Consider the following 428,672-nt stretch of genomic DNA (forward strand, 5'->3'; position numbering starts at 1 on the left):
TCTCCCCGCTAGTTGCAACAGTGCTAAATATACTTGTGGGAGAGTTTAAATAATTCAATGCCAACCATCTTAATGTTTTGCTAAGGAGTAATAGAAGACGAACTAGTTTCTTAAAAAATAGGTATAATTGCTATCATAAATCTATAGGAAGATACTACTGCGAAAAAAGAAATACTACATGGAGGGCAGTACATAGAATAACTACATGGAGGGCAGTATTAATTAGCTCACCACTGTGCTAAAATCTTACTGGAAGAAGGATGAGTTGAATTGAAGGGCAAACTGGAACAGAAGACACTTTTCAGATGTGTAACATAGGATACTTTTGAAAGGATGTGTATGATGTACCGTATTATTTCTGGCAGGTTTAGTTGGCATTGTGTTTATGTGATTATACACAGATTTAAGAGAGCTGTTCCTAAAATAAAACTAATCTCTCTAAATACAAGCAGGGTAGCTAGAACTTCAGCTGTTGGCATACTGCCTTTTACAGAGTAATTTCACTGAGAACAAACTAAGCCCTCAGTAGTTTTGGCTCTGATTAGCAATATTGATCCCCCTCCTCTCTCCCTCTCCTGCTACGTGAATCACAGTGGGTGGTGTGCAGGATCCAAAACCTAGCCAGTGTTCCCTTTGGGGGGCAGCTACGAGCATACCAAAATAAGAGGCAATGCCAATTTCCCTGACTTAATGGAAAAATACCTTGTCAAATATGCCACCCCTGTCTCCCCAAAAGCAGTAGTTTTATCCTAAGGTAGCTCAGTGGCCTGGCTGCAAAATGGGACACCACAGTAGGTTCTTCTGAACTACGAATGCCCTCGCTGACTTAAAAGAACCACTGCAGGTGGGAGGCAACGGACGGTGTTTGCCTATAGCTTCATGTTTTAAGAAAGATACTGTTTCTAAGTCCCATCTCTTTATGCACCTGAATTCTGCTGTAACCTAAAATCCATTTAAGAGGAGGTATGCCCTGAAAGGGAGCCAGTTACGGGAGTATTTTTTTTTCTCCTGTTGCTCTTGCTAAAGTACAGCTGATGGAATGAATGTATTTAATCTGCCGTTTTACGGGAGGGCGTTGGGGCAGCCCAGCACCATTCGCATGTAAGTGGTTATGTCTACAGCACATGGGTGTAAACGGACTCTCAAAATTGCAAAATACAGATAAGAAACTGCTCGTTTCTGTCCTCCACCAGGTGGTTTGATTAGGACCACAGAGATGCCTATAGCACAGCTGGTTTTATTTTGAGCTAGGACAGACAAGAGCGATATAAAAAGGGAAGTTTATATAAGCAGATTGCACAGCAGTAGTTCACATCAGGAGGTTGTTCTTTATAGACCCTGTGAACTCTATGTCAGAGCAAATTGTTTTTTCAAATGCAGTATATATATTTTTTTTTTCCGGTGGATTGCAGTCAATAGTGAGTGTTCACATGCTGCCTAAAGAAATTAGTAATGCGCAATAACGTTTCAGATAATCATTTGATTTATCTGGTCCTGTTCATTTTCAGTTTGTTCTTCTGTAGTTCTTACTATTGCAAGACATTTGTTTTCAAGCACTGATTGTTGTTTTGGTAGGGTGAGTAAATAGTATTAGGTCTTAGGCTTCTCTCCTGTCTGCACTGGAAAATGTGAAGAGCGCCTGACGCTGTGTCTCCATACGGCTGAGTTGCTGTAGATGACAGTGGAATGAAACCGTTGTTAACAAACTCCGGAGTACCCTCCCAGCATGAACTTGGATGCTACTTCATGAAGGAGAATAAATTGGATAGAAGAAGTTTTTCTATTAAGGGAAAAACATAAAAGGTATACAATATATAGGAAATTCTGTGCTAAAAATACAATGCTGGTCAAGACTGATTGGAGCTTAGCAGGGCTAGTTTGTAAAACCTAAATTCCTGTCGGTTGCAGTTCGGTTCTAACATCTGGCAGTTGGCCAGTGTTACAGATGTAGTGGGCATTTTGCTGCACCATCCATGGGCTTCCTCTTCTGAAGAGCTCAAAATGCATTTGATAAAAAATTATGTTAATGAACCATACAGTCGATCGCAACATGGTTAATTAATATAGCTTGGAATTTATATTGGGAGAAATATAATGGAAGAATGTATAAAGTGATACAGAGTGAAAATCTTACAGTAAACACGTGAACTGAAAGCTGCTGCACACAGAAGTCAGAACACAGCAATTTAAATGTATTGCAAATAAAGATGGTTTTCTGCCAGGGTTGCACACAAAACATCTGTATGTTTCTATGTTTAATTGTTCATAAACAAGTTACAATTTGAAACTATGTAAGTCATAATGGTTTAGCATTACTGCTCTTTGAATGCCATTACACAAAGAGTATCTGCCCATTCACAATGAGCAGCGTTTTCTTCAGTGCCCTTTGAGTGCGCCTTCCTTACAGGTTCTCTAGTATTTTATGTAGGGTTCTATGAAGCTTTTCAACAACTGTGTCTCTTGCAGGAGGGATTTTTTTTTTTTTTTTTTAAGTTGCTCTCATCAGATTTTGAAAAGCGAGATTTCAATTTACCATGCTCACTGGAAAATTAAAAGCTTCCTTCTCCCTCCTCCACCCCCAGCGTCAAAAGTAAGATGCATCTTATTATTGCAGTAACAATACAATGATCACTGTGGTACTGTGCATTATTCACTTGTTTTGCAAATGACGTAACTTCTTTTTGTCTGACACTGCCATAAAGTGCTGTTAACTTTTTTCACCTGTTTGTACAAGATAATACAGATACCGATCACTGTGTGTGACAGGATTCAACTGCTCCGCTTTGCCTTGACATAAAATTCTGGGACCAAAGGTACTTCAAACTGGGATTTCCAAAACAGGAGACCGGGGTTGGGTGCATTCTCTTGATAGTCAGCTGGAGATTTTGTGGTGATCTGATGCAATCACACAAAATAATTACACATCTGGGGTACTGTATTGTTTGGAAATAATGGAGCCATATGAAATAAAGGGTTATTTTGCAAAACTGCATATTTGATAGTTTTTACAGTTTAAAAAAAAATAATAATTGGAAGAGCAAAATTGAAACCATACTCTGGTTCAAAATGTCTGCATACATTATGAACACTTCTGAGCAGATTTATTTTTTCTGTAAAAACTGTAGACTATCTGGCTGTGATACAAAAGAAGTCTTTAAAAGGATTCTATGCATTTTAAAGTTAAAACTTTTATTTTATCATTGGATAATGAAGTAATTATACACTGAACTACTGTCCTATTAAAGTGAGTTAGTTCCTTAAAATTACTCTACAATGGTGTTCATTTTGTATGATAAAAATCAGGTTTTTTGATACCGGTTATTTTTACCTCCAATTTTCTCCTTCCCTCCTGCGTTACCTGCATTTTTGTTGGGTATGATAAAATGGATGCAGAAGCCTGTAGTGACTCTCAGTGATTTTGCAAAGGGCTGGTCATGTTTGGAATTACTTTACTGAATTTATTTCACTGGATTTTTTTATCAACTCTTTCCAGCAGCCAAGATGTCTTTCAGAAATGTAGACAGATACCAGAAGCAACATTTCTCTACAGAGATTATTAGGTGTCTTTTCCCATTATTTTTTTTTTTTTTTGTGTGGCAAAAATAAAGTTGATTTTTTTTCAAGATTATTTCATGTGCTTCTAATCCTTAATAGATGAGATTATTTTCTTTGATGGTTGTACTTATTGTGCTTATATCTAATAGATACACAATCTCTATTGTGCTTACCACAAACACAACAAATAGTAACGTAACAGTTTGGTTCACTATTCAGCTGCAGTGTTAATTTGTGATAGATAACGTTGCTTATTAGAGCTCTCATCAGGAAGGACACAGAGACAAATGTTTCTCTGCCAGAAGTGGTAAGGGGAGGAGTGGAGCAGTTGGGAGGAGAGGGGAAAGCAGCTTCTGCAGCCCTCGCTCGCTCTCCAGCACCTGCTGGAAACTCTGCCAGTGCTCAGGCTGCAGAGTTTCCCTGCAGGTCACTGTGCAGCAATGATTCCCCTTGAAGTTTCTGAGAGTTGAGGGCACACCAAGAGCAGAACCTCGGCCCCCATCGACCCTGGGCTGCCACCATCCTAGAAAGATGTGAATCCAGCCTTCTCGTGAGCAAGGCTGTAATCATTTTGTAGATACATATATTTTTTAACAGAGTGGTCTGTTTTTAAACAACTTCAGCTAGGTAAAGCAATATGCAGTGGAACAGCACCGTTCATTCTGTGGCCCTGGCATCTCTCGCTAATGATAGCCCTTAGCTCCCTGTCACCTTTCGTGTTAACTGCTGGTGCATAAGACTGCAACATACAGCATAGAAAACAGGAACTCCTTGGAGCATAGTACGACATCTTGCACAATTTCCAAAACAGCACCATGGTTGTAGTTACATCTACCTCTTTGTTTCCCTTCTGGGTTTTGTCTTGTTTTTCTGTGTGGTGTTTTTCTGTGAGAGGTGGGGGGAATCGGGGAGGGAGAAAGTGGGAAGGAAAACTTGAAATCTGAATATAAGACACTGGTGGGGGACCCAGTGCTTACCAGCCGTGTTGTCATATTGAAAAAGCCATTGTTTTTAATTCCTGCCTAGTGTGAAATGTTTGTTTAAAAAAAAAAAAAAAAATCCTTCCCGCTGGAAAAATGTATTTTTAAAACGGAAAAATCAACACCCTCCTTTGGCTATAAGAATGTCAGCTGTATGAGTTGTGACCATATCATGACATGCTGATCAGATATAAATAAATTTTTATCTCTCAGGACTCTATCTTGTATTTTTACTCTTCTTGTAACTGTAACAGGTTTTCTGGAAGGATGCTTTGCATTTTTAAATATCATTCTTACATTTCAGCTGAGGCAGCAAATAAAAAAGGTGTATGAATGTAATGTGTGCACACTCCCATTTACAAAGAAACAACTCATGTTGATTTAAAAAAAAAAAAAAAAAAAAAAAAAAAAAAGGACCCTTGCAATGTACTGGAAAGGTTGCTGTGGGTTAGCTTAGGGCATAGGGGAATCACTGCAGTTAGGTTCCAGTTCCAGATGTTTCTCTCCTTCTGTCCCTCCCTTCCCCTCCGAGACCTGCTGTCTGCTTTGAATATACTATAAAAGAGCATATTTAGCCCATGGGGCACGCAGAGTGAGTATGTAACTTTCTAGCTGATTGTAAATGGGTGGCTTCTTTTAAAAAAAGAAGTTGCAGAGTAATGGCCAGAGCTGTAAGAACGGGGCTCATGATGGACTAGGAGTCTGAAGTGTGGGCAAAAACGGGCATCTGAGATGGTCAGGCATGTTACATGCTGTACTTAACTTTTGAGATTACAGTATATCCTTCTGGGAAGAAAAAAAAAAAAAGGCTTTCTTTTTAGTATATTTATATAGCTAGAATCCATTAGTACTTAAATTTCCCATATATCCTTGGGTTCTCTGGGAATAAGGAAGAGGTCTCCTCAGTTGGTTGTCCTTTCTAATGTTGGTCTGGTTCAGACTTCTCCATGAGGTTGGAGAAGTGATACATCAGGGACTGTAGAGCAGCTATTGCTAGCGTCTACTGCAGCTGAATAAAGGCTGTTTACATATTTACATTTAAAAAATTGTACAATTTGTTGTTAATGATATTGCACAAATATGAAAGGCTGACAAGAATGGAGAGTTGGTCTATGACCATTAAAGGTGGCAAGCAGCTCACTGGATTGTGATGTACAGACTTTTAAATTTACCTTGGAAAACTGGGAAAGTTGCAAAAAAGTGGACGTTGTGACAGTGATAAATAAGATCACAGTCTAGGTCTCTGCAATGAGTAAATAATAAGCCAGCCTCAGTAAGGCCAGTCAGCGTGGCTTTGGGAAAAAGCTACAATGGCTTTGCTAAACAAAACTACAGGACTAAACTCAATGAGATGGCAAATGTGGCTGGTTACTGTATGGCAGAATATAGTTGAGGTTTTGTACTCTCTCTTGAGAATCTGAAGGAGAAAAACTGTAAAAGGTCAATTAATACTAAATTGCTTTTGAAGAGAAAATTTTCCATTTGCAGTTAACTAGTATAATTCTGCAGATCCGTTCAACAATGTACAATATTTTCATAAATTATATGAAATAAAATACAATTTTTTTTATTCTACCAATTTGTTATTTATGAGGGCAAGTCACTGAGTAGTGCAAATCACTTTAGTAAAGTGTGTGTTTGACAGTAAGCATCATAACAGGCAAAAGGAAGGACATCTTTCCGTAAGGAATAAATGAAGAGTCTATCAGGAAGAGAAATTATCCCGAAGACAGTGACACTGAAAAGAATTGAGAGCCTCTGGCAACTGATGGCTGCATATGAGTTTCCGTTATAAATACATACGAATAAATAAAATGGCAAATTTGACCCTTTGAGCAGATATGCCAAGTAGGAGCAGAGGGCAGTAGGACTTCTGTCTGCAGCATGAGTGAGACCATATATTGAATATTGACTCAAAAGGCTAGGCAAGATGCAAGAGAAGTTTCCAAACCAATCTTTCCCTCCCCACAGTGTCCTTGTTTCTAGGCTAGGCATGGCTGGCTGGCTGCCTCCGAGTTGAAATAAATGCTGCCCAGTCCCTTAGTGTGTTTTTTCTTCACCTCTGAGGGGTGGGTGGCTGCTCACTACTCCTTCCGGCTGTCTTGTCTTTGGTGGGATTGCACACTCCCAGCTCTGAGCTATGCCTCTCCAACTCATCTGCTTGCTACATACACCCTGAACCTTCTTTTTTTCTCTTTCCCCACATTCTTGGTTGTTTTTTAGGGAAGAATCATTCCTCTTTATCTGCTGGCTCTCCCCTCAGAAGCAGCAGACTCCGTCACACAAGAGGTTAGGTTCAGATGCAATGACTTTAAACGCAGCTGCTGATTAACTTCTGTCACACCCTCACCTACCACCAGCAAGTCCAGTCAGCAAACCTGGTTCCTTTTTCTTGCACTCATCTCCTTTCCTGTGGAGGGGTTGGTGGGTACAGCAGCACTGTGAAACCCAGCCTGCCTAGTGCTTTCCCCCAAGGTGAAGCTGCTGGGTTTTCTTCTCCCTCCATGCTTTAGAAAATGCTGAAAATGCTTTTCTTGTTCTTATTGTGTTCCCTCATCTCTCTGTTTCTCTTAGGCTGACATACTGGGTCTTCCTCATCAGGAAGTATTTGAAGAGGAGAGACCCAGACCTTAGTAGCAGGAGCTGCCCCTCTGCACCTGGATCTTGAATTGCATGAGATTGTTATGCATACTCCTGAAAAAGAAAGAAAACTCCCTCCACTGGACAAGACAGTAATTTTCCTGCAATGAAACTGGCAAACTTAAAATCTGTAGAACAGAATTGGTAGCTTGGGGCTTGGTTTTTGGTTTGGTTTTTTTTTTTTTTTTTTTTTTGCCACTGCTTTGACTAAACACTCCCTTGCAGCTGGTAAAAGTAGCGGAACATTTTGTGTGCAGTGCTCTGCTGTGTTACACCACAGCCCATGACTTACGGGGCGTATGCTTGACAAGCACAATTTTAAGAGCCTTCAGAGCTGAATCTCATATGCTATAATTAGGGTGGGGTTGTTTTTCCAGGAAGTTTCTCAGTCAAAACTGATGACAAAAATAAGTATAAATATTATTTTGATAGACCAGTAGAGTCTTGAAACTAAACTCTGTGAATTGTCCACAAGCCTGCAGCAATATTTGCTGAAACAATGTCGGTTAACCAGTGCTGGATTAATTTCTGGCAAATAAATTTTCTCTCACTTCTGTTTACTCTGTTATTGAGTATTGATTCCTTTGTCACTTAAAGTTGTAGCTGATGGGTTTTGTTACTCCAGCCATTGCCCTGCAGCAATACTAATAAGGTGTGGTGTGTGTTTTATGTTTACATTATAGTTGTTACCGAAGGTTCAGAACAGTAGTATGTTTTGCAGACAACTAAGTATTTGCTAAGCAGACAGAAGAACGTGTGTGGGAGGACAGTCTCCAAAGGTTGCCTGTAACACCTACTACCATGTGCCCCTTACCCAAGTCTCTCAGTTGTGCTGAGAGAAGTCTCTAGAGCAAGATGGATTTTTAGCACCAGTCATTGAATAAACCTTCCACGCGCACCCCCAAAATGAAGCTATACTAACACAACTCCTAAAAGACCCCAGACAGAGCCAATTAAAGGTTCAAAGGCAATCTGGAAAAGCCTATTTTAGTGAAAGAATAAAGTCTAGTCTGCTCAGTTTATCCAAAGGTAAGTAAAGTACATAACAGAATTGTACAAGTACTTGGCAGGTACTGCTAGTCCTGGAATCCAGTATGGAGGAAAAGATTTAAGATGCAGCAGTTCAGTGCAGAACTACGTTCTGCCGAGCACAGAATGAGGAGGGGGGGGGGGAAACCCCAACTGGGGTATGTGTTCAGTTCTCCATCCCTCAAGTCTTGAAATCAAAACTGTCTTAAATATTTTATCACAGAGCTGAAATAGAAGTAGGTACTGTTTAGCCTAATTACAGCGGGAGGTTGTGACCTACATTATGCAGGTAACTAGACTAGATAATTGTCATGATGGTTTTTGGCCCGAAAGTCTATGAAGCTTATAATTTTATCAGTAGCTAGATGGCTAGCTCTTCGTTTAGGCTTTTAACTTCTCAACTCAATGTTTCTGCTTTCTGTTCTGGGCTTAGAAAGGCCCTGATTCTGCAAGAAATAGCAACAAATACAATACCCATTTATCAGACCGCTCAATAATTTTCATATTTGGAGTAACTATTAAAATGCCTTCCTTTATTATGTAAACACCAGTGATAGAAGCTGCATGGAGAATCAGGCCCCAGATATGTCTGAGCCATTATCCTCACACCCAGAATAGCCAGGACAACTGTCTCAGGGAAAATTGTAAGGATCCCTGGGGTGGACAAGCATTGAATAACTTGCTATATATAGGAATTTTCTTCCTAACCCTTCCATTAGAAGCTGGCTTACGTCCTGGCTCACTGAAATTTATATCCCTATTTTGTTTTCCATTTAGTTTGCCTCCTCAGTATCATTTTTGTTTTGTTGTCCTGATACATTTTTGAGCTTGGGGAGGTTAATGAGTCCTGTGGGCCACTTACAAGCTCTTTCAAAAGTCCACTTTGTTTCAGAAAAGCTTCATTTGTTATAAATGTTCTGTCTTTGCATTGGTTGTTCCTTCCCTCTTGTGTTAAGAGGGGTTTAAACAACAACAACAAAAAAATCCCTGATGTAGCTTTTTTCCTCTACCTTTCCTGGGTTTATATACTGCTATCAGTCCACCATGACTGAGGATTTCTCGGAACTATTTAAATTTCTGTTGTCATTCTGATAGATCCATCACCTGCATAGTTAAGCTCCTTCTGCTTTTTACATTGAGAGAATTGATTGTCCTATCGGTATAATTTATTTAAATACTTATTTAAATACAGCTTGATGGTGAGAGGATTAGATTTATTAATGGATTTACCATTAGTGATTTCCTGACTCCAGTGAAACATATATAAATCAAACAGTAAATATGTTAGCAGCTACAGCAAAAAATCTACTGCCAATAGTTTTTAATTTCCTGCACAAAAATACACACATTTAATTTTATTGCATAGTGAAGAAGACTAAAAAGATAAAGCTGTTCCGTAAGGTAAAGTGAGCAAACAGGGAATTTACTTCCTTCATCTTAGTCTGTCTTTCTTTAGAAAAAGAAAACAAAAAACACTCAAATGAGGTTAAGTTTAATAAGCTTCTGCTGGTATCACCCTGAAATCTTTGCGACCCAAGCAGTTGTTTATAGAAACCAACACGCTGCTACCCTGAACCAGAGCCACTGGTTGCGAGCTCTTCGGGGAACAACTCTGGCTCCCTAAAGGATCTATGAAAAGCTGGCCTCTGATTTTTATTTGTGACCCTTTAATTTGGTATATGAAAATAAATCCAAAATGTTCATTTAAGCCAAAGGATGAGGATTTGGAAAAGCTACATATCACTATGCAAAAAGCTCCTGACCTTTATTTTCTGGTTTGCTTTAATCTCTCCAGTACTTTGTTGTGTTAGGAGGTATTATATATGCTGTGTATGGTAATACAGGCAGCACGGCAAACCTGAGTGTATTAAGGGTAGATATCACGTGTCAGAAGTGCCAATTGCACTAATTAGTGCAATCCTGACTAAGAACAGTTACATGAATTCATTTTTAAAGAGCGCAAGGATTATGGGAATTTAGATAGAACAATAATCTATTTTTATTTCATATTTTGTAAGCTCAGAAGATGAGTCAGGAATAAGCTGCGTAGCAAGAAAGGCCAGAGCCATGGCTACATGACCAAAACTGCAGGAACAAAAAGTTTCTTGCTTCACAGCACTGCATGGAAGTCCCCTGGTTATGGCAATAACCCTTACTTGATATCAAAAGCATGTGTTACAATGACAAGGTAATGTACAAGTGCGGCACCCGCCTAGGAAATTCAGTGTGACAAGATTACTTTTTTTTAATCATTTGGTGTTTGCAAGTCAGGAGGGAAAGAAAATACATTTTGCTAACAGAATCAGGATGCAAGATAGTACATAGACTTTCTTCCTAGAAAGACTGCAGTATTTCAATTAAAAAAAAAAGGAAAAAAAAAAAAGAAAAAACCCCACCTCACATTTCTTTGAAATGGGAGCCTATGTTCTTAGATCACTGCTGTCAATATATGCCTCTAAGACAAAGTTGGGTGTCAGTTACTCTAGACCTGTCTGTTACTTTGATGATAACTGTTCTTTAAGACTAATTTAATGAGCAAGCAATAAGGGGCATGCAGGAGTCTTGGGTATCTGTTTCCGTAAGGAGTAGGAGTTGACTTACATGTTTAGGGAAAATATATGTTCTATGTATGCAAAGGCTCTGCACTGAGATTTGCTTACTCTCTTTCCTGCCTTGTGCACTGACTGGTAGTAATTAAATCAAACATTAAAGATGGTATCTCCTTTTTGCCAAGAAGACATTTGCATTTCTGAAAAGCTGGAGGCAGACAAAATCAAATCTGTGGGGAACTGTTGTGGTTTAACCCCAGCGGGCAACTAGGACCATGCAGCTGCTTGCTCGCTTCTCCCCTTCCCCAGTGGGATGGAGAGAAGAATTGGAAAAATAATGAAAACTCATGGGTTGAGATAAAGACAGTTTAATAGATGAAGGAAAAGCCATGCGCAAGCAAAGCAAAACAAGGAATTCATTCCCTGCTTCCCATGGGCAGGCAGGTGTTCAGCCATCTCCAGGAAAGCAGGGCTCCATCACACGTAACAGTTACTTGGGAAGACAAATGCCATTACTCTGAACATAGCCCTCTTCTTCTTTCCCCAGCTTTATATACTGAGCATGATGTCATATGGTATGGAATATCCCTTTGGTCAGTTGGGGTCAGCTGTCCTGGCTGTGCCTCCTCCCAGCTTCTTGTGCCCCCCTAGCCTGCTCGCTGGCGGGGTGGTGTGAGGAGCAGAAAAGGCCTTGACTGCTTAGTAACAACTAAAAAACACTACTGTGCTATCAACAACATTCTCATCCCAAGTCCAAAATACAGCGTTATACCAGCTGCCAGCAAGAAAATCAACTCCATCCCAGTCCAAACCATGAGAGAAAGTCAGAACAACTTTCTACATCTTGAGAGGTGGCAAAAGGGACTCGCAGCTTTTAAAAGATCATTAAATCTCATTTAGAAAAGATGGGGATAGAAAGCTAGCTTGCTTCTTCCAGCTGGGGTTTCTCTGCAAAGGCAACCTAGCCTGGAAAATATATGCTAGGTTAAGTGGGTAGGCCCAGCATCTAAAGTTTGTCAGCTTGATACCTGCCCTTGAATGTCTTCAGAATTAGGTTCAGAAAAGTAAAGTGTGACTCTTTCGCCTGTCCTTATAAACCTTTATAAAACTTTTCACTTTTCACACTTAATTTGCTTTTATCCCTACCTGACCGAAGTTACGAGTGTTTTTAGGGTAACTGGATCTCATGAGCGCACAATCTCCTTGGATATGTGATTCTAAAAACTGGAGCACTCTGGTATTCCAGTATATTCTTCCAGAGCATTGAAAATACAATGAAGTGCACCCCCACTATGCTACATGAGCTGGTTGGATCATTTGCAATACAAGTGTTGGTGTGGACAAAATATTTTCTGGTGATTAATCTTAGCTAGGAAAGTATGGTGAATCCTGGTATCATATAGGAATTTATAATAGCAGTTGATAATTTAGCCTTTTTTAGATATTACCTTTTCAGATAAGACACAGACCAGGATTTTTCCCGTATCACAATGTGGCAATAATGTCAGCAAAAGTTAAACTGGGTCTGATTGGAATTGTGCTGCTGTTTCCTTGGTCAAGCAAATCCTTGTGGTACTAAAAAGCAGATGATATAACATTTGGATTGCTATTTGATGCCCAGGATCCTGTTTTAGGTTGAAAACAAGAAGCTTAAGAGCACATGGAAAAACAGAAGTTTAGCATGAAGGATAAAATGATGGCTTCAGCTGTGCCCAAGGCTTCGGGCTGCTTGCTGGCTATTGTTTTTTCTTTGTACTCCAAACAAAGAGTTGTCATAACCATAATTGCACAGGCCAGTCTGTGGGAGAGTCTTGACTTTTGGCAAAGTCCATAGTTCCTTTAAGATTATAATTGTCTCTGCTAAACACTTCCCAAATGTAAAATCCTTCCAGAAATTATCTGCTGCAGCTAGAGAGAAACCTGCTATTTCTATCTGATTTTCATTTGAAGGTTGGGTTGGAGAACATTTCTAAAAGATCAGCTTGTAGCCACCAGCTGCACCTGGATTGCTCAGTACTGTACTATCTGAATAGTGCAGAATGACAGTATTGCCTCCCCTGCTGTGGTTCTGGTGAGGCTCTGCTACCTCAGTCCTTCAGGACACTGAGTATCTTTCTTCCAACTTGCATCATCAGTGGAAGTTTCCAGTGCTGAAATGTTAGGGTCCTTCATCCCCTCCAAAGGAGAAGTAGAAATAAGAGTATTATTACATCTGTGCTGAGATTTTTGAACTGGACACGCTTGTTATTTTAAAAGATCTTTCGAACAGGTTGCTGTCGCTGGTTTTCACTGGTGATATAGCAGGTTACTAATTATATTACATTCACCTGAACAGTGGTAGATACCAGTTCTAAATAGGAATTTTTCAGACTAATAACTGTGGAATCTTGAGTTTGTGTTTAAGCAGTGACTGAGAGATTTTACATTCAATGTTTCAGCTAAATAGCCAACAAGAAGCTGCTCTCTTATTAGCCTTACTTTCTCCCTGCCCACGTGCCATCCCAGAGCTGGGGAAGAACTCTGCTGACGACATTCTCTCTGGATTTTTAGCTAAGTAATGGCTCTTACTTAAGCCTCATGTGAGCACAAAGCTCACTTACTTATCTCAGGACTGCACTATAAAACACAAAGTAAAGAGGTGGTTAGTACTTCTATTCAGCCATGTCACATCCTGTAGGGATAGACTTAGGAGGATATTTAGGAACTGCAGTTTGCTTTAACATTTGCATAAAAGTGGAAAGAAAAGGCAGTAAGTGCATGTATGGCAAAATTAAAAAGAAGAATGGCATTTACAGCTGCTTAGTTTAAAATGATGAGAAAACATGATGGGAGAGATTCATTACATTTTCACACTGTACTGGAAAGTCTTTTATTCCAGCTTCATAAAGCATTATTTTTTATGGTTTTATTTTAAGTCACAAGGAATCTAGGAGTAGCATTAGTTATGTATAGAACAAATTTTAGGGCTAGCAAATGCGTTGAGGTTTAATTCCTGGTTTATATTGTGTAATGGTTTTTTCTCAACAGATGTGTCAGGGAGGGAATGAATTTCAAAGTAAATGCCTGAGGCTAAAGTTGGGACACCTGATTGGCTAACTTGGGTGAGATGCCCCATGGAAGAGTACTGCTCAAAAACAATCAGCTCAGATTCAAACATGATCTCTCAAACCAAGTCAAGTCTATGCCACTGGGTAGTGTTTAAAACCCGGTCTACAATCAGTTCCTACTGATGTGTGCAGGCGGTGAAAAACAGCCTCTGAAGGTGCCTGTTCATAGCAGCGTCTCTCCTATCTGCAATACGGGCTTGCCCCAGCTTCCCTACCGGATGGGAGAACTAAGGTCTTAATTCCATGGTCCTTATCCAAGTTATCTGTGGCAGGTGATAAGGTTACTACTGCACCTTTCAGTTTCCCTGCTGGTGGTGACTGCTACACTCAGAAGTTGTCAATGGGTGGTATGCCTTCAGATGCTACGATCGGAGTGTGCGATATTGACTTAAATGGGCCCTGATTTCAGTTTGTATTAATGCATCAGGCCAAGAACTGAGGCAGCAGAGAGATGACTAATAATCCTTCTCACTGCACTGGTCCAAGAGGTTACCAAGCTAGAGGATAGCAACGTTCTCCACTGTCCTAATTAAATCCGGTGGGCTCATGAAACAACACCTTGATGCAATGGTTTAACTGCTTTTTCACCTAACTCAGCTCAGGTCTCAGCAACATGATTATGAAAGTGCGAATAGTTTGCTTGCACCAGTGCTCCCATTGCCACTAACACCAGTGGAATTGTGCCAAAATTAGCAGGAGAAGAAAAGTTCAGGAAAGAAAAAACACGTTTTAGAACAAGGGTCTGGTGAGCTCACAACTGAGGACTAATGAGGTTACAGCAGAAGTACTCAGTATTCACCTTTATGGGGGCTGGTTGCACATTCAGCAGCAAACTAAATGCTCTGCCCTGCCCTCTTTTGAACTGTTTTTCGCCAGGAGAGACATAGTATTTGTATATCTATCTCTTGCTGCCTTTTACTGTTTTCTGATATAAGCACCTTATTTCTAGCTTGTTCTTTCCAAAAATCTGAAGCAAAATAACTACTTGACTGAAGCAGTTAATTTGAATGTAAGAGATAGGAAGCAGCTTTGTAGAAATAACTATGTACAGGCTTACAGTGGTTTAGTTAAACTGGCTCAAGCATGTGCAAGCACACTTATTTTGCTCTGAGACATAGCTTCCACTGTTCCTCATAAGTCTCCAAATGCACTAGTTGTATCGTTGTAAGCAGTACCTTGAACTGGTGCTGCTGTGCAGCACTGCATGTAGACCAATTTCTCCCTTTTCTCTCCTGGATCTATTACTGCAGAAGTAACACCCCGAGTTAAAGAGTTATTAGAATGGTAAAACAGCCTGCTCTGACAAATTGTATCAAGCTTGGAAAACAGATTAGCATAACCAAACAGAGATGATCTCATTCTTACTTTTAGGGAGAATGAGAACAATGTCTTAAGGAAACCAGGTCACCTGCTCCTTGGACCCATTTTCATGTTGGTGTCTGTTTATATCTCTGATGCAGTGTGTTAACAGGAACATTGATCCCTATAAGCATATGCCTCTCATCCTCATTGACTAATGCACACTAACAGACACTGTGGATGAAGCATCGTTATGTAATTGTGCTTGTGTTGCAGACATTGAACCTCCCATGACATAACAGATCCTGTATTAAAGACAGAAGCAGCTTTATCCTAAGTATTATTGCTAATGTGAACAGACCTAAACATGAGCATGAGCAGATGCACTGCTGCTACATGCAATGTTATGCCACTATGCTATGCCATTAATAATTTTCTATTTAAAAAACATATATTGTTTAATTTGTTCATAGAGAAAAAAAAGATCTTTGGGCTCTGAAGATTTTGCAGTTTAACATCTGTGGTGTTATAGCATCAGTATGAGATAATTGTAAGATGTACATTAAGCAACATATTTTGACCTTGACTACTCAGACCTCAATTATTCAACCCTTCTGGTTATTATAAAAGGGGTCAGGTCCTCTGATGTCTACTAATTAAAATTAAAAATGAAAATGTTCCCAATTTTTCTGAAACCTCAAAACATATTTAGTATACCAGCAGAGAGAAAGAGATTGGGGGGGGGGGGGGGGGGGGGAGGAGGAGGGGAGAAGAAAATGAAGGGTCCAATTCATCAGAATACTATTGGTTTTGACAGTGAAATGTTGGAGGCCATGTCAACATTTTAAACAACACATGAAGCCTTGTGGTCAGTCCACTGGACTGGCATTGGAAGAGACTTGGAAGCCATGCCCCTCTGGCCTACCAAGTGACTTTGCCTCCCTGTACTGTTCTGCACTGAATACCACTGACAAAAACCTTATGCCCACCCAAACCAAACCCAGCTATTTTCTGCCAGCACAATATGCTGAATTAGCTTGTGGATGGATCAAACAAAAGCCAGATTCTATGATTCTGTCTAAACTGAAACTACAGAGGCTAGGTAACAGGCCAGTGTTTTCCGTTGGATGTGACCAATATGACTTTCACCTCAGAAACACAGGACTAACAACTCCATTTCAAGTGAGGTTTCAACTGGGGTCCAGCACCTTATAGTATGTCTTCTAGGCTTCCTCTTTCCTTGCTGCATGTCTCATCCAACCACAAACTGTGTCCTCAGTTCTTCAAGACACTGATACCTTATTTTCACTCAAAATTACAAGTTATCTTACTTTGATTATCACTCCAATACAGCAGTACTATTCAATGAATATTAGAGGACATCATTGCTTTTTTTTACAAGTAATTGAATCACAGACAGCTAAAGCAGCAATATTCATCTGAATTTTTCATTTAAAAAAATGAAACCTTTCATGGAGCTGACTAAGCTGTCTGTGTGAGCCAACAGGGGACAGGACTGATTGATTTCACAGGGACTGGGCAGAATCCAGTGATCTGTACCACCGAGAAGCACAGAGCAAATGGTCACGCTGAAGTGAAGTTACTGAATTAAAGCTGTTGGTTCAGAGCAGTGCAGGCCAGCACATCTTAAGCAGAAGAATTTGGAGCCATTTCTCATTAATTAGGAGTCATATAATAACTATACGGTATGTTTTTCCATTAAAGACATTAGGAAATGCCTACTGGGAAAAGAAATGTATTTTACTCGACTGAAAAATAAAAGATACTGTCTCTTCCTACAATCTTGCTTGAGTCATATCCATGTAGTTGCAACAATCTATAGAATGATCTATAGGGTACATCTAAGCTGAACATGTAAGGAAGTGATTGAAAGGCAATTTCTAATAGACACATTAATGTAAAAGAAATAAGAAATTATAGTGGTTTGTACCTCCAAAAGTTCATTATAAAAGTCTAACATCCATTTAAATTGTACCCTTGCTCCTTTGTTTCTGAGGTGAGTCATTGGTGACATCCAACTGAACACACTAACCTATCACTTAACCTTCATAAACAACATTTGTACATTAACTGACATTAATTGAGATAACAAACATCTTAACTCCTGTGGCACTTCCACAGTAACACTGTTCCCTTTTGGCGTACATAGAGCTGTAGGCCTTCCCAGGTCTCCCTGTTAGCTTAGCTAAAAGCATACTCAGAAAAACACCAGAACTTACCTAAGACCTTTCTGTCAGTGCTAACATTGTAAGCACAAATGCACTACACTATAATTCTCCTTAAGAGTAAGATGTATTAAAATAACTATTTGGACTGTCTGCAGTTAGCCAGGCCAAAGAAACAGATTCTTCTTGTACTTTTACCTACACTTTTTTTATCAGCCTGTGGCTTCATGGAATACTGATCTTAAGACTGAAAAGCTAGATTCAATTGTAACAAAGGACAGCTCTAAAATTAGGCTCAATACTTTATATTTTCAAGGCCTTAGAAATATAGTTTATCCATATATGACATTTTTCATTATCAAATTTACAGACAAAATTATGTTCACCATCCACTCCATCATATTAGCAATTTGCAATACATTATGCTATAGGAATGCTGGATTATCCACAAACTAAAAGGTTTTAAAATCTAGAATGATTATATTGAGAGATGAGATTATTAAATGCTTATCTCGAGCATTGAAAAGGATTCAGCCCTGTCATGACAACATAGGGAAATTATCTTTAAAACATGAAAATGCCTCTAGAGTATTGTATTGCATTTTATTGCCATAAAACAGAAGGTTGTCTGGGAGTCTTGATGTTGCATTTCCATCTCACACATTAGGGATGGGAGAAACATCCCCAGTTTCCTAAGGAGAGATTATTTTTGTGGTTGATCCATCTGCTGTTACCCTGCCCCAAAGCTTTCAGGCCTATTGGCCATACTCAGCTGCACTTAAATGATGTAGAAGCCTCAAATGTGATCCTAAGAGGGTTTTTTACTGAAAAATTGATAGCTACATGGAAGGCAGACTCCCCAGCTTGATGAGCCCCATAAGAAAAAAGTAGGCAGAATAGAGGAATTTTATATAACCTGGTCAGCTGGCCAATCTGTGGATGGCTGCACAGTAACGGCAGTGTGTGTTGTCTATGCCCAGTGGGCATTTTAGGGCAACATGCAGCAGAGCTACTATTATGAGGTAGGAAGCAGAGTTTAGGAGACAAAGAACTCAAATCTGTAGGAATCCAGCATTCATTGATTCTATTGCTTATAGAACAGCTTGAGAGATTTATCTTCTACATTTCTTTGAGGAATAATTCTTGGCTCGTGCAATAAATTATTACCGGATAAATGTATGAGAATATTAATAATGAAAGCATTTATCTCTTCTATGCTGCAACCCATCAAAAGATCAAAATCTCAATCACTGCCTGTCTCCTGTGACATTGGTAGCAGTGCTCATTTCATTCCAGAGAAACAGAAGTGACACACAACCACTGTGTCTGACCTGCTCGTGGCCACACAGGAAAATCAACAGGGAGGGTTTCAGTAAAAACAAGCCTCAACATTTTTAACAGCAGCATGTGGATAACTGATGTCCCTGTTGTTCTTGTTCAAAGGAAAGGAAGGACTTGTTCAAAACAGGAGCTAGATGACTGTATTCTGGTTGTAGTCTACTGAAATCATTGCTACCTGAAGTAGCAAATATGTTGCTTGTTAGACCAAATAGGTGATTCTGATATTCTTGTAGAAGTTATATTTATAAAGACCTCCTGAAATCATCTTGTTTCCTGAAGCTTTTCAAGTATCATATTTAAACTGATTTTTATAGATAATGTATTTTTATTGTAGTCACTGTGATACAGGGCTAGTTACTAAAATAAGCGCATACTAGCTATTCAGAGTGAAGTCATAGATGAGGCACCTATTGACTTGAATAGAGCTGAGACTTTGTGTTAATACCTTAGTACAGCATTAAGTTCTGGCTTTACAAATTCAGCTGTTAAGATATTAGAAGTTAAGGAAATTCATTTCATCAGCTAGAGAGGAACCTACCCACCCTGTGTGTAAAAATATTAATAGCCCTAAAATGCTTTCTGAGCTAACAGGAGACTAGCAGGGCAATGACTTGGGAGCAGACAGGGCTGAGCCTTATTCTCCCCAGCGCTCATGCCTGCCTTTCCCTTGTTTGTAATGCCTGTCCTCACACTCCCACATCTTGGCATTCTTGTCATGTTTGGGTTTCTTCAGAGGCCAGCTCTAGCATCAGTCTTTAGCTTGGCTCTCTACGGGAAGGTCGCAAAGTCACTATGTACAGCAGGTTGGGATCAAGGAGAGGCCATGTCTGAGAAACTGGCAGTGAGCCTAGAGCAGCTCTGTGCTGTGCTTTCTGTAGGTATTTGTAGAAGAGGGGGTGGAATACATGTCGGCTGGGTAGGGGTATTTGGTATGGCAGGAGCCAAGCTCATATAAGGTAGGTTGAAATCACATTTCTTTTTAGAAAGGGGAAGAGGAGACCAAGGGAAGTGAGGCTGTTTTGAGTGAGCTATAAAGAGACTGCAGACTAGTTTTCTTTACCCTAGGCCATTCATTATTTCAATACTTTGCCCTCATTCTCAGGGTTGCAAGACCTAGATTACTGTGCATATGTTAATAAAACAAATCATTGTAAACAGGGAAAGGATCCACTCTGATACTGTGTAGGGATTGTAGCCAGTAGTGTCTGTTTTTATGATTATATTGGCCTCAATGATGTTCATTCTGCATTGACACCAGTGTTAGAAAGAAAGGAATAGTGCATATTTTAAATTTAACCTGTACTGTTTTTCCTAGCTATGTACACAGAATGCATCCTTTCACCACCAGTTTGTTTTGGGTGTTGTTAGTGGAAAAAGACAGGAAGAAAATAGAAAGTCTTCCCGTTTCCTGATGGAAACAGCCTTAGATGTCCTATGACTTGAACAAGGTGTTGGACCACATGACCCCCCAAAATGCCTTCCAACCAAAACTAGTCTATGATTCTATGCCTGTCTCCTGTTTAGAAGGAATTGCCACTTCCCATGGACCTGTGTGCGTTATGCACTTTGTAGCCCCATGCTGATTGTTTCCTACCTCCAAGCTAGAGCTGCAGTTTTGTGGGACTTTAGGGCTCTTGTATCCACAGAGGCCGTCAAGTCTAAAGTTGCTGCTCTGCGTAGAGAGCAGTGTAGACATGTATGCAGTGTATATGGTGTTGTCTACTGTTCAAAGATTCCTTGTAACACCAAAACTTGGAGGGTGGTGTGTGAAATGAGGACAGGATTACAATGTCCGTAGCAGAAATACCTCACAGTAATAGTTGTCATCTCCATTACTGTCAAATTAATTCTGAATTGCTGCCCATCATACACTGTTTAGCTTGAGGGAAGTGAAATGGTGGCTTTGCTTCTGTGGCAGAAATGAGAGTAGTTCAGCCCTCTGAGGAGCCTTGCAGAGTGGCAAAGGAAATGTCAAATATCATTTGGTCAAAGAGTAATTTTAAAGTTCTCTGAGGAACAGTCCTTGCTCTATACACTTTATATCCACTACATATATAGAACAGAGAAACAGAAGGAGCTTTTTATTTAGGAACTATCAGCTTTCAGACACAGCTGGGGACATTTAGAGTTGAGGCTACATTTGGACTGAGGCAAGTTTTACAGACAAAACCTGGACCTTCAAGCAGCTATACTTGAATTTGAAAGAAGAAATGAGCAGTAGATGGGACAACAGACTGCAATTCAGTATTGGCAGGCTCAATTTCAATAATTAACTTGTCATGTGTCCACTAGGCACTATCAACACTCCTTCTCTAATACAGCACAGTGAGAATCAGGGCAGCAGACCTTCTAGTCTAAACTACCTATCTCAATATTTAAATTCTTAGACAAAATCTAGGCATGTGTTTAGACACTGATAAAGGAGAATGCATTTCAATGAGTGTTAAGTATCTCAACAAGTGAAAAAACATCTATTTAGATACCTAGCTAGAATCAAAATCCTGAAAGAAGTTTGCTTCTACCTTTGTAGCGTACATATTATGTCTAGAGAAAGGGAAAGATGATCATATGCTGAAAACAAGAGAAACCATTCCTTCTGTGGATCTTAATCAGTTTTCCCTTAGATGCCTCTCTATCAAGTTGCTGGTTCATTTAAGTTTTTTCTTCCCTCACTTTAAGATCTACATGAGCTTTTCTTGGATCCTCCAGCTTACCAAATTCAAATTTGGTGGAAACATACTGAAGGAGAAAATGGGAAAGTGCAGCTCAAGTTCTGTCTCTAAAAGCCAGTCAAAGGTCTTGAGAACGAAGCTAATGGTGCTGAATGAGTTTAATGTGATGGTCTTGTCTAGAAAGCCCTACAAAGCTGGGTGCTACCAGACCTGTACATTAATATCAGAACTACCTTAGATGTACGGAGTATGAGATAATGATTAGATCTTCTGGTCTATGATGCTACTGGTGTACTGTTCTGAGAGAATTAAATGTTTAAGAGTCATATACTTAGGGTGATTACACAAAACCTGGATTACTCTCTGAGGTCAAGCAACTGCTATTGTTACCTAAGGCTTCACAGATTAATGGTTGTCCTCCATCTTGCAAAGTGACCTTAAAATTGCAGTCAAAAAGAAACTTAGAAATTATGATGACAGTCTGCACTAATTATTCTGTTTGTGTGTAAGTAAGTACAAGCAGTTTGCTACATATGCATTCTATATGCCTGGCCAATAACAATGCAATACTCTCAGCAGGAGCTGGTGAGAAAACAGCTAACCTGAGCCCAGGTGCAACTGGTAGGGTCATCTCAAGGAGAGAGCAACCCTTGTAATTCCTGGCACGGAGTTTAGAGACTGCAGATTTTGCCCTCTCCCTTGCTTTCTTCCCTGGGCTCATAATGGTGGCTGTGTGGCTCCCTGTGGCCAGAGGGAGAATCACTTTTTCTGTGATGAGCAGCTCCGGCAAAGACTTCATTTGTGGGGTCACTTCCTTCTAGGAGGTGGCATTGTAACTTTTGGCTGTTAAATGCTTTAGTCTATTCCATATAAAGCTTTGGAGCATGACTAATTAATATAATAATCACCTCTAGCAGAGAAGACATTAACTGCCTGAACTCTCAGGACTTAGAAGATCAGAGAGAACAAGTTGGAAGACGCTGAGAAACTGAATTAGCAGATTCTCAGGATGGCAGCCAGTAAGGGACTTCACGCACTCATGTGTGCTAAAGGATGAGCTCCGTGCCTGGGGGATGCAGGCAAAGCTGCTGTCTTCTCTGGGATTACACCATGTGGGCACTTCCCTGAGGACAAAAGGGAATGAGCTCCAAAGCACTCTGGAGCCCTGTATTTACTCAAACTAATATTCTATGAATCAAATGATCTAATTAACTAAACATGCATTTGACCACAAAAATGTTATGTTAGTTTTAGCTAACCTTGCAAACCTACATCAGGGTTGCTTCTTTTTTTCACTGAAACTCTGCATCTATTTTCTACAAAATTCCCCTATTTTTCTGATTTAAATCATCAGTAACCTGCATGGCTGCTCTTGAATTGTGATCCTCAGAGCCTGTTATGTCTCTTCATCCTTTTTGATGATGAGATTAGCTCCTAACAGAAAGATAAACAGAAGTAATCAGACCCTTTGAAACAAGTTGTAACCAACAATACAGGTATAAGTAAAGTTTTCTTTCTGTTTTCAAGTAGGAAAATAGAGAGAAATTTCAGATCAATGTGATCCATAAAATTACATTCCAACTTGGGCTTTTATTACAGATTTACAGGCTTCAGGCTAAGGTTGAGGTGACACTGAAATCACCAAGATGGAAACAAATAAAATAGTCTCAGATCCTGAGCTTCAGCCCCTCCAAAACTGAATGAGGTATCACAGAAATCAGATTTCACATTCAGACAGGGAAAGTCTCAGTGGCTTTAAGTATTTGTCTGTTGCATACCACAATAATTATCATCTTAATTTTGCAGACCTGGGGACTGTGGACTGCCTGAAGTGTCAGCAGCTATTACTCTAAACTGTTTCTTTTATACTGTAGCCACTAACAATATATCACCCTACTGTGGAACTTCACTGCAACATTTTGTCCCATTCTCAGTTTCCAGAAGGATGATAGCAATCTGGAAGAAAAAATAACGATCAAGGGCTGCACAGATGGTTCTGTAACAGCTGATAGGTAGCTGCGGATGTTGATGAGTATTTTGGAGGTGACAGACAGCAAGGGCAAAGAAGAATTACTGCCAGCGTTTAAAGGGACTCTGCCAGGCCACAAAATAATCCTGATGAAATAAATGCTTAAAAAAAAAATTTCCAGCACTGAGATTTCTTAAATGCGAATAAATTCCCCAAAAGACAGGGACATCTCTCTCTTTCTTTGTCCTTCTCTCTCTTTTTTTTTTTTAAGACAATTTAAAACTGTGCTGTGCAGTAGCTTTCAGAAAATGTGACCCTGGGAATAGAAATCTCTTAAGTGTCTTGCACAAGCTGTTTGCTGTGTGCTGCTGTGAACAATTACAGAATTACCTTCTGTTGTAACATGGTACGTGTAGTGTCTTGTAGGAAAGAGTTCAGGTTGTAACAAGTAATAACCACAGTTCCTATTAAGTTGCCTTTTGACAGAGTACCAGCCATATATCACTGCAATGTGCAGAAGGGGCTTACTATGGAGGCTGTTGGACACAGCAGTTAGATCTTCAGGGTCCTTTAAGAAAAGCCTTGATAGGCACCATGAGGCTAAACCCATCATCTAGTGACTCTGTTTATACCCAGGAGTGCTCCTGGGTTGAGGCCCAATCAGTCAGAGTGGGACTGCAACACGCAAGTGTGCCCAGCAGCTGAGAATTGTGTTCAAGGCATCATGACATGTGAGGCAGAAGCTTAGGAGCTTGCGGACACCTGGAGTCCTCTGGGAAGAGTGTTACACAACCATGGTTTGAGCCTGCAGACTGGACCTCTTTGCTATGCTACAGCATACAAAATCTCAGCCATGCAGCTCTCTCATTTTCTGCTGCAATGCATGTCAACAGCAGCAGGAGGGAGGCTATGTACCACCTGGACATGCTAAACAGCCAGACTATCCCATGTTATTCAATGTATGATTAGAGAGTTGTAATGAAAGATCAAGCGTGGTTCCAGTCTTGGATATGTGTGAAAAAGAATGAAGTTTGTATAATTTCAACATGAGAACCTAGGGCCTGATTAACAGCAGTTGGAGAGGCATTCTCTTGGACCTTGACATATCCAAGACTATGGCCTTCCCCATAACACCAGTGGGTTGACAAAGTCACTGTCAGGTTGAAGGACAAGAGGCTTCTGAACACAAAGGCATCCTTAAAGAACAGAAGGGGGACTGTTGCTCCACCTCCAGAAGCCTGTCATCCAGCAGAGGTGAAGGCAATTGGGTCTTTCAGCAGCCTGAGTTTGCCACCCACCAGAAGATATCTTAGTAGCTAGCACGCTCAGCACAGAAGATGTTTCACAAGCTTGGAGGCTTTCATGATGGGCATTGGGGTCTTTCAAGGTAGGTGAGTCATTCCATCAGCTTTCATCTGTCTTGGGAGGAGACGGAGGAGTTCCTCCCCAGAGACAGCATTAAGGAGTGGGAGCGAAACACTGGTGAACCACTTTTCATCCTTAGCAGCGTGTTTAGCATGTGATATGACAACCAGACATGATTCTGACATAACGCCCTCAAACATTAAGCAATGAATTACAAGGACTGATGTTGGTTTAGGATGCTGTCTTAGGAGCTCACCCTCACTCCAAACTTCACACAGTCATTCCTGATGCATTTAGCCTCTTTAGAGAGTTCTGCTCTTCTTATAGGTGTCCTTGCTCTGGTTTTTTTTTTCCACTCCATGTACAGACAATTGAAGCATAGCCATCTGCCAACTGTAGTGAATATGTCACTATTAGACATTTTACTTAAGCACTCTGAGTGGTCTCTAGTTTCTGATGGTGTAGTCCAGCCTTTCAAGGAAAGCCTGACAATAGATATTTTTATTTGGATATAAAACTACCCTGTGTTGCAGTGACTTTCTTTTCCCCTGTGGTCTGTAACAGGGCTGAGGGCAAATAATCCTACTGAACAGGTAATCACCTGGAGTGAGCAGAGATCTTTCATGCAGCAGGTTCTCCCTCTGGTGCCAGGTATCTCCAGGTAGCTTTTGACATTTTCTATTGTTGGACTTGCTGAGTGCTCAGATAACTCCCCTCTGAACACGACAGGAACAGCTTCATTGACCTGGAAAACTATGACCTGTTTCTTCTCTTCCACTTGGAAGATCAACCTTGAACTTCTGATGCCTGCCACCAGCAGCTAAGTCTCACTGTTTGGCAAGTTGTGGTGGGTAGCATGAGTCATAGTGCTATGACCTTAGTGCTGAGCCTGCTGGATGCCTATGGCTATATAGAAACTGCAGAAGTTCTCCCATTTATGATTGTAGGTGTCCTTAGCTCGCTCACTGAAGAACGACAGCATTCTGAGCCTCATTTCCCAGTCCTATCCTCACACCTCTTCTCTGCAGTGAACTTAATGTATGTCTAAGCAACACATCAGTGTGGGCTCTGAGAGGATAAATCAGGCTGTTGCTACAGGATGGCATTCGGGATCATGTCTGAAGTACAGCAAAGTCAATTACACTGTGAGTATTGGAGAATCCTACAGTAAAGGGCTGTACTGGTTTTAAGAAACAGCCCAACTGATTCCCACTGAAGACAAGCAAATTTTTGGTTGCACAAGAAACATATATACTTTTGTTTTGTAGTGCTCCTTCTCAAGATACTTCTATATGAAAAAAATCTGAAGAATAGGACAAGATTTCATAACCATATTGGCTGTATCAGTCCTGTAATAGCTGGCTTCCTGTTTTTGCCAATTAACCTGAATGCATTATGTCTGTCTTTTCCATAATGAGTTCCACTCAGAACTTGGTGCTCCCTAGGCAAGAGGTCATATTACTGTCATTAAGTCTCTTCCTGGAACCCTCCTACAGAAACAAGGCTTAAAAACTATAAGGAAAAAAGGAAGGTGGCCACCTTGCTCTTTAAAGACTTATGTCTAACCACTATATTTGTTGATTGTTTCAAATGAGGACAGCTGAAAATATTTAGATATTTGAGCATGAAAGTAAAATTTGTTCAGCTGTATCTGTCACGTGCCAAATGTTCTGCAGGCATCTAAAATAGATGGGCTCTGCCTTACCTGAAGGATATGCTGAGGCAGTGAGTTCTTTAAAGAGTTATATTCAGATGTGTTATTTCCCTTCTGATGACAGTGGGCCTCCTCTACAAGCCTCACTGCCCACCTCTTGCTTCCTCATAAATTTTAAGCCAGAAAGCAACATGCTCTCATCTGGTCTAACTTCCTGACTAGAAGATTTCACCCTGCTATTACAGATAGAACTTAATAATCTGTATATGGTCCAAGTTTAGCGTTCAAAAAGAAACACTGTCCTGATGTCTAAACATAAAAAATTAGAGAATCTCCACTTACTTTAGTTGTCTGCTCCTAAGGTTACTTGTTCTCTCAGCTAAAAATCTCTAATTTGTCTGACTTCACCTTCTGAAAATCAGTTCATGTTATGCCTTCCTCCATTAGTATAAAGAGCTTGTAAGTACCAGGTGTTTTCTCCACATGAAAGAACTTACTCACTATAATCACCTTACTGTAATATAAGCAGGACTGGATTTTAGTTTGGTTTCAGAATAATACGTGACAGATTAAAAAAAAACAACATGTAGTTCAGTAAGCAGTGGAGCTAATGAAGTTTGTTTTCCTGTAGATTTGTACCTCATAGTTAGATTCGCTGGTGTCTCAACAGCACTCATTAGTCAAAGGCTTTCCCAGCAGTGAACCCATTCATCATCATCATCACCATCATCATCCTTGTGGATTCTCTGGTCTAATAATATAGTTGAGCACTTTAGGATGTTTCTTGCCTCTCTGCTGAGTTATTTTCTTGGAACTTGTAGGAGGGGAAGGGATATAGAGACTAATAGAAATATATAGGTGATATGATCAGTTAAATTCCATTTCCATAGGGAACCAGACAAAAAATCAGTTCTATGCAAAGTAAACACTGGCTTTTGAACCTTTGCAGTGGAAAACGCCACTCCAAATGGTTGCATTTGAACTGTCTTGTTTCCAAAATAATTTTTTCTTATCATTGGGAAACCCACATACCAGGATTCCCACTATAAGGCAATGGGTGTTAAAGTTGTACAACAGCTCCAAAATTCAAATCTTTCCTGTTGGAAATCAGGCAGCCAGTTTCTTTTAATTTGAGCTTAGGGACACCAGGGAGTTCTGTACCATATGGTGCCAGAATATTTGTCTTCTGCCAAAAATTTCTGTCTTACCATCCTCTGCTCCAACCACATGGCCTTTTTTCCTTAACAGTCAATTACATCAGATGTAGCTGATATTCTTGGCACGGGAATTTATTCATCTCCTCAAAGCAAAGGATCGTTATGAACTTTCTGTGTGTTTCTACAGGGGGCTACAGTATGTCATGTACTTGTACTGTCGAGTCCCAACAGTGACAGGTGCCACCTGTTAAAACACTGCTACAACTGTTTATGGGTCTTGCTTCATGGAAAATACTGTCTCTAACCCATCTATCTAATGCACTCGTAACCTTTAACATTACAAAATCTGACTGTGTATTATGTGCAGTGCACACATAAGACTAGGCATTGTAATCTGAGATCAGTATGGTATGCAAACTGATTCCTTCGGTATCTGCTACAAAAAAAATACCTGAAGCAGGTATTCTACTTGTAATAGGTAACTAGTTTTCTCTTCTCCATTTGCTACTAAATCAGCAAAATGTAAGACTGATGAGGACTAAACTCTGCCCTTGTCTGAACAGAATAGTAATAGGGGTGGCGCTGTGTCTCTGCTGGCAGTCGGTTTTAAAAATTTGGTCAGTGAGTGCACGCTTCAGCCAAAGGAAGTGTGGTGTGAATGAAGCCAGAGAGGCGGTGGCTGTCCTCCAAGCTTAAAAGCCGACTTTGCAGAACCTGCAGTGTCATGAAAGAGTGCTCCAAAGTATATTGAAGCCTGCCATGTGAAGGTTCTGCTGCCTGTCTTTCCAGGCCCGGTGGCCTGTAAGGCAGGAGGTATTTGGCAGCAACTGCATGCTATCTTGCTGCCTTACTACTTTCTGAGCGTACAGAAAGGTACTGGATTCAGAGTAAGCCCAAACTGCATGGCATTTTGCAGGTGCGATGACCTGGGAAAGAACTTGGAAGAGATTTTGCAATCATTATTAGTGATATCACTTTAATGTCTAATGTGATTTCTGTGCATATTTCTCCTACGGGAGAAACAACACAGAGGAAAATCTATTATTCTTATCCTAGTATGGGTCTATAGACATGGGGGATTAGAGACATAATGACTGGCCTGGTAATGAAAATACCTGGGACAATAATGGTGCATATAGATCTGGTGATGGCCGTACTTGAAAACATTTCTCTCAATATATCTGAAGGGACTGTAAGTACAAATAAATTCATGGAAAAACATTTGAGACTGAGTGTTCCACAATAAGAAACCCTAATATTGTTGCTTTTTAAAAAATTACGCAGCTCAAGACAGCAAAATATTTCCTTATTGTATCACTTAAAGCATTTTTTGTCAAATATTTTGAGAGGTACTCCCTATAAACTTTAATCTGGAAGGTAAGGATACTACCTTCCTTTTAAAAGAGGAGAAATTGAGGCATAGATCCTAAACTTGTCTGCTTTCCTAGGAATGAGTTAGTAAGTGAGCCCAGAACAGAGATCACAGATTGCCATACTAGAATTCTTGCTCTGAGACAATTCCAATTCTTCAGATTTTGATGAATTTAGGATTCAAGGTTACTCAGGAATTTCACTTTTGAAGTTCCATGCACCTCAAAAAAATCAGTCTCTTAATCAGTATAAAGTGGTCTTAAAGATCAATTCAAGCACTTTCTGTTCTTAAAGTAAATTAATACTATTTTGAAAATTAGCATATATATGAAGACATATATAATAGATAGGGCTATTAGTTTCATTTCAAGAAACAGAGCTAAGTAATTACATACTTTCCAAATGTCCATCCACGTGTTGTATTTAAATATTCCTTTACAGAATATAAGGAATGGATAAAGCAAATTTGGTGTTAGAGAATTCATATGCTCCCCTCTCTGAATGCAAAAACATGTATTTTCTACTCTCCTCAGTCTCCTACTCATTAATTCCCATGCTGTTAGGTTGTTTTTTCAGTGTTTCATGTAAAAACTTAACCTGCTGTTGAACTTATTTCATGTGGGTTTATGTCTTCCTCATTTTAATGGTTTGTAATGCAAAATCATAAAGGTACAGCTGCTGCAACAAACTCCCTTATTGAAGCTTGCCTGCTGCACACATTGCTTTTGGAGTCTAACTTGGCTTTGAATTCTAAAATTAAAAAAATAAAAAGTAGTGTGGTCTTAAGCACTATAATTAATGTCTCTAAATTTTGTTTCTTTGCTCTCCTGTCCACAGCTGTGTTGTGCAGAATTTCTTCAACGAACATGTTCTTTGTCTCCCTCCCAAACCAACAGAGGAAAAATACTAGGAAATTTTACCCTCTGGTACTTTTTAGACAGTGCTTCTGTCTAATATCACAGCATTTTATATGTTTTTGTTAATCCTAGATATGAATTTTGACATTAAAGCCAGCAACTAGAAAATGAGAAAAAAAACAGCGTCATCTGTGTACAATAGTCCTGGATAAACATACAATTTCTGAGCATGGACCAAATAAGAGAAGGTGAGAAAAAAAACACAATGTGCATAAAGATATGTAAGGACAAATGCAACTGAATATTAAAAAAACCCAAACTACTTATATGGTGGAAGTGAACTAAAATAAAACACCCATGTCTCAGTCACTCCAACTCTTGTAATTTAAAAGCACTCTTAAAATCTCTTACCTTGCTAATATTAGATACTCAATTCCTCCTTTTTTGCTAGAAGACTTTGGCACATTTCTGAGATCATGGAATATGAGTTTACATGTCCTTCACCTCTTTGAAGAGAAAGGACAAGATTTTTATCAGATATTTTTCTAATTATTTTTATGAAGTGCATTTGTTTTTCATTATTCATCCTCTTTCTGTTCTTATTTTCAGTACTTTTCCTATTGTGCTACTTTTCTGCTTCTGAACCTGTAGTTCCATGCAATTTTCTCCAATTGGCTAACAAAAACAGTTGCCAGAAACATAATTTAATTTGCTACAGTGCTTTACAATATTTTTTTGCTATTAATCTGCATTATTATACTGGGTTGAACTCCCACAGCAGTGTTAGCTATTTATTTTTACATATTTCCATGTGCAAAAAAGAAAATATCTAAGCGAAATATCAAATTACCTACCATATTATTTATCTACAGCATTTAATATTTTGTCAGATTACAAGGCCCTGGGATAAGGGAAAAAGTACTCTATAGCACAAATGACAGATGTTACAAACATCAACAAACTTTGGCAGAGAACTACAGAATAATTTTTTGTGTTTGTTAAGTTTTGGGAAATTAGTAGTGAAACTTGATGTAAAAAAAAAGGCAGAATAAAATATTAGAAGCAATATTATAAATAATTCATTGAAAACTATTTGGTAGCTTTCAAAGACATGAAGTCAGCACACATATTTTCAAGACTAGAGATCTAAGAGTTGCTCCTGAACTAGGGATCAGAGTTGAAAATAGAATACCTGACAAAAGGGGCTTCCATTTCAAACTTGATACATATTTTTGGAATCACTAGTCTCTGGGTTTTCTTATATGGCCAGCGTGAAAATCAGAAAGAAAGAACATGGAGTGCCTACCGAAATTTTAATGACCACTTTTAGAAATGCATTTTTCTCAAAATTACCCAGCTCTAAAAAATAATCAAAAGTAAAATGACTGTGCTACTGGTTTTTGGAGCATGACATCTTGACATTTCTCTGATTCTAACCAACATTTCTGAAGAAGCTTTCAAGATAGTCCCTAGACGAAACACAGTATTGAAAACCTACTCTATTTCTTTTGAAATATAAATAGAAAGACTCCCATTGATAACAGTGGGAATGCATGATGACCTTTTGCTAATTTGAAAGTACAGAAGTTTGAAATGGAGATATTTGGAACCAGAAATGAAGCTTACAGCCTGAATAATATGTACTGTACTTTTTGTCATTTTTATTGCATAATGCCATAATTTATTTACTATGCTGAAGGTGTATGTGAGGATTTTCTTTTAAGGTAATTAAAATCAGTGATAAAACCGAACCATTTAGAACACCCTGTTACTCATTAACAATGAAACCAAGATGTCTTTACACTCTATAATTCATTTGCTCATTCTTCCCTGTAATGAATAGCCATTATCTACAGAGAGAAAGCTATAGCATTTTTATAATGGCTAACAGGAGCTTTCATGGCTCCCAATGATGAAAGTAGAGGCTTAGATTTTTCTAAAGACTAAGAATATAAGAATATTTCATAAATATTCAGTAATAGCATGACACCTATGTGCCTCAAACCTTTTCTAAAGCCCGAAACAAAATGGGGAAATGATTAATGAGACCATGTGGAGATGCAGTATGAGAAACTATTCTGTCCTATTGCTGAATTTCTAGGTCAACAAATACAACTGTTCCCTTTTCCACCTGATTCAGGCATTATACAAGTGTGCTACAGTTCTTTGCTGAAGAACTAGGAGTACTTGTTTCAGTCATAGCCACTTTCACGTGGAGAGAGACTAAATTGAATCCAGAACTGCACTCTGGTCAATCCGGAATTACCCTAAATGATGCTAGAAAATACACCACATGCTGCTTAAAATTTCTGTAATGATATTTTAGTATATTGTGGTGTTATTTAGTGTCATTTAAGGTAACCATAATAATTATTGGTTCAACTTTTGGATATGGACCCATGCATTCCTGTTTCCAAATTTAGATTTTAAGCCATTACATTATTTGGTTTATTTTCAAAGCTGTTTACGTACAGTATAACACAGGCGTTCATATATGTGTTAACAGTAAAGCTGCCATGACTTTCTGAGTTTTTAATGAATAATTTCCTGAAGAACCACGAGGAGTTTTCCTCATTGGTTTCCACGGACATTTTTCCACAACAGATTTCTATTATTTTAAACAGCTTGAGTTTTTTCAACACTTCTCACTATTAAAAACCTCGACGTGTTAAGATCTTCCAATTTTCTGTTGACATCTGTTGAATAGACATAAGTATTTGAGGAAAGGGGATAATTTGTTATTTTTACCGGGGGGTGGGGGGGAAGTCTCTTCCTGAGGAGCTACGAGTACGTTACTTATCTCCACCTACACGAAGGTTTATCGAGGTGCCGACTGCCCCCTTTTCGGGCAGCGCTGACACGGGGGTGGCGAGGGGAGGGACAGGGACAGCCTTACAGCGGACGCGGGCCTAGGCCTGCTGCTGGGAGGCTCGGGGCGGTAACCACCCCCCGCTGGAGTTAAGAGGGAAACCCCAAGAGTCCGTTCGCTGGTACTTTCAGAGCTGCTTCTCCTCAGAATACCTGAGTGAAAGGAAACCAAAAGCAGCCGCCGAGCTGGCGGAACCCCGAGAGGCCGCCCTAGCGCCTCACCCGGTCTGCGGGGAAGGACGGACACCTGCTGTCCGCCTCGCCCTGGGAAAGCGCCTCCCCGGCAAAGGGGGCTGCCCGCCTGCGGCGTGATCCCCGCCCCCGTGCCGCCGCCGCCGCCAGCGGGCTGTCCCGAAGGCTGTCCGACGCAGCCCCCGCCCGGCGACCGGCGGGAACGGCACGCGGCGGGGTGCGCGGTGGCGGGGCCCAGCTCTCGCGATGGCTGCCTGACGCCGCCGCCCAGCGGCTGTAACGGCCGTAGGCTGGCAGTGGCTGTTTACGGCGGCGTAGCCAATGGGAAGGCGGGGCGCGTGGGCAGGGCTGCGAAGCGCGGCCAATGGGAGGGAGGGGCGGCGCGTTTAAACAGCGCGGGGTGCGGAGGCCGGTGACCCGCGGGGGGAGGTTGTGGCGGTTTGTGTGGCCATGCCCGGCCGTCCCGACGACTACGAGGTGCTGCTCACCATCGGCGCCGGTTCCTACGGCAAGTGCCGCAAGGTGCGCCGCAAGGCCGACGGCAAGGTGAGGCGGCGGCTGCGGGACCGTAGCGGTGCCGTGTCTGTCGGTTTGAGCCGTGTGCTGGCGGCTCTCCGAGATAAGCCCCTCTTCACCCCTGCAGAGCTCTGGCTGGTGTATAAGGCACTGCCTAAGGTGGTTTTTAATCTTTTCCTCTCCCTAGATCTTGGTATGGAAGGAGCTCGACTATGGCTCGATGACAGAGGCGGAGAAGCAAATGCTTGTTTCGGAAGTGAATTTGCTTCGTGAGCTGAGGCATCCCAATATCGTCCGGTATTACGATCGGATCATCGACAGAAGCAGCACAACCCTGTACATCGTGATGGAGTACTGTGATGGTGGTGACCTGGCTAGCTTAATTGCGAGGTGCACAAAAGAAAGGCAGGTGGAAGCTGTTTGTGGCAATTTTGGAATATTTTGTGCAATCAAAAGAAAAGTGAAATGTATTTCTTCTCAACTTCAACTTCTGAACAACTTTACGGTTAACCTTTGGGCCCAACAACTTGAAATGTGAAAAGTTTTGTACAAAGTTATAGCACTGGTGGGAATTGTGCTAATGAATGCACCAACTGATTGGATGTCAGTGTCAAAACAGTGAAAAAACTGAGCTGTCTTATGAGGCAGAAGCTGTTGGAAGAGTTTCTGGATGCAATGCTATGCATGGGGTCGAAAACATAAACTAGCGAGTCATACTTCTTGCAGATAGGTAGCTTCATCTGTGGGTTCTTCTGGCTTGCCCATCAGTCAAACCACCTGTACCCTATTTCTTGTTAGAACACCAAAATACATGAAAGCAAAAAATTATTTTGAACAGGATGGTAAAAGCTACTTTATGTGCCTGCATATAAAGCTTGTGGAGACACCAAGTTAAGACTTCACCTTGGTCTAATCTTAGACTTAGCAGCCTATGCTTAAGTATACTATCAGTTTTCACATTCTTAGGATAAACAAATACCTGATACCATGTGTGTTACTTTGAGAATAGTCTAAAATGGTACTGCAGCTGCCCCCAAACATCAGTGTTTTCATTTAAGGAAGGTTATATTAAAAAACACTCCTGTCTTGGCTCTCTTTTTGTTGTATATTGCTCATTATTTAAGGTCCCTTCCAACCATTCTATGATTATAAACAGTTGACAAGATACTGTTATAAGTGATCAAAGGGACAGATCTCATCACAAAAGCATCAAACTGATATTTGTGTTATAAGTAATGGAAATGCTGCGTTTTTGTTAGACTCTTTGTTCTAGAAATCTAGATGTCCTCTAACATATTTGGAGTGACTTTTTTTTTTTTTAAATTTCCATTTTTAAAATAGCATATGTAGATGCCTGTTGCTGTTACCTTTCTATAAAGGTGCTGGTGTTGATTCAGTGATGTTTTATAACAATAATATTTAAAAAGTTACAGAACTAAGACTGGCAGCAACTACTTAAACTTATGTATGCTTTTATTAAACAATGTGTTAATCTTTCAGATATTACTTGGAAGAAAGCTTTGTTCTCCGAGTATTGACTCAATTGACACTGGCCTTGAAGGAATGTCACAGACGGAGTGATGGTGGAGTCACTGTGCATCGTGACCTAAAACCAGCAAATGTCTTCCTAGATGGCAAGCAGAATGTGAAACTTGGAGATTTTGGACTGGCTAGAATATTGCACCATGACACCAGCTTTGCCAAAACATTTGTTGGAACTCCATATTATATGTCACCAGTAAGACCTCCCTTCTGTGCCTTATCTTCCCTTTTCTCTCTCCAAGATCTGTTTTCTGCAGTGTTGGTTTCAGAGTCCATGAATATTTGGGAGGTTTTAGCGAAGAGTTACTAGTCTTAAATGCAGGTGACTCTTTTTATAGAGTGTGTATGTTCTGGAGACAAGGTTATTTTCCAGTTATCTTCATCTCTGTTCTTCCCCACACTGTCACTACCTTCTGATTTAAGTTGTTCTTCACTGTATAAGTTTTGATATGTTCTTGGAATATTAGAGATATGTTGGAGTACATTGTTCCTGAAAAGGAATGGGGAAGCTATGTTTTATGTTTCATAGTGTTAAGGTAGAGAGCTTATTAAATTACTTCTTGATGGTAGGATTTGAATTTGTAGTGGAAATGAGCAAGAATGAGTTATTTCCCTGATATGGTGCATTTTGTGTGGGAAAGATTAATGTTGACTGAGATACAGAGTTGTATCAACTGAAGATTGGTGCAACACTTCAGTCTTCTACAGTGAATACTGCTATAACTTGTTAAAATCCTGCTAGTAAGAGTAGCTGTGTAGATTGAGATGGAATCTTAAAAGTAACACCATTAAGTACTGGTTTAATTTGGGTTTGAACAGTAGCTGATGATCCTGCAATAGCAGAACGATGTCTTGGTTAATGATCCTAAGATTGTTCTCTTTCTTTAGGAACAAATGAACCACATGTCATACAATGAAAAATCTGACATCTGGTCTCTAGGATGTCTCCTGTATGAATTATGTGCTCTCTCGTAAGTAAAGTAGTGTGGTAATGAATGTGGAAACATAGCTGTTAATGCATGTATGATCACATTTTGTATAGATGAAAGTTTAAAGTTTTCAGAGACTAGTTAGGATTAGATTTTTATTTCTGTATTTCTCTTGATATTAGGTAGTCAAAACAAGTCTTTGATTGCAGCTTTTTTCTTAGTCTGATACTTTTTAAATGGAAATAAGTCCTGCAAAACTAGTGAAAGAATCAAGAAAAATGTTCTTCTTCAGGCCTCCATTTAGAGCTTACAACCAAAAGGAGTTGGCAGAAAAGATAAGGGAAGGGAAGTTCAGACGAATACCATATCGTTACTCAGATCAGTTGAATGAACTTCTCAAAGAGATGCTGAATGTAAAGGTAAGAATCGATTACTAATTTTTCCACCTATAATTTAAACTAGTACTGAAACACTAGTTTTTCTTCTCAATGATGAAATGAACTGATCTGAAGTAGTGGTTGCTGTCACTGGCAATATGACTTGTAGGGGAAGGAGGGAGGAATTGTGCTTTGAGTCCATTAACCAAAGGCAGCAGCTCAAGTGTTATGATTAGGTTCACAGGACAAAAAAGACTGTCTCAGTATTGGCCTATACAGAATTTCCTAACAGTATGCTTAACAAGGTCTTATAACTTCAGGGTTAAAATGGTTCCAGTGTGTTTGGAAGCTGGAAGGGGTTGTTTTGTCTTCATTTTGGATTTATATGGCTAATGTAAAGCTCGCCCCCCATGGCTGGCATGGGGGTGTTGAGAAGAATACTGCATGGCACAACAAAGCTGTAATGAGAACCCAAGTCTCCAACAGGTATGGGTCCTTCAGGAATCAAGTGGCAGGTAGAGATGCAGAGTGTTAGCTCCAGAGCCTACTAACAGTTGCCTCTGTAGGTAGGCACCCTGTTCTGGCTCTGAAAGGAGTTGTGCCTGGGCTGGGAGAGCCACACTTGCAGCTTCTGGAGCTGAAGGCTGGTAGCAGCCTCCTCCCTTAGCTTTTGTCATCTGGTTGTGCTACTGTCCTGGTCTGAGGAGCTACCCCTTCCTAACTCTTTTTTTCTCCAACTTCTCCTTCACTGTATAGCACCTCAGCGGGCTTCCACCTATGGTGGGTCTTGCTTGGGGAATCGCTGGCCATAATATTTCTTGGTGGAAGATGATGGAACCTGTTGGTAATGTCTTTCCTTTAGGATTATTGCCGACCTTCTGTTGAAGATATTCTGCAGCACCCCTTGATAGCAGACTTGGTGACAGAAGAACAAAGACAAAATTCTGATAGAAGAGGCTGGAGATCATGGGAGGCAGAAAGGCTGCAGCATTCAGATGCTGCAGTGAATGAGCTGAAACGGAAGGAACAACAATTACAGGAGCGAGAACAAGCCATTAAAGAGAGAGAGCGACGTTTGGAGCGTATGATATTCCACTTTGGGAAGGGGGTGGCAGTGGGATTCTGATTCAAAAGAATAAGTGTGGAGGAAGGAAAGGTAGACAGTTTTCAATCCCCTCGTTTTAATGCACTAGGATATTGTACTCCTGCATTCACTACTAGAATTATATCTAAAGACTAAAACAAGAATGCTTGGGCTTACTCATCTATACTAGTTCTTGTTTTAAGTTACTAAGATATAATTAGCAGTTTGGATATAGAAGTTTGGTTTGGGAAGATTATTAAATATGAGCCGCAATTAGGAAAGTATACAGAAGAATAGGGTCTAAATATATTGTTCTGCACTGTGCAGTGTAGGTTGCTTTTTACCTGCTCTGTAGGTTAACATTGGCTATGCTAATGCATAACCTAAGGTTAACCTGATGTTGGAGCAAAATATACTTGAGTAAACTGTCAACTGCTTTTATAAAAGCTGCACCCTACAGGTAGCTTACCTGTGAAACTGTATAGATGGCTGGTCTTCAGGTGTTGGGATTTCCTGCCCACATAAAATACCTCTTTGCGTATGCAGTACGCTCTGTAATGCAGATTTTAACCATATATATTGTTTACTGAGCCTGAATAACAGCTGCTGCTGCTGTAAATAGGATGTTTAGTCATAGCTGAATTATAGTATCTGGTATCTAAATATTTGTATCTGGTATCATGTGTGCCACCAGTTAATGTGCAGAATAGAAAACTGCTATAGCTTCATTGTTGCAGAGATGGCAGAGTTGGGGTGGGTGGGAGGGGCACAGGGAAGAGTGTGCCTGGCATTTTGCATTCAGAGTACTTGTCTAGTGCTTTATCAGAGCATTGATAAAGGTGTATCTACACAGCAGTTATCTTTGTTTAGAGCCATAGAAGCAGAAATATGGGTGCATCTGACAGGCTATTACTGCTGTCTTTTTTTTTTTTTTTTTTTTTTTGAAAGAAAATCCATCATGCACAATCACTCTAACTTTAACACTTACATTTTAACACTGCATACTACTATATTTCTACTTCCAGAGAGAGAACGGGAACTGTGTATTCGAGAGAGACTGGCAGAGGACAAACTTGCTAGGTATCCTACTAACCTAGAATTGCCTAGATTAGAAACTCTACAACCTTTCAAGAAAAAGCTTAAACCTCTCTTTTTCAAAACAGAGCTGAAAACCTGATGAGGAACTACAATATCTACAAACAGCAGAGGACATTAGCTTGTGCAGATGATCCAGGTATGAAAATATACAAGAAGCCACTTACACTGGTAAATGTAGGCTGGTATGACCAGAAGAATGCCCCTGATGCTCAACGTGCTGCACCTAGTCACATTGTAGCGATGCAAACCCCAATTATCTCTTCGTGGCTGAGAAGAGACTTTTGATTTTTCTACTTCATGAAAAGACTTGAGGAATAATGCTCAACCATAAGTGTGATTTGTCACTGTCAGCACTGCAGTCTTATGCTGTTTTGAAAATTGGATTCTTATGGTAAGCTAATGGAAGTGCTGACTTGTAACCTAAACTTTTCTCAGAGCTGCACTGATTTTATTTATGGATGTCTTCTTATGGACCTTTGATTTAGTTCATTTTAATAAAATTGCACGTGTCTAATCATTTCAGCTTTAGTTTAACTTCCAAAAACTTCAAGGTGGGAAATATTTGTTGCAAGTTACCCACCTGTGATTGGTGCATCGTATAAGCTCTGAAGAATACAAACTGCTCCAGTTTAACTCACTAAGAAAAAACCCCCGAAGCTTTGAAAATGTGCTATAATGCTTCCTGACTACCTGTAGTCCAATCTGTTTTATAGTAGTTATTACCCCATAAGTATCTAACACTCACTTTAGCCTTGGTTGTTCAGTCATCACTATCATAAGGGGTAGTATCATCTGTTCATTGCACTCACCTTTTAATAGTAAAAATGATTTGAGTAACTAAGTGCATTTTGAAATATTGGTAGGATATTAAATGGCTGGGTCATAAGTAGTACTCTAGAACAAAGAAATGTGAACATCCTTTAACATGCAGCAACAATCTCTTCATTTAGTTTTGGTCAGGTAAAGCAAGATAAGCATGTCCCTGCCTCTAATACAAATAAAACTGAAGTTGCATTTTTTTTCAAGAAGGTGCCTATCACAGCAGGAAAGAGCACACCAGAAGTCAGTGGTACTTAAGCTATTTCTAACATTCCTGTCAATTTTGAGAATTCCACCTGTTTGATACATTAAAGAACATAAAGTTAAGAATAAACTTGCCTTGGGCTTTCTGATGTTGCTTCTAACACTAGATGACTGAAGGTAAATGAACTTCAGCATTTGCCTCTGTTTTGGTTCTGCATCTCTCGACCATTTATGTGATATTTTGACCTTAACAGGTGTAATAATTTTTGAAGATTCACAAAACCATTTTGAGTAGCTAATGCCTCAAGACAGACAATGCAGGAAAGTGAATAAAGTTATTACAAGACTGAACAAATCTTGCAATATCTGTAGACTACTTGATTAAACATTTATCACATTTGCTACTCTTGCAATTCATTCTGTGGTACACTTGTACTATTGTTTCTAAAATTTTCCCTGTTCAGTGGGAAATTGGTGATTCTTCAATACATTGCCAAGATCACTTGCTTATGTTATCTTCAGGTGCTCAAATAATACTGTATTTTTCACAACTGGATTGCATCTCTCACATCTCTTGGATCCCTAATTTCTCCTCAAAGTCAGTTGAGTGGTTTACTTCACATTAAAATGGAATACCAAAAATCCTGATTTCTAAGACAGCGTCATAGACACAATCCTATTTTTGCAGGGATTTTTCTGACTCTCGGGGAAGGATTTACTGTTAAAACAGATATAGATTACTGATATGAAACTACAAAATGCTGAAACGTTCACTGGCCTCTGCACTTTGGTCCTTCTCCCTCTTGTGCTTATTGCATCCTTGCTCTAGCCTAATGAATTGGAAAAATAAGGCTTCAGCAGCATTGATAGTAGTACAGTTAGACCTTCGATTAAAAAAAAATATAAAAAAATCACACCCTAAGTTGAGCCTTGTGAAGCTGGCTCTTATGAGAGGCAACTCAGCTGTTTTAATAGCTTTTGATGGTAGTTTTTGTACCCTGTGTCATTAGAAACAAAACAAACTAACTGCCTTTTGATTGTGGATATTCTATAGAGCTAAAGCAGAGCTATACTATGAAAATTCATGTTCTGGAGGCTGCAGTGAAAGTAACTTTTTAATTTTTAGCATGTTTAAACACATTATTCATCAGGTCAGATCCTAGGTTGTACCCCATTGACTTAATATGAGGATAGAGTTGGAACAATGTGGGTGATGTTGAAAGACCACTGGACAGGCTGGGTCTGCCCCTGCTACAAAGGAAAGAGAAGGGTTTTCAGTAGCTAAAAGCCTGATTCTCCATTTCCCTGTGGAACCGGCTTATATTACTGTTTCATTTCTGTCCGTTAGAAGAAACTCCATGTCTTTCCCTTATGGCAACTAATATTTCCTTAGGTGTTGGGCGGTGCACCCTAGAAACTACAATGGCATATATCCTTTTACCACAATCATTTAAAAGCCTTGTTTCAATTTTTCCTCATAAAATGGAAAAAAAAAATTGTTGCTATGAACTGAAATGCATTTAATTAATTACTTAAAGCCATAGGTAGATAGAAAAATGGGTAACAGGGTTAAAAGACCTAAGCAATAAATGCTGAAAGATGCACTAATTCATTATTTATTTTTTGATTTCTTAAGATAATGCACTCCTCCTCCCCTTTTCTTCAACCAAGAAGAAAGTACACTTTGATGGAAGTGAAGAGAATGCTGTGCCTCCTGTTAATTTGGAAAAATATCCCATTTCTAAAGGGAAATGCTCTGATCTCAAAAAACGTCTATATGCTGCAAATCTGCGGGCTCAAGCACTGTCTGAACTGGAAAAAAACTATCAACTAAAGAGCAGACAAATCTTGGGCATGCGCTGAAACTGTAACAGATGTAAAGTATTTAACTTTTAGAAGGTAATTAAATGTATAGGAAGATACGTGTGCCTCCCTCTTTTAAGCTGGAACCTACTGAAAAATTTATTTTAACTGTTGTTATACAAATTCTTAGTCTATGATACGTAGTTCATGATAAAGGCATAAGAGATTATATTAAGAAAACAGGTAGTTTTGATCCAAAATCAAACAAACTGAATGAACTGTATTATTAAAGAAAGAATAGTTTGGTCCTTCTGTTTGCCACACATTACTTTTCTGAAAATGTAAAGAGTGAACATTGTAAAACAGATTATTTTAAATCTGGTGTGAAAAACTTTTCAGATGAAAAATGTACAGAGATTCACAATCTGTAGGTTAAAATGATGCTGTATGTAATGTACAGTACTTGAAATAAGAAGTACTGATATTTTGTATATGTGGAAAAACTGGCTTTTTGTCTGCGTTTGTAAATATTTTTAATTATCAAAAGTGCAAAAAAAGATTTTATGCTATTTCTTCCTACTAAGTAGGTGACCTATCAAAGCAGGCTACTTTTAATTTAATGTCTCTGACTAATGAGTGGGATGCATCAGCTTAGCATAGTTGAGGAGTTTATCCTCCTTTCTGCCTGCGCAGCTGAATGGCTTGTCCATCAGCTCCTGAAAAGCCTGCTTCAGGGCAGAGCATTTGAAATAACACCTTCTCTGGTTTGCTTTGAAACTGTGCCGTAAATGGATTCCCTGGGGTTGCTGTCCTGGATGGAACACCATCCAGGGTATTAGCACCTGTGTTTGGGATGGGGCAATTGTACTTTGAATAGTAAATCTTTATATTTCTTGAAGCTTGTGAGGTATCTCCATCTTCCCCTTCACAATGCTCTACCAGAGTAGGAGTTGCTCGTGGTGTAAGTTTCATGACTAACTCAGAGTCTTTAATTTAAAAAAAATCCTTTGGAACTGTAATGCCTGACATATATAGAGATTTTCTATGTCTGGGTTGAAATGCCGTAAAACATACATTCTTAGCAAATGGCTAATTTTCAAAACGCTTGTTTCCTTATTGGGCCACAAATGTTATCAAAGGAGGTATTCTAGATGGTTTTTACTTTAAAAAAGAGAATCTTACTTGAAACATCAATTTAATTTGTCGTATTTGCTGAGAGACAAGCAGTTGTGTCACCAAACAATACTTCTACTCTAGCAGATTCTTAACCACCCAGCAGAGCTTGTATTTGCTTGTGTAGTGGTTACTGTTTTCACCACAACCTTTGCTTAAAAGAATTAGAATTTGACCATTTGGTTTGCTAGTCAAAAACTACCACTTTTCTGGTGGTCATTACCCAGCAGCAGGTGTGGTCGGAAGTGTCCGGCAGTTACGCACAGCCGACGTAGCTGTGCCATACTGATCAGTGCAGCTTTCCTGCTGCATTCTTTCATATTGTTGAAGAGTCTCACATGTATTCGGAGGGTGAATCTCTGCTTTCTCACCATGTCTGTACATTCAGATTTTTCTGTTATGTGCCTCAACCAGAAGATGTGCAATGCAGTTCTACTGGCTTTCATGGGCATCTTTATTGTATAGCCCATAAACTAGCAAAGGGTAGAATAGGCAGTAGTATTAGTCTAATCTGCAAAAATATGTAGGATGTAAGAATTTTGTTGTATGTCTTGTCATCCGTAAAATGCAGGTACCAATTAGTGAAAGGAGGAAACCGAGCGAACAAGAAAATTAATTAGTAATTAATGATTCAGGAAAGACTATATTCTGAAACAGCTGGTGTTTGCAAATATTTTATTTTTAACAAGACCGAACAAATAAAGTGGCTTTGAGAGTCTTTTTTTTTTTTTCCTCTTGGAACGTACACATGGACCAAATAATTTCTGCATTTAGAAGTAAAATACCTTCAGAGCAGTATCTGCAGCTTTCCTCTTCCTTTAATTCTCTAGTGACCTCAAGATGGCACTGTTGCCCTGTAATTGTTGCAATTTTCCTTTCGTCTATTGATACATTCATACAAAATTTAAGATCTAATTTAAATATATTTTTACCTGTTTTGTTTCAGAAAATCGTGTCTTGCTGCAAGATACTGATTTTCTTAGGCTACAGATGTTTTAGTACTTGCTGGTGCAATTAATTGTAATTATCTCTGATTTGCCACTTTGCATCTTTTATGCATGTTTTATAAAAATAGTTGAATCAAAGTTTAGTTAACAATTACACTATTATGAATAAGAAATGCTACAGAGAGTGCAAAGTGTATCAATCACAATGGCAGTAATAAATGAGAGCAGCTTAAGTTACAGCTGTAGCATTGTGGCATTTAAGCAGCATTACTCACAATGTCTTCTTGAAGTATTATCACTCTAATATGATAAATGCAGTGTTTCTTGAAGTTTTTGAAATAAGAGCTTCCTCATGTGTCAAACATAGGGGAAGGCATCCTTGAGATGGTCCTTTTTCTCTCAGGAATTTTGCTTTGGAGTCCTGAAATTCACGTTTTCCTACAAAGGCATAATTGTTTTTCCCAGAGCACGTATGTAGTGTTGGAATTGCATTCAGGATGTAGTTTCCAAATATATTCAGGAAAATAAATAGCAAATTCATGGGAATAGTGACTGCTCGCAAAACATTGCCATGATGCTGATGAGTATACTTATCTATTAAAAGTGAAGGTAAATTTCTCCATATGTATACAGTAGAGCTTCAGCCTTAGAGGATAATAATAGTGTACACTGTTGAATGTTGTGAGATAAATTCATTAATGTTTAATATAGATATCAGGAATTTTAATAATATGCATAGTTGTGGGCACACATGACATATAGAAGTCACCTCTGAAGTTACACAAGTTTTATATGCATAGAACATAATTTAGCTCAAGGACAGACTGAAGGGGAAGTTGCATCATCTTTGAAAAATGTGGACCAGATCCCTGATTTTCAGTCTTTGTGTGTGACCTTGACCGATACCCTTTCCCGGGCCCTAGGTCCCCATCTGTACCAGGCTCGTCACAGGGGGGTGCCCAGAGACAGTACTGGGATCCTGTACAGGTCTTCTGCACTTTGGGCAGATTTTCCGTGGCAGTGGTGCACCCACTTTGGTCTCCTACTTTGGGCAGCTGTGCGTGTACTAAGGAATGGAATTTACTGGGAAAATAGTGGTGAGTTACCAAAGTAATTTATTTAATGATTAGCTTGGTCAGCTGTCCCCTCTGCAGCCAGTTGACCAGACCATTCCATGTGACTACAGGACTTAACCGATGTGAAAGTGCTGGCTAGCTGGGCAGATAAAATGCTTAGAGGAAATCAGGCTTAAATATAGAGGACCATCAAGCTTATTCCTAAACATAAGTATCAATAAGTTGTTTAATCTGTACTATATCATTGAACAGGTGGAAAGGTAAATCCCTCTGGAACTGTTATAAAATCCTTTATCATAGGGAATTCCACATTTTCACCTTTACTGTCAGTGAGTAACGCAGGAGGAAGTCATCTGCTCCTAATGATGGCACAAGCTGGTTCACAGGCACTCACTGCAAGACTCCATCTCCTGCAGTTTCCCACAGGCACGAGAAACAGTGCAGAGCAGAAGCTTTCTGCCATTGCTCTTGTCTTCATCCGAAAAAGAGATTGCTCCTCACTTATGCTGCTCGTCATCCTAGCGCCTGTGTGGACCTCTTGCTGTGCTGATAAAGATGAAGTCCATTTCCCGGTAAGCAAAGCTTCTAGCGTTCATAGTCCAAAATACAATTGGACCCAGTAACGGTACAGTGACAGCCTTTGGGCCGTGTCTTTATCTTGGTCTTCCCTTGGGTAATTTGTGTGAAGCCAGAGGAATCCTAGTAGCTCTAAAGCTGCTGTATCGGGCGGAGAAGCCGAAGCCTGCCCTGGGAGCCTGCTTAATGGCCATTTCAGCACCACCGAAGACTTTCACCTAATTAAGGCTACACACAGTATAATCCATATCAGGTATTAGGAGTGAGTTTTATTTATATATGTACTTTAAAAGTTAGCTGAAAGTTAAATATTAATCTTTACAACTTTAAAAAGCTCCACAGACTGATAGCGTAACGCCACATACTGTTATACTGCTTTTCCATTTAATCTTGCTTTCAGCCAGATCAGCAATGCTGAGAAGTTACTATGCTACAGGCAACAGCGCCTTTATCTGACATGTTATTTTGAAGGCAAAGTGCACTTCTGAGGCTCAGCTGCCATGAAAGGATGAAGCTTTGTTGAAAAAAAAAAAAAATTCCTCTGTATTCTACAAAATGAGCTCATGCCAGAGTTTTACGATATAAAGGGAAAAGAAAGGCTACAGAAACACCTAGAATTAGGTAGCTCCAGATAGTCTTATTTTTCAATGTAGGCTCTTTCTGGGTAAGAAAACATATTTATGAAAACTTTTGGCGAATTAACTTTCATTTTTGACTGGTTTAATTTGTGACTGATGGATGATGCTTGTTGCTGAGCTACCTGGTTCAAGCAGAGTAATTTATGGGCCCAGTTATTACTGCATTGTTCTCTGCTGTGAATATATTTATATTATTGGTCTCAGTGCATTATGTCTACTTCCTCAGCAACTGAAACTCTGACTTGGACATGACATGCAGGGAGTAATAACCACCAATAGTACAGCTTCCACTATCAACTGTCATACAGAGTTTTTTTGTGGTAAAATTAATACAACATGCAGATTTATGAGGAATATTGCAGGTCCTTGGCAGGTGCTTGAATACTTGGCTAGAGTATTTGTTTTCCATTACTCATATGAGTCTGAAAAACTTTTTTTATTTGCAGAGGTAGTTGTTAAACAATTTTTTACTGTTTAATCAGCTCTTTTAGCAGGGCCTGTTCTTGCAAGGTCAGCGGAAGCAAGCATATACATAAAACAAATTTTTGCACGTTTGTGTCAGTCAAAGTCCCAAGGACACAACAGAAGCCCAGTAAAGCCAATGACAAGCTTTGCTTCAAATTCAGTGAACCCTTGGCTGGACTTCAACTTCATTAGCATTAGACATACTAGATGTTTGTAAATACTTACACTTGTTTGCTGTTTGGGGAGGAAGAGCATTGCCAAAGGCCCAGCAGGAACAAACGACCAATCTTCCTCACCAGAAGTGAAGACCAGCCACTTTAGGTAGAGCTCTCTCGATCTTGCCTTCTACCAGATCGGACCTTCCTTGACAAGAATTGCATCAATAGCCCTCTGGCAAGCTTGGGCATCGCACAGACCTCTCTGGAGTTGTATGTAGTATTAGGAAACGGTGAATGCATCTTTGTCTACTCATAATGCGGTTTATCATCCCATTGCAAATAGAAGCAATATTATCTACCTGACCTCTCAGCTCTTCCTAGACCATCCAGTGACCCCAGAGCTAGATGGCTATTTAAGTCATCCAGGAAGTTTAGAAAAATCCTTCCTGACAAATGCAAGCGTTAAAGTCACTGCCCAACTTGAGTGCTAATTGCCATGTGAAGTCTTTTCTGACTACTACTAATCAATCTGTAGATGCCACTAGGGAAAGATAATACGGACTTTCTGAGAGCTGGATGATAACATAAACAAAGCCATCAGGGCAAATGGCAGATCACGACAGATAATGATTTCCTGGGAGGTAAAGCAAATACCTCCTATGGCAATGATCCACGTAATTAGCTTGTACTGGATTGTAAGTACTTTGTGGTTGCAACTAAAAGTAGGAGGAAGCATTAGCATTAAAGAAAATGATATCATCAAGGAAGTATTCAGTTGATTGGAAAAATAACATATTTTTATGAGAATTATTACAGAATTACCTTTAGGGCACATTTTAAATATTTCTCCCCAGGTGAACTGAAAGCTAGGAAAATCTCACTGTTGTGCCAGTTTCTTTCTAGAGGGACAAGTGGGATCAGAGAACTGCTGCCGTGTGATGCACTCAAAGGGATCCATCTGCCTTTAAGGCAGGCTGGGGCCTGACTCGCATCAGGCGTGAGATGATTTTTCACCAATCTTAGTTCAGTTAACTTCAGCAATGTGATGAACACAGGTCAGCAACCAAGAATGCGTCACTAAATCTCTGTGTAAGATGCAATGAGTAAAATTCCCTGCTCTAAATTTCCCGCTGTTTTTCAAAGCCAAATTCCTGCCTCAGTGCTTGAGGTCTCAGGATGAAACTGGAGGCTACAGGAGGATCTCACCTCTGTGCAAAGCCACATTTAGTGGAACTCAATGTGTTCCCAAAAGGGAAAAGGGTGCGAAACTCTATTTTCTACTTACTGATCTTAACTAAGGGACTGAAATCTAGACGCTGCATTGCCTAAGTTCAGGGAATTTCTCTAGGCAGAGCCCTGGAAACCCTATTTCAGAGGCTTAGAATGGAACTTGTGTGTGAACAACCACAGCCTTCACTTGTGCATGTTTTTAACCTCCTTCTGTATTCATTTTGCCGTTTCACGTTCCGGCGAAAAGAATCCATGGCAGACTCATCTTGTAACTGCTGCTAATTTGCACTTGCTGCTGGCATGGCTGTGGGTGCAAACCAGACAGTTAAGTGTTGGCAAGAAGCAGTGAGTTAATCACGGCCTTGGAAGTGTGGTCTTCTGCTTGTGCTCCAGGGAATGAGCTCAACCGAATGGCAAAGCCCAGCCAGGGAACTCAGCCTTGGGTTTGTGCCAGGCAGTAACCATCAGTTTTGTTTTCAAATCTGGCTCGGCAGTAACTTCTTACATAAAACCCTAGAGCCTGGCTCAAATTAACCAGATGTTCTTACGGTCACTTGCTTTTTTAATCCTATTTTTTTTACAGTTTAGACTACATCTTCAAAGCCACTTTCTGGAAGTGAAATAGCACTTGCTACGGAGGTCAATTCTAAGCTCAGTGTTATTGCACTGATTTGCAGTGTTTGCAGGTGGCCTGCCATATCTCCATTGTCTCGTATCTGCACACAAAAATCTCTGCAAAGAATGGGAGCTGTTTCTAAAGGCTTGCTCCAGGTCCTGCCCCTGCACCCCTTACCAAGCTGTTTCTCCACATCGTCAGCTTGGGCAAACAGCCAACTTTCTCAAAATAAAAAAATGACCTTTATACAGTGGAATTGAAGAAACTACTATGCTGTGGTGAAGTACTTTCAGATCTGTATATGCTGAGGAATGCTATTTAACTCTTCATGACTTTGGAGTTATCAGTGGACATGTAAAGATATACTGTATGTAACCAAAAGGCATTGGTACAAAGTTGGAGAACAACTGTATGTTTTGCATGGATTTATTATTGTTGCTATCACACAAACATGTACTACCAAAGATGCTGTCGGCTTTAGTTCTAATCCACCATCCCACAGTACCAGGCTGTGAATGAGTATTTTTTAGTGATCCTACAGTAAAATCACCAATTGTTCTCTTACAGAAAATCAGAAGCATCAACAAGAAAAGCACTGAGTAAAATCAAATCTTTGCAATGGGAAGGACAGCTTTCAGCATATGCAAACGCAGAATTGTCTTCTATTCTTCTTTTCAGTACCCAAACACAAAAACAATTAGCCTCTTCCCCCATTTACAGCCTCATTCTCCCTGGTGACTTGGCCTGGAAGAATAGTAGCTGCTGACTTTAATGCAAGAACTCCTTATCATGCTGTAAATCATCCTGTCCTCTTTCAGCCTCAGCAGTGCTGAGAAGCAGGACATGTACCCAGTCTCAGCATGTCCCTAACTGCATGCAACACATTTAAGACCCCTGGTTACCGGTGAGGTCCCTTGGTAAATAATAAATAATAATAAATGCATGAAAAGAACACTAGACGTTTCTCAACCTGGGAGTTATTCTAAGGAAATTCATATTTGGGACTTACATTACCTGTCCGTGAGGTTTTTTGTATGTTTTAAGCACGTAGCCAGCAGAAACAAACCCATGCTGATACATTGTCTTTGCACAGCTATTGGGTCCTTCACAACACACCAATGCAGGCCACTGGGTAAACTGGAAATCTCTCCGTGGGCAACATCTACCCTTCTAATTGTATTACTTAAATTAATACCAGCCTTCTGATTGACAGCCCGGTAGCCTGACTTCCTCCCTTCGCGGGAGTTCACTCTGAATTAACGGGGTGAGCCTGTCTCTATGCGCACTGGGTGCACTGCTTTCTCATCGAGGTTGGGCAGAGTAGTGTCACTCTTGCTTATTTGTTTTAGGAAGTGGTTACTTCTTCAAAAAAGAGGAAGGATAATTTTAGGTAACTTTATGTAGATCACTGAGGAGGTGTCTTTTCCCCTTTTTTAATTTTGTCTGAGCTAATAGTCCTTTAACATGGGAGTGAGAGTGGCTGTTTAAACAACAGTTGTTTATTTACAGCTACTTGGCGTTTCATTGTCATTTGTCTGGGCTGGTAGAAACATTAACCCTAATTCAGCATTGTTGGAAGCAAAGGATTTTCATGTAATCGCCTTTGCGAGGTACATGTTATAAACGAGAATTCTCATTTAGGACCCATTTCACAATCCCTTCTTCCTCTGTGAGTTATGGGGAAACTTTTTTGCAAAATTCGGGCCAAATACCTTAATAAAAAGTCCATTGATGCCTTCAGCTGTTGTTTTAGGGTCATCTCTGTGCAGCGTATTACTTCTGGATTTTCTCTCATATTGATCCTCAATCATTTTTTATTTATCTACTTCTGAAATATTCCCAATATCTGGACCTGAGTGATTGTGGCTGCTCTTGCCAGAAGACACTGGTGGCCAGGGGATAGGCAGACTGCAGGGCTACGATACAGAGGAATGAGATGGCTTCCCCGTGACCTGAAACCTTTCCATCACTGCTGGCTAGATTTTAAAAAGACAGTATGCAATTTAGGCAGGAGTCTTTGATGTGAGAATCTCTGAGTCAGGGTTTAAAGTCATATCAACAGCTCCTAATGATCAACCCTTAAGCAATAAATTGAGAACTTGTTCTCAAGATTATCTGTAACGTTTTCTTTCATCTTCCTTAGAGCATCTCTGAAGGACAGGGGATTCCCAAAGAAACCTGTCTTTTTTGGCAAAATATATCCTCCTAAGAACTATCCTACTAAAAGCTCCAGATAAATGCATTTCCTCCACTCCCCCACTAATGAGTCTTGTAAGTTGCAGAGCTGGGTGGCATCAGAAGCATGAGAGTGTGGGTACTCAGCTGCTCTGGGAGACATCTGCCGTATGTCAGACACTGATGAACTGAGAGGTTCGCAAACAACCGAGGAAAGTGGCTGAAGTATGCAAAGTTAGGGCAAGATGATTAGGCTTTGTCCTTCGACTGTAAATGCAGGAGGAATCCTGGCCCTGTGGGAGCCATTGATGCTATTGTGGCATGGGTTGCATATAAAGCCCTGCCTTTTTGATTCAGAGCGTTTATTTGTTTCCAAATCTCTTTCTCCACCATCCCTCATTTCTTCTCTCCCTGGGGATGAGCCAGTGGAACAAAGCCACATGAGTATAACACCCATCCAGCAAAAACACTTGAGGACAGACTTTAAACTGAGCGAGTGTTTTATTACTTCCTGAAGAAGAATGTTTTTTATGAAGTGATATCCACATGTATATTACAAATAATACATCTTATAATGCGTCATTTTAGCTAAAGAGAAACCTGTAGAAACTGCCCCCACTGTCCAACAGTCAAGTGAGGCTGGCAGAAGGAAGCAAGAACTTTGGATTTAGTAGAACTACTTAACTCTAACACTGCCTATTATTTGCTTTTGATTTTTCTCCCTCTTGCTGTCTTTGCTCCATCTTGTCTGTCTGCTCTGTCTCCTTTGTATTGTTCAGTCACACGGGGATTTTTACTGGAACAGATAAAGCCCTGCATATTACATTGTTTGTTTGACCACTGTGCTAGCGTCCAGCACCAGACAGCCAGCAGTGTCTTCCCAGGACCTAGGGAAGCAGGGATCCTTGCTCCTAACCTTCCTTCTGAACTGCATCTGCCCTGTGTGCGTGCACACGTGTACACTAAACTGATGATGCCTCTAACAGCCACCCAGTTACGGGGAAGATGACCACATTTGTAATTGCCAAGATTGTATGCAAATATAGATGCCTGTGCACGTTTTATGCTACACTTGCGGTCATTTGAAGTTTCCCAAACTGGGAGGACCACCTTGGAAATGCATCTCCTTCCCCTTTTCACTTTAAGAGTGACAACCCTGAGAATTGTTAAGAGGGCTGAAGAATGCACCGATCTCACTGGAACTGTCAGGGCAAGTAGATAGCAGCAGAGAGACCCGCATGCTAAATACAGCCCAGTATTTACCTTGGGTATCTGGACACTCTTTTGATGTAAAAGGAGCATTGTATTCTCCTTAGTGCTTTGCTACAAAAGCACTTCTCCAGCAGTAAAACCGAAAAAAGCGGGTTCAATTATTAGCTGCTTTGCCACCTTGGTGGCTTCAGCAGTCTGCGTGCAGACTTTGCAGACAATGGCACTCGGGCACACTGAAAGGCAGTCTTGAAAGGAAAAGCTGGAGGCGACCATCCCCCTGGAGAGGCTCCATCTCTCCCAGATGAGCAGCCGTACAGGAGTGAGTACGAGCAGCTGGCTGCAGTGCTGCTGCTCCTGCCAGCCTGCTGCGGGTGAGGGGGTCCCTGAGGACACATGCCACCCTGGTGGCCCAGAGGGACGGATCCATGGCAGGGATCCCTCACTGGGTGGAGCGGATAATATAGAAACATGAAACTTGGCCTTGCTGCCAAGTTCAGGGTTAGGCTGAGGCATGTCAGTCAGAGGATATGGCACGGGGCTCCACGCTCCATAAGCGGCTGTGCTCTGTTTGTCAGGTCCTCGCGCCTGGCCGGGACCCAGCACCCAGCGCCGCTTCCAGCTCCCTTTGCTGGCTGTGGCCCTGCCTTTTGGGCAGCCCTGAGGAGGTTGAGTGCAATAAGGGGTCAACATTCACTTTTTTACCTGTGTCTGGATTAGGTGATATGCAGACTGTTGGGTTTTGGCTGCCAGAGAGGGATGTCTGAGTGCAGGGATTGGCGTTATCATCCCAAGCAGCACAAACAGGCTGTGTGACACAGTTACAGCAGGTGAGGGACAGACTAAGGAGGTCAGGAGGACACTGGTATGTGGGGCTAGGATGACTCACCTCAATAAAGAGAAGACTCAGTCCTGCTACATGCCCTGGTAGCACTGCCAGATGCTGGGTCAGGCCAGAGCCAATGCCAGGAAACCATCGCGTTTGATCATGGTGAATTATAATGACAGAGATCAAACAGCTTCTCCTCTCCTTCCCATAACACTTCCCGGCCTACGCCTTGACTGCATGCCACAGTATCGAACATTTCAGGAGGGGCCAATTCCATGTTCACCCACACAGAGCATCCTGGAGGACAAGCCACTGTATGGTTGCCTCCCACGGAGGACTATGTCAGCCCAGCCTGTTATGACTCCTCGGGGAAACATGAACACATGGACACACTCAGCTGCCTTTTTGTGCACTTACAGACTGCAGTGAAGTCTCCAGGAATCTGAAACGTCATGTGGGAAACATTTTTTTTCCCATTTAGGATTGGACATAAAGGTGTTGGCTATCATTATTAACAAGCATAGAAGCTCTGAAGACCAGTTCTGAAGATCTACTAATTCATTGATTTTGAACAGTTAGTGTCTATATATATGTATTTTGATAGTGCTTATAGTGATTTTATATTACTACAGTGCTATAAAATGCACATACCAGTGCATTAACACTGGTGTGCTGTGATTCTGCTCATCAAATTAGCACATATTTTGCTTATTTACATATTCCCCTTTTTACAAGGACAATATCTTCCTATAGGGAAATTTCCAAGAAAGAGATAAGCTCTGGTTTACCTAATTAGCAAAGGCACAAAGTATGTCTATTATACATGGCTAATAAAAAGCTGAATAAGCATATTCCTAGAACTTTAGTTGGCAATGTTCACTATCCTAAGGTTATACACAGTTTAACTGCAGGTTTTTGCACAAAAGCTTGACAAATGGCAGGAAAAAGACCTTTATCCCCACTGTTAACTAACCACATAATATACATTGTTAGTCAATAAGGGAGATGGAGCACATATTTCACAAACAGCTTACTTGGAAACTAGATGGACAAGTCTTTCCTGGGACAGCCACGGTAACTGCTGTATTTAATATTTGCTTTGTCATCTTCACAGTGGTAGCAATGGGTTCCCTCCATTGGCTCTGCAGCTACTGTGGCACATCATTTAATCCATCCATGCTGATGTGAACTTTTGTTTTCCCAAACATTAAGACAGAAACACCTGGCTAGATATAAAGCAGGTCAACACAAAGCTTTCAAGAAGCAATGTTCACAGTCGCTATTTCGCTATCTGAATAGCCACTCATGATGAACTGTATAGAATAAGCTTGTAAGAGATTTAGACAAAAGTTTTTTGAAAACCCATGCCTGAATTGAGGCTCCTCCATGCTTAATCACCTACATAAATGACCTGCTTTCTAAGAGCAGCCACCCCTCCTGTTTGCTTCTGAGGGAATGGTTGGCTTCCCAGGACTGCTTAAATCAAAGCACCTTCTCTATGCCTGTGAATTTTAGCTTGGAGACACAGCTTTGAACATCCCATTTCTAGTATATTGGTAGAAGCATTAGTATTAGCAGGACGGGCTGCTGGATACTCTTCCTTCTGACACTATTGAGTTTGTGGCATTAAAGAACTCACTTAACTCATGCTTTAATGTACGATTAAGAAAAACCCTTGCCTTTTAATGGGCAGAACTAACACTTGGGGGTAGGAGTTGCCTCATTAGGTGTTGACCTAATCTCTGAGCTATTCACACCAGGCTTTCTTTATAGAAATGGGCACTCTGAGGTTGGGATTCATCTAATCAAGTGCATAGTGCTGTAGGAGGAGATAAATCACATTGCAGGCTCCACTGACAAAGCTGATTAGATCTCTGCTGCCTCTAAAGGGAGACTCGTGATCTGAAGATGTTTGTGTGTCAGCTACCAATTCCCAGGCATGAATCCCTCCCTTATTGTCCAGTTGAGACTGTGGTTTCACGATCAGCATCAGCAACTATGGGCTGTTGCCAGTATACGGTCACACACTTTTCCCTGCCCTAATCACATGGTCCTATGTGTCAGCTCTAGCAATCGTGCAGCCCTAGGTAAATAGGATTAACTTGCCGAACTGGCTGAAAACTAATGCTGAAGAAAAAGAATCTGGTTTTGGTTGCACTGGCAGGCAGAGCTGATGCCCCCTCATGGCATCATATGTCCCAATTGCTAAATCTGAGGCCCGGCTGGGGGCAGGAATGTCATTTCTGAAGGCGAAATGTGATTGCCCTTTTTGGCACCAGTTTTTAGTTGGACTGGCTTAAGTTGACCACGAAATGGCCTCCATGGAAGGCAGTTATAAAAATGAATGGATTTAGTTACAGAACAAAAAGTTAACATGTTTATGCTTACTGTCTTGGGGTATGATTCGGCAAACATCAAGTACAATTGATCCTTGAAAATAAAAGAGGTGACGAGACATAGCACAGACCTTCATGTCTCCATCCTCATGTGAAGGCCACGTTTGGCGCCTGGGGAAAGCAGCAGTCTCCAGCAGGTCTCAGAGTCGCGATTGCAGCGTGTTCTGAATCACAGCATCAGCTCCAGGGAAAGGCAATGCTAAATGATCATGACTGAAAAAATGTTACTTCTGCTCTGGGCAAAGATGCTTTTCAAACAAGTTGCAAAATTATTATCTCCAGAAAATTTTATGGTGGTTACAAACTTGCTTTTAGTAGATGCATTGATCATATGACGTCATTTGCTAGAATGGTGTCTTTCTAAATATCTGCAGCTTAGAAAGGGCAGTCTTTGTCATGAGTTTGGCTAATAGCTGGCGAACAGCTACCAACAGCACCTACAGACCTAAATGGGATCTAACGAAAATATTTCAAGCAGCAACATAAACGGTGTTTTTACACAGATATATCTATTTGTGTAACAAAGGAAAATTCATCCATCTTAAGCTGATACAATTAATATCTAATATATAAATGGTAAAATGATGAGCATGCGAGAGCTCAGCCACTTGAAGAACTTTACATAAAAAAAAAAAAGACTTTGTGTCATCAAGACAGAGGGATGCAGCTCCTGCCAGGTGCGTGTTGTGGCAGCAAGAGCAGCAGAGATGTGTGGGTAGAAGAGCTGGCTGGAAACACCGGGTGTACCTGGATTGCCTGCTGAGGGTGAGCCTGAGGCTGCCCTCCAGATCAGACCTGTCGGTGCTGGGTCAGAGTGGGAGCTTGTGAACATGCGTTGCACAGGGGCCCCCATGCCCGAGCATGCCCTACTAGTCCTGTGCCACCAGGCTGTTTGCCACGCTACAGGCGGGCCTGTCCTGCAGCACCGAAATGATAGGATGTGCCGTATCCTGTGCTCGTGGCTGCTCCAGCGACCACCCTGTAAGCTCTGTATACGCACAGCCAGTGTGACGGCTTTCATTCCTATTTGCCTGGGGATCTTCCTCTTCTGAGCCAACACTCTTCTCGCACTAAGTCCTTACATTGCCTAGTTCAGTCCCTGGGACTGAAATCGTATGTTTGCACAGTGTGCCCTCGCCCTCTGAGCTCCCAGGAGACACAGAGGTATACCAGCGTGGCCCCATTTCTCAGGGCAAAATATGCCGCTATAGGGCATTTCTTCTTCGGCAGCATTGCACACAGGTGATCTGCAGCCTCACGCGATTCAAAGCTGCACTTGCTGAACTAGTTTTGAACTGACTTTTCAAATGCCAGAACGTGCACATTTAAGACTTCCCTACAGTATTGGCTGTTCTCGTAGGGACTTCTAGGGACTTGACTCAGAAGGACCTGAGTGACCTTCTTCCAGCAAGAAACCTTTAGAAATCCTACACCAATGAAATCCAGCATCCCATAGTGGCAGTGGGAATCCCTGGCCCCAAACAACCAACTTTGGTGCCAGAAAATATTGTGTGTTCTCTGACAGGACCTGATATTGTAGGTAGGTGGAGCAGGCACCATAGTGATAAGCACACATCTCTCTCGGTGTCTGTCCTCAGCAAATGCCCATTGATTCACTGATACTCATTCCACAGGTTCAAGAGAATTGGCTCAGATTAGAGTTAGTGATCTCCTGTTCTTTCTAAAGACCATAAAAGGCAGAGCTTAACAATATGATTTATTAAAAATGCCATATGAAGGATAATTTATTTCAGTAATAAATAAAAATGTTACCAACCAATCAGCTGCAAAGAAATTTTTTCATTCCACAAATTCCATATTTACACAATTTTTCCATCTCTGTTGAATCATTGTTACTATCTTTCCAGCAGAGAGCTGCACTCTGTGCAAAAGTGAATAACACCACATTTTTTTCTGACCTTTTTTTTCCTTTAATGATTAACATAGTGGTGATTTTTCGAGTACGATCCACTTGAGCATTGGCTGAATAAGGTATTAGCTCTAATTAGATTGTTGCTCTGATTTTCACAGAATCACAGAATCACAGAATTATCAGAGTTGGAAAGGACCTCTAGAGATCATCTAGTCCAACTCCCCTGCTAAAGCAGGATTGCCTAGAGCACATTACTCAGGACTGCATCCAGGCGGGTCTTGAAAATCTCCAGGGAAGGGGACTCCACAACCTCCCTGGGCAGCCTGTGCCAGTGCTCTGTCACCCTCACCGTAAAGAACTGTTTCCGTGTATTTGAACGGAACTTCCTGTGTTCTAACTTGTGCCCATTGCCCCTCGTCCTGTCACTTGGAACCAATGAAAAGAGCCTGGCTCCATCCTCCTTCAACCCACCCTTTAGACACTTGTATGCCATAATAAGGTCTCCCCTCAGCCTTCTCTTCTCCAGGCTAAAGAGTCCCAGCTCTCTCAGCCTTTCCTCATAAGGGAGATGCTCCAAGCCCTTAATCATCTTAGTTGCCCTTCGCTGGACTCGCTCCAGCAGTTCCCTGTCCCTCTTGAACTGGGGAGCCCAAAACTGGACACAGTATTCCAGTTGTGGCCTCACCAGTGCCGAGTAGAGGGGGAGAATGACCTCCCTCGACCTACTGGCCACACTCTTCCCTATGCAGCCCAGGATTCCATTGGCCTTTTTGGCGACAAGGGCACATTGCTGGGCCATGGATAATTTACTGTCTACCACAACCCCCAGATCCTTCTCCTCCAAGCTACTTCCCAGAAGTAGCTTGCTTGTGCCTGCTTGTGAATTTTAAAACAACACTGGTTGTACCAGAAGCAGATGAAGTGGTAACCAAAGCAGCCAGGAATTGCTCTTACGTCCACTGCAAAAAAAAAAATGCATGTTCATTAAAACCAGTTATAGATTGGCTATGCAGTTAATTGTGTGAGAAGTTATGAAGCAGTTGCAGGCTGCCAAATGCCATTGGATCAAATGAATGGACCGATAGTAAGAAAGCAAAATAACTAACCTACAAAGGAAAGATCAAAACTGGACATAAAGAAGGCAAACTTTTAAAGCCATTGTTTCTTTATTAGGGAGAAAAGATTTTGTAAGGGAAAGAAGTGGTGTTTTTAATCTGCTTTGCAAGGTTTGCAAGAAGTATAGTGGATGATACACCAACCCTCTCAACTTGTCTGGAGTTCAGCCACTGACTTCCAAAAAATCCAGATTTCACAGGCACAGTAATCAGGTAGAAGGAGAAATCTCTTTATAGAGCAAGACGTTCTTCATTTCCTGTCTTTATGCTAATTACAGCTATAGTCTTCACAAGCAAAAGCATGTAAGCACATGCTTAACCCGCCTCTGCTCAAAGGCAGCCTTTTAATGAACTGCAAACACATATTTAAGTCCTTTCCTTGATAAAGCTGCTTTCCTGAATCAGGATATAACAGTGTATTTGATGTAGAGCTACGTGAACAGTAATACTTTTCATTTGTATTGTTTTTCATTACAAGGAACAAACTTGTTTATGTAGGTAACTGGACAGTGAATGCTTCTGTTTGCTTTGGTGTTGCTGACTGGATCTAATTTGAAGAAACCTTGTAAGGACAGCTAACAGAGAGAGACATTGCCTGCAAGAAACGCAGCCCAAAATGAACACTGACAGCCTTGAAGTGGAACAGACAGATGGAATCATGTTTGCCAGAGTCCCACAAGCCTTTATTAAAAGCAGACAGGTCTGATGACTGCACAGAAAGGGAACAAATTAGGTGTTAAAAGGAGGCAGCGTGCTCTGTAATATGTGACTGCATTGGCGGTTTATAGACAGGGTTTCACCTTTTCCAAGTGGAAAGGCACAGACTGATGAAGAGCCCTCCGTGGCTGAGCTCTCGCCACTTGCAAACTTGTGCAGAAATTCAAAGGAAAAAGCAGTGACTTTATTTATTTCGGCAAACATGCTGAGTAATAGCAAATCTTCCAACCAAAGTCCCATTCTTCCCACAGTGCTCAGCTGACTTAAGAGAGCTCAGCAGCACTCAGCGCAAAACATTTTACCTCAGAACAGGTGACAAGCAGCAGCTTTCTTTTTAGCCTTTCCCTATCTTGTCACCCAGTTCTGGGGTGGCATGAAGCTGCATACCGGAGATTCAGAGTTGCTTCTCCCCTCAGAACATGGAGCATTTATGGTACGTAAACAGATTTGGAGGCTGGTCCTTCCACATGTGCCGACCGACCGGAAGCTGAGCCGAGAAAGAATTCGGTGAGTCACAAACAATGCCTGGAAGCTGGAAAAAAAAAAAAAAAAACAACACACAGCAAAAAACCTGGAGTCCTCCCTACTTTGAAGACATACTATTCTCCTCAAAAGCATACACAGGAACAAAATGTTCTCCTGTAACACACATTCATTAAGTAGCTTTATCAGTCACCTTCCCCTTAATCTTAAAATTTATAACGTTGCCAGATGGACAGCCCTAAATTTAGAAACTATCCCTGCTCCTCTTGGATGCTGGTGTATGGTAATACAATAGAAAAGCCTGGGAACAGCAGCGTAGAGTACACTGGTTTATGAGAGAGTCCAGGGAAGAGGTAGCAACATGAACTCTTGTGTGGTCCAGCTGCCACTCTGTGCCTCCCATGTACAGCAGCTGGACTGGGCTGCCACAAGGGATTATTCATCAAAATCCCCGTATTTGAAGCCAATGAAGACAACGGTGGCTGCAGGGTCCTGTAGGACAAAACTATGCACCCAGCCCTACTCATTGGGGAACAGCAGAAGGCCTGAGGAACCATTATTACTTCCTGCTTGGGAAGAAACCATGCCCTCCCACTCTCCTGAGGCATATGGTCCATGTCTTGTGGCTTTTGGCCCCCACAGGAATTCAGTATTCAGCCTGGCACAGTAGGAAGAAAAGCTACACCTGGACAAAGGCAGGATAAAGGACACGATATCCTGTAAGGAGAAGACAGCAGCAAATTGACCTGTTGTATGGCACCCTTGAGCAGATTAGGAGGTCTTGTGGTGAAGAAATGTTAAAAGGATCACAAGTTGATCTAGGCATTGTTTATATACCAAGAAAGAAGCTAAAAAAGCCATAACTCCCCTCCTGTAAGTCAGTCAAAGCTCTTGACACAGGTTATGTTCAACGCCGATTAAGCTTTATTCATAAGGGTGGTACTGACACTGCTATCCTGTTTATTTCACTTGGGAGAGGACTGAGTACTTTTAATCAAGAAAACCATGACGACATCATGAGAGCAACCAACTAACCCTCAGTTTCAGTGATTCCTGAAGTCCAGCCAATGAGAGACATTAAACTCCTTGTCCTCCCTTCCTCCCTAGCTAAATTCCACTGGATTAACACCAATCCCTGCAAAATTATAACCCACCCCACCTGCAGGAATTAAAACAGGTTTGAGCTGTACCAGTTTCTTTGACCCATATAGCCTAAATTTGGGTAATTCTTCCTTATTAACTAATGGCCTTGTGTGGGGGTGAGGAGAAGAGGACATGGGCATGTTCCGTTTCAGTACAACTGCTACTCAGCTTCCTGATTATTTACATCTTATTAAATGATACTATGGCACATGGGAAGCCAAGTAGATGAGGAGAATGTTACAGCAATCTAATTAGTGACTTACAGTACTCTTTACGATGGTCATTAAAGCATTCCACATGGGTTCCTACTGCTGAACTAAAAAAACAGCAGACCTAGATTTTGACACATGAACAATCTCACAGAACATAGGGTTCAGGGTCACAGGTCAGTATAGGAGTGCCTGTAGTGCCCAAGCTGCATCTGCAATGTAAAAAGCATAACACTGCAACGTAAGAGAAGAGGGGACGGCACGCACAGATTACAACAGCAATGTAGTAAACCGATGTGGACTCGCCAGCACTCTGCTGAGCTTAGGGGAAGCCTGTCCTGAACTACCGGTCTCAGTTATGATTGGTGATAACTCTTCTCTTGTGGAAGTGTGAACGCCTTCTTCCATTTTACTAATGAAATGAGCCTGGCTGTCTAACTCCAGCTGTCAGGAACATTTTGTACAGACCCTGAATCATGAACCCTTTGGAAACTCCAAGCAGAGCAGCAGGCTTTTGTATTCTTGCTAGATCTTCCTTTTCAGGGCATCAGTTTTCCTACTGCCTCTACATATTCATACATGCAGCTATACTTCTATAGCTACAAATAGCTACGGCTGTTTGTTTCCTCTCTCTCCATTTCCCACTCATAGAATATTCTTGAACACTCTCTTGCTGCCATGTTTGTTGGCTCCCTGGAACACAGCAGGCAAAGTAAGAGGTCAATTCTGCCTTTTTGTAATTTTTGTGATTACAGCTTTGTGATTTTTCTGGATGTCTCAAAATACTTGCTCTCCCTTTCCTTTTTTTAAATACAGCTTTAATAAGACAAACAGTATCTAGGGACTAGCTTCTTAGCATTCATATATTTTTGTTATATTACAGCTTTTCAAGACTTCCTCGAGCAAAATTTCTTTTTTCTCTCCAAATTTTTTTAACGGCTCATCAGTAATTATTGCCTCATCACCCATCCTACTGCCCTCAGTGGCACAAACGGGAAAAAAATTACATAGAAATCCCCCTGCAGAAAGGGCCAAACCTCAAACAAAGCTAGGAGTTCGGAAGGCGTCGAGGAATAGCCGTTGGGGCGTACCGCGGCGCGTGCGGTAGCTTGGAACACGGGCCTGCTGATGTGCCTGCCAGCTGGGGATGGGTGCCCAGTTCGCCCAGCTTGCGGCCTGGAGGCCGGTTCCTTCCCCCTCTCCCAGCAGGCGGGAGCGGAGGGGCCGCGGCTGGGCAAAGCCACTTCTGCTGCCTCGAGAGGTTGCGAGGCCGCCGCGCTTCCCGCCTCCTCTTGGTAACCCAGCAAGCACACCGCACCGCGCCGCGCCGCACGACACCCGCCAGCCATAGCCAGGCCTTCAGCACGGACAGAGGCGGGCGGGGCGGAGGGCCCGGGCCCGGGCAAAGCTGCCCCTGGAGTGAAGGCCCAACGCCCAGGCCCCCGCCGCGGCCGCTCCTTGGGCACCTTCCCGACACCCGGGCTTCGAGCTAGGGGCCTCCCCCCGCCCCCGCACACACCGGGCCCCGCGGCGGCCGGCAGCGCAGACCCCCCGCGGCGAGCTTGCCGGCGATGGCCAGCTCCCGTGGCTCGCCTCCCCCCGCTCCGCCCGGGGGGGGAGGGGAGGGGGGGAGGAGGGGCTGCCCGGGCCCTCCCGGTTCCCGTCCCGGCCCCTGACGGCAGGGCCGTGCGCCGCTACCGACGGCCGTTAGCCCCCCCCCGGCTCCAGCAGGAAGGGGCCGGCGCTGACCCTAACTAGCCCCGCGTGACGTCTACAAAGGCCCATCGCCCGGACGCATGACATCAGAAAAGCCGTCCGTCCGACCCCGCGCAACCCCCTACCGCGGAGCAGACCTTCCTCCCTCCCGGCCCGGCCCGCAGGGGGAGCCCCGCCCCTGAGCGCGCGCGGGGCCGGGGCCGTGTGAAGCGCACCTTTTGCACGAGTCCCGCTCGCCGAGGGGCGGAACCTACGGGGCGGCGGGAGGGGGAGGTGGGGGGGAGAAGCCGACAGGATCAGCCAATCGAAGCCGCCGCTCCCGGGACGTCACGCGAAGCCCCGCCCTCCTCCCCCGGCCTGGCCCGGCGGGGCGGCCACAGGGCGGTACTAGGGGGGCGGGGCCGCCTGTCGCGAGGGCGCGCGGGCCAATGGCCAGCGAGGCGGGGGGCGGGGGCGGGCGGGCAACGCCGGGCGGGGGGGCGGTGGCCAATGGGGCGCGGGTGGGGGGGCGTGGCCGTGCCGGCTCGGGTTCCGTGTGGAAAGAGTGAGGGGGCTCGGGTGCAAAGTTTGCTCGCCCAGCGCCTGCGGAGGGAGCGGCGGTTGCCGGGCCGCCGCCGGCGGGGAAGGGGCCGCTCTCGCCCTCGGGGCTCCGCCGCGCCCGCGGACCGCTCGCCGCGCCGACAGCCAGCCGCTCTCTTCGCGCCTCCCACGGGCCGGGTCGGGCCGGGGCCGGCAGCCGGTGCCCCGGCGCGATGTGCGGGGGGATGGCGGCGAAGGGGCTAGGCGGGCCGCGGTGGTGGCAGAACAGGCGGGCGCGGCTGCTGTGCATGCTGGCGCTCACCTTCCTCTTCTTCGTGGTGGAGGTGGTGGTGAGCCGGGTCACGTCGTCGCTGGCCATGCTCTCCGACTCCTTCCACATGCTCTCCGATGTCATGGCCCTGGTCGTGGCGCTGGTGGCCGTGCGCTTCGCCCAGCGCACCCGCGCCACCAAGAAGAACACCTTCGGGTGGGTGCGGGCCGAGGTGATGGGCGCCCTCGTCAACGCTGTCTTCCTCACCGCCCTTTGCTTCACCATCCTGCTGGAGGCCATCGAGCGCTTCACGGAGCCCCATGAGATCCAGCAGCCGCTGGTGGTCATCGGCGTGGGGGTGGCGGGGCTCATCATCAACCTGCTGGGGCTCTGCCTCTTCAACCACCACGGTGTCGGGGGCCACGGCCATTCCCACGGCCACGGGCACTCGCACAGCGGCAGGCAGCACTCCCGCAGCGGCCCGAAGCCCGAGCAGCCACCCGGGGATGGTGAGGCAGCGTTGCACCGGGAGGAGACCAGCACCTTGGTGGAGAACTGCAGCAGCTCCAACGGAGTCAGCCAGGAGAAGCTAGGTAAGTCCTGCGGCACCTCTTTCCCATCCCAGCATAGAGGTGTCAGGAAAGCAGGAGGGGTCCCTTCCCCAAGGAAGGTGGTGGGCATCCTGGTCCCGCCTGCTGGAGGCTTCGTGGGGACCACCCATCCTCCCTCCTGGGGAGAAGGCAAGAAACTCTCTTAGCGGTGCTCTCAGGCACACGGCCCGTTGCACCTCTACCTCACAGCATTACTTCAAGTGCTGAAAGAAGTGCTCGAAGTTGTGTGCTTGTCTTGCAGACAGGTCAGAGTGTGAAAGAGTCTTAGGAAAAAGCAGTTTGCCTTGGAAAAAGTTGGTGCTGGTAGAGAAGGCACATGACAAGTGTTCTTTGCCTAGCAACACAAGCTGTCACAAGACATTGCCCTAATGCCTCTGAACTGGCTGCACATCAAATAGAGTGCAGCTCAACACCTTGGTCCTGACAGCCGGATTTCTCTGTTGGGTCATTTATTAGCTACCTGAGAAGCTAATCTCAATCTGAATGTAACGTACTGAAGTATATTCCATTGCAGTAATGTTGTACTTCTTCGAGTCATCCGTATTAGTAGGAGGAAGTCTTGGAAGTTACCAATCAGAACTGTGGAAGTCGTGCAATAGGCACTGAATGTGGAGCTCGCTGGTGTCAGAGTACATGCGTGGTTTCTTCAAATTAGTTTTCTTTAGCTTTCTAAAGCATGTACCTTCCCACTCACTTGCACATAGAGATAAATTTAAAGTCTTCCCATCCCAGTTGTGATAAAACTGTCTGTTTTGTGGGAGGGAATTTCTTGGCATTTTGTTTGTTGTTTTTTTTTTTTTTTAATGGCTTCAGAAGCCTGGATAGTTTATTTTGAAGTCACTTGGTCAAAGCCGAGTACTGTGTGCTAGAGAGTGAAAGGTGCATAATCGCTATTTGTCTACTGTAATCATATGGCGTGCCTGTTACCAGGAGGAAGGGGTGTCAGTCTCCAAAACCCATGTCTCTACTTTATTTTCAGGGACGCATCAGGGACACATTTCAGCTTAAATTGAGCAGAGTGAACTTTGCTACAGTTTCAGTTTTTCTGTGGTCAGAGGTTCCAATGCACATTTGAGAAACTTAGCAGTCTCTCACTCACTCTCACAAGTTTTGACTCCGTGTTGGTTTTGAAAAGACAGGTTTTGCAAGAGGCTAGGAAACTTCCTCTGAATACAGTACACCATTTTCTTGACCACATAATAAGCTCTTAATGTTGGTTTAGTTCCAACAAAGGTCTCCTAATAATTAGTTTCAAACAATGCAAAATTCCCTTAACCGTTGATCCGACAGATATCTTGGCTTGTGAATTGTTCTTGCATGGTGAAACAGGGTGAAAAGTTGTGCTTTTAGCCAAGTTTTGGACTAGTTTTAGACTAAAAGATTATATTATAGCGTGGATTAAAATGTATATTGTTTTGAGCTAATTTGGCTGGAATTTCTCATGGATGTCCTTCTGGCAATAACAAACAATTTGTTGTGGGTATTTAGGTGGTAATAGGGCATAATTTTGGTCACAGTGAAACTTTGAAATAAGTTTGTATTTCCTTCTATGCCCTGTCATGATTATGTAATGGATGGAGTTATTCATAGTTACCCATGGAAATGTTACAGGTAAAGGTGCTTGGAGCCTTGTGGGAAGCCGTAAGATGTATAGGTGAAGACTAGGGACATGACTGAGCGTGGTCCTGTGCCTTCACTGGAAATTACAAAGAGGGGTAGGCCCAGATTTCCTAAGGTGGAAGTGGAAAGCTAGTGGTAGCCTTAGGGGCTAGTCCTGCACAGGTGTCTTTGTGCATATACTTTATGAGAAGTTATCAGTTTATAGTTAGATTTAAATGAGTGTATTTCAAACGGACACATTTTAACCTTTTGTAAGTAAAAAAAAAAAATCTCAAGAGCTTGTTTGAACCCTGTTTCCTGTTACCCACCCTTATAAGTAGGTCTACTGACTTTCCAAATCTTCTTTTCTCTGAGTACTTCGTACACAGCAGAGTATCAGAAAAGTTCCTGTTTCCTTGCTCTCATCGTGGACTCTGAGGTCTGAACTCTGTAACTTGAGATATTTTCCTCTAATTTACTGATTTCTCTGGAAAGTTTCTGGTCCCGTTTCCATAACTCCTAGAAGTTGTGTGGAAAATGTAGCTGGAGCTTTAGGACAGAAGTGTGATGTATGAGGTTATGAGCCTGGGGCTTGGAACTTGACCCACTCAGCCACCTTTGTACGAGCCCACCCCCTTCTTCAGAGAGGAAAGAACTTGTAGGCACTTTATGATTACAGAATCTCAGTCATGAAAGCAGAATGACAGATGCTGCAGGTCATACTAACATGTTAATGTTTACAAAGCTCTGAACTGAAGAACCACGGAAGCAGTAAGAGCTCCTTGTTTCAGCTTGTTGGGCCGGTGGCCAGTGCCTGTTGCATTTCTTTAACACTGGAAGTTTTCTGTCCAAAGAAGAACTTTAGAAGAAAAGTAGGAGGTTAATCATGTAAAATACTTCCAATTTTGAACATTGGAAGATGTTTTGCTTTCAAAAAACATTCATCTTTGTTATGACGCGTGCAGTTATTTCTATATAGCTAGTTAAGTGTGATGGAGTGGTAATACTGCAGACAAAGGAGGGCACTAAGATATTCATTTATGCATTGCATGGTCCATGACATATGGCTTTGGGTATCAACAGCTATATATCACTTAACAGCTGCATGCCACTTAAAAAACTTATTTTTAGTACTTTTTTTTAATGTATTCTGAAATATAAATAACACTAGTTCATAGCCCCTGAGAGCTTTGGTGAGAACGTACTCTGTCCTGTAGTGAATACCACTGGTAAATTCTGCGGTTCAGAGCTAAAAGTCTCATTGTATCTCACAGTTCCGCTGTCTCCATGTGCCATCTCAGAAAAACTTCCTTTTCCTTGAATTCAGAAGTCTTTTCAAAATTAACTACTAAACCTGAGAAGAAGTGACTATAAAGCAGTATCCACACAGCTTTTGAGCTTCTGGCCTCACAAAATTTAATGCAAAATAGCAATGGAGTCCTATGGTTTAAGAGAGATTTTAGCAATGTGATTAACCTTCTATCTTTTCAAAAGAGGGAACAGATGTAAGTTACTTAACCAGCTTTTTTATATATGCTCTATAATTCTGCATTTTGTTTAAGAAATGAGTAGTTAAATGGTTAAACAGCTGGAAAATGCAAAAGCAGTTTTTCAGTAAAATAAATTAAAATGCAGTCATCTTCATACTTTGCCACTATAACTTTTAAGCTGCATGTAGAAAGAATTGCCTTCTAGACTATTTAGATCACTTATTGGGACAACTAAATATTTCTAAGCCAGAGAAAACGTTGCCAAGTGTTACGGTGAGAGCTGCTTGCTTTTCAGTTTTGTACTTAATGTGGCAAGCTTAATGTTGGTTATTATTTTCTATGGAATTATAGTAATGTGTAGTATTATAGCGTATGCCTAATATTTTTACTATTTTCTTGTCAGGTGATATGAAAGACAACATGACTGACCTACAAGTGAATGGGAACGCTGGTCATTATTCTCTGGATGTAGAAGAGGTTGAAGAAGACTCTAGTGCGCAGCTTAACATGCGTGGAGTTTTTCTGCATGTTTTTGGAGATGCCTTAGGTTCAGTTATTGTGGTAGTGAATGCCTTGCTCTTTTATGGGTTGTGGAATCCATGCCCCAAAGATGGGCCCTGCTTAAATCCGTGTGTCAATAATCATTGCATGGAAAATGCTACTTTATCCCAAACACTTGGCAGAGCAAACAAGTCTGATCAAGAGAGCATTACGGTGGCTGGTCCGTGCTGGTTGCTGTATTTAGATCCCGTCCTCTGTTTGATCATGGTTTGTATACTCCTTTACACAACCTACCCGTTACTTAGGGAGTCAGCCCTTATACTTCTACAGACTGTTCCCAAACAAATAGATGTTCATTCTTTGAACTCAAAGTTACGTACCCTTGATGGAGTTGAAGCAGTCCATGAATTACACATTTGGCAGCTAGCAGGCAGTAGGATCATTGGCACTGCTCACATAAAGTGTCCTGACCCTTCCACATACATGATGGTGGCAAAACGCATAAAAGAGATCTTTCATGACGAAGGGATTCATGCAACTACCATTCAGCCTGAGTTTGCCAGCGTCGGCTCTGAATCAGGGAGAGGGAAATGCGAGTTTCCTTGCAGGACTCAGTGTGCTTTGAAGCAGTGTTGTGGAACGGGAGAAGATACTACTACAAAGAAGACAGAAAAATCTTCGTCGCTTAGTATTTCTTGTTCAGAAGTTGTCATTGAATTTCCAAAAACTAGGAGGACTAAGTCAGAGAGTATCCCTTCGGTTAAGCTAGAGGCAAACACCGATCAAAATGAGCAGTTTGAATCATCTTTGTAACTCCCCAAATGGTGCTACCTGAGTTTTGGTGACTTTGACAACAGCTATATTGCAAGAGGAAGAGACAGACGTTTGAGATGCAATTTTGCCAAGTAGTGTAACTGCTGAAGTCCTTGTTCTTGTCATATTGCTAAATCTAGAATGCTTGTTTTAAAGAACATAATGTCACTGTCATGATACAATGTGTTTGTGTTGACTTTGTACTGAGGCAGACAGAAAGTGCACCCCTGCTGTAACAACTTCAGAAAACCAGTTTCAGCATTTCAGCGGAGACACTTTTTACTGTGCTTCAAATTAAAATATTTTTTCCAGTGAAAAGGTATTTGAGGGATAAGCATGTAAGAACTCAATTTGTGTTACAGATTTCTTGGACCTACTCTTTCCTTTAATATTTGATTTGTAGATATTTTAATATATTGTTTATTTAGAAGCCCTAAGGAAACCAAAGTTCATAGAACATTTTTAAAGATATAACTACTTAAAACTGGAAACCACTTTGCAGTTTCACGTATTTTTCTTAAACCTACATAATAATAAATGTGAAGGCTTTTCTAATGAATTTCTCGTACAGCATATTTTAAAGCGAACATCATGTGATTGTTAGAAACTGTCCCCACCTTTTCTGGTAAGGTAGCGAGGTAATTAAAGTCAACTGCTTGTGAAAATATCAGATGTGAAAGGGTTTTTTTCTATCAGAAAGGAAGTTCAAGCTACTGTATACTGCTCTGTGACCAAGATGTGAGACTGACCGATAAAGTAACACATACTTTCATATTTTATGGATTATCTGGTGGTTTTCCTTATTTCCAAGTTGTATCTGGTCATAAAGGTCTTTGATGTTCAAAGGATCCTGGACTCACAGTGCTATGAATGAAGAGCTGGAGCTTCATTTTTAACGGATTCTCAGTTTACTAAGATGAAAGAATTAGTTATGTCAATAAGTGCTCTGTTGGGGAAAGTCTGCCAAGCCCCAACAGTATAATTCATGCTTTTAAGCATAGACAGTAGCCTCTGTAACTAACAAGTAATTCACTGGTGCATTTTGCTTGTAGTGTGTCTATAAGCACTTGCAGTGACTGCAATCCTGGTCCCCACCGTGTCCTCAGGAGCCTTTAGGAAGTGGGAAGGAAGACTTTTGAGGAAGTGGGGCAGGGAGTAGGATCTCATTCACTGTATTTCACGCTTTGAGGTTTTTATGTATCACATAATTTCACTTCTTAAGTATCCGAATCTACGGTTTAAAATGTTAACTCAGTTAATTGACAACTGGCTCTAAAGAAGCTGTTACAGTATGCTGCCAACTTACACCTTAACAAAGGAGAAACTGGTCTATGGACTCTGAATTTGGCAGAGACTAGATGAGAGTTGAAGATAAAACATACAAGAAATCTAATCTAAAACCCTGACCCTTTCGATCCACCTTCAAGTTATGTATGGGAAACAATGTCGTGTGATTTAATTGACTGCTCCTATGCTCAAAACTGGAAAACAACTCAGATCTTCCATTGTTTGCTCTATGACTCTGGACGTGATAAACACTCTGCCTCAGTTTCCCTGTCTTAAAATGGGGATAATACCTACCTCACAGGGGTGTTGTGAGGCTTAACTCTTGCATGAAGAGCTCTGAGATCTGTTACTGGAAGGCACTAGAAGGAGTATAAGATAGTAAATTACGTGGTGTTTACTTCTCCAAATGTATTGCAATACCTAGGCACAACAGAGGGAACTGAGGATAGTTTTGGCCTTATGAAATTCTTTGATGCTGTGGTTTTCAGGTTTTTAACAGTATTTAAATGTAGATTTTTTTTAAAAAGAATGTTTTGTTAGTGAAGGGAATGTAGCTTTGCCTCCAGATACAGAACGCCTCGCTAGTTTGCATCTCTAGTATGTGTCTCGTATGATAATTGCTCCTAAGTAGTTAAAAATAGTCTGCTGCTTGTCAGACCTGGATTGGCCCAGGTCGTGTCAGTGGTCTTACCCAACTTCTCAGCAGAGCGTTGCAGTCAACTCTCGATTATCCATGGGTGGATTACCAGTGTTGCGTATTAACTGTGCAGTCTACAGGGCCAGACTAGCTCTGGATCGCATGCCAATGCGTTGGCCAAATGCTATGTGCCAAAGCATTGGAAAAGTAAAGGAGCTTAGTCCAGTTTCGCACGAGCCCGCTCTCACAGGGCTTGTTAGCTTGGGTGCAGCGCAGCACCATGCAGTTATTTTGCCTCTTGGCTGCTCAGGTGCATCCACAGGAAGCTGCGGCGTGTGGATGGGTCGGTTCAGCTTTGTGCTAGCTCGCGGATGTTGGTGCTTCACAGCCATCAGCATCACTCACCTTTTTCTGTGTTTATGCTTGTTGTATAGTCTCATAAACTAACTTAAATATGTTAATATAGTATTTATGTATGTTTTTGTTTTGTCTGAATTATCTTAACACTTTCTCCTGTTACCTGTATATGATCTAGAGTTGACTGTTAAACGAGATCTTGTATGAGACTACATTTGCAAAATATGCTGCCACTGCTAGTATACTACAAAGTGTTAACCAAGTAAATTTTGAAATGAACAAAGTACTATTTTTTTGGAAATGTGTATCCTTGCTTTTTATGGTAAACTTTCACTAATTATTTTGCTTGCTAGTTTAAAATTGGTCTCAGTCATTAGTATGAATTATTGAGGTCCTGCTGTATATCACTAATGCGCCATGGAACTACTGCTCTTCAGTTTATTTTAAAAAGAAAACCCAAGACAAACCGTAGTAGCACTGAGAAGCCTGATTTATTTCTCTCCTGTTGCTCTTATAGAAAGAGAACAACTATTAAGTCTTGACAGTTACCACCATTGGTTAACTGTCTCAGTAAATGCATCTGAATAGATGGAGTTGTAGTCACTAATTCCATTGTAACTATTTAATCTTTTTTTGTGTGTGTGTGCCAGAAGTCATATTTTTCTATTTCTGTGTCCATTGCAGGCAATGGCTAGCTTAAAAGACAAAAAGCTCTCCCCCACTTTTTTTTTATTATCAGGACAGGATGCAGATGTGACGATGATGATGATGATGATGGGGGCAGAAAGGGGGAGTTGCGTGGCCTCTCTGTTGTGCACTGTGTGGCATGTGCAGCACCAGCTGGTGTTAACAGGGCCCTTTAGACTCTTTAGCCCTCGATGGCAAATTCCCCGAAAGTATATAGTCGGATCAGGTGGTGGCTGTACAGCAGCAGGAACACAATTTTTGTGTTTGTTCTGGCTGTATGAGACCCGACTGTAGCCTGCTAGCTTGCGATATAACTTGATTTTTTTTTACCCTGATCTATCTGTGGTTACACAGACTTGATTTGTTCTGAAGATCAGAATTCCAGAATACTGGGAGCATTCAAAACCACTGCACAATCTTTTTTTTTTTTTTTTCCACAAAGCATTAAACTAGTGAATCTCATGTAAGTGAACACTGCAGTGGTGGGGAGCTAATTGTATTGTGTATCACATTCCTAAATTTTTAAAATAAAAAAAAATATGGAACACCGATTTTAAAGAAAAATAAGTTTGTATTTCAGTGTCTAGACTGTTTATGCTTCTCATTAAATATCAGAGATGTACCAAACATCATTGGGTGAAATATTTTACACTTAGTGCACGTCTCATCCAGAAACACACTATTTTAGAACCACTTCTTAGATTGTATCTGCACCTAAGGGTGCGGTGCAGAACTAATTCAGACACTCAGTGGGCTAGCCACAGTACCGGGAAGCTTTACTTCTTAGCAGAGTAAATTGCTTCTGTGGAACCCCTCATAATTTTAGCTTTATTGCTTTCAACATCCACTCTAGGCTTTTGGTAATATGTGTTATTGCTGCATCATGGTATTCGGTATGGACATACGCACAGTTATGTAAAAGACAAAACTAGCCCCAACTTGTGACTCCCCAAAATTCATGGCAAGGGCTCAGTCCTGTAAATTTCTGTATTCATGAATAGTTTTATCGGGCTGACGAGTAGTTACTTGCATGCAACGAATTATTTGGGGGCGTGAGTCCAAAGCTGCTGCCAGTACAGCTTGGCTTTTGAAGAATGACTGAAAGTACTGAGATTTTATGGATGTATTAAAATCAGGAGTACTGTGGTGTTTTTAAATTTGCTGCAGAAATACTATCAGTGTGTTATAATTCCAGGATTTATTCCTTTTCCCCATTCTCCAAAAAAAAAGCAGCCCACTGAGTGTCCTAAGACTTGGTAACAAGTTTAGCTAAACTGACATTGCTCTTTGCTTCTGAAATTGGGCCATCTGAACTTATTAAACACTGCCTAGTGGAGTTTGGGGGGGAGGGATAAAGATTCTTGCCATTCTCCTTCCCCTACCCCCTGCTTTGGCTGCACTTTCTAATCTCTTCAGCTATGGAGAGACCGGGGGGGATGGAGGGGATGAATTTCATAGCTAGATGTCCAGAGTTCCACGTGGAGGGAATGGGAAATACTGCTAACTATATTTAAAAGCATATAAATATGCTCTGACTATTTTAGTTTCATAGCATAGCATCAGTTACGCCCTTTTTAGGTATGCATTTAAGTTGTTCAGCTCTGTAGTAACTTCGGGTTTTTCTTTCTCTGCTGGACGGAAAGAAGTGGATGCTCCATGTGCCAGAGCTAAAGCCAGTCTTGACAATTTTCCAAATCAAACGTAGCTTTGCTGATAACAGGAGGTCTGATTATTCCTTATGACCTTTGCTTTGTGTGGTTAGCTGCCTGTGAGGTACATTACCATGCTTTAGCAGGCTCACATTTATATTTTTTTGCATTCACCATGTTATCTAAGTAGTTGAAGAGCAAAACCACCATACTGAAAAATGCCTTTCATCTGTATGTCTCCAAAAAGCACATGGGATTAATTTGGCTTCTGTTTTTTTCATGTACTGGATCCTATTTCTGAGCAATGTTGTAATATAATTGGCATAGCTAGTGTTCATTGATTATATTTCTTTTTGCCTTCTTTTAAAATAAATAATAATGGGTTTTGTTGTTGTTTTTTTGGTTTTGTTTGTTTGGTTGGTTTTTTTTAAATTAAGTATTAAAGTCCTGAGAAAATAAATGGAGCTCTTGAATGTCAAATGCTTTTAGTTGGGATTTCTTTCTCACATCAGTTCTTAGGAAGAAATTTGGCCAGTAGAAATGCACTTTCACTATCTCCCAGAACCTCAGAAACACATAAAAAGGTAACATACAGGTCAATAAGGTAGGCTTCCTGGTAGAAGTCTGTACTGTTTTATAGAATGTCTTTGGAAGATTGTTACTTTTGAGCAGAAGAGGCTTTGGTGTTTTTCAGCTTCATTTGCTTCAATATACACTGCTATTTGTAAAGTTTGTTGGGAGAAAAGTACTGACTGCAGGAAAAGATACAGCTGTGAGCTATAACGCTGAGGAGGGCAGCATCGTTATTAATACCTGCCCAGTGCTGTTCATGGGCTTATGATGATGAGTTCATTTTGGAGCCCTTCACTGGTGCAGCTTCAGCAGCTGCTTTTTTCTGCTTCAAGAGGGAAAAGTGATTCCGTATTATTAATGATGTACGCAGGAGGGTATGTTTGGTTGGACTGTAAGCAGTGCACGTGAGCTTGAGTTTTGCCATTTTCCAAAGCTACTTCTACCTCATCATGAAAAGATGTGATTTAAAATTCATACGAACATCCTTTGTGAGACATGCTAGTGCAGGAATTTTTAATTAGCAGGATGAGAAGGGAAGCTTTAGGTCTATAGCTTGCTTTTGCTTTTACTTTACACATGCCTTTACCCGTGCCATTCCTAGACCTCCTACCCCAGATGGTTGCCTGACCACCTTAAGGACCAGATCTAGTTCCCAGGATGACTCCTTCTTGTTGCTCTTGTGTCGGAGGAGCTGATGCCACAGGGGAAGGGCAGGATGGGAGTGAAGCTGTGTCTGACTCCAGGCAGGTGAGCACTTTCAGCAGGAACCTTCTCCTCAGTCTGATCCGTGGTAGCATCCCAAACCTGGCACAAAGCCCTTGCCACCAAAACTTTGGTTAACAGTTATATATACATATTTTGTGTAACCTTTTTTTTTGGGGGGGGAATAATCAACACAAACTTTAAAGCAGTGCTCAGACCAAATTGTAATCCCCTCTCCTATCACCCACGCTCCATTTCTGGTGGTAGCGTTGGTAGGTATCTCAGTGTTGGTATGCATCCCAGCGTTTCCCTCGCACCAGCTAGTGCAGCTAAGAATAGCCGTGGCGATGCTGCGGAACAGGATGTGCAACCTGCTGGGTTTCCTGCGTTTGTGCTTGTGTTGCTGGCCTGGGCTGAAGCCTGCCCTCCTCTGTCTTCCCTGCTGGCGCTGCTGGACTCGCTAGGTGAATTTGTTAGATTTAATTTGTTGCCACAGGTTCGCTGTGGGTCAGCCCACACTTGTTTCAGTTGCGTTCTGCAGTACAGGCTATTGCATTCTGCAGTACAGGCAAAAACCTCAGGTGAGTGAGATAATTGACTTGCTGCCAGTCTTCGTTGCTTCAGAGTATGGCTGCCGAGAGTAAGCGGTTGCTGCTGGCCCGCTGCAGACGGTGGCAGATGGGGGCTGCAGACCTGGATTCGGCTTTGCTGGTTGGTTTGATGTTACCATGTCATCCTTCTAGCTGAGGGTGCAGCTCAGCAGGTGCGTGCAGCGAATACAGCACGGTGAGTCTCAGCAGGTAACTCGGTCATTGGCACTTACCTGATCTTGGTGCTCGTGCCCTAGTTGAGGAGTGAACAACACTCCCCCAGATTAGTGCTGCACATATTGCTATACCGGTGAGATTTTTGCATTAGGCAGCGTTGGCTGGAGGCGCAGCCCATCGTTCTTGTCCTGGGGTGCTCTAGGACTGTGCCCCAGGCAGTTGCAGACAAGCTCATTTTCCCTTGAGAAAAGGGATTGTGTGAATTATCCAAATTTGGGTGATAATTTTCGCTTGTATTTTTGTGACCACATAGGAAGGTTCTGACCCAAATGGATGGGGTTGATTCTGCGTGCTTCCAGCTGAGTGTAAGGAGGGATTGGGTTAAAATACCAGGTAAAATCTAGGCTCGAGCAGTTCATCTTCTAAATATCCATAGTAGCAGAGGTCTTAGACTTTTACACCATGCTGTTTTGAAGGGATTTGCTCTTCGCACATTGCTGTTCAAAAAAAAAAAAAAAAAGAAAGGAAGAACTGTGTTTAATTATCACAAGAGCTATTAGCCAGCCTTGGTAGCTGTGTTTCTAGTTTGTCTGAAAATCTCCCTGCATGCAGTAGGTGCACTGAGTGAGTTGGCAACCCATCGCTGAAAAGGAGGTGTTTGGTACATATGCTTCAGTTTGGAAGCGGAATGACACTTGGCACCATAATGTCCCAGTTATCTTTTTTTTGAAGGAGTAGGAAAACTACAGAGCTAAATATTGAGTCAAGCTGCGTGGGCAGAGCTCCTGTGTCGGGACTGTGCTGACGTCATGGTCGCAGCGTGACATCGCTAGCCGTATGTGAAAAGCTCAGAGCATCACCCAAGCCGCATACGTTATTCAAAATCTCAGTAACATTTGCTGAAAACTTGCATGGATTTTTTTCCCCTTAACAGATCCAGAGAAGTTGAGCCACGCGGCTTAAACATCTCACCACCAATTTAGAAGATGAGCTGGAAGGCTTTGGACCGTGGTGTGTAAATCACCTGCATTGCATAAAACACCTGGAAAAAAATGTGCCATTGAACCCAGAATTTGAATGCCATTGCCCTTGTGTGCCCTTTCTAAAAGTATCTCCAAAACCGTGGTGATGTCAAAATAATGTTGCTCTACTGAAAGCTGTTTGGATACTAAAGTCTACAGCCTCTGCAGTAGCCCTTCTGTCAACAAGAGGCTGGCTGTCTCACTTACGGCGCTCCTGATCACAGATGCATTGCAAGACCAGCATCTGTGGTGCTCTTAATTGCTGGCCTCTGCCCGGACAGTTACCTTAGCTATTACTGCGTGTTTGGGAGTTTCGCAACAATTAATGTGACCTGGAAAAAGAAGGGGACAGGCCCCGGAGTTCTTTAGATCTTTTTTAAGAATGGAAAACTCAATCCGCAAGATTTTTGCCAAAACTTTCAGCTCTAGTAGTATCAGGAAAGCAGATCACTTCTCCCATGGTGGTCACTCTGATTAGCGGAGAACAAATGAAATTATAGCATCAATGGAGAAAGATGAGCAATGGAGTGTGTATGGGTTTTGCTTTCGGACTGGTTATAATTTTTTTCCCACTGCAGCTGTTTTGGTGAGGGTAATGATGTTCTTTGGTCTTCCTCTGTAGCTCTGCATTGCTTAACAGCTTAGTACTGAGACCTACATGTGATGTCTGTGGAAATGGAAGTTAGTGAAAGACATGGAAAAAAATGCTTCAAATGATCACAGCTGAAACTGAGACCTTAATCTTTCCAAGACTGAGATGGTGGCCAGCACCACCTCAGCTGTTACGTTAGGAAAAGACAGTGCGAAGTATCAAAATTCACACACTGCAATAAAACTGGTGTAGAAAATCAGGTAACAGTAGTTTTGTTTAATATGAGAAGTAGCCTATATTAAGAGACTGCAGCTTGACAAAAGTAATGTCTTTGCACAGAGGCTTTGTTGCTGGCAATGGTTAAAATCCTGATAGAGCAGTATTTCTCCAAATGACTTAAGGTAAAGTAAAATGTAGAGAGTCCTTATGCAATGTGGAGTTCCCCTTTTGAAACAGCAGTTTGGAGAGAAAAAGTCATTGGTCTGGGCTAGGACAAAAATTGCTTAAACAAGATAAACAAGGGTGGACTGCTGCCATCTTTCCCTTCCCCTTTATCTCTAAACCTTAACCTTAAATTACAAATCTGAGGTTAACGCAGTGCAGTGCGTCTGCAACTACTGAAACCAGCTACATTTTAATAGATCTTACTTTTTTCCATGATGATGAAGGTTTGAAAATTCCTCTACATAACAGAAATATTTCTATGCTTTTAATGGTCAAATGCAAGTATTTTTCTAATATTACTAAGAATGTTTTCAAATTAAATAATTAATTCTCCTGATAAAGCATTTCATAATCAAGAAAATGATTTACTAATTCTGTATCCTTGTTTCTAATCCGAGTAGTTTACAGAACAGAGAAATAAACTTAATTTTCAAAAAGCTGTCCAATTTTTGTGGACATGGTATGTTTTAAAAATCAGCTAGAAAGAAAGGAGGTTTCAGTCATAAAATTTGAGCTAACTGCACAATCTTGGTGGCAGATCACTCGCCACTAAGAAATACTTTAGCACTGTGCAGAGCTCTGAGTGGCTGTAGAACATGTGAGAACAGGGACCACAGTCTCATAAAATAGGGTGGAAAAATCTTTGCTTGGGCTTCACAAAGAAGAAACTACTTCAGTGATACATGAGAAAAGGTATCTGTTCCCAAGTTGCATTTTTGCTTGTATTATACATAGCGTCCTGCAAAACTAACCCTTCAAGATACTGGTTATGTCATGATGACTTTATTCCAAAATACCAGAAATAGGTCCTGTCCTATAAAATGGTTCATCCAGGCAGTGAAAATACAGTAGGGAAGAGTGGAGAGCACAACAGATGCATTTCTGGACTGTACATCACTCAGCTACTTCTTGGACTACATGCGTTCCTTCTTTTAAATGATGTGAAAGTGTGTTCGAGGTTTTACCCAAATCTGATCATCCTGGTTTTCAAACAACTTTGTTCTGACAGGTTCTTTTTGAAGGAGAATGTCTTAACCAAATTGGCTTCAGAGCGTCTTGCCACGACAATGCCCTCAGGTGCCAGTGACACTGTATTTTTCTGTGCTCAGTAAGAATGAAAGACTGAACCAAGTCACATACTGGATGGAGAGTATTAAAGATCCGGAAATGTGGAAGAATGTGCTGAAGATGAGGCTAGGTGATTCATTCTTAACACCTTTAGCCTTTGTTAAGAAAGGCTTTTTTTGTTTGCTTTTTTTTTTTTTTTCCTGTAAATGTGATTAATCCCACACAGAGCTGCTCATATTTAGTGGAAGAAAAACTTTAGATTCACTGTGATTTCACTGAGGTCTAAGTTGTTTACTAAATAAATTGGGTAGGATGGTAATGGTTGTTACAGAACCCCTTAGGGCATGTTTTCCATCTCCTAGCATCTGTGATAAATAGATTATGAATATAAGAGTCTGCCCTGGTACAGTGTTGGGAACTCTGACAGAGGTGAAAAGCGCTCTCTGTTCATAGCCCACGTGGGACTCTGACCTCCATCATGCTTTTCATCCATCAAACGTCACTAGATAGTGTTTAAAGAAATATGAGAATATTCTCTGAGACTAGAAAATGAGACTGCTTAATTTGTAAGTGGTTCTCTGAGTGGTCTTACTTGTCTCCATATGGACTTCAGTTTCCCCCAAAATCTAAAATTTCAGTTTAACGATGACTTCAGAAATAGAGATGGGAGGTGGCTTGTAGAAATCTGGAGGGCAGCCAGCCGGACTACAGCCGTGCTAGGGAAAGAAGCCACCCTCCCTTCGACTGCACCCCAAGCAGACCCAGCCTAGGGATGGAAAACCAGCAGTCCTACTGGGAGAAGCCCAGATTGCTGCTGTTTAATCCCTGTTGTACTGCACCGGTTTGGGGGCTGTAGCACGCAGGAGAAGCGAGGGCATCGCAGCCCTGAGCTGGGATGTGTGCAGGCACCTAATCAGTGGTCTGGGCAACTCCTGTCACGAAACACCCGTCTAACAACCAATGCAAATACAGTGCTGTCCCTCAACTTTTAAAACTCTCACTCTCTGTATAGGAAAGACCTCCAAATCAAGGCCATGTACGGCACAGGTGTAAAGGGAGCGATGGGCTGGTGGAAACAGCACCGCCAGTGATGTAGCTACTCTGATACTGCACTGATACCAGTCCAGTTATTTCTGGAAGTAACACTGCTGCTGAATTTAGATCTGACAAATGTCTTAAAACTCCATTTATGCAGAGGTGACTGCTTAAACTTGGTTACTTCTTCTTTCCTTGTGCAGGTGGCTTTTCTAGGTTGTCCGCTTTTTCCACAATGACTTCTAGGCACTGCTTGGGCAGGGGTTGTCCCCTCCCAGCACAGCACTGAGCTCGCGGGTAGGTATCCTCCAGGCAGGGCTGCTGGATGCTTCCTAATCTGGTAGTGGGGGAAAACACCCACCGCAAGAGAGTTTGCAGCGCTTCACTAAATAAGTAATAGATACTAAAGTCTCCAGGACTTTGGAATCACATGGACTCTGACTTTTCATGCAATGCTATATAGTGTTTAGGTAAAAGGTTAAAACTATACTTACTCTAAAATAAACCTATACCATAACATGGGGGCAGAAAGACAGACAGAATTAGTACTGTTTCCTTCTTTAATAGGAGTCAAGCTGAGACAGAGAAGGAGAGTTTATAAATGTTTTCTGTTTAGGATTTTTCCTTTTGCACTTTGCATGCCTTCTTGTTAGAAGACTGGAAACAGAGTTCTGTTAACTTTTTGTTATTAAAAAAACTAAAGAGCAGTCTTGGAAAGAAATTGGGGTCTGAGAACACAGCAGGATAATGGGAAACTTAATAAATATCCTGTTGTTATAACATCTGTCATTTTAGCATTAACAAGCTCATGACTTTAGCTGTTGTATGATCACAGCTCCACTCTGCAGATTAAGGGAAAGGCTGTTAGACCTTTCAAGTAAAAGCTTTCTGCACTGCAGGATGCTTTAACCTCTTGTATCCTGAAGCTATTTAGCTAAAGCAGCCTGAAAGTGATATTGAGACAGACTCCTGTGTGGGTCAATTAGAAGGGATACCGAAGCAGTTAGGCTCAAGAGCTTTCCTTGTTTTGTTCTCTTTGATGTCCAGAAAAGCCAGAAAAAAAAAACCCAAACCAAAGGTGGGTTGGTTTTTGTTATTTGGTATTTTTGGTTTGTTTTGTATTTTAGTTTTGATTTGGCCATACTTTGGTTCTCTTAAGTGCTGTAGAGAGGAAATTTAAGAGACTGTCTTATTAAATGAATAAACATCACTGGAGCAAAACTATGGTAGATGTCCATTGGTTTTAAGGTAGTTAATGTATACCAACTGCAAACACAGAGTGGTATTTTGGTTCATTTAAAACAGGCCTATGTAAGGACCAGAACAACTGTACAAATACTGAACTCCATATAGTATCTCTCGCCACCTGTTTCTATGGTTTCTTTAGCCTGTTGACTCATATTTTTATTTTCTGGAAGCTAAGCAAAATGCCTGCCACGCTGAAAATGCTCCTGGTTTGGTTTCAATCTCGGACAAAGTTCATCCAAAACAGGTCATAATGTTTCTGACTTCTTTATTTTTTGCTTTTATGTGTCAGGTGGTGAAATGAGAGCCCTCTATGAACTGTATGCTGCAAAGATACAACAAACATCACTCACCCAGTACATGACTTCTTATGCAGGGAGGAGCAGAGGGGCTGAAAGAAAGAGGTTGTTTTAGTGCTCAGGAGAAGTTCGTAGCATGTTGGGTGCAAGCAAGAGCAGTGGTTTTAGAAGAGAACCATAGCCATCTTGTCCCAGAGCACTCCATTGTCCTCTCTCGTTGTCCTCCCTCAGGGCGAGGAAGCACCGTGTCCAGATCACAGCTGCCTCCAGGACCGATGTCAACCTACAGGAGTAGCGGTGGACCACACATCTCATAGGATGTAAGGACAAACCACCGTGTTCACATGCTGCTTAGATGCTTCTGAAAAGCCCAGAGTGCCCAGTTTGCACTCCAAAGTGCTTCCAAGCCCCTGTGTACTTTAGGAGTCTACGTCCCAAGTGATTTTCTCATAGAATTTAGGCTCCTTAATGCATATTTGGCATAATAAGGCTCCTTAAAACATGTTTGCTTGCTCCTAAACAGGATTGAGATTGTCTTGGAAATGCTACTATACTATTTGGGGTAAAAAACCCCTTACAAATGAGTAAGGCCAGGTGTACAGAAGAGATCCTATCTCATGTGGCATGACTGGAAAGCACAGACATGATCTGGGGCACACAAAGCCCTTGCTCAGGTCATTAATTAGCAGCGGGTTTACTCTGTGTGCTTTCAGCTTCTATTCCTTTTAATGACATTAAAGCAAGAGCAGGAATCTACATCCTCCCCACAAATTTTGAAAATATCAGCACAAACATTTCAGTATCTGGTGGTGGTTTCACTGCAGTGATGCAGTGATGGGGGGAGAGCTTTTTTTCAATGGTTTAACTTCCTGAACCATTTTAAAAAAAACACTTGACTCCAAACAACTTTTCATTTTGAAATACTTTTCCCTTTTGTCAGTGAAATTACAAGTTCAAATTCTCACAATGTTTTGAGTAGAACAAAACATTTGGAACCCCAGTAGCTTTTGCTAAAGACTTTCAGAGCTGCTAACATGCTAGAAAATCAATTATTTGCACAGAGGTAATTAGAACCCATCGACGAATGAGAGAAATGAATCCCAACAATGAAGTTCAACGGTAGCACTAAGATCTTGCAACTAAACTGTGCTGTAGGATTATGCATATTAGCACATGAATTACTCTTTAAATGATAAATGTTGACCCAAATAATTATCTACAGCTTCTGGGAAGGGCTAATCAGTAAGGTTAGGCTGGTGAAATACAATACTTTACTTTTGCAAATTACAAATAGAAGTACAGCTTGCTGAAAACACCACAAATTGTTCCCCGTGGCTGAATCGCCAGGTGAAACCACGTTTCTTCTTTTTGAAATGTGGGTGGCACGTTACGCTTTTCCCCCTTTAAAACCAGGCAAAATTAGCATAATCAAAAACTTGAGGAACACCTACCAGGTTTCCAGAGACTGGCTGCAAAAACCTATGGAGGTGCTAATTTATGTCCTTCTCGCTCCAGCAAAGAAGGTGCTGGGAAGCTCAGGGGCCGGCTGCGTGGCAGGGAGCGCGGCTGCGCGGGGATGTTGCTCTCCCTTGGATGCCATGCCTGGGCTTGCGGGAGCCGGCTGCCTCCAGAGGGGCTGCACCGCTGCAGTCCTTGTGCATGGCTGCAATCCTCACGCATGACTGCAGTCACCTTGCACAGCTGCAATACTCATGCACAGCTGTAATCCTCATGCACCTCTGCGATCACCGTGCATGGCTGCGAACACTGTGCATGGCTGCAGGCCTTGTGCATGGCTGCAGGCCTTGTGCATGGCTACAATCCTTGTGGATGGCTGCAATCACCTTGCACAGCTGCAATCCTCGCGCACAGCTGTGCTGGGGTGGCCCTGGGCAGGTGGAAGGGGATTGATTACAGGGGCTTGGCGCAGAGGGGCAGCCCTGCACTTATCTCCCAAAGCAGCCCGGCGCCACCCTGCCTCTCCCCTGGGCAGCGGGGCAGCCCGGGGAACGCTGCGCTTGTGCTCGAGCAGGCTCTGGCCGGCAGCGGTGCGACACCTTGCCGGCCTCCACGTACAGAGGCAATTTATTGAGGCCTCCACCGTGACTCACTTGCCGCTTAGCGCAGACCCCCATCCCATGCCTGTCACTGACTGGGGCATTGCCTACAGGATCAGTCCCGCTTTCTCCTGCTGGTGGGTCCCTGTCCAGAGCTGCCCCACAACCGCCCCAGAAGATGCCAGGCCACCGGCATGGCTCCTCCTGAGCTCAGCCTGTGGTGGAAACCAGCACAAAGGGGGTTTGTGGCAAATGGAGTGACGGCGCGGCTTGCCGCAGGGCCGCTGCACAACCCCAACGATGTGAGCGATTGCCCTCATGCTATAAAGTGCAATTTGCTAAAATGAAACCACTCCAGCCACATGCACCCGACCGCAGCGTCCGAGCAGCACTGGAATCACCGCCACCGCAAGGAAATGGGCGGCTGTCATTAGCAGGGAAGTTCATCTTTTACAAGAGCCGCAACGGGCCATTAGCTTTCAGCCAGGTTTTAGGGGTGGGAAACAGCTTTCCTGTTGGGCAAACCTTAACAAGGAAATAACTGACTCCAAACATCCAGGGGTGGTGGGGAGTTCAGAGCAGAGTCAGCTCTGAACTCCGCAGCTTGAGCTCCTCGGTACAATGCAGCCGGCTCCTGCGCATGGAGGAGCCGGTGGCGGAGCTGCAGGGAGCTGCCCTTATTTATTTGTTCCTACCGCACGGGCTGAGACAAGGCCTGTGTTTTATGTTCCTCTGCAGGAAGGTGATAAAGCGCCTGAGAGCTGCTGAAAACCTTTCACCAATAAATTCAAAGGAAAAGGCCGTTTCTTGTGCCTGGGAAGGAGAGCTGAGGGATGCTGGAAGGCAGAGAAGACCGAAGTGGTGCGTCACATGGCAGCATGGCAGGAGGCACCACAGCAAATTTTCTGGTTTGTTTCATAGCTTCTGGGGTTTTTTTCCCTCAATGATTTTTACTCTGCCTGTGGCTAGGCAATCGATATCTCTTTGCCACCAATAAATATTCCGGGCTTTTAAATGATGATGTATTCCAGGGTGAGACAAATTAAGTGTATGATTGCTGCCCTCTTGTATTCAAACTAATTCTGTAGGTCTAAATGGAAACTCAGAGAGAGATTCCTGAACCGGGCTTTCCGGTGGGGGCAGATTTGAACAGGGGAAAAACATCAGGTCTGGCTTCAGCGTGTTGCTGATCCCTCTTCTTTCGTTGAGCCAAAGCAGAGATTGGGGTGAGCTGTGCGAGCAGCTTCACAGGCTGAATCCATCGGGGAGGTGCACATGGCTGAGCACCTGCCTGCCCGGAGCACTGCAGCGCCCTTGTTTCCCTCGGTGGGTGTCTGCGGAGATGGGTATGGGTTCAACCACCTGACCTGCGAAGTATAGCCCAGGCTGAGCGGCACTGGCCCAAACGCCCACCCCGGGGGTACCACACCAGCAGGGACTTCAGCTTTGACCTGTTGGTGCAGTGGCTGGTCAGGGAGCGTCCCCTGAGGACCTGCTACTACAAGCAATCCTTCCCTTTGATACCCATCCCAGGGAGCTGGGTGGAAACCTGACTGGAACCCCGAAAAGTCTGCCATGGCTGTGACAGCAACTGATCCCATCCCCATGTGTCCGAGGGAGAGCAGATCAGCTTAATTAAGCACTGGGGAAGCAATCTGATTTGCTTCTTAAACGGAGTTGGATGATTTCATGCAAATAAATTGTTATAGGATACATTATTCTCTTTGGTTTCCTCTGGTGTTTTGCTGCGGTGGTAGAGGGATTGTGTAGCGACTGCTGCTGTGTTTCTCTCGCATTATCTCTACTGCTCGAACCCTGCAGCAGAGAAACTTTACAGGACAGTTTGGGAAATATTTGACTCCATTTCCCAACTTCTGCTACAACAAGAGCTGTTGCTTTGCAGGATTAAGATGACTGCAGAAGACGGAGGGCAAAGACACCGAGCATCTTTGCCAGGAGCAGGTATTGCATAGTAAAACACAGCCAGTCCAGAGCGGGCAGACACCTCACGTTGGTCACTGGCAGCTCAGCTGGCTCATCCCCCACAGCCATCACCACCGGGTCCTGGTTTCCTGGGTGGAGGGATGGGGATCCCTGGGGAGGGTATTCTCTCTCTCCCCCTTCTTCTTCGGGGGGAAGATGCTGCCGTTTTTAGAGTGGCAATAGTGGACACTCGTGCATTAATCCTTATTAGCTTGTATGTGCATATGGGCAACGCATGATGGGCCTTGACATTTGCCATCAAGAAAATGAAGTTCTCCCAGTTTCAGGGCACCTTGTCCTGGTTTTGTAGCAAAGCTTTTCCTATCAACAGCCATTTCATTTCAATAAACTAACAATAACCCCTGCAAAGTGAGCATATCAGCAAAAGGCTCTCCACAGCTGCAACTGTCAGCAAAACAGGAGCTAATGCTGCAGAGGGGCGAGTGCCAAGGAAGTCTGAGCCTTTGCCCGTGGTAAGTCTTCAGCAGCGTCTGACGAGCCAGGCTCATTGCGGGGCTTTGACTCTGTCCCAGCCCACCTCCACCCTGCTTGCAGTTGAGTTATCACCTGGGAGAGGAGAGAGCACCGCGAGACCAGGCTCCACAAATAATTACCAAAGTCTAGTCTCATCCTTTCCCTCCAAGGAGAAGCCCCTGGATGCCAGAGGAGGCCAGAGAACTGCTTCGGGTCTTCTGCTGCAACAGGAACCAGCTCCGAAAAAATCTGCATTGGCATCTGGCGAGAATATTTGGAGCATCAGGACTTGATCTGCTGCTTCTCATAGAAATCAGCAGGAATTTTGTTGCATGCTTCTCTGGTCCAACTCTGCTCCTGTGGCTGGTGACTGCTGCTAAAGAAAAGTGGGGGTTTGCTGCAGAGGGTGTTTGAAGTGGGGGGTGCTGGGGAGGGGGCAGGCTGCCTGCTGCAAGGTCCTTTGGCCTCAGGCCCCCTGTAGCACTGAGCCCTGATATTCATTTTTGTTCCCCTTGGGTTTTTCTCAAGGGAGCCTGTGGGTTTGCTGCTGGCCAGCGTGCAGCGTGTGCAGCTCGGGGTGCCAGGGATGAGGAGGAACCTGGGACATAAGCTATCTGTGAGCATAAACGTGCTTCTAGTCTTGCACATCTTGTAGGAAAGAGGAGAATTTCTGAAAAGGAGGACACACCGAGAGAGGGGCTGGGCAGTGCATGCCTTGTTTCTCACCCTCTTTCCATCAGCACCCACTGCTGAGTCCTTTTGGAGTCAGGCTACAGAATGAAAGACCCGTCAGACCCAGTGTGGCAGTCCCTAGGTGACAAAAATACAGGGATTTATGAACTGAGGAACATGGGATACTTCTGACCCCGTGCAAACAGAAGAAACACCTCCCCTTCAGGACTAAGCCTGAAGATCTTCTAATGACCAGGGCACCTGTGGCTTTTTTCTTGCAGCTCCTGTGTCTGGGTGCCCTGATACTCATCGATGTGCTGCAAGATCTGAAACACACACTCCACAAGCCAGTGTGCTGTTCAAGAAATGATAATATGGGCAATTTTTCAATCCTCCAGCATGGTTTGGAGCATAACTCTCATGGGCTGCAGTGAAACTTCCAGGCAGGTGAGGTGGCTGAGGCAGCAGAAGACTTGCAAGGTGCTGCTGCGTGATGCTGCCGCAGCAAATGCCATGAGCAGCTGATGACTCAGGTCTCTGCTACATTCCCCAATGAAAGGCCAAAGGATCTGGTGTCTTTGTATTAATCACTGCAAACCCAGCTCTCTACTGTTAGTATCTTCCCAGGGTTTTGTGTATCTTGGCGTGTTCAGATAAGCAAACAATTTTTGGAGTGCTCTGCTGAGAAGGAACACTGGCAGCCTACTCCTAGAAGGCAGCACTGTGGGCTGAGTAAAAACTGCGGGGCCGTTCTGTGTTACGCTTGTTGCAAAGGGAAAAACCCAGGACCACTGCACCATCGCCATGCGCTGCGCCGTATTTTGAAATGATCCTGACACGGATGAGAAATGAGAGCTGGAAATGGCTGAGCAAACAGATCCACAGCAGAGCAAAGCCTGTTTTCACCATGCCCTGTGGAGTTTCTGTGAGACTGGTAGCCCACGGGTTATGTTAGTCAGTGAGCCGCAGCCTTCCTGTGAATTTAGCGTACTAACCCTCAGCACATCCCTGAGAGGCTGTAAGGAATGGGCTGCACATGCTGCAGCCAAGGGGAGCTGCATCCTTTTGCTTGCTACACTGCTGTTTCCGTGGTACCTTTTATGATGGGTCCGAGATGGAGAGAAGCACCTGAGCACCGAGGGGTTTGCACTGTGACGCCACTGTATGTGTTACACCGTGACCCCGGTCTTCACGGCTCCCTCTTTGGCCTGGGTGCTTTTAGGTCAGGTAGGTAGCTCTGCCCTCAGCCCGTGCACCTACCTTGAGGTCTAACTCGCTGCGTTGCCTACTGCTTTTATTTGCACGAGTTTTCTGTAGTGTCATAGTGGCCAAACTTGATGGATTGCCTGCCTGCAGTAGCTGGATAATCAGCTGAAGTGTTTATTTGGGCGTATGGATTCCTACTTGTGTCCTATATTTTAGTTGCTGAGTTGAGGTCGCAAACTGTTTTGGGGAGCTCTCTTTGGTATTCCTTGTTTCTAAAGTGAAAACCCCTTGGTACATACATTTCCTGCTTTCCTATGTAAAGGAAAATAGGATTTTGATGTTTGAGTAAGTAGCATGTATCTAGCAGGTCAGTTTGATGCGAGACAGCTTTCTGTTGCTGGGCAAGAATATACTTCTGTTTGTTTTTCTTAGTTTTTTGTGATATTCTCTTATTGAGAGAAATGAGCGCTGCCCAGAAGAGAGGAAGACATGGCTTAGCTACAAAGGGGAAGTAAAAAAGGCTGACAATCCAGGAAAAATACATTGCAAGTGCAGAGCTGCTTTTCAGGCTGATTCCCCCGAGCTGTGTGATTGCTGAGGTGCTCAAAGGCAAGCTTGTGATCTCCTTAAAAGGCACCCAGACAGATTTCATTTTCCTGCCATGCGCGTGCATGACCCTACAGTATTTCTGGCAAGTCCCCATCACGTGCCTGCCAGCAGCTGCCTGTGCGAAACATGCCGGTCAGATGTGCCACCAGCCTGAGGAGCCTGAAGTTTTCCTAAGTCACAAGCCCATGGATACTGAGGAAATGGTCAGGAAGCATCATCCCAGAAAGCCGTCTTAAACAGAGCTAGACTCAGAGTTGGCATTTTTCTCCTCTCCCAAAATCACCAGACGCAATTGCAGGTGCTGATGGGCGAGCCAGCATCGCCTGGCACGTGGTGCAGAGCTGGAATGAGAGGGGGACCCAGCGCTGCCGTTGAGCTAACGGCAGCACACCAGGTATCTCCTCTTCTCTGCCTGCTGCCAAAGAGGCGGGTAATTACCATATCCATTTTAGAAATGAAGAAACTAACGCATGCATAGGCGTAAGGGTATAGTTTTAAGAATACGTGGGCGTCTGAGATGCAAATGCTTTGGGAAACACCACGTTGCGCCTGATTTGCATCTGTAGGCATCTAAATACTTGTACCGATCTGACCCAGGGGGCCGTGTGCAATGGCACGGGGAGCATGAGCAGCAGCACAGGGTGAGCTTCCTCACTCCTTCGCTGGGGATCCCTTACTCCTCACAGTGCCTGGGCCAGTCACTCCCCTGCCTTTGGACCCGCTCCAGGGACAAGTGCTCCTGGATTCCCCTCAACAGCAGAAATAATGGGATGGGATGAGGTGGGATGGGATGGTATGGTATGGGACAGGATGGTGTTTCCCTCTTAACCTCGCAAGAGCAACCTGTATTGGCAGCCTTGATGTCCTCCCAGCTCCTCCTCCATGCTGGCTTTTCTACTTCAAACAGAAATCTAGTTGAAAATTCAGCAGATTTATTTTGCTTCAGGAGTAGGAAACTTGTTGGGTTTGCCTGCCTGAATATTGCCCTGGCCCAGGCTGGATGCTGTGTGTCACTTGCCAGGCGTCGTCGATGCTCCTGGGGCAGGAGGCAGAACTGATGCCCCACACTCGCCTCTCCCAGCCCTCACAGGACTTTGGACACTCCTCTTTATCATGATGTCAGGGATGTTGAAAGCTATCACCCAAGTTGAACTGCTAAAGAGTGAGGGAGATTACCTCAGTGGAAAAGTAGATATAATTATCTGTAATAGACTCAGTAAGCGTGTATGCAATCGTTTCCTCCTTAGGACCTTGGTACACTTGAGAAGAGAAACTTCCTGGTTTCTGTGCAAAGAGTGTCATCACGATTTATTGTTAACGAACCATCCTGTTCCTAACCTTCATTTTCCAGTTTTCAGTACACCTGTGGCATCACTTGCTCGAGAAAAACAGCCAGAGTCCAGCTCAGATTTTTTGGGAAGCTTTGAGGGACAATTTTATTAAAGGTCAAGAGGTACTTTTTCAGCTGCAGCCAAAGGCTTTTCCTTTCTTTCTGAGTCCAGCTGGTGGGTTTCCTGACTTTGTTGTGGCTCTGAAGTCCACCTGCAGGCATCTGCTCGATTTTTCTGTTGGAGCCCAGTCCTGCTGTTTTCCCAGAGGGCATCTAGATGGGCAGCCGGGTCTGGCCCTCCCATAGCAGTGCCCTTCCCATGTGCTTTCCCACTTTCTTTTTCCATATGAGCAAGGAAACAAAGGTCTTTGCTCCTGGTGCTGGGACTTAGATTTATCCTCATGTGGCAGGAAACGTAAGGTTGCAAAATGTTGGTGTTTTTTCCAAAGTCTTTACCATAATGGTGATAAAAATATTGCAGTTGGCTTCCCTGAGTGGCATGACCGTAGTACAATATTTGAATAAGGGTATCCTTTCAGCCATGACCACTTGCACTGGTTGACTTTTCAAAGTTCAAAATGCAACCCTTTTTTCACAAGTAATACTAAGATGCTTTTTCTTTTTTTTTTTTTTTTTTAGAAAAAAACAAACCAAACCAACCAACCAACCAAAAAAATCCCAGAAATAAAACCTGAGGAAAAAAATTAATTTCATGTTCCTTTTCAGAAAAAAAAGTGTGAAAACAAATACATAAGCAATATGATGGGAAAACACAGCCTTTGTGTGGGGTAGGCTTCTGCAGCTGAAATGCCAAATTCTGTATCAGTCTGAACTACTGCCAATCATCTGTTAACCAAAAATATTTGTTTATTTCCACAGCTGATTCTAGTTTTTTTACACCTCTCCCCTGCAACTGGCAGGAGACTTACAGCAGCAGGAGCCCAGGAGGAGGCAGGTTTGGGGAAGAGGCATGAATGTCACGACAGCAGCGCCAAAAGTGTACGAGAAATACCATGCAGAAGAAGCAAAAGCAACCGGCACTGCTGCAAATGACTGATCGCGTGAGCCTGGTAATGTGGGAGCCTGACACTGGTATGGGGGGGGGGGGGGGAATAAAAGGACTCCCTTGTGAAACTGGAAATTGTCAAAGCAGCTGACTTTCAACTGGGCAGTGGGATCCATGGAGGAGCTCTTGAGAAATGTGTGCTGCGACCTCTGACATTTCATCCCTTATCGGGTTTGAGCCAGTGTCTTTTGTGGCACAGTTATGTGGTTACGCAAGGTGGTTTTGGTGATAAGTGTTATATTCTAGTGGCCTCGCTTTTGTTGGATGTCTTGACTTGGACCTTTTGCTATTGCTAATAGGCTTGCTGAGGAACAAGGCTGCAGTGCTAAGAAGATGCCAATTAGAAAACCAGTGAGGTCATTTCACACCACTTTCCTGAATTCTTTGCTTAGGCTTCTCCAGCCTTTAAAAACAAATTACAAATATGCTTAAATACTTACTCCCCAGGGCACTGGCCCTTTTGAAGGCTACTTGTCCTGCGGGAGCCATTGCCTGTGCTGCAGGGGTTCAGCATCTCTTTGGGAGGGTTGAGGGGTACCGGCATTTACCTCTCCATTCACAGTAACTGGTATACCAAGGCGGCTGTGCAGGATGAACTGTGCCCTGGGGACACCCAGCAAGCCTTGGCTCAGGGTGGCCTTCACATCTCTCAGGTCCCTGCTGCAGGCTAGAGGCCAACATGGAGCTGGAGGTGGCACGGTGGCCTGTTGAGAAAGGGTGTCCTGGCCATGGAGAAGGGGTGCCCCATGTGCACATCTCTTCCTGGAGGGTTTTGGCACTGGCCCTTTGGTGTCTTAATCCTTTCATACTTGTCACTGGTAAAGCTCCTGCACTGAGAGGAGAGGGTGCATCACTGCTGCTCTTTCTCTCACCACCTCCCTCATCAGCCCCTCCTTTCCTGTAACTGTTCTTGTCTTTGTGAAGCTTTTTTCCCCCTTGATATTTAGCCATATTCCCCTCTTGCCTTTCATGTCCATTGGTGCTTCTAGTCTTACTCCTTTTTGCTTTGTCTTGTTTGGAGCCTCTCTGCATGGACAGAGGGGCAAAGCTAGCTTCTTCCCCCTTCCTTGCCTAGGGCACAGCTCACATCATACATTTCCTTCAGTTCCTGAATGAATTTACTGTCAGACAATAGCACTGCTGGTTGAAAACCCAGACTCCAAGAGTAGTTATGTATAGCTCAGTATTGACCTGTCATAACTTTACTTGTTTTCAGGGTTTTCATTAAGAAGTTGGTGATACAGCAGTGAATACACTACTTGTGGGTGCTCAGGGTCAGGTGAAGTTGTAACCCCCTTCTCAGGAGGAAAGACAAGCACAAGCTGAAACACCCAAGCTGCAATCAGTGGCAGAACATCACTCCAGGAAGCATCATGCCTCTTCAGCGGGTGTTGGCTTTCTAAAGCACCTCAAATACCGTGCCAGAGTAATTAGCAGTGATCTGAATCAGACATCGCTATATACACGTCTGTCTACAATGGTGACATGTTTCATCATACACCTGCAGTCAACAGCAATTTTGAGGTGGATACACTCCCTAGCCCACAGTAATCGCCTGCCTTGTGCTCGTTGTCACCCTGCACAGGAGGTGTTTGTCCCCACGATCAGTCCTTTAGATTCCCGCTTGGGGCGAAGCTTGGGCGCTCATGGTGAGCGCCCGTCTTTATGGCTGACCACTCCCAAAACTGAGCTCGCCCTTCATTTGTCTGCCTGGTATCTGCAAGAAGTCCTGGCTGTTTGTAGGGAGACAATCGCTTTGCACAGGTCCTCGCATTGTCTCCATGTTGCTCTGGGAGTCCCAGGCTTGCTGGGGGCAGTGAATGAAAGGTGAAGGACAAAGCTGGGGGTAGATGTGCTTAGTTTAGCTGGGACAAGTCATGCATTGCCTCTACCAAAGGAAAGAGCAGGTTTTGATCCCACTGTGGTTTTATTTTTTTCTGAAGGAAAAAAATGACTAGTTTATTGGGTGCAACACGGGCATTTCACTCAGCCCAGCGCTGAGGTAAACACCTCCCAGTCAAACCCTTAAGTGTCCCAAAAGAAAGCTGGAAAATAGGGGATATAGTGTTGCTCTTTCACTGAAAAACATGAATAACATGCCGTATGGACTCTGTCTTTTCTCTGACTACCCTGTAAAATGATGCCTGTTGGGCTGTGGCATAGGTGTAGCGACAGTCGGTCAGGTCTAGACACCACCTCTTGCTCCGAGCGGCCAGGCTGAGGTCATGTCTCTGTTCATTTTATTTTATTAATATGTTGTTTAGTTCTTTGTTTTCACAAAAGGCCTGTAACACGTGATGGAAGGAGGGAAAAAAAATTAACCACAGAACTTTCTCAGCTCGTTCCTTGCTGTTCGCAGGAGCCCTTTTGGAAGCCAGGAAGGGACCATGAAGTGCGTTGGTGCCCCTCGCCCTTTTGTGGTGACAGCCGGGGACCATCCATGGGCCTCCTGTGGTCCATGGAAGCGTGTAGGCGGAGAGCACCTATGGGTGGATCAGTAGCCTGGGGCTACCCAGCTGTGGAGGCCACGGGCAGCGGAGCCAGCAGGAAGACCACAGCCTTCAGCTCTCCCCTCATCTGCGGGGGGCGAAAGAGAAACGCCTCAGTGGCGAAGCACAAAATGGCATCAGGGGAAAGGAAAGCGTGGAAGGCAAAAAGCCTTATGCGTCCTCAGGGGCAGAGAAAGGTGGGAAAGGCAGAGCAAGGAGACGCGGGGAGGAGGCACCGGTGCCAGGCATAGGGGAAGGGTGAAATCCCTCCTTTCCCAGAAGGAAGCTATGGAGATGCCAGTGCTGCAGAGCCAGCAGTCAGGGCAGGATGAGGGGTGTGGGTGAGAGGGAGGGAGACACAGACCGGCGGTACCTGTTTTGTGCTACTTCACCTGTGACTGCTCGTGCAACTCTTCAGGCCTGTCTTTGTGCTTCGTTTTTTTAATCAGCCCCCAACATCTCAATGTAAACTTGCTTGTCTTACCCTGGCTAGGGCCACCCCTCCTGTCTCTGTGCCCTCTGTGCCAGCCACGCTCTGTCTCCTTCCCCAGAAAGCTCACTTCTGTCTGCCAGCCCATGATGGTTGTCCACAGCTGAAACATCCACCGGCTCCATCCAGGCAGCCTTTCCCCACCTCATTCCCCTCGGATGAAAGTGGGCGCCTGCAGACAGTCGTGTGATTTAGATCAGCCTCCGATATTGCCACATTTCCAGGGCGACTGGCTTTCAAGCTGTTTCCAGGAGGTGGATGAATGTGTGCAATGTGCTCTGTGGAGCTTCCTGAGCTTTTGGCAGGTGAATGGTTTGCTAGAAGGTGGAATACAGCAGTCCTTTCCTTGCTGGTACCTTGCATTGGTAGGCTCTTCTAGGCTTGAAGCTTTGAGATATGGCATCAAGATGCAAAATTACATGCGTGTTCGTGGTATGAGATATGAGAAAGAAGGACTAGACTCCCTTGTCTTCAAGAAGGGAGCTGGCATTTGATGGAGGCCCAGACAATCTCCTTTGAAACAGTACTAGTTCACAGGGGAAGTATGGGATTTGCATTATTTTGGTGTCCCGTTCTCTGTTGCATGTTCCCAGCAGGGAGTGCACTTGCCTGCAGTGGTGGTAGATCAGATTTATTCACAGACCTCCTGTCTTGTGTTTCAGTTGCTTTGGCAGCTCTCTAGCTCCTGGTCATGGTGGGATACTGCTGCAGATGGGACACACAGGGAGCATCCCAAGGAATTTCACAGGCATACTGTCTCCTGGGAAAGAGGATAGGAATGTCTGGGCACTGGGAAAAGGCAGTCAGTGAAAAGATGGTGATGTCCCTTGCGTGAGTCAGGAAGGCTTCTGACTCTGTTCAACCCCCAGGAACTGCGCTGGGGATGATGGGCTGGGGATCCCTGGCCCCTAGCCAGCTGAGGCCTTGCCTTTTCACACCATGGAGATCACTTGCAGGCAAGACCATAGCAGGTGACCAGCTGATAGTCTTCCGGAGCCTCATGGGCACCTGGCCCCGTACAGAGATAGGCACCAACAGGCAGTTGGGACACCTGCTAACCAGGCAGGAGGCACTGACCTGTCACAAAGTCCCGAGCTGTAGCTTTCTTCAACAAAATTGCAGGAAATCACTTTTCTCTACCAAATATGACCTCGAGAGCCTAGGGAAATGTGATGTCGGCAGGCATCCTGCCCAGTTCCCAGCCTGCCTGGACGCCAGGATGACTGCTACAGAGGTGATAACCCACCTCGTCTCTTGAGGGTGGCTCAGATTACAGCCAAAGAAAAGGTGGTTTTGTCTGCTCCATTGGTCTCCTGGCCCAACACTTGTATGTGACATGTTACCTACTAGGTACTCCCATATGACTCATGACCACAAAAATAATAAAAAAACCTAATGGGGAAGCTGGCTTACAGGGTGTTACTTGCTTGCTGTTATTCTCCAGGACTGGTGACTGCTGCTGAAGGCCTTCTACTGTGTAATTACAGCCCAGCCTTAGCAGGTCTGCCAGGCCGTATGGCGCTGCCGAGTGGCGTATGTGTCTATTGCTTCCATGAATATGGCTCCAGAGGATAATTACGTGCACAGGAGGAGGACAGGATAGAAACCTGATCAGGAGGATAAGGAGAACCTGCTTCATGCCACCATGGGATTACATGCAAAAGCCCAGTATTGTCTGAGGAGAAAACAGCCGAGATACCATCGGCTACTCCTGTTATTACACCCCAGAATTCATCAAGGGCAGAAGACAAAGAGCCAGTTAATTATTTATGACATATGCATAAAAGGGGAAGGCAGGAACACGCAAAGGGCTATTTCATCATTTTTCAGCCTAGCAAGGCTGCTTGGTTCGTATTAACCAGATCTTCTTCTTTTAAGTCTAATTTTGAAATTTGCCAACAAACTCTTCCCCTCTGGCATCGTTCAGGCCAGTGGTAAACTCAGATTTCTGCTCTGCTTGCTTAATTGGTACCTCCTAACACGGGGTTTATTTTGCCTGCCTGCTTCAGCTTGTCTCAGGCCTTAATTGTGAGGTCTCTGGGGGAGGGCTTGCTATGTATAACGGGCTAACGTTTTTCAAACGGCATAGCTTTTCCCTTTGGAAGAAGCTAATTCATCGATGCGGAAACATTTTGCACCATGGTCTCAACTTTGCTTAAATTTCCAGTTAAAAGAATGATCAAAGTGCCTCATTTTGGTACGGCCAAAAGCTTTTCCTCTTGTCTCATGTTGCAGTGTGGTGCAACAGACATACCTGGCGAGTCAGGGGCCACGCTTCCCCGGAGGACGTGAGGGATTGTGTCTGAGTGTGGGCACAGGCGTTGTGGCCACTGTGGCAGCAGAGTCCCATGTTGCATCTGATGCTGCATGAAACTCCTCTACCTTCAGCAAGGCTGGGAGTTGATTGGGAACATCACTGAGCTTTCTCCAGTCTCCCCCACTTCTCAGAGGTCCACCTCAACCATGGGCTTCTCCTGGGGACCCATCATGTGGCCCTTAGGTGCCCCATCCATCATGTGATGGGTGTCCACAGGCCAGTGAAAAGCATGCCTGCATGTTTTCCTCTGCTCAGGAACAGCTCTTGCTTTGCCTTTGAGCATTTTCCATCAAGACTGAAGCACCTCCAGCCTACTGAAGGAGTGGTGTGTCTGACTGTGGATTCCTTTCGTCATCATCAATTAATTCTTGTGCTCTTGACTGCACCCCCCATTTTTAGACCCATTCCTCAAGAGTACTTTCATTGCAGCATAACAGGAAGTTTTTAATGAGCACATTGTTGATGGGATTCACAGAGCAGGCTTTGTGCTGTTTCTGAAGAAAGTACATTTGGTAGAGATTATTTTTCTGGAATGGTTTAAGTGGGCACATGGAGAGGAAATTGAACATGTCCCCACAGTGGTTTCCTTTCAGTACAAAGCTGCCAGAAGGGCTGGAGACAAGGCCAGCCTGGCCTCAGCCTCTGTGAGTGCTTCAGGAGGGACTTGTGACTGAGCTGGTTGGAGAGGCTGACCTCTACACCAGGAGAGACCGTGGCTTGCAAACAATGCTCCCCGGTCCTCATTCCAAAGCGGTCATCTCTGCTGTCCTCCCTGAGCACTGAAGAAGGATGTCAATATGTCCCCATTAGTTTTCTCCTTGTGCAGCATGCTTTGTTTGTTGTTTTTTAAGCAGTTCCAGCTACTGCTGCACAAGCAGTAAGGTGGGATGTGGAACTGAACATGATTTCAGACAGAGAGGCTGGGGTGGCAAACCATGTTATGAATTCAGCGGTAATCATCAAAGACTGCTAGCTTTCAGAAAGCATCCAGCTCATTCCCACCTATCTGTAGCTACTGAGAAAACAGCTAGGGGAGAAAAAGTGAATTTTCACTTATGACAGACACCACGGCATGGAACTGGGCCAGGGAGTCTTCCCCCCCAGGTCAGACTGAGCAGAGGTTATTGGGAACTGAACACTGCTGTATGTGTCATGGCTTTTTGCTCTTGTTCCTAGTATGTGTGTTGGACATGTCAGTTGGGCATCCAAGCAAAAAGAACCAGAGGCAAAGTAGTAGGAGATACAATGTCCTCGTCATCCTTGGTGGCATCCTGTTTGTCTGAGGCCTGAAGAGATACTCCTGCATACCTGACAAGTGGTTAATTTGACAAAATTGGAACAGGAGCCTGTATTCTTAAGGGACCCAAAAGCATGTCACCTGTTGTTTCAGGAAGTTATGCATTGAGCAACTGAACTTATATGAACTTTTTCCTCAGCAGGGGATTTTGGCAGGAAACTGTATTATTTAAAATTTGGTGACTTACCAGTAGTTTGCTTCAAAAGGATCTATCCTGCCCTTAATTATGATCCTTAGATCCAGGACTTTTATTTTGTTTAGGTGAACAAGTGTTGTGAAATGCCTTTGTGAATCAAATCTAATCAAGTCAGTATTCTCCAGCTGGAGCCTGGAAACCTGCCCAGAGTGCATGGCAGGGGAGGCTGGTGCGAGAGGCAAGGAGTGATGACAACCTGCCAGAGGAGAGTTGAAAAAGGTGGAGCAGTCAGCTGGCCCTAGCAGACAAGGAGATTTCCGTGCTTTTCTTCTCTAAAACTCCTGAACTCCAGGACACACTGGGTGTGTGAGTTTACTCCAGTGAGCCCGAGGCAGTTTCAATTTATGCAACTGCTGTTTGCTCAGCAGATGAGAGGCCCAGCTCTCTCTGATGTTTGGAGAACAGACTCTCCTGTAGCTCTCTCCAGCATTCAGATGGGCATCTGCCCAGTGCCAGGTGTGGATGAGTTTTGTGTTTTTCCAAGCCATATTTTTGAGGGGGCTTGAAAATGAGCATCCAAGGACCCTGTACAGACTTAAGAAGAAGAAACAATCAGTATTCAAAGGACAGAGTGGGCAGAGGGAAGGGACATATTACTGAGTTTTCATTCCGGATGTGTGATGGTGATTCACCTCTGGGGTTGGTGCGGTGCATACCAAGGGGTCTCGGGCGCCGGGCTATGCAACCTTGTCGGCTGCAGTGCACTGACAGGGATTGCTGGAACCATTGCAGTAGCATCTGGAAGGAGGACACTCTTCGGGATCTCAGCGCATCCCCAGGCCTCTCCTGAGTCATCTGCTAACAACATATGAGCAGGCAATGACACTTTTGGTCACTTTGGGGAAAAATTGGGATCCCGATCTCTGCAGAATTTTGTGTCTGCGGTGCAGGTCCACAGCCACGTCATGTGCCAGCAGCATCTGCAAGCGCCGGTGTGCTCATTGGAGGCACTGGCAGTCTAGTCACTCCAGTGGGGCAGGCTGGCAACAGAGGGAGCTGCAGCTGCAAATTGGCAATTCGGGATGTGCTGATGTATTTATTCTGTACTGATCTGCACAGCTGGAGCGACCAGCTTGACTTAACATATGCTAATCTGAGAGGCAGAGAGGAGCCTTCTTGTCCTCCCATGTCTCCTCATGGGAGTCTGTGGCACTGGAAATACAGCACCATCCAGCATCAGCACTTACCACATGCTTATTAATGGTAAAATTAGGAGAAAGGAACCCAGCATGTCAGCTGTGCCAGGCACCACCAGGCTGACTGACAGCCTTCAGGAAATGCCACGGTTCACAAAGTTGAATGAGAAGACTGCATCAGCTCACCCCTCCTTCACAGTGGACAAACAAATGGGTGTGTCATCTGGGTGAGCATCGCACCCACACGTTGTGTTGATGTGCCGTCTCACACAGGTCTTTTGGGGATGGTGAGGAGCCAGAGCCCTGCAGTACATGAGGCTGGAGGAGAACCATTGCCCTTCAGTATTGAATCCAAAGCGCCCGACATGACCCAAAGCAGAATGTAGGACAGCCTTGCGTCAGGCCTGAAGTACACACCTGCCTTTTAAAAGCAATCAGCAAGTTTGATTACAGTGCAGCACGGCAGCCTGAACGGGCAGACAAACAGTGTGACTAGTATTTATCATCGGGACTGTAATTATGCCTGCAGGTCCCATGCTGCCTGGGCCCCAGTGTGGTAAGGGTTGTACGAGACATGATAAAAGACCATCCCTGGCCTGAAGAAATTAGAATCTCATTTAAAACATCCCAGGAGGGCGAGCCAAATGGGGATGGTGTAAGGGACTGAGGTTGGGAAAAAGCAGGGTGAGTTTGATTACAGATAAGGCTGCTTCCCGGAGGCTTCCACTGAGCCAGGAGGGTTTGCTGGGCACCTCGGCCACGCCGTGACAGCCTGATGGTGGAAACAGGCACGCAGGTGCGGACACAAGACACGGTGCTGTTACAGGCTTTGAATTGAGGAGGAGGGAGGTGGGCTGCAGCTAGATATATCTATGTGTGTGCGTGTATATATATACACTCAGAAGGAGGAGGAAGGAGAAGGCTCCTTTCCTCAAGGCTGATGGAGGATGAGGGCACACCGAGTTCTTTGCAGATAGCCGAGACCACCGTCCCCAGTAGAGCCGTCCTCGCTCGGCGTGTGCCCCCGGGGCCCGCAGCACAGCCCCCGGGCCGGCCGGGGCGGGAGGCGACCGCCGAGTGCCGCGGGGCCGGCGCCGGTGCCGGTGCCCGCCGCGCGGTGTCACTGCCGCCCAGGCGGCCGCCGCAGCGCAGCGGGGGTGAGGGAGGTGGGGGGTCGGTGGCGGGGTGGTGAGGGCTTGCAGCCCCGGGGGAGCCGGCAGAGCCCCTTTTCTCTGCCGCCCCGTAACCCCTGCAAATCCCGCGGGTGATCCGGCAGAGCTCCCGGGAAGGGGGAACGCCGGGAGGGGGTGAGGGTGTCCCGGCACCCGGGAGCGCGGCAGGAGCCCCTCGCCCTTCCCGTGCCGCCCCGCCGGGTTGGAGCGAGCAGAAGTGATGGGCGAAGCCGGGGACAACCCCCCTGTGCCCGCCGGGGGCTGGCAGGCGGGAGAAGCCCGCACGGATGCCGCTCGGTGCGGGGCCCAAGCAGCTCCTCTCGCTGCGCTGCCCGAGGAGGGCAGCCTGAAGCGACTCGTGCGAGCTCGGGGCAAAGCTGGGCTGAGCGCAAATGATTGCTCTTTGATTTATTAGTAGCATTATTGATTTTCACTTCTGTCTCAGCGCGGGCTTTAGAAGAGCTTCCAGCTGGCTGGCCTCCAGCTGCTACAAAGGCACCTCCAGCTGTTGCCACCTCGCCTGCCTGCTGCACCTTTCCAGTGCAGGAGGCACTGGAAAGCTCGGCCCTCATATTTCTCCTGGTGAAGACAGATCTGGTGTTCCTCGGGTTGCCTGCTGCTAATTATTTACACTGGTCATCACAACTTTCTGGTTACAGATGGGGCTTTTGCGCGGCTAGAGAGGAGTCCAGGGCACTCCGTGCTGTTTTGGCATATGCTGGGTCCTCTTCTTTGAGCAGGGAGAGGCTGAATTCTGCAGCCCTCAGGCTAAACACGCTTTCCTCTTGTGTTTTACTTTCAAGAATAGTCTTCTGCAGACTGCAGATTTGGTGAGCTCTATTTGGGAATCTAGCCACAGGGAGAAGGGAGGTCTCTCAGTCCCCCAGCAATCTCCGGGAGCATGCCATTAACCTGCTCACCGAGGAGGGCCAACTTTCCCCTTCTTGCCAGGAGCCTGTTTGGCAGGGTTGGGGCAGATGAGTCTGTCCTCCTAACAAGCAGACATATCTGAGCCAGTGTCCTTGCTCTCACGATGCACAAAGGGCAGCATTTAACCATGCTACATTTTCAAGCAATCTTAACTTAATTCTCCTTTGAGCAGATTTTAATAGCTTTCTCTGCTTCCTCTGGCTTCAGAATTTGCTTTGATAATTAAAAAGCCTGAAATTTCATATGTTTCTTTATGATGCCTGAAATTCTTACAGAAATCCATTTTCTCCTCCAGTTTGAACAAGTTAGCAGATCTAATATGAGATGACAGGCAAGAATTTCATGCAGCGGGGCATACGCTGAACACCAGTGTCTCTGCAGGCTCCTGCCCTCCAATACAACTCACTCAGGGTAGCTTTGGAAGGAAAAGCCCAGTATTTCCTGGGCATACTTCATCTCCAGCACCCCTGTACTGCTTGTGTTTCTTCTGTGCACAAGTATTTTGGCCTATGTGTTCAACGCACTTTGCAAGCAGTAGATCACCATCTTTGGGGTGCTGGGGGTGGTGGTTAATCAACCTATAACTGATGTTTGCTTTGGGTGCTGGTGTGATCAACAGTCCTCCAGGCAAGGCAGGGAGCGAAACACGTGAGCAGCAAACATCCTTCCTTAAGCTTCCTAGGGGTTTACTCCCTTCACAACTCTTTTGCCTTTTAGGGGTTTTCTTCAGTTTAAAGGGCTCCGCCCTAGATACAGGTATGTCTCAATGCGAGTTATATGATATGGGCTGCTCTCATCGCTTCTGTGCAAGGTCTCATAGTTTGTTGTCCTCCCTGAGTGCCACCACAGAATTACAGAATTCTGCGACAGTCTTGCTTTTGGGTAAAAAAAAAAAAAAAATCAGTTCTGGCACTCATCTTTCTCGAAAGAAGCTTCACAACATAACTGGAGCACACCAAAAGGCTGAAAATCAGAAGAGAAATTAAAATAGTCTGCTTTCGATTTTATGTTACAACGGGCGATTTTGAAAGCACATTTTATGTGCAGGGGTGGGGAATGAGTGGATTTTGATTCACTCCTTGATTTTGGGGTTGGAAATAACTGTCTCAGTGCAGGTGGAAGTATTTGCTTCCACCACATGTCTAACGCAGAACTGGCCTGTGCGTAAAACTACAGAGTAAATGATGGCTGTTGAGACTTGGCAGCACCATTCTCATCTGAATTAGTTTTAGAGACATCTGGGCCCAGAGATGCAAGCTGGCACTATCCTGGTTGTGCATTATGCCACCAAACCCTGTCACGCAAAGCTCCCTTCCCACAGGTGGGCATTAACAAGCACCACTTTTTTCGATGCTTGCGGGTGCCTTTATTCACTCCCTCCTCTTCACCAGCTGTCAGTTTGCTAGATGGTTTCTGAATGTGGCAGGTGGATGCAATTTCCTTTCGTGACCATTGCAGCAGCTCACACCAGATCGCACTTACCACCCTTTTGGGAGGTGCAGAATTAGGCGCTGGTGGGTAATGTCCTGTGGAGTGGCAATGCCTCTGAGGGGGCTGAGGGGCTGCCTCCCAGAGCACAGCTTATGGATGCCTGAGGCCAGCGCCAGACTCACAGCACTCAGGAGACACTGTGTAGCCTCTGGCAAGGGTCATGTCCCTATCACCAGCCAGCCTAGGCCCGAGCAGCGCTGCCCCGAGCATGGGACTGTCTGACCCCAAGGGGAAGGCTGAGCTGGGCAGGAAGAAACTTTCTGGAGACAAGCTCCTGGCAGGGCTCCTCCTGCCTGGAGGGAGGCAGTGAGCAATTCATGAACGGTAGGTTGCTGTGGCATGAAGGGAGTAATGCAGCATCTGGACAAAACATAAGCTACCCAGTGATTTTAGCTGTGTTAATGCATATGGTCCTGCTTGCTTAAGGTATTTAGGAGATGAACAAATTCCTGCACTCCCACAGATAAATTAAATGATGCTGCTGTCGTGGTTTAACCCCAGCCAGTAACTAGGATCACGCAGCCTCTTGCTTACCCCCTGCTTCCCCCTGAAGAAGGGTAGGGAAAAGAGGGAGAAACGGAAGGAAAAAGGAAAAACACCTTGTAGATTGAGATAAGGACAGTTTAATAGAACAATAACGGAAAAGGAAAATAACAATAATGATGAAAGAATATACCAGACACAAGTCACTCACTGCCTGGTGGATTTGTTGCCTACCCCAACCTGAGCAGAGACTGCAGATTCTCCCCTCACCAGCCAACCCCCATTTATATACTGAGCATGCTGTCTATAGTATGGAATATTCCATTGGCCATTCTATTGTTCTGTCTATGTTCTTTCTCAGCTTCTATGGGAAGCTGAAAAAAGTCCTTGATTAGTATAAACATCACTAAGCAACAAATGAAACAATATCCATTATTGACATTCCTTTCATTGCAAATCTGAAAACACAGCAACCACTAGAAAGAAAATTCACTTTATCTCAGCTGAAACCATGACAGCTGTGTATAACAAATACTGTATAATAAGTTCATTGAATGCTGGAGAAGGCTTGGGCTGCTGTGAACAAAGATGTGGGCAGAAATGTGGATTGATTTAAATGCATCTACATGATATTTTTGTGTATAGGGGTATTTAAAACCAGCTTTGCAGTGGGCAAAGTTGCCTCAAGTTGAAAAAAGAAGTCAGACTGGATACAAGGAAATGCTTTTCCCCAGTGAACACCAGAGCAGGTTGCCTGGAGAGGCTGTGCAGCCTGCAGCCTCGGAAGTTTGCAAGACTCAGCTGTATAAAGTGCCGAGCAGTGCTGTATAAAGAGCATCGCTGACCATTTCTGTGAGTAGGAGGTTGGGCTGAGATCTCCTGACATCCCTTCCAGCCTGATGTATCCCTGATCCTGTCTTCATTCCTGGAAGGATTGGGCTTTGCCATGCAGCCGTGGTTCAAACGGCCTCTGTGCGCACACCCACGCAGACAAGCGCTCACTTCTTCCCTCCCTCCCTCCCCGAGCAGCTGGTATTTTGCTGGTGGGTGATGTCATCCCATTTTCTTACTTAAGAGAGGCATCATTACCAAGTAAGTAATTTATGTAATGCTGCTGCTAGTGCAAATTAAGGTAGAGCCGGGTTAAGCAGGCCCAGGGCAATGAGGGCACGCTCTGCATGGTGGGCTACAGAGAAAATTGCTGCAGGATGCTAGCGGGCCGTGTTACAGGAGATCAGAGGATTGAGGAACACTGGGTTTGTTTCCTATTCCCCATGCCCTGCATGAACAGAGCAGCGATAGGAGAGGGTTTCCACTCTGTTGCCATAAGGGAGCTCAGTAAAGGCGTGTTCCCTGGCAGTGTCCTTTACCCCAAAGGACCTGCCTTTGGAGATCAAACACAGACTCAGCTTTTTTAAAAAAATAGTTTCAAAAATCAGTCACTGTTGTAAGATCACTTTCTCTCTCTGCCTCTGTGGATTTCTGTACCAGTTTTGCCTTGTGAGGCTGTACCAAACCCCAGAGCTACCAAGATGCCATAGCAGCTAAGGACTATGGCGTGCGGGAATGTATGGACCTCACAGCAACAGCAGAAGCTGCTCTGCAGACTTGAGGGAAAACATTGAAGGTGAAACTCAGGAAAAGAGGGAAGGAGCTGCTTGGAGGTTGTTTGAGCAGTAGATGCACCCTAGTGGTTTCTTCTCACTCACTTGTGTACTATTACTGGTTATACTTTAGTGGCACTTAGAAATGATAGCGCATTTCTGTGGAGCGGAAAAGGTGCACAACAGAGCATTTTCCACCAAGCATGTATCTCAGACCAAATAAAAGATGAACAAAGGAAGGACAGCAGTTAGAGAAGGCTGGCCAGGGGACACGGCATCCTAAAGCACCTGTCTCCTGACTGACCATACACCTCATCTTCAGATATGTGGGTCAGACTCTGGAATCTCCTGAACTCTGAGGGAATTTGAGTGTAGAAGGCTTAGACCTATCATAGCTCAGGTCAGAGTCTGATGCTCCCCACCTCATGTAATTGAGCAGATGATGTTCCTGCCCAGCTTAGCCTACACAACACCGGTTTGCTCATTTTGCTAATAAAGGTCTGGTTTGGATTAGCACACAGGGCTAGGTGATCAGGAAGGAAAAGAAATGCAAACATAACAGCCCTTTGGTAGGCAGGATAATAATCATTACTCACTGGCTCATCTTGCTGCTGTAAAAGAATAAGTGTAATCAAACAAAGTCCTAAAAGCACCGTTCTCTGTAAGGAGGGAGACCAGACCCATGGAAGAGAGGAAAAGAAAGCAGAACTGGTGAACCACATAAACATTATTGGTTTTCAGAGTTTTGAAATATTCTTAGGAGAGCAGTCAACACATCTTAGGTGACTAGACAGAGGCAGGGGGACAGCTTCTACCAAGGCTCAGGGCAGGACAGTCTGTTCTCCTGCTGACCTGAGACCCCTTGGTGGGAATCTGTCAGCCGTGAGTGCTGAGTGAGTGCAGGCTGAAGGCCTGGAAAGCCACCAGTGCCAGCTGCAAGTCAGAGGAGCACTGCTGGGCACGCAGCTGGGGTGCAGGGTGGAGGGTGCTCCAAGATGGATGCCACAGGCTGGTCCTTTCTGCCAAAGCAGTGAGTGCCACAGGGGCTAAGCTGCAAGCACTGTGAAGAGGAATTACAGTAGTCAAGCCTGTGTCGTGAGTGCACGTGTTTCTGCTGAGAGACCCTGATAGGATCTAACGAAGGGATAACAGGAGAGGAATGCCTTTGAACCACGTGAGCTCTTTCCGGCTTTCCCAGGAAAGGAGGGGCTGAAAGGACTTTGGAGGCTTGCCTTCTGCAGCCACCTCCACTCCATCCCTGTCAAGAGGAAGTTGAAGAGGAAAGAGGGGATTTGCATCCTGACAGCATCTGCCAAGCGCTACATCTTTGTTATAATTTGGGCTAAGGAAAAAGGATCCCTGATTCACCTGGGAGATTCCTGCTCCAAGTGTAAATCACAGCACAAGAGATACACAGCTGGTTATTAACTTAACCTTACACCCTTCTCTCAGCCTAATGTGGGCACAACCCCTACTAGCAGTTTTGTTTGTGCCTTTAATCACAAGTTCATTTACCGCTGGGGATTGATGCTGGCACCTGAGCCTTATGGGCACGATTCCAAAGAAAGTGGGACCACACCTCTGTCCCTCAAGCTGGAGCCCACTGAGATTGAGATGCGGTAGCTCAGCTAACCCCTGTGGAGAGGATGGGCTTGGGATCTGGAGAGGACCCACCTTCTTGATGTCATCCTGGCTGATTAATGCTGTCTGCAGCCCCTCCCTAGGGCAGGCTGCCTGATTTGGGAATCCATCCCCAAGCTGCATCCTTGGGGCCGTCTGGCCAGGGAGAGCTGCTCTGTCCTTGGCTTGGTTTCTGTACATTTTTGGGAATCCCAAAGGACTGCACACCGGTGTATCCAGCCAATCTGAGGGTGATTGAAATTGCACAGAGTTTAAAAGTAAAATTTGTTACTACACAGACCTAACTAAATGCACATTTGTTGTCCTGTGTATTGTTTTTAAGCAAAGCTATTCTTATAATCACAATCATTGACAATTAAAAGTATATATATGGAAATCTAACTAAAGGTATGAATGTTGCTGCTTGATTATAATGACAAATTTCAAAAAGAAAGAAAGAAAAAAAAATAGCAGCTCTCTTTGTTCTGCCTTTCTTACCTGAAGTAAGAACCTGGTTAAATCAGTTAACCATTATCCTACACTTCAGAATAATGCTGCTAAAAATGAAACATAAAATTAGCCTGTCATTTTTCTGTCGCTCACTTGACATTCAAGCTGTCCTTCTGCAAAGCTTTTAATTTCCATTAAAATGCCTTGCGGCAGGTGCGTGGAATTCCAGCAGCAGCAGCAGCGATCGACCCCAAACTGGTCCAGCCCTCGCCTCCTTCATGCACGCCCTGCTTTGGTCAGGGCTGTCCTGCTCACTGCTCTCTCGGAGGGAAATTTTGCTTTTTCTCCCCACAAAGACACTCTTGTAGCAAAACCGGCCAGGAGCACAGCCACATTCTCCTGCCTGCATGCCCAAACTGTGCTCCATGGGATGTCCAGCCCTTCCCTGCTGCATCAGGGAGGTTCATGGTTACTCCGTGACCCTGGCATGGTCAAGGGGGGTCAGTGACCTGCCCCAGCACAGCCTCTCACATCACCCAGAGAGCCGAGGTGGCTGCATGTCTGTGCTGCTGTGTGCTGGTGTTGGGAAACGGAGGGCAGCTAGGAGGGTTTTGCTGGGAACTTTGGGAGGCCAGTGAGAACCTGCTGTGATCTGTGGAAGCGAGCCAGGGGAGGAGCCCAGATGTAAGCAAGAGCCATCTCCTCTCCTTCATGGCAAGCCTCCGGTGCTGGGATGAAGCTGGACTTGGCTCAGGTAGCACAAAGACCAGTCCTGGCAAGAGCCCAAGCAGCTGCACGAGAGGACCAGAATGAGAAAGATAAGTGCGCTGATGGTCTTGGCAATTGCCATAAGGAACCATCGTACTCTGGCAAAAGCAGGAGGTGCAGGTCAGCTCTAAGGCAGCACCACCCCCTAATGCCAGCGAGAGTCCTTCCTGAAACACCGTGCTGGGATTTCTGCCGCAGGCAGACTGTTCTGTCAGTTTTTGCAGCACATCATAGGTTACAAGTGTGCCTTCTCTAATGGATGGGAGGCAGTACTATTTGAGTAGGAATACACATTCGCATTTGGTTTGGCTATTTCGGTGCTGGAGGAAATTTTTTCTCTACCAGATCATGAAGAGGCCCACACTGATCCCATGTGTTCAAATACTGAGTGTCTAATTGATTGGCCAGGCAAACTGGCTAAACTCCCTCTGAGATTCTGATCCTTTGGTGGTTTGCTTGTCCTGAGCTACTCAGTTTTATCTTTGAGCTGTCAGGATCAAACAGAGAATTTTTAAAAGCCTGAGGAGAGTCTAGAGGTGAATTTTTTTCTACTTTTAGCTGGAGGACTCCGTGCGTGTGTTGGCTGGTGCACAAGCCAAGGCACAGGCACTGCCCAAAGCCAGCCAAAGCACTTCGCCTCATGCAAATTCTCAGTCTCTCAGTTTTATTTCTTCCATTGACAAGCCACCACTTTGATTTTTCAGACAGTCCCTCTGCTTAATGCTAATTTTAGGATTTCACCAGTAGTTTCTAGACCTATCTTGGCCTTGCTTTTCCTCCCCAGGTTGAAATGTCTATACAATACACCCCAAAAAATGTGTGCCAATTGAAACCAGTTTCATCCATGGTGCAGTCTCCAAGCAGTCCTTGTGTGCAAGTTTCCATGCCAGGTCGAAGAAGGCATTATCGAGCATTAATAGCAGTGACCGTTCCTAAGGACAGACCTATGGCAAAGCTGATCAGTATTTGCCATCACATCAACTCCTTCCAGAGCAGTGCTCGAGGACATGACATTACTAACCTGGTACAGACCTGATCAGGCACAGGTGGTACCTGGTGATGAAATCTGAGCTAAGTTGTTTCTAGTAGTTCTTAAATAGCTAGTTACAGGCTCAAAGGTAACTGTGAGCCAGGGTTTTTACCAGTGGGGGAAGCAGCCCGTGGGAGGAAGGGATGTCTTGGTGCTTACACCTGCCACATGCAGAATGAACAATAGAAATTTCAAAATTGCTAAAAGCCTGCCCATGGTGCATGATCTTGCAGTAATACTGCCCTGCTTCTAGTAATGTGGTCTCTGTTCCTTTCCATTTAAAAGTTGTTGTGTGTCTTTGGTGCTGCCGACAGGGGCGAAATCCTTCCTCCAGCTCTACACCGTGGCTCACTTTTGACCTGTAATATTTGGTGGGCTTTTTTTTTTTTCAGCAGAAACTCTCAACCATGTTAAGCAGAGGTCATCAAGATTTGGGACTGGTTTGCTTATTGTCACCTCTAACCAGAGTCACATCAGGAAAGTCTGCTCGCTCCTGGGCCCTGCCTGGTTCCTCCCTAGGAAAAGAAGTCAGTGCTCCTGGCAGCTCACCTCTGCTTGCAGAGATCAGCCCACACTTGGTCCCAAACTCCCTTGGAGTGCAGGGAGCTCAGCTCGTCTTTGGTTTGATAGCTATTTTCTTTTCAAAGGCAGCAGTGACTGCAGTTGAAAGGCATCGGTTTCTAAAATACCCCCCTTCCCTTGAAAGTTGAGTTTTTAACTTTCTCAGAGAGCCTTAAAATTTCTGCTACAGTCCCAGGAAGCAAAAGCAGCGATGTGAGGAATGAATGAATGAACTAAACATACCTCATCCACTGCTGAAGTTCATCTGTGCTCAGAGCTGTCATGCCTGGGACTCCCCGGCCAGCCCATCACAAGCCTTTGGGGTAAGCAGTGACTCATCCCCCTCATTCTGCTTTTTACACCTCCAGACATCTGCCCATGTTTTTAGAGTTGTGCTCCAGTGAGAATAACAGTTTATTTACTCAGTGAAGGCAACATTACTGGTGCCTGAAAAAGCTCTGGATGGTCCTGCTATTGGTGAATGGCATCAGCATTTTCCAAAGTTACGTGAAACTATTTTGACATGCTCTCAGAAATATTATAAAGAAATAAATGGAGGGTTTTTTTCAGTAATCATGGTTTGATACAGGAGAAGCTGGAATTTGCACCCCTGTGGCTTGCAAGTTGCTGAGCCCCTCTTCGACCGGCCTGTACTGCACCCTGTAACTCCGCGGCAGCAGGACCTAGGGTAGTATGTGACCACCTTCCCCAGAAAATCATTTGGGAGGAGAGGCGTTGTGTTCTCAGAACCCAGAGAGACTGAGATGCTGGAAGAAGGACATTTCCTTTGCATTTCCGTGGGATGTTGATTTCAGGTGACAGCTCCCTCCCAAAGGTCAGGGAGATAAAAGACAGCTTTGCATTAACTCATGTGCCAGAGAGACTAGGGCTCACCTGCCAGCTTGGTCTGATGGGGATCCTTGCAGGAGGGATGCAGGTAACTCCCTGTGTGTCAGCGGTCCCCTCACAGACCCTGGGTGAGTTGCTGCTGCTGTTCTGTCCTCCAGGCAGCAGTTGCAGCTGTGCACAGGAGCTGCTTTCCACACAGATGGTCTCATTAGACTAAGCCAAGCGCTTAATCTGAAGCAGGGCAGCAGCACTGGCTCCAGTGGAGTTTCAACTGTCTGTAGCAGACATGAGGTTTCCTCTCACGACCAGTGCAACTTCCTTGCAGCCAGTGTGCAGCGTGAAAGGAGGGCTTGGCTTTCCACAACCATTTTTCTAAAGTGACCCACACACTCACTTGGGGCAATGCCTAAATAGATGCCTAATCTGAAACCTGCTAGTAAAACAACAGGAATACTCTTTTTTTTAACTTTAAAGACATTGGACCATCTTATAGTCGAGCATTTTTTACTTCAATTAGTAGCTTCCTTTTTTTGTTTCCTTATTGCACACTTACAAAAACCAGACTTCTGTGACCCTTATATTTTGTCCCCTTCAAGATGGTTGCTAATTATGTGTTTAAAAACCCCAGGTGTGTGTCTGCAGGTTTGTGCGTAGCAGGGCAAGTGGGAGTGAGAGCTGGTAATAGAGGACAGCAGGAGCTGTCAATTTCCTGCTCTGTCTATTGCTTTCAGGTACCTCTAAAACAAGGTGCTCCACAGCCATGCAGTGCAATCTGCAGTGATGAGACCGCACTCTATCTTTGCCATTTCAATTTCTTTCTGGTTTTGCTGACCTGAAAGACTAATCCCTGCCTCTGTGCCTTGCTGTCATTCAGTTCCTGCAGCCCACCTCCTGACTCCTGGAGTGCCTGAAATACAGTTTACCCAGTGACATGAGGTCTTATTCCTCAGCCCAAAGCCTAAGTGAGAGGATAGCTTAATGTAAGTAAACAGCTCCCAAAACTATTGTGTGGAATGTTCATTCATCTTCCCCCCCTTTCCTAGACACGTCCATCACTAAATCATCCCAAACCATGCTAAGATTGCACACACACGTGTTCATACTATTACAGAAGAATCACTCATTACAGATTCCAGGACTCCACATTTCTCAGGCACAAGGTAAGCAACATGCCAGGTGCCAGCTGGGCACAGACTGCCATCCCTCACATTGCACATCACTTCCTATGCACTGGTTGACCTCTGCCAAAATATTATCCCAGCAGTCAGGCCACATTTGGCTGTGTAAAGGGTGCCAGTGCCCTCAGCCAAGCAGAAGACCGTAGCATTGCATCTGTTAAGTGCAGGGTCAGAGAAGTGGCCGGATCCTTGGCTGCCATAAATTGTTAGGGTTGTGCTAACCTCGGAGGAGCTACCTGCATTTGCAGTGCATAATCACCATTTAGGAATCTGGGCCATTAACGAGACAGATGGTCTTAATCCTCTTCTTATTGGATAGTTGTGCACATCACAAGTAAGACTTATTGGACTGTTATGGGCAATCAGCAGAGACCTCAAGGACTAAGTGTCAGTGGAAATTGAATGATTGCTGCCTCTGCAGCTGGTCCCTCCCAGCCAGGTTGGAGCAGATGGCAGGAGAGAAGCTCTCTGTATGGTACCTGTTCGGTCACTGAAAAGATGACCAGTTCTCAAGACACTTACAGCTTCCGTAAAGAATAAACAAACCACCCACTGAGCCGAATAATAGCTCCAATAGCCAGGAAATACCTTAAAGAATAAATGTGCAGGTAAATCCTGTCACAGAGCCATCTGAATCAGGATGCTGAAACCCCTGTGAGAGTTGACCAATGTGTTTCTGCTGAAAACGGCAGTCCTTGCTGGTGTTATGATTTCATTACAATTGGTATCGTAACTCAAAAATGCATTTATCTGTCTTTGTCAACCACCAGTATGGCATGACAGGGAGGGAAAAAAGAAGTGCTGTTGTACAAGCTCAGTGAACACTTCAGCTTCCCACAACTCAATCTTTCTTTCTTCTTTCCCTTCTGCTACTGCCTCAGCCATTTTTGAGTGCTGGCCGTGCTACTTTATAAAGTGTCATAGTGCCCATTGTGCCCACCTTCACCTTCCAGCTGTCTCTTGTTAGCATACAATGAACATCAGTTCAACACCAAGGATCCGGCCCCACGAGCCAGTGTGATTTTTTAGCTGCTCTCTGTGGCTCTTTTCAAATCCATAGCAAAGCCTTTCAGTAGAGGTAATGAATTATTCTGCAGAGGCCAGGCAGTTTCTGGAACGCTGGACTCAGACATCACAGAACTAATCCTCCTGTACATCCGTCACTGAAAACACATCAGCGTTTCTCCCCTTCAGCTTCCTTGCATTTCAGCTACTGGTACAGGACCAGGTTCATTCTGGCTGAGCTGTGTTTCATGAATCATGGCAAGCCACTCCTCACAGAGATTATAATCATCCTAATCTTCTATCACTATCTCCCAAAGCATCATGAATGTCCTGGATAAATATTTGCAGCAAAAAGAGACCTCAGCTCCCTGTGTCTGAGTTGTGTCAAAATCTGACCTTCTGCTTTGAGCTCATCTGCAGTCTAAAGCTTGAGTGTATGACAGGCACAGATGATTTGCTCTGAGCAGGGCTGAAACGAGAGTAAAGAGAAGGCAAAGGCATCCAAAGCCAGATACTGCTCTGATGTATGCACGGGTTAGATCCCGTGCTGGTGTGAACAGAGCAAAGTCAGCACAACTGTGCTGGTATACCTTAAGCTGAATATCAAGTCCTTCAGGGTAAAAGTTACAGAAGTACAGCCATCAGAAATGTACCTCATCGAATGGAAAAAAAAAAGAGAGACATTAAGTCACCAGATCTGCTGTTTGACCTTCTAGAGAGGGACTCAGGCTCACTCTCATGCACACACACTCTCTGTCATGATAAGGTACTAACTGCAGCTGCACTGTTTATTTTAGCCTATCTGCTCCTCCACGATCACTAGATCAGCAACAAGGTGTTAAGAAGACCGTTTCTCCACCTGCCCTGGCCCTCTGCAAAATGGCGTAGCTTCATGGCTGTGCAGGACCCATCGTTCTTGTGAGGTGGATGGTGAAAATGGGCGCCAGGGTCCGGCCCCAAAACATTTCCACACCATGTTTCATATGAGGATGTAGGGCTGAGCTCTGAGGATGAACCAGAGCCATCTGTATCTTAATTCAGCACAGATACCAAAGTTGCCGTGGTCTGTCTCCAGGTTACTGGGACACCTTTAGTGAGTCTTAGGTTATGAAAGACCAAAAGAGAGGAACTGAGGAGCAGTGCCCTCATAAAGGCTTTGAAGAGTTTGGAGCTGGTATTTCTATACACCAAGACTGTTACTTTGACAGCAGTATATTCATAAGCACATCAGAAAACCAAGGCCAGGTAGGCAGTGCCAAGGCTCATTTCTCTGGCTGAGCCATCCTGATAGATGCAGGGACTGACTGGGAGCCTGGGCAGGGAGACACACTCGCACCGCCGGGCAGCAGAGGGAAGCCAGTGCCACAAGCTGTATGGTGTGCACATTCAGGGGGGGTGAGGAAGACATGTCACTTTGCAAGGAAGCAGGCTGCCAGCTGCTGGGCACCATAACCCGAGGAGACGATCTGCCACTGCTGAAACACAGGCCACTCATCAGAGCAAGCATCCCCCATGTTTATGAGGCTCCTTCAAAGACCACCACCACCAGGACAGTTTGCTTTCTGGTACAAACTAACAGCGACTGGAGGGAAAACTAAGATGGCAGTCAGACCCTCTGCTTTGAATGCTGTAGCTTGTTTGCCACTAAAATCTCACTCTAGAAGTTATATTTCCCCTCGGCGTTATGTCTCTGTGTGCATTTCCCCACTAAAAGCACCCAGACTGTCAAAGAAAGCTGGTGGCTGCCTGCGGGAACCTGTGCTGGACAAATGAATGTGACCACAAGCACTGGAAATGGGGTGTGCAGAGAGCGACTCTCTCAGAGACTGGACTGGGAACTGTACCCACTGCTGCACTTCAAACCTCTTTTTCCTCTATAAGTCCAAGTGAGAGGCCAAGTGAGTATGGTAGGACAGAGACTGTCTTTTTACAGAGAATTAATTGAAGGCAATGTTGAACAGAGATGTTCAGTATTTTTTTGCTAACTTCTATGAGGGAATGGCTTGTCTTTTCTTGATATAAGGGGGTGGACAGCTTTTGCATATGAAAAGAACTTCTTGCTTCTACACTTTCTCTCCAGACTGCCTCTGCTCTTGCTCGCAGAGCTGCCTCATCACCCAGTCCTCAGCTTTTCAGCAGCTCCAGTCCCTTTAGTTCAACAAATGATCCCACCTACTAAATGGGTATTTTCCATGTTGGGCCTAAGGAACTGAGATCCCTCATGTTCTCAGATTTCCTGGTAGATTAGGGACACAGGGAGCTCAGTATCTCACAAAATCAAAGCCTGCATATTCTGAATTTCCTTCCTGAGACACTAATCGTAGAAAAGAAACAAAATTCTGTGAAACAGTAGCTGTGATTTGCCTAGTTCATCTACAGGGAGGAAATCTTCAATAAAGTCTGTGTTGGTCCCCGTTTGTCCCTTCAAGTTTATGCAGATAACCAGGATCAAAGCTTACTCTGAATTTGCAAATAAGTGATAGCTTCAGCTTGGGAGGATGCGTGCCATGCACTTTGAAGGATTTGTGTATATATACACATATGTCTAAAAGGGTGGCCTGGGAATTAGGGTTAGCCCTGACTGCCTTTGTTTCACAACAAGGCAGTGGTTTGGGGGACATATTTCTCTGCTTTTCTTGCAACACTGTGCATTAATGATGTTCCTCAAGCTAAGAATAGATAGTCTTCATCTTGATGGCTGTTGAAACAGCATGGACTGGAACAGCAAATCTTAGTAACACACAGGCCAGATCCTGCTCTCAGCTGCAAAGATTTCTGTGCAACAATTTGGAAGTTAATGATGCACTAGGGACACTGTGGTGTAGATGAAGTACCATAACAAAGAAGTGCTGGTTGAAAAACCACTCTCAGAGCTCTCTCTGGTTCCTTTATTTCAGTGTAGGAGGTAATTTCAAATAAGGTCTCTCAGGGATTTGCTATGAGCCTGGCTCTACTGGATATTTTTATTAGTGTCCAGTGGGACTGAATGGAGAATATATTTATATCATTTTGCAATGACCTTCTTGCCAGAAAGGACTGAAAACACCTGGATTGAGGGTCTGAGTTAAAAATTATTTGGACTAACAGGGCAAATGACCCAGAATGAAATTCAGTAACGATGAAGGTGAAATGATATATTTAGGAATGTACTATAGAGCTATAGTGGCAGAATTACTGCAAAATAAGAACCAGGGGTCACAGCAGGTCATGAGAGAAATACAAGTCACAAGTATTCTACTGTGGCATTTGTTCTCCCCATCTACTTGGTATGAGGACAACGCAGGTTAATTTGTATGAAGGAGAACTTATGCTAGATATGGAGAAAAATGTTGTTACTGTGAAACTTGTGAAGCACAGCTAGTAGCCAAGAGAGGCCACAGGATCCCTGTCATCATGGGTTTAATAATAGATTAGATGAAGACCTGTCAGGGATGGCTGTCGTGTGCTTCATGCTGCCCAGCACCAGCGGTGGGTGAGGTGACCTCCCTGGCCCCTCCAGCACTGTGCACGCTCAAGCCTGTGCAACATCAGTCATACCTTCCTCGCAGCTTCTCCAGCAAAGTCCTTCCCCATGCTCAGGCGAACCGGTGAGCTGCGAAGGGGGCGCGCTGGGGAGGTGACACGGCTCACGCTGCTGCTGTGAGGCCTGGGAAGGCTGCTGACACCAGCCACTGCTGCTCAGAAGAGGCTTCACCACCAGCAGCGGCCACCTTCAACACCTGGGCTTCCACAGCACAGGGATGGGCAAGCCAGCACCATTTTGCTTGTCTCTCCTTGCAGTTTCACTGCTATGCTTGGAGCTGGTCCTGCCTTGGACTTGGTCCTGCTTTCATCTGACAGCTAAGTGGACCTTATCCTTAAATCCTTATTTGAAGGAATACACTTTCACCACACAAATAGTCACTGAATGTCAGTGGGCAGCAAGAATAAGGCCTGGAGGGACAGGATCTTTATTCTCCACAAATCATGAGACAATTGCACAAAATTGCTGAATATCTCCACGTGGAAGAAGAGGACATATGAGGGCATTTCAGCCACCATGCGCCCTTAAGGTCCTATGTGGACTTTACAAAAAGAAAAGGGAAAGTGACAGTCTTGTTGCCATATGTTAAGAAGAGACAAAAGAGCACTGACCAGGCTTTGAGAAAATAATTTAAGAGGATTGGATTTTGAAGCACTCATGTACACTTTGAACAGCTCCTTCTCTGCTAAAACCAAAGATTATTTGAGAAAGTTGCCAAGCAACACAGAGGCCATACGTTGTAAAGACTGTATAATCTAGACACTTGCTTCTTAAAAAATGAAAACAGGATTTGGAGGACAGATCAGGAAAATCTTGCCCTTCTGAGCCTCTGTTGGGTTTCTTGTCCTTCTGCTTCTGCTCCAGGACTCCCTCCCCTGCCCCCCATATTTCTTCCTTGCTTTGTTTTATGTACTGGGAAGAAGGAAAAAAAAAATGTGGTCAAAGAGACAACAAAAAACTACAAGAAGAGGCGAAACTAAGTGTGACAGCATTGCAGTAAATGAGGAAACACCAGATTAGTTAGACATTAGCAATGCAGTTTGTATTTGAGCATTTCCAAATAGATCTTGATAAATGCAGCCCAGTCCTGTACCATTTACATATCCCCCTTTGCCGAAAGGAGCAAAGGTAGTTGCTGTAATGCTCACAGGAGAAAAAGGGGGGAAAAGAGATGGAGAAAAAGGGGGGAAAAGAGATAGATTTAATCGTACACTTTTTGTCATGTTTTACTATTTTTGGCTCTACTCTCTGAGGAAGCCAGTGAAAAAAAAGGCTTTAAAGCAGCTGCCTGCCACTACTATGTAAATGCTGGGGAAATGCGTAGCTTGTGTGTCCAGGGACCTGTGCATAGTCCCCACCGTGCTGCTCCTTCATTTCTTCTGGGCAGGCTAAGCCCTAGGAGACCCTTTCTCTACATTCTGCACCACACTCACTGTTTCCCTGTGTCACTTCAAATGCCAAGTAACAATTGGGATACTCTCTTCTTTTTTGCAAATCTCGGTGTTTAAAACTTTGTTTTTCATAAACAGGTTGTTGGAGAAATTGTTAGCCTCTGAAATGCAGTTAATCTTTGGACAAATAGACTTTAAATGGTTCTCTGTTATCTAGCAGCTATACTATAAACAGCCCTCCATTTGTCTCCTGTGGGTAATCACTGGTTTCTCGGGGATTAAAGCTTAAGTAACACTCCAATCTAGGTGCGTGCATCAGACCATGGCGTATTACAGCAGATTACTCCTCCTCCTAGTATACAGCTTGCTTAACCATTTAGAATCACAACAGAAAACCAAGGGCTGCAATGATAAGAAAGTGGGCATTAGCCTGTCAAATAATTAATATTTTGAGTTACAATATAGAACATTTTATTGGCAGGCTCAAAAGGATTTCTGTCCTACAAAAGGGTGGGGTGGCAGATAAGTATCAAATTAGAAGATTTCATCTAAGCTGAGCCCAAGTTATTTCAAATATGTTTTGATAGCTTCTGCCCAACAGCCTCTGCATGTTCTGTTGCATTTGCTACCTCATGCCGCAGGTATGGAGTTTTACCTTCCAGTGGTGTGCAGGACCACACCGCAGTGAGATACAACTCACTCGTGGGCACAGAGGCTCTGCACTGATTGAACTGACTCTCTACGTGTTGTGAATACAATTTACTAGATGCATCTGCTTCCATAAATCACCGTCTGCTTAAGAGACTGAAAACATGTGCTATTGCTAAATCACTACATTTAACACCTTCCTAGGTGAAGCTCCCCTGCGGCATGTGCTGCTTTTGGTTGCTGATAGTCTCAGTGTAATGCTGGGTAATGGATGAACTGGGTGGCCTGGGGCTGGCTGTAAGGAAAGAGCAATTGTTAGGTTGAATATAAATGAAATTAAAAAATAAAATAAAATCACAAACTCTAGATTTAGAATAGATCTCAGCATTTGTGGGATTAGAGTTTCAAATGCTGACCTCCCACGCTGAAAGAAATACAGGTCTGTGGGTGGGTAATGCTACATATCTTACGGAAAATGGGCGTTTAACTGAAGGAATTATGTTCAAGACATTTATCTTAAGATTTACATTAAGAATTCACATTTTAAAGAGAACAAGTTTGATATGATCTGAAAAACCAAACTCATGCTGGGGTTCCCCAGTCCCCCACCCTCTCTTTGTGATCCTACTTTAACAGCTTGTTTGTGACCCACAAGCAGTGACTAAAATCTCCCCTTGCCCCTCCAACACTCAGGCTCTCCGGGCTTTAAATATGTGACCAGGAGGCAGCAGAGGCAACACACTCACCCTGTCCAAAACCTGGTGTGCAGGAACAGCTAAATTGTTGTGACTGCCCCCAGCTTTTCCCAGCCCAGCTGAGCCGGAGCAGCTCTTGCAGCTTCTGCAGCAGCAGACCCCTCTGTCTGCAAGCTCAAGTGGAGAAAGGACGGAGAAAGCAGGGAGCAGCTTCCCCAAAGGGAAAGACCTCCCCAGGGACGAGTTGGTGTGAAGGCTGCAGTATGCCAGCTTTTGTTTCCAGCTGTGCCAAAAGGCATTCCATGCTTATGGCCAGTGTTTGAGCATTTGGCAGGTTCATGGAGCAGTGCAAGGAGCACCTCAAATGCTGGGTTGAAACCTACTTAGATAATAGTGCTTTCCACATGCTGTGTGGATGACCTGAGAAAGAATCCGTGGATGCAAGTGATATCCCAGGGAATGTGGGCTTAATTCAAATGCCCACAGGGTGCTCCCCTCTGAAACAGCACTTCCCTAACTGTGGGATGTAGGCTTTAGGGTCTTAGGATGTAATGACAGGGAGATTTTGTACTCTGCATCTTAAGTGTTTAAAAGAAGCATCTGCTAGACCCACTGAGGGTATGGACATCCTCCAGGGCTCTGTCTGCCTCAGAACGGGAATAGTTGTCACAGCTTTCTTTGGGAGGCACTACACAAACAGCGTGCTCTCACCGGGACTTGTTTGAGTTTTCAGTTATTGCCTCCAGAGGATCCTTCCACTGTTGTGTCCTCCAGTCTCAAATCCCCAAAGTACTTTCATAAGTATCCTTGTCTTCTTTCTTCCTACTGACGTCTCCTGGAGAAGATGTATCTGAGAAAGCTCATATTTCTTGCACAATACATGCCATAAAGTTTCAGTGCTTAGATTTACACTGTAGATTTACAATTAGATTCCCTATATGCTTTGTATTTGCATTAAAAGAAACTCCGGCCTTATCATCTCCCCCCTCCTCTCTTTTTTTTTTTTCCCCCTGAATTCCCTTCCAGGTCAGCTCAAATCCCTCCATTGATTTCATAGACTCTGGAACAAACTCAAAGTATGGACAAAGTCTCAGTCCTGTTGAATTTAGTGGCAAAATTCCTGTTGTACCAAATAGATCCAAAAGAGAACAAACAATTCGAAGTCCACTGGGACTAATGAAAATCTGTCAGCTGCTGTCAGTAAGATCCACATCAAACAGTGTAAGACAAAATAATGCATATTTGGGTAAGACAGAGGAAAAAACCCTGCAAATATGGTGTGAAAGCAGTTATGTCTCTAGTACTAGAGGAATTTTCATCATATAATGAAAATCAATGCTTAAAAAATTATTACCCCCGTAAAGGTGACATTACGGACTGTGCTAGGTTTGGAGATGTGGTCATTTTAAAAGCCAATAACCTTGATAACGTCCTTTGGAGATTATTGTTTGCTAATAGTGTACATTAGGAATCAAGCAATCATAGAGAGTACAGTTAAGTGCATAATCAGAGATAGTTTTGACATCTGTCTACTTTTAGGCTCCACGGCATTTTTTTGCATCTCCCCCCCTGCAGCCTAGTGTCTTCAATTAATTTATCATGACCATCTGTGTTGTAATTTTTGTTGCTCAGCTTGCCTTTCTACATCTGTTTTTTGGCTGAATATTTCATGACACTTCATCATTTTCACTCATAGCGCTAAAAATAGGGAACTAATATTTGCTCAGTTAAGTTGCTCGGTTTAAGATAATCAGCAATTAAACAGACCGCTACACTTCTGTTAAATGACTCTTCCTCCTGCAAGAAAGAAGCAACAGCATTTTAAAAACTGCATAGCAGGTTTTCTGGTGCTGCTTACATCTGATGCACAGAGGTAAAACCATCAGTGGTTCTGCCAGCTACTACGGTGCACGCCCTGAATCCCCAGCTTACAGGATGTTTCAGAGAGAAGGGGATATGTCATGGCTGGAAGGTTACTTGCTCTGGGTAGTCTCCACGAGTGTAAGTGTTTCTGAGGGCCATAGCTAATTACACTCACTGCATCAGGGTTAAGGATGCTCCGAAGCACACAAGGATCAATGTACATACAGCCTCTCTTCACTGATTACAGTGTATCAGAAGGAATTAGCAGTTAAAGCTGACTGCACTGAGTGGGCAATGCATGCAGCAAAAGAAGAAATGTATGTAGGTTTTTACTTCTTAGTGCCATTGAGGTTAGGGGCGTAGTGCCCCTAGTAGGTAACTCATCCCACCTTTCTACAGTGAAGCAAACATTTTCTATTGCTTTCCTAGAGTCCTTTGAAATGTTTACCTTGGGGGCTTATCCACAATAAATATATGGCCATGTCACAAATCTTTTCTCTGAAGTCACTGCTTCTGCCCAATTTTCTTTCCTTTACTCTAGCTAATACTAATTTTAACCAATCTTTTTCCACTCCTGGCATTGCAGCACCCTGTGATTCTATTTTCTATGGCTTCAGGATCTCTAGGTTGTAGTAAATCATAGCAACTGTCATCTTCTTCTAAAAGAGGGAAGGAAGGAAAAAAACCAACATCAGAGCCTACTCAGATACAGTAACATGCCTGCCACTCAGGAGCTTTTATAAGGTGACAGGAGAAAGGCTGTTCACTTTAGCAAGAGCTATCCTTGCAATAGCATTATGGTATGTTTATCCAAGGCCAAAGTCCTTGATGAAGTACAACCCTCTCTGCAATAGTCCTATCTAACAGGTTTTCCTGAGAGGGACCTGTGTGCCGTGTTCTTCATCCAGCTGTGCCCTGGAACATGATATCCAAGTATCTATCTCTTTTACTGACCCAGGATACTATTTTCTGAGTTGATTTTTTCAACCTTCTGGATTTGCAGTCCCTGATGGCATACCTCTTGGATGAGGTCCCACCCCGCCGCTGCTGAGGTATCAAATCCAAGCATTTTAAGCTTTGCTGGGCACAGCCCCATGCCCACGACCCAGCAATAGCATGTGGAGGGAGAAAGGGGCAGCTCCACAGTGAGGGGGGAGAGAAAGAGATGTTCGTTAGAAGAGAGACAGTAACATTCCCAGTTTTTCTCAAATGAGCTTCAGCTATGAAAAGGCTGGGGACTGCTGCTAAAGACTGAATGAACTTTATCTTTTTTGCTCATAGTGCACTTCTGTGTGGGTGGGCTGACTGGATTTGAAGTAAACAGCAGGAAGAAGATCTTCCCAGTGAATGAAAAACTGCTTTGCTGAGGGAAAACAAGTACTACAAAAATATGACAAATAGCTATGAAAGTGGCACTTTTCTAAGCAAGATTTTAAGCCTATGAAAAAGGCAATGTTCCCTGTGTGAGCCCCATTATATTCAGTGACATACTTCACCAACTTAACCAAAAAACAGCAGGCCCAATATAACCCTACCACACTATATTTGATTTTTGTCAGTGATTAAGTGACATTATTTGCTTGTGGTTGGACCCATGCAGAAGCTAGAAGCAGCACGATTGCTACCGATTGAAGAAGTCCATCTTTACTGCCAGTGTCAGAGGTCTGTGACTTTGACACTGAAATATGAAGGCTCTGCTGCAGCTAACATCACAGGGGCCGCAGCTGTGGTGTTGGTAATGTGCTCAGGTGAGTCAGGGCAGCATCTGATCAATCATGAAAAATAGCAGTCCCAAATGGACAGCACTACAAATTACAATATGGTGAAACTTGATTGTGCTGACATGTCCTGGAAAATGTACTGCTGAATAAAGCTCTACTACATCCATGCTACCAGAGTGCTGCTACTAAGCAACTGATGATTTGAGTGATGACTGATCAGGTAAGTCGTATCAGTACAACAGTATAAGAATCCTTGGTTTCAGCTGCTAAATAAGGTATAGGAGAGATGAATGATTTTTCCATTGTGAGGCTTATATATCTGCAAAGAAATGCTCCTGAAGATATTCCCGAGTCATCAGTGTCTCTGATTCATGGCAGGAGTTTCCCAGGAATTCACTGCATTGAAAATGTAACAACTCATTTACCTGGTACCTAAATATTTTCAAGATGGGGTTTGTTCTGCATTAGTCAGAGTTGATGACTTTTGAAATAAGTTTAAATGGATGAAAATATACAGGTCTTTAGCCATGTAAGATGACTTTTAATTAAAACTCAACAACCCCATGTTGATCAGAGCATACCCAGAATGTTATAAACCTCTGCAAACTGGGTAGTATGCTGGGCTGGATCTGAAGCTCAGGGCAGACACATAATCCTCCACAAATAATTAGAGCAGAAAATGCTTCTAATCTCTTTGTTAGTCTGGCTGTGTTATTTGATCTAATAATAAACTGGATGTTAAAAAAAGAAAAACAACCTCCTCATACATTTTAATTTAGACTGCACTGGGCATCTTTAACCTGTAATTGTTTATCTGGTCTGTTTTGAAATTTAGGTTCCTCCTTCCCTCTGTTTTGACTTATGCATGTACTGTACAGATGTACATGGTCTGAAACACCACTGTCCTCTGGCTGTGTAAGTATAGCATAAAAAACAAGGTGTCAGAATTTGGGCCCTAATTTCTGAGAGCTTTTCAAGCAGGGACTTGATTGACTTTCTGCACACCCTTAGGTTTCACATGTCCTTGAGTGGTGTCACCAGTCCGTGTGCTTTCCTTAACCAAGGAGAGCTCTGCAACTCCCTGGCGCAGCTCAACTGCCCTTGAATTTGCTGGGGGTTTGGCTGCCAACACTGGGGATGTTTCTGCACATTTTGGCAGCGTGGGAAGAGGCAGGGCGAGGAGCTGTGGGCTCACAGAGGTCACTCCCGCCTCACGTTGTTGGGACCACGAGCGCGGCTCCGTGCCCTGACAGGAGGCGCTGGGTGAGGCGTGGGGCCCTGCTCCCTCACAGCCCACTGCCCATGTAAATGGCCTGTCTCTCAGGCAGGCCCCAGGCCAGCTTTCACTCCTTTTCACTTCACTGAGCCCTCACTGAATACAACTCTCCTCACTGACCTCTTACTAAATACAACCACTTCTCAGGATTTCCAGAATCCACGCACATCCCTCGCGGCTCCTGGTGCCTGCACCCCTTCTCGTAATGTGCTTATTTCCCAGATGAAGCACTACACCGGCACTGCCTGTCCCCTACCTCCCCAACAGCACAGCTCTCCCTCTTCCTCCTCCTCCTCGCCTCCCCCATGCCCTTCCAACTCCCATGCCGACCCCTCGACTTTCTTCGTCCCTCCAAACCCCATGAAACCTGCGTGACTTCTTGTGACTGGAGCCCCCCAGACAGCTGTAGCTAGTACTGAACGCTCTGGCAATATATAAATTAAACAGATGTGCCGTTATTTTTCAGCACACGTTTAATCTATAGAGGTAAGTCCCCGCAGGGGGGTCGACGCCAGCCCGGGGCCGGGGCCGGGGCCGGGCGCACACCCCCGACGGAGTGCGCCGCCTCCGGGCCCAATCGGTTTAGCGTAGTCGCTATGGCAACCGCGGCTGCCGGCGGAGCGGGGGGGGTGAGCGGTGGGCGCGCCTCCGCCCGCCTGAAGCCGGCGGCAGCGGGCGGCCAGCGGCGGCTCCGCTCAACTTCGGCGAAGGGGCGGCGTTGAGGCGGCGCTGCCCCGGCGCGGCGCGGCCGCTCGCTCGCCTCAGCGTCGGCGGCGGGACGGGAGCGGGTGACCGCGGTAAGGAGGAGGGGACACCGCCAGCGAAGGCGGCGGCGGGCGGGGTGCTGCGGCCGTGGGGCGCTCGGCGGGACGGAGGAGGGGACTGTATTTCCCGGCTCTTGTCCCGAAAAGTCCGGGGTGGGGGTTTCCCAGTTTCTGCCTTTGCCGCCGGTGCGGTTATCGCTGCCCGGCCCGAAGGGCTGCTGTGAGAGAGCGGCAGCCGCCCGCCCTCCGCCGGGGCAGCGCCGTTGGAGCCGTGAGGCGCGGGGCTGGGGCGGGCGGCGGCTGCGGGGCGGGAAGCGCGGGGCGAGGGCAGTGAGGCAGCGGCCCTGCTTTAACGGCCTTCGGACGTCCGAATTCGGTGAATTACGTTCGTTTCTTCAAAGTATCGGCTCGGCTGCAGGTTAGAAAACCCCATAAAGTTCTCAGGTTTTGGAGGGATTTTTAAACAGGCACCGAAGTCTGCCTAAGTCGAGAGGTGTCAGCTTTGTGACGGGGTGCTGTATCTTCTGGAGGTACTGGACCCAGCCCTAATACCTCAAAAGCACTGCTGTAAGCCCAGCTGTTATCCCTCGTCACCAGGGCTAATCCATACCCCAGCGTGGGTTTAAGCTTGCTATGCCAGTTTAGAGGGCTTGACTTCGAGCCACGTCCTCTCTCTGGTGCCTTCTTCCCTCGCTCGGGGTCCGTCTGTCCACACAAGCAGCGGGAGCCGCAGCTGCCAAAGGTGAGGCAGGATGGGTGGGCAGGGAAGGGGCCTGGGGGGCTCTGACAGCTCTCCCAGGCTGGGCTTGGAGATGGCACCGTGGGGCTGCCTGCGGGGATTAGCACAGGGTAACTGGTTACGTAAAGAACAGGCAGTCAGGGTGGAAAGCGCGGTTCATGCTGCCTTATGCTTATGCCACTCTTGCTCAAGGTCTCTCAGGTTAGACACCCGCCCTACTAAGTGTCTTCAGTGTGGAAGTCCAATGTGTTGTAAGCTCAGCGTGGTACCACTAAGGTCAGTCAGATAGCTTTGGAGTTACGGCAGGGTAACTGAGAACAGACAACACTGTACATCTCTTAATGCTAACACATTAATTAAAATCTGTCTCAAGACAGCACTCTTCACTGCCTCTATGGCTGCTGCTTGTGGATAGGCCGTAGGTGGGTCATACAGCTATTGCAGAAGAGAAGCGTGAGCTTTCCCAGAGCTCCACCAGTTGCTCCCTATGCTGTATGTGATACCTACAAAGAGAGGCTTAAGTTTTCAAACTGCAAACTTAGCATTCTTCTTTTGGGTGCTAATTTTAAAGCCATGTGTATTTTTAAGTAACTCCTGTCACAAGGACCAAACTTTAACACTGCTCTAAGTATTCTTCAGTACAGGAAAAACTCCCACGTAGGTTAATAGTTCTGTAGTGAATTGAGTCAGAGCGAGACTTTGAGGACCTCCAGTAAATATGCTTTCTGATAGATACTGTAACCAATGTTCAGTACTGAATAGAAATGTACAGGCGTCTGTTAAAAGGCATTCTCACCATATGATGCAATGAGTTATCCTGCTTTCACAGCAGAATCAGTCCTCAATCTGGATGGAGAATGCACATCTCACCCACCCATTTTCACAGTACTTAGTCTGGTCTATGCCACAATCTATGAATAAAAACCCCAAATTTCAGTGGACCTGACACCTGGTGAAATATACTTTTGGGTCTGATTGTCAGACTCATACTTTATATAATTCTATAGATAAAGTATTTGTGTTGAATTACAGTATTAGAAATTCCAGTTTGAGACATTACTGCCCCTTTAATAACAATGACAGCAGAATAGAGAAAGATGAGCTGGGGATCTCTCTGAGTTTTAATTTTGAAAGCCTTTTGTGTTGGAACCTTCCATCAGATGCTATTGCTGCTTTAGTGCAGTTTGAGTAGTTTTAATGACAGGAAAGCTATGTGCCTATGTTACCTTCTGAACTCTCATTTACATGGCTGAATGAATGGTGAGGAATACTTTAGGTCCCTCTGTCCTGACTGGAAACCTAGCTTTGTAGTCTGCAGAGATCAAAGTAAGATACAGAATTGAAGGTGTGTTTGATCCATCACAGCAAGATAGTGATATCTGAGCAAAATATAGGCGTTTTAAAAACAAGTTAGGCAAACAGAGCAAATCAGTGTGTTTTAACTTCCTGACTTCAGTAGGTTTATGTAACAGTCCAGTAGAAGTTGTATATGATAAGGTGTTTTTATGGTTGCTATTAGAAAATATTGTTTAAAGCATGAGTGGGAATTTAGCATGAAAATAGTCCTGTTTCTCAGCAGATGGAACTCATTTGCTCTGATAAGTAGACAAACTGTAAAATGCTACTCTTCTTCATAAGCAGATTTGAGTAACACCCATCCTTTTGCTTCTGCAGATAACACAAAGATTATCTTCTGTAGACAGTCCCAGCCATTAGTAGAGCTCTAGGCTATTGGGCCCTTCCTTCACTTTTTCTGTAAGATACGTAGACTGGATTTTCATCTGGAGTTAATCAACACAGCTCTTTTATTTATTTCAGCGAGGCAAATCTGGTTTATGTTAGTGTGCAGCTCTACTGTACATCATGAAGCTGTACCAGTTAGATCAGCTACCTTTTCTTCTCATGTGTTGGCTAGTGATTGAAAAATACCTTTCTCATTCGTGCCTGAGCTTTGAGCCCAGTTCATGCTGAATTCTTGTTTCTTTATCCCTCTTGCAATCAAAGTGCAGATGTAAAATGCACCAGATAGACCTGTTTTCTAAAAGATTGAAGCTCTAAGGATGTATTACAAATGACACAAATGATGGGGAGGCGAGAGCAGTATTTTTCATGTATTCTCAATTTTAAAGAGTTTCATTACAAAAAAATCTTTTGAGGGCTACTAGCTGCAGAAAATGTGACATACCTATAACCATTGTGGTATTTTTAGAAGGCCTCTCAAGCTTTCCTTTTGTAGAAATGGTACCACTTTTGTTTCTCTTTTGTCTTGCAGCACCTTGTGATATGCTCTGGCTGTCCTTCTCTTACGCTACCTGCTGGTGATTTTTACAGTCGTGCACGTTCACAAATGGCTTAAGTGACTTGTAACTTTCTGTGGCAATTACACTAGACAAAGAGGTGGCTCATTTCTGTAACGCTGAGAGAGCAAAGTCTGCTGGAGAAAAACTAATACGGAAATTAGACTTTATGACAAAAGGCAGCATGGTTCTCACACATTTTTGAGAGTGCTTGTCATTTAGAAGCAGACTAGGGCAGCAGCAGGAGCTGTCAGCCTGCAGCAGGCTGGTCGGACCATGAGCACTGTCCTGCTAGGGGTAGACAGGCATTACCTGGCATGCAAGGGCCTGCTGGGTGCCACAGTGCCCTGTCACAGTTAGCTCACTCTTAAACACTGCTCTGAGGCTCTTTTTGCTGTCTTTAAACACCTGCAGCCATGAAGACTTGACAATAAATAATGTTTCATTTAAAGTTTTGGCTTGATCCCCTATACTTCTGTTATTCAGAACTCTTTCGTACTTGTAACAGGGTCATGTCCCTGGATATACTTCAACCACTGTGATTTTTTTTTTTTTTTGTCCAGAAATAGCTTGTGACCATCACAACAGGAGAATTGGTAGGCTCATAAAGCAAAACACAGCCTCTCTGCTGTGGTCTATAACCAGACCCCTGAGTGTCCCTAAGAGTTCTCTCTCTTTATTCAGCAAGTCAAAGTAAGGAATGCTGCTATATTAATATAATAATATTTGCATTGCTTTTAAGTTTCTTGATTGAAAAGCTCTACTGCTTTTTCAGCATTATTTGCCTCATAACAACTTTGAGAGATAGATGTCTGAGGTTATAATAATTTCCATGGCAAGTAGCTGTAAACACCATAGCCTTCCACAGCACTAAACAAGAAGGGAGATTGCAGACAGATAGGAAGTAGGGTTCTTTGGGCTCTGGTAAGGTAAAAGTCTCTGTATGGAGAGGATAATGGTAAGTAACTCCGCAGGAAAGCGGTGGAGAAAAGAGAACAGGGATTCTTTTAGAAAGCTATGGTGGGCTATATAAATAAAATTGAGAAGGTGTCAGCAGTTTCTTAATTAGAACTTGCTAAGATTCTTTGTTTGGAACAAAATTATAATATCTTTATCACAGGAGAAACAGAATTTGGGGTTCGTCTATGATGCTGTTGCTACTTATGCTACTTCATGCAGGTATAGGTAGCCATGACCACAAGTTCTGCCTGAGAACCTGGTTAAATGTTGCATCAGTTAGCACATACAGACTTCAGATACTGGTGTAGCCAAGGCAGCTTTAATCTACTTATGAGTTGCAGTCCAGGGAGATACTTAGATGCCCTTTGCTATCCAAAGGACACTGAACTTTTCTGAATAATGTAATCCAAACTTCACTAAAGAAGCAAACAAATAATAATAAATTAATATGCTCTGCAGTTTCACATCATCTGTTTTCCCCATGACCGCATGTCTTTTGAAAAGTATGATTATGAGCAATATTTGGGGATGGAGCTTTGTCCCACTTCTTTGTCCCACTTTTCCTTGTTTCTTACCCTCTAATCTGGCATGTGTGGATAAAGTTTGAGTGGGTATCTTGCAGGAACAAATTCTGTCTCTCTGCTCTCTGACTGTAGTATACAACCCGCAAGAAGGGAGGGAAGACAATTCCCAGCTCCTCAGCCCAGTTTGTCAGTATGTTTTGCCTGGATGACAGTGGATTTCCTGGGACTCTATCTATAGCTAGCTGAGTGACAACATTTCCACTGGCATCACTGGACTTTGGATTAGGCTCCTTCTCATCCAGCCTCTTAAGACTTTCCTCCTTCTGCTCTGACACAACTACCATACCCCTAGGACTACTGAGAGTCACTAAGGATTGTCAGTAGTACTCCTGGACTGACAGACTGTGAAGGCAAAGGGAAACCACAGGAGACTTGTCAAACTGAGGACATACCTTTATATAGAGTCCAGCTGTATTCTTTCCTTTTTTTTTTTTTCCTCCCCCCACAAATGCACATTTCCCACCCTCTGCCTACTCCTTTCCTGCCCTGGAGGGTGTTGGAAGCTGGGGAACCAGGAAAAGGATCAGTGGAAAAGGATTTTTTTTTGTTCTCAGAAGTTCATCTTCTATAAGGCAAACAGGTCCTGATGATTGACTCATGGTTTACAAGAAAGCAGCCCTCCTGTAACAAGTCCTAGCAAGTGATGATCTAGCCTGCAAGAGCCTGAAGGAGGCTGATGTCTGTCAGGTTACATGAACAGCCTCCAGGTCTCCAAAGAACATCCAGAGAGCAAGCTACAGAAACATATTCCCTTTGTTGTAAAAGAGCTAGCAAAGGCTGAAATCCTGTTGTAGGAAGGTGAAAAGGCAAATAAGGCATGTGGACTTTGATATTTCTGATGATTCTTTGGTGCATTCTCTGGAGCGAGAGGAGGAAATCACATGGGGAAATATGGGAGAAGGTTAAAAAGTGGAAGATGAGGTGAAATTGTACAGAACGTGCCATGAGAAGAGAATGGAGAAAGCTGTAAAGTACATGAGAAGGAGAAAAATGCAGGAATTGCTGGCAATGTGGCGAACAAAAATAAGATTTGGAGAGATGCAAAAAGCTTCTTTAGAACGAATGCTAACAGGAAACTTTAACATGAAAATGTCTCAGAAGGGCTTACTGACAATCACTAAAAATTGAAGAAACCCCTCAGAGGCTGTGAGAGAGAGAGATAGCAAGGTATTCCAGACTTGAACATAGCTAATGTCAATGTATACTTAAAACGCTGTGAGGTGGTTGGTCAGCCTTGAAATCAGCAGTGTGATGTGAAGGTTTGTCTTCTAGACAAAGGTCTATGGTCAATTAGGCAAAAGTCTTGAAACCCAGATCTGTTTCTGGAGTGGAATTTACATAAACCACTCTGAAATTTTGCTTGAATAACACCAGAGTAGTTCATCAACTGTATTATGTCAGCTTCCAGGACAGCTTCTTACAAGGAATCAGAAAATGGACTAATTGTACAACATAAAGATCTGTATTCAGATGGGGCAGTGTCTCTTTCTTTTAATAATTTTAACGTGAATGCTTGCAAAATGTAAATTTGTCCTTTTGCCCAATAAGAAGGTCAGGCTGAAACTTTTCCCTTCCTTCAGTTGCCCACATCCTGCTAACAGTCCTTTGAGTCATTTAATGATTAGCCTACATGTGGACTTTAAATTAAAAACAGCAGCTACAATTAATGGAGTCCACAGTATCTTCTGCAGGCTGCAAAGACCAGTAGTGGGAAGAGTGGTGGCTTGTCAAGCCTGCTAAATAGAGATGGCCAGTTTCCAGATCTCAGAAGGAGGAGATGATGGATGAGAGATGGGGAAGGAAACAATCTCATGCAAACAAGACTCCCTTAGGAACAGCCAGCACAAGCTGCCAGTGTGCATGAAATGCTTGGATAGGATTTTCCTGCATTTGAGAACAGGCCATTTTAACTGCAGATGAGGCGCTTTCCTTAATTTATACTCTTCTGATGTGGAAGCAGATTTTTCAAGTAATGTATGGGAGACAAGTGGAAGCCCCATTCAGAATCAGTGGTATCCATATTTCTATATCAAAAACAAATCTGCCTGGTAACAGTGCTTCATGAAAGCTCTGGGACAGGGCAAAGCTCAGGTTCAGCAGGCCTTGCTCAGACAAGGTATCCAAAATATTTTTCTAACTGATTGTCCTCTGCAATACTAGTGCTAGGTAAAATGGTTCTCCTCATGCAGAACTACTTGCTTTGAGGGAGACCTGCAAGATAAAAACATAAAGGCACTAGGAACAGCTCAGGACCATGTGAAAGCCAGGGCAGGTCAAATGAGAGCCCAGGTCTCCTTGCTGTCTTTCTCAGTTCTGACCACTAAATTCCCCTCTTGCTCCTCTTTTAATAAAAAAGCTGGTGAGCTAGAAAGAGCTGGAGGGACATTCATCAGCTTCACAATTGTACTGCCATATACTGATTTACCCCTAACACCACTGAAGTCAGCAGAGTTAAACCAATGTGAGACCAGGTCATATCCAGAATAACAGCAAAGCAAGCTAACCCTTTGCTGGTAAAATATAGAAGGGCACGCTCACCTTCATCGAGTGAAGGTGCAAATGGAAATAATGATACCTTAATTGGTCAGATACCTGTAAAAGCTTATGAAAAATTGCTCTTGTCACATAAGCTGAAAAGAAACAGGAGACTTAAATCTTTTACAACAGCCTGTGGTCTGTTCTGCTACTCACTTTCGCTAGCAGAGAGCTCCTCTATGTGATACATAAGGGGTGATAAGACCAAGGAAAAGGTCTTAAGTTTTAAGGATTTTCATCCTTAATAATGTGTAATGGTGAGTGGAGGCCACCATGTAGCATGACCCAGGTACATGTTAGGATGGTGGGATTATGGAGTTGAAGCTGTAAGCACATCACTTCCAGCCTGAATTCATTCATGTGTCTTGGGCAAGTAAGTCAGCTGCAGGCAGCCAGAGTGCTGTGTGGTGATTTGAGAGCTGTTAGCTGGAGTCACCCTGGCGACAAAAGCAAATGAAAGGACCTGCTGCTCCTCCTCCTACAGAGCACAGAAATTAGATAAGAGCAGGGTTACTTCCAGCAGCTGCTGACTATCTTTGCTATCATAAAGATAATCATAGCTGATACTCCAGGGCAAAACCAGTCACTACAGTGATGTCTCATGTATAAGCACTGTAAACTAGCAAAGGTGTTAATGTTTATACAGTCTCAGAAGAGTACCTGCGGCCTTGCACACCTAGGTAGCTAGATCTGTGTCCCATGGAAGTTTTTAGCCCTTTTATGTCTTCCTTCGGAAGAAACTGGTATTGCTTGCTGGGAGAGGTAGGATCTAGGACTAGAGAAACTAGTCCTTTGATGCAGTTTGGCAAACCTGATTCTAGGAAAGCCTAAGCATTAGACCCTGAAATTGTTTCCAACTTGGGCACCGTACATACTATCTGGGTTTTTGGAGCATTTTCCTTTCATGGTGTGACATATTTACATAACATGAACATTTTTGAAAGAGAACAAGGCTACATTACGGCAAGTGATAAAGGCATGAAAGCAACTGATGCACCCTTCTCACCTGGTTCAGACAGTGATGGTTTTCTAGGCACTGAAGGCAGAATCCTATTGACCATTGCTCTTTGAAGTAGTCTGGGAGCTCATGGCTCTCAGCTCTATGGGAGTACTGGGTAGTTATGAGCTTCTTGTGATTTGCATTGTCACTAAAGGCTCTTGGCCCCAATATGACAGCTTAAATCAAAAGCATATTTTTCTGCCTTTCTCCCTTTTATGTCTTGTCTTCATGTCTGTGTCTGAGTAGTGAGGATTTGCTTAGGCCCTGCAGAATCAGGCTCTTTAATCCATTGCCCTCATGTTAACTTTTGACGCCATGTCCTGATTGGGCTGCTGCCAGGAGTAGCCTTTTGGTAATCCCAGCTGCAACCATTATTTGTGCCACCCCTTCTCCCTGGGGGCTAATGGAAGGGAGCAACAAGGCACGTAACTGTCCTCTGTGAAGAAACAGATGCTGTTTTGCTCCTGTTCAGGTCCCTAGTGCCTGCTTTGGACTCCATTGTGTTTAACTACAAATACAATAGTTAATAACTTTGTTCCATGCATTGTCCTCTTGATGTGACTACGTGAAGGGATTGGCTGGGTGGGGAGTTAATTCCTCTTTTGCTGAGCTGATTGGTGCAGTTTGTTCTGCCTTCTACGTGCTGGGTAACTCCCCAGCAGCAAAAACCTCTCAGTCAGAAGTAATAACTGCTTAAACCTTGGTATGCTGTCACTTCCCTCAGCTCAGCCTCAGTTCCCTTGGTGCTGGTGGTAGTGCCTAAGGTGTGCTCTACCCAGCTTAGCTGATAGTTGGACTTCAGCTTGTGGAAGATGGTGTAGCCTCTCCTTCTGCATGCAACAACACTTCTGCTAAATAATCATTAAAGCTCTGCCTGGCCTTGTAGTTAATGCTTCTGCCAGTACTACTACAGATGAGTTCTACCCCTTACATTACAACAGCAGCAAACCTACCCAGGTCACCTATCCTGCCTCCCTCCCCTGAGGATCCCCTGCTGGCTAGCACGTGGCTCCCAGGAATAGTTTGACTCCATGTGTTGAGTTTTTGCATGTAGGGCGCTGCAAGGTCATGCTCTCCCATGAGGGTTCAGACAGCCGAGCCCTAGCCTCAGCTCTTCTGTGTGGGCAGGAAAATGCTTCCCCAGCCTAACCCAGAGGGAGCAAGGTATCCTTATAACTTAACTTCATATGTAAGAACTGTGACTGTCATTTTAATTACATGGTGACTGGAAGTTCAAGGGAAACTGTGCCTCTTCACCCTTTGTCTCGCCCTCCGCACAAGTTGGCTGCTATGGGTGAGATTTCTCAAGGTGCTCAGCACCAAATAGTTCTAAGTAGCTAATCCAGTAACACTTTTAGGTGAACAACAGACTCAAGGGGTGTGTGGGGCAGAATGTTCTCAGCTGAGGTGTGTTGATGATCGCATTGTTCTTTTTCTCTTCCTCCCTACCCTCAACCCACTCCCAATGAAGACACACAGAGCACTATGTCACTGGCATCCTGGTTCAGGTGGAATGAGCCCCCAAACCGCATTTCCCAGAGGAACCCCACAGAAATGGTGGTTGAGACACTAATGATGGAGCTGAGCTGGCAGACCAAACAGGCAGAGAAGCAGCAGCGAGAACGGGAGAATGAGTATCGCAAGATCAAGACTGGGGTGGACTACGGCTGGCTGGTCAGCTATCCAAAGCAAAGCTATGATATCAGCCCAGGAGAACGGCTGCAGCTGGAGGATATGTGTACCAAAATACATCCTTCCTACTGTGGGCCTGTCATACTCAGGTACAGTAAAAGATGAGATGATACAGACTTTTCGTTTCCCCCTCTTTATGATATACGAGAAAGGAACAAGAGTTGTTAGGACCAACAGAATAAAAACTTGGCATCCTGTATTGTAAGTCATGGGACAGTGTCTTTGTGGAAGAAGGGAAATCTAATGTTTTAAGTCAGTTTAACATGGTATAATTTCCTCCAAAAAGTTGCTATATGCCTTTTCCCTCTGAGACTGGCTTGAGTCCTTTACACTCCTGAGCAGCCAGAGAAGCTTTATCTTGCCTGATGAACAGTTACCATTTCAGTATTGTGATGGCTTTTGCTTCAGTCTTTAGAATTTTAGAATAATTGAGGTTTAAAGGTACCTCTGGAGGTACGTGCTTCAACCTCCTACTTGGAGCAGGGCCAACTTCAAAGTTAGATGAGGTTGCTCAGGGCCTTGTCTTATCCATTGTTGAATATCTCCAAAGGTGGAAATTGCACAGCCTCTGAATAACCTGCTTTGGTGTTTATCCACTCTCATTGAAGCCTGCCTTCCTTGATTTAAGCTATGCATCCTATCTATTGAGGCACTTTTCCCCAGTGTCCAGACTAGCCAAAAGGTGCTATTGTGTTTTTCAGCCTGTGAGCCAGGTATTCCCAGAGAAAGGAGCAGTTGCATGATTCTCCCTCCTCTGCCCTCCCTCCACAGCCTTGATGTGGAGTGGGATGCAGGTGGGGCGTGCAGTTGGCTTGAACAGCTAGGTGCTGCTTCTGCCTTCTGCAGTATAAATGTAGACATAGCCTCTTGGACTTGCTGTGAGCCTTTCAAGTGCTCGACATAGGACTGCTGCGTGCCAGTTGAGCAACCTTCTGTAAGAATGCCTTCAGAAATAGATCAAAGCCTGCTGGAGCATCCAAACTGGGAGGGACGTGACTCTTCCTTTGAGGGGGTGGCTCTTTTAAGTTAAACCCTGTCACTTAGCACAGTGCAAGTGAGGAGTAGTGACTCTGAAGTCCACCTTAGCCAAAGCAAAGTTGTAAAAGGGGCCTTTATAATCCACTTCCCCTGTTCCAACACGTTCTACAGCTGGGGTTTCTTAGAAAGAAGACAATCCTGGCAGGCCATATACAGTGGGGTGCTTGGCACCGTGCAGTCCCTCACTGCATACGCTGGCACCTGTTTTCCCTTGAACAAATGAATCTACAGCTCTTCAACTGCAACCGTAAGAGGGCTGGAAATAGCTGGTCCTCTTACAGTGGGGGTGGCCAGGAAAGGATGTGAAAGCTACCTCTCTAGCTCCCACCTTGCCCAGGGCTGAACCTTGGAAGCAAGCTAGCACAGGGCTTTGGCTTTTGCAGATGTTACCATGGTGGCAGATTCAGAGATTTGGGATCATTCAGTGGCTGAGTTCTCTCCAGTGAAAGTTTGCTGGAAACAGCACCTGCCTTGTATTTGTATAAATCTGAGCTATGCTGTAAACAAGCCACTACAAACCCCTTGGGGTTCAGAGTTATTTTCACCATCCCCAGGGCCACTGAGCAAGGCTTGTCTGGCAAACAGGTTATTTCCATGAGAGCAGGCTTCAGGTCTTTCAGTTGGGAGGCCCCAAGGTTCATCATCTCCTTCAAAAAAGAGTATTAAGCTGAGCCATATCCAACTTGCTGCTCCTCTGCTTTTTTTCTTTCTTTTTTTTTTTAAAAAAAAAAACACCTTGAGATCATGCAAGAAGTGTGATTTCAGTGCGATTTGTAGTGGTTGTTCACTGTTCAGGATTCAGCATACCATTTACTCAGCACCATTGGTGGGCTCTATGTGGGCATAACTGAAAAAGGATTAAACCATCCTCTTAAAAATCCTCTTATAAATTGCTATTATAGGGTATCATAAATTGTGTTACAGTATGATTCAAGAAGTGGCATGTTTTTGTTTGTTCCATACTGTGCAGTTTGCATGGTTAGCAGAGCCACATTAAAAAAATGAGGGTTGCATAACTTTTGTTGGTTCAATTCTGTGACTGAGAAGGGAATGTCATAGCCACAAAAATGGAAGAATTAGACTGGGGTAAAGGTCTGTTTGATCTGATGTGCAATCTGTATGAGATAGTGGCCAGTAGCATCAGTGTAAGGAAAAGAGAAAAGAACAAGGCAAGCAAATACAACAGTATGGGCAATTACAGTATCTTGTATATAACCTCCAACTTACTGTACCTTGTAACTTGGAGACTTTTGGAGCCAGAAGTGGTCCTTCTGTCCATAATTGCCCTATGTGGCTTTATCTTTCAGTAGTTTGTTTAGGTTGTGAGGTTTTGCTTTTATTTTTTGAATTCATGTAAACTTTTAGCATTTGTGGCATCCCGTGGCAGAGTTCCACATCTGAACTACAGCTCTGCTGTAGAAAACTGTATTTTGCTTGTCTCAAACTAACATGTACTAGTTTATTCGATAATCCCTTCTTCTTGTGTTGGAAATGTGAACAGTTGACCACTCTTCTACCTTCTAACCGAGAGCCCTGTGGTTCAGAAATCTTCATTACTGACGTGGAAACAATGAAAAAGAATGGGGCTTGCTATGCTAGGAGCTGCAAATGTACAGAGAAATTAGGAGCATGCAATCTAACTAAAAGACAGCCAAAATTGGATAAATGCGCCTCTCAGAAAGTGAGATAACATGGAAACTTCCTCAAAATTGCACAAGATGAGTATAACAGGAATTCAACTGAAATCTTCACATTTCCAGTGAAGTACTTTAATCACAAGATCATTGCACTGCCTCTTGAGTACCCTGTGACTTTATGATATGTAGTAACCTTTAGGAAAAAACTTCCACCCAAAAAAAATCTACAAGCTTGCATTTGGAAATTCAAATGCATAGCATGTACCTTACTGAAGCCCTTGGTTCTGTCTGAAATACTAAGCTTGATCCTTCCCCTTCCATCTTAGACATTTGAAAAGCTGAAGTCCTTTTTGATGTACTCAACGAGTGCATAATACTTAAATAACATAAGTAAAATGCATCTTGCAAGACTGCAGAGTTTGTTTTGTTTGTGTCATGCAAGGTCTTGTTCTTTTTGAGATTCTAAGCTCAAAGTAAAATAAAACATTTTTGTATGAGTTGTCAGAGATGTCACTTTATTCTCCAAAGGTCTAAATGATTATCCAAATTGTCCTTTTCTGTGGCTACAGTCACATCTACTGAGAGGCATAGCTTCTATAAATTTATTTCTTTAGATGTGGTGGAGCCTGGAAAGGAGCACTTCTTAAATGGGAGGGTTTTTTTTTTTTTTCAGATCCAGTTTGCCTGTTTTGTATTTCAGTTCAATATAAACTTTTCTTTGAGTCTCTTAAATTCTGAAGTACACTGCAAATACCACCAGATATCTGGAGACTGATTCACTTCATACAAATAAGGCTATTGTATTCAGGTGTAACTTAGCTTTAGGTTACTGGGTTGGAGATTGCTGACTATATTTAAAATTAAATCCTGGAGCCATTTGAAGGAAATGACAGTGAGTTTGGTGAGGCCCTTAGTACCTAACTGCCATGGTTAAACTGAACGAGTAGACTAGCAGCCTGCTAATACAGAATGCTAGATTTTTGCCATCTTTACGCAGAGCTTTAGCTCTAATCAGAGCTAGTTGTGGTCTGTTTAATTTCTTTCTTTCAGTTTCAGCAAAAGTGAAACAGTGGGTTTCTGTCCTTCTTTGCCCAGAGAGAAAACAAACAAAACCCCCTAATATGGAAATGCAAACCTGCATTTTGGTGATCTGAGATGTTATTAATACCACAGGCTAAGGACTGTAATTTCTAAGGATTGTGTGTAGCTGAAGTGGACTTCCTAGTATGCCTGAATATTAGACAAATGACTAAAATCAGAAATGGATTTATTTACAATTATGAGCTTACGTTTGAGGTGGTGTGACATGAGTGTTGCCATAGTCCTTTGGGAGTCAAGTAGCCTTCTCTAGCAAAGCTGTTTGTAGCTTTACCATATAGCCAGAATTCCTGCTCAAAATACAGATTCAGAAGTCAGAAGCTAATTATTAGCACGAAGGACCCCACGTTTTCTTCAAATGACTAAATCTACTTAGAGCACCTAGTTCTAACAGGCACTCAGGAATACAGTGAACTATAAGCATATTGTTTAAGTCCATGGACTTCCATTGGATTTAACAGGTCTTTAAACTTCAGGCTGTACTTAGGAAACCTACTGAACCAGTGACCTACAGAATAACAGGCGGGTGACAGCACTTCAAAAAAAGCAGTGCCAGTATGAGCCAAGCACAGCCAGATTCTTAAAATCTAATAGCTGTATGAGGAAATGCAAGGGTCACAATTTAAACAACAGATTTGTTTGAACGGTGATTAAAAAACAGCCTGGACTGGGGAATGTGCTTCCCAGGCTTCTGCGCTGGCTCAAGGTGGGTTTTGTTGACAGTCAGGTCTAAGACTGTGTGACTTGTATAATATGTTACAGGTTAGCTACCAGTAGTATCATAACTTGTTTCACAAATAAGGTAGATAGGTATACTTTTCTGATGAGTAAGGAAACCCTGTTGAGAGATTTCTAGATATAGTTGTGCAGTTCCCTGGTTTGAAACTATTCCATGCAAAAGTGTAAGGGCATTCACCTGCGCTAGAAGATAGGTGAGCCTTGTGTGATTTTGTGTATTTAATTCCACTAAGCAGCTTTGTGTGGAGTTTGTTTCATGGGATACAAGCCCATATTCCTTGATTACAGTGGTTTTACTGTTTTTATATGTTACATGTTTTGTGCAGCGAGCAGACTGCTGGATTATCCAGCACATCAACTGGCTTTCATTGATAGCTGGGGAAGATGGCTTCAATTATGCGTAGGTGGCTGCAGCAGACATTATCTATTTTCTGACACAGACTGGTTTAGCTAGACCTCAGACCCTGATAACCTGTCCATCCTTTCTGCTGAGAAATATTTGTGGCATGCACACCTTTTGGTGTGCATACGTGGGCTGTCCCTTATATGAATGTGCTGGTACTGAAGTTATGTGGGCATTAATAAAGGGACAAAGTTAGTTCATCCTATTGGGGGAGAGGAAAACGCCCTCCCCCGCCACTTCCCTTCTCCATCTGAATGAGAGTGGTTTTTCTTTGGGTGACTGGCAGTCTGTTTGATTGCTTTCCCTTTGTTTCTTAGACCTACGCAAATCCATATGAAGTAGTTTTTGTGTTAGTCCTGAAAAGTCAGAGGTAAGTCTTAATAGCAAAAGCAGAATTCACAAAACAATTCTTGCTGCCGTGGCTAAGGAGAGTGCAAATAGGCAGATAGCTATGAAGGTGAAAAGTTAGAATGATTTTAGAAAACTATTTCAGCTAGATTAGTTGAGAGTGTTATTAGCAACACAGGGCATTGGGATTAGAGCTCTCTGCTCAGGGGAGAAATTTGCTGTCGTACCACCCATTTTCCCTCTTGTTCCCAGAGCTAGCCACTAGTACAGTCACTGGTCCAGTCTGACACATGCTGCTACCTGCTCTGGAGCCACAATCCAGCAGTATGACACACAACCTCTAAAACTGGAGGCAGTGATGAGGCCCTTTGGGTGCACAATTGCCAATACAAAAGAAGAGGACGTACTGATAGATATATATAATACGCCAGCATCTCTCTTTAAAATACACACAGAGATAAAATAACGGAATGACTCATTCAGTTCACCTCTGCAATAAAAGTCTCTTGAAGGTGTTTTCCCTGGTATAATAATAATAATAATGTTGCAAAGACTTGGGTTTCGATGGACTCATCCATCTATGCTTCTGACTAGGGTAAAGGGAAAAGTGTATTTATTGTGAAAACCGTATTTGTGGCTCTTTGATAATGCAACTGAAGTGCCTTCTCAGAAGGGAGAATGGATGTTTGCAATGTACAGCAAATCTGTTACTGCTGTTATGTGCTAAACCTCAGCAAGACCTAGTCTCTTGCTCTTACAGGCTCTGCGCAGTTCAGTTTAGCATCACTGCGTAAGTACTTATGACCAGCATGAACTACAGTGCCTCAGAGGCTTTTTGCAGCCAAATGTTCAAAGTTTAGTGGTGGTTTTTTGGGAGGATGGGGTGGAGGAAGGAGATTAGGAACTTATCCGAAGCAATTGAAATGGTTAAAGAACATCTCGGTGACTTTGGTAGGTTTTGTGTCAAACCCCTCTAGCTTGACCTTGAAAAGGACTGGTGCTGATACTGAGTTCCCTCAGCACGCAGTACTGGTGTCACCGCAGCTATACACGTAGCTGCCAGTATTTGCTGTGAGAGAAACACACTGAAATATCTGGTATAAAGCATGATGTTAAGATGTATGTCCAATACCAGGCCTCCACAGTAAGAATCAAAAGGCATAAATGTACAAAGAGTCTTTTTGGTTTATCTCTGGTTTTCTTTCTGTCCTTATTATCTTGGGTACCCTTTGGCACACCATTAAGCGGTACAATTCCATAGTGCACTAAACTCCTTGTTGCATTCCTAGGGCTTATCAAAAAAACAAGAGGCAGAATCTTATTCTATGAGCTTCTCCTGCATTAGGCTTATTTAAATGCAATCCTACTGGTTTCCATCTTTGTTCAGTTCTGCTGCAGAGAAATATCAAAATGCTTACAGACCTTATACACTCTAGCTTCCATTAAGTATAAATACCTGGATTTTGGTGAAGTACTAGTTTAGCTCTGTGTCTGCTTGTAGATATAATTTTTATGTTAAGAACTGAATATTTATTAGAAGAGTAGCCATATTGCCATCTGTCATAAACTCATACTATTACAGAACAACTAGAATCCCTACATGACCGGTGTGTGAGCCTTGAGAGTGGATTCCACAGTCTCCAGGCTGGAGACCAAATCACCCAACAAGGTGTCAGGAATGGCACGTTCTCTTCTTGGCCCAGCCAGCAACCCACTCAGTGACTTGAAGAAAATTATCCTGCTCTGCATCTCATGTTCCTCACCTGCAAAATGAACAGTAGTAATTCTTCACTTCCTGATGTTAAGCTAGCTTAATATACATAAAAAAAAAATTTTGACCTCTCCACTGAGAATTCACAGTTGTCTAATTAGCTACAGCATCGTGCTGCCAATCAAGGTGTTATCAGCTGAGCCAATCCATTATCTTACAGAAAGCCATAGAAGGATGAAATAGCACTTCACTGAAACTTAAATATTGAGAGACTATCACATATATAACAAAGCACAGTTTTACAGGATTTTTGTCTAGTGACCATTGGGTAATGCTATGGGGGATGAGAACTGGAAACGGGAAGTCTAGTGGGACTTTCTGATTTCTGATAGGTGTTGTGTGAGAAGAGCACTTCCTTCAGTTTCAAACTTGCCACCTTCTAGTCTTGTTTGCTGCTCCTTATTATTTCTTGGGCTTATGAGAAACAGTGATTCATCGCTTCCTTACATTCTCTGGCTTGCTTGTGATTTTAGAGACCTTGACCGTATCTTTGTGGCCCTTCCCTGTTGTTGTTCCCTTCAGTCCAGGGAATCCTATTTTGCAGGAGAGTACAAGTTCCAAGCCTAGCACAGTGACTTGGCAGCAATCCCTAATTTGATGTTTTTAATCAAAGCTGTGCCTTGACTGTGCTTTCAGATTCCGGCAACTCATTGCTGAATATGAACCAGAAGTACAGGAAGTATCCCGGCTTTTCCGCTCTGTCCTGCAGGAAGCTGCCGAAAAGATCAAAGAGGAGGAAGAGGCCAAGAAGCTTGCCAGGCAATGGAACACAAAGAACAAAACCAGCCTCTCCTTAACAACGTTTAAATCCCGGTCCAGAATTTCCCCATTCATCAGTGACATCAAGACCATCTCTGAGGATGTGGAACGGGGCACCCAGCCCACCAGGAGGGTTTGGAGCATGCCAGAATTTCGGAATGCCAAGGATAACTGACTCTATACTGAACAAGGTTTTTAGACAGTGATCTTTCAAAATCCCAGTTAACCCTTTTTTAGCTCTACTGTTTCTTCTTTGTTCCAGCTCTCCTTCCTGCCTGTCTCTCAGAAGCTGTGTCCATAGTAACTGCTGCTGATGCCCGCAGTGTGTGACACAATTTATTACCAAACATGCTAGCCTTTCCTTTAATTTAGTAGCTATTCAGTAACCTTAAGGGCAAGGCTCACTTACTATCTCATTTTTATTACTGCTTTCTTGTGGAAAATGAATTAGTTTTGTGATGTCTGTCTTCTCCTTTCCTCCCCCCAAGCCTGGATGTAGTTATCTGTAAAAGCTTTTGGCCCAAGTTAGTGAGAGCTGCTGGCTGGACCAATCTTGCTGAAAGCAAGACAGCCACTTACATGAGTAAGGCTTGCAGGATCAGGCCTGTGAGTTAAAGCTAGTATCTGATTTGGAACCGAAATTCCTCTTCCAACTAATAACCTTCCTCAGTGCTACAGGGTACTTCACACGTAACCTCAGCACTGCTGTTGATCAGCTTTTTGCTGACAATTTGCAATCCAACCTGAGTAGAAACAGACCCAGGCTTTTTGAGATGAAAGACCAATATTATTCCACAGCAACCAGTTCATGCATGCTCAGGTTTCTTGGGTATTTTCTCTTTTGTGCTGGCAGAATCCCCTGAACCTTGCACCTGCAGAGTAGATAGAAATTTAACAACCTGCTGTAGAGATATACAGGTGGATACATCAGTGCTGTGTCAAATGGTGTTCTTGGTCCTCCGTGTTCTGTGTTGCTGAGGTAAGTGCTCCACCCCCCATCCCAGTAATAAGTAAGTGGGCTCAAATTAATGTTATGGCCAAACCTGAAAGAATACTGAACTATAGTATCAATGTACAGAGAAGGGTGAAGGGAATCAGCACTCATCTGCAGGGCTCTTTGTACAGCTGCAATAGTTGAGATCATTTTAACAAGCTGCTGCTCTGAGTGACTGAAGGGCTCTGGTAGATGAATTTTTGTTCCCCCCATCTTCTCTCATGAGTACTCAGAAGACAGCTTTCCAGTACCCATCACAGGACACTGGCCAGTGAATTGATACTATTACAAAAGAATCATTAATACAAACTGCGTAGCTTGTAGGCCAAATACCGCTGAGGAAAGCTACTGGGGCCTTAACTCAGCATCTGCGGGGAGAGCTCTCACCAGCAAAGGAAAGAGAATGGCATGCTGTGAAAATCATGGGTCCTGTAAAGAAGCCAAGGGCTGGGATGCTTTGTGGAGACCAATAGGAGATGGGGAAGGAAGAGAGGGATTTCCCTGTACGACTGGCTTTTGGGGAATCATCCCAGTGGAGTATAGCCTCTTGGAGGACCCTGTAGCTTTGTTGTTGTTTTGCCCATTTCCAACTCTTTTCCCTGGGGACCTTTGCAGCAGCATGTGGGTACTACAGCCAAGATAAAACCCTTTGAAGCTGTGCCAACTCTGGGAAGAATTCCAGCACATGAAATCTATCCTAGAGTAGAAACGTGCAATTTCTTCCAGAGATGGGGGAGGGCAGCATAAAACAAAGATCAAGATCAAACCCTTAAGAGCTCTCTAAGACTGTGGGATTCTGGCTCTTCCTCTCTCCCCTCTGGGCTATCTAAGATTGAACACAAGGCCTTCTTACTAGCACCAGGTTGTAGTTTCTAGTCCCTTGGTAAACTCTGCTGCCAGCAACCCTCCTAGGAACAGAAAGCAGAAGCTCACTTTTAATCAAAAACTTCCAATTACAGCATCCAGTTTGGCATGGGCTATTTCAACTCTAGGTCAGTGAGGGAGAATTTAAAGTCTTCCGACAATCAGCTTGGTGTTTTTCAGCTCTATGTCCTTGTGAAGTAATGTGATTGTGTATATGAAGTAAAAACAAAGGCTTGCCATAATTAGCATAGCCTTAGCTGTCTAGAAGATGTGGGATCTCTAGCAAGGGATCGCCATGATTTGCAGAAAAGTTCTTGTTTGGAAAAAAGTTAACCATCTTTTCTTATATATTTGCAAGCCACTGTATGGTACTGAATGCTGAGATAAGTTAATGAATTTTATGCTACAGCTCTGTAGTCATTTTATTTGCACTCACGTTCTATTTTGACACCTTCAGTATTGACCGTATTGATGCAATATTTGATGGACTGCTGGGAGAGACAGGACATTCTGACACACTGACATAAAGCTCTTTGTTACAGTACAGTGTCTGTAATGTGCTCACTCTTTCTTAACGAGAATCAGGAGTAACTAACTTCCCTACCCCAATGTACAAAGCCAAGGAAGTCACCTGAAGAGTGTTCACACTATCACAGCACCCTGTAATCATCCTGCATCCTTCATTAACAACCTCCAGCTAGCAGATACCATACTCGTTTAACAGCCAGGAAAGGGAGACAAATCTGACCTTTGGTCAAAGCCATGTATGTTACGGAGGCCAGGCCATGGCAGCACCTGCGACAGCTGTGCTTACCTCAACTTACCTCTAATTTCTATTTCCACAGTAAAAGGTAATCCAAACTTTTAAACAGTACCATTCTCCCTGTACCTCTTCTGCAAGTTACACTCAGCTCGCAGTAGCATCTAGTGATAAAGGGGTATTCAGATACCAAGCTAATGAGATTTCTATTCTTACTACATGCTATCTGTTACTCTTAAAGGTATAGAAGCAGTATCACGTTTGGCTGTAGCCAGCTTCTTGGAGACTGACTGTCACCTTCTACATTGTGTGTGCACCAGCAGGTACTGAAGCACAGCTTGGGAGGTGGTTAGGATGCCTGACTGCTGCACTGTGCTTGTGGTGCTCATTTCTCTTAGGAATGCTGTAGATTGAACCATAAATGATCCTTTGGTCACAGTGTGTGGCAATGACTACCCACCCATGTTTGCTTTGTCCTAATTCCACATATTGTGTGGCTACGTTAGCATTTTAACTAAAATCAGGAGCATGCAACTCCTGACTGCCACCACCTACTGTGCTATGGCCCATGGCACTGGGCAGGCACAGTGGGCAAACTAGATTGCTTTTGGATTAAGCTAACACAAATGATCCATTGCAGCTGGCTCACAGACCATAAAGATGGGATAATGCTGGTTTGAAGTAAACCCTTATGAAACTTGTATAGTGTGAACATCAGGTCCGCACTGACAACTGACTCCACATCTCTGCTCCTCCTGGGCTGCACTAGTGCAGCTAGCGTGTAAAAACAACATTTCAACACAGCCCTGATGAGACTCTCTGATCTGTTCTTAGCCCCTCCTGAGAGCTAGTCCAGTGTCTTAATTCTTTAAGAATAATAAAGAGTGAAATAGCAGCACAACATCATAAACAAGAATCATTCTAAATCTTCAATCATTCTCTCGAAACTGAGCCAGGGTTTTGGTATCAGCCCAGAGCGTCACTGTTGCCCCATTGCTGATAGTGTTATGCTGTCCAAAGGACATTGTTATGCCCAGGAAAAAGCAGTCCTAGACTTACTATACATTCTAACAAGTAATGGAAACACCTTCATAGCAGCTCAGCTGTGCTGCTTGGCTTTGAGGGGCTAACACCCCTGAAAGTCACTACTCATCTGAGAGACTATGCAGCCCTGCTTCTGACTTCTACAGACCAGCCTGGCCCACAGGCTGTGGTAGCCGGCAAAGGTGTGCAGGAGGTGAGGTTCCTCACCCATATCAGCATATAGTTCAGACAGCTATCACGCCGTGGGGAATTGGAGTAAGCTTCGCAGGAAATACCTGTCTGCTGAGATTGCACTGTTTATACATTTCATCACAGAACCTCAGAAAATTAAAGCAAAGCTGTGAAATATAAAACAATTTTGTTTTACTCGTCTTTAATTAAAGAGCTTCTGAAGTATAATCTGTTCACTTCTAGCCAAACACAACAGCTGTTCCAGTGCCCTACTGTGCACTGTGTATGTATCAAAGGAGGAAGGCAAGAATGGTAAAGGCACATGATCTAAACAGAAAAACCCATCCTCTCTCTACAGGCTACAAATGTAGCCACCTACCTTCTATCTTGCTACCTCTACAAACAGATCCCAAGATCTAAGGTGATAAATAACCACAATTAAACAACTGCAAAGGTCTTAAATTCTCTGAAGCTAAGTGGTTTACAGATACAACCTTGTATTGAAGTCTTCATCAACATGCTTCCAAGCACGTCTTACATTGAAATGAGAAGATACAAGCGACAAAATGGATGTTTTGCCTCCTGATACTTTTCAGTCACCTCTGTTGATTCTGTACCTGATCCTGGTACTAGAACACCTTAATATCAGTAGATAGTCCCAGATGGCTCAGGGATCCCTGTGCTAAGCATCATATATGGAAAGCATGCATATGTTAAACAAAAGGAAGTGAGGTTTTTTTTCACCACGTGAAGTATTACTGAAGTATGGACAGTATGGACTCAGCACATTCAGACAGATGACTGGTTCCAAAATTGGACTAAACACGTTCAGAGGGTTAGTAAACCACAGCGGTCAGCACGCAGCCTACAGCACAGGGCTTAAGCCACTCCTCGCTAGAAGCTGTGGGCAAGCAAATCTCTCTGTGTTGTTGCTTCCCAAAAACATTGCTATATGCCTCTCCCAGAAGGAAAACTAGGCCTTGACTGGATGGCCATTCTGATATATCTGTGTTCTGCTACACCTCCCTGATAAAGGACACAGCAGTGTAGTTTTGCCCCAAATGCATTCTGCACTAGACTGCGTGAGTCAAAGCCTTTTTGGTTGTGCCCCGCAGTAGAGGTAGGGCTATTAAGCATCCCTAAGTTCTACCCACCTGTGCCAGGCAGAGTCATCGTAATCTCAGTGCCTGCCTTTCCCTGGTACTGCTGTCTATGCTGTGGGCTGTCAGCACAAGGGGCCTCTTGTTCCCTTTGTATGATCAGACACACCATGTTTCAGGCTGGCTTATATCAGAACGATACTGTGCTGGCCCTGAGAGTTAGGTCTCGGGCTTGGGTCTCCCAGTGACTGCCATATATTTTCTCTGCAGTTGCTGCACAAAGATATTCTCAAACCAAGGGAAAATCTTTGCAGGATGAGATTTTAAACATGACAGAAAGGCAAGGAAAAGGGCTACAAGATGCACAGTGAATTATGTGGTGATTTATGGTCATCTGTTTATACTGTACACTTCCTAAAACTATAAATTGCTAGGGTCTTGGCTAGATAACCAGATTATAGCACGTGACCTCTACATTTTCATCATAATTACATTTTGCCTCTACCAAATAAATCTAACCTGACCCAGTAGCAGATACTGCAGAAGCATGGGAAAGAGCATCTGTGTTTTCTACGTTAGAGTAACTACTCTCAGAATATAATTACTGTTACACCTGTTAAGTGATCATAATGCTATATTCTCAGAGGCCTCTATCAGGTCACAGTCCATGTGCAGTACACCTTTTCCAATGTTATTCTCTGCAGTGCCAGGTTGCCTAAAGCAACGGATTTCACCTGATTTAGTCTGAAGCCTATATAAATAACCAAATGTGGTATGAAGCAGTGACATACTCCTCAGGTATGGGGTTTTTTTTTATATTCTGGCACTGGAGGAATGAAATTATTCCAGAGATGGAGAAGAGCAGGGTGCAGTTTCTGAAGAACTCAGCAGCCCCAAGGAGGGATGGTGCAACAACACCTGGTCCTTCCAGGTTCCTACTGGCTCTCAGCAACTTGCTCCTGTTGCATTCAACTACATAGAAGTTAAAGGCTTTGTTCTGCCCTCAGCACATAAGAAGCAGCAGGAGAGACTACTGTCTGTGCACAGCACAGCCAAGAGAAAGAAATGAACAAAGACTAGATTAAATTCATAGGACAGCAGTAACAAATGTTCCCCATAAACACCACGTAATTAGGTCTTTGCAGGCTAATTATAGGGTTTCAGAATAAGAAAGTGCAAAGCCAATGTCCAAAGGTAAAAAAATAAAAATAAAAATTTCCACAACAGGCCAGCTGGACAGCAATGCCACCTGCCGGCAGATTTCCCAGCACTGATTAACCAGGAAACAGGCAGCAACTTTCTAACCAGGCCTCCCCTGACAAATACAGATTCCTCACTCTCCTGCTACTTTTCTCTCACACCACTGTCACCCAGAGAACAGCTCATGACTGGAGAGCAAAACGAACACAACCGATGTTAGCTGTTAACCGATGTCTAGCGCCTTATTAGAAGACAGCACCAGTGGCCAGCATGCTGATACCAGAACAGTTGTCATCTTAAACATTGTGTCTCTGCAATCAATATACATTTAGCAGACTGGATATTAATGATGTTCTTCACACTGCTTGAACAGGCTCAAAACATGCTTTCTTAAAGCCTTCAGCACTACATCCTGCTCTCCCCTCAGAAAACACCAGATGTTTCATGCTCATTGTGAATCACAATTTAAGATCGAAATTGAACAGGCAAGAAAAAAAACAAACCTGCTGTCAACAGCCAAATAAATCATGATCTCTGCACTGGACAGTAATTCTGATGATTCATTTTGTCCAGAGATGGAAATATAAGGTTGGATGTTTGCCAATAATTTTAAAAGCAGCTCCTCAAAAGCTTATCATCACCCTACAGCTTCAAATATAACCAAGCAGCTGACTGGAGAATTTTCAGGCGTGCACAGGACCTCATATCCTTCAGAAGGGTCCACTGTCACTTAAAATCCAGCCATTTCACGGAGTGTCCAAATGACAGCGGAGCTCCCAACGTTGGGAGCTGAGCAGGAAGTTTGGAAACTTGCTTCTAAACGTACACAAAGGCCAGGAGGAGTATGTCTAACACGTACAACAAAGCATATCAGAGCTCCATCCAGTGGTCAAGGGCTCCACCCGCACCTCAGCAAGGCAGGTTCAGCAGGCGACCTCAGGGCACATTACTTCAGCCTCTCTGACCCCTGCTTTGCCCCTACATATAGAGCTTACTCAGGTTTCCCCGCTGCAGAGGATGACTGGGAAGCTCTTCTACTCCTGCAGTGTGAAACATCCAGGTACATCAAAACAGCACAATTTGCCTCATTTTTTAATTTAATATTGATCAGTATCAGAACTGCAAGCCCTGCTCAGCACTGCAGGATGATACATCTAAGTTCAGTGGACCCAAGTACTTCCAAGGCAAAGTGGTATTAAATAAAGTATCTTCTCATCTTGATCTCTTGTAGATTTTTGCACGGGCAAAGTTGTCAAGTTCAGGCAAATCATAAAGGAAACAGTTAACAAAGAACTGCATTGCTCATGAGAACTGGCTGAATCACTTAATTACTTGCATCAACCACTCTTTCATGTTTGGGTTTTTGCCTGTTTTCCCTGCATAAGAGAAGAAACTTAAGTAACTGTGTTCCATCCCCTTCCAGTAACTTTTGAGACCACTACCAATTTCTCAATTAGGAGATATCTTTAGAAATACCTGGTTCCTTTCCTGCTTCATGACAACTACTCACTAGATCCAGGAGGTCCAAATGAACACCCTCCACCATGGGACTGATGAAAACCACACAGCCATTTTACATTTATGCCTGCTTAACTACAGCACACAAGCAGGAGGTAGCACTAGTGTGGTAGCAAGGGCTTAAGAGCAACAGGCAGAAATCCCAAGGGACCAAGTCTTATCAATTCTGCTGCTTGTGGCACATCATCTTGTAAATGGGATAGAATACTTAGGAAGTACGGTACCAAGGAAGATGGGCATGGCAGCAGCAGCTCAGAGAATATATCCTGCCTCTCCTCCCCACCCCAGTGGGGATAAACTTCTGTTATTGGAATTTCTGTTGTTAAAAAAATTCAGTTGAGTTCTGCATGATTTCCAGAATGGAAGATGGTACACAGACACAGAAAATGGATGTGATAGGAAGACTGTCACACACACAAACAGTAGGTTTCACATCTGAAAGACTTCTGTTACTCAGCAACTTAATATTACTCAGCATTTTGGCAAGATTCTCAACTTGTCCAGCCAGGTAAGCTTCTGCAGCCCCTTCCTTATCACCTGACCTCTGCCCCGCTCCATGACTTCTGACAGCAGCAGTCTCCCTCCATCCCTACCTCATACCTTTTCTATTGTTCTATTGTTCCAGCCTTCATCTTCCCCCACGGTATGTGCTTTTTTAAGACCTAGCGGCAAGGCTCTCTATCAGCCATTTGCATATCAGGTCGACATCCCACACCGCTTCACAGTTCCCTCATGCAAATTTCTCGATCTGTATTTCATCACATTCCTCTAAATCTCTTACCTTACTGTCATAACCTTCACATCTGGTTGAGCTGCCACAATAGTAATCTGAAGCGGTATTGAAAAGCTATGTTTAGTGAAAAGGTCAACAAAATTAATTTCTTTCCTGAAGTGGCAAGGCACAGACAATTATTCTGGCTGTATGGGCCTGTACTCACTAGGGAGCCTGAAATCTGTTAGCCAGCTCCAAACAGCAGTCTCAAAGATACTCAGTCCCAAGAAGATGTAAGTGATCTCAGTGCTTGGGGGGAACGATGGAAGAGGGAAGGATGCAACATGAACTCAAACCTCTTTAGAAACCTAAGAATCTACAAAGAGATGGGTAGGAAAGTAAAGGAGGCTTATAAAAGCAGCAACTGCTGCAAAGTTTCAGGCAGCAACTGAGCAGGAGAGAATAAAACTTAATCACTGCCACAGAACTTAAGCAGCTTAGCTTTCTAAAAGAAATGGTATCTTAAAAGTAAATGCTGGCATAGACATACTTTAAAGCGTTACTAAAGCATATCGAGCATGTCAAAACTGAACAGGAAAAATTCCTCTGTCCTGAAACCGCAAAACAAAGTTTTGAAGTTTTGATTTTTTTTTTCAAAGAAAAAGTGGTCTGACTCATTTTTGTACAGTGTTGGCAATTACCAAAACCCTAAAAGAAGAACAGACCACATGATATTAATAAAGGTCCTTTGCCTTTTCCATACTAGCATGGAACAGTGAAGGAGTTTTCATGATCCTGACTGATTTTGTATGAGGCAGCAAAAAGCAGATTATTTCAATTAATTCTGAACCTTCCAACCAATACAGTTCTTTACAAGTGAGATGTCTGGGTTTCCCGTTCCTATATGCTGTCTAGCTTCCAAATTTCTACTTCCCCCACAAAAAAAAAAAAGTTTCAGGAAATGATACTATCTTTACATAAAGTATAACCTAGGGAATGGCAAGGATGTTAGTGTCTTCTAAGAGTGTGTCTGGGATTAACCTTCTTAAGGGAAGTCCAGAGATAAAAGCTGCTTATCTGGACAAGATGCTTTGGCATCTCTAGCGAGAAGATACCAAAGTAGCATAAATCAAAGCATGATCCCATGAAACAAAGGAGGAGGGGTTTGTTTGTTTTTTCCCCTACTGACATTTCAGAACAGTGCTTCCAAAAAAGGCTTCTATCACCAGGTTACAAGTCAAGGAAACTCCATTTCTTACCTATGTGTTTTCATGATTTATATTCATAAGGGTGTAAGAACTTGCTCTTCTGGATCAAGGCTTTAGTCTCTAAAGAGTTACATCTCTGCAACAATTGCAAAATGTTTCACAGAAAACCCCACCAACCTAAGGAAAAGAGAGGATTCTAGCATCTTCAGAAGGTTTCACACATCAAAACAGTTTTAAAATTACCCCTTGAGCAATGGTACAAAACTTCAGATTTACTTAGAACACCATGGCAGACACAGACACAAAGTTTTCCGTTTGTTTGCTCTTTAATGAACTCCCCACACTCTGACCACTGTACACCTGATATTCTTGTCAAAGTCAACTACACTTGACTCCTTTTTCTAAGCATTCCTAAATTGTGTTTCCCGAGAAGCACTTGCTACACAAGGGATTCAAGTGGAATTCCCACATCAGAGTTATGAACACGGGCCTCCTGGGTAATCAGAAGTCAAAGCTCTCAAAGGAAGCAAGCAAGCACTGACCAAAATACCACTGCTAACACACACTCAGGTTATGCTGGGGTCAACTGTATATCCAGACCTGTCTCATCTCACAGTGAACTGTCAACACACCTGGAGGGTCACTGTCACTGCCTTCAGCATCATTCTTATGACTCTTTCTCTTTTCATTAGACAGATGGTATGTGCCTTGTGGCACTTCGGACAGAGGAAGGTTTGATAAACAGCTCACAAGATCAGAAAGTCAGGCCAGAACTCTGGAGTTTTTAGGTCTAGGAACAGCAACTCCAGATGTGAGGGGTAAAGTATCTATTGTGAGCTGCCTTTCAATGGCTGATTCAGATAAACAAACAAAACCAGAGATGTTTCCCATTTCTATTTTGGGATAAAAATCATTCAGCTACCATTATGGCTCTAGAGTATTTTACTGTTACACATTCTAGTGAGAGAGAGTAATAAACTTTCCAGAGAAAGATCATATCTCAAACTCTGAAAGAAAATAATATATTAATGAATGAACTGTCAAAAAATCATTTATGTAAAAGCATGTTCTATTTACAAAGGTCATCTTGCTCTTTAGGACAAGTAAAACCACTACTGGAAAAAATACTCATATAGAAACGCCTCGTCTTTCAAATAGACATTTACAAATACTCTGCTTTGTTTAAACTACTAGAAACATTACGACATTTGAAATTAAGAGTCTGTTCTGCATGCAGTTAGGATAGAAATTACATTATTGTACTTCAGTGTGTCAGTTCTTATCATTGTCAATGACACACTCTTAGGCTCTTCTAAAACACCACAGCCTGGCTATTACCTTAGGATCTCAAAAGGAGGACATGGATCTTCATTAACAAGTTAACAGTTACTCTTCGTTTTGCCATTAAAAAAGGACATCCCGATTGTCTTCACAGCAGGAGAGTCTGGTCTTGTCAAACATGGCGTCCTTATCCCTGAGTTTCCCTTTAGTGTCTTGCTAGGCATGATGATCGTTGGCTTGGTATATTTACAAGTCCTTGGTTAGCACTCTTCCCATTATAAAGCAGAGTTCAGAAATTCAAGGAGTTCTGCACGGTTACGGTCTCTCTGTAGAGCAGAAAAGCAGAGGCAGCAGTTTAACAGACCTGTACTCGGTGGACCAAGGCTGCATAATCCTGCTTTCTGTGGGGCTTTCACATCTCAGCATGCTGCACAACAAACGCTACCACATTCAACCAGCTGGATATGACTAGCTACCAGGCAGGTGTGAGTGCCTGGAGGAAGTGCAAGGCAATGGGTACTCAGGAGAGATGCTATAGGAGACAAGCTGTCGCTGTCACTATTTTATGATACATTTTCTAAGTGGCTCCCTGCGGAGGCTCCACTGGGTTGTCATCGTGTAGCTCAAAGCCTGCTCAGGAGGGAACTCACAAGCAGAACAGATGCAATTCTCTGGTGTCTGAGGCACTATACACACAGCAAGTCTTATGCTCTGGGAAGTATCATTTTTTTCTATGCATAAGCAGCAGCTTGCAGCATAATAGAAAGGGAACCATGAATTTAGGTTCTTTCTTTACATAAGAGGCAGCTCAAACAGTCAAAATGCTTGTTTCCAGTGTTTTTAAAATCAGAATTTATAGAACAATCATTGAATCTTAAAATATTGTGAACAATGAATGTTGTTCAATTGGGCATGTTCATGACCACAGACACCAATCAAAAAGAACCAACATAAAATATTTGACATCAAATACTATGTATATATAAACGCAGGTTACTGGGATAAGGCTAGAAGCATTCAACGTAATTTAACACAAACTTCAGCGCCACAGAAAGAAGATAATGTATTTTTTGATAAAATTTAACTTGGAATGCTCAGGTCTGGTTTGGTAACTATAGAATGAACTGTTATGGCTGAATCAGAATCCACCAACTGCATACCTCAGCAAAGTAACACTTTTAACACATGCTGACTAGTACCAGAAGCCCTCTGCAGATCACTCTAAGGTGTGGAAACTGCTGAAGAGTGAACATATTATTAAAGTGCTGAGTCCAGACACCCATAGCAATAGCACAAAATGCTATTCATGATATCTATTTCTCTGGGTATCTCAGCAAAAACATTTGACTGCTTGGACAGAATGCATGAGCACATGGACCTAATATCTATCCTATCATCTTTTTTTTTTTTTAAATTCCTCTCTAAATAATCGCTGGTCTCGCATGCATTAGAAAAACACAGTAAAGCAGCAATTACCACAAGAGACTGAAAGAGATGAGGACAATTAAAAACAATGCAAATTAAATCAACAGAGAAAGCCAGGAATAAGCAAAACATTATGGACTGAAATTCTAAGAACCTGCACAGGCATCCTTTGGTTTATCTACTCATGCCTGAGTATTCCAGGCCCACTCATAACACAAAACCTGGCAAAAGAATGAATTAAAGTTTCTCAGATAGCATCACAGCCACATTAAAAGCTACAATCAATATACAACTCTTAACTGTAAAATCTACTCTTCTACAAAAGCCTACTATTAGAAAAATATTAAAAGATACAGTATTTTCCCTTAGGGATATATAGACTATTTTAATTCTTACCTCTTTATCCTTCTTAGTCTTCTTAATTTTCATCTTAATTTTCTTTCCGGTTATCATGCTGTAGTTTTCATTCTTCTTTTTGTTCTTAAAGAACTAAAATGCAATCACACATTAGAAAGACATAAGCTTTGCTTTATTTTGTAATGTTACAAATATTACAGACAATAATATTTTATATTTCCTAACAGTCCAAAACAATAGAGATAGGTTTCTACTTGCTGATGACAAAACTGATGGTGTTATAAACACTTTTATTACAGGCCAGATTAAGTGCTTAGATGAGAAATCTAACAGGACTTCAAGCTCAAACAAGCATACCTTGGAAAGCTGGACAGGTCCTGGTTTCTCTCTCTTTTTCTTCTTTTCTTTCTTTTTCTTCATTTTGTTCTCCTTTTTCCTTTTCTACAAGTATAAGACATGTACTCTTATGCTTACAGATTCACACTGGCAAAAAAAAAAAGGAAACCCACAAGTAGCTCGTAAAACCCTGGCTAGTCAAGACAGCCACTACTGCTTGCCCTTACCACTGCTGAATAGGTACTATCTGAAGCACAGAGAAAATAATGCAGCAGGGTTAGCAACCCTTGAGATCTTGAGAAACAGAAATGGTCTGATCCTTGATTCTGTGTCTTTTACTGTAAGCCCAATACATAAAAATCATTGAACAGAAGGTCCTAATAAAACAGAAAAATTGCAACAGCAAGAATCTACTACTCTCTCTCGCTGACTACAAATAGTTTCTTCTATCAGAAATTCTATAAAGTTATCAAGATTTCCCACTTCTCTGTTCTTCAGAGACTACTGTAGATTCTAGTTGGACCAGCAACAACTGGCAAAAGGAACCTTTAAATTACTTCTCCTTTAGTATACAGCCAAGTATATGACAACCTGTCAGCTCACCTGCTGTAACCCTAAAAGCGTGATTCAGATTTACATAGCCATAGACAAAAGCGTTACATCTTACATGACATAGAAGGTAATCGAAATACGAAGAACTATTTTCTGTTTGTTAACTACTTATTTCTCTTAGTAAACGTTTACCTTTTTGTTGTGTTTTTCTTTTTTCTTTTTCTTTGATTTAGACTTAGGAGAATCTAAAACAAAACAAAACCCTGTAAGTTTAGCATTCTGAAAAAGGTGCTTGATTTTACAGATAAGGCATATAGAAATGCAAAACGTAAGAAGAAAATGCTTTAATTCAGCTATATATATTAATGCTGGTTGAAACTAACCCTGAGAAAAGCAACATGCCAACTTACTGCCACTTACTGGCCTAACGTGGAAACTGAAAATACCTGATTTACCCAGTGATTTAGCACTCGCTAAATAAGAGAAACACAGATTGAAAAATGCCAGAAGGAATCTCCATTTCACTATCCTCAAGGAAAGTTAACTCCACTCCTGCTATACTTGACCTTCATCATTCAAGGCCTTTAACTGCTGGTTAGGCAAGCTATTCCACTGTTCTGTTGCTAGGATGTATTTTTACTAGGTCTAATTCAAATCCCTCCTGCTGCATTTTAAGGTCATTTTTCCTTGCTCTGAATGTCACAGAAAGATTTTTCACTCCTTCTCCATAGTAGCCACTACCGACACCTATATATGTGTCTTAGCTCAACTACCTCACATCTTTTCTTCTCTAGATGGAGTAAATTGAGTTGTTTAAACATGCCCTTGTAGGACATTATTGCTAGATCTTCTGCTCTCCCCTGTGAATGGGAAAACTTAGGGAATTTTTAGCTGTAAAGTTTTAGCAAATCTCTAAGCATGCAGACAGACAACTTGGGCCTAATTCAGAAGGACTTTTTCCTCAGATATGTGTTTGTTGACACCGCTCCAAAAGATGAGCCAGAAAGCATGCTAAGCGTGCTCACACAGTCAGTGTCTGACATGAGATTTTAATTCTTTTAGAAATGTTAAGAGTGTGTCACATGGGATAACATTCATTCAAGAAGGAAGGAAAAGCCCCCTAACCAAATGTACAAGTTCATAGATTTGAACATTTTCAGAACATATTTATGTCAGATACATTGAATCAAGCCACTGAAGGATGAGAACAAGTAATATTTCCATAGAGATATAAACCCACTTCAAGAGAAGCAGAACTAAGTCTGTTAAACTGTGAGATACAGAATCACAAACATGAGGTCATGCACCAGACAGTGAAACTTCACCCAACTCTGAAGTTAGAGTTTTCATCAGAAGTCTATTTCTCCTAGAATTCTAATTCATAGGAGACTTCTTCCCAATCATAGTCATAAAAACATAAAATACACTTCAGAATTTGCCTAACGCATTCTATTAAAAGTAGCATAGCAATTTGGTCATTTTACCTGCAATGATACCAAATATTTTGATACAGAATATCAAAGCAATAGTCTTGATATAACCAGCAATACACTCCCTGCGAGGTCACAAGTTATAGCCATAGAAAAAATCTGCCCTTACTCCCAGACAGTATCTTTTAAAAAAAACTGCAAGTCCTCTAAGTAAGAAGCAGCTTAGTATTAATAAACTTCATGTGAGTCCTCAAAGTTAAATGCTTGGAACTTTAAGACCAAAGTAAGACTAAATGAAAAACTCCAACACTGGTCTAAACGGACAGGTAAAGTAGAAAGAGATCTATATTCGCTATACTTTCAAACACAAAATTTTAAATATATACAGCATATTGTTACAAAGTAACATTTCTTTAAATGGCAATTGCTATTTTGAAGTTACTTAAATTAACACAGGAGCACTGCATACTGTGTGTAGAGTACCTTAACACAGCAATAGCAAAGGGTTATGAGAGAAACACTGAACATGCAGTATTGGTATTCTACGCTGTCCCTTTGTGGTGCTTTAGCCACATTTAAAATAACCTTTAAATGTTTCCAGGAGTGCTATCAAAACTGATAAACATCATGTGTATGCATGGAGGTAGCTTACCTCTGCTACTTGAGGAAGACGACCTTGATGATGAGCGTGATGACGAGGAAGAAGTGGATGTAGCACTAGAAGATGATGTGGATGAAATGGATGATGATCTGCTTCTACTGCGTTTTCGCTTCCTTTTTTCTTTTCCTTAGGATAACACAAGGCAACAGTGATAAGCACACTAGTAACTATGGTCTACAAAAATGACTCTTCACAAAACTTAAGCACAATGAATGCCTATTTTAAGGAGGTTTGGGTTTTTTTTTCCCCCTCTTCCAGCATCCCATGGTTTATTACCATTAGCAAGCGGCAATGCTCAATATCCAGGTCAAACACGGTAACTGACATAAAGGACAATACACTCAACACCACAGCCTTAAACAGGTTAGCAATGCCTACCTCGGAGCTTCAGCTCTTCTTGTGAAGTTGCAGAGAGCTTCCTGCTTTTTTCATCCTTCCCGTTATCCATACCTAGTGAGAGACAACAGTACGCTCAATAACATAATTTCCAAAATACTTTGGGAGAAGAACAAAAGAGCAGTGCAGAGACAGAGGAACACAGGGAGCGCAGCCCCACCGCCACTCCTATCAAACTGCACCGCACTATGGCCAAGCGCACCTTTAGGCCCTGGCACCTGAGGCCAAAACCCCGTTTTCCTGTCACCTTCGACGAACGTGCCGCTAGTGCAGGCGCAGGGCGCTCTGCCGCAGCAGCCGCACGGCGGGCTGCAGGGTCCCGCCGAGGAGGCCGCCCCCGGAGCTGCGCACAGCCTGCGGCCGCCGGGAAGGCCCCGACCTGCCCTACACCCGCCGCCCCGGCACTCACCCACCCGCCCGCCACCCTACACCAGCCCCGCCGGCAGCGCGCGGCCCGGGAGGGCCTCCCCCGCCGGCCGGCACACGGCGGCGGACAGGCCGCGCCGCCATTTCCTAGGGGAAGACCGACTTTCGCCCCCTCCCCGCGGCCGGGCCCGGCGCGGCGGCTCGCAGGACCCCGCCTGCCCGACCCACCCCGGGAGCGGAGCGGCCGCTGCCGCTCCGGCTGCCTCCCCGCCGACCGCCCTTACCGAGGGGCTTCCCGTGCCCCGCCGCGCCACGGCTGCCGATCCGGAAGTACTGGCGGCTTCCTGCCCGGGGAGCCGGCGGCGGAGGGCGGGCGCTAGAGCGGCCTCCAGCCCCCGGCTCGACCGGCGCCTCTCCTCCGGGCCCTCCGCCTTCCCCGCGCTTGGGTGGGCGCTGCCGCCTGGGCCAGGCGCCTCCTGCGAGGGACGGGGTGCCTTCCCCAACCGAGGTGCGCCTGAACGCCCACCTGAAGTAATCATGGGGTACTGAAACAATTCCTCGGTTACTGGCCGGCACTGCCGAAACACATCCAACCTCAGCTGAACCTGCTCCAAACAGAAAAAACGTCCCATTTTGATTCTGATGGATCCTCAGACCTCATGTACCTTCAGTAAATTCTAAGCTAAGCTAGGTAAGATGAACTTCTATGCGCAGCTGCTTTACGATACTCAAGCATAAACCAAAATATCTGTGAAGCACATTGATTCTTAATCTAAAGCAGTGTCAGGGTTGGTTTGGTTTGCTTTGGGTTTGTTTGTTTGTTTGTTTGTTTTTATTGTAAACAAACATCCCATACTCCAAAATCCTTCTAAAAAGTCTGCTTACATCCAGCCAAAAGGAATAATTGCCACACTCACCCCAGAAGGATGGTAAAATTATTTATTCTTACATTAGTTTACATATACAGTGATGACATTTGGCTAGAAAAACGCCTATGTCGTAGTAAGAGATATTCAAACGACTACAAACTGTCAATAAATACATTAAAAACATACTGTATGCAGATGTAGAAATACCCTATGCTCTTTTGGGTACTTACCCAGTACAATATTATTGAAAAGTTTTTTGGTGTTTTTCATGCAACATCAAAATTCTTCCTGACAATTCATGCTATACAACATCTTTTTCTTTACTAGGAATGGGATGAAATTTAAAACCCTGTTTATAAGTAGTAAAAATTGCTGAAAATTTTAACATAAATCTCTGAGTTGCTGTAATAAAAAGAAGCAATTTAAAGAAGGTTGTCTTTAAAAAAAAATAATTTTCTCAACTAATTATTTATAAAACAGGCAGTAGTTCAAAAGGGATGTTTCCATCACCCACAATGAATCATTTGTGCTTCAAAATTTTAAAAGGAATATTCGTGGCAAAAAAATAAACACAACTGGTAGGTAGAGGAGAGATTGCAGTACGGACTGGCTAAAACCGAACATGCTTTCAACATCTGTCCAGAACACACTAAACACTTACCACGTCACTATGCCATCGCCTACTCTAACAATTAGAAATTGAGTTTTAATAATACTCAGCTCTTTTCATGCTCAAAATTCTTCATTTACATAGTCCTAACGCTTCTGCAAGTATTATCATCCCCATTTTATGCTTGGGGTGGTGGAGGTGGAGAGGGCTGGGAATTTGCCAGGAGACAGACTGCATCCTTTCCTTCTTGCCTCCTTCAGTTCTCCAAGTTCTTTATCACTTTCTGTATTTTACACTCAACGTACTGGAGAGTTCCAGGAAACATGGGTGGTATGTTTCTGTCAGTTATTAGTGGTTATTATGCAAGTTGTGCCACTTTGAAAGTTACATGACAAATATTAAAGTAATAATCGACATGAAGTCCACATCCGAGGCTCAGGACGTCCTAGAATACCACATCATTTTCAAACCAAGCTTGCTCTTTCTGTAATGAAGTGTTAGGGACACGAGGCCTAACTCTCTCTGTTGTACAGCCTAAATGACTCTTAGTCATGGCCGTACAAAAGAATAAAATCTGGCCCTCACCATCTCTCCCTGGGAACATGGAAAGCCCCTACAGTGACCCAGTACATCCTGACATCATACAACAAAAAGGACATCTAGATCAAAACGAAGATTTCGGGTGTGCTAACTCACCATAAGGTACAGATAACTAAGGTCTCTTCCTTCCTGCCCCTGAATTTTAAAATATTTGTGTCTGAATTATGTCCTAGAACCCATGTGGGAAAGTAAATGCCCATCAGTGAGATTGCAGATACAAAATACGGTATTTTGCCTTTGTTTTAGTATCAATTCCCAAATCGTGTTGATATCAACATCCCGTGCAGAGAGGGCATTTTTGATATTGCCACATTTGACCTCTTGAATTTTCTACTTTATACCTTGCAGTCTGTGCCCTGTTTTGATTTTTATCCTGCCTAGTTTACTCTTGCTCTAAACCCAGCTTGGTTTCTTGCTGCCTCTTGACAAGCTACGGGTTTGCTCTGCCAGTGGACTGCAGGAGCAATGGATAACGTTGCGGTGTTTCACTACCTGATCTGTGAGAGACGAGAGACACAAAATTCTGTCACTTGTAATAACAAAATGACCGAGTGTGCAAAATTACATCCCTCTTACAGGCACCCAAAAGGCTTTAAAAAGGCACATGTATTCTTTGTCACTTGTCCCTCAGTGCCTGATCTTGGTGGTTTTAGTGCGTCTCCAGTAAGCCCCGTACGATGCACAAATTCCCTTGCAGTATGGAAGGAACTTGGAATAAAAATTAAGATCCTCAGATGTACTTCACCGTCAGCAGTTGTTACTCAGCGGCTGTCTTGCACTTTAACAAGAGCTGCGCTGCCTGTGAGAATTGGGTTCTTACAGCAACCTCACTCGCTAATCCATTTTCCCTCTCTTTTCCCAAACATCCAAATTTCTAGCAGAGGAGAACACTGCATGTTACGTGGGCTTTTTCCCGAGCAGATATCCAAAGCTCTTCCTGCCTTCTGTAGAGCTGGTAGGCCAGAAAACATCTCTATTGTGCAGTGGTGGGAGCAAAAGTACAGGAATTTTGCCCCTCTTCCTCCAGCAGCACAGCCAACAGCTGGCAGGCTGGTCAAGTACCCCACTTCTGGCCGTGTCCTGAGAGGTGAGAAGCACCTGCGGCTTCATTGACTTCAGGATGGGGACTGTGGATGTTTATCACCGATGGAAATCAGTCCCAAGGCACTAGGCAGGAATGGAAAGGACATAACAAAGCTATATACCAGGTTAGAAAAGTAAGAGGCACTGGCATTTTCCTCTGGGCTTTCTGGAAAAAACAATTAAAACAAACAAACAAACAAAAGATGCAAGATCCCTGCCTAACTGAAGCCATTCTTCTTGCTTCAAAAATCCAGGAGATGGAGGGATCGAGATACATTGACTGGAATGTGCTAGTGTTGAAATGTTTCCATTTCAGACAGGTGATATGCACTGGCACGCTTGGGCATGGCTTCAGTTCTGTGTGAGGGAGGGGAGCCCACAGGCCTGCTCGGGCTCCAGGGGACTTACTGGAGGAGTGTCATCTTCAAACGCCAGTCTGGTGATGGGAGCCAAGCGTTCCCCCCAGCCTGGACTGAGCCAAGTCTGGATCAAACACGTGTTCGCATCCAACTGGACTTGTAGCTGCCTTAAAAATGCAGTCTTGAAAACAAAGGTTAAGAAAGAAAAGGCTGATGCTTTGGCAATTCATTATCTGTTACGCAGTCCAAAAGCCTCGAAACATTATCAGTAGTAGTTTGACTAATGGCAATTCACTATTGCGTGGCTGGTAGTCACCAAGAAAGCATTTCTTCATGGTTAAAGCAGTCCCATTGATCAGTTCCATTTTTCACAATTCCTCCAGATCTGTTAAATCCACAACTACTTTCAAAAACAGAGTGTCATCTCTGATGTAGGTGTTCTTTGTGTTCTCCAGGACCGTGTGTGGCACAAAGCGTGGACATCCAGAGGCAATATTCATTTCTCCATCTGGTCTTTTGAAACTGCTGCTATTTGGGTCGGCTCTAAAGACTTCCACAATGTGATTTTTTTTCCCACTTTGGTCCAAAAGCATAAGCGTAACTTTTTGCTTGAAAGGCCACAGTAGCAGCGAGTCAAACTCCCCCCTCATCACTACGAAGTAGAGAGAGACGTGTGTTCCCTTTCCTGAGCCATCCCCGTTCAGGTAGGCTCTGGCGCATAACCTGTACCCGCAGCGGCTGGTGTAAAAGGGCTGGCTGAATATGGAGAGGACACGGCCTTCCACCGCCTCTTTTTTCTTCATCTTGTAGTCCGTGATTTTCCAGATTAATTTCCCATTGTAGCATGTGCCTTCCAAAAGCTTAAACCGTTCTTCGTTTTTATTGAGCTGCGCTTTGTGAATATTGATCTGGAGATCGTGTTTGCTGGACTGACCTTCCAAAACAACTGGAGGGGGGAAAAAAAGACACACACGCGAGATAAAATAAAACTGTCAGAACACTGGATACAAAGAGCAACCAGACTCCAGCTGACAATACTGAACTACTCAAGCCTGAGTACAGGCTGTTAACTAGTGTTACTACACCTGTTAACTTTTTTATAATTGTAATTGCAGCTTGAAGTTTAATAAGGAAAACTGGTAACTACAAACCAGATTTAATGCCCAACTATGGGTAGTACCACTGCATCCACCACAGTACACCAGCCTGACCAAGGCCAGCTCTCTGCCCCTGCAGTGCCACAGGAATTCGGGAGACATCGAGGAGTAAGGGAAGGCTGGAGGATGCAGCACACACCACCACAGCTTGGTCTTAGAAAGCGAAAAGAAAGCCCTTTCTGGCCAATAGCCGCGATTGCCTGACTGCAGCACCAGAGCTTCTACTTAGCAATCAGTAAATCAGCAAAAAGCCCACGCCCACACCCATGCAGAAAAGAAACAATAGTCCCAACACACCCAAGCGCTGATCATATGTCTCCATCAGGGCAATCTTCTGTTTTACATTTTCAATTGTGTCAAACAGGGGACGCAAGTCTAATTTACTTTGCTGTTGGTTTGCCATCTGTATTAGCTGTTTCACTTGTGACTCTAGACGCGCAGATTTATCCAGGTGGCTGGCCAGAGCCTTCCCAGTTCATGCCATTGGAAGAGGGTGGAAGCAGAGACAAGAGATGTTCATAAAATCAGCCATTTCGTTTGAAATAAGATAAAAAAGCCTTTAGCTTGTCAGCAATATCAACTATATGGTGCATTCGAAAGTACTCTGCTGGCTTAAGACATGTCCAAATGCTCCTTCACAATTAATTCATCATTTAGTGCCTGAGAAGCCATCCCTTGCATTCGCACTGCATCGCTTTGTTTGACTGGTTATTCAAATTTACACCTGCATATTTGCCATTGGGATCTGGCCATAAGGAGTTATACAGTGCCTTTTATCCAGATCAGATATCCAAACTTCTTTATTGGTTAAAATGAAAAGACAATACTGTATTGTAAAAAACCAAGAAGCGCTTGTGAAATGTCTGGGAGACAGTATTTTTTATTGCCCTGCTATTAATAACAACTATTACAGGATAAACACATTTAAGGATACAAGGAAGCAATTGGCCAAAAAAGATAAAATTAATGTCTCACCTGTGTGCTTACCATCAAGTTGCTATTTTTACCAAACAGTTGTGTAAACTGTCTGAATTCTTTCTCACACTTTTTAATGGCTTCTGCTAACTGCTGGATTTTAATCTCTTTACATTCCAGGCTCTTATACAGGTCAGATATCTACAGATGGAAAAACAGAGTAAAAATGCTAAGGCACACCAAAATATATGACGATCAAATTAAAACATATGTAACTATATAGGAGAAAGTGGAAAAGTTTACAATGCAAAGCCTCTAACTTAGCTAGATATAGCACTACTTAATTCACCATTCATGGATAAGCACCAGTAAGAATGGAACACAAGGTAATCATATTCTTTAATAGATCTGTGTGGCAACAGCCGTAAACAGACTCATATCTCTCATCCCCATCATGATACTCCATTTGGGCAATAATACATACTTATATGCACATATGTGCATCTGTTTCTGTGTGTATGTATATACTTTCCCCCCCTTGCCATACTAGGGTCTAACCAGTAAAACAGATGAGTCAGTGAGTGGTACTAACTCCAAAACCAAGTTTTAGGATTTCAGGGCACTTATTTTTCACATAAACAAGCAGAAGAGTAAGTCAATCATCAGTCTGGATGCATTCACCTTAGCAGGATTGAGCATACACCCAGTGTCACCTGCTGGGAGCCACAGAAGCGATCACGAGTGGAAAGGTGCTTGCAACTGGCTCAGCACTATTCCGTGCTGCCACTACAAAGGGGGTGACTTAGGCACCTAAAGGCTCCTTTTTGGAGCAATCTGACCAGCCACTGAAGCTTTAAAATGCTCTGTCTCCAAACCTTGTATCCACTGTAAGCAGACACCAAAAGCAAATGAGGTGAGCGCTGGCAACAAGCCTCCCACCATGCTTGGTGGGGAATATAGTGCCTGAGCATAGACAGGTTTCCATCTAATTGACTGACTTCACTAGAAGAGCTTATTCTGACTTGAGGTGTGCAAAGATGATGAAAACAGTCTTTTTAAATGTAGCTGAGCTAAACCAGGCAATAAATGCAGAATCTCGTATCATCCTCCAACCAGCCAAGCACCGCTGAAGGGTGCTCGTTAAGTATGACTTAGACTTACCTGTTCTTCCAACTGGGAGTTCTTGTCTAAAATCTGCAGCATGTGTTCCCTCAGGGCACCGTTTTCGTGTTCAGCAAGTTTCCCTCTTTTAATCTTAGTGAGGCAGAGGGGGAAGGGAAAGAATAAAATAATAAGATATGCAGATTTTTGAAGCTGTTAGTAAAAAATGTATTGATGCAAACATTTAAAATGTGTCCTCTGTGCTTTGAAAGTGAGGGAATGGCAGTCCTGATTCTCTCGTACAGCATCTTAGCCAATACTAGAAATGGTTGTGAAAGAAGAAAAAATGGTTGGGTTTTTTGATTAATTACTCTGATTGGTTTGGGAGACAAATTCAAATCCCAGTACAAAGATCTATAGAACAGTACCTTTACAAGACAGCCGTACTGCTTATATGGGCAGTCCACTTCTGCCTCAGGACACACAGCGTGATGCTTTTCAATCTGCATGTATTAACAAAGAAACTTGCAATGAAATAAATATTAAGTAACTTGCCACACTGATAAAATCTCAATGCCTGCATAAAGGGTGAGTAAAGGCCAATATCATGACACCACCAATCACCTAAACAGGAAAATGAGCATTCAGGGTCAATAAACAAGCCAGATGTTTTTCCATACCACAAAATGCCAATGGTTTGCAGTGACCGAATACCTTACTTGTAAGATGGGATGTATATCCCTTTTAGGACGAAACAAAAAAAAATACTTAGAGCAATGATGTTTTGTTGGCCCAGGCAAATGTGGTCTGCAACATAACTTTCAGTTTTCACAAACATCTGTGACTTGCTGAATGACAGTATATGAAAAAAATAATAGTACCTCCTTTTTCAGAATTATTTGTGAACAGTTTTGGAGACAAGGCACAGGATAATCAGGACAGTCATTTTTCTCATGGTTCTGGGGAAAAAAGAAACAAAACAAGGCAATGGTTTGGATTTTTGTAAAATAGTGTACACAGAGGAAGCTACAGAAAAAGTAATCCCAAACATACATGTGCAAGCCCCATATCACATCGTTGTTCATAAAAGAGCAACAGTAATTGGTATTATTTAAAGCACATTTATTATACTTTCCCCTTCAGCTACTCAGCCAAATTTTGTTTCAGGAATTATTAAGCCCCATTGCAATGCTGGAAACTTTTCACTCAGCAGCATTAAGAGGAAACATGTGCTATGGATTCCCACAGAAAGCTTTATAATCTTACCTTTATGTTAATTAACATCACAGATTTAGTACAGTACTGACACATTTCTTCTCGAAATTTACAGTGCCGGCTCAAATGCTCTTTCAAGTCTTTCCGAAGAATTTGATCACAACATCCATCATTAGTGCATTGCACACTTTCAAACAAACACTGCTGAAGGTGGTCCTGCAACACACCACAGCAAATTAAACCCCAAAGTATTTCATCACATCTCCAGTTGCCCAACAGACCCACAGAAACATTCGGCAGTTTGGTAACAAACGAAACTCCATATACTCTTTCCTCTGTAAACTTTCTCCTTTACCAACCTCAAAACTAAAGTGAACATGAAAATTTGGAGAGTCCTTTGTACGACTTCCACTTTTCATTCAATTGACATACCGAAAAAAGGCCCAACTGGCCAGTACATCTTGGCAAGATTTCTTGAATCAACCATCATGTGGCACCTAAGCATACAGAAGGTATGTATAGATGCTATGGATATACTAAAGCTTCATAAAGCAAACTGTTCTTATTAAACAAATAACCTAAGGCAAAGCTGGAACAAGCTTGCAGCCATAATATTTTGAGCTTAATGTTTGTTACCTACAGCGTATAGCTAAATCATAATCTATGTACTTAAACCACATTGCTACAATAACTCTGAAGTCTGGAGACAATAATTGGAATTTGTCTTAAAATCAATACACAGAGTTTGCATGAAAATCAAAGGCTTCAAAATTTGATCAAGCAAACTAACCTGGTATCGTCCCAGAATTATTTTTGAATTGCAGTCAGGAATGTTTCTGCAGAACACGTGCAAGTTGAGAACTTCTCTTTTACAGCAGTTGTCTTTGAATACCTGTAATGGAAGCAAACCAGCCCTCATATGCAGTCACATAGGATGTTATAAAGAATATAAAAAAGCAAAACATCACAACAAATCTTTTCAGTACACAAGTGTAGACTCCGTAATTGCGAGTATGGTTCTTGATAATTCATATTGAAAACGTATACTAAAAATAGAAATTAAAACATTTATGAGTTTTCTAATAAGCAAAGGTTTTTTTTCCCCATATAGTTATTCCACAGGTGCTGATCCATCACACAGCCAGGAGGATTAGTAGCTCAGCAGCTACAAAACCGCTGCCAGAGCCTGCCTGTATCTGGAAGAAAAGCAGCTGGAGCTAACGGGCCCCAAAGGCCAAACCAACTCTGTGTGTGCAGCTCTGATCTTTGAGTGCGCAGCACGCCTTTGGGATGGAGATGATGCTGAGACATCCCTTCTATAGACTCTGAGAAAAAGCACCATTCCCAGAATGCAGAAGCAAATTAAGCCCCCGGAGCAAACTTTCAGTCTTATTTAGCTATATTCCTATAATGAGCATTATAAAGTTGCTCAGTGTTGCACTACTGCCATCAAAATTTGCACAAAGTAGAAGACAGCAAATGAAAAACAAAAATCATGTGGGCAGTCTGATTACAATTTCTTATCAGGAGTAGGGGAGAGAGGAAAGAGAGATTTGATTTCACTGCAAAATTCATTCTGGCAGGACCAAGTATGTAGCATGCTTTCAAGCCTTGGCATATAAATAAGGGCAAATGAATCTATTAAAAAAAATAAAATTAAAAAATCAGTGGATTGCAAAATAAGAAGCATGAACTTATCTTTTCCTCTAAAAAGTTGCCCAAAAGTAAATTAAGTTTGCAGAGTTGATGAGATATAATGGAAATAGTTAAGGCAGCAAATTATAACCAAGTCAAAACAAAGACAATCAAATAAACAAGATCCCCCAGCAAGATCGCGCATTAAAAAGGCAAGTCAATAAACTCTCCACTAAAAAAGACATCTGATGACTAGGAAAGATTTAAAAACTTTGTGAAACTCTTTGACAGTTTACTGTAAATACAAAGACTAAAATGAAATAAGTTCACAACACGAGGTATAAAATAAAGCTTTAGCTATACACCTATACTTCTTTTCTGGGAGAGCACCACTGAATGCACTGCTTCCCTTAGCATTATTTTGGAGACAAAAACTGCTCCACCCCTGAGGACTAACAGACTATTAGCCACCTTGTTCTCAGCTGTCTTGCCTTTTCCAAGCAGATGTTGACTGCTGAAGCACCTGCAGCTACAGCCACTTACCTCGTGCATTTTTATTGTTTCTTTATCCACAGGACAGGTGGGTACTGCATTCGACTCTCTAGATCAAAAGAAGATTCACGTTAGCCCACAGAAAATTTGATTTATTTTACAAAATTGGGCTATGCTAGAATCTGGCGGAAGGCAGTACTAGATGCCATAAAAAAAAAACAAAACAAAAAAACCAAAAATGTGCTTCGAAAACACTTTCATCTGGCAGCTACACAGCCAAATTCTGCCTACAGCTCTAAGAGGATATTAAGCTGTGACAGTGAATATGTAATAGAAAGCAAAGTTTGTCCTACAAGTGTTAATAAGATAGTTTTTACTTAAGAGGACTTTGTCACTCTCTGGCCATCTCCTGCTTGCAAATGTCATATCTGAACAAATCCCGTCGTGTGCATTAAACCCAGCCTTTGCCTAGCGCAACCAGCCCACTCCTTGCTACACCAGGAAAAGAAGATCTAACGGCTCCTGTCTTAAAAGGCTTCCAGAAGTCCTATGACAAAGGACAATAAAATACTTATAGAGGCAGTGCGTAAGGGAGGCAACTCAGAGAGAGAAAGCAGCAAACACGAAACATCTAGAATTCATAAAAGATAAATGGTGACATCCATCCACATAATCAGGCTCCTCTGCAGCCTTCCTGGGCCAAATCCTGCCCTCAGGTACACCAAACAGTACGTAACGTATTTCTAGATAGGTCTGCGGGGTATAATTTGTACCTGCTGGGTAAATCCCGAGCAGACGGATGCCAGCAGCCCTGTGATCTGACTGCAGTATCGAGTAAAACTAATGTCGGTTTTACAGCTCAAAATCAAAGAAATTATACAGTAGCAAGTGAAAACAGCTTAATCTAATCACTAGTGCCAATACCATGAGACATCAATGCCACAAATTCACCTGAACAGCACAATGCCAGGCAGACAGACCAAAATAGCATCTCAAGCAGTGGTGCTTAAATTTATATCAACAATTTCTGTACACTGACTTTCCTGCAGTTACCCAAGTATTCTTCACCAGCACCGGGTAAGGTCTTTAAAGACACCTTTAAAACCCTGAGTTCGCAGTCACTGAGTTCAAAAGAGTCTTTCCATTGACGACTCCAGTGTTTTATCAGATCGGTACTATTATTATGGCACTCTCTGCTGATTTATAGAAGGCGTTGACTTCTTTTTAGGAAAGGGAAGACGGTGAGCTTGCAGATGCAGAAGGAGTTTGCACTGACCTCAAAGAAAGAATGCACTGCTGGCAAAATCGGTGGCCGCATCCCGTCTGGTGGGGATTACGAAGGACGAGGTGGCAGTAGGCACACTTGTACCGGTCTTCTAAGGTTTCGACAAACTTGTAGTCGGTATCAGGCTCGAAGTCCAGAGAGACGGCGCTGGCAGAGTTCTGGCGCGTGAAGATGCCCGAGAGACCAGCAGGTTCGTCACAGGCCATGGGAGCTGCACTGGGAACCAGACACGGGGAGAATCCTTTTCAAATATTCACCGGCAGTCACACTGCCTCGGCTACCCCTTGCAGCAGGCGGCCGCTCGCAGCAGGGTTTTCATTTGCAGCAGGGTGTGACGGATTTTGGAGGGAAATGCAGTGGAAGAACACTATGGAGGTGGAAGAACAACAAAATGCTCAGAGAACCGCAAAACGATGGTTACATGACAAGCACCGAAGCACACTTCTTTGGAAAAGAGTTTCACAATCTGAAAATTATTCCCCAGAATAGAGATTTTTATGCTTTTTAAAATTTTCTTGCAGCACCTCTTAGTCTCAAAAAATTACAAGAGTCACAGACATGGCTGGGGAAAGCAGAGGCCAAGTCTTGGCCCTAATGTCTGCCAGGAAAGCCTACACTTAACGTAGAGGCCACCCACATGACTTCACAAGTTCATTGCACTTGTTCAAGCAAGAGACAGCTTTGTGGTTTACAGCAAGGAGCATACCAAAAAAAAAAAAAAAGGCAGCAAGGGGATTTTACCTTCTGTTTAGTTGTTACAGGAGGCAAAGCCTCTTAACTTTACATCTTTCTTTTCCCAGTTGGCCACTCATTTATAGCAGTAAACTCTAATACTATTTTTTCAAAGTTTTCCTTAATTATGTGCAAGTTCTTGGCTATATTGTTCCTGCCTGAAAGAAACAGTGGGGAGAATAAAAAAAGAAAAATTGCAATCAGAAGTGTAACATAAGTTTTTCCTCCCAACCTACACAGCACAGAATACAATTGTAGTTTTCTAATAGGAAAAATCAGCAACATTTGTTTCCAGCCCTAAGTCACAAACCTTGAGATTCGCCACCAGTCCCGCAATCTTGCCGAACTTTTTCTGCAAGTAGCTCAAGATCTAGAGCCACTCTGGTTTTCACTTCTTGCGGCTTTGCATTCAGAAGACATTTTTTCCTTACAGGATGTGTGCAACAGCACAGTGCACCTGAGCTCTCAGATTGTTTCGGGAGGAAAGTGCTCAGTTTTATAGCTGTGTTGCGGGACGCTATTTCTCCTCTGTGTGCATCACCCTCCCTGTCAGTCACTCGAGTCACTCTTACTGGCATCAGCACCTCTCCGAGAGCTCTGACTCAGCTCCTGTAAGGTCACCAAGGGTATCTACTGCTTTTGGAGGGAAGCAGGGCCGACACGTAACCGTTAATAACCTCACGCTGGCATTAAACAGTATGCCAAGTACTGATACACTGCCCTACCTCCCTGCTGCAGTGGATTCCTGGCTGATGAAAGCAGTGATTAGCACTGTGCTGTGCGGAGCTCAAGCACTGCCACAGACCTCCTGGCCTTCAGAAAGCTACATCCATTTTCCTTGCTACTTTAAAATCCCATACTGGGCAAGGAAATCCTGCCGACAGGTAAAGTACCTGATTCAAAATCAAGCCAAAGCACTTAACCAGCGAACGGGTATTTCACAACAAACATTCGCACGCTCCTGTAACTCAGCGCCCTTGTTCATGGTTGTACATGGTATTCACCTGCCCAGCTTGCGACAGCCTCCCTGCGCTCCACCAGGCTGAATATAAGACTTACTTCAGCACAACTGACCATCTACTGTCAGTAACCCACAGGAATACGAGCCCTAATCGTATTCCAAGCATAAAGACTTACTATGCCAACTGGAGTTTGCAAATTACCCTGTTCGGTCCCTCCAAATGAACAGCCTTCTGCTTCACACCACAGATGATTGTCCATGTTGCTCCTTTCATTTTTAAGCAGCTGACCTTTTCTTCTCTGAAAATGGGGTTCCAGGTTCTTTGACGGTTAGTAAGGAGTAATTCTATTTTCCTCACATCAACCAGAGATGCCCAAATGCAGCCTGAGGGATTACCAGCCTTGTGCCTGGGCTGCCTCGGTCGCAGATGCCAGCAACAGAGCGTACCTGTTGATTCCAAGGCAGATGGAGAACTGCCACCGTTAACTTCCACAGCATAGACTACCTACAGGACAAATTTCCAACAAACTCATTCTGTCATTGGTCGGCAAGAACCCTAAAACATGTTTCCTTCCTCTCTCTTGTTAGTGCGCTCTTCTACTTACATGGCATCCAATTTCCTGAGTCCTATTACAGTCCAGGACTGATATCATGTGATGGTATGGATTAGCCAGTTAATGCTGCACTGTGTAAAAACACATTAAAAAAAAAAAAAAAATCTGCGGTTTACCCATTTTTGCCTTTAAGGGTCTACCTTAACTACTCAAGTACTTCTAGCTGGGGTAAACAACGCTACAAATGTCTTAGGCAATGAAGTTATGGCATGCATTAAGAAGAAATGCAGTCACCAGCCCCAAACCCCATCCAGAAATGCCTTTAGAGCTCTTGCCACTAATTAAATCACCCACGTTCTTTCCCACCTCCTTCTGCAAGGAGCACTCTGCTGTGATACGATGCCTTCCAGCTCTCTTGCTGAAACAAGAGCCTTTACCTCCTTAAATACCCTCATGCTGCACTGATACCCTCAACGCAGATCTCATTCCTAAAAGAAGGAAGCTCTCGGCATCTCCACAAAAGCGCCTCCTCCCCCTCAGCCTCGCTGAGGAGCTCATCACAGGGCTGAGGGCACCTCAGGGCACAGGAAAGGTCGCTCGGGGTGAGAGGCGAGCCTGCCTGCTCAGAGGGCAGAACGGAAACCTCTGCATGCCCAGAAGACTGGGAACGTTTGCCACCGCCGCCAGCCTCGCAGGGGGTCTGCCACGGGGTTTGCAGCTGTTTTGCTGGAGGAAACGCCTGGCCCAGGAGAGGGCCTGCGGATGGCAACGCTTCGCCCGAGCTGGAGAGGTGCCTGCCTGAGTCAGCCGGGGAGACGGGCTCCCAGGAGCCGACAAACCGCAGCCCCGCGCCAGACCTACCGCCGGCCAGTGCCCGGCGGGACGCCGTCCAAACCACCGCAGGTGGTGTGTAATTCCCATCCCAGTGCCCAGCGGTGACTCAGGGCGGACTGCAGCAGCTCTTCTTCCACTTGGGGCTTCCAGCACCCGTGCCCGCGCTCTCTGAACTGAAACCAAAGGGAAACCGTCAGGGGAAAAAAGTGCCTTTTTGTGACAGCGAGAGCACGCCACTGGTTAACTGAATCAATTTCCTGCTTACGCGAATGCCTGGCCCACGTAGAAGACCAGGACACAAGGTACACTTTCACTTCTGCCTGTTCGCAGCTAAGAGCAATGGGAAGGCGTCCTTTCTTTGTGTTCACTATGATTTTTCAGCACACATATGAACTGTAATACTGTTTTAAAAAACGCTGCATAACAATGCTCTTGTGGCAGACGCCAACGCATGCCACAAAGGGATTTTCAGTGCAACTCCACTGCAACAGCGCACACACACACACACACAAAAAAAAACAAAAAAAACCCAACCCAATCTATGGTCACTGAAAATCTACAGGTCAAAAAAAAAAAAAAAAGATTTCCATATATTGAAATAAATACAATGAATTCTGACCACACATAGCAAAGTAGTATGAATCACTAGAAGCTCAGCCCAAGTCCTATAAACAGCTACCAAAGAGAGGGAGCTCAATGGCAGCACAGTACAAAGAGCTCCCAGCTGCATCTCCCGACCACTTCAGCATCCCAGCCCTGCCTGCCCCAACAGCAGCACATGCAATACGCTTCAGGAACAACTCTTTATATAACTGTGTTGCAGACAGATGCTTTAGCCTCACTGGAAGTAACCTAAAGGGGAGAATTTTCACAACAAAAATAAACTTTCTTAAATGTGGGCTAGCCTGTTTCAACTACCACCACACCAAACTAAGCCCAAACGTTTTCCATTAAGATGCTCCAAACTTAGTATAGCTTACTGTTCAGAAACCAATTAAAAGACGAGCGGAACATGATAAAAAGGAGAAAAATCAGCGTGGGCACGACCTACTATAATATAGAAATTACATTAATGTTTTCAAAGCCGTGTTCACACAGTTCCCCTCCACTCCAGCAGCGCTGCTGCCTCTCTACGCCACCAGCAGTCAGAATGGAGAGCAGCAGTGTGCAACACCAATACCCCATTGAACTACTGTGGACAGATTAACTTTTTTTAGCCACGAAAACATACTTACTGCACACAGAGGAAACCATCCTTATAATGTGGTCGCTCTTTTGAAAGAGAATACATTTGTTCTGTTTTCTCTCATGTGAAGCCAAGCCCCCACAGAAGGTCAGGAGATAACCCCATGAGCTATGAGTGCACCACTACAGCAGGCTGCAGCACCAAAACCTCCAGGACATCAGACCCGAAGTACACGCACTGAATGCCATCATGTCTGTTAGACTCACAGGGACAAATAGGTGAGTTGTTACCACAGATCTGGTCATCATGCATGGACAAGAAGACAGGATCCTTGGTCCTGCTGCCCAGCAAACAGGGGCTGAGAGCATGGCTTCTGCCAGGTTCACTGTGTGAAGGGACAAAAACGCCCAGCCATCCTCCAGGATCAGGGTATAGCTCAGTGAAAAACACTGTGGTCGCTTCTTTACTTATCATGTGATCGCTTCTTTACTTATCATGCTTCCATGAAATACATCCAACAGGGAATAGAAAAAAAAGTCATACACCTATGTTCCTATACACCTAGCTCCAGTTCAGCTCTATTGCTTTGCCCTAAGGCACTTGGTAGGGACAAGTCTTGGAAGATACCCTGTCCCTCCCTCTGAAAATTATCTACCTTTGATGGTACATCAGAACGAGAAGCCTGTCTTAGTCATGGTGGGGAAAGTTGTGTCAAATTTAGAAGTCTAAGATCAATTCATTTCATTGGGAGCTGACAGGCAGAAATATGATGGAGGGGAACATACTTTGCATTAAAATGACCCTCTCCAAGGTGCCTTATAAACTAGGTAGATTAGCTGCCTGCAGTATTTTTGAACTAAAATAAGAATGTTATGTGATTTACTACTAATATAAAGTCCTCCACAAAAACACTGCATTTTGGGGACAAGACACATACGCCCCAACTCTTAACATATGGAGCGGAACAGGTAACAGAGTCTGCTAAAGAATAACTACAAATATCTATACATTTTGAAATACATATTTAAGACATGCAGGTTATATGGAGTCATGTGAAAACAGCAGATGATGACATGTGATATCACTGAGGGATCATCCTTGTCCCTTCCAGCTCAGGAAGAGTTACAATGTTTTGACTGCTGACAACGAAACGCACTTGCAGGGAGAAGGACCCCAGCTGCATCATTTGTGACCCCACAGCCCAGAGTCTGGGGAGGGAAAGGATCCCCTATGGCACAACACAGACCCACCACTGATACTCAGGGCTCGCTCCTACTTCATCTGGGAGCAAGTCATCCTCAGGAGCTGTTCTGCTCTTGTCCTGCTTGCTTAAAAAACAGCTGGTACCCGGGACACAATATTTCTAACAGTAATAATTTCCTACTGGATATGTGCCCGAGGCCCCACAGGAGATGTGGCTGCAGAGGGCAGCAGAACAAATTTGTTTTCTTTTGTATACAGACAATATTACCCAATTCAAATTCCAGTATTACCTTATTCTCAAAGCACAGTAAAACCTTACTAAGCAAGCATCAATTTACTAATCTCCATAGGCAAATTTTCACTCAGCAGAGTAAGACGGCAGGGTTTCCTTTGCATAGGGTTACAGTCAAGCATTACAATAAATCCCCTTAAGACCAGACTTCATTGGTTTTATAAGGCATAGATTACAACACAGATAGCATTTAAAAAAAAAATTTAAAAATACACTCTTACAACTAACGAAGTGTGTCTGGTGCTGAAATACCTTTGATTTTATGGACAACTTATTTGCTACATTTGCTATTTTCCCTGGATCTCCTAATCACTAATTAACTTTGTATTAATCAAGAAATTCCTCTACATCTAATCAACATAATATTGTTACAGTAATACAGAAAACTTTTATCTTAAAATAATCCCATTCACAGCTGGAAAATAATTTTGTTCCCCTCACTTCCGTAGCACTACCTGGACGTTTTACCGTCTTCCTGAGCACCAACAGAAATTTTGGTAAGAACGCACCGTCACCCCTACAGCACCCCGGCACCACTCTGCCGGTTCAGAGGGTGAATTCAGTTCCTGAGATGTTTCAGGGTCTGCAGCCTTCCCCCAGCGCAGCCCTGTGCCACTCACACCCCCGTGTACCACGGCTCCCACCTGAAGAGCCCTTCAGAGCTGATAAATAACTCCAGCAAAGTTAGGCTCCTGCTGGCATTAACAAGACACGTACCTGAAAACTGTAGCTGGTCCTCAATGGGGAGAAAATGAGAGAGCGAATGAGAGAGAGAGTGCGCCAGCACAAGCTTTGTGGTTAAAACAACAGTACGAGCATTTTAAAACAGCAAGGGAGTGGAAATCCCCCAGCATAGCTTTGAAAAGATCATGTCTAAAAATGTTTTATAAGTGTTAGGACAAAAGGCGAGCCATTGAAAAGTCTTTTCCCTTACTGTGTTGACGCAGGGACTGCAGATTTTGCCATCGGGAGCAACACAAGGTTACCAAAGAACCTTTCTCACAGTTTTCATCCAAGACACAGAGGAGTTTTCACCTTTCACAAAAAGCGGTGGATGATGTGACCAAAGAAAAAAATACATGGGCAGCAGGAAACACATCAGGACATAAGGAAAACCCAGGTCCAAGCCTGTGAATCCATCCACGGTAGCCCTGGCGAGTGCAGGTGGACCCGCTGGTTGCAGGAAGCGAAGGGACGGCTTACGAAGGAAACGGCGCCGGCTCGGTCACAGAGCGACTACATCAACTCACGCTGTGGGCTGCGCAGGCGTTTCGCATTTAAGCCAGAACTCTCCAGCTGAGATAAAATCCATTTTAAGAAAATAAATGTTTATATTTGAGTTCGTAATAATTTATGTGGCCATAAACCCTAATGATGTTGTAGCCTGAACTTAATCACGCACACAGGGTTCCTGGCAGCCTTCATCTCCACTGGCGGTGCGTCAGCCTCCTTCCCCAGACTGAAACGTGCTGCCCTCACGGCAGTGCCACGGGCTCCATCTCTAACCCCACTCCTTCCTAATTCTCCTCTGCCCCCTCCCCTGGCTTTCTACTCCCTTGTTTTTTTCCTTCCCCCTCCCCTAAAGTAAGATTTATTTTCTATTTATTTATTTTCTTTTATTTTCTATAAAAGTGATAATTTTTAAGCGTCCTATTATTTTAAATACTAGTTTTCCAAAGAAAGCTTCTTTTCTATCTCATAGTAAATGCAACATATACCCTCTTTAGCCTTTTCCCTTTAACTAAGCTCGCTCTCAGAGCATTTCTAATGTATTTCTATTTCCATCTCCCCTCCCAGGAGGCATATCAACCTACTGCATGTTTTCCTGAACCTTCCCTGAAGCTCTGGAACAGACAAGTCATCGCTGAAGTCAGGGGAAGGCATCGATTTGAAGGCACGCCGCTTCTTTATGGGATCAATTTAATTGATCCAAGTTGTATTTCTAGACACAGCCTAAACTCACTTCTACAGCCAAGCTTTTTAAACCAGAAGATACTCTTTCGTCCTTGCCATGAACTCATGTCCTCAGGGTGCATCTTAGTCAAGCTGTTGACTATACAGAACCTCTGCACAGGCTGACATCAGAACAGCAGCACAGCTCAAACGTGGGCTTTCCTTGAGCCCGGCAGCTCTGGAGGAAGGACGGATCCGGCTGGTTTCATCGGGAGGAGGCAGCGCTGCAGAAAGCATAGTGCTCTGCAAACACAGCTCCAGGAAGCGCCATCTGTTTCTGGGAAGCTTTGGGGAAAACCCCAAATGGAGAAGTTGAGTAGGAGCAGGATCTTAATTTTAAACAATTTCACTCTGCAGATGAGTAGAGAGCAATAGGCTGGTGGTGGTGTTCGTGGGCAGCCCTCCATCTCCTCCTGCGCTAACTGCAGTGCTGAAACCCTGACCAAGTTTCAAGCAGGCTCAAGGGGATGAAAGCGAGTGAAAAGACAGAAAAGAACAGCATTTAGGCAACAGAACGAAGGAAAAGAGAGACACAAGAACAACATAAAGAAACAAAAGTTACTGAAAAGAGGCAATAATAGGGACAGAGAGCAAGACAAATAATGGGGTTTAATTTTTTTTCTTTTAGCGTATGGGAGCCAATGTGAAGTCCTCACTTTTCCTAACAAATAACAGGCCATTACACATTTTGCAGAACTAGGTCTCTGGGACTTCTAAGTTTACATCTCCTTCCCTGCCCCAAGGGGACACGATATCCAGGACTTCAGCTGCTTTGACCATTCAGTCGGTTTGGCCATGAATACCTACTCCAGGCGTAAGAGAGTCTTGGTTTTAATTTTCTACGCCCTGACCCTTTGACTTAGTCTTAATGAAGAACTTAATCAGCACGTATACAGAAACCTATGAATCAACTCACTGGTTATTCATCCAAATTAGCAGGATGAACGCACATTTTGCTAAGGCAGGCCACCCCCTTCTTCTGACATATTCCCTTCTTCCAGGGGTAAATGATTCCCTCTTCTGTGGCCTCAGGAATTCACGAGTTCAGTGGATTTTACTGTAACGCACACATGTATTTGACGACATATGGACACACGTTTTTCTAGTCACACCCCTCACTGAAAAGGTAACTGCTAATGTCAAAATCCAAATGCTATCAGGGACCCCATGAACTTGCTGTTGGGAAAGCAGTGACAGCAAAGATTGCCACCGTTTTCTTTTCCTACAAAAACAGGGGTAAGGATGTGTTCTTAAGAAGTCCTTCCCACGAGATCAAACAGGACAGGCCAGATGGAGCTTTATGGAGGTACAAACGGGGAGCGGTGCTTTCATGCAGCCCCTTCTCTCAATGCGATCTGCAGCCGGGAGCTGTGCTGCCGCCCGTCCGTGCACGCCACTGCAGCCGGGCAGAAGCACAGCTAGCCCCGCCACCGCCATGGGCCTGGAGCAGTGCTGGGAGCAAGGCGCAGGGACCCGCCCGGAGGCACCAAAGGCAGAACCGCCCCTTCTGGCATCAGGAGAGATGCCATGTAAGAAGGATGCTAAATATGCCATGGGCAGCATCCAACCTGGCTCTCACTGTTGGCACCAGTTTTAGCTTTATTGATCCCAGCAGTGAACAATGTCACCGTTTTTAGTGACCTCAAGGTGCATCTCGGGCATCACCAACGTCCATGTTCATAATTCCTCAGTAACAAACCGCCACGAGACAAGGTTTAATGTTGATGACAGTGAGACAGACAAACAGACCAGGTTTTTCTTTATAGATAGTGGATGGATATATATATCCAAGCGCATGGATATAGCGGATGAGACTGAAAACCATATGCCTTAGCACGTCAGGTCTAATCATTGCATCTCTCGCAGCGACTACTTCGGGAAAAACTGCTTTGCAGATTGTTCCTCTCCCTGAGGTTTGATTAGTCACTAGGTGGTTTTGTGTAATAATAATAATAAAAAATAACTTTTACATTTCAGCATGATCTTCTGCAAAATAAGCACACAGCAACATACTTACCCTGAGAGAATCCCTGTATGCAAATGCCAGTATATTACCTACAAAAACTTGCTTTATCAGTCGTCCCCCCCGCTCGAGACAAACATGCTTAACTATAGAGCACTCTGGGCAGTCCCATATCAAAACCACTGTGGTTTGGGGTGCAGACAGTTTCTCACACACTTGTTTATTTGTTGCAAGACCGAGCTGGGGAGACTATGGAAATTTTTGCAACATTTTTATTAACAATATGCATGACTCAAGTTTCCTCACCTTCCCGAGCCCAGCCACACACCAGGGTAAAGAGGGCAGCTTCTTTCCTGGGCTGAGGGATGGGGGTGGAACAACTGCACACCGCAGCTGCATCTGTACCAAACTGGTACAGATAAGCGACTGACGACTAACGGCGTGAATATTAACTCTTCACGGCCATTCGCCGAGAAACTTGGATAGAAAAATACCCGAAAGCAAAAGAAGAGGTTCTGAAATCCTCACCGCAACCCAGAGCCCAGACCCAAGGGCACGCTGGCCATAAGGCGGCGCAGCAGGCTGGGGTCCTGCAGCAGCACCCTCAGGTTGGCATGCTGCTCCGGGCAGGCTGCTCACCGCTGCTGGGAACAGCACCTCTGCAAGACGAAAGAAACTACCTGTGTCACTGCAGCCACCACCAACTGTCTCAAGAAGATCAGGAGCCCAAGAAACGTTACAACTCATGCACACTCCCTGGAGGGCCAGAGAGAGGAACGCCTCTCTGTAGTCAGCTATTTATTGATGATAAATAGTGCCTACCTACAGAAAATCAAAGGGTCAGACAAAGAATTGAAGAAGATAAAGGGCTACAGGTTAGCTTAAAGATGGGACGCAAATAAAGCCCGTGAGATCAAGCACCCTACAATCCTGTAGCTGCCCACTGAAGAGATTAGGCAAAGTGACCCAAACACTACACAGCACAGAACAAAGCGCTCCTGAGGTGGACCACAGCTCTGTGCTTTGTTGGCTACGCAAAAACTATGCTCCTGTCTTAGGGAGACCGATTAGGGAGCCTGCAGGGTGAAATAAAGAGCTGTCTGGTTTCTGCTCTTTGCACTGATTTGAAATTCCTTTTGTCAAAGTCTCCAATGGCAGCTTTCTAGCTTTAAAATCTTTTCCCCTCCTGGATGTCATTCCTCACCCTCTCAAAACTCCGCAGTAACTCCTTTGGTATATCCTCCTGTGTCCTCTGCTCTTTTCTGTGTGTGCTACAATCTTTTCTTTTGATGCTTCCTTCCTCACGTTACTCTGAATTTTTATCTTTCAGCAGCTTACACCTCTTCAGCCAAAGTTTCATGCCAACTACTCACAGATGTGCCCTATTGCCGCAGACAATTTTCCTGCATAGACTGAACTCTCGGCCTCTCCTGTGGTGTCCAGGCTGTGGATGACTACCAGCTTGGAGGTAGCCTGCTGTCCCCAGCCTTCCCCAACAGGCCTTCTTCTGCAGAGCTCCTCAGAGTCCAAACCTGAAATAGCCAGCCGGTATTCCATTTAGGTCCATAACCTTCATCTCTCTCTCGGGCTTGAAATGTTAGATCTTCACAACGTCTCACCACTTCTGCTGCTTCATTTCTCTATACAGTATTTCTTGCCTTCTTACAAAAGTAAAACGCTTGTCCATCATCATCCTCCTCTCGTTTTCCAAACACCCATTTCCCTTGAAATGCGATCTCTTACTTATTTACCCACCCAGGGTGCTGCCGCAGGGATCGTTTTCCTAAGCCACAGCTATAGACATATCCCTCCACTTCCCTGCTGCACCAAAACCTCTTGACTGGGGGGGAAGGAAGCATCTGTTGGTCCCATCTGGGGTACCCCATGTCCCGTGTCCAATTTGGCTTACACCATGTCACTTTCAAAGCCTCTTCTAGTCTCCCTCGGCTTGCCCCTGCACCCCCTCCAACTATTTAAAAGGGCTGGTTTCATCTCTGGCCAAATGACGATACCAGGCCCCACTGCCTCCTTGTTATATATTTGAGCAAGTGTGTACCGGGCGGGCAGCTTTTTTGGAGGGATATGAGCAGGCTATTCTACTTCATATCTCTTCTGTAGGATCTCCTTTGCCAAGCAGCTGGGAACAACCGGCTTCTCACTACCACGCTGGTGCAGAGGGTCACACTGTCTCCTATTGCTCCAGCCAAGGGCTGTGGTTTTGCCCTCTGCTCGCACAGCTCCCGCCACAGCGGGGTCCTCACCCACGGCAAACACTTCTCCACGTGACAGAAATAAAAAAGATACTCAAGGCTAACAGCGAAGGAAGTTAGTCTGGGTGGTTTTAGGCAGAGTGTAACACACGACCACCACGGCTCACGCTAAGACCAAAAGGAAGAATGCAACGCAGTCCTCAGACAAACCAAGATGAAGCGCAACACCAGCCAGGCCGGGACTCCTGCAAGAGAGCATCCTGCGGCGCCTCGATTTAATGTTCATTGTTAAACCTGCGTGCACTGCGTACAATCAGCTGGGGCCGTTTAAAAATACGACCGTGTTAGTGCTGCCAGTCTGGAGACATGCCTGACCTGAATACACCCAGCTATTTTTAGCTGATCGTTGCACTCCCTTCAGCCATCCCATATTTATAAAACGGAAGTTATGAGGAAAGTTGTTCTTGGCTGGCACTGGGAAGGCGCAGCCACGCTAACAACAGGCAAAGCAATTCAAGAAGCACAACAATAGCAGCTTTCCATTTTTCCTTCTAAATCTGAAGGGTGTTGAAAGTATTTGGTCAAAGCCTACTGCCTCAGCATGCTCCCAGGATGCTGCTAATCAGGGAAAATCAGAGGGCTGGCAGGGTCTTCCCTTGCAGGCACACGGAGAGGAAATCCCCCCCCCAGCAGAACTCAATTGACACCAGTGGGGACATTTGGTACAGCTCCCTCCAACACACCAGAGCGGCCGTGAAGGCATTCGTTCATCCGAGCAGCCCCTCGCTTCTTTGTTTCCTTCTCAGCCTCCAAAATTTCAGCCCCGCCAAGCTCCGAGGCACACACATCGGGCCTTCCCTTCCTTCTCAGCACCCCCGGGGCGGGCGGCGGCGGCGCCTCTGCTCAGGAGAGGAGGAGAGGAGCGCCCACGCTGCCAGCCCGCCCCGCACCCCGCCGGGCAGGGGTCGGGCTCAGCTCTGGGGACCAGAGGAAACCCACCACCATCACCACCACGGGAGGGCAGGAGTGTGGGCTCTTCCACACCAACGCACAACGCCCGAGGACACCCCAAGTTCAGCTTTTCTACGTGGCCCTCCTTTTTTAAGCGAAAAAAGCGCCGGGGGGGTGTGGGGGAATAAAGAAAAGCGTCGCAAAAAGACAAGCGCCCCGCAGACTTCCCGCCTCCCCCCCCCCCAGCCCAGGGGGCAGGAAGAGCCTTCGGAGAGGCTGTCACCCACCGCCTGGGGCCTCCCTCCCTCCCTCCCACCCACCCGCCGCCGCCGCCGCCACCCGCGGCCGAGCCCGGCCACCACCCACCGCCGCCCGCGGATCCCGCGCAGCCCCGGCCCCGCTCCGCGACACCCCTTCGGCACCGGCACCGCACCGGCACCGGCGTGACCCCCGCACGGCCCTCCCGCCCGCCCGCCGCACCTGCGCCAGGCGCTCGCTGCCCTCCGGGCGGGGGCCGTGGCGGAGCCGCCGCCGCCGCCCGCCGGGGGAGGTGCGGGCCCCCCCCCGGCTGCACTGGGGCGCGGCTCCGTGCGCGGCGGCGGCGGCGGGGCGGGGGGCGCGGGGAGGAAGCGCTAGTGCCGTCGGCTGCCGCTGCTGCCGCCGCCTCCGGGAGCCGCTTTCGGTTTCATGGCAACCCCCGGGTGGGGAGACCCCGGCGGCGGCGGCGCGGCCCCGCCCGCAGGGCCGGGGGAGGCCTCCGGTGTTCCCTGGGCATCCTCGGAAACGGCACCGGCGCTTCGCTTGAATCTTTAAGAGACGAGCTCCGGGCCGCCGCGGTTCAGGAAGGGTTCCCCGCAGCCCCTCTGCACCGCCGCCTCCTCGGGGTTCACCACGGGGCTGTGCAGCCTCCCAAACGCTCCGGAGGATTTGCTAAAGCCGGGACAAAAGTCCTCTTACGGGCTACGAAGTTGGTTTTCCAGGACGGGCTCCCGCGAGTCCGTGGCGAGGAGCCCCGCTGCGGTGGGGAGGATGAGCAGACTCGATCCACTCCTCCTTCGGGGGATACACCCCGCTCGCCTCTCCCTGCCTGCCCGGAGGACAGTTACTCTCTTTTTATTATTTACACCTACGGTACTGAAATAGCAAAACAAACCCCATGCTAAGTATGCAAAGAACGCAGACATTCGGTATTACCACATGCCAGTATTATTTGCTAATTGCTCAGGACACACCAAAGGGTTTGTTACCAACGCAGGCAACACAGCCCTCCTCCAGCCGACAGTACTGATGCAATTGTTTTACCGCTCGCTGCCCAGCACCTACTGCTGCACTTTGTGCTCTCTTGCACATTAAACCACTTCTAGGAAAAACAGCCTCTAACAAAAACCCCACGCTAGCACACGCACAAAAGCACCACGGCTGACGAAACAGTCGGGCTGTGTTATCTGGATTGTCGTGAGATGAGCTCTGAAAATAATAGGAATAAAATGGTTTCAGATTCTTCTTTTGCTAAAATGACTCAGACTTGCCCCTCCTAAGGGTGTCTGTCAGTTCCATATTGCATTAAGATCCTGGGAGTCCAGCAAAGGTGTAGAGGCCATTACTACAACTGAGACCTTTTAAAACACTTCCTCTTGCAAAAAATCGAGGACTTTTTTTTTTTTTCCCCCCCTTAGCTTTTAGGAATGTCCTGATTAGCCTGGGTAGTACTTGCCTGGGAAGTTCACAGGAACATCCATCAGAACAACAGGCATTATGTTTCTGTAAGTAAATATTTATAAACGTAAACACAGAGTTTCTTTAGAGATGGGATTGGGTTCCCGAGATGGCCATTTTCTGCACTCATGATCCTCCTCCTACTGCAGAACATTACAATCCTCAGAACAGAGCTTTGTGGTTACAAAGATCTGTCAAATGGACCATCAAATATCAGGGTGCAGATGTTACTTTTAAAATCACAACTCTTAAGGTTCAGCAGGCATAAGACGAGACCTGGTTTTTGCATTAAGACAAAGTCTTATCCCCGAAGCAGCAGTAGAGACCGCAATCCCTGAATCCCAGTGCTTCCTTTTGTGCCAATCCAAGGGAAACTTCCACGTCGGTAACAGCAATGACGATTTATTTTGCTAAAGCTCTACTTTAGTATCAACTTTAAGGATGCCCATTATAAAAAATGGGCCAGTTGCTTATTAAGTAGTCCACATACTGTTGCCTGTTTATATTTTGCCTCTCCTCCCTACCTGACTATAGATTTTTGATGCCTAATTCATCAGTATCAGACTACAAGTGGCATCGAAAGAGTTTCTATTTGCCTTTTGTATCTCACATACAACTTCCTGTGATCTTAAAGCAGATGGCTGTCATGACAGTGCCTACTTTTAACTCACTCGGAGAAAGGCAAACTCTTGAGGTTTAGCTATTTCAACCTCACGAAAAGCTGGAGGTTTCACCACATTTATTAAGACTACCAAGTTGTATTCGGTGCAATTTACAGTGCACCATTTTGTACTGGAGCTGTGACAGCTGCCAACTCCTCTACAGCTTCCTTTGCCTTTTGAAACGCACCTCTAACGCAAACAACTTCAAGATGTTTGTCTTTGCTCTGGCTTTGCTTTTGCCCGACAACCACACTTCTGCCTGGCATCAGCTGTAACTTCAGTCTATTCCTTTCTTTTGCTAGTTCAAGAGGCACAACACAATTCTAGTAACCTTCATCCTAAACCCTTCCCTAAACTCTGCAGTTCTGCTCTATTCGTACACAAACTCCCACACATACAAGCTACTGGTTTGCATTCTGTTTTCTATGAACTGTGAAGTTTCCAGAATGAACACTGTAGGATTTAAGAGAAATCCCAACAATATAAAGATGAACAAAAACCTAAGGACAGAGATAACTATAATTCCTCTTGCTCACGATCAACTGTAAGAGAAATTAAACTGCTTTACTATGATATACAACGTTTAGTGATTGTTTTATTAATGCAGAAATACCTGCTTAGCTTCATACCCATTCTGATTTAAAGTGCAACAATTAAATCTGATAATTCTTGTACATCCATATTTTGCAAGTGTTGTTCCTAGAAGACATGTCGTTCAGATTATGCCTTGCATTTGTAAAATCTGTCATTTTTTAGTACCGTTTTGCTTTATTAACTAAAATAAACTGTACAAAAAGCTGTAGAGTTACATTAGCTTTGAACAATGTAGGATACACGTTCTCCGCCAAACTTTAGTGTGCAAACATTTTACATTTTTTAAAGTGACAAAATTAAGCCAACCTTGAAGTCAGAGTTCATTACTACATTACAAAACAGGAGACTAGATATGGCAAAAGAAATTCCCCACTGAAATCAACACCATTGTATAATTTTATTTCTAATTCTTAAAAAAATAGAAATGAATTTAGAAGAGAATCACAGTATAAGGGCCCTAACATATTAGACCATTACAAGGTACATAAAAATAGAAGACACAGATTTCTTTGAAACTTTAATCCTTTGATTAAGCAGCAAGCATATCACTCTCCAGGCAAACACTGCTTAAAACAAACCCTACCCCCCAAAACAGGACGTGCAAACTGTATGCACATATTCTGCAAAGCACACAATAAAGACATTTTGCTATGTACATACTTATTTAGTACTACAAATGCTAGGAGTTCCCTACTGTGTGCTACAGTGTATGGAAATTAAGAAATGCTACCTATCTCTGACCCTCCCTCCCCCCTTCAAATACAGCACCTTTGCCCAGTTATAGAATATTTAAACAAGATTAAACGGAATTACAATGTACTGAACAGTTTTATAGCAGTTGGTGGTGGCCAACTGTACTGCAACACCCAACATTCTGCATACTGAAGTCTATCGACAAGAGACAAGACAAAAATTAGCAAAGGTACAATACACACACCTGGGAGACTCAATGCTAAAAAAAAAAAAAAAAAAAAAAAAAAGAAAAAAGAAAAGAATCCCAAAGATGTCTCTTATCACTGTTAACAATTAAATCGAGATATTTAGGATGTCAAAATGTACCAGATCAATTTCGTATCGGTTTTGAAGTCTGGAGAGCAGCCAGACTCATGTGTAGCTGATGAGGGGACACTTATGACTCCCAGAACACAAGTTTCAGTGACCACAAATTCCTCAGTGCTTGTTTTACAATGCTGCTTTTCTTAGACGAGAGGTCATCTGATGCTCACATAGTGGCTAAGCACCTGCTCTGATGCAGAAGAAAGTTTGTAAGAAGGACCTTTTGTACGAGACCTCAGCACACCAGTGAAAGCTGTTTGGAAAGAAAAACCCTCAAGTTTGATCTGAAAATATTTTTAAATGAAGGGCAACATCTTCGCTGCAATTCAGGCCACAACTACCAAATGTTAATACTAGTTTTACAAATTAAATAGGATCTGATGCTATAGAAACTTCCCTTTGCACATTAAAAAAGACCTTAGCCAGCTGTTAAACTGATTGTTAGACCGTCCAATTTATCTGTGAAAAAGCCTAGAGAGAGCACATTCCATTTTCAAATAAAGTCTCATTTTAGTCAAGGGGAAATCTAGTTAATAACAGAATGGATTTAAAAGGATTTTCAAACATTTAATCTATAAGCAAAAATAGTTTTTTAAATACTATGGCAGTCAACATGGATGTTATTACATAGTCAAGAATGCATTATTTTTCTATAACTTGATTCAATCACACAGTTTCAAACAGTGCTACTACTCAAATTTGCAGCCTGGTTCATTTGGAGGGTAGAGGCATCTACTTTTTTTTTTTTAAAAAAAAAAAAAAACACACAACAAAAACCCAACAAAAAAAAAACCACCCCAAAACACTGCTGGGCATAAATCAAGGTTTCAGACAAGAATGCAGTGGAAAGAAAACCTTTGAATCTCCTAAAATTTAGAAGCAATAATTACGCAGATTTTACTTAGTCAATAAGACAAAACAAAGAAACCCCACAATAGCCTCAATTCAGCTAATCAACTCCGCCAGAATTAGCAGAAATCCGAGATAATCATTTAACAGTAAGACTGAGCTGGCAGCAGGTAACTACTGCCACAACATTCTACTACCACTGTCAGCCTCTATACTTCCCTCATGAATTCCTAGGCAAGATATCAATGATCTAACACATACGCGAACTGCAGACAGCCACTCTCAAAGGAATGAAGTTCTACTGTACTTAAATTAGAAGAATTAGTGGAATAACAAATTAAATTAATAGTTCTTGCTATATGGTTCCTCTCCTGTCATGCCCCTGGGTGGTGGAAGTTGCTGCCTCTCTCTCCACCCCAGCCCACAAAAGACAGTGCAGCAGGAATCTGTACTCCTGTTTTCAGTTAACTTCTGTGAGTATAACATGCGTGAGATTTAGTAGGTTTGGTACAATAGCTCGCTGAGTCTTCCGAATACTCTTTCAGAGGAGTATTTAATAAGACAGTACCTTTTTAAACAAGAAAAAGTGTTCTGGGAAAAACATGAAGAGAAGAAACACCTACATTTTACAAGTGCGTGAAATGCTTCTACTGTTATCTAAACAGGGCCAAAATTTCTGAACCTAAGGCCATTATTTTTTTTCGCACTAAAAAGTAAAAAAAAAACAAAAAAGAAAATTCACACACAAAAAAAACCTCAACGCTACATTTAAGTCTCCTACAATATTATCTATTCCTAGATTTGCCAGACTACTTTCCTGTAGTTAGATGCTTGACTACAAAGAACAGTAATAAAATAAATAGAGTAAAAATCAGTTAAACAAAATCTTGGTGTGTTGAACATTTATTCATTTAAGAAGTTAGCTTCCTTCAACAGTTATTCATATAGAGGAGGGCTGCACTGTAGGCATTGTTCTGCTGTACAAGTCTTCGACATAAAAATATTTTTATACAGGTGGTCATTCACGTGGTTCCGTTTCTAGTTATTAGCTTGCTCCTCTGTAAAACTGGTCTGATACCTGTGAAGGCTTGCTCTTTTCTCCCCTTCAGTATTTGGGGGAAAAAAAGAAGGAAAAAAAAAAAAAAAGAAAAGAGTACACCGATACTATTTTTCAAATGTAGGAGTTAGCATAATTCTGCTTTCTTTCTTCAGTGCAGAGTGGACTGAGATTCTGTCTGAATTCCAATAAGCGAGGGTGGCTGCTGGCCGCTAACCGTGGTTAACACCGGCCGTGGGTTTAGACGAGGAGGCATGGAATTAGCTGGGCGGATGAGTGGTGGGGGAGGCTGATTTAGGGTCGGCCTTGGCTGAATAAATCGCGCCTGCTGTTGAAGTGGCGGAGGCTGACGATGGAGAGCAGGAGCAGCAGGAAGCGCTGGACGAAGTAACGGGGGCGGCTGATTTAAAGTTGCCATGGGAGCGGTAGGTGCTGGAGCAGATGCCTGTGCTGGAGGTGAAGGGCCTAAACACTGAGTGGCCGGAGTGCTTTGTGCCTGCACAAAGGACAAAGACAAGACTGCGTGAACAGCCACCCCAGCCAGAAGGAGATGCAGTTGGGCTGCCACTGTCCACTACACAGGAAACAGCATTTAAAAAACAAAACCAAAAAACTGAGAAGTTACTGAAAAGAAATCACCAACCAAAACATTATAGACAGCAGAACTAAAAATATTTACGAAGCAAGAGTCTTCTTCTAGAACAAGAACTGTATTTTAACAATAAAACAGTAACGTGATCGTCACTATGAAAGGTGCAGTCCTGCTCCCAGCTGGTTAACGACATTGGCTGAAGTTCTATGCAAGCTCATCATCATTCTTTAGAATGCGGTTTGCCACTCCACACCAGTTAACCTTACATTATATCACTAAATAAAATGCTGTTCCTCAACCCATGCTTACTTATTTCTGGTACACAAAACACACCTCATCTTCTTCATCAGTGCTCTTTCCTGATGGCACATTAGAAGTATTTTTTGTGTCCTCCCCTAAAGCAGAAGCATCACCATTAGAAGCCAGGGTTCCTTGTTCCGCTTCCCATTCCTGCAATACCTCCTCTAAGTTAAACCGACGCCTGTAGTTTACAAAGAAGTTCTTCACTTGGCCAACAGTCTTGTTGCCAATTACATCTGCAATAGCTTGAAAATCTTTACCATATTTTCGGACACCTGGAAGGCAAAGTAAATAACATAGCTGTGAAGAATCAGTCAGACACAGCTACGTGTGATGTATTTATAGAGAGAACCTATGGGACCTGCAAACCAAGGACTAGCTAATTCACAGGACTTCTCAATTAGGAGAAGGCCTCGATTTCCATTAAAACAAAATAATTTTTAATTGCACAGCTATCAACATACAAATCACCAACTTTATTAAAAGGTCATTACCCACTCTTCTTAAAGATCCTGGCTTACTCACCAAGCCTCCCAACCTAAAACCACAGAGATCTGGCCTCTGACAAATAAAGCAAATCCTTCAGTGTGCTTGCAGTAAGGGCAGAAGCCCAAGACAAGTTCAAGATGGGAGAGCGAGGGTGACCGAGCATGTGTGTATAGCTGTAAACAGGGTATAACACTAGAAATGTCAGGTGACAGACAGACAGCTTCAATAGGTTCCCTCTGCGCCAGCTGCACACAGATGTTTCTTTGCCCTCCACCTGTGCAGCAGGAGTGGTAGAGGGCAGTAACTACTGGACCGAACACAGGGCAGAACAGGGGGGCACAGTTCCGCAAGTCACGATATACTGCTCATTCCTCCACTTGTGACATGTTCTACTGAGGCTACAAAGAGCAACTGGCAAGCATTCACCTGACAAAGTCTTTTTGAAGCTTTCATTCACCATTTGAGCTGGGTAGAACCACCTGGGGTTTTGGGACAATCACCTTGGAGAATGTAAATATAAGCTATTGGTGTCTGTTTATAAGACAGCCCAGCACAAACCTCCAGGATCAAATCCTCCAGCAAGAAGCAGCATGACAGAAGATCTTTGCATCATTCATTTCATATTGACATCAGTAGTTCACACTTGTTTACAAGCACTTCACAAGAAAATCCTTCACAAGAAGATCCCAACACATACTTCCTGAAGTTCTAAAACTACATTTGCATATAACACAAAAAACCCTTGAGTACAACATTCCATAGTTTTTAACCTATAATTGGAATTATAACCTTAAGTTTATTGATCTTCTCTCAGTTGTATTTACATATGCGTTTTGTTCCTCCTCTCTCCTGCTTAAGAAAAAAATCCTCAAACTCTCCAGCATCCTAGAACACAGCTTTTAGCTGCACAAAGTATGTTCTTAATCACAAGTGTCCAAACATTTGGAAACTAAGAAATAAAACAGAGCTTTATTTCAGACTGAGTAAACAGAAGACTAATTTTTTGCTCTCAGCTACGCATGAGTGAAGCTCCTGATAACTTAAACTCATTTGGAACATATTACAGTGCTTAGAGGACAGGCACTCTGTCTCATTACCTGAAAAGAAATTTATGCCTGACTTAATGCCTCACTTCAGAAAGTGAAGCAAAGGATTCAGAAAGCGAGAGTTGTTTCAAATCTGAAAGCTATGTTCCTTTCAACTTAATTGTGAAGAGTATGACCTTCAGCTTGTTCTGCTCTTTTCTACTTTCTTCGTTAATAGGCACTTCTGATGTGGTGATGTACACTCACTGCAATTTAAGAGAAAAGTTCAACTCCAGGATAGTAACAATTTCTGTAGCCGAAGCTGATGTTTCAACTGTCAAAAGCCCCGCTACATTATTTAAGATCTTTTCTGGGGCATACAAAAGAATCCAACCATCCTGACTGCAATAACCGTGGAAAGAAAACAAAGGGACCTATCAGAGCCACGTGGGAGGGCACGTATCTGGGCAAAGCAAAGACAGGGATTTGGCTCTGCACTTTATCACTTGTACAAGGTATCAGCTGTACACCTTAAAAGCTGTGTGTGCCCACAGAGAACTCCCTCCAGTGTTCTAGTAATTCTTTGATTGCCCTACCATTACCACCCTTACTAATTTATATTGATCATTACATGGCCACTGTGACATATCTAACATCCTGTACAATTAATCAAGTGAACAAAGCACATTTTTGTTTGAAGCCTAATTCAGACTTTTAGCGATTTCAGCCTTTTCTGTTACTATACTGTCTATACTTCTTCCTTCCCCTTAATCTGCAAAATGACTAAGCCTGTTGGCTAACTTCAACTAAAGTTGTCAAAAATAAGGTCTGAAAGCCTACTTCCAAGCAAACAGCTTAAAAAGGGTGTGTCTTGCCTTCACTGAGAGCCCAATTATAAGAAATATCTACAGAAAATAAAGTTTCCTCAGTTAAGCTACGCACAGCTCTACTCCTTTTGGATTCTTTTCAGAATGTTATTTAGTACTACTCCAGCATCACCACAATGACGTAGTAAAAGCCTTTTAAGCTGCACCAGGAATAGAAGTTCAATACTTTTCTATGAAAGTTTTATGCATAAGGTGCTGGCATATCTGTAAGAGTTGACACCACCCCATCATCCCTTTCAAATTGGTGCACATTACTTACACATCCTTATACAAATTCTGTGCTAAACATCACCCAGATTATTTCTAAAGTGTTTAATCTGTTATTCAATAAGAATGACTTTATTAGGCTGCTGAAAGCAAAGCTCAAAAAAGATGACTGCATAGCCTCACTTCATATGTATGAATGTCTTTCTCATAGCAGATTTGAAAGTAGCCCTCATCATGGGAATCCTTCAAGCTCCTCAAAACTTCACCAAGTTGCAAAGCTGCACTTGAACACGTGCAGGCTCACTATTACAATGTTTCATCTTGAATGTCTAACTCAGAGAAACTCCTGAATCCAAATTTGATGCTGTCTCCACTGCGTAACGTTGTGCAGCACCGCGAACACCGAGAGACACGCAAAACATTAGCCTGGGTCCAAAGCAGTATAGCACAGGGCCATGGCGAGGCAGAAATAGTTAACGGCAACCTCTCGGTTATGAGGGCTGCAGTTTCACTGTGATGGGATTACAGTGCTCCTGGCAACTACCTTACGTAGAGTTAGATCCTGGTTGTCCCAACTGTTTTCCACTGCAATGCTACGAAGGTCGTGCACTGCTTTTCAATTCCAATTTTGTGGTTTCGAACAAGTCTTAAAACATTTTTGCAATTGCGATTTTCATATGGCTGAGATCTTAGTTTGAAAAGATGATCGTGCTCATACATTTCTATACAGAATTAGAGCTTGTAACTTAAGAACACCTCAAGTGATGAACTGGCCCATTACATTCAACAACTATTCAGACGAAGTTGAATGGTAAGCTGATAAATTATACTGCAAAAAAATCGGCTCAGAGATCTTAAGTCTGAGTACACAAGCCCATTGCAGGCAGCCACACAGCTTGTAAGATTACACAATGGGCTCTATTTTAAAGGGTTTTTTTTCATTGCCTCCTCTTTAGTTACTGCCAATCTCTTGAGATTATTCCACAGACAAGAGTTTTTTCATGTGCCAAAATTATATTACTGCAGATTATTTTCATGATTTCCATGGTTGGATTTAATGTCTGAATTCAAGTGAACAAATCACAGAAGTGCCACCTACCTGCTTAATGCTTATGATTTCTGTAAATTTATTAAAAGCACATGCCAAAATGTATCAATACATTCGATGAAATAAATCTACTTCAAGTGTACAAACTAAATGTCCCCATGCTCAAGTCAACTTCCAAGTTCAAGCCTAACACGCATTATGGTAGCTTTTAGTACAGTAACCATGGCTACTTTCCTCTGAAAACAGAGTCAGGACAAAAGACAGCATGGCTCCTTCATGCATAAGTCTACTAGCTCAAGCAATTATTTTGAACTAAGAGACGAGTGTCCTTAGCCTGAGGGACAGTAGGTTAATACCTACAGCACTCTGATTCCAGGAGGGAGACTCTACTACTGGGCAGCAAGTAAGGGACAGATAATAATACTTTGTTCCTGGCATTAAGGTTCTCTCTCACCTCCATTTTATACTGTGGCAAAGGAAGGGTGGGGAAAAAAAAAGGGGGGGGGAACAATACATGTAAGAAGCACGTGTAAATTCAATGAAAACAGGTTTCTTCAGAAGGCCTGATTTCTCACCCCGTCCTTAAGTATTGAGGCTGACTACCTTTATGAAACACGAAACGTTCCCTAGAGAAGAGACAAGACGACCAGAACTCCTCTCCAGGGAGTCATCACCAACCCTCATTCTCTTTCACCCATGCTCCAGTTTTGTATTTACCTTGTTGGCCACATAGTGCCATAGCTTAACAAAAGCTAAATGCGTTCTTATTGATTCCCAAACTGACGCTTAATGAGAGCTCCAATAACTAAACTATGAAAATGCAAGATGGTTTGAACCCTTTCATGCCAAGGCAGGCACAATGAATCGGGATTTTTCCCACTTCTCCACCACACGTTCTACTTCCTAGACCATCATATTAAAAGACAGGCATCTCTTTCAGTTGCATTTGGGAACAAAATAAAACAAGTAAGCTTGTTAGCAAAACTGGGGATGAACTTAAGACAGAAAACAGTTTGGAGATGCAAATCCTGGCCTCAGGCACATAAGTTGAGAGGCATGACTTCAGACACACCATGGTCTTCAGTATTTCCATTCACAGTTCAAAATAAACCTAACTTTAAGTTCAGTCATCTGGCTAATAACTACCAGGTACGGCACACCTGACAACCTTACACTTTTATCCTGATCCAACCGAAGGTTTTATACTAAAATTCAGTCTTTTATTTTAAAGGTAAAGAATCTAGAGAAATAAAGCAGATGTGTATAACTGAACTGATTATATTATCTTAAAAAAAGATGACCCACAGAAGTGAGTCAAATATATAGTGTCTTCAAGAGAGTGTTAGGCTCTCCAGATATTTCCCTTGCATGTTCCCTGATTAGGCAGTGCATATTAAAGCCCCGACAAAAGTCGGTTTTCCTTCATATAAATGAGACAACTTCAAACTAGCTGTATCAACAGCCTACTAGATAGTGTTGTTTTTTCGCCAATAAGACTGTTAGTCAAGAATCCATCTCCAGATTCAGACTCTTAAAAGGCCTCCACTGGGTATATATCTGCTCTTTTATTCCCTCATGAACACAGAAAAGTAACTGTAAAGCAGTTCTACTTCTGCTTTTTCCCACTTTAAGAATATGAAGAGATGTCTTAATAAGTTTTTGCTTCAAATTTTATTACTTCAACTATAACTTCAGTCTTCCACTTTAGAGAAATTCATGTAAGGTGATTCAGGAGATGATTGAAGGGACTTTTTGGTACTACTACAGTTGTTAAACCCGGCTTAACTTTTCTATTCAAGATTTAATATGGGTAAGTGATAGACTAGTGTCATGTTGCTTGAATGAATGCCCTAAATATTCTCACTTTTTTGCTGCTTTCCCAGTGACTGTCTTGTGAGACCAGATAAAGTTTAGCTTTTCATTAGAGGGAAACACAAACATAATCCTGAGTACCTCTTCAAATCCTTTGCATCAGATTTCAAGTTGCTACTACTATTAACATACCTTGTACTGCAAGAAGCTGCTCTTCTGTGGTCCAACGGGCATTGATTTTCTGATTAGACTATTAAAATTAGAAAAATGGCACAAAGATCATTAAAATGTTTCAACAGCTGAAAAATATCTGAGCATCAGAATGTGTTTTACTTACACTACATTTTATAACATAGGTGAAAATCTCTTGTTTATAAGCCATAAATTTATAGTTTAAGATTGCTTTCATGAAGAGGAAGTAGCATTTAGGGATTTGAGCTTAGAACTACACCAATCGTTTTTCCTCTGTTTTACTGCAGCTCTTAATATCAGCTATATCAGAACTTATGCACAAGCTAATGATCTTTATGCAGACAGAATTTGAATTTGTAGTTACATTTATCTAAACTATTAGGAGTTGGTGTCTGGAGTGTTTCGCATTCATGTTATGTTTCATACCCAAGCCTTTAAAACAAGCAAAAATATTTCAGTAGTAATAAATCGTTCACTTCAGATGCCTAAATGTATAAACAGTCATGTTTTCACACAGAACATAGTATTTACCGCTAGCAATTGACATTATCGACTTTTAATCAGAAAAAAGACCACATATCAGGACTCAATTTCAGCTCTCTATTGTCATGAACAGACACGACATTTCATTTTGTTCTGCTTCTTTATTCAGCCAGTTGCCATAAAAAAGCCTACCACTACTTTCTTGTAAAGAATCCAGACTCACCCCTGCATGTCATTCAATGGATCCTGTTTAAGATGCTGCTGAAATGCGAACACTATGCTGCAGCAAAACACATTTCTGTAGCTTCCCACTAATGTAAGCGCAAGGCGACAAGTTCTAATATTTATTCTGATTTACCTCAGGAGGTTTGAATTCTTCAATCCCGCCTTCCATTTTCTGTTTAAGTGCACTGTTTACTTGCTTAGCATTTTGAACCTTGGTCAAAAACAACAAAGTTAATCAGCTCCACAAAGAAAGTTGGTCACTTTACACATATATCTTCACTAGGATTGCCACAAGTGTACCTCCTAAGTTAGAAAGAGAAATATTATGGTTTAAGGCTTCACTATTTTTAACTGTTGGGTTTTTTTATAAAAATTAAAAAAATACAGCACAGTTTACTACGGAGAGAAAAATACTTAAGCCAATTTTTCAAAAGAACAGTTTGTCTGCAGGAATATTAAAAGTAGGACATAACAAGCAAGTTTTGATAATGATGCATATGTTCTTGAAGAATGCAGAATATTCTAGACACAAACTTGGTTCTTCGAAATCTAAGTGAGATGCACTGTATACATTAACTTCTTCTCTTCCAAAAAGCGCTTAAGAAAATATTTATGAGATGTTTCCAGTTAGTTCCCTCTGACAGACTGCTTTTTATTGACCTTAGATCATCATGATTTCCGTTAAGGGTGATTCTTGAAATGACTTAAAATATTTAAGGCTATAAAAAGCAGAGAGCTTCCAAATCATGCAAATACATATCTATTAACCATTTAAACCTGACAGCGATGTACATAAGGTGACATAGGTAAGAAAATAGTTTTGCATACTATGGTGTACAGCTATTACAAGTGTTCTTAAGTATGGACACAAAAGCAGACAACTCAGTGGGAGATTCCAAAGGCTGCATCTCAGATCACTGCAAGAAAAAAAGAGAAACACAACCTCAAGGCTGTAACTCACCTACACTTAGGCTAAAGAGTGAAACCCACCTATGCTATTTAGCCCCAGATTCCTGCTGTGACAGAAAGAAGCACATTTCTCCTGTAAAAGAATACAAGGGAGCAAAAACCCCATCAAACCCTTTATTCACTCCATGATTTTGCAACATGGCAGCCCTTAGTGGTCTATAAGGAGGCAGAAATTCCAGGAGATAAGCCTTGACTTTGTAGCCCCATCGCTCCTAGAAAGCAAGCATGCACGTACTGCTGTACCCTTAGAAGCTGAGTAGATCCTGTGTCTCAACTTTAAGTGCCAAAAGTTAACTTCTTCATGCAAAGGACGCAGGCAATTGTCCTCTAAAGGGTGAAGATTACAAATCTTTTCTAAATTTAATAAAAAGTAGAACGCTCATCAATTCAAACAGAGAAATAACTGGGCCCGTGATTTCCCCCCAGCCTGTACTTTCATGGTATGTGGAGAAGGACATCCAGAAAAACAGCTACAATTTTAAGCACAACAAGGTGACTTCAGTTTCATTCTGTCCCCAAATCTGTAACATTATTTTCATGCCATACTTCTACCCCCCCGTTTTTTTTTTTTTTTTTTTTTTTTTTTTTTTTTCAAAGGAAGTCATCTTGTTTCATGTTATCCACAAGAGCAGATGAACATAAAAAACAAAAGCGAAGAAGAGCTAGTCGCTAGTGTCCAGCATTTCTGGTGATAACTGTGGAACAAAATTAGGACGACTCACATTAAAGAAGTTTCAGAATCTTCATAGATAATCTTCAAAATCATTACAATCAGAACAATCTGAGATGACAAAAAAAAAAAGACCAATAACCCATGGTACCTGTCGCTTTAACGAGATTAGTTCCATATCCAGTTGTCTAAGAATTGTGTTGGCTGCATTTGGACTACAGGAAACAGCTATCACATCTTCCTGGGTCAGGTACATGCCTTTTGGTGGACGACATTTGGAACGCTGAGAATGGTGGCGATGCTGCAAGCTCTGATATTCTCTTCTACCCAGACCTATTTTGCTGGTCTGAACAGGCTGCTCATTATTGCCCTTTAATTTACAAGAAATAAATCATTAAAGAATAACAGTATCTTGTATACTACTTTAATAAAGAATAAAGTATCACATAGCATTGCAATATCATATTTATGACAAAGAAAACCTAAGCTAACATCCTCCTCTGCATGTAGCATCCAAGCTAAGTCTTGCAGATGAGCTGATGGAGCATACCAGTCATTTGCTGGATAAGCCTGCATTAGTCTTAGAAAGGTCAGTTTTCAAAAACTTTTTTTTTTTTTTAAACATGGCTGAAAATACAATAGTACAGAAATCACAGTCTGAATACTGTGAAAAAGGGCAAAAATCAAGAACCTCTTATGTATGCAGAAGGTAAAGAATATATATATTATACATTTAAACTGAGTAATCAGTGAATTTACACATTTATTTCTGGTCAGGTATGAAGATTTCAGGTGAAGATCAGGGGAAAAGAATGGGCTAATGTCAACCAGGACAGGCAAGAATGCAAGATGACACTTCTCCCTGCTGCAAGCACTCTATGGAAAGTGATAGTGCTGTTTGCTTTGGGAGGGGATTGGAGATCTGGGAGAGATAGGATGGATGTACTTTTGCAGTCATTATAAAAATCCATGAAATTTAGCAAATGTAGGCCTTTTTTTTTTGTTTCCTTTTGCAAATAGGAAAGGGATAGCAAAGAGGAGATTAAGTCTTTGCTGTTTTGACATGTTTGGGCACCTAAATATTTCAGCTTTGTCTTCAAGGGGCATCGCTACACAGAAGCTAGTCTGCATGCACGTGACTCCCATAGAGCAACTGGGTAGGTTCCCTACAGACCAGGAGCAGAGAAGCAAAAATGACTTTCCCTGCAAGGATTTTCCAATTCAAAGTAATGCTTAGTACCAGAACAGAGATGGGTTCAGGCTTTTTGCTACTTCAAGCAGCTCCCTACTGCTCCTCCCTGCTGGCATCCAGGCAGGTTAAGAGGAGGTGGTCATCTGATCACAGTGGAGAGAAAACAATTGCAGCAGCCATTATTATTATGTTCTGTAGCATTAGTACAGATCAGCAAACAGCATTTTGCTTTGCTATGCTTGACCTTCTGCCACATCCTCTTCCCAGCTAATGTAACATCTTAATCCAATCCACAGACTTCATAGTGCTTTCTTAAAAGCACTTAAGATATTTGCTCTTCCTTGGAAAGTTGATATAGAGCCTTACATCTTTGACATCTAGAAATTCTAAGGTTAAGTTAACTTCTGGCCCATTTATTTTTTTTTGTTCTGCATTGCTCTTTCAGTATGAAGTTGCAGTTCCTATCTGTTCAATCTGGATTTAAAGTGAAAATATTCTCTCAAGCTTTTGTCTTGCCAAGCTAGAGTGTTTGGCTTGTTTTAGTTTTGTCTGATAACAGAAAGTTTCCATTGCTCTGTGCCTTCAAGTAGCCTACTAAGTTTATATTTTGCTTAGGAAGTGAAAGTATGCATATCCTACCAGAAATATTAGATGACAACATTATCTTAGGTAGATCTAAACAGCTCATCAGAAAATGCAAACCTATTTGCCCTGTTCCTAGAAGACTATGAACACACTACTTTCACTCTGGACTGCATGTAGTGATTCAAACAATAACCAAAGAAAGTAAATTGAATAAAATAGCTCTTATTTAGAAGTGGCTTAGGCAGCAACTCAAATCAACAGATTGCAAGGACATTGTTACCACAGCAGAATAAAGTAAAAAGGTTCTTTATTAGACCTTGCACCATTTCAAGTTCTAAAAATCATATCCTGGCATGTTAAAAAAACATAAAATCTCAAGCTTCTTTAGAGAAAGGGGTAATTGTAATTGTCCTCCTCCCCCCCCCCCCCCCCCCCCCGAGACAGTTAGGTAAAACAATACATTGAAGGTCACTGCAAAGCCGAGAATGGAATCTAAATCATTCAGTCTCCCCTCATTTTTTGGTAGAACTACAAAGTTTTATTAATATAGTCCTAGATACCACTTCGTGGGAATGTTGAGATTTTGCACTACCTCTCCTCTCATATTCTCAAGAAACATGAACTGTCTCATTTTAGGAAAATAAAAAATGCACTAAGTTGATCAAGGAAACAATCAAATGTTTACAAACTTAACTGTGTTTTTCGAGTCTTGTTCATAAATAACTTCATGTTTACCAAAAGAACCCCCAAAAAACTCCAAACCTGAACATACTCCAAACACAGCACTTATCCGTAAAGCTAACAGTAAGTGCTCATTAGGGAGACAAAAATGTTTTTCGCTACACTTATTAGTAGAAAGCGTCTCAATAGAGCCACATATTAGTTGACATGCATAACCTCACTGTGGCTTTGAAAGAATAAAAACGTTATTCTTGGAAAAATGTCATTTAATTTTAAAATGCAAAGAAAACATTTAGATTCCAGAAATTCACAACCAGTAAAACTGTAAACATATTAACAAGACAGAGGCAGGGGGAGTGTTGTTTTACCAGGTAATGATAGCATACATCTCTCATAAAACTTGAAGATCTCTCAAGAGATAGTGAAAGTAATGAGAGACGCATTTATGTCCACAGAACAGCAAAAATATACAATAAAAATTTTGTTTCAACCAGAAGTTCTCAAGATCTTGATCACCTAAAATACCTGTGGTTTCAGCGGGCTGCAAGCTAAACCTCTTTACTACAAGTCGTACTCTTCGCAGTAACACATTCACAGAAAACAAACAAACTGACATTCACCATTAAGCTATCTGTTACCTCCTTTTTGGCTTCTTTTTTTGGATCATAATCACTATCATTTCCATCTATTGGATGAGCTTCTTCTACGTCATCATCACTGAGAACAGATTATAAGAAGTTGGTTATTTTAACCACTTTTTAACCCCAAATATAAATCTGTATCAGGGTAAGACAGAATTATCTACTCTAAAATAAGTATATGGCATCTCAAAGTTATTTGTAGTTTTCAAAAGAAGTGTGTTACATTTAGTTACATGTAGTTTTCAAATGTGTTACAAACATTTCCTTTATTAAACTATAATAATTATTATGATAAACAAGCAATCCTAAGCTGTAGTTTCAAAATCACTTCAAGCAGCGCTGGTACCGCTGCCAAAAAATTTGGTATCGCCTTTCTTCAATTCAGCCACTTGTGCCAGCATGAACACTAACATGGTCAACCATACCAAGGCTAGAAATAACCTTTCATTTGTCACATTAGTTTTAATAGATCAGTTTTCAAACCATTGCACAAGGTGGATGAATAAACCTTTGTTGAAGTCTGCAGGGAGCAAAAGGGGACAATATAAGATGGGAAGACACAGGACTGCTTTTTACCAAAGTGCTCAAGATCTAGCAATTTGGGGGATTGGGGAGTGACATGAAATCTGCTGAATTAAATTGAAAAGAAAAGGTTGAAAAGATAACAGTTAGTTTAGTCGAGTCCAATCCAGTCATTCACACAATATAATTTCTGAATAAATTAATGTAAAGCCACCAACAAAATTTCTAGTTGTTACAACCCCCCCTCAAAAAAAATGATTTTCTTCTGTAATTTTTCAGTTACAGGGACACTAAGTAAGCACAAGAATTTTAGATTTCAGGAGATCTTTTCAATAACATATAATTAAATAGACCCTTTTGCTCTAGCTAGGCAGTTTTCTGTAGATGTAAAATCATACTTTCCAATATAAATATGATTATGTTACTTATACATTCAACATACTAAAAATCACTTTTTTAAAAGTGTAAGTTAATACTCAAATATACTAAGTGCAATGTAATTTCATAGTAACTAGGGGAAATGTCATTCCCTTCTATCCAAGACAATGTAAAACTATTTTGAGCTCTAATTCTCTTTGACTGATAGCAGTTCTAAGTCTCCTAAAAAAAGATTTTATATAAAGTTTTGTTACAAAACAGTGCTTGGGCATTCTAATTCTTACAGCTCTTTACAGTGGATATCATTCAGTTTTAGTTCCGTTCTAGTTCAAAAAAACCCAAACCAAAACCAACCCCAACCAACCAACCACCCACCCATCAGAAAACCCCCACACCCACAAAAACACTCACCTCCCCACACAACAATATAGGGTTAGACTTCTCAAATAAAGCATTATTTCTAAACCACATTCCCAGACTTCATTTTTTTTTTTTTAAACTCATTTTTACAGTTATTCATTAAAGCACTCCAGTGTGTTGTCATAACTCACACTGACTGGAGCGACATAGTCCTTAAAAGCACAGGTACCAAACCCCTTGCTAAAAGCAGAGACATCACCACAGATGCTCAAACCTAAAAACATGGTTCACGCTGAAACAATGGCTAGAAATTACTCTGACATCTCTACCTAGAGAGACTTCAGTCTCTGGTTAGCTACTTAAGAATATAAAACTTACCTGTCACCTTGATTATTTCTATTAGCTAGTTTTCGAGCCTGCCGATCCATCAAACTTGTCCTAGACCGAGTTTTTTTCCAAGAATAGTAATATTTTACAAGGCTTGCAATAGTCTTGTCTGGAAGCTAGAAGAATTCATTAACATATTAATACTTTTTAAAAGTAAAATTCCACCCAAGATTATACTTCTGCTCTATTTACAGCCACCTTTACCCAAATATTTTAAATGCATGGATGAGACGGAAAGGAGGGATGCATTTTATACACATTTTTAAAGAAGGGGGAAGGGAGTGAGAAGCTTTTTTTGTGAGAGTGAAAAAGCTATAGGTCCAAGAGACGCGATGAAATTAACTTAAATCTCATATTCAAGGTTGTTCCTGAAGCTTTTACACAGAAATCAACATGTAATTTTAGTCCAACAGAAGCCTTTGTTCTTAGTGCATCTGAACTGTTTAATGATTCTGATTAAAATATTACTTTACCATTTGCTGGATCCTGTGAAAGCTCTTTCCATGGAAGCTAAATGCTTGTTCAAATAGGACTTTATCTTCAACTGTCCATTCATCAGGGAAAGGAGTGAAGTTAGGGAGATCCGCAAGGGACTTCTCAATATTATGTTTATGCCAGAACAACATGCCGAGAGCCTTTGAAAAGAAATAGTCCCTTTTTGGATTTAGTCAACTTTCTAAAATGTTGAGACAAGTTAAATAAAAAAGGCAATTTATTTAAAATAAAATTTGACTATCAGAACCCCTTCTCAAAATGTATTTACAATTTTATTGGCTATGCACTATAGGTTACAACATTCTCTTTGGAGATTATATGAAGAGTGGGCACATCTGTACTTTATTAAAGGTATGAAAGCTAGACAATTTAAGGTTGGCATGGCAGCAGTAATTCTGAAGTAGCAGGAACTAGGCTGATAGACTCAAATCAACCTACTTTCTCACTTTACAAGCATGTATCATATACACAGTTCCTTATAGGTCTTCAGGCCTTTATTACCAGACCACTCAAAAAAGAAAAGAAAAATACTTTTCAGCAGCCAGAGGATCGTCCAAAATGCAAGTCAAAGTTCAGAGTGCGAGTGGTCTTTCTACAACTCTCCAATCCACAAATAACGGCACAGCCTCTTCCACATCATGTGCGCCTAATAAGGAATGGAAATCTAAATATACTTTCTTACATAATTTCATTTCTTGATATTCTTAAAGAATTTTATGCTGATTAGGCTTTCTGCCAGAGAATCAATGACAGATTTGATACCAAGTCTGGCATGGGAATTGGGAAATGTAATCCACCCAGTTTCAACCATACAGTGCAGACGTGATCACCAGTTGTTCATCAGCTCTCCAAACCCCCGATTTCGCATCTTCTAAGAACCTGGACATAGCAAACCTCTTTTCCTGTTAAAATGGCAAGTGACAAGCACCTCTTGCAAAGATAGTTTCTATTCCACTACAAACAGTCTACAAATATTTTGTACCAGAAGTTGTTTTCAAAATCAGTCTTTTCTGAAGCCTTATTTTGCGATCCCTCAGTTCCCTCTCTCCCCTAACAAAAGCCAAGCCAGAAACAAACATCACCGCACTGCAGGTATTCTGGACATCGTAACATTGGCAGCCTCTTTTTCACAAAGCGGTTGACTAGCAAGCCTTTGCTACTATGAGCTTCCATCCTCCAGAAGTTGATCATACAACTTGTTTCCACTTGTACACTGAATTTTTTTTTATATAGGTGATCTCGCTTTTATATAAATTAGTTAATTTATGAAGAAAATTGCAACAGAACTAAGTGCAGACCAGCAAAGTTTTATCATGTATTTTTTACGGGATAGTAACTAAAGGTTATTTTTAAAAAGTTAACTTGTTTGTTACTCTCAAACCTAGAATGTGATTCTGTTTTCCTGCCTCTGAAAAAACACTCAAAGTTGGTTTGCCTCTTTTTTTTTTTATTTTTAAAATACGCAAGAAACCTTTCCAGTGCTGTCCCTATTGCAATCCATGGTTCAAACTGTACCATATCTAAATTCTAATATTAAACATTAAATTTGTAAGCTGTTTTCCTAAGAAATTCTGTTGCTAAATATACACACACAATTGCATGACATGCCCAGTGTATCAAGAAACATACCAAACCTTTCAAAAGTGCACATTACAAGCTGAGCATGTCATGAAAACAAAGAGCTCAATCTTTTGCAGAGAATCCAGACCACAACTGTATGTAGATCCATTTAACTGCAGTGTTTGCTGCCGTGCCTGAAGAGAAACAGCGTTAATTAATGGTAACCAAGGGGAAAAAAAGAGTTGTGTTATACTTTTATATAAAAGTCCTTTAATTGAGCACTCTCATTTCATAGCACTTACCTGTTCCACATTGTATCCATGTTTTTCCTTTGCTATTGCTATATATTCATCCACTGTAACAAAGCAATGCCAGAATTACTTTTTAGCACTTTTAGTTCTGCTATAAAGGTGACAGAGAATTAGCCATCTAACATGGGAAAAGAATCTTCCCATGCCTTAGTACACTGCATAGGCCCAGGTCCCCCAAAACGTTAAATATTTATTCATAGCTTTATTAATAACAAATAAGCCCACTGTCTTTAATCCAACATTTCATTTTATAAACTTCTTACAGAAGCTAATTCTCAGTGAAAAAGATGCTTTCCTTCACATTTTTACTACAACAAAGCCACAGAGGCTCATCACTTATTTAAATCAGAGACTAGCTGTTCAGTTAAAGGCTATGTCTTCTTGGAACCCGCTCCTAAGAACACAGACACACTGGGGAGGGTGTCCAGACACCTGGGTTAATTTTAAATTGAACTACTTCTACTGTTTGTATTCCCAAACATGTTAAAAATTAATGTAAAGAGATCCTAGATCAATGATTATGCATATCTTTGACATTATTATAGTTTTCACTGACCAACGTTAATTTTAACATTGGCATGAAGTCAGTTTTCAATAGAGAACATGAAAATTCAGTAATTAGGTCATCAAATTCACCAATAACATTTTTTAAAATCATATTTGGCCATACTAGATCTAGCTTTGAGTTGGACACTTTCCATCATTTTGCAATTAAGTCTTGCTAGTTTTGATCTCCAGTGGGTATTCTTAAAGAAACTCTTCCCATTCACCTACTATAGTTGACAATTAAGTGGCAACTAAATGTAGTTGAAAGGAAGCATGATTGAGAAAAGGCAATAATTATATCCTCATTATTCAAATGGACCTGATATGTCCTTGCCATGAACTGCTGCAGCAAAGAGTTAATCATACTTTAAAGGAATGAAGAAAGCGTTTAATAATCATAGTTGTAGAGGAATTTATTTCTAGTTGTTCTGCAGTGGTAGAAGGTATGTTCCCTCAAATGTAGAGGGACACAAACCTCTAACTACTGGTAATAGGTAGAAATGGTCCTGAGGACCAGGTTCTCATGACTGCAACCTCAGTTTACTCCCCTATATGACATATGGGAAACTCTAGCATAGAAGGCAGATAATTGATCGCATTTAGGCAGATGACTCCTGTATTTCAGGTCACTTTTGAAGGGAGAACATGCTCAGTTTTTCCTGATGAGACAGCTGTAACAATGTCCCCTTGAACTGGGCCTCAACATGTCTTTTCTGAGTTTATCCACTGCAACTCCTGCTCCTACAAATTTAGAGCAGCTAGTTCCTCATGTTTAGATGTTTTATTCTTTTATTAAAAACTGAAGGTTTCACAGACACTGATGACAATACAACACAGGCGGTGTGATTTTAAACAAAGACTTAACTATTAAATAAGAGAAGGTGATCTTTCCTTTCCCTGGAGTTCTATAAATATAAAAAAATAAAATAGAAGCTTTGTGTTTAATTGACTAATTTGCAGTTTCACTGTGTGTAAAATAGAGAGTGAACAGGTACACCAGAAACAATTATTTAGTTATACATAAGCATCCAAATTCCTAAGCAGGGAAGGACTTACACTTGGCATCTGGAATATTATGATATGGAGACCATACAAGCATCCCTCCATTATCTTTGTCAGTATATTTTGTGGCACCTGTAAGAAAACAAGTAAGTCTCAGTATTTATAAATATAATCTAGAGAACAACTATTCACAGGACAGTAAGTAAAAGTCAACCATATTAATAAGTCAACCATATTAATAAGTCCAGCCTAGTTACTAAGGGGAGGGTAAAAAAAACACGTTAATTCCACATTATTTCCTCAAGACATCAAATGGCTGAATTTGAACACTACTCTTACGAGGTGCAGTCATAACTGGATACTAGACAGGATCCTGGTTACCACAACCGGAGCATTAAAGCACATTGCTAAAGTTGGCATGGATGTAAAATTTAGAGGTCTTTGTGTTGGAACAGTCCCCCGGAACTTGCGATTGTCTACTAGTACTCTAACATTTATCATTATCATAGGAGTATCAGGATCTACTTTGTGAAGATAGGCTTCCTTAAAACAAAAAAAGTATGATAGGGAGTAGAATACAGTCACCATCCCATATCCTTTCAATAAGGAATTATACTAACTATGCCAGAAACAATTCTGTTTCTCTCTGTCACTCTTGTTTTGACATTCGTAGCCATGTAATTTTCATACTCATAGCCAATCAAATTGTGTAGCTGTAGGAAGTAGTTAGGTGTAAATGTAATTTTTTTGATTGTTTTGTGGGGGGGATAGGGGTGGAGATGGGCGTTGGGTTTTGTTTTTTTTTTTTTCTGGTTGTTTGTGCTTCACCTCCAACCCAATGGAGCAAGGGAAGCAGTCCAAGTTACCTAACCTATCAGGAGGACAGAGCAATTTTTGCAATACTGATGCAACTTTGTACAAAACACTAAATCATAGAGTCTTTGATTTTTAAAAACAAGCTGTAAAAGAAAAGGAAGTTTCCCAATACTGGAAAAGCATTAACTAATATAATAGTTACTTTTCATGAATATTTTACGAATGTATGCTAGTACATAAAGCCTCTTATAATCTGTTTGCAACAGTTTAACTTGCTAAGACATTGCTCAACAATTGGAGCATCTACACTTGTGTCAGTATGAATTCCTTGAAGAATCACCCTCAGAGGAACTTTCCTTGCATCCTTCTTGGAGGAGGACAGATTTTTTTATTCAGTGAAACAAATAACTTTCCTTACTATTTTAATCTTCAACACTTTGTATTTAGGTTCTACATTTTGTTGAAGGAAACAAAACACATCAGTGCTTTGAAAAATAGAACAACTTAGTGCCTTCTAATTAAGTACTATGTTTTGTTGCTCTTCCCTCTTTAGTTTGGCAGTGTACTGTATCTGCTATCGTCTTTGCAATCTTTAGATCCATTATGACTGTGAACTTGAAAAACAGTTAATTAGAAAAACTAAAAGAACTTGTGAGAACTTGTGCATCTTCCAAAATGATATGTGTAAGACAGATAATCTAAATGCACCATAAACTCTGTAACAAGTTAAAAATGTACACACATTCATATAGCACTAGTTTCACGACATAAGCAGTACTAAACTCTGAAAGGGTTTTGGTACATAAGAACAAATTCCTTAATATAACATTCTACTTTAGAACAAAAAAGCATGCCATTTTTATTCATTAGGAACACGGTATTTCATGAAGAGTAATGCAAACATGTTACAGGCCAACCACTTCTCTTGTCCACCCAGTTTTTATCACAAGTAAAGGACAGCCACCCTGTGCTCCACTCTAAGAGTGAGAAGACAGGACCACTAGAGAATGCATCAGAATTTCAGGTTATGAGCAAGAAATGTCTAAACTTAACATGAGTATACCCTCAGTTTTTCCTTCCTAAAAAATACCAGACAGACACCTGCGGACAAGTGGATACGACAGACATTATCAGGTATTGAATATTCAAGTATGAAAGTGAAAAAAACTTAGTTTCAGAGTCCTATCATTTGTGCCTGCAGATCACGTATATGGCAACACTCCTGTACCGAGGTGCCACCCTCATGTGACTAGCAAGCAGCTCCCACCAGAACATCCCTTTTTGAAGCAGTGCTGTTTCTCCAGCAGGAATCAAACAACTGTTTCCTTTCAGATGACATCTTCACACTGCCAAAAGGAAAGCAAAGATGACAAAGGAAGGATGGGATGCATACAGGTAGGACTGTGCTCAAAGGAAGCCATCCTGTCCTCAACACAGGATGTCCATAGCTAGAGTACAGGGATCCCTCCATCTCTATATGCCTTTACAAGAACTCCTTTTTGTCCTTTGTGCCCCAAGTATTCAAGTGAGCAGCAGTACTCCCTGCCCCCCAAAGGCTGTGTTGTAGCTCAAGGGCAACGTGATCTTTAGCTGCAAGATCCATTCTTATTGCAGACAGTGGCTGGAAATACTAGGCAACAAGTTAACCAAAGCAATGTTAGAAGAGCAGAGTTGTAAGCCAGTGAGAATGAGAAAGACCATGAACTACATCTCAAATATAACAAGTCTACCCCTGCCCAAACCCCACATTCAAGCCGCTTAGGAAGAGGTTTCTGTACTTCAGCTGCTGCGCTCCTCTGCCAATAGCACTTGGGCGCTCTGAAGAAGACCCACAGGCACTCTCCACTGCCTCCAGAAGAGAGAAACTGTAGCAGCAAACTGATACTTTTAAATTTCAGCTTAGCATGAGAAGTTAGGTACATGCAGATGATGCTGTTCTGTACACAACTCTAAATACTGAGAATAAAATTAAAATCTGGAAGCATACAAGACTTAGCAAGGGCATCACGGGGCAATATAGCAATTTAAAAGTATATTGTTTTCTCCAGCATAAAGTACCATCATCCGCTTAAGACTAAGCTTTGACAGTAGGAACAGAATCACAGAAACTAACAGGAGGAAAAACTGAATTTCTAAAATAAAGGCTGGGAAATCCTAAAAAATAAATAAGTAAATAAATAAATAAATTTGAAAAATCAGGGAATGTGAGGACAGATGGCATGGAATAAATGGAAATTTTTTATATACTTCACCCTGTTTAATAATTGCAATTTAAGAAAGTCTGTTTTCATACAAGGAAGACTAGAGGGAGAAAAGTTGTAAGGAAGTACACAGAAATGGACTCTGTAAGTGACCTCAAAAGGTAGAAAGAATTCTTCTTGATGGCCCCCCACTCCTGAGAAGAGGGTAAATGCATTAAATAAACAAAATTCATACTAAAGCCTTTGAGAAGCCCAAATCTGAGTAGAAAAAAACTTCTCTAGTAGTCATCACATGTGTAGAACAACACAACGGTATGGTGCATGTCCAGTGATGGCATTCTCCACTATGCCTTCCACAAGAATGCAGACAGCCCACAACATAAGGATACCAGCTTTGTAACATCCTGCTATGTCTATTGGTGGGTCAGAAAGTACAAGCAGAAACTGTTTCACCTCAAGAATATAAGATAGTGTAGGAAAACAAGCAGGAGGAGACAAAAACCTGGAGTGCAGGAGATGGTTTATTAACTCCATAAACTAGGTAAGGAGATCTGGGATTTTTATTTTATTAAAACCATTTTTTTCAGCAAGAAAGTTTATCTCATTGCAGCAGGATCTAGTACCAATTAAAAATGCTATTTCCCTTACAGGCTTGCCTGTAAAAAGGGGGTGGTCGGGGAAGGCGTAAGAAAGAGTATGTTTAAATCAACTTCTAATTGTTGCTTCCAACCACAATCCACTTCTTCCAAGAGACACTAACAGTTGACACACTTTCTCTTTAAGCAATTTATTATTTTATAGATGAACTCAGGTTAAAAAAAAAAAGTTTACTACTGTCACAACTTTAATCATGAATGTTTTGTTCCTCAATGTATTGAGGTAGAGCATTGCTTACAATTATTTTTAAAAATAAGCTAAGTGAGGCCAAAGGATTGGTATTTATTCTACGCATTTTAGTATTCTTTCTGTGTGTGTACCAGAGGGCTGACTTTGTATCTCAGACTTCTATCTAGTTTAATCCATCATTGATTCCCTTCTCCCACTTATTTATTTTAAGGGGATTAAAAAAAACCTGCAAAGTACTGTAAAAAAACCACACATTCTAATATACCTGGAAAACCCTCAAAAAGGGGTATTAAAACAATTCCAAGAAGAAACAGCATTAAAGTTAGTGAATTAGAGATAGTGCCTATGTCCATATATGCAAACCTAGAAGTATGATAGAGTGCCCATTACATCATTTGATACAAAAGAATTAACCATCTAAGCGTAGCTATGATAAGAGCACAACTTTGTGTCCAGCATTACTTCCATCTCTGAGAAATGATGCCTCAAGAGTCATCAGAAAAAAACACAACAAAACAGATGAAAGCATGACATCTTCCTGAGTTCTCCTCAGATAATCAATCTACTAACAGGGTAAGTATGTATTGTACTTTTACACTGTATGAACCTTTTTCCCTTTTTTTTTTATTTTATAAGACTTAAGTGCTCCAATAAAAGTTACTATCTTCTTGACCTAATAATCAAAATAGACACACTGAGAAGAATAATACTATACATTATGCCTTTTACACAAGACTTATTAAAGGAATTTCCATCATTAAGGAAATTGATAAAGTAAAGGAGTATATATTAATCCCAATTTTGGGGGAAATGAGCATCAGTTGAATTCCACCACCCAGGAACACTCAGGAGCTCAAAAAAAACTGATTATAAAGAAAGCATAAAATTAGTTCTGTGGTTACAAATGCAATGATACTATTGCATATATAGTTTACAAATTGAAACCACAGAACCTCAGTTGTCCTACAAGGGGTGAAGAGTTCTTTTAATTAAAAGAACAACAAACACTATGTTGTTTTTCTAATTTAAGTGGCCTGCAGGAAAAACAAGCCCAGGCTGCAGGTTAGAAATGATCACTTTTATTTATGCTTAGTTTTTTATGTAGGCAATGTAAAAATAAAGGGTGTAGACGGTTAGTCTTATTAACAAAGAGACCTAGACTACGCGCTCCTTTCTAAGGGAAAGGCATTCCCTTATGCCAAGATCATGCATCCATTTAATCCCACCCTCCCCCTTTCTTTTCCCCGGCCTTTTCTTTGGCCTGTGGGGACTTGCGCCCACCAAGAGGGGCTCGCTCCAGCTTTAGGAGGCACTATGTGAGCAGCTCTGGCCCAATCCTCTTCCGGTAGGAAATCATCTGACACCAATGGAGCCTGTTTGGAGAACAGGAAAGTAGATAGGCTTCATCTGACCACTACAGCAAAACTGATAAACGCTCCCACGGTCTCACTGCTCCGGATAGTTAACGCAAGACAGCATTCTAGCAATTAACTTGCTAAAACCGAGTACCAGGCTATGCGAGCGTACCCAGTATTCCTCGGGGCGGGGCTGGGGCGGGGGGGGGGGGTGAGGAAGGCGGAGGAGAGCGACTGAGGCTGCAGCAGCGGGGCTAGCGGGGCTACTACAGCACACAAAACCAGGGGCAGGAGTTTCCCACCAAGCGCATCTTCCACCCAGCGCCTCCAGCACGCAGCCAGGTCTGCCCAGCTTCCGGCAGGGCGCATCCCTGCCCACCCTCGCCCCAGAACATCCATCATCCCTCGTCAAATATTTTTAAATCACCTTGTTAATATATTATACGCGTTATGGTTTAAGGAGGTTTAAAAAAAAAAAAGAAAAAAAAAGAAAAAAACGCATCCAACCTTTTTCAGCTTCACCGCCTCCCGCCAGATACACATAATAAAGGCTGATAATGAAGTGAAAATTTCCCACCGCGATGCCCTCCCCGCCTCCCCCCCCCCCCCCGCCGCCCCCGGGCGCACAGAGAGCAGACGCTGCCCCTGCCAGCCTCCCGCCGCCGCCACCGGATCGCCAACACAAAGGCTCAAAAGCAAAAATAAATAGGAGCCCTCCCCCCGCCGCCACCCGCCACCGCCGGGAGAGCACCGAGCCGAGCCCACCCCAGCACCAAACCCATCCCCTCCCGCCGGGGGAACGGCGGCGGCAAGATGTCAGGTTACAGCCGAAAAGCGATTTACCGGGCTCGAAGTCAGGAATGCGCGCCTGGTATTCCGCTCCGACCCTCATTCCTACATCTGCAACGCAAAGGAGGAGGGGGGGGTGGGGGGGAGGGAAGAGAAATTAACGGCTTGGGTGTCCCCGGCCGGCCCTGTCCCAGGCTACCGCCGTGTGGCGGGGCGGGCTGGCGGACGCGCCGCCCGGGAGCCCCCGCCGCCTCGCCGCGGCCGTGCGGAATAAGCCACCTCCCCCCCCCGCCCCGTCACCCCGCCCGCCGCCGCCACGGATTAAACCCCGACGACCGCCGGGGAGGGGGAGTTTATTTCAGCGGAACAATGGGGACGGCGGCGGCGGCGGCAGTTCCCGGGAGACACTCCCCATCGTTAAGCACCGCGGGGCCACCCGGCAGCCGCGGGGCCGCGCCGCGCGCTCCCGCGCACCCTCCTCCCTCCCCCCCCCTTTCCTCCTCACACGCGGCCGCGGCCCGGCCCGCCGCAGTACAGACGCGCGGCGGCAGCGGAGGAGTAACGGCGGCGGCAGCGGCCGCGCCGCCCCGGTGCGGGGAAGGGGGAGGCGGCTCAGCTCGGCTCGCCGCCCCTCCCGCTACCGCCGCTGCTGCTGCTACCACCCCCCTCCCCCCGCTGGCGGGGCGGCCCGGGGCCGGCCCCAGGCTCGCACCGTGCTCGTCGCCACTGTCACCGCCGCCGCTCTCCGGCTCCGAGTAGTGCCCGTTGGAGGGGCTGCTGCTCTTGGTGCCGTTGGGGGCTGCCCGGCTCTTGGCTCCCAAGAGCTCCGCTCCCTTCTCCATCATGCCCGGCATGTCAGGGCTTGGGGAGGAGAGGAGCGGGGGAGAGCGGCGGCAGCGCGGGCTGCCGAGGGGGGGAAGTTAATACGGAGCCGCCATGTTGCCCCCTCCCCGCCCCCCCCTCGGGCCGCCGCGGCGCCGGCACCTCCTCCCCCCTCACACCGCCCCCCGCCTCCCCGCGCTCCCCCTCCCCCGGCGTCGCGCAGCCACCGGGAATCCCTCCGCGCCGGCCCGGCCGGATCTAGCCGAAGGGGCGGGGATACCAGCAGAGCCCCGGCGGCGTGGCGGAAGCACTCCACCGCCGCGCCGATATCTGGGCTTCTCCGCTGCGCCCTGGGGCTCTCCCGGCAGGCGGAGGGGAGAGGGGGCTATTTCCCCCGGCGGTGCAGGGATCCCGGCGGGGAGGGGGTGGTGGTGTCGGTGGTTAGTGTGGCGGCTCGCGGTGAGGGTCGGGAGGTGTTGGGCCGCCGCGGCCGTAGCGAAGGGGCTGAGTGGGAGATGTAGGGGCGCGGGTGGGGGCCCGGCGGTGGGGCAGCGTCCGGGTGAGGCGGGGCCTGAGGAGAGCGGGGCCTGAGGAGAGCGGGGCCTGAGGAGAGCGGGGCCTGAGGAGAGCGGGGCCTGAGGAGAGCGGGGCCTGAGGAGAGCGGGGCCTGAGGAGAGCGGGCACCTTGGGGCCGGGGCGGGTCCCGGCTGTGAAAGCCGATGCTGGCTGCGGCGGGGGGCCGGGGCAGTGAGCAGGCAGGCAGTGCTGCCGCCGCCGTCCGAGTCAGGGCTTTGGGGAACGTTTCAAACCAGGGTCAAATCAGGTGGAGGGGATTGAGGGCACAGGGAAGCCGGCAGCAGCAAACGGGCAGCGTTGCAGGTGGTTCCAGGTGCCGTGAAACGTGTGAAAGGGGGCTGTTTTTTCTTTCCAAAGGCGCAAAATTATTGTTTTTGATTTATTTAATGTAATTCCAGTGTGTTACCAAGTGCCCAGGTGTCACCATCCAGTTCATATCAAAGTATCCAGGTTTTAAGAGTGGGGAAAAAAAAAAAAAAGGCTGAGATTAGCTCCAGATAGAGGCTGAATTACAGATTGGGTAACAGTCTTGTTACTTAATCCGGAGATGTGTTAGCCAGGTTTTGTTTCTGCACAAATACATTTAATGCCGTTGTGGCTATACTTTAAGTATGTCTTTATGATGCAGTGATAACTTGGCAGTCTGACTGCCTGATGTGTGGGGAAAAAAAGTATAAATTTAGCTGTTAAAAGTTACTGTTGCTATATATTGTAGTCAAGTCTCATGTTCCAACTCAGACTGCCTGACACAATCCATTGTACTTTGTCACATCTCAGCCGTTCCTCCCAAATTTTGCCCTGGCAGCTGTCTGCCCCAGGTTGATTTAAAAGTGCTAGCTGGAACAGTACAGCTGCTTTCTTAAAGTGAGATTAAGGAAGGATGACTACTTGTGTTCCTACTCATGACTACCAAGTGTCTGTAGTGCTTTACAGTAGGATTGTAACGTGATGTAGTTTGCTATGTTTGCAGGGTGCTGCTGTTTGATACTTGTCTTGGAATCAGCCCAATATGGTCAAATTCTATACTTTTGAGAAACCTTTGATTTACATGTGCTTCCTAGAACATGGCAGAAAAATATTGTCAAGTTTCTTTCTGCTCTGGGAATATTGTGGTCTTTGAAGAACTGTTTTTTGTGACAGCTTTTGGCAGCTGACCATCAAAAATGGGAGAAAACAAGCTCTGACTCCTGTATGCTTGCTGTTCTCTCCTTCCAAGAGTTGGGAAGAAAGACTAGGAAAGCGAAGGTACAAGCAAGGGTGGTTGACTACCTGCAAGTGCCTCAACAACTGAGGGGAAAAAAGCTGTAATGTGATCTCACATTTTAATGTACACAAAATAATTCACGTAAGAGAAAGCACTCACAAATACCAGAACCACAGGAAGATCTTCAACCAATGTTTGCAATTTTTAGACACAAAATCAATAAGAAAACTTGCAGGAAATTGGACTTTGTTATTTTAGTTCTCCTAAAACTGACTTTTTGAGGCTTTTAAGCTTTATATTCTAAGGATGTGAGATTTGGGCATACATGCAGAATTATGACTGCGTATGTCTGTCAGTTGTCTTAACAGATAAAGCCACTGAAAATTTTTATCTATCACAGCTTTCGGGAATGCTAAGTTGTTACAAGTGTTGTGAAGGTAATCACCTGAAAGGAAGAAAGATTTCAGTATGGTTGGGAGGAGAATTGTCTGAAGAGCTTGCCCCTTTTTGTTTTTGTTATTCTCATGGCTACTGTTAAAACTGCATTTCAGAGGTTACATTAAAAGAACATAGGTTCACTAAGTCAAGCACTTAAATATTAGCAAATGTGTGTAGTGAATCTTTTCCCCATGCAGTCTTAAAGTTGCCTTGCCTTGGAATATGCCTTCTCTTGTATAGAAGTTGTTTGTTTTGGTTTGGTTTTTTTCCTCCCGCTCTCTGTAGTTCCTCTGTCACATTCAGTATCTGGGTGCTCCTGGATCAGATGTATGCTAAAGTAGACTGTTTGTCAGATTGGTCCTGCGTTTGTTGTAGAAACTACATATAAGGCATTGGCTTAGACTAATATTACCATATATATCCTTATTCTCATTTTTTCTTTCTAAACATAAGCCATAGAGGACAGCAACATAACCAATGCATTCAGCGGGTATGACTTGGGCCAGTCTAAAGATCCTTTTTATAAGCCTGCCAGTTTTTCATTCTTGGGGGTTATGCATTTATTCTTAAAACTTACTTCCCAGAGTAATAGTTTTGTGGGGAAGGATTGTGTTTGGGCAGGAGGGGAGGGATTGCTGGAGTGCAAAGTGGATGGCAACAGAGAGGAAGGGAATTAAGGAATGGAGAGGTTGCAAACAAGGAGGGTGAAGCAGTTGTTTCTTCCTTTTAACAGAGTTGCTAAAAGGCTTTAGTAGAAATAGAAGCTCAAAGGGAAACAGCTTTCACTATCCATGAATTAAATGAGCTTCAAGCCCACATGACTTCTGAGGTTGCTCCATGCAGGTTTAAGGCCTCTTGCAACCATCCTTGTTAGAGCAGGTTGTTGGAAATCATTGCTTAAAATCAGACTCTTAGACCGTGAACTCCTGTGATTCATTATTAGGACCTTGAAGTGAGGGATAATGATAGCATTAACTGTTGAGTGGTGAGCTATGGGAAAGCAAAGACTGTTTATTCAGAACAAAATAATTTCTTAAAACATTAGATGGCTTCATATGCCCATGTTACTATAGATCATTTAGATTGGGAAAGACCCTTAATACCATCAAATCCAACGTTAACCTAGCACTGCCAAGTCCACTGCTAAACCATGTCCCTAAGCACCACATCTCCCTGTCTTTTAAATACCTCCAGGGATGTTGACTCAGCCACTTCCCTGGGCAGCCTGTTCCAATGCTTGATAACCATTTCAGAGAATAAATTCTTCCTAATATCCAATCTAAATCTCCCCTAGTGCAACCTGAGGCCATTTCCTCTTGTCCTTTTGCCCGTTACTTGGGAGAAGATACCGACCCCCACCTTGCTACAACCTCCTTTCAGGTAGCTGTTGAGAGCGGTAAGGTCTCCCCTGAGGGTCCTTTTCTCCAGGGTGAACAACCCCAGTTCCCTCAGCCGCTCCTCATAAGACTTGTGCTCTGTACCCTTCACCGGCTTTGTTGGTTGTCTTTGGATGTGCTTCAGCACATCAATGTCTTTCTTGGATGTTATGTCCATCTCACCTATGAAATTTCTACCTCATAAAAGTGCTGCAGATTGCATGCTTGGCCGTTTTATCTTATGGTGAAAGTTTTGCACTTTTGGTGGTGGTTATTTTTTTTTTTTTTTTTTGGAAAGAGCATTCTGACAGTTCCCAAGCTTGGGAATGTCACTTTGTCACTTTATACCGTTTAAAATCTGTGTCTTTTTAGAAAAAGGTCAAATTAATTTGTGTTGCTTCTTCAGAAAAATTATGAATGTATAATGTGTGTTGTGTGAAACACAGAGAAAATGGGATGACCATGAATCCCTTTGGCAATGTCTAGCCTGGAAACTTGTGCTTTAATGTGAAGATTTATAATTTCCTTTGGTATGAATGTTTCATAAAGAAAAGTATGCTCTTTGTCTTCATAAACACATTAAGAAAAGCATGCCTGGAATCAAGGTAATTTCAGATAAATTGCACTGCTCAGAGTCTGTTCACTCCTCTGCTGGAAAATACATAGGTGTCATCTGTCAAGTACTGTGTGTCTTTTATGTTGAACACAACTTGGCCTGCTAGGTGGTAAGTGGGAGGCTTAGAGTGGACAGGTTGAGATGTATTAATTCTATCAGACTGATGGTGATTGCTGTATTCTATGCAACATTCTTGAATTTTTCGAAGACTCCATGTTTTAGTGGAACCAGTGGAAGATGAGGGAAGCCATGGGATTTCTACAGCTCTGGAATCAGGCCATTGGTCTCAAGCTGGGCACTTATTAGTATTTTTGAGTTCTACTATTAATGGTTTATTAAGGTAGAAATCAGTAAAAATCTGTTCAGTGAAATGCAACAGTAAAACATTTGCTAACGGACTTGCTGCTGTTAATATTCCCCAACTGAGATTTGAGATTTTTTTCTTTGTTTGCATTAGTTTTGTAGTACTGTCTTCCAGTTGTAGGCTTCAAGAGTTATCTGCTCTCCCAATCTGGATGGAATTCTTTTGCCATTTAGTTAGTGTCATAGAGTATAGACTGTATAAGGACAGTCAGAAACTTATTCTTGGGAAAGTTTTTTTGAGAAGTCTAAGGACTTCAGCAGTTGTAAACACTTTTATGTTGTTGTTTCACCTCCCACCAGCTGATCACATCATGCTCTTCTGAAACCTTTGCCAAAATTTGAGACTTAGGCTGTTTTGTATGGTGTTGGTGGTTGATATGTTGAATGAAGCTGGGAATGTTAGGACTTGTCACTCTGTTAAAAATAGTATTTTGAAATGGTTTGTTGCACTGTAGGAAGGCTTATCCAAGAACTGGCATAATGGGTTAGTACTAACATCCATCTTGTTCAGTACTTTGATCCTGACAGTTACAAACAGCAAAGTCTACAGAGGAACTAATTTTGGGGCAGATGCCATAATCTCCATTCTGTCTTGGCAAGAAGCCTATTCTTGGTCTTCTAAAGATTTGTTGAAGCTCTGAAATGTAAAGCTTGGTATCTATTGAAAAAAAAATATAATTTTGATTCCTCTAGATGTGTTACAAAAATAACTGTTCCACTTTTACGTATTTGTAGGTTGTTGTTTCAGTGACTTTCTATAGCAGTGAGTTTCACTGACAATATATGACATTTTTTTTTCCTTTTAAAAGAAAAATGAAAATCTTTTAAATATCTTCTTTTTCTTGACAGGAGGGACAGATATTCCTGATCAGCCTTTTCAATCTCATTATTTAAGTTTTCTATGTTTAACCTAAATATCTGGTAAGCTGTACCATTTACAGAAAGTAAAGACTGTTCTGTGTCCAGGTGATTATCATGACACACTGTTGGAAAAAGCCTGAGTTTAGCAGTCTTAACCTTATGTTATGTAGGCAACACAGGAAAACAGGTAATTTTGGAAAGTCAGTTTAACTACTTATATTTTTCCATACCCTTTTCAAAGTAAATTTTGGTAACAGCTGGCAGTATGTCCATGAATCATAACATTGGCGTTCAGTATTGTCAGTGAAGAATCTCAGCCTGTGTATGATTAGCTCATGTAGCTCTTTACAAATAATTTGGGTTTAAGGCTAGTTGTTTCCCACAGGGGAAAAAAAACACCCCACAACATTATAATTGTTTTGGTAAGCTAGTGTGCTTTTACTTTGTCCTGTCTTACTTACGCATATAGTTACCTAAACTACTTTTCATTGGACTGTTCAGTGGAAAGCAGTTCTCACCTAATTGATACTTAAAGCTGTTGGACTTCCATAAGAAATGTAATTTTACTTCTGCTGCATGGCATTTGGATTTTTTGTATGTGTGTGTGTTTTTTAAAATGTAAAGCAAAACAAGTGCTTTCATTTCATGCACTTAGTGAAATGTGTGCTAAACTTGTGCTTTATTCTTTCTTGTCAGGTTGTCCGTTGCTGTTGTACCTGAAGAGGTGACCATTTGCTGTGAGTTAATGACATTTATGCTCCCTCCTTTTTTCTCCTCCTTTTCCTTCTGTGAAGTAACATGATGAAAAGAACATACTGTGCAATATTTTCTTGCAGTTAATAATACCAAACACTCACTTCCTTGAGAGAAATGTCCTTTAACACATGCCAGAATAAAAAAAAAAATATGCTCTGGTACGTTACTATATTGTGTGCCTAATCCTGAAAAAGAGATAACCTTGCCCCAGACAGCTTACTGTTTAATGAGGATCCAGTCAGTCTGTGTAACCAACATTAGGAAAACCAAGGGAGAATAACAGAAACATCAGTAATATGTTGATGTGAACAAACCAGGTAAAATTACCATAACTCTCTACTGCCCATCCATTTAAGACACAGTGTCATTGTACGAGTAATCTTGAGGGATTTGAAGGACCCAAAGGTAGTAGTGTTAAGAACCTAATTTGAGGAAGATGATGTATCTTTGCATGTGAAACAAAAATAGAGTGGTATAGTAACCAGTAGTGGCAGCTTGTTTTGCTGTATGTCTTGGGCCTTGAACTGTAGTAACACTTTATGCTGCAGCGTATTGGCACCTCCTGCTAAATTTTGTTCTCTGTAGCTTATTTTACCTGGCTTCTTGTGGGTTAAAAGCAGTAGGAGGGTAAAGTGGAAACTAACACTGACTGTGTATGACCAAAAGAAGGTTCCTGAGGTATTACAAGAATTTGTACTTTTGTTTTCCATCTTATGGTTTCTATAGAAAGGTATATATAGTTTCTTAGAAATCCCTGTGTTCTGGAGCTGTGCAGGATTTTGGAGGTCAGTGTGGCTGGGCCACGTGGATACCAGAACATTATTGCTATTTGAATAGTGTATCTTTTCCTACTGTAACTGTTGTTTGGCCAATATAATCATAGAATCATAGAATCAGTGAGGTTGGAAGGGACCTTTAAGATCATCAAGTCCAACCATTAACCTACCCTGATAAAAACACCACCACTCCTAAACCATGTCCCTAAGCACCTCATCTACCCTTTTCTTAAACACCTCCATGGATGGCGAATCCACCACCTCTCTGGGCAGCTTATTCCAATGTTTAATAACCCTTTCAGTGAAAAAATGCTTCCTAATATCCAATCTAAACCTGCCCTGACATAACTTGAACCCATTTCCTCTTGTCCTATCACTTGTCGCCAGGGAGAAGAGGTCAGCTCCCATCTCTCTAAAACCTCCTTTCAGGTAGTTGTAGAGGGTGATAAGGTCTCCCCTCAGCCTCCTCTTCTCCAGGCTAAACAACCCCAGATCCCTCAGTCGTTCCTCATAAGGTGTGTCCTCCAGACCCTTCACCAGCTTTGTAGCCCTTCTCTGGACACGCTCCAACACCTCAATGTCCTTCTTGTAGTGAGGGGCCCAAAACTGAACACAGTACTCGAGGTGAGGCGTCACCAGTGCCGAGTACAGGGGGATGATTGCTTCCCTAGTCCGGCTCACCACACTATTCCTGATGCAGGCCAGGATGGTGTTGGCCTTCTTGGCTGCCTGGGCACACTGCTGGCTCATGCTCAGCCGGCTGTCCACCAACACCCCCAGGTCCTTTTCTGCCAGGCAGCTTTCGAGCCACTCCGCCCCCAGTCTGTAGCGCTGCATGGGGTTGTTGTGACCCAAGTGCAGGACCCGACACTTGGCCTTGTTGAACCTCATACCATTGGCCTCAGCCCATCTGTCCAGCCTGTCCAGATCCCTCTGCAGAGCAAATCTACCCTCAAGCAGATCAACACGCCCCCCTAGTTTAGTGTCGTCTGCGAACTTACTGAGGGTGCATTCGATCCCCTCATCCAGATCGTTGATAAAGATATTAAAGAGAACGGGCCCCAGCACCGATCCCTGGGGGACACCACTCGTGACTGGACACCAACTGGATTTAACTCCATTTACCACCACTCTCTAGACACGGCCGACCAGCCAGTTTTTTACCCAACGAAGAGTATACCTGTCCAGGCCATGAGCAGCCAGTTTCTCCAGGAGAATGCTATGGGAAACGGTGTCAAAAGCTTTGCAAAAATCCAGGTAGATAACATCCACAGCTTTTCCCTCGTCCACCAAGTGGGTCACCTTGTCATAGAAGGAGATCAGGTTTGTCAGGCATGACCTGCCTGTCACAAACCCATGCTGACTGGGCCTGATCACCCTGTTCTCTTGCATGTGCCGTGTGATGGCACTGAGGATGATCTGCTCCATGACCTTCCCAGGCACCGATGTCAGACTGACTGGCCTGTAGTTCCCTGGATCCTCCTTCCGGCCCTTCTTATGGATGGGTGTCACATTTGCCAACCTCCAGTCAGCTGGGACCTCCCCGGTTATCCAGGACTGTTCATAAATGATGCACAGTGGGCCGGTGAGCACTTCCGCTAGCTCTTTCAGTACCCTTGGATGGATCCCATCCGGCCCCATAGATTTGTGCACCTCCAGGTGCTGAAGCAGGTCCCTCACCATTTCCCTTTGGATTACAGGGGCTTCATTCTGCTCCCCATCCCTGTATTCTAGCTCAGGGGTCGGGGAATTCAAGGAACAACTGGTCCTACTGCTGAAGACTGAGGCAAAGACGGCATTAAGTACCTCAGCCTTTTCCTCATCCTTGGTTACTATGTTACCAGCCCCATCTACTAGAGGACAGATATTATCCTTGGTCCTCTTTTTATCGCTAATATATTTATAGAAACTTTTTTTGTTGTCCTGATGATCCACAGTTCAAGTATGCAGTTTAGGAGGGATCAGCAAGAGTTTCCATTTTGAGAGTATCTGTAAGATGGAGTTGCAAGCAATGCAAATATAATTGTTAATTTTTCTGAAATTTGTAAAGAGTTATCATCCCACATGGAAATTGTTATTATAATACTATTTCACTGGATTTTTCTAGGAGTACAAATTGTTCTCTTAAGTCTATTCTGTTAAAAAAACACAACTCAACAAGAAAGAAATCAATATGGCTGTGTCTGGCTCTTCGGGTTGTATTATGTAACACTTTCAGGAATGATGATTCTCTCTCCTCCTGTCTGAGGCGGATAAAACTACATAAATATAAAACTGAAATCCACAATCTTGCATTTGAGGGTATGGATGGATACATAAAGGGTCAGTCTACACTAGGAAAATTTTCCTTGGGAAGATTCAGCAGTTCACAGTATGTCTGTCAGAGTGTTTGTTAAATCAAGAGGAAAAAACAAAACTCACGCTTGTATAATTTTAGGGTGAAAATGCTGGTTACCACTAGGACCTTGCTATCATTGGTTTCCACAACAGTTTTTAGGAATATACCCACTTCAAATTCAGTCTCAACCAATGTATTAAATACTCGTATGTTGGAGGTAAGGTTTTTACTTGCTTATATGTAGCTCGCTGTCTTTCATGTAAATTACATCACTTTTAATGAAGGTGGCTGTTTTCCTTGGTTTAAGTGTCTACCTAATTGAAACTTGAAATACGCTATAGTCTGGGAGCCTGTTATGAGGTCTGTTTGTGTTAGACATATAGTGTTCCGAAAAACCAAAGAGATGATCCAGGTTTGAGAGTTGGACTCTGAGCCCACCGCTAGAGGTCCATTCCCTACTGATCCTGCAGAACTGCCAAAGACATCTTTGATAAACCATGCTTCTGCTGGTGTTTCACGTATAAACATTCACTTCTAACAAGTGTATGTCCCAGATCATTCCCTAACCTCACCTTCCTTTGTGCCATACACAGTATTTTGGTTAGGTAGCTGGAGATAGGCTTGGATATTACGGTGCATCTTTTTAAAAGAATGACATGATATTTCACTATACTGGGTGACTTTACATGGAAGCTTTCGTATCAATTAACTAGTAGCAGTTTTTGCTTCACAATAATCAATGGAAGCACAAAAAGGAATCCTCTTCTATTTGTTTAAACACTTTGAATTTCATAGAGTGTCTATATTCATGACTGAACATCTGTAAAATGTGAGCTCCTTATGAACATTGTCACTGGCAGTGCCTGAACTGAATATATTGTAAAAAAAAAAAAAATTAACCAAAATTAGAAAAGTCATGAAAAACCCACAGCAGGTATCCAAGTGTTTACAAAAATCAATAGCCCATCAGACTTGAGGTCATGTGATATTAGTCCCTAGGACTAGATATGAGACCAGTGCCAAGAAAGGCCCTGGAAAAAATGATATTAAGATAAGATCAAACTTAGAAAATTAGGATTTTTTCCTCAGTGCAAATGCAGAAGGTAACAGTAAGAGATTAGTTAGAATAAGAAAATAGGTAATCACTGTATGTACATTTTAGATTTTAAAAAATGTCAGTACTAAGCTAGTTACAAAATGGCTGTGTTTTTATTCTTTTTCTTTCTTTCCAGATTTGTGCTCCTGATTTTTTTTGTCTCCTTCTGCATATTCCTCCCTCTGTCAAAGAATGCAACAAAGTTCTGTCTGCATAAAAATCAAATACCGCGAGCAATCCAGCCTGTTGACAGGAAGATCATTAAGTGGGAAATACATGATGAAATGTTAAGCTCAGTAAAACTTTGAAATTAAGTGAGAAGAGTTTGTTTTACTTTTTTTTTTTTTTCCCCTGTTGTAGGGTTTTTTTTTTTTGGTGGGTGTGTGTGTTTTCTGTCTGTTGACAAACCTTCTGAAATTGAAATCATACCAGCAGCAGATATGGTCAGTGAAGTTGTGAGGTAAGAGATCAACTTTATAGAATATATAACTCCAAAACAGGAGTTCTGAGCACGTATAAGGCAACAGCTATGAAATACAAGCCCTGTGCAAGAAGCTTATTCACTGTGTTGAGTATAGTTTTATACTGGGTACTTTGAGGTGTGTTTCTTGGAGAGGCTACTGTAAAAGAAGCACTAGCAGTGTCTTCACCACTGCCAGCCTTACAGGTAGGATGCTTCCACCCAGAGAACAAACAATGAGTTTTTAAGATCGTTCTGCTTTTTAAATTAAACTATAGAGTTTAGGCTATGTATTATTATTTGGGGAGTCTGATTCCATATTATTTAGAAATTCTTCTTTGTATTATTACATTTTTGGAAACTGCTGTATTGTAGAATCCAAGGTTTGTTCAGAAAGCTAATCATGTGGTTTAGGTCAAGGACAGTGACTAAAAGGGGATGGTTTAGGGCCGAAGTAGGAAAAATAGAGGTGGAAGACCTAGTGCAAGCATGCTCCTAACTGGGAGTTATTTTTCTGAATCTGGGCCTAAAATAGCTAGTTTTTTTTTTTTTCTTTGTACAGCATATTACGAAAATGTAGGATTTAAAGTAGCTTTTTTATATTGCTAAATCAGTGACTACTGGACCACAGTTGAGAGATAAAAACGAAGGCAGTAACTAACACAGTAACACAGCCTGTGGTGGTCCTTGCTACTTAACAAAAAAATACCACCCAGAACTATGGGTTCCTAGGCTTATTGTGGACAGGGCATGCAAATAAAAATATTTATTACGATTACTTAGTGAGGGCCCCTGCATTCTGTTAGAATTCAAGCAAGCTGCACCTGAGTTGCTTCATTTTGCCTTTTGCCTTCATATTGACCCAGGCACAGGAAAAATGAAGCCAACTGAAGTACACAATAAAAATGTTAAAAAACCTACCAGACCTGGAAACAAAGAAACTCTGGTTAATTTCTTTTCCTCTTCTGAGTAATAACACTTCAGTGGGTCACTGCCTCTGCTCTGAGAGACCATGGGCAGGGCAGGACAGGATTGAGTAGACGCCTGCAGTGAGAAGGATGGTCATAGTAGCTGATGTCCTAATCGGGATCTGTGGGGATTTTTTCTGTGTTGAGTTGTGATTTTGTTGCTTTGTTTTTCTAAATCTGGAAGGACAGCATGCCACCTCCTGTTGAAATAAATGGAGATGGACATGCTGTCCAAATGGGGAAATTTTTTTCTGTGCCCTTTTGAGCTGTTCTGAGAAGGAACAGTTCTTCCCTGTTAGCCCACACTCCAAATGTTAGATGTATAAATAAAAGACTGTCTGTGTACTCTCTCATCAGTTTTATTTTGAGATTTTTTCCTTCCATTCAGAACATAGGACTTTTTAGTTATTTTTCCGTATTTGTTACCCATAAAAAGTCTGGAGGAAATTCAGTAATTCCAAAACTGGAAAAGTGTCCATATTTATTTCTTGACAAATCTGTTGCAGCTATTTGGGAATACTAACATTCCTCAATTCTTAGGTCTATGGTCTGCTATGCAACTGCATATTTCTTTGAGTTAAAAGTTTAATTTAATTTTAGACTGCAGAAATAATTGGACCTTTAGGAACCTCAGGCTGAACTTTGCCAATGTCCGGAGCATTTTGGTTAAATTGAGTTGTAGTAACAAATTGAACAATTTCAGTAAGATGCACGGATGTTTTCACAAATTTTTTTCCTTTTGATAGACATGCATGTACTTGTTAAATTATGGACTTGCCTTAGTTTTAAGGTCTAACTTTTGTTTCTCATTGCTTTTTCTCTAAGATAACAAATAGTGTTAATCACAAGCAACTAAGTATTCATGTATGTGTGTACTTAGATGGAGGCCTTAGCCCGCAAACTTTTGGGGGGTAAGAATTTGTAGAACAATAACTGCTTTATTGATTTTAATGTAAAAAAAATTAAATAAAATTATCTTTTTTTTTTTCCATCTTGGTTTGAATTCGTAACTTCCTTTTTTGTTTAGTGTCGGTATGGCAGAGTAACTTGTGCGTTACTTTCTTTAATTTGTTATCCTATCAATTAATATATTTTATTTTGGCAGTTTAGCAAAACCCATATGTTAGTATACAAATGGAACTAACTTTAAAGATTGCATATTCTTTTTATTTTCAGGGATGGTGGTAGTTTGTTATAACTTTGTGGTGTTATTCTGTTTTTTGACAGTTTACTTTTTCAACAAAGAACAAAAGGCAGTGTGAAAAATGGGGCAGAAATAAAAAAGGCCTTGAAGAAAACAGTGTTTTTCAATACAAATTAAGTTCTGAGCGTATGAGACTTCCCTACTTACTGTGTTTCTTTACTGATGTGATGCTGTGAAAGTGAAATGACAAGTCCCAAAGAACTGATGAGTCCAGCAGCGAAAGTCTTGTGCAACTTTGCAAGAACTGGGTTTGTTCAGACTGAGAGGCAGCAGGAGTAGACAGAGGAGCATTGCAGCAACCCTTTTGCAAGTTTTCAAATGCATGAGGGGTTGGTGATTTTTGTGCCTGCAGGAGAAAGCGTTTTTCCTAGCTTTAAAGAACAGATGACTTAGCAGTATTTTAGGGAAAGCTCTCTTCCGAGATTTGTTAGATGTTGGAACAGATTACCTAGAGACACTGTATGGCTGGCTAAGGGCAACTTTTTAAAGGAAGTTACAGTAGCGTCTCTCAGGGGTGAACCTTGTGACGAGATGAAAGAAATGAGCTCTGTCCTGTTCCAACATTTTTATTTCATAGATGCCATGTGATTTAGTGACATTCCCACAAATTAGTGCCTGGAACGAATGTTTTTATTGATAATAGTTTTCAGCATGTTTGTGTGTATCAACACTGAAAGTTATGGTCATGTTAGTAAATGGGTTGGCGTAAATACAGGCTGCTGCCAAAAAGGGAGGTGTCTCAGCTGCCTTTCCTCATTCACCACCAGTGCTGGGTTTCTTTTCAGACTGGTTTTCAATTCAAGTGGGGTGACAAATGTACACAGCTTAGATGAAGGCGAATCTGTCCTTTTGATAGCAACAGCTGCTGCTCAAAGTGACTGTGGAACAGTAGCTTAAGGCTCTGCAGCCAAGGGACAGTCACTTACTGGGGTGCTACTACAAGTCCTGGCCTAGGGCTTTTTTCAGGAAAAAACAACAGGCTGAAAGAGCAGCGTGATAAAATACAGCTGAATATCCTCTGTAGCAAAGTATGACCTTTTATATTAGCCTTAAGTGGAAGTGCTGGGTATTAAGTAAGTTCTGTCCACTAGGCTTTAGCAAACAAGCTAATGAAGCAATTCCACTTTTCAACTTTCCAAAAAACTAATAGCTGGAGAGAGGTAACCATCTAATAATGAAGTTAGACAGTGTATGTGTGCTGCTTCAAGTAGGGCTTTGCTTCCAGCTTTGTATCATTTGGAAGATTTACCAGTAATGGCAAGAAAATGAGTATAGAATTCAAAGTAATCACAGTGAAACATTAACACAGTGTCCCTCTGCAGTAGTGGTGAAAAAATTGTATCACCAGCAGAAATCATATTTTGCAGTGGGGAGAAAGTCTAGAGGAGGTAGAAGATAAAGGAGAAATCTTCCATTTGCGAATGAATAAAACGTTATAGCAATGATACAAGGTAGATGCAAACCTAAAATGGTACCTTTGACGTGGAACTTGTAGGATTAAGCATGATGCTCTGGAAAAATTAGATAATCAGAGCTAGTTAATTAGAGGCTGGGCCATGCTTCATGGAGTTCCAGAAAAAATACATCTTTCTTACTCTGTGTCCCCTTGCTCCCACTTCTGTGTACTTGCTGATTCAATATAAGATCTTTTTTTTTAATTTTTCTTTAAAGGCCTAAACGTTTCTGCAATGTATGGGAGCCGCCACATGTCTCCAAGTCATAGATATTTCTCCAGAGCCTGGCAGAAGCTAAGAGAGCCTGCACTTACCTAGCCCTCTGGCAACAATGGCGTAGAGGAGTAACAGAACAGTTTTCCAGGTCCCAGTTTTTCAAAACCTCACTCTTGGTTGTTAGCATTGTATAAATTCAGTGTCAAAGGTTACAGTTACAATTTTTCTGGGGAAATTGCCAGAGAGTTTAAGATCTCTTCATGTTGGGTCTGTGCTGCAGATTACCTGAGGTCTTTGTATGTACAGTTGTTGGGGATAGATTTAGATGTGTAAAGATGCAAATAAATGCTTCCATCGGAATTTTCAAAATCCAACAACACTTGAGGGAGAATTAGTAGCCTTTTTGCAACTTCAGGCACTCGATTTTTCTCTCTTAACCCGTCTCTCTTTGGCAGCAAACCCAGGGGTGGCCAGCCTACAGTTCATGACCAGTTTAAAAGCGGTTTCCATGGCACAGCTACTTCCTATGGCTGGCTGTGGTTCGGGGCTGTGCTGTGGCCCTGGCCCAAGCGTTACCCCAGAGAGAGCCAGCTGGGCAGGGCCACCATTCTGTGGGAGCAGTGGTGATGCTTGAAAAGCCACAGTGACGTCCACCGTGGTCTCTGCTGTGCTGTATTTCCTTGCATTGTGAGACGTAGTTGTTCCCCGGACGTGTGATCATGTGGAAACAGACTTGCGTCTTGAATGTGCCCGGAGATGCAGAGCCTGAAGGTGCTGCACGTAACGAGGCACTACAGCCAGTAAATGCCAATGCCAGCGAGGAAACCTGCCTTTTAAATGAAAAAGTTCTGAGTATTTTCCATTTACTAATAGACTGGTAAGGGGGGAAGAACAAAGTTGCTTAATCCCTGAATGAAAAACCATTGTAAATTAAATATTTCAAGGAGTTTAAGAGCTGTCAAAGATTATATTTAAATAGTTTATCTCGCTGCTTCCACTGAGTGGTTAATCAGTTTGACCACATAATACTAAGTAGCAATCATCACAGGACAGCGTGAAATGCCAGCCGGGGCGAGAGCGGCGAGCGCCGGCAGCCAGTCGGCGGGGGCGGGAGGGCTCAGCTCAGCGCGAAGCCCCCGGTGTTTCGCGGCGGCGTCCCACCCGGGGCGGGAGGCAGCGGCACCTCCCGCCGCCCCGTCCAGCCACCGCCATGAGTTTGTGAGCGGTTTGAAAGCGCTCCCGAGTTTCCCGGACACCGCTGAGGGGCCGCAGCCGCCGCTGGGCCGGTGAGGAGGGCGCCCTGAGGCGCCGCCTGCCCCGAGGCGGGCAGAGTCCCCTCAGGCTCCGCGGCCGTTGGGCAGCCGGCCCCTCGCGCGCCACCCTCCGCCCGCCACAGCGTTTCCCGCTGAGGCGCGGCCGTTAGCGGTGCCGGTGGCAGCTCGCCGCTCTGAGCTCCCGGAGCGGGCTCCGTTACACCGCCGCGGGCGCCCCGGGCGGTTCGGCCGGCCGGCCGCCCCTGAGCGAGCGCCGTGCCGTGCCGTGCCGCACCGCCCCCAGACGATGGCGCTGCAGCACCGGCCTTGCGGTGCGGCGACGCGGGGTCGTCGCGACCGGCAGGGGGTGCTGCGGGGAGGTCCGGCGGCGGTGCGGCGGCCGCGGGGCTGCGGTGCGCGGGAGGCGGCGGCGACGGCGGGAGGGCTGATGCCGCACAGCCGTGCCGGTCCCGGCGGAGGCATGAGGCGCGTGGGGCGGACGGGGAGCGGCGCGGCAGAGCGCGGGTCGGTGCGGCCCTGAGCTCAAGCCTCCGCGCCGCGCTCCCGCAGAGCGACTATGGCCGGGGGAAGGCGAGGGCTAGTGGCGCCTCAGAACACGTTTCTGGAGAACATCGTGCGAAGGTCTAACGGTAAGGGGGGAAACGGGGCGGCGGGGAGGCGCCGCCGCCCGCGCCCTGGGGCCGAGGGCGAACCCTCAGCGGGGCGAAGCAGCCTGCCGCTTCCTCGGCGGGGGCAGCCCCGGGCGGAGGGGCATTGAGCCCCGGCCGCTCCCAGGCGGTTCCGCCGAAGCGGCGCATCCAGGTGCCGGGGCCGAAGCCGGTGCTACCGGTCGGCTGTGCCGCCCAAGTGCTGCGGAGACCCCTTCCGGCCCGGTCAGCGGGGCGGCTGGCTGCCGGCGGGGCTCCGGCTGCAGGTGCGCCGGCACGGAGGGGCGCCCAGGGAGAGCCGCCGGCCGGGCTGTGCCCGGTGCGGGGCGAGCTCCGCGCCCCAGGGACGAACCGGGGGACTGAGTCGGGGGGGCGCGGGGGGCCAGAGGGGTCGGGTCACCGGTAGGGTCCGGCGGTCGGCGGGGGCTGCGCGCCCCGGGAGCGTGGCGGCTTCGGGTGGGGAGGAGGTGCGGGGATTCAAGATGGTCTCTGGGAAGGGAGAGCCCGGTGCTGGGGGATCGGCCGAGGGCTGCTAGGCTGAGTTAAAAGGGAAGAAGGTTTGTCATAAGTGAGGAGAGAGTTTGCCATTTTAAGGGCCGAGGGTAGATATTTTTTTTTCCTAGTGCACTGTAACCAGGTCTTTCTCTTGGAAAACTGTGGAGTGGAAAATGCCTCGAATTTCACAATTGCATGCAAATATGCATTAATGTTATCCAGATTCTTTCACTTAGTGACTTACCAAAAGCTGCTCCCTCAGTAAGTGTGCGACCATGCAAACGTTTATGTATTTGTTTAAACCCAGGCATGTGCATTTTTTTAAAGCTATGAGCCTAAGTTCTGCCATTTTTAATGCTTCCGTTGACTTCAATAGGGTTACTTAAGGGATTAAGAACTTCTAGTATGATTGAGAATATGCAGGGTCAAGCTCCTTTAGAAGACAAGACAAGATGTGTTAATTAAAAGTGTAGTCAGTTTGTTCTGATAAGGCAAAGACAATTAACCCTCTTGATAAGCAGCTAAGAACTCATTATCCAAAGAATGATTTTAATATATATATTTTTTTCAATTAGGTGCTGTTATTGGAGAAATAGCCTTTGATAAGACCATATTTTCACATAAAATTATGAGGCTCTTTTTATAGGTTATTTCTCTCTGCAACTTTCCTATAGAGGGAAGGGGTTGGAAGCTGCATTCCTGAAAAAATACTCACCATTCTTACAGTGAATCTTGCCCTCTTTTTTTAAAAAATGAAACGTTACATTTCTTCACGTTCAGGCTGCTTCTCTAATCTTCCAATACCAGTTATCAAAGGCTTTTCTCAAAACTGTCTCGAGTTTGTAGATTATTTTCTTCATTAAAAACCAATTTTCTCTTTTGACTTTCAGTGCCAAAACCTTGATGCAGTAAATCAGTTGAGGTTTGGAGATGGGGGGAGTCATGCCGCAGAAGCTATGTTCTTTTTCTTCCTCTCTTCCCTCGCTATTAAGAAGGTGTCATAACAGAGTTTGGTGCTAGACAGCACAGGTAAAATGGCAGCATTCCATTTCCAAATGGTCAGCAAGTCCAAGTCCTGAGGGCTGTTATCAATACAAGTTTTTAGATTAAGCCTGGTAGGAAGTGATGCACAGTTCAGACATGTTAGGAGAAGCTTAGGGAAGTGACTCAGGTTTAGAAGACCATTTATTCTGTAATGTGCCTTCTAGTTCCTGCTGGACCTAGTCCAGCTTTGCTGTAAATGTGATGCCGTCACAGACGAATGCTGTATGAATCAGTTCTAACGTGGACCTTAGCCTTTTCTAACCTCCATCTCGTTCAGGAGACACAGATAGTCTCCTTTTTCTCCTTACCTGGCAGGGCTGTTCTGGCCAGTGTGGGGGCAGCATGGAAACAGGCCAGTTCCTTGTTGCCTATTGCGTCTTGGCCTGCCTGCTTGGCTTTTGAGACGATTTGGGATGCCCACAGGATGAGTGCTTAAATGGGCCCATAAAGCTTGAGGTTTGGCTGCCCCTTCTTGGTTTCGTTTGACTGGGTAGTAATGTGACCCGCAATGAAACTATCTAGACCATTTGGGATTTGCCAAATAAACATTGGGCTTGATGTCAAACTGTATTTGCTGGCACGTGCAAGCAAGTTAAGTAGTGCCAACAGATATTGAGTTGATACAGATATAGGAATTTTCCTAATTTGAGGAGGATTCCCTCTAAAAGGAGAGGACTTTGGTCATAGAACAGAAACAGATACTGAATAAGTGCTTCACTTAAAGGTACTTGTATATGACATGCATCCACTGTCACAGGTGCACTGAGGAAAGCATATTCTTGCTATGTGTTATATTTTGGGGCAGGGGGTGTTAACTCAGTAAAAGAGGTTGTATGGCAATAACAAAGTAATTGGCATGCAGCCACTTTTGGATTCATCGCTCTAAGGACAGCACTAATTATACCATTTTTTTACCAGCAGTTTAACAAGTAATTCTTTGAACAGCCTTTCATATTAGATGTGGGACTGGTAAGCTGATGCACCTTCAATGGCTACAGGTAATAGCAGTGAGCATAGGCATGCAAGTTCGGGGTTTTTCCTTCAGGGTTAGTATTTTGCTGATGTTTATATCACACCATCTGCAGCAAGACTCACCTCAAACTCCATTGGTCTGAATCGTCTCCTTTAGAGTTATTAGGGACAAGAGCTGCTTCTTAGGTTGCTCATCAGCTGAGAAGGGTTCTCATGCAGTAAATGTCAGCCAAAAGAGCTATGCTAGGGTTAGAAGCTGCACAGTATTTCCTCTCCACACGTTGGAGTAAAGAAGGAATTGAGAATTTCTCAGCCCATCCAGGGGTGGGATGGCCTTATGATAGCACATGCAGTGTCATCTGCCGAGATCTGTGGACCTCATCTGGTCCTCTGTGATTTCTTCTCACAAGAAGACCTTTTGGATAAAGTGTGAACTTAAGGTTCTTCTTTGAAATGAGGGACACCATAATCCTGCTTGTCTTGTATTTTATGTTTAAAAGCTGTGTTTCTATATTAGCCATGTAGAGCTAGAAATATAAATGTTGTATGTAGTGCTTGGTTGACAAAAATTGTTTGAGGCATTGAAATATTTAAAGACCAGAACACCCAATGGGACAGAAAATGAGCCCATGCTGTAAAACAGTACAGTATGTAAAGAATCACTAGCCCCTGATGGTTATGCTAATGTGATATTAATGTTTTTCTCGGGTAATGTAATACACCCACAGTATACAAGCACTATAACAATAACAGTTATAATTTTGGTTTGTGGCCAAGGCACCCAATTCAAATGGTGCAGTATGTTATAGAGAATACTGATTCTTTGTGATATTCCAATGCTTTATCCATAACTACAGGCAAAAATACTTTTCAGTTTACATAAATGCCAAATAGGTTCTGCAGTCTTCCCTTGGTCAAAATTCTTACTGAGGTATGTGATAATTGTGCATGTGTAAGGATGGCAAAAGCAAGACCTGCGTTTACGTGGCTTTGGAATTTCAGTGGAAATCACAGATGCTCTTCTGATTTATTGGCAAAATGAGGTTGGAAGAAGAGGAAGTTAAAGGGCATAAGGCTTGTATGAATTTAGTCTTGCTTTCACTAAGTCCTGTGGAAACATCCTAGGGAGACATCAGGTATGGAAGCAAACCTGCGCCCTTTGATGGAGAATGCAGTGAGTTCCCTGTAGGGAGAAAGAAAAAGCACCTTCAGACACAAATCCTGAGAATAACAGACATTTCCATGATTTATGGCATTACTTCCATTTGGAGAATATAAGGTCCCAGTACAATAAACATTCTGCAACCTGGGCTTGCTAACCTTGTACCATTGCCTGAGACCTAGGAGAGAAATTAACTTTATTATAAACAGCTCTGAAACTGACAAACCTGGTTTTGTGTTTAGCCAGAGAAAAATGCAAAGGAAACTAACAAAGAATGAAGAACTAAACTGAGTTTTATTTTCATACTTTTGCACTTGAATAAAATGTTAATTTAAATAACATGTTAATTTGAAGAAAATGTTTGCAAACAGTAGTTGCAGACAGAGCTGTGTCTGCTGCAGCCTGGCTCTGCCTACCTTCCCTTCAAAACCTAAAGCGGTGAGCAGCATGGTATGGAGATGCAGACCTGGCTGCTGCTAATGCGATTTGGGTCCAGAAGCAGTATAAGCATGCTTCCCCAAAGGTAGGGTTTACTATCTTAAGTGTTATGGGTCTAATCACTTTCAGACTACTGAGCTGTTACATTAAGCACATACATGAATATGACAAACTCTGTGATGTGCCAAGGGCAGTCAGGTCCTGGGCACCACTGGGGTGCCTCATCCTAGTGCAACACTTCCAGTAAATAGCATCAGTCATCCATAAAGTATTTTTATACTGAGAACAGGACTGCTTTTGTTTAAATTAGCAAGCATGTTTTTGGGGTGGAGTATACTTTTCTATTTCCTTTTGATAGAATATGTTTGGTTTCCTGACAGTTCATAAATTTCCATAATTTTCAATGAATCTTCAAGCAACACTGAGTGAAATTCATTATTTGCAGAGGACGAGCTCAGCAGCTTTGTGCTGCTGGTAAATTGCATCCTAGTGTGATCTAGTGAGTTTATATCGAATAGGGAAATGCATTTTAGTGACTGTTTTAGACGTGAAAGTACTGAAAAGGTTCACCGTGCACAGGGAGGAGCAATATTGAGGTATTCCTTACAAGGTGCAATGTCTGGGTTAAGTTCTTAAAACTCCCAAATGGGCTGACTTAGAAGGCTGTAGCAGATATGCAGGAGGTTTTCTGCTCCATGCTGCCAAGTCTCATCTTCCAGACTTCAGTGGGTTAATCTCTGTATAAAGAAAAAAAACCAATGTAAAGGAATAGAGGGGTCTGGCCTGGAGAATGCTTCTCTTCCCTTGTATGGAAAGCTCTGCCAAAATCACACCTTGCAAAAAGTGCATGGAAAACTCCTGGATCAATAATAAGATGGTGCTGTATGTGTAGAGTGCCTTTAGCTGAAGATTTTGTTTCTCTTGCCATTACTATGGCTCGCCCTGTGCAAGGCAGAGTGAATGTTATCCTCTACAAATCTGGCATCCAGTGGTTAAACTTGAGTCTGTACCCTTTTGTATCTAATCCTGCAACACTCACTTTATTCAAGATTTCATGTAAAATCACTTTTGGCTGAGTAAAGTCCAAGAGTGTACGTCTGTCTGTTGGCACTGATTAAAACAAGACATGTAGCCATGAAAGCAGCAGACTGTCAAAAACCACAAGGGGACAACTTGTAGGTTCCGTGTTAAGGACATTTTCTTAAACTGAGAATGAAACAAAGGAAAGGGTTTTGTTTCTTCATGATCTTCCTTCTTTTCTGAGTTAACAGCTGTGGAGGTGCTCCTATTTTTGTCCTGTTTTTTTTTTTAATACAATTGGTCAGTACATCAAAATATTTATTAATTATTAACTTTTTTTTTCCCCTCAGTATCACTTGAGTTGAGTATAAAATGTTTTTTTGCTTGCTTTTACTAGGCCAGAAGCTTCTAGTTTTGTGTGTGCATCTTTATGCATTTAGAAATGTACGACCTGATTTCCTTAAAATGACTTTTATAGATAGTAAGAAAAAAACCATACATCATGGAGATGATAGATAATGTGCTTTAAAATTAATGTTCTGAAAGCTCAAGAAGTTCTGCTGTGATAATTCAACATACCAATCCATTTCTGCATTAAATCCTAGAATAAGATCATAAAACAAATCTTAATGAAACCCATTCATTGGAGAATTTGTTAATGCATTTTTGTAACTCATATAGCTAAAAGTGAGCAGGGAGTAAGGTCTTGTCAAATGCTTTTAAGGCTTTTGATGGCTGTGGCTATAATCAGTAAATCAAATGGCTTCTTTAAACTGATGGAAGACCCATATAATCGATGTAACTAAAACATGCTTTTTCCTGAATTTCTTTTAAGATCAGATGTGGGGGGGAATACCCAGACCAATAAACTGCGAAGTCTCACTGCTGAACAGTATTTTTGTCCTTTATTAAGAATGGTGCAATATATGACTCTTGCAACTGGTGAACTTTCTAATTTCTGAAAATTATCTCATGTTAAGGTCACATTTGTCTAAATGTCTTTTTTTTTTTTTTAAATTTCTCAGTATGGGCAGTACTTCAGGGATAGGCGAAGGATAATGCTGTGCATAAAATACGTATGACAGCTTCTGTGCACTTTCCGTTTCAGCTATTCTTGCTCCATTATTTTGTTTTTTTTATTTTTTAAAAAAACAGATAATTACAAAGATTTCACAGTTACTAGTGTTGGAGGGATGTACTCTTTTCAATTTAAACTTTTATCATGGTAGAGGCCTACTATGAAATATTCGCTATAACAATGCAAAATAACAAATATTGAGATGGAACCAGTAGTTTTTATCTATACTGCTGGCTGAAATTAGCATTCATTTTCTGTAATGATTCAAACTGAGTCACTTGAAGTTGTTTTAGTTAGTGTCTCTTTTGTTATTTGTGGTAAGTATGATGAAATACATTTTTTAATAATTCTTTTCAGCCTGTACTGGCACTATGCTCTGGAGTACACATGACAGTGTAAGTCATGTTTGAATAAAGCATGAAATGCCTGCATTTAGTGGATTGTGTTCATGCTGTAGCAGCCAAGGAGTTTTTAAATTAATTTTTGTTTCTGTAAAATAAATAGTTAAATAAAACATGTAAGCTGAAATGAACCAATCTGTAATATGTTGTAGCCTCACCTAATATGAAACAGCTTAAAATAATTTTGTTTTGATATTAAGGATGTGCAATTTTGAGGCCACTGTATCATTATTCTATGGAGAGATCAAGTTGTTCAATAGCATATTTAAACATTGATGCACTCCCACTCTAGGAATGAATACAAGGAGATACTGAGTGGATGTGTGTATCCATGTAACACCATTGACTTCTACAGGAGAATGTGGGTGGAAGACCGGAATTGTGTCCTATTACTTTTATTTAACTATGTGAATAGTCTTTCGGTGCTTTGAGCAGCTCTGTACTTGCTTTGAATACAGTCACAGCACTTCTGTTAAGATAAAAATTTGGTTGGTTCCTGTGTCTTTCCTCGCTGAAGTGTGAGCCTTGAATCCCATGTATGCAAAGAAAGGATTGAATAGATGCTTGAAATTCAGTTTGACTTACTTGTACTGATTTAGGGCTGTATTTTGATCTCAGAAGTTACTTTTGAACAATGTAACTAATCAGTGTGACTAAATGCTGCTGGTTTACTTTTTTCAAAGCTAAGACTAAACATGAGCAAAAATTCATCCATACCTATCCTTTGCAAATTGTTAAAGCAAAAAGCACTATGAGCTGCGTGACTGTAGCAATTTTGACAGCCTACTTACAAACAATGTTCTATTTCCACGTATTGTGTTCCTTACCAAAAATGAAACCATCTTTTTTCCCCATATCCAAATGATGCTACTTGTGGTGCAAAGTCACAAGTTTGTAAATACTAGAGTTGTTTAGAAACTCATCTGTCCCTTGTACTTAAGCTCTATGATACAGTCCTTAATCATACGACAGTTGCACATGGTTTTTGCTTACTGCACATTTCTTATGCTGGCTGTTACATAGCACCTATGCTGCTTTATGCCTAGCTAACAGAACAGTAGCTAAGGAGGCTGTATCCCCCCCACCCCTATCCCCAGGGACTATGGGTAGAATAAGAAACCTATTTACTAAGCAGTTCTTTTAGTTCTGCCGTAGTGGTGGTTCGTGCTTTGTAATGCTAGAGGTCTAGGTTTGCTCCACTGAAGATCCATGGGAGGAGGTTGAGATATGCTGAAAAAGACATGCTTGGTCTCCATAATCAGGGTTATGTCCTCACCCAACATGAGGAAGGCTGTGGTCTGGTATGAGGAGGCCAATTTCTATTCTATTGGACACTGATGGGAGAATTAGCATGTTTGGTGAGGAGTAGGTCTTTCCACCACAGTGAGCCTGCTTCTTCTTTCACTGATAGGAGGATAAATGTGTAGCAAATCTTCTGAGTTTTGTATTTGTGTGATAATTGTGGGAAAAGATATTAACATATTTTAATGACATTTGTGCATAGCGCCAACCTGAGCACATGTGTGGGGGGCTTTGACAGACCTGCATACATATTTGAAAGTGCAGCGGGCACCAGCCGCTGTTGTTACCAAAGTCTGTGCTACAACACACTGAGCAGGGGTTTCCTCTTGGTTGCCTCTGTGTGCTTCCTCTGCGCAGGCAGCAATGTGGGAATGTGTCTGGCTGCTGGTGTCTGACCTTCTGCCAGTATGTCCCCGAAGAGGGCCTGTGCATTGCTGAAGGGACAGAGAAGGCAGAACTGGTGTGCTGGCCTCTGGAGAGAGGTGGGGAGCTCAGCTTGGCAAGGTCCACCTTACAGGAGAGGCTGGGATGCTATGGTTGCGAATGCGCAGCAGTGCAGGGGAATGGTAGGGAGGAAGCATTTCAGTAACTTGCTCTGTGCTCTTTGGAAAGGAGGTGACGTCTCCTCAGTCAGCTAGTTCTGACCAGTTGCATGTCTGTGAGGTGCTTCTTTTCCTCAGGCATTTTGGAGGCTTAAGCAACAAGATTTAGTAGATACAGTAGTTTCAGTGAAGGTGAGTGCTCTAGAGACATGCTGTTGCTGTTGTTAAAGGATTGCTGTTATTTGGAAAGATGTTTTCTGATTCTTCTGTGATGATGTATTTTGTGAGTGGAGGAAAGTACTGGTTTCAGTGACTGAGCAAAATCCAGTCTTACGTTTTGGAAGGAGTTAAGATGTTTTTCTTGTTTCTTTAAAGCTGCTGTGACTAGTTTAAAGTGATAATCCAAAACGGGTCTGACATTTGAGTGTGTAAAGGCTGACGTGTGGATATTCTGCAGTGAACAGAACTGACTTGTGGAAAATGCAGGCTAGAAAATATGAAGTGGGGCACTTCATGAAGTAAGCAGTGCTGCAGACCCTCATTGCAGAAACCCGCCCTATTCATGCAACTAGTTTTGCTGCCTTTGAGATGCTACAGTTCTTACTTGTGTTTTTGTAGCATGAGGTGCTCTGTGCTGTGCTTTACATATTTCTATGCCTCCCAATGATCTTGCTCAGACTGTGCCAAATACAGCACAAGTCAGAACCCCAGGTCTTCTTTTATGAGCCTGACCTCTCCAGTTCCTAGCTCAGTTCTTACTTGGAGCTGATAAGGTGGGCCAATGATGCTTAGAGCTTCTCTTTGGGCCAGGCAATACCACTAACCCAATTGACACTGTCACAGAAACTGATTTCCTGGTAAGGGAGTCCTTTGAGTCCTTTCAAAGAGGTGCCTCAAGTCACTAAATAGTTTGAGTACTGCAGCTATTACGTGTACGTTTTACCCCAAGTCTTTGAAGAGAATTTAACAGTGGATTTACTCGTGGTCTTCCTCTGACCAACTCCTTTCCCAGCCTTGTTGACCCTTGTCAACACTTGTGAGTCCCCAAGAGGCTTTGCCCTGTGATGCTCAAAGAGTTCACTAGACCATCCCTCGTGCTTGTTGTGCAACAAAGCCACAGCTGTTTCCTGGCCTCTGGGACCCTGTGTCCCTACAGATGGAGAGGCAATATTTGCCTCAGTGGATGTTATTTAATATTTTCTTATGTTAGGAACAATTGTTTAACAGATTATGAGCTGTCTCCAAGCAGCGCATTGTCAGGGATGTCAATGCAATTGAATGTAAATGATAGTAATGAGAACAGCCCTTCTACCTCCGGGTTATCTGTCAGAATAAACTATGCAGGGGAGTTATAAGTGGGAGCCCTTATTTTATACTGTGTCTTACCAGTGTTTGCACAGGAAAAACACTGTTATCGGAGGCACTCCTGAAGAAATATAGGCGCAGAACCACCATTGTGTCATTGTTTTGTCTATAAAGAGATCTGGGAAGAGGAGTGAGTAACTGGGAAGAAATTCCAATTTGTCTCCGAGACCCTTTCTTTGCAGATGCTGGGGCTTCCACTCTGTGGGCTGTTAGGCCACTGTGAGTTAAAAAAAAAAAAAGTGGGTACAGGAAGTTTGAAAACCACCAATGCAGATAGCCTCTCCCTTTGCAACAAAAGCAGGAACAAAGAAATTGATCATCCTGAGGCTGGTAGCCTCCCCAAGGAAAGCTCGCAGCGAGTGGTGGGTTGGAAACCTCTTTCCTGGCCTAGCAATTTGGATGGTGCTACACTGCAGCTTCTCTCACCTGCCTAGCTGCTGTGCTTACAGGGGCCAACAGCTTCTCTACAGGCTTTCAGCTGCATGGGGAGTTGCCAAGCACTGGCCCCTGCAGGGCATTTTTTTGGATCTAGGGATCACCCCAAGGCAAGCACTAAAAAATGTGGCAATGGATCTGGAGGAGCAAGCCGAGAGATGAGTCAGGGGTGTGGTGTTGACTCCAGAGAATGGGTCCAACTTCAGTATTTACTTCCTGTGTGTTTGTAAGGTATGTAAAACCTGGATCGAAGAAAGGTGAAGATGCATGAAGTGGGAACTAGCTAGAAGTGAGACACACTTATAAGACAGTGGGATCATCAAAACCTCTGACTTGCTCTTTGAATTGATAGGTGCCGAAGTTATTGCCTTTAAAGCTTTGTTATAACTCACAAGTAAACCCAACCTGGACTCCCCAATGAAGCATTCTACCTCTACCTCCCGGAGAGGCTCACCCAGTGTAGACTAACAGGATTGGCTATTAGGGATGCATGAAGTACAACAGCCAAGTCACACTGACTTAAAAACTCATATGGTGAAGATGTTGGCATCTGTTCTCTTCAGTAGCTTGATAATTAGAACAGTCATTCAGGAGTTGAAATGAAGGCTGAGTTTTCACTGCCCTCAGGTAGCCTCACATGTCGTAGGAGAACACCCAAACTGCTAGGCTGTCAGTGGGGTGGGAAATATTTGCATGTTCTCTAAGCATCCTTTGGAAACTGCCAGTCCAAAAAAATCAGGCTTCATTGAGCCAAAAGGTAAGCAAGTGGGAGTTTCATTCTTTAGCTCATGCAATAATGGCAAACAATCTTGGGAATTATCTGTGAGAACTGGGCTTACATTAAAATATTAGGTATCATAAGTAATATAGGAAAGGGGAAAAAAACTCTTTAAATAACCCCCCTTTTAAATTGTTTTCCACAGTTTAACTTGGTCAGGTTTCTATTTGCTGTGCTAATGTTTTTCAGTTCTATCTCACCACCACTACACACTGAGCTTCCAGCTCCCCAGTCTTTGAGACCTGGGCATCTGGGGGCTAAGCTGTAGCAGTCTGGCTTTCTGGTGCTTAAATCCCCTTGTGGTCTTAGTGATTTGTTTTTAGCTGTAAAAAGGGGATAAGAGCACCGTTGTACCTCACAGAAGTGTTGCGAGGCTAGATAAAAGTAGGATTAGCGCAGTAACGGTCATCAGAAAAGTGTGCTATATAGCTTTTAATTAAAAAAGAGATTATTTATCTGAAGATAGTGTTGAGGTCTAAGCGTGAAGGGAAGGCCACTGCTTAAGTTAGTAGAAGCTCTTCAAGGAGCTCTTGAAGTGGAGGGAAGAGGAGATGGTGAGAAGGAATGTATGCATGAAATAACACCATTCAGATCAGGGCAGGACCTGGCCTAACATTTGTATTTGCATATTTTTTTGTCATTTTTTTGTACATCCTGATGAAAATTTAAAAATATCCTAACAGTGCAATGCAGTGTTTATAATAGACACTCAAAAGCACTTGCTTTAGCAATGAGAAATTACTTGGCTTACTTATTCATAGAAAGGGGTAAAAGACATGTATTGTTTTTGGAACAAAGTGCTTCAACCGAGCAAAACCCATGGTATTTAAAAGAGGCTGTGAGAAACAAAGCAGTTAAAATGTTCTGAAGTTATACTACTGGTATATTTCATTCTAAAGAGTGTATAAAGATACACTTAATCATGCTCGTGGGACTGGGCAATGGATTTAGATAGCTGTAGGAATGTTTTATTTAAACCCACTTGAAGTTTGCAACAGAACAAAAGATTTAGAAAGGGAAAGTTAAAATAAATAAAACTCTTTGCAATTAATAGGTAGAATGTCTTGTTTGTGTCTCTTGGTTGCAGGAAGTATTAATGACAACTATGTATGTTTGAGCAGTTGGGGTTAGATCCTGAAAAGTAGACAGCATAGTGGACTCCCTTAAAGGTTCTCCTTAAATATAGATGCCTCTTAATCTCAGGTGGCTGCCTCAGCCTGTCTTTCAAAAGCCAGGGGGTCTTTGCAGCTGTGAAAGCAGTCGCAATCTCCACCTGCCTACCAGTGCCCAAGCAACAACAGCACTGCTGTCTGTCTTGACACAGGTGTAGTTAGTTGACTGCACAAGAGCCAAAGCAGCAGAGAAAGCAAGGTCTGGGCCCAGCATTGAGTGTGTTCATAATTTGAATGAGATATCAATCATAAAAAAAGTAGCACACACAGATCTAGTCAGAACGGAGGTGTGAAGCCTGTTCAGTTATTTCCTACTGTTTGAAACTTCTAGCTTGTAGAGCAAACAAAAAATACTTTCTACTGGTGTAAGTACTAACCCTAGTTGTCTGGTGTCTAGTTTGGAGCACTGTGCCGTACGCGTCACGCAAGAAGTATTTGAGCTTGTGTGGCTGGCAGTGAAGGCTATATTGAGAGGAGCCACTGTGTCTGCGTTCAGAAAGGAGAAATACTGCTCGTGCTGGTTTGGCTGGGTGTAAGAAGCTTCATGTTCAAACTGAGTGTCATCGGGGAACAGTGCATGTAGCATAGAGGGAAACAGTTTGGTGAATCCATCCTCAGTCAAGGGATGAATTTCACCTGCTTAACCGTCATGTGTTTCACTTGCATAAAACCATCCTCTTAAGCTTTGCTTGAGTAATTAATATTTCTTTAAAATAAGGATTTACTTAAAATTAAAACCGGGAATAATCCTGTTGACTGCAGTGGGAATAGTATTTGAGAAGAACTGTGCAGGGACTGAAGCAATCAGGATTGGATCCTGAAACAAGTATTTTCTCTAATGCAACCATAGCCTTGTCTAATGTCTAACTGATGTGCTCTTTCAAACAGATACTAATTTTGTCTTGGGTAATGCCCAGATAGTGGATTGGCCCATTGTCTACAGCAACGATGGATTTTGCAAGCTATCAGGATATCACAGAGCAGAAGTTATGCAAAAAAGCAGCACCTGCAGGTATTTGAGAACAGATTTATTTTCTGTTAAATAGCTTGTAGTGTTGTGCTTGTTGCTTGAGGAGAAAAATAATCTGTTTATTCCAGTTTTGTCTTTTATCTCCTGGGGCTGCATCTGTCAAATATGCTTTCCAGGTGAAACAAAATCAAAGAAGGGCTATTTCCAAATAGGTCCTTTTCACACTGTAAACAAATGGCTCTGTGTCTTTGTCTAGTATCTGACTTGAATTTCTTGTTTTATTTGTAGTTTTATGTATGGAGAGCTGACAGACAAAGATACAATTGACAAGGTCCGGCAAACATTTGAGAACTATGAGATGAACTCCTTTGAAATCTTGATGTACAAGAAGAACAGTAAGTAGTTGGTTGTTTTGTTTATTAACATAGGTATGTAAAGTTGTTTTAAATTATAGTGTAAGCTGCAGGTCTGTCAGACTGAAGGACTGTGGGGCTAAATAAGCCCCATACAAGGGAGAAATTAGAACATTAGGGGTGAAAGTGACTCAGGGAGGCAGATGAGACGCTCTAATTTGTTCTGATGTTTAGAGCAATTTGTATGTGGTGCTTTAACACAACACTGAAGATTCTGTCGGCAATGATAATACACAAGCTAGGTTTGTGCAAATGGTTTCTGTTACACGGAACATACTTTTTCAATTTTTAAAAATTTAATATAGCAAAGCCAATATGTCATTTCAGAATAAAATCCCCCCATCTTTTGTTTTAGAAGCTGAACTACTTCTGATGTTTTCAGATGAAAATGTCTTTTGTTTCGGACAAAAATTCCTTAATTGGGATATGATTTTTTCCTAGGAATTTCAGTCTGTCTGTAACTGTGTATGTCAATGAATGAACTACTTGCCCAAAATGTGTTGCCCTGTCTAGTGTGGACTATGTCATGGCACAGTTATTGTCATCTGCTTAATGTCACCTGAAGTATAAATACACTGAGGTCTTCAGCCTGGCCAGATGTTAAGCTGAAAGTCTGCATTCTGTAACATATTTTGCTCTTAACAATTTTACCTTCTAATCATGAAACTGGTAGTGTCTGTGTACAGGGGAGGGTCCCTTGCAGAAGCAGCTCCTTCCCATTACAGCTGTGATGTTCAATTTGATCAGTTCTACATTAGTGGGCATGGGGTCTTTAACCACAAAATATAACTTAAACTGCTATAATGTAATTTTTGACAGTTAAGCTCGTTGCTGCTTTTTTTCTTGTTAGAAAAACCATTTTTCTGGGGAAAGGTTATCCAGTCTATCTGTATGTGTGAACTGTTGGTATTTCTATTGACATGACCAGCTAGTACTGATGGAGGTTGGCGAAAGAACCACAGGCACTTCACAAAAGCTAAAACATAATGCTTATATATGCTAGTGCTGATCTGTGGATGTGTGGAGCTGCTTGTTTTCTATCAGAATTAACCTGTTCTAAGAAGTGGTAGTGCCAAAGTGCATGGAATTGGTTTTTGTCATCTTTTAGAGAGGGGGGAAAAAAAAAATCCACAACCTTGAGAGATTTCTGCTTCATCTCTCTTTTAGTCTTTTTCTTCTCTTTTTAGCCTGTTCAAAGCATCATGACCTCTCACACTGTGCCATTAGTCAGGGCTCTTCTGGAGCACAGCTTTGCTGGTCCAACTCATCTGAAAAGCTACATACGCTGAATGGCCTTGCTTTGTACTTCTTTCCTTCTAGTGTTATCTGCCTCCAGCGTTTACCTATTTCTTAAAGTTGATTTCTGTTCCTAGCTCAGTAAGTGGCTGTGGGGACATATGTAGCTCACATCTATGCATCCAAAGCCAAGTAAATAAGCTGCAGTCATAGGATCTAGGAGGGTCTGGAATTCTCTCTTAGTTAACAGTGATTTGGTACCAAGAATCTATGCAGCTACTCTTCTGTCATTGCTGCAGCATATGGCCTGTAGTAGAGCCTGGGGCCTCTCTGCCTTTTATTCAGATTTAAGGCAAGGTAACCGTGGAGTGAGGAATGTTTCCTGCACTGCTGTGCACTTCCCTGAGGAGAGGCGGCCTAGAACAAATTCCAGCTGTGCAGAAGCTGTGTTGTGCGACATGCCAAAAAGCAGAGCTGCAATGGTTCTGCTGTGTGTGCAGAGGGTCACAGGCATGGGAAAAAGGAAAGCACAGAGTCTGTTTTTAAGTTTAATAAAATGCAGTGCTCTTATGTTTGTTAGATTCATAGCTGTAGAGGTGCATTAACTACTGTTGCAGAGACTGACTAATAACCCTAGAGAGTTGCAACTGAAAAATACAAAAAAGGGGACATCCTGGAGCTTTTTCTCAGAATCAGCCACATCACTCTTGTTTGCCAGATACTTAGCACCCAGACTGCTAAGTGGTCTTGGCTTTTTGGTCACCTTACCTCTGCCTGCAACTATGGCAGTTGCCTGCCTGGGCAATGGATGTGATTGGTTTCAACCTACTCTCAGTTTGAAGGTTTTGGAAAGGACCCTGAATTTTGTTAGATATGTTTTGAGGTTTTTTTCCTGCTCTTTGTTTCTTTTTTTTTTTTGTCTCTCTATTCTTCCCTTATTCTATTTTTCTTCTTTAAGTTAGCCAGTAAATTAGACAGGAAGTAGATTTTTGTTGTTCTTTACTTGTCCACTCCCTCCCTATAAACAGTCATGATAAATAGCAAGTTTTTCTTCCATTTTTGTGTTGAATAATTGGTGCATTTTCCACAGCCTACACGTTTAATGTACTTGTAGCTGTTTTAACAATGCAGTCTCTCTCCTTTCGGGGAAAAAAAGGAAAACAAAGCAGGAGTTTCAAGTAAACTATGACGTCACTGGTGCAGGTTCATCTTCATCTTGTATGTTCATGAGCAGCAGTAATCTCTCTCTTTCTCTGAGTAACAATTAAGTCCTGATCTTATGCTAGACATGTCAACAATAGATTGAGACCTTTAATAATGCTACAAGAAGTGATCGGCTTTTTTTTTTTTTTTTGGATGCTGCACTCTCCATGGTGGTGACCCAGAGCTAGTATTTACTTGGTTGTCTGGTAAGAATACTGCATCCAGATGTTGATAGGTACACTATATCCGGCATCTTCATTGCAATTCGCAATATCAACTCTAGAAACAACATAGGCTGTAGTATTCAGAAGAATGATACAATTTTCTGCCTTCATCATGTTTGCATTTATGGATGCTGTCTCTACCCTGGTCTCCCCTTTCTCCGTCCAGCCCTCCCCCCATCCAAAAGTGACTATCCTCCCTCTTCTCAGAACTTGAAGTTAAGATGTGATAGAAATTTGATGGTTGCTTGGGCTGGGCCCTTGATTGCTTAGCAGATATGTGACAATCATTGTTATTCCCTGGAAGAATTGCTTCCTAGAAATGCACAGCTCCTTCAGGATAATTGGAAGCAATTGGAGCAAGCAGGTGCACAGATTTTTGTCATTGTTGCTCTGATGCCATGCTGTTGCATTCAGTGGAGATTCATGGTCATACCTGGAAGGAGATAAAGTGAAAGCTTTCTTTAATCTGGACTGCAAAATGACAACAGACAGGTTGACAGTAATTTTATGTGAGAGCTTCAGTTCCATTGTTTGATCAGATGTGAGTGTCCAGTGATGCTGGATGTATTGTTTATTTTTATACAGGAAAATCAAAACATTGTGAAGTCTTACTGAAATTGGTGGAGTTACGTTAACTTACACCACGGAAGGATACAGCCTAATGTATTAGAAAATATTTTGTTTCTTTTTTTTTTGTCTCTCTATTCTTCCCTTATTCTATTTTTCTTCTTTAAGTTTAAGTCTTAGTAATATCTCAGCTTATCTGAATTGATGCAGCTTAAACATCTAGCTTCTTATGAGACTTTGACAGCCATTTGTTAGGTTTTTACACTTTATGGTCAGCCTCGTAAATTAAAATGGCCAAGTAAATTAAACTTGGACTTTCATTGCCTGTTTTTCCATCTACAACTTAGGTCTGTGTTACAAAAGCAGGCTGCTTCTAGATGCACTTGCTACCATTATTGGTGGAAGTAAATTTTTGTAGGAATGTAACTTATTTGCATCTGGCTGCCTCTGAAGACATGGTGCCCATTTGAAATCTATCCCCCTTTTCTATGCAGTACTTGATCCACTGCAGTGGAAGAATATCTGACGTGGGCTGGGCTCTTCAAAACTAAAATGCATGAAGAGTTACAAAGAGTCTCCAAGCGTCCCCTGTCTGAGCAAAGACATTCCCATTGCTCCCAGTGCTGCAGAGGGTGATAAGACACCATTTAAAAAAATATATATATTATTTTCTCAGAGGTTTTCTACAGGTGAGGCCAGTGGAATGGCAGCAACCAAGGGGTTGGCTGTAAGTAATTATTTTGCATGCTGCAAAGTGGTTTGGATAAGCAGTAGCTCTTCTCTGAGTACCTATATTATGGTGAGAGTCCCAAAGGCTGGACTTCACTTTCAGTTTGTGCTGGGGTTCACTTCCCTGTTTTGCCAGGTGCTTGAATGTTTAACAAATTTAATACCATGAATATTTGTGTGGGTTTCTTTTGTTTCTTTTGTTGGATATTTTTTTAACACATGCGCCATCCTCCCACAGTGTATTAGAAGGTTTTTAGATGTCAAAGAATGACAAGCCCAAAATAGTGATTTGGTAGATTCTGTTTGCACTTATCTTTGGCACCAGTGCTTTCTACAGAGGTTAAAAAACAGACAAACAACCCCATCCTAATTTTTAGAGAGCAAAATTCATGTCAGGGTGGTAGACCTGTGATTGCCCACCACTAGGGAGAGTTTCTCATAACTGTTATTGGTTAAAACCATTCCTTTTGTGTATGCTGTGCCTCTAGTGTCTCCAGATGGAAACCTTTGCTAAACAAGATCATTGCATAGGATCAGAAGAGGGAAAGAATTAGGGTGTTGAATGAAGTGACACGTATCATCCTGAGCCTCTCATTGAAATCTAGCTTTATATTTGTCAAGCAGTATGCACACCTGCACCTCCTGTGAAATCCATCTGCATGAGTTCAGTTACCTTCAGCAAGGTCAAATCTAAGTATTTTGGATTCATAAAACTGATAATTTCCATTGATCTTTTCAACTTCAAATGTGTTGGCAAGCAAGACCTGCTGTCATCTCCTCAAACATATACAGAACAGTAAGACTTTCCAGTAGTAATTCTTAAATATTTTATCTGAGGTAAATGGAGAGAAGATTTCAAAAATTCCCCATGTCCTCCTCTTCCTTACACTCACTTTCTGTTCTTCAGAGGACTCAGAATCAGGTAAAGCATATCAACACTGCTGCAGTACAAGTGTGTGTGCTGAGCCTTCTTCCTACTTTGTTGCTCCAGTGTCAGAGGATAACCCCTGTGTGTAGTGATTCTACCTTTGGGGACTGAAATTGATTTTCGTTATCTTAGCATGTAAAGATCTGATCTTTAGAAGCATTAGCTGCCAGAGCGTAGCAGCACCAGCTGTGGAAAACATGAAGGTAACAGCTTTTAAAGTGCTGAAAATGTATTTTAAGGTCTATTAGTATTGGCACAGAGTGGTGAGCTATGTACTGAGTTGGTTTGTTCTCATTCAGTGCAAACTCCCTGCTAGAAGGTGGAGTCTATAGGAAAACTTTTTGTCTTGCATGGTCAAATGTCAGAGGCTCTTCCGTGCTTCTAGTTAAAATCTGTGTGAATATAGTGGCTTACCTAACTCTTTCTGATCGTGCCTCAGCAGCTGGTTTGCTAATTTGATATTGGACAAACTATTCATTCTGTGTGGGATACAGACAATCAATCTCATACTGAGTACCTGGGCGTAAGTGAAGCTCCAAAAGGGGTGACTCTAGTGGTCCGCCATGCTGTTTATATAACTGAAGTCCTGCTGTCTGCATCGCTGCATGTAGGAGTTGGTGGAGACACAGCACATGCTTCTATCCTTTTCATTTCCATACTGCTTGACTGTTCACCTTCAGGGCAATACCTGTCTGATGACTGTTTGACTGAAACATTATCAAATAATGCAGAGGTTGTGCTGCTTTGAGGAAACTTGCCTCGTTCAGTAAGGGCACTGAAGATATCAGCTGAATTGTCAAAATTTGTCTTTTTCATTATCTTTATAAACTTATTTTGCTTTACTTTGTAGAAAGAAAAATTGCTTATTGGAATTTTATTTAAGCTATGTGTTTTCTGTAATTTTGAGAAGCAGCTGGTAAATTGACCTCTGATTAAATGGTTTAAGGTATGGGGAAAGAGCGCATTTAGACAGTGATTTTGATATTTGTTGTAGCCTATTTTTGCTTGACAGGAGGGAAAACTGAAGGAGGGGTCATCAGGATGGTTAGGGGGAGATGCTGGAATAGACCTTTACTGTCTCATTCACTTTGATACTATGAGCGTTTCCGAAGGACCTCAACCAAAGTTAAATAGCATGTTAAATGCTGGTGTTTCGCTCAGCAAGGGGCTGAACATATCACTGTTGAAATACACAGGACTGGAAAAAAGGAGAGGGAAGAGCCTGTAGTTTTTGTTACAGATGGGAAATTTTAAGGTGTGGAGACATTTACTGTGTGTTAATCTGAAGAAGACTTGGGACCTGAATCACAGCTCTTAAAATCGTCTTGCCTTTAAGGTAATGCTGTAAGTACTGTGCTCAGGCCATTGAAAACTACTAAGAGCTGCATCTTTTAATTCTGGAATTAGCTATGTAATTTTGGTTCCATGAGACAGGTTGGTCCTATGGCTACTGTCAGAAGTTCAGTGTAGATTTTAATTTCTTCCCAGTTGTTCACACTGCTTCTCCACCAGCTTTGAAGTGACATTCCCTTTTCTAGCAGAATTGGTCCTATGGCGTTAGACAAACTCTGTATTCTTTCACTGTTGATTGCAAATCTAACAGAAGCTAACATGGCTCACAAGTGTTTACTTCTTTGTTTGTGCATTGGCATTATCATTGAACTTTGCCAGTGAGAGAGTTTGCCAGTACTGAACACAAAATGTAAATGAAAGTAGATGTACTGTTGGAAACACTGATAAACAGTTTCTGCGTGGCTGTACATCAGTGTAGACTGGGGGCATATGATGGAGTTACTCTTGTTTTGCTACAAGAGCTCTGAAAGATGCTGCAGTTTCACTCCCTGAATAACCCATAAGCTAAATCTGAAAATCATATTTTTCATTAAAATGTCCTTGTTTGTGCCTCTTGCCAGTCAGGATTGGCTGAGCAGGGACATTGGCTTTGACATCAAGTATATGAGGGCTGCCTGTAGGAGGTTGAAATTCTAGTTTCCGACCTGATTTATAAGTGGTTTATACTTTAAGCTTTCCTGTTTAATAGTTAAATAAACTGTTTAATGTTTAAAAAGTAAAATTCTTCTGATAATTAAATCAGTATGCAGGAAAAAAGCTGAGTACAGCCACATCTTGGCTGAGCCTTAAATGTGTTCCCACAGTTCAGATCCTGGTTCTGCTATGAATGAGCTCCTGGTTGCAGAGCACTGTGGAAAGCCCGTGTAACCCAGCGCTGTAAGCACTCACCTCATGATTGTATTTTTGTATCGACTTGTCTTCTAGTCACAAAAGAGACTGACAAGATGGTGGGGAACACATTGCAGGGAAAAATACTGAATAGTGTTGAAGAGACACATACATGGCCTGGCAGAATTTTCCATCTATCTATTTCTGCTGTTGCTGTGTAAATCCAAAACTGGAACATGATTTATGCAAACCATGTGTGTCACCTTGATTGTATGTTCTGCCCTGGAATACACCCTGTTGATGGCACTTTGACACTCTGGAAATTATAAGGGTACCCAAATAATGACAGTCATCAAACCTACCTACTTTTAGCTATCAAGGATATCTGGCTCTTTCTTGTTGCCTGTGGGGCACATCACTAAGATCTACACTTGGTTCTAGGTGAAACGGTGTTTTGTTTTCCTTTTTACTATAAATAATGCAGCAGGGGAGTGGGAGTCAAGGGAGTCAGAAAGTAAGAACCCTGCTGATATAAGCCCTTTGCCCTGCAGCAGCCTTCTACAGGTTATTGGGGAAAAATCTTTCCTTTTGCTGCATTCAGAACATCTTAGAAAAATCTTGCAACGACATGTCATACCATAATCATAAAGAGAAGATGACAGCATGCATCTGACAAAAAGCCAGAATGAGAGGGTGAATTGCATACTTTGTTTGTTTCTGTGATTTGTATAGCATCTTCAAAAGCAGGGTAATAAGTTTTTATAGCTGTGAGAGGCAGAGATGGAGTATGTAATTCAACCCCAATTCTATGAAGATTAATATTATAAGCAGCCCATATTATGGCTGTAGCTTGAAGTAGCAAAACAATACAAAGTGTTTTTGGGGAGGGGGAAAAAATCCCTAATCAAACAAGCAAGTGCATGTAGATGAAGATCAAAAAGCAAGTCTGTCAATGGAGATCCTGGCTGATTAAAAAGTTGCAGTGTTAGTGAAGGGTGTTGAAGTGGGTAAAATAATAAATAATTAGTCACCAAGGAGTCTGTAAAAGCAAGATATGGATTTGATCAGCCTCAGAAAAGTTCACATGTGAAGATGGGAAAAACAAGTAGGCAGAAGAAATGGAGATAGGCAATTTTAGGAGCTCCTGAGAAAGGGTAGTGTAAAGAGTGTTACTGTCTTGAAAATTGCTGTTGGCTGCTTTGTGGCAGTGTCGTCAAAGCTCATTAGCAAGTCAGCAATGATTTTACTGGCACAGTTACTTTGCTGAATCTTTTCTTGCATTTAGCATTTTTGTTTACTGATACTTTATTGGAAGGGGTTGTTCAGGAATGCTAACTCTTTTTAAAAAAAAAAAAAGTATATATTGACCCCTGAATAGTTCCAGCCATGCAAGCATGCTCCAGAAATGGCCATCAGTGATCCCATCTGGATTCCTCTGTGTTTTGAGCAGAGGCCTCTATGCATCATATACCCTGCTGTTTATAGAGGTAGCTGTACATATGGCATGGAATCCCAGCCAGGGTTTGAAACTGCCTGTGCTATGCAGGCACAGTGGGAGCCCTAGGAATTGAACTTCATTATGGAAGTTGTCCATGGGTCTTGGAGATGCCCTGGCTTTCTGTGGCCAGAAAAGATTGCTAAGCACAGAAGCTGGGAAACGTCCAGGTGAGACATTGGTAGCAACAACTTCTGTTTTATTAACATAGTTGGGAAAAAAGCTGCCTTTGGTTGCTTTGCTGAACAGTACCTTGTGAACTACCTGAGGTTTCCCTGTGACCCTTTGATAGTCAGGAAGCACAAGTGGCCCTAGTTATAACTAACTATTGCATGAAGTATATCATGTAGTACTTATGTTAAAACACTGAGCAATTCAGGTTAAAGACAATCTGATCTCTAGCCTAGAGGAGGGTCCTGTGATTGAGAAAGAAAAGAAACAGCCTGCTAAGATAACCCTTTCTAAAACAGGCTTTCCTGCATGAGTGACAAAAATTATGCGTGGTGCTGTTTATTCTGGCTTTCCCAGATCGTCCAAATCCTGCTGACTTTTACATCTTATATTGGCCCCTAGTATGCAGACCCTTCTCTCCAAGCATAGCTCACAAGAGACACTCAAGAGAAATGTTGCTTACAAGTAGCAAGCCTGGATCTTCTCTTTGGCTCTTACATCTTATATCTGCAAAAGCAATGGTGAGTTTTTTCATTATTGTTGAGGATGTAGGGACAGTCTGAAAACTCATGTACAAGCTCCCAGCAGGCCCAGGCCTGGTGACCCTGGAGTCTCCTGATTGCCATGTACCTCACAGTTGGAGGAGGAGTCAGCTTTTTATGACCAAAGTTAAGACTGAAGACTAAAAAATGGTGCCTTTAAGGAAGCTAACTGCTTTGTTCTGAGCTCTCCAATTAGCTTATCCTCAAACATCAGTAACATTGGTGCGGTGACTCCTGTGAAATGAGAGTGGTAGACACCATCTTGTTACATGGAAGTTTATTGCTATCACTAGGGTCTTTTCAGCAGCCTCAGCAGAACTGCCAAAAATATAGAAAGGCAGAGCTGACTGACAGTTTTGCTCCTCAAGGTGATCTGTGTGGATAAATGTCAGGGAAAATTGACAGTAGCATCTGAAGGGTGATTATCAGGGATCATCTTTTTCTGTGATGTGCAGGCTCTAATCTCTCAAGCAGTTTGCGTTTGTAGTTTATCTACTGCAGTAATTAGAAAAGTACAGTTCTTATGCAGTACAACTTACTCCTATCCACAGCCCCTGGCCTGATCCTGATGGCTTGTTCTTTCCTGAATTAAGTGGAGTCTTGCTTCACACTAGAGTGATTGTGAGCAGGCTCAGGACAAGGCAAGCTGAAAGGCAGCTTGTAAAGGATTTCCCGTGCATGGGAGGATTTGCAGGCTAGGCCAGAGCTCCCAGAGCCTCGATCTTGAAGCCAGGCATAGGCTGATGTAGTTGTTGGGGAATGGTACTGCCTGTTTGCAGAGAAGGATAAGGTTAACCAAGGTGGTCATGCTCTTGAAGTGAGACCCTGTATTATGGTCATGGTCTAGGCACAGTTGGCCTGTTCTCAAGTCCTGCACAGAACCAGCAAGATTGTGTTGTGTGCACCCTTTGCATGTACATGGGGCTCTTCTTTCAGGAGATCACAAAGCACTTCATAAGTTCAAGTATTCACTTTGTAGATGAAGCCCAGAAATAGTGAGTGATTCCTGAAGATTAAAAAGCTAATCAGAGGCAGAACAGAGAACTTAACTAACACTCTTGTCAGCTGCTTTGTCATTTTTCCTAATGGTGTTTGCAAAAACCCCAACATTAAAGTAACATTTACAGATGGCTGATTTTGAAGTGTAAACATCTAAACTAGCACATTAACTGTTCTGCCTACCATTGACCAACTTTTTGATATGTTTGTTTTCAGGAACACCTGTCTGGTTCTTTGTGAAAATTGCTCCAATTCGAAATGAGCAGGATAAAGTGGTTTTATTTCTTTGCACTTTCAATGACATAACGGCTTTCAAGCAGCCCATTGAGGATGATTCATGTAAAGGTTTGTCTTTTTCACAATTATATATTTATGCTGCTTCTGTTTATTTGCCCTGGTCTTGAAATAGCTGAAGGCCTTTAAATACCAAAGCCAAAGAATTAGATGTTAAAATAGCCTGTAGCTATGCCACTGGGGACTGCATTTGTGCAAGGAATGGTTACTGGTTTCCTAAGCGAATTGGCTCTGACCTGCACTGGAAAGGGTCATTGCCAATGCAACCCCCAAGTGCTTCAGGAAGCAGAGTTTACTGACCAAATAGGTACTGCTCTTCCTTTTAAATTCATTATTAATCAACACTCCAGCATAGCCTTCAAGTAGTCACAATGTTGCTAAACAACCTCTTTGATGTCTGAGGGAACTGAAGGGTCCTGTACAAATTGTGCATGGCACTATGCAACAACTGAGGAATTAACCCCGTCTGAGTCTATGAAAGCTCTCAGTAATTCCATTCTGCCTGGCTCTATGTTACTTCCCATTATTATGGGATTCTTTATATAAAAGTTCTAGACTAGTTTTTTTTAACATATGTGAAGGGATTCCCGTCGTCTTAAGTTGAATCAGGTTTAAGCTGTCCTGGTGAGTGAAGTAGCATTGCTGTGTTTTGCTGTTAACCCTTTGCTGAGTTACACCATGGAAACCTGGAAGCAAATGCAGTTATGACAGCAGCACAGACTTGCACTCAGGTTCAGATCCTGTCAGAAGCAGACCTTTTGTACCCATATGGAGAATTACAGAGACTTGCATCCTCTGGGGTAAAAAAAGACGTAAGTTCTCCCGTTGTTTGCATTTTTGTAGTATTTAATAATATTTGTAGTATTAAATTAAACAGGAAACTTACTGTGAAGGTGAACTGATTTACATTTTTTCTCAAAATGTTATTCTTTAAAAACATAGTTTCTCAAAGTGGAAACACCTGTTACCATGAAGAAGGAAGTACAACCTTGAGAAACATACCCTCTTCCAGGCTATGTGGGTTATTTTTCTCTCTTTTTAATGCTATTTGTTTGGTTCTTCATTGCTTTATTAAAACTTTTTGGAAAGGTTGGGTCTACAATATGTTTTTCCCTGCCTAATGGTCTTCACTGTATCCCGATGAGGACTGACAGCAAAGATAAATCAGCATGATGCAGTAAAGCTGGCTCTCATTTATTTGCTGGGAGTAAAGGCCCTTGCTTCATTTAGTCAGTTGATAAGTAGGACTTTCAGTCAGGGGTGGTAGCTGTGCCTTTTCTCTTTGCTTTCACACAAGAGCCTTAATGGGATAGTGATATGCACTAATAGAATCATAGAATGGTTTAGGTTGGAAGGGATGTGGAAGATCATCGAGTTCCAACCCTCCTGCCATAGGCAGGGACACCTCCCACTAGACCAGGTTGCCCAAGGCCACATCCAGCCTGGCCTTAAACACTTCCAGGGATGGGGCCTCAACAACTTCTCTGGGCAACCTGTTCCACTGCCTTACCACCCTCAAAATGAAAAAAATCTTCCCAATGTTTAATCTAAACCTGCCCTCTTCCAGTTTAAAGCCATTCCCCCTCGTCCTATCACTAATGCCCTAGTAAAAAGTCCTTTCCCAGCTCTCCTGTAGGCCCCCTTTAGGTACTGGAAGGCCACAATAAGATCTCCTTGGAGCCTTCTCTTCTCCAGGCTGAACAGCCCCAACTCTTTCAGCCTCTCCTCATAGGAGAGGTGCTCCAGCCCTCGGAGCACCCTCGTGGCTCTCCTCTGGACACACTCCAGCAGGTCCATGTCCTTCTTATGTTGGGGACCCCAGAGCTGGATGCAGTACTCCAGGTGGGGTCTCATGAGAGTGGAGTAGAGGGGCAGAATCACCTCCTTTGACCTGCTGGCCACACTTCTGATGCAGCCCAGGATATGGTTGGCCTTCTGGGCTGTGATTGCACGTTGCTGGCTCATGTTGAGCTTCTCATCAGTCAATACACCCAGGTCCTTCTCCTCAGGTCTGCTCTCCAGCCATTCCCTGCCAAGCCTGTATTTGTGCTTGGGATTGCCCCGACCCAGGTGCAGGACCTTGCACTTGGCCTTGTTGAACTGCATGAGGTTGGCTTGGGCCCACCTCTCCAGCCTGTCCAGGTCCCTCTGGATAGCATCCCTCCCCTCCAGCATGTCTACCTTGCTAAACATTTTGGTGTCATTGGCAAACTTGCTGAGGGTGCACTTGACCCCACTGTCCATGTCGCCGACAAAGACGTTGAACAGTACAGGTCCCAGTACCGACCCCTGAGGAATGCCGCTCGTCACTGGTCTTCACTTGGACATCGAGCCATTAACTGCAACTCTTTGAGTGCAACCATCCAGCCAGTTCTGTATCCACTAAGTGGTCCATTTGTTGAATCCATGTCTCTCCAATTTAGAGACCAGGATATTGTGTGGGATGGTGTCGAATGCTTTGCACAAGTCCAGGTAGATGGCATTAGTTGATATTCTGTTGTCCACTGCCACTGTAAACCCTTTTCACTCCTGTGAAAAGAGTTTGTCCTTCACTTTCAACACAAGGAAGCACTATAACTTTTTTGTTTTCAAGAGAACTATGTTGAAGGAAACACCGATTTTTTTTTTTATTTTTTTTTTTTTTTTTTTAAATCTCCATTGGATCTTGAACTCATGATGTTCTTTCAGTGATCATGGTAATTCTTAGCAGTTCCATATCTAAAACAATATAAGCGCTAAACCTACATATAAGGGCACCAAGTTGCAGAAGAGTTAAGATGATAAGCAAAATTTCTTCATCTGGCCCATGGAAACTGCTAAGTGACTACCAAAAGTTGCAGACAGAGCAGAAGAACTGGGCATATTATTTAAAGGCCACTGATTCACAACTCTGTACTCCTTCCCTGAATGTACAACTTTATAGTTGTAAAAGAGTTCATGCACTAAATGAGTCTTCCAAATATTATTTCTGAATATCCTAAAATTAATGAAGTTGCACCAGTTTCATGCTGGTAAAGAGTTCTCTGTTGCTGTGTACACAAAACAAACATGATATAAATGAAACCGCACATTCTGTTCTAATCCTTAATTTATCCCCTACGCCTTTCTTCTGTAAGTTGCTACTTGCTATAGGCTAGCTTTGGAATTTTGTTGCATGCATCTCAGGAGATGATATTGTATCAGTCACTTAATGGCTAGATGAGCAATTTCTTGGAAAAGAAGAGCTGATTTGTCAAGCAATTAAAGAATTTTACTTGCACGACCATGTCTTTAATATTAGATCTCATTGTGCAATTGTATACTGTTAGGGGGAGAAAAAAGGCAGGTATGGAGTGTCAGACCATTACTTTTACAGACCTGAGCTTTGAAGAGGGCATGTTCTTTGCACCATGTACAACATTACATAGGAATCTTGTAGCATGCTTTTAAAGGATAGGAGTTTTCATGGGAATGTTTCTCATATTCTAAAACCAAATGAACTCCTAATCTGAACTTAGACATTTATGGTTTAATTGAAACAACTGAAAACTGATTGTTAAATCAATTATTTTTCCTTCTTTCACCCTCAATCAGCTCAGTAATTTTCTTGTACTGTGTATATATGTGAAATCGCTTTCCTTTGCATATGACTACTTTATATGTAATAGGCCGCCCACAAATGCAGATATTTTATTAACATGTGCTATTTGTACAGTTGCAGACTGGTATAGCATAAAGTATTTGGGTTTTCAAAATCCATGCCTGTATGTCTGTGTAAAGAAAAATGTTACATAGTACAAAAATATGGTCAATTTAAAGAGCAACTAATCTGTCAGGCTAAACCTGCATAGCTTTTGTATATCTTAGTTTTCTATCACCTGCTGGCAATTTCAAGCATGATTTTTCAGCTGCAAAATATGTAGCGATGCCTTGAGTGAAAAGTGTTGAGTTCTAATGACTTATTCACAAAAATGAGTAGGCATCTTTTATCCAGAGGTGACCCAGAGAGATAGAAGGTCCCAGTACCATTTTTCATTCTTAGTGATTTTCTTTTATTATAATACCAGACATGGGAATAGATGAAACAAACAAAAAAATTCTAAAATTATGTAAAAAATAGACTTCTAATTGTAGTCTCTCTGTTATTTGATTCAGATGATTTACTAGATATTTATTTTATGACTGCCATAGAAGTTAAGTAAATTTGCTTTTAAATGCAGCAGCTTTAAAAATAGTGCATTCTAAATAAAACAACTTAAAAATAGTGTGTCAGTGATAATGATGATATAATATTTTTAAACAGCCTCTTTCCACTCTTCCCTGTATGTGTGCCCCTTTAAAAAAATCAGGAAAAAAATAGGTTTACTAGAATAGAAGTAGGCAAAATCAAGCTATAGCATAGCTAAATTTGGCTTGTAAAGTGATAGGTCACCTTCTTAGCTGAATTTTAGAGTATATGCTATATTTAGAATTCATGCATTTTGTCTGTATGGTCTCTTTCGGTTGAGATCTAACACACCAAGTATGAGATGTTTGAGAATAGTGTATAAAGTAGAATATATCACTTTACGAAAACAATAATTTGTGCAGACAAATAGAATCTGTGCATGTACTCTGAGTAGCTAGGAAGAAGTTTGCCTGAACAGGATTTGCATGTATGAATGCTATGTGAACATATTCAGATGCATCTATGCTGCTTTATAAAAGTTCGGAAATTGTGCTTTGGATCCTAATTTTTGCTTTTGATACTTTGCTTTTATACAAAAAGGTGATTGCATTTAACATCACTGAATCATATGGGAGAATGATTGTTAGCCTCCTAGCTATTGTAACCTCCTGTGCTTTGTAGAAATTGCCAGTTATCATCTCCCCTGGAGAAGAAGGTTTATTTCATTTTGCAGCTAAGCTGTTCTTTGCATCACAAGCAGGACTACACAAAAAATAATATTTTGATTGCCTCCTTCATCTTAATTCAGGGAAAACTCCAAGTGTTTCCTTTTTTTCCTTTTTGTTTCTGTGGGGTTTTTTGTTGCTGTCTAATTTTTTGTTCTGTTTTTAAAGATGTATTTATATGAGCAGAGCCAGTGTTTGAAATATTTTGATTAAGTTATACTCTACTTTCATCTAGATGAAATGTTTTTCTTAAAAAAGGAAACAAATGAAAGGGAAGTGATGCGTATATTAAAAAACTTTGGTATGCTTTCCCAGTCCAGATGGAAAACTAAGACAGTTTTAGTCATGAAGTTTCAAAGGGAAGGAGCATTAAGACTGCCGAGAGGCATACGGATGTAAGCAGGGATTTTGATATGCAAGAAAACAAAGGTGGTTTGAGTGAAGGCAAAGACTGCTAGAATCCTGATTTACTCGAATTTGCACCGTTCTGTGTGAACAATAGACCCATGACTGAACAAGCTTATTCTCTAGCAGGCAATGGCTCCTTGTTCCAACTCCAGAGATTGTGTAAGTCATGGATCAGCAACTCGATATCAAGTGTTCTGTAATCGCCACGCTTCCTAATGTTTGAATTTATGAGTCATTATCAAATTGAGGAGAGTGGTAGGAAACAAATAACTACCTACAAGTAAATAATGAATGTTGTTTTGGATTATCAACTGATCATGCTCCCCTCAAAATACAGAAAACTGGTTTCTTCAACTTAAGAGCATCATTGAATGAAGCTTCATCCCTCAAAGAAGAGAAATCTTGATGAGTTAAACATCACATCACAGAGGTGTATTTCAATGCCATGTTTTCCCATGAAACAGAGCTCAGGGGACAGCTTTTGTCCCTGCTGTGGGCATCTTGTCTTGGGCGTTTTCAGAAGCAGTTTTTATTCAGCTTTTTGCAATGAAATGGTGGAAAAACTGAAGGAGCCTTATGGAATGCAGGAGAGCTGAAAACAGTGCTGTTAGTCTTGAAAGCTCTTTGTCCTTTTGAAGCTGGAGATGTTTTAGTGCTGTCTCATCGCTTTTGCGTGATGATTTCTGCAGAACTGAAAAAGGAGACCAAACAATGATAAAAATGTGTGAGAATCAAAGACAGAGGCACAGGCAAGCACAACCATGGTGCTGGGATCCAGCTTTGTTTTTTCTGGGTTCCAAGCTGTCTTCTGTGCTATGTGAGCTCTTGTCTGTTTGAGGAATATATACGCCTATATAAGAATCACCTAGGATCATTAGATTTCAATTTAATTTGTATTTTCTGTATTTCAAGAGGCAAAGCATGGAAGTAGGGATATACCAACTGCTTGTGTTGAAAGAGAACTTGTAATCCATACCATCTGGCCTCCCTGTCCTAGCAGGATTAACATCAGTGTATTCCTATACCGTTCTGAAACCTAGTTCCTTGTCTTGGAAAGTTCCATCTTCTTCCTGTAATCAGCTCAGTGACTCTTAATTTAATGTTTATATTCTCTCCTGTGGCTTAAGTCCATTATTTGACCTGTCTTCACTGGATGAATATCTGACTTGCTCTAGGCTATGTCTGTCCTTAGGCTTCTGGAGGAAAAATTGCAATATATTCAATAGGTACTGCTGTCTTTTCAAGCAGTATTGGAAAAGTCATTCAGTAGGATTAGTCTGGAATTCTCTCTCATTTTCATTTTCTTTTTCCTATGCTACAATCTGCAGGTCTGCTATGATTATAATTCGAAGTTCTCACATTTTTAACTTCCTTTGACATACACACAAAAAAGGGATTACAAGGGAGCATATTCTGCCCTAAATATGAGATTCACACACCTGGGATGTTTGCACAGTGATTCAGTGCCTGGTTTTAGGCATTTCATCACACGATGGCATGTGTGATGAGCTCCCATGTGTTGGATCCAATGTATGGAGAAAGTTAGGGTGTGTACTCCCAGCCTGCCATTTTCAGATCAGCACTGGTTCAAAAAGCCAAGGTAAAAAGCCTTGCCTCTTGACAAAGTCTCTTGCCTGTATGGTTAGATTGGGTTTAGATCAGAGCTTGGAGTATGTGGTAGGAGATCTCATGGTCATAGGAACAATTCATTCCCGTACCATTTATGCACCCAGAAATGAGATTTGCAACATGCAGGGTAGGGGAGATGCTTATAGGGGATGCTGAGGACAGAGGAATAGGTTAAGTTGTACATTTCAAAAGGAGATGACTCTTGGGGAGAGGGAGAGGTACCCAAAGGTGATTGGCATTCATAGGCACAAAATATGCCACAGAGATGTCTGGAGTGCTTTTGTGTAAGAAACCACAGGTGAGGGGCTTTCTTTTCCTCCTCTCTCTGTTTATGTCTCAATAGCCCAATTTTTAGAAAACTCGATGGCAGGAAGAAAATACACACTGAAAGTTTGTCCTCGGGTTTTGAACCAAATTTTGAATCTTCCAGGAAAATGCCCTACCTGTTTTGAGTTATTAAAAGGGGCTGCCCATATTAGATGGCATTAAAAACATTACGTGTCTAGTAAGGGAGGCAGATTTCGAGTTCCCATGCGAAGCTCGAACTCTGTCGTCTTTGTCTCCAGAGCTGCCATTTGCCCTGTTAGGCTGCCGCCGGCGTAGCGCGGCGCGGCCTTCGCTTCAGCACCATGGCCAGCATCACGGACGCTGCCCTGCTGTGCCGCCGTGCCGCCCGCTGCCCTGGCACCCGTCTGCCAGGGACGGGAGATGGGGCGAGTGCTTATATCCTCTCGGAACAAATCCCCCCTCGGGCCTCCTCGATCGGGATTTACATTGCTGGAAATGCACCGATGGTCATAGCTTTCTCCCATGGTCCTGTAAAACAGAAAGAAAATGTAGTAGTGGTGACATGTAAGTTAGCGAAAGCAAAGTTTTAGGTTGGTATAAATTGCTGTAGTTGTGTTGGCTTTACAAAGGTTATTCTGATTTGTATCAGCTGAAGATTAGCTATTATGACTGGTTTCTCCCACCTGATCCATTCTTTTAACCTCTACTGGCTTTACTCTGAAGGTAGTAAGGCCTTCAAGCCTTAGCCTATCAATTTTAGTTGGATTTCTTCATGTAAAGTAGAGAAAGAATACTCTTTATAAGTGTATCTTAAAAAAAAAAACAACAACCAAACCACCAAAACCCACCACCTTCCATGGAAATGTATTGTGAGAAATCAAGTGCTTTTGACAGGTTTATAACAGATACAAACTGACCTCACTTGAGGTTCTGTCATCTTGATTTATTTTTCTGATTAATAGTCCTTTAGTATAGTAACTAGTCTTACGTGGATTTATCAGGAAATATCTGGCTTCATGGATAGAAATAATTCAGTCTACTTGTTGCTGAATACCGCTCGAAAGCGTTGGCTAATTCTACTCGACTATTAAGTTACCGGTGACAGCCGTGCTTCAAAATGTGCTTTAAGGCATAAGAAAATTTTCCAATTTATTCTTGATATTGAAGAGATATGATGAATTTGGTCCTCTCCTTTAATAAATGCATTGTTTTGCATATTCTTAAAAGAGAAAATGCTAAACTCTCTTTTCAAGTCTGCCCTGGAAAATCTTGTTCAATACTGAATCCATGCAATTTGTTTCTTTTTTATGTTCACCTCTTAAATTACCAAATATGTTCCTGCAAACCCCATCAAAGTAAGATGTCAAGCAAGGATGTGTTTGAAGTACTGGGCAGTATTTTAACCACCCATTTTCCCGTACTTGTCATGGATCACTTGCAGGCTAAACTCCAAACGTGTCTTAAAAACCAGTTTCTGTTAATAGTAACATTTCCTTTGGTGATAAAACCATAATGCGGAAGGAACTTTTTCCGGAATCAGGTTCTCATTAAGAAGTGAATCTGCAAAGCGCTGAGCGTCCTCAGTTGGAGTAGGAGGTGAGACTGCTCAACAGTTCCCAGGTGGTGCTAGCATTTTTCAAGCTTGGGACTAAATGCACTGATACTTTCTTTTCAGAGTACCAAAAATATCCAGATGTATACTCTGCCTGACTTTCTGTTATGGCAGAGTACTTCTCATAAAGGTTATAACTATAACTAGCTCTTGTGACTGTCATTCAAGGCCTTCTATTTTGAGGGGTATTTGAAATGACTGTAAAAAATATTCTGAGTTAAAATTCAGCATATGACTTCTCTGCCAGAAGCTGCTAAATGTTTTATTAGAGTTCAAGAAAAAATATTTGTATGTTTCCCCCTTTTGTTTAGAGAGGATAAAATTAATGCTTTTGTTTTGCTTTGTCTGCTCTGTTTTTTATTATCTTATGTATGTTTCTCTGCTTATGCCAGAGCTATGCTTAATACATCTGAGGCCAGAATCACTTCTGCTACAGGCAACTGTAATTTTTGTTGTGTGTGATTCTAGTTTTACATCTTGATTCGTCTGGAGTGTCTTCTGCTGTGTTGTGAGATCTAAATCTGGCCATTGGATTTAATAGAAGATTATTGTAAAGTGGACATTTATCCTTACAAAAGATGCAGTTCATGTAACAGCACTCTTGTAGAGCCATTGAATACGAAGTCACTGCAATTATGGTTTTTATTACTTTACCAGCCTGACACCTATTTTGTGACTTGCTTTTACCTGGTAATTGGTTAAATTGTACTCCCTTGTGGTCAGTATTAAAGCAGATTGCTCCGGTTTAACTCTTTATTTTTTTTTTTTTTTTTTTAGTTATGAGAGGCTTTAAGTGGTACACTTGCAACTTTCTCTGGTAATGTGTATAATCTTGCATGTTTTCTCAAGGTTGGGGAAAGTTTGCTCGCTTGACCCGTGCCCTCACAAGCAGCCGAGGTGTGCTGCAGCAGCTTGCTCCGAGCGTGCAGAAAGGAGAGAACGTTCACAAGCATTCACGACTTGCTGAGGTAATGTTTTGTTTCCCTGAGAAACTGTAAAAAAAAAATGTTTTTAGCCTTTGTGGCTATGTTGTCTCTGTGTGAGCAGAGAGCTGTCTGTCCCCCTTACCCTGGGAATCTGAAGCCTGGTGGCAGGCATGGGGCCTTAGAATATGGCACATGTGCTGTGAAATGTGTCCCATGACAATGGAATAGAAATAGGTGTCCAAAACCTTCATGTAACCTAATTGCAGTATTGTGTTCCATATCTCAGCAAAGTCTTATAATGGCATTATTACTAAACTAATACTTTCTTGCTTAGTTTCTGTTCTTCTGAGGATCTCAGTGTTAGTAGGATCTTGGACTATTCACATTCTGGAGAATCCTTGACACAGTTGTTCTCTGCATTCATGTCAAGTCCTTCTTTACAAATTGGTTAAAACATATGCTTGCGTTACTGGTTTTATAGACAGAACAGCTGTAAGATGCCACAAGTGACACTGCAGACAGATGAGAAAAATGAAACCTTGTGATTTAAGTAGACCCTTCAAGTTTTGAGAAAAGATCCAGGTGGAGAAGGCTCCTTGAAGTACTTAGGGTTTTAGGGCTTTCGCCACGAGGGGGAGAGACTGTCCCAGGTTTCCTGTAGCTGCCTCCTGGGCCAGCAGCAGAGTCTCCCTGGTGTAAAAACAGCTTAGAGGAAGTCTTGATACGGTGTTAATGACAGCATGGCCAATATAAGATGTCAGTCCTGTATCCCCTGTTGCTGTGAATGTCATGGCAGCAACTCTGACTCTTGTCATTAATTCTTAATCTTTCCATGTAGCTGGAGGTGTAAGCCATTGACGGGCTCCATGAAGTCTCCATATAGTCAGTACTCTTAATTTTGCCCTGTATACGTCTTAGTTTCTATGCAAAATAAACAACTCCTGCCTACACCTGTACTATTATCACATGTGATGATGAAATTCCCACAGACGGGAGCTTACCTATTCAGTATTTAATACAGATTCACTCAAGAATGGAAAACTGATTCCTGTTGGAAATGCAGAAATAATATAGACTATAGACAGGGGAGGGACAGACATGCACATGGACGCTATACTGTAGGAATACCATGCAATTGTCACATGTCCACCCTGAGGTTGCTTTAGTATCCTGGAATTTGGAATAGTCCCCCTCCTAATCCTACTCAAGGCTTAGCATCAAATAATCCTTCCTTCTCTTCAGATGACTACCCTTGAATTTTAGTTCATGCTAAAATGTAGGCATTAGAATGTAATGCAAAGGGTCTGAGGTGATTCTGTTTGGCTCAGTTGAACCTCAGTCTGGACTGAAGTGACTACATTACTGAAACTTCTTGCAAGCTGATGTGCTCAACAAGTCTTTGCAAGTGTTCTAGCTGGCACAGCTACTTGATTCATTACAAATAATAAAGGGCAAGTGTATAGTTTACATGTCTGAAATGAGTTTCTTTAATTGCAGACTGAATATTGCAGTCATTATTTTAAAAAGAACATTAGCCCCAACTGTGATGTTAGATACCTTGTTGTATATTTGCTGTAATTCCACTTAAGTCAATAGAACCACACTAGAGAAAAGCAGAGTGCAGATAATCATACAGATAAGCCCACTTTTCTTCCTTTGAAGACACATGGGGTGCCAGGCTTCTTATTCTGGAAAGGTCTCTTGATATTATTGAACGTGGGATCTCTAACTGTTCCCTGTTGTATTTTCAAATTTTTTTTTTTTTTCCTTCATCTCTGCGGTAGCCTATTTGAAATCTTAAGTTCAAATTAAAATTCATCCTTTTTCTTTTCCTACTCACTCTGGCATTTCACATCAATCCTATTTGCTTGAGAAGGCTCTTCATTTATTGGAATAGTTGCATTGCTCTTAGTTCTTTATCACTTACATTTTTGAGTATCTGAGGAGCCAATTCTGTCCTAGAACCTGAGTGGGTCAAGGTTGTGTACAAACACAAAACAGGAGCCTGCCACAAAAGCTTACAATTTCTTTAACTGTTTATGAAATATTTCTTTAAGACAGATGTTAGCGATAAACTACTTTGTTTTATCCACAGGCCATGGATAATACAATCAGTGTCAGTTAAGCCTCAGTCTCCAACTTTTGCTGGTATATGTAGATTTGTTTAGCCTGATTTCTCTAATAGCAGTCAGATCAAAACTGCTTAAATTAATGATGCAATTAATGCAAGGGTGTTGGGTAACTCTAAGAGTACATTTTGCAATAAGAGTATAAAGTAATTGATACATTTCTGTGGCTTTATCACCAGAGCTGATTGTAGGAACCATTCTTCCTGGTCACTGCATAGTAGACACATTGTCTGCACCTAAGGTTTTAGCTGATGTATCCTGTATATTTACCAGGCAGTTCTGGGTAAACAAGATTGTGTCATAATTTAAAAAATGTGATAGTTATGAGAAACAAAAGCAGAAAAATTATAATGGTGCTTAGCAGCACTGCTTATAATAATGGAACTTCTGCCATTTTTTTTTTTTTAAACCTTGTTTACCAGGGACTTATAACTGCCATTAATATCTACTTCAAGTTGAAGCTTAGTACCTAGCCCTTGGCTTGGGAGCAATTTGTGTGGGTTCCTGTGAAAACAAAAGCAAGGGAGAGTGAGAGAAAGCAAATATGTGCAGTTGAAAACACAAAAGGGAGAGATTAAGCTGAAAATGAGTGATTGTTTGTGTGTTGGGTTTTTTTTTTCCCCAGTCATGCAGTCTTAAAAATAAATAAATCATTGTATCCACTTGTTGATGTACTTTTACGAGTCCTGAGTGGTGATATATTCACCACTTTTTTAACAAATCTGGGATATTTTTTTTATTTTGTTATGTTAAAAAAAAAGTGAATGCAGCCTTGTGAAACCCATGATGAAATTTGTCATTTCTGCTCTTGAAATGATATTCTCTGTCTTTAGAGAGCTATTAAAACATTATGCATCATTGCCACAAATAATAAACGCAGATAATACAACTGTAGTGGCTGATGAATCATAAGTAATTGGAATAATACTTTCATTAATAGCATTCTGAAACAGATATTTCTTTTACTATGGTATAACTGCATAATAGAGAAAAATCTTCCAAAACCAGGGCTGTTTCGGTCATTTAGAAAATGATAGTAATGAAATATTTGTTCAGTGCACATGTGTGGAAGCTCAGCATATTGGTTTACATAGTTGTGTACATATTCTTCATGGTTATTTTTATATTCATCTCTTGTTTTTATTTTTTTTTTTTTCCCCCTCTCTAGGAGAAATACCTTTACAGGCAGTTTGAATCTAGTTAGGTCATGTGGGTGTGTAACTACACCTGATTTCTTCAGCAAATATTGTGTTTCAGGTTGGCTCTACTCTCCCTAGAGGCTGGAGTGGAGCAAGAGCACCTTGGAATAGGGCAGAAGGTACTTCTCTTTGCATCTACCTGGCTTTTCTAACGGTGCAGAGGTGGGGTTTATAGCTCTTAATCTCCAGATGACCCCAGGGGTGGTGCGTGTGTCTGGAAGGATGGTGAAGGAATAGGCTGTAGGTCACCCTAGGTGTGAAAAGAACTCTTCTAGCTTCCAGTGCAGAAACCTTACAAAACCTAGAGCTTTAGCAATAAGCTATGTGGACCTCTTTCCATTATTTCTGTTCAGCACTGAACTCTCTTGTTGTACTTAATGCTAAAAGCACAGGCTTGTTGTCTGAGACAATTAAGCTTTGTTATAGGGGTTTTTCTCTTTCTTCAATGAAAAGAATTTGGTGCCTTTGAAAGCTCTTGGCTGGCAGTCCTGGAGGCTGCAAGATCTTTGCCACTCTGTAAAACAAGTTGTGTTTCCTGGGAGAGGTAGAGTGAGCTGGGACAGTGCCCTTCTTCCATCTCAAACTGTGAAATGACAGTTCGTCTCTCTAGCAATGCCAGCAACATGTTGGGGTGGTTTTGCAAGATAAGCGTTAATGATGTAGTGAGAGGGAGCCAGGGCTAGAACTTGTTACCCCCACCCAAACAAAAGACTGAAGACACCTCAGGCTCACTTCAGGTGGCTTTCTCTACCTTGTGAGTGATTGGTATCCCTACATCATCCCTTGGTCCATCTCCTGCCCTGTCCCTGCCCCTCTTTTTGATTCACACCCACACTGCTGGTGCATATCCTTCTACTGGAGAACGGCTGAAGTCATAGCCCCTGGTCATTTTAAATAGCCATTGCTAGAGCTTAACCAGAGACTCCAAGGTGGTAGTGGAAGTCCAAAAGACTTCTTAATAAGGTCCCTAGCCATTCAGATAGTTTAGAGTACACTTGCTTTCCTAAATGAAAATGGAAGAAGACATCAATCCTTTTATTTTCCTGTGATGTAGTCCTTTGAATCTCAAACAAGCTAGGGTAGAGTGCTTTGTACTTGGTGATGCCATTTTAAAATGCTGAAGCAGCAAAGTTGTTTATTTTCTTAACAAGTTGAAACTAGAAGTCTGTTTTTCTCTGCTTTCACTTCAGTTTTACATCCCTACAGTTCCACTGGCTTTACTGTAATTCTTTTTTGATTTACAGCAAAATAATGGACACCATAATTTAGCCCCTTTACTGCCAAACAGAGATTGTTCTTACCTTTGTTCCTATTATTCAGGTATATGGGAATACATTAGTACCATTTCCATTAACTTTAGTTTGGATGATGCAAAATTTCCACAAGTTCTTGGAGTACAAAGAGACCAGTGGTGGCCAAAATGAACTGCATTGCACAATTCTCTGTCAAGAACTAGAAAAATTTTTTTTCAGTCTTTCATGGTTGAGGCTGCTGCACTGATTAGGATAGTTACCAAAATATTTGACTTTTTCATATAATATCTGAGGCTAAAAAAGTAAGCTCTAGGAGACATGTGATTGCAAAAGAATCAATTATGTTTTCACCCTGCATTTATGGGGTGATACAATCTCCCCATGCTAGTAAGATCTCGGCATTACAACTGAAATCCAGTTGACTGACTGAAAAACGTTACTAGATGGTAGAAAGTGCTTGGTTTTGCTCATCAGTTATTCCAGTGCGTCAATATTGCAGAGGAGTCTCCTTGCCCAGTGAAGCTTATTTCAGGCTTGGGGTCTTATGTTAGAGCTGCTATTCATGCAAATCCTCATAAAAGACAGTAGTAGCTCAGTGCTTTCCAACTGATTCAGATACAGCTGTGATGTTCAAAAGGGAGGGCAGGAGGTATTTGCAATATTGATCTTGGGCTGGAGCTTTTGTCAAGAAAAGACATCCTAACATTTGTCGCTGGGACTGCAAAAACGCCCTGAAGGGAATGCTGCTCTGATTACACATAGTAACTCAGTACACAACCTATGCCTTTTCCTGTCACTACCAGTGACTTCTAGGGACTTCATTGGCTGGCCAGTGCCTCCTGCAGAGAAGAGACTGCTTCTGTCTTGTGCTACTTCCAGCTCCTCTCACCACAAAGCAACTTTTAAATTTTCTTCTTCTTTTTTTTTTTTTTTTTTTTTTTTTTTTTTGTAGTGTGGAGAGTCTGTGTGAATGAGCATCAGGAGTGGCAGAGTACTTAATACTGCAGTGGGCACATCTGAGTCCTAGTTTGGTCTGCAAGGGGTCTACTTAGGGGAAACTGTTCCTTTTCCCTCTTTGCTGTCATTCTAGAAACTCAATGAAACAAAAATTCTAAGTCCTCTTATTTTTTTTCAAACTGTTGATGCCTCTGTGGTAACGTGCAGGTCTGTCTGAGTAGGTCATGCTGGAGAACATACTGGGCTTCAAGTCAGCAGGCTTGCAGCTCCCATTGTCATTTACACATGTGCAAGGGTCTGTGATCTGACAGTGTCTCACCCCTGTTGTGCACAAGAGTAAGTGATTATGTGAGGTTCAAAACAGCAGGGAACTTGATCTGAGACTGTTTTGTCCAAGTAGGACTCTTGTAGGTGATTTTTTGTTTTTTGGCTTAATCTGTTGGAAAAAAGCCCACCAGCTCACAGAAAAAAAGGGATAATAAAAAGCACTCAGAAAAGCATGCAGATAAAAATCCATGTCTAAATAATCGGCATTAAAAAAGCTGAGATAAAGAGCATGAAAGAAATACATCCTCCTATTATAGGATCTTTTCCCTTTCCTGAGAAGGTGGTCATTTAATTTCCTTCTCTGCTCTCTATTGCTCTGAACTCTGTGTAAATAAATGTGAAAAAGGAACCATGCTCCTAAATAGTTCTCCCATGTTCTATGAGTTTGGCATTACCAAACACATCTCACTCAAGCAAACATCCATCTTCCTTTCAGTTTTCACCCATAACTCATTCAGGGAGAATTTAATTTTAAAATTTAATCTGTATTTGGAGACAGTTCCTTCACGTTGGTTTTGTTGGTTGATGTAAACAAAGACATTCTTGTTCATAGGCATGTAAAAGAAACTTTAGTTCCCAAGAATTAAATACATGATCATACTCATTTTGCACTAGTGTGCAGAACTGGAGAGATAGACTTAAATGGGCAGCATTGATCAATATTGCAGTTATGCAAAACACTAGGAATACATGCTTGGCTTGAGGTCCAGGGTTTAAAACACAGGCAGAAAGATCATCTTTTGCTGCAAAAAGATCAGCTTTTTTTAATTCAGACCTAACTGCATTATAACTTGATTGTACACCATCAGATAGTGAAGACACTGGTCTCAGTGAAAAGTTAAAGTTCAAAATAAGTTTATTGAGGCTAGTGATAGTTATCAATGAGCTTTGTCCTGCACTGCCCAGAGAAGAGGAACAAAGGCCTATGCATTCATGATAGATTGTAATATAGGACTATTTCAGATACAGTATTGTGAAGAGTTAGACAGTAGTGTGGTCCAGTGGGTCTGGTGCTGGACTGGAACTCAGAAGTTGCATGGTTTTGCCATTAATTCTATCTGCAACTACTTTCCTGCCCGTCATTTATCTATCTCATCTATTTAGACTGCTGAAGGATCTGTCTCTTCTCTAAATGTCTTGGACACACAGCACATTAGTCTTAGTGTCAAAAAATAATTAATGGTATTAAAAGAAACAAGTGTTCTTAGGCTGATGCTGATTTGTTTAACAGAATACTTATCCTGACTTGCTTACTGTTTGGTGGTGATAAAAGGAGTTAATGGACATGTATTTTTATCAACTGTTGTACTGAGATTGAGACTCTACAATGTGAAAAATAACTTTAAAAAATTAAGTATGTTTTCTATTTCTTCTGAAATCTCTGTGACTACAGGTATTGCAGCTGGGCTCTGAAATCCTCCCACAGTACAAACAAGAGGCACCAAAGACTCCGCCACATATCATTTTGCATTATTGTGTTTTCAAGACTACCTGGGACTGGATCATTTTGATTTTAACCTTCTACACTGCTATTTTGGTCCCTTACAATGTCTCCTTTAAAACCAAACAGAACAACGTGGCATGGCTAGTAGTCGACAGCATTGTAGATGTCATTTTTTTGGTAGACATTGTGCTTAATTTCCATACCACCTTTGTGGGGCCAGCAGGAGAGGTGATCTCTGACCCAAAGTTGATTCGCATGAATTACTTGAAGACCTGGTTTGTGATCGATTTGCTCTCATGCTTGCCGTATGATGTCATCAATGCATTTGAGAACGTCGATGAGGTCAGTATACTAGTTTCACTTCCACCCATTAATTATTACTTAATGTTTGGGGGGAGGTGGTGGAGAGAAGAAAGATGTGTATGCTTTTAAATATATTGAATTAGTGTGCGTATGTCTGTAATAGCTGCCCTCAGCACACACAGAAGTTTGCTTATGAGTCCAAACCAGAAGGGTGCATCTTTAACTGCACTGAAAAAACATGATGTTATTTGATATTTAATTCCCTAGAGAGGTTTTCATTTTATATAAAGCTACAGACTGAAGTAACACAAATGAGATCAAGCAAGAAAGCCTTGTGAGACCTGTCCTTAAATATTTGTTTGTCATAAAAAGGACCCAGGCTGCAGAGTACTCTAGGGCTTTCACCTATTACTTTGCTGTGGCACTGATAAAGCAATGGAAGGAGTGGCCCTATGTCAGTTTCTGACATTTAGACTGAAAGAGTGTAAAAAAAAAAAAAAAAAAAAAAACACAAACCCCAAAACCCCCCAAAAACCCAGCAAAAAATAAATAAAAATACCTGGCAAGAAATAAACAAAAAAAAAAGGGAAGGAAGCTTTAAGCTTTTCTCACCCACTGCAGGTAGTAGCAACCTGCTGATGATTTTGCTGGAGGAACTTTTCATAACTGTAGACTGGTGATTTGACCTACAGAACATCCCTGAGGAATATGTCCATACCAGTGGCTGTGACAGCCCTTGAGATGAGCACGAGCACTTTCAGACTCATGGTAGCAATTCTGCAGAGAAATTCTTGATGTGTGAGTTTGAATTTCTCCAAATTCTCCATCTCAGTGTTGCCTTGTAACAATGAGAAGCTGATTGGTACTTCAGTTTTCCTATGTCTCTTCAACAGTCTCCTTAATCAGTATAACAGTGTTAGTTTTAGTTATTCTAGCTATCATGCCCAAGGAAAAAAACATTTTTCTTGATGCTATCCCTTCAAGTGTGTTCATCTCTATTTCCCTGATGGGTTCTGACATTTAGCTGGTATAAATCATTGTAGGGTCTTTAAAGCAGAGTTTCCACTGGTTTAAATTGCTGTACTTCTATTAAGGGCTCATAGACTTTTTTACAGGACCTGAGGGGCTTTGCCAGCAATGCCAGCAGAATAACGTAGTGCACATCAGGTGGAGATTTGGGACAGTATATGCTGATCATTGTTTCATGAGCTGCCTGTAGAGAGAAAGAAAGCCTTTTATTAAAGAAGAGGGAAAAAAAAAAAGCCACATTCAAGGAGTCTTGAAAGTAGAAAGGCCTTGCCTTGTACCTTCTCTGTTGTGTGGAGCACTCCCTTGTGGGTCAAGTCCCTTTCTTTAAAACTTGCTGGTTTAAATTTTACCTGTCTCTTACCCTGGATTGCACACCATATTACTTCACAGTTGGATTAAGTCAGCTACGAGGCTGTGCTGCTGAAGTTGTAAGTAGCCAAACTGGATTGTTAGCTGTGTGTCACTTTGATTTTGCTAAAGGGAATTCTTTTGGAGCCATGAGACTGGAGTTAGTAGGTGGCCATGGCTGCTGCAGGAATTATTTTTTTTAAGTCCTAATGTGAATACTTAAAAAAAAATATGCCAGAGATCAAATGATACCCAGTGTCAACAGTGGTGATAAAATGAGATGAAGAATATTAATTGCTATTTTCCTGTTTTGGTGTTTTCCATATATGATTTTAAACAGGAGGAAATAGAATCCTAGATTTCTTGCAGTCCTTATAGTGAAAGGGGACTGGAGCAGGTGGAAGCTCACTGTTTTTTCTGCCTGCTGTCATTCTTTATTAAAAGAAAATGTCACTGAAGACACTGAGGATGTCATGGAGGAAGTAACTTGACAAGTCAATTTGTTTTTAAGAATGCCGTAATTACTGTTATGACGGTCCAGACGATGCCTGGATTTGCAGGGGACATGGGACCTGGAGCTGAAGAAGTAAAAAGCTGTGTATATATGGTGTTGAGGCTCTTTTGGCTCTTGGTAACTTTGAGACTGTCCTGTCACTTAGCTTTTGATAGATTAATAGTGAAACCCTTTTTGTCATCTTTAAAGTGATCCACCAATACAAGATTAATTATAACATATGAAAAGAGAGCTGATCAATATTTCTGACAAGCAGACACTAATTTTAAAAAAATCTAATATTGAATTTTTTTTACTATTTTGAAGTAACTTTGTTTTGCAATTTACTTCATTATTCCATTATAAGATATAATGGAAAATATTTTCTTGAAACAAAATTGAGTGTGACTACTGTTTTTTTTCAGGCAATTTCAAAATTCTTTGGGTTTATTGCAGTTTGGAACATTAGTATATTTTCAATTCACATTTTTTAATATAATTGAAATTCCAGTTTCCTCTCTCTACTGTTGAGAATATTTTTTTCCACAAAAATACTTTGAATTAATTAGCTATTAATCAATACAACTATTAATAACTACAATTAATACAAGAGACACTTAAGTATGAATAGCCATATTCTACAGATGGAAGAGGAAGGAAAAAACATTAATGTCTTTGTTCAAGTCCATAGAATTAAATATGGGAATGGATGAAGCTTCTGATCTCAAGTGTGTGCTCAAAGAGACAGTACAGTATCTCATATTCAGACATGAACAGAATTCAACAAATGAAGGAATGAGTAGCTGTAGAGAAATTTCCACTGTTACACAAATGAAAGAAAAGTTATAAATGTTTCTCCTGGCTTTTCTATTTGTGAAGCTAATTGTGCAGTTAAACGTGAATTACTTTCTTGACCTGGCCATAGAATGTCAAGAAAAGAAAATATCGCACCGATTGATGAATCAGCTTAATGCTAGCCTTAGACTGTCTGTTAAGACAATACATCATGCTGTAGTATAATTTGAGTAAGAAAAGAAAATATTGCTCTAAAATTTACACAGCCCTTAAAACATGTGGTATTAGTCTGTTTTGAACTTGAATTATCAAAATAACATGTGTCAGTAATCCTTTACAGTAATTAGTATTATTCCTTACTTAAGAAAATACCACCTACTTTGGGGGATAATGTTATCTTTTCGTGTTCAGACATCAGTCAGTAGATTTAATAAAAAACAGGCTTAAAGAAAATTCCACAATTTTTGCCAAGAACAATGCAATTTAAGACTTTGAATTCTAAAGGCAAGTTGAAGCATGTTTTTGCAGTGTCAGCTTGAGCAATTTTATACTGTGGTTTTCAGCCATAATACCATAAGATATAATTTATATTGGAAAAAATTTGACTTACTACATGTGACACAGTTGTGAAATCTCATGGTAGGAATGGAATCCAGTTGTGTCACCACCATATAAATCTCTGAAATAGGAAGTTTGTAGTAGTAATTGCACTATGATCAATTGTTGGCTGATGCCAAATTGCGAACCATATATCACTCTTATTAGTTGATGTAGAAGAGAAATAAATGCATAGTAAAAGATCATCAGGAAAGATGTATTCAATATAAATGATCTAGCGTTCACTTAAGTGGATGAATACGAGAGAAGCTAGCATGTAGGCAAAGAAGATATACAGCTTTGAAAGGACAAAATTTATGATGATAGAGTCCCAGAAAAAATGCAATACAGAAGTAATAGAAGTAAATTAAGCTATTTAGTGCTAAGTGAGCATGGTGTAGCTGGAAAGTAAGCAGTGACTTGTGAGAGAGGAAAAAATGAATGTGTTGCTGGTCAGATTGTTGGCAACTCTCTGAGGCAGTACTTTTGCAATAGATTAATTTAAGCCTTATTAGTGGAATATCTCTCATGCTAATACAAATTAGCTAGCTCTCTAGGAATTACTGAAGTAGCTACACTGAAAAGCGTGCAACTTCCCTAGACTTGTTTTACCATTTGCTTGCAATAAGGGGCAAGGAAATAAACGATCATATTCCATAGTTTTATGGAATAAACAGGGGTCCATAAACAAAGATTTTGGGTTAGATGAATTTTGCAAACTGGAAAATATAATTTTGAAACTCTTTAAAACTGTAAACAGCTCTGTAATATGCAATCTGTTTGAAATAGTGTGTAGTTCACCTCTGTTATTTGGATCTGTCCAATTAGGCAATACTGTGGCATCTGAGTCTACTGATAAATCTGGTAATGAATGAATATTTTTCTGTGGCTAATTATAATTAAAGTAGTCATAACCTACTTTCTATGTAATGCTTATAACAAAGCAGCTAAATATCACAGAGTATGATCCAGGCATAGAGGAAATGTCAGCAAATTGTGGTTCTTGGATGTGATGAGAGTAGATAAGAATGGATTAGTGAGATCCTTGGACTGGGTGACTCCTTACCAGTGCTCCTGGGGACAAATCAAACAATTGGGTTACTGTACCCAGGTGGAGCAATGGGAGAGCTGGAGCGTGGGCCTTGGTTTGGGGGCTGTGGTGGAGGTTTGCTTGGTTGGGTGTCCCCATGTGAACCCCCCCCTGAGAAACAGGGCAAAGTCCAAGGGAAATGTGTGCTCTGGGCTGTAACCTGCCAGAGGGCCTTGGAGCAAGGCTAGGGGGGTTCTTGGTAGTGTTGTTGGCTCCTAGGTGGTCTTGGGAGCTTTAGAAGGAGCTTGGGGGCCTTGACCTGTGGAAGAAGGGGAACGCAAAAGAAAGGAAAGGTGGTCATGGAGGAGGAGGGCTGCTCATCTGACTCTTGTAGGTGCCTCTGTACTGCAGCATGGCCTCAGGGGGCTGTGCCAGGTAGGAATTACTCCTTAACCTGGCAGGTAGGTGGAACAAGTATTTGGGGAATTGCAAATGGGGTAAAGCAGATTCTTGGGGTAAAGTAGACTGCCAGGATATAAACCAGGGAGGCAAAGAAGAACTTATTGTTCACAGTCTCTTGAGGATTTGGTTCAGAGTGTCTCTTTGTTGTCTATACTTTTTTTTCCCCCTCTCATTTTTTGAATCAAATATGAGTTTCGGTAACTTCCCTCCTTAAAAACCCAACCTCCATGCTACTAATGAAGCGCCTCTTTTATGCTACCCTCTCAAGGGGTAGGCTGCCTTTTCCCTCTAAATCCTGTTTTCTGAATTGTTTTGGTATCATACATAGGCGCTGCAGAGCTCTTCTGCCATTTAACTCATTTAGGGTTAAATTTTCTCCTCTGCTCCAAGCCTGCTTAAGGTGTTTATTTAAAGTTCTGCTTACTTCCCTGGTCTCCCCCAGGCTCATACACCTTGGTGGCTCAGAGACATCTATGTTGTCTGCTGATGTATAGCCCCTCCCAAAAGAGAATCTCAGAGAAGGGTGTGCTGCTGTGTCCCTGCTCAACACCTACTCTGTAGGTTCTGCTGTGGCTGTTAAGATGCCAATTAGCTTTTCTTCTGCACTACTAATGTTCAGATTAGCCTTTTTGCTAAGTCACAGATAAGTAAGGGTGTTATTGGGTTTCAGGGCTACTTCTTCGTAGCTTTGAAAAGCATGACATGATTTATCATACTGTTAGAGAAGTCTACATAAGCTATTCAGTCTGTATAAGGCTAAAAGAATTAAAGTGCTGAATTACAGTTTCAGTGATAATGTATGGTGATAGCCTTTGTCCAAGAAGGAGAGCTAATTGAATATATTAGATTCTGAATTATTTCAAAAAGCTCCTGTTAGAGTGATACTTACACTGCATATAAAGGGAAGCATGTTTCAGAGACAGGGATCAGTTACTCTGTTCTTTTTCCCCCATTCAACATACTTGTATTGATCTGAGGGAGAAAGTCAGATGGGACAGCAAAGGGTATTTATTTGAGTAGCTAAATGGTTGCTTTCTAGTCTATTTCATATTCGGGATTGGATTAGAATTGGAAAGATGGAGTGGTATTAGATGCCAGTAACACTAAATCTTATTTGGGTGTTTTGCCTCTTCAAGATAAGGAAAAATCTTCTGGAACTGATGGCTTCTTTGAATCAGAAGCATCGGGAAGCAGATTGCTGTCTTTCAGGGGTAAATTTTTTATATGATACTGTGGGAAGTTGGATTTGTTTAGGTTACTTATGTGTTATCTTTACTCTTGTTCTGCCTCTTAAAGTAAAAAAAAAAAAAAAATTTGTTTCATGGATTTGTGGGTTTTCTGAGTGTGCATGTATTTGTATAAGGCAAGCATGGACATAGTTTTATAAATGAAAAATCAGCCTTTTCCATCTCTCCTCACTCCCTGTGCTCTTATATATGAATTATTGCTGTTTCTCCCTTGATTTTAACCAAGCTCACAGATGTCTGACTAAAATAAGCTTTGTGAGTCTAGAAATCTGCTTTCTTCACTGCTGAAAACCACAGCAGTTACCAGGGGGTTTAGATATTGATTTTGACCTGTATGTACAGTGTTATCTCATCTGTTGGCTGCTAAATATGGCAATCTGTAGGAAAGGTCATGTTCTCAGACCTAATTAAGAAAATCAGAAGAGGGAAATAACAGAAATCAGAAGTCCTAAAAATGACCTAACAGGGCTGCCATGTTACTGCAGATAGGCAGAGCCAGGCTGCGGCACAGCTGACTTCAGAATCAAATGTCAAGAAAGAAGGCAGTGCTTTCCATGGCTCTTGCCTTGCTTATGGTAGTGATAAATTCAGTTCTTTGCCTCCCCTTTTTTGATAAATAATTAATTTTTTTTTTGTTGTTCTGTTCATTCTAATTCTTTTAATGGCTAGCTTTTAGTCTCCCGCATCTCCCTTTAATTGAGATGAAGCCAGAATTTTAGCAGTTACATGTGAGAAGAAAGTGCTGGAAAACTTAAAACAGATTTGTGTCAATACTAAATATTTTTCTTTTTTTAAAATAGACAGTAGGTAGGAAGTAAATTATACTTCCTTTAAGCCTAGAAAAAAATCTTAATGCTTGGGTTCAGTGCATTTTATTTCTGTACATGTGGAAAGTAAATAATGGCCTAAAAAGTGAATACTGTCATGCAGATTGAATCTATTACTAAAGTGCTAGCGCTACTATAGCTGTAGGAGGTGGGATGAAAGTTGCATTTTAGTTCTTTTCTAAAGTTATTCATCCTACATCTTTTTTAGAAGGGAAAATGAATAATTTCTTTGCTTTTCTGTAGTTATTTTTTATTGCTTTTTTAAAAACAATTTATATTTTGTGTTTTTCTAAGTGAAATTTTATTATTCAATGACTTGAGTTGAATTCAATTTTGCATGGCAAATGAACAGCAGCAATCGTTTTTTATTTGTACAGCATCTAACACTTTAGTGTCCACTGTTACTGTTCTTGGGGACCATAATGAAACAAGTAACTAGTAATTATTCTGCTACAGCCCTTAGGTTTTCAAAACACTTCACCAAGTACTTCTTCACAGCATCTCTTCTCTATCTCTTTTTATGGATATGAAAGTAATGGTACAAAACTTACGTTGTCAGATGAAAAGCTCGAGCCAAACCATGGATATCCTTGCTCCTGAGTTTGGAGAGAAGACTGCTTATATGGCTGAGATACCACTGTGAGACGAGGGGCACCCTGACAGTAGATTGTGTCTTGCAGAAAACGAGGAGATACAAAAGAAAATCTGTGTAAATCTGCACAGTATCTAGTGAGTAGGTCTAATTAATGACAAATTATACATGGAAATGTAGTTTTGACAGTATCTCATGCATAAACTTCCAAGGCATTCTCTTTCAATGTAAAATGTGGATCCTGCTTTCCTCCAGGCCCAAGGCTGATAGTTTTTCTGTTGTGTTTGAGGTGCAGTTCCACTCTGCAAAGATGGCATAGGAGAAGAGGAAGGGGGAGTGGTTGTATTTATTACTTTAAGGGCTTTTGACATTCAGGTTTGCTTAATCAGTGAATACAGGGTTATTTCTTCTGGCTCGCAGCGCTTTGAGCTTCCCCTTTGGTTTGGAGTGGACTCACTACAGATTCTTCCGTTTTCATGCATCAGACATCACTGGCAATGAAAGTAAACCTGCCAGCCTATTGAATATTTGTAAACAACAATATGCAGGTATCAGCAGTAGAATCTTCATTGAATGTCATTCAGGTTCTTCAAACAATTTGAAATGTAAGTGTGAAATTCAGCATTTTCTGCCATATTTGACTAAGTGCTGCATATTTAAGTAAGTGCTGCACACAAGTGGTCTGTGGAACGAAGTATAGTAAAAATGTACTATTTTCCTACCCTGGACATATAATGGTTTCCTTAGCTTCTGCATACCGTCAGGGGAAAGGATCTGTTGGATAGAGTACTAATAGGTGGAACTGTGCCTGAATGAATCAGGCCCAGGTGGGACTTTGTGGGTTATTACTTATCCTTTCCCTGCCTGCCACATGGAAGCTCGTTATGGTGATCCTTTAGAGGAGAGCATCTGGGGATGCCGGTTTGGGACCTGCAGTGCAATTGCTAGCTTTTTATGAACTGAGCTTCATCTATATCCTTTGAGCAGAAGAAGCTCTGGGTGTCTCATAATTTGCCTTTCTAAGGTTGTAGGAGTAGCAGGGCTAAGAGGGTGGGACAGGCATCAAGAGGAGTAAATTGAGTTCAGGCTCTTTTGCGTGACATCTTGGAGCCATCTGTATGATAAAAGCATAAAAATAATCTGCACTGATAAGAACATTAAAATGAACAGTAATCTAAAAGTACAGTTCTATTTTGGAAAGTGGTAATCTAAAAACGTCAATTTTGAATCCAGCAGATCTATTCCTGTGAATATTAAAATATTACTTGCTAAATTTAGTGACAAAAAGTACTGTTTTAAAGTATTGGAAAATGATCTGATTTTTTTTCCACTGTATCATCTATGAAACAGTCTATTACATTTCCATTGTTTACACCCATTTGAAATACTATCACTTAGAAATTTTTAAGAGTTATATGAATAATTATGTCCCTGGGCATTTCTTCCTCTTGATATTGATCCATTTAGAGCAGACAAATCCTTTCCTCTGAGGAAATCAAATAGAAAATACTGTTAATGCTGTGATAAAAATAAATGTGTGGGTTTTTTTTTATTTTTCTGAACTTCTAGAATTTTATTGGCAGTACAGTGAGGTGAAATATTGTGGCTGATTTGAACATTAAATGCATCCTTTCAATACAACCAAACCAAGTATTTATTTTCTGTAAATAACCGAGGTTTTTTTTGTACAAAACCCCTAATTCTCTCTACCTCTGGTCACAATTTGGTCAAATAACTTTTTCCCAAATGATGCAGTTCTGTCACATTTTAAATGTTTTTGCAAAATTTGCTTGTGGAATTTTCACAAGGGAAATTAGGATAGGAGTACTCTGGAAGCAAAGTAATTTGCCTTAAATGTTTTAAATCTAATTTCAAATATTTTATTTTGTATTCCCATTTTTCATATCCAATTTCTTAAACTCCCTTTCTGTGATTATTTTTTTTTTGTCCTCAAGTTTCTAATCCTTGACTTTTTTTTCTTTCCAATTACGAATTAACCGAATTCCAAACTTTTAAGTCCTTCTTCGATCGTTATTATTTTTTTCTTTGGTAGGACTCTCACTGGAAAAAAAGCATTTTTTTAAATCCCAGTGGTGAGTATTAATTTTAAGAACAAGTTTTTGCACCACTATTTTTGACCAAAAATAAAGCTGGTATTTAGAATGTTGGGATGGAAAAACATCCTGCCCTTGTCTGAGACTTATAAGCACTGCGTGATTAAAAAGCTTGGCTTTGAGACTAAAGCTAAAACCAGGCCATTACTGGAGACTTCTCCAAATGTAAAACATTACTGTTTCGCTGTTCAAGTTTGTAAAGAGGGAAGGGAGAAATGGGCATTAGTCATGAGGAAAAAGGACAGAAGACTGTGTTGTAATGTCAGAATGTGGATATTTAGAATGCAGAGACTATATGTGCTTGTCACTCAGGGACTTGCATATCCAGTTCTAAAATATAGTTGTCATGTTATAGTTTTTTGTGGTTTCCCCTTTGCCTTTCCTCTCCATATTGAGTATTCACAAGTACCTGCTTTCCCTCCCCTGGAAATGAAGGCCTTATGCCTTCTGTATTGTATTCTCTGAACTGGCATCAAGGCTTTGCTCCATTGTTTACAAAACAAAGCTGGGTATGGAATGAATGGGAAATTGAAATTAACTTTTACTTTGTGAAGGAATTTTTTCATCAGTGACTTGAAAATTTTGACATAGGTAATCATGAAAAGAATAGACCACTTGGTCTCTTCTAGATCTCTGCAAATACCTCTGATTTAAAGGAAGCCTGCTTTTTTCCTCTTTTTGTTTTTTCTTTTTACTCCCCTTCCTCTGGTTGTGTTAGATCTTGTCCAAATACTTAATAGAAATTGATAGTGTGTTCCCAGGTAACAAATTACATCTGTCTCTGAAAATGAGTCAATGTAATCATGACAAATTCATGAAATAAAGGAGAAATACATTGCTGCAGTCCGAGGGAACATGAGTCAATATGCTTTATGTAATTATTTAATAAAACATCTCTTCTAGTGCATTGAACCAGCCTAAGATACTGAAGCAGTTGTATTTATGCAGGAATAAACAAACTTCCAGTAAAAGCTGGTGACCAGAAGTATGCAATTATGCATTTCCAGAAATACTCATTAACCCAGTCTGTTTAAATTTTAATTGGACTTCTATGTATGAAACAGTCTTGATAAGAGGGAGTAGAAAAATAAGAAAAGATTTTTATGAAAAGCTATTCAGATTTCCAGTGCCCCAAATGGATTTGAATTTTTTTTAACTTCTTGTGCATGGAGTTGGAAATCTGTCAAAAAGTTAACAATTCAAAATCCTACGTGCTGGCTTAATTCTGTTATATGGGAGCCATATTGGTATCAGCACAGAAATACTACATTGACAGCAAAGCCCTCATAAAAATAAGATGATGTGGGGATTAGACAGTGAGATAGCTGAAATAGTTAAGCTTTGTGTAGTCCATGTGAGAAATGTCAGAGGACTGTTTATCAGTGTGTGAATTCTTATATGAAAATAAAGTCATAGGAAATGAACGGTTACACTGAAAAATTACAAATCACCAAGTACTTCCAGTATTTTTTGGCTTTCCTTATTTATCTTCCTGGTATGTCTGTGCTAAATACTGTAAACTGTGTTGTATCTGAGACATGAGAGGACATGTGTTGCCCAGGATCATAAGGAAGTTAGGAACAGCCGTAAGAGGTTCATGACTCCAGATGCTGGAGTGAATCCAGTAGGTGTCTGCTTATGTTCCTCTCAACATTAGATTTGTATAGTTTAATGGTCAGTGACTTCCACTGTTTTTTTCAGTCAGCCTAAAGTATCATCAGGATGCTCAGGGAACATGCACAACTGGATGTGCAATAAATAGCCTGTCACTTGAAGCCTTTACAACCATGTTTGCAGACCTATTCAAATAATTGGAGAGGGTAGTTCAGAGAGCAACTCACAAAATGTTAGTGGATGAAGACAAGAGTGCATATATCCATCCCTTTTCATGTTTCACAGTCTCTCTTTTCAGGTGTTATCCATCTAGTTGTGATGGATTACCTTGTGTCTGTGGAAATTGCAGTTATGCATATTGTTGCTTTAATATTAAATTCTAATGGTCGCTGTGCTTTATCCTTCTAGGGCATCAGTAGCCTCTTCAGTTCACTTAAAGTGGTCAGGCTACTTCGGCTGGGTCGTGTAGCTCGGAAGTTGGACCACTACATTGAATATGGAGCAGCAGTCTTGGTTCTGCTGGTGTGCGTGTTTGGTCTTGCAGCACACTGGTTGGCCTGCATTTGGTACAGCATAGGAGACTATGAAGTTATTGATGAGGATACAAACACGATCCGAACTGAGAGCTGGCTCTATCAGCTGGGGATGTCTATAGGAACACCTTACCGCTTTAACACATCAGGCTTTGGAAAATGGGAAGGCGGACCAAGCAAAGATTCAGTCTACATATCCTCGTTGTATTTTACAATGACCAGCCTCACTAGTGTTGGATTCGGGAACATTGCTCCAACTACAGATGGGGAGAAGATCTTTGCTGTTGCGATGATGATGATTGGCTGTAAGTATTAGAGATTCTGCTCTCGCACACACAATGCCAAATAGCTGCATGTCATGAATACTGATATCATAAGAACATCTGGAATCGTGTCAAATATTATTATGCAGCTTAAAATATTTTTGGTGGCAATACAGTTGTTATACACTTTCTTACTGGTTAGTTTTAAAATCACAAGTGGGAGTATTGCTGCGACTAGCAAAAACTCAGTCATTTTGGAAGCAATATTCTCTCAATATCCTTTCAGTATTCTTTTGTAAGTAAACTGTAAAATGTGTAAAGTCTGAAGTATTAAAAATTAATACATCAGACTGGGCACAGATAAACTTTGTGCCTCCATTGGGTGTGTGGCAAAATCTTTGTATGTCAGAGTTGTATATATTGGACAAGTGGGTTGGTGAGTGGGAAGAGGTCCAAGAGAACTGTAAGGGAGAGAGAACAGTAGCTCTCTAGAGGCCACAAACTCTGCTGTGGGCTGAGCATACAGTCAGGTCCTAAAGCAACTGGGATGATACTGGCCTTGGGCACCCCTGGCTCACATTTATTTGTCACAAGGGATTCATATTGCCAAGCTGTCCAGCTTTTGGCCATGTTGTGTCACTTCAATGCAGGATCTGCACTCAAAGTGCCTTGAGAGCTACTTGTAGTTAAGAACCATGTAGTCTCCACCCTTGAACTAGGTCATGTTTTTCTAAATAATGGTGAAATTTGAACCAAAATAAGGAAAATAATCTACTTTGTACATGGAAGAGCGTATCATTATATGGAGAAAGAGAGAAGCTTCTGTATGGTAGTATTACATCTAGAGGAGAAAAAAGTCAGTCCTTGCTAAGCAGAAAATTGAAACCAAATATATAGTGAAACTCAATTAGCAGCACAGTGCCTATTATGATAGAAACGTGAAGCTTTGATTCTGATGTGTCATTTTACAGTGACACTGAAATCACGTACTGAGATTACGTGTGCAGTGTTAAGCAGGCTGACGGTTAGCGAGAAGTATAAAGACAAGCATTCTTGATCTCCTAGGGAATGGGATATTTTAGCTATAAAAACTCTTAATTTTGTTCTTCTAGCTTTTTCCACTGCTACAAGTCCCATCGTCCTAATAAAACACCTGCGCAGCGTAAGGGAAATTTATATAAAACTTGGAGACAATTATGTGGTTTCCTCATAAAAGGTGCATTAGACAATGTAGCAGTGTAGTACAAAACAGGCTTCCAAACATATTTCGTGCTGGTTACCTGTTTAATAGGAAGTATCCTGACCTTTGGCTTATTGTTCATTGGGTTATGCTAATGATACTAGCTAGATAAAAATAGCTAGTATTATTCAGTTTTATTATTTAATACTCGAATACTGAGTTAACATAACCTTCATAAAATCAAGAATGTACGTGGCAATATTTTTGAGTTCTGCCTGCTCCAAACTCTGCATATGAAAATGTGGTGGAAAGAAATGGATTTATGCAAGATGAATGTTGATAGATATCTGCTCTGAATTCTAAAAGGTACTTTAATTTCAGCAAGTTGTAAAAAATAGTGTTGTGGCAATTTAAAATCTCACAAATGCAATCACATTTGAGGGAAACAATTTTGTTTGTATTTGGACTTCTAGAACTTTACATTTCTAACCCTATAACTATCTGTATCTGAGCACCTTTATCCTGTGAACAACTGCTTGGAAAACATTAGGACTATTCACAATATGTGTTTGCAGGAATGGCAACTAAGTAATCCAATCTTTGAGTTTACCTCTCTGGTTCTTGTAGGGTCTTGATTACTTTTAACATGCTCAAGTTTTGAGCTGTGATCATTCCTCAGGATGGGGGGAACAAAACTGATGTGTTTACTTTGCAGCTATTTAGAGCTTAATTGTTGACAGACATTCTTCCACCATAAAATTTTATGTTAACACTATTTAGCTTGTAGAATTAAGCTCTAAATTAAACATTGATTGGAGCTTGAGCTAGAGCTATTTTATAAGAATTTTGTCTGATCTGGGGGGAACCTGAAAGGTACATAGCAAATGTATGTGGGATAGCTGTGGGGGAGGGAAAAGAAGTTTCCTGGCTAAAGCTGTTGTGCATCACTCAGAAAATTTCATATTTGTCCCTGGCCAAGTAAAATGTTTGTTATGAACTGAGCTACTCGCTTATATCACAGTTGGTGGGTACATGTTCCTGTTATGGTCCTCATTTTGCAGATGTCAGATCACATAGATTTGTGCATGGGATGGATAGGGGCTGTGGATGTCCAAAGCATCAGAAATAAGCAATTTCAAATCAGTTCTGCTAATGTGTTACTGCCCACTACTAAAAGGAAAGGGTGTATGATTTCTCATTTATACTTTGACATTAAGACTGCGTTTATTTTAGTGCCTGTCTAGTGAGGCATTCTCAAAAGCTACTGCTATCTTTCAGTAGCACAGGGAATACAATTTTCTTTCTGTGAAGGATGCAGAGAGTGCCTAATTGTTTGACTATCTAAAACTCCAATTGAAAATAGGTGGGATTTACTGACTCCAACCTCAAATATGTCACTCCATTAATTTCTTCCCTGCAAGAGGGAAAGTCTTTAAGAACTATATGAATTTATCTTGGTTTTGAAGTGGCTAGGTATAGTCTGGGCAAAAATACATACTTGTGTATTTAAATAGTCCAGTGAAATAAGTAAAGTCTTTTCACAACCTTTTCTGTATGAAATAGAAACAACACTGTCACATTTTTTTTGAGGGTGTTATCATTTTTGTTTAGTTGAGTGAGACAATATGTTAACAAGATTGGTTTTGAGATTCCAAAATGACACTATAGTGTCATTAAAAAAAAAGGGGGGAGTATTTGGGGACAAATTTATAAGAGCCAGCATTAATATTTCAAAGTGATTCCAGAAAAAATTTACTTTAAATAGGCTGGAAATTTTTAATAGGAGGGTGATTTTTATCCCCTTGGGCCAATTAACCTCCTGTGAATAAACAGTAAAACTTCCATTAGCCTGATGGGGACAGATTTAGATGAGCGGAAAGCAAATGATAACACTTCCTTCTCTTTGTGCATTTTATTCTCTGCTCTTTTTAAATAGCAATTAGCACTGTGTCAAAAAAAAAAATAGTGGCTTGTTAAACAATACTGTGGCCAGCTAAGCCCGTGGTCGCAATTTTATTAGCAAGACCACCTTTGAAATTTTGATCTTCTCTTTATTTGTAAAAGAAACTGAATTTTCTTGAAATGGAGATGGTCAACATGTGTGAAAATGGCTGCAACCCCAAGTTGCAGTTGAAGTTAGGGTGCGGGTCCCCACTTCACTGCACGGTCAGCACTTGCCTCCCACTGGTGGCTGACCGAGAAACTACAACAGAGTGATGCTTGCTCGTTCCTGGGTCCAGCTTAGAGTCATAGCACTGCCTTTGCACCCCGTCTTTGATTTCTGGGTTCACTGGTCTTGACTTCAGTTAGCTCCATGAGCTATGAAGCCATGGTTTGGAAGGGGCACTCAAGGACTGCTTTCCTGGAGCACAGGTGTTGGCATCAAGTGGAGGGAAAGGAAGAATTTACTTTTGGAAGTGTGAACTCTTCCTACTCAGTGAACTCTTATATATAAAAAAATAAATTATTTTTATGCATACCTACATACAGACATAGCATATGTGTATACATACACACAGAGAGAATGCACATATACTACAATGTTTAAAAGAGGAAAAAGAGAGTGTGTGTGTGTTTTTTTCTCCCCATGTTTAATAGTCAAGAATTATTTTTAATAGAATGGATTTGATTTTGAAAAATTCTTGTATCTCTGGGGAAGGCTGGACATGGTGTGTGCTGCCCTGAGGAGTATTGCCAGGTGGCGTGCAGTTTTGTAGGCTTTCTGGTCCTTGTTTCTAGCAAGCTTAGTTTTTGGGTTTGTTTTGGTTTACTTTGCTGAGTATCTTGAGTAGTTTCTGGGGACGCAAGTTGTGAATAGCAGCAATACTTTTTTCTTTGGTCTTGGAGTGTTTTCTGTTGAGCTTTTTTGTTTCAGGAGAGGAGATATTGTGTAAACAAGTGATTTTAAGATTGCTGTCTTCTATTGCTGTCTTCTCCACTGGCAAACTGACTGAAAGGCTTGTGGTACAGTCAGCACAGGACTGTGGTGACATCCAAAGAGGATGTTTCTATCAGAAGGGCTCAGAATATTAGAGGTATTTGAAAGTGTAAGCAGCTTATAACTAGTTTATAACACTTCCATGTGTTTAGTATGCTTATGCACAGTGATGGAATTAATACTTTGTAATTATGTTCCATCTTCCGTAAGATAAAATTTGGTTTTCTCTGCTGCTCAAACCACTGATATGTCCCCTTCTGCTCACTGCTTACTCCCTCTATAAAGCTGATCCTGTGGCAGAAATACATGTGTATTACATTATCTCTTTGTAGATCCATCGACCACTGGTAGTAGTACTTTACTATAATGTCAGGTAGCTGTTTAAAAAAATATGTAAGACCACTTCCATTGTCCTTTTTATTCAATGTTTCATTATGGTAAATAATAAATCCAGGTAACTTATAACTAAAAATTTAGAGCTTTGTTAGGGAAGTCATCCTGGGCCAGTGGGAATTTTGGCCGAGTTGAGTGCAAGTGTTGGCCTAGTAAAAAGTTTAAAGTATATGAACTTATTGAAGGAAGGATGGGGAAGTCATGTTAGCAGTGCGTAGACACTGGAAAGGGATGACTGGCGAATCAGCTGCATGTGGGTATTGAGCCTGAGAAAGCATGGTGTGGTCTCAGCAGCCCTGGTTTCTGCCTCGGGGCCACCTTCTGCAAGGAGGTGTTCTTGTGCTCTCAAATACAATGTATGCATGCACTGTCTTACTGACCTCATTGTGGCTGCAGTTTTCAGGGAGAAAGTGTTTTACTGTTGGTTATTTTGACATGGGTAGGTGCAACCCCTAATTAGATTTGTGAGGGACTGCAGCATACTCAACGTGTAGCCCTGGGGATGTATGTCCATTGATCAGCTGCACCGAAGGGGGATGTGGGTAGGTGAAAAATGCTCTTGATTCTTGACCTCAAGTAACACACATCTGTTTGGGAAGAACAAGTTATTTTAAAATAGTGATGAAGTATCCAGTGGCTGCTCTTAAGGATTTCTCTTCTGTGGAGGCTTGATACTTCTGATAAGAAATGCAATTCATATTAGTATGTAGCTGTTTTTCCTGAACATATGGTAAATGATAGTTTTGTAAAGCAAACTGTCTTCACATCTGTCAATGAACTGACCTGTATGGTTTTGTCTCACTTTATTTATTGAGCATATGTGTATATCTAGAGTGAAGTATGAGTGTTACTACTGGAAGTAAAAGCAATTAACTCCTCAGCTTCATTTTAAATGAATCAAAACATATTTGCTTATCCCTTTTAACAGATGGCCACTAAATTGCTAATTAATAGGGAATATGTCTACAGACAGATCTGCCAGAGAGGCTGATGTTACATAAAACCAGGTTTAAAACCACTGTCTGGGTCTGTGGAAAGACATCTATTTTCCGTTTTTAATACTTGGGGGAAAAAAAAAAAAGCTATTTCAATTTTTAGTTTCTTCCCTGTGGAGACACGCCTAGAAATAACAGTTCTCGTATATTTTGTTCAGTGAAGCTGTCAGGTTGGGTTGCGTATTGTTTATTTTTCCTAAGCAATAGCAGAAACCCGAGGACTTTCATTTGCAGTTTTCATATCTGAGCACTGTGTCAGCAATCCCCTTGCTGTGCAGGTAGAGTAGGGATGAACAGTTCTGAAAATGCTTTGCGTTTTCCGCTTTTAACATATCATAATACTGATGGATGCTTGCCTATCTGGATTTTGAGCAACATTTCAGGAGCCCTTTGTTAGTGTTCTCAGTTGCACTGAAAGTTCCCAAGCTTTTGGTGCCTGTTCATGCTAAATTCTCTTTGTTTGGTAGGAACTTCCTGGAACTACAGGGTTTGACTCATCCAAAGTATGAAGTTCACTGAGGAAAAGGCACATATTTGAATGCTAAACTAAATCATAAGTTCCCCTGTGAACGCTATAATTAGACCAGATAGTGAGAGGGATCATGGAAAGAGAACAAAAGTAGGAGTTAAAAGATTAGACTCAAGGACACGCATGCTCACCTACTGTAGTAAATTCATCCACTGAGTTCATTAGTCAAAACAGACCAGAGACCAAAAACGCTCATCTTCATTGATCCTGTGCAACACCAGCATCATGCGGTCCTGCAGCACTTGTTGTCTTTGATTAAGATAGGCACAGTTCCCAGGAGCAGGGAGTAGCTGTCTCATATTTGTTCAGCTTTGTGAATAGCTTCTTTCTCATTAGACATAAAACTAGGAATGAGGATAACATTAAGTAAATCTGAAAACATATTAGGTAGTTTTATTTACAGCACTCTTAAGGAACAGAAACCTGCCCTTGTAATGTGAACATCTCTCAGAACTATAAGAAAGTCTTGGTGGCTGGTATCATGACATGCAGGTCAGTGTTGCTCCTTCACAGCCTCACAGAGTAGAGTGCTTTGGTGACCCAGCACAGTAGAAAGTGTTCAGAGGCTCTCGTGAACAAGGATAGCCAGGAACTGATGAAAACTAGACTTCTGTTGTCAAAATACGTGAACAAAATACAGATGCATTGCAGCATTATGTTTGATGATGTTCCTGAGGCATGATTTTACCCTCATAATGCAGTTCATCAGTTGTTAGAGCAAATGGATGTGGTCATGCTGTGTGGGTATTTACCAAACATGTATCTAATAATAAGAGAAGCATGTGTATCCCTAGTACCCCTTTTAGGGGATGGGAGACAGGGGTACATGGAAACTGGTTTTGCTGGAGGTTGGTGGCCTGAAACCGAGGGCCAGCCATGTGCCAAGTGCCAGCTAGATTTGCTGAGGATATCATTCAGGGGCTGAGCACAAAGGCCTGAGACTCCAAACCCAAAGCAACTTTTTCTGTATTCATGGTTATTGCAAATGTGATGTTTTGATCTGGGGACATGCTGAGAAAGGAAGAAGAAACCTTGCCGTGCAAAAGTGGTTTATTGGATACCTGCTCTTTGTCACTAACCCTGGCAAGATGATAAAATCTCTTAGATGCCCCAGACTTCTTGCTGGCCACTGGGGCTGCAGTTGTCATGCTTTCCATATGACTGATAATTTTGCATTGCTTTTCATTCTCTTTTATACTAGCCACCAGCAACACTGCCCAAGCTAGTAATTCCTAATTTAAAGGCCTGGATTTGTTGTATTTTTTTTTCTTTTTAATAAGCAGGAACAGTCTTTCCAGATCTATTCCCTCACCCCTCTGCTGTGCTTAATTACTTGTTGTTTGAAGCTAGTCATGGTATTTGAAGAGCTGGTGTGTTACTCCTCTAATTGTTAAGTAATTGTTTGGGTTTTCTGAATGTTATTTTGCTTGGATGCTTTCTCCATGAACCACTAGAAGTGTTGTCAGTATGTTTCTCAGCTATACCAAGTTTCAGCAAAGAGGAAGGACCAGCAGAAAATCTGGATAGAGTTTCTCTAAAGATTAGAAGGAGGGTTTGGATATTAGGGCAGGATTTAGCCTGGTTATCTCTAAACGTGAGAATACTCAATTTTTTCTTGTTAAGAGTAAAGAATGAGCAGAACAGTAAAATGACCAAACAAATGCAAAAGCAAAAAAACCCTCAAAAACTCAGACACCCCCTCCCCCCTAGGAAAAAAAACCCAATGACAAAAAACCTTTACCAAAACCCCAAAATCATTGTTATAAAAAAAAAAAAATGGGTAGACAACATTGTTTTAGGCTCTTCAGCTGTATAAACAGTCATTCAGACAGTTAAGTCCTAGGGGATGCATTTTTCAGTAAAGCACATTGGCATGTCTCATCAGTAAGCACAGGACTGCACCAGGTCATGGTGGCATTTTCAGACCCATGGATGAGCAGAAGCATCTGGCCTGTTCAGAGAGTTACATCATTGATATTCAGTAGAGACAGGGCATGCTGGAGAGATGCGGTCAGTGCTGACAGACTTCACAACATAGCAAACCTAAACTCTGAACTGTAGCTCTTAAAAGTTGCCTCTTCTTCAGATAAGGATGTCTGAGGCCTGCAGATTTTTTAAGGATTGCTTCTGCTGAAGCATAAAACACTGGTGTCAAAGGCAGCAAAAGGGCAGGCTTTAGGTGACACATATGTAAATAGCAAACTCCTACAAAAATTGTTGTCTCCAGGCTGAGATGGACTAGGAGTTTTTTTCAGGTTCACAGTGCCAGTGCTAATGCTGTAGTAAATCTGCCTGAGCTAACAACCATGGCTATATGAGGAGTGCCCCATTCATGTGGGGTTAGTCATCTCCTCACCGTAACATGCTTCAAAGCAATATTTATAGAAGAGAGAAAATGTTTTTTTGTATTTTAATGTGGTAGTACTTTGTTTCGTGACCTGCTTTGGGGAAACATAAACTAACTCTGTGTGACATGTTATTTCTTACTATGCAAAAGTGAGTAAGCAATATTCTTTTTCTTGATATTTAAAGTGTATATGACTGGATTAAAGCTAGATGAAATTATTCATGCAAAATGCAATTTGCAAATGGCAAGGGTAAATTGCCCATGTACTTTTGGTTGTGGGGGGAAAAAAGAAGATGAAAATTCCAGAGCTGTATCACATATATATGCCTGATGAATCGCTCCATGATGTGTCATCTTGCCTTAACGACTTTAAAAATTTCAGGCTGTACTTCAGCCTAATGGATCTAGGGAATGGCTCTACCTCAGAACATACTAGAACATAATTGCTAGAACGTACCAGGAAATTTTGCTCCAAATCACTATTGGCGTCATGCAAATCCAATCAGGATAATTTTTGAAGTGAGATTTTTGTGAAAATTTTTAATTTTCAAGGTTCTTACAATCTGTTGTCTCCTGCAGAGCTTAACCTTGCTATCCAAGACACTGGACAAGTTTTGAAAGGATTGTAAATGCAAATAGAGAAAAAATACTTCTGTTTGACAGGAAAGAAAATGAAAGCTGTAAAGTGTTAATGGTTTGGGTTTTTTGGGCATGTAGGGGAGAGCTCACACTACAGTAATGTTATAGATAATTGCCTTTTTTCTCTTTGTTGCGCAGTGTTTCTAAACTTTTACCTAGAATTATTTAATAGTAATGAGGAGGATAAGGAAAATAAATAGGTATCCCAGCTGTGGGTGTGTCTCTTTTTCACCTGCTGTATTTCATATCATATGCTTATTAGTGCAGAATTTAGCTTTCTTTAGGCCATTTCTAACACTTATTCCTATAAGTAGATTTAAACCAATGAAACGTACCGGCTCTTTCAAACTTTCATCAGCACGTGCAACAAACTTGTTTTGAATTCTGAAGGAACTTCATTAACTCAAGTTAATGTTTGAGAGGGAAGTGCCTGATGCTTCCGAAACATGGACAGAACGGGCAGAGGAGCCTAAAACAAAAAGAGTATTTCAGGCAGGTGAATCAGGGGATAATATAGGAGTGTTTTGCTCCCTATGAAAAAAGCCTTCAAGAATCTGCAAGAGATACTGTGTTTTGATAGGCAGTACAGCAATCCTGGGGGTTCAGTTTATAATTTTATTCTTAAATTACTGAGGCACGCAAGTATCATCTAAGCGAGCATGATTTGTCTTGATGGAATTTTATTCTGGATTCCCACCTGTGAAATTTCCTAAATACCTATAGTGCACAAAAAGTGTGACAGATTTTTCTTTCTCTTTGCAGTCCTGGGAGGCCTTTCCCTTAGCAGCAGCTCTATGTGAAGGATAGAAATCTTGGACAAGAATTTGGTTTTACCTGAGAACAATCTGTGTTTCAAAGTCCATTTCTTTCTAAGAAAAACCCAGCTAGATAGGTGTGGGGAAAAAATAGCAAAATAGCATATCCACTCATATGACACATTCTGCCACTTGTCATCTAATACGTGGAATATGACAGAAGATCTGAAGCATCTTCTAAGCACCTTTCACTTCTGCATCAGCTTCAAAAAAGATACAGTTATTTTACTGTCTAATTGCTACTGGACTCAGACGACCTGCTGTAGGTTACAAAATGTTGTGGTAGAAACAGCTTACCTAGCTGTAATATGTAAGTGGTTTATGGATCATGAGATGTCCCTAATCACTCAGATGAGCTATCTCATGGCATCTTGCGAATGAATAAGGATTAATTGTGTTTTCCACATCAGTGAGTTTTAATGCATTTGGCTGTTTTTGTATTTTAAAGAAAGATTTGTCAGGTTATAAAAATGGTAAGCAGTGGTCTAGAGGATGTCGATGCTGCTATGGATCAGGGCTACAAAGCTGGTGAAGGGTCTGGAGGACAAACCTTATGAGGAACGACTGAGGGATCTGGGGTTGTTTAGCCTGGAGAAGAGGAGGCTGAGGGGAGACCTTATCACCCTCTACAAGTACCTGAAAGGAGGTTTTAGAGAGATGGGAGCTGACCTCTTCTCCCTGGCGACAAGTGATAGGACAAGAGGAAATGGGTTCAAGTTATGTCAGGGCAGGTTTAGATTAGATGTTAGGAAGCATTTTTTCACTGAAAGGGTTATTAAACATTGGAATAAGCTGCCCAGAGAGGTGGTGGATTCACCATCCATGGAGGTGTTTAAGAAAAGGGTAGATGAGCTGCTTAGGGACATGGTTTAGGAGTGGTGGTGTTTTTATCAGGGTAGGTTAATGGTTGGACTTGATGATCTTAAAGGTCCCTTCCAACCTCACTGATTCTATGATTCTATGATTCTATATGTGGTTTGTTTCTTGGAGCTGAGAGCTCTGAAATATTCTAGATCTGAACTTGAGTTGCTATCTGAAGACATATCGTATCATAAGTAGCAGCAGCCTGATGGAAGAAATTCTGATCCCCTGAGAAAATATGGAATATATGTGAAAATGTCAATGTCTCTTATCCACAGTACAGCAACTCTTGCTGCAACTGGTGTGAAAAATGTGGAAGGAGACAAGTAACTTATTAATAGGCCCTCTTGCCTGGAAGGAAAGTAAAAAAAATATTCTTCTAAGCACAGAGTTTTTACAGCTAGTAGGGTCTAAAATCCTAAGCACCTTATGGTAAAGAATGAAATAATCGAGGTATGGTAAAGAATGAAATAATCGAGGTATAAAAGCCTGACTGTTCTCATATCAACACAAATTTGGAATAATTTTTTTTTTCCCCTCCTTCCTTGAAATCAAACCAGTAATTGTACCAAGTGGCATGGAAGTAAATTCTTCCAGTCAGATATTAGGCAAACCTTGCCTTCCCCTGCCACCATCTCAAAAGTAAAAATGGGTTGCTTAACAAATGCAGGTGAGTGAGATGATTCCTAGTCATGGTTTGGTAGTTCTTCAATGTTAATGGAAAGATCCTGAGGAATTTTCACTACAAAATAAGAGGGAGCTGGAGATTAGTAACATCCTCTAAGTGTTCAGCGGCCAAATTGAAGGAGAGAAAATTGGACTTAAGATAAAGAATTAATTTCTGTCTTTGAAATTGAACTTGAATGAGGGTTTTTTGAGAGTTAGTTTTTAGTAAAATTAAGATTTAGTACGAAAACATGGAAAATAATGCCAGGGTTTTCAGATCATTCTGGTCCACGAAGACTTTAAACAGTCTCACAGTTTCTAGGCAGTTCATTAAGTGAAGTCTGAAAACCATAAACTTATTTATTATAGTGGTATCACTTATTGACAGTTTGTACTTTTAGTACAATTTTTGTAAAATGGAAAGTAGCACACTTGCTCCAGTTTTGAACCAACCCTATTTTAATTTTCCTTTTTCAAAATCTGTCACACCTTTCCAATGCAGAGGGCAGATGAGTGGAATTCTACTGCCTAATGGTCAGGTCTACTGTGATACTTTGTGTATGTGGCCCTGGACAGAGTGCATCCTTTTGCATCACACACACACAAGTTTGGCAATGATTTTGTGGTGTTGTGTTGGAAATAACACAGTATCCACTGAGAACAGTTCACAAAAGTGCAGTTTAGATCTGATGTGGCCATTCACCTATTTCCAGTTCTCTTTCCTATGTGGAAAGAGAACCAAGCGGACCACCACTTCCTTCGTCCTACTTTACTCTCACTTCCCTGCATTAACCTTCATTTCTGGGCTCTGAGGTTTGTCGCCCCCCACTAGCAGCTTCATCCTGTGGTGTATCATGTGTCCCCCTGTCCGTCCATCTGTGTCCTCCCCCCCCCCCTCCCCCCCCCCGAGGGGGGTTTCTTTCATAAGAAACGAGGAACAGGAAAAGATATTCAACTTGCTTTATTCTGCCCCTTTGCTTTTAGAGAGGGAAGTTACTATAAGCTATAATTCCTTGAACTTCTTATTCCTTAAACATTTCTTTGACTTCAAGTTTCTCATTCTGCTTGGTGCATCTAAATGCAGAGGGAGGGGAAAGGAAGGTGATTTCCTGTATTGCAAATAGGCTTTGATTTCTTGAATCACTTTTAGTTGCCTTTTGTTTTGAATATTTTTGATTCTATTTATTCTTTCTTTATAAAAGCGTTTCTTCACATGACTGGGAAAACTATAAAATCAATTTTGTCAGGAATTAAGTATGCCAAAACTAAAATTTCCAGGAACTGGCTTTCTCATGCTCCTTGCAAATAAGTTGACTGGAGATTAACAGTGAGGTAACAGCAACAGAATGTGGGAGGGGAAAATGAGAATTTTTCTGGAAGGGAGCCTTATTCCACATAAAGTTAGCAACCTCCTGTGAAAATCATAGAGGAATTACCAAGTGGGCAAATTACTTTGAGCAAACCACTGCGTCATGTAGATGCCACACTAACTGTGGGCAGCTGAAAGGAGAAAACCTAGCTATGTGCTACCTTTGGCTTATTATGCTATTCTGACCTGCTCACACAGAGAAAATAATGTCTAATGCTGCTTTGAACCTTCATGTGTGTAATAAACTTAAGTGACAGAAAGCTGTGTGAGAAGCTGTCTGGAAGAGGCATTTGGATCCAGTTGCTAGTGCCCTGTAGTGTGACACAGGAGAGCTGAGTCCTGTACCCAGCTGAGGTGTTAACCTGTGGTATTACCTTCTGCAACTTATTTTCTTTTCTTTGTCCTTCTGATGTATTTTGACTTTGTGTAGAGAGGCAGGGAGGGACCTGGCTCTCAAAAGAGCATCAGTCTTAACTTGAGCTTGAAGTTCTGCTAAAATGCAAATAGGTGTTATTACAGATACCCACTACAATTGCACCTCTGTCGATCTACCCACTAATCATGACCCATAAGTTCTCAACTGGCATCTGAATGATCCCCAGGCAGAACTCCATGCATCCAGCTGCTCTCTCAAATAAAGGGCAAGTTCCCTTCCTTGCTCTCCCAGCTTGCCCTTCCTGAAGAGCCTCTATCCATCCATTGCAGGGTTTCAATTGTGTGAACTGTTCCACCATGTCTCTGTGATTCCAGTGAGGTCACTGCCCTCTAACTGTACGTAGTCTTCTAGCTCCTTCTGTTTTTTTCCCCATGCTGCTTGCAGTGGCACAGGTGTTTGCGAGAGGTACCTGAGCATGCTGAATCCCCAGTACAGGCTGAGAATGGCACTGGAATATGCTGTCTGAGCATGATGGGAGCTTTCTGGAAAAAACAGAAAAGGGGGAGAGGAAGGTGGGTCGGTTGTTTGTTTTTTTTTTCCCTTGCTGGTATAAGAGAAGACAGAACACTCCTTGTGAAGACTATGATAGATGAATGAATCAAAGTTTCTCCACTTGTGTTTAGAAGTATGGGAACAGCAGTACCTGTGAGGCAGAGATCTATCTGACACTGCCAAGCGTCTCCTGGGGTACGACTTCAAGCTGCCAATTGGATGGATGCTCCTGTTTTCCAGTGATGGCATCAGAAGGTTGTCCTTTCAGGGCAGTACAGCTGACCATCTGCTTATTGGGCTCCTGCTGGTCTGTTAGTAAATGCATTGACAGGTGTGAGATGGAAGCATGTAGCTACTGAGCTTCCCTTTGTTCTTTTGCTTTCATGCTGGGGTGTGAGTGGGTGGACGAAAGGAGGAGCAGGTGTTGAGAGAGAGAAATAGAAACTGAAGTTGAAACTAAGGTTTCTTCTTTTTTCTTTTCAAACTCTTAAACTTATCTTGTGACTGCTTCCCAAAATAAACAGTATCTTAGATGGTGTGTGCTTAAGATGGTTGTTCCCTCATTCTAGTTACACACCTGTAGTTCAACAGATGAGTGATATTTCTCTTCTTTGGTCTTTGTGGCTGAAAAAGCATAGTTTGAAGCGTGATGCTTTGAAGCAGACAAAGACTTGAAAAGGGAATCTGAGATACCTATTTATATGAGGAAGAGTGCATGCTGGGGCATGAGGTAAGTATGGCCAGTTGACTGTAATGATTTTATCAGGTTTGATTATTGTACTGTACAAAGTGTGTGAGATTCTGATCGTGATTATGCCAATATAAAATAAATCTCCCTTCATGAGAGTGTAGTTCAGATCCAGAATGAAGTTCTTTTATTCATACGTAGACTTCAATAATACAGAAGACTGGAGGAAACTAGTGTTTTATGGGACCATTGTGTTGTATCACTGGGTAGCCAGACAGAAGAAAATGCTCTGAGTTATTACCAGTTCAGGTTGAAATGGAAAATATGATGCAGCAGGCAACTATAGTAGAAAGGTATGAATGGTTCAGTACATGGAGTACTGGTTTGATTGCAAGGGTTCACAGTGCAGTGGAATGGGCAGTTCAGTAGTTCAGTGGCCAGTGAAATACTGGAGCAGATAAGACATTCAGAAAAGCAGGGAAGATAAGAGAGCCTGAGGGCAACCACACTACTTAATCTGTTCGCTTTCAGTTGGGAAGGACAGCAGTCTGCTATGAAGCTTGTCTTATCCTGATGAATTGGGGGAGTAGCTGTGGTAGAACTGATCAGAAACAGAAGTAACTTTCCAGCCTTGCACACTCTGCACAAACATGCATAAATCAGTGTTGATGACATAAATACTGTCCTCATAGTAGTAGTTATGCATTTTCCTTCCTACAGCTGTTCTGTAAACCACATCGTGGCTGTGATCTCTCTTCAGCAGAGATTTAATTTGAGGTAGTATCAGAAGTGGAGAGCAGTGGGGAAGGAGTCTGGGAAAGCAGATCTGGTGGCTGCACATGGATGAGAAATGCTGTTTCCTGTAAGCTTTTGATGTTGGGTATTGCCAGATATCCCATATGATATGCCAACATAGTGTACTGGCTGGGTAGGGCTTGTGGGGGGGTTGGGGCAGGCCCAGGCTTTAAGGTAATACTGCAGATAGCTGAAGAGTTCAATTAATCTTGGGTAAATGGGCAGTGAAAGAAGCTGCTTCCCAGAAGGTAGCAGTATGGGTGGAGAAAAAGAAAGAACTTACATCTGAGACTGCTACATTTGTGTGTGTATGCGTGCTGCTAGTATTGCTTTCCTCCTGTAATTGCTCTCTGTAATCTTATACTGCCAGAGAGTACTGCTTTATACTTTTAAGGGAAAATTGTCTGGTTTTGTACTGCTTTCTATGCAGGGATGCAAAAAATGGTTGATACGCATTAACATTTGCCTGAGGCTGCCCAGGCAAATTCCCCACTGCTTGCGAACAGGAAAGTTTTGTCCTTCAATAGCTACACAGTAGTACTTCTGTTTTAAAAGCTTTGGAGGAGCTTGCCATCAGTCACCAGTTGCCTGGTGGGCCAATTGCATTCCTGTAAAGCAGGCTACTTTCCCAAATGACCTGCTATTTGAACAGGACAAGCTCAAACACAAAAAGGAAGCCTAGAGAGGGTGGAAGCAAGGACAGGTAGTCTGGGAGGAATACAGAGAAATTGTCCAAGCTGCCAGGGATCAGGTTAGGAGGGCCAAAGTTCAGATTGAGTTAAATCTGGCCAGGGACGTCAAGGGCAACAAGAGAAGCTTCTGCAGATACGTCACTGATAAAAGGAAGACTAGAGAAAATGTGGGCCCTCTTCATAAGGAAACTCGGGATATGGAGAAGGCTGAGGTACTCAATTACTTTTTTGCCTCAATCTTCACTGCCAAGTGCTTTAGCCACACCACCCAAGTTGCAGAAGGCACTGGGAGAATGAGGTGCCACCCACTGTAGGAGATGATCAGGTTTGAGATCATCTGAGGAACCTGAAGGTGCACAAATCCATGGGGCTTGATGAGCTACATCTGCTGATGAAGTTTCTAAGCCATTATCCATCATATTTGAGAAGTCATGGCAGTCTGGTGAAGTTCCACTGATTGGAAAAGGGGAAACATAACCCCTAGTTTTAAGAAGGTAAAAAAGGAAGACACGGGGAACTACAGGCCAGTCAGTTTCAGTTCTGTGGCTGGCAAGGTCATGGAGCAGATCGTCCTAGAAACTATGCAAAGGAGCATGGAAAATGAGGAGGCGAGTGGTGACAGCTAACATGGCTTCACTAGAGGCAAATCATGCCGGAGAAATTTGATGGCCTTCTACGTTGGGTTTACAGCATTGGCAGATAAGGGAGGAGCAACTGACATCATCTACCTGGACTTGTGCAAAGCATTTGACACTGTCCCGTGAGGCCTCCTTATCTCTAAATCAGAGAGACGTGGATTTGACAGATGGACCACCAGGTGGATAAGGAATTGGCTGGATGGTTGCACTCCAAGGTGTGGTCAATGGCTTGATGTCCAAGTGGAGAACAGTGATGAGTAGCGTTCCTCAGGGGTTGGTATTTGGACCAGTGCTGCTTAACATCTTTGTTGGCAACATGGATGCTGGGATTGAGTGCACCCTCAGCAAGTTTGCTGATGACACCAAGCTGAGTGGTGTGGTCAACACGCTGGAGGGAAAGGATGCCATCCAGAGGGACCTGGACAGGCTTGAGAGGTGAGCCCATGTGAACCTCATGAAGTTCAACAAGACCAAGTGCAAGGTCCTGCACGTGGGTTGGGGAAATCCCAAGCACAAATACAGGCTGAGAGGAGAATGGACTGAGAGCAGCCCTCAGGAGGATGACTTTGGGGGTGTTGATTGATGAGAAGTTCAACATGACGCTGCAACGTGCGCTTGCAGCCTAGAAAGCCAACCGTATCCTGGGCTGCATCAAAAGAAGTGTGGCCAGCAGGTCGAGGGAGGGGATTCTGCCCCTTCTACTCCACTCTTGTGAGACCCCACCTGGAGTACTGCATCCAGCTTTGGAGTCCCCAACACAAGAAGGACATGAACCTGCTGGAGCGGGTCCGGAGGAGGGCCACAAAAGTGATCAAAGGGCTGGAGCACCTCTCCTATGAGGAGAGGCTGAAAGAGTTGGGGTTGTTTAGCCTGGAGAAGAGAAGGCTCCGAGGAGACCTTGTAGCAGTTTTCCAATACCTAAAAGGGGCCTACAGGCAAGATGGGGAGGGACTCTTTATCAGGGAATGTAGCAATAGGAGAAGGAGTAATGATTTTAAACTGAAAAAGAGTAGATTTAGATTAGATAATAGGAAGAAATTCTTTACTGTTAGCGTTGTGAGACACTGGAACAGGTTGCCTGGAGAAGTTGTGGATGCCCCATCCCTAGAGGTGTTCAAGGCCAGGTTGGATGGGGCTTTGAGCAACCTGGTGTAGTGAAAGGTGCCCCTGCCCATGGCAGGGGGATTGGAACTAGATGATCTTCAGGGTCCCTTCCAACTCAAAGCATTTGAGGATTCTATTAAATGCCCATTAATTGTAGGTCATTTTAAATACTACTGGAATGCTTACTTTTCACAGGTCAACAGGCTGTAGATTCATCTACAGTGAAAAGAGAGCACTTGCTGTAATTATAGCTGAAAACCAGCAAGTTTCCTCCAGAGTCTCTGCTGAGCCACATCTAGGGTGGGTAGGGAAAGCAAGCTGCTCTTCTGTGCCCCAGTTCTCAATGATCAGGTCCTCTAGGAGAGAGAGGGCAGCATATAAATGTGCTAACTGAAGGAAATAACACACAATCCGCAAAACCTGTTTACCCTAAGGATCAGATTTTACTTTTGCACAGATTTCTCCTCCACTGGCTCCAGTGTTCCTGAAGTGTTCTGGGAGGAGTTTCAAAGGCTCTTGCCCTGCAGGAGCTGCCAGTGTTTTGTGAGCTTTTGCAGTAAAAGAAGGTGAAACATGTTTCATTGTAGTGTTGGATTTCTTCTGGGGTTGACTCAGAGTCTCTGCTTGTAAATGCACTTTCTCTTCCTCATATATCATTATTGGGGCAGATTTCCAACTTATGTCACTTTTGAACGTCCAAACAAAAAATTGCTTGTTGATAGAATTGGAGGCTATTTTGCGTGCTGTCACATCATTTTTCTGTCACCCTTGGAAAATTATTTTGACCAATATTTTCATGAGTGCTTGATAATTTGTGTTTTAATTCAGATTTTCTCCACTTGGTATATGGCAAACCTGATTTTGTTGCTAAGCCTCTTATGCAAAATAGAGCTATTATTAGTTAGTACCTATAAAAAACAAGAACCTGGCCTTAAGAATTGTAACTATCTATACTGGTAACCCACTGGAAAACTTTGACCTTGAATGACAGGGGATAAGACAGGCATAAGCGTATATGATTTTTTCAAGTTAACGATGTACATATCTACATGTCAATGGCACATATGTAAGATGTTTAGTAGAGAAAATCTAGATGGGACCGTAAAAGTTAAAATGTGAATGAAAAACTTTGAGAAGCTTAGTAGCATAGGCTAATTCTGCCAACTTCACCCTCCTCATTATTTGTTGAAACAACTGCACTTTCAATGCTGGTATTAATTTTCCTGGTCCTGTCAGGAAGGAGCTGCAACTTGCAGATATGCAATCTCTCTAGTGAGAGAGATGACTGTGCCTTCCTAGTATCAGCTGATAAGCTTAGTGCTGATGTCTGTGGAACAACAAAACCATACTGTGCTTCTATATTCCTTGCATGATCTCTATTCTGTTTCTGTGTTTTATCATTGTGTAGTGAATACACTGGGTATGCTGTAATTCAGGCTGTGGACTTAAAAAATTACAATCAGACAAGTAAACAAAGCATAACATCTATGATCGTCAATTCAAAACAGCTTGATTGGACCAGTGTCTTCCCATTAGAAAGGGAAAAAAACTCAACCCCGAAACAATGAGCTTTTCTACTTATGGCTTTGAGCCTTCCACAGACTGATGATGTGTTTTATGTTGTTGCTTGTGTTCAGAGTCCTCCATACCATTTCTGATTTTACTGCTATTATCTGTCTGCTGCCATCGTGATAGTATTAGAAACAGAATGTAGCGACGTCTATAATTAGGGTTGTCTACACATTTTCTTTCTGTTTTCCATTTGACTCATGTTCCTAACTTTCTAAATCTTTCAATTTCCCAGTTGAGATAATCAAGGTCAGTGATTTCTGAGAGCAAGGGTGTTGTTTGTCCATTTAACAGAGCAAGATTTTGATCTTCAGAGCAGATATATAAGAACAGCAAGGCTCAAAATGGAAATCTGGCAGCAAGAGAATACTCATAGAGGAGAATTCTTAGAAAAAAATCTGAGCCTTCTTTCAAGAAAGATACCAACAACGTAAGGACTTTTATTAGTGACCCTTGGGAAAATGCTGACCTTGAAAGATACAAGATTATGCAATTACTGAGCTAACCTTATATACATAGTTTAATTTCAGTGGAAGTGCTGAATAAACATAAAAATTATATGTGTTGCATTCACTGGATGAATCACAGGAGAATGAATCATGGAAGTGACAGGGAGATACCTGACTTTAGTGTGACTCAGGAGAAGATGGGCATGTTTAGCTCCTGAAAGCCACTGCCCTGAGGACAAGCTAAGACATATAGGCACCCTCTAGCTGCTACTGCCTGCAGCCAGCTTGGCAGGCTGACCACATCTGCATGCTACAGGGAAGCATCCAGTGGGAGAAGCCACACGGGCTGGCCACCCAGCTGCAGTAGTGGTAGCATCTGGAGGAGTGGTGCTTCCTGATCCCAGGGCATGTGTGAAACTTAGGAGCATCTGGGAAAAGGTGGTAGGTGAACTTTTAAATACTGAACAGTACCTACTGGGTTAGCTAAGCTGATCTTTGGTACCTGTGTCTCTGAAACCTTGCCTCAAAGAGCACAGACCTGGTTTTCTGCACAGTCAGTTCTGTGCTAGATCTCACCAAAGCTGTGTTGCTATGCACAGATGTTTGTTAGCACGTCTGTTTGTCAGCCAAGTGTAACTTGTTGGTGTGTTTTGTATTGTCTAAAGTTGGAGTCCTTTGGGCTATTTTGTTTGCTGACATCCTTAAAAGTATCCTCCTTTGTGTCTTCTTTTGGGGAGTGATTTCCCTTCTGCTGTGTTCCTCTCTTAGCCCAATGTGGGACCAGAGAGTGCTGTGTGCACTTCATTTCAGGCACTGATTTTTGGATATGTGGGACTGGCAATTTGTGAGTTAATTGGAGATATCTTCATGCTGCCATTAACCTAATTATGGGTTTGGTTACATTAATTAAACTCTTGTCCTGGATAGCAGCTGTTTAATCATTTGCCTTCAGGCTCCCCCTCAGTTGGGGTCATTCTGAAACCTGCTGTTTTGGCTTGGCAGAGCGTGTGATAGTGACACAAGTGTGTTGGCACAAAGAGCGCCCTGACATTTTTTCCCCTTAATCTTAAACCTTCTCTATTAAAACCCTATTGTAAAACTTTAATTGTCATTGCTCAACATCTATACTGCTGTTCTTTGGAAGCTCTAGAAAGCGTGAGTCTTCTCCAGTGTGGTGGGAGAACTCCTTTTGCACCAGTTTACACTAATTTGTCTGTTGGTGCATATGTGCACTTTGTGTTATGCTTATGGTGGTTGTGCTGAATGTACAGACCCTGAGTGGAAAACTAAGACATGCTTTGCTGCTGTAGCAATCTTCTTTCAGTACAATTAGCTGTTTTGCATCACAGCTTGTTTTGGAGAGCTGTTGACTTGTAAAGGGGCAGGATTTGGGAGCTGAGCCATAATGAACTCCATAGTCGGCTTTGTCAGAATCAGTGGTGGTAAAGCATGATAGGAAAGTGAAGGTACTGGTTTTGAGCTCTTCCCATCTTTGGTAGCCATATTGAAATAAGCGGTCAATTTTGGTGTTTCTGCTGTTTAGAAAGTCTGCACAGGTCTGGTGCAAATCAGTAGGGATGTGGATTTTCAGTGGAAAGCACTTAAGATTTATTTCAAGGTAAAAAAGAAATGTAGCATCTTTGACTTGTTGGAAGTAGATAATGGGAGAGAGTCACTGATTAAATCTTGCAATCTTCAGTTGCGGTTCCTTCTCCTTTATCTTCTGCATGGAGATACTGCAGTGGCTGTTAATTCTCATTGCAGAAGAGTCAATGTAGTGGTTCAGTGTTTATCAGCTGAAAGGTGCCTGGCCGATGCTCTTCTGGGGCTACCTATGAGGGAAAGAAGGACTTGATCAGGGAAGAAACTCCTTTCCTTCCCAACTCATCATGTTGTCTACCTGTGAGTGTAGCTCTGTGTGAAAGCTCCAGCCTTTGGATTGACTTATTAGACCAGATAACAGCAATTCAAGCCCAGTGCAAATGTGGGGCTGTTGAATGGGAGCAGGGTGATAAACTGTATCATTTAATGACATGGTGGTTTGTGTCAGTTTTTTCTTGAACTGAGTAGCCTCCGTCAGCGGCACTTTGGCACTACCTTAGAGGCATAAGGAGGTGTGGATGGGGGGAGATGGTACTAGTTTTAGAAATGAGATGTGTTGCATATAAAGCCAATACTAAAGGTTCATGCCTAGAAGCTGAACATCAGAGATGGTAGCTAGGTTCAGCTCAGCCAAGCACCAGTAATCCAACCACATTTGTGTCCCCTCATAGCAATTCATTGAACATACAGCTGGGAAGGCTGGGCCAGGTTGTGGCTTTCCAGAAAGCAAGGAGAAATGTAAGTCTTCTGTACAGACTACCTTAGCTGACAGAAAGCAATGAAGAAATGGTTACTTCAGCAAGAAAAGACTGTAACTCTGGTGGAGTGAGTCCTGTGGCAACACTGATGCTGCTACACCTTTTTCAGAATATCTTGGGTCTTTTAAATTTGAGTACTTAAGCACAATGCCTAGTACTGGTTTATCCACAGCCTTGTAGCAATTGTAATAATTCATATGCCTATAAAATTTTCCATGCTGATTTTCATAAGCATGTTTTCATCCAGTCTGTGCAGAACAGTGAAAGTGACTGGAAATGAAGTGAAAAAGGAAAGTGAGCAATTACATGGAAATGTATATTATACGGAAGTGTAGACTTCCCTGATGCTGCACTGCTAGCTTAGCTTTTAATAGTCAAGGAATGAGCGTAAAGAACTAATGCAGGAACTATGTTGTCTTAATGGTGTGTTATTGGAATTGGTGACACAAAAAGAGGAGGAGGAATTTTGCTTGTGTATGTGTAAAACAAGTATTTCTACTTGTTAATCACTTCCGTTTTCCCCTATTTTGGGGTTCCGGTCTTTTGGGGCACTCGGAAGCCCCAGGTCATGTGGCTTGTTTCAGCCGAGGGTGCTCTGCAGCTTGAAATATCTAGCCTCAGGTTAGAAAGATTGCTTTTCAGAACTGAGAAGCATTTTAAATTGATGGCACTTTTACAGTGAATACCTTTCCAGAAGACTGAACAGCAGCAAGCCTACAGAAGCCAATTCCTTTATACATTGCCTTATCCCTTGTGATTGCTGTGACGATTAAATAACTTCAGAGTAAAAAAAGTTTGAATGGCATTTGCCTTGAGCATTCTTGTGCAGTGCTTTTTTAATGAGCTCCCACACTTGCAGCTTGCAACTTCTAGTATTTAAAGCTTTCTCTGTGCTTTCACTTTTATTTTAATGTTGATGAAGTGTGGGTTTTTTTAAAAATATTTTTATTAACAGTTGTCTTTTTTGTGTGCAGTATGAAGCCATGGATTAAGGCAAGTAAAGGTTTTATATTCACTGCAACTTAATTCTGCTTTAACTTTAGTCTAGCTGGAAGTATGGGTCTATCAGACAGTACAAGGGTAGCATAATACAGGAAGGAAAAAAATCCTGACAATGAACACTCGAACATTCCAATGTATTTTTTCAAACACTTCACAAAAGAGTTATAAATGTTGATGAAACTGCTGTGACAACACATTCCCACTATCATACCACTGTTGGAAACACTAAGGGACATTGCTCCTCTTCTAAGGCTGAGGAAGAGGAGAGTGTATGCAAGTACTAGCAGAGAGAGTCAGGACTGGGCATTAACTGCTGGAGATCTTCAGATCACAGTGGTTATCATCCAGAAAGGGAAACATATTCTTGATGTGTGGGGTGATGTAAAAAAAAACTTGCTTTAAGAATCTTCTGCTTTCTGTGTGATGCGCATTTGTGTGTTTTCCCTCCTGCACTTGGATTCAGAAAATGAAAACACAGTCTAGTCAAGAATGGTTTACTGAGCAATTTCCCTCTTTCCCCTGCCCTTCTCAGACACAGTAATATGAAGCATGGAATGGGGTAGCGTTTAGAACTGTTTGGGATTTCACATCTCTGCCCTGTCAGTGTTAAAAATAATGTTAAATAGAAAAGGCTTCTAGCAAGATAGATCCACACAGCTAGAGAGAGGAAAAATGGTTCAAGATGTTGGTAGCATGCTCAGAAGAACCAGTATCTCCTCTCCTTCCAACTGCAGAGCAGTGATCTCTAGATGGATGGATGCTGTCCCTGATGGCACAGTGATGAGGAGAACTTGGGCAAATGAAAATGCTGTTAATAGACTTGTGGCTGTGCAGTTCTTGAAGTTCTTTTCTGCCAGTCTGCAGAGTAGCTTCCTTTTACACCCTGCTTGTGACAACCTGTTTACTTAGACTTTGTATGAAGGATACTGTTGGGACCCAACATTTTTCTTCTTTTTAGTGCCCTCTGCAATAATCTCTCTGGATTTGTTGTTTAGTTCCGTGGCTTGTTCTAAAGTGTTTATTCTTTTGTCTTTCTGACTTACTGCCGAAGCTTTCGTCATTGAAAAAAATGGAGAAAAGTAAATAAAAATCAGAGTAAAAATCATAAAAAAAATGAGCAATTTATTTTCATTAGCCTCTAGCAAAGACAACATTCTCACCATACTATTTTTTATTATGGGTACTGTCTTTCTCTGATCTGACTTGCACAGTCTAAAGTGTCTTGCATTGCAGTCGCAATGCTGGCACACTCTTCAAACAAAGCTTTTGGGGATGCTTGTTAGCCACGGCTCAGCCTGCTACTGCTGCATTTCACTTACTGATCTTATAAGCGAATGATGTCCTAACTCAAACAGTTTCTTCATTAAGTACGCTTTTGGTATGATTTCTTTTTCCTGGAGAGATGGAGATTCACCCAGAGACAGTGTTTCTGTTTTTCCCTGGGAGCTGGTTACCAACTGTTCAGAGAGAATCGGTGCTTGTTAGCCTTGAAGCTGCAGAAGGTTCTGGACACAGAAAATTGATGTTATGGCCTGCAAAGGAAATAAGCTGATAGGCAAAGGGCAAAGCAAAAGGTGAAAAAAAGCCTTGCTGCTTATCTCATCAGTGCTGAAAAATACTGCGAGTACAGTGCGGGAGCCAGTGGGGGCTAGGGCATAGGGGAGGACCTGAGCTGGCAGGTTTGGGATGAGATCCCAGCTTTGTCACACACTCTTCTGTGTGACCTTATGCAAACTGCTCCATGTCTCTGCTTTCCTTGCTATGCCTCTCTAACTCTTCACATCTTACTAGTACAGAATGTCTTTTACTATGCTCTGTACATACCATACCACTGTGTAGCTATTCTCTCCCTCTGCAGTGCTGCTGAAGTTTCTTTGTGACTTTGAGGGTATTCGTATCAGTAAAGGCAAGCCTGTCCAGAAAACTGGACATTTAAACTCTATTTTTCACCAGTTCACCTATCGTCTGGTGCTTTGTGTTCCACATAGCTTCCTCCCCTCCTCCAGCCTGTGAAGACTCCCTGTTCTCTTGACCATCTAATTTAGCTTTGATTCCCTCCTAGTCATTAGGCTTCTCTGTTGAGGCCAAGAAGGTCTGGCAGTTTCTTTGATGGGTCTGCTAAGCTGTTGATTTAAATTTTGCAGGCTCTGTGATGCAGAGAGACTGCTAAATCACTGCTCCCATGACAGGCTTCTGAAGGCTGGAAGAAGGCAGAGTATTGAACAGAAAATTGGAAGAGGTGAGAGAAGACAGGAGGGCAGAACTTCTGGAAGGAAGCATGAAGAGTAATATTGGGCTAGGTAGATGACAAGAATTTGACAGGGGGAAACGGTTTAAAGAAGAGTGTGTGTGTGCACGTGGGGTAGATGGAGAAAGGCAGGATAGATGGTTATCCATCAGAGAGACATTTGTCAGAGGGAGCTGAGACCATGGTGACCGGATCCTGAATGCTCAACATCAGGAGTGATATTTAGGGACAGCTTCAAGAGACGCTTATCCAGAAAATCTAGCTCTGTGGTTTGCAGGTAGACTCTCTTATTAAAAAAAAAAAAAGGAACAAACATCAAACCCCATAAAAAAATAACAAAGCAACAAACCAGAAACCTAAAAAAAAAAACCCAACTCTGAGGCTGTGTATCATTTGAAGCATGTTAAGTGAGCTTGACAGAAAAGTATTTTAATAGCTGTGTGCTCATGTGCTGATTGATTACAGCAACAGATCAAAGATAAGTATTCTGTCAAGAATCATTAATATCTGTCAGCCAGTAGTAGCTATATAATATAAAAAATGTGAGCTGTTGAAAAGCGTTCTATCCTTGCCTTGTTCCTAAGACCAGTAAATGAATATTCATGGTAACGCACAGCTTACAAACAGTTCTTCACTTCACATAGCTTTTAAAAGATGAACATGCAGCTTATTACCACAATTTGTGAAGTGCTAAAATGAGTTCCTGCATTTTTACTTCTTTATAATTTGATAACTTCAATGTCTGTAATAACATGGAAAATATCTACCATAATTGTTTGCCTAACTTCTACTGTTATTGTATGAGCTGTAAGATCTTCTTGTTGCCTCCATCAGTGGGAAGATCTGGTAGATGCCACTTAGGTGATGCTGTGCTTGAACAAGGGAAAGACTGGCGAGAACTGCAAAATTTCCTCTTCTGGAAGTCCTCTGATATTGTGAAAGTTATCCTTGATCCGCAAGAATTATCAGGGAATGCAGCCTTGGGACTGCTGCAGGATTAGGCTAGATCCAGTGTTTTGTCACCAGAGAGTAGGGATCTGAACTGTCAAGACTTTTTGTTTTGGAATCTAAAGATCAGGATTGAAGTTCAGGAGGACCCATTGTTGTATTATGTGCTCTGTATCACAAGGATGCACAGTTTACTCTGAGTTTTGACTCCTGATGATGCGCTAGGGCTTAAACTGACATTCTGGCTGCTTTTACCAATTATTACAGCCACCTTATATCCTTGTGGTTCCTAAGACTTTGTTGATACATTTGAAATCACTTAAACCAATCTTAGAAATTACTTTTTTCCTAGGATCTTTTGGGAGTGCTAGGATAGTAGGTGTTTTCCACCTGCTGGGGCTGGCCAAGGAAAGCTTCCCAGAGCATGCCTGCCAGACAATGCATTACTCTGTGGAGAGGTAAGAGCAGACAGGTCTGTGTTTATGGCCAGGGATATCTGCCTCTCCCATTCTAATCAATTACTTAATGGTTAAAAGGCTCCAAGGATATGGAAATGTTTGGTTCATATCCCTGCTGTATTTATGGAAACTGGAACACATCTAACAGTAAAACCCTCTTTTCTTCCCCTTTTTCTTTCTCTCAAAATACCCAGTTACCTAAAGGTGAAGAAACTCTATAAGAAAATGGGAGACCTGAGTTCAAGTCTCTACTCCTGCACTGAGATTTGAAACGCAGGCCTGTTGTATCCCAGATGTGCATTGGTTGCAGGGAGTATAGTTGCAGTCCTCCCTAAGCAAGGAAAAGCTTTGTGTGCCTAGCTACTGGAGGAGGTTTGTAGCTGCAAATTATTGACAGAGGTATGTCATTACCTTTGAGACTCCTCTGTACTTTCTGTTGGCCAGCTTCAGCTTATTAGCATCTGCAAATGCCATTCTTGTGTGCCTCACTGATTCAAGCACTGCACAAGCAGTATAGTTCTCTAAAGAGGTCCCAATGGGATATTACTACATTATTACTTCTGACTGTATAAGTTTGTATATGTGCAAATATATTTGCATTTTATGCTGGCTTGCTAACAAATTCACCAAGCCACAAAACACAGCTACTTGACATTTTGTAGATTTCAGATGATTTCTGTGAAATGTTTACTTTAAAAAGAAATTAGGGAGTATCTCTTATGTAATAACATCTGCCCCTGAATATAATGATGTATCTTTTTTACATGATGTATCTTTTTTACATGATGTATCTTTTTTACATGATGTATCTTTTTTACATGATGTATCTTTTTTACAAGTTAGGTGTGGAACTCCCAGCTTTATGCATGCTTACCTTTACTGCTGCTTTTAGTGCTGCTGAGTTCTAATAAAACAGTGGAATCAACCTGGAAGACAAAGCAAATTCAAGATTGGAGCTGTAGGAACAGTAATGATTTTCTGAAAGTTAGGCTATAACTCTCTTTACCACTCCAGAGAAAAGTATTATTCTCACATGCAGTCATCCATGGTTTCTCGTTTAAAAACCCAAACAGTTGCTTCAGGTATTTTTTTTATGACATGTGTGTCTTCACTAACCTGTCACTTCCCTCATGAGTAAAGCAGGCCCCCAGAGAGGCAACTGTCTATGAGCTTTTCCCATTTCACATTCCTGTACATACTGTATGCACCTATTGATTTTGGTCTGCAAGCACATCTGTGATTAGTGTGTAGGAGGAGCATGACTCAGACCTAGTCATTCCAGTGACAATTATTCTTTAACCACCTCAAATTCATCTGTGAATGTCATCTTTATCTCAGACCTCATTGACTTACTAAACATAATTAAAAACTTAAATATTCTTATTTGTGTTATAAGTACCATTAAATATTTGTAACTAATGACTCCAGAAGAGGCAAGCTATTGGACCGATTTGTCTTTAGGTTTGTTTGGGAAGTGTTTGTAAACCCTGTAAGGAATACAGTCACATAACTTGTTTGTACTTGTTTCACCCAGAAGTAAAATATGTGTATGTGCAAGATGGGATTGGCAGGTCACTCAGTGTCGGCTGAAGAACATCTTGCAGCCTTTCTTTCCTTATTGAAGTAGCACCACTCCAGGAGCCTGGCTTACCAAGGTTATTGCATCAGAAGCTTCAGAGCCCAAGCTGCAGGGAAGCAAAGTGGTCAGGTACAGCACAGTCCTGTATAGGTTTAGCTTTAGGGGCTTAATTCCGCAGCAAAGTTGATCTGAACTGGAAATTAATTGTTGTCCTTAACTCAAGTATCCATTCATCCTGTCAGGTGCAGCCATGCTCTTAACTCTAGCTGGCTGGACTGTCAAGTGAACAGGCTTGACACCTCCTTGGTGATTAACGCAACCTCTCTGTGCAGCCAATGTATAGGTCACTGGTTGTTTTGCAGTGTGACTGCTTGGAGCAAAGTCAGCCTGAAGGGTGCTAATGAGTGTAAGCCAAGTAAGCTACAGAAGACCCATACTTCATCTTAATTTAACACTTTCTGTTGTTTTGAGGGTTTTGTTTAACTAGGTTTTGGTCTGGGGACAACATAGTTAATCTGGAGAAGTTACTTCTCTCTGGAATCTGTGGGACAAGGGATGTGCAATTTTTACATCAGCTGACTGGGTGAGGCCAGCACTCTACCACCCACCTCTGGTTCACGTCACAATGAAACCATAGTACCTTCATCCCACTCTGCTTTTATATTGGGATAATTTATAGGCATTAAGATTTTACCTATTCTTTTGTTCTCAGAGAAGACAGCCTAAAAAAAGACTGTGGTGTACTTGCTACATAGGCAGCAAAAGCTTTTGTAAGTCAGTAGATGAAAGCTAGTGGTCAGAGAGAGCTGCTTTGTCTCAGTATTTCTCCTAACTCTGTCCCTAACTTTAATAGCAAGTATACATGCTCCCACCTTTGGAGTAGTGCTTAAAGCCTATACTTAAGCGCATAGCTGAGTTGAGGTTTTAAGCCTAATGGGAAGTGAGATTACCGCAGCCTCGAGAGGCCTTGGGTCTTTCTTCCTTGTAGTCTTACCGGTGGATTCAGAACTGAACATACTCAGCAAGAAATGCAGTCAGCTACCAACTTCCCACATGGGTGCTCTAGTGGGAGTTGAGGGAATCTACTTGAATCCATTTATCATTAGGAGCAAAGGATTACTCTAAATATCTCACTTGAATGTAAGATACCTTAATTAAATGATGTCTGGAGCAGTGACCAAGAGGAGTCACACTGGAGAATGCTGCTTGAGCAGTTGTCAGCAAGTGACTTCAGCCATCAAACTCTTGTGTTGCGTCAACGATGGGGGGAAGTGCAGCCCAGAGTTCAGTATGCCGAAGTGCTAGATGATGGCTTTGGTGTGCAAAATTTAGATCCGGTTCTGAACTCTCAAAGGCCACAGGTAGGTTATTGCAAAATCGGGCTCAGGAATTGCCAACAGGGGTGGGCCTGAGCCAGCAGTACAAAGCCCAGCAGAATGTGTAGCATTGTAGGGAAAGTGACAGAAAGTTTGGGGTAAATGACAATCTTCTTGAGCCTCTCTAGGTTTGCCTCCTGCAAGGCTTTGTGAAAAACATCATACAAATGATAGAGGAAATAGTGTAAACGGAGGAACCGTGGAAACTATGTATGTAAGCAGTTTCAGATGAAAAGAGAACAACTTTTCCTTTTTATTCACTCCTTTCTTTAATCTTTTCTTAACTGTTTTTTTTATGTGTAGCTCTATCTCAGTAATAGATTTTTTTTAAAAAATGAGATTTTGCTTCTAATTGGGGTAATCATTTCAGATAAGTTTAAGGTAGATAAAAAACAGCTTTCAAAGCAAAAGCCTTCACATTGGTGCAAGTCAGTAAGAACCTAGAAGCAGTATCTGGAGATTTAATTTTAACCAAGTAATTGAAAATGGCCATGCATTACCGTGTATAAATTGTAGAAGAAAAATGATGCCCTTAAATGGCTCAGTCGTCATTTAAATGGTGATCTGTTCATTAGTGCTGGGAAATGAAATGGAAATCCATTTCAATTTTCTAGACAATTTAAATTTTATTGTCCATAAAATTCTACAAAACAGTAAAATAGTGTCCTTTCTTGCAAATTGCAGAGGATTTAATCAGATTTTGCCATTTTAATAATTCTCATCATGGTAAAACCTGCTAGTGGATAGATTGAGCTGAAGTCATCCCTTGTTGATAAGTGTCCCACTGGTGAGTCTGGCCTCGTATGTTTGGAATACAGATGGTTTTTGCAGCTGTAATCTGTTGGTACAGTTAGTTTCCTCTTGATGATCAAATTGGCTTAGTCTAGAGCAAGGCTTAGCATTCACTGAAGTACTCATGCTTAAAACATACAGCATCATCAAGATCCTGCTCCACATTTAAAATTTGTCATGATCCTCCTGAAGATGTTCTGATAAATATCTTGTTCTTTACAGGGAATTGTAGTTGTTTTTACTAGTTGTGAAAATCAGTACCTTTCCTGGCCATTCTGTCTTACCTTATCAGAGGTGAACCTAACTTGTGGCGGATAAAACATGGAGTGGTACCTGGAAAGTGCCAGTTCTGTGGAATTATCTTCTTTTTTCTCTAGTCTTACCTTTGAGTAATCATGCTGACTTCCCCTTGCAAATATTCTTGCCTTTTGCTCTTGGTGTCCCATATTTTTGTGTTTTGACTGAAATAAAATTTGATTCTGCAAGGAGCTTTCTGTGGACTCACTGATTAAACTGTAATGGTTCTTTGAAAGTCTTTTTTGTATGAAGGTCTAAGGCCCTAATTTCAATTAATTACTAGGCATTACTGTGTTTGTGGTTAGTCATGGCTATCTGGCAGGTTTAATAATTTACCTGTAAGCTGAGGTAGAATATATATCTTCATATCTGGGTTATGATACACCTTTGGATGTAAAATGATATTACCCTATTGGGTCTAACCAGTCAGTGGAAGTACACAGCCTTGCAGAAATATTGATGCCTTCAGATAATTTATGTGAGAAGAGTCAGGTGAACTCATTGGTTTGCAAGCGCTGTTTGTTTATAGAATAAGAACATGCAGCCCTGTTTTCTTGAAGGTGAGAGAAGCTTGCAGTTAGGGATCTCAAAGTCTAGCAGCTTGAATTCTCTGTATTCAGAATGCTTTTCTCTTCAATTCCTTTCACTGTCATGCTTGTGTCGTCCTCTGTTGGCTTATCTTTACAGCACAAGTGTAATGTACGACCAGACTCTTATTCCTTAATTTTGCAACCAAGAACACATCCAAATCCTCACAGGCTAATTCTGACTTGTTGGGCATCTGATTTAGTAATCTGCTTTTCTGCAAGCATATTGACTGCAGTGGCTGTCATTATATCCCCCCCTCTGGATGACTGTTAGTGCCTTTCAGTGTAAATATAATACTAAACTGTAGCTGTCAAAACAAATGAATGATGAGTTTTGGGAATCGGGATGCTTGCCATTTTACTTCTTTGGGTGCTGCTTAATTTGCCAAAATCCAGACTTTGCACTGTTAATTAGTGGGATTGTGTTAGTTTAGTCAGGTGCTGCTGTACAGAGGTAGGAGCCTTGGCCCTGGAGGTAATAGCCACACTTCCTTTGTATGGATTGCCAGGGGGCCCTTCATCCTCTCTTTTTCATAATCAGACTCTTGGATCCAAGATGCAACCTTTCACAGAGTGCAAACTGGTGTTGGCCCTTCAGTGTGAGTTTAGAGAGAGCTGTGTGTGTTGGAGAGCTTTTTTGCAGGGCTGATGCTGGAGTTTGTTTTATTGGCTTTTATTCACTTTGGCTCTGATCGCTTCTCTGATCAGTTTTGGTCTGTGCATTTTCCTATGCTGTTTAACTCCACCCAAACACGCTGAAGGCAAAAGCAAAACCTGTTAGAGATTTGTGCTGCCCACGATGCCCAGGCTTGTGAAATTCTTGAGAGCCGAAACACCTGTGATTGCTGCTACCAGCTGTGTGGGTGCTACCAGATCAAATCAAAATAACAAACCTTCAGTTTTGAAGCATCCTTAGGGATGTTGGACTTCAGCATCTTTGGAAGGTTGGTGTTTTACCAACACTTGCTTCTCTTCTTCCATATTAAGTCTGGCAAGATGTAAGTCGTTTCAAATCCCCGAGTTAACAGGAGGTTATTTGCCTGTGGGTCTGTGCTGCTATCATAGCAGTGCGCTTTTATTTTGTACAGTTAGGAAAGGGTGTAAGGAGAGAAGCAGTGGGAACCGTTTGTGGTGTTTGTTCCATTGCTGTTCTTAACTCTTCCCTTTCTGCCCTTACATACTGCAGACAGCCTATTTTAAGGTGCACAGATGTTTCTACAGCTCTAGTCCTTGGTAGTTGCTTAAGTGGCTTAGAGCAGCTGTTCCCTTGTTTATGTCTCTGACTTTCATTTCATTGCAGTTCTTGTTTTTTTGGTGATGAGAAGAGGAAAAAAAATCATGTCTGGTGCTCTGTTGTTTCGCCCTTATCAACTGTGTCTTCACTGGTGGCCTATCCTTCTGCAGGGGAGACATTTCCATTGTAGCTGGAGACCAGTGAGGTTCTTCCGTGTCCCATCTGTTGTCAGCAGGGTGATTTCAGCAAATGTGATGATGAGTGTGAGAAGATTTGCAGTAGGATTTGACTGAGTTTAATAAAATTTGCCTGTGGTCTCTCATTTTTCATCCTAGATGTCAAGTGGTTCTGCCACATAGCTCAATGCTCATGTCCCTCATGGCCTATTCAGGCTTTCTGCTTTGCTCTTTGCCATTGAATTGATGTTCAGACTTCCTCAATTGGTAGTAGTGACCAGTTCTTTGATCTTTGTTGTTGCTACTGCCTTGCTTTTGCTTGTGGGATACCTAAGCTGAGGTGCAATTTACAAGCCAGTAGACTGAAAAAGGAGGGAGGTGGAACAGTCACTGGAACAGCATGGGGGAGAGCTCGTCTGGGAATTTACTTTCACTTAAAAAAATGTCTTTTTCCTCAAGTTGTGAAATTCAAGAATTGATATACATGTTAAGAAGAGTAGCAATTGTAATTTGTTTTATACCATGTGAAAATGTTACGTAAATATATTGTGAAAATTCATAAAGTGCGTAATAATAATTAACCTATTAGATTATGGCTGTTGTTTACTATTATTCTTTACTAGCTAAATGAAATGTCTATACATTGTCTTAATAAAAAATAAAAGGTAGATAAAAGATTACAAATAGGAAACTTTATAATATACAAAGCTTCCTAAGAAGTAGCAAATTAAGCAGTTCTGCATCTGTCTTGATAGAAAATGGGGCAATGTATTTAAATTTTGTACTATTCTAGAAGGTTATATGGATACCCAATAAGTAAATCTTACTTTAGATGCTTTGGTTTCAAGTTGCAAGACGACACATAACAATTCTATCAAAACTAGTGCTGTAAACAGTTCATTGATAGATACCTGTTCAGTTTGGTATTTGCTTGCAGACTATAATTAACATGTCAGCCTTTTTCTTTTAACTGCATGCTCTCTTACCCATAAGTAGGCATAATTACCACTAATCAAGACCCCTAATCTCAAGCAATTATAAAAATCTTACATTGTTCTAATTGCACATTTAAAAACAATGTGGTTTTCTCATATAATTATGTTATAGTCCATACAATTTTTAATTTCTGCTTTTCTTTTTATCTGATCAATATTAATTTTGTGTGACCTCGCAATGTGTTATCTGAAAAATGCCTTTGTGATATGCAGTTTTTGTAGTTAATTTACGGTTATGTTTCATGTTCAGTGAGAAGTAATACAGTGCAACAGGTTTTCAAGGCTGTCCTTTCTCAGTCCTCTATGAACTCAATAATTTGTTGCAAACTAGGAACTTGTTAGTAAAATGAAAGTGCAGTTATACATTTAAATCATCTACTATTTGTAAATCCAGGTGCTTGCACTTTGAATAGTATTTAGGTTAGCACAGGCTACTCCTTAAGTATGTAAAAGGGGTTTGGTTTGTTTTTGTTTTTTTTTAATTAAGTGGAACTTAGATGTAGACAAACAGACTTTCTCGATCAGCTTTCCAGAAAGTGAAAATGAGGGCAGTTCAGTTTTAGAAAGCAGTGCAAGTCTTGGGGCAAGATGTAAGTGGTTGTTCACTAGTTGATGTTGGTCTCACTTGTTGCTGTATAGTTCTTATGCACACATTTTGTATGCAAGGGCTTTGGATGAGTGCATTTTGAACAAATCATCATCAATCTGATGATTCATCTCAGGAACCGCATGCAGCACTTACATCTGTAATTGGGGTAATTGCAAACCTCTCATTCTTACAGATAGAAATTCTTCCTCTTATAATTCTAAAATCAGATCCCAGATCTTTTACTGTGGTAGCTGAGACCTATGCTGACTTGTATTTATTTCTCTATTCTTATTTATTACATCATTAAAAGTAGCAGATGATTTGGTGACCTTTCCAACCTGTGTCTAACCTTCATGATTCACTTGTGTGGGTAATTGGCTATTGAAATTACTATGCTTTTATCTTTGATGTTATTTAAACATTGTTTAAATGGGGTGACACAGACTGCATTGTAAATAGGTAGCCACATCGTTGGGGACAATGTGTTTTTCTTTATCTATTTTCAGAAAAGATTAATGTCGGGAGGGTCTTCATCTTTTCTAAGGGATCTTGACATTCATGGAGAAGAGGTGTTTGCTGGCTGCTTGACGTTCTGCAGCTTTGTATGCCATATTAGAACAGGCTATTGTTTGTTCTGCAGAAGACATTTTCTCTTTGGTTGATGCATAGGCATGGTTGCTACAGGCTTATTCCTGGACATAGTTCCTCAAAAAACACTGCACAGCCTCCATCCAGCTGATGCATCCAAGGAAGCTGTTGGTGTCAGATTAATTTATGACCATTCTGCATGGTGCACTTGTGGCCTTGCTTGAGTTGAATTCATCCTACATGAAGACATTTCCCTCTCCTGCCCTCCTACACCCCTTAAAATACTTTTCCTTAATTCCTGTGATCCCCCGCACATAGGACTGCTAAGGAATTGATAGATTCTATAAAGTCTGTAGGGCAACACTACAAACTCTGGCCAAGGACTCCAGGGACCTTTGGATGTTGGTATATGACCTGCACTGTTGCTGTTACAAGGCAGTGGTCTAATGTCAGTGTTCAATCAGTCTTGAAACAATGATCTGGAGATTTTGCTCTGTCATAGATTGCCCAACTTTCTTCCTGTAGTAGACTGTGTGTTTCTGAAAACTTTCTGGGGCTGCAGTGTACTGCAATGGGTTCATTTCATTATTTCTTTGAAAGGAGGAAAAGGCACACAGCTAGCTATTTCTATGCAGAAGAGGTCAATGTTTAATATGCTAATGTATCTACCCAATATTAGGCTGCAAAAATCCTTGGCTTCAATATATCTTTAATAGTAATAAAGTGGTTAGCTAATGATAAATTAAGGATTGTAAATTTGGGGATTTTTTTAAAAAATAAAAAATTAATGTAGGCAGGAATAATTTTTCTTGCCAAGATAATTTTCATCCTGGAGCATAGTAGCTGCAATTTGCAGTGGAAATTGCTCTAGGACTCCTCACCTTATAATAATCAAAATGAAGAACCAAATTTCTGTTTTTTCTTTAGGCTTCATGTAGCTGGACTGTAATAGGACAAAGTGAGGACTCCATTTTACCTTTGTTGGCATAGAGCTATATGTCCCAAGATACTGAACCAGCAGGTCTCACGGTTTGCAAGAGGTAGTTGTATGTGCACAAGTATGGTTGCCCAGAAATCTACAGATAAGAATTTGCTTGTGACCCTCTTCCTAATCTGTTACCTATTTTCAGCGTTATACTGGCTGGCAGAGTAACGATGTTTGTGGATGCCTTGTGCTGCTGCGGTGTCCTGCCAGTGGGACTTCACAGTTTTGGAGGTCCTGGGTTTAGTTGCTCTTAGGGAACCTGGTAGAACTCCATGTAAGTAGGGCCTAAGGTAGCAAATACTGTAGGGTTGTGTTTGCATCTGTATAACAGAGAGCAAATGGATATAGTTAGGGAAAGGTAATGCTGTTCTAATACAAAATACTCATAGATTAAAGAGTATTTATAGTAAATCTGTTTTTTAAAGCATTTCTTCAATACTCATTGTATCGGACTTCCCGGTACAGTTTAGCTCATGCACAAGTTAAGGTTAAACAGAGAAATAATCTATACATTTCTGGTGACTGTATCCCTATTCATACTCTCCACTTTTTTTTTTAAACTGAGTTTGCACGTTTTTATATATGTTTTTATACTTGTCTGTATAGAGGCATAGTTGAAAAAGGGGAGAGAGCATCTCTACAGGAACTCATAAAAAGAAAAGAAGTCATACAGTGTTGAGAAGGAATTCTGTAGAGAATAAGCTGTGTAAAGGCCTTGAGCAAGTCTAAATTTAAATCGTATCTCTCGATGATCAGGGAAAAGACAGTCCTGTAAGTTTCTTTTGCACATTATCAAAGGTTTTTTGTTGGTCATAAAACCCTAAAGCATCTTAGTTGGCTTAAGGATATCTGCCTGTAACACTGACCTGAGTAACACTGAGCATTCGCAAAGGAACGAATGGGATGAGGAATTTTTTTTTTAAAAAGGGCGTGAGGGAAGAATTAAATAGCAAAAAGGGGTGTTTAGAGAAGACAAAATATTCCCTTATTTTTTATAAATATGACTTTTCAATTATTTATTTTTATCTCAAGTGGAAGAGATACTGACAATGATATGAAATGATAAAGAGGAAGAACTTCCTCAGCAAGCCAGAGCACTTACTGGTGGTTATCGGCTCATCTGCCATCTGACTGTTCCTCTCCCTCTATAGCCAGGCTTTCACTTATCACTGACCTGATTCACAACATAGGAAAGCTCCCCTTGAGGTTTCCTGTCCTTCCCTTTCATTCAGGGCTGGATTGGCTGGAAAAGCCTCAGCCCCAGCCTCTGCAAGCCATCAAAACATGACCATTGAGATTTCCACCAGCCTGCTGTTCTGTCTTGGCCTTTGGCAGGCGGATCTTGTCAAGTCCTGTGTGTTTTCATCTGCTTCTCTCCACACCTGGAAATACTGCTTTTTTTCTTTCTCATGTTTATTCTTAAACCCATCTTGATGAAGCAGCTGGCTTCATAACCATGCTGAATGAAGTCAGAAGGGCTGTGCAGCATTTGGTCTGCATTTGAGGGCTCTAGCTCTTGCCTCAGGCCTTGCTGTTCTTCTGCCTGAAGAATATAAAACATAATGTGAGTTTTTATGTATTATTAAACTTACATCTATAAATCACTGACCCATGGTAGCTGTTTATTACATATTCCATCTTCTGCTTTGATGCATTGTTGTTGTCACACTGAGGTGGGTAATGATGACTCGGCTTACTACTGTGGTAATGCACTTAAAGCTTGGAAATCTGTCACTGATGGCATTTCAACACAGGCACTATAAACCAGAGATGAAATTTTAACATATTTGCTGTCAAGCTATTTGTCTTAAGATTCTTGCGTCTTCTATTGTGGTTTTGTAGGGGTTGGGATACTACTGAATTGTTTGATGGGTAAAGACAAATAGTTGTGTTTCAGGAATTCTGTTGCAGGACTCGCCAACGCAGAAGTAGGTGGTGGTCCTCAATTTGTAGTGCTGAAGGTGACCTATAAAATGCTCGTGCTCATCAGGCCTGCCGAACAAAGCACTGATATTGCATGCATTTCTATAGGCCTGGCATTTCCAGTTTTAAAGCACAGTGGAACACAGACTGATCATCACAACTTATTGTGTGTTATATCTATTGTTTTTCTTCTTTTTATTTTACAGCCCTTCTCTATGCAACCATTTTTGGTAATGTGACAACCATATTTCAGCAAATGTATGCTAATACAAACAGGTATCATGAAATGCTGAACAGTGTCCGGGACTTTCTAAAGCTATATCAGGTCCCTAAAGGACTGAGTGAACGTGTGATGGATTACATCGTTTCCACCTGGTCAATGTCCAGAGGAATAGATACTGAAAAGGTAAGTAAATTAAACTGCAAGGAAACAAGTCACATCCTGAAAGTATTTAATTAAAATGAACAGGAGGTACTTTCTTAGTAAAGAAGACAAATATTCTTTAAATAGTTCCAAGTAGTAGCTTCCCTTAATTTTAAACTTTCAAATACAGTATTTCACCTATTCTGTCATACTGACATATGTTAGTGGTAAAAGTATGTGTGTGTTGCTGGTGATATGTCATGAAATAGTATAAAAATGAGGAAGGAAAGAGCTTGGTTTTCAGTAAACAAAGAAAATAACTAAATAAAAACTTCCAAGTTCTAGCACAACCTTAGAATTTCTTCAGATGAGATTGCAGCATTTCTGCTGTGTGAGGTTGTTTGCAGCTCTGTGGGACTGAATACAAAGTAAAATCTATTTTGTCTTCATAGAAGAATTTGAAAGTAATATTCTATGTGCAGGTTAAAGATATTAATGAAAGCTAAAAGACTTTACTGTAATAATAATGTATTTTTTGAAATCTGCCTTACGTGAGGCAAATGTTATCATCCTCATTTATTGAATTTACAAGTAAATTCCCATTATGTCTTTTAAAATAATAAATGGCCCTTCACCAGAACAAATGTACAAAAGCAACTACTTGCCGCTTTCGTATTAGTTGCCAGCTTTTATGGAGATGGATACTGTTTTTCTTCTGCTTGTAAAGAGATGCGATTTGTGGGGTGGTTCATTCAGGAAATTATACCAATGCTGTGGTCACCAGCCTTCTGGTTGACTGTTTAATTTAGTATTCTAAACAGTAGATGATGCAGTTAAAGAGGAAACAATCTCATTTCTGTCTAGCTGTTAAAACATCGTTATCAAAGAGTAGAACAGATGTGGCCTTGCACTGGGCTATCTGGAGACCAATGGGTACACAGGATGCCGTTTGCTTTCCTAAACGGTCTTCAGCATATCTGTCATTTAGATCCTGGACCATGAATCTGGGAAACACTGTCCATCATACTAGCTTTCAGAAAGAAATGGTATTTTAGTACAGAATAGTGCTGATTATAAGCTGCTCTGCTTGTTTTCTCACAAAATATATTTGTGTGGGGTTATGGGTTTGAGGTAGGTACGTTTGGGGAAGGTGGAGAGACGACGTCTGAGGCTATATAGTGTAATGAATGCTAGTGGTTTCATTCACCCCCCCAGTACAAGCTCCTCTCATCATTTTAACAAAGCAACAAGAAAAAATTGCTATGTAAAACATGTTTGGTTTAGCTTATCTTCAAAGTTCATTCTTGGCTTCCTCTGATAATGAGAGAAATGCTTTAAGAATGTCTTTGGAGACAGCAGGATAACCAAACTATGCACAATTCACTGTGGCCTTTGAGAATTATCTTAATAAACACGGAAAAAAACTCTCCAATTATCAGGACATCAAAGAGCTTATTATGGTGTTGATATCAATAACTGGTGTGTTCATAGCTGAACTGCCAATAGTTATGACTGTAAAACCAAGGAATCAACTTTCATCTGCATAGCAAAAGCTAGCAGATGTAAGACTGACTAATGGCTGTGCCAATCCATAAACTCTCAGGTCTGAGTTCCGTTGGTTTGATGCCTGTGTATAACTTCTGGGATATCATGCAATGAATAAAACCTGTATTGCTCCTGTGACAGAACATTGGTAGTTGTGCTGCTGTGTAATGCAGTGCACCTTTCTACAGATGAGGCAGATATTTAAGGATGAACTTAATGCCAAATCAATCTTCTCACTATTTTGTAGGCCACAAATCTGTCAATTCAGTGTTAACTTCAGACATGCCAAGGAGTGAATAATCAGCTAAAAGCAAAGTCTGTAAGTCTAGAAAATGCCAGTATAACAAAATTTAACCAAGAGTTGCTGAAAGATTCTAAAATTAATCCATGAAGATATGTTTCTTACCTCCCATACAAATGAAAGTCTTCTGCCACTTGTCTGTAACTCTCAAATGTCTTTAATTCCTTTAATTTTTATGAAGTCTGGAGACAGCTTCTCTAAATGGAGAATGGAAAATGAGTTAACTTCCTCTTAGACTGGAAACCAAGGGGTTTTTGGATAGGAACCTCATTTTAAATATTCTTTTGTATATTCAGGTTTTCTGACTACTATTTCTATTACAACAACCCTTTTTGTGCGTGATATTCAAGTAACTGTGAAGTGTGTGTGTGTAATTCCAATAGCAACATTTGGTAAGCATCTGCAAATGCAGAATGTTTTTGTTGCCAGAGTAAATGAGATAATTGCAAAGACAGCTATGGCCACTGCCTGTGTTCCATGTTAAATGCTGGTCTTGCTGCCCCAAATTGTTCCTGTGAGCCTGGAAAACTGAGTACTGGCCGGTTCGGCTGCTGCTCCTTGTGGGGCAGCCGAGAGGTCATCCATGAGTGCCCTACACTTAAGCACTATAGAAATATATCCCTTTCAGAAGTAATATCTATACTAGCAGGTCTACTTGGAGCTGGGCCAAAGATGATGATGATGCTAGTAGAGTTGTTTGCCTTTGAAGGAGCAAGCATAATATCTGGAACCAGTGCTGTGCGCAGAGCTATAAGCTTGGTTCTCTGCTCAGATCTTGCACAGAGCCCCGTTGCAAGATGTAGGTATAGCCATAGTGCTTCCTGTGTTCCCTTTATGTTTTCCAGGAGTGTTTGCATTGAAGAAGCCATCTCTTTCCATCCAGGAAAATGTGTGGGAGTGTCTCTGAAGCTCACTCAGAGTACTCCTTAATTGGATGGAATAGTTATTACCGAGGAGAAAAAAAAAAAAAAAAAAAGAGGCAGACTTACACAACTCAGTGTTTTTTTCAAATAATATGTCCTGAGACGTATTTCATCACAGACTGTTCTTCAAGGATTTTGTCATCCTAAACCCCTGTTCATGTTATGTATTTCCAGTGTTTTTGCCAGGAACTTTTAATCTGTATTTGCACTAGTAGTTCTGTAGTTTTTCCACTTGGTTGTCTGTATTATATTCAAAACCTTCAGAAATGGCCCTGACTGGTACCTGCTGTGCTAAGTATCAGTTTGTGTACCTGTAGGAGCACACATCGTGAATTGCTGTGAGGAACACTGCATTTGGAAGATCAAAAGTTGCCCAACACAGTATCATACCTTAAAGTCCTTTTCTTGTATGAACAAAAATCTTCTTATTGCCTCTGAGGGGTGAATTTGAATACCTGCAAATCTCAATAGTATGACTTAATGAAACTTTTAATAACTTTTTCCTTTGTTAAAGGGATATGAGATTACACTTCTCCTCCATACAATATTCTCTCACATGGAACATGTAATTTCTGCAGGCTCTTCATAGAATCTGCCTATCAAAATAGTGACCTACCCTCTAGAAACAATCCTTTAGGAAGCTTTTCTCTACCACTTTCTGTTCTGCTGCGCTCTCAGTTTTATTGTCTTAAAAACCTGAGGCCTTATGCTGGTAATTCAATATCCAGCAGAGCATGTTCCTGAGATGAAAACATTATTTTCCTTCAGGTATTGTAAAGGAGAATAAGTTAGTATTGTGGGTTAAGTGTATAAGTAATATAAAAATTAATGTACGGACTGAAATTAGAAATTTTATATGAAGGAGGAAGGTAGTTCTTAAACTCTGTGTAGTAAACTAGGGATAATAGGCACATATAAGCCATGCACGGGAATTAATTGCCTAATTTCCTTCTCAGGTTTTGCAGATATGCCCTAAGGACATGAGAGCAGATATCTGCGTGCATCTGAACCGCAAAGTTTTCAAGGAGCACCCAGCCTTCAGGCTGGCGAGCGACGGGTGCCTTCGAGCGCTTGCCATGGAATTTCAGACAGTGCACTGTGCGCCGGGAGACCTGATCTACCATGCTGGCGAGAGTGTCGACAGCCTTTGCTTTGTGGTTTCAGGGTCTTTGGAAGTAATCCAGGATGATGAAGTTGTTGCTATATTGGGTGAGTTTCACAGCTGATAATGTGTTGTACACAAATACAGATGCATAGAGCATTTTTTATAGCCTCTTCTGTTCAAGCACTGAACTCATTCCTTAAAAAGCTTCAGTCAGGTTAGGTTTGGCATGGCCTCGTGAGGTATATTTTAATGAACTTGTCAGCTGTATGGTGTTAGATGTTTATTGTCTGGAAAAATCGAAAGAGAGCGGAAAATAAACTTGCTTAATGTCATTCAGGAGCATTGCATAGAGTCATTGGCTTGTCCTTCCTGTTCCACATAGGTAAATAGGAAGGGCAATTATCTCATCTCCAGATTGCTTCAACCATATTTCTTCTGGTCAATGGAAGCTGTACTTGCGCATTGGGATCCTGGTCGTTCTTGGGGTTCTCCCTGTCTCGCCACATCTCTTTTCTTTAGAAATTCCACTGAGGACTTCAGAAAACTTATTTTTAAAGTGCCTGGCTTCTCTGCCTCCCTCCCAAACCCCAATAATCATCCACTTTTGCTGAAAATTTTCCAATTAGCTTTATTTAAGATCTCACGTTGAAATAATATTTATCTCTTTTAAAGTCAAAGTAATATAAAAATTTAGAGCCGATTTGTATTAACTTGGAATGACAGTTTTAGGTTGGAGGCATTAAAAAGAAGCTGATAGTGGTGTGAACAACATTCAGAGGCAAAGCTAGGAGAAGAAAGTGTGATAATCCAATAGATGTAGATGAATCAGGGGGTGGCTAGAGCATTGAGGAGGTGATACTTATCATTGATTCTGTCAGACTTCTTTGTGATAAGGTAAATGCTCACGGTGGCTTAATCCAGTACCTGTCACTCATAGCAGCCTGGAAAAAGAGAAAACACCAGCTTGGTAATCTTACTCTGTCTAAACACATACACCCAACTCTCCTAAGATGAATGTCTACTGGAAAGTGAGGGGGCTAATAAATATGCTGAGTCCAGTTTTTCTCTATTTCTGAACGGGATTGCATATATAGCATGGGGTGTATTTTGTGTCCTGGGGAATTGAGTTCATAGTATTTTTTGCCACACAAAAAACTAAAAAGGTGAAAAGTAGGGGTATAACCGATTCTCTTTTGTTCTGGAATCACTTGTGCTGTTTGGTTCTATATGATATTAGCAACTTTTGCTTTTCGAAGTTGCACATCAGGAACTTACTACCTTTAGCCATGTTGAACTCTTGTGAATTAACATGGAATATATAGAACAACCCGAAGCCTCTCCGTTTGTATCACCTTTTATCCCGTAATTCGTCCCTCCTCTGTCCATCACAAGAAAACCTCAAAACATCTCGCTGCTCTATTTAATCAGTATAGGTAAAAAGCACTGAAATAGAATTTTTTAAAATGTCCTTTAAAGGTACCAATTTTTTCCTCGTCTTTACTAGTAACTTCTGTGTTCTATCATATTATTCACTTCAGAAAACACTCAGCCTAGATTCCTCAAGAAGTCAGTGTTAAGGAAACCTGAACCCCTAATCTCTGCTCCTGAAGAGTGATAGCTATAAATAAATGAGACTGATGCCTTGGTATCTTAATGAATAGAAATACTATGTTGTTGCTGTTCTCCTGGGACAGTAAATATTGATCCTCTTCCCTCCACACCTTTATTTTTTGGGGAATTTGGGGTCAGTTCTCTGGCTTGCACTAAAGTTGATGAGCTCTGTCATTTTCTTTGTGAATATTGTAATCGGAGAGGAAAGTAAAATGAAGTGGGATCTGTGTGTGATTCTGCGAGATTTCATTTTGGATAAATGTGTAGCAATTTTTATGTTTCAGATTTTGGACTAAGGAATCCCCCTCCTTCCACATGTGTGTACCTTCTTCCCCCAGACTGTGAAGCCTTCTGTTGAAGGTTTCTCTTTCCTGATATAAAATTAGGCGCTTAACTAAGTTTTTCACTACTCTAAATCAGTTGGACTTTCTTCTCCTTCCGCATTACATAATATAACCACCACATTACTGAAGGCTGCTGCAGGAGTCAGGTCACGATTTCCTCCTTAACTTCTTTGTACTCTCAGTTTTCTTATCTGTCGAATAGCAATGATTTATTTTTTTTTTAATTTCATGTTCAGCTAAACTTGTCCAGTTCTTGATAAAAGTACACCAGATAAAACGAGCCACTACAAGGGAAAAAATATAACGTCTACATTGTACAAGAAATGGGATTGTTGATGATCGCTCAGGCAGAACAGCCTATGCCATAAGTTTTGTTTACCAACGACAACTAAGCATAGATATGAACAGTAGGCATGTAACAGCATACCATGTGAGGAATTCTGTGGGGTAATTAAGAAATTAAATAAGTTAACAGGTATGTTGAAGAGACCATGATCTCCTCTCAGACATACTTGAAATAAAAATAAAAAATAAGTACATAAATTATTCAAGGTGAACTATTTGCTCAGCTTTAGCTGTCACTTAATAAAGCAGCCTTTGCAATTTGCAATGTGGCCTGTATCTTCTTTACAATGGAGAAATAAATTGCATCTCTAAATTAGTCTGTGTGACTGCTGTATGACATTACATAAACCAAAGGCAAACTACACTTAATCCTTAAAAGACCCAATTCATATGAAACATTTTCAAGTTCTGAAATCATTTAGCCTTGCAGACTAGCATATAAAACTGTATTGTATAGCCCTGGAATTTGGAGTGTATTGTGTACACTTGCATAATATCCTTCCAGATCAGTTCTTAGTAATACCCAAAAGACAAGTACATTCTCAGTTCAGGCTTCTGTTCTTATAATGACGTGCTGATTTTGATTTACTTGTATTAATATGAGTCCTGAGTTGGAAGAAATTACACACAGGCCAGCAGTGAAAAAATGTACATTTTTTGTGACCCCCTAAGGCTGCCTTCCCCATTAATTTGACTTAGACACAAACACAAAAATGAGTAAATTTAAAAAAATAATTCTTTGCAATGTTTATAGTAAAAATTTAAAGAAATGGATGCATTTTTGTATGATATATTTTTGAATTCTATCCAAAATTTCTGCAGAAATAAAAAATATTACTGAAGTTCACAACACAATCTTTGCAAAGTAACAAAGCCAAAAAAGTAGAAAATTACCTTTAAGCCAGGTGATTTATTTATTTGTGATTCATTCCAATACAAATGGGCAGAAAAGGAAGACGTAGCAAGAATAGCCACTGTATTACTGTGGTTTTCTATGTTAATGTGTAAGTATATGAGTGTGATTATGTAAAAGTGAAAATTAGCTAGTGGGAAGCTGCTTGGGTGAAATACAATTCTGTTTTCTGTAGTTCACTTTTCTTCCATTTACACCATTGTTATTGCGTTGGGTGAAGTGCTGACATACACTCAGCACTCTGTGTAAGACAGAGATAAATCTCACAGTCCCTGCCCTGAAGAGAACTGAGTGAAGCGCAGGTCGAGCAGGACTTCCATTAAGAGACTGTTTTCAACTTGGCTTTGCTTTTAACTTTTCTAAGCCTTCCCATTTGGGCTGATGCTGCTTTATCCATCGGAGACTGACATATCTCTTTGAACTACTCTTGCTTAAAAACTTACCCATTTATCCAAATGTGGTTAGAGAAAATGGGTTGTTTTGTCATTTTTAAAAACAGCCAGCCATTTATGTGCACTTCATTTGGCAGCTCTAGTTTCTCTGTGTTGGAGCAGACCTTTTGGGCTGAGCTACTGGCCATCTGAAAACCTGACCTTATTGTGGGTCTTTGAAAAGTTAAAATTTACTCATGCTCAGGAGAGATTTGCTATGTTTTAATTTAACAAATATCTTTTTAAAAGATTCCTCCTGAATGAAATGTGTTCCATGCAGGGACCATAAGGTCTGTCCACAGCTTTCTTGGAAATATGCAGGGGAAAAAGGGATTATAGCACAAGCATGAAATAAGTCTGCATAGCTAGTTGCCGTTTCTTAATTTAGGGAAGCCTGAAGATCTAAACTGTCTTTCAATGCACTTTTTATAGGTTTTTTTTTACACTATGAAGGTACACATTTCCTTAGTGCAGCTTGAGAATGTAGATTGTTTGGAACTGCAGTTATCAAGAAGCTAATGTTAGAAGTCCAGCTGAGCAGGTGATATGCCATTGCTGGGGATAACAGGGTACTTCCCTGGTCCTCCAACCTTTTAGTCTGGACCTTTTTAATCTCTGCTCACCATTGCTAGAGAAAGTGCTAGTTCTTGTGTTTTGTCTGCAATTGCATGTGTGCATGGATAATTTAATGAAAATTATAGAAAATAATGGCATAGTAGCAAAATTAACTTTTCATAAGTATTTTCTGGAAATACATGTAAGGACTGGAAAACCTTGTTAGAAAAATATTTATATTGTGTTAATGTGTACGTAAAAATATCTGAATGACTGAGAAAACCTTTTTTGATCTTACTAGAAAATAATAAATTCTGTTAGAAATGACTGATGTAATTGTAGTCCAAGATTGAACAGAAAATCCCTCTTCTCTAGGAAATCTGAAGGAAGCAAGTGATTCTTGGACCCAGGTTGGTTCCAACCCTTTCTGCATGAAATTGGGGTAATCTTTGAAATTTAGGAAAACATTCCAGTAAAAGGCTAGAGAGATGAAGACGACGACCCTTGAGATTAGGGTGGTAGGCTTTTTTTTTTCTAGATAGCAGTGGGGAAGGCAGAGTCTTGTCCTTAAATTTGCAGACTGATGCAAAATTTGTCAATTAATGACTCCCTGAGGGCCTGCCTGAGCAGCAGATCTTTGCTTATGTGAATTGTTCAGTGTTGCTGAAGTGGTCTTGATGATCCCTGCAAGGGGGCTCTGTGTGTATGGATGGTAAGACTGGAGGTTAGTCTTGTGGATTTGAGTAGGGACTGGGAGCCTTTAAGCCTTTATTTAGCAATTAAAAAACAAAGTCTTGAAAATCACTGTGATCTTCGGAGCTGAGCAACGGATAAGAAAAATAACATTTACTAGAAGGTTTAGTTAAAAAGAAAAAACAAAATCCCCCCACAAAAAAGTTTATCCCAAGAGTAAAGCAGTTTACCCTGAGTGTTGCATGCCAGCTATTCTGCATGTGTTATGTTCTTGCTATCCTTATTAGAGCTAAAAACTTTCAAAAGAATAAACTTTTTTATTGACTGTTGGTTTAGCAAGGCGTATTAATCATAAAATCATAGAATATCCTGAGTTGGAAGGGACCCACGAGAATCACCGAGTCCAACTCCTGACTCCATAAAGGGTAAATAAAGCGAATAAGATAGGAAGGGAAATTGAGGCAGTAATTTATTGTGAAGAAGGAAAATCATTGTCTTCCACAAGGACAGTTTGTTGTTGCTATTCCTTTTGCTGCTATCAAAGCTGAAGGGAAATAGCAGAATGTAGATATTATATAAGTATGAAAGTGTGCAGTAACAGAACGTCAAGAATGGGAATTTAAATTCTAGACCTGGCTGCCTTCACTATCAGGGGAAAGTGGGATACATCACTTTTCTTTTTTGGGGGGGATTGGAGGGGTGGGGAGGAAGTGTGAAAAGGATGCACATAGATTTACTTTTAAGACCACATGTGAGTTGAGGAAGTGGAAATTAGATGTCCCTGAAATACAAGTCTTTTATTATTATTTACAAAGCTAGAACATTGACAAGATTGGAGCCTGTGGTTTTAACATGATACTGTAGGAGAGCTTGGTGTGCCATGTTTTGTTTCAGCAGGGTATTAAATGCTCCATTTGCTTTGTGTGGAGAAATTCCTGCTGATTTAATTTGATCTAATTGCAATCTTAAAGAAACGTTATAAGAATAATAGTTTCTTTTCTTTACAATTGCTTTAGCTTACTCATTTAGCCATAAGCATTTCATTCAGATGTAGACACAAGAGGTTTGATTCAGATTTTGGTGGGACAGATTTGCATCCAGATAGGGCAGTGCAAACTGCGAGGGCAACTGCACCACAAGGGTGGTTCATTTTAGAGGAGGGAAAATAGCAGTGCAGAAGTATTGTCTGTCTTGGACCTTCTCAGCGGAAAAACATTGCATCTTCCACACAATAGCGTGAAGATTGCTTCTCAGCCGACTTGAAGTTGTCAGATAAGCTAACTGTGCTGAGCCCAGGCTCCTATCTTTAGACTGTCTGCAGTACCTGAGCTCACTCAGCTTTCCCTAAACTAAAATGTTTTGCATAAAACTCTATTTTCAGAATTAATTGTGTGTTTTGGGGGCCCATTGCTATTTAATGCCAAGTTGTTGAAAAAGGCCCTTACTCCTCTCCTTCATTTTTCACCTGACTTTTAAATTTAGCTGTGGTAAAAATGCCAAGCTGCTGTGCTCTTAGGCTTAAGAAGTGGTTTCAGGATTATGGATGGCATTAGAGTTTTCTTATTATTTTCAAAAACAGTAGCTAACGTCACAGCTTTGTTTGTGCTATTAAATAAGTGTAATGTGACCAGTGGTGCTTTGAGAAAGCAATGATTTAAATTAAAATCCAGCTTTATCTTCAGTAGTTCTATTGTGCTTTTTCTATTTATAGATTAAAGCTGATTTTTTTTTTTTTTTTTTTTTCACATTGACATATATAGGCAGATCGGACAAGTTACATGTTTCTGTGAAGTGATACAGTGAACATCAACTGACGGAGTGATACTAAAAGTCTGGTTTCCTCAACATGTGTCCAAGCACACTGTTAGCAAGAAGACATTGGCATAAGGAAGTTTACATTAATACAAACTTTTAATTTCATGATGGATGTAGGAACAGCACTAAACTTTTGTTGAGATATATAGGTTTATTCCAAATGGTGTTTTTGGACAGAGACTATTCCTTACTCTGTGTTCCAAACATCTAGAAAATGTAGTGTGAATTGACATCAGGAGTTGCCTATTTTGAGACTTCAGCCAGATGTTATTTGTTCTACGTCTAACTTCTGGTAAAGCATTAAAAGTAGGAATCACCAGAGCCCTTGTCCACTAATATCTGTAGATGGTCTAAGACTGTGCAGTGTATTGGAGAAACAGATTTTTAAAACACTTGATGAATGATTTGCTAGAATAACTGGGGAAGAGAGGAATTCCTTGTGAATAGAGGCCTCAGTCATGAACTTCTTGGCACTTCAAATTAGTTGATATTTTTTATATAGTTTCATGTTTTATTGTTGCAGATTTATGCAACTTTGCATAATGTGCTCTTAAGCAGTCAGACACCACCGCATGTGGAAGAAGTTCCCTTTGGAAGATGGTAATGTCTGGCAGGTTGCTAGCAATGTGATCTGTGATGCGCTGGCAGCTGAAACTGAGATGTGGTAGAGATTGAGTGTTTCTGTTCCAGCACGTTCCTTGATATCTCAGGCTGGATTAGGGAGGCTTGCCCATCACGTTTGTCTGCGTACTCCAAACCAAAAGAGGTGTGAAGAGGTAGAAACTAAAATATAACAAAGAAATCTAAACTGGATTTCTCTAAAGGCCCTGATTTCTGGCAGGTGAGCCACTGAATTAATTTTCATTTTTGTTTTGGGTAGAGTTTTGTTTCTGTCTCAGAATTTTGGAGGCAGAAGAATATTTTTTTTCACTGAAAAGCCAGATTAAAAAAAAATATGGAACATTTATTTTTCTTTGTTTTCTCCAAGTTTCAAATTAAAGCTTTTTTCAGAGGTATGTTTCTGAAACATTATGAAATTTATCCTCAAGGAGTTGCTAGAAATATTAATTAAAATGAAGTGTTCTATAGCTATGAACTTTGTGAGGTTTTCAAAATAGTTACTTTATATATTTCAGAAGGCAAAACCTACTATTTTAAACTCTTTGAATGCTTTTGTCCGAAATAAAAAAAAAATCAAATTTTGGGGCTTTAATGTAAGCTTCAAGCAATAGCTATAACATAAAGCCAGTTTCTAAGTCATTGGGGAATAACTGAGGATATTGCAATTTGAGCCTCTAATACAGGTTTTTGATCAGAGAATGTGCACTGTCCGTGCAATGACAATACAGATTGAGCTGTGTTTTTCCTATTACTTAACCAATACAAATAAGTTCAAATACATTTGTGACTCTGGTTATTTGAGCTGGCAACTTCCATGTCTTCTGAGTTTGTACAAACTGGCCACATATTTATAACATTTTTTACTGTAACCATTAAAAAGGAAATAAAGATAAATGATTCAGATAGTAGTGAAGCCTCCTAGCTTTTTGTGAGTAAGCCTGGTAGGGCCCAGTTGATATTTTAAAACTCTTCTCATCACAGTAAGTCAAGCAGTGAAATATAATCCACCATCTATTCAGAGACACAAATAAACACATTAATTATAATAATAATAGAAATCTTAGCTGTAACTAATTCATGTTGTTGCTACTTATCATGTGCTCTAAAATAAATGTTTTTATTTTTTCTCTACAGTAATGTGATTCAACAGAGAAAATTGATGCAGTTTATAGTAAACTGTCTGCAAAATGTTGCCAAGCTGTGTTTTAAAACATGAAGGGATACACTGTGTTTCTGTTCGAGCACCAGGCAAATCACTGAAAGTGCAACATCAGTTTATTGTCACTGTAACACTTCTTGTTTCTGTGTCACTGATACTCTGGCTTTTTTTCCTTAAGGTCTTTTTAGAGGAAAAGAGTGATTAAACCCTCTGGTTAATGAAAAAATTGTATTCTCTGCAGTGCAGTTGGTCATTCATTTCTCATTACGCGTCTCAGTTTGCACTCGAGAAATCTGAAGAAAATCCAAAGCAGCAAATCGCACTTCCATGCATCATCTCCTGCCAGCTGTACTGTGTTGGAGGACCAAACTACAGGCTATTCAGTGGCTGTCAAGTTATGCAATTTATCTGTGGGACAGATACTGAATACTCTACCTTGATGCGAAATGGTAGCTCTGTTTTCTCTGGCTGGCAGATATTTGTTGCCTTAAAACAATGCACCAAGAGGAAAAATTATTTTTGCTCCAGTGCCTCTCTTTTCCTTGAATCTGTCTTCTCTCTGCAAAAATGGGAAAACTTAAATTGCATGTCTTACTCGGATAAGGAGGAAATGAGGGAAGACAAGAGAGGGAAAGATTTTCAGTTGAAGCCAAATGGACATGTGGTGATCACAGAAGGGGTTTGACCTGAGTCTCGCATCACTGGCTTTGAACACTAGGGGTAAATACACTGTCCTTAGTGGAATTATGCTTGAAGGCAATTCAGAGGACCCTGTAACATGGACTTTAGTTTCTCTGGTTCTGTTCAAATCTGTTGGGGGGGGGAGGGGAGAGGAAAAAAAAAAAGTAAAAATTCAGGCCAAGCTTTTTGTTTGTTTTTAAATTTCAGCAACATTTTAACTGAGCAGTCACTAGAATAGAGACTAACACACAGAGAATCTGTGTTTGCCTTTACAGCAGTTGGTGTCTCCCACTGCATGGAGGTGGAGAACAAATCCCAAGGGCGCAGGCCAGTGTGGGGCTTCGGGGAGCTGTGCTGGGAAAGTCAATGTGCAGGTGCAACAGCCACTGTGTATCATCATCACAGATAACAGTATTTCCTAACACCCAATTTCCAACATATGCTTAGTGCTGCATTGCTGCTGAGGTACCATCAAGCAGAATTTGGTCATTCTAGGTTATATTGTGGTCTGCTGAGACTACATCAGGTCACAATTCTTCTCTAGTTCAAACATGCAGGTGCAGGCAGATCTGGAAGGGACCTGATATAGAATCTGGTGTTGGCTGCTGTAACAACTATTACTATTGATTTGAGAATAACTCTAACATGAATATTTTGTCTCATGTACTGAAAATCCATGGATTTGTGTGAATCCCATCAAAGTCCGTACTGACTTGGAAGACTTTCAACACATGAATCAATGGCCTCATCTTCTCACCCAGGTGCTATCACACCAAAACTGCACTACGACTCCTAGACACCCAGAACACAAAGGTGAACTAAGTGGGTTATCCGTCAGATTATTCCACATAGTCATATTTTTTCTGAGTAGGGTGGAATATCTTCTGTCTGAGAGCTCTTCAATACTCCCTGTTTGTAGGAGCAAAAATCTAAGGGTTGTTCTGCTAGGAACATCAAGGCAATATAGCTGTAATGTGTGAGCGTGTTTTTTTTTCTTGAACCAGCAAAGCACTTGGCTAAGTTGCAATAATCAGATCTTCATTACTGGTCCTGCTTTCAGGAGACAGAGTGGATGTGGCTTGACCTTTTGCCTGACTGAGTCTGAATTTGCAGTGGTAACAGAGAAATCCTCTTTTCACTTTTAAGATCAATAGCAAATTTGATATGGAGATAAGATTGGGAAAGAATAAATATGGAAACAGAAGGTGCTGGTTTTATAAGATAATTCTTCAGTGTTTAAATATCTCAGGGTTTGGGGACTTGTTATTATAATTAAAACAAACAAGCAAACATAAAAGGCAGAAAACTATTTGGCTTTTTAGTGCATACTGAGCTGACAGTGGAAAAGGTCCTCAGCCCACAAATCCAGTAGGGAATATAAATGATTGATGGTAAAAGCTTAGATCATCCACTTTAAGTGTGATTGACAGATAGTGTTCCTGGCAAATGTCTGGAATTCAGCAAGCTGGGAATGAGAAATGCAAAGTACTGACAAACAAATGGCCATCTGCATTTCTCTAGCTTTTTAATCTTTCTTCAGAGATAAGGTGAAATATATAAAGTCTGGAGTTATGTGTAAAAGGAGGCTTTTCACTCAGGTTCTCTAATGCAGCCATTAGAATTTGCCAGCCACCTTCTGACACACTTAGAAGTCTCACCTTACTCTTCTTGCTTTCCACTTACAGATGTTTTTCATAAAACAGCCACTTAATCTGCCTTCTATTTTTTTTTCTTTCTTCCTTTTTCCTGAGTGATTGATCTTACTTTATGGAGAACATATAAATGAAGGGTGATGGCATGCAGTTCCTTATTGTGTATAAGAGGACAATTGTTATAATCCAGCGCAGATACTCTTGGGTGGAATTTTAATTCCTCCTTACTGTAAAGACTTCCTACTCCTCCCTTTTTTCCCCCCATTTTCCTATGAATGTGAAACACAAGGTTTTTTTTTTTAGAATCTGACAGTCTAGATTGATACTCAGGGCAACTAAGATGATTAAGGGATTGGAGCATCTCCCTTATTGAGGAAAGGCTGAAAGAGCTGGGACTCTTTAGCCTGGAGAAGAGAAGGCTGAGGGGAGACCTTATTATGGCGTAAAAGTATCTAAAGGGTGGGTTGAAGGAGGATGGAGCCAGGCTCTTTTCAATGGTTCCCAGTGACAGGACGAGGGGCAATGGGCACAAGTTAGAACACAGGAAGTTCCGTTCAAATACACGGAAAAACTTCGTTACGGTGAGGGTGACAGAACACTGGCACAGGCTGCCCAGGGAGGTTGTGGAGTCCCCTTCTCTGGAGATTTTCAAGATGCGCCTGGATGCAGTCCTGAGTAGTGTGCTCTTGGCAATCCTGCTTTAGCAGGGGAGTTGGACTAGATGATTTCTAGAGGTCCCTTCCAACTCTGAACCTCCATGATTCCGTGATTCCATTCTACTTTTGGTAAGCATCATTTGGAAAATGCACTTGACGGAAACAAAGCAGTGTGGTGCTTCCATGTGTGCCTTGCTTTGGAAATCGAACTGTAATGTAGGATTGATTTTCAATTAGATGACTGGCTGTTAACTTGATTAAGTTCAAGAAAATTGTAAATGATGGAAAACAGTACAACTTCTTGTTTTAGCCTGGTTTGTCTCTTAAAAATTGAGGGTTCTGTGATCTGACTCAGCTTGTGATTCACGTGTTGCTTTTCTCTGTTTGGTTTGGCTCAGTGGGCACCCAGCAGAAATAGCTTCTTCGTGTGCTGCTCTTGCCACAAATGGGTAGAGGCTCCCTGGGGTGGCAGGGAACTGCAGGAGGGGAAGTTTTTCAGGAGTTACAAATAGCAAGGGGAAATCGGGGTTGCTGCCACAGGTGAAGGACACAGTTGTGTTTTTCTGTGTTATATGAAATGGAGAATTAGATTTTTAAGATTAAGACATAACTAACTTCTGCTGCGTGTCATTTCATATGTAGGCAAAGCAGCACTGGGGGCTGTTTGCGCTTGCATTGTACTAATTATTCTTCATGCTACTGTTGGGCAGTAAGAGAATTATTGTAATTTTAAGGCTTGAAAAGTTGTCTGGAGATGTTAAGAAATAGGCTTAGAAAAGAGCTAGAATTCTCCTTTATGCTTGGACTACCAGCTCTAACTGTTGCTCATCAGTGATGGCACAATTCAATACTTGATAGATTCCAGAGCGTTAATTAAAACAGTTGTTTAGCTAATTGCCTGGAAGATTGTGAGTAAAAGCATATTTATTCCAAAGGCAAACAATCCATTTTTACCCAGTGAAGCATATCAGTTTTTATGGTGCATAAAAATTGTTTCACTTCAATTTTGAATACATTGTGTGTTTGTCTGTCTAAAAGCCTTGTAGATGATGATCTATTTTAAGTGCATGGAAGCTTTTTCTTAGGCTATTTTTAATGTATCTACTGAAAAAGCATATGTTTAAATAATTGAAAATAGGAAAAGTCATTGCCATTAAAATGAAAAGTTGCTTACTGCACTGGTCTTACTGCGCCATGCTTACAGATATGCAGCCTTTGTAGTATTTCTGGATGTTGGCACTGTCCTGTGTAAAGAGAGTAGAGGTGGAAGATAGGGTATCATTATGGTGACTTTGCCTAACTTAGTGGGGGAAAAAGTGTCCTTATGGAACAGCTGGTTTCAGTGTATATATGCATCTAAAATGGAAATATAATCTATGCTCCTCCAAAGTGTTCAGAGACAAAACTTGTCCTGGCAGGTGGACTTTTGAGGAAGACTGGGAGCACATCAGTGTGAACCAGAGCTTATTGCACTACAGCATAGCTTACCATCAGGCTGTTAATTGAAAATGCTTATCATGTAATGGAAGAGATTATGTGATGGTGGAAGTACAGCTCAAGGGCTGAGATGGGAGTTCTGCATTTAATTTAGAAGTTTTCTTGACTTCTTCACTCGTAATAGTTCTCTTGACTTCCATATAGACTTTCATACGTGACTATTTATTTAGGGAAAGAAATCTGAAAGGGCCCAGGTGAACTCAATAAACTTTTGGCGTTAAGAATTGCTACGGGCAAAGTATTACTTGTAAGACAAGGGACCAACTGGTCCATCCCTTCCACAACTTGATAAACATTGTGAATGTATTTCTTTGTTGTTTGTCCTAAAAGTGATAGGCAGTGGTTCAGCACAGCAGAACTTTAAGAGAAAAATACCATTCAAAACAAGAACAGTGTAATTATTCATTATCAAGATAAGAGCTGAATATTCTTGTTAGCTTTATATGTTGGAAAACAGAAAATAAAATGACCATTACTCTGTAAAGGAACTTGTAACTTTCTCCTGTACACTTCCTTTTGTGCCCAACCTGAGCTGGGGTATAACCGGTGAAATCCTGACTGGGGGCTGTTTGTCAGGCAGAATTTGGTATACTTGCCTTGCGTTGTAGTGCCAATTCCCTTGTTTCTGTAGTCCTCAGTAGGGATTTCACGGGCTGGCCTAAGCTCATAGAGACAGGCACATGGGAAGGTTGTAAGGAAATGGCCATGTTTTGTTTCTTTGGATGTGTAACAGCTAAATATTCTTGCTTTGTCAGTATTATCTTGGCAATAACTAAGTTGTACTATTCTTGGTTTGGCCTACATTGTTACCTTAAACCTCCACTGTATTATACAGGGGCACACATGCGCTACTGAAAGATTTTTGGTGAGACTCTTTCCAGCTGGAAAGTGTTAGAGCCACTGGAGTTGAGATCTGCTCTTTTCTACTGTTGCAAAGACAGACTTTTCCGGCGGTAATCTAGCGAACTAGGGCAAACTTACTTTAATGCTGATGTGTAGTAGTGTTTTGTTACAGCCTGTAACTGCACTGATGTATCATACAAGATGGTTTCATTGACACAATAGTGGGTAATTGTTAGCCAGATTAAGAAAACTCAACAACATAGATGTAAGAAACAAATCCTTTGCATGCCAGTTAAAAGAAGAAAGGCAAAAAGCATTTCCTTTTAATTAATCTCTTTGAAAGGGATTGGAAGAGAACATGAACCAAGGATGAACTGCTTTTCTTGATTTTTAGAGGAAAGCCTTTACTGATATTTAAAGGGGGTTTGTTACATGACACATTCTTTGATTGTGGCTTATTCTTATGAAATTGTACTGTGCTCCTGTAATTAACAAAAGCATAGTGGAAAAGGTTATCAATGAAATATTTCAAATTTTTTTTTTCCCAGACACAATTTTTTTCTGACCGCATAAAGCAGAAGAACTTTGCATAAATGAGATGTATGTTCTTTTATATTTTTGGTGGAGATAGTACTGTTAATAAAAGCAATGCTGCTGCTTTTCTCTAGGCAAAGGAGACGTTTTTGGTGATGTGTTCTGGAAGGAGTCTACCCTCGCCCAGTCCTGTGCTAATGTAAGGGCTTTGACTTACTGTGATCTTCATGTGATTAAGAGAGATGCCTTGCAGAAGGTGCTGGAGTTCTATACAGCCTTTTCACACTCCTTCTCCAGAAATCTTATTTTGACCTACAACTTGAGAAAAAGGGTAAGTACCTTTGATTTTAACATACGCCATATAAATGATCACTTTTAAGGACTGTCTGTATGAAAAAACTGAATTGCTTGTATTCTGGCGTTCTTTGTAGTCTCCCATATACAAAGGATTTTCAGAGCTTGCCTAAGAGACTCTGCTAACATGTAGAGTCAAAAGGCCATAATTATTTATTTCAGTGCTAGTTTTATAGGGAGCTGGACTGCGTATATGTGAAAGTATTTCCCATTTCTATGGAGTGGACAGATTTCAGCATATTTGTGAAATGTCATGCACTTCATAAACAGTGTTCACTATTTTCTGCAACTTTAGTTTGTAAAGCAGCTAAAAAGATGCTAGGGGTGTTGCCTGAAGTTACAAGGAAAGTTGAAGGAAAGGTATGAAATCTAATATATGGAACAAAAGTCAACAACAGTAATCACAATGGAAAAGTAATATGAACATGACTGATTCTATGAAGAGTTGTTTCTCTTAGTATCAGTCACATTTTGGAATTACTTTGCTTATCCTTAATGTTTCAATTTTCTTACCCTTGATTTCTTGGCTCTTTTCATTTCTTCCTGTGTGCCAGTTCAAGTTATTATGTCAAACGCGAATCATCATAACCTAATATCCCATTTTAAATTCTCTGAACCACCTCTGTAGAAATTTATTAAAACTGAAGTAGGTATAATTCAGTTGATATGATTTTGTGATACAATATAGAAGACAGTAATATTACATTGAAAATAAATACATTGGAGCACCTATACTTGCTTTAAAATATTATGATATAAAGATAGTTGAGATTAGCTAAAGAAATATGTTTGATAGGAGGTTTTTTTGTTCCTAAAACCAGTTCTCCATGGTAACTTTTAGGTGCCAAGTAAGTCCTAGATAATTACACCTGAGAAAATAAAAACCTTTTCATCTTTGAAGTCTGTTTTGTAAAATTAGACTTTAAGACTAGAGTACTGGGGGTTTGGTTTTTCTTTTTATTTCTTTGTACCTGGAGTCGGCATACTGAAATTAAAATAGTATGATGTTTTCTTTCTGCATATGTTATCAATATCAAAGAATTCAGCTTTTCAGTATTGGGCAAAGAAGAGTGGGCTATCTACACTTTGGTCAAATAAATTGAAGCTCTGGTAGAAAATTGATGTAATTAAAAACAAAGAAGGAAATTTATACTTGAGGATTTCCTCATAGGACATTTTTTTCAAATGACATTGAGTTCCTGCAGGACAAGGAGAAGATATACAGCTGCAAGAAGATTGGGAGATGTCCTGTTAAAAACTAAGTTTAAAAACAGCTACTTACCTGGTGTTAATTAATGTAAGAAATTAAAAAAAAAAAAAAAAGAATTTGGTATTGAGATCACTAAAGCATCGGTATCACTGACTGGCATATTTTAAAGTAACACTGTGGATAATGAGGTAAGATGGTGGTAAGCCAACCTCATGCAGTGCAACAAGGTCAAGTGCAAGGTCCTACATCTGGGTCAGGGCAATCCCAAGCACAATACAGGCTTGGCAGGGAATGGCTGGAGAGCAGCCCTGAGAAGGACCTGGGGGTATTGATTGATGAGAAGCTCAACATGAGCCAGCAATATGTGATCACGGCCCAGAAGGCCAACCGTGTCCTGGGCTGCATCAGAAGCGTGGCCAGCAGGTCAAAGGAGGTGATTCTGTCCCTCTACTCCACTCTCATGAAACCCCACCTGGAGTACTGCATCCAGCTCTGGAGTCCCCAACATAAGAAGGACATGGACCTGCTGGAGCATGTCCAGATGAGAGCCATGAGGATGATCCAAGGGCTCGAGCACCTCTCCTATGAGGAGAGGCTGAAAGAGTTGGGGCTGTTCAGCCTGGAGGAGAGAAGGCTCCAAGGAGATCTTATTGTGGCCTTCCAGTACCTAAAGGGGGCCTACAGGAGAGCTGGGAAAGGACTTTTTACTAGGGCATGTAGAGATAGGACAAGGGGGAATGGCTTTAAACTGGAAGAGGGCAGGTTTAGATTAAACATTAGGAAGAAGTTTTTCACTTTGGGGGTGGTAAGGCACTGGAACAGGTTGCCCAGAGAGGTTGTTGAGGCCCCATCCCTGGAAGTGTTCAAGGCCAGGCTGGACGTGGCCTTGGGCAACCTGGTCTAGTGGGAGGTGTCGCTGCCTGTGACAGGGGGGTTGGAACTTGATGATCTTCCAGGTCCTTTCCAACCTAAAGCATTCTATAGTCTAAAAATATATAACTACAGTCTTTTAACATCAGCAGAAATAAACTTTGAGGCATAGAAAGACCAACTCTCTTAAGGCTCAAACTAACGCTAGCAGCGTCACATCATTTTGGATCTGCTCTGAGCCAAAAGTACTAATTTTAGAATCAAATGCCTACTCCAGAAGTGATACTCTCTTCCTCCACGTTCATTGGTGTAGCTTTTCCCAGCACAGGTTACAAAACACTATTCAACTACACTATCATAATTCCTGGCTGTCAATTTTCTACACAAAATGTTCCTACTAAAAAGGTACATTTTATGGTAGCCATTTCCATCCAGTTATTCAAATAGTTGGATTTTAATTGAGTTACAGTCAGCAGAAAAGTGACGTTGATTGATAATGGCAGTGAGAGGTTGATGGGTCTAGGTTAATAGACTGTAATTTTATTTATTTTATTGAAAGAAGGCCGATTCCAATCAGAATGCAAATGTTAAATAATGTAAATAATATATACTTTTGGAAATGCATAGAAGGTACAATACTTAAGAGATTGGAGATAATGCGCATTAAAAGGCAACTTTTTAGAGTTTGGAATTTAATCTGGTTTAAATATCTGCCAACCTTTTATAGAAATAGCTCCCCAGCTTGTCGCTTCTAACACTTTTCCTGGGCTATTTCTGCAAATGGAATTTTGTAGAATGCAGATGAACCGGTACCGTCTGTGAGTTACGTTTGTGATGTATTGCATATCCTTCGGAATATAAATACCAGAATTACACTTTTCATTTCAATAAACAGTTTCATTACTGGTTCCAAAGGTACTCAACTAGTTGAAGTGTAGATACTGTGTATTCATCCCAAATATATTCATACAGATTTCAAATACATGAAAAAGCAGCTTTGGGGATTTTTTTTTTTTTTGCCTGAAGGATCTCATGGGTACATTTTTAGACTTGGTTATTCCTCTGAGGTGTCCCCATCTCCAGGGTGCATATGCCTTCACTTTGCCATGATACTGAGTCTCACTGCATAGTGCAAGGTGCTTTCTAGCCAAATTTCGCTCAGCTTAAGTAAGCTTTAGCATTGGTCCATTCTTTCACTGTGTTCACATATTCCTTGGCTGCTGGGTCTTCTCCAGTGATCCCTTCCCTCCTGGAGATGGGACTCCCTGTCCCAGACCCTTTGGTGCCAGTGAGTAGTGCTGACCTTATGGATGTCCCCCACACACTTACTGGAGTCTGGATCCGCTTGCTAATGACTGGCAGAAATAAGCAGACGTGCAGGTGCACCATAAGGTACTAAACCCAATTATTCTTGACCTTAGCTAACTCTAGAGCTGGATTTAGGCAAAGTAAAAAGCATCTTCTCTCCATTCCTTGTGCTGCTCTTCCTACAGGTCTGGAATGTGCTTTGAGCTGAGCTGTGAGGTTAGGATGCTTCTGTCTGTGTGTCCCTTTTATGCCCTCCCTAGAACAAGGCTGCAGTTATGAAATGTTAATGCCCGTGACGCCTGAGGACATTGTGGCTGAGGGAGATGCTTCCAGTGCTCTGTCCCTGGCATGCCATTTCTGTCTCTGTCTGTGCTGAGAAAACAGTTTCCTTTCACTCACTTTCTCGACAAACACTGGTGAAATATCCTCTTTTCTAAAACTGTCAGCTTACTGTCAGGTGACTCCCCAAGCAGTTTTCTCAAGTGACTAAAATCCCTCCTGAAGTTATTAGCTGTCTAGTTACCTCTGACTGGAGCTCAGGCTTGGAAAACTTTTTATTTTTCCTAAGGGGGAAGAGAAAGGAGATGTTTAATTAACTCTTTCTGCTATTAGCCATTGAAATTTTCATCTGAAAGGGAAGCAGGGGGAGAATCAGCTCCAACATCTGAAGAAACTGGAACTGCAGTCTGTGGCTGCAGGTGGTTGTATGGCAGGCTCATGGACTCTGCAGCTGAAAGGAAGCTGACAGAGGATTTCTCAGAGCACTTCCTTCTGTAACATTGTTGTGAAATTAAAGCAGGTTTACTTGATGTTTCTCTCTGGTTTTGGAATCTTGGAGAGGAACCAGAGTGTAGACACCAGGGGTATGTGGGATGGTCAAGTGACAAACTCTCCCTTACAGAGGGTGTGCTAGATGAAAGAGAAATATTGCAGGTTTGGAGGGCAGCAGGATGGAGGTCTATTTTTCCCTAGCAAATATTTGAATATTCTGTGTTTCCAGCCTGGACATCATAGCTCTGGGTTAGTAGAAGCATAGGAAGAGAGACGTTTGCCCGATAGCTACTTGTTGTTGTCTTTTGCTTGTGATGAGGTGCAAGTTTGCTGGCACCTTCTTTAGGAATGTGAAAGGCCTTTGGCAGTGCTTGCAAGTGTTCTGGTTTTGGCAGTTGCTTCTTTCCACGTGTATGCGCTTTGTGACCAATATTAACTTACACTGGGTTGTACCACAGTGTATTTGCTCAGTTCGTTCTGCTGCAGCCATAAATGATATTACAGCTCAAATGATCGCACACGCTACATAAAAGAGAGAATTCTTATACATAATTTATTAAGCTGAGATTTTTCTAGTAAGCCATTTTAGCCTGGATAGAGATTAAATGACTAATTCTGAATGCTTTGGAGTATCATGATAGAAAGCGCAAGTAGCTTTTCCAGAAACTGAAAATTGTGTCCTGGAATAAAAGAAGGAATGCAGTAGGAGATAGGTGTTTTATTTGGGATTTTGTAAGACTGAAAGAAATGGCAAAGAACATTCCATATTTTTACAAAGCAAGCATGATTCAGTGATTTAAATCCAAAGCTCCTAGTCAGAACATATTTCTTCAGAGAGCAGTGATTGCCACAGAGTAGCCGTCTCCCTGCCTGTGTAAGATTGCTTGCTTTTGTGCATGTAGCTGTGTGCTTATTCTATGCCATTCCAACCGTGCTAGTGGGCAGGGCTCCCACCACCTCCTTCTAAAAGCAATTTTAAAATATAATTGTGTGTTCCTCTTCAGTATTAGCTTCACCTTTCTTCTGTTTATACTGTAAGCTCTAACTAGAGAGAGAGAACCTCTCTCAGATCAGACATTTCAGCTAGGAGTGCTTCAAGCCTTGATTTTAAATCTCATGGGAGCTGGCAGCAGGTTGTTTTCAGAGAGGCAATGCATGGCCTTGTATTCTGCCTTTCCACATGCCAAGTTTTCCAGTTCTTTTTCGTGATGTAGATTCAAAATGGTATCCCAGAATTCTTTCTGATATGGAAGGCTGAATTGCTGGAAGATTTTAACAAAGCTTTCTTAAAATGAGAAGAGTGAAAGGTTTTAATTTTAGAATATTGGCCCATTTGATGATTGATTTCAGAATGATCAAACTGACAGCCTCCTGCGTTTGTACTCACCAAAACAATCCCACAAGTCCTGTGGGAAGAGGAGTTCGATGCTTGACTGGCATGCGTCTTACAGCACTGAAGATCCAGAACACTGGACACGACTGAGACGTCTGGATGGGTCTGTGGCTCGGGAGTTATGCCATATTAGCTGGCCAGGAGGCAAAATTGTCATTTTCCAAAAAACGTTCTAAATCTAAACAAACACTTAAGTACTCAACTCTGTTCTATCCCATGCTGCCTTTTAAAATCTGTTCAGGTAGTTAAATGTTTTTATATTCTCTGTTTCTTCATGCCAATCTAAGCAAAATGTATTTTATTCTGTTTCCTTATTTGTAGATTCCATATTGCATTTTTACATCTTGTCTCTGGCCTCGGACAACTTGATTAACTTTTACCTGTTTCAGTTAACTGTTGACAGTTAACTGTTTATCTAGCTCACAGATTTTTGTGCAAGTCGTCTTTATACCCTGGACTGAAAGTGCTCTACGCATGTTGCATGTTGTTAGGTTTGCATGTCTGCTATGTTAAGTACTGTGACTGTCAATGAGTTGAAATCCCATGCTCTGAGGAGGATGTGTCCTTGGATTTCTTCCTTCTCCTCTCCTGTAGCTTGTTGGACCCCTTCAGGTAAAGCCTTAATACCCAGACTTGGAGAGGATTTGACCAACTGCAAGCATTTAACATTCATATTTCTACAGTGATTGTAAGTCTTCAGCTGAGAGTAGCTCCATTACCTTTCAGAGACATCGTTTTGAAGTTTAGTTTCCAAAACTTTTTAAACTCTAACATTATTTCTGTTATATTTCAATCTATATGGCCTTGATCCTTAGGGGTCCTATGCTTATACAGAGGAAGATCTGGCTACAGACAAGTAGTTTACATAGTGGGGATATACATGTACAATAAAGACATAATTATCTTCACCATGGTCATCACCATGGGCTGCAGGGGAATCTCTGCTCCGGCGCTTGGAGGACCTCTTCCCACTCCTTCTTCACTGACCTTGGTGTCTACATAGTTGTTTCTCTCACATAGTCTCACTTCTGTCTGTCTGCTGCTGTTGTTCAGTGTTTTTTACCCTTTCTTAAATACGTTATCATGGAGGCGCTACTAACATCGCTGAGTGGCTCAGCTTTGGCCAGTGGCACGTCTGTCTTGGAGCCAGCTAGAACTGGCTCTGTCCAACATGGGGACAGCTTCTGGTGCCTTCTCACAGAAACCCCTCCTGCAGCCCCTTTGCTCTGAAATCCTTGCCACCTAAACCCAACACAGACAACAAAACTGTTCTGTTGCTTCTATCCAGTACATTTTCATGTAAATTTCATGTAAATTTTAGCTGTAACTTAGATTAATCTATGTGGGTAAGTAGCGAAATGCTGCTTTAAAATGCTCTTAAATGACTAATCTCTTCTAAACTGATTTGATGAGTTCATCACTTGTTTGAGATGCCTTCTCCTACTGTGACTAATGAACAATTTTTCATACATTTAGATGCTGTAGTATAACGTTTGTACCGTTGTTACACTGAAATAACTTAGTATACTGTACAAAACAAGGTGTGTATTTCCCCAAAGGAATATTAAGTTGTTGAAATTCTAATAGCTCATTCACTAGTAAATCCCTTCAGAAGTAACCTAGTGATCAATAGGTATTAATAACCATCAATAAAATAAATTGATGGAAGAGCTGGTAAGGGTGAATTTTGAATTACAATTCAGCTTAAAATTGAAGAATATGATTCTTTTATGAAGCTGATACTAAAACTATAACTGCCTTGAATTATCTTTAGGAAGACAATATTTCCTGTTCTGTGCTATTGTAGATTTCCTACATTGGTTACTAAATACTTAATGATCATTTGCTTTCTGATCACTGAATGAGAAGTTAAATTTGTACAAACAGAATTTATAAAATCAGAATTTTAGCTATTTCCCAATGTGTTTTCTGAGTATGGAAAACTATGTCAATGTTATATCACTGAAAGACATTCCAATTATATGTCAGTACTTGGAAAAAGCATGTAAATGGAACAAGTTCTGGTCATCCTGAAATTGAGGTCAAGCACTTCATTCATTAATTCAGAAGCAGGATTGATATTTTGTTTGTTTCATCACACTTCAAGTAGACCTGCTTGAATTATTTTTGAAAGGTTTTTTTTTTTCTCAATAACCTATAAAATACTCAGCCTTAAATATAAAAGAAAAAAATTCTGACCTTTTCAAAATCTGTAGTGTTCATAAATGCTTTCCATATATGGTAAAGCTATTCCAAGTAGATGAAAAATACAGTTAACAAGGTTGATGGTGAATTAAAATAAAATTTGTTTTCAGACTATTTTAATCCTTAAAAACCAAGAGGCACATTTGGCTTTTGTGAAGCTATTTTCAGATGAGTAATAGAAAGTTAACATTAAAAAAGGGTTTTCTCTCATGCACAGCCACCTACACCAGCTTGTTTATCCCGACAGAAGAAAATGGATTACTTTGATTTTTACCCTCCTCCATCCGCGTAGACTAAAGCATAAAAATAATTTTAATATAGATAAAGGTTACTCAGTGTGAATGAGGATTCCCCAGAATAGCTCCCCTAAGCCTTTTTAAAATAGAAAATGAATTTCCTAGGAACTGGGGAAATCCTAAATGTTAGCCCACCACCAGGCACAGAAGACAATAATCCAAAAGGCAGTGTAATTGCTCTGGGAATCTGGTCTTCATTGTGATAAGTGAAATGCTCACTAGTATTTTTACAGCAGGAAGGATCAGTCCTTATTTAAACTCATGTTTTTCTTAGTATTGTGTTGACTTAGATAAATAGAGGTGTAATAAGAATACACAAGGTAGGCTGAACCGCAGCCTGTGTAGTGTGTTATTCTCATTTTCAATATGTGCATGGTGCACTACACAGGTAGTGCGGTGTCTGATGTCAACCTGCTTTACAGGCTGCTGCCCATTCCAGTGTGACATTGAAGTGTTTGACTGCTGGACGTGAAGTGGAGTAACTACTAGGTGTGGCCTTATAAAAGTTTTTGAATTTGAAATCCTGTAAGCTTTACCATCATGGGAATGAACCAACTGCAAACAAAACTTGGTAGGGCACCTTGCCAATCACGTGCTATGACCGTAGCTACCGATTATTGCCACAGCTAAAGTCAAGTGGTAAGGAGGGTATTGTGTTGAGGTGTGGCTCAGGATAAGAACTTACTGAAATACTTTGAGAGTAGGATCATGAATCAGCCCCTCTTTATTTGGTATTATTTTTGCAGCAAGCAACTGCATTTTTCCTCAAGCTGTGTATGAGTTGTTCCTCAAAAGGAAGTGCATTATCACAGGTGTCAAACACCTCTTTGTATTCAGATTTTCAAACAGAAATGCAATACCTGACACTGATGTAAAATATGAAAGCCCTATGCAAATGAATATACTAAGTGCTTTTAGAGTAATTTTTCTAAACTAGTGAACTGCAGAGGGGACTTACACTCAGCTCCACTTAAAAACACTGTCAGTATTCTCCCTCTTGCTATCTCCCTTTTTTTTTGGTTCCCATTCATTTTTTCTTTTTGCCTATTACATTCCAAAATGGTATGTGAACTTCAGTGTCTTGTGTAAGGGCACTTAGTATATATACTGAGTTCAGTAATAACACCCTCAACTGAAGCAGGAGTATACAGTGGTAGGCTACTCTGAGTACACTCAGTGCGCCGAAATGCTGTCCATATAGGACTTGGAGTGGGAATAGCGCTATCCACAAACAACAGTGAAGCTGGACATGGTCATCTTAATCGCAGGTCCAAAGCCATTGTCTCTCTATGCAGCTGTGAGACTGCATAATGTTTTCACCAGATTTTTATCAGGAGCTAAGTCTGCTAAATCCATTTTTAATTAATACAGCATTATGAATGTGAAAACCTGACACCCGGTTAAAGTAATATTTGAGACTTGAATACTATGTGCTTTTGTTACTGTATACTTAGGTGTTTCTTCTTTTTGTCACCATCTTCTGGGGTCTTTTCCAACCTCAGAAAGGAAAATGCTCAACATATGTCTTGTTCCAAGTCTTTGTGACTTTGGCAAACCACATCTACACTAGGTCCACAGCATGTGTCCCCAGGAACCATGCAGCCAACCCAGCCTGGCCTTTTCTTGTGATTCATCTATGCCTTCATCTTAAAATTTCAGAGGATGTGCTTCTACCATCCTGATAAACTTCACACTCAGTCATTTCTCCCGTGTGCTCTGTAATAAATATACCACACAAAATCATTTTGTGTTTCATTTACGCAGCTGACATCAGAGAATCCAAGAAAATTTCTGCCAAAATAATTTTGTAACACATTGCGTTATTTACTTTTTAAACTGCCATAAGCATTGTCTTGGTGTGAAAATGTAGAATTATGTTCCCCTTTTGGAAATATTTTTTTTCCTTTATTCTTTAAAAAAACAACCCAAAACAACCCAACCAAAAAACCCCAAAACCCAAACAAAACCACCACAAGAATCTCAGGATGTTACTCTTTTTAAAGAGCTAATAGTATACCCAGGTTGACCAGAATAGATAAATCTGTGTCTCCAGTCTTCAAGGTTGATGCCTGTTTTTTGTGTAAAATTTAGATAAATCATGTAAACTCTAGCATTCTTTGCACTGTTGCGGAAGTGAGGCATGTTACAGTCTTCCTCTAAGTAAGGGGCTGGGTAATTTTTTAGTTATTTTCCAAGGTTTCACTGTTACTTCACAGTAACAGGAAAGATGTTGTTTATGGCCAGTTATTATCTTGATGAACAAAAATAAAATTGCTGTTGACTTCCATCACATACATAATCAGATGGTTTAGGCTAGAGATGAAATATGAGGATGCTGTAACCTTTGCTCATGTTAAGATACAAAGCAATAACAGAGCAAGAAAAAAGCGTTAGCTCTAACAAATGGATATTGGCTTTGCTATTAGAACTTTGGTATAGTCTAGAAACATATTATTAGGTTTTTATTTCCCTTGCCCGCATTTTTCAAACTGCTCAAGCAGCTAGTCTTGTAGGAGTAAAAGTTCTACCAGGTAGTCCAGTGGCTTACATGCCTTCAGTGATTATCCTGTGCCCTTTCCAAAAGAGGAAATTTGCATTGACTCAAATGACAAATTCATTGGGATAAGTGGAAGAAGTGATAATGAAAAGCTTTTATTTGGGATGTCATTTGGGAACGGTTCTATCCTTTAACATAAAAGCATTATGATGTTCTTTGTCAGTTACATTCAACACTGTAATTTGCTTTTGACAACCAAGACAGTTCATAAATGACCTTCATCATTCATACCCAAACCATCCTGTAACACTGATGCAACCATGAAGGGAGTTTGAAAAACTTGTGGCTTCTGGTTTGTAATACGTTTCAGAAATTTATGACCGTTTGTCTAGATTTGTTATTGCTCTGTTATTTTTATGATATCTAGCATATTTGTTAGCAACATGAAGGCATAATTTCAAAAATACTGAAGGGGTGTTTCTTATTGTGCTCTCTGAAAATCTATCATTGAATATTGCATATGGCTTGGTTCACCACATTTTCCAATCAGTAGGATTTTCCAAACCCCGTCATTGTTACCACAGAGCAGTTCAGAAAGGCATGCTTTGTAGAATTATAAGGCCCCTACCAGATTACCTTTAATAATGATGTCATTTTCTTGCATATTGGAATTTCCTTACTGAACATTTTAAGGTATACAAATGGAGCCCTTCATCCAAAGATCTCATGTGGAGTTTTATTTCTTTATTTTTTTTATAAGATATTGGATAATTTCTTGTCCTTATGTGAAGGGAAGCTCAAATGTAGAGAATTAAGTGACTTCCTAGACTGTACAGTGTCTCTCAGTGATGATGAGTACCAGAATCAGGATTTTCTAGCCATATGATGTACACAGTGTAGAAGAACTTGGAAGATCTGCAGCATGTAGTGCAACATATTGAATTATGCCATGTGTACTGGAAGAGTAGACTCTAATTTTGGGCTGCAGTCTTGTAAAAGGCCTTTATGTCTGCTCTCTGTCTGAAAGAGAAGCCACCCTGTGAATAATAAGTATTTAATAGTACATACAAAGTGTGCTAAAGGAAGCAACTGAGTGAGCAAAAACAAGGACAAGGTTGCCAAGAGACTAGAAAAATGGTACTTGGAACACAAGCTTGTCCGTCTTCCCCTGCTGAATACTGCACGTACAGACAGCCTCTCAGTAGATAAGCAAGTTAAACAGAGAAAGAGGCAGGAGAGAAAAGGAGTGGAGCATATGGTATCTCCCCATAGAGATGGGTGGAAAAAACTGGATGAATGGAGCAGCTGGTGGTGTGCAATTCACAAGGCTATAGGACAGCGGTAGGTGACTGGGGACAGAGGCAGCTCATTCTCTTTCAATGTTTTCCTAGACCAGGTGAATACAATAAAAGCAATAAAGGGCAACCTCAAATTGTCTTATTCAGGAACTTTTCCCCTATCTGGCCACCGGGGAAACCTGATTGCACCATTTGGCAGCCTGTCTGCCATCCCTTCCTGCCAACAGAAGTTGCAATACAGCAACATCTACCCTGTCATGATCCCCGAGGAATATTATTAAAGCAGCCAACAGAAAGACATGAAGAAGTCAGGAGCACCTTCCAGTGACGTTACTGCACTTGATGTGCTTTCTCAGCTATCTGGATGACCTAGTATCCAAGGTTGCTCTAGTATCCAAGTCTAACCTTACCAACACAGTACCTTCTAGAAAGTCTGACGTGAGACCACAGTGGTGTAGGCTGCATCGTGTCTTACTACTACCACAAAGCGTCCTAGAAGCAGGGGTACCCCACATGCTTCTTCAAAAGCTGCGTGGCATGGATATAGAATCTGCCTCTCCCACTGGGCAGGTCGTGCTGCTGGGCCTGTGTCATGGTGATCGTCAAAAGCAATCTCAATTGGTAATTCCACATGGTAACCCACGATTGATCCTGCTGCTCCTGCTCGTTCCAGGTGAACATGAGTAACAAAGCTGCTTTAAGGACCAGAAGAGATATATAACACTTGCCTCCTGCAGCCCTCCCACCTTAGAGAAACAACATGTTATCAAACTGGAGGCTGCTGCTCCACAGTTGCTGGATGAGTGACAAATATGGGTTTGTCAGACTACCCAGACTCACTTAGCAACCATGTGTGTGCTTGCGATGCACGGAGCCAGTCTCAGCACACCACACTGCCTACCTCTGCCTGAGCATGTTGCCAGGTCATGTTTTCCCTTGGGATTTACTCTGCATGTGTGTTTTGTTCTGTTCTGCTAACCAGCAGGTGAGCCCCACACCTGTGCAGCCTTTGAAGGTGACCTGGGCCAGCTGTGTCCATTCAGACAGATGGTACATCTCATGCTCTGTGAGCCTTGTCATATTGCTGAGTTGTGAGAACATCTCAGGAGACACTGCTGGAGCCAAGAGTCAAGGGGGAAAAAGGGGTGTTCTGCCCCATGTGAGCAAACAGGTCTGCTGGGACAATCTCCTAGATGTCAGTGGTGGTTGGCTTTTCATGTATGGCCCCTGATGGGATGGGCATAGGGAGGCAGATTAGGAAGGCTGACCTCTCAGGGATCTGGATCTCTGGTTCTGATTTCTTTCTCTATTCCCCTCACCTTGTCTGAAATAGATGCTGGCAGGTAGCAGAGTGTGCATGGTGTGGACAAACAGTACGTGTATTAAAGACTAAATTGGCTTAGCTGCAAGGGATGGTGGTATCTATGGCAGTAGGTGCCTCTCAGGGATGCACTGAAGACCAGGTAGAGCCTGCTGGAGACACCAGGCTGGGCAGCAGCAGAGAAGACAACATTCATGCTTCAGTCTGAAGCCATCTTCCACACGCAGTACTCAGGAATGTTTTGAAAGGGCAGTGTGACACTGAATATTGTTAATTTTACTGTAGGAGTGTCAACGTTAATTGATCTGGAAGAAAATAGGCTTTATAGAAAGGATTACTGTTCTTCTGAGCTATTAGGATGTTTTCTAGCACAAACTGTTCAAAGCATAAACTGTTAATTTGAAATCCAGCACAGTTCAGTGCAGAGTATTTTGTGGTTCATGGAGTTGTACAACAAACAAATAGGAATAGTTCTCAAGGTTGGGAGCCTCCTAAAATGGATCTGACATCAGTGGAGAATGCTTCTATTGAAGAACTTCCTGATCTGTCTTTAACCAGACGGATTTATTTTTGTACATGCTGAAGCAACTCTCAGTAAGGCAAGAGTGAGCAGGTAGGAGTAGGGTGGGAAGAAGTCTTTTAGTACAATAATAGTAAGCTAAACAAATTACCTTTGTAATGGGTGTAGTGTAAAGGTAGCTAATGTTAGTCACTATTTGGCAATTGCTGGATCAGTGGTACTTTTGTTCCCATATACTTATCTTAGGCCATTCTAATCGTCATTGCATTAGAAAGCTTCACATTCTATTTTTTCTTTAGGGTATAGATATTGTAACTTGCACTTAATGCAGAAAGAGAGTGAACAAGATAAGATTTCAGAAAGACTTTCTTAAATAGCGTACTATTAATTGGTAAAGATTGTTTTGCAATGCAAATATTCTTCATTTAGTATTAAAAAGCTTCAATTGCCCTTAGACATCCTAAGTAATTTAGAGAAACAGACAAATGATTTAATTTTGATTTTGTTTTATACTCCAATGAAGCAAACAACAGATTTGGAACAAGCTGCTTGCTAGACCTTGGAAATTAAACTGCTCTTTTTATTGGGCACTGGTAAAGTGTCTCTGCTTTTCCTGATGGCAGACAAGCCTGAAATACATTGACTCATGCTTGTTAGGGTTCCATCAAGCTCCTTTTATTTCCTTGATTATGATTCTAGTGCTGCCGCCCAGGCAGGAGCTGCCGCTTTGATTTCCCTTGAAACCTGTGCTTTCCAGAGAACATCTCCCCCTTACAACCTGGAGTGAGTTACATTGTGAGAGCCCAAGTTACAAAGCTATGACTTCTCTCCAGAAAGCTATTTAATGCAGAATACTGAAGCTTTTTCCTACCTCCTTTAAGGGGGGATCTGCGTGCATGCAGCATGAGGTGAGATTGGAGCAGGGGCTCTGGAAGACAACAATAGTCTTATGTTAACTTATAAATCTGTTTTCATAAGGCCATTGTTGAAATTGATGTTTTGATGACTGAATGTGATACTTTGAAACGCTCTTGTTCATCATTCTTGGTCCTTAGTAAGTTTTCTCAGATCTCGAAGCCAGTAGTCAGCAGCTTTTCACAGAAGCCTGGGAGCTTCAGATGAGTGAGCCGCTAACCTAAGTACCTTGAGTAATCATGAGTGGTTCTTATCTGGCTTGCTTAACGCACTCTAAGATAAGACGTTTAAAGGCAGACTTCTTGCTTGCGTGACACTTTTTCAGGTTCTAAAAGTGCTATTAATAACCTGTTTTCACCTAATTAATTTTAGTTCTTGTACCACAAAAATGGCGATAGTATACTTACTTTTCTTTTTCCTCTAACTTTAGTTCTATTCAGGTTTATGCAGGCTTTCATTCTGCCTTTGTCACCACTTTATCCCAGTGTCTTCTGGTGAGGCATAAAGCAAAACCACTAACATCTGAACATCAACCATTTGTAGTTTATCCTTTCTCATTTCTCTTCCTGGGAGAAGTAAATGTATGTTCAGTATACTGATTTATTTTAGTTGAGTGTCTTAGTTTGTCTGTGTTAAAGAAGGTGGATTCTATGCACTGAGAACAGCAGATGGTAATAGCTTCTCAAAAGCAAGGTGAAGTAGAGTCCCATCTAATATTATATATAATTACAATTTCTTGATGAGATGCATCTTGCGGGCAGTATAGTTATTTTCCCTAGGAGTGAAGGGCTAAAAGGTTGTTCACTGGAATTACTTATGTCTTTTTATGTTTCCTTGTTTAGAGTTTCAAGAGTGTTAAAAATATGACTATGTAAAGATCAGCAGACAACACAGTGGCAATCCAGTGGGTTTTCTTGTTTTGTTTTAAGAAAAGCATTCAGTAAAAGAATATTCCAATCTTGCCATTTCACAGGACATATTTTTTGATATTTCTCTTGATTTTATGAAATTTGAGTGAAATCACAGACTGCTAAATCCAACTTATGTTCTTCATATTAATGCTGCTTAAAAAAAGAGTGTATTTTCTGGCATGAGAAGATTAATTGTTGGATGGTCTCTTCAGTTACTGGTGAGAAAAGAAAATTCTTACTTGTTCCAAAGTTGCACGGTTTTTGAAGATCCAGTTGTCTCAGTTGCTGTACCTTGGTAATGAACTGAGCACTGCCTAACTCTGTGGGGCTTTTTAACTGATGTGCTTGTAACTTCCCTCTCTTTCACTCTGACTCACATCTTGGATGTTAAATTGTGTAACCTGCCAGCCAGTTGCCTGCTATGAAAAATGTTGTAGCTGCTGGGATTATTATTAAGTATGTCTAATAATTTTCATATTTTAGTGATCTATTTTTAGATCATTATGCAACCCACTACTCAGTGGGACTAGGCAGAAAGAGATAGAGCAGGACTGGATGCTGATAACCATAAACCATTTGGTGCGCTCAGCCAAACAGTGGGGATCCTCTGGGCACAGGTGGTCTGTTTGAAGCTGTCTTGCTTTGTAGCAAGTTGCCATCGTCTCCCCCAAAATACAAAGCCATTTCCTCCCACTTAAATCTCTGGGCACTGGGGACAGGAGGGCTTTCAGCAGCTGTGGTATAGCTATTGGCAGGACTCTTCTGCTATCAGGTAGATGTGCCCCTAAACATAAATCACATGTATTTATGTTTGTGCGTATCATAGAGAAGGATTTAAGTGCAATTCAAAACCATGTCAATACATGCTGGAGACTGCATAGTAAATCACCATATGTTCCAGAGGAAATGCCAAACAAAGTCATGATTGCTTTATATGTGCACAGCTGACTGGCAAGCATAAAGTCAGGCTCATATTGGGGGATGCCATCATATGCTTTTCTTCTTTGCTATATTGGAGCATGTTTACAGCCCATCTGCTTCCCTTAGTGCTGGGGAAGGGTAGGAAAACGTTCAGCCCAAAGTTTTGCTGCTGGAGTATACACACCAGCAAAAAGGAAGCTAAACCCAAGGAACTCTCTTAGGTGTGTTTGTTTTCCATTTCTTTTGAAGTACAGGATTTTAAAAATTGCCTTGAAATTCTCTTCCTTCTGCAATTCATACTGCTCTGGCTTTACGTTTGTATTGTGACAGCCTGATGTTTGCTAGCTGTAGTTTGCAGACCAAGCACGTCTGGGAACAAACCTCAGCCCTGCGTGCCAGTTAGGCTGGCGAATGCAATTGGGGAGGGGGCAGTAAGCATCTGTGTTCTTTTTACCTCTGCCAGCACGGAGCATTTCATGACTCACTAAAGCCTTAAGTGCAGGTGTAAGAGTGGTGGTATTTGCTGACATGTTTGGCAATCTGTTTGGTTTGCATTTTTTCCAAGCTCTTTAAGGATACTTAAAATATCTGATAGAAAGTCATAGAAAAGACTAATGACTTTTTTTTTAATTAAACCGGATTTATTTTAACTACCATAATTTAGCTTTCTTCAAACTATATACCTATGTGAATTGAAATTGCTGTACAACGATAACATTGAGTGCTGTGACACCTACTGGTCGAGCTGAGCTGAACAAGGGAAAGCCCGTGGGTACTGGCTCTTTCCTCTTCCTAATGATAATTTCTGGAATTATCATAAGGAAGAGGAAAGAGCCAGACTTTGGCTCTTGGGCCAAACACAGGAGGGATGGTGTCTCTCGGAATGACTGACACATCTTCTTTCAATAAAACTCTCGGTACTTGGTGCATTAAAAAATTTAGATAATCACTTTTATTTTTGCTTTTAACTTCTGTCCTTTTCATTCCAAGTAGCTCTTTAATCTTCACCCTCTTTGTTTCATCTGTTTTATCTTTGTTCAAGTTTCTTTTTTGTCACCCCTTAATAGTATAGGGAACTGCAAGGAAATCACTTTGAAGTCTTCTGTGAATTGCCTTCCTACCCTAGAACAGTTCTTCTTCATTATCTGTGATCATTTCTTTAGTGTTGGAGACCTATTATCATTCTTATTGCCCTGTTGAGCATTCCACTTTTCCAGGAAAGCCATTCATGCAACTCCTTCCATGACATCTCATACCTAAGAAGGTTTTGTGAGTATTGAGAAAAATTGAGCTTTTCTGTATATGTAGAAATAAAGGTGTTAGTAATTCACAATAAAAGACCAGCTTTGCATCTCCACTGAACAATGAAGAATGGATAACGTTTCATAACTCTGTAACAGAAAATTTTCTGCATGCTTTTTCAGAGGGGTATTTTTTCTGCACTCAAGTAGTGCTGCAATCTTCTAAAAATGCATTTTCCTGTGTGTGATTCTGGAATGTACCATTAATCCAAAAAGTTACACAGAGGGCTTCTCAGGTTGTTCTTCCTTTGAGAGACTTCATTTGAAAGACAATTTATAGTCTAGAAGCTTGAGTAGCTCCAAGTAACTTAAGATTACATGACGTGACTTGACCTGATCTGGTAGTCTTCAGTGGCTGAGAGGGAGGAATTCCTGCTGTGTCCTCTTCCCTGTTTCTGGCTGCATACTTCTGCCACTCACTTTGTGTCCAGCAACTGTGACACTGTTTCAGGCCCCATCTGCAGGCCCATTCAGTTCACTGACCTGGCAAAAAGAGAGAGGATGGGTCATGGGAATTCCAGTCTGATGCGCACCACTGGGTATCAGCAAGGGACAAGAGGTGACTGCAAGGGTGAGAAAAGAGCTGGAGTGGAATGCAGGTTAGTGAGGTCTTCAACTGTTGCATGTAATTTTCTCTATGAAAAAAAGGTTTGTGATCTCTTGCTGCCTTTTTCCCCTCCCTGGTCTGCCAGCTCCGTGGAGTCTTGCATTGAGCTGTGGGACATGCTGCCATTCCTCCATCCCTTCTGTTTTCTCTGAACCTGGGCAGGTTCTTGCATTACATTTTCAGTATGGGGTCTGCCCCCTGTCTAGGGCACCAGGCAACATGACCAACGTGCCTTCTTTCTCTCCTCCCTTGGGGAAGAGTTTGGTATTCTCGCTTTTCAATATATATTTACTTTTTTTTTTTTTTTGGCAGATGTGGCGTTATTTTTGTTAGAAAAGGCCAGGGAAAGAGCTATCAACTTTAGACTGAAGGTTGAAAGGTTTGAGAAGGTACTTTTTCTATTGGTATTTCTGACTCTTAAGAGACCCGTGTGTCCTGCACAAGTAGGCTTTGCCTTTACAGAATGAAGTGATTCCATACCAATGGGCAGAAGATTTTACAAGGATCTTCCCCTAAAACTTAATGGTTTTAACATACCGCTGAAAGTTATTGAGCTGAGGAAAAAATGGGAAACTGAACAAGATTTTACGTTCCTTGGGAATTCGGTGAAAAGTTGAGGTTGTATAGGCTATTATCACAAAAGATTATGGTACTGAGGATTCACATTGGTGGTCCACGGTAATTAGAAATTATGCATTGTGTATCAGTCTGTGGTCTAATTAAGAATTAATTGAGATGCGTATATAAGCTCAGCATTGGAGAGGAAGGGATAGAATCTCTATGAGACAGCTGAGATAGTCACTGTTGCTCACGATACAGGCTACTCCTAAGCAGATGAATTGACTTTGCTATGCCAATGAGAATAAGTTTATTTTGTTTTTCAACTTCAAGAGAACTGGCTCAGAATGCAAAATAAGCCACTGTTGGCTATTTACTTGTGCAGACATTATTCTGACTCCAGACTTCATTTTAAAAAGTTGGTTTTGGGCAGTCATGTTACTGCAAGGTGCTGAAAAGTTCCTGCTTACCTGTGCCCTCACTAAGGGTTGAGGGCAGTGGCTGTGATGATATTTCTTTATTTCAATTCAGTAGCAGTGAAATGTCCTTAGCAAATTGAGACCCTCAGACTTGCCTATTGCTGCATGCAAGGAGCAGTCAGCATGTCAAAGGTATTGGTCTGAAGCAAAACAGGTTAAGGCAGAGGATGCGTGATTCCTGTTGTAGTGACAGGGAATTAATCTCTCTCTGTCTGAAGCGTTAGAAGTTACAAAAGAGTTCAGTACCTCGTGGGATTTCCTAAGCCCGTCAGGGTCCAGTAGCCCATAAAAGTTGCTTAACCTTATTAACAATTTTACTCTACATCTTTCTTATTTTTGATCTCTTGACATTAAACGACTTGCCCAAGTTCACACAGGAAATCTGTGACAGACTCGGGAGCTAAACCCAGATAACTAGATTCCTAGTCCAATTCCTTAGGCAATTTCTGGGGTGGCTTCTCTGTAAGCTAGGTCCAGAAAAAGAGCCTGTCAGTCAAGTGGCACTTCCAGCAAGCTGTAATACCTTTTAGACTAGAAACCTACAAAATAAACCTGCATTTTGTAGCCATTTTTGCACAGTATTAGTGTGTCTTTTAGTGACACATTACTAAAAACTGTCATTTGAAATCTTGAATTACAGAAATTTCTGAGTCATTTTAATCACAATCCTCTGCTTAGCTAGAGAACCTTACGCAGAGATGACTGACCTTGATTTTATATATGTCCACAGTGCCTAATTTGTGATGATGTCATTTATCTGATGGTAAAGTTTCAAAGAGTGAGGGACTGCAATTTAATTTCACTGTTGCCTTGTGCCGTTGTGGCAGTTTGACTTTGGCCTTGAGATGTAGCAGGGCACTGTGTCCTTCAGAGGTTTCTGAATGGGCTGGCTGGAACTAGAGTCTGCTGCCAGGTTCGGGTACAGCTCAGACAGTGAGGCAGAGCTCTGTCACTCTAAAGGAGCTCCAAGCCACACAGTTCTGATGTCTCCAGTGCAGCCATTATATTAAAATACTTTTTATTTCTTTTGAATTCTTGCTGTGAAATTGAGAATTAATTACCTAGAGGAGGGGTGTCCAATCTGTGAACCTCCAAGGACAGTTTGGTTGGTGGTGTACCCAGCTGTGGTATTCTGTTTCCTGAGGGGCTTCCAGGAGCAAAGCAAGGGCTGGCTGGGTTTTCCCATAGTGAGATTCCATTCACTATCTTTCTCTGGGGCATGAGAGTACCTACAGCCTCATCTATGATAACAGGCTCAGATACAGCATGTAGGAATATGCTAGCATCCCTCGTACCTTGGTGACTCTTTTCTCAGTTAATTTGTTCACTGAATCACAGAGTGATTGAGCGTGGAAGGGACCACTGGAGGTCATCTTTTCAACCTTCCCGTGCTCAAGCAGGGTCACCTAGAGCAGGTTGCTAGGACCTTTTCATTAATCCTTAGATGGATTAGAATAATGGTCAGGACCCCACAGCAAGTTCACAAGTCATGTCCAAGAAGGGAGCAATTGAGTCCCTTGCTATCTGCTGCCCATTGCAGCTTCTCACTTTCCTGGGATGCCAGGAGGACCCCATGTCACATGTAGCCCTCTGCCCTGAGAACAAGCTGTGAGACCCAGGCAGCTGATGAGATGGAGCTGCTCAGCGGGCATGCCTCCTGCTCACAGTGTGAGGAGGTAGGCAGCTTTTCCTTCTCACACTAAGTCTCCTTCCTGGCATTGTCTCTGCAGAGTGACAATGAAGAGTTTGTCAGCATGCCTGCTAAATGTTTGCAATCAGTAAATGGTAGTTGTTAGGCTTATATGCACCCCGTGTACTCAACGTCACAGGCACCAAAAATAGAAATGTGATTTTCTTTCTAACCTTGTGCGTCAGCCTGAATAGTAAGAGATTCTGCACCTTTGTGTTGCATTCTTCTTTTGCATTACTGTAAAGATATCTGATTGAATACTAAGTATTACTTATTATATCAAAAATCATGATGGGCTGCTCCTGCAATCTTTTATTGTTATGTTGAGTCTATTTTTTTGTAGCGCAAATAACAATCACTCGTATAAATTTTGTGCCTGTTGTAGCATCTTTCTGCTTTCCTCTCAGGTCTTTACGATGGCAGTGCATTGCCTGTAAGCAATGAAGTAAGGAAGGATTTTGATAAAGTCTGGGAGGTCACACATAGCTTTTCACGTCGTATGTTTTCTTAGTAAGAATTAATAGATCTATGAACTGTTAAAAATAAATACATCCTATCTCTTCCTGGCTTCTGGTCCTGTGCAGAAGGAACAGGTCTAGAGTAAACTCCAGAGAGCTTGCAGGGACATACGCTGCCTACTTCCAGCTCTTGTCTAGGGTTTGTATTGTTACATTAGAATTTCAAGATTACAGAACAACATGATAGGAGCCATTTTACATGTCAAGATAAAGTCTGTTAAGTCTAAATCCCTGACTTTGGGTTCCTTTCTTTTTCTTTTGTTACTGAAACTCTTCAGAATTTTTAATTTACACTGTGGCTGAAACAGAAGTCTGTGTTTTTATGCTAGTTACCTTTTTTAAAAGCTTTTATCAAGTTCTTAGGAAATATGTACTCTTACTTATTAAGTCCAAAGTATATTATCAGTCTAATGAATTTCTGATGTAATAGTTAAGCAAAGTAAATTGTGCCTGAACATGGTAAGTCCAAGTAATTATTTGCCCTAAAACATTTAAAGATGTACAAACTTGGACCTGATGAAAACCTGATGTACAATGTTTTAATTCAAAGTTGGTAGCAGAGGCAGCTCCAGGGTTACTCTGTATTCATTTCTGCCTGCAAGCATTAGCATGCATGGCTTCGGTGCAGTTGTGCTCCAGAAATGTGCATGCAATCATTCAGTTTGTCCTGATAAATGAGAGTTCTTGAGCTTGCAGTTTTACCAGCATGTCTTTTGAGAATATATTTGAATACTGTGGTTTCTAAACCACCTTCATTTGGGGGCAATGCAGTTTTGCAAAGTCAGTGAAATTACTTGGTGAAGATAAAAGTGAGATCTCTGCTTTTCTATCAGTTATATAAAGCAGAAAAACAAACGAACGTGGTCTGGGATAGTAACTGTGGAATCCACAGTTATATGGCTCTAGCTGGGTTGGTACCTTACAACAAATATTTACTCAGCCTGCTTAAGAGCATAGGTGCAAGCATGAAGGGATTTCTCCTCTCAGAGGTCCATCTAACCATGTGTCTGGTGTTGGACAGTGTCCAGCAGTAGTGTCTAGGGGACAGCACAAGTGCAGGATGAAAATGTCATAGTACTTTTTGAAATAATCTCCTGGCACCCAGGCAATTAGGGGAAAGGATCAGAAGCAATTTGTTGGTATTTCATAACCCTCTGTGTGGTTTTCTTCTATGACATTGTCCTGTTACCTTTTGAATCTCCTTAAAGCTAAAATTAAAAAATTCATAAGGCCTATGCATGACAAGGAGATCTGAATGTTAGTACCCAGTTGCATGAGAAGAGTTGCCTTTCTTGTTTCGAACCTGCTAATGTCATTTGACACCCCTTAATTCTTTTATCAGAATTGTGGGTGAGCAACTGTTCCCTGTCCTCTACCGTGACACTAATGATTTTACAGCTCCCTGTAGGCCCCTTCGTGCTTTTTTTATTTTGCTCCTTCCCTGTCTTCTCTTCCTTTCCCCCACCCCCAAGGTAGATGTGAGACTACTTGTCATTCACAGCTTCATGCTGAATTTGACTAATAAAGCATGATGAGAAAAAAATTATGATGTAAAATTGTTTTCACATTTTCAAAGTCAGGTGTTTCATTTCATAATGGTTTAATTTGGAACCACAAAACAATATCGGTAGAAGAAAACCCTTGGGAATAAAATGAAGCATTTTGCTTGACTCAAAGTAGATCTTTTCAGGATGTTTTCATGAGCTTACTTCCATGATAAAAAAGCATTTTTTGAGTTTGTACAGTGCAAGGCAGATAACTATTTTTTTCCTTTTTCTATTTTGAGAATTGAACATTCTCTCCCAGTCCTTGCTCTGCCTAGCAGCACTCCCATCTCTCGGACCTGCGCCTCTTCCACAGCGGGAGCCAGGTCAGACTGGAACCACTGGCTGGCTCTACCCCAGCTGTGGGACACCATCTTCTAGCCAAATTCGAGGATGCGTGGGGTCTGTATGAAAACATGTTTCACTACGAAGTTGTTCTCGCTGCAGCCTTTATACAGATCTTGGTACAAGAGCTTTTGGTTTTGCTGCTTCTGGTTTGAATTCATACCTTTTCTGACTGATTTAATTGCTAACTAAGGACTTAGGCTAGTCATCAGTTTAACTCTTAAAGTTACAGCCTGACTGCTTAGTAGAAAGTTAAAAATAAAGCACAAAGAGCCCCCAGCTTAAATCTTTTTTTTATATATATATACTACAGTACTACCCGAAACTACAGACAAATATGGACACCAGGCAATTTAGTCTTCTTAGGCACAAACTGTCAACTTCAGAAACCACAAGTACGTCATCAAGCCCTTCGCTTAGCTTTAATCTCTTTTTATAGCTAACCTGCAGAATCATCAAAACTTCTCTGTGGCTCTGTGATATTAATTAATTCTGATAGATGAGTTTTATTGACAAATCTGAAATCCTGTGCAGTTGAATACATTATTTGGCTCCTACCTACTATGGCAGTTTTGACCATAGAGATTAGCTGAACACTGATGGCCAGATAAGTCTGATTTTGGGGTGACCAAATCTTTGATTGTCTGGTTGGAGATATTTCAGAACTGGTTCTCAGAGAAACTGGGATATTTCTGCAGCTCTCACCATGCCTGTCTTGAATCAGAGGTTTAAAATGGATTTGGTCAAAACAGAGATCACTTTGGAAATGTTGTTTGACCTTTCTCTGACTCAGTTTACAACTAGGTGAAGTAGAAAATGATGCCACCTGTTCCACAGCAAAGTAACTTTAATGCTTAATTATGTTTTAGATAGCAAGAACAAACATAATGAGAGTAGTGAGAATTTTTTAGTTAGTGAGTCTCAACAGACTTTATGCATTTAGAACTTTCTGGAGGTACATGGAGGCTGAACGTTTGATAAAATGATACAGGGACTGATAATGAGTGATTCATTAAACAGTTATTGTTCAGTTTTCTTTGTAATGGAGAAAAGTGTAAGGAACTGGATTGAAAGGAAAAATACTCTAGATACGTGTAGGGGAATGAATGTGCATGTTCCTGAGAGGCTGTTCCTGTGCCTGTGCGTTCAGGGGGTTCAGCTTAGATGCCAGCTGTATTTTGGAGGCTCTGGCCCAGCCTGCTGTCCCCTGGCCTCGCTCACGTGCACTTCTCCAAGAGGAAAACAGATGGAAGGGAGCTGCCTGCTGTTGGGGTGTAGTGGAAGAGCTTGATGTGTGTTTGGATGTCAGTATGCTCTGAAGCTGAGTGTGAGGTCTTGCAGGTTGTCTCCATCTTCTGCTCTCCTCCCTGGAGGCAGCAGGGTTTCTGTTTGAGCCTGAGTGGACTGGGTTGAGCTGGGGGGGGAAGAGACGTAAATGGTGCTGCTGGGCTGAGCCAGCCTCTGCCTCCTTTACTTCTGAAGAGAATGGAAATATTTGCAGAGTAAGGTACCACTTACTAGTCATAAAAGAGCCTGAGTCCAGTCTTATATTAATATTTATTTAACACCACAATGTTAAGTGAATAGCGCTGTAGAGGAGGGAAGCTATTTATTTTTCACACAGCAGAGGCATTTTGAAAAACAAGAGATGGTAATGCAAAGTTGCTCAGAGGAGTGAGCAGCATGAAAGCTGGACGTGTGTGTAAGAAATTTTGGAAGAGTGTACTGCTTTCAGCTCACTGGGTGGAAATTAAAAACAAATAATCTGTGTGTCAGCAGGATAGCAGAGAATCATTTTGGAGCCTGCTGTTGTTTTCAGTTTTATGTTTTTATTAATTTAGTTCTTGATTTTAAAACCAAAATATAGCTAGTTCAACTGTAGGCCTAATAATACTTTACAGTAGTGCCTGGGATTTTTAAAAGGGTGAAAACACAGAGGCATATTGTAATCTGGTTTTGGATCATGCTGCCCGACTGACCTTCAGACATTGTTTTCCTAACTCTCAATAGAAGGATAAAGTGTCTTGGTGGTATGTGTGAGTAGGTATGTCAAAGCAGAGACCTTGCTTTCTATTTCAGAAGAATTTCTTGTAGTCCTTCTTCCCTTCTGGAACATTTGGACTTTTCTTTCAAAATATTGGAATTGCTTTTCAAGTTAAAAAGAGTTTTCACTATTGACTTGAAACCTTCATAACCGGTATCTTTTTCATGACAAAGTTGAGACTGTGTGGCTGGCTTTGCCCATGAAGCAAATGTATGGAATCATATCTGTTTGGTATAGCTGAGGAAGCCTGACAAACTTCCCGAAAAGTACCTTTTACCAAATCCTTTCTACTTTTTTCATCATGAGGTGGTTTGCAGAGAGTCACTGGCTGTAGGGACAGCAGAGAGGGTGGGCTGCTGCTTGCAATAATTCAGTGTTCAATAAAAGCAATGGGATCAAACTAAGCAAGCAACATTTGATGCACACGCTAAATTTTTAAATGCTGCTGCTTCCTTGGAAAAGTCATCTTTCATGTGGTTGTGATTCAGCCTAGAGATGAGTTCCAAGGAGAAATGAGAAATAGAAATGCACATATTGGCTGGTAATTGTGTGAATAGCAATGAGTGGGTAGTTCAAAGCCAGCAGATTTCAACTCCTGAGTTTCTCCCAGTTTGCTTTATAGCAACAGTGGCAAGGGACAAGAACTTTTGTTTGTTACTTTGTGGGGTCTGAATTATTTCCTAGATGGAGAGATGTTAATCTGCAACATGCTAGATGATAAGATTTTCTGTGTGCCGTATTTCAGCACAGGTTCAACAAGAAAATGACTTATCTTTTTTATTATTTTATGCAAATTATTTCCTGTAGCAAGAAGAATTTCAAGCATTATCTAGGTCATTACTGGTAGAATTAATTAGTTCCTTAAAAAGTACCTCAAAAAGTACCTCAAAAGAAATGTAAATCACAGTGCCCATCTATTCTGGGCAGATCATTGAAGTATATACTGTTAAAAAAAAACCTTAAACCCAACAAACAAAAACCTTTTCTTGGCTTAGAAATGGAAGAGATGGCTGGGCAGTTCTTTCCCTTTTCTATTTTTAACAACGTGATGGCAGCCAATGTAACTCATTTGGTATATATGAAGACTGAAGTTGGAATATCACAGCTCTATACCACTCAAAATTGTACTTGCAGGGTGCTAAAATTATACCAAAGATGTGGACTTCAATTTCCATGGCACAGTGATGAAATACATGAGTTGGTCAATGTAGATAAAATATTTGTTTCCTTGCTGCTGTTACAAATTTTGTTATCTGTGGTGGATACATGTCCCTGTGTTTAAAATCTGCTTTTGACACAAAAGTACGGTCAATAGCGATCATGCTTAGCAGCCATTTGACTCTGCTTACTGCATGCATAGGACCTACGTATACTTTTGGCAGTTCATCCATGGTAGTAGCAGTGGAAAACCATATGCTTCCCCCGGATCATGTTACCTGTGTGCTTCTTACTGGCAGGACCTGAGTCAACCACTTCTCCTTCTTGCAGTGGATCTGCACTCCTTCTTGATGGAGAGACAAGGTGGCTCAGCCACCATAGCAGTGACCTTCATTTATGATTCCACATAATTTTGCTTTGGGCAACATTATGCAGAACTTAAGTGTACAGATATTCTACCTCCTTCAACGCAAACCTTTCATTTATTACTTAGTTTTTTAAATTGGAAACATATTTTGCTTTAAGGTAACAACTCATTAGACTGAAAGCTTAATCAGCACTTTGAGAATCTGTGAGACGATAAGCAGTGTGATATTAAGTGGTGGTCTCTTCTGGAAAGTTAGTACTTTTTCAACAGATATCAGAAATCAGACTTGGTCTGAGCTGTGACAGTAGTTGCAGCTATAGCCTCGCATTTTCTTCAGAGATTCAATACTGCAAATGACCAAAAAAGTTACTTATCTCCTTGGAAGTTTTCAAAGGAAAAGAAATATTTCTAGCCAAAAACATCCTCGTAAGAATTATCTTGTGACAGAAAACAAACAAACAAACAGAAATCCTGAAAAAAGAAGGAATTTGGAAGGAGATAAAAAAAAGTGTCCTTTCCCCAGTTTCAATTGTTTTTCTGTCAGTAAAATTAGGGAGCTAGCCAGTTTGGAAAAGTAACTCTTAAAAATAAATCTTAATACTAAAATTAGCACTTAGAAGTGCATGACAGTGCTACATACATTCATTATTCTCCCTTTTGTCCTAAAAATCCAGCAACTCAGACTCTGTAAATTTTATGAGGAGCAGGGCAGAAATTTTAAAGAAAATTACTAAAGGGGAACATCTTCTGAAACTACAAAAAATTATGGGAAGTTACTCATTTGTCTTTTTTTGTTTTTTTTTTCCCAAACATACTCATTATTGTCTTCTAAATGAAAAAATTTATTTCCCTACCTCCCCAAATTAATTCTGGGCTAATTAAATTTTTTAACAATATTTTTGAACATATCTGACATATTTAATTTGTCCAATTCTGAAAAGTATATGGCCTGTAACATGACACAAAATTCAAATGATCATAAAATGTTCATGATGAGCAAATTTATTTCCCATTTTCTCTTGGTTGCATCTGAGTTATGCCACTGAGAGTTTCAGCAACAAAAGCATCAGATTAGATTTCTGCTTGTATTACTTTGTGCTGGGAAGCTAAGCATGCTACAGATAGGTGTCAACTACTTTGAGGTGGTTTTTATAAGTCTTTGATAGAGAAACATATTCTTTGGTATAGAGGAGTAAGTTTAACAGCCAAGTTCAACCTCAGCTCATTGAGAATACAAAAATACTTGTCTGAAATAAATCTGGCAACTGATGCAGAGAACAAGGGACTCAAATGTAAATATTTTGGTACAACCTGATGATGCCATTTTGCAGCACTTTGCTCCCAGCATGGGCTGTTTGAAGTCTTGTGGACATACCTATAAAAAGGCAAACTCTGCTTATTTTCCCTCCAGTTTCAAGTGTTTGGCTTACAGTTTTTCTTTCTCTAATCCCAAAGAAAAAAATACTGCATGTTGCTAGAATATGAACATCTGTTTTGCTGTGGGGTACTAATGTCCTTCTAGAACCATGTTACTTACCCCAGTGTTTGCAAATCAACATTTCCAGAAAGAATAAAGCACACAGTTGTTTCATAGTTACACATACATTGTAATTAAATTATGGCTGTTCTTACCAATTATTCTAACAACTTGCTTACGATGTTTTCGCCAATTTATATGTTCTGTGATTTCCCATCAGAACATTCCAGTGAAGAACAAAAAGATTCATACAGAAAAAAAAAAAAGCAGAATTATTAAAACATAAAGAATGAAATAAAAACAATCTGATAACAAGTTGCTTTTTTTTCCCTCATTTCTTTCAGGATAACTGGTCACTGCAGGGGTAATTTTCAGCCTGCGCAATTGTAAATGCAGTGTCATAGGGCAAACATTAAACTGGAATTAAGGGTGATGGTTGGGTATTTATTATGCAGAGTATGCCTACTAGTTTAATGATAAACTTTGACATCTAAAATTAGCAGAATTTGTACCTCGTCAGCACTGAAAAAGAGAAACCACTTGCTATGTTTATTAATTGATTTATTACTTCTAAAAGCATCTAATAATGCAAGAGCAAAATGGTTATTTATGAAATGAAATCTGTAATGAATTCATTACATTTGGCTACAGTCAGTAATATTCAAATCTGAGTTGTTTTGTCAACAATACTGAAAAACGTTGCACAAAATGAACAGTGACCTGGACCATCTTTTGCTGTTGTTAAACCATAGCTTTCGTGAGCTGCTGAACACAGGGAAGGAGTGAGCTGAAGTGAATGAGCTGCTTTAAGCATTTTTTGGAGAATCCTCTGAGTCAAACAGTTTTTGTGATGGAAACGGTCAGGTCCCAGTCCACGCAGCGCTGTGTGGAGTATGGTCCTGTTAACTACAACCAGAAGTGATACGGAAACTTGTTGTAAGACTTTGGCTGATAAGTGCTTTAGGGTTTCCCCCACAGTATCAATGCAACACGTTCTTTATTCAGACATTCCAGGCTTGAGATCCTGGGGGTGGTGACCACCCTCTGTTATTTGTTGTTCCCTGGCCCTGCTGCCCCTCTTCTCTCTCAATGACAGCAACTCCAGCACGGGCTCCCCCCTCCTCCATACCCAGTCCCTTTTACCTTCTTGCACGTCTGTCTGCTAAATTCCATTCTCCATGGTGTCCTCTAGATATAGTAGAGATATACCGATTAGTCTTGGGGAACATGGATGAGCAACTTGTCTGAGTAATTCCTGTGGAACTGAAGTTATTGATGTTCATAGAAATAGCTTTAATTTGTTGCTTTTCCAAATGTACCTCAGCATGGTATTTAAAATTGTGTAGCAACCTGCTTTTACTCTGTTCCATTCATTGTGCAGTTTAGTATCTCAGCATTCAGTTCAGTTTTCAGATGCTTAATTGACTTACTTCATTTTTCTACAGTAAAGTCCATGATTTTGCTTATATGGTCATAATTCTCTTTGATATTACTTTAAAAACCTCAGCGCTGAGAGTCTTCTGAAGTAGGGAAAAGTAAAATTAAAATATTGCAATATAAATGTTTTGATTTTTGGTATTAGCTTCAAATTTTTAATTTTTAGAAAAGATAAAACATACTTGGAATTGTGGAAGAGTCTGATCCTAGCTGAGATCTGCCAAATAAACCACAAGGCAGCCAGAGACTGACAGCAGCACACCAGTGACATGGGATAAAGCTCTTCCTCTTTTACTGCTCTTCCTTCCCCCATTTGTTTCTGTCATCCGCCGCTCTTTAGCCTTCAGGTTACACTGAGATGTGAATGCTGCATGAAATCTAATCCTAATGCAGAACTGCATTTTGCTCTGAATGGTCTTTACATCCAAGGTGTACTTCCCTTTTCTAGCCAGCCACACGAGGCTGGCTTAGTTGCTTGAATGAGAGGTAATGAATCTGCAGACATAGTCCCGAAGCTGTTCCCTTTTTTCCCTTTTGTTGCCTTGAATTTTTCAGATTCTGAAGCTGTGATAATTCTCAGTGGGTTTTCTGTTTTCTGATGGACTTCTACTGTTTGCCTCTGTTAAAAAAGCATGTATTCTTTTTTACTTCTTAATTTCCAGCACTGTTTCTGTGCACAGACTCCAGATGATGAATGGCTGTTTTGTATGTATTTGACGATGTATTTGACTGTTTTTCTACCTTTACTACACTGTTCGGAAAATGAGAGATATTAATGACAGAGTTGGAGAAGAGAAAAGTGTACTTGCCCAGTGTTCGGCAGTATGCATCTCTTCTGCCTCACTAGAAGTTGAAGGTGAGGGCAGAACTGCCTTCATGAGAGAGGAGAGGTAGAGCAGATGGTGTAAGACGAAGGGTTCAGGAGGGGCCAGAAACCTCATTTCACGTGATGGTGAAGTATTATTTAACTGCACATTTAAACTAACACTTCTGAGTGCTAGCCAACCTACCATTGTAGACCAACAGCTAGTACTTTCTTTTTGCATATTGAAAGTATTTTCATTTGCAGGCACCGTTTGGTTCTGAGAACTAGGGCATTAAAAAAAAAAACACGAACCCACTTTATAGTTTAAGATTCACAATAAAATAGCAAGAGTCACAGTGCTTGCCAGCTCCTGTAATTTAATGAAAAGACTCCATTTGGTGCTTTTTTGCCTGATGGCACAATTCCTGGAGACAAGTATCTATGCAAGAAACCCAACTAATACATTTAGGAATCCCACATTTATAAATCTTTGGGAATGTGTATGATACAAAACCTAAAAAGCGGGTATTTTTGGTTTTTAATCTTGTGAATTCCAAAGCTATTCTCATGGCTTTTAATGATGATAATAAGCAATAATATTGTTGATAACATGGTCTTCTCCCTGTTATGAAGAAAAGAGGAAGAAAGCAGTGTATAAAATAACCTCATTTCTTAGCATTATTTTTCAAGGTCTTTTATTGATCCTGTGTTTTATATATAACCAACTTTTAAATCAACAATTTTATTTTTATTTAAATTAGGCTGTAATTTTAAATCACTAAAATAATATTTAAAATTTAAATTATTTTTGCTATAACATTTATTTAAAAAGCAGCTGCTTCAATATGAAATAAGGGAATGGAAAAAGCATCTAGTCACAAGCCATAGGACTTTTGTTAAAAATTTTGGATATGAGAAGGTTTTCCACAGAACTGTGTTTTGTTAGTCTGTTGTGAAGATGTAGGCATACACTCATATAGCAAAAGTGCATTTTATTTCACACAGAAGTATATATATATTTATGCATGTGCAGTTAACTTTTGTAGGCATCTGATTAAAGCACTGAATAGGAATTCTACTATACTTACTGATATTTTAATAGTCAATAAAATGCCCTAAACCTTTTTTTTAATGCCTTCTACTATATTTACTTGAATAAAAAACAAACAAACATACTGTGACAAGATGGAATATGGTCCTTCATTTATAACTAATAAGTGTGAATAGTACAAAAAAAAAACCCAAAAACCTACCTGGAGAAACTGTGGAGAATTCCCAGGAATTCCCAAGTAACAGGAAACACAGTACTGCTTCTTAACAGATATGGAGCAACTTCACTGCCAGCTGGAAGCCTGCCCTTGCTGCCAAAATTGGCTTTTTGAAAACATTTTCCTGGCTACAATGAATGTTTCACAGGCTGATTCAAGGTCAATATGGCATCCATCACTAGTCTTTGTTTTTCATGTGCTGGTCTTTTAAGACATATTGTTCTTCCAACCCTTTTAGAGTTGGTGGTCAAATAGTTTTCTGCCAATATGTTTTCTTTAATTTGAAAGTAGAGAATGGCACAGCATTGCTTTTGATATAAAATATTATAGCGGTGAACTCCAAGAGGAAATAAAATGGGACTTAGGGACCATTACTTACTAAAGTAAGAGTAAGGCTTATGCCAAATAGATCTACATTGATCATGGATAAATTTAGATGGAATTCAAAGTAAGGTTTCTAATTGTTGAAAGGATGAGACATTGAAACTGGCTTTTAAAGAGGAAAAAAGTCAAATTAGGTCCAAGACAGAACTTGTTAAGCTGATGGAAAGGATGCAGTTCACAGTATCACAGTATCACAGTATGCTAGGGATTGGAAGGGACCTCAAAAGATCATCTAGTCCAATCCCCCTGTCGGAGCAGGAACACCTAGATGAGGTTGCACAGGAAGGCGTCCAGGCGAGTTTTGAATGTCTCCAGAGAAGGAGACTCCACAATCTCCCTGGGCAGCCTGTTCCAGTGCTCTGTCACCCTCACTGAGAAGAAGTTTCTTCTCAAATTTAAGTGGAACCTCTTGTGTTCCAGCTTGAATCCATTACCCCTTGTCCTATCATTGGTTGCTACTGAGAAGAGCCTGGTGCCATCCTACAGTTGTCCACAGTTGTCTGTGACAGTACAGGATTGGACTTGGAGGAGCTGTCATTGCCCTCCAAGTCTATGTTTCCCTGTCCTGCTGGCAAGAATTGTTTTATTGCTTTGTTTATTCCATGTTATTGGAGGAATTGCATGGGCCCTTAGGACGATGCCTGTGTGAGGGTATTTATGCTTGAGGTGCAAAGTCTGAAACCTGCTGAGTCAGTTCCGTGTCTCACAGTATTTCTGAGACAGAGGTGCTGGCAGAGCCAAAAGAGACTGGAAAGTTTGTTCGGTATTTCACTTCTTCACATCTCCTTCCTTTGCCCTCTCAAACCTTGCTGTTATTACACAGACATGTCTGTGTGTGAAAACATTCATGCACAGTTATGGAAGAGTCTTTGGCTTGAGGCGTCTATAAGCCCGCCACTCTCAGCGTTTATTCCAGCATGGCTTCTTTCTGTGCATGTCTAATTGCTTGGGTTTTGTCAGTCTTGAGACATCAAGTCAAGTAATTTTTTGCAGCAAATGTCCTTCCTGTGTTTTTGCATCCATCACCCCTGAATTATTACATAAATGCATCTACTAACTGCCTTATTCTGCTCTTAGTTATAATTGCTTCCTCAAATAAGCAATTTGAGCTGAAGTGGCTGTATCTTTTTCTGCGTGATTATGGGATAGTGAGGTGTCTGTGAGTGACTGAAATCACTCCCCTGTGCTAAATCTGCCTCTTGCCAATGGACTGTCTGGCCTGGGCAATGAAAATAGGTTGAAAAGGTAAAAACTGATTTGTATCTACCTCTAATGTGATTCCTTGCTACAAGAAGATTAAGCTAAGGGATTTTTGTTTGTTTTGTTTTCATTTAAGACAAAAGAGGCAAAATCTTTCTCTTACGGAGTAGAAAGAAAAATTAGTATGTTTTTAGTCCGTGCCATTTTGCTGTCAGATGGTATATTCTGTGGCCTGGGCTAGATTTTCATTTGATTATAACTTAATACATTCCCTAAGGCAGCATTTCAAAATGCAAAAATAAGGTATGTTGTATTTAAATGGTGGTATTAATGGATTTCAAACTGTAAAAATAACAGCTTAGTAAGAATTAGTTTCACTGATAAGGTTGAAGTATTGCAATACGGGAAGTTTTTCAAACTCCTCTTGAGAGAAAAGAGTTACCCTCATGACAGAGTTGTGTTGATAGCTAATTTTAAACATGGCTTTATTGCAGTGGGATTCACACATGTCTCAAAGAAAACAACTACCTCAGCTCAGAGTTTAGGAAAGCTGGCGTTTAAAAGGCTAAATGATTCTCTGTCACTTACCCATGACTGGAAAAGTCAGTGTGAAAGGAATCTCTGATTTATACTGTGGCTGCCACAACAGCAGCAGTGTCTTTATCTTGGTGATTCTGTGCTGCTAAGAAGCAATCTTAGCACAACATTCATTAAATATCGCAGGTTTTGTGTGCTAACTTTGAATGTATGCTGTAATGTTTTGGCGATGCGGAAATATTCCTGACAAAGAAATGATAAAAAGATGTTTTGTGTTTTAACTCTCAATTGATTGCAAAATGAATTGATTTTTATTTAGCATATTTAAAGCATGACCCGGTAAAGAAAAGTGATGTTGCTTCTAATTAATTTTTAACAGTGGTTTTGTTGGTGCTCCCCAAAGCATTGCTATCGTGTTATAGATAGAAAAGCACAGAAGTCTATCTATATGAACTGTTCTCTATAGGGAACACCTCTCCCTATTCCCTCCTGCATCTCTGTCCCCAAATAAGCTCTTCATTTCCATTCATTTTGCAGAACCTGTGCTCTGTCTTGGAAGCAAAACATTGCAGTTGCTTGTTAGTGCTGGGAATGGACAGGCATTTAATACAACAAAGAGCTGATGTTTAGAATAGGATTCAAGACCAAGAAAAGGCGACCGTGGACAATTAAATGTCAGAGGGATACTGAAATATTCCTTAATCACAAATGTCATCTCTTCTTCCGTTGTTCCCTGTGGTGGGCTGCTGCTCAGGAACCTCAGTTGAGGACCATGCACCAGCAGCCCCAAGTGTGCGGACCCTGCTTCTTGGGCTCACTGGCGGCGTTTGCCAGGGAAAGCATGAAAGATGAACAGAAATGGGGAGAGACCATGAGTTTCTCAGAGGGATTTTGGAAGGTCTCTGCTGCTTCTGTTTGAAATGTTCGTTTTCCTCTGAGGGAAGGGGAAAAGTGTGTTCCTGTTAACATTGGGCACTGGAAGTGAGTGGTGGTTTCAGGGAATTGCCAGGGCAGAAAGGCCCATGGCTGACATGAAAGGAAGGAATGGGGGAGAAGAGGAGAAGCAGAAGCTTTCTGAACTCTCTGTAAAGAATATAAAGGTGGGGGGTAGTGCCTGTGCTTAGTTAACCATAGGGGGAAACCTCCTCCACATTTACATGCACATTTTGCATAGGGTAATGACACTACAGTACTCTTCACTTGTGGCTGAGTGTGCTTTTATTTTTAAATCACATAGGGTTACTTTTGTCTTCTGTTGCTACACAACCTTCTGGCCTACCCCTGTTAAACCTTCCTGGAAAAGTCTAAAGGCTGCAGCACAGACTGATGATAATACAGATCCAGTGTTGAGCTCTTAGAAGAGGGTAAGGCCCAGCATTTGTAGGGTGTGTTTAGCCAAAATGGACTTTTAGAACAGAAAAGGTACCTTTATAGAATTATTTGGGAAACCTATTTTTAGGTTTTTATTGATTCTCTGTATAGTCATTAGGAAAGGCCCAGCTTTGTCCTCTGACAGCATAATAAGTCTGATGTAATTGCAGTAGGAGAAAAAAGGCAAGGAAGAATGCTTGGTTTGTGTCATATAACCAGAGAGGATCAGTGCAGGTGATGGTGTGGGCAGTAAGTAAATATAAGTTTTGAATGACTGTAATGGATAGGACGATGAGTAGGGAATTTTACACAGAAGAAGAGCAAGAGTCACGATCTTGGCTTAAAAGAATGAAATATATAATCCCAGGAATCCTAAAGAGTAAGATCTTTCTGGCTGCATATTGGACAGAGAAGCAGATAAGGTAAATACTTCAATCTACAACAACTGAAATATTTCTGTTACTCCATTCCAGGTGTTCCATTCAGGATCAAAGTAATAATTTCTAAACTGTAGTACAAATAGGTATAAAGAATAAAATTCCAGTCCAAATGTACTATCAGTCTAAGCAACTTTAAATATTGACAACTCCAATAAATTCAGTGAACGATAGAAAATGACACCCTCATCAACAGTTCATTTGCTAGAAGTGTGCTTTAGTTCAGCTAATCAAAAATGTTTGCTATTACTGTGTAGGACTGTCAGCAGTCAAGCAAAATAAATGGCTTGATCCTGGATGCATTGGAAATAAATGTGTTTGGATCTTAGTGCGGTTGTATCAGCTATTTGAAGATTATGAATAATAAAAGGATAAATTTGATGGTGCTGACTTCAATAAAGAATAACATTAAGGTAGCTGCAGGCACGCAGCTTTTAAGATGTTGCAGTATAAAAATTTGCTTTTATGCCTTTATAGTATATGCCTGCAGGAAAAACTAGCTAAAAAGCAAATAAACATTATAAAAGAACGAAGAGAAAAGCTTTTTCTCATAGTAATGGAGAGAAATCTGTTATGAACTGTTGAATCTGCAATGTAATTTAAATATATTATTTCCTTCTCAAATTAGAGTCTAGGAGTTGCTGGCAAATTATCCTTGTTGAAGATTGTGACGCTGTTGCTGGTCTATGCTTTCACATTTATATACCAAAAGTTTTATTTCTAGAAGAAAGGTAGTCACAGGGAGATCTGTAATTTCTTTAAAACTTGCTTCGAGAAGGAAGGATACTGTGCGCTGACTTGGCGTAGGTGAGATCAAATCTTCTCGTTATAGCTGCCCCCTCCACCTTCTCATCGTTCAGAACTGATTGATCTGGGGACTAAGCAGTAGGCACAAAATCAGTCACAAGATCAGCAACAGCTTTTGCTTTTTTTTGTGTGTGATCAGCACCCCTGACCAGCCCTGCTCCTCTTTGGACATCTGTTCCATCGTGCAACAGGACTCATGGCAGAACGATGCCATTTGTTCCAATCTTTGATGAAACCTGAACAGGACTTAGAGGTTACGCTAAGTTTTCCTCTTCGGTATCACTCCTCAGCGATCACCACCTCCTCTTTTAAATGACTAGCAGAAGAATACCAACAGCCCCTTTTTCAAGTGAAGTATACATCACAAAACGAGAACCATTAGTTGGTTGTCATCTTAACAAACATAGAGACACTTGGTGGTTTTAATGGTTGTAGTTTGTTTACACACAACTTGAACAGACAGAAATATTACATACCATTCTTCCAAGTCAGATTTAAGTCACATTGGGAGGGCAATAAAGGAAAAAGCACTGCTGTCTCATGAATTATATACCATAGATAATAAAGTACAAAAAAAGCGAGTGCTCCTTTACTATGTCTTTCACTCAGCACAGGTAGAGAACAAGCTATTGAGTGGAGGGTCCTAATGCCACAGATTTCTATGTGTTGTTAAAAGGGAATTGTCTAGTCAAACTGGGCAATTATCTCTTTCAAAGACATCTTTGTAAATGGAAATCAATATGGTTGTTAATGATAATAGGTTTCCAACGGTAGTATGAATGTACCTGGTAATTTCTAGGCAATTGAGTTATAAAAACAAGTTCCATTATACTTGATTGCATTTATTTTTTTGTCCTCTTCATAAAAGTGGCTCCGGGAAACTCTTTTGAATCTTGGATTAGCCAGCCAGTCTGATTTAAACCCTTGGGTTAAGACCAAGGTAGAAAGCCGCTGCTAGTTCATTGTCTATATAATCCGCTTCTGCCTTTTTCTTTTTGAATATTGGCAAAATCTATAATTCAGGCTCTGCATATGGGTATCACTAATTTCTGGAACTTTGCACCAAGTTTAGTTTATCATCAGGAGCAAACCAAAACTTCTGTGGGAGATCATCAAAGCAAATGGTGGAAAATAGCTGTTTCTAATTAAATGCTGTGACAGTACTGCGAGGTTCCTACAAGCCTGAATTTTACTTCAAAGAACAAAGGTACTGAATAAAATCAATCAAGATCTTTAATTTCAGTTTCTGTGTATATACATTTATGTGCATTTGTTTATTTATTTTTAAAATCCCTGCCATAAATGCTGTAACAAAATCTTTACATGCTCCATTTTGATACCCAGATCAGTCTCAACATTGTTTACAAAATACTGACAGTAAAGGTGTCTCTCTAAAATGGATTTTTACACTGTTGTCTTCCATTCATCGGAGCATAGCACCGATAAATTGGTATGAATTTTTACAGACAATGGCATTTAAAATAGTCTTTGACTCAGCCAACAGCTATGATTTATTGTCAGTCAGTTGGAGGTGCCAAAGCACCGGAAGCAAAGAATTGCTTTGGAAAAGGTTTGTATGGGTGATGTGCCTGCTTTTTGCCTCTGTGGATGGTTTTGACTCCAGTAAATTCCAGGAAAGAATTTTCAGGAGAGTGATGAGGCCCAGGTAGAAAAACAACCATCAGTGAGATGGGGTTTCATTTACATCACTGCAAATTGGTAAATAGATCATTGGCAATGGTGTTGCTTATTAGCAGTGTCCTGCATTATCATAGGCTGTCCACTCTGTCTCTTGCCCTGTATATCTGCTAATATTTGTTCTTTCTGACCACCTGTGTAGGGGGAGAGGATGGACTTTCTTTAACCTGGTGTGTCTTGTAGCACTGAGATACTGTTTTCTTACTGTGAGGGGAAAAAAAAAAAATGGAAGTGAGGCTATATTTTTCTGGTTCTTCCACAAAAGATATCAACATTTTTCCCTATGGCACTGTGCTCATACTGAACGTTCACTGGTAGTGCTACAGGCAGCCTCACCACCAAATCGGTTGATTGTGATATTCAGAGCATTAAGGAAAAAGACACAGCAAATGGAGTTTTCACCATAACAGTCTTGTATGATTATTGCTGCAGACATCTTGCAGTGATTTAATCTGTTTACTAGAGACAGAAATGTGTAGCCATTGCAAACTGTCTATAATAATTAGTTCATGATAACAAAGTTATGCCTGGATGATTGCAATGCAGACTCCTGAATGCATTTTTATGGAAAAATATTAACCACACTGAGGTGGATGAAACTGAACTAATCCTGTTGTTATCTATTCTATTTATATTTTATAAGCAAGAGTTGTCAGCTTGACCAATGCAATAAAAGGTACGTATATACGGTTATTTATAGAATTATTTGAATGAATTCTCAGTGGCAGATAATGATGCTGTGCTGAGGTGTGTGTCAGTGGGTGTTTCCTCTAGACCTTTCAGACAGAGGTACCCCAATTTCTCCAGCCAGGCTACTTCTTGTCTTCCTTGAGGCCTGCACTAAAGGAGGCTAAAGGGATAGCCACAGTTTCAAATGCAAATGGATCTTGCCTATTGTGGAAGGTTATCTACTGTGGCATTTTTCCACTAACACCCTTATTCCTGACTTTTTTCCCTTCTGATGCGAGCTCGTTGTGAGTGGCTTTGCCATCCTAGTGCAACGGTTCTAAAAATGCTTCCTGGGAGAAGCAGAAACTGGTTTTCGTCAGAATTTTCCATTCTTTTTTTGAAGGGAAATAAAATGATCCCCAGTCGTTATAGACTGTCTCTAGCATATATTTGAGAAGCCAGCACATGGAGAAGGATACTGATGGTCCTTTCTGTGGTATGAAAGCAGTGTCTAAAGCTTTTTCAAACTCTAAAAGCCTACCACTGAGCTGAGAAAAATAACTGCTGCTCCTTGCATGTCCTATGAGAAGGCTGGAAAGCATCATACCAGTGTCTGCAGAATGGTTTGCGAGAAACCAGGGACATAGAATCATAGAATTGCTGAGGTTGGAAGGGACCTTTAAGATCATCAAGTCCAATCATTAACCTACCCTGACAAAACCACTTCTAAACCATGTCCCTAAGTACCACATCTACCCTTTTTTTAAACATCTCCAGGGATGGCGAATCCACCACCTCCCTGGGCAGCCTATTCCAATGTTTAATAACCCTTTCAGTGAAAAAATGTTTCCTAATATCCAATCTAAACCTACCCTGACATAATTTGAACCCATTTCCTCTCGTCCTATCACTTGTCACCAGGGAGAAGAGGTCAGCCCCCACCTCTCTACAACCTCCTTTCAGGTACTTGTAGAGGGTGATAAGATCTCCCCTCAGCTTCCTCTTCTCGAGGCTAAACAACCCCAGTTCCCTCAGTCGTTCCTCATAAGACTTGTCCTCCAGACTTTCCTTCACCAGCTTGGTAGCCCTTCTCTGGACACGCTCCAACACCTCAGTGTCCTTCTTGTAGTGAGGGGCCCAAAACTGAACACAGTACTCGAGGTAGGGCCTCAGCAGTGCCGAGTACAGGGGGATGATAATTTCCCTAGTCCTGCTGGCCACACTATTCCTGATGCAGGCCAGGATGCTGCTGGCCTTCTTGGCCACCTGGGCACACTGCTGGCTCATATTCAGCCGGCTGTCCACCAACATCCCCAGGTCCTTCTCTGCCGGGCAGCTTTCGAGCCACTTGGCCTTGTTGAACCTCATACCATTGGCCTCAGCCCATCAGTCCAGGCTGTCCAGATCCCTCTGCAGAGCCATTCTACCCCCAAGCAGATCAACACGCCCACCTAGCTTAGTGTCATCTGTGAACTTACTGAGGGTGCATTCAATCCCCTCATCCAGATCATTGATAAAGATATTAAAGAGACCAGGCCCCAGCACCAAGCCCTGGGGGACACCACTTGTGACCGAACACCAACTGGACATGTTTCAGGTTTTTTGAGGGGACACACTGAAGGAAGTGTGTTGCCTAGTGGTTAGATGCTGCATGCTTACACAGGTGTCTTGCTCATTTCTGAGTGAGACTTGCCTCTCATTTTCTACAGGCAGAGGTGTTGTTTGGCATTGTCTAATTCAAACATTGATATTGCCTTCATTTGAAAGAGAATGAGGCTTTCCTGCTTTCTGAAGAGGTAGGAGGAGATGTTCAGCTGGTAGCTGACGTGATGAACTGCACAGATGTTTTAATGATGATGGTACTGAAGCCACAGTTTCCTAACTTGAAGTTCACTGAGCATTTTCCCTGAAACAGTGCTGTTTGGAGAAAAGTGCATGCATGTCACAGACTTATTCTTGCACACATACAGGTCTCAAAAGAAGGATACAGCAAATACAGCAGTACTTGGCCCAGGGCTTTACAAATCAGATTGAGCTGAGCTCCTCTTTTCTTGCTGTCCTCTTGAGATATTCCTAAATGGTTCCCCAATCCAGTAGCAGTTTCTGTGGTAGCAGTGGTAGCCAACTGCTCAGTGGTTTCTCACTGAGAAGAGTACCTGGGCTATTTAGGGCTTTGTCTGACAACTGTGTGGGAGGTGGGTGTTCAGGAGAGCAGTACACCTTCCAGGAGAGGAGTTGACTCTGCTCCAAGAAGGCTGCTGTGGGACTGCAAGGAGAAATAAAGGACTAGGACACATCTCTTCTAGCAGTGGCTCATAGGAGAGGCGGGTGGTACAGGGCAGATGGAGGTGGAAGGAGCAGGGAGAGCTCTGGGGTCTGCAGAGCTCCCACTTAATGCTGTAGATGCTCAGCTTCGGTCTCTTTTTGCTGCAGCTCTGCTCCTCTTGGAGCTGGTGCCAGGGGAAGGGATTTGCATGTCTGACATCTTTCAGCCAGTTTTAAAGCAAAGCCAGAAATAGCTTTTGGGGAGGGAAGGGGAGCTTAAAAAATTTTCATTTGCCCTTCTCTAAAGCTGCCCCTTTCTGACTGATTATTTTTCTTTAATAATTCCTTTAAAGTGTAAGTGCAAGTGGATCATCAGGCACTTGTTGCTTACATGTGGTTTAGCTGCATGCCACTTTTAGTTTTAATAGAGAAAACAAAGATCAGACACTGCCATTGGGAAAGCATGTGCCTCCAAGCCAGCTGTGTGCCCATCGAGTGCCACATAAGAGCATTCCCCATTTTCTTATAAATGAGGGTTTTAAGACCAAGATAGATTTAAGCAAAATGTTAAATAGTGGTTGCAATGACTACTTCCATCTGTTTCTTCCATTTTTATTTAGAAAATACATTAATACTACTATTCTTTATAATAAAGAGGCAGTGGATTCCCAATGCTGTAACGTTTCAGCAAAGTTCAGCTGATCTGGTATCTTCTGTTTCACAAGTCTCTAGAGAATTATTAACTGGGTAGCCTCGCCATACATTTTAGGCCAAGGGAAGTCTCTCTCCAGTGTCTTGCTGTGTGCCTGTTATGAGCTGGGTTTGAAAAAAGAACGTGATTCCCAAACGTTCAAATGGACTGTCCACTCAGCTAAGCTCTAGATTTTATGTTCATTGGTGTCATTGCTTATTCCTTAGTGGCAGCTGCACCTGACAGAGGATTTACCTTTGTCTTCTGAAGTACTTTGAAAAGTCAGAAAATTAGATTCCCTTTGAAATTGATGCAGTGAATGTGCCCATTACATCCTTCCTTTGCTGTGTGTTTTACATGGTAGGCTTTTCTATTTTATATATTGCTATGATAATTTATCTCTGTATAACTCTGTTTTTGTACAGTAACAGATATTCTTAGCTGTGGCCAGTTACTTGTTATTTAATGTTGCTATTGCAGTTCTGCCCCTCCTGAGGGTCACACTTGTCTTTCCTGACCTGAAGCCCCAGTTGTCTCTGGAGAATGATGACAAGAGGCTGCAATGGAAGTCCTCAAGGCAAATTTTGTCCCATGCTGTGGGATTTCAGAGAATGTACTGTTTGCTCTGGCACCATTTCTGTAGTGTGTGGAAGGGGCAATGTCTTGGCAGCTGGGTCAGTGGATAAGCGAGGTGTTTGGCTGTCTAAGGCAAAAAAAATTGCCATGTGGGCTGTCATGAACACAGGAAGCTTTCCTGTTCCCCAAATTATATATTAAGGGTACATACACACAGAGCTTTTGATAGAGGATGGATTTACAGGTTGTGTCCCTTCATGCTGCTCTCCCATGCTCCTGGAAGGAGGCTTGGCCAGGGCTGCAAGAGTAGGCATTCGGTACAGGGAACCGCAAGGAGAAAGCCTCCTGGAAATCATGGAATCATGGAATTTTCAGAGTTGGAAGGGACCTCTAGAGATCATCTAGTCCAACTCCCCTGCTAAAGCAGGATTGCCCAGAGCACATTACTCAGGACTGCATCCAGGCGGGTCTTGAAAATCTCCAGAGAAGGGGACTCCACAACCTCCCTGGGCAGCCTGTGCCAGTGCTCTGTCACCCTCACCGTGAAGAAGTTTTTCTGTGTATTTGAACGGAACTTCCTGTGTTCTAACTTGTGCCCATTACCCCTTGTCCTGTAACTGGGAACCATTGAAAAGAGCCTGGCTCCATCCTCCTTCAACCCACCCTTTAGATACTTGTATGCCGTAATAAGGTCTCCCCTCAGCCTTCTCTTCTCCAGGCTAAAGAGTCCCAGCTCTTTCAGCCTTTCCTCATAAGGGAGATGCTCCAAGCCCTTAATCATCTTAGTTGCTCTTCGCTGGACTCGCTCCAGCAGTTCCCTGTCCCTCTTGAACTGGGGAGCCCAAAACTGGACACAGTATTGCAGTTGTGGCCTCACCAGTGCAGAGTAGAGGGGGAGAATGACCTCCCTCAACCTACTGGCCACACTCTTCCCTATGCAGCCCAGGATTCCATTGGCCTTTTTGGCAACAAGGGCACATTGCTGGGCCATGGATAATTTACTGTCTACCACAACCCCTAGATCCTTCTCCTCTGAGCTACTTCCCAGCAGGTCCGCCCCTAACCTATACTGGTGCCTAGCATTCTTCCTCCCCAGGTGCAGGACCTTGCACTTGGTTTTGTTGAACCTCATTAGGTTCTTCTCTGCCCAGCTCTCCAGCCTGTCCAGGTCACGCTGGATGGCAGCGCGTCCCTCTGGGGTGTCAGCCACCCCACCCAGTTTTGTATCATCAGCAAACTTGCTGAGGATACACTCTGTCCCCTCATCCAGGTCATTAATGAATATATTAAACAAAATTGGACCAAATATTGACCCCTGGGGGACACCACTGGTTACAGGCCTCCAACTAGACTCTGTGCCGCTGATCACAACCCTCTGAGTTCTGTCCCGCAGCCAACTCTCAATCCACCTCGCTGTCACCTCATCTAGCCCATACTTCCTCAGCTTCCTAATGAGGATGTTATGGGAGACAGTGTCAAAAGCCTTGCTAAAGTCAAGGTAGATGACATCTACGACTCTCCCTTCATCCAGCCAACCAGTTATAACATCATAGAAAGCTATCAGATTGGTCAAGCACGATTTACCCTTGGTAAATCCATGTTGACCACTTCCAATAACTTCCTGTTCCTCAACATGTTTGGAGATGACATCCAGAATGAGTCGCTCCATTACCTTCCCAGGGACAGAGGGTGAGACTAAGCCTCATGCCTGCACGCAGTTTGTGAGCCAGTCTGTGGCTGTTGTCACTGGTGCCATCCACTGAAGTGTTCTCAGTGATCAGCCCTTTCTAGGTGCTTGCTGGGCATTGCAATCACCTTTTCTTTGGCCAATTTCTGGTGTGTGGCAGCAGCCAGAGACAGGGCAGGCTGTTGGCATCCCTTGCTGTGCCTTCCCTGGGCAGCTGTGCTCTCCCTGGCTCTGCCGTGATACCTTGGTGTGGCTCCTTTGGTATCACTCATTTGAACCACATGTCCATCCCCACGCCGTGACTCATACGACAAGACTCCCGTTGATTGAATTACCTAATAGTCTTTATAACAAATGATGCAAAGCTGAGGTACTACAAGGCTCTTGAATCACTTAAGGTATTTTGCTTGCTGGTGTGTGTGTGTGTAACATCTGCGAGGATTCAAGGCTTAGTTCTGATCCTACTAAAGTAACATAAGGCCTAATCCTGTTCCTACCATGGCAGATTTATCAGAGCATGACTGTTAATGCTCTAAAGCTGACTGAGAGACAGCTATGTGCTGCGGACAGACAGCAGCCAAGAGTTCACTCCTACAGCTACTGCGGGAGCAGGAAAACAGCGATGAGTAATAAGAGCGAGGGGGGAATTTACAGCAATTTAACAGCAAGCAAAATGAATGTAAATTGATAATGTGCTCCCTGCATTAATATTAATTATTTCTCTCACCAAAATAAAATGAAAAAAACATTGTAAGCACTCATTTTAGAATTTTAAGACTATATCATTAAGGCACTTACATAATGCATTTGGGACCTGCTTTCCTGTTTTATATCAGAAATAAGAATTTTGGCACAAGATAAACAAGTGAAAAGGAAGAATAATACTCAGAAAATGAAAGTCATGACAGTTTCTCCTTGTGTTCTTTTTTTCTTTTCCCCTTATCGTTCAAGATGCTGCTCTGTTGCTGTATGTTCTGCAGTCCTTATTCTCTGAGAATGTGATTGATTGCAGTAGGTCTCTTGCTGGAATTCAGTCCTGTAGAAGAAGTGATTTAACTTGGGGAGTATGGGCTTCGGTCACAGTTCATAATCTTTCTGTGAATTGCAGTATATAGCTGTGCTGCTCCTCACAGCACCTTAGAAAGGATTTGCCATCCAAAAAACTTCTCACTTCCCCACTTTGTTCCAAGAAAATTGTAATTTGTAGCCTCCAGGAAAGGGGTTGCATGTTATCTGTCCCAACTAGTGGGGTTTTCCCCCCTGTGTAGGCTGGCTCCCTTGTGTTTTGCCCCTGATCAGATAGGCAGGTAGCTTGCTTCCCCGTACATGTGCTCAAAGATGCGAGGAAGCAATTCAAGGCCCTCTCTGTGTGGTAGCCATGTAATACAAGACAGCATGCCTCCCTTTAAGCCGAGGATTTTTCTTTTAACATGCCTGTATAGCACATAGCATGCTTTGGGCTAATGATTAAACAACCAGCAATGATAATGACATATTCTGATAATCATGCTGCAGATCCATCCCCATCAGCTGTCAGAGATGGACCATGGTTCCCCCTCTTCCCCCTCTTTGCTACTGATAAGTGTTCTTAAGTGCTGGGCCGTGTCTTAGGTGCCTTGTAACCCCATGCCTGCCACCAAAGCAGATGATGTGGCTGTAGTTTGGGGTGTAGGTACAGACACAGGCAGAGACAGTCATCTGTCAGTGCTGAGCAGTCATTCTCTGCAGCTGTTCCCAGTCTCTTCTAAGGAAAAGATAGTTGCCCAGGTAGAAAAAAATCCCGAAGGATCAATTTAGCCTACAGAATTGCCAGCTGGACCATACAGATCTAGGCTAAGGTCTTCTAAGCATGCTGAAGTCATTTTCAATTTTCCATTGCAGAGGAGGAAAAAAAGCTGGAAAATCAATATAATTTCTGTTTTCTATAGGAGACAATGGACAGATTGTATGCTTTAAGGTCAAACAGATGTTTCTTCTTGAAGTGTTTTTTTTAATCCATAAAAACAGTGGGAAAATATATAAAGAGGAAAAATGGTTCAAACAGATTAAGGGTATATTTTTGCTTTATTGCAAATATTTTAAAATGTCATCTAGAAAGAAAAACATTTAGCTTTGATTTAGCTAATAAAGTCCAGTCATTTTCAAAGCCATCTCTTTCCTTCTTCTTTTTATACAGAAACGGGGTGAACTTTCTAAGTCACAAGTAAGGAAAAGAAGAAAGATGATGATTTAATTCTTTTTAATAGTTGTCAGAAGATGAGAGTCTAAAATGGCAGGCATTTTGGTATTTAATCAGGTCTACTTCAACAATTTGAAAAGCTATATGCTAAAATACTTGGAACAGTTGTGAAACCGAAAATTCTGATAGTATTCTTTAAAATCTCTCTACTAAGAGAAATAGAGAAACCAAGCTATACATTACATGAAAATGGCGATGTACGGATAGCGGTATCAGAACTGTCACCAGAATGTACTCACCGATTTTTGGCACATTTAAGTTTGCAGGTGCAGCAATGTGTGGGCTTAGAGCATGGAAGTATGGAGTCAGTGTTATCCTCATTAATGATAAATATCTGTTTGCAGTGGGGTGATAGAAAGTTTATCTTTCTTTCCTGAGCATTTACACCAAAGCTCGTTGTGGAAAACATCAGCTATTGTTTTGTTCTTGTACAAAGTCTAGTGTGAAAGAGCCCACATGCAAATCAATGGTTTCTTTCTAGCTTCTGAGCCCCGACTAGCCTGTGTACTCAGTCCTTGAGTCAGGAGCTGGGGTAGCTAAACTTCTTTGCAATATATCTTCACTGGTAACTTGCACAGACAATCCCAGGGACCTGCCAATGACATATGATGTAGGCTAAGGGAATAATGGATCCTTCATTAGGGTTATGGTGAAGGCAGCACAGTTTAATATACTCTGATCTGTAAGGTTTATGAAGACTTTATTCAAAGAGCACTCCTGTGTGCCCTCTGCATTTTCAACGTCAGATAAGAAGCTTTACAACCCTGAATTATTTATAGGTTGGTAATACAGTCTATCTGACCTTTTTATAGGGTAGCATCACACAGAAGGGAATGAAGTATTTTAGCGCAAGGGTCATGCACACAAGGCACAACCTTGTTGTTTCAGTTGTGATGTCCCCTAACTTTGCTCTCTCCTAACCACTTTTTTGCCAATGGCATTTCTTGTGTTTTATGTGTGAACTGAGGGCAAATCATGCAAAAACAACTCTTAGATTTTGAAGGGGAGCTTTCCGTTTCAGCTGTGATTGATCAAATGCAGTGTTATAAAACCAGTTTAAAAGTTGTACCCATTCTGCTCGTCTCATAAGGATGAGCAATAAGGCCTGTATTTCCCAGCTTATTGAGCCTGAGCAATATCGTTCACCTGCTGTAATGCAAAACCACTGAATTGAAGAAAATTGGTATTGTACTCCCATGAGTCACCAGAACAGTAGTGGAATAAGATTTTATCTACAGCATAGGAAATCCAGCGTGTCTCTCTAAAAAGTTTTTTAATAGGATCTTTTGGATTCTGAACCCACAAGCATATGATAAATTCACATACCTCTCTTGAGTGCTGTATTTTAGTTTCAGATGTGATTTGCACAGATACTAGTTTGTAAAAAAACCCAACAAAACAAAAACCAAACAAAACCCAAACCAAAAGAAAAACCTTAATGTATGCACTTTTAAAAACTCCCAGGAAACTCTTATATGGGGTAGCTCATGCAAGTACTGGTTCTGCTATTTATCATTGGCATTAATGTATTAAAATCTTTCTCCTTTGGTCAGTAATACCTATTTTTTTATATCTGCTGGCTTTAGAATGTGCCATTTAATTTCTGCTGAGTCCCACTTCAGGTCAATCAATTTCTTCATTGCATCTTCCAACGTAAATGTGAAGAACACATGGTCTGGAAATTTGCCTACTCTTCTTTATGAGAGACACAGAGAGCAATACACAGAGATTGCTGATAGCCCACTAAAAGCCACGTTTTGAACATCTGCATCTATGTTTCGGAGCAGCTCAACCCAGAAGAGCCCCTTTCTAGAATGGGAAGAGGGACTGGATACTCTGAACAGCAAGTCTGTGCATCTACTTGCCGTCCTCTCAACCTTTGATCGGATTTTAAAGGCAGGACAAAATGGTAATGTGTTAGGTGGGTTTCTGACCACCCTGGAGTAACTTCTCTGCAAAATGCAGGCTTGGGCTACACACTTGCATTTAACCTTGGTACATTACATTTGTAGTGGATTTTCACTGCAGATCTGAAACTAGATTGATGCTTTAAAGCATACCTCAAGTGAGGGAAGCAAAGATAAATCTAATAGGCAGTAGTATTACTCATTTGTGCACTGCTATTCAGTAAGACTTTTTAGCTATCTCAGATGGTAGAATAGAGACACTAAAGATTCAGACTGAGCAAAATGTGAATGTGAAAAGGCTATACTCTGTCATTGGCTTTAACATTGTAGAGCAGTAGGGAATTGATGTTGGTCAGTGAATAAAGGCAAAATAATGACTGCATGTAGGCAACTTTGAACATGCTCTAAGATGCTGTTAGATACTTGAAATTGGTAACTTCTTTTAATTTGTCACAAAGCCTTTTTTCCTTTAAAACTTACACTATAAAAGTATGTAGCACCTCAACAGAAGTGCTGGTGACTTGTAGGGAACTTAAACCTGTAAGTGCTGTGGCTCAGGTGTCCTAAGAGCTCCAGTATGGCTCTAACTACAGCCACTTGCAGCCCTTGGCCTCCCAGTTTCAGCTTGCTGTGGAAGGTACTTCAACTAAAGCTTTAAAGATGTTTTGTAACATTTATGTTTGTGATCACAGAAAATATTGTGAATCTTCTTCAGAGAAATTGGTAAGAGAAATATCATGATGGCAAGCTCTGAAGTGAAATAAGTGTTGAATGTCTTCCAAAATTACTCAGACATTTTTTAATTTGCTGGATTTTTGTATAGTTTTATTCTTACTACTGAAACCAGGGATTTTTAGCGATTTGGTAACTGCATTTCTCTTTAGGCAGTTCCAGTAACTTCAGTTAAACTATGCTGAACTTGCACCTTTGAAGGATGTGATCGGAAGGAGTTTTGTGTGCTCCTAAATTGGGCTATTTTGAGGGCAGGAATGGCCCATAGTGAAATTTAACAGATCTATTGCCCTATCTATGTTATGGCAACCTCCCAAGCCTTGTACCACCTGTAGCAGCATTGTGGCCTTCATAGAGTTTTGTGTCCAGAATGGCTTTATTAACTTGAGTGTCTGCAAATGGCCATGCAAGATGGTAGCCTGTAGCTTATGCCCACCTCACTGTCACCAGAGGAGACCTTGCTTGCTGTCAATGGGTTTATAAGGCAACTTTTCAGCATCCTTATCCTTTCCTGCAAAATAAAAGAAGTACAGCCAAGGCAAAATGACCTCCTCTAAGATTTTCAATTGTAAAGGGTGATTGAACCAATGGATAGTAAGTTATGTTTTGGACAAAATAATTAAAAAGGTGTGAGATACCTGATTCAAGTGTAGCTGGAAAACCAAAACAAAGCAGTGACATCTCTGAGGGATTAAATAGACTTCTGAAAATGTAATTTTAGTGCACCAGACAGACAACGAAGTTGCCTTCTTGATGTGCTGAGGATTAGGTATCTTGCTTCAGCCATTTGCTAGACATTTAGTTTCACTCTGGGTTAAGGACCTTGTCTTCTGCTCCATGCCCACCTTACAATTTTTTTTTAGGAGCACCACAATCATGTTGTGGTGGTCCAACTATGTTTTCCTAAAATTAAAAATAGGAGAAAATGAATGCAACTGACGGTGAAACAAGTCTGTAGACTGAGAAAACCTGTAACGTTTTGGATTCTGTGTCACCAGTCTCAGAATTCTGGCCTTTTTGTACTGTCTGAGATGACCTACCTAGTATTCCACATGGATACATGATGAAACAAACTTTTAACTGGGAGTTTTTTCTCAAAAGTTATCTGTCCAGGATGTGCTTCCATTATATTGTCATCAGCAGTAGAAACAGCTCCTCACTGGAGCTCAGTGGTGTCTCTCTGCCTGTTTTTAATGAAACCCCCATCTCATCTCCTTTGTGCAGAGTTACAGCAGGTATCTGTTGGAAAGCCAACAAATCCTTCTTTTCAGGGTGAGGGTGGCTTTGCACAGTGTGGGCATTGCAGACCATTCTTTGCTTGGTGCCAGTTGTATTAAAATAGAATACAAATGATGTCTTTTCAGTGTAGGAAGCATGTTCTTGTTCTGGTTGCATGAAATCTTTGCATACAATGTAAATATATTGTAGCATATAAATATGATATACAGATTTCCATATATATATGCTGTATAAGGACAATGTGGCACCAGTCATCTCACTATGACTGCAGAGCTTTTGCAAAACACCCGTTAAGTCTCCCTGATTGTTCACCATTGTACAGATTGAAAAAAGTATAATGTTCCTCAAGTTGCTTGCTTCTGAATGCTTCTGTGGTTCAGAGGTTCTTCAAGCTCTTTTAAATCAAACAAAAGATGGATCCTGTCCTATTGCTGACTCATGCCTCTTATGTTTCTGTTCTGTTGCATGGGTTTTTTAACATTATTCAATGTAAACGTATAAAATTGATAAACCAGACATTTCAGAAGATAAATTTTCTTGAGTCATGGGTATTCTCTGTCTCAGTTTTCCTTAGACTCAAGAAAAAATTCTCCTGCCCTAGCATACAAAGGTCTTTGGAGAGGGTGTCTTTTTTTTATTATTGTGTTTTCACAGAACTGCTTCTCATCACCAAAAAAAAAAAATTCAATGCACATATAGTTTCTTTCTTTTGGCATTTTTTTTAGGTTCCTTGAAAATAGATTTTTCACTCTCAGGAAATCCTTTGCTTCCGACTGCTGTTTCTTCCTTGTATCTATCACTTCCTTAAAGAGCTGCCTAGAAAAAAAAGACAAACAGCTATCTTACAGGAAAACAGATGACTGTATAGTTTGATGGGTTCTCCCTAAATTCTTACTTATATGTATAAATGAGTATCAGTTGAGATATATGTGTAAATGTTGGATTGCAATATGCTTTAATAATTTCCAAAATCCTACTTAGTTTCTGGCATTCCTGAGAGATGCACGTGCACTGACACTAGTTGATGACATTTCCCTCCTTTTCTGACTACTTGAAAACATGCAACTTTCCATGCTTCTGACAAAGTCATCCTTCAGGCTCTACAAAATCCATACAGCTGTTTACAGACTGTCTCAAGCCTTTTGGAATGCATAGAAGTCAACCTATTTTGATCCTTATTGATTTAAGTTAAAGGATGAACTACATGCACTGATATTAAAGAAACAATCTGGCTTGATTATAAAGCATAGGTCTGTATTAGGAGCAGCCGTACAATCTTTATTCTGCAGGTAAATGGGTAGTAATGTCACAGGGCATTGCAAAGAGGAATTAATTAATCTTTGGAAAGGATAAAGCTACTGCAACAAGAAAAGCCCATGAGGAAATTACTCTGTTGGCTGTGCAGGGTTGATACTGTGTATGCTAGCGGTTGATAGACCAGGTCATGCGAAATGCTGTGAAAAATAGCCTCTGATGAACTCAGCACCGCTCATAAAGCAGGACCCCTGGGTTAGAGAGCAGAGCTTTCATAAATAATGACCATGGCATAGCGGGAGAGCTGTCCGAGGCAACCAGGGTTGGGGTTTCTCTACACTTCAGCCCTGCCCGAGCCTCGCACCAGTGCAGTTAGTTTCTGAATGTGCATGCATGTGTGTGAGGGAGGGCTACCTGGGGAGGGTTTCACAGAGGCTGAGAGGCCGTGCTTGAGGTCAATGCCGGTGCTGGGCACTCTGTGTAGCCACTGAGCTACGGGGAGGTTGAGGGTGTTCAGCTCCATTGAGAATCTAGCTGTTTAAGCTTGTTTAGGCTTTTAAATCAAACTGGTTTTGATTTAGAAATTACTGAAATCTCCCAGCACTCAGAAGCTGAAGTATCATCCTCTGGTGATGGAAAGATATGCAAACTACAGACTTTATGTATGCACTATTTTCTACGTGAGAAACTTAACCTGGCAATACAAGATTCTTTACAGTAATGCAAATTCAAGGGACCTGCATACCATTGTGAGAGTGAGATCAATTTGCATTTACCTGAAGTGAATTTTTTTAATCTGTACAGAAGTCTAATAAAGCATGGTCAAATTAGTGTCCTTGGATAATCTAACTCCTCTGATTTCCATTATGGTGGTAGCAGTTAGAATCACCACTTTACTGCAATGTCTTCCTTTTTGCCTGAAAGCAACCGATCACAGTAAAATAAAAGTAGGGACCACTTATCCCTATTGTGTTATACAAGTCAAAATAATTTATTTACAGCACTGGTAACTAAATGCACTGAATATAACTGTTCTGCAAGCATATAGGTCTCCTTGGAATATTTATTCTTACAATGAACGTCCAATATTTCTGGGAAAATTAGAATTGCTTTTCTCTCTATTGCAGGCATCTAGTAAAGAGGCTAGGCTGATTATTCACTCTCTTCACTCTCCATCCAGGCAGCAAAAGCAATAATATTTTCCTTGCCTTAGAAGCTGTTATGAAGTTAAATCTACTTAGGATTCCTAGGTAAAAGGTGGCATTGAAGTGGACAGATACCATTTAAAAGACTAAAGCTTATGACACATCCTAGATAGGCAGTCAAAAAAAAAAAAGTTAAGATGACTGTCGTTGTTATAAACTTTGGATCAAACCCTAAAGTACCTATTTTTACTGGGATTTTCTTACTGATTGTGAGCAGCAACACCAGTGTTTTGACAGTGCTTATTAGTTCTCCAGTTGAAATGAAGGACTTCATATATACCTCCTGTCTTGCTCCTCAATGTCATTACACCAGCGGGAACTTTTGAATGTCTTGGAGATTTCTGTGAGGAGGACAGCGGCTGCTGGAGATCCTGGAGCATACGAAAGCATCTTTAGTGACCTAAAGACTGTAGCTGGAGATTTTTTTTTTCTAATCTTAAAACGATCTTTTTAGATTGGGACAAAAGGCCTGAAAAGTTAAATGAGATGTGCTGTCACTGTCCCATGGAGGGGTTTAACTATGGTGATTCATGTTAGTACCAAACCACCTTTAAAAATTACAATCTGACGCTTAACTTAGTTGAATTATTTGGTTTGGGTTTTTTTTTTTCTCCTTCTGACAGTTATTTTTGTGTTGATTCTGGGTCTGTTTCCTGACAGAGTGCGGGAGACATTTTGATTACTAGATATTTAAAGACTTGATAGAAAGCGGCCAGGAAATGAAACGGTATGGACGATGCCTGCTTCTTCAGCTGAGGCCAGGATTTCATTTTCTGAGCCTTTTTCTTGTGACACATACTTCCTGTGTGCTATGAAGCAGAATTCGTTATCTCTTAAACACTTTGAACTTTGTCTCTGTTCTACTTGCTTTGTTGTGTAATGCTAATACAAACTGGAAATGTTTTCAACAAAATCATGATGCTTTAAAGCTATGTCCAGCAATGTGTTAGAGGCCATAGTGACATCTGCTTGCTGCTTAAAACTGCCAGTGCTAAGAGGGTGCCATCAGCTATAGTTAGGCACAAAATTTAGGCCTCAGTCTGGCAGTGAAGTGTGGGAAGAGGGAAGACATACGTCTGAGTCTAGGCCCTATCTCAGCTTTGACAAAGTAAAGGAGAAAGTAGAACTGTCACTCTCTCCTGTTCAGGCATTTAGGTTTCCTGTTATAAACAGCTGATTTTGTAAGACCTAATTGGAGCAATGGCCTCATCAGAGATGAACTTTCCCATTGCATCTTCCATGGCTAAGGAGTGCTTGACCTTCCCAGCAGCAAGCTCAGCTCGGTCCTGAGTCTGACCTTCGTGCCTTTGGTGTAAGGCCAGATTAGCAAGCAACAAAAAAAGCCAGGCTGCTGCCATCGGCCACAGGGAGTCTGAATTATCCTAGTCCTGGTTCCCTTATAGGCATAACACATCACACTGCAGTGTATCATGCATTTGCAAATTTTTTGCCTGGTTTGTTCCTGCAATTAAAGTGAGGACATAGGCCAGTCAATATTCCCTTTGGTATTTAGTCTGTGAATCATTGCTGTGTTTGGAGCCATTTTGGTGAGCCAGAAACCTTCTGAGTTTAGCTTCTGTGTGTGTGGCTACCTACAAATCCAGCAAGGCGTAGCAGGGTCATCATATTCCTACATCAGCCTATTGACATTATGCAGCACTATGCAGATTTTAGGTCCTGCAGGACCTCTGCGGTGGCTGGTATTACTAGGTGCATGGAAAGCTTCTGATCAGTTAATCCAAGCCTACAGGAGGAAGAGAGACGTTTGTGTAGTGTATTAATCTGAGACTTGGGAGATACTAAGTCCACTTGTCTGTTCTGCAAAAAGATTTCTCTGATGGCCTTTACAAATAATTTATTTTCTTCTGTCTTCTGTTCCCTGTCTATAAAATAGTTATGGCATCATCGTGCCAGACTGCGGCTAGGAGAATTAATGGTCTGTGTGTACAGAAAGGATAACGCGGTCTGTTTGGAGTTTTGATTTCATCTGTTTGGCAGGTGTCACCACAGTCATCAAAATGTTTTCATGTAGTTCAGGAGGCTAGTCTGTGTCTCCTGAGGTACCCAGAAGGGAAACGGAGCAGCCTTGCCATTGGACTCTCATTTCGTTGGGGTTGCGCTAGAGGCTGTGGAGCAGCCAGGTCACATCTGTGATGTGTGATTGGTAACTGAATTGCTGCATGGAGCTGGCAGGAGAGGAGCTGTGCTGTTTCCTTGCCCTGCTGCCCATTAGGGCTGTAAGCACAGTTAAAGTTCTGGACGCAGCAGTAACGGGGTAGCGCTCAGTCTCTGACAGCATGAAAAACAGAAGCAACTACAAAGCCAACAGCAACAACAAATTTTGGAGTGCCTTAGCGAAGAATGGCGTGCTTCCTCATCATTCACTTTGCTGTCAGTAATTGCTTGTTGTAGCTTTGTCCTTGAACAAGTTTTGAATGTGAAGAACCCTCTCAGCAACAGCATGTTATATTGAAGCATGTAAATACCTTGGAAATTCTCAGGCAATTGAGAGTGACTCACTGCTTTAGCATGATGCAGTTTCAATAACCAATACATGCACAAAGGCCAAATATTTTCAGAGAGTGGGGGCTTCACTTAACCTGGTGTAGCTGGATGTGGTGCAGAGATGAGCCTAACTTCTCCCTGCCCCCAAGGTATGGACTAAAAGTGTTCTCACATTTAACTAAGTCATCTTGTCTGCCTGATGACTGCTTCTTCAAAGCTTTGCTGTGGTAGATGTATCCAGCAAATGATGGATTCAAGAAGATAATCAAATGCAACATGATATGCCAAACATCTATTAAGAGAGAAAAACTTCTGCCTTCCATGTCAGGAATCCTGTTCTCTTGAGTCAGGCAAAGATGAGGTTTGTATGCTGATTAGTTACAATATCCCCTGTGAAGTAACTTGACTCAGCTCACAGGGAGTCATTGCGGCATCCTGTGCCTCTGCTAAATCCTTCTGGGTCTGCACACTACAGCAGCAGCAGGCAGCCAGCCGTGCATGGCTGGCTCTACGGCCCTTCATGGCAAACCTGGGGCTCTCCAAGGAAGAAGCTGTAACAACAAAATTAAAAGGATCTTCTTTTAATCACCACTGCACCTGAACAAGGTTGGAAGGTTGGATACAGGTGATATAAGTGTGGAAAAAAAAAAAGCAAAGAAAGACAAATCAGATGATGCTGTTGTAACCTATATTTTCAGCAAACTCAGTTCCAGACAGCACGTGCTGGGGGCAGCTGGCTTGCAGAACAGGTGATGATACATAGCCATATTTAAGATAAATGCTGAAAAATTGCATGACTTACTAAAGTAACAGCTTTTCAACTTAGAGTATTCCAAGGATGATGCTTTTGAAGAGCAGCAGTTTGAATTTTAACTGTTTTAACCCAAACTAATGTTCTAGAAAGAATCTTCTTTATTAATAAACCAGATGCTTTATTTCCTAAGAAGTCATGTATGAAATGGCAAATGCTAAGTAAAAGGAATACAAAAGACAAAATCTGGTTAAAATGTTGGATCTGGCAAACTTTCCTGCTACAGAAATGTCTAATGTGGGCTGAGCTGGGCACTCGCATTGAATTTGGAAACACAATTGAAAAGATTCCTGGGTAGTACTTCTTCAAAGGGTGTTTCCATTTAATCCAACATCACAAATGAAACCTACCTTATGCTTTGGAGCTGCTGTGGAATTTACTGCATCTGTCTACGTGGAAATGCCTGTTAGCAGCTGAGCTCACGTTCTGCCGTGGTCTGCAATCAAGCACTGCACATCTGCCTGCAGACCTTCCACCGCCCTGCACATCATATCCATCCAGGCAGCATGTATTAGTGACACATCTCCCACTCCTCCCAATGCCCATGTTCAGCCTGCATGGTATACTTCTGACAAATCTTCCCAAGGACCTTCTAAAAGCTGAGAGGTCAAATATGTATGATCATTTGGGTTTTGTTTTTGTTTTTGTTTTTTTTTTTTTTTTCCCCAGAAAGTTCCTTTTAGAAGCCTAGTCTGGCACAGTGTTAGAGATAAAGGGACTTCAGGTGAAACTGGTGATACCCAGCATTTCCCACTGTCTGTCTGTGGGAAAGGTTCCTTGTGGGTCCAGCTTTGTGTGCTGGCAAAAGATTTTTGTCCCCTGCCTGTTCTGCTGCTGAGCTTTAGGGATTGGAGAGAGGAGAGGGCAGTTTGCAAGTATTTTAATTCTTCACCTCTTCTGATGCAAGACCCAGCTTCAAGAGAGCAAAGGCAGGCGGTTTATTTGCTGTTCTCACTCACTTTTTGAAGACAGTGACAGCACTCAACCCTGCACTGCCCTGTGGTGAGGACATCCCACCTGCCCTGTGTGCTGCTGTGCCACCCTCTGCTTGAGGGGCTGGTGGTCCTGATGGCTCTTCTCTGGGCATGGGAATAGCTGCTGAGGTGAAGTGTGTGGTGGGGCAGCTCATTTACTCACCACTGAGCTGGAGAACAGCTTTTCCACGTAAAGAAAGCATGAGGCGCATCAAGAGATGCTCCAGTACTGGCATCCTGCTGGGAGACTCTTGTCCTGAGGGCTGGCGTCAGATCCAAGTTACAAATGAGCAGGTTTTGGAGTTCAGGAGGATTAAACGATCTCTGCCAGCATTGCCATACGCTCCTTGATGGCATTTTCTAGAGCATTCTGTCACCAAAGAACAAAAGCTGGATCCTGGCAGTTGCCTGATGCTTCCATCCATTTCAGCCAAACAGGCATTTTGGACTGGATGCCCCTGTAGCACAATGAGAATAATGGAAATTACAGCTGATTTACTAAGCAGCGATGCCTCTGAGCCAAATGGTTTCCATCTGAATGTGGAGCAAATTTGCCAGTGCGCTGGTGTAAAGAATGCACAATCTCTTTGCCCCTTCTGTGCCTCTGTAGTCAAATGTTTGCTAGGAAGTCCAGTATTACATAAAAATTGGGAAGGAAGGGTAGAAGTCACAACTTTAAAAAATAAGTTTCTCTAGACTTTATGTGTAAATTAGAAGAATGCAAACCTGCTTTGCGCAGACTAGCCTAGGTGTGTGCACATGCTGTAGGCTCGCTTCAGCAGGGGCAACGGGGAGTCTTCATGCCAGAAGTTGTAGGAGTTGTGTTGTTTCATCTCGAGATAAAATGTTTGTTCCTGTGGCCTTTTGAAAAATCTGCTTGAAATCTGAAAACGCTGTAGCTTCTCTTTATGAATCCAGTGCCAAAACCTCTGCAGTGAGGCCGCTGTGCCATCGGTAGCATAGAGCCAGATAAAGTCCTTTTAAGGACTTAATTTTGCAGCCTGATATAAATCTATACCGTGGGCAGATTGGTGATAAAGATGCATGTTGGGAGAGTTCAGGGGCATTTGAGAGGACAGCGGGGGTGGGGGAGCAGATGCATCCTTGATGAGCCTCTTGAGTCCTCTAAAATCTGTTAGTCCTTCCCAGCCCCCGGATAGCGTGTGATTAGAAAGACACGATGATGGCTTGGGTCCACCTGCTCTTGAGCTGTGATGTCAGTGCGACTTCTCCTTAGAGAAGTGGGCGCACAGAAGTTAGGTGGCAAATCCTAATTGACAGGTGAGTGCCCATGAGAAAGAAGGTTGTGTTATAGGGAGCTGGTCCTAAAAGCAGTTTGATTAGGATGTCATTATGCAAAAAACTAAAAGCATTTTTCCTTTATGGGGAACACTGACACTATTGCCAAAATCCAGCTTTCAGTTGCTGGTACTGGTTGCATAATGATGACTACTTTGTGTTTCTGAGGATTGTAACCTCTTAGTTGAAAACATTATCAGGAAGAAGTTCTTCAATGTTGTTTGCTGTATGTACAAACACTTTTATTTTCTCTGACCTCTCTGTTAAATTGTTTAGCTGTGTCATTGTCAGATATGCACACCCAAGATAACAGGTTGATCTAACCCTTGCTTACTCAGAGTGGTGAACTGGGCCATACTGGCTGTTGTCTTTGCTTGAGTTTAGATCCATGTCTAACATTATTTTGGATAATAATGTCTTTTTTTGGCCTCTAATTAGAATTTTCCATTAAGTTACTCTTTCCAATATATTGAAATACTCTCTTCAAGGAGTCTGGTATTATTTCTACATGTACTTGACTGCTGAAGTGCCTGCTGCACTCTTCAGTTGCTAAGGAAATACTTTTCATGCCTCAGCTTATGCCTGTGGTATAAGATCATCCATCTTCTCATCTGAACATATTTAAGACTAGATGTCTTACAAAGGCATAAGAAAGAGCAGAAGGGAGAGGAGAGCTCTCACAGAAGCAGGAAGAGAGTGATTTTTGGTTTTGTTTGCTTAATTCTGAACAATTAAACAAATTTGTACACTGTGGTCAAGTACAATCATTGTCATAACAGAAATATTTTACAGCACCTATTGAAGTGTCCACTCTTAGGTTATGCTTTGTATTGGGAACTGTTCCCAATGGGATCTCAAGTGCAGGAAGCCCTGGTTGTGTACCCCAAGTTGTATAAGGTACGTGGCAAACCTTTATTTCCTCTCCTCATGCACAGCAATGCAATGTGGTGGTGACAAAGCAGAATGTCACAGCCCCTGCTGATCGTCTACCACAGCGTGAAACCCACTGGACTTCCAGCAGCTTCTCCAACTCTCCATGTCTGCATTTCTTGCAGTTTTCAGGAAAGTGAGAGCACAGCATGCTGCTCACAGCCTTTATTTCTGATCAGGATGATGATGTTTTATATTCCTATACTTGGGATACGAATCCGTTTGTGTGAAATATCAGACTAGAAAATGGGTAACATAAAACATAGTATGACAACCTCCTTGAAAATGCCCTTCTCTTGTTTTAAAGTGAATAAAATTAGACTATGTAAATATAAACCATAAATGCCCATGAAGAACTAAAAAGCCTGTGGCGCAGTAGAAGGGGGAGTTAAACTGAGATTACAAGGCTTCACTGCACGCCTAACATGATATATGGCTTTGGTGTTGGTTTCTCCTGGATACTGGTACAACTCTCAAACTCAAAATAAGCCATGTCTCAGTAAGGCTTAGAGGTTAAGAGTTACCATCCCAGTGTTACCAGTGGGAGAGAGGCAGCTTGCTTATTAAGGGCAAGCTCTGTGTCATGCCTCTCTCTTCCTCATCTCAGAACAGTGGATCAAGGAGAAAATTGTTTTACAGTGCTCCCTTTGAGGAAGCAAGGAAATGTCACCCCAGGTATCTAAGTTTAGCCCAATGTGACATTAAAACATGGAAGAGGTAGAGATGGCAAAGCATGATAGTTAAACGATCAATATTTTATTGATCAGTTAAAAGCACATAACCATGTCGATGTAGTCTGTGCTCTGCCTCACTGAGCAGCTGAACTCTTCAAACCTGCCTCTCAAATGAAAATTAAATGTTTTGCATTGCCTCAGTAAAGTGGAAAAACAGGGGAAGAGGAGAAAGCTTAAATGAAAAGCTGACTGTAAGATGAAATGAAAAATTTTAGTTTGGGTAAATGAAGGGTTAGAGTTGCAAAGCAGAAGGAGGTGACTATTAGATAAAACTGGGTTATTAGATAAAAATGGGATAACTTTCAGGCCCAGGAAGTTAATTTTTCCCATTGATTTGAGAAAATGAAAAGAATGGTGAAGCTGCTGTCCGGGGTGTGTGTGTGTGTGTGTGTGTGTGTGCGCGCGCGCGCGTGCGTGTCTGGGATTCACCTAACCAGAACTCTCTCCAGCTGAGACTTTCCGTTTTGAACCAATGGTGAGGGTGTTTGCTAGAGGAGGAGCCAGAATGTGAGGATCCCACCTCCTGGTGAGGGCCTATGTCTCCAGGCTGGAGCTCCATTTCTGTCACCTGCCTGAGGGGAGCTGGGGACCCTCAGTTCCAACTCTTGCTTTTGAAAGCAGGAGGGCTTCCTTCTGCCCTTCCTGTTGGACTTGTTTCACTCGTTTGGAAACATATTTGATGAAGGAGACAGAGAATGGCTCTGTAGGCTTGAAGACTGGATGCCCTGTTGTGTATCTAAAGTGAAACAGCAGGGGAGACTGAGAGCAGCTCTCCCCAGAGTAGTAACCTCAGCCATTCTGGGCTGTGACTTGCTTGCAGTGAGTGGGCATCTCTTGTCACAGTTGCCTCCTCACAGTGCAAAGCTCTGGGGAGGGAGACCTTCCCTCATTGCATCTCTATGCACCTTGGAGTTTGTGTTTCTGTGCTGGCTGGGCAGCCCTTGCCCCATCATGGGGTGACGAGCATGCTCCTGAAAGTGGTGTCCCAAATCCTTTTGGCAGAGGGGAAAAGGGAAGTTGCTTTCTGTGAGTGCTCTCAGCTACTCAGGAGGAAGGAGAAAATACCATGACTGTTTAGTCCAAGAGTCAGATGCAAGCACATTATTTCTAAACAAAACTTTTTAACAGAAGTAATTGTAAATGCAGTCTGAATTTATGATGACTGAGATGGCATTTGGGGATGAATAGACCATTGTGAATACATATCTGTGGGTGTGGGTCTCTTTTCCCAAGTAACAAGTGATAGGACGAGAGGAACCAGCCTCAAGTTGTGCCAGGGGAAGGTTTAGAGTGGATATTAGGAAAAATTTCTTCACTGAAAGGGTTATCAAGCATTGGAACAGGCTGCCCAGGGAAGTGGTTGAATCGCCATCCCTGGAGGTGTTTAAAAGACAGGTAGACATGGCACTTAGGGACATGGCTTAGTGGTGGACTTGGCAGTATTTAGGTTAATGGTTGGACTCGATAATCTTAAAGGTCCCTTCGAACCTAGACGATTCTATGATTCTATATCTGTATGCAAGCAGAAGAGCTGTGATACAAATGAAGGCTGGGCCAAAGGCAGCTTTTAGGCTCACATTTGACGGGGCCAGGGAGTCTTGAGTTTGCGGTTCCTACTACTCCTGGTAATAGCAGTCAGCATGTAGAGGTTTTCAATATTTAGATTTAACTTTGTCATTTTTGAATGACATACACATGATCATAAATATTTTTAAAATTAGTGTATCAATCTACTTGTTAGGAAACAATACACTTGTGCTGAATTGTCCTGGTTTTCCTCTTCTAGAGCTGCTGTTTTCTTCAGGAGAAATTCAGGAAGGTTTAAGTTAAGTGTGTTTGAAATCACAACTCTTTTGACAAATTGTATTCAGGATCTCTTGTCTGGAACTTATAAGGGTGAACTTCTACCAGTCATAACAGAAAGGGACATCTTGCACAAGTAATGTGTCAAACTGCTCATAAATTTTTGTGTGGCTGCCATCAGTCATTGCAATATGTGCTGGGCCTCTGATGTCTTCCCATGAAACAGGCCATTTTGCCTCACTGAATAATGGCATTTTGCTCTCTGTGTGTGTGTGTATAAACCAAAAGACTGATACAACCCTAAGCATTGCTGCTATGTAAATAATAAATAAAAGTAATAGCATTGGTCATATTTGGAGGATTGAGGAATTGGTGTAAAATACTTGGATGTGTGTGAGTGAAATACACTGGTAGGATAGAAAGCATCTACCTCTGTCAGTATTTGATTCTATATTTGCCATGGGACCTAAATGTCTGCTTTTACAGAATAAAAATACCTCTAACAAAATCAAGAAGTACAGCTCTAAAGGATTCTCTGTGAAGTTATTTGGAGGGATCTGATGATTCTTGGCTATTTTAATTAGCTCACCTGTACATTTACCAGACAGGGGACAGCTATCAGTTTTGACACTTGACAAGGAAAACAGGGCCATCACTTATCACCAGCTGGAACTGGACTGCGGCAAACTGGCAGAGACCTACTCCCAGTAACTGCTAGCTAAGAGGAGCTCCTCATAATGAGAAGATCTGAGACAACTCGCTACAGTCAACTGTTTTCTTCCCTTCAAGGTTTTAAGCTCCTGGCTGTTAGTTAAGGCTGAAGAGATTTGACAGCTGCTTTGGGAAATCGCAACAATGTACTTCTTGTTGCTGATTCTCATTCAAGTTATTAGCAGTTTGTTTTCTTCTCGCCTGATGTTATCCAAGCAGTGCTCTCGAACAGGGAAAGGACAGACCTGTTGAGTGGCACTGGGTGTTTGGGTATGCACAGCTGTGTTGCCATGCTGGGTTACTTAGTTTGGTAGAAGATTTATTCTCTTTTTATGCAGAGCTGCAGGTTAGTTTGTTTTTCTTCACTATTATAGCTGAACTTCAAGCCTGTTAACTCAGACAGAGACACGTAAGGAAGAGTTCATACCATCTTAGGCAATTCATGTGAGGAACTTCAGCTGAGCTTAATGTAATTCTCAGTTTATAATTTCAAGAGCTGCACAAGCCTGGCACATCAGGGACACTGAGCATTGTGTTTGTACAGATTGGTTTGTGAGCGGGCATGCAAAGGTAGCTGAATGACTCGTAAGCTCTTGGGACTGATGGTGCCTGATTGATTTTAATACATTTGAAAATACATTTGATACCCTCTTGGAAAGTAAAATGCCTATCTATCACTATAAGCCTAATGACAGAAAGCAGGTAAATGAAAGCAGGAAAAAAGTGCTTGAAAGAAAGAACTGGCTAAGAGGAAATTATCTTAATGGCAAGCTAGTGCCATGCTAAAAATGCAAAAAAAAAGCACAAAACCCCCCAAACAAACATGAAAATAGTATTTTATAGGTGTTTCTGCTAGAAAGTCCTGACATTTGGCAGGCAGGTAGCAGAAACATTCTTTTATCTTCATTTACTTCAAACAAGAAGTTCCTACAGAGCATTTCATGTTTTGATGGACATAGCAGTTCTCAAGTAGTATAACATTCCCCCACTCGGATCTGGCAGAATTTACCCAAAGCCCTGGCCTACATGTTAGGTATTTGCTTGTAATAGATACTTTTCCTCTCAGAAATAATGAAGTTCTAGTATATCATTAGCAATGTATATTTCTGTCTGTTTGTTTTTGGGTTTTTTTTCATACTATTCTTTCATTCCTTTTATAAGTTAGTGAAGGAGGTTACTAGATGAGCTGTAATGTGCTGAATTGTGAATGTCTGTCCAAACTATTGACGAGTGTCAATGGTGTGGGTTTTAGTTTAAATTGTGTGGTTGTCTAAGTTTATTGATGACAGTTTTAGGGCCTGCTTTGGGGAAGAGACATCTCTCGATGCCTCAAAACTTGCTGTTGTAGATCAGGCAGGCTTTGCATATTATTTCCACTAATTGCTCTGGACATATAATTCTGTCTTATTTTCAGTAGTATTTTTGTAAAATCTTTTTCATTTTCTCTCAACACTAACATAGCCTGTAAACACGAATTAGAATGACAAGTTTGACACAAAGGAGTAGAGTCTTGAGTTGTGCAGAACTTCTAAATAAATAATAGTGACATGATTAAACACTAATATTCAAGTCAGTATTTCTAGAATTTGTAATTAGGCTACAAAATATGCTGTCGCAGAGAAGAGCTTCAGTCTGTTGAAGCCGATGGTGTTCATGACAGCAACAGTTAGCCCAGATGTTGTTCTGTATAGACTAAAAACCTTGTTACCTCTATTCATCTGGATAGTTTGGATGCTCATTAAATTACAAAGTTGTGTTTCTTCCAAACACTTGTATATTAATGATCCAGTAGTGCACAGAAGTCTGATTTTTTGAAAGTCAGCAGGTACTGCTCTGTCTGAAGGGCTGGGTTTACTCCCCACAGGACAAAGACTTCTTGAAGGTGCAGAAGGGCTGTGCCCATCCACATGTTGGATCTTGGGCTGTGTGTGCCTATGCATATACCTGAGGTTTCGTGATACCAGCATTCCTGATACCAGCACTCCTTTACAGCTCCACTGCCAGGACCTCCCAAATCTTAGTTTGCTTTGAGTTTTCAGATTATTACTCAAAATAGAAATGTTTGGGAGTGCCCCGGAGGGATGTGACATTAACTGGAGGGAAACCTGTTACTCTTCAGAAGCAGCAACCAAATTTTGCTGTTGTCGCCAGTAAATCTAGAAAGAACTTACTGACATCTGCAGCATTATTGCAGATTTGTGCTTTTTTGTGTGGCCCTAATTCCCATGCACCAATCATTTGCCGAAAGCCAGGGTCAAAGTCAAACAACATGGGACTACAAACTGGATAATTTGTATCAGCCTTTTAACAGGTATGTGGGCTTTGAGGATTGTGCCTTGAAACTTGAACTGCATAATGGCACCTGTCATAAATTTGACCCGTGTACTTATATACCTTCTCACACATCTACACCTCTACACCCCAGAGGTGCAACTAAGTCCAGCATTTAACCCAGGAATTGTCTATGGTAATAGATAGTGGAAGTGAAACTTATTGTAGATTTTGGTGGGAAGCTTCATGACCTGAAAAGTTGATCCTGTATTTTGTGAGAAGGACCAGAAATTCCCTCCTTTCTGACAAGCCATCCCATGCAAAAGACATAGTCTTCTTTCTCCACCAATTTCCCTGACACCTGCTAATACACTGCTATAGGGTATATATACTACAGACTATGTTGATCACATGCAACTTTGGTTTCTTTAACATGAGTGTCAAGAGCCTTTTTATTCTCAAGCCTTCTGTCTCCTTCCCTTTTTTTTTTCTTGCTTTCTTTAAAAAAAAAAGAAAGATTGGAACCAATTATCATCGGACTAACATCAGCCTGAAGATATTTTCATCAGTTGTTGGCAGATGCTAGATGGACTGCGTACTAATAAATGCCTTTTTGTGATTGTTTTCCTCATGCTTAAGTCCATTTTCTGTGAGCACCGTATGAAGTAATTTTAAGCTTTTAATTGTTTATGATATCTGGCACTTCCAGACTCTGTCGATGTTTCTGCATCTGTGAAAGAGAATTATTAAGCACCAGAAAAAAAATGCTGCCATGCTGCTTGCTGTTAATGCTGAGGAAGACCTGCCAAATCTTGCAGTATTTGTGCATGCTATAGAGGTGGAAAGAAGAGAAGCTTGCGGAGCTAATAATAGCAGCAGCTTTGTGGCCAGGAACCTCATAATTGTAACTCCATGATGACAGTCTGATTCAAAACGTGATGAAATCTGTATTTCTATCTATTCCTGTGGGTCTTAGATCAGTTCTTACAAACCAAAGTTGAAAAGAAATTTGGATGTTTTTGCATAAGACCAAAAGATCCTTTCCACTTCAGATGCAGGATAAGGTTTTCAATATATTCAGAATGTGTTTTAAATGAAGCATCCCCTGATCTTTCAGACTGTCTCATGCAGTGTTGGCACAGTGGTTGCATTTACAATCAGATAACAAGACCAGAATATGGTTGCTAATATGTTACTTCTGCCTTGTCCTTCTGTCGGTTACCTTCCTGGGGGTGTGCAGAGTGTTAAAGAAGATGACTTTCTACGGTTCAGCAGGCAGCATCGTTCTAGTGTGTTTTGTGGGCTACCAACAGTTCAGAGACGGTGAAGTCCACTCTATCTAGTTACTCTTGCAATGAACCACACGTACCAAACAGTCTTCACCATTGTACCAAAACAATATGCCATTTTCAGTTGTTTCATTCCAACCCAGGCAAGTTCCAAAGCAATGTCAGATCTGTGTAGCACTACACAATAATGGCTTGTTGCTTCTGCCTCTTCCTGTACAGAACTGAAGGGTCCAATGAGAGTAAGCCTTTGTCTGAAATAGATGAACAACCTGCTCAGATATTTAAGGCCCAGGTCTTCAAGACTTTATTTTCTTCTGATGTTTTTCCCTCTGGCACTTTTTCTATCACCTGCATTGGGAATGTTTCCTCTGTAGTGAGCAAGGCAGCAGTTCCAGATTTGGCCTATGTAATTATTTAGGGTTTCCTAGGGATGCCAAAGGAGACAGTAAGAACAAAACTTTCCTATGTGGCAGTTACTACAAATATGTTTGCAGCTTCCAACTATTTTTAACTCCTGAGCAGGATACCAGTTTTGTCTGTTTGGTAGCCCTTAATGACTTTCTTTAACAAGTATTTGGCTGGTCTATTGAATCCGTGCAGACTTTTTGCATTCAGAACATCCTTCGTTAACATCTTTCACATGTCTAATACATTCAGATGAAGAACCATGAACTTGTCTTTGGTTTGTATGCAACTCCTCCTGCTGTCATTTGATGCTGTAGTTTTCATATTGGATAAGACACTGTATAATCAATCCCTGCCTACCCCTGTTCATGCCATGTCTGATTTTATACAACCCTGTCATATTCTTCACGCCCCTGTCCCTGTCTTTGTGTAAAAGAAGTAGGCACTTAAGTTACTGCATCTATATTCACATCTGGTCAGATGAGATAGCACTGTTGTTGAGCATTTCAGCCTTTTATCTTGTTGCGAGGCAGTCTTCTATTTTAATGGCCAACTTAGCGTAGGTTGTCTGAAATGTCTTTGTGAAACAAGCGAGTACCACTGTGCCCATTGCCCTCTTGTTACTGCTCAGGAAAACCAATGTGAAGTTCTGCTGCATAGTTCTGGAAAAGCATTGGCTCAGTGCAGGTAGTGAGATGGGAAGAGCAGTGGGTAGCAGTGAGCCAGCAGAGGGGAACAACTAGAATACTCATTGTAGTATTAGTTGTTTTACTTGACTTCTTAAAAGGAACCTTGCATTGAACTAAATAAACTACATATTTTAGCTCTGAGCAAGGGTGAGAATTTAAGCACTGAGCACCACCTATTAAAGATGCTGGAAGGTAGGAAATAATTCAAACATCTCAAAATATTTAAAATTGGAAAGCTTAGGGTTAAATTGAAAATTATAAAGGTGTGAACAGTTTCATATAAGTAAAAGTATTGTCTAAATCTTTCACAGTAGTAACTGACTAGATGTAATACTTCTAGCAGAGATTTTTAAACATAAGACTCTAGAATCAGTTTCTAAAAGTGAATTTTTAAGTGTCTGAGTGAGTAAGGAACAGAAGTGTCACTGATCTCAGACAAACTCAGTCTTGAACCAAAAATGGCAGGAATCTTTTATCAAGATGTGATGATGGATTCTTTATTGGCATCAAAATGGATGCCACCAGCGATGTGCCCTGGTGGCCAAGGCCAATGGCATCCTGGGGTTCATCAAGAAGAGGGTGGCCAGCAGGTTGAGGGAGGTTATCCTTCCCCTCTACTCTGCCCTGGTGAGGCCACAACTGGAGTATTGTGTCCAGTTCTTGGCTACCCAGTTCAAGAAGGACGGGGAACTGCTGGAGAGGGTCCAGCAAAGAGCTACAAAGATGATTAGGGGATTAGAACATCCCTATATGAAGAAAGACTGAGGAACTTTGGTCTTTTTAGTCTAGAGAAAAGATGACTGAGGAGGGATCTTATTAATGCTCATAAATACTTAAAGGGAGGGTGCCAGGGGGAAGGGAACAGTCTTTTTTCAGTGGTGCCCAGTGAGAGGACAAGAGGTAACGGGCACAAACTTGAATGTAGGAAATTCCAGCTAAATATGAGGAGGAACTTCTTTACAGTGAGGGTGGCAGAGCACTGGCACAGGCTGCCCAGAGAGGTTGTGGAGTCTCCCACTCTGAAGACATTCAAAACCTGCGGGGGGGTTGGACTAGATGATCTCCAGAGGTCCTTTCCAACCCTGACCATTCTGTGATTCTGTTTTTCTAAGAGATGCAATCTAGGTGTAACAAGATTCCCTTCAGGGAACGCTCCCTCAGAGCAACCCTATGGCCTGCCTTATGCTGGAGGTCACATTGCAGTCTGTTCTTCTGGTCTGATCATAAAGAAATTATGGAATTCATGTTCACGAAAAATGTCCATGTTGCACTATTTAAATGATGCTTGGGTTTCAGTGCTGAGGACAAGAAAATCCAGCTAACAGTTGCTGGGCACTCCACATTTGACAACCAAGTAAGATATTTCAAGTATTCATTTATGTCCACCTAATTTTTTAATACTTTGGGGAGAAATCCTGACTTTAAAGACATTGATTCTACACATACAGATTGACAATTCTTTGACGATTAAAAAGAGGCAGAGTCTTTCCCCAAAACTTATGGGAGACTGTGGCACCTTCACAACTAGTTCATACTGAGGAAAGGGAAACATGCTGGATGTAACCCCATCTTTCTTCCTTGTACACAGCTTATGGACTGGCAGGAATGTGGCCACAGGATGTGTGCAGTCATAGGTCAGGGACACAGGGGTACAGGAGTGCACCAGGACGTGTCAGTGCATTTCTCTGCTTCTCTGAGTGCATTGTCCAAAAATGAAATTGTTATTGAGTCATCACAACAGCATACCTCAATTAAATGTTTATACGATTGCAATAATCTGTGCCTAACAGAGCTATTTTTCAAGTTTTTGGCAAATCTAGGCTGATACCCCCACAATAGTCACATTTCTGGCAGCCTGGGAGCCTTTCCTGCGGAGCTACAAGATTCAGCACCTTTTTAATAAAAATGGAATTATGAAACTAGACTTGAGATAGGACCAGTGAAGTATGCACTTGTAGGCCTAGTGTTTAGATTTCTTGTTATTTCATCTCAGTTCAGGTTCTTAGTCCATATTTCGGTCTTCACATACTGTTAAGATACTCCCACTAGATTTTTTTCTGTGTGCTTGGGTCTTAAAGAGGGCAATGCTATGGAAAACGACATAGCTTGTAAAGTAGAGGTCCCCTGTGTCTGTGTGGATTTTGAGAGTACAAAGCACTACCCCTTCCCAGACAAAAATAAATGCTTGTAGAAACAGATAAAGAGGAACTACTCTAAAAACTCTTAGGACCTTTGCCATAATATTTTGGGTTTTAACTTTGATTAAGAACCATATTTGTAGCCCTGTCAAATTTCACATGAAAATTGCTGTGTAGGTCCAGACTCCTCTTCCTTATAAAAAATGAAACCTATTTTCTTTTCCCTTGTACTCTTACTGCTTGTGGGAGCAGGTGTACATGCATCATCATAACAACCACGTTTTCTGAATAACTTGGATGCTGCTGAAGCTGTTTAACCACTTAAAAAATTGCTTTTTCCACAACAATTGTAAGAAAACAGTCCATTTAAAAGTTATTTGTATTTTTAATACATTTGCATTTAATCTTAAAAAAGACAGAAAAAAAATGTCAAAATGCAGCTATGTGAAGTCTTTTCAATTACTCCTTACCTTCGCATAGGTATAACAGTTTTACTTTATACATAAATATGGAGCTGTCTTGAGAGAATATTGCATTGGGGAACTTGCAAAAAAGGAGACCAGTGACAGCTCTGCCTGGGCTTCCCAAAGACAAGTTGCTCTGTGATACGTATTTATCCAGTGTCTTAGGAGTTAGTTAAAAGAAGCCAACCCAAGAGTTGGCGGCTGTGTCCCCTGGCAAATGTGCATAGCTTTGATTTGCACCGCATGAGTGCAGCTTGTCACATAAATATATACGTTTAAAAGATGTCAAGCAGGATGGGAGACCTGAGGACCACACCTCTGCGTTCACACAGGTGATTGCTGCTGTGTTGTACTTGCCTTGTAGCTGGTGTACGGCCTTCTGTGGAAAATGGAAATTAGGGGGGTCATTAGCATGGCAGCAGTTACCCATGGCAAAGGCAGTATTTATTTAATCACTCTCTCCACATATGTTCCTGTTTCTGTTGCAGTCTGATCTCCTGAAGGTAGAGTGAAGGTATGTTCGGGGCCCTGAGGCCGACCACCACACAGCGAGAAAGCTGATAGCAGGTTCTCCACAGCCGAGTTTGCTTAGCATCAACAGGGCTCCTCTGGGCGGTGCAACGGAAAGCAGCAGGGGCTGTGGGGAGATAAGCACTACCAACGTCTTGTTACTCAGTGTTCACCTTTTTGCTTTTGCTGGTAAATTTGCTTCTTGTACTCCAGTATGGAGACCACACTACCAGCTGCATGAGATGCAATGGCTAGTACAAGTATCGGCTGGGCTAGGCTGTTAATAAGTTATTGCTTGAGACTCATCTGTATCGTACCTGTAGCAGGGGCAGCTTCTGTCGAATAACTTAGCCATGTATGTTACAAAAGCCAGTCATTAAGTACTGAGAGGTACTCCAGTGCTTACCAGACAAGGTGCTGAGCGGGCTGCGTGGAGCCGGGGTTGGACTAGACAAGGACTCTACGAAGCAGCCTGGCCTCTAGCTCTTTCAAGCACCTGGGTGCCTTCCTTGGTGACCCCTGTGAGCGTGACCATTGCACCACCCAGTCATACTACCCTTCTGAGCATTTAAGAAAAACACACAGTCCAGATCCACAGGTCACACTGAGACTGCTCATGTGCAAAGTAACATGAACCCTGTTAACTGCATGACCACCTGGCCCAGTGCCATGCGGGACACAGATGTCCACACCAGTGCCAAACACGCAAGCTTCAGGAGAGGAGGGGGCTTGGGGACAGAATTTTGCAGAGACAAATTGACCTGGTTTATAGTGGCCTTGGTTTGCTTGGGCTTTGTGCCACCAGAGCCAGCCTTAGCCGGCTGCTGGAGTGACCCCCTGAGACCCTGCCTGGCATCGCTAGGCTCCAGCGGAGCGTGCAGGGCAGCCGCCCTAATGCTGGGCTGACACTCTTCCTTCAATTAAAGCGAGGGACTGGCAGTGTGTGGGAAGCCATTAGCCTGGAGCATTGTATTGATTCTCCCTTCCCAGTGAGTAAGTGCTATGCTTTCACTTTGAAGGGTTACGCTGCTTTGTCTGCTTTCTACTGGGCTCACTGCAGACTGAGTTTCCTGGGGAAAAAAAATACTGTGAAGTACCCTGTTTTCTTATTCTTATCTCACATTTAGTTTCTTAATTGCAGCTTCGAAATAAAATATCCTTTCTGCTAATTTTATTCTTTTGTATTTGGGAAACGCTGCCAAGTCCGACAACTTCTTCCTTCCAAAGACACAGTATTAAGATGTTTTTTCCCTGCTTCACAATGACAAAACTGTCAAGAAGCATTGGAGTCAGGAGAAACATGCATTTTGTGTGTGCCAGTGAAGCAGCACTTATTAGGCTTAGTTTAATTTAAATGTCTGCAATAGAGGGATGGATTTATTTACACATTTCCTAATAATTATTTGAATCTGAAAGTTATTTCTGCATTGGAGTGTAAGGGCTTTGAGTGGATTTTCCCAAAAAGCAGCTAAAGTGGTTAGGTATCAGCGTTCAGTAGAAGCTGGGGGCTACATCTTTTATACTCTGTATTGAAAACTTCAGCTTAGGGGACCTCCCATTTTCAAACCAGACTACTTAATGGTTCTCCTTTAATACCTCATTGGAGTTTTTTTGCTTGAAAAATGCCACTACAAATGTGAAACGCATGGAGTTTTCGAAGAGGATGTGTTGCCATCAAGTCCAGGGAAGAAACGTTGCCTTGCTGTGTTTTGGGGTAGTGTGGGGACACTGTGAGGCTGTCAGCAGTACCGTGAGAGCCTTGGGCTGCTCCCACAGAGATCACTTAGCCTGCAGGCTCAGGAAGATATAATTAGGAGAGTAGGCTGTTTCTTTGTGTAAAAGCGACCCCTTTTCTATTCAAATAAAGAAATAAATCAAGACATGAAGCTCTTCAAGCTGCTGTAGTAATCAAGGCACGAACAGCTTCCCCATGTCTCACAGACACCATTCCCTACTGTCCTTGTACCCTTGACTGTGGGACTGCCTTGAGCTTTGCCTCATCCCAAAACTGCAAGTTGCTTCTAGAAGATGGGGGGGGGGGGGGGGGGGAAGGGAGGGCAAGAAGCAACTTGCAAACTGCTGTTGCAGAGTGAACAGTGGTCTTTGCTGTACTGACCCCATTAGTGGCCAAGCTGCACTAAAATAACACATCTTTTGCACGGCATATAGTGAGTGAGCTCTGGGCTCAGACTGATGTAAGACATGGGAATGGCTATTCGTAATAGTAGAATCAGAGAATGGTTTAGGTTGGAAGGGACATTAAAGATCATCTAGTTCCAACCCCCCTGCCACAGGCAGGGACACCTTCCACTAGGCCAGGTTGCCCAAGGCCATGTCCAGCCTGGCTTTGAACACCTCCAGGGATGGAGCTTCCACAACTTCTCTGGGCAACCTATTCCAGTGCCTTACCACCCTCAAAGTGAAAAATTTCTTCCTAATGTTTAATCTAAATCTACCTTCTTCCAGTTTGAAGCCATCCCCCCTCGTCTTATCACTACATGCCCTAGTAAAAAGTCCTTCCCCAGCTCTCCTGTAGGTCCCCTTTAGGTACTGGAAGGCCGCAATAAGGTCTCCCTGGAGCCTTCTCTTCTCCAGGCTGAACAGCCCCAACTCTTTCAGCCTCTCCTCATAGGAGAGGCGCTCCAGCCCTCCGAAACTTGCTGCTAAACCATAGAGTCAGGAAAACAAATATAAGTCACTTTTAACACAAACTAGAACAAGTAACTTTCTGGGATCATTATAGTTAGGGTTGTGCTGCCTTGCTGACCTCTCAGAACTTGAGAAATCTTTTTCTTTGGTTTTTTTTTTTTTTTTCTTTCTGGTGTTATAAACCAGATGGTGTATACTCTTAAATAATGAAATAAGCCACGTTCCACACAAGATAAGGTACTTGAAAATGTCGCTAAAAATGAGCAGAGATTGTGCATTTGTCAGTTAAAATAAATTCTTTCAAATAATTCTTTCTCTACAACTTTTCCCCTTTAACAAATGTGCAGTTAATCACAGAGTGAAATCTTTTTCCCCCTGTAGATTGTATTCCGGAAAATCAGTGATGTCAAACGTGAAGAAGAGGAGAGAATGAAGAGGAAGAACGAAGCGCCCCTGATCTTACCCCCAGACCACCCAGTCCGCCGGCTGTTCCAGAGGTTCCGGCAGCAGAAGGAAGCGCGACTCGCAGCAGAGAGGGGCAGAGATCCAGATGACCTGGACGTGGAGAAGGGCAACGTTTTAGGGGAGCACTCCTCTGCCCGCTCGGTGGTCAAAGCCAGTGTTGTGACTGTACGGGAGAGTCCGGCCACCCCTGTGTCGTACCAGTCTGCTTCAACGTCTGGGGCCTCTGACCAGGCAAAGCTGCAGGCCCCAACATCAGACTATGCAGGATGTAAAGTGTCAGGGGACTACCCCCGACGAAAAGGCTGGGCCAAATTCAAAGATGCCTGTGGGAAAGGTGAAGACTGGAACAAGGTGTCTAAAGCAGAGTCCATGGAGACTTTACCAGAGAGAACTAAAGCTTCGGGAGAAGCTACGCTGAAGAAGACAGACTCTTGTGACAGTGGCATTACAAAAAGTGATTTGCGCTTGGATAACGTTGGGGAGACAAGAAGCCCGCAGGACCGCAGCCCGGTCCTCACCGAGGTCAAGCATTCCTTTTATCCCATCCCAGAACAGACTCTTCAGGCCACCATGCTAGAAGTGAAACACGAGTTGAAAGAGGACATCAAGGCTTTAAACACAAAAATGACCAATATAGAAAAACAGCTCGCTGAGATACTTAGGATATTAACCTCAAGAAGAAGCTCCCAGTCGCCACAGGAATTGTTTGAAATATCAAGGCCCCAGTCTCCAGAATCTGAAAAAGACATGTTTGGAGCTAGCTGAGGTGTTTCTTTTTAAAAACAAACAAACAAACCAACAAACAAACAGCCCCCCTAACATTTTAAATTTAATTTTTCTTGAAAATGAGTGAGGGACCAGTTCACTAAGCATGTTCCCTGTGTCTAAAAAGGTACGGTAACAGGAGTTGCAACCTCATGTCAAGATGGCAGCTGACTCTGAAGCCTTTTTGACAGCAAGGGTACAGTTTCTAAAGTTTTTCTTTTCTTCATTGGTGCCCATTCCCCCTCGCTCCCCCCTGTCCCTCGGGATGTTGGAATAAGAATTCTGACAGCAGCAGCAGCCACCCCCGTGAGCCCCAGGTGACCTCTGAGGTTTTTGGAGCATGCCTTACGTCTTTAGCTCGGGTTTTGCCTATATGAATAAGCTCTTGCCAGGGTGCTTACATTTTCAGCATTTGGTGGGTTGATTTCTTTTTTTTTTGCTGCTGCTGTCACTGTCTCAGTCACCTGTACACCATGTTAAATGTCACAGTATATTTTCATATATCTGTAATAATGCAAAGAGCGGTAGCAGATGCGTATTTCATTTCAATAGAATGTGTGCTACTCGGTACTGAAGTTACTTTTGGGTAGTCAAGGAACAGCTAAAAAGATGAAAAAAATGTACTTTTTAATTGCAAACTGACATATTGCTAAAGCAATTACTTTTAATAACCTCCTCACCAATAGCCACCGTATTTCAGGTCTGTTAATAAATGGGATCTTCCACATTTTCATTCACTGAGTCAAGGATGCTGGTTTTCAAAAACTTAACATGTGTCTTAGACGTCTTGGAATATTGTTAACTTTGCTTTTAACTTCAGCCACTGGAGGACAGAGGGTTGGGTGTGCAGTGTACTTGAGCACAGCCCACTGCACAACATACTGTGAGCATCAGTAACAGGTTCTGCAGATTTGCCTCCCTGTGAAAATATACTGTGGCATTTATGTCCTGGTTTTGCTATGAATCTGCTCTTTTGATTCTTGTTAAATTATTATGCAGAGGTTTCTGTTTTGATAATGTTCATTGTAGCCAAAGGCTTTCACAAAACTTGTAAAGATTTTAGATTGTGGCATTTTTCTCTACATCCAGATGTATTGTTCCTGATCTAATCTAGCTAGCAAGCAAATGGATAGTAGAGGTAGAAATACAGTGCTTACTGTATACAAGTGCTATTGTAGCAAGGAAACAAAAAGATCTGCTTCTTAAAGAAGGAGATGTTTCCAAAACTTATATTTTCATAACTTTTTTTTGAGGAAGATTGAAGCACTTTACCAAAACTACTGTTCATTATCCATTAGGTAGGGTAGCACAGCTGGTATCACAGCTTGGGTTATCACCTCGGGGTATAGGTGTATATTCACAGTATATTCTCTCCACTGATTTGGTATGTTCACTATTTAACAGTAGGTTAGAGCTTGGAAGCATAGTGCAACACTTTTTTGGGTTTTCATTTTTAATGGCAATAGGTCTTAACACAGTGTGGGAGTAATTAAGTCTCATTCTTTTTCCATCGTACTAAGTCATTTACAAAAAACACATGATTTTGGGGGGAAGATTTTTGGTCATGTTAAGTAAGGAAGAGGCAAGGAAAACAACTCATGTGAAAGGATTTCTGGTGGCCTGATGCTTGCACGGTGCAATGCAGAACTGTGTCAGACATCCCTGGGGAAGCGTGAAGTCCATTGATGAACCGGCACAGTGGTGAGGCCGTGCTGTGCAAACCTACTAGCTCAGGTCTTGAAGTCACTCAGTCTGTATCTATTCCTGCGGTAACTGCCCTGCTCTCACAGATGCTGGTTATTTCAAGCGCAGCACCATGGTTTCCAGGTCCAGAAGCAGCTGGTTTAGGATTGGCTTCCAAGGGTCTTATACCTTGGTTCGGTATGGAAGTGCCCACAGATTGTGAATGCTTACCCAGGAACAGAAGTATTCCTGAGAAACAGCTATCAGGATCAATCTGTAGGTTACCTTTTGCCCTTATCCAAGAAAAGGCAGTAGGGAGGTGACTTTCCCTGAAACCTACGTGCCCTTTCCTTAATTTATTTCTGGTTTCATGTTTAGGTTTTTCTAGTGGTAACTGGTGCCTTTTACAGTTCCGCACTGCAGACATGCAGTACTGAGGAAGGCTCTCTTTGACCAAAGTCACCCCCGTGTTTGGTGCATTAATCACTGTAAGTGGCAACGGTTACCTGTAATAGCTATGGTATGATTGCCGTAAGAAATCAATGGTTTCAGTTAGAAATGATTAAATGATTTTTCTTTCTAGTCTCCTCAGTCACTAAATTCATTGGATAGTGAAATTATGCCTAAGTAAATCACAGGGGTACTAATATACAAGGATTTATAATTCATACCCAAAAGATCCAGCAAGGTTTTAGAGACTGACTTGGAGCCAGTTTCCTAATCCAGGCAAGTTGCTCGTCAGCCTCATGTTCTTTTTGAAAGGCTGAAAGTCTTGCTGAACTTAGCAAGCACTTTGTGAAAGTGTCACCCACCAACGCGCAGTTGGTTAAACATGGAAATTAGCTTATGCCGGGTGGATAAGAGAGAAAAGGTTTGTAACGTCCAAAGAATATGCCTAATATCTCCAGCACTGCAGTGCGGGGGTAGAATTAAATGTGCAGTTGCAGGTTATCTGGCCCTTTGTTGCTGATACTGAGTTGATGTTTCTCAGTGGTATTTTTATGTGCCCTCAGGGATGTGTTGAAGGTTATCCTGGGGTTGCTGATTGCCCAGGCCTGGAGTCACGGCAGGGTCAGCCCTGGAAGCCCCACAATGAGCCACACCTGTGAATAAAGGAACCCAAGTCCCCATTTGCTGGGGGCACTTCCAGTGCAGCCTGAAGTCCCGTACAATACTGTACTCCTCCACACCCTGGTTGACAATGGGTGGGTGCAGCCCAGAATCCATTTTTAAGGCTTTTATGAGGCTCTTATAAAGGCCTATAAAGCCATTTATAAGCTATTTATAAAGCCTTCAAAGACTGTAATATATTCTGGAATTATGCTTAAAATTTAATCGTCTTTGAGGATTATGGCCAAATTTGATTTTGTTACGGTCATGAAACTCCAGAGAAACTCTGTTCCTTACGACTCCTTCAGGGTGTCTGCTTCAGGTCAGCACCGGCAGTGGTCAATGTCATTCAGATTTGCACAGCTGTAACTGAGATCAGACCCATTTTATTATGATTTTATGAACTGGCAGGCACTAAAACTAGTTGCATCATCCCTCAGTAACACGTATATGTTGTAAGAGAATTTTAAAAAGTAGGTCTAGGATGAGCTTTGGTCTGTGGATTCCCTGCGCTACCGAGTGGTTAAAATGAGCAAACCCTTGCTCACTATGGGATATCACTCCTTTGAACCTCAGACCAATTTGGACCTGTGCTGTAGTGCTTAGGCTCTGCAGATGCAGCTCGTCTCCTTTAGAGAGTTGTTGAAAACACCTGTGTTACAAATCTGTCTTTCTCCATTGAGCCTTACACTTACATTGCCTACGGCTGGATGGGGTGTGTACCCACCGTAATTGTTACTTGTTCTTTCATTTCATTTGTCATCTTTTCCTTTTTCTTTTGTTTCCCTCTACATGTTTGCACTTAAATTATTTTCTGGCTTAGAAATGAATGATCTCTGAACATGAGACTTTGCCCCTTAACAAGCAAATGCTTGTACATACTAGAAGAGAAAAGAAAAAAACCCAAAAGCCTCAGTTTTAACTGTGTGCTGGCATAGTGCTTCTGTCATTGAACAACCTGCTAAATAACCTGCATTAATCTAAAAGCGATTTCAGTCAAAAGAAGGTAGTTGAGAGAAAGAGTCTGGGTTATGATTTGGTAAAATGGGAACTTCTAAAAGTTCATGGTTAAATTGTTAGAAAGAATACTGATATGCAGCACAAGATTAAAAAAGCGAAACCCAACTCTCACCCCTACCATGTTCAGATACATTTACTTCTGTCTGGTATTACATGTATACTTTTAAAAACACCGTTCTTGCTTTAAATCTCTTTCACAGTGCTGCCCCGAATCCCAGCGAACACCCTGTTTAACAGCTTCGAAGGTGATTTTCTGCTTCTACAGTACTTCACTTTAATGAACCGAACAAGATATTTACTGTGAATATCTGGTGATATATTTTCAGTCACTCTTAACCAGTCTGTGAAAGAGTTTAATACATGATTTGTCTTTACTATATAAACAACAATGTGTATGATTACACTTGTGCAGATACGTGTACATACACACATATATATAATATCTATGTATAGATAAGTCTATGGATTGCATTTCTGTTAAGTAAAAAGCACACCCCTCATTTAATGATTCCAGTTCAAGAAGGGAGCTTAAATCTTCCCAGCAGACATCCACCCAATGTCCTACTTAGTATCTTGTTTGTTAACTGTTGAACTTTTAAGGCCATGACTTTTGGTTTCTGTAGTTGGCCTCTGTTTTATACTGTTAGCCTGGCAAATATTGCAACTGAGAGAACATCTGGCAAGTGTTGTGATGATCAGGAAACAAATACATGTGAAATTGCAAAAGTGCTCTATCATAGTTGGTGGGAATAAGGCTCATAAGCCACTATTTGTTACTCACAGTAACTCTGAAGCTAAGCTGCCCTGGTAGTGGCTTCTCCTGCAAGAGAGATGGTGGAATAAACGGATTTCTTTTTCCTGGTACCGCGGGCTGTCCCAAAGGTGCTGAGCCTGTACTTCTCATGGGCAGCATAACACGTGGTTGCTGCACCTCTGCTTTCTTGTCCTGGTGTTAGGTGGTGAAAAGCATCTTCTACTCAATTCTTCATTTCCACGTAGTCTCCTGTGGGTGTATTGGCAATAACAAAGTCTGTGTTTCAGCTGCACTTCTGATTCATTAAGACAAACCTTTTAGAGGGAGTCCTGTGCAGGGGAAGCTCCAGAAATTTGAGGTGAGGCACCGGAGATTACTGCATCCTCCAATCTGACATAGTTTTGACCACATTGTTGTGGCAAGCATTTGATTCAATTAAATAAAAATAAAGCTTTTTGCAATAAGATATATCCAACATTTAGCCTTAAGACCCTTTCATAAGTGATATAATTCAAACTGTGATTCCATTCTCCTTCCTTCTTAATGTTCTGTAGTATTTACAGTGTTGCCTAAAGATGAAGCACTTTTTGATTAGCTTTCTAAATCTAATGGAAATCACTTGCTGGTAATCACATCTCTTTCTCCACTTATTGCCTTCTTATTAGGATAATGAATTACTCCAATAGCCCTCTCCCCTCGCAAAACAAAGAGACTTAACTATTGTCTAAACACTTTTGTGTATCAGGGAGCCAACCTGTCATACTGCAAAAGTGTTTGTTTCAAAGATTTTTTTTACAGTTCGACAAAGCTAATGTGAGTTTACCTGCGACTGTAATTTGTTTCAAGCTGATTGTTGAGTATTGTGTAAACATATTTGATGTGTAATCCCAGAACATCTCTGTAACTGGATTTAAATGCCTAACGTTAACAAAACAGTTTGGGGTTTTCACTAACTCTTCTGAAAGGCTCATGGTTTTATTTCTTCTTCCCACCGAATCTGTGACGACTAACATAGAAAAAGAATCATTTTAGCTGTAGATGAAAGAAGTTCAATAATCTTGTATCAGGATGAACTGCTATATAAAGAAACACCAAGTTTTCTAATGAATGTGTTATATTATTGTACCTACATACAATCAATATGTGTACATCTGTTGGAGACCTGTCTGCGTTTCAATATTTAGCCACCACTGCATGGACACTTTATTGATATGCAGTTAATGCAGTTGCTTTGGCGCTTTTCAATGTATTTCACTTGTTTTTATCCTTTCAGAAATCCACCAAATACTCTTGGTTGTTTTTCTTTGCATTTGTCACTTTGTTCAATGAAGCATGACTAGAAAAAGAGAACGAGTAGACACTATTTTTGTGGTCAGCAAAGCAGCTGCCAATAGATAGACAGTGAGTGTATGTATGTATGTATGTATACGCACTGTCTGGGAATGTTTCAGTTACAAATGCAGCCACCTACATTAATGATATCCCTATTCAACATTTTTAAACAAGCACAAATAATATTTGTAAAAAAAAAGTTTAATTTTATTTATTATAGTAATAAACTATTTTATACATTACAGTTGCTTTGGTGTGCTTTTCCATGTGTTATGTGCTTGTAAGATCAACAAGGGGAGTTGAAATAACTCTCTAGAACTTCTGGCTTGCCATTTTGTTGCTGTTGGTTTGCATCTATCATGACTGTTATCGGTAGAGAAGTTTGATATTACTGTTTTGGTCGTAAACAATTCAGGTGGTTTCCTCGGATTTCTGTATGCCGTGTATCAGTCCAATCGGGATTTACGCTTCCAGGGCCACTGTAAGCTGAGCTCAGGCGTTCTGTGAGGTGCATATTCGGGCCCCCCCGGCAGCGGCCTGCGCTGTGGGCTCCAGTCGGGGCAGGTGTCTGCTGAGCAGGAACGAGATCAGCAGAGGACGGGCTGTGACCTGCCTGAAATGATCGTTTGATATCCTGAGGGTACACGCGTCTGTAGTCGGTCTGTGTTTTAGACTGTATTCACTATTGCAATATCTGAGAACTATTGCCAAAGTTCTGGAAAGCGGAATACTGTAGATCAAACGGGCTTCTGCTGTCCCGTCATCTGCAGAAGGTGGTGACTTTACCACGGACTTACATGAAGACAAAACCAACAGGAATGAAGCCCCTAGTAGTGTGTCACCGGCCAGTGACACCACTGCAACAGGCAGCAATGAATATTATTTTGTTGGCTACCTCAGCAAAGAAATCAATAACCAGAGGTGAGGGGAATGGGAGATCCTTTCAGGTCAGGATGGGCATCCATGACAGCATCACGCGCAGCAGCCATTCCTGCGGGCCAGCAGCCGCTCTGGACTTGTATACAAAGTTTTAGCCTTCAGGATGTCAGCCTAGACCCTGCGAGCTTCGCACCCATTTCCGTGGTTCATTCTCCATCCTCTCGTTTGAGGCTCTGGTGAACGCAGCTGTCACCTGTATTAAGACACTTCATGGGATTGTCAATCTCGTCTTCAAAAGAACAGCAATAAAGCAAAAGCTTTCAGACTGCAGCGCTGAGGCTAAACTGTACTGAGAGCAGCCAAGGAGCCCAATGAGGAGATATTTGTAACATCGTTTCTGCATCCACTGTAGTACGTGGTGTGACAGGATCTCCAGGCAATAGTATTGTTTCACCGGCCAGTATGAAAATCCAGCTTTCTTTTGCCTAATGTTATATACAGTGTTCCCTGTACTTACTAGAAAAGGGAAAATTACCAGAGTGAAGGCATGTACTTTTTTTTTTTTTTTTTTAAAGTCTCTAGAGGCAGCTTTTCTCATGTTCTGAACTCTCCATTATTTTCTTTGCTCTGGCTTTCCCTGCATTCTTAGCAGCCTCCCGGCTTGTGCTGCAAGCTTAAACTAGTGCAAAGAAGGATGGCATTGCCTACACAGTGTTCCCTGTCCCGGCTTCCCTCCCCTCATCACCCTCACAACATTTCCACCCAAAGGCTATTAACTACAGTGCTTTTTGCCCAGATTTTTGTGACAAATTGCAAAAGTTCACGTGCCACATGCTGGCCTGGCAGGCGTGGGCTCAGCTGAGGAGCGGCAGCCAGGGTGGCCCCTGGCCCACCTGCGCCAGCCCCTGCTCCTCATTCCCTGCACCTGTGAGCACATTCGGAGGAGGGACAAAAGGTTTCTAGACCACAGGGTGTGTGCTGTGGCTTCTGACTGCTCTCAGCAGTAAGTGCAGGCATTGCTGCTTCTGTTTTATTACGAGTTAGCGTGCGAAGGGCAGCACCTACAAGATGCCTGAAGGTGCGTAGCCAGAGGAGAGCTGGGGGTTGGAGCGTGGGTCATGAGGAATGGCCGAGCTGGGGCTATGAAGGAGCCCCTTGCTGGTCATACTGGCTGGCAGAGGGTCCAGACCCCACGGAGCCTTCCTCACCTCTGCACTGCTGTGTGTGTGGAAGCTGCTGGGGACTCCTCCCGGGGATGCGGGGGCTTCACCTAGCCGGGTCTGCGGCCCCAGGGCGCTCCACTGCCAGGGCAGCAGCATGGACTCCTGGGGCAGTCTGCGACGACGTGTCGGCTTGTGGGGAGGTGAGTGTTGCTTACATGGTGTTGAATTTTGCATTTGGTAATGCGGGTTCTCTAATTGCCCTGTGGTGCATTTCAATATCTCTGCTGAGGTCAGAAGCACTCGGGCTTCAATGCTTTTTTGCATTGGAGTAAATTTGACCAGCATAAGCCAGCTCTTCTCTGCTGTGAGATTGCAATGAATCTACCTCCTCTCATGCGTGTGTGTGATAATGTATCTGCACCCCCCTATCACTAAAGGAACACCAAAACTGCTCCTGCTTGGTGCGAGCCAGCAGTGCGTCTGCCTGGTGTTGGTGGACATTTGAGACAGCCCACCAAACTTGGGGGGAGCAATGAGCCTAGCGGCCATTGCAACGGGGAGAGCGATGAGCCTGGCGGCCCTCTGTCTGCCCCTTCACTTAGCGAGAGACGGCTGCTATGCTTCAGCCTGCCCTCCCACGGTGGGTGCTGAGACTTGAGGTGATCTTGGCTGATGGGCTGCTTTCCGTGCTTGCCGTGTGCCCCACTGCGGTAGGGGATTAGTAAGGCTGCAGATCAACTGGAATATGCCGAGAGGGATGTGGTGTTGCTATGGTATTTATTGCTGCCAGCGGTATGAGGGGTTTCATTCCAACAGGAATAGAGCATATAAAGAATATCAGCATATACAAATATTTTTCACCTAGAATATGATTGCATTTTTGCTGCTTTCATTCTAATTCGCCGCAACCTCAGTGCCGGTACATGGAAGCTGGGGGGAATAACCTGTCCTGTTTTTGAAAGACAAGGAGTAAAAACCTGTGAGAGATCCAAAGGTGGCATTAGAGTAACTGAACTCCTAACATGTCTGTCAGAAGCAGATATGAAGACGCTTGTGCACAGCCCTATCTGCAAAATACACGTGCTCAAGCATTGTCTTTTTTTTCTTCCTTTCCTCTTCCTTTTCCATTCCTGTTCCCCCTTCCTAATCAAGTTCAAGCTACTCGTGTAGCACAGCCAAGTTCAAATTTAGGCTGCCCCGTGGCACAGGTGTGGGTTTAAAACAAGCTGAAGTTTGGCAGGTTTATCCATCATGACCAACTCTCAACCTTTCTCCCTAAAATTCCCACCTGGTATTGGTGGAAGCAGGAGTGTGTGAGCAACCTCTAAGAGCCGGCTTTTGAGAAGACCTTTGTTGTTCTACACAATGTTTCTTTTATTTTTGTTGGGTTTTTTTTTAAGCTTTGTTCACATGTAGAGTTTTCCTTGAACGCGTTTCTCTTCATGCGGATGAGGAGCGAGGCGAAGGTACAGCTTTGCTGTTAACGCCTGCCTGGGGGGATGCGCAGCCCCTACGAATGTCACTGCAGTTTGCATGTGTAAATCTGAGGGGGGTCGTGCTTCGGTACCGGTATTTGCCTCCATGTCCCCATTCTCCCACCTGAAATACACAACTCGGGGAGAAGGAAACTGTGCTGGAGTATCTATTACACGTGTGGATTGTCTATAAAAGGAGGACTATGGCCTCGTCTTCAGCAGGGGTTACCACTGGGGGTAAACGCTGAGCAGCAGTGGCACAGCGAGTGCAGCGCTAAGCCTGGGAGCTACTGTGCGCTCAGCAGCAGGACCAAGACGGCTGAACAAGAAATAGTTCCCTGCAAGCAGTGGCTTACAGTGAAGGGAAATACAGATCACTTTCAAACCTCTCGGGCAATATCTTTTTTGGCGAGTTTTGCAGTTAAGCAGAAGGTATTTTAGAAGAACTAATGATAACAGGAAAATTTATTGGATGTTCTCAGCTGTGGCATGAGGATAGGAAAGAGAGCAAAGACAATCTGTATGTAGCCCCAAGTCAAAGTATTTGTTTTGGTATTCCTTTAGAATGGTAACGGTGCACAGGCAGCCATATTGAACCTGGCTATTGGAAGTGTGGAGACAGAAATATAACCTAAACCTGTTCAGCTGAAAGCGAAATTGAAAAAAGCACCCTAAAGGAAAGCGTGCAGAAATTGTGCATGAAATTACAGTTCTGGCAACAAGAATTGTAAATAGCTGTGTAAAATGGGAGTGCGCGTGTCTCGCCTGTGAGCAGCAAATAAAGCAGCTGTAGTCGGGTGTGCTGAGAAGCTGCAGGTGGGTTGCTCCGACCTCAGTGGTAGACCAGGTGTCGAGAGCAGAGTCTAAGGTTGTGGCAGTTAATGGAAGAGGCATACAGTATAGCCAAAGTACAGCGTTGGATACCTGTCCCAGTGGGTTGAATCTGCTGCATTTCCTTCGTCCTGGAAAATCAGTTATGGAGGAAACCTAGCTGCATCAGTTCATCAGTTATGGAGGAAACCGATGAGAACAGAGTGAGTAAGTAAGCGCAGTCTGCAAACCCAGCAAGGGGGCAGAGAGCAGGGAAGGAGCAGGAGTAGCTACATGAAAGGACAATACTGGGACAAGAGCAAATGGGACTGGCTGCCTGGGAAGCTCCTTAGGCTGGGGGTTATCAAGGGCTGGAGCCCTCCAAGTTACCGTCTGCCCAGCAGCTGCTGTAGTTTCACTAGTGGAGCATGGCTGTCTTCGGGAAGGAGCTGTGAGATGCTTCACCCTGCCTAAGTTGTTTCTACTGGTGTCATAGGGTAGCCTTGCGTTACTGCCAGCAGCCTGAAACTTTTAAAGATTTAGCTCGGAAATATTATTATGATGAAAATGTCATTTCTCTTGAAACAGAAGTTTCCACAACCAGTGTTAAGTAATAAGCAGTTCATAGCCTTCAAGTACACCAAAAGCAGTACAACATTGTATTTTTGAATTATTATCATGCTTTTTTTAGCCCTTTTCAGGGCTTATACTAGACCAATAGTTGGTTTGGTGCCAGTGGTTATTGGCATAACCATTCAAGGGAAGCAGGATGTCTTCAGAGACTGGAGACCCTTTGTAGGCCTCGTATTTTTAACAAGCAATGTTTGGCAGGATTTGATCAGCTTGAGGAACTCTTGAGAACAAGTAACCTGAGTGAAGTTTGCTAAAATCTGGGCAGACAGAGCTCGCTTGGCCACGCATCCCTGGTGACTTTCTGGGATATCGCTGGGATATTGCTGTCTGGAGTGCTGGGGGCTCAAAACCCGCCTAGGGCTTCAAGTGGTTGAAAACAGTTTCCCCAAACCCTTACATTTGTTGCCAGGCTGGGAGGAGGTGTAGTCAGAGGCTCCTGTGCTGAAGGGCCCTCGAGTCCTCAGGTCCTCTGGAAGGTTTTCTCCATGTTTCTTTCTCCTCTGTGTTTTGGCATTTCATATCATGATTCATGATGGGTGTGTGGGAACTGACTGGTAAAGCGGAGCCCAGGGCGGGCAGGTGCTGCTGCTGCTGTGTGGTGTTTTAGTGTGGGGCCCACAGTAAGGCCCTACGTGGGGAGGGTACTAAAGGGGAATTACTTACCTCCCTATGCTGCAGCTTTGCATATGCCAGAGGCCCCTGCAGGCAACAGTGGGGCTAGGCAAGTGCTGGGCTGGCTCTGTTAGGCAGCCTGGTCCTGGACAGATGTTTGCTGAAACAGGCCCTAGGCCATGCCCTTACTGTGTTTGCAGCACCATCATGAGAACTAAACCTGATCAAGGGGTGGCCTTGGGGCAGGATGCCAAGAGGTGGGGGAAGGCAGCTGAGAGATCAATGAAGTAGCCTGGAGCAGAGATGTCGCCAAATGAATGTTATTAGCCTGTAATTTCAGCATAAACTACCACCTCAGCACAAAACTACCACCACAAGAGTAAAGAAGCCCATAACTATAAATTAGCAGTAACATCATTTAAAGAACTGTCTCGTAAATGCTTATTTTTATCTCTGCCATTTGGATTACTATAAGGCGATCTTCCCACATACCTGGGCCCTTAAAACAACCTTAACCCTTGCAGCAGCAGTCTTAAAAAAAATCAGCTGGATCTTCTTTTTTTCCCTACGATTTGCCTTTTACCAACAGTGTAGATGTTTCTGGTTTCTGGTCTTCTAATAGCATTTCCAGTTACTCTATTTTTGCCACCTAATTTTGGAAACTCAAATGCACTAGTGCAGGGATGGAAGTTCTGTGGTCCATAAAAATTAATTAATTTTCTCAAGAAAGATCAGCTCTAGAGGGAGTGCTAATACAATTTAAACTTCACAGGTCATAACCAAAGTTATGTTCCTGTATTATTTCTTCAGTAACCTCTACTTTGTCAGTGGTTGGCTGAGACACCTGTCAGCAATGATTCACCTCAGCTACCCAACTGCATGTAAAGTTTTTCTTAAATCTCTGTAGATAGCGAGGCACTTCTATTACCTGTAGTCTGACCATGACTGGGGAAGGTGTATGCCACAGGTCGCCCATTTCGTTGGACCCATTTCTGAAAGGCGCTGGTACGCAGGTTACCTAAGGTTATATACACTTAGCTCAAATTGGCCCTGGATATGATGAAAGATGGTGCAGCCTACCTTGTGGTCAAAATTTGCTTGTTACATCCTGATGTTAGCTTAACTTGCTCTCACCCAGACCTTTGTGACGCCCAGCATAAGGAATGAGTCGTCTTTTGAACACGTGTAAGTGTGTTTGATGCCCCTGACTACTGCCACCACACCATTTTCACACTGTCGTTATCTGTGCTTGGTACTGAGCACAAGCACTTCTTTCCTCCTGGAGCAGTGGTTTCCAAGGCCAGCGATGCTGACACATGGCTGGAGGACTTCTGTTCCTAAAGTTTGTGGGAGCTGCCCTGAATGGAGTGGCGCCGACGGGGCTACCTGACAGTCAGGCCTTAGCACTCTTCAGCTCAGTCTCTTGTGCAGTGTCTAAAGTATATGGGCCACATCTGTTGTTAGGCATTGTCTTTTCTTCTCCTTGGCAATGGTGGCATCCCTGAAAGCCTCTCAAAGCTTGGAGCTGCCAGTGCTTGCCCCCTAGGCTGGGGATGCCCAAGCTGAGTTGGTCCAGCAGGATGCTCCAGCATAGGTGACTCAGGCCATGGGCAGCTGGGACTCATTTCATTCTCAGATGCTCTAGTAGGACCTGTGCTTGACACGATTGCATTTGCTGAAAGTAGAAATCTCAAATAAAATAATTGTCTTCATCTTTTCTTCCTTTTACGTGCAACTAATGGAGGAACCGCCCCACAAGCAGCTACGGGTGAAACTGCTGAAATCAGTGCACGTCCACACAACACCCCTGTGCATCCGCATCTGCAGGGGGTCGGCAGAGATGCCTACTAGAAAGGGTGGCTCTCAAGAGGTCCCTTAATACAAGAAACACACTATTGTAATGCAGATTTTCCCTCATTCCTCAAAGGTGTTACAGCCTCAGGGTTCTTCACAGGCTTTGCAGCGAGCAGTATTTCAGCTGTCCCTGCTGGATTAAAATATACGCCTTGACTAACAAGTGGCTGTGCGCTGAGAGTTATTTTTGCAAAGCAATAATGGGCAGCACTACTCAGGAAGGGGGGGGATGCTATAAAGCGCAGGCAGGAGAAGCTCAGACAGACCATGCATAGCAATCTCCTAGCTCTTCACAGCTCCTTGAGGAAAATCGTGCCAGCATGCCCGAGGAAGGCAAGCCTCCGCTTAGCAAGTGTGAGCTGCAACTGGCTCAAGGGTTAGCCGTGACGGAGGAAATTAAGCAGGCGCGCAAAAGAACAGAGTGGCACTGTGTTATTGCTATGACTAATAAAAAAATTGCTGCAGGTTTTCATAGTTAAACTGTTTTTCTCTGACCTGTGGTGAGCTGCTTATTCCGACTAAGCTGCTTTTAGCTCTCAGATGTGAAAGAGATATGTGAGCAAAGCCTCGCTCGCCCTCTAATCAATGCAGAATTAAAGAAAGAGCCACTTAGCATAATCTTACTATCCTCAGGAATAACGATGGCTGGGAGGGCTTTGTTAGCCAAGGAGGGGGTTAGGGGGAGGACATGTGTGCGTGACAGACTTGATTACTACAGCTTAGTGGAAGCCATTAAAACCATACATTGCAATACGCTATGCTTGCTAGTTGCTTAGGCAGTTTTTCAGAATGTCCAGCTCAGTTTCCAAGCCATCATCTTTTTTTTTTTTTTGGTCACTGCACGTTTGTGACTTTTGGGGTCTATCAGCAGTAGTGTTCCCCCCACTCCTGACTAGAACTGCCTCCCCTTTGGTTCAAAACGGCCAATGTCTATGGCGATTTCTGTCTTTGTCAACTGTTTCCTAGGTTCCTTAACTATCTTTGTGTATGGCAGTCTCCTACTCCTCCTCCCCTCCCCTTTATTTTTCTTCGGTAAGTGGGGTGTCTGCGTCAGTCTCTTCCAGGCCTCTGCAAGCTCCTACTCCTCCTGGACTGTGACTGAGGACTTGCGTGGAGGATGCACTTCTGGCTACCACATAACTTCAATTATATCAGGTGCCACGTGATAACGAAGAGTCAATTCTCAGGTCATGCTGAGAAATGTCTCTCCAAGCTGAAGGTGTAACTGACTATGTACATTTAAAGTGCTTCAGGCACAGCCTGAGCTCTTAAGAGAGCTGTGTGTTTGACCACGCGTGCCCCACGCCTGCCTCATGCCTCCCCTACTGGTGCTTCTCTAAGCAGGATGGCTCAGAAACTTTGTGAGTGGGCTTGTTCTTGAAATACATATTTTAAAGTAGCAGGAAAAAGAATCCCTGGAAAGACTGAGTGTGAAGGAAATCTATTTACTTCTCATACAGTAAATATTTAAACTATGAGAAAAATTGTGCAAGCATGCTTTATATTTCTGACTGTGGACCAAGATAGCAAGAGTCGGAAGGGAAGCATCATTTCACTTGCATACTACTCTTGGTGACCATTCCCAGAAGCCTCACGTGCCGAAGTGTCACCTTAACTGTTCTGCGAAAGGTGTATTTGATTTTTAAATTCGCACCGTCAGGGAATGCATGTTCCATGTAGTGCCCTAAGAGGGATAAAAGCGACCAGTCTGCATTGCGCCCATCCTGCAGGCTTCCAGTGCATAGTGGTGTTTCTTCATGGCAGTCAAACACGTGCTTTTCTTACACCAAACTGTAGCTTTCTAAGACACAGTTCTCAAGCTAACAGTCAGTTTGAGCTTTATTTTTAAAAACAGGAAAGGTTACAAAATTACAAAAGATGTATAAAGCACTGAAAAAAAAATAAACCCATTTTAGTTTAGAAATAAGCATACTGTAGATAACGTTCAAGGTCATCTCCATATTAGAGTAGGAAGTTTTGCATGCATACAAATTGGAATCTAATCGCTTAGTAGCCACTTGTTTCATGTAATAACAGTAATCGATAAGACTGAGAACAGACTCATGAATTTCCACTCCAATGCTAATTCCACTTAATTACAATGTCTGAGTTAAGTTTGAGGAAGTTCTTGCCCTTAGCTCAGTTCTACTCCAAAATGGAGGTCAATCTCAGATGCTTTTAGTAAATTCAGAGGCTGAGAGCAATATACTTCTTTGCAGCTGAGAGGATCCCTGCAATCATCAGAAGTCAATCAGGAGGGCCATGTCTCCGGCCAGGCAGCATTCAAGGGAAGTCTTATTTTCAACAGCTCGTGGTATCTCCTAGAAATTACTTCCAAGAGAAATCACTGCATTCTCGTGATGGGAAAAAAACTTTCCCTAAACATAAAGGGCTGGAGATTCTGCTTTGAAATGGCAAGATGGGCTTAGCCCCTGGATGGGTAGAGAGCTGAAGCCTCTGCCCTTACTTCTTCAGGAACAAATGAAGGGGAAATAGGCGGCTGCCATAGTTAAGAGCAGCAGAGACATCATAAATGTAGGTGCTAAGCACGAAGCCTCTCTCAGGGACTGAATTTCTTGTTGAAGGGATGAGCTTGATCAGACTTGGCTGAAGCTGCAGGAGTGATGGACAGTAGGATGTTAACTGTACCTCCGAACATGCCGAAATGGCTGGAGGGGGGAGGGGACGGGGCATAGAACAAGTTTTGATAGGAGTCCTTATGCTTCGAGTGCAGGAAGCTGCTCTTGCAAGATCTCTCCAGGACCAGTGGCCTTTTGCCAGGCCTAGGGGGAAAATCTAACTTTACAGAGACTAAAGGTCTTCTGGCTGCTCTTCAATATCAGTTTAAAAAAGAACAGCTTGGGAGACAACCCTTGTGCCAGATGTGAGCAGAGTCTCCCCTTCCCTCAGAAAATAAGCATGTGCTGAAGCATTCCCGCAGCCCTGATGCATGCAGGCAGGACCTGCCCAGATCTGGGCAACCCGTTATTCTAGCAAAGATACTGCTGTAACATGTCTCTGGCTGTGGGCAAAGGACATAGAGCTCAGGCTAATTTGGTGCCACTCTATTGGACCATCCTGTTTAGGTTTTTTTAAAGGGTGTCTTTCATGGCGCAGGAGCTGATTGCCTGGAACCTGGGTTATCTCTTTTCATAACAGAAAAATACAAGAGGCTGGCCCAAACAGTTCCCTTGAAAGTGGGATTCGCCCCATAATAAAGGTAATATTATATACTTTAGCTCTAACACAAGGCAGAGAGCACTTAAAGCCCAAGGGGTCATAAGGTCATATTTGATTAAAAAGAAAAGCTGTTCCTTAAGAAAAGACCTGCTTCCCTACACCCTCTTTTTAAAGAAACAAATACAAAAATCCCTAAGACTACCA

At 42.0% G+C, this 428,672-nt stretch overlaps 7 protein-coding genes and 1 long non-coding RNA gene across 11 annotated transcripts; 5 read left to right on the forward strand and 3 right to left on the reverse strand.

The window, feature by feature from the left end:
* Nucleotides 1-33,241: 33,241 nt before the first annotated feature.
* Nucleotides 33,242-41,310, forward strand: NEK2 (NIMA related kinase 2; the record flags this gene model as incomplete). The annotated part of the gene is made up of 9 exons (XM_082481572.1): nucleotides 33,242-33,337; nucleotides 33,495-33,712; nucleotides 34,808-35,045; nucleotides 35,738-35,820; nucleotides 36,071-36,197; nucleotides 37,018-37,237; nucleotides 38,265-38,319; nucleotides 38,403-38,473; nucleotides 40,997-41,310. 9 exons carry the CDS (start codon nucleotides 33,242-33,244, stop codon nucleotides 41,221-41,223), a joined length of 1,335 nt encoding a protein of 444 aa, XP_082337698.1. The 3' UTR covers nucleotides 41,224-41,310.
* Nucleotides 41,311-62,659: 21,349 nt separating this feature from the next.
* On the forward strand, nucleotides 62,660-68,229 carry SLC30A1 (solute carrier family 30 member 1; the record flags this gene model as incomplete). The annotated part of the gene is made up of 2 exons (XM_082481336.1): nucleotides 62,660-63,290; nucleotides 66,801-68,229. The coding sequence occupies 2 exons, from the start codon at nucleotides 62,660-62,662 to the stop codon at nucleotides 67,709-67,711; spliced, it is 1,542 nt and encodes a 513-aa protein (XP_082337462.1). The 3' UTR covers nucleotides 67,712-68,229.
* A 63,790-nt stretch (nucleotides 68,230-132,019) lies between these two features.
* RD3 (RD3 regulator of GUCY2D) lies at nucleotides 132,020-140,231 on the forward strand (the record flags this gene model as incomplete). Its single annotated transcript, XM_082481146.1, has 2 exons — nucleotides 132,020-132,315; nucleotides 139,896-140,231. The coding sequence occupies 2 exons, from the start codon at nucleotides 132,020-132,022 to the stop codon at nucleotides 140,191-140,193; spliced, it is 594 nt and encodes a 197-aa protein (XP_082337272.1). The 3' UTR covers nucleotides 140,194-140,231.
* A 10,393-nt stretch (nucleotides 140,232-150,624) lies between these two features.
* Nucleotides 150,625-156,807, reverse strand: LOC309670410 (uncharacterized protein). The gene is made up of 7 exons (XM_082481337.1): nucleotides 156,678-156,807; nucleotides 156,010-156,081; nucleotides 155,623-155,757; nucleotides 153,733-153,785; nucleotides 153,010-153,093; nucleotides 152,692-152,784; nucleotides 150,625-151,196 (listed from the first exon to the last, which is right to left on the reverse strand). Exons 2-7 carry the CDS (start codon nucleotides 156,077-156,079, stop codon nucleotides 151,146-151,148), a joined length of 486 nt encoding a protein of 161 aa, XP_082337463.1. The 5' UTR covers nucleotides 156,080-156,081; nucleotides 156,678-156,807; the 3' UTR covers nucleotides 150,625-151,145.
* A 131-nt stretch (nucleotides 156,808-156,938) lies between these two features.
* On the forward strand, nucleotides 156,939-166,641 carry LOC309670779. Its single transcript, XR_014269046.1, has 3 exons — nucleotides 156,939-157,084; nucleotides 164,418-164,814; nucleotides 166,513-166,641. It is a non-coding gene; the product is annotated as an uncharacterized lncRNA (long non-coding RNA).
* TRAF5 (TNF receptor associated factor 5) lies at nucleotides 160,275-168,783 on the reverse strand. 3 transcript variants are annotated; one of them, XM_082481867.1, is made up of 11 exons: nucleotides 168,456-168,473; nucleotides 167,706-168,081; nucleotides 166,481-166,538; nucleotides 165,093-165,194; nucleotides 164,354-164,518; nucleotides 163,969-164,046; nucleotides 163,516-163,590; nucleotides 163,148-163,240; nucleotides 162,047-162,187; nucleotides 161,369-161,537; nucleotides 160,275-160,860 (listed from the first exon to the last, which is right to left on the reverse strand). In XM_082481867.1, the coding sequence occupies exons 2-11, from the start codon at nucleotides 167,918-167,920 to the stop codon at nucleotides 160,283-160,285; spliced, it is 1,674 nt and encodes a 557-aa protein (XP_082337993.1). In that variant the 5' UTR covers nucleotides 167,921-168,081; nucleotides 168,456-168,473; the 3' UTR covers nucleotides 160,275-160,282. The 3 variants fall into 3 exon arrangements, with proteins under 3 accessions (XP_082337993.1, XP_082337992.1, XP_082337994.1); XM_082481866.1 differs by having other exon boundaries at nucleotides 167,706-168,783; XM_082481868.1 differs by having other exon boundaries at nucleotides 166,481-166,534; nucleotides 167,702-168,783.
* A 16,971-nt stretch (nucleotides 168,784-185,754) lies between these two features.
* RCOR3 (REST corepressor 3) lies at nucleotides 185,755-211,000 on the reverse strand. 2 transcript variants are annotated; one of them, XM_082481402.1, is made up of 12 exons: nucleotides 210,766-211,000; nucleotides 210,108-210,164; nucleotides 204,101-204,178; nucleotides 202,490-202,542; nucleotides 200,606-200,767; nucleotides 200,124-200,248; nucleotides 198,483-198,561; nucleotides 195,538-195,756; nucleotides 193,881-193,958; nucleotides 193,040-193,097; nucleotides 187,413-187,654; nucleotides 185,755-186,983 (listed from the first exon to the last, which is right to left on the reverse strand). In XM_082481402.1, exons 1-12 carry the CDS (start codon nucleotides 210,905-210,907, stop codon nucleotides 186,639-186,641), a joined length of 1,638 nt encoding a protein of 545 aa, XP_082337528.1. In that variant the 5' UTR covers nucleotides 210,908-211,000; the 3' UTR covers nucleotides 185,755-186,638. The 2 variants fall into 2 exon arrangements, with proteins under 2 accessions (XP_082337528.1, XP_082337529.1); XM_082481403.1 differs by lacking the exon at nucleotides 187,413-187,654.
* A 16,407-nt stretch (nucleotides 211,001-227,407) lies between these two features.
* Nucleotides 227,408-411,963, forward strand: KCNH1 (potassium voltage-gated channel subfamily H member 1; the record flags this gene model as incomplete). The annotated part of the gene is made up of 11 exons (XM_082481894.1): nucleotides 227,408-227,480; nucleotides 240,591-240,714; nucleotides 240,961-241,067; nucleotides 251,577-251,705; nucleotides 261,313-261,431; nucleotides 268,648-269,040; nucleotides 280,558-280,987; nucleotides 318,884-319,083; nucleotides 322,767-323,019; nucleotides 337,400-337,596; nucleotides 411,115-411,963. 11 exons carry the CDS (start codon nucleotides 227,408-227,410, stop codon nucleotides 411,961-411,963), a joined length of 2,874 nt encoding a protein of 957 aa, XP_082338020.1.
* Between the last annotated feature and the right edge of the window lie 16,709 nt (nucleotides 411,964-428,672).

The sequence above is a fragment of the Vanellus vanellus genome (assembly GCF_965231255.1).
Source record: "Vanellus vanellus genome assembly, chromosome: 3".
In the NCBI taxonomy this organism is placed as follows: domain Eukaryota; kingdom Metazoa; phylum Chordata; class Aves; order Charadriiformes; family Charadriidae; genus Vanellus; species Vanellus vanellus.

Bases quoted from the DNA above. Each gene is read 5' to 3' on its own strand.
- RCOR3 (XM_082481402.1), bottom strand. From the start codon at position 210,907: ATGCCGGGCATGATGGAGAAGGGAGCGGAGCTCTTGGGAGCCAAGAGC. The intron at 210,165-210,765 runs GTGCGAGCCTGG...TTTGCGTTGCAG, and splicing joins TGACAGTGGCGACGAGCACG to ATGTAGGAATGAGGGTCGGA. The intron at 202,543-204,100 runs GTAAGTCCTTCC...GCTTTGTTACAG, and splicing joins TAATATTCCAGATGCCAAGT to TGGATGAATATATAGCAATA.
- LOC309670410 (XM_082481337.1), bottom strand. From the start codon at position 156,079: ATGGATAACGGGAAGGATGAAAAAAGCAGGAAGCTCTCTGCAACTTCA. The intron at 153,094-153,732 runs GTAAACGTTTAC...TTATACTTGTAG, and splicing joins AAGAAAAACACAACAAAAAG to AAAAGGAAAAAGGAGAACAA. The intron at 152,785-153,009 runs GTATGCTTGTTT...ATTGCATTTTAG, and splicing joins GACCTGTCCAGCTTTCCAAG to TTCTTTAAGAACAAAAAGAA.
- TRAF5 (XM_082481866.1), bottom strand. From the start codon at position 167,920: ATGGCCTGTGACGAACCTGCTGGTCTCTCGGGCATCTTCACGCGCCAG. The intron at 166,539-167,705 runs GTCAGTGCAAAC...CTTTTGATCTAG, and splicing joins CAGTGCATTCTTTCTTTGAG to AGAGTCGAATGCAGTACCCA. The intron at 165,195-166,480 runs GTAAGTGGCTGT...CTTCCATTACAG, and splicing joins AAACAATAAAAATGCACGAG to GTATTCAAAGACAACTGCTG.